At 39.3% G+C, this 487587-nt stretch overlaps 4 protein-coding genes and 1 pseudogene across 17 annotated transcripts; 3 read left to right on the top strand and 2 right to left on the bottom strand.

The window, feature by feature from the left end:
• Positions 1-1708: 1708 nt before the first annotated feature.
• On the top strand, positions 1709-75785 carry CYP20A1 (cytochrome P450 family 20 subfamily A member 1). 2 transcript variants are annotated; one of them, XM_082630713.1, is made up of 13 exons: positions 1709-2418; positions 7565-7614; positions 8221-8387; positions 10236-10378; positions 31940-32107; positions 36197-36275; positions 39727-39842; positions 40672-40726; positions 43412-43532; positions 48047-48158; positions 49323-49387; positions 65121-65210; positions 65360-75785. In XM_082630713.1, the coding sequence occupies exons 1-13, from the start codon at positions 2347-2349 to the stop codon at positions 65508-65510; spliced, it is 1389 nt and encodes a 462-aa protein (XP_082486839.1). In that variant the 5' UTR covers positions 1709-2346; the 3' UTR covers positions 65511-75785. The 2 variants fall into 2 exon arrangements, with proteins under 2 accessions (XP_082486839.1, XP_082486840.1); XM_082630714.1 differs by lacking the exons at positions 1709-2418; positions 7565-7614; positions 8221-8387; positions 10236-10378 and adding an exon at positions 17172-17400.
• Positions 75786-80121: 4336 nt separating this feature from the next.
• On the top strand, positions 80122-187411 carry ABI2 (abl interactor 2). 8 transcript variants are annotated; one of them, XM_082630118.1, is made up of 11 exons: positions 80122-80470; positions 120817-120984; positions 142536-142712; positions 151820-151917; positions 155108-155254; positions 155978-156102; positions 161880-162038; positions 171809-171892; positions 174388-174561; positions 182814-182906; positions 185011-187411. In XM_082630118.1, the coding sequence occupies exons 1-11, from the start codon at positions 80354-80356 to the stop codon at positions 185172-185174; spliced, it is 1506 nt and encodes a 501-aa protein (XP_082486244.1). In that variant the 5' UTR covers positions 80122-80353; the 3' UTR covers positions 185175-187411. The 8 variants fall into 8 exon arrangements, with proteins under 8 accessions (XP_082486244.1, XP_082486246.1, XP_082486245.1 ...); XM_082630120.1 differs by lacking the exon at positions 185011-187411 and adding an exon at positions 183142-183680 and having other exon boundaries at positions 155981-156102; positions 182814-182910; XM_082630119.1 differs by lacking the exon at positions 185011-187411 and adding an exon at positions 183142-183680 and having other exon boundaries at positions 182814-182910.
• A 702-nt stretch (positions 187412-188113) lies between these two features.
• On the bottom strand, positions 188114-284076 carry RAPH1 (Ras association (RalGDS/AF-6) and pleckstrin homology domains 1). Of its 5 annotated transcripts, none has more exons than XM_082630106.1 (16): positions 283731-284076; positions 244782-244901; positions 241086-241191; positions 239825-240330; positions 228244-228324; positions 222733-222807; positions 213914-213991; positions 213306-213465; positions 211128-211249; positions 209834-209899; positions 208384-208527; positions 207396-207506; positions 203211-203309; positions 202050-202170; positions 198276-198418; positions 188114-195636 (listed from the first exon to the last, which is right to left on the bottom strand). In XM_082630106.1, exons 2-16 carry the CDS (start codon positions 244899-244901, stop codon positions 193699-193701), a joined length of 3870 nt encoding a protein of 1289 aa, XP_082486232.1. In that variant the 5' UTR covers positions 283731-284076; the 3' UTR covers positions 188114-193698. The 5 variants fall into 5 exon arrangements, with proteins under 5 accessions (XP_082486232.1, XP_082486234.1, XP_082486233.1 ...); XM_082630110.1 differs by lacking the exon at positions 188114-195636 and adding an exon at positions 195643-196317 and having other exon boundaries at positions 283731-284072; XM_082630108.1 differs by lacking the exon at positions 228244-228324.
• Positions 284077-353195: 69119 nt separating this feature from the next.
• Positions 353196-353421, bottom strand: LOC309809603 (large ribosomal subunit protein eL38-like; annotated as a pseudogene). The gene has a single exon. The product of its transcript is annotated as a large ribosomal subunit protein eL38-like (transcript).
• Positions 353422-430432: 77011 nt separating this feature from the next.
• Positions 430433-457989, top strand: CD28 (CD28 molecule). Its single transcript, XM_082630457.1, has 4 exons — positions 430433-430502; positions 451413-451766; positions 452018-452142; positions 457715-457989. The coding sequence occupies exons 1-4, from the start codon at positions 430448-430450 to the stop codon at positions 457841-457843; spliced, it is 663 nt and encodes a 220-aa protein (XP_082486583.1). The 5' UTR covers positions 430433-430447; the 3' UTR covers positions 457844-457989.
• Positions 457990-487587: the final 29598 nt, after the last annotated feature.

Raw genomic sequence — 487587 nt, 5'->3', positions numbered from 1 at the left:
TATGTCATCAGAGTAATGGACAAGCAAGATGCTGTGTGGAATACCATTACAAATAAGTTAGAAATTTTATCTTATTATGTCACAGAGGAGAACTGATGAAGTCCTGGAGTAAAACACTGATGGTGTAATGCTGTCTCTACTAGGTAAAGCCAACTGTATCTGATTATCCTTATTCATTAGAATTGAGAAAAAAAAATTTGCACCCACCAAACAGGCAATTTAATGGCAATAATAATTCCCAGCAGGAGACAGATGGCATGCTGAAACCAGTAACTAAAAGAGAGTTCAGTAAAGGAAATATTTATGAAGGTGTGGGAAGGGTTTAAGGAAACCACAAGGTTTCAGTGCTCCAAGACTAGCAGCAGAGGTGAGCCATCACCAACCCTAAGGCTGAAGTGGCAAGGGAGTTCCATTTCCTAGAAAGGGTATCTGTATGGGAAGGGCCATATGACAGGAGCTATGGTAAACAGTGAGTCCACAGCATGAAAGCCAGGAGAATGACTATCTTGACTTTACTTTCCTCTCATCCTCTCATCTTATGCTACTACTTCCCATTGGCCAAATCCAACCAGAATTTGGATCAGAGGGCTAGGGAACCCACTGAGTGTCCTTTTATATAGACAGTACCACCTATAGAGCAGACCAAGACAGGCCCATGCTTGGGAGTTACCCACATATCACAAATCCATAAAAAAATTAAAGAACGCATGGGCAAATCAGTATTCTATGGTCAATCAGGATTTGGTGGTTAATCAGGATTTTGTGGTCAACTAAACTGTTAACATCCACTCTCATAGCTAATACTGCTCAGGCTCCAGGGAAATTCTTCGTATCTCACATTCTGTATCTTTGAAATATTATAAAATGTGACTGCATCTAAATGCTATGAAGGTTTGTAGGCTGTGCTGCTATAAAACTGGAGGAGAATGTAACAGTGGAAAGAGTATTTGAGCTTGAGCAAGTCGATAAAAATAGATAAATTACTTTAGCCAATGTTTGTTCTCAGCATAAACACAATAGATTTTCGCATAATTTCTTCTCTTAGGTTTCCATTAGTGGTCTGGAAGTACTCAACAATTATTGTGGTGACCACGGTGGTTGCAATTGGCAGCTTAGGAACACTTTTCCATATTAAATTACTGTTCCTTTTTTTTTTTGCCGCCTCTCCCGTTGCAGAGCACAGCCTCCGTATGAGCAGGCTCAGCGGCCATGGCTTACGGACGGGCCTAGCCGCTCCGCGGCATATGGGATCCTGCCGGATCGGGGCACGAACCTGTGTCCCCTGCATCTGCAGGCGGACTCTCAACCACTGCGTCACCAGGGAAGCCCTGCTGTTCCTTTTAAAATAATATATATGTAGGTCTAGATATGATGTGAGTAAAGTGTGGTACCAAGTCTTTATATTACCCTACAGATCTAGTTATCGCTTTAAGAGATTGTGAGAATCACAATATAAGTGATACAATTGTTATGATAAATTTAAACTGTTTTATAATATTTGCTGCAATAACAATGTTACCATATGCAACAACTCCATTACAGTTGAACACAATAGATAAAAGTCATTGTTCACTTCTGAAGCTAAAGATTAAAAATTTTATTGATAATTCCAGTTGCTATTGCCTCAACAGAGCAAAATTTCTTCAATTTGAAAGAATTAAAAAAAACTATTCTATACATAAATTATGCTTCAATAAATCTGAGATTGTTTAAAAAAAATCTATCCAAGAACTACAATGACCGAAGACAGGATAATTTGGCATTTCTGCAGACAGAAGACAAATGATGTCAAAAATCTTGATTTTAAAAATAGAGATTCTTCTGAAGTAAAGGGAAGAAAAATAAATTTTATGAAATAAATATATAATGTGTGAATTATGCATCTCTATTTTATATTTGATCCAAACACCACTAGATTATTATAGAACACCCAGACATGTGCAATAATTAAGGTCAGCAACATTTTGTTATTACATATATTTTAAATCTACTTGGAAAAGTGTTGGTCGGGTTACAGCGATGATAACTCCTAATGTTTTCTCCAAGCCGGGGTTCCTCCTCCCCCAGCAACTCGATCCCGAAGTCGTGGGCGTGTCTGGAGTCTCGGGCGTGTCTGGAGTCGCGTCCGCCGGAATCCCGCCTCGGGGCGCGGCTATCATCTCCCAGAGCTCCTCCGCGCTCCCTTGCTCCCCTCGCCAGCCCTGGAGGCCCAGGCCACGCCCCCAGCGGCCCATTCGTTCGTTCGTCCCGCGGGCGCCCCCGCACACCCCTTTTGCGGGTGTCCCAGCAGGCTGAGCCGCTGCTGCCGAGCGCGGAACCGAGACGTGGCTCCCGGGCGGAGGAGCCATGTTGGACTTCGCGATCTTCGCCGTTACCTTCTTGCTGGCGTTGGTGGGAGCGGTGCTGTACCTCTACCCGGTAACCCCCGGCTCGGCCTCGGTCTCGCCCGCATCCACGTCACCCTGCCCGCGGCGGGCCTCAGGGGGCGGGGAGAGCTCCTGCTGCGGCTCCTACTCTGTCCAGCTCCGGGCCCGCGCGGGCCCGGCTCCCGGGGCATGTGACGCCTCGCGGGCGCGCGCGGGGGCTGAGGGCTGGTTCCCCTCAGCCCCTGGCGCTGACGACGGAGCGGCGCGGGCCGCACGGCCGCCTTCCGACGCCGAGTGAGGGGGGCAGGTGGTTCAGCAGCGCGGGCGCGGCCGCCGGGGGCTGAGGGCTGGTCCGCGGGTCCGGCCTCCCTGCGCCTGCCCTCGCCACGCCACTGTTAAGGGCGGGTCTGAAGCGCTTTGGTGGCTTTCGGGCAGTAACTCTGCGCACTCCAGTTCCATTTTCTAGTGTGCCTGGGAGGAAACTCCAGGCTGCTCCACGCCTTTCCCCTTTCCCAAGGATTCTCCCCCAGTGTTTCTTTTGTCGTCTACTCTTCCATCTGTCTTTCGACTTTCATTCCTGAAATCCTGACCGGGTCTTGCTCCTCGCAGGGCCTCATGGACCAAATAAAGCGGTCGTGGAAGGAGCCCTGTGCAGGGGGAGGTCAGCTGTGAGCTTCACCTAGCCGAGTGCTTTATCTCTGAATCTCCTTCCGGCCTTCTTTCTCTTCTTGCCTTCTTCAGCCTCAGAAGGTGGTTCTGAAAACAAAGGAGCTAATGGATGAGGGATGATCTACAAAGCAAGGTGGTGGTTTTGTAGAAGAAGTTGTAAAGCAGCAGCACAGTGCCAAATACATCACTGGCAATGACAGAACACCTTAAATATTCTCGCTGGTAGATGGATTGGATTGGAGTATTGCAACTGCACAATCTGGAACTTTCAGTGAATCTTATTTTCTGAGAAATAGCCATCCGGAAGGTTAGGAGAGTGCGGGAGTAGGGAAATGAGATTTCCAGGCAACTCACTTGAGGGTCATGAAATTAAAATAAGACTAGTCATTATGGGTGTGTTTTTTCCCAGCAGTTTTTTTTCTTTTTTCTTTTTTTTTTTTTTGCCGTACGCGGACCTCTCACTGTCGTGGCCTCTCCCGTTGCGGAGCACAGGCTCCGGACGTGCAGGCTCAGCGGCCATGGCTCACGGGCCCAGCCGCTCTGCAGCATGTGGGATCTTCCTGGACCGGGGCACGAACCCGTGTCCCCTGCATCGGCAGGCGGACTCTCAACCACTGTGCCACCAGGGAAGCCCTCCCAGCAGTTTTTCTTCATCTATGTGGAATCAGGGGCAGTTGACAGAATATTGGGTTTAATTAGAATTGGTGTTTTACTAGGTGCTTTTGACAAAAGGATACAGGGCAAGGGGGTGGTTATAATGGACCATGGAATCTCAGCTGGACAGAGTGGAAAATGAGTACATGAGTGGGTAGGTTAAAAGTCCTTTTGGGGTAAAAATAGTTTTTGGAGTCAAGATGTTAAAAATAGTGAAAAGGAGAAATAGGAGGTGCTTGGATGCTTGATGTTAAAACTCTGGAGATGGTGAAGTTATTGGTAATGTCAAGACCTAGTGTACAACCATGGGAATGAGTGGCTGAGATCAGGTGGAGTTTTGAGTTGGGGACAGATGGGTCAGGAAAGAAGATAAACTTCTGTAGGGGGCTTCCCTGGTGGCGCAGAGGTTGAGAGTCCGCCTGCCGATGCAGGGGACGCGGGTTCGTGCCCCGATCCGGGAAGATCCCACATGACGCGGAGCGGCTGGGCCCGTGAGCCATGGCCGCTGAGCCTGCGCGTCCAGAGCCTGTGCTCTGCAACGGGAGAGGCCACAACAGTGAGAGGCCCGCTTACCGCAACAAACAAACAAACAAACAAACAAAAAAACTTCTGTAGGAATAGGAGTCTGGGGGATGAGGGAAGACCTGGGGATGGTAGTCCTGGGCTTAGTGTGGTGTCTAATGTAGGTAAGGAAAAAGGTCACGGTAACATTCTGGATGGTCTCAAGGTAGATGGTAGGGGTGAGGCTAGGATTATCAGGGAGTTTGGCAGGGTCTTGCCAGGTGCATGCCAATCTGGGGATCTCATCAGTTTAACTGTGTGGAAGATGTGGATATAGTAAAGGGCAGGAGAGCATTTTGCCTGGTGTTCTGGGGCTCACTCTTCATTTCTCCTCTTGAAGGGTGGAGGTTGGTGTAGGAGCCGTCTTATCCAAAGCGCACAGACTTCTGAGGCTCCCTCTGCATGCCTGCTGCTGGAGCTGTAGAAGCATGATGAGTTCGGTGAGGAGGGCTTGTAGTTAGTATTTGCACATTTTCAGAGGTTCTTCACGCCTGCCTATCAGTAGTTTTCGGCAGATATTTCGACATTTCTGTCGTAACACTAAGTAAACTCGTTCAAGTATTCAGAGACATCAGTTGTATTTTCTTTCCCATGAAAATATCCATTATGGAGCCTTCCATCATCCTTCCCCAGTCAGTAGTGGTTATCATCTCCTTCGGCTGCATAGCTCTTGTCCTTTTACTGTCAGAATTGGTATTCTCTTTGCCTGTGTTGGATACCCTATTTCCTAGGTGCCACATGAGTCTCTCTCTCTCTCTTTTCTTTCAGTTCCTTTATTTGCTGCAAGTGCATCATTTTCCAGTAATTTCCTAAGAAAGTGTGCATGGAAAATACATTTTTTGACATCTTGCTTGTGTGAAAATCTTTCTGTTCTAGCTTCACACTTGAATGATAGTTTGGCTTAGTATAAAATTCTAAGTTGGAAATAATTTTCCCTTAGAATTATAGGGACCACCACCCACCAGCCAGTTGTTCCTGAATCTGGAGTCTCAAGGTCACTTTCCAGAAGGATGGTAATCACAAGAATGGTGTCTGAGGGATCTGTATACTGGCTTTTTGCTAATTGTTAAAATCTTGCGTCTTACCCTGCCTTTCTGGTTACTGAGTGCAAATCTGATCGCTTCCTGTGGGAATTCTCCTCTGTAGACCCTCAGAGGAGGCCTCACAACTATGTCAATTAATCACTGCTCCAACAGCTTAACACTTCCAAAAAAATTGGTTGGATTGTTCGTCCACTGTTGTCTCCTCTTCCATTCTCTTTATCCGTATTTTCTCCTTTTTTATATCTTCACTATCATTTTGTGGGATTTCAGGAAGAGATAATTGATGAGTGTTATCAATCTACCATGTTTAAAGAGAAGTCAGGAAACTTGTTTCAGTCAATAATTTCAGCCTAGAAAATAAAAAGTTGGCTTTTTTTATATGACTGACTTTTTCTTTTTCTAATTGAGTTCCTTCCATCCTTTTCCCCACTTTTTATAATATTAAACTTGACAAGTTTCCATTATTGATGAGACTGTAGGACAAAATTTTACGTTGTAGGTTTCATTGTCATCAGTTAAATGCAAGTTGCACATACTATTACCTAGATAGTATTCTTTTTTTTGGAAAGATTATCACTTCAGACCACTACTTTTTTTTGTTTTAATTTTAATTTTATTTATTTATTTTTGGCCGCGTTGGGTCTTTGTTGCTGCGCATGGGCTTTCTCTAGTTGCGGCGAGTGGGGTCTACTCTTCATTGTGGTGCACGGGCTTCTCATTGTGGTGGCTTCTCTTTTTGCGGAGCACGGGCTCTAGGTGCGTGGGCTTCAGTAGTTGTGGCACGCAGGCTCAGTAGTTGTGGCTCGCGGGCTGTAGAGTGCAGGCTCAGTAGCTGTGGCGCACAGGCTTAGTTGCTCCACAGCATATGGGATCTTCCTGGACCAGAGCTTGAACCCATGTCCCCTTCATTGGCAAGTGGATTCTTTTTTTTTTTTTTTTTTTTTTTTTTTTTTTGCGGTATGCGGGCCTCTCACTGTTGTGGCCTCTCCCGTTGCGGAGCATGCGCAGGCCCAGCGGCCATGGCTCACGGGCCCAGCCGCTCCGCGGCATATGGGATCCTCCCAGACCGGGGCACGAACCCGTATCCCCTGCATCGGCAGGCGGACTCTCAACCACTGCGCCACCAGGGAGGCCCGGCAAGTGGATTCTTAACCACTGTGCCACCAGGGAAGCCCCTAGATAGTATTCTTATAGGATTTAGTACAAACTGTAAAACTCTTCAGTTAGTACCATTCAACCTAGTATCTCTCTTTTGGCATACCTACCCCAAAGGAGGAAAAAAGTAAAGTTGTACAAAGATTTTCATGGCGCTACCTATAACAATGAGAAAATGAAAGAAAGAAATAGCCTAGATGTTTTACAGTCCTATAGCAGGAAGATGATTACACAATTCTGGATACATAGTGGAACACTGTTTAGCCTTTAAATGTTCAAATAAATAAATATTCATTTATTTGTATAATGTTAAGTAGGGGGGAAAAGGGCAGAATGTCAGACAAATAAACTCTGATTAATACTAGCTAAAATCATTGACTAAATTCAGAATTGATTCTGGAGTTGACTATTTTAGGTTATTTTTCCTATAAATATTTAGTTTATTTAAAAATAGTTTTATAAGATATCTTATTATAAAAGTAATATGCTTGTTGTAAAAAAAAAAAAAAGACACTAACCTCTAAACCCAGCGACCATAAACCCAGTACAAAATTGTAAAACATGAAAATTCCCCCAACTTTTTCATAGTTCATTCTTCAGAGGTTGTCACTTTAACAATTTGCTATGAATTATTTTGTTATTTATTTCTATACCAGACACCTCTCTGACTGTATGACCCTGATAATAATAACTGCATTAAAGCAAATGATGAATATCACATTGTATTTTGGTAAATTCTTTGACTAGAAAGAGGAGAACTATTTTAGGAATGAAACTATTATGACACTGATTTTTTTTTGAAAGCCAAGCCAGATGGAACCATATATAGTCTCAGAACAAAGAAAAATGTACTTGATTATGTATTAATTTGATGAAGAATGGATGTTAAATTCTTCAAACACCTTAGTTTAATTAATAGAGAGGAGGAATATTAGGATAATTCTTTTCAGTACAAAGAATCCAGTTTTTGTATTTTAATATAGAAATAATCTCTGAGATTCAGCCAATTTGGAAAACCATCATTTAAGGTCCTGCAGATGTCTTGGGAAAACACATCTGACTTATGGGATATGTGATAATTCATTATACTAAACTTAAAAAATTTTTTTCCCTAAGGCTTCCAGACAAGCTGCAGGAATTCCAGGGATTACTCCAACAGAAGAAAAGTGAGTTTTTTTTTTTTTTAATCAAGTAGAGTCAATTCTTAATTTTGGATCAAAACTAAACTATATCTTTAGATTACTCGGTTTATTTCATTCCTTTGTTTTCTCTAAACTTATCTCTGGGCATACTACCTAAACTTTGTTAAAAACAGAAAGGAAGCCTGTATAAATCAAAACCTTTAATTTCTTTCACTTCTGTTAGCCAGAGAGTGTTGAAAATAGAAAGGATTAAGATAGAAGGAAATAAGAAAAAGTTACCATAGCTGATTTAAATTAGCCTGTGATTTAATAGCCAATGACGGTGTCCATTGCTATCTCAGAATGAGTTGCTGCAAAAATTGGATAGTTTTCCAGTATCTAAGTCAGATGTTCCTCGTGTAGCTTTTTTATTTGGTATGAATTCTCAAAATATCAGACAAATCCGTATCCAAATGTAACTACTGAAAGAGAGAAGTCAAATATAATTCAGTTTTGGATTTTGCAGTAATTTGAATTTTGTGTATTTTTGCTCTCATCTGTTGACACAGTTAATTCAGAATCAACTAGTATTGTTTTTCTGATTCTTCCATGTTAACTTGATTATTTTGTCAAATGTTGCTCTTTTTTCAGAGATGGTAATCTTCCAGATATTGTGAACAGTGGAAGTTTGCACGAGTTCCTGGTTAATTTGCATGAGAGATATGGGCCTGTGGTCTCTTTCTGGTTTGGCAGGCGCCTTGTGGTTAGTTTGGGCACTGTTGATGTGCTAAAGCAGCATATCAACCCCAATAAGACATGTAAGTTTAATTTTCTTTTTAATTAGAGTAGATGTCTATAAATGAAGATCCATACATTGTTCTTACGAATAGCTAACGTTTATTAAATACTTTGTATTATATGCCAGACACTGTGCTGAAGTCTTTATATTAATTACTTCATTTAAGGCACAGTATTGTAAAATTATTATTTTCTTCCTTCAATTTATAGATATGTATGAAAAAAAATCCCAGTGTAAATGCCAACAGAATTTTTTTGGAACCTGAAAAACTAGTTCCAGGGTCCGTCTGAAAGAGTAAAGGTACAAGAGCAGTTAAGAAACATCTAGAAAGAACATTAGTTTGGGAGATTCTTGTACCATCAGGTCGAATAGTGTATTATAAAACTTGATTAACTTAAAGAATCTTGTACTATAATAGGACTAGACATATTGATGGAATGGAGTAGGTAGCCCAGTAGACAAACCGAGTGTATATGATAAAGGTAGCATTTTATGATAAAGGGGAAAGGTAATAAATGGTTTGGGAAAACTAGTTAGCTATTTGGAAAAAATAAATCTCAGTCCCTGTCTCACTCTTTATATCAAAATAAATTAGAAATGATTAAAATTTGGAGTCATAAAAGTAATAGAAGAAAAAATGGTTAAATCTTAAATTTTTTAATTTTAATTTTTAAATTTTTATCTTATTTTTATTTTATTATTATTTTTTCTTTTCTGCGATACGCGGGCCTCTCACTGTTGTGGCCTCTCCTGCTGTGGAGCACAGGCTCCGGACGCGCAGGCTCAGTGGCCATGGCTCACGGGCCCAGCCGCTCTGCGGCATGTGGGATTCTCCCGGACCGGGGCACGAACCCGTGTCCCCTGCATCGTCAGGTGGACTCTCAACCACTGCGCCACCGGGGAAGCCCTGGGTCTGTTTTCTTAATCACAGAATTTCCGCAATGTGGAAGGATGGCTCCGTTAAGAAATACAAAGATGGGTAAAACCAAACATGGCCTCTGCTCCTGTGGAATTTATAGTTTAGTGCTGGGGAAGGGGGGGAGCATGTAAATGGTGTTCGAATGATCACACTAATGAACTGAGAGATGTGCTCTGAAAGAAGGGACTGTAGTTCTTTGCAAAATCTGGCAGATTTTTCTGTCTGTCTCTCTCTGGTAAGAAATGTTAACAGCTGTAAACCAAAAAAATCTCAGATATTTAACAGTGACTATCTCTGTGTGGTGAGATTTAGATGAATTTATTTTCTTTGTATCTATGTTGTTTTAATTATTTACAATGACAGTGTATTTTTGCATATGTGGAAACAATATAGTCATTAAAGAAACACTTAGGGAATTCTCTGGCGATCCAGTGGTTAGCACTCTGTGCTTCCACTGCAAGGGGCCTGGGTTTGATCCCTGGTTGGGGAACTAAGATCCTGTGAGCCTCACAGCGCTGCCACCAAAAAAAATAAAAGGAAACAAGAAACACTTAAAAATGAACGAAGGAGAAAAGAAAAGAAACTTTTGGATTCAGCTAAATAATTTTAACTGTAATACTTGACAGTTACATACACAAAATCAATTTTGCTTTAAAAATCAGTGGTGTGATTTTTTTTTACAAAGTGAAAGATATTGCTGTCATGTGAGTAGATATGTAAGTATCAGTGATTTACAGTGGAATTCTCAGAATATTGTTTTCTTGCCAATTTTTATTGCCTCTTGAACTGTTCACATTTAGGAAAGACAAGGGAGTTGTGAAAAAAAAGTTCATAGTCTCTTGGCTACAGTCCCGTACCTCCCTGATCTCTGTTCTTTTGCTGGAGATTTATTTATTTATTTTTTGAGTGATTACTTTGCCTTTGCAATGTTTAATTTGTCTGTTTCAGCGGACCCTTTTGAAACCATGCTAAAGTCATTATTAAGGTATCAGTCTGATAGTGGGAACGTGAGCGACAACCTCATGAGGAAAAAATTGTATGAAAATGGTGTGACTAATTCTCTGCGGAGTAATTTTGCTCTCCTGCTAAAGGTAAGGTAGTTTGTCCTGGAGTTCTGTCATACAGATAATAGTATATGGATCTTCCTCAAGTTACGATGGGGTTATGTCCTGATAAACACATCGTGAGTTGAAAAATATCATAAGTTGAAAATGCATTTAAATACAGCTAACCTCCTGGACATCATAGCTTAGCCTAGCCTGCTTTAAACATACTCAGAACACTTACGTTAGCCTGCAGTTGGGCACAATCATCTCACACTAAGCCTATTTTATAATAGAGTGTTGACTAGCTTGTGTAATTTGTTGAATACTGTGCAGAAAGTGAAAAATAGATTGTTGTCTGGGTACAGGATGGTTGTAAGCTTATGGGCTGTTTGCTCTCATGGTCCCATGGCTGGCTGTGGGCTATGGCTGCTGCCAGCGTCACAAAGTGTTATACTTCATACGCTAGCCCGGCAGAAGATCAAGATAAGACGTTCAGAGGACTGTTTCTACTGAACGCTTATGGCTTTTGCGCCATGGTAACGTTGAAAAATTGTTTGTCGGGGACCATCTGTATATTTTAACTACTAGTGTGTCTTTGTCTTTCCTACTCTTTTCTTACCTGTTTTTCTAAGCTGAATTTTACTCTTTTTTTGTGGGGGCGGGCCGCACTGCAAGGCTTGTGGGATCTTAGTTTCCTACCAGGGGTTGAATCCATGTTCCCTGCAGTGGAAGCGCAGAGCCTTAACCACAGGACCGCCAGGGAAGTCCCTCTAAGCTGATTTTTATTCTCCTGAAATTCTAAAACGAAACAAGAACAAAACAAAAACCTCAACATCTAGACTCCCTATGTAAGTTGGAATGATGGGAGCAGAGAGAACCTGAAGACATTTTATGTATCAGTAGATTTGTCCATTGTTTTCAGACCAGACTAAACCAACATTTCCTAAAATATGGTCTGAACTCACCTGAAACACTCCCTCTTGTTTAAGGTGCAGATTACTGGGCCTTTACTTGGACAAACTGAGTCACTGGGAGGGGCACCTGACATTTTTAAGAAGCTCAGCAAATCATTTACAAAGGTTGAGAACAATACTAATCCATACCTTTTCCTTTTTGTTTCTAAAGACCCTTAGCCAAGCCCTGTGCGCTGCCTTACAGCTCCCTGTGACCCCACAGGGCTGCTGCCGACCCTCGCCCTTATTCTAGTACTGCCAGTCCTACCAACCCCTTTGCTTGCTGTAGACGTCCTGGCCTCCTGCGTTGCTGAGGCTATGGAGTCCTTTACATGTGAACTCCCCCAATAGCCTGTTCCCCCACCAATAGACCCTGTCCATCGCAAACCTTGGTTCTTTTTTCTTATTTTAAATCTTGAAGAATCCTTCCTTCTGTCCAAAGCTAATCTATCCATTCGTGCCATTTAAAAATAATGTAATTTATAAAAGTAATATATGGTTGCTAAAGAAAACGTGGAAAATCTGATAGTGTAAAGAAATCACCCATAATCTGACGATAGATTTTTTATATGGTTGAGATCATATTGTATGTACAATTTTATATACTTTTTCACTATAAAACGTATCATAAGCGTTTCCCCATCATTAAAACATTTGCAGGGACTTCCCTGGCCGTCCAGGTGAAGACTGCACTTGCACTGTGGGTGTGGGGTGAGGGTCGGGTGAGCACGGCTTCGAGGTTCCATCCCTGGTCGGGGAACTAAGGTCCTGCATGCCCTGTGGCTCAGCCAAAAAGAAAAAAAGAAAAGAGAAGAAAATTTCCAAAAATAACTAAAATTATGCTTTTTCTGCTAGTCACTTTATAAAATATGGAAACATTTAGAGAAGTCCTAAGGAAAAAAAATAAACATTTTTACTGCTGTTCATTCCCCGGTGATAACCATGTTGAACATTTTCAAATACTTTGCATCATTCCAGTCATTTCTGTGTACAGTAGAATTTCAATCAGCATTATACTGTACAGATAGTTTTAGACTGCATTTTTATTTACCATTATATGATAAGTATTTGTATAACAGTAAATATTCTTAGAAAATTACATTTGAAAAGAGTCTCTCATGTCACTTTTACCTTCTGAGTATCTTTCAAATTCCTCTACCCCACCAGCACTGCTCCCATCCTGGTTTAAGCTTCCGTCATCTTATGTGGATTGCTTGTTTCTCTGCCTTCTCTCTGCCCTTCTCCTCCAATTTCTACCCTCTGTTAGGGATTCTTAGGCTTTTTTTAAGACATGTACCCCTTGCAGTTGTGGTGAAACCTACAGACTCCTTCGGAGAATAGCATTTGAAAATGTGTAACTACAAAGGAAACCAGTATAGTTATCAAAATGTTATTTTTAAAAAACTTGTGATATTATAACATCTGTGCTTTATTGTTAATGTATTAAATAACAAGGTCTAGCAATGCTGCCCCAAACTTCCACAATTTTAAAGTAACGATGTTATGAGAGACAAAACCATTATTTTGAGAGTTTTACAATAACCAAAATATAATGTGAACGTATTTGAGATTTGTATTGTGACAAAGTTAAAAGGCCTATATTCAGAAAGAAGTGCTAAATTTTATTTAGAGGTTAGTGAAAAATAAAGATCTTCCCCCCGCCTCATCCAAGTTCATGGACTCTTGGATTCTATGCACAGACCCTTTAGTATCTATGGACTGGATGTTCATAACCCCTGAGAACAGACACTTTCAAAATACAATTCTTATTTTATCAGTCCCTGATCAAAAACCTCCACTGGCTTCCCTTTGCTCTTGGGACAAACTCCGAAGTCTTGAATGTCATCTTAAAGACCGTATGTGGTTGACCTGCGTACTTTTCCAGCCTCGTTTCCCACTTTCTCATTTGTGCTTATACTCTAGCCACCCTAGTTTTCTCTTAGTTCTATACCTTGTTCTCTCCTATCTCAAAGGCTCTGTATATGCTGTTCCTGTTGCCTGGATTGTCTCATCTAACCATCCACACACCTAGTTAATGCATGTTTATTCTTCAGCTCAGTTTAGATGTCACTTCCCCAGGGAAGCCATCTCTGATCATCCCACTGTCCCTAGGAAGGTCCCCCTTTTAGATGCTGTCATAACACCCTTTGCTTTTCCTTTGCAACATGTCCTAGTTTGTAATTATGTGTAATTCTCTGAATAATCTTTCCTAAGCTGTATGCTCCACGGAGGGAGACACTATTCTGTTTTGATTTCTACTGTATCCGTGGGTCTTGGTGTAGAGTAGGCCCTCAGTAAATATTTATTAAATCAGTGAATGAATACTGACCAACTTACAGGTCCTCAATTCATAGTCTCTTCTCTTATCTCTGTGGGTCTGTTCTTGCTATTTTCTCCTCAGCTAACTCCTGGCCAACTCGTCTTCCAATATCCAGTTTAGTTACCTACCCTCTGCCATTCACCCTCTTTACTACCATGACAACCTGGCCATACTTACATAACAAAATTAAATTGACTTTCTTATCTCCCTTCTTATATTGTGTTTTCCTTCCCCTTTCCTCAAATCTGTGTACCCCGAAGAAAGTTTTTATTTTGTTGTATGTTTAGTGTAGCTTCTTGGGAAGTAGTAGTATTGTATAGAGCACAGACTTTAAGCTTGGGCAAAAGGCTTTGAATCTTATTTCTGTCATTTAGTATCTGCATGATTCTTTGTGTGTTACTTGGCCTTTGTGAGCTTTTATTGCCTCTTTTTTTTTTTTTTTTTTGGCCACTCTGCAGGGATCCCTTAGTTTCCCAACCAGGGGTCAAACCTGTGCCCCTTGCGTTGGAAGCACAGAGTCTTAACCACTGGACCGCCAGGGAGGTCCTATTGCCCCATCTTAAATTGAGGATAATAGCATCCACGTTACAAATTTGCTGTGAGGATTATATGAGGTCATGATGTAAAATACCTAACAACAGGTCTTAGAACACAGTAACTACTCAAAAAAATACTTTTCCTTCCTTTGTTTGAGAAGTAGATTTTCCTGCTGTTTGTTTGCTGCTCCCCCCGCCTCCCAACGTTCTTCTGTTCTGTTAAAATTTCTTCTTTCTTATATTTTTCCTGCTCCTCTGAAACTACACCTCCTTATTAATGCTTCCAGTTTAGTTAATGCGTTCCTTCTTTCATGCAGGGTTTTTATACTTGATGGGCCTATATCTGTCCCATTTGGAGGGTTACGTAGGAGTCCTTTCTGTTCTATATAGATTAAACCCACATTCACTCACAAGTACACAAGTACACCCCACTGACTTTCACATTATATATGGTAAATAATTTTAAAAATCATGGAAAAAATTTTTTTTGAATTTTATTTTATTTATTTTTCTATACAGCAGTTTCTCGTTAGTCATCCATTTTATACACATCAGTGTATACATGTCAAACCCAATCTCCCAATTCATCACCCCTCCACCCCACTTTCCCTCCTTGGTGTCCATACATTTGTTCTCTACATCTGTGTCTCTATTTCTGCCCTGCAGACCGGTTCATCTGTACCATTTTTCTAGGCTCCACATATATGCGTTAATATATGATATTTGTTTTTCTCTTTCTGACTTACTTCACTCTGTATGACAGTCTCTAGATGCATCCACGTCTCTACATATGACCCAATTTCGTTCCTTTGTATGGCTGAGTAATATTCCATTGTATAAATGTACCACAACTTCTTTATCCATTCGTCTGTCGATGGACGATTAGGTTGCTTCCATGACCTGGCTACTGTAAATGGTGCTGCAGTGAACACTGGGGTGCGTGCGTCTTTTTGAATTGTAGTTTTCTCAGGGTATATGCCCCGTAGTGGGATTGCTGGGTCATAACGGTAATTCTATTTGTAGTTTTTATTTTTTTATTTTTTATTTTATTTTATTTTATTTTATTTTACTTTTTTTTGCGGTACGCGGGTCTCTCACTGTTGTGGCCTCTCCCGTTGCGGAGCACAGGCTCTGGACGCGCAGGCTCAGCGGCCATGGCTCACGGGCCCAGCTGCTCCGGGGCACGAACCCGTGTCCCCTGCATCGGCAGGCGGACTCTCAACCACTGCACCTATTTGTAGTTTTATGAGGAACCTCCATACTGTTCTCCATAGTGGCTGTACCAACTTATACTCCCACCAACAGTGCAAGAGGGTTCCCTTTTCTCCACACCCTCTCCAGCATTTGTTGTTTGTAGATTTTCTGATGATGGCCATTCTAACTGGTGTGAGGTGATACCTCATTGTAGTTTTGATTTGCATTTCTCTAATAATTAGTGTAAAAATCATGAAAAATTTAAATAAAAATAGAATAGTATAATGAACGTCTGTATTCTCATCACCAAACTTTAACAGTTATCAAATTAGACGCAATCTTACTTTATCTATACCCCGACTTACCTCCCCTGTTTTCTCTCTGGATTATTTTTAAACAGATTCCAGACATCATACAGATGAGGACATACTTTTTCAAGGGCTTAACAGTATTTAGCATGTAATAGCTAGTTGGTCAGATTTCTTTTCTTTTCCTTCTCACCTTCTGTAACTTTGTTCATTCCTCCTAAAAATGTTCAGACTGCGCATTATAAGACTTTTGTGACTTTTTTGAGTTGTAGAATAACTGATAAATCTTAAGAGGATGCCATTTTGACTCATCCTACAGTATCTACTTTTTAAAAATTACATTCAGTAAATGCTTAATGCCGTATTTTCCTTATTCTTCAATTCTGTTTGAAACTCACACTTTTCATTCAAGATTTGAGGCTGGCTTGTTGAGTTTACTGGAAGCATTAATTAACATGTTAGCTCCTCTGCACAGTTTTGCTTCCAAAAACTAACCGAACAAGGCCTTTAACCATGGCCAGCTGCTGATTAGTCTTTCTCCTTTCCAGTTCCTATTTCTAACTGATAGCCATTATTCACAGGGCCATCAGGAGATCTGTATATCAAATTTCCACCTTCTCATTATTGTCAGTACTATTTGGTTTTGTTTTGTTTTAAATATTTACTTATTTGGCTGTGCCAGGTCTTAGTTGTGGCACGCGAGATCTTCATTGTAGCATGCGGGACCTTTAGTTGCAGCATGCGGGATCTTTAGTTGTGGCATGCAGAATCTAGTTCCCTGACCAGGAATCGAACCCAGGCCCCCTGCGTTGGGAGTGCGGAGTCTTAACCACTGGACCACCAGGGAAGTCCCAGTCAGTACTGTGTTGTATCATCATGTTCTCTGGACCTCTCAGGCTGCCTGCTTGGGTTGTCATAGCTGGTCCTGTCACACCTGAATGTCCTACCTGAAAGCAGTTATGTTGCCTCTGTCTAAGCATTCACCAGTCAGAACTTTTCTTTCTGTTCTGTTTAAACACCTAACATTTGTCTGTAAGAATCTTAGTATTTAATTGTATAGCTCCAGGGAATTTTACCTGTTTCTCTTTGCTTTGCTTTCAATGATTATGCTTTTCAGTAATCTTTATTGTTAAAAGCCTTAATTAGTCTTTCTTCTCTGCTTCAAACTAAGTAATTCTAACTTCTTTAATCTTTTATTGTAGGCTCTATTTCCCAAATTTTCAATCTTTTTTGTCCTTGTTCTGTATTGCATTTTTTTCTCCTCCTGTCTGATTAAAGGCAAATCAAAGTGGAAAATTATTTCCCAGTTTTCACATTTCTTGCCATCGTATTTTCAAGCTTTGGTTCATAGACTGGGTCCATACGTGAGAAATGTGTTTCAGGTTTATGTTTTCAACCCCGTAGCACAAGCCAGTTACTTGGCTTACTCATTAGTCAGAAATACCAATTAATATTTAATCAGTAAGAACGTGATTGAAGAGGGCTGTAGTCAGAGCATCCTCTTCCTCCCTACTAATGGTTTTTCTTTAAGAGAACAGGGCTGTTTATCAGAGTTATCACTCCAAAATAAGCTGTACTTCATATTGACACAATAAATCTTTTGCCTTTTTTATTTTTATTTTTATTTTGGTCCGGATCTGAATTCTGTATTCTGACTCTCTTCTAATCCTCTCAAACCTCATCCTGTGAGTTCTGGTTCCTTCCTGCCCTGACCGTCGCTGCTCCAAGGCTGTGTGTAAACGTCCACTTTAGTTCTGTGAGTGTAACTTCTCTCTTCTGTGTGCTTTAGCGCCATATGCTCCTATGACTTTTGGGTTAAACTCTGATTTAACAAGTATTTTTTGGATTTTAGAATTTATGACAGTTTTCCAGAACCCTCTTAATTGACAGTTTAGTAATAATAGCCAAAATTATTGAACTCATTTGTTTAATACTATCAAGTGAAGCTCATCAACAGATTGTTAGAATTCCCATCTAATATACATAGTCAAGATTCATAAGCTAAAAGAGATTCATATAAGCCTCTAGCAGATGTACTAGATATGTATGTCGAGTAAAAACCTCCACGAATCATTTCTAATATTTGCATTGTTTTGTAGAGTACTATGCAAAACAAATGGATGAACAAATCATAACACAGTTCTGTGATACAAATGACAGTATTGATAATACAATTTTTATGCTTATGGCTAAAAAGGGGGAAAAAAAGGCTTTACCAGCATAGGCTGAAAGCATTTCCTCGGTTAGTTGCATAATCAGTAATGATCAGGTACTGTGGGGAGATAGTCACAGTTAAAGTCTCTGATAAGTCACAAGTTGTCCTAATAGGTTTTTAGGATACCATTTGGGTCCTAAATTTGGACCCAAATGGTCCAAATATAGGAATACCATTTATAGGTTTTTTTTTTTTTTTGAACATTTAATATCCCACAGAAGAAAGGTCATCAGAAAACTGACTACCTATCACTTAGAACTGAGGAAATATATACCCTGGATTTCATTTAAAACCCAGCTATGTACAAAAGCTCTTACACGTTATTAAGGAAAAGATACAAGCCCCAGTAGAAAAATGGCGAAAGAAGTGAACATGCAGTACATTGTGGAAAACATGTAAATGGCCATTAAATATTTGAAACTTGCTTAAACCCTACCAATAATTAGAATGAAATAAGCCAATTAAAGCAATGTTGAGTTATTTTTTACCTGTTAGACTGACAGAGGTTTTATAAAATGACAACACTTAGTACGGTCCAAAGTATGGGAAATGGACACTTTGAGATTGCTGGTAAGAGTGTAAGCTGATATAGGCTTTCTCCAGGGCAGCGTGGCCATATAAAGCAAAAGCTTAAAAACTACTTCTTAACTCAGAAATTTCATATCTAAGGAAGTCAAATGGCAATAGATGTATATACAGAGATGGCTGTTGAAGCATTGTTTATTGTAGCAGAAATTGGAAAATACTTAAACGTCCAGTAGTAGAGGATTATTTGAATGATCGTAAATCTGTACAATGGATTAGAATGAAAACATTAAGGTGGCAAAGACATTTATTTCCTGACATGGGGAGATGGTTTGCTAGAGCTAGCACAAACTTGGTGGCTTAAACACAGAAATTTATTGTCTCACAGTTCTGGAGGCTGTTGCCCAAGATCAAGGTGCCAGCAGAGTTGGTTCCTTCTGAGGGCTGTGAGGGAAATCTGTTTTATGCCTCTTTCCTAGCTGCTAGTAGTTAGCTGGTAATCTCTGGTGTTCCTTGGCTTGTAGACTTATCACCCCAATCTCTGCCTTCATGTTTATAATGAGGTATCCCTGTGTGTGTATATGTTTGTGTGTATGTTTCAGTGTCCAAATTTCCCCTTTTTATAAGGACACACTGGTATTGGATTAAGGCCCACCCTAATGTGCACATCTTTAACTGATTATCTGCAAGAACCTATTCCCAAATGAGGTCACATTCACAGGCACTGGGGGTTAGAACTTCAAGATCTTTTTGGGGGGCACAATTCAACCCATAACAGATGGTAAGTGAAAAATAAAACAGTATACAGAACAGTTTGTAGAGTATTAATACATTGTCCAAAGTATACCTTTATGCACACATGTATGTACACATACATGGATACACATACCTATAGAAAAACATGAAAAGCTATATAAAAAATCTTATCAGTAATTACTGCTACTGGGTTGAATTTAGGGTGATTTAAATTAATTTCTATATTTTCATTTATTTTTGTTATTGTTTTCTACATATTAACTTTCTTTTACACTAACCTGTATTACTGTACAAGTCAAAAACAATGAACCACTCAGCTATCAGTGATAGTCTGAATAGTCACTGAATTTTCATTAGGAGCAAAGCTTAATAATTCATTGACTAATTAAAACCAAAATTCAATAAGTTATTTAATTTTCTCTGAGAACAAAGCCTTTTATTCATGGACTTTTTTAGGACTATGTATTTGGTTTCTTTTATTCTTCTGTGGAAGCTGCTAATATGCAGGAGTTGATTTGGGGAGAATGATGTTCCCTGCTGTTGTTTTTGTACTGTTCAGTATTTTTAATCAGATTTTTTTTTCTTTTTTAAAACCCCGAAACTATAAAAGGCCAAATTTTATAAAGAGAAAGCGTTAATAATGTTCAATGACTTTACATATACAGTTATGACACATTATTAGTAAGACAGAATTGAATATTTAAAGAGGTATGTAGTAACTTTTGAGAGAGTTCTTACTCTCTATCAGAAACATAACTTATTTTTTGAGTAGAGGCAGGACAGTCATTATAAAAAAAACGGTTGGTAAACTCACTAAATATTTATTGAGCACCTGCGATTTACCAGACACTGTGCTAGGTACTAGGATTACCAATGTAAAAAGCAGCCCTCAAGAAGGTTTAGGTCTAATGGTTATCAGGTACTGGGTCTTTAACCAAATATTAGAGTGATGCTAATCAAAAGCATTCCTTTTGTTAGATGTTGGAACCAGCCTCAAACTCTGAGTTTCTGACAGCAGACTGCTTATCACTTTGTATTTCTCTCACTCCTCAATCTACTCTTGGCCCACATCCTGACCCTTAATCTTAGAACACCTTCTGTTTTTGAAGTTCATTGATCTGGTTTTACTTTCCATCTTTTTTTTTTTTTTTTTTTTTTTTTGCAGTACGTGGGCCTCTCACTGTTGTGGCCTCTCCCATTGCGGAGCACAGGCTCCGGACGCGCAGGCCCAGCGCCCACAGCTCATGGGCCCAGCCGCTCCGCGGCACGCGGGATCCTCCCGGACCGGGGCACGAATCCACGTTCCCTGCATCGGCAGGTGGACCCTCAACCACTGTGCCACCAGGGAAGCCACCAGGGAAGCCCCTAGTTTCCTTCTCACCCAACATAAACATAGTTGGTTACTCTAAAGATACATTTTTTACCTTCTTCCACATATAGAGGCATAGTGGTTGAGAGCTTGGGCTTGTGATCGAGCTGCCTGGGTTAGAATAGGAATTCTGTGATTTTTGTTGTGTGGCCCTGGGCATGTTACTTATTTTCTGTGACACATTTCCTCATTTGTAAAATGGGGATGATAACAGTTACTTGTCACATACTATTAAGGATTAAATGAACTGACACATTAGTAGGTGCTTCCAAATGGTTTTTCACAGTGGTTTTACCATTTACAGTCCCACACAGCATATGAGAATTCTGCTTTTTCTGCATCCTCACCATTCCTTGGTATTGGTATATGTATAGGGGTATGTCATTGTGATTTTTTTTTTGAATTTTATTATATTTATTTTTTTATACTGAAAGTTCTTATTAGTCATCAATTTTATACACATAAGTGTATACGTGTCAGTCCCAATCACCCAATTCAGCGCACCACCATCCCCACCCCACTGCGGTTTTCCCCCCTTGGTGTCCATACATTTGATCTCTACATCTGTGTCTCAACTTCTGCCCTGCAAACTAGTTGATCTGTACCATATTTCTAGGTTCCACATACATGTGTTAATATATGATATTTGTTTTTCTCTTTCTGACTTACTTCAGTCTGTATGACAGTCTCTAGATCCATCCACGTCTCAACAAATGACCCAGTTTCGTTCCTTTTTATGGCTGAGTAATATTCCATTGTATAAATGTACCACAACTTCTTTATCCATTCGTCTGTCGATGGGCATTTAGGTTGCTTCCATGACCTGGCTACTGTAAATGGTGCTGCAGTGAACACTGGGGTGCGTGTGTCTTTTTGAATTGTAGTTTTCTCAGGGTATATGCCCCGTAGTGGGATTGCTGGGTCATAACGGTAATTCTATTTTTAGTTTTTTAAGGAACCTCCATACTGTTCCCATAGTGGCTGTATCAATGTACATTCCCACCAACAGTGCAATAGGGTTCCCTTTTCTCCACACCCTCTCCAGCATTTGTTGTTTGTAGATTTTCTGATGATGCCCATTCTAACTGGTGTGAGGTGATACCTCATTGTAGTTTTAATTTGCATTTCTCTAATAATTAGTGATGTTGAGCAGCCTTTCATGTGCTTCTTGGCCATCTGTATGTCTTTGTAGAAATGTCTATTTAGGTCTTCTGCCCATTTTTGGATTGGGTTGTTTGTTTCTTTAATATTGAGCTGCATGAGCTTTTTATATATTTTGGAGATTAAACCTTTGTCCGTTGATTCGGTTGCAAATATTTTCTCCTATTCTGAGGCTTGTCTTTTAGTCTTGTTTATGGTTTACTTTGCTGTGCAAAAGCTTTTAAGTTTCATTAGGTCCCACTTGTTTATTTTTGTTTTTATTTCCATTACTCTAGGAGGTGGATCAAAAAAGATCTTGCTGTGATTTATGTCAAAGAGTGTTCTTCCTATGTTTTCCTCTAAGAGTTTTATAGTGTCCAGTCTTACATTTAGGTCTCGAATCCATTTTGAGTTTATTTTTGTGTATAGTGTTATGGAGTGTTCTAACTTCATTCTTTCACATGTAGCTGTCCAGTTTTCCCAGCACCACTTGTTGAAGAGACTCTTTTCTCCATTGTATATCCTTGTGTCCTTTGTCATAGATTATTTAACCATAGGTATGTGGGTTTATCTCTGGGCCTTCTATCTTGTTCCATTGATCTATGTTTCTGTTTCTGTGCCAGTACCATATTGTCTTGATTACTGTAGCTTTGTAGTATAGTCTGAAGTCAGGGAGTCTGATTCCTCCCACTCGGTTTTTTCCTTCAAGACTGCTTTGGCTATTCGGGGTCTTTAGTGTCTCCATACAAATTTTAAGATTTTTTTGTTCTAGTTCCATAAAAAATGCCATTGGTAATTTGATAAGGATTGCATTGAATCTGTAGATTGCTTTGGGTAGTATAGTCATTTTCACAATATTGATTCTTCCAATCCAGGAGCATGTTATATCTCTCTCTGCTGGTATCATCTTTAATTTCTTTCATCAGTGTCTTATAGTTTTCTGCATACAGGTCTTTTGTCTCCCTAGGTAGGTTTATTCCTAGGTATTTTATTCTTTTTGTTGCAGTGGTAAATGGGAGTGTTTCCTTAATTTCTCTTTCAGATTTTTCATCATTAGTGTATAGGAATGCAAGGGATTTCTGTGCATTAATTTTGTATCCTGCAACTTTACCAAATTCATTGATTAGCTCTAGTAGTTTTCTGGTGGCATTTTTAGGATTTTCTATGTATAGTATGTCATCTGCAAACAGTGACACTTTTACTTCTTCTTTTCCTATTTGGATTCCTTTTATTTCTTTTTCTTCTCTGATTGCCGTGGCTAGGACTTCCAAAGCTATGTTGAATAATAGTGGTGAGAGTGGGCAACCTTGTCTTGTTCCTGATCTTAGAGGAAATGCTTTCAGTTTTTCACCACTGAGAATGATGTTTGCTGTGGGTTTGTCATATATGGCCTTTATTCTGTTGAGGTAGTTTCCCTCTATGCCCACTTTCTGGAGAGTTTTTATCATAAATGGGTGTTGAATTTTGTCAAAAGCTTTTTCTGCATCTATTGAGATGGTCATATGGTTTTTATTCTTCAGTTTGTTAATATAGTGTATCACATTTATTGATTTGCGTATATTGAAGAATCCTTGCATCCCTGGGATAAATCCCACTTGATCATGGTGTATGATCCTTTTAATGTGTTGTTGGATTCTGTTTGCTAGTATTTTGTTCAGGGTATTTGCATTTATATTCATCAGTGATATTGGTCTGTAATTTTCTTTTTTTGTGGAATCTTTTTTTTTTTTGGCAGGTAAATTCTTTTTTTTTTTTTAAGAAACTGCTTTTAATTAATTAATTAATTTTTGGTTGTGTTGGGTCTTTGTTTCTGTGCAAGGGCTTTCTCTAGTTGCAGCAAGCGGGGGCCACTCTTAATCGCGGTGCGCGGACCTTTCACTGTCGCGGCCTTTCTTGTTGCGGGGCACAGGCTCCAGACGCGCAGATTCAGTAGTTGTGGCTCACGGGCCTAGTTGCTCTACGGCATATGGGATCTTCCCAGACCAGGGCTCGAGCCCATGTCTCCTGCTCTGGCAGGCAGATTCTCAACCAGTGCGCCACCAGGGAAGCCCTTTTGTGGTATCTTTGTCTGATTTTGGTATCAGGGTAATGGTGGCCTCATAGAATTAGTTTGTTCCTTCCTCCGCAATTTTTTGGAAGAGTTTGAGAAGGATGGGTGTTAGCTCTTCTCTAAATGTTTGATAGAATTCACCTGTGAAGCCATCTGGTCCTGGACTTTTGTTTGTTGGAAGCTTTTTAATTATAGTTTCAATTTCATTACTTGTGATTGGTCTGTTCATATTTTCTATTTCTTCCTGGTTCTTTCTCGGCATGTTGTGCATTTCTAAGAATTTGTCCATTTCTTCCAGGTTGTCCATTTTATTGGCATAGAGTTGCTTGTAGCAGTCTCTTAGGATGCTTTGTATTTCTGCGGTGTCCACTGTAACTTCTCCTTTTTCATTTCTAATTTTATTGATTTGAGCCCTCTCCCTCTTTTTTCTTGATGAGTCTGGCTAAAGGTTTATCAATTTTGTTTATCTTCTCAAAGAATGAGCTTTTAGTTTTATTGATCTTTGCTATTGTTTTCTTTGTTTCTATTTCATTTATTTCTGCTCTGACCTTTACGATTTCTTTCCTTCTGCTGACTTTGGGTTGTTTGTTCTTCTTTCTCTAGTTCCTTTAGGTGTAACGTTAGATTGTTTATTTGTGTTTTTTCTTGTTTCTTGAAGTAAGCTTGTATTGCTATAAACTTCCTTCTTAGAACTGCTTTTGCTGCATCCCATAGGTTTTGGATTGTCGTGTTTTCATTGTAATTTGTCTCTAGGTATTTTTTTATTTCCTCTTTGATTTCTTCAGTGATCTCTTGGTTATTTAGTAATGTAATGTGTTTCTGTTTTTTATGTGTCTTTCCCTGTAATTATTTCTAATCTCATGGCACTGTGGTCAGAAAAGATGCTTGATATGATTTCAGTTTTCTTAAATTTACTGAGGCTTGATTTGTGACCCAAAAAGTGATCTATCCTGGAGAATGTTCTGTGTGCACTTGAGAAGAAAGCGTAATATGCTGTTTTTGGATGGAATGTCCTATAAATATTAATTAAATTCACCTGGTCTATTGTGTCATTTAAAGCTTGTGTTTCCTCATTAATTTTCTGTTTGGATGATCTGTCCATCGAGGTAAGTGAAGTGTTAAAAGTCCCCCACTATTATTGTGTTACTGTCGATTCCTTCTTTTATAGCTGTTAGCAGTTGCCTTATGTATTGAGGTGCTCCTTTGTTGGGTGCATATATATTTATAATTGTTATATCTTCTTGGATTGATCCCTTGATCATTGTGTAGTGTCCTTCCTTGTCTCTTGTAACAGTTTGTATTTTAAAATCTATTTTATCTGATATGAGTATTGCTACTCCAGCTTTCTTTTGATTTCCATTTGCATGGAATATCTTTTTCCATCCCCTCACTTTCAGTCTGTATGTGTCCCTAAGTCTGAAATGGGTCTCTTGTAGACAGCATATATATGGGTATTGCTTTTGTATCCATTCAGCGAGCCTGTGTCTTTTGGTTGGAGCATTTAATCCATTCACGTTTAAGGTAATTATCAATATGTATGTTCCTATTACCATTTTCTTAATTGTTTTGGGTTTGTTTTTGTAGGTCCTTTTCTTCTCTTGTGTTTGCCACTTAAAGTTCTTTTAGCATTTGCTGTAGAGGTGGTTTGGTGGTGCTGAATTCTCTTAGCTTTTGTTTGTGTGTAAAGCTGTTGATTTCTCCATCGAATCTGAATGAGATCCTTGCTGGGTAGAGTAATCTTGGTTGTAGGTTCTTTCCTTTCATTACTTTAAGTATATCATGCCACTCTCTTCTGGCTTGTAGAGTTTCTGCTGAGAAATCAGCTGTTAACCTTATGGGAGTTCTCCTGTATGTTATTTGTCGTTTGTCCCTTGCTGCTTTCAGTAATTTTTCTTTGTCTTTAATTTTTGCTAGTTTGATTACTATGTGTCTCGGCTTGTTTCTCCTTGGGTTTATCCTGCCTGGGACTCTCTGCGCTTACTGGACTTGGGTGGCTATTTCCTTTCCCATGTTAGGGAAGTTTTTGACAATAATCTCTTTAGATATTTTCTCTGGTCCTCTCTCTCTCTCTTCTCCTTCTGGGACCCCTATAATGCAAATGTTGTGTTTAATGTTGTCCCAGAGTCTCTTAGGCTGTCTTCATTTCCTTTTATTCTTTTTTCTTTATTCTGTTCTGCAGCAGTGAATTCCACCATTCTGTCTTCCAGGTCACTTATCCGTTCTTCTGCCTCAGTTATTCTGCTATTGATTCCTTCTAGTGTAGTTTTCATTTCAGTTATTTTATTGTTCATCTCTGTTCTTTAACTCTTTTAGTTCTTTGTTAAACATTTCTTGCATCTTCTTGATCTTTGCCTCCATTCTTTTTCCGGGGTCCTGGACCATCTTCACCATCATTATTCTGAATTCTTTTTCTGGAACGTTGCCTGTCTCCACTTCATTTAGTTGTTTATCTGGGGTTTTATCTTGTTCCTTCATCTGGTACCTAGCCCTCTTCCTTTTCATCCTGTCTGTCTTTCTGTGAATGTGGTTTTTGTTCCACAGGCTGCAGGATTGTAGTTCTTCTTGCTTCTGCTGTCTGCCCTCTGGTGGATGAGGCTATCTAAGAGGCTTGTGCAAGGTCCCTGATGGGAGGGACTTGTCATTATGGTTTTGTTTTGCATTTTCCTGATGGTGAATAAAATTAAGCATTTTTCCATTTGTTTATTGACCAGTTGGATAGTCACTCTGGTGTAGTGCTACTTCAAGTCTTTTGCCCATTTTTCTTTTGGGTTTTCTCTCTTTGTATTGATTTTTAAGAGGTTTTTAAAGATTCTGAATTTAAGAACTTTATTGGGTGCATGTGTGTGTGCATATACTATATATGTGTATATCTCAAGTATCTTCTACTGTGGCTTGAGTTTATATGATCTTAAGCTTGTCTTTTGATGAACAGAGACTAATTTTAGTGTAGTCTAACTTATTTTTTTTGCCTTTATATTTACTGCATTTTAAATCTTACGTGAGAAATCTTTATTTAACTTAATGTTATGAATATATTTGTCTAAGTTTTGTTCTGAGAGTTTTACTGTTTACCTTTCGAACTTAGATCTGTAATCTATTTAGTGTTTATTATTTTGTAAAGAATGAGGAAGGGGGTTAACATTCATTTTTTCCCATATGGTTATCCAGTTGACCCAGCATAAGTTATTGAAAAGATCATCCTTTTTCCACTGTAGTGTAATGTTACCTTTGTCAAAACCAAGTAACTGTGTAGGTCACTTGATGTATGTAAAGTTACCTTTACATATTGTTGACTAGGGAAAAATGTACAATCTATAAGTTGTGAGTTATATTTTATTCAGGGACCTTATGAGAAAAATAACCCAGGAAACAGCCTCTCAGCTGGCTCTGAGGAACTGTTCTGAAGAGGTAAGGGAGGAGCTAGGATATATTCCTATATATTCTGAGAAAAAAAACTGTGTAGTCAAACATCAGAAGACTACTGCTAATGGCAAAAACCAGATATCTCAAATTAGTGATTTTAGTGCTTTTCTATGTATGAGAAGATGTAAGAGTCTGGGCTCATTGAAATTATTCCTTAGATATATATATTAAATATCTAGGGCCAGTATCCTGTTTTTCTCCATTCTGAATCCCTTCAGCGTGCACCATGTCGGGAGGAGGGGCGGCAGTGGCTGATGGCTTGATGGCGGCAACATTTGTTGTTTTCTGGAATGGTAGGCAACATTCTTTGTCCACAATATTATGGAATTTTCCAATCCATGAATATGGAAGAATACCCTCCCACTTTTCGGTCTTTAGCTTTTCTCAATAATTTTTTCTCTTTTCAGTGTAGAGATCTTGTACATCTTTTATTAAATTTACTCATATTTAGTGGTATTTTAAAATGCTATCACAAATGCTACAGTTTTTAAATTTCATTGTTTGTTACGTATATATACAGTTGATTTCTGCGTATTGACCTTGTAGTCATTAACCTTGCCAAATTCCCTTATTAAGTCTAATGGTTTATCATGATATCCGAGATTAGTGACAGTTTTATTCTTTTCCAATCCTAATACCTTTCATTTCTTTTAATGCTTTATTGCCAATTATTCTGTTATACATATATATTTTAAAATATTTATTTAGTTTTGACTGTGTCAGGTCTTAGTTGCGGCACATGGGATCTTCTGTTGTGGTGCGTGGGCTCCTCTCTAATTGTGGCGCACCAGCTCTCTAGTTGTGGTGCACAGGTTCCAGAGTGCGTGGGCTCTGTAGTTGTGACACGCAGGCTTAGTTGCACCGTGGCATGTGAGATCTTAGTTCCCTGACCAGGGATCGAACCCGCATCCCTTGCATTGGAAGGTGAATTCTCAAGCACTGGACCACTAGGGAAGTATCTCTGTTATATTTTTAATGTCATTAGCCTAATTAGTACAGTCTCTCTCTTTTTCTTGATTCATGTTTCTTAAAGCGTTTATCAGTGTGGGTCCAATCAGGAGAGATAAAGCACACAATTACTTAAATAGGGAAAGTTTAATATAAAGAATTATTAACTACAGCAGGGGATTTGGAGTAATGAGAGATTAGCTAGTCAGAAGTAAAGGTAACTAAAGAATACAGGAATAGCTGGTAAAAGGAGCAGTAACCGACTCGAGGGCTGAGACAGAGTGCCCAGGGAAGATCCCGTGCTCCCAGGACCGATACCCAGACTCTGCTGGAGGGGGCACACCTGTGGATGGCAATCTTGAAATCAGATTCTTCCCCTTCCTTAGAGTTTGTTCTTGCAACCTGTTGTGGATTATTGTTGTTCACTTGTTGAGTCTTTTCTAAACGGTTTTTGTAAAGTCTGTATTCTTTGTCATGTGTGGCCACTGAAGCATCTCTTCTGTTAGTTTAATGGTCAGCTGGTGTGTTGACAGATTTTACCTTAAACACTTGAAGCTTACAAAAGAGAATTAAAGAAACTCTCCCAGTGTTTGCAGATTGGCTTTGTGTTGGGGTCCTCCTTTAACACTTATCCAGGCTTTTTACAGCTCTGCCTTTGTTCTCACTTCCTGCTTGTATGGAGCCAGAAGACCCCAGATGTGAAAGCCTAGTCTTCTCAGACCTTTTCTGAGCATGTATCCTGGTCTTGGGCCTGTGCATGACTTTCTTAATTCCCTGGTATTTGCAGAAGCTTTTAAAAGCTCTCATTCCCACATTTATCTCTTCTCCCAACCCCTTCCTTCCCTGGCTCCTTGGTCTTTTCATTGCTTGTCCCAGCTGTTGTTTCATGCCCCAGCTTTTGCAGCCAGTACCTGCACCTTTAAATGTTTTCAGCAGAAGCCACCTAGGAACCTGTCCTAGCTCTGGAAATGCTCCGAGTTGGGCCAAACAAGGGCAGCCTTTGCACCAGTTTTTTTTTTTTTTTTTTTTTTTTTTTTGTGCAGTATGCGGGCCTCTCACTGTTGTGGCCTCTCCCGCTGTGGAGCACAGGCTCCGGACGCGCAGGCTCAGCGGCCATGGCTCACGGGCCTAGCCGCTCCGCAGCATGTGGGATCTTCCTGGACCAGCGCACGAACCCACATCTGCTGCATCGGCAGGTGGACTCTCAACCACTGCGCCCCCAGGGAAGCCCCATGCACCAGTTCTTGATGGGAGTTGCCAGACAGCTTGAGACCCACAGCCACAGTTTTTTGACAGAAATGTCTGTATCACTTCCTAGCAGTTTGCACCAGGAGTATGGGCTGCTCTTCTCTTAGCTGCTGCCTCTCTGGGGTATGGGAGTTATAGGCAGGCTGTTTAAAATGCCACAGTGCTTTCTTACCACAAAGCAACGGCTTCTTTCTTCATCAAGGCTTCCCCTGGTTGTTGTAAGTCTTTGACTGTATTCCAAAGTTTTTCAGGAGTTGATTTTGACAGTTTTTGCCAGCTCATTACTTGCTTTTGGGGAGGATTAGAGTCTTGGGATTCCCTGTCCTCCATTTTCAGTGACCATTTTGATGACCAGTGGTGATGGTGCTTTTAATAGAGCTCTGTTTTCTGCAATGCTGTTGACTTTTGGCTACTGTTGAGCTGGGGAGAGAAGGAAAATGAAATAACCTTAAGTTAAAACACTGAAGACCCCACTATCTTACCAAGGTTTAGTTGTTCCTGTTGAATAGACACTTCTCAGTGGGTACTGGGTTTTGGTTAATTGCCAAAGTGCTGAAATGGTTGATGTTAGTTGTTTAGTTGTTTTGCACGTATTTTCACTGTTTTAGAGGGAGAGTGAGATCACCAAAGTCCTCACTCCACCATTGTGGAAGTCAGTCTGTCTTCTGGAACATTTTTTTTTTTTTTTTTTTTTTTTTGCGGTATGCGGGCCTCTCACTGTTGTGGCCTCTCCCGTTGCGGAGCACAGGCTCCGGATGCGCAGGCCCAGCGGCCATGGCTCACGGGCCCAGCTGCTCCGCGGCATATGGGATCCTCCCAGACCGGGGCACGAACCCGTATCCCCTGCATCGGCAGGCGGACTCTCAACCACTGCGCCACCAGGGAGGCCCTTCTGGAACATTTTGAAAGAGAATTGTAATGGGAAATATTATATAGATATGATAAATTTTCAAAATTATGTTAGTGGCATATGTGTAGATCAGTGAAGTCCTTTACACTGTGACAAAATTTTCATGGAGTTGATATGGGAAATGTAGCTTAAATTTGAGTTCCTAACATGAAAGGGGCTTTATATATTTTACTTCACAAAACCCTCACTGTGTTGTGTGATGTAAGTACAATTATCCCTATCACAGCAACGTGAAAAGTGGGAGGTGTCATGCTTGTTTAACTGTTGAAACGCCTGAACCTTGGAAAAGTCAAGCAAATTGCTCAAAGTCACATTACTTCTAAGTGACAGAGCCAGAAGTAAACCCAAGGTTTTTCTGACTCCAAAGCTTTTGATCTTTTTATTACACATTGTTTTATTTATTTATTTATTTATTTATTTATTTATTTATTTATTTATTTATGTCTGCGTTCGGTCTTTGTTGCTGCAGGTGGGCTTTCTCTAGCTGCGGCAAGTGGGGGCTACTCTTCATTGTGGTGCGCAGGCTTCTCATTGCGGTGGCTTCTCTTGTTGTGGAGCATGCTCTCTAGGTGCACGGGCTTCAGTAGTTGTGGAGTGTGGGCTCAGTAGTTGTGGCGCATGGGCTTAGTTGCTCCACGGCATGTGGGATCTTCCCGGACCAGGGCTTGAACCCGTGTCCCCTGCGTTGGCAGGTGGATTCTTTTTTTTTTTTTTTTTTTTTTCTTTCTTTTTGCGATATGTGGGCCTCTCACTGTTGTGGCCTCTCCCGTTGTGGAGCACAGGCTCCGGATGCGCAGGCCCAGCGGCCATGGCTCACGGGCCCAGCCGCTCCGCGGCATATGGGATCCTCCCGGACCGGGGCACGAACCCGTATCCCCTGCATCGGCAGGCGGACTCTCAACCACTGCGCCACCAGGGAGGCCCGGCAGGTGGATTCTTAATCACTGCGCCACCAGGGAAGTTCCTACACATTGTTTTTTTGTTTGTTTGTTTGTTTGTTTGTTTGTTTTTTTTTGCATTACGTGGGCCTCTCACTGCTGTGGCCTCTCCCGCTGCGGAGCACAGGCTCCGGATGCGCAGGCTCAGCGGCCATGGCTCATGGGCCCAGCCGCTCCGCGGTGTGTGGGATCCTCCCAGACCGGGGCACGAACCCACGTCCCCTGCATCGGCAGGCGGACTCTCAACCACTGCGCCACCAGGGAAGCCCCTACACATTGTTTTTTATTCCACAAGGGATTTGATAAATATTCGTTGGATGAAGGAATGACAGAGAGACTCTGAGAGGTTTCTGTCACTGAAGCATGTCTAGGACTTTTACAGATTCATGTATTTATTGATTGTTTACTATATCACAGCCAGTCTGTGGGGAACCTTTACCATTTTTAATTAGATACTAAGACTTTAATATCTTAATTTCCTTTAGGTTTAAGGTTTTCCCAGCCTTTGAACATTTAACTTATATTTTCTGTTTTCATTGTTGTGGTTGTTTTGTTTTCCAAATCAGCCCTTTGACAGAATCTGGCCCTAAACTATTAGGGATGTAATTATTGGTGGAGCCAGTGTTAGCCTGACAGGTCAGTAAACACCTGAATGTTTTGCTTTGATTAAGGAGTTGAACTGTATACTCTATGAAATGAGTCTACTTGATGGATTTTTCTAAGATTTAGTAGGAGGAAATAGTAAATCATTGTGGTTTTCTGTTTTCTTTCAGCTTTCGGAAGAATTGTTGCATAAATGGCTCTCCTACCCAGAGTCCCAACATGTCCCTCTCTGCCAGCATATGCTTGGCTTTGCAATGAAGTCTGTTACGCAGATGACAATGGGTAGTACATTTGAAGATGAACAAGAAGTCATTCGCTTCCAGAAGAATCATGGCACAGTAAGTCTAGGGCCAAATTTAAAATTATTCTTTCATCAGATTGGATAGTTGAATAATGTAGACTTTGCCTCTTAAGAAGAAGGTTTAAGATTCTGTAGTACAGAATTTCCTTGTTTGGGGCTAAAAACAACAATGCAAGAAGGTTATATGTTGCTCTTTTTTAAAATTACTTTTTTAAGCAGTTACTTTTTAAAAAATTTATGTATATTATTTATTTTTGGCTGCGTTGGGTCTTCATTGCTGCTTGTGGGCTGTCTCTAGTTGAGAGAGCAGGGGCTACTCTTCTCTTCCTGTGGTGCGTGGGCTTCTCCTTGTGGTGGCTCCTCTTGTTCTCTTGTTGAGCACAGGCTTTAGGCGCGTGGGCTTCAGTAGTTGTGGTGCACAGGCTTAGTTGTTCCGTGACATGTGGGATCTTCCCGGACCAGGGATCGAACCCATGTCCCCTGCATTGGTAGGCGGATTCTCGACCACTGCACCACCAGGGAGTCCCTAAGCAGTTACTTTTTGAAATTGAAAAAACGAATGACTAAAAATATTTTCTTTTAATTTGTAGCAAGTATGTCGGGAGTTCCCTGGTGGCCTAACGGTTAGGATTTCAGGCTTTCACTGCCGTGGCCCAGGTTTAATCCCTGGTTGGGGAACTGAGATCCTGCAAGCCACGTGGCGTGGCAAAAAACCCCAAACCAAGTGTGTTATAAAATAATACTAATTTCTAGAATAAGGAGAAAAACCATACTTAATAGAGACTACGTCCTATATAGAAAGAAATTAAAGTTGATGGAATGTTAAAATACTAATGAAATGAATATGATTTGAAGAAAGGTTAATGCAGTTGAAAACAGGTTTACTGTTTGCCTTTTCTGAACTCACATATGGACTTTATTATTCTCTATTTTAATCAGTCTCAACATTATATTTATTTGTTTCAAATCATACTTAAGTCATTTACTTCACTGCATTTTGGATCTCTGAGAAATCCCTTATTTTCTTCAAATCTATAAAAACAGATTAAATAATCAATATAAAGTGTGTAAAACAAAATCACTAGGAACTGTGGCTTAACACTCTGTCACTGTTTAATATTATCCTTTTTCCCTTTAAAATGGTTTTATTACTTGTGTTTGATGATTGAAAAATATACATTTCTTAGAAAATGTTCACATGTTCAGGAGCGTAAAAATAAAAGTGGAAAAATCACTCTAATTCCCCTTCCTAGAGTAAACTACTCAGGTTACCCAGCTAAGACAAATTGGCTAAGGAATTCCTAAAATGTTTTCATATTTTAACGAAGAATCAATTTTTGACTCAGTTGTTGATATCTGATTTTTTTCATGTTGATGAGACAGCAATTTTAAAATGGGACCTCCACTATTATTTCCAGAATTTTATTCCAAGCTGCTGATACGTATTCCTATTCTGGGTATTTTTATGCTGCCATTTTCTTTACCTTTCTTTCCTTCGAATTTCAAAGTAGAAATAATAATTTCAAACTTATAGAAAAGTTGCAGCTAGTACTAGGAACTCCCATAATATCCTTCACCCAGGTTCACCAGTTGTTTACATTTTGCCCCATTTGCTTTTGTCATTCATTCTCTGTCTATCCATGCATCCATCATCCATTCATCCATTCCACCTCTCCTTACCCAAACCATTTGAGAGTAAAGTAGACATTTTGCTTCTTTCCCCCTAAATACTTCAGTCTATATATCCTAAAAACAAGGATATTCTCTCATATAGCAACAACATAGTTGTCAAACTTGGGAAATTTAGCATTCATACCATACTTTTATTCAGAGCCCATATTCAGATTTCTTTACTTTTAGTGGTCAAACCTCTTTAATGTGAAACAGTTTCTCAGCTATTCTTTGTTTCTTGACCTTGACATTTTTTTTTAAGTACAGGATAATTATTTTGTAGACTGTCCCTCATTTGGGTTTGACTAGATTCAAATTACATATTTTTCGGTGTGACTAGATTCAAATTATATATTTTTTGGAAGCAATCTGGTATTTTCTTAACATTACTGGAAGTTGTCAAAGGAAAGTTTTCAGACCATAAACATGACTTAAAATCCTGCCTTAAATGATCTTTAATTTCTGAGACACCCCGGGGCTGCTGTTGTCCAGCCATGCCACCAGGAGCACTAACCAGGTTGTGAATGCAGAGGCAGTGACAGCTGCACCATGACTGTTGCTTGGCTGACAGCACTCGGGAGATGTCGTCAGTCATAAGATGCATACCGATTTCACAGGCGTTAACGTGAAAAATGTTCACCTCACACCCAACTGCATACTGTTTCTGAACTGCCCTCCAAAAACATTGTCCCAGTTATTTTCCCACCAGCATTAGCGTGCTCTTTCCTTGTGCTTTTGACATTTAGAGTTATGCGTCTTTTAAATATTTGCCTATCTTGTAAGTAAAAAATGATTTTTTATGATTAAAATTTATAGTTTTATTGTTTGTGAGGTTAAACATTGTTTAATATTTTTGCTGAACAACTTGTGTTTCATCTTTTGTGGGATGCTTTCTCATGTCCTTCACCCATATTTCTATCAATGTGTTTCTTTTTCTTACTAATCTGTAAGAGCTTTTTATTTTTATCTCAATTTTCATTTGCTTTTACTTTTATTTACAGTGCTTTAAATTATTTATTTATTTATTTATTTTTTAAAGATTTTTTTTTTGATGTGGACCATTTTAAAAGTCTTTACTGAATCTGTTATAATATTGCTTCTGTTTTATGTTTTGGTTTTTTTGGCTGCGAGGCATGTGGGATCTTAGCTCCCTGACCAGGAATCGAACCTGCACTCTCTTTATTGGAAGTCAAAGTGTTAACCACTGGACCACCAGGGAAATCCCCTATAGTGTTTTTTTTTTTTTTTTTCTTTTTTTCCCCCCGGTACGTGGGCCTCTCACTGTTGTGGCATCTCCCGTTGTGGAGCACAGGCTCCGGAGACGCAAGCTCAGCAGCCATGGCTCATGGGGGCCCAGCCGCTCAGCGGCATGTGGGATCTTCCCGGACCAGGGCACGAACCCATGTCCCCTTCATTGGCAGGCGGATTCTTAACCACTGCGCCACCAGGGAAGCCCTACAGTACTTTTAATAGTTTAATTTTTCACATTTAAATAATCTGAAAGGCATATCTTTGTAAGATAAGACTTGAGGGCTCTTAACTCTATTAATAATTTTTAGGGGCTTCCCTGGTGGTGCAGTGGTTAAGAATCCGCCTGCCAATGCAGGGGACACGGGTTCGAGCCCTGGTCCGGGAAGATCCCACATGCTGTGGAGCAACTAAGCCTGTGCACCACAACTACTGAGCCTGTGCTCTAGAGCCCACGAGCCACAACTACGGAGCCCTTGCGCCTAGAGCCCGTGCTCCGCAATAAGAGAAGCCACTGCAATGAGAAGCCCGCACTCCACAACGAAGAGTAGCCCCCGCTTGCCGCAACTAGAGAAAGCCCGCGTGCAGCAATGAAGACCCAATGCAGCCAAAAATAAATAAATAAATAAAAATTTAAAAAAAATAATTTTTAAAATATTTAGCATTGATTAATAAGTGTTTTGTCCTTTCCCAGGTTCTTTCAGAACTTTTGAATTATAAACAATTTTTTAAGGGCTAATTATCCAATTTTGAAATAATTGGAAACCTATTCTGTTGTTTACCCTCTACTAATTTTTAACCTTTTTCTGGATCTCAGCCAAAGCTTATCAGTATTGCAGGTGAAGTAAAAATTTGGAATTCCGGATGAATTTTACTTATCCACTGGTACCATTATAATAAAAAATTGAGAATTGATTCTACTGCAATGTTCTTTTCCTCCCTGTGCATATACTTCTTTGAAAGGAAGCGAACTTTTGACTTTCTAATTATAATTAGTTTGGAAGTACTTTGAATGAAATTATTAAAATATATTTGTGCCCTATCCTTAAAGACTATGGAGTAAATGATTATGCAGCCCACTTGAAAGGGAGAGTTTAACTAACAGTTCTGTTGGTGAGACAGAGGTTCTCCAGCTGTTAGCTTAGATTGCTTGATATTATTTGGAAAATTTACATATTAGGTAATAGATATGTTTTCCTATTTTCAGGTTTGGTCGGAGATTGGAAAAGGCTTTCTAGATGGATCACTTGATAAAAGTACAACTCGGAAAAAACAATATGAAGATGGTAAGTTTTACCACTATTAATTTTTTGTAAGGACTAAGGGAAATGTGCCCTAATTTTAATAGGGCTATGTCTGATTTATGAACTTACAGGTCATGTATATTTTCTTCCTTTATGTTTTTTTCCTACATTTCCTATTGTGAAAGTTTTTCTTAAAAGAAAGGAAAAAGCAGTGAATTAGTAAATAAACTCTAGCACTCACTGCAGAATGAGGGTGCTGGAGAGCTGGTATAGCCTACAGGATTAATGGAAAGTGTCAGGGTACAATCTTGGGAAAGTAATTTAAAAATACATGTTAAGAGTCATAAATAATGAGTGAAATTATCTAAAATAAGAAAATATTCATGAGTTTTTTTGTAGTGCTATTTCTACAAGTAAAAAACCCCCAAAAAACTAAATATCCAACAATATAGGAATTTCTAAGGAAATAATATCAACATGATAAATCTGTAAGAAATGTAGCAACATAAAAAAATTGTTGGCCGTTATAACATTGAGTAAAGATATTTTCAAAACTATTTAGCGTTGGTTACAACTTTATAAAATCTACACAGAAAAATAGCAATTTTAATTTAAGATGGCCCCCCAACATGTGCTCCCCCTTTTTCTTTTGTATTATATTTTCTGTCAGTAATTTAATGATTGTAATCCTTTAATACCTTTATTCTGAGCTGCTGCAATTTCTGTTTTGGAAGTAAGCAGGGCAAATTAAAATACATAGGCTGCATTGGAATAATGGATTATTTTTCATGGATAATAGTATTGCTTCCCAAGATTCTCTTCCTTTATTCTTTCAACAAATATTTATTGAGGCCTCTATGTGCTAGGCACTATTCTATGTATGTATAGGAGACAAAAAATCCCTGTCCTTGTGGGGTTTACCATTCTGGTGATTCCTTCAGTGTCCAGCGTAAGTCTAGAAAAGCCAATTTAATGGACACATTTTCTGCTATCTGCTAGTCTACCATTCTGACTATCTTGATGGATGCATTTGGATTAATTACCCTTAATAAAAAATGTATTTTACAAATATTGGTTTTAATTAATACAAAAGGAAAATTAATAATTTATATTCTTTGATTCTAAATAAAAGTAGATTGTCTAGTATGATATGCTCCTTGAACTGTAACATGGGCATAGATCAGATTTGAGCTTTTATTGAAAATGATTATGTTTTGGTATTTATATGAGTGGGAACTCATGGCTGGGTCACTCCTCTGTTTAAGTGAGTAATTCTCAACCTGGTCTGTACATTAGAATCACTTTGGGAACTTAGAACAAAACAAAAAATATTGAAGATCAGGCCCCACCCTAAATCAGTTTATTCAGAATATGGGATAGAGGTGCTTTGGATGTCAGATCTTTTTTTATAAAAGCTCTTCAGATTATCCTCATGTACTTGTAGGTTTGAGAATGTACAGCAGTAGTTCCCAAACTTTGCTACACATTGAATCTTTTAAACTTTTTTGAAGCTTGGCTTTTGCTCCTGAACATTCAGATTTAATTGGTATGAGGTGTGGTTTATATTTTATGATTTTTTTTAAAAAAGCTTCCTAGGTGATTGTAATGTAAGCAAAGTTTGTGAACCATTGCAGTACAGTGTTGACAATTTCTCATTTTAATCACTAACGTGTTACTAGACTCCTTCAATTCTATAAATAATGAAGATCTAGAATATCCTGGTATATTTTTTGTCCTGGGGAGGTGTCAGTGAACAAAACAAACAAAAATTCCTCTCCTTGTGGCACCACATTCTAGTGGGAAGAGACAGATGAGAATCTGAATAAGTAAACTGAATAGTGTGTTAAAAGATGAAAGTTGCTATGGAGAAAATTAAATCAGGAAGAGGGATAGGAAGTGCTAGGGGTGGGGAGATTATTAGGAAAGGCCTCACCAAGATTAGGTGACTTGAGCAAACACTTGCAAGAGATAAGGAAACCAGTCCAGGCAGTTCATGTGTATATCCACAACAAGTAGTTGCAAAATCCTTGAGGTAGGATTCTTCCTGATATATTTGAGGTACATCAGGGAGCTGTATGCCTGGAGTGAAATGAGTCAGAAGAAAAATAGAAGGAAATGAGACCAGAAAGATTGGGGGGATGGAACAGATTTTGTCTGGCTTAGGTATGACTAGGTTGCTACTATGAGATAGGAAGAAGCCACTGGAAGATTTTGAGCAGAATTATGAATCTGAGTTATATTTTGAAAGGATCACTCTGGCTGCTGTCATAAAGGGGCTCAGAGCAGAAGCAGGGAGACTAATTAGGGGGCTACTGCAATGAGCCAGGCAAGAAAAATAATGTGGCTTGGACTAGGTGGCGGGTAGCAGAAAATATAAAAATTTTTTAAAAAGAGTAAGAGAGATTAATTCTGTATTTTGAAGGTTAGAGCCACCAACATTGACTGCCAGATTAGATATGGGGTATAAGAGAGAAGGAGACACCAGAGTTTTAGGCCTGAGTCACTGGAAAATGAAATTAATAGGAAATAAGATGGGACAGACTGTAGAAAGATCCAGTTTTGAGGTGAAAGATCATGGCTTCAGTTTTGGATATGTTTATGTTTAGTATGCTTCAGACGTCGAAGTGGAGATGTTGAGTTGATTGTCAGATATATGAAACTGAAGTTCAGGGGAAAGAGATCCTAAATGGAAATATAAATTTGGAAGTGTTCAGTACATAGATTGTATTTAAAGCTTTGAGAATGGTGATCACCAAGGTAATGAATATAAATAGATAAAGAGGAGAGGTCAAAGAGAAGAGATCCCTGACCTTGGGCATTCCGTCATTAAGAAATTTGAGAGGTGAGAAGGAATTGACAAAGGATACTGAGAATGAACTGGCAGTAAAGTGGGAGGAAAGTGTGGAGTCCAGGAGAGTGTGGAATCCTAGGAGCCAAATGAAAAAGTGCTTCCTACAGAGTAAGTGACCAGCATCAGATGCTATGATAGGTCAGGTAAGATGGGGCCTGAGAAATCTGTGGATAATTTTGATAGTTGGGTTAATCTTCCAAGTGTCAGAAATTTACTTTTCTGATTATTTCACATCTGTTTCAGTCTCTAAATGAGTGATGCCTGATTTGGGAGAACAATAGAGTTAAGAAGACAGAATTTAGAAGGAAGGTGAATAATACCAGGGGAGGGATATATGTGTAAAAGGCCTCTAAGGGGCTAACATTGTTCTATTTCTCAACCTGGGTGTTTGCTTTACAGTTGTTTGTTAAATTGTGCGTGTATGTTTTATGCACTTTTTGGTGTATGTGTTAAATTTAGCAAAAAGAAGAAAAAGGTAAGTAGATGAGTTTAATCATAAATTAGCTTTTAAAGCATTATTGGTTACTACTTTTAACTTTGAAAGTTTTATTCTGCACATAGGAACATTGTAGAGATACAGATAAATGTTCAGTCCTCACAAATGCTTATATTCTAAAATCTTTTTTGTTTTTCTTCTCTAAGCCCTTATGCAACTGGAATCTATTTTAAAGAAAATCATAAAAGAACGAAAAGGAAGGAATTTCAGTGAACATATTTTCATTGACTCCTTAGTACAGGGGGACCTTAATGACCAACAGGTGATGTAATTGTTAAATGTTTATCAAACAAAAGATAATCAGACATGTATAGAGTGTGCTTTTTATCCACTTTAACCCAGATGCCCTCCTAGAATTCAATGGCTTTTTTCTTTTTTATTGTACATCATCCATAAATAGTATTTAGTCTCCTGTTATTCAGTTCTTTGAAGCAGCTATATAGTATTAATATTTGAGTAAGCAAATATCGAACCAAAGTTCTCTGACTGTAAAAGAGGAGGACTTGGATAAGCCTGTACTGACTCAGCTGCTCTGCCTACATGACCAGGTGTGGCAGCTTGGCTTGTTCCCAGTGTGTGTCTGTCACCCCAGCGCACCACTGGGACATTGTGTGTTTGCGGTGTTGTCAGGCAAAGGACAGGAGTGGAGCTGTTAACTGCCACACCTACCTGTTCAGTGTAGGAATCTTCTGCCCTACTCTATGCATGCAAGTCCTCATAGACAAAAGCGGTTTTCTGGGTGTGTGTGGGTGCAGAAATTCTATCAGGATCCAGGACAGTGGCAGGCTCTTCACTGTTCCTGAGTCTTCGTTGCTGCTCTAGGCCAAGCTAGAATGATAGCACTGAACCAGTTTGTTTGATGTATCATGAGCCAGTAATATTACTGGGTAAGTGTTCACTGTATCACAAATGCAGTGCAGTGTTTCAGTTGGTTTTTTCATTATATAGATTTTCTTTAAGTGAAAACCTCATAAAGAAATAACATGTTTTCCCTTTCCTTAACTCCCATTTTGTACTCTAGGTGATTTTACTAGGGCCTAATATAGGCCACCTTACATTTCACACTTTCTAAACTTAGTTTTGTTTCCTAGATCCTAGAAGACAGTATGATATTTTCTCTGGCCAGTTGCATAATAACTGCAAAATGTAAGTATAAATTGATTTGTTTGAGATAGGTTATAAAATATATAAGGATAAAGCTATTCTAAACTAAAGGAAACACTGTTTGCAAGACCTCTTTATAACTTCCCTTTGTTCTTCTTTTTTTATTCTTGTTTGAAAGGCTTGATTCACACAGGCACCTTTTTGTTTTTTTTTTGAAACCCCAGATGCTCTGTGCCACCTCTGAACATTGCCATAAATTTCTTGACACAGTTTATGGATTGTGAATTCTAGTTAGTGCCCAGCCAGAGCTGTGAGCTTTTCAATTTCCTGCTGTGGCTTTTCACTTTGTCTTCAATCTAGTCTGCTATTATTAAGACCTACCAACAGAGGATATAGGCCACAGAAATCATGATTTAAAAAGAACTCTTCTCTTGGTGGAATTGAAGGTGATTATTATTTAAAATTCTAAAATGGGTGATATATTTCTAGTTTCCTTACTGGTTTTTAGCTTATCAGACTACCATTTGTTTATACAGTATTTGTAAAAATTTGTATATCCGTAAAAATATACTGACATAAAATGCTAAAGGAGGTATTAAAACATCAGTTTAAAATCTAAAGAATTTATGTTAACTTGAAGGATTTCATTCACAACTCTTTCTGTTTAAGAAAATTTTAAAAAGGATGAGTATAAATGTATACTTCCTGTATTTCTTCTTTGTAAAATTTTTGATATCTAGACATGTCCAGATATTATAGATTAAATGGAATTTAGGTAAGCATGTGTCAAAAATAATGTATCAAACCTTTTAAATACTTGTTTAAAATTTTATTACATTAAAATATATCTTTGCTAAAGACCTTCAAAAAATCTGCATCAGTTATACTCTGGATACCATAAAAAGTGACCATTTCCAAGGTTGATTTAATATTTTAATCTTTTTTGCAGTTTTTAGGGGGAATTTTCAGAATATTGCTATTTCTTTGCATGTGGGTTGGTTATTTTTTAAGGCACCTCTGAAATTTTGAGAGTCAAGATCGGCAGGAAACCTTAATTAAAGTCCCTCCTCTGTGACTTAGCAAGTCTTAGCCTAGAGCAAGATACTGAACTCTGCATTTCTTTCCTTTTCTAAAATAAGGGTGACCTCCAAGGTATCTTTCAACTATAAAATGGTGTCTTGATTCAATAGTATAATTAAAGAACATTAAGTGGCTTAAAATCCCATTTTAAAGCTATCCCCTCTGTCATACTCTTTAATAGAGTTGTACAAAAGAACCAATGTTTGAGGTTATTAAGCGTATACAGTTAAATTAATTTTAAGTGATAATCTAGTCCATCAGTGTATATGAGTGCCTACTGTACGCAAATCCTTGTGCTAAATCTTTCAATATTATATATTACTACATATTGTTGTAAAATTGCATACATGTACATATTGTACACTGTCCGTGTAAGTTTTCATATCACTTGTGAAATAGAAATTCTGCAGTTCACTCAAAAGCCATAATAAAGAAACATATGTAGGAAAAAGTTAAGGTCCGCTACTCCTATGCGTTTTATGAACTCTGGGTGTGAGTAAATTATCAAAGTAATTGAGCATGAGGTAGCTGTTGATTTTATTGATAATAATATTTAGTGCAGAAAGTGAATTATGTATTTTCCAGGCATTGGAATTGGATGATAAGTGACTTAGGTGAACATTTAAAAATATTAACTTTGAGATAAATTTAAGCCAGCCCTTTAGCTCAGGGAAGAGATAATTAATAAGCGGAAGTAGAAATTATTAAATGCCTTTTAAGAAGTACTTGACATAGAAAAAGTAGAGCTGTACATAGAGTCATATCAAGCATAGTCTAGGGAAAGAGATGTTATGTGTCTGGATGGTTCCATTTGAACAGTTGTAATCCCAGTGGATTCCTAAAGGGAATATAACTACTCTGTTTCCTCTGTTTTATGTTCATCATGTAATTAATTTTCTTACCTTTTGATTTCCCCAGTGATTATAATCCATAGCCATTTTAAGCAAAAGTAAGCCATAAGCTAGTGATCTTCCAGTGTTGGTGTTCATAAAAATAATTGTGGTATTTGTTAGAAATATAGATCCCTGGACCACACCCTAAACCTACTGAGTCAGGATCTGTGGATGGTGGGGTTGTGCCATCAGCCACCTCCCAGAAGAGTTTTGAGAACCACTGTCCTAAGCAATAATCAGTCTCAGTTCTTGAACCAGTGTATCTACCTTTACAAGTAAAAATTTAGAGTAATGATTTGTAGGTAAATCTCCTGCTACTTTGATTTGTATGAATCATTTAATTAAAGCTCCTGAGGAAATTGATAAATCAATTTTTTGCTTTTACGAGGTCGATTGAACCAAGCAGTTCATCACAGTTATCAACATTTAACACTTCCCCAGATGTGAAGTTTATTTATTATCATTACTATTTTATCTAAGGTAAAATGTATTAAGTGCCTTTGATTACTTGCCAGTTTTAAGAAAGAAATCTAGATTTCACTATCTCTTTTTGGGAATATTCTGTAAATATTCATGTTCTGTTCAATGAAGTACAAATCTTGTGAACAATCTTGTTTTATCTTTTGGTAGCATTTACGTATCTTCTGTATCAGAAAAAAAGGAAAATATCAAAACATAATAAATTTGTTTCTTATTCTGCACCCAAACTATGAATTAGCTGCTTTCATTGTTATTAATATAAATTTTCGCTTAGTGTGTACCTGGGCAGTCTGTTTTTTAACCACCTATGAAGAAGTTCAGAAAAAACTATATGAAGAGATAGACCAAGTTTTTGGGAAGGGACCTGTAACTCCAGAGAAAATTGAGGAGCTCAGGTAAGAACACAATAAAAGGAAAGAGGAGATCTTTAAAGGGTAAATTTGAATCGGTTTATCTAATTTAAAGCTAATGCTAATATCTAGGAGAGCTATATATTTTTACAGGACTTAAAGTATTTACATACAGATTTTAATGGATAACTTAACTTGCTTTTTAAAATCTTAAGGTACTTTTGGGAAACCTTTACATGAGCCTGTATAAAATAGTATCAGTGATATCTAATAAGTGGAACATCCACACCTTGTTGGTACAAATGCAGAATGGTACAGTTCTGTTAGAAAACAGTGTGGCAGGATCTTATGAAGTTAAACATACCATATGACCCAGCAGTTTTCCTAGGCATTTACCCGAGAGAAATGAAAACATATGTCCACACAGAGACCTGTATGCAAACATTTATAGTAATACTATTTATAATAGCAAAAACTGGAAGTAGTCCAAATGTTCATCAGCTGGTAAATAGATAAATTGTGTTATATCCATACAAGGAAATGTTACCAAGTAATGAAAAGTAACACAATATCAATACACACAACAACACGGATAAATCTCTTTATGCTAAGTAAAAAAAAATCAAACACAAAAACTGCCTATGATACGTTTCATTTAGGTGAAATTCTAGAAAAAGCAAAACTTGTGATAGAAAGTAGATCAGTGGTTGTCTGGGGCCAGAAATGGGGAGGGGGTCAATTACAAAGGAGCACAAGGAAAGTTTTTCAGGGTGAGGGAAATGCTCTATATCTTTTTTGTGGTTGTGTTCACACAATTATATACAATTACTAAAATTCATCAAACTGTACAGGTAAAATAGATACTTTTTCTTCTTTTTTTTTTTACGGTACGGGCCTCTCACTGTTGTGGCCTCTCCCGTTGCGGAGCACAGGCTCCGGACGCGCAGGCTCAGCGGCCATGGCTTACAGGGCCTAGCCGCTCCGCAGCATGTGGGATCTTCCCGGACCGGGGCGTGAACCCGTCACCCCTGCATAAGCAGGCGGACTCTCAACCACTGCACCACCAGGGAAGCCCCTAGATACTTTTTTTTATATGTAAGTGATACCTTAATTTAAAAGATTTTAAAAAATAACAGCTGTGACTTCTTAGGGGGTTGGAAGTCTGAGACTGGGCAGCAAGCAACCTTACCTTGGATAATCTTTCAACTATAGAAAAGAAGATAGGGATACAGCCATTGGAAAGAACTCAAAGCTATGGGTTTCACAGGGAGACTTTTGTTACCAATTCTTTAAAATGTAGGAAGCTTTATTTATTACAATTAAAAAAGTAATACATACTTGTTTTTTTTAATTTTTTTTTTATTTTTTAACATCTTTATTGGAGTATAATTGCTTTACAATGGTGTGTTAGTTTCTGCTTTATAACAAAGTGAATCAGCTATACATATATCCCCATATCTCTTCCCTCTTACATCTCCTTCCCTCCCACATACTTGTTTTTTGAAGTTTTTATAATACAGAAGTGTATGAAGTGGAAGGTGAGTGTCCTTTGTAAAAGAGATAATAATTGTTAACTATCTGTATTGTTTTTCCAGATTTTTTCTATGCATATATACATATGTATTTAACACAAAACAATTAAAACCATTTAAAAATACAAAACATGTAACTCTTCCGTAAATTCCATGTTTTCTCTAAATGTGCTGTGGACAGTGTTCCTATACGTAGTAACTCCACATCCAGTCAGTGACTAAGTTCTGTTGATTTACTTTCCAAACAACATTTAGTTGGAAGTTTAGTTTTAGTTCTTTCCATTGCCCCCACTGCCTAGAGCACCATCAGCTTGTCTGGGATATTTCAGCAGCCTTGGATCTGCTTCCCTCCTATGCATTCTCCAGATTGCTATTGGAGCCTGTGACTGTACACTGTCATCACTTCAGCTACTTTAAAAATACACATAACCTGTGACCAATCCCAAACCAACAATCTCTGGGCATCAGAAAATTTCAGAAGCTTCTCAGGTGATTCTAATGTGTAGCCAAAGTTGAGAATCACTGTGCTAGTCATCTTTCTATATCTGGGGAGTCATATCTGATCAGACTCCCCGACTTAACATCCTTCAGTGACTTCTGGTTGCCCTTAACATAAAATTTAAACTCACCAGCTTAGCTTATAAGGCATTTCAGGAACTAGGCCTTGCATTCTTCTCCCACCTTATCTCATTACTTGTGTCTCTTCATACCCTTGGATTCAGCTGTACTGAAATTCTTTTGTTTCTTCAAATGTAAAGTACTCTTTTTTATCTTCTGGCTTTTGTCGAGATTCTCTCTTCCTCTCTCCTCTAGCTAACTCCAGTTTTTTCTGCAGGTCTCAGCCTAAGTGTCTATTTCTCTGCAAAGTCCTTTCTCTAGTTAGGTGCTCTTGCCATGTGTCCCCTAACACCCTGAACTTCCTTTATCATAACAGTTACTGTGCCCTTTTTTTTTTTTTTTTTTTTTTTACTTCTTTTACTTATCTTTATGGCCACAGAGGAAATAGAGGTTAAAGAGAGGCTGGAGAGAACTATTATAAAATTCCAATTAATACCATCAGATAATTTGCGAGCTATTGCATTCACTGAACCCAGAACAGATGTCAGTAAAAAGAACAATCAGAGAAATTTCTGGAATGGAGCAGCTCCACTAGTAATTTCAAAGCCTTCCTGACTATAGCACCCTAAATAAGAAGCCGTGTTTCTAGGAATACACTCAACTGGTTGTGCAGAACAGCCATGTTAAACTAAGCTGAGGAGATCTGACATTGACTTCTTTGCCATCCATCTTTTTAATAAACTTTATTGAAGTATAATTCACATATGATAAACCACATTTATTTTATACTGTGCTTTTTTTTGTATTTACATTTTTAATATCCTGTGCCTTTTTAATTGTTCATTCTTGATGTCCCTTCCTCCGTCCCTTCCCCTGCCAAGTAGACTTCGAAATTCTTTGAGGGTATCTGTCTTGTTCACTGTTGTAGCTCAGTATCTAATGCAGTGCTTCTAATGTAGTAGGTACCCAAAAAATATTTGTTCAAAGAGGAAAGGATGTTTCCTCTTGTTTTTGTTGCTTTTAGAAATTACAAAAATCAGCATTCCTATGCTTACATCTTTGCTGATATTTCTGATTGTTTCTATTAATAAGGTTCAACTGGCATTTACTATGGATCCAACTCGTTATTTTTAATGGATGCATAGTATTGCATTGTATGAGATTATTATTTAAGAGTATATGCAATAGTGTAGTGTTTCGATTAGGGGCTATGGAGTAACAGACTTGGGTTTGAATCCTACCAATACCACTTACCTGCTGTGCACTTTTAAACAATTGCCTCATTTTTAAAATCTGTAAAATTAAAAGATAATAGCATCCATGAGTTTCTTATAAGGATTAAATGAGATACTGCATAGAAAGTATTTAACAGAACTGGCTCATAGCAAGATTTCAATACATTTTAGCTTTTATTCTCATTGGGAGGCACACTTCATATTTTCATATATATTGCCAAGTTATCCTTCAGAAAGGTTGTACCAATTTATACTTCCACCAACTGAATATGGATGTCCTTTTCCTTATTTTTTGTTAGTGTTTGTCTGTGACAGTACTCTTGTTCATCTTTGCTAATGTGGCAGGTAAAAAAATTTGCTTTGATTGGCAATCTTTCCATTGTTAATGAGGTTGAGTATCATTTCTTAGTTTCCAGGTCATTTGCATTTTTTCTTTTTTTTTGTGTGGATTGCTTTTTTATATTTTCTGTCCATAATTTCTATTGGGGGTGTTTGATCATTTTAATTATGAATTTTTAAAGAGCTTTGATGCATTAGGGATATATTTACTGTAAATATTTTTCCTACTTAGCTTTTAATTTTACTTATGATTGCAAGTATGAAAAAAAACCTTGCATAGTCATATCATTCAATATTTGTGTTTTTCTTTATGGTATCCTTCATTGTTTCAGTATTTTTATAATTTTTAAGTAGAAAAGTCTTCTATTAAAATTTTTATTAAATCCTTTATTAAAAATAAAAGACGTTGGGGGCTTCCCTGGTGGCGCAGTGGTTGAGAGTCCGCCTGCCGATGCAGCCGACAAGGATTCGTGCCCCTGTCTGGGAGGATACCACGTGCCGCAGAGAGGCTAGGCCCGTGAGCCATGGCCGCTGAGCCTGTGCATCCGGAGCCTGTGCTCCGCAACGGGAGAGGCCACAACAGTGAGAGGCCTGCGTACCGCAAAAAAAAAAAAAAAAAAAAAAAAAAGACGTTTCTACTCAAAAATTTAAAAAATATTGTTTCGAGTTTTCTTCTGGTACTTTTAAAGTTGTTTTTATTTGTTTAAATCCTTACTCACCCGGACTTTATATACCTCTAAATATATAATGTATTTTAAGCAAATAAGAATTATGATATGACTATTTCAAATTAGGAAGGTTATGAAAATTGTTGAATGACACTTTAAAATCTATATACATTTCAAACTGCCTCTCCCAAAATAAAGATCTTCAAAAAAAAATTTTTTTTAAACAGGTATTGTCGGCAAGTACTTTGTGAAACTGTTCGGACTGCCAGACTGACCCCAGTTTCTGCCCGGCTTCAAGATATTGAAGGAAAGATTGACAAATTTATCATTCCTAGGGAGGTAGGAAACATTTGGTATACTTAACCCATTCAGTTATTCTTTTCAACTCTGTTAGTGTGTGTTTTTAAATTTTATTGTTTAAAGTGTCCAATAAATGTTGCCTATTGTTAAATCAAAGACAAGTGTTTTAAATGACAAAATAATATGTGCTTGTTTTAAAGTTCAAACAGTATAAAAGAAAGGCTCCTTTCTCCACAGGTACTACTGTGAATAGTTTAGTGTTTATTTTGTAGGTCTTTTTCTGTATATGTATATTACTCTGTGTGTGTATATACATGTATACATATGTATTTTAAAAACCAAATTCATGTGTGAAAGAGTACTCTTTATATATTCTTTAATTTTCTTCTTTTATTGAGTGTACCATGGCAATTGATACAACTGGCACTTACTATGGATCCAACTCATTATTTTTAATGGATGCATAGTATTGCATTGTATGAATGTACCATAATTTATTTAAGCAGTCCCCATTGATGGAAATTTAGATTGACGTTAATTTTTTTCATTATTACAAATTGTATACTTGTACTGGTATTGGGAGAGCCTTAGAAAAGGGGTTTTGGGGCCAAACAGCACATGTGTGTAAAATTTAAATTGCCCTCTAAAAGGCAATTTATACTTTGAGCAACAGTGTATGAGAATGCTTTTCCTCTCCATATTCTTACCACATCTGGATTTATGAATCTTATATGAAAAATTGTCTGTTAATTTGCTTTCCCCTGATCATTGGAGAGATTGAACAGCTTTTCATATATATATTAACAGTTTGTATTTCCTTTAACTTCTTTCTAGTGAGTTTATATTGTCTTTTTGTATATTATACATATTAATTCTGTCACTTATATGGCAAATTTTTTTTCCTGTCTGTTATTTATCTTCTACTTGTTTTATGGTGTGTTTTTTGTTTTATTTTTACTGGATACGGGTTTTAAATTTTCACGTAGTGAAGTCTGTTATTCCTTTATGGCTTCGATATTTTGTGATATGCTCATCCTTCCCACTATGAGATCACCAAAATAATGGCCTGTGTTTTCTTCTATTATTTTATTTTGTATTTTGTATTCACTATCTATATTAAAAGAGCATTTAGATAAGTTGGCATTCTGGGCATCATTTTGCCTCTGTTAGACCTTGAATAACTAGAGTAATTTTTTTTTGCAGACCCTTGTCCTCTATGCCCTTGGAGTGGTGCTTCAGGATCCCAGTACTTGGCCATCACCATACAAGTATGAAATTTCTGTCATTGTCTGTGCAATTATTGATTTTTGTGTGTTTGCCTGTTTTGTGTTTCTTTTTAAGTTTTGAGGAGAAAATTCAATATGTAACAGGCATATAACAAAAGAAAGCCACTGCCTTCCCTGTGTATCTTCTGCTCACTGCTTTTTCTTTCATAAATCTACTGTCTGCTACCCTTTGTCTCTCCTATTACCACTTCTATCCTAAGATCTATTTAATTAATTAATCTCTACAATTATTTTTTAATTTCAATGGTATTTTGGAGTTCTTTACTGATAAGTGAGTATTTTTAAATTAATTACTTAATTTTATTTTTGGCTGTGTTGGGTCTTTGTTGCTGCACGCAGGCTTTCTCTAGTTTTGGCAAGTGGGTCTACTCTTTGTTCTGGTGCACGGGCTTCTCATTACAGTGGTTTCTCTTGTTGCAGAGCATGGGCTCTAGGCGTGTGGGCTTCAGTAGTTGTGACACGCGAGCTCAGTAGTTGTGGCTTGCGGGCTCTAGAGCGCAGGCTCAGTAGTTGTGGCACACAGGCTTAGTTGCTCCGCAGTGTGTGAGATCTTCTCGTACCAGGTATCGAACCCATGTCCCTTGCAATGGCAGGCGGATTCTCAACCACTGCACCACCAGGGAAGCCCTGGTAAGTGGGTATTGGTTGTGCAGTTTCTTTGTTTTCCTTTTTTTGGTCTCAATTATTAAGCTCTTTAGTCGAATGCAGAAAATAGGTGTTGTGTGTATATTGTTATGTGTGAGAACAGCAAGGGAGGGAAAAGGTGAAGAATAAAGCTGATATTGTTTGCCTCCTAGGTAGGCGTCTGGTAAATCCACCTTAAAGAAATGGGTTAAGATTTACTGCCCTGGAAGAAGGTTATATGTTGAGTTGATTGGGACTAAGAGCTGTGTGAAACGCAGGGGACAGAGTTGATGACATGGTTGAAGTAGTAGAAAAACCCACTTCTGGAATATAAGGATGGGACATTTTAAGTGTTCCTATCATTTTAGTTTTTAATATTACAATGACATTAAAGGGGAATCTATTGATAAATGAAATAGCAGTCCTTCAAAATCTTCTGTAAAAATTAAGTAAATTTTATATTCCAAGGGGCTTTTGTAGCAAAATTAAAGATATACATTGGTTTAAAAAAAGTATGCTTATAATTATAAAAAATTAAAATTTCAGGGCTTCCCTGGTGGCGCAGTGGTTGAGAGTCCGCCTGCCGATGCAGGGGAAACGGGTTCGTGCCCCGGTCTGGGAAGATCCCACGTGCTGCGGAGCGGCTGGGCCCATGAGCCATGGCCGCTGGGCTGTGAGTCCGGAGCCTGTGCTCCGCAACGGGAGAGGCCACAACAGTGAGAGGCCCACATACCGCAAAAAAAAAAAAAAAAAAGAAAAAAAGAAAAAAATTAAAATTTCAAATTTTAAAACCTTAAAAAAATTTCACGTGGAAAAATGCCAAGTTTTTGATAAACTTTAGGTGTAATGTGAAAATCATAAGAACTTTGCTGGAACTTTTGACACTATTCCTATCCTCAAAGCACTCAGAGAATCTAGATTACAGATTGAAAATACTGAAAGAAATATATGCTAAAGTGTGGAAATCATTTTTACGAATCAAATGCAGTCAAACTTAAGAAATGTTATTAATAATGTTGTATACCAAGGAAAAGCTTTCTTAGGTTGTGCAGCTCATCACCCATTCTTTGTGAAAAGTCCAGAGATTCATTTGTGTCAGCACCTTGAGAGGATCCTTAAGAGACTAATTCACAGTAGCAAAAATGTTCGTAGACTGAGATAGACCCTGTAGAGATAATTGATTAATTACAGTTTAAATATGTGTCACACAGAGGAAGATGAAGAGGTTGACTTTTTTCACTATATTTAATGCTCTTGAGGTCAACAAAGGATGTTGCATATCTTTTCATGGCTGAGTAGTATTCTATCATATGGATGTGCAGGGTTTGTTCAACTTTAACCCACTGAAGGACCTTTGGTTTGTTTGCAGTATTTTGCTTTTAGGAATAAAGCTGTTATAAACATCTGTGTACAAGTTTTGTGTGAACATAGGGTTTCATTTTTTAGGATAAATGTCCAAGAGTACGATTGCTGGGTTATGTGGTTAGTGCATATTTAATTTTGCAAGAAACTGCCAGGCTATTTTTCTCAGATTCTTAGCAGCAGTGTTTTGAGAGATTCAGCTTCTCTGCAGCTTCAATAGCATTAACTATTGTTACTATTTTTTATTTTAATTGTTCTAATAGGTATGTGGTGATATTGCATTGTGGTTTTTATAAATATTTTTTGAGTGAGTAGCTGACATTACCTTATTCTCCCTATAGAAAAATGTCTAGATATGATTTATTTACAGAAATAAATGCATGGAAATACATTATTACTGTTATTGTATTGGCAGTATCTCAGAGGAAGAAACCCTGGGTCAAATTCTATGAATTAAATGGATCATAATATAAATATTACTCTATACCAAATAATGAAATATTATCAACTTTAAAAAACCAGACTGAAATAGAATTCTCAACTGAAAAGAATGAAGACATGACTTCCCTGGTTGCACAGTGGTTAAGAATCCGCCTGCCAATGCAGGGGACATGGGTTCGATCCCTGGTCCAGGAAGATCCCACATGCCATGGAGCAACTAAGCCTGTGTGCCACAACTACTGAACCTGTGCTCTAGAGCTCATGAGCCACAACTACTGAAGCCACGTGCTGCAACTACTGAAGCCTGCATGCCTACAGCCCATGCTCCGCAACAAGAGAAGCCACTGCAATGGGAAGCCCACACACTGCAACGGAGAGTAGCTGCCACTCGCTGCAAGTAGAGAAAGCCCGCATGCAGCAATGAAGACCCAATGCAGCCAAAAATAAATAAATAAAATTAAAAAAAAAAAAAAGAATGAAGACGAACATTCAAAACCTCAGTATGGACTGGGACCAAGATAGTGACATAGCAGGCTTCTGAATTTCCTTCCTCACACAGATGCATTGAATGTACAGCTACACATGGAGCAATACCCTCTGAGAAAAATCCAGGAGGTAGCTGAGTGACTCCTACACATTGGGCAAATGAGAAAATACCCACATTGAAACAGGTAGGAAAGACTGAGACACATTCTTGCCATAAATCCCACCCCCAGCCCAGTGCCATAGGGTCAGGAGGGAACCCCCAAGTCCCAGCTTCTCCCTGAGGATTGAAGGCTTTGGACCACACATTTAGTGCCCTGGCTTTAAAGACTCCCACCTGAGGAGTGGGCTCCTAAAACATCTACCTCCGAAAGCCATCTGGGCTTGCATTCATGAGTCCCACAGGACTGTAGCAAACAAAGAAGCAGTTCTTTTTTTTTTTTTTCTTTTTGCGGTATGTGGGCCTCTCACTGTTGTGGCCTCTCCCGTTGCGGAGCACAGGCTCCGGATGCGCAGGCCCAGCGGCCATGGCTCACGGGCCCAGCCGCTCCGTGGCATATGGGATCCTCCCAGACCAGGGCACGAACCCGTATCCCCTGCATCGGCAGGCGGACTCTCAACCACTGCGCCACCAGGGAGGCCCCACAAAGAAGCAGTTCTTAATGGGAGCATAGCGTGAGTCATCATGGCTGTCCCCATAGGGCTCAGCATAGAGGGAACAGGAAAAAATGCCTGTCTCCCAGTCTTTCTCTGAAGGAGGTTGACTACATACTTTACAAGCTGCTGCCTGAAGGTCTAGCTTCTAATTGGCATGCGTCTGGGTATACTGGCTGTGATCCTCCCCGGAGCCTGGGGGAGTCAGTGGACACACCCCCAACCTTCTACTTCTGGTTCACTCCAACAATAAAACCAAGTCACCAGCATCTTCCTTGCACAGACATCTAGTGTCCCAACTTTTATGGCTGCCATGCGAGGGAGGGATATGCCCTAAATCTCATAGCTCTGATAGCTAGTACATCTTGCATTCATAAGTCCTACGGGACTATAGCAAACAAAGAAGCATATGTTAATGGGCATGGAGGTATTTGTGGTTAGCCCCCACCTTTCAGTGCAGAGAGAGCAGGCAAAAATGCCCATCTCCCAGTCTTTCTCTGGAAGGAGTTTGACTACATACCTCACAAGCTGTTGGCTGAGGGTCTGGCTTCTAATTACCACCATCTAGGTGTTGACTGTGATCTTCCGGACCCCAGAAGAGCTGATGGGTACTTTCCTCACCTTCTCCCCCCAACTTTACTCCAACAGTAAATCCAGCTTGCAGGTATCTCCCAGGAAGGAGCTTGTCCACACATCTAGCAGTCCAGCTTTTATATCTGCCACCCAAGGGACAGGCCTCCATCACCCAGCTGTGATAGCTTATGGGACTTGCATTTACAAGTTCCACAAGATTATAGTAAAGAAACAAACAGTTTTTAAATGGGGGCAGGAACACCCACTGTGGCTATACATCCAGGCTCAGCACAGAGGGAGCAGATAAAAACGTCCATCTCCCAGTTGCTCCTTGGAAGCAGTTTGACTACATACATACATCCTTACCTGTTGCCTGGCAGTCCATCTTCTTATCAGCCTGTGTATAGGTGCTGACTGTGACCCTCTCCTTTTGGACACTGACAGGTCATGACATACCCTCAACTACTGGGAGCAACTGTGAACAAAGACAGCAGATTGGACAATCACAGACGTTTAAGAGGCAACCAGGAAGTCAGGCTAGGCTAATTAATGAGCTTCATCTCCTACACAAGACTGTGACAGAAGTCTATTTTACTAGATAAAATAGTCTGCTGTAAAGTGATGACACTGGAGAAAGACTGGAACAGCCATTGCTGGCTTTCCGTGAAAAGCCATATGCCAAGGAATGTGAGCAAACATAGGAAGCTGGAACACACAAGGAAATGATTTCTACTCTAGAACCTCCAGAAAGAAGTGCAGCCCTGCTGACACCTTCATATTAGCCCGAGTGAAGAAGGAGCCCCTCAGGAAGGAATTCTGGAAGATATGCCCTTGGATCCTGACAGTGAAGCTTATGAAATGCCTTCTGAGGAACAATACCAGGACTACGAACCTTAAACCTAAGAAAAATCTTTGCTTCCAGTTTCCTGAGATCTGCCGACAGATGTTCCATCCTGTACAACTGCTCAGTTCCAACGTGCCCCAGTAATGACATTTTCTCAAAGTTTTCACAGTGCATTATAAAGTAAAAGAATGTTTTATCTGATATAAAGAAACCAACACAAAGAGTCATGGAAAATGTAGAAACAGGGGACTATGTTCCAAACAAAGAGCAAGATAAATTTCCAGAAACTGATCTTAATGAAATGGAGATAAATGATGTAACTAATAAAAGAATTCAATATAATGGTCATAAAGATTGCTCACGAAGGTCAGGAGAGCAATGCATGAACAAAATGATAATTTCAGTGAAGAGATAGAAAATATAAAAATGTACCAAACAGAAATCGCAGAGCTTAAGAATACAGTAACTGAGTTGAAAAATTCATTACAGGGGTTTAACAGCAGATTAGATGAAGCGGAAGACAGGATCAGCAGATTTAAAGGCAGGGCAGTGGAATTCATCAGAGGAGCAAAAAGAAAAACGAAGAGTGAAGATAGCTTAAGGGACTTATGGGATATCATCAGGTAGTCCAATATACACATTATAGTTGTCCAAGAAGGAGAAGAGAGAGAGAAAGGGACAAAGAAAGTATATTCAAAGAAATAATGGCTGAAAACTTCCCTACCTGGTTAAAGAAACAGACATCCAGATCCAGGAAGGCTGAAGAGTACCGAAAAAGAAGAATCTAAAGAGAGACACACTGACACACATCATAATTAAATTGTCAGAAGTTAAAGACAAAGAGGGAATTTTAAAAGAAGCAAGAGAAAAGCAACATGTTATATACAAGGGAACCCACATAAGATACTCAGCAGATTTTTCAACAGAAGCCTTGCAGGCCAGAAGGGAGTGGGCTGATACATTCAGAGTGCTGAAAGAAAAAAATTGCCAATCAAGAATACACTACCTGGGGCTTCCCTGGTGGCGCAGTGGTTGAGAGTCCGCCTGCTGATGCAGCAGACATAGGTTCGTGCCCCGGTCCGGGAGGATCCCACGTGCTGTGGAGCGGCTGGGCCTGTGAGCCATGGCCGCTGGGCCTGCGCGTCCGGAGCCTGTGCTCCGCAACGGGAGAGGCCACAGCAGTGAGAGGCTCGCGTACCGCAAAAAAAAAAAAAAAAAAAAAAAAAGAATACACTACCTGGCAAAATTGTCCTTCAGAATTGAAGGAGAGGTAAAGAGTCTCCTAGACAAACAAAAGCTGAAATTTTTTTTTATTAGTTTCTGCTTTATAACAAAGTGAATCAGTCATACATATACATCTGTTCCCACATCCCTTCCCTCATGCATCTCCCTCCCTCTCACCCTCCCCATCCCACCCCTCCAGGTGGTCACAAAGCACCGAGCTGATCTCCCTGTGCTCTGCGGCTGCTTCCCACTATCTATCTACCTTACGTTTGGTAGTGTATATATGTCCATGCCTCTCTTTCGCTTTGTCACAGCTTACCCTTCCCCCTCCCCATATCCTCAAGTCCATTCTCAAGTAGGTCTGTGTCTTTATTCCCGTTTTACCCCTAGGTTCTTCATGACATTTTTTTTTTAAAATTCCGTATATATGTGTTAGCATACGGTATTTGTCTTTCTCTTTCTGACTTACTTCACTCTGTATGACAGACTCTAGGTCTATCCACCTCATTACAAATAGCTCAGTTTCGTTTCTTTTTATGGCTGAGTAATATTCCATTGTATATATGTGCCACATCTTCTTTATCCATTCATCCGATGATGGACACTTAGGTTGTTTCCAGCTCCGGGCTGTTGTGAATAGAGCTGCAATGAACATTTTGGTACATGTCTCTTTTTGAATTATGGTTTTCTCAGGGTATATGCCTAGTAGTGGGATTGCTGGTTCATATGGTAGTTCTGTTTGTAGTTTTTTAAGGAACCTCCATACTGTTCTCCATAGTGGCTGTACCAATTCACATTCCCACCAGCAGTGCAAGAGTGTTCCCTTTTCTCCACACCCTCTCCAGCATTTATTGTTTCTAGATTTCAAAAGCTGAAATGTTAAAGGGAGTTATTCAAGCTCAAATGAAAGGATGCTAATTAGTAACATGAAAACATATAAAAGTATAAAATTCATTGGTAAAAGTAAATATATAGTTAATATGAATACTCAAATATTGTAATGGTGGTGGGTAAATCACTTATAACTGTAGTATAAAGGTTAAAATACAAAAGTGTTTAAAACTGCAATAATTTATTAATGATACACAGTATAAAAAGATGTAAAATGTGACATTAGAAACATGAAATATTGGGAGGAAATGTGGAGCTTTTCAATGCATTTGAAATTAAGTTGTTATCAGATTAAAATAGACAGTTATAACCATAATATATTTTATGTAATCATCCTTGTAACCACAAAGCAAAACCTATAGTAAATATACAGTGTATATAAAGAGAAAGGACTCAAAGCATCCCACTGTAGAAAATCATGAAATCACAAAGGAAGAAAGGAACAAAGGAACTACAAAACTGCTGGAAAACAGTTCACCAAATGGCATTAGAACATCCATACCTATGAACAGTTTCTTTAAACATAAATGGACTAAATTTTCCAGTCAAAATACATAGGGTGACCAAATGGATAAAATAACAAGACGCAACTATATGCTGCCTATAAGAGAGTCTTTTCAGCTATAAAGACACACAGACTGAAAGTGAAGGGATGGAAAAAGTTATTCTGTGCATATGGAAACCAAAATAAAGCAGTGCTAGCTGTACTTAATTCAGACAAAATAGATGTTAAGCCATAAACTGTAACAAGAAACAAAGAAGATCATTATATAATGATAAAGGGGTCAGTTCATCAAGAAGATATAACACTTGTACATATTTATGCAACCAACTTGGAGCACCTAAATAAAGCACATATTAATAGATCTGAATGGAGAAATAGCAATAAAATAATAGAAAAGGACTTCAGTACCCATTTTCAACAGTGGATATATCACCTAGACAGAAAATCAATAAGGAAACCACAGACTTAAACTACATGTAGACCAGATGGAACTAACAGACATATCTAGGACATCCTATCCAACAGCAGCAGCATACTCATTCTTCTCATGTGCACATGGAATATTCTACAGGATATATCATATGTTAGGCCACAAAACAAATCTTAAATTTAAGAAATTTGAAATCATATCAAAGATCTTTCTGACCACAAAGGGGAAGAAAGCAGTAAGAATCTCACTGAAAAACAGCTGTAAGTATAATGTGTATTTCCATAGAATTTCATTTAACTAATATTTTTTTGTAGTTAAATTTGCTTATAGTGGTTTATTATAGTTAAACTGCATACTTACTTGCAAAGTACAGTAGCTTATAATGAACTCTTAAATATCTTGTTGATGTCTTCATAGACCTCATTTTCTTAGACAACGTACAAATAGATAAGTTGCTAATATTAAGAATGTGTCAAGCTTGTAAACCTAACTTTTAAAATGCCAGATTCTGTTTTGATTAAATGTTTAAAAATCCTGGGTGGGAGTAATTGAGTTTTTTGTTGGAATTAAAAAAATGGAGATTAAACAATCTACTGAATATGCTTCTGAATAACCAATGGGTCAAAGAAGAAATAACCAATGGGAATCAGAAAATATCTTGAGACAAATGAAAAAGAAAACATGGTATAACAAGACCTATGGTATATAGCAAAAGCAGTTCTAAGAGGGGAGATTATAGCAATAAACACCTACATTAAGAAAAAAGAAAAATATCTAATAAACAGCCTAACTTTACACCTCAAGGAATTAGAAAAAAAAAAGTCCAAAATTAGTAAAAGAAAATAAAAATCAGAGTGGAAACAAATGAAATAGAAACTAGAGAGACAATAGAAAAGATCAGTGAAACTAAGAGCTGTTTTTTTGAAAACGTAAAAAAAATTTACAAATATTTAGCTAGACTTAAGAAGAAAAAACAAGGGAAGGCTCAAATAAAATTATAAATGATAGAGGAGACATTACAACTGAGAACATAAATACTAAGGATCGTAAGAAATTACTATGAGTAATCATATGCCAACAAATTAGATAACCTAGAAGAAATGGGTATATTCCTAGATACATAAAACCTACCAAGAAGACTGAATCATGAAAAAGTAGAAAATCTCAACAGACCAGTTATTAGTAAGGAGATTGAGTCAGTAATCAAAAACCTCTCAACAGAGAAAAGTCCAAGACCAGATAACTTCCTTGGTAAATTCTACCAAACACTTCCAGAAGAATTAATGCCAGTCCTTTTTAAACTCCTCCCAAAAATAGAAACATTTGGAACATTTCCAAATTCATTTTATGAGGCCCGTATTACCCTTGATGGAAGTCAGAAAAGGACACTACAAGAAACTATGGGCCAATATCCATAATAAACATATATGGAAAACATCTTAACAAAATATTTGCAAACCAAAATCAGTAGTACATTAAAAGAATTATTATACACCATGATTAAGTGGGTTTTACTCCTGGGGTAAATCTAGGATGGATGGTTCAACATATGCAGATCAATCAATGTGATATATGACATTAACGAAATGAAGGATAAAAACTGTATGATCATCTCCGTAGATACAGAAAAAGCTTTTGCCAAAATTAAATATCTTTTCATGATAAAAACTCAATAAATTAGGTGTAGAAGGAATGTGCTTCAACATAATAAAGGCCATATATGACATGCCTATAGCTAACGGCATACTCAAGGGTGAAATGATGAAAGGTCTTCCTCTAAGATCAGGAACAAGACAAGGATACCCACTCTCACCACTTTCATTCAACATGATATTAGAAGTCCTAGCCAGAGCAATTAGGAAAGAAAAGGAAATAAAAATCAGAAAGGTAGAAGTAAAATTGCCTTTACTTGGAGATGACATGATATTATACATAGATAACCTTAAAGATTCCACCAAAAACTGTTAGAATTAATAAATGAATTCAGTAAATTTTCATGATTCAAAACCAATATAAAAAAGTCAGTTGCGGGCCTCCCTGGTGGCGCAGTGGTTGAGAGTCCGCCTGCCGATGCAGGGGATGCGGGTTCGTGCCCCGGTCTGGGAGGATCCCATATGCCGCGGAGCGGCTGGGCCCGTGAGCCATGGCCGCTGAGCCTGCGCGTCCGGAGCCTGTGCTCCGCAACGGGAGAGGCCACAACAGTGAGAGGCCCGCGTACGGAAAAAAAAAAAAAAAAAAAAAAAGTCAGTTGCTTTTCTATACACTGACAACACATTATCAGAAAGAGAAGTTAAGACAACAGTCCCATTTTCAATAGCATCAAAAATAGTAAAATACTTAGGATTAAATTCAGTCAAATAGATGAAAGATCTGTACTCTGAAAACTAAAATATTGACGAAAGTAATAGAAGAAGACCCAAGTAAATGGAAAGATAATCTGTGTTCATGGATTGAAAGAATTAATATTGTTAAAATGTCCCTACTAGACAAAGCAATTTACAGATTCAGTACAATCCCTGTCCAAATCCCAATGTCAATTTTTATAGAATAAACAATCCTTAAATTCACAGAACCACTAAAGACCCAGAATAGCTAAAGCAATCTTGAGAAAAAAGAACAAAGCTGGAGGCATCACACTTCCTGATTTCAAACTGTGTTACAAAGCTTTAGTAACCAAAACAACATGGTAGTGCCCTAAAAACAGAGATGTAGATCAGAAGAATATAGGTACATAGATGGAGAGCCCAGAAATAAACCCGTGCATATGCTGTCAACTAATTTCCAACAGAGGAGGCAAGAATATGCAGTGGAGAAAGGTTTAGTCTCTTCAATAACTGGTGCTCAGAAAACTGGATATCCATATGCAAAAGAATGAAACTGGATCCCTATCTTACAGCATGCACAGAAATCAATTCAAAATGGAATAAGACTTGAATGTAAGACCTGAAACCCTAAAACTCCTAGAAGAAAACATAGTGCTAAGGTCCATAACACAGGTCTTGGTAGTGATTTATTTGGATTTGACACCAAAAGCAAAGGCAACAAAAGTCAAACTAATCAAATGGGACTAAACTAAAGAGCTTCTGCACAGCAGAGGAAACCACCAACTAAATGAAATGGCAACCTATGGAATGGGAGAAAATATTTGCAAAGCAAATATCTGATATGGAGTTAATACCCAAAATATATAAGGAACTCCTACAACTCAATAGCAAAAAAGAAACAACCCAATTAAAAAAATGGGCAAAAGGGGAATCCCCTGGTGGTCCAGTGGTTAGGACTCTGCACTTACACTGCTGAGGGTGCGGGTTCAGTCCCTGGTCAGGGAACTAAGATCCCACAAGACACGCGTGGTGGACAAAAGAAAAAAAAATGGGCAAAGAACCTGAATAGACTTTTTTTTTTCCTTCGAAGAAGACATAGAAACGTCCAACAGGTACATGAAAAGGTGCTCAATACCACTAATCAGATAAATACATATCAAAATTGCAATGAGAGATCACCTTATACCTGTTAGGATGTCTGTTATCAAATAGACAAGAAATAACAAGTGTTGGAAAGGATATGGATAAAAAAAGAACCCTTGTACACTGTTGGTGTGAATGTAAATGGGTACAGCCACTGTGAAAAATAGTATGGAATTTCTCAACAAATTAAAAATAGAACTACCATGTGATCCAGCAATGCTACTTCTGAGTATATATCCAAAGGAGACAAAAGGATTTCTTAAAGAGATATCTGAACTCCCATGTTTATTGTAGCATTATTCACAAGTATGGAAGCAACCTAAGTGTGTCTGTCAATGGGTGGATGGATAAAGAAGATGTAGTGTATATATACATACAATAGAATATTATTCAGCCTCACAAAAGAGGGAAATCCTGTTATTTGCACAACATGGATGAACCTGGAGGGCATTATGTTAAGTGAAATGAGCCAGACAGAGACAGACAAATAGTGCATGATATCACTTACATATGGAATCTGAAAAAACTAAAAACCCAAAAAACTTCCAACATAGAGAGTAGAATAGTTGTTGCCAGGAGCTGGAGTGGTGGGGGTTGAGGAGTAGGGAGCAGTTGACAAATGGGTACAGACTTTCAGTTATAAGGTGAAAAAGGTCTGAGGATCTAACTAACATATGACATGGTGATTATGGTTGATAATACCATATTGTATATTTGAAATTTGGTAAGAGTAGAAATTAAGTATTATTATCACACAGACACAAAATAGTAACAACATGTAATGTGATGGTTGTGCTAATTAACTTGAGGGTGGGAATCCTTTTGTAATGTGTATGCTTATCAAATCATCATATTTTACACTTTAAATATATTACAGTTTTGCAGTTATAAATCAATAAAGCTGAAAAACTTTAGGTTAAAAAATCCTTCAGCATTTGAGGCCAAATTATCTATTTTTCATTTTAATTTTATTTTTAATCCTTAAAATTGTGAGGTATTTCATAAAATAGTTGGATGTCTGTATGTCTTCTTTGGAGAAATGTCTATTTAAATCTTCTGCCCATTTTTTGATTGGGTTGTTTCTTTTTTTGATATTGAGCTGCATGCGCTGTTCGTATATTTTGGAGATTAATCCCTTGTTGGTCACATCATTGGCAAATATTTTCTTCCATTCTGTGGGTTGTCTTTTCGTTTTGTTTATGGTTTCCTTTTTTCTGCAAAAGCTTTTAAGTTTAATTAAGTCCCATTTGTTAGTTTTTCTTTTTATTTTCATTACTCTAGGAGGTGGAGCCAAAAAGATATTGCTGTGATTTATGTCAAGGAGTGTTCTGCCTATGTTTTCCTCTAAGAGTTTTATGGTAGGTATCTGGTCTTACATTTAGGTCTTTAATCCATTTTGAATTTATTTTTGTGTATGGTGGTAGAGAAGGTTTTAATTTCATTCTTTTAAATGTAGTTGTCCCGTTTTCCCAGCACCACTTGTTGAAGAGACTGTCTCTTCTCCATTGTATATTCTTGCCTCCTTTGTCATAGATTAGTTGACCATAGGTGCTCAGGTTTATTTCCGGGCTTTCTATCCTGTTCCATTGCTCTCCAGGTCTGTCTTTGTGCCAGTACCATACTGTTTTGCTTACTGTAGCTTTATAGTCGGAGGTCAGGGAGCCTGATTCCGCCAGCTCCATTTTTCTTTCTCAAGATCACTTTGGCTATTTGGGGTCTTTTGTGTTTCCATACAAATTAAAAATTTTTTTGTTCTGTATCTGCAAAAAATGCCATTGGTAATTTGATAGGGATTGCATTGAATCTGTAGATTACTTGTGTAGTATAATCATTCTGACAATATTGATTCTTTCAGTCCAAGAATGTGGTATATCCATCTGTTTGTGTCATCTTCAATTTCTTTCATCAGCATCTTATAGTCTTTGGAGTACAGGTCTTTTGCCTCCTTAGGTAGGTTTATTCCAAGGTATTTAATTCTTTTTGATGCAATGGGAAATGGAGTTGTTTACTTAATTTCTCTTTCTGATCTTCCATTGTTAGTGAAGATGACTAAAAAGCACTTGAAAATATGCTCAACATAGCTAATTATTAAGAGAAATGCAAATCAAAACTACAATGAGGTATTACCTCACACCGGTCAGAATGGCCATCATCAAAAAGTCTCCAAACAATAAATGCTGGAGAAGGTGTGGAGAGAAAGGAACCTTCCCACACTGTTGATGGGAATGTAAATTAGTACAGCCACTATGAAGAACAGTATGGGGATTCCTTAAAACCTAAAAATAAGGTTGCCATATGATCCAGCAATCCCACTCCTGGGCGTATATCCGGAGGAAACCATAATTCGAAAAGATACATACACCCCATTGTTCATTGTAGCACTGTTTACAATGGCCAAGACATGGAAGCAAGGTAAGTATCCCTCAACAGAGGAATGGATAAAGAAGATGTGGTACATATATACAATGGAATATTACTCAGCCATAAAAAAGCCTGAAATAATGCCATTTGCAGCAGCATGAAAGGACCTAGAGATTATCATACTAAATAAAGTAAGTCAGACAGAGAAAGATAAATATCATATGATGTCACTTATATGTGGAATCTAAAAGAGTGATACAAATGAACTTTTTTACAACACAGAAACAGACTCACAGACTTAGAAAACAAACTTAGGGTTACTAAAGGGGAAAGGTGCAGGGCGGAGGGATAAACTAGGAGGTTGGGATTAACATATACAGACTACTATATGTAAAATAGATAATTAACAAGAACCTACTGTATAGCACGGGGAACTAATCAATATTCTGTAATAACCTATATGGGAAAGGATTCTAAAAAAAATAGATATATGTGTAGGTATAACTGAATCACTTTGCTGTACACTTGAATTGAACACAGCATTGTAAATCAACTGTACTCCATATAAAATAAAGATTAAAAAAAGTAGTTGAAAAATCAAGTTTGATTCCCTTTTAATCTGGAAACATAGGTATCTTCAAGTAAACATTTAGGGTCTCAATTTTCAAGATAGTTTACAAAAGGAAATGCTGATTAAATTTGATACAGGTTTTTTTATATGGACTGTAATGTAAATATAGTATATTCCAAAAGTGAAAGGTAATTTACACTTTTTAAAAAGGGCAATGAAAGCAGGATTCTTTTTCTTTTTTCTCAGAGTTTAGATCTTTTAAAAACACTTGTTTTTGAGGGGAATTTTTATGCTCCTTGGTGGGTGGGTTGTTTTCATTTAATATATCCATTTCCTCATTGACTTTTTTTTTTAAACATCTTTATTAGAGTGTAATTGCTCCCATTGACTTTTTACAGAGTAAACTTCTGTACAATAAAAGATCCTTCTTAGCCTCTTCATTTCCCACACTTATTAATATGTCTGGGTCTCATGTAATTGATGAATAGAATTTTTAGTCTGATGTCTCCAATCTTAAGAACTAAAATTTGACTTAAGAGGCAATGTAAAATGCCTCGCATATTGGTCCGATGGTCTCATGTGACATATTTTGAACACTCTTAAATGTAAATATTCATTATGTGATTTTGTATGATTTATCCTTAAATCTCATAAATGATGTAGTTGCATGTGACAGTTTCATTCCTCGATGATTCTAGAGAAATGTATTTTGCATCTATTGTTTAGAAGTAGGGACTTCCCTGGTGGTGCAGTGGTTAAGAATCTGCCTGCCAGTGCAGGGGAAATGGGTTCGATCCCTGGTCCTGAAGATCCCACATGCCTCAGAGCAACTAAGCCTGTGCACCACAACTACTGAGCCTGCGCTCTAGAGCCCGCGAGCCACAACTACTGAGCCTACGTGCTGCCACTACTGAAGCCCATGCGCCTAGAGCCCGTGCTTCGCAACAAGAGAAGCCACCACGATGAGAAGCTTGCGCACCTCAGTGAAGAGTAGCCCTCGCTCACTGCAACTAGAGAAGGCCTGCTCGCAGCAACGAAGGCCCAGTGTAGCCCCAAAATAAATAAATAAATAAATAAATAAAATAGAAGTAATAAAGTGAGCAAAAAAAGATGTAATATATGTTCAATAGTTTGGGAACATAAACGGTCAAATTTAAATATAATGTGACAGCAGTGTCTACCTTCAGCAGCTTTAAAACTTTATCACATACCCCTGTTCGTATAGTGTAAATATGAAGTCTGCCAGTGGAGCTCTGTTGTGATCAGGCCCAAATCTTCGTTTTAGGTTTGATCCAGAGCGGTTTGATGATGAATCGGTAATGAAGACTTTCTCCTTGCTTGGATTCTCAGGCACACAGGAATGCCCAGAGCTGAGGTGAGATGATAGAGAAACGAAAAGGAAAGGAAAGATGCTAGACTTTGTACTTATAATTTTGTTTATCACTGTTGATGAGAATGAACAATCTATATAGTTAAAGTATAGTTGTTAATTTTTAGTAACCTGTTGACTTTCTTCCTGACTAGGTTTGCATATATGGTGACCACAGTACTTTTGAGTGTACTGGTGAGGAGACTGCACCTACTTTCTGTGGAGGGACAAGTTATTGAAACTAAGTATGAACTGGTAACATCATCCAAGGAGGAAGCTTGGATCACTGTCTCAAAGAGATATTAAAATTGTATACACTTAACTTTGTTGAGGGAAATGACCATTTAGAAAATATGTATTGAATCCTTTTATAAGGCAAGCATCATTGTATAATATAAACACTTATTAGTACTTCATCATGTAAATTTGAATTTTTGTATATCAGAGTTTCTTAATGCATCGTATACTTTTATACTTATTGCATCAATATAGTGATAATTTTAATGGGAGGACTTCTACTTTTAACTTTTGTTTTATCAGTTTCTATGTCATTGTTTTCATATTCTTAGCGTTAGTTTGATCTCTAAAATTAATATACTTGAAGAGAAATTATTTTTCACAATAATGTTTTTTTAAATATTCATAAAAGAGAAAAATAACTCATTTTCACGCTTTCAGTAAATCCTCTTAAAGGGGACTTTACATAAAAAGGAAAAGAAAAAAAGGACTTTATATAATTTTATTTATTGGATTAATATTTTTATTTTCTGAGTATAAATTAGTTTGTGTTTAATCATTGTTATTAGGTTTGAGTAATTCAGTAAATAACATACCTTGTATTTGCTTGTATGCCTTCCCAGACAGCAGTGTTTATTTTATGACTTGTACATTGCTCATCATTTTGAACAGTTCTGAATCATTTGGAAAATAATACAGTTAGTTCTGAATGTGTTTTGAAGTGGTGTCCTTCCTAAGTAGCAAACTAAGAGTGAGGCTTGTCTGTCCTTTTTTTGCTGGGAATTGTAGTAACACTATATTACTCCACTAATCATCATTTGTGGAAAAAAAAATTCCTGAATTTATTTATTATTATGTCATATCCTAAACATAAGAAATGAGAGAGCATTAACTAAAAACTGAAACCAAATTTAAAAGAAAGAAAACAAAGATGGGTCGAAAATATTTGCAAAATATATGACAGAAAGGGATAATATCCATATTACATATAAAGAGGTCATACAGATTGTTAAGAAAACATACAATAGATAAATGGACAAAACAGCTTTTATAAGGGGAAACAGCTAATAAACTTTTAGAAAAATGGTCAGTCTAACGAGTAAGCAAAGAAATATTGGGGCTTTTTCAAAAATAAGTATCTTTCAAATTTATATTTTAGTACTGGTAAGTTTTATATTTAATGCTTTTTTATTGACAGCATTGTATTTTAGTTTGCTTTCTTTGGTTACATTGTTCTTGAAGAATTCTTTTTTTAAAGATAAAAGGAGATATGAAGGAAATATGCCAAGTGCTGATAGAGAGGAAAGGAAGAACAGTGATAAATGTTTGCAAATGGGCTTATTTTTGACACTGCTGAATTTCTCTTGTAATTTTAGTTTCAAGAATGTACCCGTTATTAATTGAGTTATTTTATGTTGTGTTTATGGTTATATAGCTAACATTTTAGACCTAGTAATAAGTAATTAAACATAGAAACTAAGTAACTAGATGCAGCCTTTATTTCTGACAAAAGCATTTAATTTATGGAATAATTTAAATTCTGAAACTTTAAGTGAAATGTATTCTTAGTTCCTAGCATCATGTTTCTACAAAGGCATGTTGTTACATTTATTCCCTGTCGCCTATCATATTCTATGGTTTTGCATATAAAGAGCATCTTCCTTTGTTATCCAGGTACCTTAATTGGTTTGGAAACTGGCACTGGAAGGTTAGAGTAGCCAGTTGATATGTAAGCCAAGTGTCAGTAAAATCAGATGAGATCAGCAGAATTTTAAAGCAAGTGCGACCTGATCAGCCATGATCAAGGCAAAAACAGGGTAACTGACCCAGAGTCAGGGTGTTGGCATGTTGCCAATAAGTGAGACAATGTATAATAATGATGGAATTGAGGAAAATGGAGCATAGAAGAATCGGGTAAATAAGCATATTTTATCCAGAGTTACATAAAGAACTTGAAACATTAAAAATAAGTCATTTTTCTAGAGGATTTTTAAAAAATAAAAATTACTGTTAATCATATGTAAAATAAGTTATCCATTCACTGCTGTTCTTACGTGGCCCTTTGTATTTGTCAAATGACCTAAATTTTAGTAGCCTCAGTGTTACGGATGGCTCGTAGCATGGCTCTAGCAGGACTCTTAAATGTTATAGCTTTTTGGCTTTTTAAAAACTATTTCTTCACTGATTTTGATCTACATTCTTTTTGATAGTTCAGAAGTTTATTGTTAAAAACATCAACACAACACATTTTTTATGGAATGAAAGGGCTCTTCCACACTTTGTGCTAATAAAATTTAAAACAGAATTAATTCTGTGCATATGTTTGGGAAAAATGAAAAACTCACATGCTGTTTGGCCCACAAATGTGCAGTTTCATTTTTTTATATAAATAGATTATATCTTATTTATAGACTCAATATCAAAATTTATTTGTTTTCTTTATATTAAAATAGTTTGTATTTTAAAGACAAAATGCTCTATTTTTTATTAGAAAATTATATGGGTTTATTGTAGAAAAATCTAGGAAACATAGAAGCACAAAAATAGGAAACTCCATCACCACTATTTGAACTTAACCAGTGTTAAGCTTCTGAGGTGGATCCTTCTACATTTTAATCCACATGTAATTTTTACAGACATATTATACACAATGTTCTCTTCATTTAATATGTTATGAACCAGTAGTGTTTTCCACAGCTGGAACATTACTATTCTTCTCACTCAGAATGTAGGCACAGACTTGTCAATCTTTTTCTCTACCTCTTTCCCTTCTCAAATATTGTTATTCTTTTCAACTTTAAAAATTGCCTTACTTCTCCATCTATTCTATCAGAACAGTTATATATTAGTAGAACCAAGTTGCTAAAGTCATAGCATAATCTAGGTGTTACAATGAGCATTTAAGAAATGAAATTACTCCATTATCCTAAGAAAAATCTTCAATATAATTAAGTTCAAATTGGGATAGCATTTCATCTTTTAAGAGGACATTTTAAGAATCTTTGTTGTTTTTGGACTCTGGGGGAAACAGATTAAAATCCTTCCCTGAAGACATGTTTATTTTTTTCTCCAGACCCATAAAAAGTACTGTTACCCTTTATAAAATGTACCTTTTTTTCACATGTGGTTATGTTGACACATTGAAAACTGCTTAAAAAAACATAATTCTACTGAGTGTGTAAAAGTGAAGACATGGCCGGTAGAATCAAGGAGTCATTTAGTAGCTGTGAGAAGATAGCTGCGAGAGAAATGGACACTGTTTTCAAGGGTGGGTTTTTATATTGTCAACAAGTTGATGCTAACGACCTTGTTTTTCTTCTTAGCCAGTCCTATGCCTGTTTCCTAAGTTCCTAAGACCAATGATGAAGGTAGAAGGGGAGGGGTTGGGGGAAGGGAGGCAGTGACAACAAAGCAGTTGCTGTTATTGCAGAAGTCAGAAAATCAGCGTGGCCAAAAAGGCTCGATACTGTGTTGCTTTGAGCATTGTCAGTGATCTGCCCTGATAAAAGGGAGTGAGACTGAAACTTGCCGAAGTAGAACAGGGGACTGGAATGAGCATTTGTTACAAACCAAATTCTTTATATACCCATCTCATTTAGTCCTTAGAAAGTAATAGTAGGTAAGTACAGGTTGGACTAACTAAAATAGTTCTTCATTCCTGCTAGAAGAAATACTGTAAATAAAGACAGCAAATACTAGCTAAGAAACAGTAAAAGATCTAAACTTCAGATTATATTAATAGCTTCAGTGGGTTTTAGTGGGGTTTTGTTCTTATTTAAGAGAGAACCAAGCAATAGTTTCAAATGATGTATAGTTCATAATAGCTAAAGAAAATGATTAAAAGAATAATGTAACAGCAGTATTAAAAGAAATCTCAAAGGAAACTAAATACTGCCAACTCAACTGCCACTTGTACAACTGTTTAAATTTTTTCCTGTTCCCACATACGTATATTTCTACCTATTGCAATCAGAACAATTTGGTCTACTTTTCATTTAATGCATTTCAGACATTTTCTTTTGTTACTTCAATTTTGTAAGGTCTTATTTTGGGGTGGGAGTAGACTTTTAAAATACAATAGAAATCAATTTCATGTTTGATTTATAGAATTTTATGACACTGAGTGAATGGATAATTGTAAAATTTGAGCTGGAAGCCATTTTGTAAAATATCCAGACAGTAAACAAAAGGCAGGAAATGACATTCCTTCTTCCAGTCGGCTTCCCATTCAGTCAGTTTACAGTTTGGTGGCTGTCCTTCTACAGATTGGGAATGGATCTTGTTATAGCATGGATAAACTGCCAGGAGCAAATAAGTCACAAATAATCCTGTTTGGTAGTTTTTTTAAAAATCTACCTTTATATACATCTAAAATATTTGCATATTCTTGTTTTAATTTTTAACACATGATAGTAGAGAATGAAACTTACTTTGTAACTATATTATAGATAAAGTTGTAGTGTGCCTGTCTCCAAAAAGGCAATCAGTAAATATTTTTGAATAAATGAATGAAATCTTCATTGAGGTTTTCTCTGCATATAGAATAAAGGAGATTATTGAAGTTACTTAATAGTTGAAAAAGATTTCCAGGTAGCCAAACTACCTCTAATGATAATAGCACTTTGTGATATGCTAAGTACCCCATTGCTGGAAGTATTTAAGAAGATGTTGTATGGACATCTTTCAGTGATGCCTGTATTAGGTGTGAACATAGGTTTATAATAGCCTATAGTTCTACAAAATATCAACCAAAATAGTTGGTAAGCAAGTAGTCCTTTGTTCCTTCGATATCTTATCACTAGATCATCATTAAAACTAGGAAATGTTTAAGGATCAGAGTTTTTTTATTAGGTTAGCAACAGCATTATTTCCCAAAGTGTGTCTCATGTTACCCTATCCTATGAGATACTCTGAGAAAGTTTCCTTGATCGTATTCATTCTCAGTTTATATACATATATTCTTTCTCAGAACGCATATTAATATATTGGAAGAGCTGAGAAGTTCTACTGTAAGGAAACCTAATTTAACTTGGTGTAACACTGAGTGTTCCAAATGTATTTGATGATGGTACCCCTTTTTCAAGTTATACCTATTATCCTGAAAAACCAGTGTTTCATGGAGATGTCGTGTTCAGTAGATCTATAGATGTCGTGTCCAAAATGATCTACAGACAAAAGGAGTCTAAAGGCGCATCTGTCTTAGGTAGTTCTTTAACCTATGCATGGTCCAGAGATTCTCCAGACTAGGAGTGACCGTATTAGAACCAAGGCACCTGAATTCCATGTTCTCTCACTCCCTCACCTCCTCCTCTTTTCCCTGTCAGAGGACAGAGCCCTCTTACTCTCCTGACTCTCTCCGTCTCCTGACTTCCATTTCTGTCCAAAGAAATGTGACCCATTTAGTTAGGCAACACTTTTTTATTGGTCACTTAATGTGTGTCAGATCTTATTCCAGACGCTGGGGATATAGCACTGAGCCAAACAGACATGGAATTTACTGTGTTCTCTCTCTTCTTCCCAGGAGGAAGAAGCCCAGTCTCATGTGCCAAAGCTTAACTTTCTAGCACTTGAGCTCTCTAGGTCCTGGGTTTGGAAGCAACTCAAGGACCCTTTAGGTTAGTGGCTGAAAGGGACAAAGGAAGGATACTTGTAGTTGACTACACGACAAAGAACAGAAGGCTTCAGTTACAGTCTGTAGAGGCAAAAGAAGCACAAGGAACCGTTGGGAGTGAAACCATTATTTCTGTTACTTTTAGTTTATGAGCAAGAGAATTAAACTACGTATCTTACCAAGGAAAACTGTCAACATTGATGCTGAATAGAAATACTGGAGATCGTTCAGAGCGAGAAGAAACACAGCTAGGAATCGGTGTGAGTGGGTGAACGAGCGGTATTGATTATAGTCATTTGTATGAATCGTTCAGTTATACTGCAGCGCTAGGTGTGTTCATCTTTCCTGATTCGTTGCTGTGTGGCGAGGCCAGCAGCTAACAGATAATCGATTTTTAGAGCTTAAAAGGACCTTGTAGAGATTATATGGCATAGCCTGCTCACAATTTAAAATGTTAGAGGGGGAAATCTAGGGCCTCTGGGAGTAAAAGAGTAGCATTATTTGGCTTTCATTTTGCGTTTTCTCATAGCCTTCCAAAGATAGGTGCTTAAGTCAATGCTGTTATTATATTCATAGGATTTTGTTAAGCTTCCGAGGAAGTGTAGATTCAAAGGGAATTGGAAAAAATTTGTTTAATATTCTTGATACAGAGCCTTTGAGGGAGATGCAAATGTGTTTTGAATGTTAAATTTACTTAGATTTAAAAATACATATCTTCAAGCGAAGTTGCCATGACAACCTTTCTTAATGTGTGTATAAAACTTATGTCTGTCTCTGAGGTTTTCATCTTTCTCAATACAGGGTTTAATCACAAGAATTGGGCACTGTGGTGTATTTCTATCTAGATGGTGCCCTGTGGGAATTATATAATTTTGAAAAATGCAAATCAAGCATCAGAGCAGTTCTGTAGCGTGGTGATCCCACCTAGGTAAATGTCATCTTGTTCTCTCCATGATCAGAGATTGATCTGGCTTCAAACCCAAGATGAAATTCTGGATTGAAATAGAACCATGAGTCTGTTCTGAGTTTCTGTTTTTTTCATATTTAGAGGATTTGTAGGAGGGCCCTAGGAGGTTTGGGAAATTTTGGACTAAATCTCTTGGATAACTCCCAAACTGATCCAGTCTCCTTGGGATCATCTAAATCTAATCCATAGTATAGGTTGACCCAGAGCCACAAGAGACAGCTCTACAATGGCCAGCCATGTGCACAGAGACACCCCAGAGACTCCTTCTGGCCTGAACTCCAATCCAGCAATCCTAGAGAGATACCATTATCAGACCTCTTCACTTACTTTTACCTCTCTTCATATACACTTGTCTGTCAGTCTCTCTTTTGCACGTCAGGGGCCAGGAGAAGAGTACTAGGATTTTGGACACCCAAAGTTTAGGAGGAAGGAATTCTCATCCTCAATTCTGGAAATATGAATTTATTAAGCAGTGGAATAAGGGGGTGGTCACTGGTACCTTCTGGTAACTGTAACTATGACTTGAATTTGAGAACTCAACATGGCTGCCTGTGATTTTGAGATGCTTGCTAAAGAGCTATGTTTGTTTGTGTTTTATATTTTAGTTCCTCTGTGGTATAGTAAAAAATAAATTTTTTTTTGCAATTTAAGAACCCCTGAAGATAATTAATTAAATTGAGATTAGAAGTATGATCTACTAATGTGCTAGCTTTGAATTTACTTTAGTCTTAATAGACTTTGTAAAACTGTGTTACATTTAAGAGACTCCACGGATATGTTCTAATCCAATAGCCTTATAAAAGGGGGAAATGAAAGCTGAGAGAACTTATTTTATATGAGAATTTGCCCAGGCTAGCACAATTTTTTTCCCCCAAACTTGTTCAGAATGTGATTTCCTTTTGGTTTCATATTATTCTCTAAAGGATGAATTTAAAACCAAGGAAAGGCCCCCTAAGCAAAAAGAACTGCCTAAATTACTATACTATGCTATTGATAACTGGAAGAAATAGGATAATAGTCTCCTAAAAACAAACACTTGAAAAGAGGTATCCCATCTATGATGGGACATGCTATGATGTTTATAAAGGTTTGGGGGCTTATTTTTATTGTAAGAGGCACAATCAGGGCCAACTACATAATTTGTATGCCCAGTGCAAAATGAAAATATGGGGTCTTAGCTGGGGATGAAGTCAGTCTCCCCCCTTCCCACCGTTGGGTCTGCTCTTTTAACCTATGGTTGATGAGAGACCCCCTCCCCACTCCACCCCCAAGGGATTGAAGTCTCCATGCTGGGACAGTGTTGTTTACCTGGATCAGGGGTAGGCAGAGGAGCCCCGCCCATTACCTGGTGAACATGCTGTGGTGTGGCCAGCCCAAAGCAGAGATGACTTCTTCCTTGCCCTGCCTCAAGATGCTGCAGAGCAAACTGCTGGCTGGACTCCAGCCTTCCCCACACCTGCTCCCAGGCCCCTATTGGAGGGTGACGTGGCAGAAAGTGGGCCTCCCTCATCAACTCTCCTCCTAATGCAATCTTACTGCTGCTATAGGTAGAAGGCAGCAGTGGTAATGGGCAGGGATGGTTAGAGGGAGGCCAGGCAGGGTGCAGGGCACCGGGGAGCGGGAAGCTGGCTGGTAACTGAGAACATGTCTAGGGAGGCAGGGAAGTAAACTCTAAGCCCTGGGCATATACTCCAGGGTCCCATTGGACTTCACTTACAAAATACAAATTCACAAATAAAATTTGAGAATTTCACTGCAGTGCCTTCAAAGTGTCATACCCCAACATAGGGTCCTTCTGAGGTGTGGGCTTCTGTGGGACTGCACCGGTTGCAGCCCATGAAGCTAGCCCTGGACACATCTGACCTTACACAGCATGGTGCTGTGACTCAGTGGTTTTTGAGGGCTGTGCCTCCTGGTTGTATGCTAATTGTCCTTGCAAATACCCATAAATGTCTTTTTCATGATTTATCATCAAGCGATTTAAAACTCTCTAGGATGTCTTAAAACTATTTACCGGGCTTCCCTGGTGGCGCAGTGGTGGAGGGTCCGCCTGCCGATGCAGGGGACGCGGGTTCGTGCCCCGGTCTGGGAGGATCCCGCATGCCGCGGAGCGGCTGGGCCCGTGAGCCATGGCCGCTGAGCCTGCGCGTCCGGAGCCTGTGCTCCGCAACGGGAGAGGCCACAGCGGTGAGAGGCCCGCGTACCGGAAGAAAAAAAAAAAAAAAAAAAAAACTATTTACCAAATAGGCAACAAATAGATGCCAAACTTAAAAGCAATTTCATAATACAGATTTTTATTAAAGTTGCAAAAATGATACAGTACACTATAAGTCTCTTATCTGAAGCCCCATTTCACTGATGGAGCTCTTTCCTGTATTTTAATAATTGCCAAACATTTTCTGCTGGAAGGTAAAATGGGATTTTTCCCTGAAATATCATTATAAAACCCTATGAAATATTTCAGTGATATGAGTCATTCACCTATTCATTTGGTTGGACATCTAGATAATAGAAATATGTGAGAAATATATTGTTAATTCCTGTGGAGGAGGAAGTAAGAAATCCTACTGATGTATTTTAAGTGTAGTTAAATTCAGTATTCCTTGCCATTTTAAAATACCAGAGTTATTCTCTTCTCCTTTTTTTCCAAGAGGCTACATAAAATTACTTTGACAAGGAAAACCATGAGTCACTTTTTTTGCTGTTAACCTCTTCTACATTCCATTTCATGAACATAGCAATCGGTGGTCAATGATATTCTTAGCAACCTTGTACTGTACAAGTGAGACTTATTAATACCATGATGTTTAGTTAGCAATTTTGTCAAAGTATAACCTCTTTGTTTGCAGTATTACTGAAACTGATAAGAAACAGATTGTTACAAAAAAAAGTTAGCAGCTTTGAAAATCATACGTGCTGCAGTGAATATTCAGCATACAGGTTCTAATGGTATTAAAGCATAATGAGAAAAACTGGTATATTTCAAACTCTTAGCAATTCATGTTATTAAGTGAAGGTCAATGTAGTTGTCAGTAATAAAAACCTAGTTAGTACATTTTGAGGCTTGACGCTCTATAAAACCTTTAACATAATTTAAGACAAAGTGTGAACAAAAGTAGCTAATTTTAGAAATCCAGTTTTTGTGAACTGGTGATCTGTCTGCTGTGGGAAAGGATAATCTGTTTTATGCTTTAGCTCTGAAATTCACTGTTTTTGTGGGGTAGGGATATGTAAAACCAATTTTAGTAGAAACTTAAAGAATTGAGGACTTTTTATTCTTCAAAACCATATGCCTTTCAAGATAAATTATCTACCCCATTGGTTATGTCTATACACAGAGATAATGTTGTCATGAAGAATTTCAGGTTTATATTGTCCACTCATGGTATGATGGAAAAACTTTTTTCCTCTTTTCACTTTTCACAGGAAAGGGAGCTATTTTGTTGTCTCTTACAGGAAACTATTATAGATTCTAAATATTTAAATATAATCCTTCCAGGTTGTATCTTGGGTATATGTTATTTCTCTCCTTTCAAGAGTAATTTCTTCTTGAAAAATGCTTTTTATTGGGTGTTGGTTAGTATGAGGGGATTATTGCTGATTTTGTTAGATGTGCAACAATATCGTGGTTATGTGGCAAAATATCCTTGTTTTTTAGAGATATATAATAAAGTCGGGGTTAAATGTCATGATTATTGTAATTTTCTTTAAAATTCTGTATCATAAGAATAATATAAGGTAAAATAGAAGCCATTGTTAATTGTTACATCTAATCTGGATGTTTGTGTATTCATTACACCATTTCTATACTGTATGTTTGTAATTTCCATAATAGATTAAAAAATGACTTTCAATGAAAATGAAAAAAATATGTATGAGACTTGTGGACTCCTGACTTCCTGAAAATGGGAGGGGATTTTTTTTTCTTACAGACTAATTTTGGAGGATTCTTTGTATTCTTTCCAGTCATTTTTAACTTATTTCTTAAAATGTGTATTCATATAGCTATAAAGCATGGAATGCTCTGTTGCACAGTAAAGCTTTTTTTTTTTAGCAGTTTGGTACATTTTTAACCATTAAATAAGTATCCCTAAAATTGAGACCAAGGTTTATATCACTAAAACTGAAACCAAAGTGTCAGATGATAAAGTGTGCCTAAAAATATAAGGCTTAGATCCCAGTCATTTATCTTCTGATCACATACAGAAAATTTGTTTCAAAGATTTAATATATACACATTATATGCACTTGGTATTAAAATTTCCTGGTAGTCTTAAATTTGATTAAAACCCCACAGTGTATATAAATGTGTATGAAAATATTAATCACTGATAATTATTTTTCTTGTTTGGGGTAAGAATAGGAACTAAGTTAACCATGTCATTGCTTGAGTAAAACACTCTGCTTTGCATTTCTCCTGATTACTACTGTGTAATATCTCAAACAGGGAACTTAACTGCTTAAAAAGGAATTCTTTTAAATTTCATTGAAATATATATTCATTCATTGAACTGTATATGTACATATATATCCAACTTGGTATTGCCTGATAAAATCATATAGCAGCCAGAAAACTAGTTTTGAGATTCTCAAGGTAAAGAAAGAAAACAGTCCCAAGTATCTTCATGAAGAAGGATGACATTCTTATAGTTTCTTATTTAATAGTTTCCAAGCATTTAATGTAAAACCAGGAAAAGGGATAAATATTACAGAAAGTGCCGTTGTGTGGAAATGAAACAGATGGTATTCTTTAGGTGCCATAGATATTATTCTCTAATAAATTTTTTAAATGTATGAGAAAATACAGTAATATTAACTACTAATTAATACTCAATGTTAAGGATTTTAAAACTGATAGGTTGATGTCATTTAAAAGAGAGACTGAAAATTTGGAGGCAAAGAGTTAATGATGAAAATAATGTGGGGTTTTTTTGGTATTCTTTTTGGTGCTAGCTATTCTGACAGGTGTGAGGTGATGTCTCGTTTCCCTGATGATTAGTGATGTTGAGCATCTTTTTTTTCCTTTTTTTAATGTTTATTTATTTATTTTGGCTGTGCCAGGTCTTAGCACACAGGATCTTTAGTTGCAGCATGAGGACTTCTTAGTTGTGGCATGTGGGCTTACTGCGGTATGCACGTGGGATCTAGTTCCCCGACCAGGGATGGAACCCAGACCCCCTGCACTGGGAGCATGGAGTCTTACCCACTGTACCACCAGGGAAGTCCCTGAAAACAATGTTTATGATGAATTATCATGTCAGTGTGTGCAGGAAGAATCTGGGGGGAAAGTCTGAAGTGAATCAGTATGTCTTCTAGATATCGTTAAGACAAGCAATGTAAACAATTCAGTTAAGCAACATTTATTTCTTTATAGAGCCCATAATATTAGGCAATATATTATGTGCTTTACCTTAGTTTCCTCATTTAAGTACAGAGTTGCTAGGATGAGATACATCAGGGGAATTCCACAGTATCTTTATTTCAGCAGAAGAATTTGACACTTTCTCACCAGTCATGTGACTCTGATGATGAAATACTGGATAAATGTGAATCCTTTAAGGTATAGTTACAAGTAGCCCAGTTTAAGGCATACTGAGAGTGGCTCTGACTAACTGAGTCTTCCAGGGCCAAGCCGTTAGGCCCCCTTCTTGGCCTTGATTTCTTCAACATTCTTATTGAAGGCTATAATGAACCCCAAAGGCTTGCTTATCAAATCAGTAGATGATGTGAAGCAAGATAATTTATTTCAGGAGATGGTAATGAGGGTTTAAATTTGGGAAAAAGCCAAGGCATAATTGGAAATAAATATAAGGACCTGCAATTAGATTAAAAAAAAAATCAACTGCACTTCGCATGACTGGGTTAATATGTAAAAAATCTACGACTTTTTAATGCTTACTTTGAATCAAACTGATTATAAAATTGCTATAAAAATGTCATCTTGGGATGCATTAATAAAAGTATTCTCTCTGATTTGGGGAGATAATAGCCTCACTGGACTCTTATAAACTAATCCATGCTCATTTTAGAAGAATTAAGATGCGCAAAACCAAAAAACCCTACAATCCCTCCACTCAGATAATACATATGCACACACTATGCATGTACTTTGTATAGATTTTGTAGTTGTCTTCTTTTTTGCTGAAATGTTCTTGGTGGCAGAAGTGTGTATCTATGTCCTTCAATTCTTAGATTCTGCCGAATATTAAAAGGTCTTCTCTTGGCAGAGAGTCCCACTTAGGCCTTCAGAGCCATAAGGGCAGTTTCATTGGCACCCCCTGGGACCTTGTTAGAACTATGAAGTGGGGCAGACCAACTGAATCAGAAAGTCTGGGGCTGGGGCCTAGCGATCCTGCGGTTCAACAAGCCTGCAGGTGATGCCAATCCACTCAGAAGTTTAAGAACTGACCTGAGTTTAACCCTTTGATTTTTCAGATAAGGAAGATCCAAAGAAGTAACATATTAATTTGAGAAAGTGCATACTAGAATCTTCACGCAGTGATACCTAGGATGAAGAATCGTCCCTCTGGGGAGAACTGTTTATTGGGCTAATTGCTAAGCAGTGTTTGAAAGAATGCTAGGTGGAAACAAATAATGGGGGAAGAGTCTGTTTAGCATTTAACTTACCCTGGTGGACTTATCACAGTTACAACAGTAGCCTTTCATTCATTGAACTTTAGTCCGAAAGAAAAGTTTGCTTTATCTAATATGTTAATCCCTGAAGCATGTTTATGGGCCATTTAAGTAACTACTCCATTCCATCACTTAAGCTAATGAATCTCTAGAGTGTGACCCTGCAGCTTTCATTTTAAAGAGCTCTTCACACTTAAGTTTGAGAACCACTAATACAGAAGATGTTTAAAGTGGTTAAGAACAAAACTAGCTGGACTGGAACAACATTTTCAGTATCCTTTAATTTGGGTTCCACAGAGAAAACTCAACACAATTTGCTAATGTGCATATAATAAAGCCAATATAACATCATCAGAGATTGCTCCAGAAATGTGTAATGGTAAGGCATTAAAGTGATTTTTTGAGAAAGTATAATATAGTTTCCTCATAATCTGGGAAGAAAAAAAAAGGGGGGGAGGAAATCACTGTAGGAGGGCCAAGAGATCACAAATACAAGAGTTGAAATAATGAATCTTGCTCCAAACTGCAAATGTAGTCAACCTTGACTTTCCACAGTACAAATAAAGGTCATGGACTTCATAATATCTCAGCAGTTGTCAGGAATTTTAGTTTTTTAAGATTACATTGTGTGGAGTAGTCAGATTTAGGAAAAAAAGATGTAGTCTCTCAGGAATAACAGAATAATAACTGCAAGATCAAAGTGATCTACCTTGAATTTTTGTGTCATTTATTGTTTCCCGAGGTGCTTTAAACTTTTATTTTATCCATGTAACAGCCTTGTGAGGAATGAAAGTACCAGCAAAACCGTTTTCGAAACTTTAAACACGGAACAGACGAAGAAAAAAGTGAAGTTGACAGACTCAGAGAAATGACAGAAAAGGTTGTCACTGAGGAAGCGTAGCAAAGAGAGGGGCAAGCGCAAAAAGCTGAAGTCCGGAGGATGGTCAAAGGAGAACAGAACAGAGGCTAACCTGGCAGGGGGAAACGGTGTCAATGGACAAACAGGTGCAAAAAAGGCGAAGGACAGGAAATTTGGGATTAGGAAATTGAAATTTACTTATCTGTACCAGAGAGGATGGATGAGGTCGAAGATGAAGAGAAAAATGAAAAGTGGAGCGGCACTTAAAGCTGCATGAAAGTTTAGTGGGCTGATGTTATCCCTCAGGCCCATGACCATGGGGTTGGGCCCCAGGTTGAGGATAACGCCGAGGGGAGTTGCTGAAGACGCGGGCCAAAAGACGGCGGAGCCTGGTGGGCGTTCACGCCGGACTAACAAAGACAGCCGGGGGCGCTTCTCCAGCCACGCAACCTTCGGGGGCCGAAGGGTTAACCGCGCGCGCTACTCCCGCGCGCATCCCGGCCCCCACTCCCGCGGTCGCTAGGAGACGCCGGAAGTGGGGGAGGGGCGGGCGGCGCGACCAAGGGTGGGAATCTTTTTCGGGCTCCCGGAGGCGGAGGGAGGCGAGCGCGCGTGCGCGCGCCGTGCCGGCCGTCGCCGCGGTGACTGTCCTCAGAGTCCGTCGGCTCGCGCCCCGCCCCCGTTCCTGCTGCCCCCTCCCCTGTCGCTGGCGGGGAGTGTTTCTCGCTCCTCCCGGTTGCTGCCGCCGTCGCCGCCGCTCCTCCTCTCCCAGTCTTGGGTTTCCCTGGCGCTGCTGCCGCCGCTGCCTCTGCGGTCTGTATGAGGAGGAGGAGGATGTGAAGATGGCGGAGCTGCAGATGCTGCTGGAGGAGGAAATCCCGGGGGGCCGCCGGGCCCTCTTCGACAGTTACACGAATCTGGAACGGGTGGCCGATTACTGCGAGAACAACTACATCCAGGTGCGACGCATCTCCCGGCCTGGGCGCGTCGGGCCTCGGGGTGGTGAGGGCGCGTGGGGGACCCCCGGCAGGGGGCCGCGCGCCTGGGGGCGTAGGGCGCGCGGGGTCGAGGCCGCGGCGGGGGTACAGACCAGCTGACCCCCATGTAGTGGGGGAGGAGCATGGTGGGAGCTGGGGTTGGGGAATGGGTGAGAATTCTCCGGTTGGAGGAAATTGTAGCTTTAAAACATTTTAAAAAGCCATGAATCAGCCCTCGGTGCGGGTGTGTGTGTGTGTGCGGGTGTGTGTGTGTGTGTGTGTGTGTGGTCACCCCCGCCTCCTCGCTTCTTCCCTCGGCCGCCTCCGCACTCGGTGCCAGCCAATTTTCGGGATGGCGGAGGAGGCGGAGAGTGACATTTTCTATTTGACAGAATCTTGCTCCCCCATATGGCAAGGGTGTGGGGGGATTGATGGGTCACCCCCATCCCCCAAGCTCTGGAGGATTTTTAAGGGGTTATATTGCTGCAAAGTAAACTGTCTCAGCTTTCTATTCATTTGAATGCATCAAAGGATCGGTTTTTGTTTTTTTGCTTGTTTTTAGGTTCTAACTGGGGATACAGTATAAGAGTAGCTGTCCCTTGTTGGAAGTTAATGCCATTTTTCTCCCTATAGAGAATGAGAAGCTGCATGATAATGAACTCTTCCGTCCCGCAACCTCCCTTCAATCCCATTAGAATAGGTAATTTGCCTTTGGGGAAAAATTTGGGGATTATTTTTCATAGAGAATTAGGAAATGATCCTCATGGTTTAGTTTCTCCTGTGATGATTGGTTTGGCACAGGGACTCAGTGGTAGCGCTATATGTATGTGTATGGAGGCGGGGGATATTGGGTGAGATGAAATCCAGCTGCTCCTGGAAGAAGCAAAAGATTCTGTGGATTAAAAAAAATTTCTCTGTAAAAATTATTTGAAAGGATAGTTTAAAACGCACAGTTTGTAAAGTCAGTATCTTTTGTTTTCTTTATAGCTTATTCTGAATCACAGGTTCTACCTCCATTTTTTCCCTTCCCATTTAAATTCTCTTGGGATGAAGGTGGAAATGGAAGAAATACGTTAAATTGTTCCTTCACTATGGTCTTTTTTTCCTGTTCCCACCTCCATCTCTCCAGGCATCCTTCTTAACATCAGCTGTGTTGGGAAGCATTCTCAAATCTTGGTTTAAACCAAAAAAAATAGGTGTTAAAATTTACAGGTTCATAAATTTTGTAAGGACCACATGGTTGATCAAGGATAGTATTGTGAGATTTTGCTTGATTAGACATATCCTGAACTCTGTATTTTCTTGTAGGGAATATTTGATTGGAGAATAAATCAGACATAACCCAAGGCTTTTCCCTCCAAAGAGGCAGTTGAAAGTATGGCTAGTAGGCAAAGAAAGAATGTGACTTGGGTCAAAGATTCATACAAAAAGTACAATTGTCCATATTCATAGGGTGCTTTGCTGATACTGAGTGTGGTAGGAGAGATTCAAAGGTTAAGATGCTCAATTTTTCACTAAATACATTTGAAAGTTTTCTGTAGCCTGGCACTGTGTCAAGTGTTGATGATTCATACCTAGTGTCCACAGAATCTCATAGTGTAGTTAGTAGGAGAGGCTGATCTGTGAGCAAATGAATACCATGTAGTGTGTCAGTTTATACTCTTAATGGGCTGCAGGTGGGAAGAAGGAAGAAGCTATGCTGTCCTCACTCTGGGAATTCAGTCTCCAGGAGAGGCAAATTAAAAGGACTGAAGTTGTAATTACAATCCGTTGTGCAACATATTATGAGAAAGAGTTACAGGTCAGAAGAGAAATTGAGGGTGGAAAACTGATTGGGTTGCGGTTATCACCACTAAATTAAAAAAAAAAAAAGAAAAACAGATCCCTCTCTCTTTGGAAGATAATTTTTATTGTAATTTGAAGGTATACTTCCTCTTATATTACAGTTGTTACATAAAGGTAAAAGTACCTGAATTAATAAAGCTGAGAGAGTAAAGGGATCAACAACTGTCATCTTTTTATATATTTTATACATTTATTCCAGTTCAAGAGAGGAGAATGTTACTGCCATCATTTGCCTTAGCAGTGGGACTCAGAGTTTAATGGGATGGTATTTTAAAATTCGAAGTATAAATACTGGTTAATAGAAATGGACTTGGGTTTTAAAATATCTTATTTCTTCAACTTAGCATCTAAAATAAACTTTACACTTTTACCTCTTAGATTATCATCTGTGTTAAGATCCAGTGGGTATATTGTTGGGGATCTCTCCCCAGGTGACAACTCTTACATGATTTGTTTGTGGTAAAGTTGATAAATAGAAGATGGTGATAGTGGATTTCTGCTGACCCAGCTGCTCATTTGCCTGGCTCTTCTTGGTGACCAGCAAACTGACCAGCAGGAGTTTCGATGCTGCCTGTGACCCTGCAATAGATGAAAGTCATTTGGTGGGATCGGTGATCAAATGGTCAATTTAGTCTTATTATAGCATCATGACCTAACCATTAGCTCAAGTTAACTCACCCAACACTCATTTTATTTTGTGGAAATATAATTTTTGCTTGTAAAGCAGAAAAAAGGCAAATCTACTGATCATAAGTAACAAATGATAAGGTTCTTTGCTCAGTGTCCTTAAATAGCTGGTTTTATGCATGGGAATATAAAAAATAAGGTAAATAAGAATATTCTAAATGTGGATTATATTTAGTGTGAAGATTGAACAAAGGAAGGAAAATGGTGTGCTGTCTTTCCGAAAACAAACATACTGTGTTTAAATTATTTCTATCATGAAAATGTCCTTCAGAAATGTTATCTATTGGCATTAGGAGTGATCAGATATTACCTGTATTAACACACACACACACACAATCTACAGGTACAGCAGAGTTGTAAGTAGTAGTTTTCCAGGTTAATAATGCAGTTAACATTAGAAATTTAAAAATCATCTTTAGTAAAAAGTTAGATGATTCTGTTTTATTTCAACCTCTAGAAAAAGTGATAGTCAAAATATTTTTTCTAAAATGTGATGATAAAAAGTTATAACTACAGTTTCCTGTTTCCCCGATTTTCTTTCCTGTAAAGAAGATTAAAGTTATTGTTAAGGACTTTTTGGAGATAAATGTAAGACCTGTTTTTTTTTTTCTTCTTCTTCTTCATTTATAAATATAAACATTGATTCCTAATCTAGGAATTGTCCAGAAACTTTAAAACATTTTTGATTAACTTGGAATCTACATATTTACAAATGGAGAATTTTATAATAACATGGGTTGCTTTAATGCTTTGGTGGATGAAATAAGATTATATTTGTTAGTTTTCCTAAAGTAAGTCTGAAAAACCAACTTGTTCATATTTACATTTTTCCTTTTCTTAGATAAAAGAAAGTTATTCCTTTTTGTGAGTGTTAATTCACATAGATGCATAGTAAAATCCCATTGTCCACTGTTTGGATTAAGAACAAAGTCATCCAGTAAAATGGCTTTGCTCAGAAGAACAGAAATTAAGAATTTACCTTAATGTTTTGATAAATGCTGGAGAGGGTGTAGAGAAGAGGGAACCCTCTTGCACTGCTGGTGGGAATGTAAATTGATACAACCACTATGGAGAACAGTATGGAGGGTCCTTAAAAAACTAAAAATAGAACTACCATATGACCCAGCAATCCCACTACTGGGCATATACCCTGAGAAAACCATAATTCAAAAAGAGTCATGTACCACAATGCTTATTGCAGCTCTATTTACAATAGCCAGGCCATGGAAGCAACCTAAGTGTCCATCGACAGATGAATGGATAAAGAAGATGTGGCACATATATACAATGGAATATTACTCAGCCATAAAAAAACGAAATTGAGTTATTTTAGTGAGGTGGGTGGACCTAGAGTCTGTCATACAGAGTGAAGTAAGTCAGAAAGAGAAAAACAAATACCGAATGCTAGCACATAATATATGGAATCTAAAAAAAAAAAAAAAAAGGTTCTGAAGAACCTAGGGGCAGGACAGGAATAAAGACACAGATGTAGAGAATGGACTTGAGGACATGGGGAGGGGGAAGGGTAAGCTGGCATGAAGTGAGAGAGTGGCACTGACATATATACACTACCAAATGTAAAATAACTAGCTAGTGGGAAGCAGCCGCATAGCACAGGGAGATCACCTCGGTTCTTTGACCATCTAGAGGGGTGTGATAGGGATGGTAGGAGGGACATGCAAGAGGGAGGGGATATGGGGTTATATGTATACGTATAGCTGATTCACTTTGTTATATAGCAGGAACTAACACAACATTGTAAAGCAATTATACTCCAATAAAGATGTTAAAAAAAAAAAAGAATTTACCTTAATGTTTTATCTGAAATCTTTCTTTTGAATAATGGGAAAGATGTCATTAATAGCTTTCCTTTTTTCTCATTATCAGCAAGGATACTCTCAGAATTCATTAAAAATGCAGGAAGGATTTATAAGGGCATAACAGAATCATGGCTTACTAGTCAGTTTCATTAAAAAGTAGTTACTAAAATGATATAAAGATTGCAAATTCTTAATAAAAACCATTAAAATGCATGCTCATTGTTGAAAAATTATAAATTTTTAAATATTTATATTTAAATATATAAATATTAAGGAAGAAACTTAAAATTGCCTAATCATTTTGAATATACATCTTGTATTTGCACTTTTAAATCTTTTTGACATGTACATCTACGTATCATATATTTTAAAAATATTATGTTCATGTTCTATATTACCTTTATACCTTGCTTTAAAAAGAGACTTTTAATGGTGGCAGTCTTTGCTTTTTATGAATGGTCATAGAGTATAGAGAAAGGAGGTTTGTATTTATGTGTTTAACTTCTGTTTGTTTTCACAAATAGAATAATGTTAAAAGTACCTAGAATGAAGAAGGAGAAAGTAGAAATTTGAGGACTGATGTTTGCATCCTTCCCTGTAACTTTTGTCTTTTACCTCCACAGAGAGGAGTGAACCATGCAAGTGAACATCAGGCTGAATTAGGGAGGTTGAATTTCCATAGATGGAGGTGATTTAACACATCAGAATTTTTTTTTAATTTTATTTTTTTAATGCAGCAGGTTCTTATTAGTTATCTGTTTTATACATATTAGTGTATAAATGTCAATCCCAATCTCCCAGTTCATGCCACCCCCACCCCCCCACTTTCCCCCCTGGGGTCCATATGTTTGTTCTCTACATCTGTGTCTCCATTTTTACCTTGCAAACTGGTTCATCTGTACCATTTTTCTAGATTCCACAAATATGCATTAATATACAATATTTGTTTTTCTCTTTCTGACTTAACTTCACTTTGTATGACAGTCTCTAGGTCCATGCACATCTCTACAAATGACCCAATTTCGTTCCTTTTTATGGCTGAGTAATATTCCATTGTATATATGTACCACATCTTCTTTATCCATTCGTCTGTTAATGGGCATTTAGGTTGCTTCCATGACCTGGCTATTGTAAATAGTGCTGCAGTGAACATTGGGGTGCATGTGTCTTTTTGAATTATGGTTTTCTCTGGGTATATGCCCAGTAGTGGGATTGCTGGGTCATATGGTAGTTCCATTTTAAGTTTTTTAAGGACCCTCCATACTGTTCTCCATAGTGGCTGTATCAATTTACATTCCCACCAACAGTGCAAGAGGGTTCCCTTTTCTCCACACCCTCTCCAGCATTTGTTGTTAGTAGATTTTCTGATGATGCCCATTCTGACTGGTGTGAGGTGATACCTCTTTGTAGTTTTGATTTACATTTCTCTAATAATTAGTGATGTTGAGCATCTTTTCATGTGCCTCTTGCCCATCTGTATGTCTTCTTTGGAGAATTGTCTATTTAGGTCTTCTGCCCATATTTTGGTTGGGTTGTTTTTTTTTTTAATATTGAGCTGCATGAGCTGTTTATATTTTTTGGAGATTAATCCTTTGTCCATTGATTCGTTGGCAAATATTTTCTCCCATTCTGAGGGTTGTCTTTTCATCTTGTTTATGGTTTCTTTTGCTGTGCAAAAGCTTTTAAGTTTCATTAGGTCCCATTTGTTTATTTTTGTTTTTATTTCCATTACTCTAGGAGGTGGGTCAAAAAAGATCTTGCTGTGATTTATGTCAAAGAGTCTTCTTCCTATATTTTCCTCTAAGAGTTTTATAGTGTCCAGTCTTACATTTAGATCTTTAATCAATTTTGAGTTTATTTTTGTTTATGGTGTTAGGGAGTGTTGTAATTTCATTCTTTTACACATTGCTGTCCAGTTTTCTGAGCACCACTTATTGAAGAGACTGTCTTTTCTCCATTGTATATCTTTGCCTCCTTTGTCATAGATTAGTTGACCATAGGTGCGTGGGTTTATCTCTGGGCTTTCTCTCCTGTTCCATTGATCTATATTTCTGTTTTTGTGCCAGTACCATATTGTCTTGATTACTGTAGCTTTGTAGCATAGTCTGAAGTCAGGGAGTCTGATTCCTCCAGCTCCGTTTTTTTCCCTCAAGATTGCTTTGGCTATTCAGGGCCTTTTGTGTCTCCATACAAATTTTAAGATTTTTTGTCCTAGTTCTGTAAAAAATGTCACTGGTAATTTGATAGGGATTGCACTGAATCTGTAGATTGCTTGGGGTAGTATAGTCATTTTCACAGTGTTGATTCTTCCAGTCCAAGAACATGGTATATCTTTCCATCTGTTTGTGTCACCTTTGATCTCTTTTATCAGTGTCTTATAGTTTTCTGCATACAGGTCCTTTGTCTCCTTAAGTAGGTTTGTTCCTAGGTATTTTATTCTTTTTGTTGCAATGGTGAATGGGATTGTTTCCTTAATTTCTCTTCTGATCTTTCGTTGTTAGTGTATAGGAATGCATTAATTTTGTATCCTGCAACTTTACCAGATTCATTGATTAGCTCTAGTAGTTTTCTGGTGGCATCTTTAGGATTCTCTATGTATGGTATCATGTCATCTGCAAACAGTGACAGTTTTACTTCTTCTTTTCCAATTTGTATTCCTTTTATTTCTTTTTCTTCTCTGATTGCTGTGGCTAGGACTCCCAAAACTATGTTTAATAATAGTGGTGAGAGTGGACAACCTTGTCTTGTTCCTGATCTTAGAGGAAATGCTTTCAGTTTTTCACCATTGAGAATGATGTTTGCTGTGGGTTTGTTGTATATGTCCTTTATTCTGTTGAGGTAGTTTCCCTCTATGCCCACTTTCTGGAGAGTTTTAATCATAAATGGCTGTTGAATTTTGTCAAAAGCCTTTTCTGCATCTATTGAGATGATCATATGGTTTTTCTTCTTCAGTTTGTTAATATGGTGTATCACATTGATTTGCGTATATTGAAGAATCCTTGCATCTCTGGGATAAATCCCACTTGATCATGGTGTATGATCCTTTTAATATGTTGTTGGATTCTGTTTGCTAGTATTTTCTTGAGGATTTTTGTATCTATATTCATCAGTGATATTGGTATGTAATTTTGTTTTTTTGTAGTATCTTTGTCCAGTTTTGGTATCAAGGTGATGGTGGCCTCCTACAATGAGTTTGGGAGTGTTCCTTCCTCTGCAGTTTCTTGGAAGAGTTTGAGAAGGGTGGGTGTTAGCTCTTCTCTAAATGTTTGTTTGAATTCACCTGTGAAGCCATCTGGTCCTGGACTTTTGTTTGTTGGGAGATTTTTAATCACAGTTTCAATTTCATTACTTGTGATTGGTCTGTTCATATTTTCTGTTTCTTCCTGGTTCAGTCTTGGAAGGTTATACCTTTCTAAGAATTAGTCCTTTTTTTCCAGGTTGTCAATTTTATTGGCATAGAGTTGCTTGTAGTAGTCTGTTAGGATGCTTTGTATTATTGCGGTATCTGTGGTAACTTCTCCTTTTTCATTTCTAATTTTATTGATTTGAGACCTCTCCCTCTTTTTTTTGATGAGTCTGGCTAAAGGGTTGTCGGTTTTGTTTATCTTCTCAAAGAACCAGCTTTTAGTTTTATTGATCTTTGCTATTGTTTTCTTTGTTTCTATTTCATTTATGTCTGCTCTGATCTTTATGATTTCTTTCCTTCTACTAACTTTGGTTTTTGTTTGTTCTTCTTTCTCTAGTTACTTTAGGTGTAAGGTTAGATTGTTTATATGAGATTTTTCTTGTTTCTTAAGGTAGGATTGTATTGCTGGAAACTTCCCTCTTAGAAGTGCTTTTGCTGCATCCCATAGGTTTTTTTGTTTGTTTGTTTTTGTTTTTATAAATTTATTCATTTGTTTTTATTTTTGGCTGTGTTGGGTCTTTGTTGCTGTGTGCAGGCTTTCTCTAGTTGCAGCAAGCGGGGTCTACTCTTCGTTGTGGTGCGCGGGGTTTTCATTGTCAAGGCTTCTCGTTGCAGAGCATGGGCTCTCGGCATGCAGGCTTCAGTAGTTGTGGCACGTGGGCTCTAGAGCACAGGTTCAGTAGTTGTGGCGTGTGGGCTTAGTTGCTCTGCGGTGTGTGGGATATTCCCGGGCCAGGGATCGAACTCATATAGCTCTGAAGCTGGTGGAACCATTATAACTCATACAGTTCAGTATTTCCCAAACCAGCATTGTGTAATATGTAAAAATATTTGTTGTAAGGTAGTTACTGCATAATGTGCCCCTTTTGAACTTACAAAACACAATATCATTTCAAGTGTTCTGGGAAGTCTTGCAGTAAAGAAATCTGTTTAACTTACCTACATGTAGTATTTCACAAAATGTTATTAGTCCTCAAAACTGTTTTTTGGATGCCCAGTAGCTATTAATAAGAACTACAGCACAGTCTGGGAAATGCTGTTGTAGTTAATTTTCTTTTTATAAACTCAGAAGCTTATGCCCATAGAGGTTAAACACTTTTGAAGTCATCCATCCCTGGGCTATAGCTTTTGGACTTTAATCTGAATTTATATTCAGAAGTTTTAAGCAGTTACAGTCCAAATGTTTAGCACTTCTTTGCTAGTCTTAAATTTGTCTGTTCCTGCTCTTTTCCCAGCCCCTACTTCCCAAATGGCTGAAAACAAAAGTCTGTTTCTCGCTAATGGAAGGCTGCTTTGAATTTAGGCGCCCTCTATGTCTGTGCTGTCTAGTACAGTAGCCATTTGTGGCCATTTAAATTTTTTGAATTGAGATATATTTCACATACTTTATTCACCTATTTAAAGTGTACAGTTTAGTGGGTTTTTAGTGCATTCACAAGATTGTGCAACCGTCACCACTATCTGATTCCAGAACATATTCATCACTCCAGAAAGAAGCCTGTACCCTTCATCAGTTATTTCCCCATCCCCCTCTCCCTGTGCCTCCTGGCAACCATTAATCTTTTTGTCTTTATGAATTTGCCTATTCTGGACACTTCATATAAATGGAATCATACAATATATGATTTTTTGCATCTGCGTTCTTTTATTTAATGTTTTCAAGGTTCACTATATTGTAATATGTCAGTGTATCATTTTGTCTTTTTTAAAAATAACAGTTTTATAGAGATATAATTCACATACCATTTAATTACCCATTTAAAGTGTACAATTCAGGAGTTTTTCGTATTTTCACAGATATATGCAATCATAAGTACAGTTAATTTTTAGAACATTTTCATTACCTCAAAAAAGAAACCCCATACCACTGAGTTACCACCTCTTACCCTCCCAGCTACCTATATCTAGGCAACTACTAATATACTTTTTGGGTTTTTTTGTCTGTTCTGGACATTTCATAGAAATGGAATCATATGCTATGTGGCCTTTTATATCTAGATTTTTTTTACTTAGCATGTTTTCAAGGTTCATCCACGTTGTATTATGTATCAGTGCTTCATTCCTTTTTATAGCTGAATGGCTATACTACATTTTTTTATCCATTCATCAGTTGATGGATTTTTGAGTTGTTTCCACATTTTGGCTATTATGAATAATGCTACCAGAACATATATTAACATGTAACGTTATAAACATTCATGTATATGTTTTTATGTAGGCATATATTTTTTCTTTCTCTTGGGTATATACCTAAGAATGGAATTGTCGGGTCATATGGCAACTATATTTAACTATTTGTGGAACTGTGAGATTGTTGTCCAAGCTGGTTATACCATTTTACATTCCCACTAGCATTGTACAAGAGTTCTAGTTTCTCCACATCCTCATCAATACTTGTTATTGACTGTCTTTTTGCTTACAGCCGTCTTAGTGGGTGTGACGTGGCTTTTTTGTTGTTTTGATACGCATTTTCCTAACAACTAATGATGTTGAGTATCCTTTCACGTGTTTATTGACCATTGGTATATCTTCTTTGGAGAAATGTCTATTCAAATCCTTTGCACATTTAAAAATTGGATTGTTTGTCTTTTCATTTTCTAATTGTAAGAATTCTTCATATATTTTGGATAAAGGTCCCTTATCAGATATATGATTTGCTAATACAGTCACCCACCATCAGCGGGTCCCGCATCTGTGGATTCAACCAACTGCAGATCAAATTGGTAGAACCCGAGGATACGGAATCCGAGGATGCAGAACCCATGGATATTGAGCTTATATAAAATGGATATGCCATTTTATATAAGGGACTTGAACAATGGTGGATTTTGGTATCTGCAGGGAGTCCGGAACCAATCCTCCAAAGATACTGAGGGATGACAGTATTGTCTTCCATCTGTGGGTTTTCTTTTCATTTTCTTGTTGCTGTCCTTTGATGCACAAGTTTTTAATTTTAATGAAGTCCAACATATATATTTTTTCTTTTTCTCTGTGCTTTTGGTATTATATCTAAGAAACTATCACCTAATCCAAGGTCATAAAGATATACTCCTGTGTTTCCTCCTAGGAGTCATAGTTTTAACTCTTACATTTAGATCTTTGATCTGTTTTGAGTTAATTTTTGATATGTTGTGAGGTAGGGGGTCCATATTTATTCCTTTGCATGTGCATTTATTCATCTCAGCATTGATTGTTGAAAAGATTTTTCTTTCCCCATTGAATTATCTTGGCACCTTTCTTGAAAATTAATTTCCCATAAAGGTATTGTTTTGTTTCTGGACTCTCAATTCTAATCCATTTATCCATGTATATGCTTACCCCAGTACCACAGTCTTGATTATTGTACTTTTGTAGTTTTGAAATTTTGATGTATGTGTCCTCCAACTTTGTCCTTTTTTAAAAAAAATAAAAATAAAATATATATATATATATATATTTGGCTGTGTCAGGTCTTAGTTGTGGCATGCAGGCTCTTTGTTGCAGCACGCGGGCTTCTTTCTAGTTGTGGCACGCGGGCTCTCTAGTTGCGGTGTGCAGGTTCAGTAGTTGCAGCGCGCAGGCTTAGTTCCTCCACCAGGGATTGGACCCACGTTCCTTGCATTGGAAGGTGGATTCTTAACCACTGGGCCACAAGGGAAGTCCCCCAACTTTGTTCTTTTTCAAGATTATTTCAGCTACTCTGCATCCCTTGAATTTCCATATGAATTTTTGGATGCCTTGTTAATTTCTGCCAAAAAGGGTGCTGGGATTTTGACTGGTATTGTATTGAATCTGTAGATAAACTTGGGGAGCCATCTTAATTACATTAAGTCTTCTGATCAATGAACATGGGATGGCTTTCCACTTAATTAGTTCTTCTTTAATTTATTTTAATAATGTTTTGTAGTTTTCAGTGTCTAAGTCTTCTATTTTTAAAATGATTTCTAAGTATTTTATTCTTTTTTTTTATTAGTTTCTGCTTTATAATTTTATTCTTTTTGATCCTATTGTAAATGGAGTTGATTTCTTAATTTCATTTTTGGATTGTTTATTACTATATATACAATTGATTTTGTATATTGACCTTATATGTTACTGAAATTTAAATTAATTGAAATTCAATTTAAATTTTACTACCTACCTTTCAAGTGCTCGATAGCCACATATGCCTAGTGACTGCCACATTGAATTACACAGATTTGATTATTTCCAACATTGTAATTCTAGTCAATGTCTACACCCTCACCCCCCCCCCAAAAAGAGTACCCCCTTTACTTCTGATTTCCCTCTGTCTGGAGACTCTTTCAACTTTTATGTTTCTTCTGATTTTTACCTCCACGTGTCCATGTTCATGTTGCTATTTTTAAAGTTTTAGATAATTTTGCTATGAGAAATGGTGACTTCACTTTCCTATACTTTTTCCCATCTTTTCAACATAACTTTTAGCAGTTTGGATTTATTGTGTCCATTATATCTATGTAAATATTCACAGCGGAATCATACAGTGGACTGGTGATTTTATTTCCTTTCCTAAGCAAATTTTTTCTTTTCCTTGGGACTAATAATTACCTCACTTCTTCGAAGGCTTAATTACTTATGTATCTATCTCTGTTTCATCTCTAAACTTTCTCCTGGATGTATAAATCTTATCTCAGTATATTAAAGCATATTAGTGATCTATCAGTTGTCAAAAACTGTGAAGGGTCTGAAATTTAACCCTATTTTCGACCTAACAGGCTAGCTAGCCACAGTTTTATGGTTGCTGTGGCAGAAGACATGAGACTCCTGTGTCAGAGACATAAGACTTTATTACTCACAGCAATAACATTAGCAGAGTATCATTATTCCTAAAACCCCTGATTTTCAGTGTGAAAATCCTTATTTTCACTTATTATTATTCCTAAATAATATTCCTAAAATCCCTGATCTTATTCCTAAAAACCCCTGATCTCAGTGTGACATGAGGAAGGCCAGGTGATATCTGCACATGCAGTGGGTTGCATTATTGGGAGGAACCCTGAATTTAGGGAACCTGAATCTTTTAAGTAGGTCAGTAAAAATACCTGCCCTTTGCTCCAGAGGGAGATACTCTTTATCTTCTAAGACTGTTTTCTGTACAAACATACTTGAAAAGATAGTCAAGCAAAGGCCATCAGTGCCTCTGCTCACCGCAATGTACAAAATGCAGAAGAACCGTGGAGAATTGTCTCCCAATATCAGTTTTATTTCCTCCCCCAGGAAGCATATTTCTTGGAGCCCTTGGCCGTTCTTCTCCAATATGGATTATATGAATTATTAACCCAGCTGTCATCTCAGAAATTTTCTTTGCCATTGGTCTTTGATTTTCCTTTGCCTCTTTAATGTAGATTCTGTTTTCTGGATTCCATGCTCCTCCTTTCTTGCCTTTCTGTTTTGAGGATGTACATCCTCCAGTGCTTCCTGAGAAAGGGTACATGGAAAGTTAAAAAAAAAAAAAGTGTGCTGAAAATCTTATTCAACTTTCACTAGATTGATGGTTTGATTGGTAAAGAATTATAGGTTGGAAATAATTTTCTCTCAGATTGTAAAGACATTCATCTATTTTCTACATTTTCTATTAGCTTTTTTTTTATTTTACATTTTTTTTTTGCTTTATAACAAATTTAATCAGTTATACATATACATATGTTCCCATATCCCCTCCCTTTTGCGTCTCCCTCCCACCCTCCCTATCCCACCCCTCCAGGCGGTCACAAAGCACCGAGCTGATCTCCCTGTGCTATGCGGCTGCTTCCCACTAGCTATCTACCTTACGTTTGGTAGTGTATATATGTCCATGTCGCTCTTTCACTTTGTCACAGCTTACCCTTCCCCCTCCCCATATCCTCAAGTCCATTCTCTAGTAGGTCTGTGTCTTTATTCCTGTCTTACCCCTATGTTCTTCATGACATTTTTTTTTCTTAAATTCCATATATATGTGTCAGCATACAGTATTTATCTTTCTCTTTCTGACTTACTTCACTCTGTATGACAGACTCTAGGTCCATCCACCTCATTACAAATAGCTCAGTTTCATTTCTTTTTATGGCTGAGTAATATTCCATTGTATATATGTGCCACATCTTCTTTACCCATTCATCCGATGATGGACACTTAGGTTGTTTCCATCTCCGGGCTATTGTAAATAGGGCTGCTATGAACATTTTGGTACATGTCTCTTTTTGAATTATGGTTTTCTCAGGGTATATGCCTAGTAGTGGAATTGCTGGATCATATGGTAGTTCTATTTGTAGTTTTTTAAGGAACCTCCATACCGTTCTCCATAGTGGCTGTACCAATTCACATTCCCACCAGCAGTGCAAGAGTGTTCCTTTTTTTCCACACCCTCTCCAGCATTTATTGTTTCTAGATTTTTTGATGATGGCCATTCTGACTGGTGTGAGATGATATCTCATTGTAGTTTTGATTTGCATTTCTCTAATGAGCAAAGATGTTGAGCATCCTTTCATGTGTTTGTTGGCAGTCTGTATATCTTCTGTGGAGAAATGTCTATTTAGGTCTTCTGCCCATTTTTGGATTGGGTTGTTTGTTTTTTTGTTATTGAGCTGCATGAGCTGCTTATAAATTTTGGAGATTAATCCTTTGTCAGTTGCTTCATTTACAAATATTTTCTCCCATTCTGAGGGTTGTCTTTTGGTCTTGTTTATGGTTTCCTTTGCTGTGCAAAAGCTTTTAAGTTTCATTAGGTCCCATGTGTTTATTTTTGTCTTTATTTCCATTTCTCTAGGAGGTGGGTCAAAAAGGATCTTGCTGTGATTTATGTCATAGAGTGTTCTGCCTATGTTTTCCTCTAAGAGTTTGATAGTGTCTGGCCTTACATTTAGGTCTTTAATCCATTTTGAGCTTATTTTTGTGTATGGTGTTAGGGAGTGATCTAATCTCATACTTTTACATGTCCCTATCCAGTTTTCCCAGCACCACTTATTGAAGAGACTGTCCTTTCTCCACTGTACATTCCTGCCTCCTTTATCAAAGATAAAGTGACCATATGTCCGTGGGTTTATCTCTGGGCTTTCTATCCTGTTCCATTGATCTATCTTTCTGTTTTTGTGCCAGTACCATACTGTCTTGATTACTGTAGCTTTGTAGTATAGTCTGAAGTCAGGGAGCCTGATTCCTCCAGCTCCATTTTTCGTTCTCAAGATTGCTTTGGCTATTCGGGGTCTTTTGTGTTTCCATACAAATTGTGAAATTTTTTGCTCTAGTTCTGTGAAAAATGCCAGTGGTAGTTTGATAGGGATTGCATTGAATCTGTAGATTGCTTTGGGTAGTAGAGTCATTTTCACAATGTCGATTCTTCCAATCCAAGAACATGGTACATCTCTCCATTTATTTGTATCATCTTTAATTTCTTTCATCAGTGTCTTATAATTTTCTGCATACAGGTCTTTTGTCTCCTTAGGTAGGTTTATTCCTAGATATTTTATTCTTTTTGTTGCAATGGTAAATGGGAGTGTTTTCTTAATTTCACTTTCAGATTTTTCATCATTAGTATATAGGAATGCCAGAGATTTCTGTGCATTAATTTTCTATCCTGCAACTTTACCAAATTCATTGATTAGCTCTATTAGTTTTCTGGTAGCATCTTTAGGATTCTCTATGTATAGTATCATGTCATCTGCAAACAGTGACAGCTTTACTTCTTCTTTTCCGATTTGGATTCCTTTTATTTCCTTTTCTGCTCTGATTGCTGTGGCTAAAACTTCCAAAACTAGGTTGAATAAGAGTGGTGAGAGTGGGCAACCTTGTCTTGTTCCTGATCTTAGTGGAAATGGTTTCAGTTTTTCACCATTGAGGACGATGCTGGCTGTGGGTTTGTCATATATGGCCTTTATTATGTTGAGGAAAGTTCCCTCTATGCCTACTTTCTGCAGGGTTTTTATCATAAATGGGTGTTGAATTTTGTCGAAAGCTTTCTCTGCATCTATTGAGATGATCATATGGTTTTTCTCCTTCAATTTGTTAATATGGTGTATCACGTTGATTGATTTGCGTATATTGAAGAATCCTTGCATTCCTGGAATAAACCCCACTTGATCATGGTGTATGATCCTTTTAATGTGCTGTTGGATTCTGTTTGCTAGTATTCTGTTGAGCATTTTTGCATCTATGTTCATCAGTGATATTGGCCTGTAGTTTTCTTTCTTTGTGACATCCTTGTCTGGTTTTGGTATCAAGGTGATGGTGGCCTCGTAGAATGAGTTTGGGAGTGTTCCTCCCTCTGCTATATTTTGGAAGAGTTTGAGAAGGATAGTTGTTAGCTCTTCTCTAAATGCTTGATAGAATTCACCTGTGAAGCCATCTGGTCCTGGGCTTTTGTTTGTTGGAAGATTTTTTATCACAGTTTCAATTTCAGTGCTTGTGATTGGTCTGTTCATATTTTCTATTTCTTCCTGATTCAGTCTTGGCAGGTTGTGCATTTCTAAGAATTTGTCCATTTCTTCCAGGTTGTCCATTTTATTGGCATAGAGTTGCTTGTAGTAATCTCTCATGATCTTTTGTATTTCTGCAGTGTCAGTTGTTACTTCTCCTTTTTCATTTCTAATTCTATTGATTTGAGTCTTCTCCCTTTTTTTCTTGATGAGTCTGGCTAATGGTTTATCAATTTTGTTTATCTTCTCAAAGAACCAGCTTTTAGTTTTATTGATCTTTGCTATCGTTTCCTTCATTTCTTTTTCATTGATTTCTGATCTGATTTTTATGATTTCTTTCCTTCTGCTAACTTTGGGATGTTTTTGTTCTTCTTTCTCTAATTGCTTTAGGTGCAAGGTTAGGTAGTTTATTCGAGATGTTTCCTGTTTCTTAAGGTGGGATTGTATTGCTATAAACTTCCCTCTTAGAACTGCTTTTGCTGCATCCCATAGGTTTTGCGTCGTCGTGTCTCCATTGTCATTTGTTTCTAGGTATTTTTTAATTTCCCCTTTGATTTCTTCAGTGATCACTTTGTTATTATGTAGTGGATTGTTTAGCCTCCATGTGTTTGTATTTTTTACAGCTGTTTTCCTGTAATTGATATCTAGTCTCATAGCATTGTGGTCGGAAAAGATACTTGATACAATTTCAATTTTCTTAAATTTACCAAGGCTTGATTTGTGACCCAAGATATGATCTATCCTGGAGAATGTTCCATGAGCACTTGAGAAAAATGTGTATTCTGTTGTTTTTGGATGGAATGTCCTATAAATATCAATTAAGTCCATCTTGTTTAATGTATCATTTAAAGCTTGTGTTTCCTTATTTATTTTCATTTTGGATGATCTGTCCATTGGTGAAAGTGGGGTGTTAAAGTCCCCTACTATGATTGTGTTACTGTCGATTTCTCCTTTTATGGCTGTTAGTATTTGCCTTATGTACTGAGGTGCTCCTATGGTTGGTGCATAAATATTTACAATTGTTATATCTTCTTCTTGGATCGATCCCTTGATCATTATGTAGTTTCCTTCTTTGTCTCTTCTAGTAGTCTTTATTTTAAACTCTATTTTGTCTGATATGAGAATTGCTACTCCAGCTTTCTTTTGGTTTCCATTTGCATGGAATATCTTTTTCCATCCCCTTACTTACAGTCTGTATGTGTCTCTAGGTCTGAAGTGGGTCTCTTGTAGACAGCATGTATATGGGTCTTGTTTTTGTATCTATTCAGCCAATCTGTGTCTTTTGGTGGGAGCATTTAGTCCATTTACATTTAAGGTAATTATCAATATGTATGTTCCTATTCCCATTTTCTTAATTGTTTTGGGTTCGTTATTGTAGGTCTTTTCCTTCTGTTGTGTTTCTTGCCTAGAGAAGTTCCTTTAGCATTTGTTGTAAAGCTGGTTTGGTGGTGCTGAACTCTCTCAGCTTTTGCTTGTCTGTAAACGTTTTAATTTCTCTGTCAAATCTGAATGAGATCCTTGCTGGGTAGAGTAATCTTGGTTGCAGGTTTTTCTCCTTCATCACTTTAATTATGTCCTGCCACTCCCTTCTGGCTTGTAGAGTTTCTGCTGAGAGATCAGCTGTTATCCTGATGAGGATTCCCTTGTGTGTTATTTGTTGTTTTTGCCTTGCTGCTTTTAATATGATTTCTTTGTGTTTAATTTTTGACAGTTTGATTAATATGTGTCTTGGCGTATTTCTCCTTGGATTTATTCTGTATGGGACTCTCTGTGCCTCCTGGACTTGATTAACTATTTCCTTTCCCATATTAGGGAAGTTTTCAACTATAATCTCTTCAAATATTTTCTCAGTCCCTTTCTTTTTCTCTTCTTCTTCTGGAACCCCTATAATTCGAATGTTGGTGTGTTTAATGTTGTCCCAGAGGTCTCTGAGACTGTCCTCTGTTCTTTTCATTCTTTTTTCTTTATTTTGCTCTGCAGCAGTTATTTCCACTATTTTATCTTCCACCTCACTTATCCGTTCTTCTGCCTCAGTTATTCTGCTATTGATCCCATCTAGAGTATTTTTCATTTCATTTATTGTGTTTTTAATCGATGCTTGATTCATCTTTAGTTCTTCTAGGTCCTTGTTAACTGTTTCTTGCATTTTGTCTATTCTATTTCCAAGATTTTGGATCTGGGAAATAGAATCTTGGATCATCTTTACCATCATTATTCTGAATTCTTTTTCAGGTAGACTGCCTATTACCTCTTCATTTGTTAGGTCTGGTGGGTTTTTATCTTGCTCCTTCTCTTGCTGTGTGTTTTTCTGTCTTCTCATTTTGCTTATGTTACTGTGTTTGGGGTCTCCTTTTTGCAGGCTGCAGGTTCGTAGTTCCCGTTGTTTTTGGTGTCTGTCCCCAGTGGCTAAGGTTGGTTTAGTGGGTTGTGTAGGCTTCCTGGTGGAGGGGCCTAGTTCCTGTGTTCTGGTGGGTGAGGCTGGATCTTGTCTTTCTGGTGGGCAGGTCCACGTCTGGTGGTGTGTTTTGGGGTGTCTGCGGACTTTTTATGATTTTAGGCCACCTCTCTGCTAATGGGTGGCGTTGTGTTCCTGTCTTGCTAGTTGTTTGGCATAGGGTGTCCAGCACTGTAGCTTGCTGGTCGTTGAGTGAAGCTGGGTGCTGGTGTTGAGATGGAGATCTCTGGAAGATTTTCGCCGTTTGATATTATGTGGAGCTGGGAGGTCTCTTGTGGACCAGTGTCCTGAAGTTGGCTCTCCCACCTCAGAGGCACAGCACTGACTCCTGGCTCCTCAATTTGGGATGATTTGTTGTCTATTCATGTATTCCACAGATGCAGGGTACATCAAGTTGATTGTGGAGCTTTAATCCGCTGCTTCTGAGGCTGCTGGGAGAGGTTTCCCTTTCTCTTCTTTGTTCTCACAGCTCCTGGGTCTCAGCTTTGGATTTGGCCCCGCCTCTGCGTGTAGGTCGCCGGAGGGCGTCTGTTCTTCGCTCAGACAGGACAGGGTTAAAGGAGCAGCCTCTTCGGGGACTCTGGCTCACTCAGGCCGGGGGGGAGGGAGGGGCACGGAGTGCGGGGCAAGCCTGCAGCGGCAGAGGTCGGCGTGACGTTGCACCAGCCCGAGGCGCGCCGTGCGTTCTCCCAGGGAAGCCGCCCCTGGATCCCGGGACCCCGGCAGTGGCGGGCTGCACAGGCTCCCGGAAGGGCGGTGTGGACAGTGACCTGTGCTCGCACACAGGCTTCTTGGCGGCGGCAGCAGCAGCCCCAGCGTCCCACGCCCGTCACTGGGCTCCGCGCTTTGAGTCGTGACTCGCGCCCGTCTGTGGGGCTCCTTTAAGCAGCGCTCTTAATCCCCTCTCCTCGCGCACCAGGAAACCAAGAGGGAAGAAAAATCTCTTGCCTCTTCGGCAGCTCCAGAGTTTTCCCGGACTCCCTGCCGGCTAGCTGTGGCTCATTAGCCCCCTTCCGGCTGAGTTCTCGCCGCCAGCCCCAGTCCTCTCCCTGCGCTCTGACCGAAGCCCGAGCCTCAGCTTCCAGCACCGCCGGGGAGAGCAGACAAGCCTCTCGGGCTGGTGAGTGCCGCTCGGCACCGATCCTCTGTGCGGGAATCTCTCCGCTTTGCCCTACCCAGGTATGTGGGGAGTTTCTTGCCTTTTGGGAGGTCTGGGGTCTTCTGCCAGCGTTCAGTAGGTGTTCTGTAGGAGTTGTTCCACGTGTACAGCTGTATTTCTGGTGTATCCGTGGGGAGGATGGTGATCTCCGCATCTTACTCTTCCGCCATCTTACCCGTTAGTCTCTCTATTAGCTTTTGATGTTGCTTTTGAGAAGTCAGGTGCCATTTTGCTTCCTGATTTTTTTTTTTTGTATATGTTTTTTTTTTTTCTCTCCCTGTCTGTAGGCTTGTAGGATCATTTATTCCTCATGATGATGTTTTTTGCTATTGGTCTTTTTTTTTTTTTTTTTTTTTGCGGTACGCGGGCCTCTCACTGTTGCGGCCTCTCCCGTTGCGGAGCACAGCCTCCGGACGCGCAGGCTCAGCGGCCATGGCTCACGGCCCTAGCCGCTCCGCGGCATGTGGGATCCTCCCAGACCAGGGCACGAACCCGTGTCCCCTGCATAGGCAGGCAGACTCTCAACCACTGCGCCACCAGGGAAGCCCCGCTATTGGTCTTTTTCCATCAATTGTACTAAGCGTTTGATGAGTACATTTAGTGGAGTCTTATATTCTTTAACTCTGAAAAATTGTATGATGTTTCTGCTGTGTTTTCTCTTTTTGTGTTTTTATTAGTCAGATTTGGACCTCTTGGGTTGAATTTCTAAAATTGTGTTCCCTTTTTTGTGGTTTTATATTCTTTTAAAATGTCTCTTTACTGTTTTTCACAGTGGCTGCACCAATTTACATTCCTCCTAATAGTGTACAAGGATTCCCTTTTCTCCACATCCTTGCCAACATTTGTTATTTGTGGTCTTTTTTTTTTCTTTTTTTGGATGATGGCCATTCTGACAGGTGTGAGGTGATACCTCATTGCGGTTTTGATTTGCACTTCTGTGAATGATTAATGATGTTGAGCATCTTTGTTTGTTTTTTGGGTTTTTTTGTTTGTTTGTTTTTGTGGTACGGGGGCCTCTCACCGTTGTGGCCTCTCCCGTTGCGGAGCACAGGCTCCGGACGTGCAGGCCCAGCAGCTGTGGCTCACGGGCCCAGCCGCTCCGCAGCATGTGGGAACTTCCTGGACCGGGGCATGAACCCGCGTCCCCTGCATCAGCAGGTGGACTCTCAACCACTGCGCCACCAGGGAAGCCCTGAGCATCTTTTCATGTGTCTGTTGACCATTTGTGTATCTTCTTTGGAAAAATGTCTATTTAGGTCTTCCGCCCATTTTTAATTGGGTTTTTTCAATACTGAGTTGTATGAGCTATTCATATATTTTGGATATTAACTCCTTATCAGTCATGTATTTGCAAATATTTTCTCCCATACTTGAACTGTGTTTAAAAAGGCAACTGAGTAGAGGAGAGCATCTTTAATAAGGAAAGTGTTTTAAAACTTTTGTCTGTTTTAAAACAAATTTGTTTTTTTGGTTTTTTTGTTTGTTTGTTTTTGCTGTACGCGGGCCTCTCACTGTTGTGGCCTCTCCTGTTGTGGAGCACAGGCTCCGGATGCGCAGGCTCAGCGGCCATGGCCCACGGGCCCAGCCGCTCTGCTGCATGTGGGATCTTCCCGGACCGGGGCACGAACCCGTGTCCCCTGCATCGGCAGGCGGACTCTCAACCACTGCGCCACCAGGGAAGCCCTTAAAACAAATTTGATGTCAGATTTACCAGACTTATTTTTTTCCTAATCTAAAATAGATACTATTATAAAACTTGTGGGGGCTTCCCTGGTGGCGCAGTGGTTGAGAGTCCGCCTGCCGATGCAGGGGACACGGGTTCGTGCCCCGGTCTGGGAGGATCCCGCATGCCGCGGAGCGGCTGGGCCCGTGGGCCATGGCCGCTGAGCCTGCGCGTCGGGAGCCTGTGCTCCGCAGCGAGAGAGGCCACAGCGGTGAGAGGCCCGCGTACCGCAAAAAAAAAAAAAAAAACAAAAAAACAAAAAAAAAAACTTGTGATCTGTCACTTTTTAGATAAGCGTGTATAGTTGAATCTAAAATGACCTACTTCCAAATTCCAGAAAAGAATCATGGTATTTTATGGCTGAAAACGACATAATAGTCTAGACTTTCCAATGTAACAAGTAGTAACTGATTTCTTGAGAGTATAAGTGAGTTATTTGTGACCTGGTAAGATTGTAGCAGAGCTAGAATAAGAACCCAAATACCCTATCTTTTCTAATTTCCTCATCATTTTCTAGAAAACTCACTTTGGCTTTAGTGATAGGTTTTCCTGAAATAGCCAACCACAATCTCAGCAAATAACTTTATTTTTTGAATCTCGAAAAGATTAGTCTGTGATCTTTTGTCTTATTTCTAAAGTAATCTTCTTTTTCTCTCCACTGATACTTTAGGGGTGGAGGTGAAGATCAAGTTTATCTGCCTCAGTTGTTTCCAATTAGCATATACATAGGTTGTCTAGGTAGATGACATAACTATTTTAAAGATGCCGTGTTACTGAGAACTGAAGCCAGTATATATTAAGCTATTAAAAGTAACACTTTAAAGTGTTTTAGGATTCGTTGGCTTCAGGTGACAGAAACTCAATTTGAAAAAACTTTTTTTTAACTTTTCCTCTTGGTGTTTAATACGAAAAGCAAAGCAGAAGGTCCAGATTTTCCTTTTCAAGCATCAGTGAATATCAGCTTAGAATAATGTTCTTTTCCATAATGATGCTCCTTCAGGCAACAGGGAACCTTGCTAACTTGTCAGTTCCAACAATTGGTGTAAGATCATCTTCTGATCATAAGAAACCCGTGAAGCGTTCTATTCCTTCCAGCTGAGTTTGGTGTAGACTTCCTTATTACTGAATAAATCTTTCTCAGTTTTTAAGTCTGTGGCATAGGTTTGCAGGGTCAACAAAACACTGTCCCCAAGAAGCTGTCTCCATGATGTTTTGAGTTTAATGACGCTTGTGATTGTCAGGCTGTCCTCTTCCCTTTTATCATCTCCCCGTCCACCCTGGTCTTTAAACTCTCTGAACTCCTCAGCAGGCGTGCACCGTACCTTGAGTGTGGTGGTCAGTTCCTCTTCAGTCAGCACCTCCTCCTGCCCAATCACAAGTAACAAAAATGTGAATGTATTAGTTACTAACTAAGCCATGTGAAAAAGCAGGAATCGCTGGCATCAAGGACTCAAACTCTCTCATTTCTGTTTCTTTCTACATGTTGGCTTTGTCCTTTCAGATAGGCATACTCCATGTACTGTGAGATAGCCTTACATATGTTTCAGACCTCATACATCTGAGAGAAGAGGAAAGGAAAGTTCTCTCTTCTAGAATCAGTTGGAAAAAATCCAGAGATGTATCTGTATTTCTCTGGAAGAACATCACTGTGGTGTAGAATGAGCAAAAGTATTAGAATTGGCCTAGTGTAGGTCACACCCTGGGTATGAGGTGGAGAGAAGTTTCTTTTCTCTTTTTAATCAAGATGGAAGGAATGTTCCTCAGATAAAAATGCAATCTGCTATGACACGTTAAGTACAATTTTTCAGTCTTTTACATATGTCTTTATAGTTCGCTCAATCCCATATGAACTTATCTTCTAATTCCCAAGCAGATAGATGAATTTTCACTGATTACATTTTCACTTGACTTCCTATGAATGACTTCTTAATTTTATCAGTAAAAGTGTCTCCAGATCACCTTTCGAGATAGAAAACCCTCTTGGGAAGGTTCTTAATAGCAGGCTTACATCATTTATAATTGCTACATGATAACTTACAAATCATAGGGAGCTTTGTTTCTGACCTAAGTTCTTGCCTGTTCTTTTTTCTGGCTCTGTGTGGAGGAGTGGTGTGTATGGGGATAGGGTGGGCATGGATAGGCATCTACCTATTGATACTTTGGGTCTTTTAAACCTCTACCCACTGAAAAATTTTAGAGAATTCCACCTATAGTTTCTCTCATTTGTAGAATCTACACAGAGATCCCAAATTCATACCTTGCTTGATCTGAAATAATTAACCTTTTTCATCTGTTTAGTTAGAACAGTATATAGCTTATATTCTTAATATAGAATATGTAGTATATTTATATATACTGACACTCTATACATATACAGTACATGTACTGGTACATATAGATTTAGGTATTTAGAAATTGAAGCGATTTTACACTTAAGGCACTTGTAAGTTTTCTATTCAGTTGCTGTATCTTGTGTTAGGATTTTAAGAAAACTTTAAAATGATTTAAAAATGATTTGTATTGCCATGTAAAGTCATGAATGACAACGGTTCTGATTTGTAAGAAGATAAAGAATGCTTTAAACACAAGGTACAGTTTTGGGTGGAGAGGATTTTTTCACTTAGAGTTTTGAGAAGCTGGAAAGGGGAAGTGGGATATGATGAGGGGAAACAAATTTAGTTGTTTTTAGGTTAGGACAGTTGAGAAGCTGTAAATGTGAGGGGAGAAGAATTAGAACACTGTAGGTGATGGAGGACAGAGATGGTAAGCACAGAGAGGTATGAACAGGCCAAAGCAGCAGTTCAGCCAGAGGAGTATAAAGGAGAATTTAGATACTAGGGATGCGCTGATTCAGAATAACAAGTTGCCTGGGGATCAGTAGAATTGGATTCATTATGTGGGCTAGGTAAGAAGCAACAGATGATGAGCCTACCATGCAGAAAAGGAAGTTTGCTTGGCAAACCAGAGGCTGGGCCAGTATTTAAGGGCATGACTCCAAGATCAGGATACTTCTGAGTTGAAAATGTTGACCCAACACAGGGATTAAATAGGATCCTTGTTAGTCTCTTTTGCCTCTTGTTGCTGATATCATTTATGAAACCAGGAAGGACCAAAATCAGGGTAATTACTTTCAAGTATGATCTATACTTTGTTATTCAGGAATAATACATTTCTTAGGAGAAGTGTGGCTCAGCATGAGCACCATCTCTAAAGGTGCAGCTGGTGGCTGTCAGTCACCTGGGCTCCCTAAAGGATGGTCTCTTTTTTTTTTTTTTTGCGGTACGCGGGCCTCCCACCGCTGTGGCCTCTCCCGTTGCGGAGCACAGGCTCCGGACGCGCAGGCTCAGCGGCCATGGCTCACGGGCCCAGCCGCTCCGCGGCATGTGGGATCCTCCCGGACCGGCGCACGAACCCGCGTCCCCTGAATCGGCAGGTGGACTCTCAACCACTGTGCCACCAGGGAAGCCCAAGCATGGTCTCTTAAAGGGAGGTCAGAACATGTGTCTCTGTGGCCACCACAGCAACCTTTGCTAACTAATATTTTCCAATCTGTTAGAAAAGTTCCAGAGAAGACTCTTACTGGCTTAACTTGAATCATTGTCCTCTAAATCAGACAGTGTCCAAAGGATTGGTGTACTTTAGGTAAGCTTGGGTCTTGTGTCCATACCTGTGGCATGGATAAGGTGGAGGGAGAATGGGAGTCAACTGCCACGAGCTGAATTTGCCACGTGAATGCGGAATTCTTTAACCAGAAAAAACAGTAATAGATGCTGAAAAAGAGATAATACTATCTTTAATACTGCTTTCCTGCACTGAGTTATTTTTTGTTTGTTTGTTTTGGCCAGGAGACAGTGTAGAAGATGACTATAAAGGAAAACAGAATGAAAACTCTAAAGCAAACAGAAAGGCAGAGCCTCTTGTGTTTTTGTCTCTGTTTTTTGGCTGCATTTGTTCTTTGTTGCTGCACGCAGGCTTTCTCTGGTTGCGGCGAGTGGGAGCTACTCTTGGTTGCAGTGTGCGGGCTTCTCATTGCAGTGACTTGTGGAGCATGGTCTCTAGGCACGTGGGCTTCAGTAGTTGCAGCACACGGGCTCAGAAGTTGCGGCACGCGGGCCCTGGAGTGCATAGGCTTCAGTAGTTGAGGTGCGTGGGCTCGGTAGTTGGGGCGTGCAGGCTCTCGGGCGGGTGGGCTTCAGTAGTTGTGGCACGCAGGCTCAGTAGTTGTGGCGCACGGGCTTAGTTGCCCCGCAGCATGTGGGTTCTTCCTGGAACAGGGATCAAACCCGTGTCCCCTTCATTGGCAGGTGGATTCTTAACCACTGTGCCACCAGGGAAGTCCCATAAACAGTTTTTAATACTAAATATCTTATGATATAGTTGTGCCAGGTTTATGTAACTCTTTCCCTGTTGTTGGACATTTATATGGTTTCTAATTATTTGTGTAAGAGGATATTAAATGAGACTTTATTTTGTTGTCTTGGTGTTATAGTTCAGGCTCCGAAGTTGAGGACAATATTTAACAATTACCTCTGTATTTTAATAAAGGCGGTTATGTTACTCGTATAGGACCTGCTGAGAGATGAGACTGCTTTTCATCCCCTTATTCTCTGTATATCCATTAATATACATATACATAGGTATATATATCCATTCATTTACATATGTGTATGTAAACGAATAAAGATTTCTTATAAGAGGGTGGTAGAAGTGCTGTGCTTCTCCCTTATATCCACATACATCAGGAGAGGTTTATGAAAATCAGTCATAGAAATTGGGGTTGTCTACTAAAAAGGAGGATTGAGATTTCATCCCCAGTTTGAGGTTTGCTAATCTGTAGAAATGCTTGAGCTGTGCACAGGGAGCGAGATCTGAGTAAATCCTGACTCTAGTGTGAACTGAGCATGATATGGGAGTAGGCATGAAAATTGTTGCCTGACTTTTCCTTTTTTCCTTTTGCTGCATTGGGTCTTTGTTGCGGTGAGCAGGGGCTACTCTTAGCTGCGGTGCGCGGGCTTCTCACTGCGGTGGCTTCTCTTGTTGTGGAGCACGGGCTCTAGGCGTGCGGGCTTCAGTAGTTGTGGCATGCGGGCTCTAGAGTGCAGACTCGGTAGTTGTGGCGCACGGGCTTAGTTGCTCCATGGCCTGTGGGATCTTCCCGGACTAGGGCTCAAACCCGTGTCCCCTGCATTGGCAGGTGGATTCTTAACCACTGCGCCACCAGGGAAGCCCTGCCTGACTTTTCTTAAGAAAATTCTGAAGGTTAAATCCTACTGGAATGGAGCAAAGAGAGGAAGCTGTATTGGGAGGACCTAGTACTTCTAGAGTTTGGAGGGGCAAAAATACTGATTTTTTTTTTCCTCTGTGGGCTAAATAAGTAGAACAGAAGGTAGCTGGGATAGAACTGTCTTATAAGAATGTTGGTTGTAGGGTTTTTATTTTAGATCAGTTTTAGTTTTAGAGAAAAAATGGAATACAGAGTGTTCTCATATACCCCTAAACCCCTACGCCCAGTTGCCCCTTTTATTAACATCCTGCACTAGTGTGGTACATTATCAAAGCTGAACCAATATTGTAATTATTAACTAAAGTCTGTAGTTTACATTAGGGTTTGCTTTCGGTGTTTCACATTCTATGATTTTTGACAAATGTATAGTGACATGTACCCACCATTACAGTATTATACAGAATAGTTTCACCGCCCTAAAAATCTCCTGGGTTCCACCTATTTATCCCTCCCTCCCTTTCCACAAACTCCTGGCAACCACTGATCTTTTTTCCTGTCTCCATAATTTTGCCTTTTTCAGAATGTCATATAGTTAAACTCATACAGTATGTAGCCTTTTCAGATTGGCTTCTTTCACTTAGTAATACACATTTATCATTCCTCCATGTCTTTTCATGGCTTGATAGCTCATTTCTTTTTAGTGCTAAATAGTATTCAGTTGTTTGATGTACCACAGTTTATTTCTCCATTCACCTACTCAAGGACATCTTGGTTGCTTTTAAGTTTCGGCAATTATGAATAAAGCTTCTATAAATATCTATATATAGGTTTTTGTGTGGACATAAGTTTCCAGCTCTTTTAGGAAAATACCAAGTGCTGGATCATATGATAAGAGTATCCTTGTGCAAAATTTGTATAAACATAAATTTTCAGCTCATTTAAGTAAATACTGAGGAGCATGGTTACTGCATCATATGGTAAGAGTGTATTTAGTTTTGTAAGAAACTGTCACACTGTCTTCCAAAGTGGCTGTACCATTCTGCATTCCCACCAGCAATGAGTGAGAGTTCTCCCTCCTTCCACTTCCTCTCCAGCATTTGGTGTTGTCAGTGTTTTGGATTTTAGCTGTTCTAATAGGTGTGTAGTGGTATCTTGTTGTTTTAGTTTGCAATTCCTTCATGACATATAATGTTGAATCTTTTCATATGCTTATTTGCCATCTGTATATCTTCTTTGGTGAGGCATCTTTTCAGATCTCTTGCCCGTTAAAAAATTTGATTGTTTTCTTATTGTTGAGTTTTAAGAGTTCCGTGCGTATTTTGGATGCTGGTTCTTTATCAAATATGTTTTGCAGATATTTTAAACCAGTTTGTGGCTCGTCTTTTCAATATAGCTGTCATTTACAGAGTTGGTTTTAAATTTTCTGTCTTAAATTTGTGTATTTAAATTTACATGTTTGTTACCCTGTTGGGTGTAGGGTTTTGATTTGCTTGTTTATATTTTGAAGCTTTATTATATTATTTAAAAACTTTTATAATATAGCAGTTTTGGAGATCGTAGTTGTCCTTCCTGACCATTGCTTTATATTTAAAAGATTTTCTGCATCTGGAGATCAGATAACATAAAAAGGTCTTTATCATTTATTGAGCTCTTCTATTGTGCCAAGTTCTGTGCTAAATTCTTGGCATACATGATCTCGTTTAATCCTCCCTGTTTTTTACTTTCTGAGATAAATATGTCTTTTTTTTTTTTAAGTAAGATAGAATTGAGAATGGTCTCTTTTTTAAAAAAAATTATTTATTTATTTATTTATGGCTGCATTGGGTCTTCGTTGCTGAGTGCGGGCTTTCTCTAGTTGCAGCGAGTGGGGGCTACTCTTCTTTGCGGTGCATGGGCTTCTCATTGTGGTGGCTTCTCTGGTTGCGGAGCACAGACTCTAGGCACGTGGGCTTCAGTAGTTGTGGCACGTGAGCTCAGTAGTTGTGGCTTGCAGGATCTAGAGCACAGGCTCAGTAGTTGTGGCACGCGGGCTCTAGAGCACGGGCTCTGTAGTTGTGGCTCATGGGCTTAGTTGCTCCATGGCATGTGGGATCTTCCCGGACCAGGGCTTGAACCCGTGTCCCCTGCATTGGCAGGTAGATTCTTAACCACTGCGCCACCAGGGAAGCCTTGAGATAAATACGTCTCATCTTCATGTCTCTCTCTTTTTTTTTTTTGTCTCTCTTCTTATATCCACAAACCTCTTTGCCCTCTTCATTTTTATATATTGCCCTGCCTCATACGTCAGAGATTAAAGCTACTAGACTAAATCTTCATCTTCCCAGATTAAAATCTATAAACCTTTTTTTTTTTTTTTTTTGCGGTATGCGGGCCTCTCACTGTTGTGGCCTCTCCCGTTGCGGAGCACAGGCTCCGGACGCGCAGGCTTAGCGGCCATGGCTCACAGGCCCAGCCGCTCCGCGGCATGTGGGATCTTCCCAGACCGGGGCACGAACCTGTGTCCCCTGCATCGGCAGGTGGACTCTCAACCACTGTGCCACCAGGGAAGCCCTGTAAACCTTTTAAGTGCAGCAACTTTCTCCTTTTTCTTTTTTGCAAAGACGACAGTTTCTAAAAGAGCTGTCTTCCTCCAATCAAAGACTAGTCACTCCATTTGAGCTCTCCCCTTCTCAAATATTTTGTTCCTTTCCTTAAACCCTTTTGCCTCTTCCACCTTTCCTGTCTCAGATTGTTTATCTCAGCACGTAAAACTGCTCTGGTATTTCTCACCTTAAAATAAACCTTTCTTTAACACTATATTCTCTTCTAGCTGGTTCCATTTCTTTAATTTGCTGTATGGCCAAACATTTTACAAAGAGTTGTCTATATGTGCTTTCTTCAATTCTTTTTTTCTTTTTAATTTCAAAAAAATATTTTTAATCTGTAGAATGAAAGCTCCCAAACATGGAAAAGGTAATGGAACGTAAAACACCCAGGATGGACATGCTGCGCCCAAGTGTTTAGTGAAGAGAGGACAGTTTCAGAGGGTGAATTCCCAGAGAACGTGGGATAAAGAGTGAGGGAAGTTACTCAACCACCGACACCTGTGGGAGCATCAGACTGAAACCCACAAGGCCACCCTCTCCACCCAGCAGAGTCCTGCCACCCGCCACCTCCTCCACTCAGTACTCATGCTGGTATGTGCTTAGTCATCTGGCATACGGGAGACACTCAATACAAGTCGGGTGTTGTAGGATTTCAGAATGAAAGAGAAATCATGAAGCAGTTGTAAATACCAGCAGGACCTGTTCAGGTGAGAATTAGAAGCAGTTTGCCCTAGGGGCAGCATTTTTTTGTGCCAGAGTCAGCATGGGCCTTATGGGAGTGGGGAGGATGGACCTCTAAACTGTGCCCTTGGAAAGGCTCCCGAAGGATGTCCTCAGGTGGTGAGAGCCGGCATTGGCACTTGAAGGAAGAAGGAGATTGTCAGACTGGTCCTCCTTCCAGCCACCTGTGCTCCCTCCGGCCCCCTTCCACGGGCCCTGCCCCACAACATACACACAGTCAGCTCCTCTTCCTTGGGCTCTCCCGTTCCCATCACCATGTTCCTCAAGGGCAGGTCCTCCTGCCAGAGCAGGAGTTCAGGGCCTCCAGCTAGCTCCAGATACCCATGACCAGATTCTGCTGAAGCTCAAGCTGTATTACCCACAACTCCCCGCCATGTGCTCTCTGCTTCACCTGGTTTTTGCTCCTCCCAGGAGGCCTGATGCCATGGTTCCTTGGCTGGGCAAACTGTGTACGTCCTGTCTCACCCTAGACATCTGTGCATCCAGATCAGACTCATCTTTCCAAGGCAAGCACAAATGATTCCCTTGGGGGAGGATCATCCATATTCCTCTGAGGACAGGAGTCCCTGTTGATCTGTCCTCTGGTTTGAGGTACTCTAACTTAGTTCTTCCTCCACCTGATAGTCTGTCCCCTGAGGTGTCACTTGTCAAGGTCATTGATGAGCGCCATGTTGGATCCATGTCTTTGTTCTCATCTTGTTTTTTTGCTCAGCAGCTTTCAACTCAGCTGAAGGAAAACATTTCCCTGAATATTGTCCTCTCTTAAGTCCATGATTATACATTCCCCAGGCTTTCCTTCTCCCTCACTGGCTGCTCCTTTGTTCTCCCTTTGCTGGCTTCTCTTTAGGAGAGTCCTTCCTAGAAATGTTGGCATGCCCCAGGGATGAATTCTCAGATTTGCATTTATACTCCTCAGGTATCCTCTTCTAGGTTCATGCTGTAAGTACTTTCTATACACCAATGACAAGTGTTTATCTCCCACTCTGACCTCTCTCCTGAGCTTTGGATTCCTACATCCAGCTTTCCCCTTGGTAGTTCCTGTTGTACATCTAAGTGGCATCTCTAATGAACCACGGCTCTGTGGACGTTAGGGCTGCTTTCCCAGCATCCATCTCAATTCTTAAAATTCATTCTGATCTGATTTCTACACTATTACTCAGCTAAAAGTGCTTTTTAAAAATTCATCAAGCAATTCCATATTGCCACAGCTGTTTACTGGATACTTTTCTGACCTCATCTTTCTTCTTAGTAGCATGACCATGTCGTCCTCTTAAAGTAGTCCTTTCTCTTAATTTCTGCAGTCTCCTGGCACGTTCAGTATTACTTTTCCTTTCATAAGAGTATTTGGGGTCACAAATCAAGCCTTGGTAAATTTAAGAAAATTGAAATTGTATGAAGTATCTTTTCCGACCACAATGCTATGAGACTAGATATCAATTACAGGAAAAGAGCTGTAAAAAATACAAACACATGGAGGCTAAACAATACACTACTTAATAACGAAGTGATCACTGAAGAAATCAAAGGGGAAATTAAAAAATACCTAGAAACAAATGACAATGGAGACACGACGACCCAAAACCTATGGGATGCAGCAAAAGCAGTTCTAAGAGGGAAGTTTATAGCAATACAATCCCACCTTAAGAAACAGGAAACATCTCGAATAAACAACCTAACCTTGCACCTAAAGCAATTAGAGAAAGAAGAACAAAAACATCCCAAAGTTAGCAGAAGGAAAGAAATCATAAAAATCAGATCAGAAATCAATGAAAAAGAAATGAAGGAAACGATAGCAAAGATCAATAAAACTAAAAGCTGGTTCTTTGAGAAGATAAACAAAATTGATAAACCATTAGCCAGACTCATCAAGAAAAAAAGGGAGAAGACTCAAATCAATAGAATTAGAAATGAAAAAGGAGAAGTAACAACTGACACTGCAGAAGTACAAAAGATCATGAGAGATTACTATAAGCAACTCTATGCCAATAAAATGGACAACCTGGAAGAAATGGACAAATTCTTAGAAATGCACAACCTGCCGAGACTGAACCAGGAAGAAATAGAAAATATGAACAGACCAATCACAAGCACTGAAATTGAAACTGTGATAAAAAATCTTCCAACAAACAAAAGCCCAGGACCAGATGGCTTCACAGGCGAATTCTATCAAGCATTTAGAGAAGAGCTAACACCTATCCTTCTGAAACTCTTCCAAAATATAGCAGAGGGAGGAACACTCCCAAACTCATTCTACGAGGCCACCATCACCTTGATACCAAAACCAGACAAGGATGTCACAAAGAAAGAAAACTACAGGCCAATATCACTGATGAACATAGATGCAAAAATCCTCAACAAAATACTAGCAAACAGAATCCAACAGCACATTAAAAGGATCATACACCATGATCAAGTGGGGTTTATTCCAGGAATGCAAGGATTCTTCAATATACGCAAATCAATCAACGTGATACACCATATTAACAAATTGAAGGAGAAAAACCATATGATCATCTCAATAGATGCAGAGAAAGCTTTCGACAAAATTCAACACCCATTTATGATAAAAACCCTGCAGAAAGTAGGCATAGAGGGAACTTTCCTCAACATAATAAAGACCATATATGACAAACCCACAGCCAGCATCGTCCTCAATGGTGAAAAACTGAAACCATTTCCACTAAGATCAGGAACAAGAGACAAGGTTGCCCACTCTCACCACTCTTATTCAACCTAGTTTTGGAAGTTTTAGCCACAGCAATCAGAGCAGAAAAGGAAATAAAAGGAATCCAAATCGGAAAAGAAGAAGTAAAGCTGTCACTGTTTGCAGATGACATGATACTATACATAGAGAATCCTAAAGATGCTACCAGAAAACTACTAGAGCTAATCAATGAATTTGGTAAAGTTGCAGGATACAAAATTAATGCACAGAAATCTCTGGCATTCCTATATACTAATGATGAAAAATCTGAAAGTGAAATCAAGGAAACACTCCCATTTACCATTGCAACAAAAAGAATAAAATATCTAGGAATAAACCTACCTAAGGAGACAAAAGACCTGTATGCAGAAAATTATAAGACACTGATGAAAGAAATTAAAGATGATACAAATAGATGGAGAGATGTACCATGTTCTTGGATTGGAAGAATCGACATTGTGAAAATGACTCTACTACCCAAAGCAATCTACAGATTCAATGCAATCCCTATCAAACTACCACTGGCATTTTTCACAGAACTAGAGCAAAAAATTTCACAATTTGTATGGAAACACAAAAGACCCCGAATAGCCAAAGCAATCTTGAGAACGAAAAATGGAGCTAGAGGAATCAGGCTCCCTGACTTCAGACTATACTACAAAGCTACAGTAATCAAGACAGTATGGTACTGGCACAAAAACAGAAAGATAGATCAATGGAACAGGATAGAAAGCCCAGAGATAAACCCATGGACATATGGTCACCTTATCTTTGATAAAGGAGGCAGGAATGTACAGTGGAGAAAGGACAGCCCCTTCAATAAGTGGTGCTGGGAAAACTGGATAGGGACATGTAAAAGTATGAGATTAGATCACTCCCTAACACCATACACAAAAATAAGCTCAAAATGGATTAAAGACCTAAATGTAAGGCCAGACACTATCAAACTCTTAGAGGAAAACATAGGCAGAACACTCTATGACATAAATCACAGCAAGATCCTTTTTGACCCACCTCCTAGAGAAATGGAAATAAAGACAAAAATAAACACATGGGACCTAATGAAACTTAAAAGCTTTTGCACAGCAAAGGAAACCATAAACAAGACCAAAAGACAACCCTCAGAATGGGAGAAAATATTTGCAAATGAAGCAACTGACAAAGGATTAATCTCCAAAATTTATAAGCAGCTCATGCAGCTCAATAGCAAAAAAACAAACAACCCAATCCAAAAATGGGCAGAAGACCTAAATAGACATTTCTCCACAGAAGATATACAGACTGCCAACAAACACATGAAAGGATGCTCAACATCTTTACTCATTAGAGAAATGCAAATCAAAACTACAATGAGATATCATCTCACACCAGTCAGAATGGCCATCATCAAAAAATCTAGAAACAATAAATGCTGGAGAGGGTGTGGAGAAAAGGGAACACTCTTGCACTGCTGGTGGGAATGTGAATTGGTACAGCCGCTATGGAGAACGGTATGGAGGTTCCTTAAAAAACTACAAATAGAACTACCATATGACCCAGCAATCCCACTACTAGGCATATACCCTGAGAAAACCATAATTCAAAAAGAGACATGTACCAAAATGTTCATAGCAGCCCTATTTACAATAGCCCGGAGATGGAAACAACCTAAGTGTCCATCATCGGATGAATGGATAAAGAAGATGTGGCACATATATACAATGGAATATTACTCAGCCATAAAAAGAAATGAAATTGAGCTATTTGTAATGAGGTGGATAGACCTAGAGTCTGTCATACAGAGTGAAGTAAGTCAGAAAGAGAAAGACAAATACTGTATGCTGACACATATATATGGAATTTAAGAAAAAAAAATGTCATGAAGAACATAGGGGTAAGACAGGAATAAAAACACAGACCTACTAGAGAATGGACTTGAGGATATGGGGAGGGGGAAGGGTAAGCTGTGACAAAGTGAAAGAGCGGCATGGACATATATACACTACCAAACGTAAGGTAGATAGCTAGTGGGAAGCAGCCGCATAGCACAGGGAGATCAGCTCGGTGCTTTGTGACCGCCTGGAGGGGTGGGATAGGGAGGGTGGGAGGGAGACGCAAAAGGGAGGGGATAGGGAAACATATGTATATGTATAACTGATTAAATTTGTTATAAAGCAAAAAATAAAAAAAATAAAAAAAAATAAAAAAAAAAAGAGTATTTGGCATTCTTGGCATGTGCTTCTCTTTCTTTGTCTACCAAAGCAAGATAACCACAAAGCAAATTTAAAACGATGCAGGTATGTTCTTTAAAAGTTTTTTCTTGTTAATTACTTGGTAAAAATGGTCCTTTGTTTCTGTCATTTTTTCCCCCTATCATTTGTGTGGCTGAATGTTTTCCCACGTTCATGTTTGTCTTGTGTTCTTTCCTTGGTGAACTGTCCATGTTTATCTAATTGTGCTTTGCTATTTTTCACTATGACTTGTATGACTCATTCTAATTTAAATGCCATACTTTTTTTTGTAGACTGCATTCTACATCCTGGAGTTTGGAAGCAAATGAATATATTCCCTTTTAGGCTTCATAGAAATTAATATTTGAACAATTCTGAAAACATAAGTATATTTCTAATATTTTGTATGGTCTTTTGGCAAAATTTTTCTATTTGTGTATAATGATTGGCATATATTTTAGAAGCTATTACTTTAATTTCTGTGAGATTTAGTGATGGGGCCTTTCTTTTCAATTTGGTTTAGTAACAAGATTTTTTGGAATGCAGAATTGAAAGCTCAGTAAATAGGTAATCTAAGAATACTCCCTTCTCCTCAGCCCCATTATTGAATCAGGTGCTATGACTCTGCCATGACCTTACTAGTTAATTATATGTATGATATTTTAATTTCTTAACAATTTTGTGAGAAAGAAAACGGTTAGTTACTATACTAATCTTAAATTTCAGCACACGTCTCAGTCTTAAAGTAGGGGCAGTAGTGAACTGATGATATGTTAATAATACCAAACTTACATGTGTTCTGGATTCAAGAATCTTTTTCATGCCTCTGTGCCCTTGTTTAGGCTGTTTGCTCTGCCTGGAATATCTTCTCTTACTCCTGCTTGGCAGGATTAACTCCATTCTGTGAGACTCCACTTGGATGGTCATATAAGATAGTGTTCCTAGTTGGATGGTGTTCATATCCCTGACCATTCTGCATTGACATTTTCTGTTTTATATGCTTTTCTCTGTATTGGACTAAAATCTTCTTGAGTGCAGAGAACGTGTTTCATTTTCATATTCTAGTACATAGTACAATGTCTGTCATGTAATATATATTCAGTCAATAAGGGTTTATTGAAATGAACTGATGAAATGAAATTAATCATGGCAGGTCTAGAAGAAATTGTTTAATACTTTAGATAAGATAACTGATTGAATGAGAACTTAGTACCTGTACTTTAACTAATGTGGTAATAGTTTATACCCAGAGCAAGAATAATTACATATTTTCCAGGTAGAGTAACAGGCTGGACTAGAGTGGGTGAGAGATTTACTGCTGGAGAAGAGAAAGAAACAGACAGTAGATCGCAAGGGTGTGATCTGTAGAGGAGAATTCTCTCCTGCATGTCCATACACGTCCTTCTTAAATATTATCATTATTTTCCTGCCCCTTCCCCATTATCTATATACTTAAATCTCTACCAAATCTGTTGTCCTATTAGTAGAAGTGAAAAGGAAAAATAAATAATGGTGGTAACCTAGTGGTAATAATACTACAGTCTTGAGCTGCTCTAGAGGGTGTAACGTTCTTATTCTTCATATTTCTCAGCACCCATCCTAGAACATCAAATTGAAAAACAAGTTTGAACTTTCTTTTTAGGGGTACACAGTAAGGCATGAGTACCATGAATGGTGCCAAAGCTTCTGGAGGTCAAAGAAATCTTTCTTATATCACTGCTTCCTCCCCACCCTCACTGCCTATTGGGTGATAGAAGTAACTTTGATTCTCTGGAACATTTTGGTAGATACACTTCAACAGATAATATGTAATGCCTGTGTGTAATGTGATGTGAAGGCGTAATACTTACCCTCAAGGTCTTCCCACTAGGGAGTGTGGGAGTTTGGGTCAATGAAACACGCACATATTGGGTTGGCCCAAAAGTTCATTTGGGTTTTTCCATAACACCTGGCAAAAAACCCGAACAAACTTTTTTGGCCAGCCCGATATTATAAAGTATGTGTTGTAAATCTGAAAACAAAATCCTGTGGGAATTCTCAGTAAGAAATGATCAGTATCACAATCAGGGATGATAAGTTAGGGGATGGGTTGTTAGTGAAGTTGATGGGTTCAGGTGAAGAAAATAGGCAAAGGCACAAAGGTAAGAAACCAAGGTCTGTTTTGTGAACCATTAAGTCTAATTAAACTGTAATCTAAGGTTCAAGTAGGGTTGAATGGAAGATAAGTTCTAGGCCATATTAAGGAAGACTGTAAATGATAAGTAAAGGAGTTTTTATTTAAGTAGGTAAGACGAAGCTCTGGGGGCTTCAGAACTGATTTAGAAAGATGAATCTGCAGGACCACGTGTAAGATACTACAATCTGACCTAGAAACTGGTATAGTAGTCCTGGCAGGAGGTAACGAGGGCCTGAAGTAGAATGTAGGCAGTAGCAGTTGAAAGAAAGGAAATGATGTGTTGGCACAGATAGAATATAAGGATCATGTAAATGGATTAGGTGTAGGATACAGAGACTTGGAAAATATCTGAGGTGATGGAGTAATAATGTTATTAACAAAAGTAGGAGGAAATTTTGGGGAAGGTGGTGAGTTATAGATATACTGATACGACACATTATACATGGTGAGGTGCCATGTAAACAGAAATATGGGTTTGGGAGAGATGGAAGTTAAGATGTAAATAGATTTAAAAATTCTGTGCTTGGAAGTGATAGCTAAGGAAGGAGTGAAATTTCTGTCTAAGGGTTGCAAGTACAGCAAGAAGAGTAGTCTGAAGACAGAGTCTTTGGGAACGTCTCCGTGTAGAGATAAGAAGTCAGTGTCATAAGGGAAAGTGAAGAAATAACAGAGTAGGAAGGATTAATCATTGCCTAGGATAGATCTTGGCAATAGGTCACTTTATTCTATGTAAGAATCTTTTCTCATAGGACTATTTGTACTTACCATAGCATACATTATAATATTCCTCTATAACCCTATGATAATTTTTTCCTTTATCTAAATTTCTTCTTTTTTTCAGGAACTTAATCCCATTTAAGTAGGAATATTAGATAACTGGGTTGAGGTGTCATAGTGCCTTTAATGCATGAACTATAACTGTGATAATTAAACTTGGTTGTAGCAAAACATAAGAATATAGTCACAGGTGTTTACTTATCAGACGTTGTTTAAGAATTACAAAATAACCTCTATTACAGTGCTGTTCACTATTTCTTACATGTAAAATAAGATATTGTAGCTTCTCTATTGTCATTTATAAGGCTTCTAGGTTAAAGTAGCAATTTTGATATCAGGTTTATTGAAATAGGCTCTGTTTGCGTTTATTCAGGTTTTTATTCAGCACTTAACTTTATAGGAAAACAATCTCAAACTTAGAATATGTGCTGCTGAAGCAAGCACAAAACTCTAAAACTTAGAATATCAGCTCTTGTAAAATTAGGTTCTCGTAAAACCTTAGTGAATGTACGAGGGTTGACTTATCCATACAGCAGATGTGCAGCAGCCTCAACACTTTAAAGCTTCATTTGGCGCTTAGAAATAACAAGAAAAATCTCTTGAGCCCAAAATTATTGTTTAAATAAGTGTGCAAATGTACAATACATTTCAGAAGGATTAAAAAACTTGTTTTGGTGCTCTCATTCCTTACAAATACTCCTTGTGAGTAGTTGACTAGGACAGACTACTTAAAGTTTGTTCTTTTGTATTAATGCGTGCATTATGGTTTCACAAAGTAATATAGCTTTACTCTTTCTGATAACGCAAGTATTTATGCCCAAGGTAAAAAAAAAATTAGACCATATTAAAAATCATTAAAAGACTCACATTATATTCCTTACATTCAGAGAAAACTTGTGTTAACATTTTGGGCCTTACTTTTTCTGACTTTTTTCTTGTGCTTACATTTATACACAGGCACCTACAAAATTAGGATGACTGTGTTAAGGTACTTTGTAACCAGCTCTGTTTCAATTAGTTAGTTCGTAGATATTTTTCCATATCAGTAATACATAACGATAATATTTTCATTACTGCATAAAGGTAGTATATGAATGTATTGTTTAACCAGTCTCATGTCTTTTTCTTTTTCACCATTAACTGTCAGTGAACATCCTTGTCTGTGTCTTTTTCTTATTTGACTGTTTTTCTAAGGTAAGTTTAGAAGTTTAGAGTCCTAAACTGTGTGGGAGAGGGGAGAGTGGGACATAGTAGACTTTGAACAGTTAATGACTACTCAAAGAGGTCATGACAGTTGTTAGATATAATGATTTATAGTATTAGAAAGTGGTTTTACATTCATTATCTTACTTGATGTTCACAACTGCTTAAAATATGACATGCTGTAATAGTAGAACTGACATTAAGATAAAAGGTTTCTGATTCAGACACTTGTGTACATTCTACTGAACCATAGAGTCTTTCTGTAGAACTAGGGCAAGAAAATGGTGTTTGCCAGCAGTATAGAATATGTAACTTTACAATTGCTTTCCTTTGTGACCTTGGAAATAATCACTTCACCACTTTTTACTGTGTACTCTCCGTTTTTCAAGTAGGGTTTGTGGTACGTGGCAGTTTATGTTCCATAGGGTTATAATACTTAAGATGCTTGGGAAGAAAGTGTCCTTTTGTTACTTTTAATTTATCATTATTTATCATGATTATTACCATTTTATTTACTTCATCATTTTTATTTATCATTATTATTTTGTCATTATTACTTTAAACAGACATTTCTTTATAAATGCATTTTACATGTTAGAGTGAAAGGAAAAGAGGAATTCAGGAAAGTAGAAAACTGTACACCAGAATTTACTCAATCAAATCAATGCTACATTTCCAAGCAGTGACCTTGAGAAGCTACGTACTGTACTTGCTGTCATTACTCAAAATATCCATCGGATCTCATTTTTGTTTGTTTTTTGTTTTTCTTGCGGTACGCGGGTCTCTCACTGTTGTGGCCTCTCCTGTTGCGGAGCACAGGCTCCAGACGCTCAGGCTCAGCAGCCATGGCTCACGGGCCCAGCCGCTCTGCGGCATGTGGGATCTTCCCGGACCGGGGCACGAACCCGTGTCCCCTGCATCGGCAGGCAGACTCTCAACCACTGTGCCACCAGGGAAGCCCTCGGATCTCATTTTTTAAACAACAGCTTCGGGATTTTATTTGTATCTGTACAAAGATGAATCTATTCAACGTGAAAATATTAGTGAAGTCAAGTCAATAATTTAGTTGTTGGGTTTACATGAACACTGATAATTAGTTTTCAAAGCATTTTAAACTAGTGTGTGTAGATTCAGCAACATAATGGTTTTGATGAGTATTTTTGAAGATTAGATTGATAGAATGGGTTATCTTTGAAGTAATGATTGTTTGTTTGTTTTTCTAGTCAGCAGATAAGCAGCGAGCCCTAGAAGAAACCAAAGCCTACACCACCCAGTCCTTAGCAAGTGTTGCCTATCTGATAAATACCTTGGCCAACAATGTCCTGCAGATGCTGGATATCCAGGCGTCCCAACTTCGAAGGATGGAGTCTTCAATCAATCATATTTCGCAAGTGAGACCACACTATTTTCCTATTTTGCCTATGAGGAACACGTAATAAACACAGGCAATCTGTAACGCTGGCAGCCTTTATTATGTGAGTTAACTCACATGTATGATTTGGAAAATACAAACTCAGTAGTAGGTTGTTTTTTGTTTCTCTCTTTTTGTCTAGTGATTATCTTCTCTGTGATTTTGATAGGGAAGTATACTTTGTTTATTTTAAACATCTTTTTAAAAAAATTTATTTTTGTCTATGTTGGGTCTTTGTCGCTGTGCATGGGCTTTCTCTAGTTGTGGTGAATGGGGGCTACTCTTTGTTACGGTGCGTGGACTTCTCATTGCGGTGGCTTCTCTTGTTGCACAGCATGGGCTCTAGGTGCACAGGCTTCAGTAGTTGTGGCACGCGGGCTCCAGTAGTTGCGGCACACGGACTCTAGAGCACAGGCTCATTAGTTGTGGTGCAAAGGCTTAGTTGCTCCATGACATGTGGGATCGTCCTGGACCAGGGCTCAAACTCGTGTCCCCTGCATTGGCAGGCGGGTTCTTAACCACTGCATCACCAGGGAAGTCCCTAAACATCTTTTAAAAAAAAAATTTATTTATTTGGTTGCACCAGGTCTTAGTTGCAGCAGGTGGGCTCCTTAGTTGCGGCTCATGGGCTTCTTAGTTGCAGCTCCACGGCTCCTTAGTTGCAGCAGGCAGCCTCCCTAGTTGCGGCTTGCTGGCTCCTTAGTTGTGGCACAAGGGCTCCCCAGTTGTGGCATACGATCTCTTAGTTGCAGCATACATGTAGGATATAGTTCCCTGACCAGGAATTGAACCTGGGCCCCCTGCATTGGGAGCTCGGAGTCCTATCCACTGCACCACCATGGAAGTCCTGGGAAGTCTACTTTAATGGTTTCATTAAAACTCAGTTGTCAAGTTAAAATAATCAGCCTTGAGGTGAGAATTTGCCTGCTTTCTTCCAATTTTTACCAAATTTTACACTTAAAATGTGATAGCTTGATGACTTGTTTAAATGCTTTTTTCTGTTACCTCAGTAATGGAAAGATTAAGTGACCTTATAAAATTATCTTTGTATAGAACTTAGAAAAAATTAATGTTATACTTTCTCCATTGTAAATGTCATAAAGAAGAGAGAAAAAAATAGGAAAATAAACCCTTTCTCCACTACTCAAACTCCTCCTGTTAATATTTTGGTATATTTCCTTTTAATATTTTTTTCTTCTAAATGATTTTTAAAATTTAGCAGGGATTATACTATATATGGAATTTTGAGTTCTGCTCTTTTAACTTACCATTGCAACAAACATCTTCTCATGATGTTATAAGATCTCCATAAACATTTTCGATGGCTACATAATGTTGTATATATATATCATAATTTTCATAACCATTCCTATATTTGGGACCATTTAAAATATTACTACAGTAAAAACCAATTTATAATTGCAAAATACATTTTTAAAAACATTAAAATGAAAAGATTTTGATCTGTCTGCTTCTCTTTGAAATCTTTGGAACTTTTCTATTTTAGCTCTCTTGCCATTTGAGTAACTTGGTGGTATTCAATTCTGTTTTTAGAACTAAATGATTAGAATGCTTCTGGAATAAAAAGAGTTTTAAGGGCCTCCCTGGTGGCGCAGTGGTTGAGAGTCCGCCTGCCGATGCAGGGGATACGGGTTCGTGCCCCGGTCTGGGAGGATCCCATATGCCGCGGAGCGGCTGGGCCCGTGAGCCATGGCCGCTGAGCCTGCGCATCCGGAGCCTGTGCTCCGCAACGGGAGAGGCCACAACAGTGAGAGGCCCGCGTACGGAAAAAAAAAAAAAAAAAAAAAAAAGTTTTAAAATGTGCATATTACCATTCTTCATATATCTTAAAAGTTCAGGACTCCTCTAAAATTGACTAATCCATCAATTTTTCAAAGTCTTGGGTTTAATTTATATAATTAAATATAGTCCACATAACTGAATCAGTTATGTAAGGTCTACCTTATATTTCTTCTTTTTTTTTTAACATCTTTGTTGGAGTATAATTGCTTTACAGTGGTGTGTTAGTTTCTGCCGTATAACAAAGTGAATCAGCTATACGTATACATATATCCCCATATCTCCTCCTTCTTGCATCTCTCTTCCAACCTTCTTATCCCACCCCTCTAGTTGGACACAGAGCACCGAGTTGATCTCCCTATGCTATGCAGCTGCTTCCCACTAGCTAGCTATTTTACATTTGGTAGTGTATATATGCCCATGCCACTCTCTCACTTCATCCCAGCTTACCCTTCCCCCTCCCCATATCCTCAAGTACATTCTCTACATCTGCATCTTTATTCCTGTCCTGCCCCTAGGTTCTTCAGAACCAATTTTTTTTTTAAGATTTCATATCTATGTGTTGGCATACAGTATTTGTTTTTCTTTTTCTGACTTACTTCACTCTGTATGACAGACTCTAGGTCCATCCACCTCACTACAAATAACTGAATTCCATTTCTTTTTATGGCTGAGTAATATTCCATTGTATATATGTGCCACATCTTCTTTATCCTTTCATGTGGACACTTAGGTTGCTTCGATGTCCTGGCTGTTGTAAATAGAGCTGCAGTGAACATTGTGGTACATGACTCTTTTTGAATTATGGTTTTCTCAAGGTATATGCCCAGTAGTAGGATTGCTGGCTCGTATGGCAGTTCCATTTTTAGTTTTTGAAGGAACTTCCATACTATTCTCCATAGGGGCTGTATCAATTTACATTCCCTCCAACAGTGCAAGAGGGTTCCCTTTTTTCTACACCCTCTCCAACATTTATTGTTTGTAGATTTTTTGATGATGGCCATTCTGACCGGTGTGAGGTGCTACCTCATTGTAGTTGTGATTTTCATTTCTCTAATAATTAGTGATGTTGAACATCCTTTCATGTGTTTCTTGGCAATCTGTATATCTTCTTTGGAGATGTCTGTTTAGGTCTTCTGCCCATTTTTGGATTGAATTGTTTTGTTGTTTTGATATTGAGCTGCACAAGCTGCTTGTATATTTTGGAGATTAATCCTTTGTCAGATGCTTTGCAAATATTTTCTCCCATTCTGAGGTTTGTCCTTTTGTCTTGTTTATGGTTTCCTTTGCAATGCAAAAGCTTTTAAGTTTCATTCGGTCTCATTTGTTTATTTTTGTTTTTATTTCCATTTGTCTAGGAGGTGGGTCAAAGAGGATCTTGCTGTGATTTATGTCATAGAGTGTTCTGCCTGTGTTTTCCTCTAAGAGTTTGATAGTGTCTGACCTTACATTTAGGTCTTTAATCCATTTTGAGTTTATTTTTGTGTATGGTGTTAGGAAGTGTTTAATTTCATTCTTTTACATGTAGCTGTCTAGTTTTCACAGCACCACTTATTGAAGAGGTTGTCTTCTCTCCATTGTATATTTCTGCCTCCTTTATCAAAGATAAGGTGACCATATTTGTGTGGGTTTATCTCTGGGCTTTCTATCCTGTTCCATTGATCTCTATTTCTGTTTTTGTGCCAGTACCATACTGTCTTGATTACTGTAGCTTTGTAGTATAGTCTGAAGTCAGGGACCCTGATTCCTCCAGCTCCGTTTTTCTTTCTGAAGATTGCTTTGGCTATTCGGGGGCTTTTGTGTTTCCATACAAATTGTGAAATTTTTTGTTCTAGTTCTGTGAAAAATGCCATTGGTAGTTTGATAGGGATTGTATTGAATCTGTAGATTGCTTTGGGTAGTAGAGTCATTTTCAAAATGTTGATTCTTCCAGTCCAAGAACATGGTATATCTCTCCATCTATTTGTATCATCTTTAATTTCTTTCATCAGTGTCTTATAATTTTCTGCATACAGGTCTTTTGTCTCCTTAGGTAGGTTTATTCCTAGGTATTTTATTCTTTTTGTTGCAGTGGTAAATGGGAGTGTTTCCTTAATTTCTCTTTCAGATTTTTCATCATTAGTGTATAGGGATGCAGGAGATTTCTGTGCATTAATTTTCTATCCTGCAACTTTACCAAATTCATTGATTAGCTCTAGTAGTTTTCTGGTGGTATCTTTAGGATTCTCTATGTGTAATGTCATGTCATCTGCAAACAGTGACAGTTTTACTTCTTCCTTTCTGATTTGGATTCCTTTTATTTCTTTTTCTTCTGTGATTGCTGTGTCTAAAACTTCCAAACTATGTTGAATAATGGTGGTGAGAGTGAACATCCTTGTCTTGTTCCTGATCTTAGTGGAAATGGTTTCAGTTTTTCACCATTGAGGACAATGTTGGCTGTGGGTTTGTCATATATGGCCTTTATTATGCTGAGGTGAGTTCCCTCTGTGTCCACCTTCTGAAGGGTTTTTATCATAAATGGGTGTTGAATTTTGTCAAAAGCTTTTTCTGCATCTATTGAGATGATCATATGGTTTTTCTCCTTCAATTTGTTAATATGGTGTATCACATTGATTTGCGTATATTGAAGAATCCTTGCATTCCAGGGATAAACCCCAATTGATCATGGTGTATGATGCTTTTAATGTGCTGTTGGATTCTGTTTGCTAGTATTTTGTTCAGAATTTTTGCATCTGTGTTCATCAGTGATATTGGCCTGTAGTTTTCTTTCTTTGTGACATCCTTGTGTGGTTTTGGTATCAGGGTGATGGTGGCCTCTTAGAATGAGTTTGGGAGTGTTCCTCCCTCTGCTATATTTTGGAAGAGTTTGAGAAGGATGGGTGTTAGCTCTTCTCTAAATGTTTGATAGAATTCTCCTGTGAAACAATCTGGTCCTGTGCTTTTGTTTGTAGAAGATTTTTTTTTAACATCTTTATTGGAGTATAATTGCTTTACAATGGTGTCTTAGTTTCTGCTTTATAACAAAGTGAATCAGTTATACATATACATATGTGCCCATATCTCTTCCCTCTTGTGTCTCCCCCGCTCCCACCCTCCGTATCCTACCCCTCTAGGTGGTCACAAAGCACCGAGCTGATCTCCCTGTGCTATGTGGCTGCTTCCCACTAGCTATCTATTTTACGTTTGGTACTGTATATATGTCCATGCCACTCTCTCACTTTGTCACAGCTTACCCTTCCCCCTCCCCATATCCTCAAGTCCATTCTGTAGTAGGTCTGTGTCTTTATTCCCGTCTTGCCCCTAGGTTCTTCATGACCTTTTTTCTTTTCATAGATTCCATATATATGTGTTAGCATATGGTATTTGTTTTTCTCTTTCTGACTTACTTCACTCTGTATGACAGACTCTAGATCCATCCACCTCACTACAAATAACTCAATTTCGTTTCTCTTTATGGCTGAGTAATGTTCCATTGCATATATGTGCCACATCTTCTTTATCCATTCATCTGATGATGGACACTTAGGTTGCTTCCATGTCCTGGCTATTGCAAATAGAGCTGCAATGAATATTTTGGTACATGACTCTTTTTGAATTATGGTTTTCTCAGGGTATATGCCCAGTAGTGGGATTGCTGGGTCGTATGGTATTTCTATTTTTAGGTTTTTAAGGAACCTCCAAACTGTTCTCCATAGTGGCTGTATCAATTTACATTCCCACAAACAGTGTAAGAGGGTTCCCTTTTTTCTACACCCTCTCCAACATTTATTGTTGGTAGATTTTTTTTTTTTTTTTTTTTTTTTTTTTTGCTGTATGCGGACCTCTCACTGTTGTGGCCTCTCCCGTTGCGGAGCACAGGCTCGGGACGCGCAGGCTCAGCGGCCATGGCTCACGGGCCCAGCCGCTCTGCGGCATGTGGGATCTTCCTGGACCGGGGAACGAACCCGTGTCCCCTGCATCGGCAGGCGGACTCTCAACCACTGCGCCACCAGGGAAGCCCTATTGTTTGTAGATTTTTTGATGATGGCCATGCTGATCGGTGTGAGATGACACCTCATTGTAGTTTTGATTTGCATTTCTCTAATGATTAATTATGTTGAGCATTCTTTCATGTGTTTGTTTGTTGGCAATCTGTATATCTTCTTTGGAGAAATGTCTGTTTAGGTCTTCTGCCCATTTTTGGATTGGGTTGTTTGTTTTTTTTGATATTGAGCTGCACAAGCTGCTTGTAAATTTTGGAGATTAATCCTTTGTCAGTGGCTTCATTTGTAAATATTTTCTCCCATTCTGAGAGTTGTCTTTTGGTCTTGTTTATGGTTTCCTTTGCTGTGTAAAAGCTTTTAAGTTTCATTAGGTCCCTTTTGTTTTTATTTCCATTTTTCTAGGAGGTGGGTTAAAAGGATCTTGCTGTGATTTATGTCATAGAGTGTTCTGACTGTGTTTTCCTCTAAGAGTTTGATAGTGTCTGGCCTTACATTTAGGTCTTTAATCCATTTTGAGTTTATTTTTGTGTATGGTGTTAGGGAGTGTTCTAATTTCATACTTTTACATGTACCTGTCCAGTTTTCCCAGCACCACTTATTGAAGAGGCTGTCTTTTCTCCACTGTATATTCTTGCCTCCTTTATCAAAGATAAGGTGACCATATTTGCGTGGGTTTATCTCTGGGCTTTCTGTCCTGTTCCATTGATCTCTATTTCTGTTTTTGTGCCAGTACCATACTGTCTTGATTACTGTAGCTTTGTTGTATAGTCTGAATTCAGGGACCCTGATTCCTCTAGCTCTGTTTTTCGTTCTCAAGATTGCTTTGGCTATTCGGGGTCTTTTGTGTTTCCATACAAATTGTGAAATTTTTTGTTCTAGTTCTGTGAAAGATGCCATTGGTAATTTGATAGGGATTGCATTGAATCTGTAGATTGCCTTGGGTAGTAGAGTCATTTTCACAGTGTTGATTCTTCCAATCCAAGAACTTGGTATATCTCTCCATCTATTGGTATCATCTTTAATTTCTTTCATCAGTGTCTTATAATTTTCTGCACACAGGTCTTTTGTCTCCTTAGGTAGGTTTATTCCTAGATATTTTATTCTTTTTGTTGCAATGGTAAATGGGAGTGTTTTCGTAATTTCACTTTCAGATTTTTCATCATTAGTGTATAGGAATGCAAGAGATTTCTGTGCATTAATTTTGTATTCTGCTACTTTACCAAATTCATTGATTAGCTCTAGTAGTTCTCTGGTAGCATCTTTAGGATTCTCTATGTATAGTATAATGTCATCTCCAAACAGTGACAGCTTTACTTCTTCTTTTCCAATTTGGATTCCTTTTATTTCTTTTTCTTCTCTGATTGCTGCGGCTAAAACTTCCAAAACTGTGTTGAATAATAGTGGTGATAGTGGGCAACCTTGTCTTGTTCCTGATCTTAGTGGAAATGGTTTCAGTTTTTCACCATTGAGGACGATGCTGGCTGTGGGTTTGTCATATATGGCCTTTCTTATGTTGAGGTAGGTTCCCTCTATGCCTACTTTCTGGAGAGTTTTTATCATAAATTGGTGTTGAATTTTGTCAGAAGCTTTCTCTGCATCTATTGAGATGATCATATGGTTTTTCTCCTTCAATTTGTTAATATAGTGTATCACGTTGATTGATTTGCATATATTGAAGAATCCTTGCATTCCTGGAATAAACCCCACTTGATCATGGTGTATGATCCTTTTAATGTGCTGTTGGATTCTGTTTGCTAGTATTTTGTTGAGGATTTTTGCATCTATATTCATCAGTGATATTGGCCTGTAGTTTTCTTTCTTTGTGACATCCTTGTGTGGTTTTGGTATCAGAGTGATGGTGGCCTCTTAGAATGCGTTTGGGAGTGTTCCTCCCTCTGCTATATTTTGGAAGAGTTTGAGAAGGATAGGTGTTAGCTCTTCTCTAAATGTTTGATAGAATTTGCCTGTGAAGCCATCTGTTCCTGGGCTTTTGTGTGTTGGAAGATTTTTAATCACAGTGTCAATTTCAGTGCATGTGATTGGTCTGTTTATATTTTGTATTTTTTCCTGGTTCAGTCTCAGAAGGTTGTGCTTTTCAAAGAGTTTGTCCTTTTCCTCCAGGTTGTCCATTTTATTGGCATGTAGTTGCTTGTAGTAATCTCTCATGATCTTTTGTCTTTCTGCATTGTGAGTTGTTACTTCTCCTTTTTCATTTCTAATTCTGTTCATTTGAGTCTTCTCCCATTTTTTCTTGATGAGTCTTGCTAATGGTTTATCAATTTTGTTTATCTTCTCAAAGAACCAGTGTTTAGATTTATTGATCTTTGTTATTGTTTCCTTTATTTCTTTTTCATTTATTTCTGATTTGAGCTTTATCATTTCTTTCCTTCTGCTAACATTGGGGTTTTTTTGTTCTTCTTTCTCTTACTGCATTAGGTATAAGGTTAGGTTGTTTATTTGAGATGTTTTTTGTATTTTGAGGTAGGACTGTATTGCTTATAAACTTCCCTTTTAGAAGTGCTTTTGCTGCATCCCATAGGTTTTGGGTCATCGTGTTTTCATTGTCATTTGTTTGTAGGTATTTTTTGATTTCTTCAGTGATCTCTTGGTTATTAAGTAGTGTATTGTTTAGCCTCCATGTGTTTGTATTTTTTACAGATTTTTTTCCTGTAATTGATATCCAGTCTCATAGCGTTGTGGTTGGCAAAGATACTTGATATGTTTTTAATTTTCTGAAATTTACCAAGGCTTGATTTGTGACCCAAGATATGATCTATCCTGGAGAATGTTCCACGAGCACTTGAAAAGAAAGTGTATTCTGTTGTTTTTGGATGGAACGTTCTATAAATATAATTTAAGTCCATCTTGTTTAATGTATCATTTGAAGCTTGTGTTTCCTTATTTATTTTCATTTTGGAGATCTATCCATTGGTGAAAGTGGGGTGTTAAAGTCCCCTACTATGATTGTGTTACTGTCGATTTCCCCTTTTACGGCTCTTAGCATTTGCCTTTTGTATTGAGGTGCTCCTATGTTGGGTGTATAAATATTTACAGTTGTTATATCTTCTTCTTGGATTGATCCCTTGATCATTATGTAGTGTCCTTCTTTGCATCTTGTAGTAGCCTTTATTTTAAAGTCTATTTTGTCTGATATGAGAATTGCTACTCTAGCTTTCTTTTGATTTCCATTTCCATGGAATATCTTTTTCCATCCCCTTACTTTCAGTCTGTATGTATCCTTAGGTCTGATGTGGGCCTCTTGTGGACAGCATATATATGGGTCTTGTTTTTGTATCCATTTAGCCAGTCTACATCTTTTGGTTGGAGCATTTAATCCATTTACATTTAAGGTAATTATCGATATGTATGTTCCTATGACCATTTTCTTAATGTTTTGGGTTTGTTATTGTAGGTCTTTTTCATCTCCTGTGTTTCCTGCCTAGAGGAGTTCCTTTAGCATTTGTTTTAAAGCTGTTTTCGTGGTGCTTAATTCTCTTAGCTTTTGCTTGTCTGTAAAGCCTTTAATTTCTCTTGTCGAATCTGAATGAGATCCTTGCTGGGTAGAGTAATCTTGATTGTATGTTTTTCCCTTTCATCACTTTAAATATGTCCTGCCACCCGCTTCCGGCTTGCAGAGTTTCTGCTGAAAGATCAGCTGTTAACCTTATGGGGATTCCCTTGTATGTTATTTGTTGCTTTTCCCTTGCTGCTTTTAATATTTTTTCTTTGTATTTAATTTTTGATAGTTTGATTAATATGTGTCTTGTCGTGTTTCTTCTTGGATTTATCCTGTATGGGACTCTCTGTACTTCCTGGACTTGAATGACTATTTTCTTTCCCATGTTAAGGAAGTTTTCAAGTATAATCTCTTCAAATATTTTCTTAGTCCCTTTGTTTTTCTATTCTTCTTCTGGGACCCCTATAATTTGAATGTTGGTGTGTTTAATGTTGTCCCAGAAGTCTCTGAGACTATCCTCAATTCTTTTCATTCTTTTTTCTTTATTTTGCTCTGTGGTAGTTATTTCCACTATTTTATCTTCCAGGTCACTTATCCATTCTTCTGCCTCAGTTATTCTGCTATTGATTCCTTCTAGAGAATTTTTAATTTCACTTACTGTGTTGTTCATCAGTGTTTGTTTGCTCTTTAGTTCTTCTAGTTTCCTGTTAAACGTTTCTTGTATTTTCTCCATTCTATTTACAAGATTTTGTATCATCTTTACTGTCATTACTCAGAATTCTGTTTTAGGTAGGCTGCCTATTTCCTCTTCATTTGCTTAGTCTGGTGGGTTTTTACCTTGCTTCTTCATCTATTGTGTATTTCTGTCTTCTCATTTTACTTTACTTACTGCGTTTGGGGTCTCCTTTTCGCAGCCTGAAGGTTCGTAGTTCCCATTGTTTTTGGTGTCTGCCCCCAGTGGTTAAGGTTGATTCAGTGGGTTGTGTAGGCTTCCTGGTGGATGGGACTGGTGCCTGTTTTCTGGTGGATGAAGCTGGATCTTGTCTTTCTGGTGGGCAGGACCACGTCTGATGGTGTGTTTTGGGGTGTCTGTGAACTTATTTTGACTTTAGGCAGCCTCTTGCTAATGGGTGGGGTTGTGTGCCTGTCTTGCTAGTTGTTTGGCATGAGGTGTCCAGCACTGTGGCTTACCAAGTCGTTGACTAGAGCTGCGTTTTAGCATTGAGATGGAAATCTCTGGGAGAGCTTTCGCCGTTTGATATTACGTGGCCCTGGGAGTTTTCTGGTGGACCAGTGTCCTGAACTCGGCTCTCCCATCTTAGAGGCTCAGGCCTGACACCTGGCTGGAGCACCAAGACCCTGTCAGCCATATGCCTCAGTAGAAAAGGGAGAAAAGAAAGGAAAGAAAGAAAAATCAAATAAAATAAAGTTATTAAAATTAAGAAAAAAATTATTAAAAATAAATAAGTAATTAAAGAAAGGAAAGAAAGAAGAGGGCAACCAAACCAATAAACAAATCCACGAAGGATAACAAGCACTAAAAACTATACTAAAAAAACAAAACCAAAACGGACAGAACTCTAAGACAAATGGTAAAAGCTAAGCTGTACAGACAAAATCACACGAAGAAGCATACACATACACACAAAAAGAGAAAAAGGAGAAAAAAATATATATTAAAAAAAAAAAGAGAGGGGCTTCCCTGGTGGCGCAGTGGTTGAGAGTCCGCCTGCCAATGCAGGGGACACGGGTTCGTGCCCAGGTACAGGAAGATCCCACATGCCATGGAGCAGCTGGGCCCGTGAGCCATGGCTGCTGAGCCTGTGCATCCGGAGCCTGTGCTCCACAATGAGAGAGGCCACAACAGTGAGAGGCCTGTGTGCCGCAAAAAAAAAAAAAGAGAGAGAGCAGCCAAATCAATAAACAGGTCTACCAATGATAATAAGCTCTAAATACTAAACTAAGATAATCATAAAACCAGAAACAAATTAGATGCAAAAAGCAAACCCCAAGTCTACGGTTGCTCCCAAAGTCCACCGCCTCAATTTTGGGATGATTCGTTGTCTATTCAGGTATTCCACCATTTCAGGGTACATCAAGTTGACTGTGGAGGTTTAATCTGCTGCTCCTGAGGTTGCTGGGAGAAATTTCCCTTTCTCTTCTTTGTTCGCACAGCTCCTGGGATTCAGCTTTGGGTTTGGCCCCGCCTCTGTGTGTAGGTCACCTGTGGGGGCTCTGGCTCACTCTGGCCAGAGGGGGAGGGAGGGGTACGGAAAGTGGGGCGAGCCTCCGGTGGCAGAGGTTGGCGTGACATTGCAACATCCGAGGCACACCTTGGGTTCTCCCAGGGAAATTGTCCCTGGATCACGGGACCCTGACAGTGGCAGGCTGCACAGGCTCTCGGGAGGGGAGGTGTGGATAGTGACCTGTGCTTGCACACAGGCTTCTTGGTGGCTGCAGGAGCAGCCTTACCGTTTCATGCCCGTCTCTGTTGTCCAAGCTGATAGCCGTGGCTCACACCCATAGTTGTAGCTTGTTTAGGCAGTGCTCTGAATCCCCTCTCCCCATGCACCCTGAAACAGTGGTCTCTTGCCTCTCAGGTAGGTCCAGATTTTTTCCCGGACTCCCTCCCGGCTAGCTGTGGTGCAGTGCACTAGCCCCCTTCAGGCTGTGTTCACACAACCAGTCCCAGTCCTCTCCCTGGGATCTGACCTCTGAAGTCCGAGCCTCAGCTCCCAGACCCCACCTGCCCCGGTGGGTGAGCAGAGAAGCCTCTCAGGTTGGTGTGTGCTTGGCGGCACCAATTCTCTCTGTGGGAATCTCTCCGCTTTGCCCTCCGCACCCCTGTTGCTGCGCTTTCCTCAGTGGCTCTGAAGCTTCCCCCCCACCCACCCCCTGTCTCCGCCAGTGAAGGGGCTTCCTAGTGTGTGGAAACTTTTCCTCCTTCACGGCTCCCTCCCAGAGGTGCATGTCCCATCTCTATTATTTTGTTTCTGTTTTTTCTTTTTTCTTTTGCTTTACTCAGGTACGTGGGGGAGTTTCTTGCCTTTTGGGAAGTCTGAGGTCTTCTGCCAGCATTCAGTAGGTGTTCTGTAGGAGTTGTTCCACATGTAGATGTATTTTTGATGTATTTGTGGGGAGGAAGGTGATCTCCACGTCTTACTCCTGTGCCATCTTGAAGGTCCCCCTTACCTTATATTTCTGTTAAATCCATCAGACTATTCAGAGGGATTTCTTGTTATTTAATATTATTTAATCTTAAATCTGAATTTGCCCCTATAACGGTTTCTTCACATCCCATATAAACTTCTGTAGACATCATATAATTTATTGCTTGTTGTATTGCTGTGTCTTAAACTAAAAAAAAAAAAAAGTATTGGTGAATTTTAATGAGCAAGAGGTAGATGTTTATTCTGAAAGGACCTCCTAGAGGAAATAGTCAGTGGCATTTTATTTCATTTTATTTTATTTATTTATTTATTTATTTTGTGGTACGCGGGCCTCTCACTGCTGTGACCTCTCCCATTGTGGAGCACAGGCTCCGGACACGCAGGCTCAGCAGCCATGGCTCACAGGCCTAGCCGCTCCACAGCATGTGGGATCTTCCCAGACCGGGGCACGAACCCTTGTCCCCTGCATCGGCAGGCGGACTCTCAACAACTGCGCCACCAGGGAAGCCCCAGTGGCATTTTAAATGATGGAATAGATGAAGTTGGTTTTCTGTAGAAAAAAGGATGTTGACATATTGCTAATCTGATATAGAATTTTGAGGTTTATACTTCAGAGTCTTAAAATTTCCACATGTTTGAAATCTTGGCAAAGAACTCAAAGAAGAAATTAAGAAGAAAAGTGCAAATGCAGAAGAGAAATTAATATATTAGAGTTCCTAAAAAGGAGGAACAACTTTTTATTAGTTTGTGAGATAATGTAGGAGAGATTGTGTGGGTAGATAATGGCAGTAGGAAAATGACAGTGAAAGTAATCATCTGTATTCTGATTAGAATTCTGTAGTTCTTTGGTAGAAAAGTGTAGCAACCTTAAGGAGGAAGGCGATTAAGTTTACTCTAAGTTGTAAGTATATGTATTCAGTTAATGAGAACATTTTCTTTTTGAGTATCACACAAATCTATTATATACTTAATTAATATGGTTTAATACTATCTTTTAAAGCTGTTCTAATGGAATAAGTAAAAAATGGGAGAGATGAATGGATAGAGATTGGTAGGTCAGAAATAACAGGGGCCTGAGTCAGAGCTGTCAAGAATATGTTGAGCCTCCTTCCTTTGGAGTTGAGTGTCTAGAGGGCAATACTTGGAAAAGCAAGGGCTCTGCAACTCTACAACAGCTGTTAAGTTTATATGAAATATGTTGAAGTATGTTGGATGAGGAGTTGAGGAGAAATGGGCTGATAGAGGCTATAGCTAAGAAATGAGTAAATTTTTAAAAATTTATGTACTTTTAGCATTTAAGGATTGAAATTTTTTCAGTTACATTTAATGTATGTAGAGTCCTTTGTTTTAAAAGTCAATTGAATATCAAAGCTCTTTGATGCTCTTTAGAATGAAATATGATTCCATAGTATAAGAGAAAATGTTTTCTGTTTGTAAAGCAAATGCTCAGTAAATACTCTGAAGCAAGAATTGGCAAACTTTTTTGTAAAGGGCTAGATAGTCCATATTTTAGGCTTTGTGGGCCACATAGGGTTTCAGTCTCATATGATTCTTTGTGCTGTATGTTTTGTGGTTTTTTTGGCCACGCTTCATGGCATCCGGGATCTTAGTTCCCAGGGATCGAACCCGTGCCTCCTGCAGTGGAAGTGTGGAGCCCTAACCACTGGACTGATAGCGAATTCCTGTGCTGTATGTTTGTAAGCAACTGTTTAAATATGTAAAAAGCATTCTTAGCTTGTGGACCATATAAAAGCAGGCTATAGGCCAGTTTTGGCATGTGGGCTATAGTTTGTAGGCTCTTGCTCCAAAATACTGGTTTTCAAATGTTTGGTACTTAAATTTTATTATTATTATGCTTTATTAAAAACATTATGTTTTTAGAGGGAGTTACAATGTTCTCAAGATATCTTGAGGTCATATTTATTTTTGCATTTGGAGCAAAAATACTAGGTTGGGAGAAGGAGAGAAGGTGGGGTTGAGGAGGCAAAGAAATGGAGGTTCAGTCAGGTCAGAGATGAGATCACACGTATATTGGAATGGTAGGTGTCAAGAGTTGCTGTTAAGGGTTGTCTGGTAGAGCGGTTAAGGACCAGTAGATATTAGATATCTGAGGTATTCAATTTCTTTCCTCATCAGTATCTTTTTCCTATCACCTAGGTGGGAGCCTTACCACTTGTCAGCCTCCTAGTGCTCTAGCTCGTTTCTCCATTTTAATACAGATGAACACTGAGTATTGGGAGGGAGAGGGTGGGGGATCTAGATTTTACTCTGGTCCTTCTGCTGACTTGTGTGATATTTGACTTATTTGAACTTCAGTTTTCTCCCCTGTAAAATGATAGGACTGATTAGATGATTTATGAGCTGTCTTCCATTTTGAATTTTTATTCTCACAATTGTGAGATTCTCACAAATGAACTTGGTTTGTATTTGCTTTTTTCTTCTTTCTGTTCTGCTGGCTCTGCTGTTTACCTCAGTCTGCGCCCTACTCACCTCAACCCTCTATCACTCTGATGTAACTGAACTGTTTCCAGATTACTTTCATTTTGAATCTGAGGATGGAAATTCCACTGACTCTACCAACTATGTATCAGGAAGAAATAATTCAACAAAACAAAGTAATAACCCATTCTCCCAATGGCAAATGTTTTGAAAAACAAGATAGAGTTGATTATGAATATTTAGTATCAGAAACTTTTTGTACTAAAAAGACCATAAATTATTAGGTAGTGTACTAATCTATACCACACTCACTGTATCTGTAAGACAGTGTTAGGATAGGTTCTTGATGTGGGTTACCTTAGGTATTTTAAGGGTGTTAAATTTTAAAGAAATGCCACCTCTAGCTTTGTTGCTGTTATCCTATCAATTCTTTGGAAGCATATTATTTAAAAGATAAATGAAATTTTTAATCTTCAAGCCGAGAGTAAGAGTTAAATTAATGTTAAATATTTTTCAAGAATGTGTAGTTGTCAGAGCAGACATTTAATTTTTACGGAATACTTGTATAAGCAAAGCACACAGCTGCTGTTAAGTCAGTATAGCATGTGTAAGGATGAATGCTATTTACTGTGTCCGTGATTTTGTGTCCATTTCTGGTAAAGTAAAAAAAGATTTATAGAGCATTATTCAAGCTAAAATTCTTATAAACTTGTAAATTAAAATTCTTCTCTTAACTACTAAAAACAGTCAATACTGTCTGTATTTGGTTCAACATGGCTTAGAAGAAGATCAAGAGAGGGCAAAAGGCAACATAAAGAACTTACAAAGCAGTGTTTCTCCCACCCTCCCAAGAGCTAACTAGAACTTACTGGGCCAGGTGTTGAAGTAGTTAGCACGTAACAAGTAGAGGAGATAGAAAGGAATGACTGTAAAATAATATAGGAATGGAAGTGATTCTTCTTAAGGGTTTAGGGACTACTAAAAGGCAATGGAAGGTCTAAACCCTGAGGAACTCACCATGTACGGTAATTTTTTGTTTAAAAAACTTCATAGGGGCTTCCCTGGTGGCACAGTGGTTGGGAGTCTGCCTGCCGATGCAGGGGACACGGGTTCGTGCCCCGGTCCGGGAGGATCCCACGTGCCGTGGAGCGGCTGGGCCCGTGAGCCATGGCCGCTGAGCCTGCGCGTCCGGAGCCTGTGCTCCACAACGGGAGAGGCCACAACAGTGAGAGGGCCGCATACTGCACAAAAAAAAAAAAAAAAACCTTCATGTAGGACTTCCCTGGTGGCGCAGTGGTTAAGAATCCGCCTGCCAATGCAGGGGACATGGGTTCGAGCCCTGGTCCGGGAAGATCCCACATGCCGTGGAGCAACTAAGCCCGTGTGCCACAACTACTGAGCCTGCACTCTAAAGCCCGTGAGCCACAACTACTGAGCCTGCGTGCCACAACTACTGAATCCCGCGTGCCTAGAGCCCGGGCTCCGCAACAAGGGAAGCCACTGCAGTGAGAAGCCCGAGCACCACAATGAAGAGTAGCCCCCGCTCGCCGCAACTAGAGCAAGCCCTCATGCAGCAACAAAGACCCAATGCAGCCAAAAATACATAAATAAATAATAAAATTTTAAAAACTTTATGTATATAGATTTGTTTAAAAATTCCCAATTTTAAATTAAGAAAATCCCACTAATGGTTATCAGTGTGTAATTATGTATAGAAAGTAGGATTTATACAGTTCCAAATTAAGTTTATATTTATAGTTTATATCATTTTATAAAAAATAAATAACTGAAAATTACCCATTCACTTTGTGAATAACTAATTTGTTTTATGAAAGATGAATAGTGTAAAGCATATTTGTAATTAAAATAAGTAAATGCTTATTTGAAACATTAACTTACTAATGTAAAAAAATGGAGACACATTTTAAAACACCCAACTTAGTTGAGTTAACCCACTGTAGCTGTTTGACTGCAGATGTTTTCCCACACTGATGGGCAGCTGACTGAGGTAGTGCTATCCGGTACAGTCTACTTTCAATTATCTGTGGTAATGGGACAATGCATGGATAACCCTAAAGCAAAATACTTTATACATACCTTCCTGTCATCTGCTGTGGCCTGAGCATGTGCTTGGGTCCATGATGGAGGTGTGGGAGGGGGGCTCAGGCTTGCAGAGGAGCTGAAAGTCAAGGCCATGAGAGGTATTCTAGAGGAGCCTGGGTTTGGCACTGCGTGGTTGAAATATCATGGGGGGAGCCTGCAGCATGTGAGACCAGCTTGGCAATAGCTGTTAGAGGATGGAGAAACAAATTGTTAAGGAACTGTGGGAGAAAAGATATTTAACTCTTGCACAGTTGCAGCAATACTACTTGGCGTGTTTTTTGGTTAACAGGTGGCAAACAGTAACAGTATTAATAGCAGTGTACTTGCATTAGTTTTGGTCTTCTTTGCTAGTTAAACACATTTTCCACTTGCCATAGGTGAGTACTATTATTGAGGCCTCTTCTAAATGAGAGTAAGTTTATTGGCATATAACTAGTAACTTTAGAATTCCAGGATAAGTGGAAAATACTTTTCTTACTATTAAAATTCTGACTAGCTATCAGTGTTGAATTTGTACTTCCAAAATTTAAATTCATTTCAGCATTGTAATGTCAAAGTATATTGTGAAGGCAAAGGCAATGGTGATTACTGAAAGCTACCAGTTTGATTTAGGAAAAACATACAAGCCATATTTAAAAATATGTTTGGGGCTTCCCTGGTGGCGCAGTGGTTGAGAGTCCGCCTGCCGATGCAGGGGACACGGGTTCGTGTCCCGGTCCGGGAAGATGCCACATGCCGCGGAGCGGCTGAGCCCGTGAGCCATGGCCGCTGAGCCTGCGCGTCCGGAGCCTGTGCTCCGCAACGGGAGCGGCCACAACAGTGAGAGGCCCGCGTACTGAAAAAAAAAAAAAAAAAAAAAAATGTTTTAGGAGCTTTACAAAAGTTCTTTTAAAACTGACAATTGGCTGTGAGTTGATGAATGTTGAAGCTGGATGTTAAGTATATGGAGGGTATTCATTAAATTACTCTAATTAGAAAATGATTGTATTTTCTACCAGAGAAATCCTTGAAAAATGTGAATTAGGGAATTGCTGAAAACTTCAGAATCTTCTGGACCAAGCTTTCTCCTCCTTATTTATGTAATAGATTTATTGTTCTCCGTTAAAAGTTGTTATTCAGACTTAAGATAAAATCATAGCCATGTTCTGAAGGTATATTTGATTCTGTCTACGGGAACTCCTACAGTTCAGTTCAGTGTGGTATTAGGATGGCAATTCACAAATTATACCTTTGGGTTTTCTTAACCATATATTACTTTTATTATTTTAGATGATTTTTAAAAGTTAATGACATCAAATATTGATATTTGGCAGTCACTAGAGGCATTAATCATAAATCAACTCTTGTACAAAGTTTGGAAACAATTGACATTTGACAGTGAATAATGTAAGAGACAAATGAATTAGTCCTTCTTCTACATCACTGGTTCTCTGTCAGAGCAGTTTTACCCCCAAGGGAACAGTTGGCAACGTCAGACATTTTTGGTTGTTACAGCTTGGGGTGGGGAGTGCTATAGATATCTACTGGGATGCTTCTCTACAACCTATAACGCTCAGGACAGCTCTTCCACAACAAAGAATTATCTGGCCCAAAATGCTGATAGTGTTGCTGTTGAGAAACCCTGCTCTAGTATTCTTTTAGAGTAGACAACTAGAAACGTATAACCAAACTAGATTATTTTGGCTTCATATAGACATGTGCTGTTAAGAGTTACGTTTTAAAATATGCCTTCAGTTTTAATGAGAATTAATATAAGAAGCAAAAAAGAACATTTTTCTCATAATTCCTTCAACCAGTTCCTTTAAGAGTTTAGTGCTGGGCACATGGTCACTTTTCTAATGAAGGGGTGTATATTTTCTTGTAACTCATTATTTATACTTTGCCTTCCCTACATAAGAGCCTAATTTTATGCCCTATTGTAGCAACTATCCCTTATTTCGGCTTATATATAAAAGTTCTGTGATCATTTATTTTGCTGTGTTGGTCTTTCTTTTATGCTTACTGTAATAGCTTATACAGGTTTGGGCTGTGTGTTTATGTGTACATAAAGAAAATATATAAGTAATATGTAAGTGCCCCCAATCCCCAGGTATGATCTAATTGTTTTAATGCTTTTAAAAAAATCTCCGTTTTTCCAAACAATTTAAAATATGTGCTTGTTATAAAATATAACTGTATATTAGTGCAAATAATAATGAAAAGTTACCCCTCTTTTCATTCTCCAGAGATTTATTTATATTTCTAGCAAGAAAATTTGAAATTTGAAGTTCCAGTTTGCCCTAAGTTTAGAATTCTGTTATTGTTGATTAGGTTTACATTCTTTTCTTTTCATTTCTGAATAAGATAATTATATTTCTAACTAAGCAGAATGAAAACAATGTTGAAAGAGGATTACATTCTCTAATAAATTTTCTTTTATTGGTATAACAAAGACCAGTTATATATAAAAAATAAGTATCATATTTTGGGGTTTTTTGGTTATTTTGAAGTATAATTGGTAAATATGAAATCTTCCTACCTCATATTTTTTTGTTTTGTTTTTGTTTTTTGTTTGTTTTGCGGTATGCGGGCCTCTCACTGTTGTGGCCTCTCCCGTTGCAGAGCACAGCCTCTGGACACGCAGGCTCAGCGGCCATGGCTCACGGGCCCAGTCGCTCCGCGGCATGTGGGATCTTCCTAGACTGGGGCACGAACCCGTGTCCCCTGCATTGGCAGGCGGACTCTCAACCACTGCGCCACCAGGGAAGCCCCCAGCTCATATTTTTAATAATTCAGAAAGACTCATTAAAAATTATTCAAAAGTAGAATATGATTAATTTCCATTTCTCTGAAGTTAAAAATAAGTAAACTCCAATATTGTCACTAATGTGCAACCTTTTTTTTTTTCTGTTATAGCTCCCTCAAGCAGTTGAAAAGGAAAGCAGATTTTGTAATTTTCCTAATATGCACCGAAAAAGTTCAAAACCTATTTTTGTCTTAAAAAGAAATAGTTAAAATGATAAGGTCACTACCTTGGCCAGTATTCGATTTGACGCTTCATTTAGGTATTTATTAGTTATGAACTTATAGATTCTGTTTCTTTTAAGATCTGTTGGTTGAAATCGGAGGCTTCAAATTTGTTTCAGGTTTCCTTCACACTTTAGGTAGTTCAGAAGGATAAATAATCAGTGTTCAGATTTCTTAAAGTTGTGTTTAATAATGTCATGATGGTTATCTTTCATTTCCATTTCTGTGTTACTACCTGGTTATTCTTTAGACAGGGTAAATTGAAGTAGGTTTGGGGAGGAAATAGCAAAAGTATCTGTTAATTGCTGCTTGAGCCAGGAATGGTGGCAAGAGATGTGAACAAAATTTTAGTGAAGTATTTTTCAAACTTTTTAAACTGCAACTCACAGTTAAAAATATATTTTATATTCCATCCAGTACACAATTTAATGTATGTATTTATATACATAACATATTTTAAGAAAAAATACCTTACTATGTGTATGTTGTCTGATATTTCTGTTCTTTTTCATTTAAAATAATTGCTGCTCACATCTCACTAAATTGTACCTTGCAGTTTGAAAAATGCTGCTTTAGTGTATTAATTACCCATGCTTAAATTCGCCCTCTCTCAGCAAATAGAAAACTGAGTAAAAACACGTTGTTATGTACTAAATTATATCCTATTTTGAACATTTAATAAAGTAATGAAATATTTTACAAACATTTTGTTATGATAAATATAAGCAGCATTGCCTCAATAAACAAGTTTCTCTGTAAAAAATGATTATTTTTAACATTGTATTTATAGTTTAGGCCTCTCTTTTTTTAATAAAAAATATTTAAACACTAATAGAATTTATACTAATAGGTTATTTTTAAATGGAACCAGATTAATCACTGGGGCATTCTTTTTTTTGAGGATTTTTCTCTTTTTTTTGGCTGCACTGTAGGATCTTAGTTCCCCAACCAGGAATTGAACCCAGGCCCTCAGCAGTGAAAGCATGGAGTCCTAACCACTGGACCACCAGGGAATTCCTTCACTGGGGCTTTCTTAATAAGGTTAAGTCTTAATGGAGAGGGGAAAAATTAGCATGTTCAATCCAGAGGTTGGCAAACTTTTTCTGTAAAGGGCCAGCTAATAAATATTTTATGCTTTGCAGGCCATAAGGTCTCTGTTAGTACTACTCACCTCTGCCATTATATTGTGAAAATATGTAAGCAAGTAGAATGACTGTGTTCCAATAAAACTTTGTTTATGGAAACTGAAATTTGAATTCCATATAATTTTCACATGTCAAGACCTTATTTTTCTTTGGACTTTTTTCAACCATTAAAAAAAATGTAAACACCTCTCTTAGCTTTTGGGCTGTAAAAAATAGGTGGTGGGCCAAATTTGGTCTACCAGCCATGGTTTCCCATCCCTTGCTTTAGCCTAGAAAGGGAGAAAGTCAGTATTGGTCCCAAAAGGAGAAGTTAGCAGTTGTGGTTAAGAATATGAATAATGATATTAAACTTCTAAGTATTTATATTTTTATTTTTCTGGATATTAGAGCTATACATTTTTGTGTTGTGTTTATATTATATTTTGTAGACCGTTGATATTCATAAAGAGAAAGTTGCAAGAAGAGAAATTGGTATTTTGACTACCAATAAAAACACTTCAAGGACACATAAGATTATTGCTCCAGCCAACCTTGAACGACCAGTTCGTTATATTAGAAAACCTATTGACTATACAATTCTAGATGATATTGGACATGGAGTAAAGGTAAGTATAATTTTTGTCCAGCTTAAAAACAATAGCCCATAATGGAACTAACTCTTTAGAAAATTAAGCATTTATCTTTTCTTTCCAGAGGATCAAGTCTTGGCCTACTTGTAGTTCTGAAGATTTCTTACCACTATAACTATGTTATCTTTCTTTCTTCTTAGTGTTATGTTCTCAAGTTTTAAACAGTCATCTTTGACTGAATTGCTTTTGCTTAATCAGTTATGAAAATACCTCATATAGATCTGGAAATAAATGTGGTATTATACTTCTAATCTTTTAATGATTTAGTATGACTAATTAAAAATTATTCAGTATGTTATTAAAGTATTTGCTTTATCTCAAAAATATCAGCAAACTTTTGGCATTAGTTTTCAGAAAGAACATATATAAACAAACATGTACTTTGAATTTTTCTAAAACAAATTTATCTCAACATTTTGGGTGAGAATAATGTAGATAAAACTAATATGTGAATTAGTATTTCCACTGCTTTTGAGTAGATAGTCATTATATATTTTGGCTATCTTTTAAAATGTGTTTAAGTGCCTGCTATGTATGTAAAGTACCATAATCACAACTGAGGAGCATATAACTTTCATTTAAATTGGTATTCGTTCTTAAGAAACTATTTAGAGCTTCAGCTAAGTATTAGGTTATTTTAAAGTTTGCATCTCAGCAGTGATTTGAAAGACAGTGACTTTTCAAATGTGATGCTGAATAAATACGTATATGCCTATAAGTGAAACTGTACAGTTCATGCAGTTGATTTGTGTCTAATATAAGCAAATTTAAATTTAAAAAATATACCTCAAACAAGTATGGCTAGAAATCAGTTAAATCTAACTTTAATGTAGATCTAGGTAAAAGAATATGTACAGTGTAAATTTTTTAAAAAAATCTTTTTCTTTCTTACAATTTTGATATAAGCACTGTTATCTGAAATTTGATATTTAATTTTATAATGAACACCTAATGCATTTAGTTTACAGTACTAATTAGAGCATGTTAAAATAGGATGTACAATTGGATGGATAATTAATAACTGAAATTTATTCTAACTTGGGGAAAATCTTTTGAGATTTATTTGAGGCTAACAACTGCTAATAGAAAATTTTAATGACAAAAAGGCACTTAGAATATGAAACATGATATTTGTACTTCCCCACTTACATAATGAAAAGGTGATCCCCCAATTCTTATTTAATCCTCAAGTAAATGTTCCTTAGGGAATCTGTAGTCCCTTTCATTTTTTGTACATTTTAGTGTTTAGGGGTCACTAATTTGAAGAAATCTTTAATAAAGTTGTTTTTAAATAAAAGTGTCATATAATTTCATCCAAAAACTCCTGTTCATGACACATTCTGCTTTAACCACTCTTTCTATGATCTATTGAAACATTATTTTTTAATGCTGAATGCTTAACTTGTTTTTTCTTTGTTTTTTTCCTTTCTCTTCACATCCTGAAGTTCCAACTAACCTTTCAATGCTTTTTTCCCTTACCTCTTTTATTTGCTCCATTTATGCATTAAGTGGTTGCTTAGATTTAAGGTAAGAGATTCCAGGGCTGGATTTCCATTCTTTGTTCTTATGTAGAATATTACATATGGGGAGTGAAGAGATATTTGGCACTTGACCTTTTAAAGCCAACAAATAATTCCTCTTTTTTATTTTATTTTATTTTTGTCATGAAACTTTGTGTGTCTTCATGTTCCATGAGGGCAGATGTTTTTGACTGTTTTGTTCATTGCCCTATCCTGTGTGCCTAGAACAGTGCTTGACACACATTAGACACTTAGTAAATATTTGTTGACTAAATGGTTATTTTGCAATGTCAATATATTTTGTGAAACTGAAATGTAAGTTACCCTGTCATAAAATGTCATTATGAAATAAAATTAGCTGTACTTTTGTAAATGTAGAAATTTTGTTTTGGATTGGAGGGCTGCTAATGTGCTTCATTTAACCCTCCCCCTGTGTAATAGCCTTTTTATTCTATAAATGGTATGCTTTATTATATACCTTGTGGCCACTATGACATTATCTCTTGACTCTTAATCACTCTTAAAAAAATTGAAAATTGGAAAATATTCAGTGTTTTGGGTGTTTTTTAAGTTGCAGTATCATGTATTTTGCAAAAAACAAAATTAATCTTTTTATTCAAATTGCTATATAAATTATATATTTCAGTATAAACTCACTTTAAGAGGTTTTCAAGCCGAGTATTATATGCAAAACATCAAAAGCTCATGATAGTGTTTAACAAAATACAAGTTAAGAATTAAAGATATTTCCTTTTCTTACTTGTTTCAGTAACATTTTAGTATTTTGGAGGGAAAAATGGGAAAAGACATTCAAGAATAATCAAGAAGCCTGTACTAAAATTATCGTCACCAAACCGATCATGCATTTCATTTTTGTTCTTTTTTTCTTAGCTGAATTCTATAATTCCTTTTCAAATGTGTATTCTTACCATATACCCTGTTGTTTGCCATGTCTTCAGTGTAGAAAGTGATAACAAGAAGACAAGATGACTGAGATCTGAATCATTAACTAGCTACTAACCACGGCCACAGAAAGTTGACAGATCATGGTAGAGAGATGTGACTGGAGGACCCCAGGCAGATGTACTTCATGTGTACATAAAAGTATATTGGAGTGTTGACTCCAAGCCCTCAGTCTCGGTGAGTGAGGAGATTCCTTCGCATAAAATAGGTAGAATTAGACCAAAAGCTGTCTTTGTGGCTACCTTGGCTTTTTTCCCTTAAAGTCTGTATTCAGATTTTGGCTATTGATACATTAACCTCCAAAGTGATAGAAGTGCACAGAAAGATTAACTAAAGGAAAGACAAAAAAAAATGGACCAGTTCTTTCCCCTTAAAGTTTAGACCAGCTTGCCTAAGGAACTATTCCTAGCTCATTTCTTCCAAACTCTACCAGGATTCCTTCTTGATCTTTCTGGGTTCAGGATCTGTTCTGTGTGAGAGGCCAGAGTGAGTGGGAAATGAGAGCTTCCAAGAAAGAAAGATCTAATAAGGGGACATCACACTTGGATAAGATTCCTTAACATCTTTGCTCTTTGCACCAAAAAAGCTCCACTCCTGAGTACTGTGGCTCTATGTAGTTGTTTCTATTATATTGGGATGGGATTGACAGGGTGAGAAGTATGTACCCTGAGGTCATCCTAGAAGCTAGAATGTGCCAGTCCTCTGTCTCTCTTCTTATCTTTCTTTCTGAGTATGTCTGTCGTCTCTATAAACTTGTGGCACATAGTGAATAATTTTGGGTGAACCAAAACAAAGTAGAGTGGAAAAAATATTCAGCATATAGCAAATCATTACTGTTTTTAATGTTGATGGGAAAAAATGAACTGCTTTAGAAGGTTGATTAATGGAATAATTGAGTATATTAAGATAGAAAATAGAATTTAAAAATGTTAAAGTTGGAAGGCACCGCAGCTAGTAAACTAGTCCACTGGTTTTCCAGCTGAGTTTTTTGGAGACCTATGGATTATATCAGGTGCCCTGGAAGTCTCCTGATATTTGATGTCCTCCTCAGCTCATTATGAGCTCTGTCTTTGCTCCCATTGTTGTCAGACTTGATGCCTTTCAGATATACTCTAAACAAATATCATACTTTGGGACAAGACACATGGGATTTGACTCAGAAGAGACCTCCATGCTTCAAAGTTGAATTTTTAACCTTTTATATGGCATGTCCTGGTTGTGTTTAATGGTTCTTCTCTTTTTTTTTTTTTTTTTTTTTGGTACGCGGGCCTCTCAGTGTTGTGGCCTCTCCCGTTGCGGAGCACAGGCTCTGGACGCACAGGCTCAGCGGCCATGGCTCACGGGCCCAGCCGCTCCGCGGCACGTGGGACCCTCCCAGACCGGGGCACGAACCTGCGTCCCCTGCGTTGGCAGGCGGACTCTCAACCACTGCGCCACCAGGGAAGCCCCTAATGGTTCTTTTCATTGAAAATTTGGGTTAACTTTTTTCAGTCGAATGAGAAGTTGTAGAGTTTAATTCATAAGACCTTTGAAGACAACATGGTGATATTTTTAAAGAAAATGGTATAAAAAGCCGATGGATAGAATGCCATATTGGAAGGGTTTTAATATGTACCTGAGGCCATATAAAAGTGGAATGGGGCCTCCCTGGTGGCGCAGTGGTTGAGAGTCCGCCTGCCGATGCAGGGGATACGGGTTCGTGCCCCGGTCTGGGAGGATCCCATATGCCGCGGAGCGGCTGGGCCCGTGAGCCATGGCCGCTGGGCCTGCGCGTCCGGAGCCTGTGCTCCGCAACGGGGGAGGCCGCAACAGTGAGAGGCCCGCATACCGCAAAAAACAAAAAACAAAAAACAAAAAAAAAAAGTGGAATGTACTTTGAACCTGGGGTACCCTTTCCCCACTCTTTATTTTAATAAAAGAGTTTTAAGACCTTGTTACTGATGTGTTTGAAACATATTTCTGTTGAAAGTTTAAAGTTGTCACTAATGAAGCTAAGCTTAAGTACTTTTAAAATAGTGTATTTACTTTAATGCAAAAAAAATAAAGACTTCTGATCTGTTTCTGTAGTATTTATTTCAGATGAACATTGTACAAGCAGATTCTTAATAATGAATGAGGAGGGGTTAGGAGTTTCTTTTACAGTTAACACGTTAAGAATACAACACTTCAGAAAATTTTGCTTGGGATCTTGAAGATCCATAACTTTATATAAAAAATGGGCTAACTTTTTGACTTTGCATGTGATCTTGTGTGTGTCATTCCCTACAGTACAGAAGGATGATAACTTGCCTCTCACGTTTCTAGCTCTCGGGTACAGCTGAGGGTTCATTGTTAAGCATTTATTTGATACAACACTTGGAAGAAAAACTCCACAATAACAGCAACTTTTGGAAGACTCATCTGGGTTTGCCTATCAGTTCCAGACTTGAGCCACCAATTCTATCTTGTCAAAAGCCAGTTGTTGGAAACTATTTTCAGAATCAAGCAGAAGTTTGTCCATCTTTATTCCTCTTTTCTTCTTCTTACTTTATTTGTTCTTCCCCCTTACTCCTCATCTCTTATTCCCTTACCTCTGTATTAGATTATTTTAGGACTCTTGGCACCTTAGGCTTTTTGTCTTTCTAACTCTCTTACTAAAAATTTTACATCTCTCCTGAAGTCATACTCGAATTCCTGATTTCAGCTTTGATCTCCTTCAGAGGATCTCCTGGTTCTTTTCCTGCTGGCTCTGAGAATTGAAGTAGGAACATATATCCTCTGAGGAGAGGGATAAAGATCTCTAGGAAGCCAGAGAATTATGCACTGGTTGGAACTAATGGGGAACGATACTGGGCACTGAACGAAAGCCTAGAGATGCTTGACCACAGCTGCTGCCCATTCTCACCACTCCACATCCAGACACAACCTATACATACTACTCCTCTTCTCTTAGTATATTTAAATCTTGCCCTTTTTAAGACTTGTTAACTCTAGCTCAGATTTTTCTCTATGAAACCTTCTGTAGCCATTTTGTCTTACATTGATATTTCTTTTTTGGAGATTTCTATATAATTTGTAGATACTACTTTTTGTTTTAAACATGTGGGTCTTAGTTGTTTTAAAATAAGTTCCTTAAAAGCAGAGGAATCATTTTACAGACCTTTGTCTTCTTTTCTTTTTCATATTCTTTTACCCTTGTGCCTAGTAGCCTGGTGGTAGGTGGTTTAAATGAGGGATACACCACATGTCATTTTAGAATGTGTCTGTCACTGTTAAGTTGCAGCAGGTCATCTTTTCGTGGGAGATTTCTTCATAGCAGAGGTGATGTGCTCTATGAACTAGAGATACCTGGCTGGCCAGCTTTATAAAAAATACTGGAGTTCACAGGGTACTGGAAATCACTAAGATTTGTAATGAGTGTTATATATGAAATATCAGGGTTCAAGGAGGGTATTGCATTTACCAAAAAAGGATAGAGCAGGAAAGTTGAGCACTTTAGAAGCAGTAATAAGGTATAATAATTGGCCTGATGGTTGGTTCTAGTTGTAGTGATCTCCAGAGTCTGGGAGAACAGACCACTCCGGTCATAAAGGAACTGCTCTTACTCTCGGTATTACCTGCATTTCTTAGTCCAGGCCAGTGGGAAACTATTTGAGCTGTGATCATGCATTAACCTTCATCACCTAGATGAAGTATTTCTTCTGTTTTGAGAGTTTCATTCTGGCAGGAAAAAAAAGGGGACCTTTCCTGCTCTTTCTCCATGTGCCTAAGACCTGCTTCACTCAGCTCTCAATGATGACTTTTCCCTTTGTGGCATCAAAAAATACCCACATTAATTGAATTATTGTTGGAATCAGCCACCAAAGTTTCATTCCAATTCCCAAGTAAAACTTTGAAAAGTATCATGAGCACTCCTATTCATGATTCAGGACCGCTAACTACACGTTTATGTGCCAGATGCGAGTTTTGCCTGTGTGTGTTCCATTTTCTAAAGCTTCATGTGGAACTGCTGTTATGGAGTGGGTGCCGTGTTGCTTTATCCTGAGTTTGTGCTATGTCCTCTCTCTCTAGTTAAGTTCCCCTTCACCACACTCACAATTCAGTCATGTGTTTTGCTCCTTTTCAGGAAGCGTCGTGTCCCCCTGTAACTTCCCTCAAAGTAGTTTTTAGAACCATGATGAGTATCCAGTAAGTAATTTTTTACCAAATTATTTTAGGTGTGAAATACAGTTTCTTAACTTTTATCATAGGTGAGATCTATATCATAATTAATTAAGTTTTGTTTGGCTGTTATTCCTGTTCTTTTCCCTTTTCCTCAAATTAGATGGCAGTATGTATATTCTGCATAGCATATTCATTGTTTTACTTAGTGTAGAAACATTTTTCACAAGGAAAGCTACCTTGAAGAAATATTGAATACTCTTTTAGCTTAATACAGAGGTAGTACAGCATCAGTGAAGTATAAAATAATAGATTAGTTGGACATTCCACAGGGACTCTTTGGTTTAAGTGAATTAAGTTACTCATGCAAACCCCATTAACCAAACAAATAGAACCATTTGATGATTCTACAGATCATAAAATGTATCAAGTTTTATGTATAGAAATGTCCACCAGATTTTAATTTATAGATTGTTTATTTTATATTTTGGGTAGATTGAAAGACTTACAGAGAAGATACTGCAATTTAAACAAAACACCTTACATACTAAAACCTTAAATCAAAGTTGGAAAGCTGTTTTCAAGTATTTTAGCTATTCCATGTATAGAATAAAATTCTGTTTTACTCTTTTTCTTTCCCTGCTCCTTTTCCTTCCTGTTTCTAGCAAATTGATGTAGTTTAGTGTTTGGCTCACCTACTTCTCCTTCATCACTTAAAATGACTTTGGGTTTTATGTTGTTTAAGGTTGAGCTTAAAGGACTTTGGTTACTACTTTTAAAAATCTTCTGGTATCATAAATTAAGATATACAGTTTTAAAAGCTATTGGTTATTTGTCATATTACTCCTAAAATTTTCCCCAAATGTGGATTAATTTTTTTAAAACTACTGACATTTTCATTTTAAGATACAATTATACCCTCTGCTTATTAATGAGGGGGAGAGCAAGGATAAGTTAATCTTTATTCTTCCTTGATAACCAGTTTGTTTTGTATTTGTTGTTTAAAAGCAATAACAAAAGGATTACAGATGAATGCTTAACTTTAAAAATATTGATATTTCAAAAGTAGCATTTGTCATTAAAGATTGTTTTAACATCACACACAACTTGTTCACTGGGCTATTCATTTGAAGAGTTTGTTTCTTGATATATTATTTCTTGCCTATTCAGATAACAAGTAGTATTTTAGGATTTTTAAATATTCCATTTAAGCCAGAGTTAATTTTGTCAGCCTCAGTACTCTATATAATTATGATTTGTTTTCTTAAAATTTATATTTTAAAATTACAATTATAAGTGTATTCTGATTTCAAAAGTCTTGCAGTTTCATTTCACAAGTATAATTTGAATACTCTTGATGTATTCTTATTAGAAAAGTTAAGATCCTTTTTTGAAGTGTTTGGCAATCCAGAATATTAGGGGCTTAAAATAGGGTCAGGTATGAACATATGTGGTGAACATTATTAACTCTAACCAATTGGTAATCTCAAACAACTTGAGATTGCATTTGATCTATATTTGTGCATGACTTCTCTTAACTCTTTAAGGTACCCAGATTTCTAGGGCTTTCTGTGTAAGTGCTGACTTTCTCCTTTGGTGGCATCCATGGTTCCCAAATCACCCAACTTTCCCACACTTGCGCTTTCAGTTGGGGATAGAATAGTGAGGAATCACGGCTTAGCTCTGATTTAGGACTATGTTACATCTTTCCTATGCCTAAGTGAATCTTCATTTTGGGCCTGAGTGGGTTTAATTCCCATTGGAACTAGGACATTGCCAGTGGCCATTGTACCGCTCACAATTGAATGGGATACCTCAGCCCTACCTTTCTGGTTCAGATGTTTAGGAACATGCCTTAACTTCTGGCAGTTTTCAGGTAGGTGATTTCTTCATAAGAGAACATTAAAGAAATCTGAATTATAAGGCTGATCCACAATTTTAAAAAATGGAATTTTCTCTGTATATGATATAACTTTATTTTATATTCTCTACTTACAATGGATCAAAACTAAAGTTGCATTTTTTGGGGGGGAAACATATCTTTTGTTTTTTATGATAAACTTGCTATCTAAAAAACAAGGAATTGCTTAAAGGCAATATTGTCTGATTGAGTTACTCTTTATTAAAACTAAAGTTTATATAGTTATCCTATTTGATTTCAATTGAATGTAGTATCTTATAGTCTAACCAGTGATCTGTTGGTGTGATGGCCTAATGGCAAATAAAGTCTTTGCATACAACTTTATAATCATTTGAAAATCTCATGTTAGGAAGAGTCCTTTGAGTACAACTGTAGAATGATAGTAGAGTAGAAATTGCATATGAAATGCATGGCCTCTAATTTTTTTTTCCTATTTAAACCTTCCCTCCTTTGTTAAATAGCATAATGTTATTTCCTGAAAGTGCCACTTTGTTTCACTGCATACAGGTTAAATTGATTTTTCCTCAAAATTTTTTTAGGTGAGTACCCAGAACATGAAGATGGGTGGGCTCCCGCGTACAACACCTCCAACTCAGAAACCCCCCAGTCCCCCTATGTCAGGGAAAGGGACGCTTGGGTGAGTATGTAACTAAGTAATAATTGAAAACCATTTCATGTAGTGCTGTGTGGAAACTAAACAATATATATGTTTAAACTATTTTTAAATATTTGAAAAGAGAACATTTTCTTCCTAGGATTATCTTTTTTGTGTGTAAATTTTCCAAAAGGAAAACATCTTTTATACTTTATACCTGGGAAACATCTTTATACTTTAAAAATATTTTGTTTAGAAATTATTTTTTCTAATGCATTTTAAATTTTAGGTAAATCCTAACCTGAGTTCATGGCTTATTATAAATTACACTCTAATTCCTATTTTCAGAAAATTTTTAGTCTTTTGTATTATAGTTGACTTTTCTTATTCAAACTAGTCTTCTGAAGAAAATACTGTACATATTACAGAATTCTGTATATCTTGTGTTTTTATGAGAATACTGAGCTTTCATTCAGTCTGCAGACTTGGGCTTCGGATTTGACTTTGGGAGAAATGGTCAATTAATGGAAAAGCTTGACTTTTTTCCTCTATAGCATCTTAGTGTAAAACCTTGGTTTATCATGATCAAGATTTGTGATCAGGTGGGCATAATATCACCCAGAAGTGAGGTGACTAAAATCGTGGTCCAGCTCTGCTCTGCTGTGTCGTGTTGCATAGTAAGCCTCTTAGCAGTTCAGTTTTTTCATCTGTAAAAGGGGGTAATTTGTCCTCTGTCAACTTTTCAGAGTCACTGTACCATGAATTGGATTTTTAAAAAATGTGTAAGACAAAATGCTTTGACTACCATTGGCTTTGTGATATATGCTTAAAAGTTTTTAATTGGCAATCTTGTTTTTTGGCCCCCTCACCAAAAAAAAAAAAAAAAAAGCAAAAAACAAAAAACTAACCAAACAAACAAAAGAAACAAACAAAAAACCCCAGCAACCTAATCAAGCAAAGAAAGATGATGTTGGAGGAGGAATTATAGTTAGGAGAGTGTGAAACAAAAGAATAAAAATGATTTCCAGCCAGGAATAGGATGATTTTATTTGGGGTGGACAAAAAATTCTGCTTAGATTAGAGAGGAAAGAATCTAGTAGCTTAAATAAGATTTAAACTTCAGGGTAGAATGTAGATGATGTGTGGTAGGTTATAATTGTACAGGGTGAGAGTGGAGAATCAGGTCAAGAGGAAGTATTTGTTTTATTTTCCTGTGGAATGTCTATTTTTATCATGTAGAGTATCTAATGGATCTAATGATTTTGAATCAAGATTGTTAGCAAGATAACCCTAGTAAAATAAAATTTTCTGTTGCTCCCCAATTTTAAAGGTTTACTCATACACTAGTATTTGTTTTCCTTGTATATTAGCAAGGGCTCTGCAGTGTCTTCGGAGACCAGAGTGGCTGGGCACCACTAGCCGCTTGATGGTCACCGCCTGGCTTTTTCACGGTCTTTGCCCAGCTACCATGTTTTGTCCTCTGCCCCTAGTTTTTAACCTTGTTTTTTTTTATCATTGTCTTCACTGTATGGTTCTCAGCAAAGGTTTTTTTTTTTTCTTGCATGAAACAGAGCATTTTTATTGTCTGGGAAAAATTGGAAATCAGTCAGTTTCGTATTTTATGGTGTTTTATGTTTACATCATAACTTCAGAGATGCCCAAACTTTGTTGTCTTTTATTTTATTTATGTTTTAGAATAAATTTATTATTTATTTTTGGCTGTGTTGGGTCTTCGTTGCTGCATGCGGGCTTTCTCTAGTTGCAGCGAGCGGGGGCTACTCTTCATTGCAGTGTGCGGGCTTCTCATTGTGGTGGCTTCTCTTGGTGTGGTGCCCAGGCTCTAGGCGCGCGGGCTTCAGTAGCTGTGGCATGCGGGCTCACAGTTGTGGTGCACGGGCTTAATTGCTTTGCAGCATGTGGGATCTTCCCGGAACAGGGCTCGAACCTGTGTCCGCTGCATTGGCAGGCAGATTCTTAACCAGTGCGCCACCAGGGAAGCCCCTTTTTTGTATTTTAAATCCAAGGTCCTAACGTTCCTTTTTCTTTCTTTGACCCAGTATCTTGTCTAGTGCCTGTTATTTGTTTTTAATAATATGTATATTTGTTTATGCAAGAAGATTTTGAGCGTAGTAGACAGGGTCATTGCAGAGTAATCTCATCCAGAATCAATGAGCCAAAACTCGAGTGGTCCAGGAGAACAGTATTTAAAGGAACCTTGGGAGCTTTTTGGGAAGTGAATTATTGAGAAATACATAAGTCAGGTGAGCAACATAATTTTAGGAAAAGAAAGCTCTTTAATTTTCACATCTTGAGATCCATTAAAGACCAGAATCTCATCTACACAATATCAGTTTCGTGTCAGTTGAGTATTTATCATTGTCATAAAGTTATTTGGAAACTTAAAGATGAGAACTAACTCAATAATTACTAGTGTTCCAGTGTGCATCCTATTTCCTATCATATTGCCTTTCTTGCTCTTCTCATTCTTTTCTTTTAAAAGGAAATTTTGAAAAAAAGAGGGAGATATGCTAATGAAATCCAGTCTGTTTTGTACTTCAAATAAGGTAGAAAGACTTAGGTGATCTTTTTTTCCTTTTCTCCCTTTTAAATGTTGAACTGTGAAGAGGGTAAGACGTAAGAGCAATCAAGGTGAAAGCTGAAGGAGGATGTGAAGTGAGAATGGAAGGAGATGAGATTAAATTATATATCTCTGTGTGTGGACGTGGTTTTATTTCTGTACCTTATAGAAAAGGGAAGTGACTTGTTAGGGTTGCTATTGATAATCAGCGCGGGGGTTGTAGAGCCATGTTCTAGACTGATTTACCCTGTCTGAGTTTTTGGTTAGGGAGAGAGAGGTGAGGAGGATAATTAGTGCATTTATGCAGTGCAGTTGGGGGAATTTGACATGGCACTAAAATAATTTGAACTCATCTAAGAAGAGAGTCTGGGAAACATTGGCTTACCTGGTAGTAGAATCTTCATGCTCTCAGAATGAATGAACAAAATCGCATTAGCAGAGGGAAATGAAGTTGGAGACTAAAATACAACAATATGCATCAAAACCCTAATGGTGGAGAAATGATACTTAAGGGAAGACTGAAGTTGGTAGCTGGGTTTTATTAAAACACGTTCTACTACCTCCGAGTACAAACTGTATTTCACTACTGGCAGCTCTGAATTGATTGTGCCGAAACTTGCTAATCACACAATACATACGCTCTTCTTTTTGTAGGCGGCACTCCCCCTATCGCACACTGGAGCCAGTGCGCCCTCCAGTGGTACCAAATGATTACGTACCTAGCCCAGCCCGTACTATGGCTCCCTCGCAGCAGAGCCCTGTGAGGACAGCTTCTGTGAATCAAAGAAATCGAACTTACAGGTATTTTCTCTACCTCAGCGCAAAATGTGATGGTCATAGTACCATAATTTGTTCAGATAACTTCAGTTAAATCTCTCTCGTTTTCCAAGCACTAAGTTCTCTTCCTCACTCTGCTGCCCCAAACCTCATCTGATTCTACGTCTCTCTTCTCATGTTCTGATGCAACTTTGAGCAGCCAGGAAGTTGAAAGAGAACAGTCATCTCAAAGTGCAAATTTCTCTGCAAGATTAATAGTTATTGTTGACCTGAAAAAAATAATTTGACCAGATGTGGGAAATTTCAAGTTGTTTTTTGGTGGAACTTTACAGATGAAAAACTATATGCAATAAAACATTAATATGGGATAGTATATCATGATATCATTACAAATAAAATTAATCAAATAATTTATTTAGGAAAACTTTTTATTATAAAAGAGGTTTCTTCAGACAGCCATTAAACTGGAATAAAAGAAAGTAATATTATTTTTATGTGTCAAGCCCCATGATTTATCACTATGTTTATGGAGAATTTTTTTTCTTTCTGTTTCTTTAATACATGCTTATTAAAAGGTAGCCAAAGAACTCAGCTTTTTTCCTTACTTTATTAAGAAATTCATCTTTTAAGTGGAGGGCTTTTGAATTATCATTTTGTAGCTATATTCGTTTCAGAAAATTTTGGAAAATGCTGGCAGTATCTTGCTGTATATCAATACTCATGTTTTGGTGGCTCCTGTTTCTTTAGCAGCAGTGGGAGTAGCGGAGGAAGCCACCCTAGTAGTCGGAGCAGCAGTCGGGAGAACAGTGGAAGTGGGAGTGTGGGAGTCCCCATTGCTGTTCCTACGCCTTCTCCTCCCAGTGTCTTTCCAGGTAAAACATGAATTGTGCTTCATCTTCACCTTGCTGAGTTTGGATTCAATTTCTGATTTAATTACACTGGGCTTTCTTCGTAATCAGGGTTTTTTTCCCTCGAAGACTGTAGATGCTGAAAAGTCTTTACGCGTTTGTTATTTTTAACCAAATGATTTGTGAGTTTATGTTCACATACTTCTTTGTTATTTGGTTTTGTGTCTTTGGTGCTGTGGCGTAGTTGGTGCTTTGAGTTGAGGTTTCACCAGAATGAGTTACATGTTTAATTCCAGCTGGTGTTATGACAGTGCGTGCCTTTGGGCACAGTGGGGTCTCAGTGTGAGAACCATATTGGTAGCAAAGGATTGGGCAGATATAATTTTGACAGTTCAATCTCATGGACTGTGAGAACTTGATAGTCACTGAAATGCTACCCTCTTTTGTCTGAAACAGAAAAATGTACTTGTTTAATCTGAGGACACAAAGTTAAAATTTAGTTTTAAAAACATGACAGAAAAGACATAAGGATAGAATATTACATATTTAACTTACTTATAATAACAAGTAGATAATACCTTTTTAAAAATCATGAAAAAGAGGTGTTTTTTAAAATTCTTTTTTACCTGATAAGATATTTATGTCTGAAATATTTTTATTTTCTGATTTGTATACTTCAAAATGGAATACTGTCATTTTCTAGTGTGTTGTGTTTCATTTTGTATACTATCAATATTTACAGAATGTTAAAAATAACAATAAAAAGGGAGCACTTTTCTTCTAGAGTAATGGCTATCAGGTAAAAAAGAATGCTTTTAATGAATTTAAAATCCTGTACATTACCCTTAGCATCTTGAATTATTTGCTGCAAACCTTAATAATCCTTTAACATAATAAGCTCCATTCTTTGTTTTTAACACTCTCTGTTCTTTGGTTATTGATAAGCACTGAGTATCTAACATTAAGTTCTCTAATGCCATTTCTAATCCTGCCTGATGGAACTGCCTCATTAATGCTGCCTCTTACTCCTCTTTCCCCTCAGCCCCTGCTGGCTCTGCTGGTACTCCTCCCCTTCCTGCTACTTCTGCATCTGCCCCCGCCCCTCTTCCTGCTACTGTCCCTCCCTCCACTGCCCCAGACACTGCCGCTGGGGGTGCCCAGACCCTTGCTGATGGCTTCACTTCTCCAACTCCCCCTGTTGTTTCTTCCACTCCCCCTACAGGTGAGTATTGGTTTATTCTTTGGCAGGTAGATCCAGTTGTCTGGCTCTTCTCTTACTTGGAACTCTGGCTTTATGATTTTTGTTTGTTTGTGGTTCGTATAAAAAAAAAAATCTGAAGAATAATGTGCTAACTAGAAAATGGCATGTGACCGAAGAATAGAATTTCCTGAGGGAACCAGGGTAAGGTTTCTCATTTTTCAAGTAGAATAGCACAAATACACATTTTTTATTGCTTGAATTTTATTTACTAGAGATTTGCAAATTTAGTATGGAGCTGTCTCTCTACAGTTTGTTTGTTTGTTTGTTTGTTTTTTGGCTGTGCTGTTGGGCATGTGAGATCTTAGTTCCCTGATCAAGGATTGAACCCATGCCTCCTGCATTGGGAGCACAGAGCCTTAACCACTGGACCTCTGGGAAGTCCCTTCTATACGTTTGAGAAGTTGTTATTAGAAGTATTCTTTGTGACAGGTTATGTCATTAATAAAAAGAAAAGTCTATGACAACAATTTTAAGGTATATTTTATAGGAAATATTTGATATAACAGTTTGAAAGTACAAGTCTATTATAACAGAATTTGTTGCTTATTATAGCAGCACTGGAAACACATAGTCAGTGGGCTTTTTAAGGATTTCAAGTTTATTTGTAATTTAAGATTGACTGGTGTTTTACTGTTTTAAAATTGCAACCTAAAGTTTGTTTTCATGGCTAAGGAGAAAAAGGCTCAATTGCTACAAAGTATATTTTCAAAGTTAATAGTGATGCTGGTTTAGTAAACAAGTTCTTATCTACTATAAAAATGTATGTGTTTGGACACCCATCACCTTAGCTGGTTAATAAAGTACTTCATAGAATATATGTGCAGTGCTGCTGCTGTATCTAGGTGTGTAAGTGTTTTAAAGGACATTTTAAAAATCCATGTTAATCCGTTCATGTTGGATGGTGTTTTATGGCATAGCTTCTGTAACAGCACTTTTTAAGAAAAGCTTTCTGCAGTGGGTGTATGTAAACATGAGCTGTCCTTTGATCTACATACCACTCTGTTAGGCCACTCTAGCTAGTTAAATATAGAAATCTTGTTATGCTCCCGCATCAGTAGAGTAGGGAATACATCTTTAAATCAGTTGTAGGCCCAGAAAGGACAAATCACCCTCACCTAGAGTCAACATTTTAGGAATTAAATTATAATTTAATAACAGGTGCTGGTTCCTAGTCTGCACTGAATCAACATTTTTTGTATGAGTGAATAATTACAGTTTTTTAACAAAAAGCAAAATAAATGCCTTATTAACAACTTATATCAATATAATCTCTTTTATGTAGTGTCTTTGAATCACCCACCAAATACTTTTTTTTCTTTTCTTTTTATTAAGGTATAATTTATATACAGTAAAATTCACCCTTTCTAGTATGGACTAATGTGAGTTTTGACAAATGTATACAGTGATATAACCACAGCTACAGTCAAGGTATAGAACAGTCCTATCATCCCCATATTTCCTCCCTGCCCCCTTTGTAGGCAGTCCTTCCATTTCACTCATTTCACTCATTTCACTCTTAGCCCCTGGCAACCTCTTGATCTGTTTGTTTTTTTATTTCTCTAAAGTTTGCCTTTGTAAAAATACCATAAATGGAAGCTTACGTAACGTAACCTTTTGGGTCTGGCTTTTTGGCACAGTGCATTTGAGATTTATGCATTATTACATGTTTTGTTATTTTGTTCCTTTTTATTACTGAGTAGTGTTCTATTGAATGGATTTACCACAGTTTGTTTATCCCTTTCCCGATTGAGGGACATTTGGATTTATTTCCAGTTTTGGGTGATTATGAAAAAACTGCCAAATACATTCACACACAGACTTTTGTGTGAGCATAGGCTTTCATTTCATTTGGGTAAATACCTAGGGAGTAGGATTGCTGGGTTTTCTGGTAAGTGAATGCTTAACTTTAGAAGAAATTGCATAATTGTTTTCCAAAGTGGTTGTACAACTTTGCATGACCACCAGCAGTGTGTGAGACTTCCAGTTGCTCTGCGTACTTGTTAGCACATGGTATTGTCATTATATACATATATACACACACACACACACATATATATGTATATTTAATTTAGCCATTCTCATAGGTGTATAATAGTTTCTCATGTGGTTTTGACTGACATTTCCCCAATGAATAATGATGTAGAACATCTTTTTCATGTACTCATTTGCCATCTTCTTTGGTGAAATGTCTGTTCAAATGTTTTTGCTTCCCCTCACACACCTTTTTCATTGGGTTGTTTGTTTTCTTATTGAGTCCTTTTATATTCTGAATATGCCTTTTATTAATTGTGTGACTTGCAAATACTTTCTTCCATTTTGTGACCTACCTTTTCATTCTCTTAATGGTATCTTTTAAAGAGCAGAAGTTCTTTATTTTGATGGTCTCGTTCATTGCTTTTTTTTTTTTTTTTTTTTCTTTTGGGGATTGTGCTTTCGGTGTTGTGTTTACAAACTCTTTATCTTACACAAGGTCACAAAAGATTTTTGTCTTGTTTTCTTCTAGAAGTTTTTAGTTTCAGGTTTTTATAGTTAGGTCTATGGTAATTAAACTGTAGTTTTGTTTTTCAGCTCAAAGCAAAATAAATGCCTCATTAATGGTTTGAATAGAGTCTTTATTATGTAGTGTCTTCGGATCACTGATGGCTTATAACATGGGAGGTTTTAGACTGGATCTAACTATATAAAATTCATAATGGTGTTAAATATCAGAGTTTTTAACTTGATGATTCTAGGTTTGTATTAGGGTGTTACAGATTAATGCCTAAAGTGCCAGTAATGTGTGATTCAAATGACAAAATATACCTTCTAAAAAATAGCTTACTAGTTTACATGCTTTTACATTTTTATCATGGCTATATAAATTGACAGTGGATTATGTTCGAGCTTGACTACTCAAGACTCTTACACAACAGAATTGAGGTTTGGGCTTTGATACCGTCGTACGTACGAAGAGTAAATCCTATAGCAGCCCTTGAGTGCTTCTATGATATTCTTTATATGAGGATCCATATGAACCAAGTTTGATAAATTTAACAGTTCCTGAAGATCAGTTTTAGTCGTGTAAAACCATTTTACAGTCATGGAAAAGAAGAAAAATTGTTGTGTTTTTCTCTTTTCGCCTCTTCCCTTCCCTTCTTCCCTGGTCCTGTCTCCTCTCCTTCCCCCTCCCCCCTCCTTTTCTTCCGCTCACCTCTCTCTTCCCTCCTCTTCTCTCCCTCACTCTTCCCCTTCCCCCATTCCTCCCCCTTCTTTTTTCTTGCCTGCTCTCTCATGGGTGCTCTAGTACTTGGTCTGTCTGTACAGTAGGCCCTTAGCGAATGATTTTAAGTACAAGTGGAGTCAAGATAAAATTTAGGAACTGGATTGAACTACGCAATTGGCTGGATTAGGAAAGAGTGTCTTCTGTTGGCATTAGTTGTTGAAGTGCTCTCAGAGAGCAAAATGTATGAAATTGATGATAAATATGAACACGTTCAGGATGATACTAAAAATTAGATATTTTTGATACACTTTTTGTACCTTAGCTTTTTTTCATAATTGTAAATTTGTTAAAGTCTAATTTTAAGACAAAATAATCTAACTTTAGAGAAGGATATTTTTTATTGAAAAATGTGATTTGGAATTATATCACTTGACCTTTTGCTGAAATATTTTATGATTTCCTTTAAACAAATTGGCTTGCTACCTTAAATTTATTACTGTTATTATTATTTTGGAATAAGACTGTGTGTCAAACATTTTTTCTTTTGCTTTTCTAAACATTATTCTTATCTTGTTGAGTTTAGTTTTCAGTGTTTAATTGCTGGTGTTTTTTGGGAGGAAGTGAGCCATAAATTTTATTTTATTTTATTATTTTTTTTTTCAAATTTGTTCATTTGCTTTTATTTTTGACTGTGTTCGGTCTTCGTCGCTGTGCACGGGCTTTCTCTAGTTGCAGCAAGCGGGGGCTGCTCTACGTTGCAGTGCATGGGCTTCTCATTGTCGTGGCTTCTCGTTGCAGAGCCACGGGCTCTAGGCATGCGGGCTTCAGTAGTTGTGGCACGTGGGCTAAGTAGTTGTGGCTTGTGGGCTCTAGAGCACAGGCTCAGTAGTTGTGGTGCATGGGCTTAGTTGCTTCACAGCATGTATGTGGGATCTTCCCGGACCAGGGCTTGCACCCCTGTCCCCTGCATTGGCAGGAGGATTCTTAACCACTGTGCCACCAGGGAAGCCCCCCATAAATTTTAATTGTGATGATTTTGAAACCCTATCAAATTACTAATTTAATAAAATCATAATATTAATTAGTAATCTGTTTAGATATAGCTTTTCCAAACTTAATCATAATTTTATTTACCTACTTTCCTGCTTTTGCACTTGGATATACTGTCAGCTGAGCAATAACTGTCACCTTGCATTAATATTTGTCAGATGGCAATTAATTAGCTAAATATTGTTATTTTTAATAATCTTATTAAGATTCAGGCATTGTACCTAAAGTATTTCATTGTCTGAGATAATTTTCTTTTAGTGACAAATTTATGTTCTGTCCCTTTTCCAGGTCATCCTGTTCAGTTCTACAGCATGAATAGACCTGCCACTCGCCATACTCCCCCAACAATAGGGGGCTCTTTGCCCTATAGGCGCCCTCCTTCCATAACTTCACAAACAAGCCTTCAGAATCAGATGAACGGAGGACCTTTTTATAGCCAGAACCCAGGTTAGATTTTCTTTTGCAGTCTGTGGAATATATCTAATTAAAAATCTTCAATTACACAGAAAAAAAACTTTAATTGCAAATGACTAGTACATGGTCGGTGGTTAGTACTATTTGTTGAATGAGTGGAAGAATGAATACAAGGTTGCTAATACTGTATTTTCCAGTTCTTTTTTTAAAAGTCAACATGGTTTCCATATAAAGTTGCAGAACTTAATTTTTTTAATAGTTTTAAATTTATTTATTTATTTATTTGTTTGTTTATTTATTTATTTTTGGCTGTGTTGGGTCTTGGTTTCTGTGCGAGGGCTTTCTCTAGTTGCGGCAAGTGGGGGCCACTCTTCATCACGGTGCACGGGCCTCTCACTATCGCGGCCTCTCTTGTTGCAGAGCACAAGCTCCAGACACGCAGGCTCAGTAGTTGTGGCTCACGGGCCTAGTTGCTCCGTGGCATGTGGGATCCTCCCAGACCAGGGCTCGAACCCGTGTCCCCTGCATTGGCAGGTAGACTCTCAACCACTGCGCCACCCGGGAAGCCCCGAACTTAATTTTTTTGAACGGAATCTTTTTTAATGTGTTAGTGATTATTTGTTTTTTAAAATAATATTGTGCTGAACAGTATTTCCTTCTTATTTAATCAGATACCCTTGCTCTACGAATAGCAAATAATGAAAGTTGAGCATACATGAACAGAGTTTGTAAGTGGCAAAGGAAAAGGGAAATGACATTTTTGAAGCTGCTTTATGGTGGGCAGTTACACTATCTTTTTCAATTCTCCTACCAAACCTATGATGGAAAAACTGGGACTTGGACAGATTGATCCAGATATAACAGTCACCTTTCAGTTGCATCATGCATGCAGAAGAACTAATCTGGCACATATTTAATACTAAACATAATCATTTGTTTTGCTTCTTCCCCAGAGAGGGTAAGAGCAAATATTATACTCTGTGACTACTGTGGACATGTTATGTGAACTTACTGTGTTTTTCTGGATTTTGGCCAAGAGGCCAGTAAGCCCATGTGTGATCACCTATAATATTAGGGGACAGCCCATTCCATCTTGGATGAGCCCTAAATTGTATGGAGCTGAAATCTATCTACCTTTTGGTGAAACCTTGTTATATCCTTTGAAATCTTACAGAAGAAATTTGATCCTCTTACATAAACAGAGCTTAAAGAATGCTTTTATATTTTTTATATCATTTGATTCTTATAATCATGTGATCGTTTTCATCTGTATTTTACAGGTGAGGAAACAGACTGAGGTGATAATCAAGTTAGGATTTGAATTTAGGTCATCTGACTCAAAGTTCCATGTTATTTCTATTGTACTATCCTATCCTACCTACCTTCATATTAAAAAAAATCTTTCTCTTACCCTCCCAAGGGTAGGAGGGTGGGATGGAGGATGCCCACATTGTAATGTAAAGTGCATGAGAACCTGAGACCTTGTCAGTTTTTTAATCTGTTATATCCTGGGAATAGTGCTCAGTAACTACTTGTTGAATGTGAAATGAATCTCTTGTTAACTTTATTCAGATCCCCTCGTTGTTTTGGGTCCCTCTTGTAAATTAAATGCCATAAATGACTATATAGTCTAACCAGTGCACACTGTAGTGTGATTACCATCTGCCTATATTGAAATAGACTTCTTTTTTAAAAAATTTACATTAGATTATTTATTTTAAGAAATATACATGTGCATTTTTTTACCCAGTGATCACATTATGAGTCTTAAAAAGGAGTAGTTTTTCTTTTCCTAGTAGTTAACTATGACCAAATTAAAATCTATAACCTTAAAATTTAGGGGGTTATTCTTCTCTTATTTGTTTTTAAATTTTGTTTTACTGAAGTATAGTTGACTTACAATGTTGTGTTGGCTTCAGATGTACAGCAAAGTGATTGAGTTATACATCTACCTGTCTATCTATCTATTTCACTGCTGTCTTTGACCACACTTAATGGTTTTGGGTGTGCCATTCTTTTTAACTCATTTTGAGCTCCATTTTGACAAATATGCCTGTCTTTCTCACGTTCTACTTTTAAATCATGTGTTCCAAACCCATATTTGTACAGGTGCTATTTTGTACTTAAATGAATATTTTATTTTTAAATTTTAATTTGTTAGATATGGCCTGTTTCATAGCTCTGCTGAAGATAAGCTCTTTCCCTGACCCTCTTGGAAGTCTAGACAATTATTTCTTATGGCCCTTATGCCCTTCCTTACCCTTAAATAGAGTTTTGAAAGAATGGTGTCAGTCCAAAATGGGCCAATTCCTTAATGGAGCTGAGAGATGCTTTACTGTTACAGCTTGGGACCAAGTGTACATGATATTCAGAAAGTATATACAAGGATATTTCATGCTATATACATGTACATACCAAAATACTGGTCTTATGAGAACCCTGATTAAAATATTCCACCTCTTGGTGGAATTTATTTGAAGGCTATTTATTTAAATGTGTTTTAAGTACATATTTTTAATACTTCTTTGTAAGTCTGATTTTAACATACTTGAAAGTATATGTTAAAGTAGAAAAATAACCTACTCTAAGGAATGATGTTAATGAAAGTATTTTTCACACTCATGGGAAGTATAAAGTAAATTGAGATATTTGAGCCTTCAGCATAATGTGTGAGGCAATTTATTTAGTTTGTTTTCATGTACTTCTCTCAGTTAAGTTCTGCCTTTCTTCTCCGGGGATTTGGTAACTGTTTAAAGAGGGTGGCTACAACTTAGTTGAATAATCAGAGTGCTTTTTTCTAAACTAAAAAAAAATTTAAACTAAATTATGTTCTTTGAAAAGTTCTTCTTGCAACACTTAATGCTTTGTAAGCCAGTATTCGGAGGCTGTTAGATGCACTTTCATTTTATTTGCATTAGATTATTATGTAAGTCTCTTGTATTATTCCCACTGGTCTTACAGTGGTCCTTGTTTTTTCATATTTAAAATGAGAAAATTTGTTATGCTTTCTCAAGTAGCTAATCCCCTGGTTTAACAGTGATCCCAGGTTTGTGTTTTATGAGCATATTTTTTGCAGCTGGAGGCTTGACATGGATTTGTGCTTCTGAGGAAGTGAGCTGACAGGCTGGGATTCATGTGACTGTAAATTCAGTGAGGTTTACTGTGAGATGTAAATCTAACAGCACTGCTACTATATTTGATTTGAGTTTGAAATGGCGTTATAACATAGGAATTAAAATATGGAGCACCCGGTGCATAGTGCCAAGTCCTAGGAGCACAATAATCGTTTTCTAATGAGATTATTCCAGAAGCAAGTTAATGAAAGGAACACTTCATTCAGAACATAGAATGAATCCTATTCGGTTCTCATTGTTTCTTAACCTAATCCAGCCAAAGAAATAGGAATACTAGTTTATCATTCATCTTGTCATCAGCAAGGAGTGTCATTGAAACGAATAGGGCTAATCACAAGTTTTAACAGTTTTTACTTTCAGTATAAATATGAAGCACCTTGGTGGTAAAGAAAAATATACATATGTATTTGTACATGTACGTTTACATACATTAACCTAGTTTGGTAAGTGTCTTAGTTTGGGCTGCTATAACAAAGTACCGTAGACTGGGTAGCTATAAACAGTAGAGATTTATTTCTCACAGTTCTGGAGGCTGAAAATCAGAGATCAGCATGCCAGCATGGTTGAGTTCTGGTGAGAACCCTCTTGAGGTTGTAGACTGCTGTCTTGTTGTATCCTCACATGGTGGAAAAAGAGAGAGAGAAAACTCTCCATGGTTTGTTTGTTTGTTTGTTTGGCAATGCCTTTTAAAAAAAAATTTAAATATATTTTTTAAAGGTTACTTTCCATTTTACAGTTACTACAAAATATTGGCTCTATTCCCCATGTTGCATAATATTGTGCATCCTTGAGCCTGTCTTTCACTCAATAGTTTATACCTCCTACTCCCCACCCCCGCCTCATATTGCCCCCCTTCACTGGTAACCACTAGTTTGTTCTCTATACGTATACTGTGAGCCTACTTCTTTTTTGTTATATTCACTAGTTTGTTGTATTTTTTTAGGTTCCACATATAAGTGATATCATACAGTATTTGTCTTTCTCTGTGTGACTTATTTCACTTAGCATCATGCCCTCCAAGTACATCCATGTTGCTGCAAATGGCAAAATTTCATTCTTTTTTATGACTGAGTAGTATTACATTGTGTGTGTATACATCCTCTTAATCCATTCATCTGTTGATGGACACTTAGGTTGTTTCCATATCTTGACAATTGTAAATACTGCTGCTGTGAACATTGGGGTGCATGTATCTTTTCAAATTATTGGGTTTTTTTTAGATATGTACCCATGAGTGGAATTGCTGGGTCATATGGTGGTTCTGTTTTTAGTTTTTTTGAGAAACCTCAATACTGTTTTCCACAGTGGCTGCACCAATTTACATCCCCACCAACAGTGTACAAGGGTTCCCTTTTCTCCACATCCTCACCAGCATTTGTTATTTGTGTTCTTTTTGATGATAGCCATTCTGACAGGTGTGAGGTGATATCTCATTGTGGTTTTGATTTTTATTTCCCTGATGATTAACGATGTTGAGCATCTTTTCATGTGTCTGTTGGCCATCTGCATTTCCTCTTTCAAAAAATGTCCTTTCAGTTCTTCTGTCCATTTTTTTTTTTTTTTTTTGCGGTACACGGGCCTCTCACTGTTGTGACCTCTCCAGTTGCAGAGCACAGGCTCCGGACGCGCAGGCTCAGTGGCCATGGCTCATGGGCCTAGTTGCTCTGCGGCACGTGGGATCTTCCCGGACTGGGGCATGAACCCGTGTCCCCTGCATCGGCAGGCAAACTCTCAACTACTGTGCCACCAGGGAAGCCCTCTTCTGTCCATTTTTTAATCGGGTTGTTTTTTTGATGTCGAGTTGTATGAGCTGTTTATATATGTTGGATATTAATTCCTCATTGGTCATATCATTTACAAATATTTTCTCCCACTTAGTAGGTTGTCTTTTTGTTTTGTTTATGGTTTCCTTTGCTGTGCAAAAGCTTTTAAGTTTAATTAGGTCTCTGGAGTTCTTTTATAAGGGCACTAATTCCATTCATTCGGGCTCCACCCTCATGAGCTAATCACCTCCCAAAGGCCCCACCTCCTAATACCATCACATTGGAGGTTAGGATTTCATATGAATTTTGGGGGGATACAAACATTCAGTCCTTAACAGTAAGGAATCAGTAATGTGGTGTTTAAGTACTAAGGCCTTTGGTAAAAGATATCTTATATTTTACTACTCATATTTTCTTACAACAAAGACTAAAAAAATCTAATTCATAAAGTGGAATGTTGGTTCCAAGCAGTGTGAGTGTATATAGTTGTATGAGAAAGAGGAATTTCTGAATGAGTATGGTGTTTTACACAGGGAAGATGTCAGGCTTCCTTGAATGATATTAAAAACAACTGAAAAGAAACAGTGAGAAAACAATGTTGGGTTGGTGATATTGTACAAGAAAAGCCATAACGCATATTCTTTAAATGATAGTTAACTTACAGCATTACCATAAATCTCCAGAAGAATACAGATGTGGTGGGGTTTTAGCAAAGTATAAATAGAGAGCAATCAAGAAGCTATTTTTGAGTCCTCATTTTAGGCAGTCTTTAGCTTTTGTTAGTGAATGTTTACTCTAGGGAGAACAAAAAAGCTAGAAAAAACCGAAAAGTTTAAGTATATTCTCAGATGACCAAGTAAACCAAATAGACCCTTTACATCGATTATTAAACACAAGTTATGTTTTTAAACTGTGTGGATTAATTTGCTACTTTTTCTCCGCATAATGTCATACGATGTTTTTTTTCACTTGAAAAGGAATAAGAAAAATGGCCCAATTCTTTTAACCCTTCTGAGACTACAGGAGTAATAATTATTTGGTAACCCTATTCTTTTCCATCAAAAAAGCTTCCCTTACTGAGTATGATTAGTTAGGTTCACTTTTAAATACTCCTTGTTCTAAGTTACTATCCCTATTTAGAAAATATTTCACTCGTATAATAAATTGCTTAAATTATTTCCCTCACTGGAATGTAAAATATTTGCAACTAAACTTGAATGGACTATCAAATGTATGGCCTCTAAAGGTGATATCTTTAATGGTTTTAGAAATAGTATTTAGAGTGGTTATTTTGTTTAATTTTCTTAGAGTATTTATAAAGCAGTAAAAAAAAAAAAGATTTAATAGCCTAATTTTTCTTCAAAACTCTTTGTACATTTTAACCTTGAAGATGCTCCAGGATTTTGTAAATAACCAGGAAGGTCATACTTAGGAAGTCTGTATAGTTCATCCGCACATACTCATCCTCTAAGTTTGGTTTGCTTGCAGAGCCTTTTACAGTTTGTATACCTCCGTGTTGCTGAGTGAATGTAAGCTATAGTTCTTATAGTTCTACTTAAGATCTCTCTATAAACTCCAGTCTCTTCTTGAGCCTTTCTCTTCATGTTAACTTCATTGTTGTGTAGTTTGAACGTAATATTACTGAATCTAAGTTTGGAGACGTTTCCATGATTATAGAGAAAGGGTTTTGTCTTGTGAGGAATCATCTTAGCTAAATAGCATGGAAACAAATTGATAGTTACTTTCTGCTCTTGCCTGTTCATGAGATACCTCAAGACTAGAACTGCTTATTGCAAACAGCTCTTCACATCACAGTCCTGCTTAAATTCTCCTAAAATAGTTCATTTTCAGTTCAACTCTGAGGAAGATAAATCTAGTCTAAAGTAGGATCTTCTGGTTCACAGGTTTTCTGATGAAATCTTGATGACCAGAAAGAAAATGCTGTGGTAACTAAATTAATTTGGACCATGATGTAAAAAGTTTGCCCTGGGCAAAAGAAGTAGAATTTGGGGCAACCTTTGTAAACTCCATTTGGAACTGAATTTTTTTTTTTTTTTTTTTTGCGGTACGCGGGCCTCTCCCGTTGCGGAGCACAGGCTCCGGACGCGCAGGCTCAGCGGCCATGGCTCACAGGCCCAGCCGCTCCGCGGCATGTGGGATCTTCCCGGACCGGGGCACAAACCCGTGTCCCCTGCATCGGCAGGCGGACTCTCAACCACTGCGCCACCAGGGAAGCCCTGGAACTGAATTTTTTAACATGCGTTGGATTGGCTTTGAAAAAAATCTAACTTGTTTTGTTATGATGTAATTGTGTTTAAGGAAGATCTGGGGACTGGTTTTTACCTGGGCTGCTGTTGATAGACTTCTTAAAAAACCACTAGAGTTTCAGACTTTCACTTTCAAAACAAGAAAAGAAACAAATAAATATATTCATTAAAAAAATAATAAACTCACCCTACCTACAAAACCCCTGTTCTAAGTTAAATGCCTAATCATTCTGTTTTAGCTGAGTAGTAGAAGGTCTTTTTTTTTTTTTTTTTTGATGAGAAACAATGACTGAAGTGGGAAATTTCCTACTTTTCTGTTACAGGGGAGGTTGGGATGGGTGCTAACAGAAGAAGAACATTTCATCATCTTATATTCCACTTTTCTAGTGCAGTTGCTGTCTGCTGCTGTTTCTCAGTTTTATCTTTGTCTCTGCTGCCTTCTCTGTTCATTGTGTCTTCTTACCCCAAGTTTGGGAACACAGGGTGTTGTGAACATACCAGCAATTGTTCCAAGCCTCTGAGAGTGGGACACAGACACACAACTTAAGGGTTTACTACCAAGAAGTGTGACTTCAGGGAAAACCGTAACCACAGGTATCTTTTAAAGAAAGGTACCAATTTCTAGGGTTATGTGACTCTGTCCCTTAAATCTGCGATATTCTTCAGGATTCTCTGCTTAGCTCTTGTCTGCCCATTGTAAGTACACGTTCTCCCTGCACTTACCCACGGCACAACTGTTATCTTTACTGATTACTGCCACCTCTGTACCTCTTGCTTTTTCCCACAGATTCAACCCAGACTTTCCAGTTGCCTTCCATACATATGTTTTAAGTTACTTTCCTACACCTCATTATTTCTCCCGACTTTTCTGTTCACCAACCCATTTCATCCCTGTACTACCCACCAAGGTTAGTGTGGTTAATGGCACCACTACCTTCATAGTAAGGAAGGATAAAAATCTAAGACCATCTTGAGCTGTTTCTCTCCTTCATATGCCCCCTAAATCCTTAGATACCAAATACTCTTTTTGTCTACACTGTACTAAGTTCTCTCCTTTTCTTTCCACTTCTACTGCCTTGATTTTTGTGTGTCAGGCCCTGGGTTAGACTTTCTGCATACATTGTTTTTTTTTTTTTAAATCTTTGCAGTCACTCTGTAAAGTAGGTTGCATTACCTCTTTCATTTCACATTTATGGATTAGGCTCAAAAAATCATTTGCTGTTCCAGTAGCAGCGAAATAGCAAATCAGGGATTTGATGCTAGGTGACTTTAAGTGCAAGGTGTTTGTTCCCACTAAGCGCTCTTTCACCTAACATATAAGATTCTTACCTATTGCATATCTACCTGCTCATCTTTCCAGGTTTTGTACTTTCTCTCTGGGGCATCTTATGCCAACCATATGGAAATATTTCTGGTTCTGTGAACTGGTCATGCTATTTTATACCTCAGAGCCTTTGCCCCTCACTTGGTTCTCGGCTTGTCCTTCTCGATGCTTGCTGCTTGTCGAACTCCTTTTCTTCAAGCACCTGCTCAGAGGTTACTTCTGGGTAGCCCCACCCCCACTTAAACCCTGACCGCCCTCTCCGTCACCACCATGACATCACACCATCACCAGTGCCTCTTCCACTACCCATCACCACCACCACCTGCAGGGAAGTGCTACAGATGTTGTTGGGTTAGGGTTATTATTTTGTCTTCCATTCCTAACTAGAATGTGATCTTTTTGAGGGCAGTGACTCTTACTCATCTTTTTAGTTTTATTAGTCTTCACTGTGATTTGAAGCTCATAAAGATGTTCTCTCTTTATAAGAAGATGCACACCATACTGTATACCCATTCCGAAGGAAACCATAACTGTAGAGTTAATCTTGGGAAGTTGTTTGGCATGTACCTGGCTTATTTATGTATTTATCTACATCAGATGTTTGTTGAAGGCTCACTAGTGCTAGGCGCTGTACCGGGTGTTTAAAAGGGAAAGACAGCTTTGGGGGGAGAGGAATGATTTGAATGAGGCTGGCATTTTTCTGTAGATTCAGGGAGAAAATGTACCTGGAATAGGTGGTATGAATTGGGACTGTGAGAAATTGTAAAGACACAGACCTGACTCGAAGAGAACGGTTTCGATATTGGTCTCTTAGCAGAGTGCTTGCCCCTTAGTGGGAAGTCAGTGAATATTTGTTTAATCAATGGCTGAAAACCAATTAATTTTGCTTGTTTAATGAAGTAATGAAAAGTATAAAATTAGGATGTTGGCATGTAATAGTTTTTTCCCTTGTGTTGATGAACATTTAAACTTAGAACCTTCAAGGTAAAATTCAGAAAACCAAGTTATTCATGGTAATCGGAAGAAATTCTTTTTTTGAGAAGACATGCTATTGACATGAAAAGATAATTTGCCATTGTATGTAAGAATAGATCTGTATATGATAAATGCTTCCTGTTGTAAGTTTTTAAAACTTCCCTAATACTTTGTTTTGTGTGTTAATGAGTTATCCCTCAGAAGAGGATCCTTAAGATAGCTTGTAAAATGTTTATGCATAGTGGTTTCCCTCCTTATATGTTTGTTTTATTGTGTTACCCTTTCCGTTTAATGTAACTTGCCCTTACCCCTTACCCTCCGCACCTTTTTGTTTTTGCAGTATCTCTTGCTCCTCCTCCCTCCATCCTACAGGTAACTCCTCAGTTACCTTTAATGGGATTTGTGGCCAGAGTCCAAGAAAATAGTAAGTTTATGTCTTCTTTATGCTGTAGATCAGATTCTAGGCATAAAATGTCATTTATATATGATTGGCTGAATAGTCATTCATTCACTGATACTTCAGATACTTGAATATTATGAACAGTCATTGTATGAGCAGCTAGTGTGGATGATAAAATAATTATGATGAAATTCTCTACTTTCAAACAACTTAAAATCTGGTAGTGAAGATAAGACAAATAAATATAAAGTAAGGCACATGTAAAAAGAAAGATCACGTCTAATTGAGGAGGTGCTCTTTAATCGCCGGATATCCCACCCTTTTCTCTGGGTTGCTCAGACAATTAGTGGTCTGTCACTGGAGTTTTAGGGTTTTGTGGCCGGCCTGAGAATCTTCTTCCAATCCTGTGATTCCAGGTGTAAAAATGGCCATGCCATGGTGGGTCCCAGGGGACCAAATTGTCAGTCTGTCTCCCAAGAGGCCTCACAGATTGGCAGTGAATTTAAGCTGGCCTGTGGTCTGGTGTTGAATCATGCAGGATCAGATAACTAATTGTATTGACAGGTCGAGTTTTCTCCTAGGGAAGCGTTAAGGAAGCTGAGGAGACTGATGTCTACAAAGCAGGAGGCCTGTATCTGTATTTAGTGAGCAATTGCTAAAGCAGTGAACATAGTCTGTATGACAGATGAGTTCTCTTCTTGTGAGCAGTCTACATAGGAACCATGTCACAATCATAAGGCTGTACAACGGGTGTGGAATCTGAACTAGGGGAATTACACTAATGAAGGAGATAATGTCATCAGGCTGATGTAGCCTAATGCATGCATCTCATAACAGGGATGTCCTCAACCGTGGGATAGAAATATTTGCATTCTGTTTCTTAGGACTCCTGCTCCTTTGGAAATGGGCATTGCCAATACTAGAATGTAAGCTCTATGAGAGCAGGGATTTTTGCTTGTTTTTTTCACTGGCTATTTCTCCAGCACTTAGTATACCATCTGACACAGAGCAGACACTTTGAGTCCCTCCTTTTTTATGTGCTTCCATAGCTGACTAAATGCTCCCTTTGTATCGACACATTTCTTTCTTGTATTTTAACTGGTTATAATCCAGTCTTATTGGCCTGAGGACTCAGTGTCTCTTTCAGGTGCCTTTGCATCTCTGTTTGCTAATTTCTGAAAATAGTCTATTTTACCTCTGTTTATTGGAAGGTACCCCAATGAGCACCTCCAATATTTACCACAGTGTGCAATATTTACCTTTTAGGATGATCTTTTCTCATTTCTTTCCATAGTCATATACATTTTCTCACCTACAAAATGTATAAAAATAAGAAACTTTGTATATGAGGTGAGCCTGTGTCTGATTTTACAGACATAGCAGGACTTATACATTCAAATGAATGTTGTCCCTCTTCAAAACACTCACCTTGGAAAGATATATACCTATCTTTTGGAATGATCTTTATAGCTTTCAAGTACATTATTTTGAAGATAACTCTGTGGTAGCAGAAATTTTTTACTCTATATTAAGTTTGATGTTTGGAAGAAGTCTGGAATTATTTGGAACCAGTTATACCGGGCTAAGTAATGCAGCTGTGATTCTGTTATTCTTCTTAAACCCTTCTCTGGCTTCGCATTGCTCTTTGGATAGAGTTCAAAGTGTTACAAGGCCCTTTCTGCTTAGTACTGTTAAGCTTCCTCATGCCTCTTTCTACTGAACTTTGGTCAGCTCTTTGAAGGGCTCCTGCTTTCTTACCTTTGTATTTGTTATTTTCCTTTACATCTGACATGAAATATCTAGCCCCACCCCGGGCCATTAACTCTTACTCATCCTTCAGGTTCCAGGAAGCCTTTCCTGACCCACATAAGAGATGTGGTCTACTGCTCTGTTTTCCATGATGACTTAAAGCACTTACTGCACTTAATTATAAATGCAAGTTGTTGTCCATGTCTCCATGACTTTCGCTCACTGCTGTATTCCCAGTGCTGAGCATAGTAGCTGGCCATGGTAGGCTTTCAGTTGATGCTTTTGAATGAATAATGAAACATGACTTTATAGTTGTTGAACTGATCTCATTCCATAATAGTGTAGCTTTTAAGATAAGAGGCATTGGAGTTCAAATTCCTGCTCTTCCACTTACTGTTGGAGTACTTAATCTTGGAAAGCCAGTTTACACATCCATAAATGAGGATTAAAAACACCACCTCCCAAGGTAAAGATTAAATGAAATAAGGTATTATAAAGTGCTGAGTAATTGGAACATTTTAAGTAAAAAATAGTAATCATTTTGCTAAACTTTATTCAGCATCCATCAGCACTAACCCAAAGGGAGGAGAAAGTCAAGCTTGGGGATTTGGAACAGTATAGTTGGGGGGAACACTTCTCTTGCCTACTTATTTTTTGAAAGATTATTATTTTCAAGTCTAGGTTAATACTCCACGAACATAGAAGCTTGGATAGGAAACACTGAACTTTGCATAATGTGTAGTTTTGTTATCAGCTTGATACATTCTTAGTTTCAGATGCACCACCTCCACCACCACCTGTGGAAGAACCAGTCTTTGATGAGTCCCCACCACCACCTCCTCCTCCAGAAGATTACGAAGAGGAAGAGGCAGCCGTGGTTGAGTATAGTGATCCCTATGCTGAAGAGGACCCCCCGTGGGCTCCGAGGTCTTACTTGGAAAAGGGTAAGTTTCAGGGGGATATCTGGAAGGATGGGAAGAAACCTCTATGTACGTAGAAATGAAATTTGCTGGTACTGAAGAGAATCTTATTTATTTTTTACTTATAAGTAAAGTTTGGCCTGTATTAGCCTGTATATTTTAATTAATTTAGTTTACAAGGTTCATGATTTTGGAAGTCACACTGGTAAAATCCTGTGACTGATTTTTATTGACGATTATATGTTGTTCCCGTTGAACATGCTTTTTATGAATGGTTTCTATAAGGCAAAAATTTTTAAAAGATAGGTTTTTTTTCTGGAATGACTCAGGAAGAGGATGATTTTTCCAAATTATGTTATTCCTACTCCCATGCTGGAAAGCATTTTAAAAAAATTTTTATTTATTTATTCACATTGGCTACATCGGGTCTTAGTTGTGGTATGCGGGATATTCGTTGTGGTGTGCAGGATCTTTCATTGAGGCACACGGGCTCTTTGTTGTGGCGCGCAGGCTCCAGAGCATGAGGGCTCAGTAGTTGTGGCACACGGGCTCTCTGGTTGTGGCGCACAGGCTCAGTAGTTGCGGCATGTGGGCTCTCTAGTTGTGGCGCATGGGCTCTAGAGCACGTGGGCTTAGTTGCCCTGCGGCATGTGGGATCTTAGTTCTTCAACCAGGGATCGAACCCGCATCCCCTGCACTGGAAGGCGAATTCTTAACCACTGAACTACCAGGGAAGTCCCTAATTAGCATTCTTTTGTGGCATCTTATATCAGATATTCCAGTTTAAGTATCTCCTTATGAAACTTTCTTCCAAAGAATATGGTTTCTCAGTTTCTTTGCAGAGTAGGTGTTTGGCATTTCTTTTGGTGAAAAGTTTCTCTGAATATATTAGCTAACCATCATATGACACTTTTGGGACACAGGCTTACAAATGTCATCAGGACTAGTCAGCTCAGAAGAAATGTGTGCTGTCTTGAAGGAAATTTTCTGTTAAGAAAGTTAAAGCTACTAACTCACTGGGTTTCAAAACTGACTGCACATTAGAATCACCTGGGGAGCTTACATAAACGAATAGTGGACTTCCACTTCTGGCTAACATAGAGCAACAGTAATCAGATTTACCCTCCCTCCTAAAACAATTAGGAATGAATCCAGGAAAAAATATAAAAGATAATGGTTTTCACACATTAGATAACAAGCATTAGTGGACTATGGTCCCAGAAAGAAGGAACTCAAATACGGTGAGCCCTTAATTGTCTAGCTTTGCTATCTAGAGGCAGTTTCCAGGCCACAGTGCAAGGAGGTGGAACCCAAACAAGCCTGAAGTCTCACTGAGTAGAGAAGATAAGAGATCACAGAGTTTTGGGAGACCATGGAGAACAGGTGACTACTCAAAGACAAAGGACAGAGCTCCGGATATCTGCAGAAGGGTCTCCTTGAATCTTTGACAGAGTACTGATCTGTGCATGTATGTGAAGAAACTACCTGAGATTGGAGAAAGAACAATCAGAGAGGGGTAGGCAGAAAAAGTCTTGGAAATTACAGGCCTGGGAATAGTTCATGTTCCCGAACCAGCAAGAACAGAAAGACCTTGTAATACACAAGGCATTGAGAAGAGGCCTCAAAAGTGTGTCCCCTCAGTTGTGGGGCGAAATTAGCTCTAGACTATAGGTTGCCCTGAACTGCCCTAATAAATGTTAAAATGCAAACTTTGAAAACATCCAACTGATTTCAAGTAACTTGAGTTCCAGGGCAAAACCCAGCATTGTTCAAAGGAGTCCACAAAATCCAGTACACCAAAAAGTAAGATTCATAGTGACCAGCATCCAGTCAAAAATGACAAGGCATGTAAAAAGGCAGGAAAATATAACTCATACCTAAAAGCAAAGCCAGTCAATAGGAACAGACCCAGAAGTGACCAAGATGATGGAATTACCAGACACGGGTATACCTATTATAAATGCCACATATATCCAAGAAGGCAAAGGAAAACATGCACATGAGAGAGAAGCAGAATATATTTTCATAAAAAAGAGAAAGAGAAACATAGAGTTTCTGGAGATGAAAAATATAGTATCTGAAGTGACACTTAGAAGAAAAGATCAGCAATCTTAACAATATGACATTAGAAACTATCCGAAACAAGGCACAGAGAAAAAAACCAAGACCAAAAACACAGCAACAGATATGTGGAACAATATCAAATAATCTTTATTTGCAGAAGATATTATCTTGTATGTAGAAAATCCTAAGGAATCTACAAAAAAGCTGGTAGAACTAAAAAGCGAATTTAGCAAGACGGTAGGCTACAAAGTCGATTTGCAAAATTAAATGCATTTTTATATACTAGCAGCAAACAATTAGAGATTGAAATTTACAAAATAATACCTTTTGTAATAACATCAAAAATATGAAAACTTCGGGATAAATTTTTTTTTTTTTGGCCATGATGCGTGGCTTGTGGGATCTTAGTTCCCCAACCAGGGATCAAACCTGGGCCCTTGGCGATGAGAGCTCAGAGCCCTACCCACTGGACTGTCAGGGAATTTCCAGGGATAAATTTAATAAAATATATGCAGGACCTGTATGATGAAAACTATAAAACTTAAAAGAAATTAATAAAGGCCTTAAATAAATTGAAATAAATAAAGTATGTTTTTGATCATTATTGTTAAGAGACAGTTTTTCCTAAATTGATCTATAAATTGAATGCAATCTCAATAAAAATTCCAGCAGTCATTCTTACAGAAAATGACAAGGGGACTCTAAAAGTTAAATGGAAATACAGAAGACCTAGTTTAGTCAACACAATTTTGAAAAACAAGACTAATGTTGGAGGATTTAAACTACCTGATTTCAGAGTTCTAGTATAAAGCTACAGTAATCAGGACAGTGTGGTATAAGTATAGAAATATACATCAGAATCCAGAAAAAAAAAGACAGAATCCAGAAAAAGATCCACACATATGTTTTGACGAAAGTGCAAGGTAATTCAATGGGGAAAGGATAGTGTTTTCAAAAATAGTGCTGTTAACAATTGGATATCCATATGCAAAACATGAACTTCTACCCTTATTACCTCACCATACACAAAAATTAACTCGAAATGTATTTGGATGTGAATGTAAAACTATGAAACTTCTAGAGGAAAATATAGGAGAAAATCTGTGTGTTCTGGGGTTAGGGGAAACTTTTTGTAGAGAGCACATTAAAAAACATGAAGCTTAAAAGAAAAAATGATAAATTGAATTTCATTCAATTAAACTTTTCTTTTTTAACGATGGTGTTAAGAAAATGACAAGGCAAGCCATATAGACTGGGAAGAATATTTGCAAAATAACTCAGGAGATGACAAACAACTTGTAGAAAAAAACAGTTTGGAAACACTTCATCAGAAAAGGTATATGAATTGCAAATAAGCACATGGAAAGATACTCAACATTATTAGTCAGGGAAATGCAAAGTGAAGCTGCAATGAACCAAACTACTTACTACTACACACCCTCTGGAATGGCTACAATTAAAAACACTGATAATACCAAGTGTCAGAGAAAGTGTGGTGAAACAGGAGCTGGTACAGTGTACATTGCTGGTAAGAATGCAACGTTTCAGCCACTTTGGAAAACAGTTGGCAGTTTCTTATGAAGTTAGATATACACTTACCAGGTGGTCTGGCAGTCCCTTCTTAGATGTTTATTTACGAGCAATGAAGATGTATGTTCACACAAAGACTTGCACTTGATTGTTCATAGCTGCTTTATTCATAATAGCCAAGACTGGAAGCAACGTATACGTCTTTCAACTGGTGAATGGATAAGCTAATTGTGGGCTATCCATCCATTCAATGGAATACTGTTCAGCAATGGAAAGGAATAAACTACTGGTACATACAGCAAGATCGATGGATATCAAGCATTATGCTAATGAAAGAATCTAGACACAAAAGACTCATACTTTGATTCCATCTAAATGAAATTTAGAAGATGAGTGGTTTGGGGGGACCAATAGTGGCTACATTGGGGCATAAGGAAACTTTGGAATAATGGCCATTGTAATGATTGTGGTGGAAGTTGTTCATTTGTCACATATACAGGTGCATACATTTGTGAAAACTCACTGAATATACACTTAAGTGATTGTGTTTTGCGTCTAAATTACTTCTTAATAAAGCTGCTTTTAAGAAAAGAAAAAAAAAAGAGAGCCCAAGGTACACTAGGGTACCAATGTCCAATGGCCTTGGACATTGACATGTTTTACAGATTCCTTAGCTGATTTTAACACTGTCCTGGACAAAGTGATGACAGTTTTCAGCTCTGAAAAACCAGCTCAGTGAGTCCTTAAGAGAAAAGCATAATGAAGAGATTTGCTTCTTAAAAATCTCCTCTTCGGTGAACATGTTAAAATCTGGAGAGATTTGTAAGAGAGGAAAGTAAGTTTGTTTTCAGTCCAAATAACTCTTTAAAGTTTAAAAGAAAATGCCTGAGTTGTTTCCTAAGATATTTTTCGAAGTTAATCTCTGTTAAGCTCAAATCTTTTAAAACATGAAAATCAAATAACCTCCTTCTTACTCTTTCTGGCAAAACAGAAATAACCGTGTTCAGCTTATGACTGATTGCCCTTTGTTTGAGTGTGCATAAATGTTGAGGCTGTTGCCTCATGTCTTATTTTGCTATCTTAGACTTCGGACCTGGTTCTCAACTGTGCCTGCATATTAGGGTCACCTAGGGAATGTTTAATATGTCTGCACTTCCAGACCTATTAAATCAGAATCTGTGGACATGGGACCCAGGCATCAGAATTTTTTAAAGTTCCTCAGATAATTCCAAGGTTGAGAACCACTGCATAGGTTTATCTTAACCCTTGATTATTAGCCAAGTGGAGATAATTTGTATATGTAAGTATCTTTATTTAACTTGGGTAGAGAAAAGATATTTTCTTTTATTTATTATGTGCCTGGCATGATGCAAGACTTATTACATATGTAAGGCAGTTAGTTTCCCCATTTTGCAAACTAGGAAATTGAGGCTCAAAATAATTTATTATGTTACAGAATATGACAGAAGATGTTTGTGTTACAGGGGTCAGTATATCATAATAGTTATTAATGGTAATAAAAGCAGCTAACATTTATATAGAATGTTTACTATACACACGGCCCTGTATCATGTGTACATTGCCTCATTTAATCTAACAATGCTTTGAGGTATTGGCACTATTCTAATACCCATTATACAGCTGAGTAAAAAGCAGCTTAGGAAAGTTAAGTATGGTCTGTAAAGTAATAAGTGGTAGAGCTGGGATCTGAACTAGGTGGCATAACTCCTGAGCCCACATTCTTAACATTGTCTTAAGCTTGTACTCTGACAGACCTGGAGTTGAGTCTTGGCTCTAACGTTTACTAGCGTTAAATTATTTGTGACAAATTGACTTATTTGTCAGTGCCTGTTTTATTTCCCTTTCTTCTATCAAGCCATCTTGTTCTTGTGTTTTTCTAGCTCAAAGACATAACTTCTTGGTAGAAGCGTAAACAGTGTATGGTAATTTATCAGATAACACTTCTGTCCTCACAAGACTGACGGTCCCTTGTCTTATTCATCTTTGTATCTCTAAAAATCAGAATGGATGCTCCATTAATGATTGTCAGGAAATGAACAGTGCCATTAATTCTATCTGGGGAGTCCAGAAAGCTTCTCAGAGGACATGGTATATGTGATGTGCTTTGAATGATGAGTATGAGTTTCTCAGGCAGAGGAGAGAGATAGGAAGGGCCATCCAGTCAGAGGGAATCCTCTGACTCGAAAGGGCATGGTGAGTAATGTCCTGTGCGGGGACCTGGGTGGGTTGTAGGGAGGGAGTGGGCGAGCTAAGAGTGTAGGAAGGGAAGTAAGTTGTAAATAATGATGGGAGGCCTTGAATACCAGGCTGAGGTGTTTTGAATTTTTTTCTTTTTAAAAAATCTGATAGTAGAGGGAAATTGTGGAAGATTTTAAGTAGGTTAATGTTAAGTTCCCATGTATTGGGATTTTAATTTTGGAAAAAAGATACTTGATAATAGTGTAGTGTGCATTAGAAAGAAAGAAAAATAGGGGTTGGAAAGACCAGGTTGGGTATCTTTCTAAGCAAGAGATTAGGGCCTCAGCTGAGGCAGTGGTGCTGAAAACCTTGTTCACATAAATAAATAGATGCAAATGGAATTATTTTTCATGCAGCATTGTCAGTTCTTTTAAATCCTTCAGAGTTATTTGCCAAAAATCAAATAATGTTCTATCTTTAAAAATCATGTTGTATATGATGTGTCATCTGATAACCCCATTAAAGTCCACCTTAACTTTTGTTAAAAGCAAAAGAATGGGAGCCACTTAAGTTGCAAAAAGGTTGGGATAGTCAGTGGCGTAATTCTCTTTCTTAATACCACACTGGTATTCTGAATTGTCCCTTTGGCACTCAGGGCGTTTCATACTTAAGCATAGTACGTCACTGTGTTTTCGTTAAGTAGGAGAAAGATAAACAGGAAATGAGAACTTTTATGACTGATTCTTTTTTTTTTTTCTTTTTGCGGTATGCGGGCCTCTCACTGTTGTGGCCTCTCCCGTTGCGGAGCACAGGCTCCGGATGCGCAGGCCCAGCGGCCATGGCTCATGGGCCCAGCCGCTCCGCGGCATATGGGATCCTCCCAGACCGGGGCACGAACCCGTATCCCCTGCATCGGCAGGCAGACTCTCAACCACTGCGCCACCAGGGAGGCCCTATGACTGATTCTTGACAGAGGGTGTCATCTCCAGCAGATCAGATTTAGATGCAGGATTTATAAAAGTTGAGGATCTAGAAGGAAACTCTGTAAAATCTGTCACTCATGCTGCTTAGAAAATCTTCAGGTACCCCACAGTGATGTGTGTATTCCAGTTTAAAGACTGCTGCGCTGATTAGGGCGGTGAGTGTGATGATGGAGAAAAGTGTTCGGGTTTGAGAGGTTTAGAAGGTGTTGAACTAACAGGACTTGGGGATATTCTCCTGTGAATTACTTTTCAGCGGGTTTGCATTTCTATAAGCATCAAGAATGTTATCAACCACCCCCCAAAAAAGCTAAAAAATACTACATTGACTAGAAATACTAGGTATTCTACATATCTTGTATTCTCTCTAAACTTGTATATCATTTAATTGCATCTGTTTAGGTGTTAGAAGTACACACTAAACTCTTTCTAGGTCCTTCTAAAGTGTTTTCTGGCATCCTAGATCACTGTAATGGCAAATATTCAGAGTTTAAGAAAGCTGTTGAATTTTACTTAAAGCAGGCCAGGAACAAATTAACTGGAACAAATTGCACTATATCAAAAGTCCCTGTTTTAGTTTCTGTTTCTTAATTATTTATTTAGGATTAAGGTTGCATAGAAAACAAAAGTCAATATATGCTTCTTAAAATGGATAGATGGAGATTTATTGAGTGAAATTCTGAGTGGTATAATAAAGGTCCAGAGGATCTTTCTATAAAAAAGATAAACCTTCAGGTGGATCTGAGCAAGTTATAGGGTATCCCAATTTAACTAAACTGTTGAGGAAAATGTAACACTTAGGAACCAGAGATTGTCCCAGATATCACTGAAAGGCCCCATTTACCAAGTTATTTAAGTAATGAAAATCATAGGAGAGCTTACAGGTATCTTGGTTTTCTTAACACTTTTAGTCTGTTACTGTGGATATGTTAAATTGGTGGCATAATGCAGCATGTGTTTTGAAAGAATATATATAGTAGACGCCCGTCCTTCACACATATAACCTGTGGGAATTCAACCACTATTCTCAGTGAATGGGCATAGGCTCTAGGAAGTGTGAGAAAGCAGATGGAAGTCTGCTCTTCCCTCAGTCTCTCCCATTTTCTCACTGGCCTCTCCTAGTGTATCTCACTGCACTCGTCTAATTCTAATGTTTAAAGGTACATGTTTTTACATAATATGGTGCTTTAACACAGGCTCAACTGAAGAAACAGCCATCTTTCCCTATTCTGGGATTGTATCTCTTCAGAGAGACTGTTGAACAGTAAGTGTGACTAAATACTATTTTTGGCCATTTATACAGTTTTGAACCTAACCTCAAGATGGATTCCACTGTGCAGGACTGGGTATTAGAAAACAGAATTTGCAGGGAGGGTCCTGTGTTTAGAAAGTCACTGTGTTTGAAGTGCTGTAGAAGTTTGGGAAGGATAGATACTCATTTATTTGGTTCTACCTTTCTAGGAACGTTATTCTTTTTCATATCCTTTTTTTTCCCCCCTCTAGTTGTGGCAATTTATGATTATACAAAAGACAAGGAAGATGAGCTGTCCTTTCAGGAAGGAGCCATTATTTATGTCATCAAGAAGAATGACGATGGTTGGTATGAAGGAGTTATGAATGGAGTGACTGGGCTCTTTCCTGGGAATTATGTGGAGTCTATCATGCATTATTCTGAGTAAAGCTCAGCAAGGCTGTGTTTCCCTCACAGGAATAGTCAGGTCTTCCCAGATTATCAAAAGGCCCTGGGGATTCCCCTCCAGTGAAATGAATGAAGGATTCAAATGACAAAAACTACTTATGTTTTTTGGGTTTTTTTTCGTTTATCCCTCAGTATTAAAACAAAAAAGCAAGCTGAGTTTGAACAAATGGCTCTTTCTGCCATCACTTACACTATGCTGAGCTGTTTGGACTGAAATAAAGTGACGGTTTCTGAATATATCAGAGGTATAACAGCATAACTATGTGAAACAAATCAGGTTAAAACTGATTCAGAAAAGAAATCTGGGATCTTTCTCAGGAATACTGTACACGCGTGGGAGTTCTCCTCCTGCGGAATCTGTGGCACTGGATGGTCTGCAGTGCCTGTGGTGAGCCTCGTGGCCCAGGGTGTGCCCCAGCCCCACAATTCCTTCCACTTGGATGAGGAGGGGGAACCAATATTTAAATACCATACATAACCCTTTTTATAATTGTTTCACATGGCTTATTTCCTCTTCAACACTGTAACTCCTGCATTCTCTCAGCACTTGAGTGCACCAAGTGAGTTAGTGTTGAGCTGACTTGCATCCCTTCATGTTTCTTAGTTCGTAGGTGATAAGAATGATTTGAGTCTCCAGATATCCTGAAGGTGGTTTTGTTCTACTGTGCTGCTGCTGCTGAGACTGCATTGCCATTGCTGGCAGTGCACCCAGAGGTGTGACGGGCGCGGCCTGGTCCGTGCGCTCAGGTGGGCGTGCAGAGGTAGACATGAGGGTCCCTAAGGTTCTAGAGAGGCTGAACTGCAGAAGTGCATCCTAAACCCTTGCCTTAGGTGCTGTTTTGAGGAGTAGGACCTTAGAGGTCAGACCAACTGTTTCTTTACTTCTTTCACTATTTAGAAAAAGTTTTTTTTTTTTAAATAGCAGTTATTTTCAAGTCTCGACAGTCACTGGGAATAAAAGGCTTGCTGCTGTGCTCTCTGAATGTTATGGCAGGTGTTAGCTACTGCTGAATTGTTTACTCACTTAGAAAAGGTAAATATTCCCCTGATTTTGTGTGATTGGCTTTTGAAGTAGCTGCTCTTGGTAAGGATTTGAACCTTACCTCTCAGACTAAGAATAGTGGGATAAGTGGTATAAGGCCAAATACTTATTCAAGGTTTTTTTTTTTTTTTCATCTGCACAATTACAACTGCAGATCCAGTGGAGTTTGGAAGGCAGATGGCTTTAATCCTCTCTTCTGTAATCAGTATAAGAAATAATGAAAAACATCCAGGAGGCCTTGCTGCTCAGCAGCTGAATACTGTGATGATAAACCAGCTCACAGGCCAAAGCCACCATGGGTCCTTTCCAGTCCCAGTGACTTGGCCAGAAGAGAGCTTTGCCAGGTGACTTCCCAGTGCTGGGGAAAAGGTGAGAGGCGGTAGGCTGCATATTATTTCAGACATGGGCCTTGAACATAATAGGTAGTGCAGAGAGAGGAACTTGATTGAAAAATGAAGAAGGGTAGTAGGTGTGAGGGAGTTCACATGGTGTAGACAGTTAATATTCCACCTGTGAATCTGTTATCAGAGCAGAAAACTTACCACCATTTAACTGAGACCCAGGTACAGTGTTTCCTATCAAGATTTTTGTTTTACGGTTGCAGGTTTTTTTCTCACGCACTGCAAGTTAGCTCTTTTTAGATTTCTCTAGCACTTTGGATTTAGTTTTCATTAACTTGCCTCCATTACACATTACACTTCATGCTTTGTTAGCTCACCTTGACACCCTTTATTCCCTGTCTTCCTTCAAAGTACTGGCCCTTGAGTGTCTTCTGAGCCTTCAGCTTCATTATGGCTGCAACCAAGACTATACTTGGAGAGGTTAAACTCTTCTTAGTGTTGGTGTGTAACTAGGAAAACTGTTTTGAAATTAGATGTTCAGAGTTTTTTAAATAGGTTTTCGCTGAGAAAACTTACTGGACTAATAAGGCAGAGGGTATTTTGAAATCCAATAAATAGTGCCCACAGCTCACACCTACAGAAGCCCGGAAGACAATTGTGCAAAAGGAGTTGGTGGTGGTCAGCTTGCCTGTTGGACCCCTGCTGGATTGGGGAACCGAGAAGACGTCAGTGAAGTCCTTCAGACTGAAGACCTGCCGCAGAGGGATCCGTGGGTTAGCTGATTTTTCCTTTATTTTTTAGTACTAACGTGTGTGATTTTTTTGTTTTAAAAATAACACCTGTTGGATTTTCTGCATATTTTAAATTTTTGTATAGTTTTGAATTCTATATATTGTTTTGGAAGGATACTGTGTAATGATGGGCCAGGCCTAAAGTCATTGGAGACTTTTAATGTATGTAACATTTCATAGATTGCATGCTATTAATAGTATGTGAGGGTAGTATTTGTTTTATTGTAAGTTTCCCCCATTTATCTTTTTATACACTACAGGATGGTTGGTAGTAGGAATTCTAAATGAGTGCAGAAATCTTACATGATACATAATATTGTGGCAAAGATGATCCAAGTCTAAAATCTGCTGACCAGTAAGCAACCATTTTATCAGGCTAGAGGGAATCTTTTTCCTCTTGAAGTGTTTTTGACTTGTGTCCACTCCCTTTTTCCTTAAAAAAAGGGGGGGGGGAGGGGTTAAGAGTTTGTTCCCTTTTTTAAAGTATTACTATTTGAAAGGCCATAGGGATGTAAATGAAAATATACTTCCTTGTTGACGTTATGGCCTAGGCAATAAATCGAAAACCAAGTGTCAAAAATGTGTCAAAATCTAGACTCAAGAGATTCAGCCTGCTGTGTTTGAAATACGTATGAAACCTTTTAAGATGTCTTGTTCATTGTTTCCTATCTTTTGGCTACTTGCTTTCTATCTTCTCCAGGGGCACCTCCTGTTCCTACAGTAGGGTTAAGGGCCTGCTACTCTTGCTGCATTCCTAACAGTCACTGGGTGAGACATTTTCATCCCTCCCTTTCTTTTTCCCCTTCTGCCGCTGTTTATTACCCAGCTAGAGAGACTGTTTTGTGTGTCTTCACAGTGGTCTCTGTAATGTAGCTGTGCTCCTCAGCAGTCTCTTGATATTACTGAAGATTTTTCTGTTTGAGAGGCATCAAAACGATAGTAGTTTGCTTTTATCCTCTTATGCTCATTTGCTTTTAGCAGGTGACCTTTCTGCATTAAGAACTGGTACTTTGGTACTTTCTTACCACCTTTTCTCCTCAGTGGAGACAGCATGGCATGTCCTGAAGGCCACCTCTCCCTTTGAAAAGTGTTTGATGGAGGAACTGGCAGGTGGTTGCTACGTCTTGGAAAAGAATGGGGATCTGCATCACTTCCCATCTGTTCGCTTCTGAACTTCTTTGGCCAGGAACTCCTCCTGATCAGTGTTAAAGGCAATGATTTCCCTCACATGATTTATACTTAGAGTCGTAGAATTTTAGAGCTATAGTGAGATTTCAGAAATTTTAGTTCAATCCCATTTTACTGATGAGGTTTAGATGTTTCCTTTTCAAATAACAGCTAGTTAACAAAGGTAGAATTCCTGACTCAGCGCCTGGTACTCTTTATACAACTGTCTTAATTGTGTTGTATGTTTCTTTTAAAGTTCTACTGGATGTCTTAAGGAAGATACTTGAAAAGGTATGCTATGTCTCCATAAATACCATTCAGAGTGTTGTTTAAAGGAGTGTACTGAGTGTAGCCTTAATTAGTGAAAGTAATCTTCATTTTAACCCTTTTATAACTACACTCAGTACAAATGGTCTTTTCCATAAGGTGTATGTAGCTAAAATGTTAACAGTGTCTGGGCACTGGAAAGAGCACAGCACAGCCTTATTTGAGAGCCTTAGAAAACACTTCTAAAACAGGCATTGCGCTCATTACCTTATGTTGATTTTATGCTGATCTTTGTTCCTATTTCTTGAGAATCTCATAATTCTTCAAAAAAAAATTGACAAATGACAGGGCCTAGCTGTGTATAAATGATCCTTGCTAAATATCTTGAGGTTTTTTGTAAAAAATCAAACAAAAGACAAAAAGCTTATTTTCACATTAAAATGGAAACGTCTTTTGCAACTTCAGAATTCTGTGGAAACACAGTTTTTATCATATTTGTGTCCATGCATCTTTTCCTTAACAAGATGGTTTACAAAAAAGAACGTAAACAATTTGTGATCTGGTCAGTTATACTTTTAGCTCCCGGAGGGAGGGTTGGTGTTATGAGTTGAGTAAAAACCCATGTAGGAAAATTTGAGGGAGCAGTCTGTTGCCAGTAACGTTTTTTGTGTGTGCCATTAAACCACCTCCAGATGAGTTGCGGGAACATTCACTTTTTAATTTTGAAATTGTATTTCAAATTAATTGTTGCTGTGTACTAAGAACTTGGCCTAAATAAAATCCTACGAAGTATATCCAAATGTCTTGTGAATGTATTTCGGCAAGTAACTTTTTTCCTTTCTTTTTTTTTCTTCGGCTGTGCTGTGTGGCTTACGGGATCTCAGGTCCCCGACCACGGACTGAACCCGGGCCACACCAGTGAAAGCCCAGAATCCTAAACACTAGGCCACCAGGGAACTCCTGTAACCTCTTTTCTAAGGTGGTAAGTTTAAGTGTGTCAGACAGAATCCTTCCCTGTTGCACTAATTACTTTCCCTATTTTTGCTGTAAGTGAACCTGAGGTTTTGATCACTTTCCACCAAATACATACAGTTCTTTTCTTTTAATATAAAAAAGGAGACCTTCTGTTCTTTTTGCCCCAGTTTGGTAAATGATAACATGATTTGTAAATACATTCGAATCCACATTTATACATACCTTGACAGACACGGCAGTCCAAGACATGATTGATTGTGATAACAAGGCTTTGAAACAAAAAGCACCTCTTTTTGTACTAGTTCGTACCTAGTTGTATTTTGTTTGTTGTTTAAAGAAAAAAAATCTTAAAAGTTATTTTCTTACAGGCTCATCAGTTGAACACATCAAATTATAGTTTGTTTACCTTCACACTTCATGTGCGTGTTGCAGCCTCTCTATTTTGGGTACCTTGACATATAAACAGCAAAACCAGGCTCTGAGTGGTGCCGATCCACAAACAGTCAAGTACAGTTCTGACGTTTAAATGAAATCTATGTATTTTTATTAAGGATTGGATAAGCTGACATAAGGAAAACACATAGCTGAAAAATTACACTGACTGTATGACTACCGTCCTAAGCCATTACAATAGTTTACTGACAGTAACTGGCAAGAGTAACTTGGAAAATAACTTAATCCAGCAGTAGAACAAAAACATGGTCAGTAGTACTGAATATATCTCTTATATATATCTATATATATATAGGTTTGCACAATCAGGGAGCAAGGCACATAATTAAATGAGAGCGTACATTTAAGCAGAAGAAAATAATAGCTACAAAGCTGAAAGAAAAACTGTAACTTCATCTTTACTGAGCTGTGCATAAATCATCTGAATAACGTCTTCTATCCGGTACTTTTAATGCAGTTCCTTTTGCCTTTTTCATGCTTTAATACGGTATATTCCTACATTGTATCTATTTATGGCAAAGCTCCCACAGCTTAGATGTCAGCAACTGGGAGCAATCCCAGTTAAATATAATGTGCAATTTTTCTTTAAAACAGTAAACAATGTTTTTATGACATTTAGCACAAGCTAATGTTTTAAATGTACATTTCTATAAAAGGAGTTCACTAGTGGCTGATAATAAAATTAAGCAAAATCATTTGAAACATTCCAGTTAATGCTTATTTTCTAGGAGGAATTATTTACAAGTAGAGAGAAAAATATAGGAGGTGGTAATCATGAAAAATGGCAGTTTTTGGTATTAGGTTACAATAAACTTAACAATGGACAGTTTCCAAAATGCAGATTTTTTTTTTTAAGTGCCACAAGCATGTTCTGCCTAAGAAGAGGTTGAGGCTTCGATGATGAGCTTGGTATTAATAGCCATCCATGATCAACATTCACTTCTGAACTTGGCCATCTTTTAAATATGTAGTATTCACCATCACCCTGACTCGACTCGCTTCTCTAAATGTCTTTGGTAGAAAGCAGCCAGACCCCGTTTAGGTAGATGAAGCCATCTCTTGTGAGACCATCACTTTTCCTGTTTCTGCACAAACTAGAAATACCTTCCTTCTCTTTCATTAGCACCTCAAAGTTTGCCTGTTGGATTTTTTTTTTTTTTAATGCTAATCCTCCAAAAGAGTTCAAGGCACTGGGGGTTATAGCAGATGTTTCCTCTTCTAAATGGTTTATTACTTCAACAAGCAAAGAGCAAACCAACTGGAGATTATTTCCTTCGAGTGTTTATCAAGTATATTGTGTTTAGCTTATTTTTACTTAGCAAGTTTATAGTACAGCTAAATTTCAGATTTCTTTTACATATAGATCTTCCAAGGGCACAATTAAGAACCGAGCACTTGTTTAGTTTGAGGGAGTCTGGCAAAGAGGTTAACAATGATCTTCTATTCAATTTTTAAATGAAAATAAATCTTAAAAGATATTGGGATACTTAATTCTGCACTACTTCCATCTCTCCACGGATCAAATCTCAACTTTGTGAGTGGTCACATATTCCTATAGGGTTAGGAATAACTTGCTTCATGCAATGACATAAAGTGTATAAAACAAAATTCCAAGTGGCAAAAGGTACTTGCAATCTCAAGTGATTTTTTTAGAAAGAGACGTCCTCTTATCAAGTATATAAATCCAAATTATGAAACCTATGTTATTGAAAGCAAGTCATTACACCTATAATCACACAGGGTCATACAGTTTTAACTGGTCTGAACTTAAATCTGTGAGATAAGTTTTAACTATGTAAAAACTGTATAAAAAATTTGGTAATATATAAAACGAGGAAAAGGTTAGTTTGCTTGTTTAAATCACCTTGTGTTTGTAACATAAAACTGCTTTTAGCTGAGGGAAAAAAGGTGACAAAGGGTTCTGTTGGTGGCCTGATAGTCAAATCAGACCAACCCTACCATTACCTGAAGTTTTTTTCAGGCTAATCGTAGCCTTACATCCTTGACATGAACTTATTAGCAGTTGTATTCTCCCACAATAGCAGCTTATAAAACTCTAATTGGATGCACAGCTATTAATAACCTTGACCTCAGAGTTGTTACTGTTGGAATTATTCACGATCCCCCCATTTTGTTTAGATTAACTTTCTTGATAAACTCAGGACTGCTTTCAGTGGCAAGTAAACTTACATAGAGAGGGGACTTCCAAGAGAGTTCACAGCCCTTCCTTAACAGGATGTGCCGTCAGCGGGCAGGAGCACCTTGATGTCAGAGTACTGTGAAACATTAGCATGTCTACATTACTGTGAGATGTTCTGATGAAAATTGTTTCCTATAACTTTTCTGAAGTCAGAAGTCGTATCTTAAAAAGCCCCAGAAATTAAAAAAAAAACCAATTTACAGTTAAGTGGGTACCTGTAAACCTTTACAGTAGTAGTTAGTTACTTCTTCCAAGAGTATGATTCTGTAGCAGCTAAGGAAAAAAAATGCATTTGAGTAGTAAAAGCTTCAGTACAGAATAATCTAACCAGAACAGGCTTTGCTACCCTTCAGAGTTGGTGCCCAAACTTTAAGCATAGGTTGGATCCAATTTTGAAATTATGTGGTAGAAGTTAAGGGTGTCACTAATTAATCTAGTCACTAGCTCTAATGGGCACCTGGTTTGCACTGCCCTCCACAGCAGGACGAGTTCATCTATGCTGTTCATCTTTCGGTACAGCCAAGACAGCTGCCAAGATCTTCTTCCTTGACCTGAAGAAGCTTTGCTGCGTTATAGCTGCTGAGCAGAAGGCAGTGAAAGAAGGCACAGTACTAGTGTCATCTGGCAGTACGTTTTTTCCTTGAACACACCAGGGAAGAAGAACAGTACAAAAATAACAGTAATCTCCAAAGCCCCGACCCCCCACAAAATCACATCCTAACAAATATCCAAATTCAAAAAAAAAAAAAAAAACCCACTAGGGAGTAAAACACTAGAAGTGTATCTAAAGTATCATTTTGGGTTTTCTTTTGTTTTGATTCAGTTGTTTCACACACAGGAAAAAGTGTTGATTAAATAGCCTTTTCTGTCTTTGGAGAAATACAAAGGGAAACAGCCTGTTGTCAGATAGTCAACAAGCCACTGACTGGGGTCAGAAATGATACAGCTCCTCCTCTGGCCCTGTTCTCCTTAGTGTCCCTAGTGTTCTAAAGGATGTCTGCTCTTTCAGAAAATCGATACATCAGAAGCATCAGTTCAGGATGGCGACCATCCGGACTGACACAAGCAAGAAGGCCCGGGAAATCCCCCACTGAAAAAAAAGGCTGGATCTTAGGGCTCAAATGGGGAGGGAATGAAGACTGAGGGCACGTGATTTTTTTCCCTCAAGGAGAGCTGGAGTTGCCCACCTTCATATAAAAAAAGACCACCACCACCACAAAAAACCCTAGTGAGGAATATTTATATCATTGGATTCCTATTCTTAGAAACTCTTTATCCCACAAATAGGGCGATCCTTAGACTATAAAGCTGCAGGCAGAAAACAATGGGAAATCACTTCACTCATGAGTCACAGTGGAGCTTGGCAGTCTTACTCAAATGTTTTTCAAATTGCTGTGCATGCTTAACGCGGATGTGTTAAAGGTCACTTCATAAGCATAACAATATCAAGCACACAAAACTTTGTGAACAGCTGAAAAGCTCTAAAAAGTATCTTTTAAAGAAGCAGGGCTGTACTAAATGCACGATGGTATATATTCTTATTGCTCTATAAACACACGAGTATACCGTCACATCTGTGACAGTGGGGGTGCCTCTTACTCTCTCTTTATGATGAAGTACTTTGTTGGAGAATGGGTTTACAGGGAAATCCTGTTTACATAGCACAACTCTGCTTATTCTTGAATTATTTACTATCTCTGCCCCACTGTACTGGCATCGCTTTTTCCTTATGGGATAGTGTCAGGGATTTCTGCAGTTTGCACTGGTGATCCCTATTCACAACAGGCACAGACTTTCATTTCAAGGTGTGCTCACATCACTGCTGGGGAGGCTAGTTTTTATTCTCTGGTTTAAGAGCAGCTCTGAGATTGACCTGACGGTCAATTTATCATCACACATTGATGAGCCAATACACATTTCTCTCATATACTGAGGAAAATTCACAGGGGAAAAAAAGCATCTAGAAGTATAGTGTGAAGCATACAGAATTATAGTGTGTCCTTAGAGCAATGATTCCATGTTATACCAAACTGCATATGCATAATATGTAATGTCACTTCCTGTACTTGGACTATACAACTCCCATCAGAACACTTGGTAACCTGGACAAATCTACAACCAGGCTACAACAAGCAAGGACCCTAGTGTGCTCCAGTCGCTATGGGTGAAACTGTCAAAAAACTCATTTCCCCCCCCTCCCTCTATGATAGTCCCACACTTAAATGAATTCTTTGTATTTCACATTACTAGCCACAAAAAACCTGATTAATGACAGCTGCACAGGGGCCAGTTGTGTTCTCTTTTCTAGTCATCCATCCTTCTAGAGAGCAATATACAAAAAAGACACATTTCAGAAGGTGATTTTCTTTTTCATCATGATGCAACATACTGGACTGGACAAAGGATTTGAGTACACCTGATATAGCAATTGTCTACAGACACCTAGTATCGGCATCTACCTACAGCACACACCATAAGGAGGTAACTGGTGACCGAAAGACACACTGGGACATAGCCTTCCAAGGGTGTCGTGCTGGATACCCTCTTACAATAAATCAAAGCAAGAAGCATGAAGCCAAACTTGAAGCTTCACAAGCTCATGAAAAGGATCCCAACAGTACAAAAAGAACTATGCAGGATTATAGTACTTAATTATCCATGTATTACAGGCGAAGGGCTTACCTGTGACAGAATACATCCTAGATTCCTGTGGGATCATGGCAACAGTTTTGCAACTAGAATGGTTTAGTTACACCATGTATTTACTTTTTTCTATGCACGACCGACTACGTACAGATAAGTGTCTGAAAATTTCCCCACACTGCACTATTACCCGTTCTATGAAGCTGAGAGGTTTTCCTGATTAAAGTGCCCCTTTATGTATAGTAATGAAATGTCAGTCAAGCAGTTCTAACTTCAGCCAACTGGGGAAAAAACAAACACAAAAGCCCCATAGATACACCAAACATTCTGGTTGTCTTCCCAAACTGAGAAGCAGCACGTTATACATCTATCCTTAATATATAATATACAACATGCACAGATAGGCCGCGCATGGACATTTATAAAATACCTTCCAAATAAGTCAGAAGTTTTTGGTCCAATCCACATGACAGATAATAGAGATCATAAGGGACAGGCAGGACACACATCCCCTTCCGTGCCGCTGCCATCCAAAATACACAAAACCCATTTTCAGATTAGGAGAGAAAAAGAATAAATAGAATCACTTTCAGCTATATATATACATATACATATATGTATACATATATACACATACACACACTACCTAGGTATAGCTACGTGTGTACCTGCACACGTACACACATATACAGCTGGACACTACCTGAATAACAGCAACACCAAGAGGCTCTGAACGCCTGAATTCGTAGATGATCAGGTGAGCTGACTGTAGAGCTGACTACAGATCCCACGAAAATAGTCCAACGGTAGCTACCAATCTCTTGAGAGCTTGGTGTTCTGGTCTCTTTTGGGGGGAGCGGGAGGCGGCCCTCTCCGCAGCGTTGCATAGCCTGATATATGACTGCCTCCATAACGGGCTTTCTGTTGCTCAGAGAGCAGCTCGGGGGGTGGCGGGGGCAATGCCATGTCATCCATGGTGGCTGTGGGTTCTGCTCTGGACACGCGCGAGGAGGAGAGCGAGCCATGCCGCGTGATGGACTTCCGCTGCAGTGTCCTGTTGAGGTCAGCCAGGAATCCAGGCTGGACGCTAAGGCTGGATTTGGGAGAGGTGGGCACTTGTGGCACGACTGTGGCCATTGGCGGCTGCTCAGAGGTCTCGGCTTGCGTGAGGCGGGTGCTGTCGTTCCGTTTGGGTCGCGTGGGCGGAGGGGCCTTCCTGACCGACGTCTTGGCCCACGGCTGTGGCTGCGGATTAACCACTGCCACTTTTGGAGACGTGCTTCCCGAGAACACTGCTGGAATGTCTACAGGGGGCAGAGGAAGCTCTATTTCCGGCGGAGGGGGTGGAAAGTCAGAATCGGACGGAGGAGAAGGGAATTCTACCACGGAGTCCTTGCCGCGCCCACTCAGAACAGATGCTTTTGCCGACACACCCCCTTGCTGGAGAACTCCGGGAAGACTGAGTTTTCCAGGTTTGGGGGGCGCTGCGGGTGGTGGCGGCGTCTCCTTGCCGGGAGACGCCGAGGGCTCCGGCCCTGCGAACTTGCTGACTAGACTGTCTACTGAGGGTCTCTTGGGCTCAGGGTGCTCCGCACAGCTGCCGGACTTAATGCTGGAGTTGCGCTGCGGGGTCGGGGGAGGTTTCTTTCCCCCCGGACTGGACGTCTTACTGGTCTTTTTGCCCGGAGATCCGCTTTTGTCAGGGGCAGGGGCAGCAGTGGGTGTGGCTGGCGGAGGCGGAGGCGGAGGAAACACCAGGCTGCTCTCGGGGGGAGGAGGAGGGAAGTCCGGAGAAGGGACAGGGGTAGAGCTGGGCTGCCACTTGGGCTTTGCTTTCACAGCAGGCGGGGACTGAGGGGCGACGTTTGCTGCGGCTGAAGCGGGCTTCAAGGGCGCCGCCTCCGCGGGGGGTGCGGTTGGAGGCGGGGGGAACTGGCTGGCTAACTGCTTCACCACGGAGGGCGCCGGAGACAGCGGAGAGGGAGGGGGCCTCACACAGAAGCTCTGCTGCTTGGGTAGCGTGGGCGGGGGGACCGGGCCAGGAGGAGCAGGGGGAGAGGGTGGAACGTGAGACACAGGAAGCGCTGGCTGCTTTTTCACTGGGGGGACGGGAGGAGGAGGTGTAGGTGACAGAGCCTGTGGCATGGCGGGCGGCACAGTCACAGGGGGTTTGGGGGGGGCCTGGGGAGGGAAAGGTGCAGGGATGGGAGGAGGTGGGGGCGGCACCGGAGGGGCTGCTGGAGCGGCGTGCTGCACGTGATGAATCTTTAGCGGGGGCGGGGGCGGGCTGAACTGCGGCAGGGCCTGGGCGCAGGGGGCGGGCTTCAGCTGGGCCATAGCCGAGCCGGGGGTGGGGGCAGGCGGCGGGGGCGGCGGCGGGGGCACGGCTCCGCTGGGCGGCACCAGGATCTGAGGCTTCCCTGCCTGTGAGGTCGAGGAGGGAGGCTGAATCCCTGAAGGCGGGGGAGGCTTAAACAGGGCTCCCGCATGCTGAGAGGCGTTCTGCAGCCTGGTTATTGTGCTGTACTTGACAAACATCGCGGCTGCCGAGCCCGCAGAAGGGGCCGACTGGCTGGGCAGGGGCGGGGGCGGCGGCGGCGGCGGCGGCGGGGGTGGCGGCGGGGGCGGGGGCGGCGGCGGCAGGGGCGGCGAGGGCTGTGAGGCAGAGCAGGGGGTGAGCGGCTTAGGCTGCGGGGACAAAGGGGGCATGAGAGACGTGTAGGCTCGATTCACAGCCTCCATTCTGGCCTAAAAGGAGGATAAAAGGGAGGTTGGGAGAGAGAAAACACAACAAACACAACAGTTACAGAGGTAAGCTTTGACCGTCAATCTAAAAAGCAAGCAATCAGAGACATGCATGAAAGGATGCGGCAGCTGGTGATCATAAAGATGGACAATGTCGGGAAGGCTAAAATCTAACTCCCTGGGCAACAAGGGCGCGGAGAAAATGTGTTTACCCAACGACCTTCTCAAGCAGCCAGACTGCCTAACAACCTGGGGAAAACTTCCTGCTGCACAAGCTGTCTGGATGGTGCTGGGCCCTCTGATTTCTGCCTCTGGCTTTCCACACCCTGCCCCGAATTAGAGGGCCTTTGAGCACGGAACCGCACCCCCCCGCCTCCCCGGACTCTGGCAAAGGGAGATGTGATGGCTGGAGTTCACCTTTCAGTCCAGGACCGCATCCACATCAAGCAGATGCCATAACTGGGTTTAGGAGTGCTGGTGGAGGGCCTCCCGAAGAATGAGGATGGCTTTTTGATGCTAGTGAGCAGACACGTGAGAGTATGAGTATGTTCAGCAGGCGTGCACAGTCACACAGGAATGAATGAGCTTGACACACACACTCGCGTTCGTGTGAGACCCTTGCATCCAACATGCACAGAAGTCCAGCAATGCAGGAAAGGGGGGGTATTCTGTACATTTGTTTTACTGGAAAATACATAAAGAAATGCTTCATAAACATTACAGCAAAAGATCATAAAAATATCATACAGAAAAAGCCAGAAGAAAATGAGAGGAAACTTTGGAAGGCTAGAGTAAAGGAAATGTACCTAGAAATAGGAGCTAGAGTTTGCCAACAACTTGCTGACCAGCCCATGTAGGCCCCTCTTGGCACTGCCCAAATTACCACATCTGGTCATTTATTTCATGGAGCTACTCATGCATGAATGTGGTTCAAGTACTTCTGAAAGAGCAGAGGAAGAACTCTTGGCTTAATAACTTTTAGGCTCTTTGAACAAACTATGAGGAGCCAAGATAAACCATTTGTTTCCAATTCTGAATGACATCTAATTAGCGTCAAGAATGCTTAGGTTAGTAGACTAGAAGGCTTATTATGGGGCTGAGTTCTAATGCCCGTCAGGACATTCACATGTTCCTTTAATAATTGCACATCAAAATAAAAGCATTAGTCTGCAAGATCTGGTTACAGGAGTCACCCAGGTTAATGTGTTTCCAAAGAACAACCCCCGACCTTAACTTGACCCTGTCTTGGCTGCTGCAGGGGTGTAGTAGACCTTAGCTGTGCTGGCCTTCTCTTTTGGCACCTGAGACTGAGGTAAGAGGAGGAGAAACACACAGGGGGTCAAGACTCAAACACACTGTCACTGCTGCAGGGCAGGGTTCGTGGTCTTTCTGACACTACATGCCATGACGGACTACACTGCTTCGTCACAGACCATGTGGACCTTTGCTTTCCTTGGCCTTTCTCATGACAACTGGGTAGTTCTACAATTTAAAATGCACATGAATAACACCATTAAAAGTTTAGTAAGGTAAAGGACTTCTCTTTTGGTATCTGAATTGTGTAAACCCGGCTTCTCTACGACATACATGGACTACCAGCACCAAATAGTGCTGTTCCACTCAAATTGATTAAGTACGAGAAGGAAAAAGAAGTATTTCTTAAAAGTGGGAGCCTCTGATAAGGGAGTTAAACTGCCAGTGTCTTAAGAATTTAGGTCATTAGAACCAATTCTCAAATATTTATTTTTCTAAGAGAAAGTGTTCCACACCATTGGGCTACATACGCCTCCCTCCACTCTCTCCATGTCCAGTGGATCAACCACATATGCAAATAAAGGAATAAACTGAGTGGAAACAGCCACTTAATTCTCACTGATGAACGTACTGATGTAAGTGATTCAGACAAGAATGACGATGAAAAATCAAAATGATTGCTGGGTGAAAACAAAATGGCCAGGCCGGGTGTCCTACTGGTTCCTCGCGATGGTGTGTGCCCTCGCCTGCTGAGCGGAGAGCACTGCTGGGACGTGGTCGCCCACAGGACTTCAGAGGCAGTTTGATACAGTATCTTTCAACCAGGCTAAAGAACCTCTCTATTTTTTTAAATAGTCTTGCAATAATTATACTTGTGTCCTTCAGGGTCAATGAACAACCTTCTATGCAAGGCTCAGGGATCCTAAATTTTAAGGGGATTAATTGGAATTTAGCCTTCCACATAAACTATAATTTGAGAAAATTCATCAGTGTGCAGAGAAATGCCAAAAAGCATAAAAGAAAGGAAGATAGAGGAATGAGTCTGAGTAAACTAAATTAAAAACGAATCAAGAAATAATCAACACTTAGCAGCTTTTTTGGAACAAAATTAAGGCATTGGCACTGGAGGGTGTTGTTGCTCCATCCAAACTGATTTAAGCGTGGAAAGTGTTATTTCTTAAAATCCTGAGCCACTGATAAAACTGCTAGGTTTTTTTTTTTTTTTTGAGATCTTAGATCATCAGAGCCAATTCACAAATGTCCATTTCTGAGGCGAAGCAAAGAAGGAATACTGAAATAAGGCCAAGAAAGATTCCTAATAAAGGAACAACAAGCTACACCCCTGGAACACTACAAATATCCCCCCTACCCTGACCCGAGCGTCTTACCTTGCTAGACTCTTCCAGCTGCGTGCCTCGCTTCCAGGCCTCAGAGAAGATGGAGCTCACGATGCTCTGGGAACGGACGTGTCCTGCCGGCGGGGTATCAGACACTCCGCTATCAGACTGATTGGAGTGATTGGACTGAGACTCTGTTTGAAACAGATTTTCAAAAATCAGATTAAATAAGTCAGTATTGTGACGTATGAATATGTATGTTTGATAACTCTTTCACTCAAGATAAGATGCGATGCAGAACGGCAACAAGTTACTTTTACCTGACTCATTTCACTCAAACACAGCCTGTGTTTTCCACTAGAAAACTTCTCTTGTCCTAGGGCGAATAGGAAATCTCCATTCTTTTTAAATAGTTCACCACAAGAAACCGATAATTGCAATAAAAGGTTCAAGTAATATTATTGGTATCCTGACAGGCTGTCTTGTAAGAACTCCTAGCAAATAAGAGAATTAATGAGGGCTTCCCTGGTGGTGCTGTGGTTAAGAAGCCGCCTGCCAATGCAGGGGACACGGGTTCAAGCCCTGGTCCGGGAAGATCCCACATGCGTCAGAGCAACTAAGCCTGTGTGCCACAGCTACTGAAGACCGCGCGCCTAGAGCCCGTGCTCCACAAGAGAAGCCACTGCGATGAGAAGCCCGCGCACTGCAACCAAGAGTAGCCCCTGCTCGCCGCAACTAGAGAAAGCCCGCGTGCAGCAACGAAGACCCAATGCAGCCAAAAATAAATAAATAAATAAATTTAAAAAGGAGAGAGAGAGAATTAATGAACCATGAATAGAATTTTTTTGTTCAGTCATATCTTCATTCATGGAGAATCAATCTTTTTATATACCCCTGCTCCAGGCCATCTCAGAGATTTCTCACTTATGAATTCACATCTATACATGATGGTCACTTCCTTTATCCCAGTAATGGACGATACTGAGAATCTGATCCCCAGTAAGAAGTGTGTTTCCTAGGGATTCAGGTATTGACATCACAAGAGAGCAGCTGTGCCATAGCCTGGCTTCCTGAAGGGCATGAAGACATCTTCAAGGGACCTGGGAATGGCTGAGGATACAGTGTAATTTGACTGACCTCCAGGGTGAGGGAACTGGAAAGATTATTTCACTGGACTCTAAGTCAGGTGAGATAACCTTGCAGAAGCACCTAGCCCCATGTCTGGCATCTGATGGAGACTCAAATGTTAAAGCTAGTCCCATCCAGTCACTCTGTGAGACGTGGGTATTATTAGATTAAAGTAGTAAGCAAGTCCAGCCAAGTTCATCAAAGTACTGCAAAGATAACAGCCACAAACTCCTTTAGATAAAGTTAAGACAGTATCCTCAGGGTAAAAATATAAGCAATATAGGATAAAACCTACTCTTATTTTCTTCATCCCTATCTAATATCTAGGACAACAGCCTATAAGACAAGAGGCTGGAACGTGTGACTTCTTGAGCTCTCTTCAGCATGAATATGTATGATTTTACAGTTTACCTGAAAAAGTCTACCTAATATTAACACGATGTATACAAACAGATGATGCTGGAGTGGGAAAAGGCACGATACCACTTCATAAAGTAACACGTGGAAGCACTTGAATTGTTAAGTGCTATATAAATTTTTTTTAAATAGTATACATCATTTTTTCCCTCCATCTTTCCCTTAATTCCATTTTCTACAATCCTACTTGTGACATGCTCTTCTTACCTTGCCTTTCCTAATCCATTGCCACAAAGGTTTCTCCCCCCCAATTTAATAAACATTTTATTTTAGAATAGTTTCAGATTTTCAGAGAAGTTGCAAAACTAGCACAGAGTTCCTACATACCTAGCAGCCAGTTTACCTCGTTATTAACATGTTACAATACTCTGGTCCATGTGTCACGAATAATGAACCTACACTCATGTTAATATTAACTAACTCTGGGACTTCCCTGGTGGTCCAGTGGTTAAGAATCCATCTTGCAATGCAGGAGATACCAGTTCGATCCCTGGTCAGGGAACTAAGATCCCACATGCTGCGGGGCAACTAAGCCCATGCGCCTCAACTAGAGAGAAGCCCATGTGCTGCAACAAAAGTTCCTGCACGCCGCAACTGAGACCCGATGCAGCCAAAAAAAAAAAGAATATAAAACAATACTTAAAAAAAAAAATTAACTAAACTCCAAACTTTATTTGGATTTCACTAGTTTTTCCATTTTCTGGTCCAGGATCCCATCCAGGTTACCATATTACAGATAGTTGTCATGTCTCCCATGACAGTTTCTCAGACTCTCCTTGTTTTTGATGACCTTGACAGTTTTGAGGAGTACTGGTCAGGTATTTTGTAGCGTATCTCTCAATTTTGATTTGTCTGATGTCTTTTCTCTGAGGTTAAGGGATTTGGGAAGACCAAGAGAGAGAAAATGCCAGTCTCATCACACTGCATCAAGGGCACATGCTATCAATATGACTTATTACCTTGATCACCTGGCTGAGGTATGGTTTGTTAGCTTTCTCCGATACAAGGTTACACCTCCCCACTCCGTGCTCTTTGGAAGCAAGTCCCACACTTAACAAGAGGGGAGGTAAGTGCCACCTCTTGAGGGCAGAGCATCTGTATAAATCTATTTAGAAATCTGTACAGGAGATTTGTGTCTTCTCCATTTATTCATTTAATTCAATAATTTATTTACATACCCATGGACTGATGGCTATTGACTTTATAATTCGGATTACAGTCCTATACTATGTTATCTTCTTGCTCAAATTGTTCCAGCTTTGGCCACTGAGCACTCTCTCAGGTTGGGTCCTGGGTCCCTTTTACAGACTCCCATCGCTATGTTTTTTTTGAGTACTTCCTTTGTCACATGATGCTCCAGGCTCATCTTATATATTCTCTGCCACAGCCCTAGAATCAGCCACTCCAGAGCCCTGGACTCCTTTGTTTTGGAAAATGGTATTGATAAACCGAGGTCTAGGTTCTTAGTGTTCTCACTGCTACTAGCCCTCTCAGTGGACAGAATAGAGAATATATGTGTGCACACTAGCCCATGCATATACACATTCTCGGTGTGTTTTTATTTACTTATTTAGGGATGAGATCTAGTCATACAGCTTTTAAATCAAATACTTCTTAAAGTAATTATTTCATAACATGGGCTGTTAGAACAAAGAAAAAAACATGATTTTAGATGACACGGATATCATTTACGGAACTTTTGAAGGGAAAGAAGCATTTATCTTAAGATGTGATCACAGCATCCTTGTTTAAAGGATGTGGGAATCTGAAAATAAGCACCTTTTGAGTATCACTATTTCCTCTGAAAACTTTACAAAGTTTGATGACTTAAATAGCTTCCTTAACTGTGATACTGAACTAATTCCAGTTGTTTCCACTCTGCTGAAATGTCAGGAAACCCGTGGGGAAGGAAGGCAGTTTCATCATGATTTGGAGCACTCTTCTCCGAGCAACTCTCTACCCCCAATTATGCATCAACAGTTGTTTTCAGCAATATGACTGAGTTTCAAATAAACTTTATAAATATATAACAAAACTCCTGGCTTTACCACTTTACCGGTTTCCCATTTCAAACACTTTTGTGAACTGGCCCATGACATTATCCCCTCTAAAAATAAAAAAATAAATGAATAAAAGCACATGTACCTATTGATCATAATTTAGAAATCAGGCATGGCTCTAGTTTTAAAAAATCACCCTGAGATAACCAGATCTTCTATCAGTCTCCATAGAGACACCTTCCTGTTGGTAGTAAAGAGTTCTTTGGACATTTTGAACTACCTGGGATGCTGGAGGAACTGGATCCTGACTTAATGCTGGAGCTGGATAAGGACGTCCAATCATAAGCCGACTCTGTCCTCCTCAGGGCCTCTTGATAGTTCATGTAGAGCTGCTTCCCGTACTAAACAGAAGGCAGTAAATGATGACATCTGTACTTTACTGGGTATGGTATGGATGCGTGGGATAGGAAAAGGGGACACATTTCTGTTTACTGACTCACAGTCTGTATTAAAATACCTATAATACTTCAAAATTTCTTTTCATACCAATAAATTATAATCCACTCTTATTTGTCCTCATTTTGAGAAAGGCAGCAAGAAGTCAACACTTGATTCTGATTATGTTCATTAACAATATAAAGATTTGTTTTCAGTTACTTTTAAAGCAACTTTGATTTTATGTCTATAATAAATTTTATTAAAAGTAACTGAATAAATACCCTTTCAAGCATTATGTATAATCACCTTTAAGATGTCCTTTAAAAAAACCTGTGTTAAGACTTTCTTTTTTAAGAGCAGTTTTAGGTTCACAGCAGAATTGAGAGAAAGGTACAGAGATTTCCCATATACATGCACAGCCCCTAAACACTCATAGTTTCTCCCATTATCAACATCCCCCACTAGAGTGGTACATTTGTAACCATCAATGAAACTACATTTACATGTAGAAATCACTCAAAGTTCATAGGTCACCTTAGGTTCACTTTTGGTGTTTACATTCTATGGGTTTGGACAAATGTATAGGACATGTACCCACCACTGTATCATACAGAGTATGAGTATTTTCACCACCCTAAAAATCCTCCATGCTCCACCTGTTCATTCTTCCCCCAACCCCAAGGCAGTTTAATTTTCAAAAAATTTCTTTTGTTTAGGCTAAATTCTGCTATGTAAGAATCATACAGTGAATTCTCCAAAGCCCAAATAAATCACTTTGATGCTACATAAGCTTTTACCAGCAGTATTATTCCTTGGATACCAAGTGTTAAAAGCTTATCCCCATCACCAAGAAAAAAAGACACTTAAAACATGAAACTTAGGCCTGAGAAAACTAGACACTGGCAAAATCATGAACATGAAACAAACAGGATAATTATCATGACAACAAAAACCATATCATTAAGCACCTGTCATTCCATTATCAAAGCAAAAGAAAACCTACCTTTGCGATGCGGATACCATTGACCCACTGGTGCAGGGTCCTCACATCATCACAACAAAGGTATTTGATGTACTGAGATTTCTTCTGGATCTGTGGGTGCTGCAAGATTAAAGGCAAAGTCCAACTAAGTCCCCTGGAGAACTAAGAAATAAACAAAGTCTATCAAAGCTTAAACATATCCTGACAAATTACAGGTCTTTGGAATAATGGCCAAATAACTTATACCTCTTAAACATCCATGAGGCCAAATAAGATGGCCCTAAGTATTTTTACAAAATAAACAAGAAAGAAACTTGTGTTAAATTTTAGGTCAAGATGTTTCAGTTAAAAAACAAACAAACAAAAAACAAAAAAACCTTCACATCATGGGAAACTCCAAAGTACCCCTTCTACATTTCAAAGAAACAAAGTCTACCAAGCTTAACAAAGTCAGTGGAAGGTTTTGTTTGTTTGTTTGTTTGTTTTGCGGTACACGGGCCTCTCACTGCTGTGGCCTCTCCCGTTGCGGGGCACAGGCTCCGGACGTGCAGGCTCGGTGGCCATGGCTCACGGGCCCAGCCACTCCAAGGCATGTGGGATCTTCCCGGACCGGGGCACGAACCCGTGTCCCCTGCATCGGCAGGCGGACTCTCAACCACTGTGCCACCAGGGAAGCCCCAGTGGAAGTTTTAATCTACCAATATAAGACTATAAAAAGGGAGGAGAATGCTTATTTCACTTTGAATTAACTGAACTCATGGAATCAGAAGACTCCATATAAGAGAGTCTTTGGTAAAGCTTCCAGCGCTTCTCTGGAGGTGAACACCTGGGTTGGGGGGAGGAAGCACAGGGCACAGCACCTGGGATGCAATGGGTGCTCACACCTGTTGCAGTGCTGCTCCCTGCTGTGGACTGAGCACTGCTCTGCAGGGCCCTCTACCCACAGCATGTGCCCTCTGGGCAATAAGCAGCTTTTCAACTGCGTCATCAGATTTAGTCTTCACAGCCCAATGTACTTTTCAGTTGAGTCTTGGATAGGAGGTGAGTGACCTGACCTTGGCTACAAAATGCAAGTGCTAGAACAGACTCAGGGTGTTTTAACTCCACTGGGCCACAACCACTAGTTCCCTGGGAAGAAAAAACCCTTCCTGCCCAAAATTAGACTGAGACATAATTCCTAATCTGTAACTAAAAGTGATACTCTGAAATCTTAGTCCAAGTGCCAAAAGAAACTACTGAATATATACAACCCATTTATTACTTTGGAAACAATATAGGCCTGAAAATCAATTCTCTCAACTAATATGCAAGAAGCTAAAATATAAGACTATAACACTCCACCCTGTTACTTCCATGATTATCATGTATAACATCCTTCTATTAATAACAGTGTTTGAGAAGTTCATGTTCATACTCCATCCCTAAATCTTAAACATTTTTTTCCTTCCCACCTAACATATTAAATTACTTTGCCTCATTTCTCAAGCGATGAAAATTTAGACCTGGCTAAGCTGAGCTCTATTCCAACAACTGTTGTGGTATATATTTTTTTAAAACACAGGTTTCCTTTAAGATACTTAATTATACATGCATACGTATGTGTCCCAAGTGTGTACCTCTTTCAGATAATACATCAACATATATCTTATTTATTTCTACATTGTCAAATTTCATGAATAAGCTCTTCCCTTATTTTTATTTTTATTATCTTAAAAAAAAAAACCTACCAAATGGTGTGTTTTATTACCTCCTACAAGTGTGTATATATTTCCTGTATCCTGCACGTCACTGGAAGGACTCAGACTCAGTCATTAAAGCTCAAAGCTGATGAAAGGGATCAGGCCCTACAAATATTTACATTTGCATTTGTGTAGACCCTGTGTGGCAGCACTTTTTGGTTTGTTTGTCAGAACTCAAATGCTCAAGAATAAAACACTTACATAGGCAAAATCTAGTGTAGACTTACAGGAAAGAAGGACATATCTTAAATACTAATAGTTGAGTGGTCTCAGGCAAACTGATCCCTTAAACCTCAGTTTCCACATCTGGAAAATGGGGACTCTAGACCAGACTTGTGAGATGGACATGTCCAGTGCTTCTAGTGCAGCACCTTCCACCCTGGAGTTCTTCAGTAAATGGTGACCATTATTTTTACTATTATTTGCACCCAGTGGTATGGTGTTTTTTTTAGTTCAATACATTAAAATTTCTAGATATAAATAGGTAGGCAATATAAATACATAAATTTAGCTTAACCTACTTTACCAAAAGCAAATACAAAGCATACAAATCATTATTATAAAAACAAACAAGAAAACCCTTAGAACAAAAATATTCTTAACCTAAGAATTCTATGAACTGCAAAAAGGATTAAAGTACTAGCCAGTGGTCCTACTTACTTCTGGCCCTAACAGACACTGTTGATTGCCTTCCCCACAGCTGTCTCCTCCTCTCTACCTCTTTTCTGATAGAACCCCAATTTGTTTGGATGTCTACCCCTCACCTCAGAGAGCAAATTCTGACTAGTGTAAACCAAAAATGGTGGCTTTGTTCCCTGCCAGTGATTGGTGTAAGAGTGAGCATGTACTCCAGGCCAATGGCCCTCAAAGGGAGGGCTATTAGAAGAACTGGGAAATATTTCTTTCCTCTTAAAAAAAGACAAATACAGGGAAAAAGAGTCCCTCTTCCTCTGCTGGATTCTGTTGGGTCAAAAATGGGCAGTGGCCATTTGTGACTGAGGTAAGTCGCTCTGAGAATAAGCTGATACACAGCTTATTAAGTTCCATACGCAGAAGATGGACCAGGGAAAGATGGAAAGAAGGTAGGTTCTCACTGACAACTTGGAGCCCCTGAAATAAATTCTTACTGTCTCCATGTTATGAGCCCCCAAATAACTTTTATTTATATTGATAGTTACCTTATAAGAAATTAAAGCTGAGAAAAAGTTAAATATAAGAGTATACAAATACACATTCCACTACCCAGGGGAGCAAAGATATCATCACATGTCATGTAACCTTTTAGAAAACTCCATTATACACTTGTGAGAGAATGAGAGTATAAAAGGCAAAAAACATCTTAGCATTATTAGTAGAATAACATTGACATCACAGGTCCCTTTACTGGGTCTCAGGGACTCCAGGGGACCCTAGACCTCATTTTGAAAACTGCTGGATTAAGCTACTTTATACTGACTTTTAAAAAATTACTTGCTACTGTAACTAAATGATATAGGGTATTCTCCAAAAACGATCAGTTAATAAAGGGCTACCATTATAATACACCTAACTTTATCAAAGCAATCAAAACTCTACCCCAAAACCCTAAACCACCTCTTCAAACCCAACTGACAATTCTCAGACAAAAGCAAAATCAAATGATGATATAAACATGTAGACCTAAGTAGTTACCAGGGGGCTACTGAGATGGACAATGAGAAAAACGTAATCATCTCCATAATTATCCTGAACTTTTTAATGTTACCTTTTCCTAATGTTCCAGTAGATCACTAAAAATTTCAGTTCTCAAAAGTACAGGTATGATGAGTATGAGAAACTCAAAAGTTTGGATATAGGGGGAAAAAAATCACTAAAAACAGCTTAGATGGATCATAATACATGCGTGGGCTATCAGAGCCATGGTTCAGGAGAAAAGGGGGACGAGAATTATTTCTGGACCAGATGAGAACCAGCCCACTTTGAACTCGGGCTCTGTTGGTTCTGCTGAGTTAGTACCGGAAAAGAACCCTTCCCCCCACATGTGGCTCTGATCTAAGTCTTCCTAAACTAAGCCAGTTATTAAATGAGAGTCTCAAATTTATAATCTAATCCATTTTATACATTATGACTCAAAGCTTACAATTCAGTATCCATCTCCTAGTGTCATCACTCTAACTAGGGTCAGCTGTGGGATAAGCACAGGCTTTCCTTCCTTCCCTCCTTCCTTCATTTATTTATTGGCCACGCTGCACAGCTTGTGGGAATCTTAGTTCCCCGTCTAAGGATTGAACCCAGGCTCCGGGAGCTGAAAGCGCTGAGTCCTAACCACTGGACCACCAGGGAATTCCCTTCACCATTCCTTTAAAAACCTATACAGAAAAAAGCAAAAATAGGACACTCGATGGAGATCCAAACTATTTTAAGATGTCCAATAACCCCCTCTATGTCTAACATCAATTAAAATTCCTAAAAAGAGAGATATGTTTACCTTGAGCACCAGACAGTAGTCTGTAGGTGCTTTGTACTTATTCCGATAATCCTGTCCATAGTAAACATTGACGTGATCCAGCTGGAGAAAGCACACCAGATCCCGAGACACCTGCGAAAAAAACACCGGAAGACTGAATTAACAGTAATGTGTAAACAAGCAGATATCACTAGTAACAGCTTCTAACTGAGAATCGAACTTTACCAAGTAGAAATTATTGCTATTTTGCAGAAGATAAGACAGTGAGATTCTCTGCAGATGCTTCTTCTTTAAATCCATGATGCAACAAAAAAGCCAGTCCGTTTCACTTACTGTCTTGCCATTCATAAGGAACACTGACTTGCTTGGAAAGGATGGCACTTTAAAAAGACTTTAAATATAGTATAGTATTTATATTAAATACAATACAGTATGATAGAGCTCTCTGGAAAGAACAAGAGATATCACGTAGCTCAGTGTCTGTAGTGCATATCTCAAGTCCAGCAATTCTCAAGTCAGGGTTCCTCGCCAGTTAAACAGGGGCGACAACATGTACCTCTCAGGATGGTGGTAAACACTGGATGAGATGACCCTGTAAAGAGCTTCTGCAGTGCTGGGCCCCCAGTAAGCACAGAAGTGACAGCTACCATGGGGGCCCTTAGCAGAAGCACATTACCTAAGCAAGGCTGAAACGCCTGTAATCCTAGAAAGGTATTCTCCCCCCAAACAATAACAAGCAAAAATGACTCTGGCAGAAGCTCCAAAAATAAGAAATAAAAGCATGATTTCAAATTTGCCAGGAGAATCGAGATGGGCCCAACTAATGAGCAGAGAGTGAACATTTTCAGGTTTCTTCTTTCTTATAACAGATCAATAAACAAAGCAATGTTCTGTGTGTCCTACACGAGCTGAAACAAATCAGAGCCTGGATCATCTTATTAGCATGCTCACTACAAATTAAAATCAATCAGTGTAATAAGGAAGCTAAAAGTCAGCAGAAGGGACGCACCTTTGCTTTTCCTTTAGGGACATAGTAGATACCAGATGCTCGCAAGAGAAAATAACGCTTTTTCCAGGACTTCTTGCCATCATCTTTCAACCAAAGGACTCCCTCAATTTCTGGTACAGTTACAGAACTTCCGCAAAAACACTCCTAAAAGAAGAAGATGATTTGGAAAGACATGATCCTTAGATTCTCAGAACAAAGTTGTGTTTACCCCTGTGAAATGCATGACACTGTGATTAAACCAAAATGCCTCGGTATAAAAACCATGCTGCTAATTTTACCTCAATTAGAACTTTCTATTCTAAACATTACATGGCTTTACTCTGGAACGACTATGGCAATCCCTAAGAACTTTTACCTAACATTGTTTTGAGGAAACTAAGGTGAAATGTCAACTGAGTTGCATATAAAAGTACTTAAATGCATTTGTAAACAGCATAGTTACACTAAATTTAATCAAAGTGTGAGAGCTAACATAAACTTTATTTTTCTCCAAATTAACAACACATTTTGATTAGCTGTACGTTAAATAGGAATATATTTTAAAAGAAAGCAACATGCTAAATGAATGATTACACTTTCACAATTTAAAAACTATCAATGTATATGATTCTAAAACAAAGAATATTTAATACTAGGTTGAAAGGAATATAAACAAACTCAAAATTCTGGATTCTAATGTCTATACTTAGATAAAAATTTAATTTAAAAAATCAATCGTGTATTTAGTAAAGGAAAAGTAGAAATCCTCACTAAACTTGAACACAGGAAGGTGAATTAATTTCTCTCTCCCCAAAACAAAAAAAAAATTAGGAATTATGAAGAGGATTTTTCTTAATTATAGCTAGCATCCCTATGAAAAGCTTAGTGCTGATCTTCATCTTCCTAATAGCCTTGTTGCTAAATAAGAGTTTGTTCAGATCTTTAAACATACTCATGTCTTCGACCTTAGTTCTCTAAAATCAGCAAAAGCCAAAAATTCAATTATGTTTGAATTTGTTTTATTACTCTTCAAAATAAAGAGAGGTATGTATTTTTTAAAAAGAATCATTATGATTTGTAAAATTATTTGAGTTATTTCAGACGAAGGTTTGAAATATTTTGTAAATAGCTAACTATACTCAAATTTCTCTCCGGGTAAGCAGATAAAACAGGACAATCACATCCTTCATTGACTAGCCTTTTCTCACACTTGTCAGTTACTAAAAGCTCATAACTCCTTTTAGGCCACTAGCATACTGCTTGGCAAAATAATAAGTTTTACAAGGTTCTTCGGTGTTCTAATGTTCACACAGCTGAACTCTCTCCAACAGGCTATGGAAGAAAATAGGCTTCCCTATTTACGACTGAAATTATAAATATAGAGCACTGACATTCTGGACTTCAAAAAAGGTGCTTAATATTTGAATATTATAATGTGCAGGAAAAGGGGAAGGACGGAAGGAAGTCATACCTCCAACAGCACTTCTTTGTTTCTATCTGCCATCTCAGCTGTTTCCTTTTTTCCCAGAAGATAATTCTGGAAAAATGAATAGATGAAAGTTAAAGGATAAACCCACTCTGCTATTCCCTTGGCACAGGTATGTACATGATTTCTTCTAGAGACACAGAAACCCTGTGTTGGTTTCTGCCTACACAGAGTGAGGGGAACACCCCTTTGAAAAGCAACCTGTTCGTGGGATCTTCAGGGAAATGCTTAACACTGGTCTCCTCCTTACCTTATCCATTTATCTTGAATTATTCCGTAAACTGCCCTCCCCCAAATCCTGAGGTGATATTACATGCAACAGCTAGCAAATATGTTTTGGTATATCTAATGAAGGATACACTTACAGGACCTTAAAGGTTTACAAATTATTAAGTACAACAAGTAAGGCAAATTACCTTAAAATATGCTGAGTTTAACTGATCCAGATGGAGAAAATTTAATCTAAATCCCAAATTCTCTGAGACTACCGTGATCTCATTTGCTTGACTCAACTAAAATCTGAATTCTAATTATTAGCCTTATGAAACATTTCTTCACAATCATCCATAAAAAGATCTGTTGGTATTCCCAAACGTGTATTCTTCACTAAAAATACCCAGTAAAGATGGTTCATGATTAAGCTGCCTGAAGGATAACTATTCAATAACTTTAACACTGCTACTATTTTTCTCATTACTACTTTTTATAGTGGGGTTGTTTTCTCTCCCCTATTGATTTTTATAAAATATTTGGGTATTAGGAAGGATTAACTCAAATATTATTTTGGAATAAGCAAAGATACTAAATAGATAAAGGTAACATATATTAGAATGTGGAACCATTTATAATCAAGGTTACTGGGTTTTCAAAAAATAATTTAAAATAAATCAAAGTGTCAACTGGATAAATGACAAAAGTAGAGAAACTTAAATGTGCAAGTACTTTCCTTTGAGGGATAAGGAACTCACCAAATAAACAGCTGGGTTCAAAACAGCTCTGAATTAGAGAGAACAGAAACCTGGTAACACCCTGGAGGTAAACCTGCTTCCCCAAAGGCTCATCCCATCTGGCTCTGCAGAACTGGCAACTTCTTTGAGGCCTGACACCTGGGCCCCAGCAGACTTGCCACCTTGGCAGTAGTGAATGTTCCCATGGGGTTTTGCATCCACAATGCTCCAACCGGGTGGTTACCAATCTTTTAACTCTATTAACTTAGCAGTCAGAGAATTATATAATATGAACATTTAAGAATCCTGACCTCTGTAAGCTATAGTCTCACCTGTGGGTTTTTGAAAAGTGCATATTTTTCTATACGCTCCATAAATATAAGCTTGTTTTGGCTATCTCTTGTCCAATTAAGAAGATTTTCAACCAAGTTTTCATGGTCTTCAAAGATTCTCTCTGTCCCAAAATAAAATATCAGTATTTTGTTAGTATTCATCAGAACTGCATAAAAGACAAGAAACCTTGCGAAGTAATTCACAGCAAAACCCTTAACTGACACCCCCCCTGAGAGATTATCTGGTCTTCCCTCTATTTTCAAACAAGGAAACATGCCCTCGTGGTGTTAAGTGACTTCAGCAAGGTCACACAGCTGCTACATGGAAGGATCAGGACTAGAATCTGGGTCTTCTGACTTCAAGGTCTTCTTCAGCCTTCAGCCTTTGCCCATCCCACCCTTAAAAAAAAACCCAACATGTTAGTTGCATTTCATAAATTCTGGTATTAAGTGCTTCTAACAGCATTCATTTCTTGTCATTCAAAAAATTTCCAAGATGAGTTCTTCTTTGATCTATGAGTTTTGTTTAAATTTAAACAGATGTATTTTCTAATGTCCAAATTAGGAATCAAAGAACTTGTCCTATATATTGAACATATGTTCAAAGAACATATTCTAGAGATAATGATTTTTTGAAATTTCTTGAGAGCTGCTTATAACCTCATACCAGAATCAATTTTTAGAAATACTCCATTTCTGCCTGTAAAGAATGTATATTTTCCTGTTATTAGTGTTCTAAATATATCTCTATTCATTTTTGTCTGCTTGATTATATTGATCACTGAAAAGATTCTTAGATGAAAAGTTTCTACTGTGAAGGTAGACTTGTGAATTTCTCCTGGTAGTTCTGTCAACTTTTGCTTTATACATTTTAATGCTATTATTAGATAAAATTTAGAATGATTATATCTTCCTGATGAAGATGTATGGTTCTCTTTATCTCTAGTAATGCAATTTGCTTAAAGTTTATTTTGCCTGATAATAACATAGTTAATATTATCTTTCTTTTGGTTAGTGTCTTTCCATATTCCTTTTACTTTGAATCTTTCTGTGTCTTTAGGTAAAAGGTCTTTTGTAAACAGCAAACACTTGCATTTTGTTCATCTTTTCTAATAATCTCTGTTGTTTAATTGAATGATTTACATTTGTCATAGTTTGTTTCCACCATCTTATTTTGGGCTCTCAGTAGTCCCTTGTTTTCTTTTCTTTTATTCATTCACCAAGTACTGAATGACTACATATTATATTTGAATCACTGTGCCAAATATGATTAAATGATAGTTATGGATCTTTAACTATGGCCGTGGAAATATTCTAAAAACTATCATCCAAACATTTTCTGTGTATGGTGACACTACATCTATGAACTCAAACCTTTCTAATTCTCTAAGAATAGTTATAGGGAAGTATTATTAGAATACATGTTTACACATATTAATAAACTTCTAACTTATGGTTTGGTTTTGGGGGTTGTGTATGTGTGTTCTGAGAGAAAAGTGTTAATAATTAAATTTTTATTTCTCTGGAAACTGCTGTGAAATATTTAAAGATATCATAGGTAGTAAGAGCAATGCAAATACATTTTTTAAACAAAATAGCAAGTTGAAATTGATTACTGATTGAATAAAGCCTAATAAAATAATTATTGTGAGGTTTCTGTAATCACACAATATTACAAAAAGAACACTTTTTAAAAGAGTCAAAGATGATATAAAAAATGAAGGATTTTTAAAGTTAGAAAACACCATACCAAACTACAAAACATAGGAAACTAAGACCTAGTACATCTAGCTAAAAATAAGATGTGCTTTATGTTTCCCCTGAAAGTCAAATGGTGGTATAAAGACTTCGGTAAAAATGTGAATAAATGTAACGGTCTTTAGTAAATGTGTTCAATATATTTGGTTCTTATTTGAAGGGAAAAGAATATTTTGTTACCTTAAAAAAAGAGAACAACTTTGTTCTGGCCAAAAAAAAATCTAAAGTGAACTGGAAATGATACTGTACTCAAAGAAATGTCAAAATACTTGGGGGTAAAAAAAAACAATGTAAAAAGGCCAGGGTTATATTATAGAAAAAAAATACAGTATAAAGACGTCTCAAGTTGCTTTTATCAACATGAAAACTGTTGAAATTACATAGAAATTAAAAAGTAATTATAGCAATGATACTACTAACCCATTTGTAACTCAGAGATGGTTTCCACCAGAGACCAGTCTAAACTATAACCGCAGTGAGATTTGTCCATCAGGTTATCCAGCACTTGTCTCACTGTCTGCCTCTCATCCACCATCATTGTTTTAGAACTATCATCAGACATGTGGACTCTAATCACCAGCTATAATAGGAAAAAAGTAAATTAAATACAAACCAAAAAACAGGCATTCTAGAAGTTTCTTCCAATATTGAGTAATGTTCTGAGTAATGTCCTTAGCTAAAATATAAATTAAAACTCAAATAATGACTTTATTATGCAAGAAAAACTCTAAAATTAGGTATTAGATAACCTAACTAAATAAATTTAATGCATTTTAAAAAATTAAAATAACAGGTAAGATTATAATAATAAGACTATTTTGTTTTACCCTTTTAGAATTTAAAACCAGAAAGGTATTTCTTTTATAATGCATTTTATCCACAAAAAAATACATGTGAAAAATGTATTAGAAAGAAATACCCCTCTATAGCTTGCTACATCTTAGAGCTACGTTACATAAACAAGGCAATTCTTCATAAATCCGTAAAACAGATAAAAATCCCAAACCAAGAAAAAGCCCAAATATCACCTTTTTCACTTGTGCCTCTTTAATTTTCTCTAGGGCAACTCTGATCTTCTCAGCTTTCAATTTTGCTGCCTGTTCTTCCTGTGAACACAAAGCACTTCAGATAAACTAATGCTAAAATGATGAGAATTTTTTGAGAAGTCTTTTTATCCTTAAGGATGCTGCTAAAATTGAATTTCAGTAAGAATATAACTTCACACACTTATATAGAACACATTTTAAAAATAACCGTGTTCACAAAGTGAGAGCAGACATATTATAAAGGAACATTTTTTAAGATGCAGACTTGAAGATCTCCTATAATAAGACTAGATTTTCATATTCTAGTGATGTAGTAATTTAATTTTAATTTAATGCAACAGTTTAATTCTTGACTGTCAATCTGAAGCAGATAAATTTCAGGTTTCAGGATAGGGAAAACACGAGGGTATCTGTGGGTCTGCCAGTGACTCTGAATTTATACCCCCTCCAAAGTACAGGCAATTTTTTGCATAGTAATGCTCTGTCCTGTTATACTGAAAACATATCATCATCATAAAAATAGCAAAAAAACAGTATCAATTTATCTCTTTGCAGCCATACAAAAATACTTAATGAACAATGTAGGTATGTTCATATTAATATACAAATACAAATAGAGGAGGCTGAATTAAATTCTTAGGTTTTACTCTGCTTTGGAACAGTCACACAATATAATCAATGTCTCATGTCTCTAAATGCAATTTTGTTTTTATTAATTCATGGATAAAAGTTCTTAAAATACTAGATATAATTTTCCAAGTATTTAACTTACAGTAATTTCTACTTTATAAAATTTAGATTACAAGTAGTAAGAAAATAAAACTATACTTAAAACATTTGCCTATTTTCTCCTAGAACAACATATAGTACTGTAATACTGGTACTTACTTGTCCTTTCCAGCAATAGGCCATAGTACACTGTAGCATTAATCTCCAATTGAAAAAGACTCATGTAAGTAAACCTTTGCTTATAATAAAGGACTCCTTTTTAATTCTAAGCTTTTGGTTGCTCTAGCAAATATCTAAAATACCTAAGAAAAACATAAAATGCCATAGTATATATTTCTTTACTTAATATGACTTTTAAAAAAAAAGAGAGAGAGAAACCTATTTACATCAGCCAAACTTCATCTGCTCTGGACTGTGATTAAAAACCACAATCCATGCGTTATTCTTGGTTAAAAAGCTGAAGTTTCTAGGGCAAAAACACAAAAACAAAAACTCAATTCATTTAACAGATTATTCCCTGTTCTCCTAAATTCTGTTGGCTTTCTTATTTTTTAACTGCTTCTCTTTCCATTTCACACTCTAGGCTGACTCCCCTCATTTCAAGCTTAGTATTTACTACTCTGTGGAACAGAGAAGAAAACAGTGGTTAGGAAGGACAGTGGGTTTGTTTGCCAGAAATGTGATCCATTTCAGTGAAAGCAGTCAGTGAATTAACATAATAACTAAGGTCTGGAAATACTATCTGTAAACCCAATTAGACACAGAACAAAGAATTGCATTTTAACAATGAAGAGGAGTAAGATCAGACTTGATTCTTAGATATACTCCTCTGATTAAAAGATTAAATCATCCTACCTCGCCTTTATGCAAATAAACAAATTACAGAATTATAAAATATGTTGACTGTATATTTTAACATAAGATACATTTTTTTCTTTTTAAAGCAGGCTATAAAATGAGAAAACTAGACTACTGTCATTAAAACTCTCAGCCTCGGGCTTCCCTGGTGGCGCAGTGGTTGAGAGTCTGCCTGCCGATGCAGGGGACACGGGTTCGTGGCCCGGTCCGGGAAGATCCCACATGCCAGAGCGGCTAGGCCCGTGAGCCATGGCCGCTGAGCCTGCGCGTCCAGGCTCCGCAACGGGAAAGGCCACAACAGTGAGAGGCCCGCCTACCGCAAAAAAAAAAACAAAAACAAAAAAAACAAACAAACAAAACCAAACTCTCAGCCTCTAGAGTTCTGTCTTAGAGAAACAAAATCATTATTAAATTACCAAACCCTATGTGTTTCTGATGAGTAGGGCACTATTCTATATAGGAATTCTAAGTACTAGCATTTTCCAGTGGTTTTTATGAAATCAGTTATTTCATCATATTTTGGAAGATAAAGAGGGAAGCAGAAGTTTTATGAGTGTTTTCTCAATGGGATAATGATTGTATGTTCTTCATGGCTCATCTGCCGCATCCTTATATTGGTATAAATGGCTGCTATAAAGAAGAAAAATTTACCAAGACATAATTTTGAATTTCACTTCATATTTCTGAAAAGGAAATTTAAATCTCAAAGTCTGAAGAGGAAAAACTGATAGTATCAATGCTTTGTGTATCTGGAACATAAACATGAGCTTCTAAAAGGCCGAATTCTTTTATGATATTATAATTAATCTGCAGAAGTTAAAAAATGTTTAGAAGATTTCCTCAAAGCCAAAAAACATTTTTAAGAAAAAGAGAATATTCAAGAGAATGAGAAGACAAGCCATAGACTAGGAGAAAATATTTGTGAAATATTTATCAGACACATCTGATAAAGGACTATTATCCAAAATATACGAAGAACTTTTAAAGCTCAACAAGAAAATGAACAACCCAATTTAAAAACCGGGCCAAAAACCTGAACAGAACTCACCAAAGCTTACACAGATGGCAAATAGCCTGTGAAAAGATGCTCATGTCACATGTCATTAGAGAATTGCTATCGTTGTTTTAATTTAAGCAACGATATACCACTACACACATATTAGAATGGCCAAAATCCAAAACACTGAAAACATGAAATGCTGGTGAGGTTGTGGAGCAACAGGAACTCTCAAGTCTTTGCTGGTGGGAATGCAAAAGGGTACAGACACTTTAGGAGATAGTTCGGTGGTTTCTTACAAAACTAAACATGCTCTTACAATATGATCCAGTAATCAAGCTCCTTAATATCTACCGAAATGAGCTGAAAACTTACCTCCACCCAAAAACCTGCCCACAGATGCTTAGAGCAGCTTTCTTTATAACTGCCAAAACTTGGAAGCAACCAAGATATCCTTCAGTAGACAAATGGATAAACTGTACTACATCCAGACCATGGAATATTATTCAGTGCTTAAAAAAAAAGATGAGCTATCAAGCCCTGAAAAGACATGGAGGAACCTTAAATGCATATGACTAAGTGAAAGAAGACAACCTGAAAAGGCTACATATTGTATGATTCCAACTATATGACATTCTGAAAAAGTAAAACTATGGAGACAGTAAAAAGATTAATGGTTGTCAGAGGTTAGGGAGAGGGAGGGATGAACAGGTGGAGTACAGAGGATTTTTGTGGGAGTGAAACTACTCTGTAGGATACTATAATGATAGCTACACATCATTACCCATTTGTCCAAAGCCATAGAATGTACACCACCAAGAGTGAACCCTAATGTAAACTATGGACTCTGGGTGATAATAATGGTCAACACTTGTTCATCAATTATAACAAACGTGCCACTCTGGTGGGGGATGTGGATAACGGGGAAGCTATGTACGTGTGAGGGCAAGCGGTATATTGGAAACCTCTGTACCTCCTTCTCAATTTTATTGTGAACCTAACACTGCTCTTAAAAAATAGTCTATTCAAAAATGGAATATAAAAATTTAAATATAGCATTCTGATATTGGTTATAAACACCAAAACAGTATTTTTATACTCCCATCTTATTATGATATTATTTACCAAATACAATAGAATACAACCATTGCTATCTTTTGAAGCACTGACATAAAAAGTCATTCAATTGTAAGATTAATTTAAACTCCCGGATCAGTTTCTGCTCCACAGGCTAAAAAGTTGACACATAAGAAGAAAGGATTAAAGAAACAAGAGAAACAACCAATTAACATACATTAAACCAATTAGATTTCCTGTCATCAATAAGAAACCATTTTTATGTAGAGCAGCCAGGTGGGCCTATTTTAACAACCAAACTCAGCTATTCTTCCATTTGCTCAAAATACTGCTCTTAATAAATACATAAATTGGTCAAATTTGAATTTAAGAACTGTGCGCTTAATTTCAACCTAGGCAAATTTTAGCTTATTCTTCTCCAGTTTATTAGCAAGGATAATCAATCCCTGCTAGAAGCTTTTAGAAGAAACAATTGATCAAAATACCTCTAATATCTTGAATGTCACTGGAGCAAAACTGAAATAAAAATATTTGTATCAAATTGCAAGATTCATAGTATTTTATACTTCCCATGGGTAATAAGCTCTTCCTCAGAAAGTTGGCTTGTATCTACTATATTTAAGCTAGAATCATATCTTTTAACCATAACAACCATAGAAAGGAAGAAACTGTTTTAAGCTCAGAGTGCTGTGCAATACAGGAAAGGTCAATAAATCTTTGCTGATGTGTTCAGATTATATACTTAGAAGACATCTAATAGTTCACTTATTTAGGCAATGCAAATCTCTGTTCAACGTCTGCAGGCCAAGTTTAATACAAAGAACAAAGCTTTATTCATCCCATCTTCTCTTCTGTTGGTTAAAGTTGACAAACTCAGGTCTTAAGTTTTCTGCCCCTTATCTTTGGGCTATCCCTTTGTTCACACTGTTTGTCTCACAACCATCCTTAACATAAGTAAAAGATACCTCACACATATAACAACTTAACTTTCTCTCCTACCCCTTCCCTTAAAAGGGCAAGAGACAACCTATTTTTCCACCTGAAAAACTCCTGTGTGGCTATCAATAACCATCAAATGCCAAGCCTCCTCAAATTTACATAAAGGACAAAAACTCCGTTAAGATCTTATGATTAAATGAAAGCCAATGCTGTGGTTACAAAGTGTTACAGCATTCTCTTCATGTTACAGCATTCTCTTCAGCGTAAAAATAAGAATACTTACAGAAAGAGTTACAGTTGCAAAGAACTGGCTAGTGAATTCCTTCAACTAAGAAATTATTAAGGCTTTGTGGGTTCAGAACCAATGGGATTGAGATTAAGGAGCTGAAGAGTAGTTAGCAGTTTCTTTGAGGTCAAGTTTGTTTCACAGATTCCAACAAAGTTGTGTAAATTAAAATGATTCAAAGAAAATTTGGAGTGACGAACAGTTTAATGCCCACAAAATGTTCTATTCTATAAAACTGCTTAGAGCCAACATAATAAGAGTAACAACTAGTCTACTTCCCCCTGAAGAAATCACGAAACAGATTCTCTCACTAAGAAGAGAACTAATATTAACTGAACACCTACTTGTCACACATTACAAGGCATGTATCTCATCTAATTCTCAATAATGCAGGGGCTAGCATTATTATTATTATGTCCACTGCACTAGTTAAGGCCCAGAAAGCCTTATCTTTCAAAGATCATACAGGCAGTTACCAAGTGAATAACCACTTGCTCTTTCTACCACGTCACAGTCCCTTTTGTCCTTAAGGATTATAGCATATACTTTGGGGATAACAGTAAATAAAAACGGCTTATCAAAAATAAAAGCCTTTCAGTAATATAAAAGCATTTTTACAACTTCTCTGAGCAAAGAAAAGGGTGGTTAACAGTACAGCAGTCCTTGAAACCTTGAAGGTCACTAGAGGACCATTCTTTTACATGACAGATGTTTGTCGAGACTGTGCAGGCTTGGGCTTGAGTGCAGGGGATACAGTTCCTGCTCTCATGGAGCTTACATTTAATGAGAGACAAGAAAGAAACAGGTATGGGACAAGTTAGTTAGTGGTCAGTTCTATGAAAAAAAATAAAATAAAGCAGGTTAAGGGAGTAAAGAGTGAAAAAAAATGCATTACTATTTCAGGAGGTCAGGGAAAGCCTTTCCAATGGTACCCAGAGACTTAAGGGCATCAGATCAGCACTGTGTCTTTTGCCCATTGCTCCCATTTATGGCAAAATAGTCCTGTGCTGGCACTAATGCTGCTCCTAGAAGAAATAGGTTGGCATTGTTTTTTGCAGAGGCTCCTGGCTCAGAATTGTATAATGGGGTAGTTATTTCATTAACAGTGATATAATGACAACTGGATTGGTGATGGAAACAAACAAAGCATTCTTTTTGCATTCTTGGCCTAAGCAGTGTTACTGTGTTCATTTTACTGTGTTCTAACTACCGAGTGTTACAAAGTCCTAGTTTGGAAAAGTGCAGGTCAGAGGTGAGTCAGTAACTGGAACACCATGCTTTTGGGTAAGGGGAACCAGACTGCCACACAGGTGGTATGAAAGAGGTATAAACTCGACTTAGCTTCAAAACAGCCATGTGCTCTGGTAGAGGGCACTGACATCGAGAGGTCCCTGTGGCTCTGGTTATCTGGGAATTTCTGCCACCTCGTCCTTGACTCCATCCCCCACTCCACCCTAAACGTTTAGCTTCTATGCTACTGAGTCACCTTCCTGATCAAATGTCCTGTTGTATCAAAGCAGGGCAGTATATAGAGGTAGCTAGAGTCAGATGTTGGCCACATACACCAGTAATGCCAGCGCTTGGATCTGAGTAGAGATGGCTCTGACGCTGCAGTGAGTATCAACATCTCTTGGGCAAAGGGAGATGAGAAGTTACTGCCCGCATCATTTTTTCCAAACTTGCAAACACCTACTCTCCCTGTGAGAGGAACTCTGTTCTGTTCACCGCCATATCTCAAGGGTTGTAAACAGTGTCTGGCACATAACAGGTATTCAGGAAATATTTGTTGAATGAAGTTATTCTCTTCAATAGATTCTCACTGCATTTGGCGGGGCGTGGCGGGGGGGGAGCTCCTTAGTGTGCCTTGAATGATCTGATTCCTGTCTACCTCTCCAAACCTCAATCAAGATACTCGTATCTTCAACTACTCAACTACTGTGGCTCCAGCAACATAATGTTTCTTCAGCTTCTCAAACATGCCAAGCTTTTTTCTCCCTGGACCTCTCTACTTGGAACATTTCCCTTCACCCTCAAGCTGGCTTCTTCTCATCCTTCAAGCTTTACATTAAATGTCACCCCTTATAAGGGCCTTTGCTGATGTTACCATCTAAAGGAAATGTAGCCCTAATCCTCCCCCCGAGTATTCTCTATTACTTACCTTGTTTCCTTCATAGCACTAAATATGATTTAGAGTTTGTTTACATGCTTGCTTGTAAACGTTCTTTATCTATATTCCTAAATAGACTGTGAGCTGCTGAGGGCAGGGACGATGTCCACTTCATATAAAATTATTGTATATCCCAGCACCTAACACAGTACATGACTAAACAAATATTTGTTGAATAAATAGGCAGTGGAAATGGTAATATGTTACACTTCATCTGAGAGCGGTATACAAAATGCACTGGAGGACAGGGACAGGCAAAAATAGAGACAAGAGTCGTGGCTCTAATAAAAAATACGAGGCTGCTTTAGGGTGGTGGCAATGGGAATGAAATGGATGGGTGAACTCAACCAATCCTACAGATTATGACAAGCTTATTAGAGCTCTGAGATAATAAGTGACAAGAAGAAAGGCACCAGATGGCTCAAACCTGGGTCACTGGGAGAGTGGCAGCATTGTGAACAGAAACAGAGGTGTCAAAAGAAGAAAACAGATATAAATTGTGAGGCCCCAGGGAGAGTGTGGTTCAGGAAGCTGAAGACCTGCAGAACTGGAGGTGCTGGTCATCTTCCAGGAGATGTCTGACAGCGACCTCTCAGGAAGAGAGACCTGATCTATAACGGAGATCCTAGTTGAAGCTATGAGAGTGGATTCCAGAGAGACAGTGAACAGAGAAGGAAGAGCTAAGAAAAAGGGAAGAATTTTTCTCTGGTTATAAAGTACATGGCTACCATGTGCTTAAGATTTCTAAATTTCCCTCATCTTTAAGCTGTTTCTACCCTATTCCTAGATCTCCTTTAAGGAGAGAAACTCAAGCAAAAGAAAGGGTTTTATTGCTGATTCTTGAGTCTTCTTTTTGAGCTGTTATTCATGGAGATTTTAATTTTAGCTTTACCATCTTCTTTCACAGGTTTATAAAGTTAAGAAGAAATAATTTTTTAAAGAAAACCTCTGACAGTAATAAAAACTTAGAGACATAAACCATAATTACTTTGTATAAAACCATAATTACTTTGTATATTCTTCAGAAACTATCTATAACCAAGTCTGACATGCTTGAATTTAACATTATTTAAATAAAATAACAAAATAAAAACGTGACTTGTGAGGAGGTAGAAAGCTATTCAGCTTCCCTATTCTGTTCTTCCTGAGTTAATGATGACAGTGGCTAAGTGATTTTAAATTGTTGTAAAATGCCAGCCCAATGAAAATCCAGCTGGACTGATTCAAACCATTCTGAGGGCAGAGAACTGAGAAATTTAAATTGCAGCCTTCTCTTCCAATTTGATTAAACTAATGTAAAGTAAGATTCTGTTTATATAAATAAATGTTTAATTAAATGAGGCATTGATAATATAAACAAAAATTAAAAAACAAAGTTTGCTAAAGTAACTCACAGCATGGATGACCATTAGAAGTAAGTTAAAATTAAGCAATGATTTTCAGACTTCAAAATGAAATACAATATTAAACTAGAAAAAGTGCAACACACTTGGGCAGGCTGTCAGGTATTTACGAAAGTTAAAAACTAGTGAAAGTTACTGAAAATATTTTCTACTCTATTTTCTGATAGTTATTAAGATCAGTAAATAATTACCTTCAGTAAGAGAAAAAAATACCTCTATTAAGAACAAAGATGCAAAAATAAGAAAGCACAACCTGAGAAATCTGAGAGCACAGTCAAAAACAGAAATTACATTCTACCTATAAGGCAATAAATATTTACATGCAGGTGGAAGAAGAAGTATCACCTTGGTCAGCAAATGAGAAGGTTTTCCTGCAATGTTTCTCAGAAGAAGGGAGGTTTCCCTGTCCAGATAGGAGTGCTTGTGCAGAAAAAGAGAGAAAAACAAACAAAAAAGGCAATAGAAGTCAGTGGAGGTTCCATGTGTTTAAAATATAACGTTGACAAAGCAAGAATGATTCTCTACCATTAATTTCATATTTTACCTAAACTCAGTGAAATATGACCAAATTAAAAAAAAGAAAAAGAAAAGGAGGGGGAGGGAAAGACACCACCTTTGCCAGTAGGCATGCCCTAGCCCACTCTTGCTGACCCCTCAGCTCTGGGAAAATGGATCACACCCTGCAAAGATCACAGAGCAATTTGTCATTTAGGGCTGTGCTTGTGAGTGCTGTGCACACAGCACAAATAAACAGGTGTCAAAGACGAATGACTATCCCTATTCCTTCCTCAGTTTTAAAACTTCTGCAAGTATTTCTGACCAAATCAATGATAGCCACACCAAGAGGAAAAATGTCCATAAATATTTTGCCTAAGGGTATCACGTGTTTTCAGTAAAATTTTATTAATTCACTCATTATATCAGTATTAACAGTACTGTGTTGCCCAAGTAAAGGACTTGTATAGCAAATGAATGATATAAACAAAATATTATGAAGTGTTTTCCCTTAAATTAATTCAATTCGTATATTTTCATAAAAATTATTTCTGAATAACATAGTCCCTAACTGTCCTCTTCCCCATTAAAACCTTTTTAGTAACACATTGTAAGTTATGCTTTTGCAATTGTATTTATTAAACTCATATAGTATAAATTGCTGCTATTTTGATATATGTGTAATTCAGACTTGCTTATCCCTAAATAATTCTGTTAGTATTTATTTTTTAATATTATGTAGTTACTAGCCACCATTTAAAACAATGCATGGCACAGCTGAGTGGAGTTATAGAAAGTATTCTATAATATTATATTTTATAAATCTAAGTATATATCAAGTTATTCTTTTTTTTTTATTTAAAAACACATGGTTTTTTTTTAATTTTATTTATTTAGTTATTTATTTATGGCTGTGTTGGCTCTTCGTTTCTATGCGAGGGTTTTCTCTAGTTGCGGCAAGTGGGGGCCACTCCTCATTGCGGTGCGCGGGCCTCTCACTATCACGGCCTCTCGTTGCAGAGCACAGGCTCCAGATGCGCAGGCTCAGTAATTGTGGTTCACGGGACTAGTTGCTCCGCGGCATGTGGGATCTTCCCAGACCAGGGCTCGAACCCGTGTCCCCTGCATTGGCAGGCAGATTCTCAACCACTGCGCCACCAGGGAAGCCCCAAGTTATTCTTGAGAAACAAATTTTTTGGAGAGAAATACTAGAACAGCACCTACTCTCATAAAGTTCATTGTCACAGATAACAAGATACACTACTTCAAAATTAAAACACTGTTACAGAAAATAAAATTAACTTAATCTTTGCTCATATCTGCACTATGTTGAGTTGGGTTTGCTATATTGTATGTCACTGCCTGTATTTTTTTTTTTTTAGCTTTTAGTTCAGGAAGAACCTTATAAGCATACCTGCCCCTTTCACCTACTCCTGGGGGGGGGAGGAGAACAAAAAAACAAAACAAACAAACAAAAAACCCCCTAAGATTTAAAACAAAAACTGGACATTTTCATCAATATTAGCACTAAAAGGTCAAACAATAATAAGAACGGAGAAAATTATCTCTAGGTCCTCATTTACCTAGATGGTATAATCCCCTGAAGGTAAAGATTAGTTGGCTCACCTATAAAAACGTCAGGTAAGCAGAAATTTCTGAAAATTCAATTTAATTTGAGGTTAGCAATCAGCTAAGAACAGGAAGAAAACTGAGGACAATTAAAAAGAGCAACTATAACTTTCATTGCTCTTACTCCCATTCATTTTTCATATATAATGGGAAAAACATATTCTTATGTAATTATGTAGAACATATAGAAAATAATTTCTTGAAAACCTAGTCCTATTTATCTTACTCATAAAAGTTACTTTCTCAGATAAAGATCCCCCAAATGAGTAGAATATCTATATTCAGATAATTATTTTTCAAATTAAAAAAAAGGTCTGCTTGAGGCCACTGAAACAAACTATTCTTTGGTAAATATAATTCTAGACATTAAATTCAAGTTTAAACTTAAAAAAAGATCTACAAAATTTTCTCAATCAGTCTGCAAACTCAAATCACCTCAAGACTTCAAATCACTAAAAAAATCTATATCTGATCAGTAAGAAACAATATTACCTAACTGTATTTGTTTAAAGACCCAGAAGTAGAAGTTACTGATTTTAAAATACTGAAAGGTTTAAATACCTTAAAATAAAAAGAGGATAATCATTATGGTTGGTGACCCCCCAAAACGCCACATCTAAAAAAAATGAGACTACAAGCAGTAGCTGAACAAGATCATAAACCCCTTTGTGTTTGGGACAGTCACTCAGCCATGCACTGCTTAACCACTGGCCAGGGCTCCCCGTTCCCTCTAAGCTACAGGTATTTGTAGCAGAAAAACATGAAAATCTAGAAACCAGAAGCAGTTAACACCTTCCTTCAATAAATGCCTTATCTTCCTTCCCCTACTGGCGCCCGTCACACAGTTCTCTAGAATTGCTCAGGAGGGAGGTGCTGGTGGCCGAGATCTGGTTACAGGAGAAAGATGCGAGAGGGACGAGGAGAGTGGTGTGCAGGTGGAGGACTGAGAAAAGGGAAAGACACAGTGTTCTGGGCGCACTGTTAAAGCAGCCTCAGTCTTGGTGCACGTGGCTCGTAACAAAAATGCATATAGCTTCATTTAAATAGGGCCTTCTTATATTTTCTTTCATTTACCACTAACAACACAAAGTCAGTAGCCTATTTTTAATCCATTTCACTGGTGTATTAGCCCATTTTCTCTCTCGCGTCTATTTCCCTCCTTTTTTTATTTATTCACTATTTATTCAACGTTGAACCTGGAACCATGCCAGGCACTGGAGAAGCAAAGGCACTCCCTGCTCTCACAGAGTTTAGAGTCTAATCGGGAGATAACTGACAACTATAATACAGTATGTTAAGTGGTACAGGAGCAAGTAAGAGGTAGAGACAGTGCCTAACCCCAAATCAGGGGCTCAGCAAAGTATTTCTGAAAAAGCCTAGAGTCCTGGAGGATGAGCAGGAGGCAGCTGTGGGTGGGGTGGAGGGTAGAGACGGAGCAAAGGGAGATATCAGTGGTTCTCAACTTGGGTGGTGCTTCCCTCAAGGAGGCATTTCATAAAAAGTTGGGGATATTTGGGGCCGTCACAATGAGGAGGAGGGGGCATTACTGGTATTTATGAGGAGGGAAGTCAGAAATGCTAGATGCCCTGCAAGCATGGGACAATGTCATATAATAACAAGTCCCACATCACACATGAATTTTTAATGCCCGTATTATAGATGGGAATTCCTGTTGATAACAATCTGAGTTTAGAACTCAGTAACTCCATTTTACACATAAGAACAAAGTATTTCTATATAATTTTGATATTCAGTGACTCTTCCAGGAATGCTATTTACCATGTAAAATAAATTGAGGGAAGCCTGCACTTAATTCCCGTTCAACATTTACCAAGAATTATTCATTATGTTGGAAAATCATTTCACCAATGGAAACCCAGCTTGAAGTAAGATTTGCCAATATGAGAACTGGTAGTATCAGTGTGCACTCTGTCACATGCAAATAAATGACAGGAGAGAGTTGATATTCCTTTTAACAGAATTAAGAACCAGATACTGTTAAATTAATGAAAAGACATGAAAGGCAGGAATTTCACTGAGTTTCATTAACACAGATTATTTTAAAATATTTCAATTACTCTATCTTTCAGAATTATTTAAAATATAGCACAATGAGAAATCTGTAATGTAAAAAGTCAAATATAAAAATCATTTTATCACCTCATCCCACACTACAAGGCAGGGAATAATTTTGTCACTACAATTATAAATAAGCATCATCTTATTTGCAAGAATTTTGTACTTCACCATTTTCTTTTCTTTGGCAATCTATAAATTGTGTCAGCACATTATCCCTACTTCATTTAAGGTTATTTCCCTTTTTAAAATTACCATATACAGGAACGTTTTGTCTGCTATTATGTGCTATAACATGTTTTAATTCTGGGTCCACCCATATTTCTGCTTTGTTTTTCCTGTAAAAATGCCTTCTGATCTCACTTTTCTTAAATCCAAAGTTCTTAATTATAAATAGGTATAGGATTTGACTATCTCATTGTGTCTTTTAATACAGTTTTTAAATGGCCAATAATTTAAAACCTGAAACAGATACATTATAATATTATAAATTATTTTTGGCTATTTCTCCTTCATACTAGGTGTTAGGGCATTAAATTCACTAAAAAAAAAAACAGGTATGTAGGTAAGTTATATTATCTATGAATTTCATTTGGGATAGTAAAAGTAGTGTTATAAATTATTTGTTATAAGATAGGGGTATTGGGACTGAAAGGACTGAGAACTGCTGCCTGGGCAGAAGAGACAAGTAGATGACAATGCAAATATTACAGTATGAGTGGCTGATGCTTAAGAATGTAGGGGAGGGGCCAAAGGTAAGGTTGGAGAAGTGTTTTTCACTAAGCAGGATATAACCCATTAGTGGGTTGTGGAATCAATTCACTGGGTTACTACCAGTATTTTTAAAGGATAGGAAGGAAGGAAGGGAGGGAGGAAGGGAAGGAGGGGAGAAGGGAAGGTCAGAGGGAATCTGATTCAACTGCGTGGGGGTCGGGGATTTTTTTTTTTTTTTAACGCTTCATAGATGACTCTGAAGCAGCACTGTCTAATGGAAATATAATATGAACTACAAATGTAATTTAAAGTTTTCTAGTAAGCACTTTTTTAAAAAAGTAAAAAGAAAATGATGAAATAAATGAATATTAGCATCTTTTATTTTACATTCTTTTTTCATAATAAGTCTTCAAAATCCAGTATGTGTTTTTATCTTTATAGCACATCTCAATTTGGATTAACATTTGAAGTGCTTAATAGCCTCATGTGGCTAGTGGCTACCGTATGGAACAGCGCAGCTCTGAAGCATCCAGGTTTGTCAACCACTGACCAGAGGATGCATTTCTGAAGAAATTAGGTCTTCTGTTAAGCATCAGTGCAGAAGAGTCATTACACTTGATATCCCCATTCTGAAGAACAGCTAAATTTAGTAAAATCTTGAGAAATTTACAGAAGCCCTTAGCTTAAGAATAAAAAAGGTTCTGATATAAAATTTCTCTATACCAGATATACAACCACCAACATAATCTTACCATGAGTTTTAATATTCAATGGTACTGTATTATACAGTTGCTCCTTTGTTTCTGCTTATTTATTAAGCTTTGTTTGTGTTCAAAAAATTGAGATATATGACAAGGTTTCACGATCAGGAGTTCTAGAGAATGCATTTCTCTTTGCTGATAAAATTTAAGTAGTCCCAATGGACATGGTTACAGAACTTACAGGTGTCAGCTCAGCCTGTTCTTCTGTGAAGTCAGTATGATGCTTGGCCTGCTTGCTGGGACATCTCAGAGAAATAGCATGCTGTGAAAATGCAGGAAGGAAGAACATGACAGGTAAAGGAGGTGGAAAAGGGCAGTTCTCATTATCATGCAGGAAGAGAAAAAGATCACTGAAATGAATCACTGAAACAAAATAGTAATGAAAAGTTGCATGCACCTCATTATACTGTGCAAAAATAGAAAAGGTAAGAACCAGATGATCCTAACGCTTGATAATTTAAGGATAACCTCACTCTCCTTCTGGACAGTAGAGCTCTATCGGAGAACTACACAGAAACAGTGTGTCCAGTACCAATTCATACGGAACCCCAACTGGGCCTTAACTGTTCTTTGGCAGTGCTCTTGATCTCTTCTCCTCTAAGTCATTCCCTCGAAGCTTGTTCTTAGAGGGAACAAGCAGTTTCCAACTTCTGCAACTGCCTGGTTTCATCCTTCAACCTCTTCCTATGACCTCACTTCCTTCCATTTCTAAGAAAATCGCATTTATCATGAGGATCTTCAGCCCTAAAATGTGTCCTACAACTACACCCATATTCTCATCCTTCTCTCCACTGCTATATGAGTAAATACCCTTTTTTCCCCTCCAAAGCTAACCATGTCCTAGATCCCACTCATTCCCCTTCTAATATCTCAATCTCTGATACTCTACTGGTCTAGCTTACTGGGGCTGAGAAGGACAGAAAAATATTCAATTCTTCTGGGCACCCTCCTCTTGTTAAACTATTAGTTTTTACTTTCATTATTTTTTACTTTTGAATTCAGCTACGGTGTACCTCTTGCACTTATCCCTTAATTCCCTGCAATCTAGCATCCACGTTTCTTCTCCAAAGTCTTCATCCTTTGAGTTGTAATGCATTCTGTAATTCATTCTCAAAGTCATCAATGACCTTTTAACCAAGGTTTCTGTCCTTCCTATTATAGTACTTTCCTCAGTGTACTAAAATTGCTTATTTGGTTGTCTGTATTGACACCCCTCTCCTCAGACAATAAATTATAATCTCCTAAGGACATTGCGTATTATGTTCACCGTTTTATCCCTTACAGCCCGACACAGTGTCTAGGTGCTCCAATATTTATGGAATGTATGAATAACTATTACTTCTTGGCCTTCATGTCACTTGCTTGGCCAGATCAAGACTGTTTTTGCTTTCCCCTCTATACATTTTCTCAGTCAACATATCCTATAGCACTGTGTCAATCACTGCATCAATGGGAGGCCTATCAAATCTATAATGCCATTATCCTCATTTTTAGGAAATAAAGACTTAAGTATTAAGAGCTAAAAAGGCATGATAAATGCAACCCACTCTCAAATGGTTCAGGAAAAAAATGTATATACATAAAAAATAATAAAGTATGGCAAAACATTAAAAATTAGTGAACATGAGTAAAGAGTTTCATGAGTTCTTTGTACTATTCTTTCAAATTTTTGTAAATTTGACATTATTTCAAAATAAAAAGTTTAAAAAATATATATTCTCTCTAGGCTCAATCTCACACAAGCTCCCACCATATTTCTAAACACTTACTGATTAGTTAAAAAAAAAAATCACAATCCAAGGTGTTCAACAAGAGATGGCTGCCTATATGCCATGTTAAACAGTATGATGGAACATTATATTATTAAAATTCAACATATCCTTACCAAAAATGAATATACATATGGGAAGTAACAAAGACAATAGAAAACAGTACATATGCAAACAAAGATTAAATGTTGTTACCTTAATAAAGATGAAAAGGGATTATGCAATGATAGAAATCATTTATTTAATGTTAAATAGGTTCCATTTCCATAAAATATTTAAATACTACAAAAAAGTTATCTTCCCAAATCTAATTTTTATCTTTTCTTCATCACTGCTTTCATAAATCTAAAAGCTGTGCTCAAAACACATAAGAGAAGTGAATGTGAAGGTCAATTCTGCACACAAATTTTGCTCCATACCTTCTCAGTTTCAAAAACTTTCTTTTGTTATAAAGCTATCACGTTCTCTATCAATCTCTCCAAAACTCTCCACAAATCTCTGCAAAGCAAGTTATGGATCACTGCTTTCTTGAACTGAATCTGTAACGTGTTAAAAGTACCATTTATGAGCCAGAATTTTGTGGGGGGAGGATGTATAGAGAAGCATTGATCTGAACACAGGAGCCCAACCATAATCAAGAAATGACCTTCTACCAAAACCATGGTTACAAAATGAAACACTTCGTTTTGGTAGCTCACACCTTAGATAACAACTGCAAGAAAGCGGAGGTTTGTGAACACACATTAATGCTTCAATAAAACGTTAATCATCTCTTACTGATATGTGTATGTGCTCTTCGCAAATATTAAAAATAAATATAGCATGATGGTTAAGAATCCAGACCCTGCGGCCGGAGGGCCTGTTTCAAGCCCCAGCTCAGTCGTTTCCTGGCAATGTGACTCTGGGCTTATTATTTAACTTGTTTCCTCATGTGTAAAATGGTGTAATGACAGCATTTATCTCCAAAAGTTGCTATAAACACTAATGAGTAATAATTACATTACTATTATATCAAAAGTGGGAAACCACTAGCCATCATCTGAATTTCATTTAAGCCTCAATTCATTTAGATTAGAGCTAGCCTGTAGCTGTTAAATTTTAACAATATATTCGGGAATATACTAAAACACCACAAGATGGGGATGTTACTGCATAAATCTCTTTGCCTTTTTTCTACTGCCCATGTAGTTCTGTCTCTAGGTCTGGATCTGAGAAGCACTGGCCAGTCGAGCCTTGTCTTGATCCTCCTTCAATTCTGTGATGAAACAGCAAGGTATTGCTGTATGAGCTCTATAACCAGACTGTCTGGGTTCAAACCCTTGGGAAAGTTATTTAGTCACTCTGCCTTAGTTCCTTTCATTGTAAAATGGAGGTAATGGTACCTATTCCACAAGGCACTGCACAGATTCAGTGTGTTAAGTATGTAAAGCACAATGCCCAACACAGAATAAGCACTCAATATAGTAGCTGATATTATTTTCTCTTTTTCCCCCTCTTCCGTTTATTCCTCTCCTAGATATGTAACTGGCCATTATATAGCCAGTATAACGGCCTTTACCAGCTCTCCCAACACAAAACAAAACAGAAAAGAAAAACAAAACGGACCTAAAACCAAATAAAGATGCTTTTTCACTTCCTCAAGGACAATGCATATATTTCTAAGAAACCCACACAATAAGGATCAGGGCATATATGCCAGTGTTGACTGGGTGGTGTGTCTGAAAAGTGTCTATGAGTGATGACCAGGCTTTTCCCCTGGCTTTCACCTTCAGTTCTTCTTTCATCTGATACCTATTCCTTCTATTAATCTCACTAGGCCAGTGAAATCTAGAATTAAACACCAACTTGGTACACGTGAATACATTTCAGTGAGATGTAGCAACATAGCCACTAGAATTTTAGGTGAAATGTAGCTGTAATAATTACTAACCCCCATCTTTTAGATATGTAGGGCTCTTAAAGTTTCAGAAAGCCCTGTGCTCCCACCTGGTTAATATTTCAGAGCAAAAGGTTGTCTTCTAAGAATAATTTGGGGCTTCAATGCCAATGCTACCTGATATTACAACACAATTGCTGTTTTCTTTCCAATACCTCAAAATTTCTGCACACATTAATTCCTGAAACAGTTTGGGAAAGTAAAAGAAGTAAAGGAATTGCACTGAAGCTATGATATGCTGTGTTTGCGTATCACAAGTTATAATGGTGTATCCATGAAATATTTCATTTAAAAAACCCTATATACATAAGGAAAAAATATATAACACTAAAAAGTTTTAGTAGCTCAGATATTTAGGGAATTTTTCCTATCAAAATATTTATTTATTTATTTGTTTGTTTGTTTGCGGTATGCGGGCCTCTCACTGTTGTGGCCTCTCCCGTTGCGGAGCACAGGCTCCAGACGCGCAGGCTCAGCGGCCATGGCTCACGGGCCTAACCGCTCCGCGGCATGTGGGATCTTCCTGGACCGGGGCACGAACCCTTGTCCCCTGCATCGGCAGGTGGACTCTCAACCACTGCGCCACCAGGGAAGGCCCTATCAAAATATTTATAATACGATCATCAAACATTCTTAAGGATTCAGCAAAACTTTTTGAATCTACCATAAACTTCAGTAAAAGCTTCTAAAAGCATTTTCATTTTAAAAACACATTTTTGTGTATTAAATTCCAAATTCAGAGGAATCATTAAATCCCACCAGAAAATAAACATACAGGTATATTTTAGCACTAAGCTTTTTATCAGTAGACCCTACTTTATATAAAATTTATAACATGAAATTACTATTTAAATTTTAAAACTGCTGTCTTATTAAAAAGTATTGTTTTATCAGTTAATGTGAATAAAAGGTACCAGCAAGTCAGCTGCAACATTTATTTCACATTGCTTTAGATATAAAGAGCCCTAATTTACTTCAACTACAATGAATTCTAATTTTAAAAACTTAGCAAGTGAACATTACTGATAGATTTCATAAGAATACTAACTAGGGGCTTCCCTGGTGGCGCAGTGGTTGAGAGTCCGCCTGCCAATGCAGGGGACACGGGTTCATGCCCCGGCTCGGGAAGATCCCACATGCCACAGAGCAGCTGGGCCAGTGAGCCATGGCCGCTGAGCCTGCGCGTCCGGAGCCTGTGCTCCGCAACGGGAGAAAAAAAGAATACTAAAATTATTCTGTAATTCATTTTTACGTTTATCCATGGAAAATATTTTTATGCTTAAAGCATTCTTTAACATTCAGGGAATAATCATTTTTGATAATCAACTTCACTTTATTTTTAAGATATTGATAAAAGTTGCGAGGCAAATGTTGTAGTTTTGGAAATCAAATATAGACTTCCCAGTTATTTGACCTACTTAATCTCTTCTTTGGAATAATGCCCGTACCAAAGGGATAGCGGGAGGCTTAAATGAAATAAACATATGTGAAGTGCCTGGAAGCACAGTATTTCAACAAAAGTCAAGAAAGAGAAAGGAGGGGAAAAAGACATACTCTCCCTGATGTGAAATTATACTGTGCCTATCCCTGCTGGCTTCAGAGAGCAAGGAGGCAGAGAGATAAGCCACAGAATTATTTATTTTTGAATGGGCAGTTTGAATACCCACATCCCCAAGATGAAATAGTACCAATCTCAAATTGATTTTTCCAACTGGTATTTGTATCACCAAACTTCAGTGCAAGTAACTATTCCGTCCTAGGTTTCTTAAAACAGGTATAATTACTTCCTCTAAAGAACTTAGTGGTGTCTAAAAAAAAAGTTTCACTATCAGAATTTTTACATATTACTTCACTCATGGCACTCCGTCCACCATCTTGAAAGAAAATAATTGCTGATAATTTTAGAGTGCAAGACTTCTAGACAAAGATGGATTGAACATGTGCATATATTTAAATGCTCATTCAAACATCTGACTGCTTCTTACGAGCCAAATAATGTTCTAGGTGTTAAAGACACATCAGGAATCAAAGAAGTTTTTCAAAAAATTCCTCTCCTCCTGGAGCTCACATTCAAGTGGGAGAAGACAGATGAGCAAAATAAAAGAAGTAAAGGACTTCCCTGGTGGCACAGTAGTTAAGAATCCACCTGCCAATGCAGGGGACACGGGTTCAAGCCCTGGTCTGGGAAGATCCCACATGCTGCGGAGCAAGTAAGCCTGTGCGCCGCAACTACTGAGCCTGTGCTCTAAACCCGCGAGCCACAACTACTGAGCCCGCATGCCACAACTACTGAAGCCCGTGCCCCTAGAGCCCATGCTCCACAACAAGAGAAGACACTGCAATGAGAAGCCCGCGCACCACAATGAAGAGTAGCCCCTGCTTGCCGCAACTAGAGAAAGCCTGTATGCAGCAATGAAGACCCAACGCAGCCAAACATACATACATACATACATACATAAATAATTTATTTTTTAAAGTAAAATATATAGTATTTTAAATGGTGATAAAATAAAGAGAAATATAAAGCAGAAAAGGGAGATTAAAAGTATCACAGGGCAGAGGAAGAGGAGTTCAATTTTAAAACAGGGTGATCACAGAAGGCCTCACTGGGAAAGTGACATTTGAGCAAATCCCTAAAGGTAGTAAAGGGGTACTATCACAGGGAAGGGCATCCAGGCAGGGGGACAAGCGAAAAGGCTCTGAGGCAAGCTCTGACTTCTGGCAATGAACAACTGGGAGGCAGTACGGCTGGCAGAGTAAGGGAGGGAGGAAAGAAAGGAATACAGGAGCAGGCAACAGGAAAGCAGATCTGGTAAGGCCCTGCAGGCCACTGTAGGGGTTTTGGTTTTATACTGAGTAAGATACAAAGCCTTTGGGTTTGAAAGGAGGAGGGGCAAGATCTGACTTACCTTTAATAGGACCACTCTGGCTGCCATGTGGATAACAGACTGTTAAGGGAACGGTGAACACAGAAGACTAATCGGGAGGCTATTGCAAAAATCTGTATCAAGACAGGGTTGGCTTGGTGGCAGTGAAGGTGGTGAGAAGTGATCAAATTCTGGATATAATCTGAAGTTAAGGCAACAGAACTGGCTGCTGGATTGGAAGCAGGGTGGGGGAAAAAAAAAGAGAAGGAGATAAAGACTCCAAGGGTTTTGCTTGATGAACTGGAGGGACAGAATAGCCATTAACTGAGGTGGAGAAGACTGCGGGAGGAATAAGTTTGGGAGAAAAAAAGCAGGGCTTCAGTTTTAGACCAGTTAAATCTGAGTTACCTATTAGATAACCAAATAGAGATATGGATTAGAAATAGGATGCATGAGCCTGGAGTTCAGGGGAGAGGCGCTGGCTAAAGAAACGTGTATTCCCTTGAATCTAAGATGATTTAGTGCTGGTATTTCTTGATCTTTATCAGAAACTGTCAACAGACAGCTTCACACAACACAGTGTAATTGCCATCTTGCTGACAGTGAGTGACCGATGCCACCTGATTTAGAACATGGCTCCTCAATCTTGGCACTATTTTGGGTCGGATACTTGTTTGCTGTGGAGGCTGTCCTGTGCACTGCAGGATTTTAGCAGCACCCCTGGCCCCTACCCACCAGATGCCAGGAGCATCTATCACTGACAACCAAAAACGTCCTCTGGGGGACAAAACAGCTCCCAGTTGAGAACCATTGTTTTTAGAGGGACTAAGATGTAGGGGGAAAAATGATAGGGTATTAAAATGTGGGAGTTGTCAGTGTGTAAGATCACAGAAGGAGTAGATACAGATAGAAAGGTAGTCTGAGGACTGCCCCTTGGGGCACTCCAAGGTCAAGAGACAGTAGACATGAAAAGGAGACTGAATGGCCAATGAGGTAGTTCCAATCCCTCCCCAAATCTCACGAAAACAAAGATAAAGGGTTTGGTTGTTGCTGCTGTTTTAAAGACAAACTCATAAGAAGACATGACAAAAATTTGGAAGCTAGAAAGCATATGGCTGAGTGGTAAAAAAAAAAAAAAAAACAACACTCAGCAGGCCCAAGGAAAGCTGATCGCTAAGCCAGCACTGGAGAAAAGCAGAGGGGCACCCCAATTTACATCCTGTGACCTCAAATGACTCCAGAATCAGAAGTGAATGAAGGTGGGACTAAAAGCAGGACTGGTTGAAAGCATGTTTAAGAAAGCAGTTAATTCCCAGATTTCCTCCTTTCCTGCCACCAGCAGCAGTCTCAGGTTCAGACTGATATTCATTCATAGGACCCCAAAGACCACAGCTTGGCACCGGGTTCATTTAGTTCTGCAGAAAGACAAAGACAAAGACAGCATGCTAGCATGAGGCATGCTATCTTCAGAAGGGGTTTATACAGCCCACCAGGGGCCTTTTTTGGACCCACCGCTGTAAGAGAAAGAGATCATGTGAATAAGTACAGAAATCACCCTGGCCTAGGGAGACTTCATGCTCCACAGGAACCAGGAGCATATTTTAACAGCCAATGAATGTAGGTTCCAGGGCCCCTGGAGGGATATGTTTATGCTCACCTATAAGAGTCACACATTGCACAAGAGGAGTCAAGTTCAGTGTCTTTTCACAGGCTTCTATAGTTCACTCACAGTCTTCCTGATCCATATATGCACTCACCAATCAGCATCAATTTACAGTAAACAATATTACCTGGATACGTTATATATTCATTAATCAAGTGTCTAGTAAAGAATGCCAGGAGAAGGAAAATCCAAGGTCATTTCCCATGAAAAAAAGGGCTCAGACCTGCTATTATTAACCCTTTCTACTTACACAGTGATTCTCAGATGGGGGCAATTTTGCCTCACAGGGAACATGCAGCAATGTCTGGAGACATTTCTAGTTGTCACAACTGGAGGGATGTATGTAGTACTGGCACCTAGTGGGTAGATGCCAGGGATGCTGCTAAACATCCTACAATGCACAGGATAGCTCCCGCAACAAAGAATTATCTAGCCCAGATGTCAATAGCCTCGACCTAAAAGGATTAAATGGAAGGTTGTGTTGAGGACCACTCCACATCCCATGACTTCTTTCCCAAATGAGTGCTAAAGCACTGGCAGCCAAGCATATGCCCTCCATGCAGGGGAATGGAAGAATCTTCTCTGGAGAAGCTTACCCACCTGAGAGAAAAGACCTAAGAATGATACTAGAATAAAGAGTACAAAAGACAAAGAAGAATTTTAAGAAGATGAAATTAATAAACACCAATTTTGTTCAAACCAAGTAAGAGATTTAATCAACTGGGAGAAAGTTTGGAGTAGAAGTAGTGATAAACATACAAAAAGCTATTTTGAAATCTAAAGACAATTCTTAATTCCAGGAAAAGCAAGAGGTAATGTCCCCAAAAGGAAATGTAACAGAAGTATATACAGTTTAGCCGTAAACTGCATGTATACAGTCATGATAATATAAACACTGAATAGTTACCCAACCAAAATATATTCGAAGGATGGGGGAATGGGAGGGGAGAAAAGAGGGAAACTGTCTAAGGAGCACTATATCCTAATTTCCAAAGTGAGAAGACAGTAGGTAATACATACAACTGCAAAAAAAAATCAAGAAATAGCGATATACTTATAGATTTAATGATAGGTAAATACACTAAGAATCAGCTAAAAGAGTAGAAAGCACTTACCTCTGCAAGCAGAATACAGGGTGCATGAGTGTGCATGTGCATGTGTAGCAAAGTTTTTTTGGTAACAAGTCTCTTTAGAACTATATGACTGTTTTTTAAATTAATTTATTTATTATTTTTTTAAATTTTTGGCTGCATTGGGTCTTTGTTGCTGTGTGCCGGCTTTAACTAGTTGAGGCGAGGGGGGCTACTCTTCGTTGCGGTGCACAGGCTTCTCATTGCGGTGGCTTCTCTTGTTGCAGAGCACGCCGCAGGCTTCAGTAGTTGTGGCTCGTGGGCTCTAGAGCGCAGGCTCAGTAGTTGTGATGCACAGGCTTAGTTGCTCTGCGGCATGTGGGATCTTCCCAGACCAGGGCTTGAACCCTGTCCCCTGCATTGGCAGGTGGATTCTTAATTGCTGTGCCAACAGGGAAGTCCCTAGAACTATATGACTCTTTAACTCCATGCATGCAAAACTAATTAAAGTATTTTTTAAAAAATTGTATTTGAGTCTGGTGGTAATTTGATACACAGGTTTGGGATCTAGCAAGCCTCCCTTAGTTTTCTTGGTTTGAATTGGAACAGACTAGATCCAAAAAAAAGTGCATGGAAACAAGTTCCAGATTTGTTAAACCACTTTTCTACCCACCTGGGCAAGGCAAAAGAACAGGCTGGATAGAGAAGACTTTTAACTCCTTTTCCTTGCTTTTTACTCACCAATCACCAAACCTTACACTAAAGTCTTATATTAAATATTATACCATTGAATATATACCATTGAAATATTATACCATGGTATCGTTGCCCATGGATACCACTAGATACTGTGTGAAGTGTTTGCTAGAAGACTTCACTTTTTACTTTATTTGCTCTTCAATTGTTACTTATAATGAATGAGTATACTTTACAGAGTGAACTTTATAATGAGTGTATTTTACAGATGGAAACACACACATACACACCAAGATTCTTAATTAGTTCACAACCTGTCCTCATGCATTCTGACCCAACTCAAAATAATCTGATTGGAAAGAAGGAATATCAACATACAAAACACAGAACAACCAAGCAAGCTCATCCCTAATAAAATATTGCTCACATCCCAACAGGTAAGTCTAAAAGATAAAAGTGATGCATGCTAAGTAGCTGGTGCTAAATATAACACCCAGGTATCACAAGGTAGAAATAAGTTTTCAAGTTCTCTATAGAATATATACTGCTTAGAAAAGTTTCATTTTAAATAAATGAAAGTTTACTCTTTGATGTCATTCGCTAACTTTCTTTACAAGCAATAAAACTTAAATTTATCTCCAAACCACCATGATGCATGCTTCTTTTGTGCTCCACAGTGCCTAGAACAAAGTACTAGTGGATACCAAGAGTTACTGACTGATGGAAATTAACCTAATGAATTAAATCAATGGGGGGGGAAATCAATAATGTTGAGTGACAGGTGTAAATTATGAATTTCTCTGCGGTTCCTTAAACAATGTTTTGTAAGATTTTACCTTAGTATTGATTAATATACATTATTTTACCCTGTATTAGAGAGCACTATATATATAAACTGAATGGAAGGCTGGCTTTATTCTGCCCCATAGGTTTTCTTCTTTCTTGCTGCTACCTTATAACAAAATTGCCTTCTCCTTGATGAAAAAAACTCAATAAAGAATTCACCTTCATCAAGCTCAGCTTTTACTAAACTTATTTTATCACAGAGCCATTCCTTACCCTCACCCCATCACATCCAGAAAAACTTCATCTTTTAGAATCTGTTCGTGCATATTATATCACCTGATTCTCTGAACCACCGTATGAGGAAGGTAGACCATGTACCATTAGCTCCACCTTACTTATGAGAAATTGAAGTTCACAAAGATTGAATAACTCCTGTAGGTCTGATGGGTAGTGAAACACTTGGAACCAAGTTTTCCAATTCCAAGCCCAGTGGCTCTTTTCACTACATCACACCGACTCTTTGACAATAAAATGGAGTAAACCCTGAGAGCTAGAATCTGGGAGAATTATAATGGGGATATGAGTCATTTTCTCAAATGGTTATTTTGTAATAAACACATATTAGAAAGCAATTATTATCAGCTTAATAGCTATCATAACTTTACAAAATATCATTAAATATAAATTATATTTCAAGTTTTTTAATCATGTAATACAACTGACATTAATTTAAGGACTTCAAATAGTTACATGAATAAAACTGAAGAAACTAAATCTCTTCTTAATCATCTTTATGACACTGCTATATCTGGTAATATATTCTGTAGTCTGTTTTTAAAGCTTAGCTCAGAGGTATTCTTGACAAACTTTAAATGTAGAAAAAGCAGGAAAGTTGATTAGAACTGCATTTCAAAAATGTAATTTCTTCCTTATTTTAATACTGAAATACCAGGGAAGAAAGTTCCATCCACTTACCTCAGTAATTGGCTGCCCCTGCTGTGTCAAATCCAGTTCTTGAGGGCGTGTTACTTTATCAATATCCAAAGAGTCCATGCTAGAGGCTGCAGAAGTGATGCTTGAACGAGAGGAGTTACTAATAGAGCGTACTTCAGCATCACTCACTGTGCCCGCTGATGCTGTTCTCCTGTGCTGATTAGTTACTAAGGACTTAGTATCTTCTAGTACAGACTGCTGAGCAGCCTCATCCATGCTCAAGGAGGCCTGTTCTAACTGTGCAGTGATGTCATCCAGGGAGTAGTTGGCATGAGACGGTTTAGTTATCCTATTAGACGAAGAAGACAGTCCTTTCAAGGTGCCATGTTTTGATGTATGTCGGCTAGCAGGTAACTTCTGAGTGGCTTTTGTTTCTGTGATTTGACGCTTACTATTTCCTGCACCAATACTGCTGAGCTCCTGCTCTATTGAGCAAAGATCGGCCATTAGGGCATCCAGATCCACGGTTTCTCCCTGATTCAGAGCTTCTGCAATGAACAACATGCATGATGTTTCCAGAGCACAATGAATTAGAATTTATACATTCTATTATAAATGCCAGGGGAAAAAGCAAAAAAATTCATCCTATTGGGCCTAATGCCTATCAAATACAGGATTTCTAACATTTTAAGATTTGTAGTAATCAGAGGAGAATAAAATTATGAGTTGAAAGATAAAAATAATGGAAAAATTGTATGTTCCATGGTTTTAACCACATCCCCCATGCAATGTTTTACCAGAGGCTCTAAGTTGTTAATATGACCACTGCCCTGGTGGAGATGTTAATACCTAAAGATCTGAGGGCATAAAAAGAGAAATGGTAAGCCCTAAAAAAATTACAGATTGAAATGTCAGTTCCAAGAACTAAAAGCTGACTAGGTAGAGTTCATTAAATAAAGGCCAGAGGAGCTGGTTTTAAATTAATAACAAGTAATTTCACTTTCACTGGACTTTATTCCAGTGAAAATACAACAATGCAATTAAGTTTGTTGTAGGATTCTACCTGAGTATGTACTTTGTCAATTATTAATAACTCAACTAGAAAACTATTTTAGTTATGTTCCAGTTTGTTTTTTTCTGTGATGATTTGAATTAGTAATAAAATGTACAAATCAAGAAATATAAGAACTCAAGTTATGCATATATGGTTTTAATATTGAGCTATTTGTGATTGTTACTGCATTATTTCCACATTATATAACTTAATACACTGTTTTACATTTTATTTCCAATTACATCTTACCATTCAAGTTGTATATGGAGAAACGATAAGAAAAATTGGCCATGTTTGTTTCCTGGCGAAGAGGAGATCTTTTTATTGGTTCCGTGGGCTTGTCAGAATCCAAACTCTTTAAAAAACAAAGTTTAATAAGTCATATTAAATTCAGGCTTCAATTATACTAAAAAGATGAATAAAGTTTTTTTTATGATTAAGTGAACTGTCATATAATAGTTAATACAACCAAAGTTCTTCTAAGTAATAGCCTTAAGGAAAAATATAATTGGTTTTCATATCATTTTGCTTATAGTTTCCTCAATTTTTAGATATATGCTTACTTAAGGCACTTGAGATAGTTACAGTTTGGAGTAAATATCTTTCCAAATACTGAATACATCAAGTATAGTGACTGAGCTCGTTTTACATAAATTCACTATAAAATAAGCTAGGTACATGAATATGGGCATGGTAAGATAAGAAATAAAAAGGAATAATGCAGAGAATTCTGTTTTCTCTCTCCTCAAAGGAATTTGTTTTTGGTCCAACAGAGCCTCATTCTTGGAATGAATTACCCTGAAGATAAGGCACAATTCTGGACTCAAAATTATGAGACCCAAGATCTTAATAGATCTTAATGGCTACAACTTCAAACAATGATGGAATATCCTTGTTCTTTGCAAGCTCTACTAAGGTGAGGGCAAACTGTAACCAGCTATACTGCCTGTGATTAAGTCTACAATCACACTGAACTTCAGGGTCGGGTGTCTTGTAAGTTAACTCACCACCTTTTTACTTTTTTATTTTTAAGATTTTTAAATTATTTATTTATTTATTTTATTTATTTTATTTTTGGCTGCATCGGGTCTTAGCTGTGGCATGCGGGATCTTCACTGAAGCATGCAGGATCTTTTGTTGCGGCATGCAGGCTTCTCCCTAGTTGTGGCATGCAGGTTTTCTCTTCTCCAGTTGAGGCACGTGAGCCCAGCAGTTGTGGCACGCAGGCTTAGTTACCCCGTGGCATGTGGGATCTCAGTTCACTGACCAGGGATCAAACCCGCATCCCCCACATTGTTAAGGTGGATTCTTTACCACTGGACCACCAGGGAAGTCCCAACTCACCATCTTTTTAAATGACACTTTTTTTCTTTCCAACCTTTCTACAATAAGGAAGATAAGGTGTTTACAACAGAGAAATTCAGGGAAAGGGTCAATAGTTATTTAGTGTCTATTTAAATAAACTTGTAAATATTACGATTAGTCTTTTAAAATTTTAATTTCTCTTTATAATTATCAAATAGATTTCAAATGAAAAAGAATGCTGAATAGTCTATTTGTAGAATCATGGAATTAGATTAGAATGCTATCTTCTTTACTCATTTGTTTCAATTGAATCCATTTAGATAGTGTCCATCCAGTTTTTAAAGCTATCATCTGAAGGAGATCCACAGCCATTCAGTGTCTTATTTCAAAGTTTCGGGAAACAGCTAGGATATTCTCCTTTAACCTCAAACCAAATTCTTCCGCTGCAGTTTAAGGCCTAATCCTCCTTCTCTCAGTGGAAATGAAGAATAGTATGTAGGTAATGTTTTCAGTAAAACCTGAATATAATTGAAAACATATTAAAACTCAATCTACTCATCAGTTCAAATAAACAAATACTTATTATAATTATCTGCTGTGTCCATGATGCTGGGGCAAAAAGGGATATAATAAGAAATACTCCTTGATGCCAAGAAATGGGTAATCTAGTAGAGTGGTTTTTTAACATATTTTTTTGGCAGGGGGTGGAGTCGGGGTGGGAGTGGAAGTCATTGAGAATGTGATAAAAGCCATGAACCTTCTTCCAGAAAAATGCAAATACATATAAAATTGTGCAAACAATTTCAGATGATTCAACAACCACTTAAAACTTAAAACTGATTTAATATAAAGTTGAAAATCCATTAACATCGTTCGGGTAATACAGGTGCATAGATGGCTCTGTAGTTAACTAAAATGAGGAAATAAACAAGAATTTAAGTTTCTGCCACCAACTTAGTAAGTAAAATATTTTTTGAAAATTTCTGAAGTGTTAAAAAGCAACTTGCTAGCAGCGAGCCACATTATGCAATAGTTTTAACCTGTTTTCTCTCTAAAGACAGCTTCATACATAAAAAAAGAACTGTTACAGCATTAGTTTAGGAACCAACTTTTTTGATAAATGGCTCTTCACATCTGTATGTCAGGGAATTTAAAATATAGGGAAGAATACAAGGTTTTATTGTATTCAGTAGAAATGCCATCTACAGTGGAGTAGCATGGAGTTTACTCCACCCGGAGTGGCTGGACTGATACCTACCTGTCTTTTCTCTTTTCTGGCCCCTCGCCAGGGATGGACAATAAAACCCACAGTCAAGGAAACCGCTGGGAGTTCCCTGGTGACCAAGTGGTTAGGATTCCAGGCTTTCACTGCTGTAGCCTGGGTTCAATCCCTAGTCAGGGAACTGAGATCCAACAAGCCACTCAGCACGGCCAAAAAAAAAGGAAACCCCACACATGACAGCTGGCCCTCACATACTTCCTTCAAGCATTAACATGTTCTATTCCCTCTTCTTTCCTTCCTCTTTCCTTTTTCTCCTCAGCATAGAACTGCACAGCCTAGTCATCATCTCCATGCCAAAATCACTTTTTTTAAAAAAAATTAAGAATTAAACTGAAATGGTTTGGTAACTACGTAAAAGACCTTTATCACCACAAATACTGTTACTTCTCCTGATTGGAGATGAAGAGCATAATCCTTAAGAAATTCTAGTAAGATTGAAAGCGTTCTTCTCAAAATTCATCATTAACAGGCTGTGGTCACAAACATGTCTGCTTTTCAAAACGATCTAGCAAGAATTACATGAAGAGTTTCTCAGTTTCAATCCCAGACTGCTATAGAAAGAGATACAGAAACAAACTAGTACTTTAAGTTTCCACCTTACCACCTACTTTTCTACTGGTTAACAAATCTCATACTTAGCAATTTACACAAAAATTCTTCCCGGAGATGATATTTAAGGATGAGTGAAAATAAGTTTTGTTCTAATGTTCTTTCTCATTGTCATAAAGTTAACGTTGCTTTAATAAACATAACTATCTTCATATATATTGAATATAATGTATTAACTGGGGTAGTAATAGTATACACTTTTATTCTAAAAAGTGACCTGGTTTAGAGGATAAAGTCGTTCTTCTTTTTTTAAAACCGAAGATCCAATAAAACAAAATGAAAAAGCTCTGCCACTGTTTTCAAATGCAGCTGGGGATGAAATTTTGTCAGTGTTCTGGAATCATGTAATAGAAAATATCTGCATGTGAGGATATTATTTATGTTGTAAAATGTGTTCATACTCACTAAGTTATAGAATAGGATTTGCTAAAATTTAGATTTTTACATTTTAGGCTTTAAAACTTTTTAGGCAGCAACTCAATTTATGAAACAGATTTCAAGAAATCCCTCTAGATGCACAGAACCTCTGTCAAAAGCATTTTTTTTTAACTCCTTAAAATAACCACAGAAGACAACATCTTCTGTTGTAGATTACTATTCATTTACTTGTTAATGTTTTGGACATTTTCCCTTTATAGCAGTATTTTAAAACATAAACTATATTCATATCCTCATGTCTACGCAGTAAAGTTTTAGCACATAGTGATGACTTAAAATCCTCAACCAGTTTTTCAAGCACAATTTCTAACCTGAGTGAGTTTGTCTAGCTCCCCCAGCCAGGCTCCAAACATTTTGTCCAGGTCCTGATCTTCCTTGTCACTGTCTTCTTCAGCACCATGGTCAATTTCTTCATCTGATAGCTGCTCCATCTGAAATACAGATATCTGTGTAAAATGAATAGTTATAGGTTGAACTTGAAAAATCACGCAGTGTATGTTCTGATACATATCGCAACTCTCTGGAGTCAAACTTTGAAAACTAGAGATTATATTATAAAAGGAAACGAGGGCTTCCCTGGTGGCGCAGTGGTTGAGAGTCCGCCTGCCAATTCAAGGGACACGGGTTCATGCCCCGGTCTGGGAAGATCCCACATGCCACGGAGCGGCTGGGCCCGTGAGCCATGGCCGCTGAGCCTGCGCATCCGGAGCCTGTGCTCCGCAACGGGAGAGGCCACAACAGTGAGAGGCCTGCGTACCACAAAAAAAAAAAAAAAAAAAAAAAAAAGGAAACGAAGTCATAAGAGACAAGGTTAACAAGGTTAACAAGTGAGTAGAAATGAGCAATTAAGTCTCAAATTTTTAGGAAATTGTGAAAGAACAAACTATCAGATTATAACCAGAATCACAAGTGATGATGGTTTTTTAAAAAAATTTTTATTGGAGTATAGTTGCTTTACAACAATGGTTTTTAAATCACAGGCCACTCCCATTAGTCACAGGATATTACAGTAGTACAGTTCTTTCCACTAATAGATCCTGCAACACCCCCAAACACCACAGAAAAATAATTTCAGAAGACTTTAATGAGCAAGTTATTATCCTATTTATTCTGTAAAAATTTGTTCAAATAAGTATGTATCATGAAAACCTTAGTCCAAAAAGCATTTCAGAGAAAAGACGAAGCAAAAACCTTTAATCTAGTTCAGTTTGTTGAATTAGTTCTTCCTTCTATCTTACTCTTACTTTCTACCCATTTGTCTTTTACTAACTTCCCTATCAGTCCCTACAAAATTCAAGGAACTAGAATTCAAACAGAAAACAGGAATTGAAAACATGAAATTCATATACAAAATTTCCTACATGTGGTGACTTTTCACGTGTTAAGTCCTTTGAAAGAAGAGATATTTTCTTTCTTCCCATTAGTAAATAATGTGATATCTGACGTGGAACTTGCATATTATTTTGTGAAAGGAGGAAAAGATTACAGGAAACAAAGTAAGATCAATGACTGACCAGATACTTAAAATTCTTAAAGTAAGATTAATCTGATTAATATAAAATATTTCAATATTAAAGGCTCTGAGAAATCTTCAGTAAAGCTTAGCTTTGCTTAAACCAACATATTCCAAATTTACTTGACCACAGATCCTTTTCCTTCAACTTGGAGTAACACCCATTAACTTTCCCAGGGACACAATGAATATCTTCATTGTACATGCCATACTCTTGACTCACGTTTACGAAAACACAAATTTTGTTCTAGTGGATCTAGGCAATATTCAGAGTACAACTTGTCAGTTAGCTTAAACAGTTCTTCACAGATTAAAGATATCCTTAATCTAGAATAAGAATTTATATACATCTTATACCTCCAAAGCAGCAATCAACAAAATTATTTCTGCAGTCCTTAAATACAGTTTTGAGATACATAAGGATTTTAGCTATCTGATGAGGTGCCATGAAGTTAAATTTTAAACCTTATTTTACCATATAAAATTTTGTAGAAACGGTCAAATAATGTTGCAAAATCAAAACTGAATTTAGTTCTAATAATGCTGAAAATCAGATCGTATCCCATTTAACCACTTAAGAGATTCTCATTTCTTAATTTCACTACTATAAGCATGTATAAATCAGGGCATTCTGCCTTGACAAATGGAAAATGGATCAACTAATTTTCCAATGCATAAATTTGGCTCTTAAAGACATTTGGTTTTTATAGTTCACTTGTATTAATACTATTTCTAAGATTTTCATTCATTATTTAATTATTTACAGAGAGTAGCCCACGCTCACAACTAGAGAAAGCCCACGTGCAGCAAAGACCCAACGCAGCCAAAAATAAATAAATATTTTAAAAAAGTTATCAACCCATTAAAAACAAAAAGTTAGTGCAAAGAAAAACCTCATCTCACCAGGTGACTTAATTATTCGAATAACAGTTGCTAGTTTGAGAACATCTAAGAGTAGTAATACTCAGTCTTCATAATGTGGGCCAACAAGCAACATAACTGGGAACGTTAACAGTCAACTTCCTTTTCCTCCCTAATCTTCAAAACTAAACACTGGAATAACCCAGAAGCAAAAATATTCTAGGAAGAATTCTGCTTTGAGATAATGACACTTATGCCTCCACTTCCCTTCTGAGCACACATTGCAAATGCCCATAAGGAAGATGCTACACTGGAAAAAAATGAAACAACAGGAATATAATTTTACAGTGCAAACACTAAACAGTTCAAAACGAATATGAATATTTTAAATTGTCATGGATCCAAATAGAACTACAGACTCCACACCAAAGTCTGGTGTGTTCTGTGAGGTTTTTTCCTATTATTCAAACCCAATAATTATTTGGATTTTAAAAAGTCTCTCAAAATTTTTAATAATTTTGTTTTATCTAGACTACTATTGACTCACGTAAAGGAACATATGCTAAGGAACAATGACAGAGTCATAAAATAAATAAAAAATTTAAAGTAACTATTAGACTTTTACTATTTATGTAACTTTTGCCAATTTTGTCCTTGCTTGAATTTCTGTCACCACATGGGTTATTTTACAAAAATGAACTTTAGACATTTTATTCAGAGACTTTTCCAATAAAAATTTAGGTCCTACAACATTTCTTAAAGGATCTATACTCTAAAACAGCACTCTCCATTCCCTAGAAGCTGATGTTAATCCTTATATCTCCTACCCCCAATACGGCATTGTTTCTGTTTACTACACACACCAAATGAGGAGCCCCAAGAAAGTTTATAGGCTCTGCACTGTCTAAAAGTCAGCAAGTCTGGTAAGGCAATTCATTCCTTATTATATATCAATCCTGTCTCCAATTAAATCACAATTCTAAACCTGAATTTTCCCAACATAATGCCCCTGCTGGAAATGATGACAGCAGAAAGTGCAAATTAAATTATACACTAGTCAGTCAATTGTCCCTCCAAACAAAAAGGGGAAATTTTTTTTAAGAAGAAAAGAGAACTTACAAATTTTGTTTTAAAAATAATTAGATATAAAGCAGAAACACGCCATTATAAAGCAATTATACTCCAATAAAGATGTTAAAAAAATTTTTTTAAAAAGGATTTAAATGGATAGCTTCTAATGTGATGTTTTTCCTTAATGATGTAGAAATAGGCCCAAGGAAACTAGACTAGAAAACATACTAGAACAAATACTATTAAATTACTCTATTAAATTAGGCACTTTAGGAGGAACATACTAAGGTTTCACTCAAATTCCCTGCTCCATTATATCTGAGGGAAACTATTTCCTTAAAGCACAAATGTACTCTGCCATAAATGAAAAGGTTTTCGCTTCCAAAGTGCAGACTTACTGAATACAGAACAAAGCCCAAAGTCGCTGGCAGGTCGAGAAGGCCCTGAGTGATCCTGGCCTTCAGAGACCTCTCTGACCTCTATTCCCACTCTCCCCTCCAGCCACACAGTCCTGCCCACTGCTGTTCCTTGGAGCAGGTTGTGGGGGAAGGAAGAATGTGGATTCTGTTTTGAAGACAGATTGAGAGATGCCTAGCAACATCCAACTGGAAAAAAACAAGGAAGTTAGGGCTCAGGTAATGAGAAAATTTAGTCAGCCTGAATATTATTTCAAACTCATGTTTATTACAGAAAAATAATAGATTACAGCTAATAATAACTAACATTTTAAACTAGTTTACATTTATTTTATTAATGAAGTGAAAACAGAAATAACGGGGGAATGATCCATAGTTGCTTATATGCTGGTTGGTTTCATTTCACAAATAACAGTGAATAATTGTGCTTCAATTACTACAGGTGAAAACCGTAGCTCCACTACACATAACAAAACTATCCATTTAGTATGCCTTAGTATGAAACAATATTATTCCCACTAAATTGTCCATGAAGTTAAAACATTCAAGCATATTTTCCCTATTAACCTTCCTCTTGGAAGATATTTTGGTTTACTATTCAATTTCCTCACTGCAAGATGGAATGGTGATCTTTATCAAGAAGGTGGGGCTTAGAGTAGGACTTAAGGATTTGAATAAATATATTCCAGGTAGGGCTAATTATAAAGAGCAAAGAAGAAGGTCTGTTTTTGTAAGACTGTCAAATAAAACAAGAAGGAAGAGTGAGATTTAAAGGTCAAGGACTAAGAAAGGACCCGGTCATACAGGACCTTGAAAGCCAAACCTATTTTTTTCCTCCAGAAGGCAACTGGGAAGAACTAAAACACAGAAATGAAGGAGGTAGGGAGAGAAATGGTATTTTAGTTAGAGGACATGGTACCTGTATGAGTTATTAGAAAAGGGAAAGACCATTAGAAGGCCACTGTGAGTACTAGTTAGAATTACAGATACAGAAATTAAAGTCTTGAGAGGAAGCACAACTTATACAAGTCACATACTCACAAGTGGCAAGGTATATAGCCAGGGTGCCTTATTTATTACCAAACTCTTTTTGTCCCTTTAATTCAAAAATTCAAAAATAATTCAAAATACTTGCTTTTTGTAAAAGCACTTAAAAGAATAATTGCTTTTTGTAAAAATAAGTGCTCTATACTTAAAAACACGTGAAAACTCTCAGAATACAGGAGTGCAGAGCTGCTACTACAGCATTTCTTTAGATCTAGCATGCTTAATGTTCCAAAGAGGCAAGAGAAGCTTTGATATTATTTAGTATTTACTCTACATCTACCATGTGCCAGACACTGGGGGAACAGAGATCAACATGACAGACTCTGTCCTTAAGTGTATAGAATCTAGTAGGAAACAGACCAGGAAATCAACAATGATGAAACACTATGTTAAGTGCTGTAATAGAGTTTTGTTACGTGAGTGTAGTTTAATTCCGTTTGAGAAGAAGAGAGGAAAGGTGTGATGCTTCAGTAGAGACCTGAAGAATGAATATGCAAGGCAGAGATGGGGAAGAGGGTTGTAAGCAGAGGGACCAGCATGTGCCAGGGTATATAAAGGTGTGAGAAGGTTAAGACATGTTGAGAACTCTAGGTAAAGCATAGGATGTGTGGCATAGACCCATGGAAAATGGGGCTAGAGAAGGAGGTAGGGGCAACATTATAAGCCATATCAAAGAGTTTGGACTTGATGCCATTTGGCAACATTTTTCCAACTGTGGTCTACTGATGACCTACATCAAAATTACCTGGGGTGCTTCTTCTTGAAGTCAGCTTTAAAATGGCGTGCCCAAGATCTGAATACTAATTTCCAGGAGGGGGGCATTTTTAACAAGTCCCCCCAGGGAATTGCTTATGCCCACAAAAGTCTGAGAACTGCAATAGCGTGTTATAATTACTGGGAGGACTTCCAAGACAAAAGTAATGCAGCTTTTTGCATGACCACAATTTGGTTAAAGGCAGAACAACCTACAATAAGTACTCCCGAAGACCCTAAAAAAACTAAGCAGCATCAGGATCTCCTAATTAACATACCCCAACTACTCCTCCTCCATGGAAGAAGCAAAAGTTCCATGCTTCTTCTCAGTTATTTAGAAATAAATTTCAGTTCTTTATGTCCAGTTACATTTCAGTAGCTCTATCACAAAAACAGTTTTGAAAAACACCTCCGGGCTTCCCTGGTGGCGCAGTGGTTGAGAATCTGCCTCCTGATGCAGGGGACACGGGTTCGAGCCCTGGTCTGGGAAGATCCCACATGCTGCAGAGCAACTAGGCCCATGAGCCACAACTACTGAGCCTGCACGTCTGGAGCCTGTGCTCCACAACAAGAGATGCCACGACAGTGAGAGGCCCGCGTACTGCGATGAAGAGTGGCCCCCACTTGCCACAACTAGAGAAAGCCCTCACACAGAAATGAAGACCCAACACAGCCAAAAGTAAAAATAAAATAAATAAATAAAAGAAATGCATTTCCAAAAAAAAGAAAAACATCTCCTATGCTGCTCTAATCTGATAAATAATTCTAAAGAAAAACAGACACCAGAGAAGGGGGGCTGTGAAGACTTCCAGGTTCAAGGAGTGCCCCCAAATGCATAAGATACAACTCTTGCAAAATAAAAGCAAGAGGAAGGAAACCTAAATCAGGCAAAAGAAACAATAAGGAAAAAAACTCTGTTAAATTTAGTAAGGTGAGAAAAGAGGAAGAGAACCCATCAAAAGGAGGGAGGAAGTCAGAGCTAAGAAGGAAAAGGGGAGAAACAGGACACAACAAAATGTAAAATGAAGTGAGAACTGTGGGGGATAGAGGGCTATTAACTACTCATCTAAATAGGGCACCAAGAGGTATGTTTCTCTCTGGACCTACAACTCTTAACTCAGTTCTATTGTGAACTAAATGGTAGCAAGTGTAAACGGCCCAAATGGAAGCTGGGAATTTAATAAACCAATTGAAACAGTATAAAGGCAAGGTTGATAGAAAAGAAGAAGAGGAGGAAATAAAATAAACCAACTGAATTTACATGAGCACTTTACAGAATTAAGATATTAAACATGTTGTGTGTATAGCAACATTTTCCTCAGGTTTTACCTTTTAACTTCGTTGGACTTTTTTTTTTTAAGACACTGCTAAACATTTTTTTTAAGTTATCAAATGTACAAATAGTGAAAAACATTCTTACACTGTTTTGTTCAGTAAATTCTTCTCCACCCAGAAATCAGATAAATGGTTATATAAATTTTTAGTTTTATTATTCATTCTTTTATGTAATTATTGCATTTTACATAAAATGCATTTTGCATTTTATTTTCGCAAAAAATGTGAAAGTGAGAACCTAAACAGATTTTTCCCCAAATTCTAAATTTCCCATGCTTGATATGTTTCTTTTATTTATATATATCTATGTTCTACGAACACACTAGGTTCTTTTTTTGAGGATCCTTTTCCAGTGAGCCTTTTCTTAAACATCATTTTATAGCTCGTTATTAATTTATAAATCAGATGAGTTTAAAAACAGAAATCAAAAGTCCTGTATATCCAATCACTTAAGTATTTTCTGGAGGTTAGTGGCCCTCAACAGAAAAGGCCCAAGTTCTACTTGGGGTCCAACACTTCAAAACACCTTGCCTACAAAAAGCATTATGCAAGATACAAAGAAAGCAAAAAAGATCTTCCATGACTTCAGAGAACATTAATCCTAACTACAGGGAAAGGTGGTAAACATAGAGGTAGCTTGATTAACAAATTCTCTAAGAACGAAGTTCCTTTTGTAGGCCTGTGCATAAAAGAAGCTACCATCTCCTAAGTGTTGAAAGAGACAAGAAGCAAAGTACTATATCATCCAAAGGCTTTGCAGGAGCATGCCCAGTAAACTCACTGGCCATGAGCAAACTTGCATTGCCTGGTCCTCTGGGAATGAGCTGACACATGGAACTAAGTTTTGTAAAGTTTCCACATGGAAGTGAACCTCCCTAATAAATACAGAGGTGTACTATTCTTGGGCCAGCCACTATGAACCCCTCCTTACTCAGAGGAAAGAGAAATACTAGGGGAGGTGATTCACAGCCTTATACCTACTCCTCTATTTATGCCTCTGTTTTTTGGACAACCCAGGATGTAACTAACACATCCTCTTCACTATCATGTACATTAACTGTGAGGTAACTAAAGATCATATAAAGAAGCATAAAAACAAGCAAGAGGGATTCCCTGGTGGCGCAGTGGTTGAGAGTCTGCCTGCCGATGCAGGGTCTGGTCCCGGAAGATCCCACATGCCGCTGCGGCTGGGCCCGTCAGCCATGGCCGCTGAGCCTGCACGTCCGGAGCCTGTGCTCCGCAACGGGAGAGGCCACAACAGTGAGAGGCCCGCGCACCGCAAAAACAAAACAAAACAAAACAAAAAACAAGCAAGAGCTCTTGTAACAGTTGACAGAGGTTATAGTGCTTAAGAGCTAAAAGTCAAATCAAAGGCAATTTTGTTAATTTAATGTTTTATTTATCAAGCACTTAAACACAGCCCCTAGTAAAGGAATTCTTTGAACAGGATGAACCATATTGATTCTTTTATTTACACTGGATTTTCATAATACTAGATATTCTTAATCTACTAAATCCCAAACAGGAACTCCTTATCTAAGTGGAAAAAACAATCTTAGTTCAATGTTCTACAAAGAAACTCCTACCATTCCCAGAAATAAGATGTTCTAATGATCAATTTTATAATTACTTATTACACAGTATACCACAAACCATAATCTGAAATCACAGGGCAACTAAAAAATAAACATTAAAAACTGAAAAACAAAACCAAAAAATAATAAGTGTAAAATTCTTTCATTTATATTCCAGCTTTTCAAGTTTATCTCAGAAACTGTGAGAAAAGTATTTCTGTTGTTTTTTAAGCCACCCAGTGTGTGGCAATTTGTTACAGCAGCTTTAGGAAACTAATACAGTATATATACATATATGGGTGTGTGTGTAGGTGTGGGTGTGGGTGTGTATGTGTGGCTTCCACAGCTGCTTCCAGGGGTATTCATCTTGCTCCACACTTGGAACCTTTCCTGCTATACTACGTAAGTATGTAGTTATCTTTGGAGATGGCTAGTACTGTTCATGCACTCTCAGGTTCAACTGAAAGTAGAGGCTACAACTTTACTACTCTCTTGGGTAGGAGAACTGTCTTGAAATTACTGAAAGCCTTATTAGGGTGGTGGTAGACTACTGTTTTTCTCCACTTTTGCCCTATTCTCCTGTAAGACAGGCAAATGAACGGCAGGAAATGCAGCCCCTCAAGGCAGCCCATACTTTGGGGGATAAGGGAGACTGCCAGACAGCTGTAGTCTGCAGCAGAGAAACCATTTGGATTGGATTTTGAATCATCAGTATGAACTCAAGGTTTTAAACAGATAGAGATAAAGGGAGGGGCAGAAATAAAGGCAGATATTATGTGTATGTGTGTTTGTAGGTATTTCCACTGAAAGGTAGCAGTAATACCCCAGTAGCAATTAGAATACCTAGTTCCCAGTTCTTGGTTTCTGAATACAAATTCTACCCAAAAAGTCACCAGAGATCCTTGGAGTAATGATTCCAGGGCTGGGGCAGAGAAAATAACAAGATGAGCCCCTAGAACATCTAGTGCCAAAAACTGCTCAATAAAGATGGGGACATGTCATACGGACACAGGAGCAAGCCTGGGGGGGAAGGGGGGCGGGTGTCCCAGGAGCCTATTCTGGGACAATTTAAGCATCAAAATAAATTATGACAGAAAAAAGTGTAACACACTGACTAAAACAAGAATCCATAAATCTATACTGATATCAACATAATAGGGGAGAAAGTTCTTCCTTACAGTAGAATGCCAACTAATTAACAGAAGAAATGACAGAAGATCACCCCTGCAACCACTGCAATAACGACTGATTCAGGCAAGAACCATCAATAGATGCTAAAACTAGTGGGTGAATATTTGATGTGACATTTACATATTCTCAAAGTATCGCCCCACAAATTATTGGAGGGACACTGCCTTAACCAAGTTATCAAACTTAACAACATCAATACTGGGGCAAACCTTATGCTTCCTGTAATGATGCACTGAGAAGACACATTATCATTTTGTGGTATTCCTAACAAAAATTCATTACTAAATCAATCATAAGAGCCATTTTATAAAACAATTGGCCTGTAGTTTTCAAAAATGTAATGGCCAAGAGCACAAAGAAAGGCTGAAGATATGTTCCCGATTAAAGGAAACCTAAAGAGACAGGACGACTAAATGCAGTGTTTGATACTGGGACAGGATCCTGGACCCAGAGAGAAAATGTTAAGTGTATAAACAAAGCTATAAAGGACAATATTGGGACAACTGACAAAATTTGACTACGGATTATAGATTAGATCATAGTACTGTATCAATGAAACATTTCCTGATTTTGATAATTGTACTGCTGTTATATAAGAGAATATCTTTATTCTTAGGAAACATACGCTAAAGAATTTAGCCATAAAGGGACATAATGTCTGCAACTTATCCTTAACTGGCTCAGAAAAAAATGTGTGAGTGTGTGTGTGTGTGTAAATATGTATATAGGGAGAGAGTAATGATAATTATGCAAAATGTAAACAATAGGTGAATCTAGGTAAAAGGAATATGGGGGTTGTTTGTACTCTTCTTACAACTTTTTTGTAAGTCTAAAATTATATCAAAATAAATTAAGGAAGAGAGAGAAGGCAGGCAGGGGAGACAAAAGAAAGAACAGTCTCTACCCTCAGGAAGTTGTAGTTTAGTTAGGAAAACACAGTGTGAATTTTTAAAAATTCAAAAATAAACTTAAAGAAAAAAACATAGGTTGAAAACATTTTTACCGAATAAAATAACGCTGTTTACCCTAACAACCCTAAAAAACACTTGCATATTTCTCCAACATATGGTTTTCATTATGTATGCATGTGTTACCATTCCTAAACTGCATTTGCCTGGTTTACTCAGTTAACTTTTTAAGGTTAGTTTGGTCATCATAAAATTAGTTTTACTTAATGGAAATAAAAGCTTAACATCTTAGAAAAATAATTACTCATCAGATAATTCTTTCAGAGGCAAAAGACAATCATTTCCAAACTTCAGATGTAAAAATAAAGTAACTAAGTGAAAAAAAAAAAAAAGTTGGTTAAAATCACAAGTAGGTCAGGAAGAAATCAGAATTCAGTTCTAAATCAAAGACTACTATTTAATCAAATAATAAGGCTAAAGCTAAATATAGACTTTAAGATGGGATTTTTAAAAGATGTTTTGATTTTTAAAATTTTGTTACATTTAGTGAGAACAAAGGGAGTTAAACAGTGAAACACTTACACTACCCTGCATTATTCATTAACATATTCCCTGACCTCTTGCCAACATCCAGAGATATGAAGTGCCAGAGTTGACCAAATATCCCTGACTCAACAAAGCTGAGATGTCTGCTTTCTGTTTCATCTCTCTCATAAATGTAAAAATTCTAAGAAAGACATTTATAACACATTACTGACAGAAGATATTCAATACAGTTCCCCATACAATCAACCAATCCATGTAAAAAAAAAAAGTCACATTGCTGAACTGTAATGATCACAGAGAAATTTACCAGTGTCAGCCCCAGGAGGCTCAAATATTTTTCTAACTCCTTGCCCTCCTTTTCATTTTGTTGACCACTATCTTGGTTCCGATTCACAATGAATCATCCTCAGATTATTCTAGTAACTTCCTAACTGACCTCTCTTCTTTACTGCATCACTGTCAGACCAATCTTCCTTAAAAACTCTTTTCAAGTCATGATTCTGCTCAAACACCCCACAAGGGTTCCCCAGGACATTCTGAATTAAGTACAAACTCTTCATCAAATGATTTCAGATCCTCTCTGACATGGCCTCAACCTAAATTCTCAACCTTATTTTCTACCCTTCAATCAACCTAAACTACTTAGTATTGTCAAAAAAACAAGCCATGCTTTCCTAACTTGGCTGTTGTTCATGTCTTCAACCTGACTAAAACATCTCAACCTGTCAAAAGACAGAATACATTTCATTCCATTGAAATGACAGTAAACAATTACAAAAGGGAATTAACTCATAAAGGCAGTGAGAGCTGGAGCCGGCAAAGGCATCAAAGGACCTGAGATTTTTGGCAAATTTCTGTAAGACAGAAATGGAATCATACTGGCAGATGAACCAGTGCAGGAGCCATAGTTCAAAGCAACCACTTATTCAACAAATAAACATATTAAGCACATGCTATGTGCCAAACACTGCTCTAGAAGCTCAGGATGCAGTGATACATGTGACAAGCAAGGGACCCACTAACACTGAACTTACACTTTAGTGGAGAGAAAATTATTAACAACAGCAACAAAATCAGACCCATGACAACCGTGGTGATAAATAAATTAGGGTTGTGTAGAAAGTGAGCAAGTAGCCGCTTTAGATTCAATGACGTAGTGATATTTAAAATGAGATATGAATGACAAAACAGAATCAGACATGCAAAGATCAGAGAGAAAAGCATTCCAGGCAGAGGGTACAAGTTTGCTATGTCATGGAACAGAAAGATTAGTCTGATGAGAAGAAAAAGCCAGATCATGTAAGGACTTGTAAGCCAAGAAAAGCAGTTTGGATTTTATTCCAAGGAAGCCCTCTCGAAGGCAACAGAAGTCATCCCTCTCAAAAGGCTGCAGCAGAGGTGGGGACCATACTTGGAGGAGTCAGAGGGTAGAGTGGGAAAAGGGATAGAGGTGGGGAAGAGGATGCTCAGCAAGACAGCAGCCAGTGTTCCCTACACCTGCAACCCCAGGGTAATGCTGGCTTGCTTCCAAGGTAAAGGAAACTAGAAAAACAACTCCTCAAGCCTGGAGGCAAACTTAAATGCCTTCAGGAATCAGGTGGCCAATACAGACCAGAGGCAGCCAGATGTTAACCAGTAGGGAGTGGTGGAGCCTAAGAACTAGAGGGCATATCATAGCTAAAAATATTTGAATTTTTAAAAAAGTTTATTCTGGAATTAGATAGTGGTGAAGTTGCACAACCTGTGAATATTAAAACCCACTGAAATTTACACTTTAAAAATGTGAATGTTATGTATGTATACCTTAATTTAAAGAAAACTAAAAAAAAAAGTTTAAACACTTCTAAACAAAAGAATAATTAGGTACTACTTCCTCTGAGAGGCCCATGAACTTTGTACCTCTCTATGGCATTTATCACTAATCAGCTTTGTATTGTGTGGTGGTTATTTGTGCACTTGCCTTATCACCTTCCACACCCAACTAGGTCGTAGGCTTCTAGAAAGAGACCATATGGTTCTCATTTTTCACCCCAGAGCAACTACCAAAGAATCAATTCTTCACCTGAATTTCAACTTTTTTGTTAAATATTTCTAATTTTAGATGACTTAAAATTTAAGATGACATCTAATTTAAGATGACTCAAAGCTAAAGGTGCATTTCTTAAAAAAAAAAAAAAAAAGTGGCTAATTTATCCAGCTCTCAAAAATACTAACTTAAAGGAACCAACACATTTACAATTAATTTCTCTATAATAGAGGAATGGTTTAGAAAAAAAAAATTCTACAATGCATTCTAGTTTCAGAATAGTTTTATATTACATGATCTGATTCAACAGCTGTGTTATATGACTCTCTTATAAAAATTAACAAATGAGGGACTTCCCTGGTGGTGCAGTGGTTAAGAATCCGCTTGCCAGTGCAGGGGACACAGGTTCGAGCCCTGGTCCGGGAAGATCCCACGTGCCGCAGAGCAACTAAGTCCATGTGCCACAACTACCAAGCCTGCACCCTAGAGCCCTCGAGCCACAACTACTGAAAACCACGCGCTCTAGGGCCTTTGTGCCGCAACTACTGACACCCGCGCACCTAGAGCCCATGCTCCTCAACAAGAGAAGCCACTGCAATGAGAAGCTCACGCACGGCAAGGAAGAGTAGCCCCCGCTTGCCACAACTAGAGAAAAGCCCGCGCGCAGCAACGAAGACCCAACACAGCCAATAATACATTAAAAAAAAAAAATTAAATGAGTATTAGTAAGGGTTTCTGCACGTGACAGAAACCTAACTCAAACTAGTCTTAAGCAAATAATTTATTCAATTCAAAGTATAAGGAAGTTATCAATACATTTATCACAACGTATCTCTTCTCTCAACCTCCTTTATATCCCTTTCTCTCCTTTCCAAGGTTTCATTCTAAAATTCTGTAATCCTGTTCTGCAACCTGCTTTACATACCATTGCTTTAGATTCTCCCCATTCTGTTCCATCATTTCCCTTTCTCAGTATCCTTCAAAGGAGCTAATCCAAATTAGCTGCATATGAAAATCCAAAATTTATACAGTTGCTAAAACAAATGTTTAGAATTAACCAGAATTCTGAATAGAAACTCAAGGTTGGGGAGAATCACTTTACTAGTAAATCCCACATAAAGTAGTTCTGCCTCCATCTTTGCATATCTTAGTATTTTATTGTGGCAGGAGTCAGAAAACCAACCAGAGATGGCTCATTATTCCTGACATTAACCAGCCAAAAATGGAAATACATAAGACTGATGGTCAAGATTTGTTCTGGGTAAAGAGGAGAGAGTCTATAGTTAACTGAAAGTTTCAGAACGAGGTTGTGGGATGTTTAAACAATAGATGCTAAATAAACACACTCTAACATTTTAACACAAATTCTGGCTAACAAGAAAACTCAAGTAAATCTTTCATTTTTATGCCCTAAATATGAATTAGTAAGAGCAGAAACCTTTATTATCTAATAACACTGAAAAGCTGGTCCGTTTAAGGAAAGTCTGCAAGATGTTCCTAGCCTAAGCCAGCTGGGATAAGGAGTCAGGAAACTGGAAATTCTTATTCTGCCACTAACTAGCAGAAACTATGGGCTAAATCATTTAAATCCTTAGGCCTCATTTTTTTAGTCTGGGGGAAAAAAAAAAAAAGGACTAGTTAAATCCAAAGGCCTCTCCCCACCCTTCTCAATCTATTCTTGACTGAAGTTCTATTATTTAATTACTGACTTCACTCTAAATCCCTTCAAATTTATCAGTCTTCTCTCTCCTGTCTTAATTCCAGAGGAAAAGCACGCTTTTCCAGTTACTCTTTAGGCATACTGCTTAAGGGGAGGGAGAGGCTTGAGGCAGCTTGCTTTTCCACCTTCTCTGCAACCGGAACTCCCAACACAAATGAAGTCTCAGCAGGAGTCTAGAACTTGTTCAGGGTGCTTGACTTCTAATAATTTAATACTTTTAATTTAATAATTACGGATTTCGGTTTTACCTCCCAGAATCTATTCATTTGTCTGAACAGTAGAAATGGTCATGATTACAAGAAAGAATTAAATTTGACTTACTGCACAACAAAATATAGATTCTACGAAGTATGTAAAGTGGCTGCCAGTGACATAATGAGCAATATCCCTGGAGTGGGCTTGCTGTACACCTAAAATTTATTTTGAATTCAACTATCTTATCTTAAAATTTCATATTAATTTTACATTCTGCTCTATAAGTTAAAATAGAAAAAGTGTTTAAAACTGCCTATCATCAAATAAATTTAGAGCTCCGGGATAATGGTGACATTTATTCTATGGTTCTGCATTCCCAGTCCCTCTGAATCCCTAACCCTGTGTGCACTTGCACAGACACACCTAGGGGAGTCTGGGAGTACACTGCTCTAGTTCGAAAAAGCAGGAAAGCAGGTGGTATCACTTCCATCTTATTATAATGAGGAAACTGAAGTTCAAAGAAAGTCTCAGAGAGAGGAAAGATTAAAAACATTTACCTGGGACTTCCCTGGTGGCGCAGTGGTTAAGAATCTGCCTGCCAATGCAGGGGCACGGGTTCGAGCCCTGGTCCGGGAAGATCCCACATGCCGTGGAGTAACTAAGCCCGTGCGACACAACTACTGAGCCTGCAGTCTAGAGCCCGTGTGCCACAACTACTGAAGCCCGCACGCCTAGAGCCCGTGCTCCGCAACAAGAGAAGACACCACAATGAGAAGCCCACGTACCGCAACAACGAGTAGCCCCCGCTCGCCACAACTAGAGAAAGCCCGCACGCAGCAACGAAGACCCAACGCAGCCAAAAATAAAATACATTATTTTAAAAAGTAAATAAAATAAAAAACATTTACCTGTTCTTTATTAACCTCTCAACAAAATTTAAACAAAAAATTAAAATTTTATTAAAATTAAATTTTTAAAAAATAAAAATAAAAACCAGTAACTTCACTAATCTTCCTACAACCTTAAAGAAACCAGTAACAATGCCTAACCATTATAAGTTTTGGCTAAACAGCATGTGGGGTTAAAAAAAAAGGGGGGGGTAGGTTTCAAACTATCAGTGATTCTCATCTCACCACATTGGCCAAATCTAATAATGGTCAGGTAGTGTTAAGTTTGGTGCACTGCTTTTGATCATGGCTAAAAGGTTCACATGACTGGAGCCATATCCACAATATACAAAAAAGAAGACATTCTTGGTTACAATTTGTAATTCCACAGATGGCTAAGTGGTGTCCTTTCTTCCATCACTGTTTCATATGCATTCCCAGAAGAAGAAAATGAACTTCTTGATTCGGTTAAGAGCTGGGGCTCTCCAGTTATTAGATTACCTGACTTGAATACTGAATAGCTCCATGAACTTGTAGTAGTCCTTTTACATCTTCCTAAACCTGTGTCCTCATTGGTAAAATCATCCCACATCCTTATGGTGAAGCATACATGAAATAATCTACATTAAAGACTACAGAGTCTGGCATACAGGTAACATCTACTGAGGGCTTCCTATTTTCACTGTGGCCCAGCTTCTATCAATGATTTTTTTTTACTTCTCTATTTGAGAAGGTGGTTGATGAAAACAGTTAAAAGGGTTTAAACACCATTGGCAGATTTACTTAAAATCAGATTTAATAATTTGGGCATAGAAAAAAATGATAAACTGCTACAGTAGTCTTTCAGAGGCTGTCACAGGGAGGAATACCTTTGACTTTGTTAAACCATGTCTGAAACAGATAAGTAAAATAGAAATATCCACTGTATCAAAAAGAGATCCCTTGCATTTAATTGTCACATTTGAGAGCAAAATGATCCATTTGACCATCTCCAAGATATTTGTTTAAATGATTAAAGATAATGTTCATATCGATTATACTTCAATAAAAAAATGTTCACAACCAATTGAGTAGAAGAGTTTCCCATCAATACAAAACATATCTAAGCTCCGTCTATTTTTCAAGATCCAATTTAAGTTCACTCTTATGAAACTGCCCTGACGACTACAGCTTGTATGTTCTTTTAAATTTCAGTTTTTTACTTACAGTCATATCACACTATTTAGCACTCTAGTATAGACTACCACTGTTTTCTGTTGATATCATATACTTTGAATAGAAAGAGAGGAGGGAGGTTTCAAAATGTTAGTGAGTCCACAGGAAGGTGGTGTGGCACTGGTAAATACACGTGGAGTACAGGCAGAAGGCTTGAAGCCTCTCTAATAGGTTGCCATGAAGCTTTTAAATATATGCCTGAGGTCCTCCATCCAGTACATTCTATTTATTGGGAGACTGGGATGGAGTCCACACATTTGTACACTTGAAATGCTCCAACGAACAGAGACAGCAGGATTAAAGATTACTTTTTAACCTTCATTCTTTTTTTTTTTTTTTTTAATTTATTTTATTTTATTTTTTTGCTTTATAACAAATTTAATCAGTTATACATATACATATGTTTCCATATCCCCTCCCTTTTGCGTCTCCCTCCCACCCTCCCTATCCCACCCCTCCAGGCGGTCACAAAGTACCGAGCTGATCTCCCTGTGCTATGCGGCTGCTTCCCACTAGCTATCTACCTCACGTTTGGTAGTGTATATATGTCCATGCCGCTCTTTCACTTTGTCACAGCTTACCCTTCCCCCTCCCCATATCCTCAAGTCCATTCTCTAGTAGGTCTGTGTCTTTATTCCTGTCTTACCCCTATGTTCTTCATGACATTTTTTTTTCTTAAATTCCATATATATGTGTTAGCATACAGTATTTGTCTTTCTCTTTCTGACTTACTTCACTCTGTATGACAGACTCTAGGTCTATCCACCTCATTACAAATAGCTCAATTTCATTTCTTTTTATGGCTGAGTAATATTCCATTGTATATATGTGCCACATCTTCTTTATCCATTCATCCGATGATGGACACTTAGGTTGTTTCCATCTCCGGGCTATTGTAAATAGGGCTGCTATGAACATTTTGGTACATGTCTCTTTTTGAATTATGGTTTTCTCAGGGTATATGCCCAGTAGTGGGATTGCTGGGTCATATGGTAGTTCTATTTGTAGTTTTTTAAGGAACCTCCATACCGTTCTCCATAGCGGCTGTACCAATTCACATTCCCACCAGCAGTGCAAGAGGGTTCCCTTTTTTCCACACCCTCTCCAGCATTTATTGTTTCTAGATTTTTTGATGATGGCCATTCTGACTGGTGTGAGATGATATCTCATTGTAGTTTTGATTTGCATTTCTCTAATGAGTAAAGATGTTGAGCATCCTTTCATGTGTTTGTTGGCAGTCTGTATATCTTCTGTGGAGAAATGTCTATTTAGGTCTTCTGCCCATTTTTGGATTGGGTTGTTTGTTTTTTTGTTATTGAGCTGCATGAGCTGCTTATAAATTTTGGAGATTAATCCTTTGTCAGTTGCTTCATTTGCAAATATTTTCTCCCATTCTGAGGGTTGTCTTTTGGTCTTGTTTATGGTTTCCTTTGCTGTGCAAAAGCTTTTAAGTTTCATTAGGTCCCATGTGTTTATTTTTGTCTTTATTTCCATTTCTCTAGGAGGTGGGTCAAAAAGGATCTTGCTGTGATTTATGTCATAGAGTGTTCTGCCTATGTTTTCCTCTAAGAGTTTGATAGTGTCTGGCCTTACATTTAGGTCTTTAATCCATTTTGAGCTTATTTTTGTGTATGGTGTTAGGGAGTGATCTAATCTCATACTTTTACATGTCCCTATCCAGTTTTCCCAGCACCACTTATTGAAGAGACTGTCCTTTCTCCACTGTACATTCCTGCCTCCTTTATCAAAGATAAGGTGACCATATGTCCGTGGGTTTAACTCTGGGCTTTCTATCCTGTTCCATTGATCTATCTTTCTGTTTTTGTGCCAGTACCATACTGTCTTGATTACTGTAGCTTTGTAGTATAGTCTGAAGTCAGGGAGCCTGATTCCTCCAGCTCCATTTTTCGTTCTCAAGATTGCTTTGGCTATTCGGGGTCTTTTGTGTTTCCATACAAATTGTGAAATTTTTTGTTCTAGTTCTGTGAAAAATGCCAGTGGTAGTTTGATAGGGATTGCATTGAACCTGTAGATTGCTTTGGGTAGTAGAGTCATTTTCACAATGTTGATTCTTCCAATCCAAGAACATGGTACATCTCTCCATCTATTTGTATCATCTTTAATTTCTTTCATCAGTGTCTTATAATTTTCTGCATACAGGTCTTTTGTGTCCTTAGGTAGGTTTATTCCTAGATATTTTATTCTTTTTGTTGCAATGGTAAATGGGAGTGTTTCCTTGATTTCACTTTCAGATTTTTCATCATCAGTATATAGGAATGCCAGAGATTTCTGTGCATTAATTTTGTATCCTGCAACTTTACCAAATTCATTGATTAACTCTAGTAGTTTTCTGGTAGCATCTTTTGGATTCTCTATGTATAGTATCATGTCATCTGCAAACAGTGACAGCTTTACTTCTTCTTTTCCAATTTGGATTCCTTTTATTTCCTTTTCTTCTCTGATTGCTGTGGCTAAAACTTCCAAAACTAGGTTGAATAAGAGTGGTGAAAGTGGGCAACCTTGTCTAGTTCCTGATCTTAGTGGAAATGGTTTCAGTTTTTCACCATTGAGGACGATGCTGGCTGTGGGTTTGTCATATATGGCCTTTATTATGTTGAGGAAAGTTCCCTCTATGCCTACTTTCTGCAGGGTTTTTATCATAAATGGGTGTTGAATTTTGTCGAAAGCTTTCTCTGCATCTATTGAGATGATCATATGGTTTCTCTCCTTCAATTTGTTAATATGGTGTATCACGTTGATTGATTTGCGTATATTGAAGAATCCTTGCATTCCTGGAATAAACCCCACTTGATCATGGTGTATGATCCTTTTAATGTGCTGTTGGATTCTGTTTGCTAGTATTTTGTTGAGGATTTTTGCATCTATGTTCATCAGTGATATTGGCCTGTAGTTTTCTTTCTTTGTGACATCCTTGCCTGGTTTTGGTATCAAGGTGATGGTGGCCTCGTAGAATGAGTTTGGGAGTGTTCCTCCCTCTGCTATATTTTGGAAGAGTTTCAGAAGGATAGGTGTTAGCTCTTCTCTAAATGCTTGATAGAATTCGCCTGTGAAGCCATCTGGTCCTGGGCTTTTGTTTGTTGGAAGATTTTTTATCACAGTTTCAATTTCAGTGCTTGTGATCGGTCTGTTCATATTTTCTATTTCTTCCTGATTCAGTCTTGGCAGGTTGTGCATTTCTAAGAATTTGTCCATTTCTTCCAGGTTGTCCATTTTATTGGCATAGAGTTGCTTATAGTAATCTCTCATGATCTTTTGTATTTCTGTAGTGTCAGTTGTTACTTCTCCTTTTTCATTTCTAATTCTATTGATTTGAGTCTTCTCCCTTTTTTTCTTGATGAGTCTGGCTAATGGTTTATCAATTTTGTTTATCTTCTCAAAGAACCAGCTTGTAGTTTTATTGATCTTTGCTATCGTTTCCTTCATTTCTTTTTCATTGATTTCTGATCTGATTTTTATGATTTCTTTCCTTCTGCTAACTTTGGGATGTTTTTGTTCTTCTTTCTCTAATTGCTTTAGGTGCAAGGTTAGGTTGTTTATTCGAGATGTTTCCTGTTTCTTAAGGTGGGATTGTATTGCTATAAACTTCCCTCTTAGAACTGCTTTTGCTGCATCCCATAGGTTTTGGGTCGTCGTGTCTCCATTGTCATTTGTTTCTAGGTATTTTTTAATTTCCTCTTTGATTTCTTCAGTGATCACTTCGTTATGAAGTAGTGTATTGTTTAGCCTCCATGTGTTTGTATTTTTTACAGCTCTTTTCCTGTAATTGATATCTAGTCTCATAGCATTGTGGTCAGAAAAGATACTTGATACAATTTCAATTTTCTTAAATTTACCAAGGCTTGATTTGTGACCCAAGATATGATCTATCCTGGAGAATGTTCCATGAGCACTTGAGAAAAATGTGTATTCTGTTGTTTTTGGATGGAATGTCCTATAAATATCAATTAAGTCCATCTTGTTTAATGTATCATTTAAAGCTTGTGTTTCCTTATTTATTTTCATTTTGGAAGATCTGTCCATTGGTGAAAGTGGGGTGTTAAAGTCCCCTACTATGAGTGTGTTACTGTCGATTTCTCCTTTTATGGCTGTTAGTATTTGCCTTATGTATTGAGGTGCTCCTATGTTTGGTGCATAAATATTTACAATTGTTATATCTTCTTCTTGGATCGATCCCTTGATCATTAGGTAGTGTCCTTCTTTGTCTCTTCTAGTAGTCCTTATTTTAAAGTCTATTTTGTCTGATATGAGAATTGCTACTCCAGCTTTCTTTTGGTTTCCATTTGCATGGAATATCTTTTTCCATCCCCTTACTTTCAGTCTGTATGTGTCTCTAGGTCTGAAGTGGGTCTCTTGTAGACAGCATATAGATGGGTCTTGTTTTTGTATCCATTCAGCCACTCTGTGTCTTTTGGTGGGAGCATTTAGTCCATTTACATTTAAGGTAATTATCGATATGTATGTTCCTATTCCCATTTTCTTAATTGTTTTGGGTTCATTATTGTAGGTCTTTTACTTCTGTTGTGTTTCTTGCCTAGAGAAGTTCCTTTAGCATTTGTTGTAAAGCTGGTTTGGTGGTGCTGAACTCTCTCAGCTTTTGCTTGTCTGTGAACGTTTTAATTTCTCCATCAAATCTGAATGAGATCCTTGCTGGGTAGAGTAATCTTGGTTGCAGGTTTTTCTCCTTCATCACTTTAATTATGTCCTGCCACTCCCTCCTGGCATGTAGAGTTTCTGCTGAGAGATCAGCTGTTATCCTGATGGGGATTCCCTTGTGTGTTATTTGTTGTTTTTGCCTTGCTGCTTTTAATATGATTTCTTTGTGTTTAATTTTTGACAGTTTGATTAATATGTGTCTTGGCGTATTTCTCCTTGGATTTATTCTGTATGGGACTCTCTGTGCCTCCTGGACTTGATTAACTATTTCCTTTCCCATATTAGGGAAGTTTTCAAGTATAATCTCTTCAAATATTTTCTCAGTCCCTTTCTTTTTCTCTTCTTCTTCTGGAACCCCTATAATTCGAATGTTGGTGCGTTTAATGTTGTCCCAGAGGTCTCTGAGACTGTCCTCTGTTCTTTTCATTCTTTTTTCTTTATTTTGCTCTGCAGCAGTTATTTCCACTATTTTATCTTCCACCTCACTTATCCGTTCTTCTGCCTCAGTTATTCTGCTATTGATCCCATCTAGAGTATTTTTTATTTCATGTATTGTGTTTTTAATCGATGCTTGATTCATCTTTAGTTCTTCTAGGTCCTTGTTAACTGTTTCTTGCATTTTGTCTATTCTATTTCCAAGATTTTGGATCTGGGAAATAGAATCTTGGATCATCTTTACCATCATTATTCTGAATTCTTTTTCAGGTAGACTGCCTATTACCTCTTCATTTGTTAGGTCTGGTGGGTTTTTATCTTGCTCCTTCTCCTGCTGTGTGTTTTTCTGTCTTCTCATTTTGCTTATGTTACTGTGTTTGGGGTCTCCTTTTTGCAGGCTGCAGGTTCGTAGTTCCTGTTGTTTTTGGTGTCTGTCCCCAGTGGCTAAGGTTGGTTTAGTGGGTTGTGTAGGCTTCCTGGTGGAGGGGACTAGTGCCTGTGTTCTGGTGGATGAGGCTGGATCTTGTCTTTCTGGTGGGCAGGTCCACGTCTGGTGGTGTGTTTTGGGGTGTCTGTGGACTTTTTATGATTTTAGGCCACCTCTCTGCTAATGGGTGGCGTTGTGTTCCTGTCTTGCTAGTTGTTTGGCTCAGGGTGTCCAGCACTGTAGCCTGCTGGTCGTTGAGTGAAGCTGGGTGCTGGTGTTGAGATGGAGATCTCTGGAAGATTTTCACCGTTTGATATTATGTGGAGCTGGGAGGTCTCTTGTGGACCAGTGTCCTGAAGTTGGCTCTCCCACCTCAGAGGCACAGCACTGACTCCGGGCTCCTCAATTTGGGATGATGTGTTGTCTATTCATGTATTCCGCAGATGCAGGGTACATCAAGTTGATTGTGGAGCTTTAATCCGCTGCTTCTGAGGCTGCTGGGAGAGGTTTCCCTTTCTCTTCTTTGTTCTCACAGCTCCTGGGTCTCAGCTTTGGATTTGGCCCCGCCTCTGCGTGTAGGTCGCCGGAGGGCGTCTGTTCTTCGCTCAGATAGGACAGGGTTAAAGGAGCAGCCTCTTCGGGGACTCTGGCTCACTCAGGCCGGGAGGGAGGGAGGGGCACGGAGTGTGGGGCAAGCCTGAAGCGGCAGAGGTCGGCGTGACGTTGCACCAGCCCGAGGCGCGCCGTGCGTTCTCCCAGGGAAGCCGCCCCTGGATCCCGGGACCCCGGCAGTGGCGGGCTGCACAGGCTCCCGGAAGGGCGGTGTCCTGCTGCTGCTTTTTTTCTAACCTTCATTCTTAAAGGCAGTGGCGTTTGAACGTATCTATAACTTCCTCATCATCTGTAATGAAATTTTTTCAGATAAAAGAAGGTGGATAAAATTTTGTTCATCAGAATTTCAGCTGGGGATCAGTAAACCTACCTGATATAGTAAGATAGATGGTAGTTTCCAAATGACTGCAACAAGATCCCCAGTCTCATGTGCTCTTCTCACAACAATCTGCCTTAACACTCTTTTTATAGCGAGGTAAAGTCTATGTTCCCTTCCCTGGACTCTGGGGAGGACCTATGAACTACGGAGGAAGTGATGCTGAGTGACTTCGGGGACTAGATCATCAAAAGTGCTAACAACTTCCACCTGCTGTTTCTCTTGGAAAGCTGCTGTTGGAACCTAACATTATGCTGTGAGGAAGCCCAGGCCACAGAAGGAGGCTAAGTGTAGAAACTAGCCCACAGCCGCAGCTGAGGTCCCAGCTTCAATCACCAGACAGGTAAGTGAGGAATCCTTTGAGAGGACTCCAGCTCCAGTTGCCCTTGACTGCAACTGCATGAGACATTCCCAGTGAGAACCATCTAAGCCTGGGCAACCCCCAGAACCATTCGAAAAAATAATAAAATGATTGCTGCTGTCTTCAGCCACTAAGTTCTGGGGTGATCCATTGCACAGCAATAGATAACACAACACAGTGCTACTCCTTGTGAAAAATACATTGAGAGTGGGGGACTAAAGTTCTGAGAAAGCTCTACAGGATAAAAAAAAAAAAAATGGTGGCAGGTCTGAAGAGCTGGCTGGGGAAAGTAGCCACAGATGGGGTGCAGAGGCTGTAAGATGGTAAAAGGCTACATACACATCATGTGATTTCTCCCTTGTAAACCTCCAAATGGTCAATTAAGTCACTAAATTTATGAGACCCTTGGCTCATAAAGGAAAGAGCTTTGTGCCCACAAGGACTAGGGGCAAAGATACAGGAGCAGAGAGATGAGACAATAAGGAAGTCAAGTCAGAAGTCATGGAGAGAGAACTGGGCGTTCACAGGCTAAAATACACCTAAATCATGCAGAGGGACTCCAAGTGAATTCTTAGGCTAAAAAGTTAGCTTTCTTTTTCAGTTAAAAATAGATCCAGAGTTGAGTTTCTTTATAATAAAAACTACCACTTTTTTGCCATTACTTGCATGCTTCTCACTCAGAAGACCAGAAAAACCAAAGCTTAAATATTACCATTTAAGAATAAATACTGACAGAATTCTAGGTTCACACAGAATTAAGTCTGTGTTTATCTGTACTAAAAAAGTAGTTATTTTTCACTTAAGAGTACTACTTAGCAAGAAAGAATATCGTTCATCCAACAAATACTTAGTGAAATACTACTATGAGTCGAGCACTGTACAGAAAAACACAGAGAATATAGCTATTTAAAGGGTAGACATGGTCCCTGCCTTCAGGGAGTTTTATTACAATCTCCAACAGAGAACAGAACTTTTACATCTTTTATATTCTTTACTTTTAAAACTAATGTGCCTACATGTTACAATATTTTAAACTGGAAATGTTTATTATTATACACATACATACACAGTAGGGAAAAGGGTTAGAGAAGACAACTTTTGTAGGAATAATACATTCAGAATTTCCACAGTAAATCATTTCTACTCTTATGTCATAAGCAGTCGTCAGTTGTTGAAATGAAAAAAATTACAACTGGATATTACATTTTTACTTGACTGTACATGATTTAAAAAATTAAATGTTTCCCCCAAAAGCTCACAAGAAGTAAAATCAGTCAAGGGTTCTGTTAGCCAAATAATCATCTAAATTATCTACACAGATGTCACAACCTAAGAGTTAATGCATTTTAGGCAATTCTCCAATATCAGTCTTATAGCCAGGACAGATAATACTTCTTTAGACAAAACACTTATACCCCACTGTGAATAAACATGAACAACAATGCTTTTATTTAAAACTCTTTAAAAGTTTTAATGTGATTAGAAAACATTTCTTAATGGATATTTGAAAGAATACAATTTCCAAGGATAAAAAGTTTCACTGAATATGCTACAGAACCTTGTGCTCCCATCCTAATAACAATATTTCTAAAAACATACTAAAGAAAAAAATATTACCCATTTCGTACTCATCAAGTTGGCAAAAACAGTAAGTCTGATAAAACCAGGGGGTGGGGAGGATGTGGAGCAATGAGACGTTGCTGGTCGGGACATACACTCCCCACCGCTTTGGAGAGCCTTCTGGAGATTATGCACCTTATGATCCTGCAATACCACTTCTAAGTGCCCAAACATGTAAGATACAAGCACCGGGAGAAATGTAAAAGGATGTTCACTGTGGCATCCTACCTAACTAACCCCCCTCAAAAGAGGAATGGAAAAACTGGCTTATTCTGATAAAAAGAATGAACTGGATCTACAAGAACCAGTACAAATAATTTCAAACCACACAGTTGAGTAAAATATGCAAATTTTAGAAGAAGATATAATTTATTGTTTCTATAAAGTTCAAAAGCACAGACAGTAATAAGTAAAATTTTATGGACACACATTTGTTAAATGCACTAAAATATGCACCAGAATAACACAAATTGTTATCTGGGGAGGATTTTTGTTTTATCTGTTACGTCTCCTTCAACAAATTATTTGAAGCAAAATATAAACAATTGATTCCTCCTGGTGATGAGTATGTAGATGTCTATCATATTTTACACTTCGGTTTAAAACTTTTCTGACTTTAAAACAATGTGAGAAAGACATTAAAAATACGGACAAAGATTGTGAACAAGTATGCTCATTAAAGCCAAATATTAAACACACATACACACACGGGGAGGGGGAAAGGCAACTAAATATCCCACAAGAAAAGAAAAACTGAGTAAATTCAAGTGTGTTTCATTGTCCATCCTGGATTATAATGCAGATGTTGTAAATTATTCATAAAGCATTTAATGCATGGGAAAATGCTAGTGATATAAGCATTTAAATGAAAGAAGAACTAAATTATGCATACGATAATGAGCTATATAAACAGGCATGTGCACGCGCACACACACACGAGAAAATATACCAAAAATTTTAACTGTAATCAGTTCTGGGTGGTAGGATTATGTTTTATTTTCTTCTTTATACATTTCTGAGAGTTGCATATTTCCATTAGTATTATTAATGAAAGGGGGAAGAAAATAAGGCAAACTACAAAATGCAAACTCAAAATGCAAACTCCTCTGGTAAGAACTAATGCCCCAATTAAACTGATAAGATTCTGTTTTACTTCTGATTCTAAAAATACTAGACTATGCTAATAAAGATAAGTCTCTTTAAATATTAATATCCACAACCATACAAGTCAAAAGAATTATGCCGATAACTATAAAGCTGTAAGCTTCTGCTTTAATGTTTCTAAAGATATGTTTCAGTCTCCTCTATTTGTAGCGCTGTCACATCAGAAAAGGTGGTCCCTTCATCTATGCATTAGATAAAGGTTATCAAATGGAAAATCTCCATACCAAACCTTTACTTATAAAAATAAGCTTGTGTAAAGTATGATTTGGCTGTAAAAAAAAATGATACAAATAGGACAGCAAGCAGTGTTTATTCTATGCCAAGTGAAAAATGTAAAATACTGCTGAGAGAAATTAGAGATCTAAATAAATGGACAGATATACCATGTTAATGGATTGGAAGATACTATATTATTATAAGCCAATTCTCCCCATATTGAACTAGGTATCCAATTTAATTATAACACATATCCCAATATCTAATTCTAAAATTTACATGGAAAGGCAAATGACCTAAAATAGTCAAAACAATCTGCGAAAAGAACTTGGGGGATATCCTCTACCTTGACTTCTTACTCACTATAAGGCTAAGTAATCAAGACAATGTAGTTCTAGCAAAAGAAGAGAGAATTACATCTCTTGTAATGTAACAGAATGGAGAGTACAGAAATAGACCCACACTTATTGTCAAATATTTTCAACGAAGATGTCAAAGGAGGAAAGGAAAGGGGGTTTTCCTCAGCTTTACTGATATAATTGACAAAAATGGAAAGCATATTTTTTTTAAATAAATGATGCTGGAACAAGTAGATATTGTATAAACATGGGATGGGGGGTGGGGTTCAACCTCTACATCACACCATAAACAAAATGAATCACAAACTGAAATGTGAAAACTAAAATCATAATGCTCCTAGGAAAACACATAGGGAGATACCTTTGCAACTTTAGTGTGGGCCAAGATTTATTAGGACAAAGAAATCGCTAACCATAAAAGGAAATATTGATCATTTTGATGAAGTGCAATATCAAAACTTCTGCTATCTGAAAGACACCACTAAAAAATAAACAGGGAAGCCACAGACTAAGAAAAAACATTCACAAATATATCTGATAAAGGACTTGTACCTAGAATATATAAAGAACTGCTACAACTAAATTAAAAAAGATAAAACAACCCAATTTTTTAAATGGGCAAAAGACTTGCACAGTCACTTCCCAAATGGCTAATAAGAACATGAAACTTCACTCAACATTATTAGTAATCAGGGAGATGCAAATTAGAAGCACAATGAGATACCACTATGTATCCACTCCAGTGGCTAGAATGAAAACGACTGACGATACCAAGTGCTAGGATGTAGAGTAATTAAAATTGTCATATAATGCTGTTGGATACATAAAATGATACAGGTTTGGAAAAGTTTGCCAGTTCCTTAAAAAATTAAAAATACATGTACCCTATATAACTCAGCATGTCCTCATAGTATTTATCCAAGAGAAATAAAAACATTTTCATGAGGATATATGTGTACATATATCTGTCTCCATTTGTACAAAATGTCACAGGGGCTTTATTAGTAAAAAGCTAGAAATGAAAGCAGCCCAAATAGCTATCAACAGGTGAATGGATAAACAAAATGTGGTATATACACATAATGTAATACCATTCAGTAATAAAAGGGAACTAATCCAAACAATATGGAACGATCTAAAAATTATTATTCTATTATATCAATCTATAATCATTATTCTGAATCATTATTCAGAGCCCAGCTGTGGGGAAGGTGGCCACTTGGTCCTGACTCAACCCGTTGAAAAGCTGTGCAATAACCTGCCAAGTCCCTGTGTGCGTGTAACTTATCGGATGGTTCAGTCTGGTAAAGCTGTGAGAAAGAACATGTGATTCTTTCTTTTTAATGTTAAAATAAAGACTTTTGTATAGACTTGTTAAAAAAATCATTATTCTGCATAAAAATAAACCAGACTAGAGAGAGAGAATGACTGAAAGAGAACACTGTATGATTCCATACATCAAATTCTAGAAAATTCAAACTAATCTACAGTGACAGGTTGCACGGAGACAGAGGTGGAGGGGTGCATGACTGGCAAAGGGATGTGAAGAAACGGGGGGATGATGAATATGTTCCCTATCTTGATTGCAGTGATGGCTTCACAGGTGTATGAAAATTTATCAAACAGTATCCTTTAACATGTGCAGTTTATTATGTGGAAATTATACCTCAATAAAGTAGAAAAAAAATTTTAAAGAAACAAGCAAACCAAAAAACTTTACAGCAAAATTAGAGTTAGGAGTCAAGGCAGTGGCTACCCATGACAGGGCAGTCGTATAGAAAAGCAAATATGAGGAGGGTTTCTGGCACACTGTTAATTTTCTTTTTCATCTATGTCTGGTTACACAGGAGTATTCAGGTTGTAGAAGTGTACGTTTATGATACATGTGTATATTGTTCTTCAAATACAAGTCTTTAAAAAGAGGAACATCTACATATGACCTAGCAATTCCACTCCTTTATCCAAGAGAAATGAAACATTTGTCCACAAAAAGACATGTACAAAAATATTCACGGCAGTTTTCTTCACAGTAGTCCCAAACTGGAAACAGGCCAGGTGCCCATCAACAGGAAACTGGATAAACAAATCTATGGTACATTCAATATTCGTACAATTGCATATATTACTCCACAATAAAAAGAAACAAACTACTGATACACGCAATAACATGGATGGATCTAAAAACATCATGCTGAGGGCAAGAAGTCTGAGACAAAGGAACACATACATATGATTCAATTAATACAAAATTCTAGAACAGGCAAAATGTATCTGTGATGAAGCAACTATGGCTGCGGTTGCAGAAGTAGAGAAGAAAGGGAAAGATAAAGGGTAGTCATGGAAATGTTTTCTATCTTGCTAGAGATTCGAGGAAAAAAATGCTCACTCTGGACATGGAAAAATGATGTCTATCAACACTACTGAATTACTAAATTAAATTTTAAATGGGTACTTTTAATTCACCCTAATTCCTGAAAGCATAATGCAAAATCCAAACTGAAGCTTCTAAAATAAGCTAATAACTTCAACCGTGGTAAAGAATAAATTTTATTGGGCTTCCCTATGGTGCAGTGGTTAAGAATCCACCTGCCAATGCAGGGGACACAAGTTAGAGCCCTGGTCCGGGAAGATCCCACATGCGGCGGAGCAACTAAGCCCCTAACTACTGAGCCTGCACTCTAGAGCCCACGTGCCACAACTACTGAAGCCCGCGTGCCACAACTACTGAAGCCTGCTCGCCTACAGCCCGTGCTCCACAACAAAACAAGCCACCGCAATGAGAAGCCCGTGTACTGCAACGAAGAGTAGCCCCCGCTCGCCGCAACGAGAGAAAGCCCGTGCGCAGCAGTGAAGACCCAACACAGCCATACATACATACATACATACATACATAAATAAATAAATTTTTTAAAAAAGAATAAATTTTATTAAGGTCTCACTTTGTTGAAATTTATCTATTTTTCTTCCACAAACATTTCTTTCTAATTAGTAAGAAAATCAGAATGTCTTGTCCCAAGTGCTTTAAGATGGCTTCATAAATAATATTATACACTATGAAATGGAACTTAATATAAAAGGTTCATTATTATCAACAGTACTTCAGTAAGACTGTACAGCGATTTCCAAAACGGAGGTGATTATAACCCAGGAAGTGTGAGTGATGATCCATTAGGGTATAAGGACATATTAGGAGTTCTATTTAATCTTTATCTTAATATACATATGTATTTTAAGTACCATATAATGTAATACAATATAATACATGTGTTTCCTTAACATAGAAAATGACACTGGCCTCTTCATTATGGCCACCTGTCAGTCACACATCATATATGTAAAGTAGTCTAAGTATTCTGGTATAAGTGATTCTAAATATTTGGAGGGAAGAGTGATAGTATTTGCTGGAATCTTTTTCAAAAATGAAATAAAGAACGCACCTTTCTGTAAATTGCTACAAGAGACTGGTGTTCCAGGGAAGACATATTCTTACGGTAAATGATTTCCTTTATAGAAACAATATTTTATGGAAAAACTATTATCTAATCCTTCATGAAGCAGCTGCTTTGACCTCAACAAAAGAAAGTTGGGGCAGGGGAAGTAAGGTTTAACCTCAAATGCAACTACTACAGCAAAAGACAAGCTGAAGCAGAAACAGCACCAAGTGTTACAGAATGTTGCTGATGTAGTTGAGGAGTGACGCATAAGTATTTTATACCAAACAGGTTTATTGGTTGTCTCATGGCAAAGTATTTTAAAAGAGTTGTCAAATTTAAAGATGAGTTAAGCATTTATCTTTCACACACACACACACACACACACACACACACAAAGTCTAAATTTGCTGACTTTCTGTGATAAGTGACGGTTAGCAGTATGCTACCTAGCAGTTGTTTTTAAAAACAAAAACATAGTTAATCTATGTGTACCTTAAAGGCAAATGAAGCATTTTTTTAGTAAGAAAATAACTGTATTTCAAAAGAAGTCAATGTGTGTCATCTTGAATACTCATACCTGCACACTCTAAACACAGAGAAACCGTTTTCTAATTCTTTAAATGCCTTCCATACACAGTTTCTCTGGACTTTGAATACATTTATTAAAAACATATAAATGCAAATCCTCACATTGGTTTGCACAGAAAGGGCAAACTTTGCTAGCCAAATCTGCATAATTGATGGATAGAAATTAAACAATGAGTATCTCCATTTAGAAAGTACAGCCAAAGAGGCAGTTATTCTTTTGGGGTACGTGTCCCTGCATGAGCTGCCTTTTAGCTAAGACAAGCATTAAAAACAAGTACCAAAATAAACAAATTTAAGATCCAGACTTTGGAATTTCTGTATTACTAAGCAGTACAACCAAGATTTTTCAAACATAATGCACTGTATTCATTATGCTTGCTTTAAAAAACAAATATTTATTTTTAAAACTTAGGGTAAACAAAAAGGTTTTTGAGTCATTACTAACATTTATAAAGAACTCTATTCACAGATAAAGAGGATCACTGATTCCCTTCACAAGTCTCTAAAGTCATTTGTTACATTATAAAATAAACCAAATAAGGCGAGAAAGAATTGTTCTTTATAAATAAAATAAACATTATTAGATTTTTATGGATCCTTTCAGGAGATGTAACACCAACCATAAAGAATTCTTTAAATGATGGCTTTCATTAAAACCTTTATTTATTTATTATTTATTTATTTAGGGCTGTGTTGGGTCTTCATTGCTGCATGCGGGCTTTCTCTAGTTGCAGCGAGCGAGGGCTACTCTTCGTTGCGGTGTGCAGGCTTCTCGTTGCGGTGGCTTCTCTTGTTGGGGAGCATGGGCTCTAGGCACCCGGGCTTTTCAGTAGTTGTGGCATGCGGGCTCAGTAGTTGTGGCTCACGGGCTCTAGAGCGCAGGCTCAGGTAGTTGTGGCACACGGGCTTAGTTGCTCCGCGGCATGTAGGATCTTCCCGGACCAGGGCTTGAACCCGTGTCCCCTGCATTGGCAGGCAGATTCTTAACCACTGCACCACCACGGAAGTCCTCATTAAAACCGTTTTTATTGCATTTCTATTATATTTAAGGGACTGAGAGACACTTCAGATGAGTAAAACTAGATCCAATACTCCAGAATCGGGGATTTAAGACAGTATACAATTATTTACAATATAGGGCAAATCAAGTAAGGTCTAGAGGAATAAAGAGGAAGGCAATGAATTCTACTTAGTATCAAACAGCTTCACAGAGGTGTGTGGCAATGGAACTGGGACTCAAAGGATGAGTAGAATTTTGACTAGAAAAATGAGGGAAAATAAACTATGCTTGGAACCATGGATAGAGGCACGTACAGTCTGGGATACATAAAGAATATATTGTATTTTCAAGTCACATTGCCAGTTATTTTGCTGTACTGACTTAGCTAACACTCTTCTTCAAACGTATCAAACTTAGTAAGATCATTCTAAAAGTGATTTCCAAAACAGCATTCAATTTTCAAGTACAATTAAAAAACTGTACTTACTATTGTAATTCTACAATATTTGGGCCTATTCAATATGTTCACAGTTCTAATTTTCTCCAGATTTCACCATTCTTCACCGGGGGCTTACATTTTTAGTGCTACACAAATGACAAGACATCAATTATGGGCCACGCAATCTTGCTTTTCTTCTCATGTAAAGGGATGACTTGTCCCTTCTTTTCCAAGCCTAACAAACCCCAGTCCCTTCTGTTTCTTTCTACACTCTGCTCCCTTAAATTACATTCTCTACTGATTCCTTGTATCCTGCACTTAAACTAGTATCCTCTCTATTTTGGAGGGGAGAACACCTATTTCTCTGATTTCTCCATTATGCGTTACTCTGCCTAAAGCAGAGTAACAATATATATTTTATGAATAGCAGAAAATATGCTTTTTAAAAAGTCAATTTATAAGTTATGAGTGATGTATTTTAAGACATCTGCCCCAAAGTGTGGTAAATACTATATCTTAAGATGACAGTGATTAAGAGCATAGGATGAAGCGTAAACATCATATAATCTGGGGGGTTTCTAATATCTCACAACATAACTTTTCCAGAAGAAATCTTATGCAGCATGGCAAATATATATAACTGCAAAAGCACTGCTAATACCATTTTATGTTCAAATATAATTTATTAAAAACTCAAAGAGGGCTTCCCTGGTGGCGCAGTGGTTGAGAGTCCGCCTGCCGATGCAGGGGACACGGGTTCGTGCCCCGGTCCGGGAGGATCCCACATGCCGCGGAGCGGCTGGGCCCGTGAGCCATGGCCGCTGAGCCTGCGCGTCCAGAGCCTGTGCTCCGCAACGGGAGGGGCCACAGCGGTGAGGGGCCCGCGTACCGAAAAAAAAAAAAAAAAAAAAAAACAAAACTCAAAGAGACAAATGAGGGTTAGAGATGTTAGTCTTGACACCTAAGCAACCCATTTATTTCTGTAAAATTTTGTTTTTATTTCACTCAGATAAGTAGTTGCAAGTAGGTAGCAGCACTTGTTTTGTTTTCTTAGTAGCTTTTAATGGTTTTGCAGTTTCAGGATATGCTTCAATTAAATTGATTTGAGAAATTTTTTAAATAGAATTTTTTTTTTTTTTTTGCGGTACGCGGGCCTCCCACCGCAGTGACCTCTCCCATTGCGGAGCACAGGCTCCGGACGCGCAGGCTCCGCGGCATGTGGGATCTTCCCGGACGGGGGCACAAACCCGTGTCCCCTGCATCGGCAGGCGGACTCTCAACCACTGCGCCACCAGGGAAGCCCAATAAGAATTTTTTTCTTTCAAAATGAGTAACAATATCTAAAAACTGCTTACAAGGCAAACAAGAAAAACCTAAAACTTGCAATGAGCTATAAAACATCTATACTGTAGCATGATATCAGGACTTAGTGTTACATGTTCATTTGTTACTAAACAAATTCACTTACACAGGATGAGTATACCCCCAAAGGAATGGGCTTGAGTCTTGCCTGTCATTTAACCAAACGCAGTTTATATGCCATAGTAATGTACTGTTTAGACAATTCTGTATGAATAGACATGCACAGGACTGAATTTTTTAAAAACTTACTGCAAACTACAACTTTCCTTACCCATTTCAAATTCACAAATAATCAGAGATAGTAAAAGAAGCTTTATTCTAAGGAATGCTTCCTCCCTCCCCAATTAAGTAGGTGTAACCCCAATGCAGCACTACTGTTTTCAATGTGAGAAAATTTTATATATATGTACACGAGGGTGCCAAGACCATTCAACGGGGAAAGGACAGTTCTTTCAAAAATGGTGCTGGAAAAACTGGATATCCACAAGCAAAAGGATGAAGTTGTACCCTTTCCTAAAACCATATGCAAGTATTAACTCAAAATGGATCAAAGAGCTAAATATAATAGCTAAAACTATAAAGCTCTTAGAAGAAAACACAGGGGAAAAGCTTCATGATGTTGGATTTGGCAATGATTTCTTGGACACCAAGGGCACAGGCAACAAAAGAAAAAATAGATGAAGTGGACATCATTAAAATGAAAAACTTTTATACATCAAAGGACACTATCAACAGAGTGAAAAGGCAACCCACAGAATAAGAGAAAATATTTGTAAATCATGGATCTGAGATTAATATCTAGAGTATATAAAGAATTGCCACAACTCAACAACAGCAAAACCCGATTTTTTAAATTGGCAAAGGACTTGGATAGACATTTCTACAAAGAAGATACGCAAATGGCCAAAAAGTACATGAAAAGATGCTCAACATCACTAATCATTAGAAAAATACAAATCAAAACCACAGTGAGATACCACTTCACACTCATTAGGATGGCTATTATCAACACAGAAAATGACAAGTGTTGAGGTGAGGATGTGGAGAAACTGAAACCCTTGTGCTGGTTGCAGCTGTAAATGTGTAAAATGCTGCAGCTGCTGTAGAAAATGGTGTGGCAGTTCCTCAAAAATCCAACACAGAATTACCATATGATCCAGCAATTCCACTTCTGGGTATATACCCAAATGAAGTGAAAGCAGGGACCTGAGTAGATATGTGTACACCAATGTTCAGGGCAGTATTGCAACAGCTAAGAGGTGGAAACAACCAAATGTCCATCTACAGATGAATAAACAAAATGTGGTATATACATACAATGAAATATTACTCAGCCTTAAAAAGTAATGAAATTCTGATTCATGCTGCAACATGGATGAACCTTAAAGATACTGTGCTACAGGGAGATCAGCTCAGTGCTTTGTGACCACCTAGAGGGGTGGGATAGGGAGGGTGGGAGGGAGACGCAAGAGGGAGGGGATATGGGGATATATGTATATGTATAGCTGATTCACTTTGTTATAAAGCAGAAACTAACACCATTGTAAAGCAATTATACTCCAATAAAGATGTTAAGAAAAAAATAAAATAAAAGGTTAAATTATGCCCCCCCAAAATAAATAAAAATAAATTTGATATTCAAAAAAAGATACCGTGCTAAGTGAAATAAGCCAGATACAAAACAAAAACAAATATTGCATGGTCCCATTTATATGAAGTATCTAGAGTAGTCAAAATCGCAGAGACAAAGTAGAAAAGTGGTTACCAAGGGCCAGAGGGAAAGGGGGTGGGGAGTTAATGTTTAATGGGTAGAGTTTCAGTTTGAGAGGATGAAAAAGTTCTAGAGATGGACAGTGATGATGGCTGCACAACTATGTGAATGTACTTAATACCACTGAACTGTACAATTCAAAATGGTTAAAATGGTAAATTTTATGTTGTATATTTTACCACAATAAAAAAAATTGCGTGTTATTTATTATGGTGGCAATATAGGAATGTAGTTAAGAACACAAGCTTAAGAGTTATGCTGCCTGCTTTCAAACCCAACTCTGCCACTTTATAGCTCTGTAGTCTGTGCCTGTTTTTTCACGTATTAACAGAACCTACAGCACAGGAGTATAGCAAGGATGAAATAAGTCAATACATGTAAAGCACTTAAAATAGTGCATCTCAAAAAGTAGTTGCGGGCTTCCCTGGTGGTGCAGTGGTTGAGAGTCTGCCTGCCGATGTAGGGGACAGGGGTTCGTGCCCTGGTCCGGGAGGATCCCACATACCGCGGAGCGGCTGGGCCCGTGAGCCATGGCTGCTGAGCCTGCGCGTCCGGAGCCTGTGCTCCGCAACGGGAGAGGCCACAACAGTGAGAGGCCCGCGTACCGCAAAAAAAAAAAAAAAAAAAAAATATATTATTCTGGGTTTAAAACACATTTTAATGCAATTAAACTCAAACACCTGAAGGTCCTCTTCAAAGTTCTAGAGTTCAGTAAAACACAGATTGAAAACCAGTGATTTAACCCAAGTTTCTCACTTTATAGGTAAAGGAATTGAGAGTCCAAGAAAAGTGATTTGCTTGAGGTCACATATCTTGTTTTGCTAATATTAATTTTCCTAAAATAACTGTTTGAGATCAACAATACTAATGTTGACATTCAACTACTTCAGAACCAAGGCAAAGTCATGAGATTTTATAATGTGTGTCCAAGTATCTGTGAATAATATTGTGATAGCCATCCACCATGCTAATCTAATAAATAATTACGCATGGGGTGGGAACCAAAAGGTAGCAAAACCAAAAGAAAAGCCATTTTAATTCTTTTCAAAGACAAGACAGTGGTTAAAAACACTTCTCCCGAAAATTAAGTGTTAAAATATTTGTGAAAACAAACAATACTGATCAAGAGTTTGAGACACACCCAATATGTGCCCACTACTCCATATCTTTCAGCCAGTTACTATATAATCTTAGTAAGACCTCTGACTCTAACATGTCAGCGGCTTTTTCTGCCAAATAGAACTATTATTCATACAAGGAACTAGCTACAAATAATTCTTTATTAAATTCAAACAGGAGAGAGAAGCAGTCCAAATACCACAAAATGTCTTATCCAAAAAATCATGTATTGAGCTTTGTAGACATTTCTGTACTTACTTGAATAGACTAAATCTGGTTTCTGGTAAATTCACAACACAGAAAGCAAAATAACAGAGACAATCTTTGAAGGTCAGACTCAACAAGAGCTAAAAAGCCTTTGAGTGTCTCTAATTTTGCCCTTCCCCCATTGCTCTTCCTCCTCAATTCCTCCACCTCTACTAGGAATGTCCTCACCCTGCCCATCTACATCAGCTGAAATCCTACCCATCCTTAAAGGTTCCACTTAAATGCCACAGCTTCCATGAATTTTCCCCCAGTGCTCCCAATTTAGAATTATTCCCTCGCCTCTTCACTTCCCCATTTTGCACCTCTCCTTCAACATTTTATTATATAATGCATTGCATTACAATTACCTACATTCACTTCTTCTCCCACCTTCCCCCAAGAAAACCTCAGGAGCAGCAGGCTAGAGAGAAAAGGAATTAACATTTGTTAAAAACACCGTGGTGCCCTGCCAGGTGCTAGGCATTTTGCATACATTATCTCATTAAATCCTTTGGCAGCCATCTCGGGAGGTAAGCAGGTGGTCTTAGTTATTCCCATTTTACTGATGGAGAACCGTACTGTTGAGAGTTCAACAGCTTATCCAACGTCACACTACCAGCCAATTCCAGTGCTTACGGCGCCCCTGGTTTCCCTGGCTTCAAAGAGCTCTTTCCACCGCTATACGCTGCATTCTTGTTCACTTTATGTCCCCCACCCTGCCTGACAGATAGTAGGTATTCCATAAATACTTGCTGAATTTAATATTCCTACGGTCTCACTACCACCATTTTAATAACCCCATCACGCCCCATCCCTAGCCGGTTGGTTACCTTTACTGTTCCTTTACCGCGGACTTCACACACAGAGGCAGCTCGCCACATCACCAAGACAAATGCTGCCGACAACACCAACCCTTATCTGGAGGCTAAGTGAAGAACTGGTCAATTCGCTCAGATTTCCCCAATTGCCCTTCCCACAGAATATATGGGATACACACAAACAAGTCACATTTGATGTAACGCTGACACCCTTCCCCAAAGCTCTTATTTCATACTAAGCCACGTCTTCATGCTTACGAGCAATGACTTACGCGGTTTCCAGCTCACACCGCGGGGACACCCTAAGACTCCGCCTGAATAAGAAACCACATCTTTCAAATCGTCTTAAAACGAAGGCATCCTAATGCTGTTGAACTGCCTTCCTTCTCCCCCCCTCCCCCCCCCGCATGAACTGCAGTTTGGATTTCCGGCGGGAATGCAAACAGACGCAGAAGAGATGGGCTCAAGAGCAATGGAGCAATTACTCAGCCTGCTTAATTAGAAAGAAGACAAGAAGGTGCCCCGCCTTCCTAAATCTCTGCACTGAACTCATTTACGAAAGATGGGGAGCACTGAAACCCGGGGAACCCCAGACACCGAATCACTGGTTTCTGTGGCTAGTCGGGGGAATAGTCCTTTCCTTCCCGCGGTCCCGGGCCACCAGTCCCCGGTGCCGGGTCGGAGAAGCCCAACCGCACCCTCCCCAGGCGGCCCTGCATCTCATTGTCTCCCTCCGTCGCGGCCCCCAGGGGCGCAGGGTACAGCCCAGGCCCCGCCGACCCCCAAACACCGGCCGGCCGCTTGCCGGGCAAGGTCCGACCAGCCCCGGCCCCGGCCGCGGCCGCGACCCCGCCCCAAGCTCGGCCGTCCGCACCGCGCCCGGATGGCGGGGCCGGGCGCCGGGAAAATGGAGGCGGGAGCGACGGCAGCGCTTCCCAGCCTCGCGCCCGGCCGGGCCCAAGAGCGAGGCTGAGCACTTACCGTGGCAACGGCTCGGTCCTCCGGCGGGCCCGGCTCCGGGGCGGCCCCGGGCTGGGCAGCCGCCACTCGCGCTCGTCCAGCCGCCGCCGCCGCCTCCTCCCCAGGCGCGGCGCTCCTTCTCCGGAGACGCCGCGAAGGTCCGCAGCTCCCGCGCCGCGCGCTCCGTGACTGACTGACTGACCGACCGCCCTGGCAGCGGCGGCGGGGGCTGGGCGGAGCGCGCTGCGGGCGGGGCGGCCGCAGCGCCCAGCGGCTGCGGATCCGAATGCAGCCGTGTCCGGCCGAGACGCAGAAGGCGGGGCTGAGGGCCGGACGGCCGCGGGGCTGACCGACTGGAGCCCTACAGCTCGCTCCCCCCAATCCCACCCGCCACCCGCCACTCACTTCCGGCGCAGGCAGCCGAGCCCGCCCCTCCCGGGCGCCCGCCGTCCGCGCCCCCTGGCCCGCCAGGCTCACCCCCAGCCCCAGGCGCCTGACCGCACCCAGCTGGGGCCGCCCGCGCTCCGCCTTTCCTCCGCGCGTCCTTGGGAACCGCCTCCAGGAACCAGTGAATCGGAGAATGAATGAGTGAAGGAGGAAAATTACGGTGCTGTCCCACCCCTGCTCTCTTTTCCTTGGAAGCAGGTCCAGCGGCCTCTCTCCGAGGGCCCTGGGACACAATGAAGCCTTGAGCACGTCTATCAAGGACTTGTATGCGTGCGCCTTCCTGCTGGAGTATTCCAGGACTCCAGCAACCCATCAGATGAGGCCTTAGGCACTTAAACTGACCGTTGTTGCAGTGTGAGGCCTTTTTTAGGAAATCACATTCTGGCCAATGACTCTCTCTGCAGTTTCATACACTATTTTAGGAAGCTTTTAGAAATTGGACATTTCAATTATCTTCGATTACTTTTTAGCTTTGCAATTTGCTTATCTTGCGTTCTTAATTTCTGTCACACATACACACCCCTTACTGAAATGGTTTAGGAGTAAGGTGATAGCACCTTACTTTATTCTTTATCACCAAGCTCTAAGTTACTCAGATGCTGCTTAATTTGATGTAGGCTTGACTTGGACTTAAATTTTAATTTATATCTTTATTTTGACCTTCTAAAGTTGATTAAAGGAAGAAAAAACTAGAATTAAATCATTTTTGCCTGGCTACATGCCAAGCAAATTTGATGACAGCATTGAAACGATTAACAAATCCGGAGTGTGACCTGGAATTTGTTGCAGTGAATATTCCTTTTCCATGTCTTCCCATCTGCTTGCTAAGTAAGAGTATCTGTATCTGGAATTTTCACAAAAAAATTACTGTACATTTTTGAGATCCTGGCTCCCTTTCTAAGAACCAGAGTGTTCATTTCTCTGTCCTGGGGCCAAATCCTGGATTGGTTAATTACATTCCTTCTTTCACATATTCTTGAGGACTTTGAAGTGGTTTGGTCTCTTTTGCACAATCTGTTCCAAACTGGTACATAATCTGTTTCAAACTGGTATTTAGAACCATACAATACAGTCACTAGTTGCATTTCACACTTGAGATACCTGTACTTTAGAAACATAACTGCAGTTTTGTATTTTAAGTCTAGAAGTCACTTTAATATTCTTGTGTAGAGTAATGTTATCTCATATAAATGAAGATGCTGCTGCTGACCAATTCCTATAGCCTTCTGTTCCTTTCTTGTGGAATTCATCATTCATTACCTCTAATTATAATTATTTCAATAAATTATGATCTTTTCTAATGAATGTAATACAATAGTTTATTCATCCTTATATCTGCCATAATGTCTAGCATAGTACCTTGCACAATAAATATTTTTAAATTAACAAATGCTTTAAACATTTTAAGTGATAATTCATACAAATGTGTCTATAGCTTCTCACCCTGTATCCCTCATGACCAGGTTTGTTGGAATTATACATACCTGAGCGCAAAACATAGTAACGCCGTATTCTCATCAAATGCTATAACAAGACTGTGTGATAACTGCACAGGGAAGATATTCACTTCGTCGAAACCTTTAAAAATAGACCATTGAGTGTTTTAATTAATTTATTTATTTTTAATTTAATTAATTAATTATTTTTTGGCTGTGTTGGGTCTTCATTGCTGCCCATGTGCTTTCTCTAGTTGCAGTGATCGGGGGCTACTCTTCCTTGCGGTGTGCGGACTTCTCATTGCGGTGGCTTCCCTTGCTGCAGAGCACGGGCTCTAGGCACGCAGGCTTCAGTAGTTGTGGCACACGGGCTCAGTAGTTGTGGCTTGTGGGCTCTAGAACACAGGCTCAGTAATTGTGGTGCACGGCCTTAGTTGCTCCACGGCATGTGGGATCTTCTTGGACCAGGGCTCGAACCCGTGTGCCCTGCATTGGCAGGCGGATTCTTAACCACTGCACCACCAGGGAAGCTAACTCTCTCTCCTCTCAGTGCTCAGGTTGGTCAAGGCTAATTAGAAAACAGTCACGGGCTTCCCTGGTGACACAGTGGTTGAGAGTCCGCTTGCCGATGCAGAGGACACAGGTTCGTGCCCCAGTCCAGAAGGGTCCCACATGCCGCGGAGCGGCTGGGCCCGTGAGCCATGGCCGCTGGGCCTGCGCATCCGGAGCCTGTGCTCCGCAACGGGAGAGGCCACAACAGTGAAAGGCGCGCATACCGCAAAAAAAAAAAAAAAAGAAAAAGAAAAGAAAACAGTCACTTTCAGCCATTGAGAAAAATGAGCGGGTTCTCATCAGTTCCTTTAAACCATAAAATCATTCATTTATTCAACAAGGGTTTATTGAGCTTCAACTAAGGCCTAGGAATGCAAAGACAAGAAACACAAGACAAGACGGTTCCTGCCCTCAAAAAGCACACCGTCTAGTGAGTAAAGGTGGCAAAGAAATCACAATTGGAATATGGAGTCCATTCCCAGGTCGGAAAGCCTCCCTGGGGGGAGGGGATTCTTGAACTGAATGTTCAGGGACAGAGAGGAGCTAGCCAGGTGAAGAAGGAGGAAACAGGCATTCCAGACAAGGGCAGGTATAGAGGCATCAAAGAGCACCATGCCTTGGAGGCTCTGCATGTAGTTCCATTTTGTCAGGATGCGTACAGAGCAGGGTCAAAGCGGTGGGCGGAAAAGGTAGAAAGATCTTATCAACAAAGGGGCTCATGTGCTAAACTAAGGAGTTTGAACTTGATACTTTGGGAAATATAACAATAAATAATACAAAAAACCTTTGGAATATTTTAATTAATAATTAATAAATAAAAATAAAATCTTTGGAGTATTTTAAGCCCCACCTGGGTTTGTGTTTTGGAGACCAGGGAAACCAGACTGGGGGCAAGAGTAAACTAGGAGGTGATGGCAACAACCCAGAAGAGATAAGTTGCCAGTCTCCATAAAAGCAGAGGCAGTGAAATGGGGAGGAGGGACTAGATGGGAGAAATAATAAGGAGGTGGAATCCACAGGATTTGATGTATGATTGGATATGAGGGAGTAAATAAGAGGGAGACACTTGGGATGACCCTCAGGATTCTGGTTTGGGAGACAGACTGGATGGCAGTGGTGGCTTTCGCTGAAATAAAGACCCCAGAAGGAAGAGCATGTTTCAGGGGACTGGCTGAATACCTGTATGAGAAAGAGTAGTAATACACATCCAGCCATCTCAAAGAATCTTAATCCATCATTTACCAAAGCGTGTTCTTTGGAACTCTAGTTTCACAGGATTTTAGTAGGTGTGATTCCAAAAAAATAACAATTCCCTTTAATCAAATAAATGAGAAATGTTAAAGTTCGACAGGTTTCTAAATGAGAGGGGTTTTCAGTAGTTTTAATATGTTAATATAAACTGTGAATTTCTAAGAGGTAACTGTCAGCTTAGAAATTCGCAGCGTTTCCCAAATGCATTCGACCATGAAATGCTTTTTTCAATGGAATATCTCATAGGATATGTGTTCCATAGAACACACCACGGGGAATGCTGACCTAAGCCAGATTTTTGGTTTATAGTAGAGAAGACTATGGACCCTCGAGCTGAAATGACTTGCCTAAAGTTAAATAGCCATTGCTGGATGATATTGGGTTAGAATCCATATCTTCTGACCCCACTCACATGTTCTTTGCACTACATAATGCTTTATAAGCTACAAACACATTCCAGTACCTTCAACCGATCCTGGAGAGAAAGATACTATAAAAGAATTATAAGATATATCCATTTAAATGAAGTTTCAAATCAGTAATTTTTAAAGCTATGCTAATTTTGAATGATTACTACTCTATGTAAGATGAGAAGATTTGTACATTGGAAAAAGTGGAGCCAATTATTACCTTAGTATGATCTTTCTGATAATTCAGCAGGAGCCTTGTAGAATGAAATCACCTAACAATAAATAGGACATCCATCTATCTGCACTAGCCCTGAGGTAGCTTTAAATAAAACGAACTTTCACAAATGGATAGAAATATTAAAACTCTCCCCAGAAATTTTAGTGTTGATTTCCCCCCCTTCATACTGAAGGAAAGGACAGGTTCTAAAATATGCTGAGACTATGAAAATCCACACGAGGTTCTGACTTCCTCTCTGGCACAATTCCCCTGATTCTTAAAACTCTAATAGCTGATGGATGAGAAGGTTTTTATATCCTAATTTCACAGTCTTATTTCCCAGAGGGGAAGTTTTAGTACTTCCTATTCTTAGAAAAATGAGATGAGTTGTTTGTTCCCAAGATACTTCTTAGAACGATAGGACAGCTTTTCTTTTTTTTCTTTTTTTTTTTTTTTTGCGGTACGCGGGCCTCTCACTGTTGTGGCCTCTCCCGTTGCGGGGCACAGACTCCGGACGCGCAAGCTCAACGGCCATGGCTCACCGGCTTAGCCGCTCCGCGGCATGTGGGATCTTCCCAGACCGGGGCACGAACCCACGTCCCCTGCATCGGCAGGCGGACTCTCAACCCCTGCGCCACCGGGGAAGCCCACAGCTTTCATTTTAAGAGTAGTTTCTATGAAACTAGTTATCACTGCTATATTTATGATTCAGTAATTCATAAAATATTTGCTTCATTTCTAAATGCTGTATTAATTTATAGTAGACAGACCAAGGACCATCAAAATTATAATGAATAATTTTTTACTTAAATTAGTAGTTATACGTAGTGGGAAGAACACTACTTATTAATTAATATATCAGAACTATTTCCTTAGTGTCCACTGTGTCCCCAGCTCTGTTGAATCACTTTAAGGAGTACTAGAGAAATATAAGAAATAGTCTCTGATTTTCTAAAATGACCCCACCTATTGTTGGCAAGGATGAAAAGAAACACACTCTCGTATCCTGCAGGTCGGAATATAAACTGTTACAACCTTTTTCTGGAGGGTAGTTTACCACTAGATAAAATAGTTTAAAATGTGCATCTCTTTGATCAAACAGTTTCTCTTCTATGAATTTATTCCAAGGAGTAAGAACAAAACATCAGTTAGGATAATATGGGATGACAGCAAATAATTTGAAATCCCCTAAATATCCAGCAACGAGTTTATGAAAATGATGATTTCTAAAAGAATCATTTTTGATATGAAAATGTGTTCACAATATGTTAATCAATAAAAAAATTACAAACACTACATATAATATGAACTCATGAAAAAATATATAGGAAAAATCTAGAACGAAATACAACAGGAAGACAAAAATGTTTATTGCAGAGTGGTATGATTATGGTGCTTTCTTTTATTTCTTTATCTTTTAATGATGAATGTGTTTTCTTTAATTGGCAATTAAAATGAATGAACTAAATCAATATTTATGAAGATAAATCTCTAAAACAAAATGTTGAAGATAACACACAAAGTGTATGTTATTTAATAAGAATAAAGTTAGGGCTTCCCTGGTGGCGCAGTGGTTAAGAATCCGCCTGCCAATGCAGGGGACATGGGTTCGAGCCCTGGTCCAGGAACATCCCACATGCCGCGGAGCAACTAAGCCCGTGAGCCACAACTACTGAGCCTGTGCTCTAGAACCATGAGCCACAACTGCTGAGCCCACGTGCCACAACTACTGAAACCCGTGCGCCTAGAGCCCGTGCTCCACAAGAGAAGCCACCACGATGAGAAGCCCACACACCGCAATGAAAAGTGGCCCCCACTCACCACAACTAGAGAAAGCCCGCGCGCAGCAATGAAGACCCAGCACAGCCAAAAATAAATAAATAAATAAAATTGATTTTTAAAAAGTTAATTTTAATTTTAAAAAGGATTTCTGCATTCAAGAAACTGTTGATGAGACAAGGCAAGAACACATGAAATAATCAGCAAACAACGAAGTACTCAGCTCAGATACAGATACAGTACAATAGGAGTTATGAGAAGAGAGAAATGACTGGGGTTGGAGCAGGTTAAGATGACTTCACGGAAGAAGTGAGACTTAGCTGGTACTCAGAATCTGAATGCCAAGGGGAGATTATAGGGTGAGGCAAGAGCCTCGCATGGCCCATCCTAGGTACATCTCACCCCTACCAGTCAAACATTAACAACTGCAGAACACTTGATCTTTGCCTATAAAGGTGTTTCTGCTTCTTTCATACATGTAGGATTTACATGCCCTATATAATATGAATATATAGTAAATAGAGTATTACATATCCTTTGTAATATATATTTTTGAAGTTACAGTAGATATTTTTAAAGAGTAGTTCATTTGGGGGGCATTTTATCTATAAAATCTGTAGAACTGGACATTCCCAGATATTTGCCTAGAACAAACACCAACTATTATGCAAGAACAGTTATCATAACCTGCTCCCTTGTGAGTGTTCTGACGTCCACAGTCAGACCACAGATGAATTCAACCAACTGGAACTCAGAAATTCTCTGACTACACACATGTTACAGAGTGCTAAGCCAGCTTTCAAGCTCAGTAATTAAACTACCGCTACTAGTATTAGCTACACATACTAATTGAAAGCGAATGACTTGTCTTTAGTGCCTAATAATAAACTAAAAATTTATGCCCATCTCAAAAATGTCTGCAGTGGGAAAGAACGGGGCACACCGTGAACTTCCATCAAGTATTCCTTTAGTGTGGGGTATTGCCAGGTCTAGAGTTGCACGGTAAAGAGGCAAAAGCATTCCAGTGTGTGGGTGGTGTAACAAATACATCAAGCAGAAAGAAGCAGGTTATTTTTAGTAAACAATGGGGAAAGTGGTTTCATTAGAGCTGAAGAGGTCTATCTAGGAAGAATGAGATGAAAGAAAGATGGATTATGAAGGCCCTTGGTGACCAAGCAGTAGATTTGGGAAACCGTGCAGTAGAGGAAGTAATCAAGTCTGTTCTTGAATGTGCCAGCCATGTCCCTAACTCTGAGCCTTTGTAATTATGAATTTTCTCTGTCTGGAATGTCCTGTCCCCTTTCTCTGTCTGTTCTGCTCCTATTCATTACAGTTCTAATGTCTCCTCCTTTCTCCCCAGTTCCTCTGGAAAAATGTTATTTGCTGCAACTATGTGCTCCCCAAAACTTTGCACATTGGTACTGGAATTTTTGCACGTGTGTCACTCCTCCAAAAGACCGTGAGTTCATCAAAGGACAGAGACTATGTCTTATTCACATGTGTGTTTTCTCCAGCGCCTTGCATAGCATCTTGTACGTAGAAAAGTTCAGCAGTGTTTGTCAAATTAAAGGATGAGAGGGATGATTGAGAAACATCTGGCAACATTTTGAAAAATAAGTTGGAGTAAGAGAAACAATTGGAGAGCTGGTTGTGTTAATCCACATGTGAAGTGACGAGGAATGAGAAAGGAGGGAAACTAAAATATACTTGGAAAAACTGACAAGCCTAGGTAACAGAGTGGACAAAGCTGTGAAGGAGAGGAAGAGTGCAAGATGACTCCAGGATTTCTAGGCTGGAAGAATGCTGAAAGCCGAGGACTGATATCATTGCTACAGCAACAGATCGTTTCATCGTCTCAAACTAGGGTTTTGCAAAAGTAGAAATACATTCTACAAAGTTCAGAATTCATTTCATTGTTTGACATCCTTATGGTGAAAAACCTATCCAGGCACACCTAAATTTCATTTTGTGATTATATGCTTATTCGCTGCCTCAGTCTTAACTCCCAGAGAGAGAACCCTACTTTCTGTATAGCAAATTTTCACAAATGTCACGATTGTTGTTAGGTTTGCTTCCATTTTTTTTTCTCATGGCTAAATGATTCTGGCTTCTTCACCTTTTCCCTTCAGGTCTTACTTCCCATTCTTAAATTATCTTCATGGAAATGATGAGAAAACACGCAGCATAAAGATGACAACTTAGTGTCCTGAAACTGGCCTCCAATGTGCCGGACCATTTCTAACATAAATATTCTCTGTGTCCACTGTGCTTTCTTCCAAAAAGGACTGCACCTTAATATTGCTGAGCTTTTGCTTAATGTGTAATTTAATCAACCAACATGAACAGCTAGCTCTACTTGTAAAACATAGATGGCTCTTGTCCTCATGGGGTTTATCATTTATTTGGAGTCATCCTGAACCATAAAAAGTGGACATAGGTGTTGAATGCAGACCTTGCAAAAGTCTGCAGGTTATCTCCCACTGGCTTCTCTCTTCTCCCTTTGAAACACCCTGCATAATATTCTGACCCAATCTCTAGTACTACCAGGACCATTTTCACTGTATCATTTTTCTGTTAAAAACACCCCCCCCAATTACAATATTTTTATTTTGAAAAACACAAATCACAAAACATCAAGTACTGTATGATCTTGATTTTGTTGAAAACAGAAAACCGCAACCCACAGACATACATGTATACATTTACATCCACTGTATTACATACATATCCATTGTATTGGTTTCCTATTGCTGCTGTAAAAAATTACCATAAACTCAGTTACTTTAAACAACACGAAGGGGCTTCCCTGCTGGCGCAGTGGTTAAGAATCTGCCTGCCAATGCAGGGGACACGGATTCGAGCCCTGGTCTGGGAAGATCCCACATGCCGTGGAGCAACTAAGCCCGTGTGCCACAACTACTGAGCCCGTGCACCACAACTACTGAGCCTGTGTGCCACAACTGCTGAGGCCCACGTGCCTAGAGCCTGTGTTCCACAACAGGAGAAACCACCGCAATGAGAAGCTCGCACACTGCAACAAAGAGAAGCCCCTGCTCACCACAACTAGAGAAAGCCCGCACACAGCAACGAAGACTCAACATAGCCACAAATAAATAAATAAAATAAAACATTAAAAAAAAAGAAAAAGAGATGAAGTTTTTTAAAAAAAAACAAAAACACAAAGTTATTAACTTAAAGTGTTGGAGATCAGAAGTCCAAAATCAGTCTCAGCTGGCTAAAATCAAGGTGTGGACAGAGCTGCATCCCTTCTGGATGCTCTGGGGAGAATCTGTTTTTATTTAGCCTTTTCTAGCTTCTACAGGCTGCCTGCGTTCCTTAGCTCATGGACCCATCCTCCATCTTCAAAGCCAGCAGAATAGCATCTTCTAATCTCTCTCTCTTTCTGACACTAACCCTCCTGCCTCCCTTTTATAAGCACCATTGTGATTACATTGAGCCCATCTACATAATTCAGAAACATTTTTCCATCTCAAGATCCTTAATTTCATGGCATCTGCAAATCCTTGTTGCCATGTAAAGTAACATATTCACAAGTTCTGGGAATTAGGACGTGGATATCTTTTTTGGGGGGTGGCATTATTCTGTCTAACCCAAATGTTAACAGGTTGATTATCTCTACATTAAGAACTTCAAGTGATTTTAATTTGTACTTCTTTGTGCTTGATCAATATATTCCCAGTTTTCAAAAGAATCTTGCATTACTTTTTTATTCATAGAGAATGATGACAAAAACAGCAAATGTCACTATACAAGACACTTGCTGTTTCCTGCCCTGTCCTCTTTTCTTCTTCTGGAGATACGATGTTTCTTTGGGAACTACTCCTCCCAACACAGCCTCCAACTCAACTGTGCAGCTCTAAGGATTGCTGCCAACCATGGTACCTCTTTACCTGGGTTACAGGTGAGAGCATGTGATCCTACTGGGATAACCAGAGGCAGTTCCAGCAATTTTTTGTTCTTCTTTTCTTTTACCTAGAATTAGGAGAAAAAGTCAGTTCTTCTCTGACGGGAAAGGCAAACAAGAAAATTTTGGTGACTGTGATTCTAATATCATAGAAACATGAGAGCAAAGCAGAGATGAGGAAAACAGAGAGGGTAAATCCTAATTTACCATCCTAAATGGTATTTGCATCCTTGGTTGGAGGTGTCTGAGGACCAGAGAGCTATATTTGTCTCCTTACCTAGGTTTGGATCTATACATCACTAGATTTCTCCTTCTGCCCAAACTGGCTGTTTCTACCATTTGTAACAAGAGTTGGGTTAAAATAGTTAGGAATGTTTTTAAGCCTACAACAATTCCCTGTTGCCTGTTACTGTCTCAAATTAGCTCCTCTGACTGACTTCAAAGCTGTTCACCAGCCCCCACTGTCTCTGCCCCACTTCTCAACATTGCTTCGCTCTGGCTGGCCTTCTCATCTTTCCTTATTCACTTTATGGTGTTCGCTTTTGTGGCTTTGCTCTTGTTCTCCTTGTCTGCACTATTTTCACCTCCCCTCCCTTTCCATCCAAATTCTGTCCAAACTTCCCAGCTACTTCTAGGAAACTCCATGAAATACCCCCCAAATTAGCCAGGGAAGGCTTCCTTCTCTGAATGTTTATAACATGCAAGGTCTGCATTCAACACCTATGTCCACTTTTTATGGTTCAGGATGACTCCAAATAAATGATAAACCCCATGAGGACAAGAGCCATCTATGTTTTACAAGTAGAGCTAGCTGTTCATGTTGGTTGATTAAATTACACATTAAGCAAAAGCTCAGCAATATTAAGGTGCAGTCCTTTTTGGAAGAAAGCACAGTGGACACAGAGAATATTTATGTTAGAAATGGTCCGGCACATTGGAGGCCAGTTTCAGGACACTAAGTTGTCATCTTTATGCTGCGTGTTTTCTCATCATTTCCATGAAGATAATTTAAGAATGGGAAGTAAGACCTGAAGGGAAAAGGTGAAGAAGCCAGAATCATTTAGCCATGAGAAAAAAAAAATGGAAGCAAACCTAACAACAATCGTGACATTTGTGAAAATTTGCTATACAGAAAGTAGGGTTCTCTCTCTGGGAGTTAAGACTGAGGCAGCGAATAAGCATATAATCACAAAATGAAATTTAGGTGTGCCTGGATAGGTTTTTCACCATAAGGATGTCAAACAATGAAATGAATTCTGAACTTTGTAGAATGTATTTCTAAAGGCAAGGAGTTGAGTAAGATGACCACAAAAAACTCTTAATAACTGTAAGGGTCTATTTTATGAGACCAATCTTAAAGAGAGGAGAAAAATTTTTTATGACATTTAAATATTATAGCTATATATGCAGATGCTCTTACTGTTTTCTCCATGGAAGGAGAATGTCTTGCTCCAAATACATACAGGGATAAGTTAAAAACTTTGCCTGATTTATTCATCTGCCTTCTTCCAAGGGAAAACTTAACTATGTTCAGATGTAACTCTTTTTCTGCCTTTCTTTTTTTTTTGCCTCAAGTGGAAGTGTAAATTTAAAGTCCAAATCAGATATTAAAACCTCTAGACAATATTCTCTACCTGGACAATGACACCCTTCTCCCAATAATTCTAACATGAACACAAAACAGAGCCCAATTCTGTATAGAACTGTCCATCAGGACCAGAAGAGCACCAACGATATACCCATTGCCAGGCTAAAAAGTGATTCCAGGGGGAGGGAGGAGTGAATAGGAGCACAGGGCATTTTTAGGGAGGTATAACTATCCTGTATGATACTATAATGGTGGGTACATGTCATTATACATTTGTCAAAAATCCATACGATATATAATACAAAGAGTAAACCCTAATGTAAACTATGGACTTTAGTTAACTATAATGCGTCAAGGGGCTTCCCTAGTGGTCCAGTGGTGAAGACTCTGTGTTCTCAAGGCAGGGAGCCCAGGTTCACTAGATCCCGCCTGCCTCAACCAAAGATCCCAAATGCTGCAACTAAGACCCGGTGCAGCCAAATAATAAATATTTAAAAAAACCCAATAAAGCATCCATACGGATTGTAACAAAAGTACCACACTAATGCAAGACGTTAATAATAAGGCAATGGGCAGTGGGGAGTTGGTAAAGAGGAATGTATGGGAATTCTGTACCTTACAATTAAACTTTCTGTAAGCCTAAAACTGCTCTTAAAAATAGCCTCATTAAAAAAAAGAAAAAAGATTCCAAACACCTGAATTGATCCTTAATTAGGGAAAAGAAAGTAAGCATAAAATATTGATAGCTATCTTTTGGTAAGAATATTACTCATAACCAATATCTGTCTGTAATAAATTATCTCCCCAGTCTTTTAACTACCCAGAAAAATCCTCTAAGGATCATAGTCTCATTGAAAATAAATTAAATTTGAAGCCATGAACATTGTTTTGTGGCTTTGTTTACTCACGATGAACCAATATTAGGGAGAATACCTAACTGTCCTCCATAAGTAACTGAAAGTACTTGGAACAAATTTCCCCTTTCCTTTTCTATATCAGCAATCCATTTCTGCCTTAATTTTGAAGAAAAAAAAAAAAGCCATACTGGCATCAGTGCTTCCCTTCTTGGATAGAAAGTAGTTAGTATTTTTATTCACTCTTCTCATCATTACACTGTATTTTAGAAGTTGAACAAACAATGGGGATGCCAGTCTTCCAGAAAGTATAATTCCTTTCCAAACCCTTTCTCTTATGGCCTTTCCAGCCTAGTGCAGAAGTTGGGCACTGAGTATTATTAAAGGCAAGTAAAAGGGTATGTGGGAACACATAACAGGGAATGTGCTCAGGGAACAAATGCTGTCTGAGCTCAGGGAACGAATGAGTGAGAGGAAGGAAATACTTATTTGAATGAATGGGGAAGATTTGAGCAATGATATAGGACTGTATATTTAAATGCACATTGGTACACCAAATGCTTCATATGTATTTCAAGATCACATTCTCAAATGAACACAGCTAGTTCTTATGTATGATTCACCACAGCAAGAACAACTGGGTTTTTTCTAAAGAATATCAGCTGTTGGTGGAAGGGATCACTACCCTTTTTCAGTAGGAGGAGGCGGTATATCTTCCTTTCTGTGCTTTTTAGCAGCCATATTCAATTGTTCTGGCTATAAATCTTAGCCCTCAAACTAATGTGCAAAAATATCACATTTCTTTGCTTTCTTGAATGAATTTTGACTTGGAGTCTCCCTTTCCACAATGTAAGAAATTCAACCTCATTCATTCCTGGGGCTCCCCTCCCCTGTGGTTCCCTACCCCCTGCCAGGGAAGTACAGAGGCCTCACATAGCCTCCAAGCCCTGGGGAGGTCCCTTCGGACATCCGCCCCTGCTGGGTTCTCTGGACTCGCCCACTGCCTTAGTTCAGAGTCCTTCAGATTCAGGACTCTGTTGCTTTCATTCAACCCTTGGGTACTTGAGTCTTTGATGAGCTGGAAATGTGTGGTCACATCCTCAGGCTACTCAAAGGGAAAAGAGGGCAGGGTGCACAGACATTTCTCATTTTCCTCAAGGAAAATACCTTTTCCCCTCAGAGGCAAACCCACTTCTCTTTTTCCTTCAGGAAATCCAGCAGAGACTTCTGGAGGGGTTAGGCACTTGCAAATACCAACAAGGGAAGTATCTTGCAGGCAACTTCTGCTTTCCTCCTTTGGACATGTGAATACTCCCTCGAGGCAAAGAAGCACGGGGCCTTACTACCTTCCTGAATTCAGGATAGGATGTGAAAAGAGGAAAATACTCAGGAGGCCATAAACAAATATCTTGAAAGCCTCTTCCTCCCACAGCGGCAGATTGCCCAGGCTTGCTTAGCTGACTGAGAATTTTTTGCCTGAAGCCTTAATGCAAAAGCACTTGGTATCAGTCAGACATTCTGACTGAGAAGGAAAAGTCGAAGATCAGAGACATGAGGAAAAGAAATGCATGGAATACATTCCATAGTTCGCGTTTACTAATATCACATTTACTAATACATTTTTTTGCTTAATGCAAAAGCACTTGGTATCAGTCAAACATTCTGATTGAGAAGGAAAAGTCGAAGATCAGAGACGTAAGTAAAAGAAATGCATGGAATACATTCCATAGTTCATGTTTACTAATATCATGTTTACTAATACAATACATTGTTCCTACTGGTTTACTAACACCAGTAGGAAAAATGTTAGAAGTATGAGCACCTGTAATATAGGCCAGTTGATAAAGTTAGGAAATTTCAGTAGTGATTTTGTCCTTGGAGAGCTTGACTCTCCCTTAAAAAATGTTGATGACAATGTAATTTAGATCGTTACAATTACATTGTAAGAAGAATCACTGTGTGATTTGTAGGAAGTCTCCTCACATTTACGTTTAACTCATTCATTGATTTTTTTTTCTCTAAAATAACTTGGTAAAGAGCAAGGCAAGTCACTACCAGTAGTTTCTTCACTGATGTATTTGCAATCTCTGTGATAACTTTTACTGTATAATTACTGTTTTGTTTTTGTTTTTTTTCCCCAGAAACGCACGAGTTGACAAAGGGAAACATAGGTTTCCATTTTGTCTGGAGATTTCATATTCTCTGTTCCTCTGGTCCAGTTTTGGGTACATTTATGCCTTTGATGGCAATGCTAGGTAAAAGTTCTAATTAGAATATCATGGTAATGTAGAATGAGTAGTATGTGTGTGTGTGTGTGTGTGTGTGTGTGTGTGTGTATACACACTCCAGAGATTCTTTGCTGTTACCACAACAAATAATGGGAAACCACAAGGGTCTCTCATGCATTTTTGTATTTGAAGGGCTATCCATGTAGAATATTTGTCAAAACTCTAAGTGAAAGATTTTTTTCCTCAATATTTTTTACCGTCTTTCCTATTTATATTTTATGCTTTTATTTGTGTAACAAAAACGTTCTTTCCTTTAAGTATTGTCCAAAGGGACCTTTCATTAAATATCAGTGCTTATTTAGAATGTTCCTTAGCTAGATCATATTTCTTTACACTTATTCTAGAGGAAGAGACATGCACCTGCCACTGATAATCCTCGTCTCTATATCATGGTTCATAGAATCAGGGACATGAAAACTGCATGCATGGAAGGCCAACCAAAAAAGTTACTAGCTCTCAGGGTAATGTGAGGATGTGTGCCTGTTTCTTTCCTTGAGGCTCCAGGAAGGGGGAGAAAAAACTTTTTCCTCCAGCATTCTCTAAGCAGTATAGCAACTGAAGAACAAATCATCTGCATGCCGATTTTTATCACATAGAAATGCTCACTCCTAGAGTGTCATACAGAACAAAGAATGATCATAGGTGATTCCCTTTGGATTTTTGGCTTTGCCTGAACTTCTCTCACTCTAATCCAGGTCTACCTAGACCTGGATATTCATTCAGAAGAAAAAAAAAGCTTTTATTGAGGGCTTACCATGTGTTGGGTATATTCCTAGAAACATAAAAGCAAAGGCAGTCTAGGATGGAAATGCTGAATTGTCCCCGTGGCTGGGTCAGGATGGGAGCTCAGCTCTACCGCCTAGCTGGGCTTGAGGGGTGAACATGGGGGGCTCAGAGTTTCAGGCCAAGCATCTGGCATAGAGTGGGTGCTTAGAGAATGAGGCCAGCTAAGGAGATGATGGGACGCTATTCAGCCAGATAGTCTCCTGAGAGTGACAGCCATGAGTCATGTCAGAGTGACGAGCAGAACCCCGGGGACGTAGTCAGCAGAAGGGAGGCCTGGAAATAGATTGCACTGACACGGTTATGGGTCTAGGGTTTTTTTTTTTTTTTTTTTTTTGCGGTACGTGGGCCTCTCACTGTTGTGGCCTCTCCCGTTGCAGAGCACAGGCTCCGGACACGCAAGCTCAGCGGCCATGGCTCACGCGCCCAGCCGCCCCGCGGCATGTGGGATCTTCCCGGACCGGGGCATGAACCCATGTCCCCTGCATCGGCAGGCGGACTTTCAACCACTGCGCCACCAGGGAAGCCCTGGGTCTAGGTTTTGAGGCACTATTCTAGTTCTAAGGAAGACAAGAGCAAGATGGATCCCAGGCCTAGAATAACCAGAGTGGGAACTACAAAAGATACTGCTGTTTGCCACCACAAAGCATCCCCAGCTTCCCTCCCTGGCAGTCAGGGGTGGCCATGTGATCCAATTCCAAAGCAAGACATATTATGGGATGTCTGCTGGGACTAAGGGGCAGGCTTTTGGGAAATATTTTGCTTTCTTGATAATTAGGGCTAAGCACTACTGACAAGAACCTTTTCTTTCTTTTGTTTGCCAGCCTGGAATACAAGCATGTTGCATCAGTATATAATGGTCAAAAGCAACATGCTAAGGATGGTAGAACAAGAAGGGAGAAACAGGCTGGGTCTTTGATATTGTGCAGCTACTGTCCCAGCCCTAAATGTCCTGCCTCCAGATTTCTTGTAATTGAAACAAATAAACAAAAACAGATTAAACAAAACACACTTGTTTGATTAAACCACTGTTGGGATTTCTGTTGCTTACATATTTTGAACTATGTGAAATACACATAGTCAAACACATGCTGAACTGAAATAGAAACTAAAGTGGACACTTCATGGAAAATAAGGGGTGGAGGTGAGGATTTAGCTATTGAAGTGGCAGAAAGAGATGGGAGATGGCGTACAGGGAACGAGGTCAAAACTCAGTGATTAGAACAAGGGAATGTGAGGGCTTCCCTGGTGGCGCAGTGGTTGAGAGTCCGCCTGCCGATGCAGGGGACGCGGGTTCGTGCCCCGGTCCGGGCAGATCCCACATGTCGCTGGGTGGCTGGGCCCGTGAGCCATGGCCGCTGGGCCTGCGTGTCCGGATCCTGTGCTCCGCAACGGGAGAGGCCGCAGCGGTGAGAGGCCCGCATACCGCAAACAAAACAAAACAAAAGAACAAGGGAATGTGTTCAGACAGAGTATCACTGGCTGAAGGCTGGTTTTTAGGCTTCTTGAATTCCCCACAGTCACAAGCAGGATTGGACTCAGAACCTAGGAGGGGGACAAGGGGGTTAGATTAGGGCATGGAGAGTTTTGGGGAGCAAGGAGACAGAAAGTATCAAAGTCTATGTCCTTCATTGTCAAATTCCTCTTAAAAGTTCATCCCTTTATTTAGGAGCTCCAAGACAATGTCTCATATCATATAAACCAAAAAAGTAAACACTATTTTGCCAGAGTTATTCTTAGAAAATCACAAAGTTTATTCCCTCATTGATAAGTTGGTTAAAATGTCTATTAACGTGATTGATCTAAATTACAAAAATGAGAGTCCAGAGATCTTATAGGACTATTACCTATGAAGTCTATCTTACAAGACGAACACCTATGAAGACTTTATTTCAGTATAAAAAGTATAACAATAATATAAAGGTAGTATTTTTTTGAATTTTTGCATTAAATGTAGTATTATATTAGCAAATGAAATGAGTCACATTTAAAGATAGTTACAACACGTATTATTAAAACGTAGAAATAGAGAAGGTGTAAGTTGTAGGGAAACTAGACTTGTTGCCTGAATATATAATTAATTTCTAACTGGAATTAGAGAAAACATTCTGGGAATCCAAGATCTACATCTGGGAGTCTTGGGGAAAAAGAAGGGAAGGGGTAAGTGTAGGGTTGAAAGGTGAGAACATAGCTGTTCTAGAGGGAGCAGGGAGTTATGCTCTAGGAGACAGAGGGACCCTGAGGACAGACTGGGCTCCCTCCTGGACATTAGTGGTGAAAATAAGACTCTTGCTCCTCTGATCCTGTTATCTTCTGGGAATAGAATTCCGGGAGCTAGAGTCTAACATCATTCCCCAAGAGAGCAAAAAGACATTCCAGGGGGGAGAAAGTAATCATAGCTGACATCTCCCTATTCCCTGACTGGCAGGAAGGTGGCTAGGAAATAGTACCAGGCACAGTTTTACAGGTAGGAACAGAGCAGTAGCATCTTAGGTGAGTTCAGGTGTGGGGTAAGGCAGCAGGAGGCATAAAGATTACCTGAAGTCAGGTCAGGTGTATGTTGAATATAGCGGTGGTTTTAGAGTTTAACTGTGGGTTGGGGCAGGTGTCTGCTCGCCTGACTTTGGATATCAAAGCCTGTCAAATTTGAGCCTGTCAAATTTCCAGGCTCACCGAAAAAAAGCACTGGTCCACTGGATTACATAGCACAACATCTGGAAAGAGTTTGATCCACTGGATAGAGCCTGGGGTGTGAATTGCCTTTAACAAAGTGTAAGGTCCAACTGAGGTCTCATTCTTAGGAAGCCTGAACTCATTGTCAACTTTGCACTGATGCAGAGTCATTTTGCTGTTCAAAAGACCCTACTCTTTGATTTCAGACTTGGTTCCTAAGGCTGTTGCCCTAAGAAATTTCAGCCAACGGAACAAATAGCTGACTCCTTCTAAGAAATCTGATCAGGGGACTTCCCTGGTTGTGCAGTGGTTAAGAATCCGCCTGCCAACGCAGGGGACACGGGTTCGAGCCCTGGTCCGGGAAGATCTCACATGCTGCAGAGCAACTAAGCCCGTGTGCCACAACGACTGAGCCTGCGCTCTAGAGCCTGCACGCCACAACTACTGAAGCCCACATGCCACAACTATAGAGCCCATGTGCCACAACTACTGAAGCCTGCGCGCCTCGAGCTCATGCTCCACAACAAGAGAAGCCACCGTAATAAGAAGCTCGTGCACTGCAGAGAACCCCCCGCTCAACGCAATTAGAGAAAGCCTACGCGTAGCAACAAAGACCCAATGCAGTCATAAATAAATAAATAAATAAATAAATTTATAAAAAATAAGAAAGAAAGAAATCTGATCAGGAGCAAGAATAATGAGGAAAGCCTCAGTTTCTGGCCTGACTTGGGGCTACATCGAAGTGATCCCCTTTCTCAGGGAGACAGTAATTTTGTTGAGGAGGTCTGTCCTCCACTTACTAGGGGAATCCCAACAGGGGCTCTGCCACACTGAACGTATGGGAAAATAACTAATCCTTCACTTAAGGTGGGCATAGGTGATTCTAGAGTCTCCCTGGCCCCACAGAGATCTCTTTACCTGCTTGATTTTGCCTGAAATTTCTTTTCTTGACAAGTCCTTTCAGGGACAATTAGAGATAAGAGACAAATGCCTAGTTGAAGAGATACACTGACTGAAACTCGTTCATACCAGGGTAATAGGCAATTAATGGACAAGTCTAAGTGACTGATTTGAGGGAAGCTACTGGGTCCTTGGAGTGGGTGATGAGGTGGAGAGAGACCTGCATGGAGCAGGAAGACTTAGATGAATCTTTTTTAAGAGGGGAAGGTGGGGACTTTTAAAGGCAAATGTCATTTATTCCACTGAAGAATACTGATTTTCAATTGAACAATGCACACTTCTCATTATGGAGAAAGATGAGTGTGAATGTTTGTGTGTATCCAACTTCACTATTAAGCAGTTTCATTCTAGACAGAATAGTTTCCACAGGAAGCTATTATTTAACATCTTAGTTACTATTTCTATGAATTAGAATACAATGATGACAACACAAATGTACATATGAGCAGAGGTTACTCGTGACAGAAACACACAAAATGCTCGAATCCAGGTGATTCAACCAAACTGTTGGTGGATTCTCTTTCTCAAATAGCAAGAAGATGAAATTCTATCATCCCTCCTCATACATGTGATACCCTGTCTCCATTTACTTTTACTACTTAGGAGTTCCCTCACCTCTAAAGCCAACTCAGGAGTTTTTATTTTCCATTTTAATCTCTGAGTAAATGATTTTTAAAAATATTGCCTAAAGTATTTATTTTACCAGGAAATTATTGCATTATGAATCTGCATTATGAATTTAATGTGCAAAAGTTTGTGTGTTCTGTATGAATTAAGTTGGAATTGGGTTGATATTATTTTCCCTACTGTACATTCAACATATGCTGTGGGTATGTTAAAAACATAAAAATATGTTTTTATAGCTAGAAAAAAATGTTAGAGGCCATTTTTTTATTTTTATTTTTTTGTGGTAAGTGCGCCTCTCACTGTTGTGGCCTCTCCCGTTGCGGAGCACAGCTCCGGACGCACAGGCTCAGCGGCCATGGCTCATGGGCCCAGCCGCTCTGCGGCATGTGGGATCTTTCCAGATCGGGGCACAAACCCGTGTCCCCTGCGTCGGCAGGCAGACTCTCAACCACTGTGCCACCAGGGAAGCCTCAAGAGGCCATTTTTGTCAACATCGAATGTTTGTTTTTTAGAGTCTAGTAAAGAATTCTGTGATCCTTGAATCATTTAAAGTCACATTTAACCACTTTCACCGATGGACAGGTCATCCAAAATGAAAATAAATAAGGAAACACAAGCTTTAAATGACACATTAAACAAGATGGATTTAATTGATACTTATAGAACATTCCATCCTAAAACAACAGAATACACTTTCTTCTCAAGTGCTCATGGAACATTCTCCAGGATAGATCATATCTTGGGTCACAAATCAAGCCTTGGTAAATTTAAGAAAATTGAGATCGTATCAAGTATCTTTTCTAACCACAATGCTGTGAGACTACATAACAATCACAGGAAAAAAACTGTAAAAAATACAAACACATGGAGGCTAAACAATATGCTACTAAATAACCAAGAGATCATTGAAGAAATCAAAGAAGAGACCAAAAAATACCTAAAACAAACGACAAGGAAAACACAACAACCCAAAACCTATGGGATTCAGCAAAAGCAGTTCTAAGAGGGAAGTTTATAGCAATACAATCCTATCTCAAGAAACAAGAAACATCTCAAATAAACAACCTAACCTTACACCTAAAGCAATTAGAGAAAGAAGAACAAAAATAACCCAAAGCTAGCAGAAAGAAAGAAATCATAAAGATCAGATCAGATCAGAAATAAATGAAAAAGAAATGAAGGAAACAATAGCAAAGATCAATAAAACTAAAAGCTGGTTCTTTTTTTTTTTTTTTTTTTTTTTTTTTCGTACGCGGGCCTCTCACTGTTGTGGCCTCTCCCGTTGCAGAGCACAGGCTCCGGACGCGCAGGCTCAGCGGCCATGGCTCACGGGCCCAGCCGCTCCGCGGCACATGGGATCCTCCCAGACCGGGGCACGAACCCGTATTCCCTGCATCGGCAGGCGGACTCTCAACCACTGCGCCACCAGGGAGGCCCAAAAGCTGGTTCTTTGAGAAGATAAACAAAATTGATAAACTATTAGCCAGACTCATCAAGAAAAAAAGGGAGAAGACTCAAATCAATAGAATTAGAAATGAAAAAGGAGAAGTAACAACTGACACTGCAGAAATCCAAAGATCTACAAGCAACTCTATGCCAATAAAATGGACAACCTGGAAGAAATGGACAAATTCTTAGAAAAGCACAACCTTCTGAAACTGAACCAGGAAGAAAGAGAAAATATAAACAGACAAATCACAAGCACTGAAATTGAAACTGTGATCAGAAATCTTTCAGCAAACAAAAGCCCAGGACCAGATGGCTTCACAGGCGAATTCTATCAAACATTTAGAGAAGAGCTAACACCTATCCTTCTGAAACTCTTCCAAAATATAGCAGAGGGAGGAACACTCCCGAACTCATTCTACGAGGCCACCATCACCCTGATACCAAAGCCAGATAAAGATGTCATAAAGAAAGAAAACTACAGGCCAATATCACTGATGAACATAGATGCAAAAATCCTCAACAAAACACTAGCAAACAGAATCCAACAGCACATTAAAGGGATCATACACCATGATCAAGTGGGGTTTATCCCAAGAATGCAAGGATTCTTCAATATATGCAAATCAATCAATGTGATATACCATATTAACAAATTGAAGGAGAAAAACCAAATGATAATCTCAATAGATGCAGAAAAAGCTTTGGATAAAATTCAACATGCATTTATGATAAAAACTTTCCAGAAAGTAGGCAAAGACGAAACCTATCTCAAAATAATAAAGGTCATATATGACAAACCCAGAGCCAACATCATTCTCAATAGTCAAAAACTGAAAGCTTTTCCTCTAAGATCAGGAACAAGACAAGGTTTCCCACTCTCACCACTATTACTCAACATAGTTTTGGAAGTTTTAGCCACAGCAATCAGAGAAGAAAAAGAAATAAAAGGAATCCAAATCAGAAAAGAAGAAGTAAAACTGTCATTGTTTGCAGATGACATGATACTATACATAGAGAATCCTAAAGATGCTACCAGAAAACTACTAGAGCTAAACAATGAATTTGATAGAGTAGCAGGATACAAAATTAATGCACAGAAATCTCTTGCATTCTTATACACTAATGATGAAAAATCTGAAAGAGAAGTTAAGGAAACACTCCCATTTACCACTGCAACAAAAAGAATAAAATACCTAGGAATAAACCTACCTAAGGAGCCAAAAGACCTGTATGCAGAAAACTATAAGACACTGATGAAATAAATTAAAGATGATACAAACAGATGGAGAGATATACCATGTTCTTGGACTGGAAGAATCAATGTTGTGAAAATGACTATACTACCCAAAGCAATTCAATTCAATCCCTATCAAACTACCAATGGCATTTTTCACAGAAGTAGAACAAAAAATTTCACAATTTGTATGGAAACACAAAAGACCCCAAATAGCCAAAGCAATTTGGGAAAGAAAAACAGAGCTGGAGGAATCAGGTTCCCTGACTTCAGGCTATACTACAAAGCTACTGTAATCAAGACAGTATAGTATTAGCACAAAAACAGAAATAGAGATCAATGGAACAGGAGAGAAAACCCAGAGATAAACCCACACACATATAGTCACCTTATCTTTGATAAGGAGGCAAGAATATACAATGGAGAAAATATAGCCTCTTCAATAAGTGGTGCTGTGAAAACTGGACAGCTACATGTAAAAGAATGAAATTAGAACATTTCCTAACACCATACCCAAAAATAAACTCAAAATGGATTAAAGACCTAAATGTAAGGCCGGAAGCTATAAAACTCTTAGAGGAAAACATAGACAGAACACTCTATGATATAAATTACAGCAAGATCCTTTTTGACCAACCTCCTAGAGAAATGGAAATAAAAATGAAAATAAACAAATGATACTTAATGAAACTTAAAAGTTTTTGCATGCCAAAGGAAACAATAAACATGACGAAAAGACAACCGTCAGAATGGGAGAAAATATTTGCAAACGAAGCAACTGACAAAGGATTAATCTCAAAATATATAAGCAAGCAGCTCATGCAGCTCAATATCAAAAAAAGAAACAACCCAATCCAATAAGGTGAAGAAGACCTAAATAGACATTTCTCCAAAGAAGATATACAGATTGCCAAGAAACACATGAAAGGATGCTCAACACCATTAATCATTAGAGAAATAAAAATCAAAACCAGATGAGGTATCACCTCACACCAGTCAGAATGGCCATCATCCAAAAATCTGCAAACGATAAGTGCTGGAGAAGGTGTGGAGAAAAGGGAACCCTCTTGCACTGTTGGTGGGAATGTAAATTGATACAGCCACTATGGAGAACAGTAAGGAAGTTCCTTAAAAAACTAAAATTAGAACTACCATATGATCCAGCAATCCCACTACTGGGCATATACCCTCAGAAAACCACAATTCAAAAAGACACATGCATCCCAATGTTCACTGCAGCATTATTTACAATAGCCAGGACTTGGAAGCAATCTAAATGTCCATTGACAGATGAATGGATAAAGATGTGGCACATATATACAATGGAATTTTACTCAGCCATAAAAAGAAATGGAATTGAGTTATTTGTAGTGAGGTGGATGGACCTAGAATCTGTCATACAGAGTGAAGTAAGTCAGAAGGGGAAAAATAAATACCGTATGCTAACACATATATATGGAATCTTAAAAAAAAAAAAAAAGTGGTTCTGATGAACCTAGGGGCAGGACAGGTATAAAGATGCAGACCTAGAGAATGGACTTGAGGACCTGGGGCAAGGGAAGGGTAAGCTGGGACGAAGTGAGAGAGTAGCACTGACATATGTACACTACCAAATGTAAAACAGATAGCTAGTGGGAAGCAGCCGCATAGCACAGGGAGATCAGCTCGGTGCTTTGTGTCCCCCTAGAGGGGTGGGATAGGGAGGGAGGGAGGGACATGCAAGAGGGAGGGGATATGGGGATATATGTATACATATAGCTGATTCACTTTGTTATACAGCAGAAAGTAACACAACATTGTAAAGCAATTATACTCCAGTAAAGATGTTAAATAAAAATAATAATAATCAAGTCACATTTAAAAGTATGCTATGTGGAAGTTAAGGACATGACAAAAGTAAAAGGAAAGAAATCATGAGAAAAGAGAATCATAAAATAATTTTGTAGTATTTTTGCAATTAAAGTACATTTAGAGTACTGAAGAGAATGATAACTTGATTTTGTGAGAGGTCTGAAATTAAGATTAAACATGTTTTTAAAAACTATTTTCAAGTGCTGTGGCAGAAACGGCCAGCTGTCCATCAAAATCCCTTGTCCCTTTCATGGTTAGAGCTGTGGTGAGAGCATAGCTGCTGAGCTAGGGTCTGGATTTCCCAGCCTCCTTTGCATCTGGGGGGGCTATGTGACAGTTCTAGCCAATGGAATTTGAGCAGTGACTTCTGTCACTTCAGGGCCAAGCCTTTAAAGAAGCAAGTATGCCTTTCTATCTGCAATTTCCTCTTCTCTTTCTTCTTTGTCCTCCTCCATCTGGCTGGAGGCACATGACAATGGGGGCCTAATGGAGGTGAAGCCACAGATGAATTGAACCTGGGTCCCCAAGTCACCATCTAGAAGAAAGCTGTCTGCCAACCAGAAGCACTACATGAGCAAGAAATAGATCTCAAAATGTGTAATAGCTGCAAGATAGTGGGAATTTACTTGTTACAGCAGCTCGTGATATCCCAGCAATACGGGTACCCTTATTACTGTCATTTACTGGAAATTTCCAAAAAGAGGTTCTTCTGGACTTACTTTAATGAACAGATGAGACTCACTTGCAATTAGCAGAACTTTTGGACACAGATTTTTTTACTGTGGTGAAAAACACATAACATGAATTTACCCTTTTAATTTTTAACTGTACATTAAATGTTAACTGTATGCAGATTTTTGCACATCAGTTCACTAGAAGTTTTTCATCTTGCATGACTGAAACTGTGTACCCATTGAACAAAAAATGGAGACATGTTTTAAAAGTCTTTAATAACTGTTTATGTTCTTGAGGTAAACTATTTTCTTGAAGTCTTAATTTCAGTACAAGCGCAGCATAACATTTAACATGGTCCAGCACTTGTTATGTGCCAGGCACTATTGTAAGTGCTTTTTTGTTTTTTACAGTTATTGCAAAATATTGGCTATAATCTCCATGTTGTACAATACATCCTTGTAGCCTATCTTACACCCAGTAGTTTGTACTCTCCCTCCCCCTCTAAGTGCTTTTTATATAATATCGCAATCTGACAAAAAAGTTCAAGACTTCTATTGAGGGAAAAGTAAAACTGTATTGAGAGGCAAAACTCCCTTTTATATTTCAAACTTAGGACTGACTATCACATATTTTAAATGAATGAATCTGTGATAATGAATTTAATATAAAGAAGGATATGTAACAGAATTAGAAGATTTATTGTAAATGTGAATGTTCATTAAAATAGGTACACAAACATGACATGTTTCTCATATTTCTGCTATTTTACTGCTTGTGGTGAAAACTGCCCTGATCTGTCTCACCGAGATGCTTTTCTTAGCCTGGGCTGCCACAGTACTGTTAATGTTTCTGCCCTAGACCCAGGCACCGTATTAAAAGAGTTGGTGAATGGAATGATTATAACCTAAGATCAATCTTCATCCAGAAAGCATACCAAAGGGTTGCTAATGGACCTTCAACTAGGATAGGAGTTTTATCCTTTGTTGTGTTGACTCCAGCACTACTTTGTTGTGTTGACTCCAGCACTAGTCTCCAGAGCTACAAATAAACACAGAAAAATACCAGGCTTGCCCCTACCTACACGGAAAGAACCATTATCGTCATTTGGAGCACCCTTCAGATCATATAAAAACACTTACTGTGAATACACTACGACTGCTGTCGACTTGGTTACATTTTCCAAATCAGTCATGTGGGGTGGGAAACCTTCAACTCCGCAGTTTAAATTTAGATAAAGCTCCCATATCAAATTCCCACACTCCCTCTTTATTTTAACCTCCCAGAATAATGTTCTCTTTAATCCTTTGCTGTCCTTCCTGCTTATCTGCTTTCATTTTTCTTATATCCTAATCCATTTTATAAGATCCGTTCAGGCTCCTATAAAGGCTAATGCTTTAGTCTCCTCCTGGCTCTCATCAATCTCCTCTTCTTTGGTCCTAACAGCTGGGATCCCCAAGCCCTCACTCTTAGGCTCAGTCCTACACTTACGTTTGGGAACAGCTCTCGGTCAGGTCTGGAGCAATTTAAAGAGCCTTAGGCCAGTATCTGGACAACTCAGGCTCAAGTCATTCTGTCTGATGATGTCATTTGAACATTTGCCAAGTATTTATTCAACACCTACCTCTGCTACCATTCATCCCCTACCATGTGCCAGGCACTGTGTAAAGCTATGGAGACGCAACAAATACCAAGACATAGTCCTCATCTTGAGAGTCTTTCAGTTTTGAAGTGAAGATGTACAAGTTAACCAGCAATCACAGTAGAGTGGTAAGTGCCATGACAGGCTCAAGGGCAGGATGCTGTGGGAGCCCCTAGGGGAGGCACAAACAGTGGGAACATAGTGTGGGTACAGGAGGGGGGTGGGCAGAAAAAAGCTTCCCAGAAGAGTTGATTTCTGTACCAAGATCTGAAGGATGAGGAGTTACCTAAGTATGTAGGGAGAAGTGTGTGTGTGTGTGTGTGTGTGTTATCTATCTATCTATCTATCTAATCTATCCATCCATCTATATATATATATAGAGAGAGAGAGACAGGCTAGAGGTTAAGCGGAGAATAGCATGTTCCAGGAACTCTAAGTAGCTCTGTTTGGCAATATAACATAGTAGTTAAGATCATGATCTCAAAGCCAGACTGCATAGGTTTGAATTCAGACTGCTGCTATGTCACCTTGGGCAAGACACTTAGTCTCTTTCTGCCTCAGCTTCCTCCTCCATAAAATAGAAATAATAATAGAACCTGCCTTATAGGATTATTGTGAGGAATAATAAACTTAATATGTTCAAGTACTTAGAATGATGCGGGGCATATTGCATAATAATAAGGGTTTGTTTAGCTATAGTATGAAATGAAAGATAGGGAGTGGCCAAGAAAACTGTTGTGTGCCGTGGTAAGGAGTTTGGACTTTAAAAACATTTACTGAATTCCTGTTGCCCTCAGGATAAACAGGGCAATTATGCATCAAGTTGCCGCTTTAAACAGATCACTCTGCTGCACTGCAGACATCTACTTGGAGGGGTCCAGCAGGAAGAAGTCTGCTCTGCCTGCAGCCCCTGCTGGGAAGATGCTGAGCTTCTTGCTCCATCCTCTGCTCCACGGAGTGGCCACTGGGAAAGGCCACTAGGGGAACAGGATGGGCTGGGGAAACGACGAGTTCATACGTGGTCTTTGGAGTGCTTGTGTAAATGTCTTTTGAGTAGCTGGATATTCAATTCTGAAGACAAGATTTAGAAGTAGTCAGCATTACAAGGATACTTAAAGGTCTAGAAGTAGAGTTAAGATTATCCAGGGATGCTGAGTAGATGGAGAAAAAGAGAGGTTCCAAGAACACCGAGAAAGACCATCACTGAAGAGATGTGAGCGAAAGAAGAGCCCTTGAAGGATATCGAGAAGGAGTAACTGGAGAGGCAGGAGAAAATCTGGAAGCGCCTAGTGTTATCTAAGCGAAAGGGGGACGTCACTTCAGAAAGCAGGAGCGATCAACAAATGCTGCTAAGAAAGTGCATGAGATAAGAAGGGAAACGACTCCATTTGAGACAGGGAGCACTTTGGGGAGAAGAGTTTTAGTGGAACGTTTGGCAGAAGCCAGGTTGCAGAGGACTGGGAGGTGAATGGGAGGTGAGGAATGCAGGAGAGTGAGTAGAATTCAGGCGGGAAGATTCAAGAAGATAGTGAGTTTGGGAAGCTCGCGGATTCAAGAAACTGAGAGGTAAAAAGGGAGAGATGGAGATGATAGGTAGAGACGCCTGTGGAGTTGGAGGGTAAGCTGTTTAAATGCTGGTGGTAGAGAGCCAGCAGAGAAAGAAGATGATAGGCGTGGTAACTGGAGAGAGAGAGAGAGAGAGAGAGAGAGAGAGAGAGAGAAAAGAGTCTCTAAGGTGGGTTAGGGAACAGCTGCGGGGAGGTGTCAGCTGTGGATAGGAGAGACCCTTCTTGCCTTGGGGCAGGAGGGAAAGAAACAGGATGGGTATGAATGCAGGAAGATGGAGGGACTGAACTGAATTCTCTTCTGTCACTATTGTCTTGGGAAGTAGGAGGCTTAGTCTTTGGTCCAGAGGGAGTGGGTCGGGGGTGGAGTAGGAGGTTGGAGGAGAGTGAGGAAAATGAAGGAGTGAGAGGGCTCCCTGGGAGGACCTGTAGGCAGTAGGCATGACTGATGTCGCTCTCTTTTTTTTTTTTTTTTTTTTTGCGGTACGCGGGCCTCTCACTCTTGTGGCCTCTCCCGTTGCGGAGCACAGGCTCCGGACGCGCAGGCTCAGCGGCCATGGCTCACGGGCCCAGCCGCTCCGCGGCATGTGGGATCCTCCCGGACCGGGGCACGAACCCGTGTGCCCTGCATCGGCAGGCGGACTCTCAACCACTGCGCCACCAGGGAAGCCCCCCACCCTTTTTTTTTTGAGATCATGTATTTTCCAGTGGTTTAACACAACAGAAGTTTTATTTTACGCTTATATAGCATTTCTGCTGGTGGAGCCCGTATATTTTAACCACATCCAGTATGCACAGCAGTGTCTTTTCCCCCAGGAGTCCCCTGTAGCTTGAATATAGGAGTAGAGAAGACAGGAATGGGATTTTATTAGACAGGTGAAATGAAAGGCAATGGTAAAAGAGAATTGCAGGGCTTGGGTGAAGTGATGAACCATGGGTGACAATACAGAAGGCAGATTGTAGGAGGGGTTTGCACCTGGCAGGGAGGGGGATGTGTGACCAAATGATGAGGATGCTTGTGCCTTGTGATGTGTGCCCCCTAGTAGTGCACAATCTGCATAGCCCTTTGTGGCAGCTCTGCGTGATAGGCATGGTGAGGTTAGCAGTCCATGAGCTCTCTAAAACAAGGGCAGGAGGAAGGAGGAGAAAGAGGGACCTAGATTTTCAGCATGGGGCTGATCATAACTTAGACTGATTATCTGCTATGGGGACCCAATATAGATTAGTTTGTTCCCAAGGCCCTTATTGTGTATTGGAAACAATAATTGTCCTGGGTGCCCTAGGCCATGGGGTAGAGTAGGGTGAATGGAAGACCTCCAAATTTTGGTCCTAGTGTCTGAGCTTCCCTCTAGTTAATTGCATTATCTTTAAAGGATAATATGATACACATAAATAAATAGGTATAATGTAATAAATATAATACATAATGTATGTAATGCATATCATATAATACAATAGATGTAATGTAAATAAGTGAATGTTACTTATAGTCATTAGGCCCCTGACTTGTTCCCTTTTGCCCATGTCCTTGACTTGAGATACAACCCTCTTTGGGGTTAGAGTTCTACCTTACTCTCTAGGACTCTTGGACCTGAACTTCTTGCTCTCGGTCTCAGCTCCCTAGCAGAGATTGGTACCTGCGAAGATCTTTCTGTTTCTGATGGCCATCTATCTCCAGCTCTGCTTCTAGTCTGCTCCTGGATTCTTTGGAGGAACTCACAAACAGATATAACCGTTTGGTTGTGTCCTCTGGAGCTCATACTTATTAATTCCCCTTAGTGGTAACTGACCTTAAACATGTTTTACCACTGACAGACCTCATGCAAAAGTTGATATTTCTAACAATCTGAAGCAGTTTGCTCAGTGCAAAGAACACTGGATTTAGAGTTAGAAAGTCTGCTTTAAGTAGCACTTACCCTCTTGGGCTTAGTTTTCTCATCTGTAAAGTGGGGTTGACAATTACCTATTTGATGGGTTTGTTGTTAGGATTAAATGAGATAATACATATAAAAGTTATTTGCAAAAGACTATAAAAATATAATTTACTTTTCAGAATGGATAATTTACTGAGTGGAAGAAAACCATGATGGCAGCAATAAATAGGTGCTTGAAGCATTATGGTCAGAGGTTCAAGTTTATTCTTCATTTTTTAGACAACACTCCTTCTTAGGCAGGGAACAGTAATGTTGATCCAAATTCAAGTAACAAAACAGCCTCACATTTTTCAAAGATAGGTTCTTAGGAAGCTATAGTTCTCAGGAAGCAGAAACTATTGAGTTTCTGCCTCTGCCCCTCCTCATTATAATTATACTTGCCATCTAAATTTTGGGGACAATGGTAGTAAATTTCCCTCCAACTAGGATATGCATTTAATTGTGTAGGAGGTATATTAAACAAGCAAAAAATCTTAAGTGCTTATTTCAAGAAAAGGCTATGTGTAAGAATCAGATTGTTTTGGGCACTAAAATGTTTACTAGAAACAATTTAATTGCCCTATGCAAATCCTAATTTGAAAGTTAAGGGTGATTAGAAGGAAAAGAAAATGTTCAGAGGAATGTAACTCTCTGAATTGGTGAATCTGTTTTTCATTGAAAGGGAATTAACACATTGCTATGGGAAGGCAGTATTCTTACCAAATATGCTGTTCTGTGTTTCTCAAACCCAGGGGATCTCCTATGGGATCTATCTTGTGACAGTACTCTATTGAACAATTAGTCAACAGATTTCAACACAATGGAAACTGAAAAAACAGTATAAAAAGATCTGGAAAGGTTCTCACTATTCTGCCTTCTGAGATAAATGGTTTGTTATAAGGAAAAATATCTCGTTCCTATTTCTGAAGCTGCAAATGAAACCATGTGGGTTTTCATTTAAATCCAGGGACTTTCTTAGCATGGAAAGACATGAAAGAATCCCCCAGGGTAAAAGTCATATTGTCACTGATTCATTGCAATTAGCTAATTTGACTAACTCCTTTCCTGCTGAAGGAAGAAAAGCTCCCTGTGAGCTGGAGAGGACCTGAGAGGTCATCTTTTTACAAATGAAGAATCTTAGGTAATTTTTGCAATTCAGAATAAAGGGGCTTGAATATTTATAATACCTCACTCTGAAACATCATTCCTTGCTGTTCACATGCAAAGCAATTGCTTTAGGTGTGCTTTTGTCTGACTTATTGAGTCAACCATTTCTTGTATATATAATTCTAATTATAGTAAAGAACAATGTCAATATTTAGTCATCTTTCTCCATTTGCAAGTAGAACTCTTAATCCTTACTTGAAAAAAAAAAGAAGCTTTCCCCTGCTCTGTTTGAAAATGCTAATATCCAATGTCTGTTTCTTTTCTGCAGTTATTTCCTGCAACATATTTCTAAACATCTGAATTTAAAATTCTATCTTTGGGAAATGAAGATATTTCTTTGATTTATTTTCCAAACAATGAAACTGACTCAGAAAAATAGCCCTGGCACTAGCTGGAAAGCCCACTAGTTACAAAATCAGACATAATGTGTACAACCTTGAAGTTTGGAGCTGCCTGTGGAAGCTCACGCCATCAACCCCTCCAGCTTAATCAAGTTCAAGTTTGTTGGCATCCCTGCTGGCTGTGTGACTTCAGCGAAGGCAGGCAAAGAAATGAAAGGAAGTGCTGGTAGCAGACAGCACTGTTCCCTGTAATTCCCATCATTTGAGATTCATGCCTTTGAAGTCAAATATTTCATTCCAGGAAATGTTTAAAATTCAGAAGCTGCTGGTTGAAAGGCAACATTGGACCACTGTTTGCTCTTAGCACCTCAGGGATAAGCCATTCATTCATTTTGGGTAACATTAGGAGACTTAAGAACAGGAGGCCACTGCTAGAGTAGAACATCCACTGTGGGTCTAAGGACAAAGCTCTAATTACCCCTCTGCTAATAACTAGCTGTGTGAGCAAATCACTCCCCGTCCCCAGCCTCTCTCTCCACATTGGTAGACTGAGAGGATTGTTCAGCTCTAAATCTCTACACCTCTACTAAGGCAGAGAAGGCAGGGTGAGGTAGAACCGGGTAAGGGAACAATGAGTCTTGATGTCCCTGCAAAGCCAGAGAACTTGAAGGCCAAGTGCTGAAGGAGCTTTCCAATTCTTGTTCAGCTCTGTGATCCTAGCTTGAGGTGTTGTCTCAGGTGGATGGTGGCTCCTAATCAGGGAGCAATGGCCCAGTGTTCGGATTTGCCCCACTTTGAGCTTGTACTCAGCTTTAAATTTTTTTTTTTTTTTTTTAGCATAGCTGTGAACCCACTGCTTAGTGACCCTGTTCCTCACTTGGAGCATGAAATAGCCCCAAACGACTCAATTTCTTCTGTCCTGTTGAACCCTAAGTCTCCGATTTACTCCCTCCTTTCTTTTCAGAATGGGTCAAAATGGACTTTTAAAGAGAATGCATCGAAATTTACCAAGGCTGATTCTGATTCACTCAGGACCACTTTCAATGGTAGTGCCGTTTATCTGGCCTTCCCTCCCCCTTAAACAATCCCCTAGCCTCTTACCAACTCCAGTTATTGCATTCTTTCTGATTTTTGGAAATCACTAGGTAAATGTGAGTAGACGTCTTTTCTCACCCTTCGTGTCGTGGTCAGAGAGAGGCCAGGCCTGTCCTTCTTGTTTCCTTCTGTGCCTTCACTGATGAGCTCCGTGGGAGAAAAGAAACACATCGGAATCTGTATTGGAATGGGGTTGCTCCTGATCAAAGCAGCAATAAGATAAAACAGATTTGCAGAGCTTGGAGAACTTTAGATCCAAGCTACCCCTGCTTTCAATTTAAAAGCAATAAGCAAACATGGTAAATAATATGAATAAATGAAGAGGATCTATAAGAACCCTTCCAGAAATTTTCAATTAATATAAACTTATATATGCTTATTTTCTTTCTTCCTACCTCCCTCCTTCCCTCCCTTTCTCTCTCTTTCCTTCTTTGTTTCTTTTTTTGTTTGTTTCTTTCTTTGTTTGTTTCTTTCTTCTTTTCTTTGTTTCTTTGTTTCTTTCTTTCTCTCTCTCTCTTTCTTTCTCTTTCGTTTTTCTCTTGATGGAAACCAAGAGATAGAGGCTTTCTGAGTCCCTCACCAGAGCCTGTTTTTATTTTTATTTTTTCCAGGTTTATTGAGATATAATTGATGTACAACATTGAGTAAGTTTAAGGTATACAATGTATATGGTTTGATATATATATACATATTGTGAAATGATTACCACAATAAGGTTAACACATCCACCACTTCCCATAGTTACATATTTTGTGTGTGTGTGGTGATAACTTTTTAAATCTACTCTCTTAACTTTCTATCTATCTTTCTTTCTTTCTTTCTTTCTTTCTTTCTTTCTTTCTTTCCTTTCTTCCTTTCATCTTTTCCTTCTTTTTACATAAACGAAGTCACAGTATTCATCCACTTCTGCTTTCTTTTCTATGATTGTACAATATATTTCATTATTTGGGTATGCTGTAGTTTATTGAACCAGTCCCCAGCTGAACATTTTAACTCTACTTTTTGATTTGTTAGTTGGATAAGTCAGAGAGCATAGATAAAGAGACCACACTTTTTAGAGAAGTCTGCTTTATAAGATTAATTTGGAGTAGAAAGTGTCTTCTTCAGAGCAGAGACCACTTTTTGTGTTTCTTCATTAGTAGTAGGCATGGTCTCTGCAGGCAAAGCTCTCCTAAAGCTGCCAAATCGACATGATACCTGGTACAGTCACTTGTATTACCTGTGCGTGGCGTTTGTTAATTAATGATAATTACTGTGTTTCATTTTAGAGGAAAGAAGTGAGTCACTGAGAGATTGAGCTGCAGGATGGTGGGAGTGGGCCAAGAGCCAACGCTTGGCTTTATTCATTAAGTGTTTCTCATTATTTCAAGGACAGTTATTACCATTACCATTAAAATTGTTGGTTTCGAGCTAGCATGTATAAATCCAGATTAGAAGACTGATCTCCAGACACAAAAAAGTTTAAAACACAAGAGATGAAAAGAAGTCCATGTTAAAAAGTCAGAAATGAATTATTATTATTATCATCATCAGTATTGTGATGTGAACTGAAGTGAAATGCTAAAAATTACATTGTCATTAATTTATATAACAAAAATAATTGAAAACAGTACCTCACAGGATTGTTCTTCAGCATGAGCACAACTCCAATTTTATGCAGGATAGTTCTCTATTCTTAAGTGCCTCTTCTGCAATTCCAGGAAGATGTGATTTGCAGTGCAGTGAGCAATGCCAATTACCTCGTTTCTCTTGTGGGCTGCAGCTAATGCTTGTCCTCACCATCCTTCTCACTAGGACGTGCAGCAGACATCAATCACCATTACTGCACAGGCTGTCTGCATCCTTAATTAGCAAATAACACACAGCAGAGCTTAGTGGCAGAGTAGACAATACTTTGCATTTAAAAAAATTGTTTGTGGTAAGAAGCAATCCCAAATAAATTGCACAATAGCTTGTGTACTGTGAGCCCAGGACACCACAAGGTCTTAGGGAGCCACAACCATTTGTCTGATAAAACTTCAAGAATCTAATTGAACATACCCTGCTTGCCTAAGCAATTTGCAAGTATGTTTTTGAGTACAAATAGGAATATTTTCAGGGTTATTCCTCATATTTTCATGGTAGCTTTCCAGGTTAATTTACCTTGCCATGGTTGCTTCATGCTGTTTCCTTGGCTGTTTATTTGGCACTTGATGTAATTAGCTGTTGACGGTTCCAGCACAATGAGAGATTACTACTGGATGGGAAAATACCACAACTTAGGTCTTATCATTGATTTTCTGCTTTGTTGTTTCATCATATTCTCAGGATTCATCTTGGCTATTACTGGGCAAGAGAGTGGAGGAAGTGATTCTGATTTAAGGAAAATAAAGGCATTTAAAACTGCAGCAGGGAAGGAAAAGGGAGCTAACATTTATTGAGTACCTACTGTGTTCCAGGCAGTACTCCAGGAGAACTGTCTTGTTTTATCCTTACAACACACCTTTGAGGTCTTTATTATTACCTCTATTTTACAAACTAAAAAACTGAAATTCAGATTATATAATTGCATAATGTCACACCACTCAAAAGCAGTGGAGCCAGGATTGGAATCCAAGTTTGTTTAACTCCTATAATTCTGCTTCTTCAAATGATGATAGTACTTTATATTTGTATAGAGTTCTATAGTTTTTAATGTACTTTCCCATATGTTATTGCCTTAATTTTCCCACCAGCTCCATGAGGTATACACTATTATAAAATTTTACAGATGGGGAAAATGAAGCTCAGGGAGGCTGTGACTTGCCCAAGGTCAAACACGTAATAAATAGCAGGGCTAGGACTTGGAGACTTGTGAACGTAAGAGCATCACTTTTTCCATGACACTGCTAAAGACTCAGAGCAAACCAATTCCTATTTAGAAGAACATAGGTTATTTTGCACTATGTTGTGTGTTTATTTATAACTCTATATTACTATATTCCATGCACTTGGAAAAATAATTTGTGAGAATCACAGCTTAAGACATAGATGTTGTTATACAATGAAAGCCAAATGGTGAATTAGTGAATTAGAAAACCTAGGCTAGGGACTTCTCTGGTGGTCCAGTGGCTAAGACTCCACGTTCCCAATGCAGGGGGCCTGGGCTGGATCCCTGGTCAGGGAACTAGATCCCATATACCACAACTAAGACCCGAAGCAGCCAAATAAATTAAAACAAAACAAAACAAAAAAACCTAGGCTAAGAATATACATTTGTAGTTATGCATAAAAGTAGCAGAAGTTAGATCTGAGGTCAGGCACAAACTGAGGCATCTTCTTATTGAGACACTGATGTGGCAGTTAGATACATTTCAGTCTTGTTTAATAAAGGACTCTCTTGCCCAAGAAGACAACTTATTAAAAAGTTGGAGTGTGGGCTTCCCTGGTGGCGCAGTGGTTGGGAGTCCGCCTGCTGACGCAGGGGAGGCGAGTTCGTGCCCCGGTCCGGGAGGATCCCACGTGCCGCGGAGCGGCTGGGCCCGTGGGCCATGGCCGCTGAGCCTGCGCGTCTGGAGCCTGTGCTCCGCAACGGGAGAGGCCACAGCGGTGAGAGGCAAAAAAAAGTTGGAGTGAAAAGGGGAGGAAGCTGGGGGAGCAATAGGAATCTTTTTCTTAGTTAAATTTTTAAACTCCCCAACCCCTTCTCTTTGACTCCCCCTGTCCCTCCAAAAGATGTTTACCTAATAAAAACATTGGCACTGAGATGTGAATGACTTCTATCTTACCTTTTCAAAGAGAAACCTATTAACAGAATTGGAATTCCAAGCGGTGGTAGGTCCCTGAGAGGTTCTTTTGAGTAGGGGTGGTTTCTGTTGCTCTATGATTGTCTCAGGCAGCCTCATCCCTAAACTTACCCATACCCCCCCTCAAAATACTCTTTCAACATGCTTTCAGCAGCAAATATTCATTGGGCACAGTTTCTTAAAAGTTTCTTATTATTCTTTTTATTGAGGTATAGTTGATGTATAATATATGTTTCAGGGGCTTCCCTGGTGGCACAGTGGTTGAGAGTCCACCTGCCGATGCAGGGGACACGGGTACGTGCCCTGGTCCGGGAAGATCCTACATGCCGTGGAGCGGCTGGGTCTGTGAGCCATGGCCACTGGGCCTGCGTGTCCAGAGCCTGTGCTCTGCAACGGGAGAGGCCACAACAGTGAGAGGCCCGCGTACTGCAAAAAAAAAAAAATATGTTTCAGGTGTGCAACATAGTGATTCATAATTTTAAAAGGTTATATTCTGTTTATAGTTATTATAAAATATTGACTATATTCCCTGAGTTGTACAATATAACCTTGCAGCTTATTTTTTTTTTTTTTTTTTTTTTTTTTTTTTTTTTTTTTTTCTTTTTGCGGTATGCGGGCCTCTCACTGTTGTGGCCTCCCCCGTTGCGGAGCACAGGCTCCGGATGCGCAGGCCCAGCGGCCATGGCTCACGGGCCCAGCCGCTCCGCGGCATATGGGATCCTCCCAGACCGGGGCACGAACCCGTATCCCCTGCATCGGCAGGCGGACTCTCAACCACTTGCGCCACCAGGGAGGCCCTGCAGCTTATTTTATACTTAGTAGTTTGTACCTCTTAATCCTCTACCCCTGGGACTTCCCTGGCAGTCCAGTGATTAAGACTCTGTGCTCCTAATGCAGGTGGTACAGGTTCAATCCCTGGTAGGGGAACTAAGATCCCACATTCTGTGTGGTGCAGCCAAAAAAGGAAAAAAAAAAAAAGAATCCACTACCCCTATCTTGCCCCTCCCCACTTCCCTCTCTCCACTGGTAATCATTAGTTTGTTCTCTATAATTGTGAGTCTGTTTTTTGTTTTTTGAATTTAATTTTATTAAAAATTTTTAAAATAAAAATTTAAAAGGTTACTTTCCATTTACAGTTACTATAAAATATTGGATATATTCCCTGTGTTGTACAATACATCCTTGAGCCTATCTTATATGCAGTAGTGTATACCTCCTACTCCCCCACCCCTATATTGCTCCCCTGCCCCAGTTGGTAGCCTCTAGTTTGTTCTCTGTATCTGTGAGTCTGTTTCTTTTTTGTTATATTCACTAGACTGTTGTATATTTCAGATTCCACATATAAGTGATATCATACAGTATTTAGTGATATCATACAGTATTTGTCTTTCTCTGTCTGACTTATTTCACTTAGCATAATACCCTCCAAGTCCCTCCATGTTGTTATAAATAGCAAAATTTCATTCTTTTTTATGGCTGAGTAGTATTTTACCATACACACACACACACACATATATATACCACATCTTCTTTATATTTATCTGTTGATGGACACTTGCTTCCATACCTTGGCAATTGTAAATAATGCTGTTATGAACATTAGGGTGCATGTATATTTTCAGATTCGTGTTTTTGGATATATACCGAGGAATGGAATTCCTGGGTCATATGGTAGTTCTATTTTTAGTCTTTTAAGAAACCTCCATACTGTTTGCCATAGTGGCTGCACCAATTTACATCCTCAATAACAGTGTATGAGGGTTTGCTTTTCTCACATCGTCGCCAACATTTGTTACTTGTGTTCTTTTTGATTATAGTCATTCTAACAGGTGTGAGGTGCTAGCTCATTGTGGTTTTAATTTGCATTTCTGTGATGATTAATGATGTGGAGCATCTTTTTTGTGCCTGTTGACCAAATATGCATCTTTTTTGGAGAAATGTCTATTTAGTTCTGCCCATTTTTTTTTTTTGCTGTACGCGGGCCTCTCACTGCTGTGGCCTCTCCCGTTGCGGAGCACAGGCTCCGGACACACAGGCTCCGCGGCCATGGCTCGCGGGCCCAGCCGCTCCGCGGCATGTGGGATCTTCCGGGATCGGGGCACGAACCCGTGTCCCCTGCATCGGCAGGCGGACTCTCAACCACTGCGCCACCAGGGAAGCCCTCTGCCCATTTTTTGATTGGGTTTTTTGTTTTTTGATATTAAGCTGCATGAGCTATTTGTATATTTTGGAAATTAATCACTTGTCAAGCCCATCATTTGCAAATATTTTCTCCCAGTCCATAGTTTGTTTTTTTGTTTTGTTTATGGTTTCCTTTGCTGTGCAAAAGCTCTTAAGTTTCATTAGGTCCCACTTGTTTATTTTTGTTTTTATTTCCATTACTGTAGGAGACAGGTCCAAAAAATATTGCTGTGATTTATGTCAAAATGTGTTCTGCCTATGTTTTCCTCTAGGAGTTTTATAGTATCTGGTCTTACTTTTAGGGCTTTAATCCATTTTGAGTTTATTTTTGTATATGGTATTAGAGAGTGTTCTAATTTCATTCTTTTACATATAGCTGCCCAGTTTTCCCAGCACCACTTACTGAAGAGACTGTCTTTTCTTTATTGTATATTCTTGCCTCCTTTGTTGTAGATTAATTGACCATAAATGCGTGGGCTTATTTCTGGGCTTTCTAACGGGTTCCATTGATCTATATGTCTGTTTTTGTGCCAGTACCATACTGTTTTGATTACTGCAGTTTTGTAGTATAATCTGAAGTCAGAGAGCTTGATTCCTCTGGCTCTGTTCTTCTTTCTCAAATTGTTTTGGTTATTTGGGTTCTTTTGTGTTTCCATACAAGTTGTAGAATTATTTGTTCTAGTTCTGTGAAAAATATATTGGGCACAATTATTGACAGGCACTGTGCCACTAACACACTGGGGATGTGTTAGTGAGAAAAAAAAGACAAACTCTCTAACAGAATATAAGCTGAGGAAGGTAGGGACTATAATATATGGAGTTAGCATTGTTTTATACCAGCAACAACTCCCTTCTCACTTTGGCAAATGACTGTGTACTCCCTTGGACTCACTAAAAAGAGAGAACTAATAGCATGTAAGTGAGTTGTCAGTTTGCAGATGGAATCACTGAAACCACGAATAGAGTATCTGCAATGGATATTATGTTACAGTACCTATTTCCTTCTTCTTCCTTCCCTCCCTCCCTCCCTCTTTTCCTCCCTTCCCTCCTTCCTTCCCTTCTTCCTTCTTCCCCTGCTTCCTTTCTTCATTCCTTCCTTACCTCTTTCCTTTCCTTCTTTCTCTTATTACCACTCAAATTATTCATGAAAACTGAGATGAAGTTACAGAAATTAGACTCCAAGGAAGACCTTCACTTTGGGACTAGCCACACAGCATAGACCTCACCCATTTAGTAGCTCTGAGGTTCATTTGTTCCACCTGTCAAGTGAGGACAGTTAATAGTTACCTGAAAGAATGCACTACATGTACATAATAGGTGCTCAGTAAATGGAGCTATTATAATCCCTACTATTTAACTACTGAAACTATTTTACTATTAGAACTCTTCATTAAATAATTCATAACCTTTGTAATATTGGAGGTATTTTCTTAAGGCATTATTTCTATAAAGATGATGTTTATAACAATAATTCTGCAATGTATTACTTGCAGGATTTTATTTAACATATTCATAGCTTAGATTGTTTTGATTGTCCTAGGTAGGTTCTTTCTATACCATTAGCAGGTCAGCTAAGTGGTTGAAAAGTCAATATGTATTTGTAACACATATAATACTGACAAAATGTACACTTACACGACATAAGAAACTGGGTCTATCTCACCACCTTTGGTCTTGATCATTTTTTCCTCTCATGACACAGTATAATGTGACCAAATGGTGTGGCTCAGCTGCACTCTCTCACATACCCTATGGGGTCCACTGTGACATCTTAATGCCCCCAAGTTCAAGTGCAGCTAAGGTTCCAGTGCTTATGTACCAGATTTGGAGAGTGTCTGCGGAGATGCAAAATATCTATGTTGGTGGCCCTAATTCATTAAGCTTTTTGCATGATTTAGAAAAAGAGAGAGATCCTATAGTACCCAAATCAAATTAAACTGAATCATAAGAAACAACTAAAATTTGTGGGCCATTCTCCAATAACTACACAGCTGTGAGGTGTATTTGTAGGTTTTGCTGAGTCCAGTTTGGCTCTCAGACCCAATGTTTTGGCTCCCACATAAGTTAATTCTCATCAGAGGATGTGGTCTTATTAATTGAAAATGTTCTTTAAAAGGTGATATGTGTAAATGCAAGAAAAAAAATCCTAAATGATTTTTCTATATGCTTTTTATAGTTCTTTGGGGAAACATGCTAAGTGTGACCATACAGTAAATATGACTAAATACAAACATCCCAAGTCTTTTTTTCCTTCCCAGTAAGATTTTACGTTTACTTGAATAATGCTGCTGTTGTTCAAAATAGGTTTAGAATAAGCGCTTCAGGGCCTTTAGCATTTTCTTTGAAATGTCCTTTGTCGTGGAAAATGTTCATCTTTCAAGGATGGATGTGATTTCCAAAAACCACTAACGGTCATTTGGAGCCAGTTCTGGGTAGTCAAGCTGGATAATTCCACTTGAGGTTAAAATAAAACAAAATGTGGCAATTATGTTAAATTCTGATAAAAGATTACAATAGATGTGGCATAGAAGGTGACTTTAAAAACAAATCAATTCTAAAGCTCTAAAATAACTTTAGGCAATGCCAACATCATTGGAATTACATTGCTTTCCAAGGTGACTGCTTTAAAAATCTAACTTCAGATTCTTTTGTGAAAATTGAGTTTTGTAACTTACTGTTGACACTTCATACCAATGTGGTCTGACTCAGAAGAAAATTCCAAGAACTCAGGGACTGTCCTTTCAACAGTTAAGGTACATTTTTACTCAAGTGCTTAGTTTGATGCCAAACATTATGTGGCAACTGAATAAACAGTAGACAATGGGGATGACTGGCTTTGACATCAGTGGTCATGATAATTTAAGAACACTTGGCAAGACATTAGTGACCATGGGCTGGCTGCTTCAGGATCACTGGCATTGCCTTAGAATAGAAAGAGTAAAATTGCTACTTACTGGTAGTTTTTTTTTTTTTTTTCTCTTTTTCATGGCAAGTTATAAAACACACGCCTCACACTTGCTTTTAACAGAGCTTATGGAAATTGTGTCATGAAGCTGAAAAACAGCCACTGACAATGGATGAGCTTGGCACCCAGCAAACATGAAGTGGCTCATTTTGAGGAAAGAAAGTCATGAGAGGCCATGCTAATCATACCGATGACTATTAGCCTCAGGAGAGGACTCAGAGATTGTTGACCTGTAGAGTACAGTCAAGCCACAGACAGTTTTCCATTCTCATTTATACCTTGGGAAGCATTTGTGCTTTTAGTCCAAGGTATATTAATAGACCTCTACCTGCAAAAATTGTACTCTAAATATATATATATATATATATATATATATATATATATATATATATATAAAGAGAATTCTCTGTGGATTTTTTCCTTAGAGAATTTACATGTTAACAGGAGAAATCAAGATAGGCAGAGATAACTTAAAAATGCAAAGTAGAAAGTGATGTGAATTATTTGAGAGGTACAGATAAAGTGAGATTTTGGCCGGAGGAAAGAGGGTCAAGGCTTGTGGAGGAAGTAGCATTGGAACTGAGATTTGAGAGTGAGATCAGAGCAGGAACATCAAATGTGCAGAGGCAAAAATCCAGAGATGGTGTAGGGGAGGAGTGAGTTGTTCAGTTGGCTGGAATGTGGGAGTGTGAAGAAAGAGGGCTTGCAAACAGGTAGGAGAAGTAGGTCGTAGGGAGTGGGGAAGAGTAAACAGATGAGTGATACTGTCTGAACTTTACTTCCTTAAAAACAATCTGGCAGCCCTGTTTCAGGGAGAGATCTCTTCAGCTAATGTTCAACAATCCGCTCATGTCCAAACATTAGCTTGAGATGTTGTCAACCATTATTAGATGTGAAACAAACTTGAGGTGTAAATGCGTATTCAGTTCTGTGGTTGTAGCGTTCCTGATTGACTTAGTAAATTAAACTTTTCACACATGAATGGTGTTGGTGTATGAATGTTAGCATTACACTGTCCACTAGCCAAGCATCAAAAAAAAAAAAAATTTACTGTTGAGCTGGATGAAATGCTCTTGAAAATGCAGATTTGAGCATGAATTGCCTATTTTTCTTCTATAAAATGATGAATCTGGAAAAATCCTTAGAGCAGAGGTAGGAATCTATCAGTTTACCTGTTTATAGCCCTTTAAGTAAGAAGGGACCAGTGGAATGATTTGCTCAAATTTTCTTAAACCTCAGTGTGTGTCAGAGTGCAGGTTGGTGCAAGCTTCTTTTCAGTTCCCCAGGCTATAATAAACCCAACATCTGCTCTCCTCCTATTGGTGGATGTAAAGCCATGCATCTGCCATTGGAATGCTGGCCACAATGTCAGACAGCTTGACCACGTTACTTTCCATTATCCTGCTTATTCTGTTATCACACAAAACAAAAACCAGCCCCTAAACCTAAAACTTGTGATCTGTTCTCAGTTAACACCAAACCCAGAGTCGGTGAGTGATCAGCAAAGACAGGAGCGTGGGCATCTTTACAACGCTGAGTCACCCTCAGAGGTGCATGCTTTCACTGAATTAATGTTGCAATGGTTTTTTTTGTTTGTGTTTTTTTGGTTTTTTTTGCGGTACGCGGGCCTCTCACTGTTGTGGCCTCTCCCGTTGCGGAGCACAGGCTCCGGACGCGCAGGCTCAGCGGCCATGGCTCACGGGCCCAGCCGCTCCGCGGCACGTGGGATCTTCGCGGACCGGGGCACGAACCCGTGTCTCCTGCATCGGCAGGCGGACTCTCAACCACTGCGCCACTAGGGAAGCCCACGTTGCAATGTTTTGAGTGTAGCTTTTAACAATACAGAGCTCTCATAACTGAGTGTGGGAGTAATAACAGAACAAGCAAATTATAGGGAACTAGGAAGGGATTCTACTAGTGAGGAAGCAGACCAAGGGAATAGCTTTTGCATGAGATGTGAATTTGGTTCCCCACACATTCCAGTATCCCTTCCAAATACAAAAAACTTTTTTTTCATATGGAACCAATGGCTGAAACTGTGGACTGCACACACAATAAATTCAGTACAGCAAGAGCTCTGCATGTTGTGGTATTATTTAGAATGTTTCTTTCATAGTTTTCCTCAGAGTACTGAGATTAAGAATGATCTTAGTTTAGTGTTGTTGACTGTAGATGACAAAGGACAGTGGAACATGTGAATAAAATGTATCGATGAATGCTCAGGTTTACTTTCTCAACTAAACATACTTATTATGCGCCAGACTCTGTGCTAGACTCTGCAGGGTGTACAAAATTGAGGAAAGCATGGTGTTTTTCTCAAGGAGCTTATATAGAGTAGGGAACATAGGTAAATGTACAATTGACTAAATTACAAAGGAGGATGTGTTAGATGCCATAAGTGAGTTTACATGCAATATGCCATGGTGGCTTGAAGCAGAAGAATGTCCAGAAAAAGTTAAATGAAGGTCGTACATGTGAATCTCCAAGAACCTGGGCTACTGGGAAGATGGTGGCCCCATTCATGGAAATATGGAAGTCTGGAGAAAGAGTAGGCTTGTCTATGAATATGCTGAGTTTGAGAGGTGGTTGGAAGCCCAGCTAGAGAGAATTTGAGAGTAAGAATGTGGGTGGACCTGCAGAGATAATAGTAGGAGTTGTGGAGGAGATAAGATCATCAAGAAAAACCACATCAGGAGAAACAAGAAGAGCACTGGGAACTTTCAGGGAAAATCTGGTTATAGGGGACAGTAGAAAGAAGAGGAAGTGGTATTAAGATACTGAAGGAATGACCTGGACAGTAGGAGGACCTGGAGAATGCAGTGTGATAAAATATGAGAGGATTTCAGGAAGAAGCTGAGCAACAGCAAGGATTGCAATCGAGGTCTCAAGGAGGATACAGACCAAGAAGAAACGGGGTTTAGTGATTATATGGTGACTGATGCCTTTTAAGAGAGCAGTGTCAGTAGAATGGCCGGGACAGAAACCAGATTAATTATTAAAAATTTGCTGAAGTATACAAAACAAATTGCACAAAGATCACAAATTTTCATGTTAGGACAACTCCTATGCTTTTTAACGTCAGGGAAATAATGCAATAGCTAGAGGAAATGATTTCACGATGGATTAAGCATTAAAAAAATTACCATTTGGTGAAGTTATCTGAGTCTTTCTCACACATGCTAATGTAAACCCTTTGTTGAGATAAAATTGAGTGGCTTGTCTTCTGTATCATTCACGCTTGTTAGGACTACCAATGGAAACTACATATAGTAAGGCACTGAAGTGGGGAATGTCTGGAATAGGTGATGGAAAATAGCAGAGAAGATGCCACTTCAAAGGGCTTAGCATGTGAAGCCACTTGAGTCATTGATTTTTCCTTATCTTGGAGCGCTGATTTCTCCTCTTTACTTCTGTGCTTCTCTCTGGGCCCCAAGCTTTTTTCTTTAATGGTGTTTTGAGTGGTTGCAGACTAAGCAATAGGACTATGGTTACATAATCATCTGGCAAACCTCCCTTTTGCTCCTTTCAGTTGAATTAACTAGCTGGCGATTATGGAAATAACAGTAAGATGGCAACTACAGTATCTTTCATTTCTATATTGCTTTCTACCTCTCAAGCCCTATTTGCATACATGCTCCCATTTGACCTCTAATCAGTTCTACTAGGGATAAACAGAGATCTTTTGGATGGGAATAAAGGGACAGAGGAAATATATGATTTGTTTATTGACTGTTTTCAGCGCCATTGTATCTCCTTTTTTTTTAAAGCGATTTATCTTCTCTAGTTAAATAGAAGATATGTAGATAGACAATATTTCTGTATCATGACTTTTAAAAAGCTTATGTGTTCTTAGAGATTGGGTAGTTAGATATAATTCCTGACATCTGTGAGAGTAAAATATCCAATATTGATAGTCTATGTAAAAAAATAATAGGGCTTCCCTGGTGGCGCAGTGGTTGAGAGTCCGCCTGTCGATGCAGGGGACACGGGTTCGTGCCCCGGTCCGGGAAGATCCCACATGCCGCGGAGCAGCTGGGCCCGTGAGCCATGGCTGCTGAGCCTGCGCGTCCGGAGCCTGTGCTCTGCAACGGGACAGGCCACAGCAGTGAGAGGCCCGCATACCGCAAAAAAAAAAAAAAAAAAAAAAAGAATAATAAACGGAAATGTCATTGAAGTAATATTAGGTAATTATTTTTATTTATCGAAAGTAATGCTGAAAGTGGAAAAAACATACCCAACAATATACAAGGTTAGGGTAAGGCAATCTGACTTTACCTTATTCCTAAAGAATCTTTCCCCCCTTTCAATCTGACAATCCTTCTATAAAAGTTCTTACAGTTGGGACTTCCCTGGTGGCGCAGTGGTTGAGAATCTGCCTGCCAATGCAGGGGACACAGGTTCGAGCCCTGGTCTGGGAAGATCCCACATGCCGCGGAGCAACTGGGCCTGTGAGCCACAACTACTGAGCCTGTGCGTCTGGAGCCTGTGCGTCTGGAGCCTGTGCTCCGCAACAAGAGAGGCCGTGATAGTGGGAGGCCCGCGCACCGCGATGAAGAGTGGCCCCCGCTTGCCGCAGCTAGAGAAAGCCCTCGCACAGAAACGAAGACCGACCCAATACACGCTAAAAATAAAAAATAAATAAATAAATAAAAAGTTCTTTCAGTTAATGGATAATAGAGGTATTTAGAGTTAAAGAAGGGGTATTCAGGGGATTGGGGTTACAAGGGGGAAGTTACAGAGAAGGAAAACCATTCATTCATGCATTCTTTCACTCATTTAACATTTATTGATATCCCTATGTGCCAGCTTTGGTGCTGGGTCTTGGATATAGAGTCGCTTTGGTGAAGGACATAATATTCTTTTGAGAGGAAAAGTTCTTCTGAAAGCCCTGAAACAACCTGGTGTTGGAGAAGAGTTTACTGACAAGTCAGTGGCTGTAGGAGCGGAGGAGGAAAGGGAAGCCTGACAGCGAACTTCCTGAACAATATGAGGAATAGGCTGCCACAGCCAGCTTTCCTTTCCACCAGGAATCTTGCTGAACCTTAGGAAGAAAGGCTGGTTGCAGAAGGAGGATTGGAGAACTCTCGGATAAAGTTTTTTTTTTTTTTTTAAATAAATTTATTTATTTTATTTTTGGCTGTGTTGGGTCTTCGTTGCTGTATGCGGGCTTTTCTCTAGTTGCAGCAAGCAGTGGCTACTCTTTGTTGCGGTGCGCAGGCTTCTCATTGCGGTGGCTGCTCTTGTTGCAGAGCATGGGCTCTAGGCGCGAGGGCTTCAGTAGCTGTGGCACGTGGGCTCAGTAGTTGTGGCTCGCGGGCTCTAGAGCGCAGGCTCAGTAGTTGTGGAGCACGGGCTTAGTTGCTCCGCGGCATGTGGGATCTTTCCAGACCAGGGCTCAAACCCACGTCCCCTGCATTAGCAGGCGGATTCTTAACCACTGCACCACCAGGGAAGCCCCCGGATAAAGTTTTGACTTGAGGCTCTGCTGAGCTTCAGTAAGTGGTTGAGGAACTGTGCTCTGGTTATTCTGTACCAGTAAGACTTAACAATAGGTTTGAAGAGGGAAAGTCAAGAGCAGCTTCTAACTAGAAGCTATGAAAATTTAAGAATGAATCAAGTTATCCTCTCTATCATATTCCTTTAATGAGTAACTTTGTATTTTCACAAAATCAAAATATGTCAGGACTGGAGGTCATGTTTCAACTAGTGTGTTGATTTAATTCCTACTTGGGAAAGAAAATTGCCACTTAGGTCATCAATCTCGGTTTCTGTGGAATCAGATTTTTTTTCCCTCTCTCTGGGAGCTCTTATATAAGAATTGTCCAGGGTTAAATGAGCGGTGACAAGTTCATAACCCAGAAGGAACATTGTGTCTATGGGCTATCAAAACATTGATCATCCGTCGGGTCACTTAGCAGGGATTCCCTGGAAAATCTCTGGCTTCTAATGAACAGTAGAAATATGTGAATGGGAAGACTAGATTTGGAAAGCTGTCTGTATGAGAAGAAAGAACAGTGATGACAGAACACAGATGTGTACCCTATGAGCTGGCAGAAGTGTGATTATGTTGACTGTGTCAACAGTTGACAGACTTCTAGGACACAGTGTCTTTGAAGTTCGGTCTTTTTTTTTTTTTTTCTGGGAGAGGGAGGGGTATTTGTGTAGTGATTGCTTATTCCATACTGATAAGAAAGACATAGTCTCTATAGAGCTCACGACTTTGGCTGGCTCCACTTTTGGCTGATGAAGGAAGCCAGAATGGCCAGTTCTACCGGCAGTTATCTGAGCCAGTCTGCACAGGTCTCTGATTGCTGTGAGGTTCCACAGGCAGGAAGGAACGAGAAATACTGGTTTCTACCAACAGTTGGAGTCCTAAGGACTGATGTGACTAACTGACAGTAACAGCAGCTTCAAATCCTTTCTGGGAAGAGGCAGGATTTGTAAATAAATGGAAAACAAACACAAGTGTCTCAAAACAAATGTGTGGCTTTCCTTTGGTGTGGTGGGTGTATTCAACCTGGCATAAGAGAGAAAGCTGGAGTCTATATATATGCAATCACTGTTCAACATTGTCTCAAAGAATCCTCTACAGTGCTGAAAACTTGTAATAATCATGTGATTAATAGAATGATTATTATATTGCTCTGCAAATGAGAATATGAAATGACAGTGAATGGGGAAGTGTATTAGGCATTTTAATAAAACAAAATAAGAGCATGCTAATAATAGTCATTAGAGTATTAAATACTCATTGCATATGTTCCCAAATTCTGTTTTTAATTGTAAATAATCCAGCATTAATTATAATATTATTTCTTCATCTTTTTGCCTCTGCTCAAAACTAAAAATTCTCTCTATATAAGAGCCAAGGCTCTTTACAATTAATCTCCCTTTCTTTAAAAACAAATAGAAGCAGCAACAGCTGAGTAAAATACATTTTTTACATTTCAAGCAGTCCTCATTTAAAATATGTATACAAAATGTACATGTTTGTGGGTTTTTTTTTTTCTTACCGTTTTTTGGAATTATAAACACTTGATAGCCCCAGGGCCTGAAGCTGGTGCTATTTATTTCCCAGACTGATAAGAGCCGAGGTTGTAGTTCCATGCATGGCACCCTGATTCTGGGATTAGAAATACAAAAGCTGATCTGTGGGGAGAAGGAGAGTCTTTTGGAGGCACGTGCAGCTGCTGTGGGCCAGCACATTGGCCAATCTGACAGCGGCACTGATGTCCCCTCTCAGCCTTTCACGTCGGACAAAGGGATGCAAATGCTGCCACAAAGGCCTTCTCATTTTTAACTGCACATATAGAAGGGAAAAGCCGGAGGTTCTGATGGTCATTTCCGTCCCAGGAGGTTTTTTTCCTGGATCACTGGTTATCAGCATCTGGGGTAATCACGAATTAACCCCTGGAAGGCACCAGATACCTACTTTATTTTATTTATTTATTTTTTTGTGGTAGGCCGGCCTCTCACTGTTGTGGCCTCTCCCGTTGCGGAGCACAGGCTCCGGACGCGCAGGCTCAGCGACCATGGCTCACGGGCCCAGCTGCTCCGTGGCATGTGGGATCCTCCCGGACAGGGGCACGAACCCGTGTCCCCTGCATCGGCAGGTGGACTCTCAACAACTGCGTCACCAGGGAAGCCCCCCTACTTTATTTTAAACACAAGTAAGTAAGCCCCTCTTAAAGATTCCTGCTCCATCCCTCCCCTTTTCATGGTATAGGAGCATGGGGATTTAAGTAAGTGATTTTTCTCTTTGTGTGCTGTCTAGAGAGTCTTTTCCATTTTTAGAATTGACTCCCATATAAATAAAAATTAAACATATTTTTGCTATTCCCAATACTTTTAATACCATCTATTTTTTTTACTATAAACATTTAAATTTATTTTTTTTTTACAATTCAATGGCTTTTATTTTATTTTATTAATTTATTTTCATAGTTCTTTTTTTTGAATTCTATTTTATACAGCAGGTTCTTATTAGTTACCTATTTTATACATGTTAGTGTATACATGTCAATCCCAATCTCCCAATTCATCCCACCACCACCCCTGCCCACCGCTTTACCCCCTTGGTGTCCATACGTTTGTTCTCTACATCTGTGTCTCTATTTCTGCCTTGCAAACAGGTTCATCTGTACCATTTTTCTAGATTCCACATATATGCATTGATATACGATATTTATTTTTCTCTTTCTGACTTACTTCACTCTGCATGACAGTCTCTAGGTCCACCCATGTCTCTACAAATGACCCAGTTTCATTCTTTTTTATGACTGAGTAATATTCCATTGTATATATGTACCACATCTTCTTTATCCATTCGTCTGTTGATGGGCATTTAGGTTGCTTCCATGACCTGGCTATTGTAAATAATGCTGCAATGAACATTGGCGTGCCTGTGTCTTTTTGAATTGTGGTTTTCTCTGAGTATATGCCCAGTAGTGGGATTGCTGGGTCATATTGTAGTTCTATTTTTTTTAAGGAACCTCCATACTTTTCTCCACAGTGGCTGTATCAATTTACATTCCCACCAACAGTGCAAGAAGGCTCCCTTTTCTCCACACCCTCTCCAGCATTTGCTGTTTGTAGATTTTCTGATGATGCCCATTCTAACTGGTGTGAGGTGATACCTCATTGTAGTTTTGATTTGCATTTCTCTAATAAATACCATCTATTATTTTAATTGGCCTAGTCATTTTAGCATTTAAAACAGTAAATGCTTGGGCTTCCCTGGTGACGCAGTGGTTGAGAGTCTGCCTGCCGATGCAGGGGACACAGGATCATGCCCCGGTCTGGGGAGATCCCACATGCCGCAGAGCGGCTGGGCCCGTGAGCCATGGCCTTTGAGCCTGCGCATCCGGAGCCTGTGCTCCGCAACGGGAGAGGCTACAACAGTGAGAGGCCCGCGTACCACAAAAAACAAAACAAACAAACAAACAAAAATTGGTAAATGCTCAATTAAGCTTGCATAAGGGATGTCTGGTTCTTGGGAAACTAGAAAAAAGAGGCAATTTCAAATCCATGTAGATTTATTCCAATCACTCAGAGACTAGCTTATGTCATATTCCTTATACTTACCATATCTGGTGTTTCATAAAGCTGTCAACTAACCTTCATATCATCTAGATGTCTTATTTTGGCTTACCAAATTTCAGACTTGGGTCTGTGAATACTCGCAAATATTTTCCTTAAAAATTTACTGGTAGTCTTAAATACGTCAGTAATCATGTAATAGTCCTTATTTATAACTAGAAAGCTGGAATCATCCAACAGTGGAAGCCAATGACTGGGAAGCAACTCAACCAAGGCTCTTCCCCTGGTCTTGCTAGTGCCGGGCCAGAGGAATACAGGTTGCGAATTTCCTCTGGGTAGTGTCACAAAAAAGTAGGGAGGATTTGCAAGCTGTGCCAGGAGGTGCTAGTTAAATGGAGATATTAAACATAGTAACTGTTTAAGTAATTATGATAAGAACAAGCTTTTAGAGAACAACTAAACCTTTACAGTCTCCAATAGGACATTTGATGTGTTTCCTAACTTGTGCATTCCCCATTTGAAGAGGGGGATGGATCTCTGCCTGGGATGGCCTCCTCCCTGAATTTCAGAAGTGCTAAAATAACAAGCAACGTCTGGCTGGGTGATTTTCCACATTTGCCCTGTTTAAAGAAAGAAGCATGTTCTACCGTAAACAGTTATGGGAACTGTTTGCTTTGGATGGGCTTGGTCCTCAAGGGCTGAGGAGGTCCTTCTTACTCGGTTTCTTTGCCAAGGTGGAAATTTGATGCCAAAGGCTTCCTAGTCATGCAGAGGCATTCTCTAATTTGAATAAGACTGGTCTGAAGAAAGTGTGTTGGGGAGCCCAGGGTACACAGTAATAGTGGCTTGAAAAAACAGTCACTTGAAATGGTAGCTTGTGCTAACTTACCTTGGAGCAGAATTCATTGTCATATCTTGGACAGGATATTTCTTGGATCTGTTTATGCTCCACCAACGATTAGGGAAGGCTCTATCCTGAGACTATACTCTCCATCTATGGATGCCTTTGGGATGCTTATGCTCCCTTACCTCTATTAATCATAGAGGATAAGCATTCTGGGTAACTTACAGTCCATGGCCTCCAAATGGGTATCCAAAGTGAGCTGGGTGTGGCTGCTAGAAGCCAGTTTTACATTCCAGTCATTCCATTACTTGCTGTACTCAGAGTGGATTATCCATGTAGAGTTGTGGTTCTAAACACTGCCTTGAGTTTGAACCTGACTCTACCAGTTTTTTGCCATGTGATCTTGGACAAATTGCCTAAGTTTGCCATGGCTCTTCCTTTGCCTCTGTAAAGTAGGGATTGTCATGAAGTCTCAATAAATTAATATATGTGAAACCCTTGGAATATACCCCAGCACCGAGTAAGTGCTCAATAAACATTAGCTACTTTTACTTTCTCCCTCTCTTAAAATTACAGGTGATACCTACTGACCTCTGACTCATGGTCTAGCTTGATGGTTATGGTTGGAAAGGGAATTATAGGGGAGTGAGAAGCGTATGAATCTGCCATCTGTCTACCTTAATGCTTATGTGTACCCACATCCATGCCCCAGAACAAAATCGGGCCCACTGAGTGCTCATACATTTATAAAGATTTCTTTCAGAAGTGATCTTTCTGGCTTTTGTGCTATCAGGCAGATCAATTCTCTTTTTAATATTGGTCTGTCCTTTCGATGGTTGAATTCAAGCCATGCTTATTATAGCTTATTTTACCCAGCAGTTTTGGCATGCCAATCCTGTTAGACTGTTGACAGTGATCTATGGGCACAGTCATTTCTGCACACAAATCACGGTTGACCAAATCCATGTGTTCTCTCAGGTGTAGGGCAGAGCATCTGAAATACCACATAGCGAGTAGGAGGTGGGGCACCGACAAGTAGCACATTACTGTACAACCATTTCCTGTGCCCCAGCCTCCTCTGACCTCGGCTGCTTTTTTAAGCCACTGATCCACAGCTCCTGTTATGAGCCATATCCCCACACCTCCCCCACACAGCTCCACCAGCCACTCCCCAGCTTGCATCCTGGCTGCCATCTCTTGCACAGCCTTACAGATCACATTAACCGAATTCAGTGTCCCCTTTGTCAAGGGGAGTGTTACTTTGTCTCTTTGTTACTCCCTTTGTCAAGGCCCCTGCAGTCCCTGGTGTTTGTGTGTTTAATATGCCCAGCACGTATTCATTTGTTCATTCATTTCTTTACTCATCCGTCCATCCATCTGTCAGGCATTTATTAAGGCCCACTATGTACCAGGCATTGCACTAGGCACTGAAGATGCAGAGATGAGCCAAGTTCTTTATGGCAGGGACCATATCTTAGACTCTAGAGGGGAAGAGAGAGAAGCACAGACGGATCATGACAAAGGTAGCAAAGTGATGTGGGATAATGGTTAGAAACGTGAACTTTGAGCCTGAGTGCTTGGGTTCAAATTCTTCTTCTGCCACTTTCTATCTGTGTGCCCTTGGACAAGTTACTTAATTTCTCCACGTCTACTTGTAAAATGGGGAGCGTCATTGTACCTGCCTCATAAGGTTGTTGTAGGAGTTAATGTCTATAAAATTTGTAAAAGAGTGCCTGAAATATAGTAAGTGCTATCTAGTGTTAAATAAATAAGTGCAACCATAGCGATATACCCAGGGTATATGTGTAAGCGTGGCTAGTCCCACTGCAAGATCAAAATTTTGTTTCCACTCAGCTCTGTCCCAGGCTGAGGACCTCTTCCAACTCGGGAGAGTAGAAAAAAAAAAGCCCGGTCAGAGTCTGGCTGTTGGGCATCAGGGCCGCTTAGCACAGGCCAGCCTGTCCTGATCTTGGACTTTATTTCCAGAAATGAGCCTTTCACCCCATTCTTTGGACCAAACTGCTATCTCGTATCTTCGTCGTAGTGGCTGAGTCTTTGTCCTATTTTCCTGCATCCTTAGCCTCTGACTGACTTTCTGGTCAAGGCTTCAGCTCTTCCGGAGCAGAGGTTCTGCCTTGATCTTGCCTGTCTGCCCTTGAACACTGTTCTCCAAGCAGGAGTCCAGACACCAGCAGCCAGACCTTTTTGCTGCCTGGATCTCTGAACATGACTGGCTCCAGGATTCCCCATTGCTATACTTCACTCACCCCTCTCGTTTTATTCTCCTGACTCCATGCCCTGCCCATGCAGCTGGTTTCTCCCAAGTGCCTGTCTCCCAAGCTTCTGCCTGGCCTTCAAAGGCAGGTATTTAGTCTCAGTTCTTATCATCTTACATAAGGGCTGTTCTGCTACCACTTCATCTTTTTACTGACAGAAAGAAGGTGGTGAGGAAAAAAGGCTGAGTCAGATATTCTCTGTGCTGCTCATGAAGTGACCTACACAGTTTAGTTGCTGGTTGAAAGGGATTTGGGGGAGGTGGATGTATTAGGGGGTAGCTGTAATAAATAACTGTGCACAAGCAAAGGTCTGCTTACGAGGGGGTGGCTGTGTATAAAGTTTGCTACTTGGGGACTTTCTCCTCTTGAGGCCCAAATTAAGGAAATTTCTTCACTACTGTAATTTATCCCCCTGAATAACTAGTCTTACTCAATACTAGTCATACAACATTGTCCCACAACTCTTCAGTTAATGAAGTCATAATATTGTAGTTCTGGGTTTGGACTTCAGTTCTTCCTACCTATCTTTCAATCTTAGTGTTTGCATGCAGGTTAAACATTTCAGGAAGCCATGGGTTTCACCTCTGTTTTCTCCCCCCCAATCATTCCTATGTTTGCTTCCTCAGAGTTTTCTAAAACTTGAATATAGTTTAGACGTTAGCCCAACAAATTTCTCTTTCCATGGATTCACTTCCGTTGAACATGCCACTTTCTTTCTGAGTAAGAAAAGGCAATCATCTCCATTAAGATAATAGCCTCAAAACTCCATTGCTGACGAGGGTGTCGCGAAATTGAGGCAACAGTGGAAGGGAAATAAAGGCCATAGCATAATCCCCGGCTTTTAGCGATGTAACCTCATTTTCATTAGGCCCCATGTAGCTGCCTAGTTTCCATTAGGCACCTGCTGATTTCTTTTACCCCTATGCACACAAGACAATCTTATTTTCCCTTCAGTTCTATTGGGTATTTAGGTCTGATTGAAAACTTAATTGTAAGTGCTCAGAGTCATCTGCAGAATATTTCTCATTTGTGAATTATTCTATTATCTATTCTTTATGGTATGCATTTATTTTCTTGATTGAAATAATTTTCATTTGAAATAGCATCTGACGTTTGCAAGGGTTTTAAAGCACATTCACATATGTTATCTCATTAATTCTCACAACAGCCCTGTGAAGTAGGCAGAACTGTTGTTATTCTTATTCTGTAGAAGAGGAAATCATGGTGCAGAGAAAGATTGCAGGAGGATAATGTAGAAACTGCACTGGGAGAAAAAAGCCCATTGGGACGGGAGCCGGAAAGATCCAGTACTGCTTGCAGGTCTGGCGCTGTTGATTCCTAACTGTGTGCCCCTAGGCAAGCCATTTAATCTCCCCAGGCTTCAGTTTCTTCATCTGAAAAGTGAAGGACCTAGATTTGATGCTCTGCGTGCGTTCTTCTAAGTCTGGATGACATTTGTTTAAAACAGGTACAGTTGGCCTGGCCTCGGTATCCACGGGTTCTGCATCTGCAGATTCAACCAACTGCAGATGGAAAATATTGGGAAAAATATTCCAGAAAATTTCCAAAAGCAAAACTTGAATTTATTGTTGCTGGCGAATATTTACATAGTATTTATACCTATTTACAGAGAATTTACATTGTGTTAGGTATTAAAAGCAATCTAGAGATGATCCAAATTATATTGGAGGATGTGCATAAGTTAAATACAAATACTACATCATTTTATATAAGGGTGTTAAGGGACTTGAGCATCTTTGGATTTTGGTATCCACGAAAGTCCTGGAACCAATCCCCTGTGGATATTGAGGGACGACTGTATTCATATTTACCTCCCCTACTCAACCTCTGGCAGGTGAGGAATATAAACACACGCACATACACACACACACACAGCCCAAGGACTACTTTGGACCCACAAGTTGAAGTCAAGCAGTCCCGAAGTAAGGGGTGTTGCTAGCTGTAAGAACAAGGGAATTGGGGATATAGGAAGAGATGATTAGTTCTTGAAAAGGTGTAATATTCATCCCAGGTAGAGTGAGGTGGCAAGTCCTAGCTGGTTCGGTTCAGTGCAAATTTGGAGGAATTAGAGAATGGGAGAGGTTGGAAAGTATTTCCTTTTAGGGAGAAGCAAACCAGACATCAATTACAAATTTTCATCTAATAATGGTTAATAGGAATATGGTAACCATTAAAAAATGTTAAAGACTTTTTTGGAGCAGTGTTAGGGTCACAGCAAAGTTGAGAGGAAGGTACAGAGATTTCTCATACACCTCCAACCCCCCACATTCATAGCCATCCCAGTTATCAACATAACCATTAGAATTTTGGGAAAAAGCCCTCAAAGTGTAACTACTTCTACAAATGCAAAGCTGTGAAATGCCTTTTAGAAACAATGGATTACTTAATCTTTGCATAAGAATCTTACCGTAATATTTTGGGAAAGGGGAGCTGTTCTCTTCCTCTCATTGTGTTAGGTACAATGTTATGGCACTATTACTTAGTCAGAAAAGGGTGTGACCACAAGAGTACCTGTTTTGCAACACATAATCGTGAAGGATTTCAATTCTAGTGCTTTAATGATTCAGTGTGTGTGTGTGTGTGTGTGTGTTATTATATTTTTAATAGCTTAGGTGCTTTTTCTGATTATCTAATGTAACTCATTGGTATCTGTAGAGCCATCATCTTCTTTTGATCACCGGTAATCACTGACAGAATCATGACATCATCGCTGGAATACTTATTAGCTGATGCCAAAATGAGGTTAGTTCAGGGTGGGCAGGGAGCCTGCCTATGTTATTCACCCTCATCACCTGAGTGCCCAACAATAGTAGACCCTCAACAGAATTGTGGGTGAGTAAGGCATCTTCCTCCTAAGACTATAATAACAATGATTGTAATCATCAACGGTGGAAACGGCTGCATGATGCTACAAGGTGAGCAAAATAGGAAACAGCCTCCTGTGTGAGGTTAAGCTTCCAGGGCTTCATGTAGTACCTTCCATGATGATATTTAGTCAATATCACTTCTTTAGGTCTGAGATCACAAGGCAGTGGAGTGTCCCTGTTTTTTTTTTTTTTTGCGGTGCGCGGGCCTCTCACTGTTGTGGCCTCTCCCGTTGCGGAGCACAGGCTCCGGACGTGCAGGCTCAGCGGCCATGGCTCACGGGCCCAGCCACTCCGCGGCACGTCCCTGGTTTTTGAAGAGTGGCTTTTTCTGCAGCTGCGTGGGTAAGAATTTCTACTTCTGCTGAAAAATCTGAAAAGTGAATAGCTCATGTGGAAGTTGTCAAGGACACTATGTGCATCCTGATCACTCGTAGAGCCTGGAAATAGAAACTTGTGTAAAATTACTAAATGGGATGTTCCTGTGGGCTCATGTTGAGACACCAAAGCAGAGCACAGTTGGAGACAAGTACCTCCACATTCCATGAAGAGGAGCTAGATCAACACCAGGGCTTGCTAAGAGGTGCCCCAAACTGCTTCTATGAACTGTGGTCTCTCACCCAATTCCAATAAGAGAATTGTTTTTAATAAAAACTTTATTGAGATATAATTCATATATCATCAAATTCACCCTTTCAAATTGTACAATTCAATGTGGTTTTTGGTTTATTCACGGAGATGTCTAACAATCACAGCTATCTAACTTTTGAACATTTTTTATCACCCACCCCAAAGAAACCTGTACTCATTAGCAGTCACACCCAGTCTGTTCTTCTCCTGGCCCCTGACAATCACTCAACTGCTTTCTGTTGCTATGAATTTGCCTATTCTGGACAATTCATTTGCATTTTGTATCTGGCTTCTTTTACCCAGCATAACATTTACAAGGTTCATCCTTGCTGTAGTATGAATCAGAACTTCACTCCTTTTACGGCTGAATGACATTCCATTGTATGTCTATACCACATTTTGTTTATCCATTCATCTGCTGATGGACATATGGGTTATTTCCACTTTGGGGCTATTGTGCATAATGCTGCTATGAACATTAACATACATGTTTTTATGTGGTCTTGGGAGAATTTGACTTCTGTTTTCTCTGAGCTTGTGAGCACAGAGTATGGCATCTGTTCCTTGTTTGGTCATGAGGCTTGCCTGGAGCTCCCCCCTTAACAAAGAGGAGAGAGGAGGTTGTAGTGGGAGTGTGCTACAATTCCATAATAAGCAGGGTAATGATTGGGTCTTACAGGGACTAGTGTGGACACTACAGGAGGTGTAACCATGTTAAAAAGACCTTGCCCAAGAACACAGTCTTTGTAGGATTACTGTCTGAGCAAGAGCTAAGGGAGACTTGTGAATGGTCAGCAGGAGAATATAGTGTCCACTTGAGGGAACAGGGAAGTGTGGGAGATCCCCAGTGGGGACTGAGGGGTTTTCTGAAGAGCACAGGAAAGTTCCGCATTTACGTGAGGGAGAGAGTTGGCTGGCTTTTGAGCATCTGGCTCACAGAGGACATCAGTGGCCAAATAAAATGGCATCAGCCAAATAACAAAAAACTTTATGCTTCTTTACTTCTCCTTTCTCCTCCACACCTCAAATGGGAAGGAACGTCAGACAAGACTGGGGTGAGGTTGGAAGAAGGACTGTCCCCCCCACCCCTTCCCTATTGCAGGTTACTGAGACCTATGAAGACCTGACCTAGACTATAGGGGAGGAGGATTTGAAGAAGAGAAAAGAGTGCAGTTTGGATATTAGAGAAAATTGAACCTGTATAATGCCTTGAAACAAGACTGCTACAAAAGTAAAAAGCCACTGGAGAAGTTATATAGTTTGCTCAAGTTATTGTCTGGGGTCAGGAAAAGATCTGCCAGAGCAGGTTTGAAGCACAAGAACGGGAGAAAAATTAAGTAATTTCCTGATTGCACTCTACAGAGTCCAGCCTGATTAATAAACATGTTTTTGTCAGAGTACAGTTCTCTCTGAGTTTGGTTTGCTTAGGACTTCTTTGAACTCCAGGACCGTGCTGGAGGTGCCTTGCTGTCATGGGTGGTGGTCACCACTAGTGGGGCTGTTAATCAAAGGGCCTTGCCTTCCCTATCACAAAGGTAGGTGCATGAACATGCTGACAATTAGAATTGTCAATTGACAATAATCATACCCCACGGTTCTTGGCATACATCACTATTGGTCTGTAAAAGATGCCTCTCATTTAAAAAATTATTGTTCTCCTTCATCCCCTATCCCTCCTGACATTCTCCTTCCATTACAGATGCCTACTTAGATGTGTTTCTATATTTTTCAAACGTACACACATAGCAAAGAACATATATTGGTATGGTTTTGTGTATTTGTGTTTTTAATATAAATAAATGGCATTGTATTATAGACTTCACTGTTTCTTCCTTTTTTGTTATTTTCAACTCAATACTGTGTTTTTAAGCTCTAATTGCCTCACTGTCTGAAACTCACTGACCTGACTTAGTTAGGGCTCCCAGGTTGCCTCAGTCTCCCTGTTTCCATGAACAATGTTGTCACTGACATCTTCACACATGTCTGGGCATATGCCCAGGAGTGGAATTGCTGAAACTAACTACTGGATGTTTCAGTTACCACATAAACCACATAAATTAACTTTTTTGCTTAAGCCACTTGACAATGGGTTGTGTCACTTGCAACCGAAGAACTCCTACTTAATCCTTGCCTGTTGGAGGTAAGGGAAACCTTGTCTCATCTGGTTGGCCTCCTCTAACTCCCTTCAAAGAGGCCAAGGATAAAGTAGCATTTTTGATGTCTCTTCAAGACTCTCCTGCTTTCAGACTCAGTAACTGGCTTCTCCTTTGGAAAAAGTCTCATCACTTCTGTTTCATATGATGGATAGTGTGAATCCGTAGATGTTGTTTATTGGAAAAGTATTTTAATTAAAAAAAATTCATGTCAAATGCTCAGAATATAGAAAAATGTTTTCAAACTTTGAAACTGCAATTATGTTTGCAGCTCTCTAGAAACGGAAATGTCTCTTAATGCTAAAAATACTTTACTAGATCAATCATCTTAATAGTAAAATCTTATTAAAACAATCTTTCCTCACCACAGGAATGCCAGTTATGAGACCTTGATTAGGGAGATTTCCTTCTGTGGTACACAGATCTTTCTCCAAGTGTTTTTGTTTACTGAACATTTTGGGACTTCTCAGAAGTCTTTTGGTTACACAGTGCTGCAGAAACCCCCATTCAAGACACCAAGGTCAGTTGAAGTAGCTGGAGAATAATGGAATGGCATTCTATTCCTTGACCATGAGCTGATACCAATGAGATGAAAATCAACAGAAATAAATTCTATGGGCATAAATATAAAGCTATTCATTGATGTTAACCCTAACGTTAAATGAATTTGGGAAAGGGTAGACCTGATTTGACAGCAGTTCGTGTGAAAAAGACAGAGGTGTTAGGTGTCCTTAACTTAATGTTTAGCAACAGTCCAAAGAGGCTGTTAGAAGCGTTGATACAATCGAGGCAGCGGTCACTGAAGGGTTGTGCTGTGCTCATCTCAGGAGGAAGGGGGAAGCACTCCCTTCGTCTTTGCCGGTTTTATGACCTTTGGGGTATTATTCTGAGCACCAAGCTTAAAGGACACAGTGACAAATGGGAAGCTCCTAGATGAGGACATTTGGCAAGGAAAGAAATCTAGAAACTATTACAGCAGCAAAGACTAAGGAAATGCCAGCTGTCTTCAGATATTTGGAGGGCTTGCATGTGAATAACAGCAACCCCTTACATTATATATGGCACCTCACAATCTTCATAGCTCTTTCATTTTTATCATTTAACATGATTCTTACATTGGCCTGTGAAGTAGACGAGGCTGATATTGCTCTCATTTTGTAAATGAGGAAAACGGGGGTCAAAGAGGTAAACTTCACTTGCTCAAAACAGAATAGCAGTTGAATGGAGATTCTGGGACTAGAAGGCAGGTTTCTTTTTTTTTTTTTTCTTTTCGGTACTCGGGCCTCTCACTGCTGTGGCCTCTCTCGTTGTGGAGCACAGGCTCCGGACGCGCAGGCTCAGCGGCCATGGCTCACGGGCTTAGCCACTCGGCGGCATGTGGGATTTTCCCAGACCGGGGCACGAACCCGTGTCCTCTGCATCGGCAGGCGGACTCTCAACCACTGCGCCACCAGGGAAGCCCAAAGGCAGGTTTCTTGACTTGTGTTTAGTGCTCTTTCAATTACCTTAAGCAATAGAAAACTTAAGACTTCCACATTCTGTGCTCTTCTGGAAGGCAAGTCTAGGACCAATGGGTCAGCTGAAACAGAAGGCAGTAAATGCAACATAAAGAAGTTTTTAAGAATAAAACCAGGAACTTCTTTCCAACAGTGGAAGATGTGGCCCCTCAAAGTCGTGGTGAACTCTGTCATGGATACTCTTCCAGTGGAGATTTGATAAAAGTCCTTCAGGGATATTGTAGAAGGAATTCCTGAATGGACAAAGACATTGGACAATCTTCTTCATTTCCATAACTGTTATTTTATTTGTATTGGACTGAGAAGGAAATAAACAAAGAAATATTCTGGCAAGCTGCTATGTTTTCATCTGTCAGTTTGCTAACTAGAGCTGAGAGAGGTCTGAAAAGAAAATTCCATTTGAAAAAATATGACTCAGGCTGGTCCAGATAAATGACTCACTGATATGTTTATGTCAATCTCATTTCTGTTTATCCACCGACCATGGGCACATGGGTGCTGATGTCTCTTACTCTTCAGCCATTTCCCTTAAAACCAGTTACACATGGAGAGGAAAGAATAAGAGAATAATCATGAAAAATCAGGCTCTGGGAACCGAGTTGCTGGGCTGAGGGCCAACGCCACGTCACCTCAGAGGCTCACGAAATCTGATGTTTATGCAGCCTAAAGTATCTTTATTTTTACTGTGCGTCTGAAGCTTATGACATGATGGAGGTTAGTAACTATGGAGACTGGTGATTTATTTACCAATGAGGTGGGTCAGCTCTGACAGAACCAGAACAGGCTTCCTCATGTAAGCAGAGTGTCTGCTCATCCTTTTCTAAGGGGATCTGCTGAAAATAGATGGATTAACGCAACTGAGGAATCTGAGGAAATTTTTTTTTTTTTTTTTTTTTTACTGTACGCGGGCCTCTCACTGTTGTGGCCTCTCCCGTTGCGGAGCACAGGCTCCGGACGCGCAGGCTCAGCGGCCATGGCTCACGGGCCCAGCCACTCTGCGGCATGTGGGATCTTCCTGGACCGGGGCACGAACCCGTGTCCCCTGCATCGGCCGGCGGACTCTCAACCACTGCACCACCAGGGAAGCCCCTGAGGAAATCTTTTAAATGAAGGCACTTAAGAGCAAAAGGGAGAAAGAAAGGACTTGAAGAAGTACAGGACTGATGTTCTCTCTCACCTCCGTGTCTCTGCGTGTCCACTTTTCTCCTTCTGGAATGCCCTGCCCTGTCGGGAATAGTGACCTTCTCCCTGCCTACGCTACCAGCCTGAAGCCCACCTTCTACACAAAGGCTTCCAAATAAAAGTAACCAATATTTACTACTCCCTTTTCTGGCTCTGTCAGGTGGTTTCTATGCTATGCCTATTTGCCATGGGTTACATTGGACTGAACATTTTAATTATTGTTCCTAGGGTTGTCCCTCATGTTTCACATGTATTTCGTGTTCTTCTCAAGGAGTTGTGTGTGGGAGACATCCAGCCCATGCTCTTTTCTCCATGCCAACGGGGTGCCTTTTCATTCTCACATCAAATGTACCCGTGGTGGTCCTGATTGGCCCCTAAGTACCACCCTGGGGTTCTCCATATCTCTCCAATGAGTCGTATACCCCTTGAGGGTAGGGGTCTGTCAGATCTACTTCTGCACTCCCCGTAGGGCCTGGCCTTAGATAAATGCCCTTTCACTTGATTTAAACAGAGAAACAGAAGGAGGCCTTAACTCAGGAAGTGAAGAACAGGAAAGCTGGTCTGCAAAACAGAGAGAAGGAGAGAAAGTGGAAGCAAGAGTTTGCAGATGCGGAGACCATTCCTTGATACTGCTGTTTTCCTTGTGCTCCGAGGGCAGATAGATTTTCCAGGCATTTCTGGCTCCTGATCTCTGATTCTCTCCGAGGGCTAACGAATGCACAAATGAGGGCTCCTGCAGGCTGAGGTGCTAGGCTTGCCCGGGTTCTGTTAGCCGAGTCTAGGTCCTACTGGTTGTCAGGGCAGGGCTGGGGTCCGAGTAGAGGCCAGGGTGCAGCCCTGATTTGGAGCTCAAAAGAGAAGCAAGCTCCGTTGCTGCAGAGAGATGACCTGACATATTTCACTGGCTCCTGTAGGACAACCCCAGGAAAACCCTTCCTGCGCCCAACAACATGGCTTTTCACTTTCAGGATGCAGTAGCCGTTTGCTATCACTCAGGCAGCTGTGTCTTCTGCCAACCAGGTTTTCCGGTGGGGCTTACCTCAGAGTCAGGCCTGGTGGATCCCTTCACATTTAATTTCGCTCTTTTCAGAATCAATGTCAATTGTGCGCATGACTTAAGAAGAAATCACAGACTGCTCCATTGCTTCCTCCCCAAACTTCCCCTGCCTCAAACCCCAAACCAAAAATACCATCAACTCACCATGCTTGAAGAAGCGAGAGGACACTGAGTGACTGCAGTCAAATACGAGTTGCAAAAAGAAGAAAATCATCAAAAATATGGAAATTTAGAAGTTGCTTTATTATTTTTAGGCAGTAAGAAAACTAGAATCATTTACCATATGCAAGATTCATTAGCTGGGGTGGGTTTCAGATGATCAGAGGACGTAGAAAGGACTGTCATTGTTCTAAGGAATAATAGAGTCCCTTCCCTCCCTGACATAAGCACAGAACTCATTAGCTAATGTCTTTTACAACTGGGTAGAAGAAACACAAATACAAACCATGGTTGATGCAGCATGAACAGCCTAGATTTTTACTGACCAGTAAAACAAAGCACACGTGAAACCTCTAGCCTCATATAGACACTTTAAAAAAAAAAAAGCCCTAATATCCATACACAATAAAAATGAAGAGTCTTGAAGTAGATGTGGCAAAAACTGTCTAATGTCTACTCATTAGCAACAACTCAAGACTTTGTCTTTGTGGTATGGGATGGCAAAGGGGTTCTTTCGGTTTCATAGCTTTCCTCTTTGTAGATCTGGACAAACTAGACCTCTGAGACCTTGGGCAAATCATCAGTGTCTCTAAACTTCAGTTACATATCTGTGAAATGGGAATTAAAGTGATATCCTATGGGGTTACTGTGAAGATTAAATGAAGATGGTCCATGTAAAATAGGAGTTTAATGCAGTGCCTGGAATATAGAGCTTAATAAACATTTGCTGTCACTATGGTTTAGGCACAATGGTTAAGCACATAGACTCCAGTGCCAGCATGTCTGGCTTTGGATCCTGCCTTTACTACTTAATGGCTGTGCAATCTTTGGCAATTTACTCAGCCTCTCTGCTCTCTGTTTTCTCAACTGTAAAATGGGGAAAAGATTACCAACTTGTTGGATGATTGTGAGGGTTAAATGAAGTAAGCCCTTGGAACACTGCCAGGCACACAGTGAGCACCATATAAACTGTTAATAATTTTCATTATTTTGTAAAGAGAACTTTGTTGACTAGATGCTTCTCCTACCTATTCCTCACTCCTTACCTCCAATCTTGGAATTCTCAGACTGTATAGCTCATCCTCTCTTTTTAAATTTGAGCTACTAGGAAAGCCTCAATTCCCCAGATCTGTGGGGCACCATCCCCTGTCTCCCAGGGACCTGAGCAGGAACACATCAGTGGTGAGAAAGTGGTAGACCTAGAAACCTTAGCTGTGCAAGAGCACTGAAAGCTCTTGCCTGCCCTCCCTCTCCTGGGCTCAGCCCTGGGGGCTCAGGGATGGCCCCAAGGATCTGGGGGACCAGTTGAAATTGTAGTGCTTCAGCAGAGCCCAGGTTCTTGAGAAAGACCCAGAGGCTCAGAGGAGACTCCAGACTACAGAGCAGAGCAGAACTCTCAGCTCTATCTGCTAACCAGCCTGACTTTAGGTGAATTTTGCAGTCCCGGGAAATCCAAGGCTTAGGAAGGTCACCCAGGTCTGGATGAACTGAAGACGTCCAGTCTGGAATTTCATCCAGGGCTAGAGAGACTTTAGCTATCTCCTGGCAGTGATAGCAGGGTGATAGTGTCTAGATTTCTTAGCTAAATTGCATCATCAACATACAGCTTCTCTTTGCTGTTTCTTTCCCACAGAAATCTAATCTTAAAAATCTCTGATCTTTCTGTTCATGGTCTGTAGGAAAGCCAGCACTAGCCAGGAGGGAGAACCCAGTGTGAGAAAACAAGTCAGTTCCAGGCAGCACTGTAAATGTGCAGGAACGATCCTTACGGTCCTTAATGAGAAGTTAAGTGTCAGCCAATGTACTTTATATGCTGTATCTCTTTGAACCCTTAAAGAGCCCCGAAGAGGTCGGTACCATAATTATCCCCATTTTATACATGAGGACTTAGGGTTTCAGAGAGGTTACAAAGCGTCACACTGACGCTGGTGTGATTGAGTCTGGAATCAAACCCCATTCTGTTTGATTTCAAAGCCTGTGCAACTTGATGAGTTTCTAGTCTTCCCACTCTGACTCTCTTCTTTTTCAGGTATCTCCTATTTCTTATCCTATTCTTTTCAAAACCTCCAACAGAAAAGGAATTTGCCATAGACTTCTAAGTCTTTGTGTGAATTTAAATCAACATGTCACAATTCCAAGGAGGAAGTCTCATTTTAAGATCCTACACCAATTCTAAAATAGAAGACTTTATTCCATTGAAGACATATAGGGCATTATCCAGTATTGTGGGAGCACTACTCCTAAAATAATATAATTCTCACTCTAAGGCTGGCCTTGCTAATAATAATAACAAAAACAATTGTAATAATGATGATTGCAGCAACCATCTGAATGGCATGTGCTAGGCTCTAGTGTGCCACGCCCTTTAGGTAAATCATTTCATTTAATCCTCACCATAAGCCTTACAGTGGGTGTAATTATAATGATCAATTTATAAATGGAGAAACTGAGGCTCAGAGAGGTTAAGTAATTTGCTTAGCTCATGCAGCTCGTAAGGTTAAAGAGTGGGGATTTGACCCTCTGTGCACGTGTCTTCAGAGACTGGGGGTGGACTCACTCTCTGTGCCATACTGGAGAAAGCTAAGCTTTGAGGGGACCCTTTTGAAACAGGTCAGAGGTCTTCCTTGCCTTTCTTTCTTTCTGTATCTTATCCTGCCCTTCTTGCACAGATGGCCGTATACAGGAGATTAGGTGTCAGCAGATGCCTTGACTGAGTTTCCATCTCATGGAATGATTCTGTTTCTGGCATCCCAGTGCAAGGACTGCCGAGTCCTTGGATCACTTGAGCATTCGCTTTGCCAGCTTCTACACTGGTAATTCTATACCTTGTCTCAGTGGGGTGATGTTCCCAGGCTTCTCTTCTAGCTACATGGCTGATTCATTCTAAGTGAACTTTCTGAGGAGAAATTAGCTTAAGGGTTGTCTTTTGCATGTGCTCAACTAAATGACCCCAAAATGGAGTTGAAACAGTTCATGGTTCCGGGGATTTTATAGGGTAATCAGTCTTCCCTGTTTTAGGTCAAGCCCCCAAGACCAATACTCAAAATACACTTAAAATAATTATTCATGCACTCCTGGAAGGAATCAAAGTTTGTAAAATATAAGAGAAGGCTGAAGACAATGCTTAGTATTTCACTGCCTCTTGTGATGTTCTCTGTGTGTTCTGTTGAAAGGCACAAGAGAAAGTCCATTTGCCGTACTGCTCATAGCCTCTACATTTGATTCTATATGTTCAATTCTGCTGTCGAAGACAAGAAAGCAAACGGGAAGGATAAAGCTCACAAGAAATATTGAATATGCATAGAAAGTAAGCTAGCAACTTATGAGATATAGGTGGAACTCCTAGGATGTTATATACAGATGCTGAGTAAGGAAATTTCTTGTGAGACAAGCAGAATTCATAAGATGTGTTACATACAGATAGTAAGTTAGAAGTCTTTAAAACATGTTAAAGAGAGATAGAATAAATAAAATATCTATGGGAAAAGACAAGCATGTTGCTTATAGATAGAAAGGGATGAAGAGGTCAGGTCATGATCATGCCACCTCTGGGCAGACAGCTATGTCATCCCCAAGTTGGCCACCCATTGGTGATACCCATTCTGGTCCCACATGTCCTCTGCCCAAGAAATGAACATAAACCCCAGAGCTTCTCAGCAGTTATTGGGAAGCTATAGCTGTAGCCATGTGAACTTGCCCCTGTGTTTCTCTGAGAGAGTAAGTGTGTGTCACCAGCTCAGGGCACCTTCTGTCTATGGTCCCCCTTGCTGCATCCAAATCTCTGGTTCTCATAACCACACCATCCATGGGGAAGTCTGGAAAGAGAGAGAGAGAGGGAGAGAGAGAGAGAGAGAGAGAGAGAGAGAGAGAGGGAGGAGATATGAGTGTGGTCCTTCCATTAACTTGCACCTTTCTCTAAGTGTATTCACTTACCCCATCTCTTTCCCTTGGCTTCTAATGGTGTATTTTAATTGGTTTACTAAAACACGCGATATCAGCATATTCAATTTTGAGTCTTTGAGCCTTTCTGTTTGGTGGCTTCAGGCATGATTTACCTGGGACTGTTCTCAGAGGCTCCCTTTGCATCAAGGTGAATTTTCACATGACATTCATGTTAGACTGTTTCCATTTGGATCTATTCACTTGTATCATCTGTTTCCTTGGGTAAGACTCCAGTGGTGGATACTTTTACTCCCTCAGAGGACCTAGGAAAGAGCTGTGCCAGCAGGGTTTGGAATGGAGGCAAAACCAATTCTGGAGAGTTCCAATGTGTGCTGAAAAAGATAGCAATCAAATAAATGTGTTATATCACATCCTGTATGGTCTCAGGCCCTCTGCCAGGTAGTCAGAGCACATGTTTTATGAGTTTGATTTTTTTTTCCGTTAGGAAAATTACTGAAGTTCTGAATTAACCAGAGCAGCACAAGAGGGACAGCATCATTCATTCAGAACACAGGTGGGAGAAAGGCAGAACAATGGTTTGTAAAAATGGGTCCATATGGGGCTTCCCTGGTGGCGCAGTGGTTGAGAGGCCGCCTGCCGATGCAGGGGACCTGGGTTTGTGCCCTGGTCAGGGAGGATCCCGCATGCCGCGGAGCGGCTGGGCCCGTGGGCCATGGCCGCTGGGCCTGCGCATCCAGAGCCTGTGCTCCGCAACGGGAGAGGCCACAGCAATGAGAGGCCCGCATACTGCAAAAAAAAAAAAAAAAGGGTCCATAAATAATGAATGATTTTAATAACTCTGAGTGACTTGGATGCTCACATTGAGTGACCCTCTCAGTATATTACTTATGCCTTTGGTGTTTTCTCTAATATAACATATTTTTTTCCTCTGGTCACAGTATTTTCTTGTCCACTTACTGCGTCTTAAACCACACACTTCTTGCCACTATCAGTCACATAGCTCTAAAGTGAAATATAGATTATAAAAAGAAACACTTCCCACACATTTATGAAATGGTTTCCAGCTGGTCTTAAAAATATCTTCGATTCCCTCTGGATGTAAGAGTTTATCTGCTAATGCTTAGCATTAGGGAGTTTCCCTGCTCAGTTTCAAAAGTGGGAACATGGAGATAAAGTCAGTGTTTTAAGAGATTAGTATTTGAGAAACATAAAATTGGGTGAAATAAATATTGCACATGTATAAGAAGAAAGTTTGAATCATTATGTAGTGAAATTATACCTACCCACCCCCCAAAAAAAACAAACATAAAATAACAACAACAAAATTCTCACTATGTCAGAGGTTACAAGGCTTGGCCACTTTTGATCGGGAGGAATGAAGTTGTGTACCAGTAGGGTTAAGGTTTCGGTGTGTGTGATGAAATCCCAAGTGGTATGCCAATTCCTGCAGAGGACCTCAGGTCACTGGGTGGCACCCCTGTGGGGAATTATCTGACACAGAGAACAGGACTTAGGCCCCCACCAGATGCACCACTGTGTTCGTGGCTCTGAAGGCTTTCTGTGCAGCTAACTGGCCTTGGAGATGACCCCTTGCGGCCTTGTTAATAGGAAGGGAGTTAGGGAGTCCCTACTTCCAGGCAACTTTAAGGAACAGGGAGATCTCTGTGCCTGAATTTATAGGGTTAGATAGATATTCCTTCTCCTTCCTCTGACACAACTTGCTCTTGCTGCCTAGGTTTGTATCAGTCACAGCGTTCATTTCAGGCACTCCAACTTTGGACATCAACAAGACAAAGAGTGGCATCTACCCAAGACATAGTGGAGAAATCGCCCTCAAAATGATAAAGCATTGAGGTGTAAAGTAACAAAGTCCAGAGAAACTCTCCAAGCTATAACTTTGCTTCTAAAAGTCCTCTGACTTGGATGCATCCTTCAATCAAAGTTCTATTTTTTCTTCATTTTAGCTATCTCTGGCTAAAATGGGTGGGGTGAGCCTCCTCTGTTTTCTATTAAGGGGCAAAGCAGCAAGATTTATGTCAGGAAGTCTTGCTGGAAAGAATGGAGTGGGCTCCCAGAGCCACCCAGTTCCATAGTAATAATATTTGAATTGAAAATCAGGGTAGCACTTCCCAAACAGGATTCCCCAGAACACTAGTTGCTTGAAATGATGACTTTTTAATGTATTTTTTTAATTTTTAAAACGTTAATACAGTTCAAATCAGCGTGCCTGGTTCATTTCAGCTCCTTCACTGGCAAACCTGGGGGCAGGGGCTGCTTCAGCTTCTCTGCCTTCTTTTTGTCTGTGATGACCAAGGTGTAAAGGTATCTGCTGCATCGAACTTTAAACTTCACATTATCCTTATTTTTCTTGGCGTCCCTTGGCGTCCTTTTGCCTGGCTGTAAGCAGAAAGTCCTTGATTTCTTGTTTTGCGAGGCATGATGACGCGGATCGGAGAGCGTGGCCAGAACAGCGAGCGGCAAGAAGCTGAACTGCTGAATTTTGTTTTGTTTTGTATTTTTAACCACTGTTTATGGTCAAAAAAAAAAAAAAAGTGTGGAAATCCTGGGTTGAATACATTTCAAGGAATTACTTTTTCTGCAAGGCATTAAACATATTTAATGTGTTAATGGGAATTGCATATCTTGGAGTTAATGGTTCACAGAACACAGTTTGCAAACACTGAACAAGGGAGAGGACCGGGGGAGAAGTGGCCCAGGCTAGGCTGCATGACTGTGGGGGGCAGGGGCTTCTTGATTGCTAGTGATTAAGCAGTGCCCTTGGGTACCCCCAGTTGTGTCTGGGGTATAGATGAAGAAGGCAGGAAAGGAAGCAGGATAAAACAGAGATAGCGAGGTGGTAGGGTGATGCTGGTTGACCTAGATTTCCAAACTCTGTGTGTGGATGGGGGGCCCTTTTGGGTAAGAAACATTCTCACTCTTCTTGCTAGGGAGTAAAACCAACATGTTCTCTCCCAGGGAGAGTGGTATGGAATGGTACAGCTCTCTGTGTTTTCATCAGGTTCAGCTTCCTTCTCCAAGTTGGTCATTCTTTCTCCAGTTATACTATTATAAAAATGTATATATTATAGAATTGCCATATTTTATTTTGGCTCCTAATTTAAGTTATTTCAAGGATAGTACATAGAGTCCTGGGTACTTGGATATAAAATCTATGGCCTAAGTTCATTGAGAAGCTCTCTGTTGGGGTTCTAACATTGCCACCCATGTGGCATCCCTTTCAACATGACCTCAGGGAGACAGTTCTGCATTGGGTTCCTGAGATGAACTCACATGCACATTTGATCGATTGCATTACCTCCCAGACTAAACTCGCTATCCTGCTGCCAGTCACTACAACGTTCTCAAATATGAGTCAAGTGTGCGTTAGGAGCCAGTGCCTTGTACTCTGAACTTCAGGGAGCGCAAACCAACCTTTTAATTTTTATTATTTTTTTCAATTTTATTACCTCTTATTTTCTTCCAGTTTCATTGAGATATAATTGACATACAGTTCTGTATAAGTTTAAGGTGTACAGAATAATGATTTGAATTATATACATCATGGTATGATTACAATAAGTTTAGTGAACACAAAATTAGTGTTCACTGGTGTTCACTGGTGTTTAGTGATACAAAATTAAAGAAATAGGAAAAAATTTTTCCTGGTGATGAGAACTCTTAGGATTTATTCTCTTAACAACTTTCATATGTAACACACAGCAGTGTTAATTGTGTTTATCATGTACATTACATCCCTAGTGCCTATTTATCTTATAAGTGGAAGTTTGTACATTTTGACTGCCTTCATGCAGTTCCCCCTCCCCCAACTCCCATCTCTGGAAACCACAAATCTGTTCTTTTTCTATGAGTTTGTTTGTTTGTTTTTGAAGTATAATTGACCTACAACACTATGCTAGTTCCTCTTATATGACATAACGATTTGATGTCTCTGTACATTTCAAAATGATTAATCATGATAAGTCTAGTTACCATCTGTCATCACACAAATATGTTACATAATTATTGACTATATTCCCCACACTGTACTTTTCATACCTGTGACTCATTTATATTGAACTGGAAGTTTGTACCTCTTATCTCCCTCATTTATTTCTCTCCTTTCTCCATTCCCCTCCCCTCTGGCAACCATCTGTTTGACTCTATCTGTTCTGTTATGTTTCATGAAAAGCTAAAAGCATTTCCCCTAAGATCAGCAACAAGACAAGGATGCCCACTCTCACCACTTTTATTCAACACAGTATTGGAGTCCTTCCTAGCCACAGTAATTAGACAAGAAAAACAAATAAAAGGAATCCAAATTGCAAAGGAAGAAGTAAAACTGTTACTGTTTGCAGATGACATGATATTACACATAGGAAATCCTAAAGATGCCACCAAAAGCTACTAGAACTCATCAATGAATTTGGTAAAGTTGTAGGATACAAAATTAATATACAGAAACCTAACAATGCTAACAATGAACTATCAGAAAGAGGAATGAACAAAACAATCACATTGACAATTGCATCAAAAATAACAAAATACCTAGGAATAAATCTAACTGAGAGGGTAAAAGACCTGTACTTGGAAAACTATAAGACACTGATGAAAGAAATTGAAGACAACACAAACAGATGGAGAGATATACTTTGCTTATGGATTGGAAGAACTAATATTAACTGATGTTGTTAAAATGACCATGCTACCCAAGGCAATCTACAGATTCAATGCAATCCTTATAAAATACCAAGGGCTTTTTTCATAGAAGTAGAATAATTTTAAAATATGTATGGAAATGTAAAAGACACTGAATAGCCAAAACAATCTTGAGAAAGAAGAACAGAGCTGAAGGAATCATATTCCCTGACTTCAGACTATACTACAAAGCTACAGTAATCAAAACAGTATGGTACTAGCACAAAAACAGATACATAGCTCAATGGAACAGAATAGAAAGTCCAGAGATGAACCCACACTTATATGGGCAATTATTCTGTGACAAAGGCAGCAAGAATATAAAATGGGGAAAGCACATCCTTTTCAATAAATGGTACTTGGAAACCGGACAGCTACATGCAAAAGAATCAAACAGGACTACTTTCTCACACCACATACAAAAATAAACTCAAAATAGATTAAAGACCTAAGTGTAATACCTGAAACCATAAAACTTCTAGAAGAAAACATAGGCACTATGCTCTTTGACATGGGCCTTAGCAATATTTTTTTGGATATGTTTCCTCAGGCAAAGGAAACAAAAACAAAAATAAACAAACAGCACTACATCAAACTAAAAAGCTTTTGCACAGTGAAGGAAATTATCAACAAAATGAAGAGGCTGTCTACTGAATGGGGGAAGACATTAGCAAATGATGTATTTGATGAGGGGTTAATATCCAAAATATACAAAAAACTCATACAACTCAACATCAAAAAAATCCCAAACAACCCAGTTGAAAAATGAGCAGAGGATCTGAATAGACATTTTTCAAAAGAAGACATACAGGTAGACAACAGGCACATGAAAAGATGTTCAACATCTTTTCTAATAATCAAGGAAATCACTAATAATAATAATAATAATAATAATAATAATAATCACTAATAATCAAGGAAATGCAAATCAAAACCACAATGAGCCTCACACCTCTCAGAATGGCTATTATCAAAAAAACAGCAAATAACAAGTGTTGGTGAGGATGTGGAGAAAAGGAAACTCTTGTGCACAGCTGGTGGGAATGTAAATTGATGTAGTCACTATGGAACACAGTATGGAGATTCCTTAAAAAATTAAAAATAAGACTACTATACAATCCAGCAACTCCACTCCTGGGTATTTATCTGAAGAAAATGAAAACACGAATTAGAAAAGATGTATGCACCCCTATGTTCATTGTAACATTATTTACAATAGCTGATATATAGAAGCAACCTAAGTGCCTATCAATGGATGAATGAATGAAGAAGATGTAGTATATGTATACAGTGGACTATTACTATCCATAAAAAAGAGTAAAATCTTGCCATTTGCAACAACATGGATGGACCTAGAGAGTATTATGCTAAGTGAAATAAGTCAGACAGAGTAAGACGAATAATGTATGGTTTCAATTATATGTGGAATATAAAAAATAAGACAAATGAACAAACATAACTAAACATACCAAGCTTTTTATTTTTATTTTTTAAAAAAATAATGATTTAGAAAAGGAAGATGTGAGAATGGGTGTGCCACAACAATGTTCCAGAGAAGCAGGGGTACAGGTCAGTCCATTCCACGTTCTCTGTCTGAGGTAGGGTCTCTAAGACCCAGATGAAAGGGGAGAAGGTAGCTATATGGACTGAACTTGCTTCTGGACATTTTCTAGAACCTGTCTGTTAGTCCTTGGTTAATTCAGCTGAGTGCCACACTTCATCAGGGTTAGGGATCCAAACCCTTGTGTACTGAATAAGGGATGGCCTCTGAGAGCAGTTCTCAACCAGAGCATCCATCACTACAATTGTTCCAGAGCCCCACTCCTTCCATACCATGCTTTTAAAATGGTCCTTTTGAATCCCCCTCTGGGGTTTGAGGTGAAAGGGAAGCACCACCTCCTCCTTTGGGGTGGAAGAGGGACCCACAGCACAATTTCCTCCCCAAGTTGGTCTTTCCCCAAACCCTCCTTCTCCCCACTCTCTCTCAGCCCTTTAACATCTCCAATGTGAGTCAAGAATTTAAAAGAGTTATATAACCAGTTTTTACTTAAATCCTTAAAAATAATTTGCATACGGACTCATACTTCCTTTGGAATGCAGCAACACTTGTATCTTTGTGCCTCAGTTGAAGCTTCAGTTTTAATTCCTGTTACAAAGATGCTATATGCATATCTTTCAATTTCTCTCTCTCTTTTTTAAAAAAATATTTTGGGAGAGTTATTTTCTCTCTCTCTTTTTTTATAAATTTATTTAGTTATTTTTGGGATTCATTGGGTCTTTATTGCTGTGTGCGGGCTTTCTCTAGGTGTGGCGAGCGGGGGTTACTCTGTTGCGGTGCACAGGCTTCTCATTGAGGTGGCTTCTTTTGTTGTGGAGCATGGGCTCTAGGCCCACAGGCTTCAGTAGTTGTGGCATGCAGGCTCAGTAGCTGTGGCTTGCGGGCTTAGCTACTCCATGGCATGTGAGATCTTCCCAGACCAGTGCTCGAACCCGTGTCCCTGCATTGGCAGGCAGATTCTTAACCACTGCACCACGAGGGAAGTCCCTCAATTTCTCTTAAATGGTAATTTACCTTAGGATGGTTCTCCAAAAGGGAAATCATTGGTTCAAAGGATTTGGAAAGAGTATTTTCATTCTAAACATGTGGTTGTTTTTCTCAACCTTGAGACTGAAGGGGAATTACTAGGTTGACTTGGGGGGTGAAACAGGTTGTTATATGTAAGCTAGACCCTGTGTTGAGTGGTGTCAGGGTGCGTACTGGAATTTTCCTAAGAACCTATAGTTTTCTTACCTGTGTAGTGCCAATAGTTTGAGGTTCTTCACACCACATTTCTTCTAAGCAACTCCCGGTGCAGGAACAGTTCCAAATGCACAGACCCATGTTTGCAATGGAAATAGGAGAATCTTAGATGTCAATGATGAGTGGAGATTTAAATAATGATAATTATATTTATATAGCCCTGAGCATTTGCCAGGCCCTGTCTTAGCTACATTAACATATATTAATTTCTTTAGACCTTACATCAACTCTATGAAGAGACACTATTATTATTCCCATTTCACAGAAGAAGAGGCTGAGGTACAGAGGGGATAAGTAACTGACTCAGCTAGTAAGTGGCACAGCTGAAAGTTGCGCATGCCATCGGCTGCACAGTGTGTCTAACCATTGCACTGAACTGCCTCTTAAACTAAACAAAGTGCTATCTGTTGCAATGGTCCTCAGAGGTTTTGTCACACTCCCATGAAGAAGATTGGAAACATTCTCAGAACTAACCTGGTTTCCAGGGGTGACAGGCCTGAATGTGCAAAAAGAGGATGGTAATTGGGTTGGGTGGGTACTTGGTGGTATGTGGCTTTGTTTCTCTTCCCTTTGATGGTGAAGTAGGGCCCACAGCACAGTTGAGCTTGGTGCATAATAGATGCTCAGTCAAGGGTCATTGTATGACTGGATGAATGATACAGTCCACATAGATAATGATACAAATGCCTGCTCTCTGAATTTATGTCTTCTATCTATTATCTCTGATTGTCATAGCAATATAAACTAGATATGATTGCCCCTGTATTATAAGTGAGGAAGCTCAAGTTTAGAGTAATTAAGGGAGTTATTTTGTCTAAGGTCATGCAGCTAGTCAACCACAGATGCAGGTTCCAGACTATATCAGTCACCTCTTTTATTCACTTAATATTTGCCACTTATGTCCTATGACCTTTTACAATAGTAATATTAAGTATTAGCTTATGTCTTTCCCTTTATGATAGTCCATTGAGAAGACCCAACTAGTTTATCCCCATTTAGATTCCTCAAACTCAGTCTTGCTAGTAAAATATTTCCTTGTGTCTCCAAACTGATTTTTCATATCCTTTTCATTAAAATTAAACCAGAATAATTTCTCAGTAATTCAGAACACAATTGGCTTTGTTAGAAAATCCCTAATTGCATTTTTCTCAGATGACATCTTTTTGAATTAATTATTCCATTCTCTTATATCCTTTTTCTGCACACAAGCCCAGGAGCTCTGTGGGCAACCTGGGAAGACCTTTCTTCATATGTCTTTTGAGGATGAGGATGTCCTACCTCCAGTATTACAAGAACAGATCTGGAGTCAGAGCACCTGAATCCAGGTGCTACCCTGACCCTCACTAGAGTGGGGAAAGCATTTTAACTGCTCTTGACTTCAATTTTCTCCTACATGAAATGAGGAGGTGTGACAGGTCAAGGAAGTGTTAGGTGTGTCCAGGGCAGGCATCACTAATCTCTCCAGGAATTCCTCCTTGCTGATTCTCAATGCAGTTCCCCAGTCAGGGGCTATGGATCCACTGGAGGTGGCATCTAAGTTCATGAAGGTTAGCTGCTGCCTTTGGTAAATATGAACGCTCAGCTCCCACACAGGCCTACTCTTAACATTTGTGGTGTTGGAGAAGAGTACAAATGGGGGCCACATACTACATGTTTAAATATTTAAAAGTTATAAATTAAACTAACAAACTGTTAAATAATGTATGTTTTACTTTTCTACTTTGAAAAATATAGCTTCACTATAACCTGGAATTCTCCAGCTCCTCGAGTTCCATGTTGGAATGTGGCAGCATGGAGAGAAACAGCCATGGCCATGGCTTACCATTTTTCTTCTAATATCTGCAGTCATGTTATGAAGAACCTTATATGCAAACGTGTGGCCACCCCACCTGCATATCCAAGCTCTGCCCACACTGCTGTAAACAGTTGCCCCCGCCACCCCTCAGGCCTAGGTGTGAGCATCCTAATGGTGCAGTCAACCTTCAGGATTTGGACAACAGGACTGTACAAGCCTTGGAAGGCTATCTGGGGAGGGTGTGCCAGGATCCTGGTCTTGGGAAAGTTATGGATTTCAAATTGATACACTCCACAGGCCTTCAGCCTGTGAGAAGGGGATGACAGAGGGCTAGAGTGGGCTCTCTATTGTACAAGGTTCCTCTGGCCAGATCATTTCTCTAGACACCACTGAAGATAAGGTCATCCTTTTCACCACTGGTCATTAATGACCATTTAAATGTTGATTACTCCCCAATTTATATTTCCACAGAAATCAAAGGAGTAGAGATTTTCAGAAAGATGGAGTGGCCAATGGTTCCTAAAGGACATTTGATCTGATGTTAAATGTATCAGAGAAGTCCTGGGAGTTAAAGGCTGGAAAGTGTCTGTTGGGCCTGGAAATATGGAGGTCATTGGTGGCATCAGATAGAACAGATTCCTATTGAAGAAGGTTGAAAAGTGATGAGAGGTAGGAAGTGGAGGTAGAGTGAGGAGTGTAATGACTTTTTCAAGAAGCTTAGCTGAGAAAGGAAAGTAAGAGGAAGGACAGCAGTTAGAATGGGATTTAGGGTCAAATAAGGTCAAATTTAGAGTCAAATTTTTAAATGGAAGGCATTAGAGAATATTTAATGGCTGCAAGAAGGAGCTACCAGAGAGGGAAAGTGGAAGGTACAAGAGAGAATGGTTAAATGACGATGCAAGAAGAGGATTGGGGTCCAGAGCACAGGTGGAGGGATTGACCTTGAACCAAAGGTGGGGTGATTCATTTTCCAAAGCTGGAGATAGTGGCAAATTTGGACACATTTGTAATTGGGATGTTGAGGCAAATTGTGATTGCTTAAAAATTTTTTTTCAATGAGGAAATAAAGCTATATGCCGAAAGTGAAGGGAGAAAAATGTGGCTTGGGGATTTAAGGAGAGTGTTGAAACTTTGGAGTAACTGCTTAGTAGAGAATGCAAGGGTTGCTGATCAAGACAGTTGAAAGAATTGTCTAGTGGCACAAGGGCAAAGGTGAGTTTGTTCAACATGGATACTGAATAGCAAAAATCTGTGCAGTTTTGTGATTTTTTTTCCCCAGGAGAAGTTAGCAGCCCAGGTAGTGGGCAGAGGAGATAGTCTGTGTAAATTACCTGGGATAGAACATGCAGTGCTGATGTGCAAAGTAGTTAGAAGAAACAGGTGTGTAGGGGAGAGCAGTGCAGGTAAGAGAGTAAAGTAGGTAATCCTCTATGGACTATAAGCCTGGAGATTGGATAGGGAGAGAAGTGATGCCCCCAGGGGGTTGACCCACTCTCAGTTGAACTCAAGGAAGAGCATATGGAACTGGAGTGCAGGTATGAGAGAACTGGATGATAAGGAGAGCCCTGGAGATGAGTGCTCAAGATTTCAGAGGTGAAGCAGTTGCAGGTGGTGACAGGACCTTGGATGAGGCCATTGGAGTCAGTGATATTTGGCTGGAATGGATGTGCAGATTAGAGTCAAGGAGATCATGGAAATTTGATGCTAAGGTTGATTAGATTTTACACATTGTGAGAAATTGACGATAATACAATAATTGTAGGGGATTTTTTGTTGTTGTTGTGGTGGTGGTGGCACGTGGGCCTCTCACTGTTGTGGCCTCTCCCGCTGTGGAGCACAGGCTCCGGACGTGCAGGCTCAGCGGCCATGGCTCACGGGCACAGCCGCTCACGGGCACAGCCGCTCTGCGGCATGTGGGATCCTCCCAGACCAGGGCACGAACCCGTGTCCCCTGCATCGACAGGCGGACTCTCAACCACTGCACCACCAGGGAAGCCCTGTAGGGGATTTTAACACCCCAGTTACATCAATGGATAGGTCATCCAGACAGAAAATCAATAAGGCAACAGTGGTCTTAAATGACACAATATTCCAGTTGGACTGAGTAGATATCTACCGGACATTCCATCCAAAAATAGCAGAATTCACATTCTTTTCAAGTGCACATGGAATGCTCTCCAGGATAGATCACATGATGCTAGGCTGCAAAACAAGTCTTAACAAATTTAGGAGGATAGAAATTATATCAAGTCTCCTCCCACCCCTACCACAGTGGTTTGAAACTAAAAATCAATTACAAGAAGAAAAATGGGAAAAGCACAAACATGTGGAGACTAAACAACATGCTACTAGATGTTATACGTTGTAGTTAAAGAATAATAAAGGGCTTGAAGAAAAGAAAAGACCTGATAACACTGTATAAAATCCTCATCTTGTTTAAGACATAGACTTTCTCAGCATGCTATCCACTCTACCTTTTCATTTAGCTTCACGTACAAAAGACGTAGAATACCGTGGGTGATGGGGATGTAAAGACGGGGAGGAGAGGAATGAAATGAGAGGATTACACTTTGGTTCCTGCTGGGGCTGGCAGGGATGCATGTAGGTTCCAAATGGCATTGGTGCAAAGTGGTACTGGTCAGGACTTAGGCTGTGGAAGCTGGGCTGCCAGGTTACATACAGGTTCAGGATCCTGGGAGGTGGGGATGTTGAAATGGACGGTCTCAGAAGACTCAGCTTTATGGGGTTGATTCCTTGAACTGAGACTAGTGGGAGAGGAGGGGAAAGTGGCAGAGGGAGGAGGGAAGGGAATTCATGTTTATTAAGTCTCATCAGGCACTTCACATGCATTTAATTTTCATGATAATCCTGCAAAGGAAGCACCATTATCCTCATTTTATAAATGATATGTCAACTTGCCTGTAACATGATGTGAATTTCCATAGGAATGCAGATTTTTCTTCTTGAATTGCAACACTAGACTATGCGTACATAGAAAGTCAAATAATACAGAGAAATAAAAAGGCAAGTCAATAAGCAATGTAACCTTCATAGCTGCCTTTGGCTCCTAGACAATATTTTCTCATACCTTTCCTGTCTCCTCTGTTTGATCTTGGCTCAGGGCCTATCTGAATCATCATTTGACAGGATTCAAAATGCTATTTCTAACCTTCACCAGTAAAAATATTCAAATTGCATGCTTTCAAGAGTAATTCACTTCATATTGTCTCTCTATGGGGAGGCAGCTCTGATGAACTGGAAGCACTGCATTGAAAATCAAAACCACGGATTCTGGCTCTGATCCTTGCTACTGACAAACTATGGGACCTTGGGCAAGATACTCAACCCCTCGAGTGTCCTACCTCTAAACAGGGGTAATGATACCTGCACTGCTTGCCTTACAGGATTGATGCGCGGGGTAACTGAGATGGCGAATGTGAAAGGGCTACACAATGCTATGCTGATGGCAAGGACCTCTGCTCTTGAGGCAGGGTAACTCAGAACTACCTACTGTATGTCATGCCTCAGACAGCACGGACTTGAAACAGGTGCACAAACCTTTATCTGAAACTTTGTGGCCAAACGTGTGTCAGAATGAAGCAGCATTTTTCTGATTTTAGAAAGGAAAAATAATGCCCATCTGGCATATTACTTAACCCTACTGAGGTCTAAGGCAGCATCCTATAATGTCACACATGGACTTTTTTTTTTTTTTTTAGCAAAACATGACTATTCATATTAGAAGGGATAAATATAGATCATAAATAGCTTCATTTTCATTTACGTCCATATAGTATGCTGAATAATGGCCACCCAAAGATATCACGTCGTAGTTCATGGAACCTGTAAATGTTACCTGGTAGTAAAAAGGATATTTGTAGACATGACTGAGTTAAGGATTTTGACATGTGAGATTAACCTGGATTATCTGGTTGGGCCCTAAATGTCATCAAATGTGTCCTTATAAGAGGAAGGCACAGGGAGATCTGATACACATGGAAGAGAAGGTGATGTGACCATGAAGGCAGAAGTTGGACTGATGCAGTCATAAGTCAAGGAATGCTGGCAGCCACCAGAAGCTGGAAGAGGCAAGGAACAAATTTTCCCCTAGAGCCTCAGGAGGGAGTGTGGCCTTGCTGACACCTTGATTTTGGCTCAGTGAAACTAATTTTGGACTCTAGCCTCTGGAACTGTGAGAGAATACATTTCTATTGTTTTAAGCCACCAAGTTTGTGGTAATTTGTTACAGCAGCCATAGGAAACTAATTCAGTCAGGTTTTGCTGCCAAATGAGTTATGAAAAGAATTCTGAGTTGTCAGTTTTTTGCCTTTGGGAATTGTGAATAGGTGGTTGACCTGTATGTAGCACTGGTACCCAAGTATCTTTCAAAGTGGTTGTTAGGCTGTCTTGTTCACTCACAGCTGGTCAGAATGATGGGGAGGGGCCTGCAATTGCTGTTAGCATTGCCCACTGTGCAGCAAGATGGACACTGAGGTATGTTGGGAGAGGGGGGAAGCGTGAGCCTATCCAATAGCAACGTTTGAGCTGGGGGGGCAAAGGTGTTTTACCTAAGGAGCACAGTAATTTCTAGCCACGAATCAGGCAAATGGCTGCTCCCTTCAAGGGATTCAATTAGTAGCAGGGTATCCCACAAGTATGTGATTCTCAAAAGCCCAGGTACAGGCACAGGTAAGGGAATGTGGGTATCAGGTAGCAGTTGAGGTTCAGGTCAAGGGCTAGGGAGGGCATCAGTGGACATAGGTTACTGTAAGAGAAACTGAAGAAATAGGGACTGATGCAGAAGCTCAGTTGTATCAATGTGTGTGTGTGCGTGTGTGTGTGTGAGACACTCTCTAGGGTACTTGAATGAGAAAGGTTCTTTTTGTTTTTTTTTGCGGTACGCAGGCCTCTCACTGTTGTGGCCTTTCCCGTTGCGGAGCACCGGCTCCGGACGCGCAGGCTCAGCGGCCATGGCTCACAGGCCCAGCCGCTCCGCGGCATGTGGGATCCTCCCGGACCGGGGCATGAACCCGTGTCCCCTGCATCGGCAGGCGGACTCTCAACCACTGTGCCACCAGGGAAGCCCTGAGAGAAAGGTTCTTTATTAGGGAACATCTTGAGGTGGGTGGGAACGATGACTTGGGAAGAATATGAGCTCTGCCAGTGTTCTGAGCCAGATTAGCAGTAAGGAAAACTCAAGTGAACCCCACAGGGTATGACTTGGGGTGCAAAACAGGAACCTGAATTAACACCGATGCACTCATCACGGGCCAGAATGGCAGGGAGACTTGATCAGTACTCAGCCTAAGGAGAGGGGTGCTGCTCCAGAGTACTTATTTCTTCATGCCAAGCTGACTAGGAAACTGGGGTAAGTAGGAATGAAGGCGCAAAAGAGTGGGCGCAGCAATAGAGAGCCACTGAAGGGAAATCTGTGAGATGGGCACACACACACACACACACACGTGCACGCACACACACACCGTGGGGGGAAGTGGGGAGGCAGAGAAGACGGCTGCTGAGGCTGTCAACATCTTTGTCTTCTTTTGTTTGTTTTAAAATCAACTTCCTCATGATAAAATAGTCCTTGTATCATCACATGACTGTGTCTATGATGAAATTACTTAAAATCTCCATTTTAAAACTCATTAAATTTATCTGAAGCCTATTTAAAAAGTGATGATCTAATCTAAACGGCCAACACAGAGCCCGGTTAAGTAAACTATGGGTATCTATGCAACCAAACTTTTTATAGTCATTAACATTATGTTTACAAAGAGTTTCTAAAGTCCTGGGAAAATATTTATGCTATAATGCTGTGTGAAAAAGGTAGGATACAAGATTGTTTACAGAGTACAAAGAAACAAACAAAATAAAAACTATGTATGAAAAACTAGTAGGAAATCCATTGAAATGTTAATGCAATCATAGCCTCTGGATAGTGGGGCTAAGAGTATTTTAAAAAAATCATCTTTCTATTTTCCTAATTATCTGTGCATCACCTTTTCTTTTACTTTACTTTTTTATATATTATATTACTTTTGCAATGGGAAGGACCCAATAAACTCTCCTTTCTGAAAGAGCTTACACCTAACTTTCTTGAATTTAATCCAAAGAATTTTGTGGGTTTTTTTTTTTTTTTTTTTTTTTTTTTTTGCGGTACACAGGCCTCTCACTGTTGTGACCTCTCCTGTTGCGGAGCACAGGCTCCGGACGCGCAGGCTCAGTGGCCATGGCTCACGGGCCCAGCCCCTCCACGGCATGTGGGATCTTCCCGGACCGGGGCACGAACCCGTGTCCCCTGCATCGGCAGGCAGACTCTCAACCACTACGCCACCAGGGAAGCCCCAGAATTTTGTGTTTTAAAGGGCAACAATATCTACAAAGAAAAATGTTATTGCATTAATATTTCCAGTTGTATGGACTCTAGATATAGAAGGTAAAAAATAAATAGCTCTTCCCCATGCCTACCCAATAAACCTAACAAGAAACGGACTTATCTTTTTCTTTTCTCATAAAAGAAACTTCAGGCTGTGGAAAAGCACTTGGAGAAGATGCTATTACGGTACAACATGGCTTGAACTTGCCATTTACACACTTTTGCTGCAGGAAGAGCCTGCTTTCAGAGGTGGGTGTGGAGCAGGAGAGGCTGCCTCCTGCAGATTTCCTCTAGGAAGCGAATCCTTCAGGGCTCTTCTCAGGTGTTATCTCTTTCAGATGTCCCCCTTAACCTTGAACTGGAGTAAGCGTCCTCCCTGTGCACGCCTCTATCACTGTCTGTATCACGTGACATCATTTCACCAATGAGGCTGCGTAAGAGTCTCAGAGCGGCAGAAACTGTGTTTCACTTGTGCTGGTCTTCACAACACCTAGCAGAGCCCCTGGCAGACGGTAGGTGCTGAATAAATATTTGTTAAATGAGCTGAGCAATTCGCCTAAAGTGTGAGAGAAGCTGTATGAGCTTCCTAGGGTTGCCATGACAAAGCAGAGCAAACTTGGTGGCTCAAAGCAACAGACATTTATTCTCTCACAATCCTGGAAGCCAGAAGTCTGAAATCAAGATGTCAGTAAGGCTGGTTTCTTCTGGGGGTCTTTGAGGAAGGGTCTGTTCTATGATTCTCTCCTGCCTTCTGGTGGTTGCTGGCAATTCTGGGCATCCCTTGACTGGCATCTATACCAGACAGTCCCTGCTTCTGTCTTTGCAATGGTGCTCTCAATCTGTGTGTGTCTCTTCTGTGTGTCTGTGTCCCCGTGTCCAAATTTCCTTCTTCTTATAAGGATACCATTCATATTGGATTCGGTATGACCCTAATTCAGTATGAGCTCATCTTAACTTGATTACATCTGCAAAGACCCTATTTCCAAATAAGTCAGACTCAGAGGTACCAAGGTTAGAACTTGAATATATCTTTTTGCGGGGACACAATTCAACCCACAACAGAAACTATAGGGCATTTGAAACCAAGTGATGTGGCAATAACCTGCCCGTGTACCCAACATAATATAACGACTGGGCAGAGAGGGTACCTGAGTCACTACCAGTCATAGGTAGCCAGGAGCTGAGGGTCTGGGTCAGTGCAACTGGGCAGGAACAAGGAGAGCCAAGCAGGTGGACGCTAAGAACAAGAAAGGAAGAAACTGTTTCAGAAATAGGGCGATGTTGCCAGGCATGGGGAGAGAGGAATTTGGGGTTAGTGAAGGAGAAGAGTAATTTGCTGAAGTCTGTCAAATGACTCCCATCTTGTCCTGTGCTGTTTATCACTTGCATATCTGGTTGTCTTTGGCTCATGGTATCTACTTGGCATCTGACCCAAGATCCACATCAGAGAGTCTGGCATGAAAAGAAGTAGGTAGGAAAAAAGGCAAGCATTTTTCTCCTAGGAGTCATAAAAGAAAAAAATGTGTTGGCTCTATGTTCTGTGAGAAACACACTGAGCTACACCATACAGTTGTCCTAATCATGTATTTTTCTGACACGTAAAGCCCATAACAACTGGTAGCATATTTGGCAGAGACTAAATACTCCTAAGAGGATATACATGACATTTTATATGCAACGTCTAGCTCTGGGGTTTGAAGAGCAAAAGATGACATGTTATCGCTTCTCTTTGAAACTAGAAATTTTAAAAATGTTTATTGGCTTCCCTGGTGGTGCAGTGTTTGAGAGTCCGCCTGCCGATGCAGGGGACACGGGTTCGCGCCCCGGTCCGTGAAGATCCCACGTGCCGCGGAGCGGCTGGGCCCATGAGCCATGGCCACTGAGCCTGCATGTCTGGAGCCTGTGCTCCGCAACGGGAGAGGCCACAACAGTGAGAGGCCCGTGTACCACAAAAAAAAAAAAAAAAAAAAAAATTATTATTTATGGTAAAGAGCAATTAATAATAACAAAATTGGAAATTATCTCAGTAAATGAATACCCCAAAGTGGAATGGTTGCCTCACGCTATTCCTTTGGGAGAGTCATTTTTCCTGAAGTTACAAATCAACTGTTCACTGTTGAACCTGAGAAGAATGTGAGACAGAATTTTTACATTTCCATGATAAGACACTTCAACCCTTTTATGTTTGTGACCCCCTACTATCCATTTCTTGACCAAGAATATCCAACCTTTTGGAGATTTTCAGACTTGAATATCAGAAGGTGAAAAGAAAAATTAATGAGCTGAAATGTTCTTGCTTTGATTAGGACTACATCATTTGCATTTAGTTTAATTGAAGTAACTACATTACAAGTTGAGGAGAAAGGTGAGGAGGAGGTGACATGTGGAATGCTGAACTAAAAGAAGGGGGAGCCCTGGGCTGTAGATCTATCAAAATCCCAGGAAAGACTGTTTACTTCCCAGACTTCCGAACAGGAGACTGGGATTTGCAAGGGCAAAAAAGATGAGACCTGGGTCTTGTCAAGTGCAGCCATGGTTTTCATGCATGCTTTGGGTCTGTTTCGATAACGAAGCATATCTTTTGTAACTCAGGCATAAAGGAAATATTTGTCTAACCAAAGGAGCTATCCTAGGCTGTGAGATGAGCTCTGAGCATTCTAGCCTCAAAGATAATTAAGACTCAAGAAGTTTTCTTCTTGAGCAAGAGTTCAAGAAAAGTTTATACTGACTTCACAACTGGCTCCAACCAAAAGTTTCAGCACCCTTATATCTGAGGTATTAACTTACTTGACCCATAGTTTGTACGTGCAACTGGCTAAGGAGATGGGGGCAACGTGAAAACATAGTTCAGAATTTGGCTTTGAACTATGCCTGGTATGCTAAAATATTTAGTTCCTCAAAACTTGGCATTTAGAGAAGAGGGTGGATTTAAATAGAGGATGACCAGCTGGCTAATTGTATGTTGCCAACATCTTCCTCTGGCTATTTACTGGATGGGTCTTGTTTATGTCAAAAGCTGACTCTGTCCTTTCTCCTCTCTCATGGCCAAAAAATGGAATGCCATGCATTTTACTCAACATGAAATGTTCTGGTGAAACCCAAGGCAACAAAGCCTGCTTCAGTCTCTGGTGGGCCAGACAAGGCAGGTGGTAGGACAGAGCTGGGGAGAGGTTTTAGGACAGGCTGAAAATGGCGAACAACTAAGATTCCAGTTCATCACCTTCTACATTTCCTTTTAGAGAAGATGATTTCTTCTCCTTGGGATATTGTCAAGCTATTGATGGCACATTCAAGGCTACATTTTTCAGTGTGAACTGACTTCTTAAAGCCCCATCAATCTGGCTGAACCCTGTGGATAAAGTGACGGCTGAGGTTAGCAGAGTGTAAAGTGTAAAGTGTAAATTGGGGGTGGCCTCTCCTCATTGCATGATTGAAAACAAAGAGCCTTCAGGGACCTCTGCAGTATATTGCACAGAGAAGGAACCAAGTATAAAACTGATAGAAACTTGAAGAAAATGATGTACAGAGGTAGAAAGGAAATGAGGGTATGTGTGAGGGTCACATGCTGAGTGTGTCACCTAAGTCCATCCATAAGAGGCCCATCAAAGAGGCTGACTCTGGTTGGAACTGCAAACTCAAATGCCTCTAGGAAGGCTCTGGTGGATAATATAAATGTTAGAGATTGTTAGACTCTAGGGAATGGTGGGAACTGTGTCAAACTGCAACACACTTATCTGCCATAAAGGTATTAAAAACAATTTAAAAAAAAAAAAACACCACGGGGCTTCCCTGGTGGCACAGTGGTTGAGAGTCCGCCTGCTGATGCAGGGGACATGGGTTCGTGCCCCGGTCCGGGAAGATCCCACATGCCACGGAGCGGCTGGGCCCGTGAGCCATGGCCGCTGAGCCTGCGCGTCCGGAGCCTGTGCTCCGCAACGGGAGAGGCCACAACGGTGAGAGGCCCGCGTACCGCAAAAAAAAAAATAAAAAAAAATAAAAAATAAATAAATAAAATAAAATAAAATAAAAAAACACCACGCTGACCAAACAAAACATTTCTGTGAGCTGCATTTAACTCAAGGGTCATCAATTTGTGACTGCTATCTAGTGAGAACTCAACTTTGAGGGTCTGAAATTTCGGGCTGTATTTATTTGTTGAAAGTGTCTGGTAAAACTGCTTTACATAAGGGAAAGCTATTGTCTAAACTTCCTGTCATGATGTAAAATTCCTTTTTTCCCCCTGTTCTTTTTCTCTTGTCATAAAATGAAGACCACATCCTTGGAAGGAAGATATTCATTTTGGAAATTGTCAGGGGGCCTGCTCTTCACTTCCTCAATGAAGAGCTTGGCGTAAACACTCAGCGAATGCCTGTCACTCCACCCTAAACTCAGGGGTTATCAGTACACTACTCTGGGCCTCTCCTTAATTCCAGCACACTCTGCTCTATGCTATGACCTCTCCAAACCCCAGTGGCACCCTAAAGGAAGCAAGCCATCATAACAGTGAGTTTTAATCAGTTTTGTAAATAGGGACGGAAGTTTTTGTTGATTAGAAGGAGAGATTACTTCGTTGCTTTGTGTAAATAAATCAAAATAAATTCTTCTTAAAGTGGGTGCCCCTATGGGGAGAAGCTTGAATGGATAAGATTTACAGTTGGGATAATAATATTTAGTCAAGGATACAACTATGGCTTTCCATCCTCTAGGGCCCTAGAGACCTCTCACCTGAGAATTTCTCTCTAAACTCTTCATTAGGGATATTATTTTAAAATAGCTTTAATACATGGTATATATTCCTTGAGCACATCTGAGGCTAACCATTATGGTAGCTCCATGCTACTGGCCTTAGCTTACCCCTCTTACTGTTGCTGAATTTCCCAGCATCCACTGTGCTCAAACTGGAGTTTCTGTGCAATCCTTTCCTCTGGTCTGACCATAGCTGTCTGCCGGAGCAAAAATAACACTAGCAAATAGTTTCTAACCACTTATTGTGTACCTAGTAGTTGTATATGAAATGTGAAATAGAAATGTGTATCAGACGGGTGATACAAAGAAAAGGGCCATCAGTCTAGCTGGAGCAGAAAGTTGGAAAAGCAGATCAGAGCCAGGCTATGCACAGTGTTTCTGGCTAGTCTGATGAATTCAGACCTTTTCCTGATGTAGGGAGCCCGTGAAAGTTTTTGAGCAGAGATGTAAAATGACGGAAGAGACTTACTAGAAAGCTTTACTTGGCAGGCATCTGTAAGGTGGTTCAGAGCAGGGAGAAACTAGAAGCTTGGCAATCAATGTTATTAGTAAATCCAAGCATTAAACCATCTAGAGACTTACAGTGACAAAGAGATACCTAGTTATAATGATAAATAGCCAACATTAACTGTGTGCTCTCATATGCCAACTATTGTTGTATGTGCTTTATGAGCTTCATTTAATTTAATATTTGCAACAACATTCTTAAATATCACTCATTTTCAGAAAAGGAAACTGAGTCTCAGAGCAATAAAGACACTGTCTAAGCATTACCTGGCTAGGAAGTATCAGAGCTGGGAGATAAACCTAGGTGGTCTGGCTTCAGGGCCTTCACCTTCGACCATGCTTCTGCAACTTGCATCTGAGCATCTCCGTCCCTGGCCTTCCCTTGCCACTGTGGTGAGGCTGGGACTCAGCTTGGGACCACTGTTATCACTCTACCTCATTGTCTATTATGTTTGTACACAAGCCTCTACCTTAGATGACATGCTTGCCCAGGTGGTGATTTCAAGACACTCAAAACACTTACTAGTGCTTGCATCTAATTCAAAGGAGTCTTGTGAGCAAAGAAGGGGAAGACGAGGCACAAATACCATACAAATATCACCCAGGACTGCCCATCACATTCTAGCAGAGGAAAGAAGAAAATTCAGGACTTTCTGCCCTGCTGCTTTCAATTAGATGTTAATGATGTTACTTGCCTGGCCTCGTTGGTCTTGGTTCAGTGGAGTTTGGATGCATTTACTTCCAAAACGGGCGATTTGGAACTTACCTGTTAGTAAATTGTTTAGTGTTTTACTGGTTCCTTCAGTCACTATCAGATGAGGAAAATTTACTGTGAACTTAAACTGACTACATGTTTTTCTTAAAGCTACTCTGCAAGATTCCCAAACATTTTGAGCCTGTAGACAATCTAGGCCAATACAACCCTTTAAGAACAAAAACAAGAACAGATGTTCGCTATTTAAATTTCTTTTAACACTATTCATACAAATTTTAAGTCAGGTGCAGATTCGACCAGAAGGTGGCCTAATTAGATCATGTTTAAATTGATAATTCCATATAGGTTGCATAGAACAATTTATATTTTTTTCTCATTGCAAAATTTTCTTGTATAGAGACATCCAGGAACACAGAGAACATTAATTTTGGCTTGGGTTCTGGACTTATATATTTACTCTTTCTTTACACTATTTAATAACAAACATACTGTGTTAAAGGAATTCTATTGTAGAAAAATAGATAATACCTTAATTGCAGACCTAAACTTTTACAGGTTATTGTCATGGTATCATACAATGGAGGAAGTTAACACACAGGTATTTGATAAGACATCAGTTTCAGAGGACCTGCATATAACTTAATCCATGTGATGCAGTTTTATAGCTAGGGTGGATTCTCAATGCTGAATTGCATCATGAATAAGTTGTTTACTGTTTTAACAGGATGCCCTCTAGTCGGGTGTAGCTACACTCCACTGAATCAGCAGATCAGCCTATTGATTAACTGTTAAGTCGATTTTTAAGTTTAAACTTTGGCCAGGCAGGGATTGAAATGAATTTATTTTTGCAACCAAGCAGATTGCAGAGGCAAGAAGGCTTGGAAGGACTATTGAGAAATCTTGAAACTATTTTCTTTAGGAAGTTAAACAAATGTCTTTATTCCATAAGATAAACATCTAAATCTGCACAGTAGAGGTTCTCTAATTGTTGGCATTTAAATAAGCATGAATAAACTTGTCAGTTTTCTATAAATATATATTACTGAGATATATAAGGTTAAGGCTATTAGAAAACTCATGAGACTTGTTTGAAAAAGTTAAAGTAATTCTTATTTGATTTAGTATGGGTCCAGTTTTAGTCAGAATTGGTAATAAAAAGTAGGGCTATTTTTTTTTAACAGTAGAGAAAGTTCATCAAATCCTTGAGGAAAAGTTTAACATTTGGGTTATTCTTCCTAATAATATTGGGTTTGTAGAACTGATATAGATCGAGAACTAAGAATTCTATTTCTGCTTAGGAGCTTTAAAAATTGATTCCAGAGAATCAATTTTTAAAAGCCAACTTCCCCAAATCCAGATTTCTTATTAAATTTTACTTTACATTATTTTACTGTATATTTAAAAAAAATTTTGCCCAGAGAACTGAGATTTTTTTTCTATTAAATAATAAAATTCCTTAAAATGGGTTTGGGGTAGATGACATGTTAAAAAATTTAAAAATCATGTAATACGCAAACATCTTCTTGTAATAAAACATTGGGATGGTATTGTTTGAAAGACTCCCCCCACCCTCCTCCTCAGATTATTTCAAGCTATAGTTCTGTGCATGGTTTCTAGGTGTTTACATACACATACAACTATATTGGCACATATAGACTTCTGAGTTTTCCCCTCACATTTCTATCCCACTTTCACCAAATTCATTTTGTCAATAAAGCAGTACCAGACTTAAAAGGACAAATAATATTTACCTCCTCCAGTTAGTTGGTAGTAAATTAACAGTTCAAACAACTGATTAAACACATGCATCTCATTAGGGAATCTTTTCTCTGACCCTATTACTCCAGTCTACATTTGGGTAATTCTTTGTTAGTGACCAGAGGAACGTAGGAAATGAGCTACACTCTGTCTGGACCATTAAACAACTTGTTTCTATCCCATGTTATTACTTTTATGATCAGAAAGAACGGGGCACCTGAAAACCTTACAGATTTTGAAGCCCTTCTCATCTGTCTTGTTCTCTCTTTTACTTTCCCCCTTTTTCCTTTTGCTGTCAGTTAGGCACCCATGATTTTTGTTGATTTTTGAGATAAACCATACATGTATTTGACAAGTGGAGTCACACTTGCCTAGTGGGTTACACCCAAATGCCAGTGAGCACTGATTTCCTGGCATTGTGGCACAGCGAATTCTATAGTCAGAGAGACCCAGGTTTGAATCTGGCACTCACTTGCTCTGTGGCCATAGCAAATTACTTGATCTAGTTAACCTCAGGATCCTCTTTAATAAAATGAGGGTAATAAGATCTACCTTACATGTAGCCGTTGTGAGGAAATAATGAAATAATGTATGCAAAATTTCCTAGCACAATCTCTCAATAAGCGGTGGTTATTATCACAGTAGTGTCAGCACTTGCCTTGCGGATGATGGGGGAGATAGGGAAAAGCTCGTCAATCTTTTTTTGTTTGTTTGTTCCTGGAGAGTTTTTGCCCATACTGTTTCCTAAGCTCTAAACACTTTCTCTTTTCCTCATCTGACCTAGACCTTTAAGTCTAGGCTTCAAACTAACTCCACAGTGAGGCTTTCTCAGGCCAGCCTGTTTAAATTAGACTCCCCTCCCCATTTATTTATTCCTTTTTATGAATAGACTTTGATTTCTGAATAGTTTTAGATTTAAAGAAAAATGGAGCAAGATAGTACGAAGAGTTCTTAGATAGCCCCTGTGCCATTTCCCCTTGTATTAACATCTTACATTAGGGAGGTGCATTTGTTTCAATTAATGAACAAATATTGATATATCGATATTAACTGAAGTCCATATTTTATTCAGATTTCCTTAGTTTTTATCTCATGTCCTGTTTCTGTTCCAGGGTCCCATCTAACTCTCAGTAAATCTTTGTGTGTGTGTGTGTGTGTGTGTGTGTGTGTGTGTGTGTGTGTGTGTTACACGGGCCTCTCACTGCTGTGGCCTCTCCCATTGCAGAGCACAGGCTCCGGACGCACAGGCTCAGCGGCCATGGCTCACGGGCCCAGCCGCTCCGCGGCATGTGGGATCTTCCCGGACCGGGGCACGAACCTGTGTCCCCTGCATCGGCAGGCAGACTCTCAACCACTGCGCCACCAGGGAAGCCCATAACTCTCAGTAAATCTTCATCAATGGCTCAGCTTCTGGGAAGGCACTTCCTGAATTTGCAAAATCTTTTTTGGAGAAGTGGAGAAAGGAGGGATCAAATATAAAGTGAGCCAGACAATTCACTGGGCAAGATATTTTGAATTAGATAACACTCAAAGGGGTAAGTACCCAAAGTTCACAGGACAAAATCAAAACACTGCCATGCAAGATGGGGAAAGGTGGACTTCAACTCAACGTGGTGGCCCCAGTAGAAATAGTCAAATGAGTGCTGTTTATTTATAAAGCCCATAAGATAGTGGGATGCAGGGAAGGCAAAGTGCAGGCAGTGGCCTGCCAGCTTCTCCCAGCACTGGGCCAGCTTCTCCCAGCACTGGGCTGACCCCAACTGTGGCCACTTTGTGTCTCCCCTTTAAGGAGGATGTGGGGAACTGGCTGAACTCCAAAGAAGAGCAAAAATGTAATTTAGGCTTGGGAAATAAGGGCTGAGAGGAAAGGCCACAGAGCTGTGGGGTTATTTAGCTTAGAGAATAAAGGTCTAACAGATTTGAAGGGTCATTATATGAAAGACATCAGTTGTTTCCCATCTCCACAAATAACAGGACAAGAGGAAAGAAGCTTACCCTGCACTTTAGAAGGTTTTGGGCTGTTAGAATTGAGGAAGCTGTCAAAGCTCATGCTGGCATCGGAAAAGAAAAAGGATTTATGTACAACTATGGGGATACACCTCATTCACATTTATCTTCAAAGGAAGAAGAAAGGTGGTATTCAGACACTGGCTTTTGGATTATTTTGAAAACAAACCAGTTACCCTTGGCTTATATCGTATAGTTGTTTACCATTTAAATTCAGTTATTAACAAAAAGTTACTTTGAAGTTATAGATGTAAATTAGATAGGTTCACAATTTCTTGAGAAAAGGCCCTGCCCCGTTCGACTGGGCTAACACAAACTAAAATGCTCGCAGGCTATATTATTTACCACGTCTCGGAAGAAGCTATATTTGGTTGTGACTTTTAGGAACAGTCTGACAAACCCCAGTGCTGGTGTCCAAAATATTGCAGAGTAAGACTGCAATGAAGGGTTCTCTGCCTCTCATTTATGCCCTTTGGATGGCGATAGGGAAGTTGGGCCCTGCAAGTATTATGAGGAGTCTCAACTCAGGATGTGAAGGGTCCAAGTTAGAGGGATAGGAGTACATTCAGTAAATACCTGGTCCGTGGATGCTGCTTGCTGTCTTCCAATGTGTTAATAGGTGGCTGGTGGCTGACTTCAGTTTGGATGCTTCCTCTGCTGTTAAATGAAGCGTTAAATGAAGCTACACTCAAAATAGCTTTACTCCTCGTATTACTTTTCTCTTTTCCTTTTTTACAAATACATTTATTTATTTATTTATTTATCTTTGGCTGCGTTGGGTCTCCATTGCTGTGCGCGGGCTTTCTCTAGTTGTGGTGAGCCGGAGCTACTCTTCGTTGTGGTGCGTGGGCTTCTCATTGTGGTGGCTTCTCTTGTTGTTAAGCATGGGCTCTAGGTGCACGGGATTCAGTAGTTGTGGCAGGCGGGCTCAGTAGCTGTGGCGCATGGGCTTAGTTGCTCTGTGGCACGTGGGATATTCCTGGACCAGGGCTCGAACCCATGTCCGCTGCATTGGCAGGCAGATTCTTAATCACTGTGCCACCAGGGAAGTACCACTTTTCTCTTTTCCATCTACCATTCTTTCTATTATCACTTCTGTTATTAATTTTCAATTACACCAGTAATACAGACCAATATTTTTTGGGATTTTTCCATGTTAGTGTATATATGATCTTCTGCCTTTTTTTTTTTTTTTTTCTTTGTGGTACGCGGGCCTCTCACTGATGTGGCCTCTCCCGTTGTGGAGCATAGGCTCCGGACGCGCAGGCTCAGCAGCCATGGCTCACGGGCCCCACCGCTCCACGGCATGTGGGATCTTCCCGGACCGGGGCACGAACCCGCGTCCCCTGCATCGGCAGGCGGACTCTCAACCACTGTGCCACCAGGGAAGCCCGAGAGCTAATATTTATTAAGTACCTTTTTTCTTGTAAGCATATGATATAATTTCTCATTCAATTATCAACAACTCTACTAAGTGGGTAGTATTCTTATTCCATTTTTGTAGGTGAGGAAACAGACTCAAAATCAATTGCTCAAATTCACACATACTTGGTAAGTACCAGAGTTGGGATTTGAACTGAGATCATTAAGAACTCTAAAGGTCTGAATGTAATTCTGAAAAGAGAGGCTGTAAAGTTGAAGGTGAGCTCAGAGGCTGAGTGAATTGCCCAAGTCTTTGCCATGGGCCAGTGACACATCCATTTGTCTCCTAGCCCACTGCTCTTTAGTGCAACAAATGATTTCCTCTCTGTTTCATTTTCAGTGTTCAACAAAGTTATGGAAGAAAATACTTTAGGTGAGGATTTACTGATGGCGAAACTTCTAGAAATTTCCTACTGTCAAAGATGCAAACATTTAAAATTTATGAAAGAGTGAACCAAACTACTTGAGCATCTGAGAACTTTCTTTTCACTTTGGTCTGGGGAAGCTTGCAAATTATATGCCTTTGTAGAAAATGATTTGATTTATAACCTCAGAAATGTATATGAAAGCTAAGGATTTTCCTTGTTTTGGAACTGTGATACATCATTTATTTAAAGGTAGTAAGAATAGTTTAAATGACCAAGAAGAGAATCTGAGACAATTTAGAAAAATTTATATAAAAATATAAATTGCATAAACCTCTATATCATTTTAGTTATAGAGACTGGCACTCCTTTTCTGGCTCTTTCCTCTCAATTTAATTCATTAGAAGTCTTTAAAGCTCCTTTTTCTATACTTTTCACTATTAAAATTATTTTTTTCCTTCATTCTTTTCCTCTTGATAATTTTTTTCCACTTCTTATTATTGAGTTATGTTTCCATTACATCTCAGCACATGGCATGATGTTGTTTACATCAAATCCATCTAACTGTATTTTAGAGATTGTTAATTGTGCTCTTTTAGTAATGATAGGAATGTAGCAAGAACACATACTCCTCATATCATCCGTTTACTCCCATAATTGGAATAAATTCTTTCTGATGTGTTATGTATTGAGAATCATACAACTTTTAAACCATCAAGAGGACATTTGCTAGAGCCGTAAATAATAGAATCTTAGAATAACCATGGAAGAGGACTAATTTTGCACAGGAGAAAACAAAAGCCCAAGTGCAAATTGGTTTCTCTCATCAGCCAGTAATCTGAGTCATATAACCTAAAGTAAATGATGTCCTTTCTTTATAGTACTGATTAAATAAATCTGTAATGCTCCCTTAGTTGATTTGGTTTTGGAGGTGTATATTATAATACATGCAAAGCTGGGAATGCTTTTGGACCCCAAAGCATTTATAAACATAGTTTATAAACATAGAATCACTGGTAAAGATAGAACAAGTAAGTGTACAGCATATTTCTTCTGGCTACTTGGGCTCTTCATCATGAAGCCAGGTTATAAGTCAGCAGAATCACCTTAGAAAGGCCCTCAAGGTCAGTGATATTTTATTCCTTGTTGCCTCTAGAGTAGCCATAAATAAAAGGCATAGACCTACATTTTCTCTGTTAGAATATACATTATATGCTAAATGAAATCTTTGGCTCTTTTTGACAGTCTCTCTGCATTAAAGAACAACAGAGCCAAGTCCAACTGCATGACCACTGTCTTTGACATGATTGTAGCTTTATGATGATGCCAAATCCACAAAGCATGTTCAAGTCTACGACCTGAGAGAGAAAAGGTTTTGTTCAAGGTGAGTTATGATTACTTCAGTAGAAATATATTTCGAAGTGTAATTTCTGGAATGTGTTACTTTATGATATGTAAGTCTAGAAGGAGATATATTCCCCCTTCCCCCAATAAGGTCATTTTCTCATTTTTCTTTACTGATTGCAAAAATAATAGATTGATGGAGAAAATCTAAGCAATATGGAAAAGTATTAAAAAATAAAGTCATCCTAATACCCAAGAAATGTTAACATTTTGATAAACATTCCCCCCAACATCTCTCTATGCATTTATTTTGTCTATCTACATTTGTGTATTTATGTAAATGATATAATATTCTTTTGTACTTTGTTTTTTACTCAACAATCTGTCATGGATATTCTCTTTCCTTTAATAAGTATTAAATTCCTTTTAACATCTATGTAGCCGCCCCATGTATAGCTATGTATAGCTATACCAGAATTTAACTAATCCCCAAGTGATGGATATTAGGTTGTTTCTAATTATGATTATAATAAACAAGGGTTGAGTTAACATTTTATACATGTATCTTTTTAAAAACTTTTATTGGTGTATAGTTGATTTACAATGATGTGCTAGTTTCAGGTGTACAGCAAAGTGAATCAGTTATACACATACATATAACCATTGTTTTTTAGATTGTTTTTCCATGTAGGCCATTACAGAGTATTGAGTAGAGTTCCCTGTGCTATACAGTAGGTGCTTATTAGTTATCTATTTTGTATATAGTAGTGCTTATACATGTAGAATTACCAGTAAAATAGATAAATTCCTATAAATCTGATCCATGTCATTCATTTGCTGTCCAAAAACTTCTTTTTACATTTTACCAATTTTTGTTGCTACCGACAACATTGGAGAATATGGTAGCAGATCCTTCAGTTCACTGACTTGCAAGTCTTCAAATATTCAATATTAACATACATGAATTTTGGCAAACACGTGTCATTCTTACTGAGTAGATTAAAACAGATGTGACATTAAGGATTAGTAGGCAAAACGAGTCTTTCTGACTGTTTGCCAAGCTGTCAGAAAAAAGTTCTTCTTCCTCCACACTCTTACATACAATACTTTGTATATACCTCTAATGCAATATATCTGATTTTCAGTTATATTCTTAGGTGTCTTTCCAATTAAAACGTTAGCTCCCTGAAGGCAGAAACTGTACTGCAACCCTGCAAGGATCTTTTTTTTTTTTTTTTTTTTTTTTTTTTTGCGGTATGCGGGCCTCTCACTGTTGTGGCCTCCCCCGTTGCGGAGCACAGGCTCCGGACGCGCAGGCCCAGCGGCCATGGCTCACGGGCCCAGCCGCTCCGCGGCATATGGGATCCTCCCAGACCGGGGCACGAACCCGTATCCCCTGCATCGGCAGGCGGACTCTCAACCACTGCGCCACCAGGGAGGCCCACCCCTGCAAGATCTTGTAAGCTGTGTCTGTCCCTCAGTAAACTTTGCAGATGGATAAATAAACACAAAACTTTCTGTTTGCTTCTCCCTCATTTAGCAACTTCCACCTCCTTCTTTTCCTTTGGCTTTTGAGATATAAGAGTAAGATTTGCCCAGGGCAAACAGACTTGGAGCATGGGAGGCAGCATTGTGTAATGGATGTTAAATAGGCCTAGTTTTAACTTTTGGCTTTCTGATTTTGTTAGCTCTATAACCCTGGGCAAATTGCCTAATTTCCTTCTCTGTAAAATGAAGGTAATTGGTTTGACTTCAGAAAGTACAGATTAAAGGGATCATGTTTTAAAGCCTTTAGCATGGTGCCTAGTGTAACACTTGATAAATAGTAGCTGTATTATTTTCTCAAAGGAACAGATATACTAAAAAACAAAACAAAACAAAACCTACCCTCCAAACAAAATACAATATCACTGGCTATTTCTGCCTTCTACTCTTGTGGACACAACTTCTGTATTGGAGGCAACCAGAAGCTAAAATGTTAATAGAGATTAGGTCTGAGACTCTTAACAAAATCAATCTGAATCATGTCTGTAGATAAAAATTAAGTTTTTGGTTTTCAAAACTGATAGAGGTGCTCAGTTTATTGAAATAGGGGAAGAATAGGATTGGGCCAGATAGGGTAACAGTAGAGTATTTTATTAGGTTAAAAAATAACTTTAGGCAGTCTCTAGCCTAAAGCATTATACAATTCCAGAGGAAAAAAAAAAAATGTGAAAGTTGAACTGTCGTGATCTTTGTTCTTTCTTAACTAGCAACTGACCTTTCGTAATGACAAACTTTTTTAACCTTTTTTGCACTAGGACCATTATTGGTTTTCACCATGCTTGCCTTACTGTACTTGAGCATATGTACCTGAACTTATTTTCCATGTAACAGTTGGGTCTTAAAAATGTGGAAACAGGGCTTCCCTGGTGGCGTAGTGGTTGAGAGTCCGCCTGCCGATGCAGGGGACACGGGTTCATGCCGAGGTCTGGGAAGATCCCACATGCCGCGGAGCGGCTAGGCCCGTGAGCCATGGCCGCTGAGCCTGCGCATCCGGAGCCTGTGCTCCGCAACGGGAGAAGCCACAACGCGTACCGCAAAAAAAAAAAAAAAAAAAAAAAAAAAGTGGGAACAACTTGTGGACCTGCTCATTAAAGTGTCAACCAGGGCCTCCCTGGTGGCGCAGTGGTTGAGAGTCCGCCTGCCAATGCAGGGGATACGGGTTCGTGCCCCGGTCTGGGAGGATCCCATATGCCGCGGAGCGGCTGGGCCCGTGAGCCATGGCCGCTGGGCCTGCGCATCCGGAGCCTGTGCTCCGCAACGGGAGAGGCCACAACAGTGAGAGGCCCGCGTACCGCAAAAAGAAAAAAAAAAAAAAAAAAAAAAAAATAAAGTGTCAACCAGGTTTCTGCATTTGCTGCTAGAGACGGCTCAGAAAAATTCAGCGTCACCCGTGTGTCATATTTTCAATACCTTCTTCCCTCCACACAGATTTCTTGTATATTAAGCTGGTTATAAGCAGTGAGTGCTCTTCTAAAAATCTGTGACACCAAATGTGGCAACATCTTCTGCACATAATAAGTGTTTGCAAATTTCGGTCAAAGATAGCTGTCTTTGAAAGGCAGAATTAAAAAGAAAAAAAGATGAGCAAAATATATACTTCAGGAGACCAATTGAATATCCTCTTCTATGGAAGCAAAGACACACTTATTCTCCTTCCTCTAAGGAAGCCAGATCCTGATTCATTTTTTGTTTAAGACTCAGCAGAAACACAATGCTTCATTTTATAGAAGCTTATTACAACCCAGTGACAGCACTATAATTTCCTTCAGGGTGAAGTGCTTCACTTGGCTTTAGGCCAGCTAAGCTCCATGTCATTTAGCACTTCTGTAACTTCTGACACAGGCAAATACCTTCACAGTAAGTGCATTCTGTATTCCTTTAGGAAGCATTTTTTAAAAACATTGTTTTAACAGTAACTCATTTGAAGCAGCAGTCAGATTTTGCATGTGACCAGATTTCATTTCCCTGATGCGGGCATTCAGATAGTCCATAAACCATTGCAAATGACGGTACCACCCACTTCTTCTGAGGCCAAAGCAGTCATAAAGTCAGTTTGGCATGCAGAGGGCCTTTTGGTTCTTTTGTCAAAGGAAACCTGTAATTGTAAAATTCCTCCTTGGTTTCATCGTTCACATAGACCTAAGTAATGTTCCCTTGTCTTTTTCTGGTTATGTCCTATGTGGTCAGTCTTGATATTGTTTTGAAGAAGTTATAGACAGTTAAGTAAACATCTTAAGGAAATAGCTAAGATCTAAAGCTAGGAACACTTCATATTTTTGTCTATAAAAAAAGACACATAGTTTTTTCAGAAGCCTCCTACCCCACCCCCCATGCCTGTCACTTGTTATCACTGTGGACTTTTGCCCCAGGAGACTGTGTCTCTACATAAAAGTTGTGCAATCCTTACTTCCTGAATGGGACCTACCTAAGTGCTTACACATAATACTCACCTCCCACATGGATAGGAACGGTGGCTGCTGGGTGACGGGAGGGGACATACCAGAGGGGTGAGGGGAGGAATCCTCAGAAGCAAGCACAGCTGTGGAGCAGATCTTTGATCCAACAGCAAAGCTGAGTCCAGCCAATTAGGGACATGGCATTCTGCTTTAGCAACCAACATGACATGACAAGCATGCTGCGACTACTTCCAAAGACTTCCCTCCTTTTGGCTTAGACTGGGGGTGGGATGAGGATAGAAAGTGGGAAGACTAAGGGGAAAAACAAAGTATTAGTTTCTTTCCCCATTTATAGACTATAAACACAAACATTGACTAGGTGCTCTTTATGGGGCCAGGCACTGTGCTCAGTGTTTTACATGCAATCTCTTTCTTAGTTCTCACAATACCATCAAGCAGGTAGGTTTCAGTCTTCATTTAGCAGTGAAGGAAACTGAGCCTTTGGAGAGGCTGAGAAAGTTGCCCAAGGTCACACAGTATCCTGCTATGAGGCCAAGCCTATGCTCTTAACCAATGTGCTATACTGCCTCTCTGTGTTAGAACATCTTTCTTCTTTTCTCCCCAGCACAGTGGAAGCTAAGTAGAAGATAAGAAACCTGGTAGATGGTAGATGTCTGGAGGGAGTAGTTCTTTGTCGTAATATTAATATTATATTGTTATAGTCAAGTATGTTAAATTGTTATGTTTATCTGAAACAACTAAGAAACTTAAATCGGCTTGAGCAAATGTAATTCAAGCTGTTTGATCTCTAAAATGGGGTTATAATGATCCCTGTCTGTTGGCCTCTCTCTGTCTGTCTCTGGTTTTCTGAAGTGAGCTTTTGTTTTGCAGGAACAGTTGTTACGGAGCAATACCAGCTGCAGGGGAACAATTCCTGACATTATCTCCTCCCGCACTCTAACTTCCCTCCCCACAACCTCCGGTCCTGGCAAGTGCTATTATTTTGAATGGATATTGCCAGGGACAGGAAGCTCTCACATTTATTTCTCTGATACAATTTATTGAAGCAAAAGCTTCTCCCAAAGAGGCCCCAAGCAGTGTATCTGGTTCAGATACAAACCTTCAGGGGAGAAAAAGTCTGCCAATACAATTGAGCTGGAAGCTAGAGAGACAGAAGGAGGCGGAACACTTCTGGGAGTTTTGAGCACTCTGATGTCCATAACCTCCTATGCTTGGTGCCCTCAGGGGTAGTTGCATCTCAAAGCATAAACTGGAGAAAAGAGATCTTCCGACATCATGTAATGTCTTCTGATGGAAATGTTAGATTTAGGGTTGGTCTAATTTACTTTGACTACTCATTTCTGAAAATGGCCTGTGAGATGCAGAACCCATCCTTAAGTTAAGGCTTCCCCTTATTCCAGATTTCCTGTAAGGGAGTATGTTCAGATAACCCAAACCTGATAATCATACAGATAACCAAAATCTGTGTGAATTCCCCAGGTCTTCCACAAAAGTGTAAAGCTTTCTGTTATATTGGAGGTTCTCAATCTTCTGGGTTTGTGACATACTTTCAAGTGCTGGAATTTTTGGCAACACAAATGAAGGACTTCAAAGAATCAAAGCTACACCACCATCCCCATTATGCACAGTGTTCATAAAAATAACTACAGCAGGGCACAGCTTGTGTGCTTGCCTTTCTGTGCTATGTCTAGGTTCAAGGACAGCTGTTTACTGCCCTAACCTTGATGTCTAATATGTTCATGGAAAAAACTGTTTACATGTTTCAGAAAACATACAGTCTTTGTTGCTGGTTTGCTGTTACTCTTTGCAGGATGAATCTTGGCATCTCAGTAACAGTATGTATACTCAGTAGCAGAAAAGATAATTTTTTTTTTTTGCAAAATTTGGTGAAGGTTCAAATTCTGGGGTGCCATAGCATACTGTTTAAAAACCACTGCCCTATATACTTGAAAAGTAAATCATGATAAAAGAGCAGAATGAAAAAACAGAACTGCATCTGAGGGAGCTTGCCCAAATGGTGCTACACTGGCATCTGAAAGCAGACCTTTGCCTTCTCTGGGTGGGATGACAATGCTTTTCATATTAGTGACACTCAGAGCTGGCTGCTTTGGGAGACATTTAGACAAGAGGTAGCTTGGTAAAGTCTGGATAATGAGTCAAGAATTTCGATGGGTTCTCATAGTTTGATGATTTAGAGATGGATACATGGAAAACAATATTAAATATATATACTTAAAAGTTGTCACTTGTTTGGTATTAAAGGATCAGGTTGACAAGTCCCTGGCATGCATTTAGAGAAGCTTGTGGTATTATCACTCCACGTTCAAATCACGCAAGTGATTCAAAGGAGATTGGCCAAGTTTATTTCATTCATATGCACATTAATTTAGAAATTTGGCTGGGAAACTTTCTTTCCCTTTGTCTTAAAGTAAATATCTGAAGTTGATCCCTTTTAAATACCACAGAATTCATTCCTCAACTTTCATAGTATCGTAGGCAAATGTAATTCTGAGTAGTTTTGAGAAAGGGGCCAGAAAGAGAAGGGATGAACAAAACCCAACACATTTCAGAGTTAGGCTGTGCCTAGTGCTTCTATGCAGTGTGGCTGGGCCAATACCTTGTTCAAACATTTGTTGATGGTCTGCTATGTACTAAGTCTAAATTCTAGGCTCTGGCGATAAAACAGTGAATAAGACAGATCAGTTTCCATTGTTTTTCCTGGGAGAGGAAAATAATAAAGTACACAAATAAATATACGATATGGCAGAAAGGGAGGAACAGAGAGTCATGGGGTGGAAAGGGAGCTACCAGTGCTAAGGCACAATGGGTAGTTAGGGAAGGACTTCTGATAAGGTGACATTTGAACAGAGACCTGGTGAGCCACGTGGGTATCTGTGGCAACTGAATTCCAGGCTGAAGAACATCAAAGGCAATGAACCCGAGGTGGCAGCGTAATTGGCAAGCTCAAGACCAACAAGAAGACCATTGTGAATGTATCAGAGTGAGCCAGGATGGCACTGGTAGGTGGTAAGATGGAGGGTGAGGGAAGAATCATATTGGTTCTTATAGATCAATGTAAGACTTTGGCTTTTATTCTGAGTGAGAGGAATCCACTGAAGAGTTTTGAGCAGAGGAGTGACATGATCAGGCTTATATTTTGGCTGTTGTGTGGGAGACCTGGTGACAGGGAGAGTGGGTAGGAGGCTATTTTGATAATCCAGGTGAGAAATGATAGTGGCTTGGACCAGGATGGTAGTGGTGGCAGTGGTGAGAAGTGGTCAGACTCTGGATGTATTTTAAAGATAGAGTTGACATGATTTGCTGGTGGATTGAATGTGGAGTGTGAAAGAAAGAGAGGAGACAAAGATGACTCCAAGGTAATTTCCACTTGGTTCCCAGGGAAATGGCCCTTCCCTTGGTAATTTTTCTAGATGTGAACTGTGGGTGGGACTGTGGGGACAGGAATGGGGTCATAAGGGAGCAGGATATGCTCAGAATGGGGATTTAGGTGGCTTGTTTCTCAGTGCATAATTATAAACAGATTTGGTTCAATCTATCCATTTGGTACCCAGAGTTTGTAATGATATTTGGGAAACCTTAAACCCAAACCAAATTATTTTCCCCTGAAATCCTGAAGGCAGTTCTAGTTACTCCTCCTCAAGGACGAGAGAAGTGTAGAGAGGAGGGTATAGAGAGAACACTCTGTCTAAACAGCTGGAGGGAAGGCTGAGAAGTTTGAAATCTTTTCTCTGGAAGAATGAGGATCAGTTTGAAATTTGCAAAATTATGAAGAGCATGGGGGAAAAAAAAACAGGTTTTTTTTCACCTTTCCTTTCAACATTAGAATTTGCCTGGCTAAGCTTACAGAGGTGATATTTAAGCAGTGAAAAGGAATTGTTATTTTGCACAGCAGATAATAAATATATACAACTATAGACTTCAGGGATGACATATTGATAGATCGAAAATATAAATAGAGTTGAAAAGGGTTTAGAAAATTCAGGGATGGTGTATGTATAATAAATTATTATGCAAACTAGGGATTCAGTTGTACCTTACCAAAATTTTTTGAGTGGGTATTTGTGTATATTATTATGCTAACTGCTATATGAGATATAGTAATAATAAAATACAATCCCTATGCTCAAGAGTTTGTAATCAATAGGCATGATGACATGTGCGTGAGTACAAAAATTCAAACTCCTTTATAGGGCACTATGGTAGATTGATTGCATTAATGGCCTGTCCCCGTTTCCAGTCTTTGCCCTGTATCTTTGTAATTCTGTCCAATTAGACTCTGGGTACATCCATGTGACTTGCTCTGGTCCATGGAATGTTAGCAAATATAATGGCAAGCAGAGGCTTGAAAAACATGTGTGATTTCTCTTGCCCTCTTGCATGACTGGGTGTATTCTCTTTTTCATCTCTGCTTTGTTGTGAACATGCCCAGGCTAACCTACTGCAGATGTGTGAGAAACAACTAGAGAAGAGCCAAGGCCATATTAAACCAGCTGACAGCCAGCCAACTCCAAACATGTGAGAACGCTCAGCCAAGATCAGCGGAAGAGCCTCCCCAGTGCACACTTCTGACTGCTGACCTGTGAGTGAGACCAGGAGAGCCACCCAGCTGAACTGTAGGCTCATGAGCAATAATAAATGGCTATTGTTTTAAGTCACAGAGTTTGGGGATGATTTGTTATGCAGCATCATTGTGGCAATAGATAACTGATACAGGCAGTCAAGGTTCTTTGCAGTGTGACCCCTGCCTACCTCTTTAGTTTCATGTCCCACCACCACTTTATGTCCCTTCAGGCAACTGATTTACCTGAATTCCTAAAATGAGATATGGTCTCTCATGCCTTTTTACATGCTATTATCTATTTCTGAAAAGCACATGTCCATCTCTTCCTGGACAACTATCCTTCCGTCAGAGCTCAGATCCGCTGCTCTGGTGGAGAGTCATCCTGATGCCCCAGGCTGGGTTACATGCTCCTTCCCTGTGCCAGTGGGAGCAGGTCTAGCACAGAACACACACACACATGATTACAATTTAGTATGTTAAGTGTGTTCTCTCCCTCATAAGCAGAAGTGTCTTGAAGGCAGGGATGGTATTCTCTATATCCTGAGTGCAGTGTTTGGTACAAAATAGAATTTCCATACACACTGGTAAGCTTATTGAAATCATCTCTTTACCTTAATGTAACAGAGTTCTAAGTCCCATAAAGAAAGGAAAAATACTAAGAAAACAGAGAATATTTAATAGAAAAAGGAGAAATTGAAATGCTCCTTAGATTTAATGGATGGAGAGGGTTTGGGAGGTGGAGAACGTTTCAGGCAGAAGTTACAGCCATGAACAATGGCAAAGTGGTACTCTGGTGGTTGAATTGTCCAGTGTCATTTTATTGGAGGATTCATAAGCTGTTGTGATGAGACAGGGTCATTTTGTGGAGACTGGAATAGCATGTTAAGATATTTGCTTCATTTTGTAAGGGAGTGACACCATAAGAACCATATTTTGATGGGTTACTTTGGAAGCAGCATATAGAATATATTGGGGGTCAGAGGGCAGACAGCAGAAGCAAGAAGAACTACAATCCTGCAGCCTGTGGAACAAAAACCACATTCACAGAAAGATAGACAAAATGAAAAGGCAGAGGACTATGTACCAGCTGAAGGAACAAGATAAAACCCCAGAAAAACAACTATATGAAGTCGATATAGGCAATCTTCCAGAAAAAGAATTCAGAATAATGATAGTGAAGATGATCCAGGACTTCGGTAAAAGAATGGAGGCAAAGATTGAGAAGATGCAAGAAATGTTTAACAAAGACCTAGAAGAATGAAAGAACAAACACTCAGAAGAATTAAAGAACAAATAAACATAGATGAATAATACAATAACTGAAATGAAAAATACAGTAGGAGGAATCAATAGCAGAATAACTGAGGCAGAAGAATGGATAAGGGACCTGGAAGACAGAATGGTGGAATTCACTGCTGTGGAACAGAATAAAGAAAAAAGAATGAAAAGAAATGAAGACAGCCTAAGAGACCTCTGGGACAACATTAAATGTAGCAACATTCGCATTATAGGGGTCCCAGAAGCAGAACAGAGAGAGAAAGGACCTGAGAAAACATTAAAGAGATTATAGTCAAAAACTTCCCTAACATGGGAAAGGAAATAGCCACCCAAGTCCAGGAAGCGCAGAGAGTCCCAGGCAGGAGAAACCTAAGGAGAAACACACTGAGACACAAGGGAAAAATGACAAATAACATACAAGGGAATTCCCATAAGGTTAACAGCTAATTTCTCAGCAGAAACTCTACAAAGCAGAAGAGCGTGGCGATATATTTAAAGTGATGAAAGGGAAGAACCTACAACAAAGTTTACTCTACCCAGCAAGGATCTCACTCAGATTCAACAGAGAAATCAAAAGCTTTACAGACAAGCAAAAGGTTAGAGAATTCAGCACCACTAAACCAGTTCTACAACAAATGCTAAAGGAACTTCTCTAAGTGGGAAACACAAGAGAAGAAAAGGACCTACAAAAACAAACCCAAAACAATTAAGAAAATGGTAATAGGAACATACATATCGATAATTACCTTAAATGTAAATGGATTAAATGCTCTAACCAAAAGACACAGGCTCACTGAATGGATACAAAAACAAGACCCTTATATATGCTGTCTACAAGAGACCCACTTCAGACCTAGGGACACATACAGACTGAAAGTGAGGGGATGGGAAAAGATACTCCATGCAAATGGAAATCAAAAGAAAGCTGGAGTAGCAGTACTCATATCAGATAAAATAGACTTTAAAATAAAGACTATTACAAGAGACAAAGAAGGACACTACATAATAACCAAAGGATCAATCCAAGAAGAAGATATAACACTTATAAATGTTTATGCACCCAACATAGGAGCACCTCAATACATAAGGCAAACGCTAACAGCTATAAAAGAGGAAATCAACAGTAACACAATAATAGTGGGGGACTTTAACACCTCACTTACACCAATGGACAGATCATCCAGACAGAAAATTAATATAGAAACACAAGCTTTAAATGACACAATAGACCAGATAGATTTAATCGATATTTATAAGACATTCCATCCAAAAACAGCAGATTACACTTTCTTCTCAAGTGCACACTGAACATTTTCCAGAATAGCTCACATCTTGGGTCACAAATCAAGCCTTGGTAAATTTAAGAAAATTGAAATCATATCAAGCATCTTTTCTGGCATCAATGCTATGAGATTAGAAATAAATTACAGGGAAAAAATGTAAAAAACATGAACACATGGAGGCTAAACAATGCATTACTAAATAACCAAGGGATCACTGAAGAAATCAAAGAGGAAATAAAAAAATACCTAGAGACAAATGACAATGAAAACACGATGACCCAAAACCTATGGGATGCAGCAAAAGCAGTTCTAAGAGAGAATTTTATAGCAATACAATCTTACCTCAAGAAACAAGAAAAATCTCAAATAAACAATCTAACCTTACACCTAAAGGAACTAGAGAAAGAAGAACAAGCAAAACTCAAAGTTAGTAGAAGGAAGGAAATCATAAAGCAGAGCAGAACAGAAATAAATGAAATACAAACAAAAAAAACCAATAGCAAAGATCAATAAAACTAAAAGCTGGTTCTTGAGAAGATAAACAAAATTGGTGAACCTTTAGCCAGACTTATCAAGAAAAAGAGGGAGAGAACTCAAATCAATAAAATTAGAAATGAAAAAGGAGAAGTTACCACGGACACCGCAGAAATACAAAACATCATAAGAGACTACTACAAGCAACTCTATGCCAATAAAATGGACAACCTGGAAGAAATGGACAAATTCTTAGAAAGGTATAGCCTTCCAAGACTGAACCAGGAAGAATAGAAAATATGAACAAACCAATCACAAGTAATGAAATTGAAACTGTGATTTAAAAAAAAAGAATATATTGAGGGTCATAAGAGAGAGACTGGATATGTGGAACCATCTCTGGGCTTTTGGGACAATTCAGACAAAAGGCAGTGGTGATAGTGGGAATGTGTATGAATATATAGGACATGGTAACTAAATGTGGAAGTTGGGAAAGAGGAGATAATTGAAGATGACTCAGATTTCTCTCCTAATGTCTGGGAAAGAGGAGCAGGCTTGGCAGAACATGAAGTCCAGTTTGGACACACTGGGTTTGAGTTGGATGTAGGTGGAGATCTCTAGCAAGCAGTGAGAAATGTGGACCTGGATCAGAGATGGCACATTTGGGAATCTTTAGTCTATAAAGGATCATCAGAAGAATGAAGTCCAGTAAGATGAGAGGCTCTGGACAGACCCATGCGTAATGCCTTCATCTGTAGAACAAGAAGAGAAAGTGGAGCCTGCCAGGGAGACAGAGATAGGAGAAACTAGAGCCACATGGAAGGAGATAGCAGACAAGGCAAAGGGGGAGCCTAGACTGGGATGGTGCCCGTTACAGATCGGAAGAGAAGCTGATGGGAATGAGGACTCAGAAGGGGCGAGTGGAATTGATCTTTAGAAGGATGTTGGTGTCTTTGAGAAAGTAATGTTTTGGTTCATAGTTATCGGTTTTGAAGTCAAATTGCAAAGATAGATTTGGAGGCAAAGAGTGTAGATTGCAAGAGATTTGATGAAGAGAGATGAAATAAGAGCTGAAGATTGAGAGAAGATATTAAATGATTTCGTCATTGGTGTAGTTAAATGGGTGGGGTGGGATGTGGTTAGGATAAGGGATGGCTCAAAAGCTCCCAGAGGATATGGGAAAAAGTAGAATTGAGAGCACATTAAGGGAGGTTTGCCTTTAGTAGGGGAACTGCACCTTTTTTTTCTGAGAGGAGGATCATTTATCCTTTACCATTTTAGGGGACAAGCATGGCTTCACACAGTCCATATTTGAACTGTACTCACAGAGACAAGATATCACACTAGATGATCAACCACTTGACATTGTCTGGCAATTGTCATTTCTTAACTTCTCTTAGAGATCAAAAGCAATTATAAAATGAAATGTGAGTATATTAGTCTCTTCGATAACCCACTTTTTTGTATAACCAAGAGAGTCAAACTGCTGAGGTAAAACAAAAGTGCTTTTTTTTTTTTTTTTTTCCGGTACGCGGGCCTCTCACTGTTGTGGCCTCTCCCGTTGCGGAGCACAGGCTCCGGACGCGCAGGCTCAGCGGCCATGGCTCACGGGCCCAGCCGCTCCGCGGCACGTGGGATCTTCCCGGACCGGGGCACGAACCGTGTCCCCTGCATCGGCAGGCAGACTCTCAACCACTGCGCCACCAGGGAAGCCCCCATGGTTTTTTAAAGGGTAGGAAATGAAGCAGATTTATTTATCAAATGCCTATTTATCCAGCTTTGCTTATGTCTCCAAAATTTGAGGGTAATGGGAATGGATAATAATTTTGGTATAATGTTAGGCACAATCTTTATATGCTCTTTAGCTGATCATTCCTTCATTTCATTTCAGTATTTTGCAAAACAGAAAAACATTTTCACAGGTAGTTTCAAAAATAGACCCATAACTTTGTATATACTTACTTGCTTATATAATTAAGCAAACACACATGAAAATATTTGTGCTAAAGTGGTAGAAATTTGTAGATAATTTTAAAGTTTATTCATCAAAATTCCCTTCAGTGTGATTGATGCCTTTTTAAAAAATAAATTTATTTGTTTTGGCTGCATTGGGTCTCCATTGCTGTGTGGGCTTTCTCTAGTTGTGGCGAGCAGGGGCTACTCTTCGTTGGGGTGCGCGGGCTTCCCATTGTGGTGGTTTCTCTTGCTGCGGAGCACGGGCTCTAGGTCTGCGGGCTTCAGTAGTTGTGGCTCGCGGGCTCAGTAGTTGTGGCTTGTGGGCTCTAGAGTGCAGGCTCAGTAGTGTGGCGCTCGGGCTTAGTTGCTCCACGGCGTGTGGGATCTTCCCAGACTAGGGCTCGAACCCATGTCCTCTGCATTGGCACGCAGATTCTTAAACACTGCACCACCAGGGAAGCCCTGATTAATGCTTTTATAACCAAAAAAAAATGTCAAGAATTGATCTTTGAACCAAGTCTTTATATAAGGAGTGGTTGTGGTGGGGTTTCTCATTGCTATGTTGGTTTGGTTTACAGTTGTTCCAGTACTCTGAGTCTGTCCTTAGAAGTTCTTTTATTAGAATATTTGGGTGACTTTGTTTTCACTGGGGGTGCCAGGATATGGAGGGAAAAAAGACTAAGGGCAAAGAAGACTGTTGCAGGTGGATGGACATTCTCTCGAATTGCTTTCATGTCATTTGGCAGGAAGTGAACTGGCCACCCCCATCCCACCCCTCATCTCCACTCCTTCTGCCCTAGCACAGACTGTTGATGATGTTTTGTAAGGACAGGCTGGGGAGTTGAGGGGTCCCTCAGAAGGAGGGCTGCTTTGATCTCTGCTGGACCTCCAAGCAACCCTGATCTCTTGGGTCATGTCTCTTTTTGAGGATTCTCAGTTTGTGACGGTGTCTGAACAAGGAAGAAATGCTGTATCTGCACTGTTGACTGTGGGGTGTTTGACTGCCTGTCCCAGTTCAGATTCCAACATACCCTATTGAAGAGGACACCTTACAAGTCTGAACTTTGGCTTGGGCAACTGAGAATGAAAGCATTTTTCTTTTGAACCATTTGTGCTTTATAAAATACCTCAAGGGAAACGATTTTAATTCTGGAGCCCTAATAAAGAACATAGGAAAATGTTCTTTGATGGTTTCTTTGATGAAGAAAAATCTTGATGTATAAAGCAGATGATACAAGTAACCCTGTCTCCCTAAATACTGTTACTTAACCTGTATTTAATATTTTTAGAATTCTTTGCAGAGAAAGCATAATGTAAGCAAAAATAGGTGAGAAGGGAAAATGATAGTTTTTCCCTGTTACGGTTTATAGGCACTAAGATATGGAAATTCTCCCTGGAGTGTCTATAATTCTTAATAAAAGTTCCAAGAAAATCTACTTTAAAAAAGTGCACACAAAGCTAAAGAGAAGAATTCCACTTTCTAGGAATTCTCAGGGGCAGACATCTTAATGGAGTGTCACTTAATTGTCAAAGAAAAAATTGACGTGTCACTCAAATTTGGTTCTCCTGCTCCTATTTTCTTTGCCTTTCTTTCTAAGAATTGATACTGAAACTAGCGGGGAGCTTCCATTTTCTTTTCTGACAATTCCCAGGCCGAGTCTTTGTTTCTTCCTTTTGGCCCTTCTCTCGTCTGCAGGCAACTAAGGGTGCTAATTCATTTCTTTCTGTCCCCATGTACAGGGAGGAAAGACCTAGTTACAAAGCACATATTTCCATCCTCTGACAGGATATGATAGATAATAATCTCAAATCGTGGTGGCTTAGTTTTAGACTTGAAGTTCTGATGGCTTTGGGGGATTAGTTCTTGATATTTTGAATTTATTCTGTAGCTGTTTCTGAATATATGCTTTCACACATATCTATTTGAGTCCATTTCTCCCCCTTAAATACTGTAGTGAATCTCCATCATCCTCAGATAAAGCCCAAAGTCTTTTGAATGCCCGGAATCTCCTTTCCCTCATGCTTTGTCATTCCTCTCTTTATGGGTTCAACTCAGCATTCATCAATTACAGGAAACGTCTTGGGTTTCAGGATGTGTACAGGCAAGCCATCTCTGCTCCTGTATCACTTAGCATATTACAATAAATTCATTCACTGATTAATTGGTTCAAAAAATATTTATTGAGCACTTACTCTTATTGGCTTAGCTCTGTAAACCCCACCAGGTTAGGGTTGTTTGTTATAAATAGACTTTGATAAATATTTGTTCAACTAAAATGGATATATATTATTTTTAGTTTTAAAAAAGGCTTAACTTGTTATTCATGAATGAACTTGCCATTAGAGAGGCAATGTGATGTGGTTAAATAAAAAAGACCTCCCCTCCCATTCCCCGGAGTCAAAAGCAGAATAACTAGAGGTAGTGGCTAAGAGCCTAGATTTTAGAGTCAAACTGTGTCCAGATTGTGGCTCTTCTGCTTGCTGGCTTTGTGACATCAGGTCAATTGGCCAGTCTCCTTGTGTCTCACAAGTGAGATGGAAGTCACAACAATACCTGGTCCGCAGGGTTATTGAGAGGATTAAATGAGGAAGGTACAGTGAGGTACAATTAAATGAGAAAGGAGTGCATTGTAAACTCCATAGTGTCATATTTATTTATTTATTCAGATTATTAATTTGCTCAATTGCATCCTTGATTGTGCTTCTCAAGCTTTAATGTATATACAAATCACTTGGGGATTTTGTTAAAGTACAGGTTCTGATTCAGTAGGTCTGGGGTGGGGCCCAAGATTCTGCATTTCTAATATGCTCTCAGAGATGCCCTAGCCCAGCGGTCCCCAACTTTTTGGCAACAGGGACTGGTTTGGAAGACAATTTTTCCACGGAACAGGGTCAGGGGGTGGTTTCGGGATGCTTCAAGCTCATTACATTTATTGTGCACTTTATTTCTATTATTATTACACTGTAGTAGATAATGAAATAATTCTACAACTCACCATAATGCAGAATCAGTGGGAGCCCTGAGTTGTTCACTTGCCACTCACTGATAGGGTTTTGATATGAGTCTGCAAGCAATTGATTTATTATGGTCACCGTGCAGTCAAACCTCTCTGCTAATGATAATCTGTATTTGCAGCCACTCGCCAGCGCTAGCTTCACAGCCTCAGCTCCGCCTCAGATCATCAGGCATTAGATTCTCATAAGGAGCGCACAACCTGGATCCCTCACATGCGCAGTTCACAGTAGGGTTCGCACTGCTGTGAGAATCTAATGCCGCCACTGATCTGACAGGAGGAGGAGCTCAGGCGGTTATGCGAGCGATGGGGAGTGGCTGTAAATACAGATGAAGCTTTGGGCTCCCTCACCCGCCGCTCGCCTCCTGCCGTGCAGCCTGGTTCCTAATAGGCCACGTACCCTGATCCCTGGCCCAGGGGGTTGGGGACCCCTGCCCTAGTCCACAGACCACACTTTGGTCTAGTCTAGAGAGGTGGTTCTCAAACTTTATTGTGCACCAGAATCTTCTGGATGACTTGTTAAAACGACTGCTGGGTCTCACCTGCAGAGTTTCTGCTTCAGCAGGTCTTAGGTTGGGCCCGATAATTTACAGTTCTAACCAGCTCGCAGGTGATGCTGATGCTGCTGATCTGGGAACTTCACACTTTGAGAACCACTGATCCAGAAAACAGAAGATTGTTTTACTTGGAGAGTAAATTACTTTGCTATGCTACAGAAAACAGGAATTGGAGGCTTGAGACTTAGATTCTGACTCTTAGATTTTAGTTCTGGTACCTAAACACATTTAGCATTATTTTTAAACAGTAATTGACACTAGTGTGTCCTTGTGGCTTTGTGTTGTCTAAGGCCTGCTACATCTGTAGCTGTAATAATCTAATCCTAACCTAGGACCCCTGATAAGGATCGCCATGAGAGCCAGTGAGATTTTGGCTCTTGATCAGTTGTCCTCTTTCTCAGATGAAGGTGGAAATGAGAGGAAAATATTTCAGTAAAGTTCTCATTAGGCTTTGTGAACACTGGCCCATGTTTTGATAGCCTTTGCTATAGGAAATGAATCACTCAGGTAATGGATTCTCTTTATGGACTTAACGGGAGGGTTGGTACATTTGGAGGACACACATGGTTTAAAGTATTCTCCAGGGAATTATTCCTAGAAAATCATTAAAAAAGGGGTGGGGTTCATCATACATGAGTGCTGAATTTTGTCAAAAGCTTTTTTTTTTTTACAGACACCCTTTCTGTTTATTTGTCAGACTAAGCTAGATTGTACATATATCTAAAAGTCTTCCTTCCTCCTCTATCCTTGCCGTGGCTGAATGATGGGCAGAGTATAATTCTCCCACTCTATTGACAGGTTTGACCATGTTACTTACCTTTGTCCAGTGGAAGGTTAAAAGATGTGATGGGAACACAGGCTTTAAATCACTTGCATGGTTTGGCTTGACCTCCTGTGTTCCTGTCATCTACATTTTTACCTAGAATTCCACTCTGGGGAATTGATCCTACAGAGATACACATGTACACAAAAATTATACAAAGTGATGGTCATCATAGAATTGATTGTAAAGGCAAAACACTGGGAGGAACCTAATGGAAGAATGGGTAAATAAGTTATAGTATATTCTTACTGTGAAATTTTATGCAGTATGTCTTTAAAGGGAAAGATGTGAATGGTATATAAAATAGGAAAAGCAAATTGCAGAACTCTATATAATACTATTTTTGTAATAACAAAAATTATAATTGTGCATATGCAAAGATGCATATTTGCATCTTTATTATATACATATAGAAAAAACCCGAAAAGTATCTCTGGGTACTGCAATTGGGAGAAATAGAGAAAAGGAAACTGCTGCTGACAGTTTTTTAAATGTCATATATAAAACATGTATAAGATAAAAAATTTAATGAGTAAAAGATACAAAATGAAAGTGAGAGCTTCTTTCCTTCTCTTAACACCAGCTCCCATCCCACTGATCATAGTTTCCTGTAACTCATTCCAGAAAATGTTTTAATGCATATATTCACATAATATATGCATCTATTTATTTGTTCTAATAAACATGTTACACGTTGTACTGCTACTTGTTCTTTTGCTTTTGATGACACAGAACTACCTTATTCTTTCACAGAGGCATCCTTATTCCATCATATGGAATTACAGTCATTTAGTTAACATGTCCCCCCCATTTTTTTAATAGATCTTTATTGGAGTATAATTGCTTCACAATATTGTATTAGTTTCTGTTGCACAACAAAGCGAATCAGCCGTATGCATACACATGTCTCCATATCCCCTGCTCTTGAGCCTCCCTCCCATCCTCTCTGTCCCACCCCTCTAGGTCATCACAAAGCACCGAGCCGATCTCCCTGTGCTATGCTGCTGCTTCCCACCAGCCAACTATTTTGCATTTGGTAGTGGATCTATGTTGATGTTACTCTCACTTCGCCCCAGCTTCGAGCCCTGCTGCCCCATGTCCTCATGTCCATTCTCTATGTCTACCTCTTTATTCCTGCCCAGCAACTAGGTTCATCAGTACCATTTGTTTTTTGTTTTTTTTAGATTCCACATATATGTGTTAGGATACGGTATTTGTTTTTCACTTTCTGACTTACTTCACTCTGTATGACAGACTCTAGGTCCATCCACCTCACTAAAAATAACTCAATTTCATTTCTTTTTATGGCTGAGTAAAATTCCATTGTATATATGTGCCACATCTTCTTTATCCATTCATCTGTCGATGGACACTTAGGTTGGTTCCATGTCCTGGCTATTGTAAATAGAGCTGCAATGAACATTGTGGTACATGACTTTTTGAGTTATGGTTTTCTCAGGGTATACTCCCAGTGGTGGGATTGCTGGGTCAAATAGTAGTTCTATTTTTAGTTTTTTAAGGAACCTCCATACTGTTTCCCATAGTGGTTGTATCAATTTACATTCCCACCAACAGTGCAGGAGGGTTCCCTTTTCACCACACACTTTCCAGCATTTATTGTTTGTAGATTTTTTGACAAAGGTCATCCTGACTGGCGTGAGGTGATACCTCATAGTAGTTTTGGTTTGCATTTCTCTAATGATTAGTGATGTTGAGCATCCTTTCATGTGTTTGTTGGCAATCTGTATATCTTCTTTGGAGAAGTGTCTATTTAGGTCTTCTGCCCATTTTTGGACTGGGTTGTTTGTTTTATTGAGATTGAGCTGCATGAGTTGCTTGTATGTTTTGGAGATTAATCTTTTGTCAGTTGCTTCATTTGAAAATAGCTGCTGCCATCTCAGGACCTAATAATGTGGTACTCTTCCCCTAAATCTGAGTTAGTTTAAGGATATCAAGAGAAATCCCTGTTTCTATATAGACAGAATAATAACTAATAGGTGATCCCAGGAGATTTCAGCTATATTAGTTGTTACAACTGGTTTATAATAATATAACATCTCATATGTTGAAACTTAAATAGCAATATATATATATGTGTGTGTGCGAAAAAGACACTAGTAAGAGAAACTTTGAAACTTTTTACTCTAATCATATGCCTACTTTTAGCCAGTATTTATGAAGGCAAACATTATTCCTCTTCAGTAACTGTATTTCCCTATTTTCTCCAAGGGTCATGTGAAAGACTGTGTATAATTCAGAAGAGTTATTTCTACACTGAGAAAAAAATACCTCATATTTAAATCAATTCAAGTCTCTGCCTGACATCTAGGCTGTATCTAGGACACATCTGGACCTTTGGAAACATCCAAATTTGACTGAGTTTTCTAGTTTTCAACAGAATATTTAGTAAATAAAAGAATGAGGAACTTATACTAATCATTGTTTTTTTTAAAGGCAAGAGCCTGTCCGTGGAGCCTCTATCACTAGAGCGCAGCCGTTATTTCTTGTCATACATCAGACTTCCCCCACGTTAGTGGAGGAGGCTTACATTCAACGGGTGTGGTTTTTGAGGTTGCCACATGCCTTGCCATGTCTTAAAATATCTCTCTCTGGTTGCCAGATGGCCTGGGGAAGCACCAAACACAAGCCTCATTGACCATAGAACTTGGTGTCTTAGGACTGAAAGCTCTTTCAGGATACCTCTTCAGTTTCTGTTTTTAAATATCTGGAGCATTTCAAGCCCTAAACCAAGATCTGGCTCCTCTTCCCCTCCTACCTTTAGTGCAAGCAGAGAGTAAGAATTGATTTGGGGCACAGAAAGTGAATGCTGACGTTGCACCATTCCCCTGAGAATACATTATTAGTCATTAACTACTTTCCGGAAGAAAGTCTCCCTTCTTCAGCCTAAATCCTTTGGAAATTGTGTGAATAAGAGATGTGGAGAAACCTCATGGGGCACCTCTTCTGAGAGTCTGCAATATGTACCTTAAGGTACCTGGCAGGGGTGGAGGAAGCAGCCTCATATATACTCTTCAGGTCCAATTCCCCATTGTGTGTAGACACATAAAATGCCATTTACTTCCAGTTATTGAATGATAATGTCTTGAAAATGAGAAAGACAACTGTCTTGAAGGCAAAGTCAAAGAGCATTATTTAGGGAGGGGAATTACTTTTCCTACTTATAGAATGGAAAAATGAGATAAATTGGTTTGAAAAGAGAAAAATAAATATATTGCAAGGAAGATTTTATTTATCAAACATTTATTGAGTACCTGCTACATGCCAGGGATAGTTCTAGACTCTGGATATAAAATAGTCAGTGGACTAGGCCTCATGCGCTTCCCACTCTAGTGGAAGGGATGGCAGGAGACCTAACCCTGTGTGTGTGTGTTTGTGTGTGTGTGAAGAAGAATCAAAGGACATTCCCCTAAAGAGGTGATGTTTAAGCCAAGACCTGAAAGAGGTTAGATGGACAAAGTCCTCAGTTTAGTTCGGCTTCATTTTCAATGATCCTGTTACAAAACAAGACAAAAATTCAGTTCTAGATCTTTTATTTTTCTTACCCTTTGATGGTTGCCTCCCAGAGATACAATTCTAATTTCAACAGGAGATAATTGGATTGATATCTCTTTTCCTAACCCTTGCATAGATATTTATTATTTCTTGTATCCCCCTTGGCAACCACAAGTCTGTTCTCTATGAGGGGTGATGTCTTAATAGTCTCTGTTCAGGTACAATATAGCTCTATGATGAGTAAACAAAGAAGTCAAGATGGATGAAGAAAAGAAATAGCTGCTTTCACAGCATCATCTTGCACTGAGAAAAGTATATCAAAATATCCTTCTTCCCATACAATTTATTCAATCCTTAACAAACTTATTGAGCATCTACCATGTGCAGGCCCTGTGTTTGTCATGGAGATCCGATGGTGAGCAAAATAGACATTGTACTGGCTCTTGTGGAGTGTATAGTCTGATGGAGGAAGACAGATTCATATAAATAATCACTCAGGTATCTAGTTCTTAAGTCTATCAAAAGAGACAATGTAGGTAAAAGCATTGAAATAAAAGGTTTTAGCTGGGACTTCGCTGGTGGTGCTGTGGTTAAGAATCCGCCTGCCAATGCAGGGGACATGGGTTTGATCCCTGGTCTGGGAAGATCCCACATGCCTCGGAGCAACTAAGCCCGCGAGCCACAGCTACTGAGCCTGCGTGCTGCAATTACTGAAGCCCGTGTGCCTAGACCCCATGCTCTACAACAAGAGAAGCCCTCGCTCTCGCAACTAGAGAAAGCCTGTGCACAGCAGCGAAGACCCAACGCGACCAAAAAAAAAAAAAAAAAAGATTTTAGCTAAATATAGCAGGAAAGTTTAAAGTTTTGTTCAATTTTTGTCTGTAACTCATATTTTCTTCCTCTCTTCCCCTCATCCTCCTGCAATAATTATTTAAACTTAAGACTTCTATACTAAAAATATCATAAATTATTGTTTATTTTGGTTACTTTATTACTTGGCTTGCCTCGATGGCCAATGGCAAAATGCATTTTGGAGTAAACACCAGTCTGATTTACCCCCAAGTTGTTTTCCAATATTTAGTGAGTCAGAATTCTATTTTTGCATGGAAGTTTTGGAGCTCTGAAAAATTACCAACATCCATAATCAGGGGTGTATATTCTTGCACATTAAGAATATGAAAGGACAAATAGCTACAGAGGTATAAAATATGAGTAACAGTCATTTGCACTGCTATCCACATGTCAGGAAGACTACTCTTAGAAGCTTATGAAGTAATTATACATAGCCCAACATATTTTTTTCTGGCTCCAGATCTAAGAAAATAACTTAAAACAACTTTTAATTTTTTTAGTATTAGAAGGTAGACACTGGAGGAGCAAACTAACCTCTTTAATATGGCAAGACAACATACTACTAGTCAGTTGATGTTTCATAGTCTCCTTTGAAATTTGTGGACATAAATTAGAAAAAAATCCCAGAATTAATTTCTTTTCTTTCTATTTTTTTCTTGATTGCCTTCCTTTCTTTTTCCTTCCTTTTCCTTCACTCCCCTCTCCTGCCCTCCCTTCTCCCTGCTTTCCCTTCCCTTCCTTTCCCTTCTCTTTCTTTTTTCCTGAATGCTGTCATGTGGACCTCTGAGCTGTGTTGCTAATATTCATGATACATATGCTATTGATAGATAGTAAAGTATGGGGGTGAGAGGGCACACGAAATGGTGTGATGATATTGGAGAATACTTTCCACAGATATTTGATTTCTCAGGTCAAGGAAACTGCTAATAATCTGAAAAGGAAAGACTTATTTACTACTTTTGCTTAATGCTGTGAAAATATGATCTTTAGTCCTAGTCTGTTGTTAAATTGCCTACTGTTTTAATAAAAATACTAGAGCTGGATTGGTAAGAATAAAGATAGCAAGTTAAGAAAGATGGAATAAAAGAAATGAAAAAATAAAAGAGTGAAACACCACTGACATCATCACCACTAAAGAAGATACTTCCCCCAAATCAATGTCCCACCTCTGTTCATCTTCCTGGCCACAGATAGCAGCCAGATAAGAACTGTTTAAAGAAGCAGCGAATAGAACAGTGGTTACCACAGGCGGGGAGGTAGAGGAAGTGGGGAGATGTTGGTCAAAGTGTACAAATGTGCAGTTATGTCAGATGCATAAGTCTAGAGATCTAATGCATGGCATGGTGGCTGTAGTTGATCATACTGTAACGAATACTGAAAATTTGCTAAACGGTCTTGCCACATGTACACAAAAGGTGACTACGTGAGGTGATGACTTGACAGTAGTAATCATTTCACTATGTATGTGTATATCAAATCATGCTGTATGCCTTAAATATACATAATTTTTATTAAGAAACATATATAAGATGCACTTCTTATGCTCTAAATCATGCATTCTCTGCAGGGTGATATCATCGCCAAGGAGTTGACAATTAATTTATACACAGTATATCTATCACATTAACATTTCATGGAGGAGGGGAGTGATTTTAAAAAATGTCTAAAAGGTTCTTCAGGGGAAGGAAATAATGAAAACAAATGCTTGAGAAACACCGCCCTTGATGGTATGTTTGTGCTGTGTAGAGGAGATAACTTACTTCTGGTGAAATTACTTAAATCATTATTTTTATTCTGCTGTAAGATTAGTCACTTATTCTTTTTTTTAAATTACTTAATTCTTAAAGAATTTGATATTTATGTTACAACATCAACTAGGAAATGACCATGGTAGGATGAAGTCAAAATAGTAGCACAGCTAATAAATGACAGACAAGCCTGAGACAAATTGATAGGCTTCTCAGTAGCCTTACTATAAATCTAACAAAGCAGGACCCAAACAGACTCGTTATATTGGCAATAAAGAAGGGGAAGGACGTAAATCCTTCTTTGCTTATTTACAGAATCTATAGTTTTCATGTGTACATGTACAGTAGCCATTCTCTAACTTGCCAGATTAACAGAGGTTCTCCATACTCTCTGTAATACATCCTGGCTGAGGTCCATGGCACTTGGAAAACTCCAGGCTAGTAGGCTACTTGCTAGTACAGCTCATGCTTCTGTTCTTCCCAGTTAAGTCATATGCTTACCAAGAGTGAACTTGGTTTGTTCCCAAACCTGTTAATGCTATTTGCATTTGTTACCATCTTAGTTATTATTCAAGAAAATAGCAGGCAAGTGTAGGGAATCAAAAAGAAAGAGGATTATTGTTTCTACAAACACCGAGTTGAATGCTTTAGAAAGAACCAATAAAGAGAGTCACAAATTTAAATTGAGAAGAGTCAAGGTGGTTGTACACTTGTGCCCAGCCACGTTCGAGTTCAGGTATGGAGAAGGTAGAGCTTTGGATTTAGCCAATTTGGGGGTTTTACCAGAGGAGTCTGAAGGAGGAAAAGAAGACCTAGGGAGTTAAAGGTATATGTGAGTTAGTGAGTATAGTGATGGATATTGGACTTTAAGATGGCTAAGGAGGGGGGCTTCCCTGGTGGCGCAGTGGTTGAGAGTCTGCCTGCCGATGCAGGGGACACGGGTTCGTGCCCCGGTCTGGGAAGATCCCACATGCCGCGGAGCAACAGGGCCCGTGAGCCAAAATTACTGAGCCTGCGCGTCTGGAGCCTGTGCTCCGCAACAAGAGAGGCCGCGATAGTGAGAGGCCCGCGCACCGCGATGAAGAGTGGCCCCCGCTCTCCACAACTAGAGAAAGCCCTCGCACGGAAACGAAGACCCAACACAGCCAAAAATAAATAAATAAATAAAGCAAACTGTCAACAAGTAAAAATAAACACTAAAAAAAAAAAAAAAGATGGCTAAGGAGGAAAATGAGAACATAAAGGTTGTGAGAGACACTGAAAAGAGGGTAGGCTTGGTCAAATGGAAGGGGTTGGGGGTAAGAGAGTCATCTGATATATTGGAGGTTGTAACTGGAGAATGGAATGCTTGAAATTGAGATTACAGAGGGGGTGCAGTTAATGGTAATGACAAGGTAGGATTGGGTGGTTGTAGTGGACAACTCAATGGGAGTGAATAAAAAGGATATGAGAGGCCAGGTTATATTGGATGGATATTGAAACCACCAAGAACTATTCCAGGAATAGGGTTGGAGGGAGACAGTGAAGTGGCTCAAGGAAGAAAGAGTGACATGCGATTTAGTAAGTGGCAAATATATAAAAGACGGAGAAGGTTGTGGGCTGCCATAGCTGGGAAAAGCGTTGTGGAGGAATGGGGTTACCTCTGGGTGTTGAAGGCTGAAGAGTCAGGTTGGGATGGACAGAGAGAACAGAGGAAGGTGTTTCAAGCTGTGGGTCACAGAATAAGCAAAGACCAAATGGCAGGAAGGAGCATAGTATGATTTTGAGGTCGGTGAGTTTACCAGGTGTCACAGCTTCAGATTGTGAAACGTTTGGAATGTTGGATTGAGGATTCTTGTTTTTGTGCTTTTAACTTTTTCTGTAGAAAAGTAATGATCATTTGGCCACTGCCTTTTTCAAATTCTCTCAAAGCGCTAATCTTTACTGATGTTATCATGTGAGTCAGATTCACTCTTGCATTGAAGCATTGAAGCTGTGAGAACTTGTCTATACTTGTAAACAGAGGTAAATAGTCAAACACATTAAAATATAAAAGGACAGGTGGAAACAGATTAGAAAACAAAAATTTAGTGTACACTCAATAGGCTATATTTTCAGATGCTTGTGTCTGGTAAACCTCAGAGTCTTTACGTTTGAACCCTGATCTTAGAACTCTTTATCTTAGAATGCCACACCTTCAAATTAGTGGGGTTTTTTTCCCACAGAACTAAAAGTAAACTAAGTTAATTCTGCCATTTCTACTTCCCTTTGGCTTTCCATTCACTATTTTTATAAAACACAATAACAATTTACTGATTTGAGAAGAGATATTGAACTTTCATGAGAACTTATATATAGGGATAGTCTGACCAGGGTCTTCTATTTCTTTAGCTAGAACAATATGGAAAGGCAAGTTACCAGAAAGCTTCTACTTGAGGTGTAATCAGAATAAAGGTAATTTTTTGACAAGACAAATATCTGGTGACATCAGGCTATGTGTTCCCAATGTGTCCATCTCCAAAAGGGTCTTTCATCACTTATTTCAATCAGGGTCCTGGTGGGAAAGAGATGGAACACTCAAAAGTTTCATTGAAGAGACTTTACCAAAGGGACTCTTTACAGGGGTGTGAACAGAGTTAAGGGAACTAACCAACATGAAGAAGCACCTAGGGGAGTAGCATATTTGGGATGCTGTTACTGTCCCTCAGCCTGAAGGGACAGGGAGAGTGAGTGGCATTAGGAAACCCAGCATGAGTTGTAGCCAGAGAGAGGGGCAACCAACAGGTTCTGTGGCCCTAAGCAGAGGAATGCACCACTGCCAAAACCTTGCCAGTCAGGGGAGGTGCAGACAGAACAAATACCCTGGTCTCTCTCTTCTCACCCTCTAGTCTCATTCAGTTGGTGGAATCCAACTGGAAGCCAGAAGGCAAGAGAGCCTAGATGATGTAGCCAAAGTGGTCAGCCTCTTACAGCAAGAAAGAGAAAAGCCAAGAATAGATCTGGAGAGAAAAAAGAGAATGACCAACACCTTATTTTTTCAACCCTTTGATTCAATTAAAAATCTGAAAAAATAATTTTTGTTATTAAGCCACTGATGGGTTTAGAACTGGGCTCAATATGTAGAACATACTGGGGAATAATCCAAATGAATGGCAGGTAGAAACCAAAATACCATGTTTGTGACTGGTCAAGTTAGGTTGAAGGGAACAGCTTGGTGGGAAGACCTATGAATCCACAGCTGAGCCCCAAATTTGTCAGTCTTCTCCACCCTGTCTCAGATGGCACCAAACCGTGTGGGAGAGAAAGCAGAAATTTATGCTTTCTGTGGGCAATTTGCCTCCCTTCCTCAAAGGAAGATGGGGAACAAAGGGGCAGGCCCACCCACCGGGGAAAGCTGGAAGTGTAAAGCCCAGTGTATGGCCTCTGGGGGCAGCTCATGCCCAGGAGGAAAATGGCTGAGGCTGGACCACTTGTGCCTGGTTACTCTTCTCAAACTTACCAGGCAGAGATGTCTCTCCACTGCCTAGGAGCAGAGTGAAGGAAGGGCATTGGAGGGGACTGCCTTTTCTCCACCACAGTTTCTCATTCACTGACTCATTCAACTTAGATGCTTTCAGGAGTTAGGCATCCTACAGATTCAGGGAATGCAACAATGAAGAGGATACGATTTATCCCTAGATGGTAATAATAAGAACTGCTAATGGTTACTGAGGATGCTCCTTAAGGCAGGATGTATTTTTTATTCCTTTCTCATGAAATAGTCACAGCCACCATATTAGACAGATACTATTACTAACTTTATTTTACAATTTGAAGAAACTGAGGCTTAGCAAAGTTAAGGGACTTGCTTAAAGTCACCAATTAGTTAGGGGCAGAGCTAGGATTTAAATCCTGCAGTCTGGCTCCAGAGCTAGTGTTCCTAACTCCGTCCCATGTCACAGGTCAGTGCTGGAAACAGGCTTGTGAACAAATAATTACAGTGTAATGAATGAGGTAAGTGCAAAGGGAGGGATGTACAACGTGTGAAGGGAGAGAGGAAGGACTGACTACACAGGTCTATGTGTACGACATTTGTGCGATTTCCCTTGTCCATTGCCAGAAATGAACATAGTGGTGTCTTTATTGTTACTATACACGAAGTCAGATACAGAGCTCAATTCATGCTGCCCTGCTGTCCCTCCCAAGCATAACAGCACTTAAAATAATTTCTTCCTGACATCTTGGACCCCTTCCAAGAGTTCTGTTCCAGATTTTGGATAAGGCAGAAACAGGAAGAGGGTTTCCTAATGTTCCCCGACTAGAGACCTAAGTTGGAATTCGGAATCATTTTGTAATTAAAATCATTGTTAAGATTCTGTTACCCTATAATATGTATATGTGTGTGTCAACTATATTATATAACAGCCGTGATACATGTGCTACAAAAATATCACTAAAATCAGCTGTGAGATTGGTGAAATTCCTATACTTCTCTCTCTATAGGTCTTATGTCAAATGAAGATGATTTTCTCTTTATAAAGTGGAATTCTCTCAAACGTTTATTTTTGCTATGAATTTATCATAATTTAGTAGTCATATATCACAACGCCTGCTAATAATGGAAGACAAATCTACTTTTCTGTTTTATACCTCTGGGTAGAAATTTTTTCCACTTGGCCCCCTTTGGTGAATCATCTCACAGCTCATCTTTGACATACTGACCATCCATACCTTTGGTTTTTATATCCCTCGATCCTAGAGGAGGTTTCATGAGGTTTGTATGACCAGACTGGATACTGTAAACAGGTGCTGCCTGCTGCCGCCAAGTGATGGCCTATTCATGCCAGGATATTAAGCACATCCTGTAGTTCAGTGTAAACACCAGGTGGGATTCTAATCCACTCAGCACAGAGTCCCTTACTCTTTCCTCCTGAATGAATGAAAATCTCTGGAAAGTCCCTGCTCAGAAATTCTCTAAAACTTTTGAAGTCAGTGAGTCTCACTCTAAAAGGACCCCAAAAGAGGGCTGGATCCATGACTCCCATGCCTCCCCTATTCACCGCATATTTCTTGGAGTGACCTCAGAAACACACAGGAAAGTTCCAAGTTAACATGTAGCCCTCTTTTTTTGTACTAGGTTATACAGGGTTTCAGGGTTTCAAGGTTGGAGAAATCCTCCCTCCTTTCCAAAGGTGAAATTGCCTGGGAGTTTTGCACTCCTGACTCATTACTACTTTTTTCTCCTTTTAGGACTAGAGAGAAGACAAAGTGAGACAAGCTAATCCTTACAACAATGGGATAAACTCTGGTCTTAAAGCAGGGTCTTTGGTCTGTAGAATAAATGGTGACACTACTTAGACCCACCCAGATCCATCATCAAGGAAGTTTCCCAGGAGGAGGTACAGCCTAGCTTACTGATTGGCCAGATGTCAGCACACAAAGGTGCGTGGACACCGTAGCTCTCTTCTCATGGCCTTTTCTTCCTTAAGTGTACCAGTATATCATACATGCATAGGTGGTCTGATAAATGGAATAATTTTGGAGGGGGGCACAGTGCAATAGCTTTGAAGGAAAAGAGGCTAGGTCTTCTGATAACTTATCCATTGTCAAAGGAATAATCTGAAAATTGACCTTTGTGGCAAACCACTGGCTGTCTCCCAATATTGATTCTCCCCCTTTTTTTCTATGGTAACAGAATCCCCAATATGTAGCTGGGAACAACCTTGAAGTTCTGTTGGTCATATGACTAAGTTTTGGCTAATGGAATATAAGCAGAAGTGATGCCATTTCTGAGTTGTGTCCTTAAAGGAAGGGGCAGGCCATCCTTTTCTCCATCTTACCCTCCAGTTGGCTGGAATGTGAGTGTGAAGGTGATCCATCTTGGATCATGTGGGTCCAAGGATGGCAAAGTTACATGATAGAAAGCACCTGGATCTCTGAGCCTCGAGCCACCACACCAGACCTGGGCTACTTACCCCCCAGACTGTTAGATGAGAAAGGAAAAATCATCTATTGTGTTTAAACCCTTATTATCTTGGGTCTCAGGACTATCCTAAGTCGATGACTTTGGATTTCAATAGAATAGAGTCTTTTAGTTGAGAACATTGCCTTGTTAATTTAACTCATCTGTTTCAACAGGTAGCCTTCCTCTTCTCAGAGCTCTGTAGCTTCCAATTAGGGTGCTGCCTTTGGAGGGGTTACACAGAGAAAGAAAGGGCTATGAAATTAGGCCTCAGGTAGAATAGGGAGTGGAGATATAGACTTTTCACTTAGACCCCCAAATCCTGTTTGATCCTGTTGTTAGGACATCTATGAAATTTCCATATTCTATCCCAGGAAAAGAAATTTAATTTTTCTTTGATGCCACATTCTTCTTTAGCCAACAATACAAGAAAACCACTGTTTGCTGTGGCTTTTTGGCAGAACTCTGAAGTGTGGCCTGGATCTGGGAACCCACAATCCAAGAATAAGGCACCATTTACATACAAAATTGTTGAATTTGGTTAGAAACTAATTCCAGCTATGCTTGTGAAGCCACTGCCTTGCAGGGTTAAAAAAAGAGCTTATTTTTTAAGTAAGTGTGTTTCACTGTTTACTGGTGACTACCAAAATAATTATTTCCTGTGTGGGTCACAGGGAGTGAGGTAATCCCAAGGAAAATGTTCCATTGTGCTTACTGGGCTGGGCAGTGCAGCAGCTCCAGACATTCCCTTAAAGGAAACGTAATTGTGCTGAATGATAAAGTCTGATTCATATGCCCCTTGGAGGGAGATCCATTTTCTACTTGATACTTTCAGGATCTTATGAGAGATGGCAAATGTGACCGTACACATACACATACACATACACATACACATAGAGTAGCATGTCTGTGGGTGCCCTTATCATGTTGGTTCATTTAAATAGTTTTATAGATGTTTTAGAAGGAGAATGTCTTTAGGAGCCAAGATAATGCTCTCTGCCCCTATCAATGTAAAAGAAGAAACTTACCTTGTACAAGTTGTTACTGGTTTACTTCTCTGTCTTGAGCCACTTGAGGGCATGCTTCATTTGCCTTTGTCTACCCAGCCCACACTAATGGGCCCATCACTGAATGCAATGCTCATTAACCATCTGTGGATGAAAGTATAGCTTGTAAAGGAAGTGAATTCCAGGGAGGGGACTACTACTCCAAAACGGATTTCCTCGGTACCATGACAATGAGATGAGAGAGTCTGCCAGAAGGTACGTCTGGCCAGCCAAGATTGGAGCATCCCTGAGCTATCAAACTCCATGGTTCCAGTGGTTAAACAGTTCTGTGCTTCCAAACTCCATCTTCCCTGGAGTGATAGGCATAGAATTTTCTACACAAATGTGTTACATACTGGCACAGCAAGTAGAGTGAACTGTGGCAGCTGGATCAACAGGGGACAGACAATCAAACGAGGCCACATGGGATACTACTTCTGGTCCTAAAGCAGAGGAATGCTTTTTAATATATACTACCTGGTACTTCACCCTGCCTTACCTTCCATTGCTGCTCTGGTTTAAGAGTATAACACGTATGTTACAGATTACAGAGCTGCATATCATAAAAGGCAATGTTCACCACTGATTAATCCACTCACCCAATTTTTATTGAGTGCCTGCTATGTGCTAGGCATTGTATTGGTGCTAGGGTTTGGGGGTGAACAAACCAGATGTGGTCCCTGCCCTTAAGATTTTAGCATCTAATAGAAGAGATAGACAAAAAACACACACCCAAAATAGAGAAAAATTACAAATTGTGGCAATTTAAGAAAAAGAAACTGGATTTTGAGATAGGGAATAAAAGAAGTACCCAATTTACATAAAGCGCTCGGAAATGACTATCAGCGGGAGGAGTGAGCCCTGGGAAGAGTGTGAAGGGGAAGAACTTTCCAGGCAGAGGAAAGAGTTCATATTAAGGAACTGACACCTAAAAGAACTTGGTGTTTCAGAGGATAAAAATAAACAATGCTCATGGGTTTGCAGCAGAGTGAGTGACAGGGAGAGGCTGCCCTAACTGGCAGAAGTCCTCCAAGGATTTTTTGATCTACTGTTGAGGACAGGATATCAGGTTGAGGATGTGGAGTATTTACAAGGCAGTCAGGGGGCTTGACATCATTATCCAGAGGAAGAGGTCTGAGCTTGAGTGTGGTCCTTCCACTACATGTTCAAAGTCTTGTCTCAGCAACTCTATGTCCCATTCTGTCAAGTAATGGTGAGCAAAATGGAAAGTTGGGATTCATCTGAAATGTAGGAGAAAAGCAAGTGCAGGTAGAACTGTAGAGCTTAGTACTGTCACCCAAGTTTCAGGCTAAAATGAGCAAACCATGGTTGGGAGTGGCCATCCACACCTGGTTAGTGTTTGGAACTGGAGGCTAAAGAGAATACTGACATTCAGGTCTACACTGTTATGTACACTTTCTGTTCCTTGATCTTCCAGGATATAGACATGTGGGAAGTGTCTTTTATAGGTGTCATTAAGATGCTGTCAGATTCCAGTACTGAGATGATCAGGCGTGCAGTGCTCTGTGTGTGTGTGTGTGTGTGTGTGTGTGTGTGTGTGTGTGATCCATGTGTAGATTGATGAGATGCTGACGGCAGCCAGATGTACTGACTTAAGCAGGGGCTCTTGACCAGGGGTCTGATATAATCTTGGGCAGGAAAAAAATTACATCTTTATTTTCATTTAAAATTTAGCATTTCAGCAATGTATTTAGGCAACAAACAACAGTAATTTTAGCAGTACTGGTGACTTTGCCATCAATAGAAATGACAGATATTTTCATATCACATAGTTGTTGCAGGTATCTCAAAATATGACTAATGCTAATCACTACTTCAAAATTACAGTAGTTACCACACCATAGCTAGATCTTGTCATTTAATGTATTAATAAAGCAAATTTTTATGATATCACATTTTAAAAAATATTTAAAAACTGCATTTCAATCCTTCTGCTTTTTTTGCAATCTTATGTAGGCTTTTTTTTTTTGCATTTCAGAATAAGATTGTGAGAAGGGGCTTTTAGGCTCCCAGACTGCCAAAGGGGTCCCTGACACAAAAAAGATTAAGAATTGCCAGACTGAAGATGGTGTTTTGGGAACCCTAGTCCACCTTCTTCTCAGTCTGCTGGTTTTCCGAATAAGGTTGTATTCCTTGCCTCATCTCCCAATTTATTGGCCTGTAACAAATTTGGCTTAGCCAGTCAGGAACCTCATTGCTTGTGGCTAGCTGGCCCCAGTCAGGTGATATTGGGGCAAGGCCCTAGCAACTGCTGGGACCATTTGTACTGATGATCTTCCCTTCAAAATTCCCTGAAGCATCACTGGCTACCCCAGCACTTGGCAGCTGGAGCAAGGAATCGACAAACTTCTGTGAGTGGATGGACTCGATTTTGGAGGGCTGTTCGCTGCTATGAATCTTTTTTTTTTTTTTTTTTTGCGGTACACGGGGCTCTCACTGCTGTGGCCTCTCCTGCTGCGGAGCACAGGCTCCGGACGCACAGGCTCAGCGGCCATGGCTCACGGGCCCAGCCGCTCTGCGGCATGTGGGATCTTCCTGGACCGGGGCACGAACCCGTGTCCCCTGCATCGGCAGGTGGACTCTCAACCACTGCGCCACCAGGGAAGCCCTGCTATGAATCTTTAATCTTAAAAGCTGAAGGAAAAGTGGAGTCTGAATTCTTTTGTCAGGTCACTTCAACCTCTTATTGGAAGATTATCCAAAAGCATTATCTGCTTATCAGAGATACTACAGTTTACAGTCTGACTATTGGAAGAGCAATTAAAGCCTTTCAAGAGGTGCTTTATGTTGATCCCAGCTTTTGTCGAGCCAAGGAATTTCATTTACGACTTGGGCTTATGTTCAAAGTGAACACAGACTATGAATCTAGTTTAAAGCATTTTCAGTTAGCTTTGATTGACTCTAAGCCCTGTACTTTGTCCAGTGTTGAAATTCAGTTTCATATTTCCCACTTGTATGAAACCCAGAGTGAAAGTAAATATTAAAACTCAAGCTGCCGTGGACACCCGCCTCTCAAGTGCCAGCGCAGCCTGGAGACTCCGACCCCCCAAGTTCGCCTGCAGTCGCACAAGCTTGAATGCATCCCGTAGTTGGTGGACAACGAGTTGCCGTGTGGCTGACAGGGTCTTGGTGCTCTGGCCGGGTGTCAGGCCTGAGCCTCTGAGGTGGGAGAGCCGAGTTCAGGACATTGGTCCACCAGAGGCCTACAGGTCCCACATAATATCAAATGGCGAAAGCTCTCCCAGAGATCTCCATCCCAATGCTAAGACCCAGCTCCACTCAATGCCCAGCAAACTACAGTGCTGGACACCCTATGCAAAACAACTAGCAAGACAGGAACACAACCCCACCCATTAGCAAGAGGCTGCCTAAAATCATAATGAGTTCACAGACACCCCAAAACACACCACCGGACGTGGTCCTGCCCACCAGAAAGATAAGATCCAGCCTCATCCACCAGAACACAGGCACCCGTCCCCTCCACCAGGAAGCCTACACAACCCACTGAACCAACCTTACCCACTGGGAGCAGACACAAAACACAGTGGGAACTACGAACCTGCAGCCTGTGAAAAGGAGACCCCAAAGACAGTAAGTTAAGCAAAATGAGAAGACAGAGAAACACACAGCAGATGAAGGAGTAAGGCAAAAACCCATCGGACCAAACAAATGAAGAGAAAATAGGCAGTCTACCTGAAAAAGAATTCAGAGTAATGATAGTAAAGATGATCCAAAATCTTGGAAATAGAATGGAGAAAATACAAGAAACATTTAACAAGGACCTAGAAGAAGTAAAGAGCAAACAAACAATGATGAACAACACAATAAATGAAATTAAAAATTCTCTAGAAGGAATCAGTAGCAGAATAACTGAGGCAGAAGAATGGATAAAGTGACCTGGAAGATAAAACAGTGGAAATAACTACCGTAGAGCAGAATAAAGAAAAAAGAATGAAAAGAATTGAGGATAGTCTCAGAGACCTCTGGGACAACATTAAACGCACCAACATTTGAATTATAGGGGTCCCATAAAAAGAAGAGAAAAAAAAAAGGGACTGAGAAAATATTTGAAGAGATTATAGTTGAAAACTTCCCTAACATGGGAAAGGAAATAGTCAACCAAGTCCAGGAAGAAGAGAGATTCCTATACAGGATAAATCCAAGGAGAAACATGCTAAGATACATATTAATCAAACTATCAAAAATTAAATACGAAGAAAAAATATTAAAAGCAACAAGGGAAAAGCAACAATTAACATACAAAGGAATCCCCACAAGGTTAACAGCTGATCTTTCAGCAGAAACTTTGCAAGACAGAAGGGAGTGGCAGGACATATTTAAAGTGATGAAAGGGAAAAACCTACACCCAAGATTACTCTACCCAGCAAGGATATCATTAAGATTTGATGGAGAAATTAAAACCTTTACAGACAAGCAAAATCTAAGAGAATTGAGCACCACCAAACGAGCTCTACAACAAATGCTAAAGGAACTTCTCTAGGCAGGAAACACAAGAGAAGGAAAAGACTTACAATAACATACACAAAACAATTAAGAAAATGATAATAGGAACATACATATCAATAAATACCTTAGGGCTTCCCTGGTGGCGCAGTGGTTGAGAGTCCGCCTGCCGATGCAGGGGACATGGGTTCGTGCCCCGGTCTGGGAAGATCCCACATGCCACGGAGCGGCTGGGCCTGTGAGCCATGGCCACTGAGCCTGTGCGTCCGGAGCCTGTGCCCCGCAATGGGAGAGGCCACAACAGTGAGAGGCCCGTGTACCGCAAAAAAAAAAAAAAAAGAAAAAAGAAAAAAAGAAATACCTTATATGTAAATGGATTAAATGCTCCAACCAAAAGACATAGCCTGACTGAATGTATACAAAAACAAGACCTGTATATATGCTGTCTACAAGAGACCCACTTCAGACCTAGGGACACATACAGACTGAAAGTGAGAGGATGGAAAAAGATACGCCATGCAAATGGAAATCAAAAGGAACCTGGAGTAGCAATTCTCATATCAGACAAAATAGACTTTAAAATAAAGACTATTACAAGAGACAAAGAAGGACACTATATAATGATCAAGGGATCAATCCAAGAAGAAGATATAACAACTATAAATATTTATGCACCCAACATAGGAGCACCTTAATATATAAGGCAAATGCTAAAAACCATTAAAGGGGAAATTGACAGTAACACAATCATAGTAGGGGACTTTAACACCCCACTTTCACCAATAGACAGATCAACGAAAATGAAAATAAATAAGGAAACACAAGCTTTAAATGATACATTAAACAAGATGGACTTAATTGATATTTATAGGCCATTCCATCCAAAAACAGCATATTACACTTTCTTCTCAAGTGCTCATGGAAATTTCTCCAGGATCAATCATATCTTAGTTCACAAATCAAGCCTTCGTAAATTTAAGAAAATTGAGATCATATCAAGTACGATCTTTTCTGACCACAACACTATGAGACTAGATATCAATTACAGGAAAAAAATCTGTAAAAAATACAAACGCATGGAGGCTAAACAATACATGACTAAATAACGAAGAGATCACTGAAGAAATCAAAGAGGAAATCAAAAAATACCTAGAAAATGACAATGAAAACATGACAACCCAAAACATATGGGATGCAGCAAAAGCAGTCCTAAGAGGGAAGTTTATAGCAATACAATCCTACCTCAAGAAACAAGAAGCATCTCAAATAAACAGCCTAAACTTACACCTAAAGCAATTAGAGAAAGAGGAACAAGACAACCCCAAAGTTAGCAGAGGGAAAGAAATCATAAAGATCAGATCAGTAATAAATGAAAAAGAAATGAAGGAAATGATAGAAAAGATCAATAAATCTAAATGCTGGTTCTTTGAGAAGATAAACAAAATTGATAAACCATTAGCAAGACTCATCAAGAAAAAAAGGGAGAAGACTCAAATCAATAGAATTAGAAATGAAAAAGGAGAAGTAACAACTGACACTGCAGAAATACAAAGGATCATGAGAGATTACTACAAGCAATGATATGCCAATAAAATGGACAACCTGGAAGAAATGGACAAACCCTTAGAAAAGCACAACCAACCGAGACTGAACCAGGAAGAAATAGAAAATATAAACAGACCAATCACAAGCACTGAAATTGAGATGGTGACTAAGTATCTTCCAAGAAACAAAAGCCCAGGATCAGACGGCTTCACAGGCGAATACTATCAAACATTTAGAGAAGAGCTAACACCTATCCTCCTCAAACTCTTCCAAAGTATAACAGAGGGAGGAACACTCTCAAACTCATTTTATGAGACCACCATCACCCTGATACCAAAACCAGGCAAAGATGCCACAAAAAAAGAAAACTACAGGCCAATATCACTGATGAACATAGATGCAAAAATACTAGCAAACAGAATCCAACAGCACATTAAAAGGATCATACACCATGATCAGTTGGGGTTTATCCCAGGAATGCAAGGATTCTTCAATATATGGAAATCAATCAATGTGATAAACCATATTAACAAAATGAAGGATAAAAACCATATGATAATCTCAATAGATGCAGAAAAAGCTTTTGAAAAAATTCAACACCCATTTATGATAAAAAACCCTCCACAAAGTAGGCATAGAGGGAAGTTACTTCAAGATAATAATAAAGGCCATATATAACAAACCCACAGCCAACATAGTTCTCAATGGTGAAAAACTGAAACCATTTCCACTAAGATCAGGAACAAGAAAAAGTTGCCCACTCTCACCAGTATTATTCAACATAGTTTTGGAAGGTTTAACCACAGTAATCAGAGAAGAAAAAGAAATAAAAGGAATCCAAATCAGAAAAGAAGAAGTAAAACTGTTACTGTTTGCAGATGACATGATACTCTACATAGAGAATCTAAAGATGCTATTAGAAAACTGCTAGAGCTAATCAATGAACTTGGTAAAGTTGCAGGATACAAAATTAATGCACAGAAATCTCTTGCACTCCTATACAGTAATGATGAAAAATCTGAAAGAGAGATTAATGAAACACTCTCATTTACCATTGAAACAAAAGAGAATAAAATACCTAGGAATAAACCTACCTAAAGAGACAAAAGACCTGTATGCAGAAAACTATAAGACACTGATGAAAAAAATTAAAGATGATACAAATAGATACAGAGATATACCATGTTCTTGGATAGGAAGAAGCAACACTGTGAAAATGACTGTACTACCCAAAGCAATCTACAGATTCATTGCAATCCCTATCAAACTACCAATGGTATTTTTCATAGAACTAGAACAAAAAATTTCACAATTTGTATGGAAACACATGAGACCCTGAATAGCCAAAGCAATCTTGAGAAAGAAACACAGAGCTGGAGGAATCAGGCTCCCTGACTTCAGACTATACTACAAAGCTACGGTAATCAAGACAGTATTTTACTGGCACAAAAACAGAAATATCGATCAGTGGAACAGGATAGAAAGCCCAGAGATAAACCCACACACATATGGTCACCTTATCTTTGATAAAGGAGGCAAGAATATACAGCGGAGAAAAGACAGCCTCTTCAATAAGTGGTGCTGCGGAAACTGGACAGCTACATGTAAAAGAATGAAATTAGAACACTCCCTAACACCATACACAAAAATAAACTCAAAATGGATTAAAGACCTAAATGTAAGGCCAGACACCATCATACTCTTAGAGGAAAACATAGGCAGAACACTCTATGACATAAATCACAGCAAGATCCTTTTGGACCCACCTCCTAGAGAAATGGAAATAAAAACAAAAATAAACAAATGGGACCTAATGAAACTTAAAAGGTTTTGCCCAGCAAAGGAAACCATAAACAAGACGAAAAGACAACTCTCAGAACGTGACAAAATATTTGCAAATGAAGCAACTGACAAAGGATTAATCTCCAAAGCATACAAGGAACTCATGCAGCTCAATATCAAAAAAACAAAAAACCCAATCCAAAAATGGGCAGAAGACCTAAATAGACATTTCTCCAAAGAAGATATACAGATTGCCAGCAAACACATGAAAGGATGCTCAACATCACTAATCATTAGAGAAATGCAAATCAAAACTACAATGAGGTATCACCTCACACTGGTCAGAATGGCCATCATCAAAAAATCTACAAACAATAAATGCTGGAGAGGGTGTGGAGAAAAGGGAACCCTCTTGCACTGTTGGTGGGAATGTAAATTGATACAGGCACTATAGAGAACAGTATGGAGAGTCCTTAAAAAACTAAAAATAGAACTACCATACGACCCAGCAATCCCACTATTGGGCATATACCCTGAGAAAACCATAATTCAAAAAGAGTCATGTACCACAATGTTCATTGCAGCTCTATTTACAATAGTCAGGACATGGAACCAACCTAAGTGTCCATCGACAGATGAATGGATAAAGAAGGTGTGACACATATATACAACGGAATTTTACTCAGCCATAAAAAGAAACGAAATTGAGTTATTAGTAGTGAGGTGAATGGAGTTAGAGATCATACAGAGTGACGTTAAGTTAGAAAGAGAAAAACAAATACCGTATACTAACACATATATATGAAATCTAAAAAAAAAAAAAAAAGGTCATGAAGGACTTAGGGGCAGGACAGGAATAAAGGTGCAGACATAGAGACTGGACTTGAGGACACAGCAGGGGGAAGGGTAGGCTGGGACAAAGTGAGAGAGTGGCATGGACATATGTACCCTAACAAATGTAAAATAGATAGCTAGTGGGAAGTAACCGCATAGCACAGGGATATCAGCTTGGGCTTTGAGTCCACCTAGAGGGGTGGTGTAGGGAGGGTGGGAGGGAGATGCAAGAGGGAGGAGATATGGGGATTTATGTATACGTATAGCTGATTCACTTTGTTATACAGCAGAAACTAACACCATTGTAAAGCAATTATACTCCAATAAAGATGTTAAAGTATATATATATATCTATTAAAACTCAAAAAAAAGAATTTCCAGACTTATTATATACAGTCTTGTCAGTTGGACTATGTAATAGGAATGTTGGGGACAAAAAAGCTGCACATTTTTGTATTTGGACCGAGTAGAAAAAGGAAAGAGGTAATAGGTACTTGCCAACCCCATATCTGTGCAGAAACACATACATATTTTTATGCAGCTTGTAGACTACCTCAGAGACTGAATTTCCGAGAAACAAAAAGAGAGTGATAGGTCCAGGGAGACTAGAGATAGATCTGATAGAACATGCCTACCATCTTGGCTATGAAGGGTACATTTCTACAAACCTTTCCTAACTAAAGATGTGGGAAAACAGACGTCATTTTCATGAGACTCTGACCTGCAGGACCTGGTGACAGTCCAGCCAGCCAGCCTGAGCCTTCCCCATTCCCTTGGGCTGAAGCCTCAGGTACTCAGAGATGACCGAAGCAAGCCCAGCACAAATCAGCAGCCAGCTGCCACCTCCCACTGCTCTCCCACTTGATGGAGACTATTTTTGGGAAGTCTAATTTCTCAGCAGACACAGAGTACCAGCAGCAAAGCCCTGAGAAGTCAGCCCGGTTTCCCAAAAGTCTGAGGTGGCATCCAGAGAAATGAAAATGCTGAAATTAAAATGCTTCTACTGAAATTACATGCTTCTACTTCTGCATCTTGAAAGGAGGGAGAGGAGGAGAGGGAAGAAGAGATGTTTGTTCACTTCTTCAGAGATTTTGGAAATTGAATCGAAAGCTTAAGAGGCTATTCACTCACACCGACCCTCCAGCCTCCACCACATGAACTGAAGGATCATTTCTGAAGATGCCTCACCTGTTGATTCACCCTGTCTAGAGGAAGCTCCTCCTGAAGCGGTGGTTTAATGGCAGAGCAAGGAGTCATACTCAAGGAGTTTGTCACCTTTCCCAAGATCACAGTCTCATAGCTGGAAGAAGAGTATTTCAGTCCTTTTTTCTTACTTACCAGGTCTTCTCATCCATAAAATGGACCTACAATAATGGCTCCTACACAGGGATTTTGTTTGTTTGTTTGTTTGCAGTACGCGGGCCTCTCACTGTTGTGGCCTCTCCCGTTGCGGAGCACAGGCTCTGGACGCACAGGCTCAGCGGCCATGGCTCACGGGCCCAGCCGCTCCACGGCATGTGGGATCTTCCTGGACCGGGGCACGAACCCGTGTCCCCTGCGTCGGCAGGCGGACTCTCAACCACTGCGCCACCAGGGAAGCCCTACACAGGGATTTTATGAGATAATGTGCGTGTGTTGAAACGTGCACGGTCCACGTTAGTTAATCTCTAACTCCTGTAACTTCCATTCTGCTAGACAAACGTGATGGTCTCAAAGTAGTTTTCTCCTTTTTCATTAATGCTAAGGTGTTAGCTTATGTCCTAGGCCTATTTCCTATCATCTCCATTTTTCCCCCACAGATTATCCTCTCTCTCCTATTTCTTCAGTCTTTCTCTCTGCAATGTCTTCCACATCTGAGCATGAAAACATGCTTCCCTCTGTCTCTCCACTCCAAGCAAACCTTCCCCTGACCTCTCCTCTCCCCCTGGCTCCTGCTGCCTCCTGTCCCCACTTTTGGGACCTGCCTTCCTGCAGGGAGCCTGTGTTCTGCTCTGGGCATCGCGGTAGCTGAATGGTAAAGACTCTGCCCCTGCAGGCAGGGCCTGTGGTTTTCTAGCAATGCCTATGACTGGTGGGTAAGTCTGTGTGAGTCTGGGATGCTCGTTGTGGCTGCACACTTAGCCACATCCTCCAGTGGTACTTTATCAGTGATATATGCATCTCCACCGCTGTGACTCCTTTGTCTTCCTTAGCCCCTCTTATTTGATTTAGAACTGAATTAGCTGGGTCATTTGTAGAGACGTGGATGAATCTAGAGACTGTCATACAGAGTGAAGTAAGTCAGAAAGAGAAAAACAAATATCGTGTATTAACGCATATATGTGGAATCTAGAAAAATGGTACAGATGAACCGGTTTGCAGGGCAGGAATAGAGACACAGATGTAGAGAACAAACATAGGGACACCAAGGGGGGCCACTGGCAGAGCGGGGCGGGGCGTGGTGGTGGTGGTGGGATGAATTGGGAGATTGGGATTGACATATATACACTAATATGTATAAAATAGATAACTAGTAAGAACCTGCTGTATAAAAAAATAAAATAAAATTCAAAAAAAAAGAACTGAATTAGTAAGTAGAAGGGCATAATTTATTAGCCACCTCAAACCCCCAAAATGGAAAAGTGCCAAGATTTAGGGGACAGGTGGGGAAGAGCAGCCTGCAATCTGATCTGCGGTCATAGCTTTATTATAATTCTGGTCAGGGAGTCAGAGAGCCTTTTCTATCCTCCCCCGTGTCCTTCGCATGCTCCCATCCATCTGGTATGAGGTCTCAGAAATCCCATTCAGCTGTGATTCAGGCAGTTGAGAACGATCAGTTGGAGTTAATGTAAGAGATTAAACCTATTTGAAAGCCTGGATCCAATATTCTGATGCCTCCTAAACTGGTAACAACATCCCTGACCTGCACACGGACCCATATTGTGATGTCTCCTCATCATACTCAGTACAGAGAGCAAACTTCTCACCATGGCCTGACCAGCCCTGACTGCCTGTCACCTCCCTTGCCCTTCCTCAGTGTTCTTCTTGCTGCGGCCGCACTGAGCTCCTTGGTTCCCCCAGCAAGCCATGCACCATAGGCTTTTGCAAATAGTGTATACATTGCCTGGAAGGGAAGTCCCATTCTTCCCCTTTGCTGCTCTGTCCAATTTTGCTTATCCTCCATGTCATAGCATCTCTTCCCTGAAAGCCTCTCCTGGTAAGTTAGGGGCTTCTTCCTCAGTATTTTTCCAGACTTGAGTTCCCTGGGAACATGGGTACCACTTTCATCTCCCCTGGCTCCCCAGGGTGTAGAACAAAGCCTTCCCTATTGTTGGCCCTGAATCCAGGTTTCTTGGAAGAATGAGTGCATTTTCAAGGTCATTCTAGATTTTCCTACTCTGTTTGTTCTGCTTTGAAGCCCTCTAAACAATTCCAATTTTTCTAGAAAAGTCCTTTGTAACAATTTGGTATAGCAAAACTGGGCACATTTCATACAATGAGCAACAGCATGAAAAAGCAGAGTACGTTAGATTCCTGACATGGATGAGATTTCCCCATGTTTCCAATGTTGATTCTAACCCCTCAATGAAGAGAATGATGAGGTTTTAGTCACCCCAATTCTAAGCAGCCTATAATACAACAGAAGCTAAATGCTGTGAGAACAAGTTCAATCTGGAATTTTCCTTAAGATCATGTATAAAAGACATCATATGTACCGTAGTGTTAATGGATGTCTCTGGATGGATTTTTAGACAAATCCTAGATTTGTCCAGAACTTGCCTTGGACCATAGCCTCTGTATTCGTGCTCCTTACTCTTACTCCTGGGCTTTTGTAACATCCCAGTTACAGCTTTGTTAAAAAAATTATTTATTTATTTATTTATTTATTTTTGGCTGCGTTGGGGCTTCGTTGCTGCGCACAGGCTTTTCTTTAGTTGCAGTGAGCAGGGGCTACTCTTCATTGCGATCTGCGGGCTTCTCATTGTGGTGGCTTCTCTTGTTGAGGAGCACGGGCTCTAGGTGCACGGGCTTCAGTAGTTGTGGCACGTGGGCTCAGTGGTTGTGGCCTGTGGGCTCAGTAGTTGTGGCTCACGGGCTTAGTTGCTCCACGGCACGTGGGATCTTCCTGGACCAGGGCTTGAACCCGTGTCCCCTGCATTGGCAGGCGGATATTAACCACTGCACCACCAGGGAAGTCCAAAGCTTTTTTTTTTTCTCTTCAACTTCCTTTTTTTCCCCTCCAATATTTCTAGAAGAAAACACAAAATCTTCAATCTTATTGCCTGTACACACAGGAGGTTAGCAAAGGTTTTCAGTGTGTGTGTGTGTGTGTCTGTGTATTAAGATATGGAAGTACAGAAAGAAAGAAAAGTACTGCTTTTTTCCAAAACTTAAAGGAAAAATTAAGGCTTAAAAATTTGGGATGCTTCTGACTTTGTACTATATCTGGCATATAGCAAATGCTTAAAAAATTTTAGGTACAATTCTATTTATAATTATTAATATTACTCTTAGTAGGCATAGGATCCAGTACTTGAAAGCAGGTTGTCTTTATAATAAAGCAAGTGTGGGGAATATCCTCTCCTGGCCCTACATTCCCCATAGGAAGTGGAGATTGTATATATTATCTGGAGTTCACCCAAGCTACTTTTGGGACAAACAGGATCATGTGTTCCGAACAGAGGTCAACAGCTGTTAATCCTCTGTGGCATTCCAGAGATGGGGACAGATGTATTCAGATTGACCTTCCTTATTCAATGAGTGTGGGAATGGTTGGAAAGGGTAGGGGGGAGGAAGATACAAGAAGGGGGAGGGTGGGAAGGTTCCCATGGGCGCCCAGTAACACGAGAAACCATTGAAAGCAATGTTGAAGTTAACAGTCCTATTTCCTGTAGGTTATGTGGTAAAAAACATGTGAGGGGACAAAGCCCCTTACATTTTTTCCAAAAGGAGGAAAGCCAGGCATGATGGTTTTCCCAAGGCCTGGACAAGATTGTACTTCCTGAAGAGGTCAGAGGTTGCCTCCTTACCATTCCACCAATTGCAAAGCCAGGTTATAGAAGAGGGTCAAATCAGGTTCAAGACAAGCTGTGGAGTGAAATACATTCCTTACCTTGCCCTCCCAACCTCAGTCATATTTAATTAACATTCCTCTTTCTAGAAAATATCCAAAATGTCCCAGCAGCTTCAAAAACTTAAAAACTCAGCCAACTCAGGGCCCTTGGTACCTTTGTTTAATGCCGACAATAAGGCAGGGGGTGGTCTTCTATGAGACTGAAGGAACGTGGCTCCATGAGACCATTAGATTTCCAGAATAATAGGACTGGAGAGCAGCACAGTAGACTTCTTTGAGGACAAAATTTTTGGGTCCTAAGACTGTCCCTTGTCACACTGTCCTCATGGTTTTGCCCAAGTCTGATTGGCAATAGTCTTTCTCAATCTTTAACGACAGTGATCGAGGTTTTCTGAATCTACCACTCCCCTTCTGCTTTTTTTCAGATTACCAAGTGGATGAACTTGTTGTCATAGAACCGTCCTAAAGCTCAGATCAGCATTGTCCGGGCTCGTGATGTATCCTTGCTGACAGCACACAAATTCCTGGTCTCGTCAGGATTCATTCCTCTAGGATGATGTCAGGAATACACAAAATTTGTTTTTTCCTCTTGACTGGGTCTCCATGAATATAGGGTCAGCAGGGGAGTATGAGAATCCCATGCTCCTGACTGAGGAAGATTTTGCAAGTCCTATGGAATTCTTGCTGAATTTGTATGAAGTTGGTGCTGAATCATAGATGTGTCTATCAAGAGGATACATGCCTCTTTAGAAACAATGCTCCTACCCACAGCACTATCAGTCACAGATTCAAGCTGTTGGTTGATTTGATTGCGATGGTGTCTACTTCTCCCATGACGTTGGACTCTAGTTTAAAACCCTGCTTTGCTACTTACTGTGTGATTGTGGGTAGATTACTCAACCTCTCTAAGCTTCTGTTTCCTTACCTATAAAATGGAGATATTAATAGTAGCAACCTCTTACGGTTGTTGTGGAGATTGAAGGAGATAACGCATGCCTGACGCTTAGCACATACCTGCTAGCTGGCAGCCCCCAGGAAATGTTAACAACTGCTTTTACCATATGGAGAGATAGGCCTGCCTCTGTTAGTGGTCAAAAGATTTTTAGGTAATTGTTTTAAGCTACTTTTCACCATATTCTTTCAGGTAATCCTTGGTAAAGCCTCCCAGATTGTTCCTGCGAATATATCTTTCTGTAATATTTCCTTACTTGGTGGGCTTAGTCAATCAGTATGGCAGTTATTTCTTGTTTTTTGTTTTTTTTAGTGGTAGCCTAATTTTTTTCAGGCTTTGGTCCTGCAGGCCTGTGATAATATGCATGACTTTTTAGACTTCATTTTTGTCTATTTTTTGAATAAGATTTTCATACAAACACCTGGGGTAGAATCAAACCTCAAAGGGAGAATCTAAGGCCTCATTATTTTCCCACAATCGCCATGTGAGCATTTGAACCTCTGTGAGACAGAGGTTTGGGAAAACTTAGAAACTAAAATGAAAGGCAAGCTTCTAGCTGGAATTTAGATCAAAGAAGATATTATCCTGGTAGGCTTGCTCTATATGAGTTAGAGATTGCCAAGGGCTTCCCACTGACTAGCTTGGCCACTCTGATTCTTGAAGACTCTTCAGTGATACTTTGTAGTTTATACTGGTTTGTGTAATTATTAAAGGATTGTCCGGCAAGGAGGAATACTGGACTAATTTCTAAAATGATTCTGATGGCACCCTTGCTATGAAGTAAAATCGATCCACAGAAATAGATGGAACACATATTCAGTGGTCTATTTTGGTTGATCCAACAAACGTTTATTCAGCCCCTTATAATAAGAATGACGTGGAGATTCATTAAATCTTATCGGGGAGATTCACACATTGTGTGACATGTGAACAACTTATTGAGTGAGGCATTTTGATCCCCATTTTACACATGAGGAGTTGATATTATGACTTTCTAAGATTATATGGCTACAAGGTGACCCAACTGGGATTTGACTCCTAAGCCCATGGGACTTCAAGTCCCGTGCTTTTAGCCACTGGAATTCCCAAATGTGTGATTCCCACCCCCCCACCACCACATCAGCTGGCTGTCCTACAATTCAATTCAGTTCTGACACTATTTACCTGGAGTTAGTGTCAGATCCCACAGGTTAAGGGCTCAGTCCCATAAGACCACCCCCATTTCAGAAGCCAACTGCATGTCCCAGGTTATCACCTGTATTTCTGACCAACTGGCTACAAGTTGGGTTCCCACAACCCCCTCCTCAGGTTCAATAATTTGCTAGAGTGGCTCACAGAACCCAGGAAAACACTTAGACTTACCAGTTTATTATGCAATAAAGGAAATGATAAATGAGCAGCCAGATGAAGAGGTATGTAGGGTGAGTTCTAGATTCCAAGTGCAGGAGCTTCTGTCCCTGTGAAATTGGGGTGCACTACCCTCCCAGCTTGTGATGTGTTCACCAACCCAGAAACTCCCTAGAACCTGTAGTTCAGGGATTTTTTATGAAGTTTTCATCACTTAGGCATGATTAATTTTTAACTCAATCTCCCTCCCTTCTCTCCTCCCTGGAGAATAGGGGGTGAAGCTAAAAGTTCCAAGCTTCTAATCATGGCTTGATCTTTTTGTGGCCAGCTCCCATCCTAAAGCTCTCCAGGAGCCCACCAAGAGTCCCTTCGTTAGGACAAAAAAAAAAAAGTTCCTGTCACACAGGAAATGCCAAGGGATTTAGGAGCTCTGTGTCGGGAACTGGGGTCAAAACCCAACTATTAGAACAAAAGATACTCCTAGCATCTTTATCGATTAGGGAATTTCACAGGTTTTAGGAGCTTTTGCTAGGAGCCAAGGATGAAGACCAAAATACATATTTCTTAATATATCACAAAAAAGAGTCTTTTTCTTTTTCTTTCTCTTTTTTAAGGCTCTTACCCCTAGGCTTAATTCCTATTATGTTTCAAACAGCCTATAGAATTTGGTCATGTGTATTATATTTTTCTCTGATGAGCCTTGTATTATAGGTGGGACTTCAGTATATGTGTTGATTTATTAAGGTCATTTGTTTCACCACAGAGCATCTGTCCTTGAATTTCAAGAGCACGTGTGGATGGGAAATGTAGGAGGGTCTCAGTACTCCATGCATTGATAGATTTAAGGTCCCTTACTTCATCTCTATCATTTCTACTTCTTAGTATAAGTGAATGCCATTGAATTTCAAGAGCAAATGTGAAATGATTTGTTTCTTTATTGTGTCAAAAAAAGGAAGGCGGGCTTCCCTGGTGGCGCAGTGGTTGAGAGTCCGCCTGCCGATGCAGGGGACACAGGTTTGTGCCCTGGTCCGGGAAGATCCCACATGCCGCGGAGCGGCTGGGCCCGTGAACCATGGCCGCCGAGCCTGCGCGTCCGGAGCCTGTGCTCCGCAACGGGAGAGGCCACAACAGTGAAAGGCCCGCGTACCGCTAAAAAAAAAAAAAAAAAAAAAAAAAAAAAAAAGGAAGGTAAATGCCAAAGTTTGTGTTTCTTTTTATTCTAAAGAGTGAAAACCAAATACGGTTAGTCAATTAATAAAATCAAGTATACTTAATTATTGTTTGTGCATTTGTTAAATCAACTAACCTCTCTGGTCTTCAGGATCCTCCTTTGCAAAATAAAGGAGCTGGACCAGATAATTGCACTCCTTCTTTCCAGCTAATGTTGATTCAATTAAGCATTACCATATACATATTATTAACTACATGCTACATGCTTGTAGCGTATTTCTTTTATATGCTTCACAACAGCTATTAATTTGCTCCTTAGCCTTTTGTTATCAATCAGAGGAAATTTGGGGGAGTCTTTGTTTCTACTGTACATATTCTTCATATCTGTGATGAATTTCAGAGCTTGTTCTAGCTCTGGCTGGTCTAGGGACTCCTGAATAAGGGTAACCTTTTAGAGAAGGGCATACTGCTTTCTATAAATTGTCCTTAGAAAGACATCAGGCCCTGGGTAAGATATAACTTCCCCTATATCTTAGAGAGTCAGAGCTAGAAATACTGGGTCAAATTCTAGAAGTGAATCTTCTCTCAGACTGGAGACATGACTTCATCATTTACCTTTAGTTCAGAAGTGTAAGTGAAACATAGCCAAGGACAAATTGCTCCAAAGGGCAGAAAGATATATTGGTATGTGTGGGGGTCACAAAGAATGTGTTTGTGAGAACATTGAAATATGGACAAAGAGGGTCTATTAGGAGGGGAAATACTTTTGATCTGTCATTTATCAGACAAAGAGGGAGGGACATGAAACCTTCTTTCACTTCAGCTAAATCATGAGAGATGTTCAACGTAACATTTGAAAATAGCAAAAATTTGGTGACAACACCAGGGGATTGTTAGACAACTTGTGAGGTGATTATAGGACGAAATATTATGCATCAATTTCAAACAATGTTTATAAAGAATACTTACAGGTCATGGAAAAATATTCAAGATAAAACAGACAATAATATAGATCTGTTGAAAATGATAAGTAAAACCTCATATTAAATATGTAAAAATCTTAATAGGAAAACACATGGAAGGTAATGGACCAGAATGTTAACAGTATTTATATCAGAGCAGTAAGATCATGGGTAAGTTTTGTTTTATTGATTATTTTTGACATTTAAAAAAGTAAAATGTATCTTTTTTTATTCTAAATTTTCTATATGTAATATGTCCTACTTTTATAGTCAGAATAAAAATCAAGGGCTTACCTGGTGGCGCAGTGGTTGAGAGTCTGCCTGCCGATGCAGGGGACACGGGTTCGTGCCCCAGTCCAGGAGGATGGCACATGCCGCGGAGCGGCTGGGCCCGTGAGCCGTGGCCGCGAGCCTGCGCGTCCGGAGCCTGTGCTCTGCAACGGGAGAGACCACAGCAGTGACAGGCCCGTGTACCGCAAAAAAAAAAGCCAAACAAACAAACAAACAAAAATCAATACAAATTGTGTTTTTTTTTTAAAAAACCACATACACGAACCCCAAACTAGGGTAATCATATAAAGCTTAGGTTTTTCAGGAAAGCAGAAAAAAGTTACTGGAAAGTTTTTGAGAAAGCCATGGAGTACAAGATCTTGACCCAGGTGCCAGAAGAGGAGAGTGGAGCTGGCCATGCCAGGGGGATGACCCTAAATGCAGAAGGCTTGGCCAGAGGGCAAGGTCCCAGCCTTGGGGAGGCTGCTACGGAGCCTCCTTTCATGCCTGTCACTTAGCCTGAATGATTCCTTGAGGGACATGGAGACCATGAGGTACCAATGGGCTTTTGGTTACCTTACTGTCCTCCTAAGGACATGTGAATTTTTTTTTTTTTTTTTCTGTACGTGGGCCTCTCACTGTTGTGGCCTCTCCCATCACGGAGCACAGGCTCCGGATGCATAGGCTCAGTGGCCATGGCTCACGGGCCCAGCCGCTCCACGGCATGTGGGATCTTCCCGGACTGGGGCACGAACCCGTGTCCCCTGCATCGGCAGGCAGACTCTCAACCACTGTGCCACCAGGGAAGCCCGATACTTTTGACTCTCCCTTTGCTTAGGGGACCTCCTCCAGACAGTCAGTAGGCGGGGTACTTGCAAATGTGTTTCTCAAAGTTCCTAGAAGTGAGATGGGAAAGGCTTGGCATAAACTAAGCAGTGTGTGTGCTAAATGTTCCATGGGGCCGCTTACATCCAACACAAACGTTCAATCCCTAATGTTCATAACTCCTTTCAACACTGATAACAAATATTTCTCAAATCCTCAATATCATTCTTATTGGTGCCTTTTGGACACAGTCTATCTCCATCTTATGAAAATCTCTCCCCTTTTAGAACACCTTGTTTTTCTACCCTTACATTCCTGCTGGATTTCAAGCACCCATTTTTCACAGCTCTGACACCGGTCCACAGAGAATGATTTCCATGAGCCCATCATAGAGTGACTGACATTGTCTTTCAGTGACAAGAAAAGACTTGCCTTTAAAAGAAGAGGAAAAGTCAAAAGTCATCAAAACAATGTAATATCCTGTGTGAAATGTTGCAGTCACAAAAGTTTGAGGTTTGAGTCCCTTGATCATGTGCCCCGAGGGAAGTAAGTGGTTTGAGTCCCTTAATCATGTGCCCTGAGAGAAGTAAGTCGGTGGTGGTGCCTGCGGATGACGAGTCAGGTTGCTCAGGTGTCCAGCTCACCTCACACTTGGGCTTCTCAGGGAGGAGGGGCGGGAGCCCTGGCCCACCGTTAGCACGATGATCCTCAGGCTGCTCCTGGCTCTCAACTTCTTCCCCTCAATTCAAGTAGCAGGTAAACAATTTTGATTTCTTTCCTCCCCCAACGTTTTCGTTTGAGGTCTTTGGTTCATTTTCAAATTTCAAAGAACTCATGAAATTTGGACATTTGAAGTGTAGTTTTTGCTATGAATGGCAAATTGTTATTTAGAAACTCACTGATTCTCAGGCTATGGCCAGCAAAATATTTTAATGAACTGCCTTTGGAATTAAATCAGATTTATTTAGCTATCAGTTGACAGTGTCCCAAGAATTGTTAGCTTTTGTCTATACATATATATTTTGAAATGTAAGAAAATTGCTGTAAGCAGGTTGGTTCTGAAAGCTCTGGTCTTGGACTGCCTGGATTCACAGCACAGATCCATTTCTTGCTAGCTGAGCTTAGGCTAGTATTTAAACTCTCTAAGCCTCAGTTTCCTTGCCTGTAAAATGGGGATGATAATAACCTCATCTCAAGGTCATTGTGAGGATAAAAGGAAACAGTCCATGTGAAATGTTTAGCACAGTCAGCGCTTGGCTAGCTAGATAAATGTTGGTTGTAATTACCATGTCTACCTGAACTGAATGAGTGCCAGAATGAATTCTGGAGTTGGCACAGAAGCTGGTACAATACAGATGCTAATAAATTAGTTTTTTTTTTTTTTAACAGTTGGCTGAAATCTGTTTTCTTAGGTTGAAATTCTTTTACGTTTCCAGTGGTGATGGGGCGAGACTAAAAACTTGACACTATCACAGTTAACCGCATTTCAGATGAAGAGATGGGGGTAGGAATGTTAATTTGGCTAAGGATATACATAGAGGAGTTATTGGAACCAGGGTCTGAACTACTTTAGTCTGACTCTAGAGCCTGTGCTACTCCACCTAACATGATGTGCTTTATAATTTCTTAGCTCCAGATATGTCCAAGGTTAAATCATCTTTGGAAAATTACAATTCCAAACAGAAAGAGTTTGTTGCTTATGCGGGCTGGAGTTAGATGTTTGTTCAACTCGTTCTCAGAGTTAGAAAAGGGTCCCACTTGGCTCAAAAATTGGACTGTTAGGGGTTAATTGGCATATTGAAATAAGGCTAGTTATATTCCCCTTGAAGATACATTGAAAAGCCAGTATCTTCCATTTTCTTTCTCACTTATTTTGGTAGAGTGGGGACTGCATGATTTTTTGTTGTTCTTAAATATCATGTACATGACCTCCAAAGAATATAATTACCTAACCTGCGTAAGTACGCTAGCTACATATATACCCATCCATTTTGTTGTCTGAGGTGCCAGTAAGCACGTTTACAAATTGTGTGTATTTATAAAAGGTGTTGATATAATAAAAGACATGAACAGGTGATGAGACAGGTTATGCTCCAGTATCTCGTACCCACTATTGGGAGTTACCAAGTATATTTTAAAAGAATCTTCAACATCGATTTAAAAAAACTTTGTTTGTAAGGGATCTCTAAAATTTATTTTTAAAGAGTATTTAAAATTTCTTAATTTATTCGGCAGTAAAGAATGGGCAGAAAAGAGACAGAAGCCTCACTCTGACAGAAAACTTTAAAATTGATAATTGTATACAAAATACTTTTCTTTGTGGAGAGCCATCCATCATCATTTCATTCACTCTCCTTTAAAGATATTTTTTGTAAGACTCAAAGCTTTATATTCGTCCTTTAGAACATTTATTAAAAGGGGGATAGCTAGAAAAGCAGTGAAGAGTTCACACACATGGAAACTGTTATTGACTTTGAGGTACTTCTATTTTTCAAATGCCAACTCAGCCCCATAAAAACTTTTAAGATTTGATGCTGAGAGGCCATCTAATGAAGTAGGAAAGGGGTAGAGAAAGCACTTTCAAAATGTCACTTCCAGTAAGAAAACTTATGAGAAAAAATAATTACAACATACAAAAATGTCTAATGATCCATTCTAATCAGTGGTGCAAAATCTTCCATGTGCTTTTTTTTTTTTTTTTTTGGTACACGGGCCCATCACTGTTGTGGCCTCTCCCGCTCCGGAGCACAGGCTCCAGACGCGCAGGCTCAGCGGCCATGGCTCACGGGCCCAGCCGGTCCGCGGCATGTGGGATCCTCCCGGACCGCGGCACAAACCCGCGTCCCCTGCATCGGCAGGCAGACTCTCAACCACTGCGCCACCAGGGAAGACCCCATGTGCTTTTTGTTTCTGTCTTTACCCTCCATGAAGAAGTTACAGTTAAGGAAATTTGCTGGTCAAAGTGTACTTGTCCTCCCTAGGATTGTGAGAGACGACTTCTATGTCTGTGTTGAGATATGTGTGTGCATGTGTTTGTGTGTGTATGAAGAACAGTTTTTCCCCCGACTAATTTAATGTCTAACTCATTGCCTCACAACATAGCTTAAAATACTTATTCTATGAAGTATTTTAAACCTAACCTGATGCTTCATGATTAATAACACTATAGAAAGATCTTTACGGCTAAATTAAAGAAGTATGATTTAGGAAGCATGAGAAAACCTTAACTTACACAGTTTCTTTACTAACATGACATGTTTTCTACCAGATAATTGTGCAATTGAGATCCACAATAGAGGATTTTGTTGGATTTTGGAATATGAATCCAGCTTAGAACTGCAGGCCCTTGAAAGGGAATCAATTCGTGGTTGATGATAGAAGGGTGCCTATAATATATAGCACTGTTCATAGGTTTTTCAGCCAATATTGGTTATTTTTCAGCAAGCTAATCATCCATGATGAAGGCAAAAATCAGGACAACACATTTTTGTTTTCACGAGAGCATTTCTTTTCATTTCTTCCCAAACCTTAGCAAAGAAACTGTCAAAAACGGCCAATTCGAACACGACTGGTTTCTCCAGTGCTGCTGCATTCCCCTCAGCACTTCTTTTTCTGAGAGAGGCACAGAAGGCAGGAAAATGATTGGTATTTAATAAAAAAACATCAACAAAGCAAGGTAATTAAAGACCTTATTTTTAGTTCAGCAAATGACCCCTCTGAGGTAGCTGTACACAAAAAGAATCATTTACCTCTCTCAGGAAAGTGTTGCTCCAAGGCGGGCCTTGGGAAAGTAAGGTGGAAAGATGGACATAGAAAATGCAATGTAACCAGCAGCTTGCTGTGTCTACATGACACCCCATACACAGTAGCCAGTTCTTCTGACTGTTAAAAAATTGACTGGGTGTTTTGTCAGTTCCAGTAAATTTGATGGACATTTCAAAAGTGTAGCCTTTGCTTAAGAATTGGTTTTACTCTGCTTTCATACCCTAAGATACTTTTTTTTTTAAAAAGAGGCAACCATCCAGAAAGAACTTTTACAGCAAGGAATGTAAAATTAATACCAATATACCAATACCAGGAAATAGAATGAGTCATTTTCACAGATAGATTAGAAAAAGAAATGAATCTGTGATCCTTACTCTGAATCTCTCACATTCAAACCTTTACTATGGGGGGTGGGGGAGGATCTCGCTGCCTTTCCTTTAAACATAAACCTTCCTCCTTTTTAATATCCTTACTCTATTTTCATGAGTATCAAAATGCCATGTGACTACCATTCACCTTTTATCATGGGTGGCTATCTTCCTCCAAGTATTTCCTGCATGCAGTGTGTTGACATTTACAAAATGCAAATTATTATGCCACCAACATGCCAGAAGAAAATTCCGTTTGTGGTTTATCATCTCTAAAACAATAGCTCTTTATTAGTGCATATAGGCATTGATAAGGATACACGGTTCATTGCAGACTTTCTTGTCTGAAAATCAGAGGGCAGGCCCTCCTTCAGAGCACAGTTATTTATCCTTTTTCCTTTTCATCTTGGTTAAAGTTTTGTTTGCCTTTTTCTTCAAGACATTTCTTATTTATAAAGGTTCACAGAGTCTGGGACTTTTCTTCCCAGTAGATAGTTTAGCTGAATTCCAGGAAAAAAATGATATCTGGGTGGCTTTGTGACAGACTGAAGCAGTCTCTGGTTTTCTAAGGCTTGTTGAGGAATCTATGTCTCTTTTATGTTAATTTCTTTGACACTTTTTGGTCAGTGACATGATGTTGGCATCCAAAAGTGTACCCAGAACTTTTGGTCTGAGAATGGTTTCATAAGAATTGGTCCCAGAAGCTGGAGGGAATGTAACCCAAGCCCTACGGAAAGTAGGTGTCTAATTTCTTGCTTATTACTCTCATTTTAATGACTCTCAACACTAGAAGAGAGGTGTCCTGGATGGGTTTGAGGGCTACTCAGCCCTTTATTAGAGGATGTGAGAAAGAGAGTTTAGACTTCTTGGGCCTTAGGATTTCAATGCTGATTTCACAGGCATCTTAATTCTGTGTGTGACCATTCAGGTTATGTGAGTTTATATTTTCATTCTTGGAAGACGAACGCATGGTGGTGGTGAATTTCTTACTTAACTCTGAGCTGCAACTTTATCTCTGCATCACCATTACCATCATCTTTTTCATTTGTCATCATCTTTATTATCTTGGGGACTCTGGTTGCCAAGGTAACCAGGTTAATGGTTCCTGATGATGTCATAAGAGTCACCCACTCACCATTCACTCTGACCTCTAATCTAATTGTGAGCCCCTTTCTGCAGTATCTGAGTCACCTCTCTGGCTCACCATCCACCACTTAATGTATTCATTATAACAGTAACTCCTGGTCATTACCCACTCTCTCACACAAGAATCTAAATTAGTGACGTCTTACATTTTTAACAATGACATGGATTCCTCTGTTAAGGACTTAGGTGGGTGTTTCTTTTTTTTAAACTTGAGAAGATAGAGGGCTGTGCTTTTCATTTCTTAGGGATACTTGACATGTGATAAAGTGTCAGAACATCACTGAGGCTGTATTTGCAGCTTCCATGTGACCTGACGACTTGTGTTGAAATTCAACAGTACTACTAATAAGGGTGCATAATTTTAGACCAGCTTCAGCAATGTTGAGTCCAGGAGGGTTCCATTTCCAATTCACAGACTCTATCCCATAGAAGGTGGATGAGAATGGGCACATAGGAGGAAGAGAATGTTTCGTCCCACCATGAGGCTCCTGTGGGAACTAAAACAGGGTGTTAGTAAGTTACTGTTCTCAAAAGTTCCTGCTCCTTCTTATGCTTTGGGAAGACAGATCTTCTTTCATGTTCTCATTCCATAGGTATTTATTAACATCTTCTACGTGCTATTTTAGGTTCTGTAACTGATACAAAAACCCAGTTTGAGCTACAATGAAGTTAAAAATGAGAACTGCGAAAACTTTCCAGAATTTTTTTTCTCTTTCAATTTAGGACCACTGTGAATGATGTCCTATCAATGCTAATTTATTTTATGGAAAACAGTGATAACCCAAAGCATCCACAGAACTGTTGAATTCAACCACAGACATTTTTTACAGATGGGAGGGAACTTAGACATCTCTCAATTTATAGAAAAGGAAGTTGTGTTGATGGTTCCTCGAAGATGCTAATAGAAAGATGACATTGCAATGTTTCCTGACATTTTGGGATGCCTTTAGGCTGGACCCATTTTACTTATCCAATCTATCTCCTTTTATACCCTAATACAAGATCCTTAACCTAAATACTGAGAGTTTCTTCAATGTCTCACACACCTGCACTTTATGACCTTTCTGATGCTGTTTCCCTTTTGGAATTCCCTCTCCCTTTCCACACATCCAAATCCTACTTGACTTTCACTTTATGCCTTTCATGCAAGATCCATCTCCCTGAGGAAGCTTTCCCTGGGTATTCAGCCTTTACTACGGTCTTATAAGAGGAGCCCCAATGGGAGTGTAACACGATCTAACAAATATTTATTAAACCTCTGTTATATTTTAGTCTCTATTGGGATCTGAAGGAATATAAAAAGAGGAAAAGAAATATAAAGACTTCATTAGCACACAAGAACTGCTTGTGTAATTAATCAACTTCTCTGTGCTTTTACAGACTTCAGATCTAGTTGAGAAGACTATATGTGACAGGATATAACAGCTGGAAACAGATAAATAAAACTTGGCAGTTTACTACCTCATCATGCTATTTGATGCCTTAATGGCTTTGCATATATTATTCTTGTAATCTGTTATGTCCCCTAGTCCTCTCATCTGAAGAAGTCTTCTGAGACCCTACATGGCAAAGTGAGGGACTTCTTTCCTCATCAGGGTTCCTAAAATTATTATTGTGTGTTGATACATCTGCTTTTTCCCCCTAGACTGTGAGCTTCTTGCAGACAGGATCATGTCATATCCACCCTTATAACCTCAGTACTATGTACAGTGCAGGAATCATTGTAGGTGTTGGACAAATATTTGTTGAAGGAAATGAATGAATTAGTACTAACTACAATGAGGCAGCATAAAATAAATAGTAAGCTTTTACAGAAAGCTGGGAATTAAGCTGGACTTTAAAGCTAGATAGGTTGTGAATGCATGATGTTATTAATAATAATTGCCAGCTAATATTTATTTTGCACCTATAATGTGCCAGACACTGTTCTATGTGGCATTCCCTGTATTAAATCATTTATTCTTTTCTTAAATCCTTTGAGGTAGTTACTATGATTATCTTGTCTGTAAGATGGGAAAACTGAGGCATGAAACAGACAGAACAACTTGCCTGTGGTCACACAGTAATTGAGCCAATCCATACACGCTTGCTCCAGGGTTCATGTTCTTACCAATGCCATGTTGCCACAGGAAGGAGAAGAAATCCAAATGAAGAAATTAAGCCAGGAATATCATTTCATGTTCTTGGAACAGTTGACCAGTCTGAATGTATAGAGGCTTGGAGAGGCAGGGTAGAGTCAGGTCCAACAAAAGATTGAATACTGATAATAGAAATTCAAACTTCATTTTCAAGATATTGGGAAACAGCTGAAGGTTTGTGGAAGCAGGATGGTCTAGAGTGTATGGAGACTAGTGACCAGGAGATCATGTTAGAACACTCTGTCACTTTGTCAGGAAGAAGGTCATAGGATTTGGGTGGCAAAGGTGGGAATAGAAAGGAGTGAGTATTCTGAGAGATGTTTTGAAAGCAGAAATTTCAGGACTTAGTGCCTAGTTTGTGAAAGAGAGGGAGGGTTAAAGAATGATGCCAAGATTTTTGGCTTAAGAGGAATGGTGGTGTCTCCGCCTGAAATCAAGATGTTGTGTAACTGAGTTCTGGAGGAAACTAGTGTTTAACTTTAGACACACTGGGTCCGAAGTAAGGACTTGAGGTATCAGAAGGATGTCTGGTACAAAGCTGAAGACATGGGAACTGGGTAAGGATAAAATATTTAAGCATCCTCAACTTTGGAATATAATTGAAGCCATGGAAATGGATAGCTAATAGAAAGAAGAGGGTATAACTGTAGAAAAGCAGAGTGTTGAACGGAGTCTGGAAAATAGGCCTGGTTTGGAGTCAGCTGAAGAGGAGGATGAGCTAGTGAAGGAGACAGAGAATGTGTTTGGGAAGGGAAGAGAATGAGGCTCGTGGAATGTCACTAGAGCCAAAAGAGGAAAGAGTTTCCAAAGAGACAGTGGTTAATGGCTTTGACTGCATAAGGGAAAGAGAAGTGAGTAATGACTTGGAAAGGCCATTGGTTTTGGCTAAAAGGAAGCCATTTGGGGCTTCAGAGTTTAGGCAAGTGATGGGGAAGGAAGGTAACACTTCAAAGGTTTAAGAAAAGGTGGAGGGGGACAAAATTGAGAGAGTGAAAAGGAGAGGAAATTGCCAGATAAAGTGAAGACAATCAGGAACTTATAACACTTATAATGTTTACCATGGTATTTTGTACATAGTAGGTGTGTAATAAATGTTTGCAACTGAGTGACTTAATTATATTCGACAGGTGGAAGGAGCCAAGTGTTGGTTTTGAGTGTGTGTGTGTGTTGCATGGGTGGAGGAGAGAGAGGGCTATTAGGAAAGACAAGAGGAAGAGGGAGAGAAAAACAAGAGAACGGAGGCAGTTTTCTTGAGGAGATGGGGATGGAGATTTGGAGAATGGGAGTATTAGCGAGAGGAGGACAAATGTCTAAGAAGAACAGGAGGAAGGGAAGAGATTTATAGGGGTAGAGATGAGTTAGGATGAAGCCAGGGTAGATGAGTGGTTCCATACTGGCATATATATATATATATATATTGTTTGATTCTCTCAAGACAGGTCATAGTGTTAAACCTGTCTCCACAAGGGCCACTGGGATAGAATATACCTCAACTTTGAAGAGGTAACCTGTTTGTACTGTAAATTTGCTTGAGTCTTCAAAACTGCACCCTGTGGCTGGGCTTGGCCTCAGCTCACAGCTGTGATAACAGGGTCACAAGGTTCAGGCCAAGCCTGCCCAGCATCACAGGCAGGGCTCCAGTTTCCAGTCAGGGATGTTAATCTTAGCAACTCTCTGTGCTTTTCAGAGAAAGGACATGGTGGCTTGCCCTTGACTTTAGGGAGGCCACGTCTATTATTCTTTTTCCAAACTCAAAATCTAAAACCCCTGATTTATCAAGGTAGGGGGAAGTAATGAAGAGTTTTAGTTTGTTACGCTCTGACTTAACTTTTCTAGGCCTTCATTTCCTCATCTGGTATATGAGGGGGTTGGACGAGAAGGCATCTCAGGTCCATTTCTGGCTCAAAAATGCTTCTTAAGTGGGATAAAAGCTCTAGCTTTTACCAGCTCTAGCAAGGCAACCCCACCCCTTTGTGGATGCTCTTATGATATGATAGAGAAAATACAAGAACTGCAACCAGCCATCTTGGAAATTGTTTGGAGAGATTGTGAACCAGGATCTTAGACGCTAATGTGCTTAGAAATGACTGCAGAGTTTTGGGGGACAATATTGCCTTTGTTCTCCCCTATCTTCCGACATAATGTTAAAGTTTAACACAGTAATTATTTTCAAACTTCCAGGCCATGACTCTTATGTAGGAGAATCTGAATATGCTTAGGTGGCCCTAAGCAGACTTTGCAAAGGTATAAGATTTAGGGAGAATGAAACAGACAGGAAAAATGTACTGTCGTCTTCTTTACAGAGTTGTTTTGAATGAGGGTTTAGAATGATGGTGGCTCAGGAGGAAAATATGGTTCCCAAATTTGGGTACCAGATTAAAATATGTATTTAGGATATAATATATTAATACATGAGGTCTCTAGATACCTGTGGGTATCTGTTAACTGGATTCCTGTCATAATATTTATGTAGAAAGCTATAAAGCCCTGATTACCTGCTATCTGAACTACAGGTAACCTTTAAAGGTAATAAAATTGGATTTTTGGAATGGTCTGGTAGCTTTTGGTACAGGTAGCGCTTTCATATAAATTAAGGTGCCCTGTCATGTTGTCCTCTCAGAGGGTTCTTCCAGCATTAGGAGCCGAGAGGACAACACAGACCCTTGAATGGTAGGGCCTGGGTTACATCACACCCAAGTTTATGTTGCTTTGTGTTTAGGAAGTTTTGGTCCTAGAGTGCTCATACCCTGCATTGCTGGGTAGCGTCTCTGAGTGGTAGGGATGGGTTGTAGTACAGGTCGTGGTTTTTTAGCAAGTTTAATAATAACTGTCACCCTAATACAGATGACATCCCAATGTACATGTCTATCTCTGATTTTCTTGAGCTCTAGTCCGACTCATCAAACTCCTGGACCTTTCCTCCAAGATGCCTTACCTACCCCTCAGACCCAACATATCTAAAACCCAACAGCTCTTTTTCCAAACAGATTTCCTCTCTTCATGTAGCTAATTTTGTTAATAGTCCCTTACCCGGTCCATGAACTCCACGTCATTTTGATTCCTGCTCACCATCACCAAGCATAACCCAGCACCAACACCTTGTCCACCCTTTCTATCCCAGCTGCTCCCTCCACAACTCAGGCCCTAGGAGCTCACACTGATGCTATCGGCCCGGCCTCCTGACCAGTCTCTGCCTCAGCCCTGCCCTCGCTCCAAGCAAGTGCACGTGACCCTCTGTGCTCATCTTGCCAAAGCGGTGTTTACCATCCCAGTCTCAGCTCAGGTGTTTTCAATGTCTCCCATTGCCTTTCTAGTAAAATCCATGTGCCTTTTTCTTGGCATTATAAAGGTTCTCCATGATTGGTATCAGCCGTCTTCACTTACTTCCCCCCTATGTAAATAGAATGCTTAGCTTGTTCCCAATAAACCCTCACACTAAAGGGCATTTCCTTTACCTTAGCCTGTCTAAATTTACTCCAAAGTTCATGGCCCAGTTAAAGGCCAGTCTGTACAGAAGCAGACTCATCTTGTCTGGAAACAAGGGGTCTTCCCTGTGACTGTCAGTGAGCCTCTATAGGGCTCACACACCAAACCTGGTTTTGGAGTGTAGCTAATTGTGAACCTGCTTTAGGATTTCTCCTAGAAGGAAGAGGCTGCAGCTTCTTTTACATCTTCCCATCTCCCAAGAACCTAGTACTATAGGCCCCATTATTTATTTGTTGAGTGAATGCTTGACTTTGTCAAGGCAGAAATCAGAATACCAGAACAATTTTCTGACACACTGAAATTTCTTTTCAGAAAGAATTCATTGATTATATTGATAATTTTTCTCTCTCAATAATTAGTGCCTTAGGTCTAGGTGCTTGGATGGGACTTTTTGCTACTATCTGACCTCTGAGTTACTTTCTGACAGTTGCCTGGAGCACAATAATTTTTTAAAAGGCCAAGGATGATGGTCCTCTACATTACAGTGTCTGCCTGTCTGGAAACACAGACCAAGGCTAAAGGTGGTGCTTAGACTGGTGCTGGCCAATAGCAACTTCTATTTCTATTATCATCTGTAATCGTATGTACTTGTTTGAACTAAGGTCTCTTTAGATTTTGTTTGAAAGTCACACTTGCTCTCGGTAAGAGTTAATGTGCTTGATATAACTTGCTAGTTGTGCATATGCAATCTTGGGCAGGGCTGGTTGCTTGGCCTGACTGTTTTTCCCTACAGAAGTCATTGCTTCCGTCATGGTGGCCTCCTCTACACAACTCTCTTTTCCTTCTGATTCTGGAACCTCTTCCTCCCCTTGCCCCTTTAGATCTGAGCATGGTTATAACTCTGCTGCTAGGAGCTACAGGTTCTAGTACTATCCCCTGTGGTTCCAAACCACTGCCAAGAGTCTTTTTATAAATAAACCCACCTCCCATCGCCCAGTTTTGAGTGTGCCATCTGTTTTCTGCTAAGATCCTGAACGAGACCATGTATACGTATATGGACCACGCTTCTACAAAGACTTTTTTTTTTTTTTTTTTTTGGAGAGGCTTTCCTTAAATCTCTATTCCTTGTGAAAATAAAGAGAGTTTCAAGATGACAGTCAACAGAAAACTAGGTGAAATGACCACAAAGTTATTTTGAAAACATAATCTGAATTACCTTCCCCCCCGCATTTTGACATGGATTTCAGAGAGTCTGGAGCCATTCAAAGTTTGATAGCTTTGTTTTTCTCTTTGTTTTCACTGAGGAGGATGGTGAAAGATGCTGTAGTCTTAGTGTCTTGTGTTCCTCTTTCTCACATCTCTATGAATCCAAGCCACAAGCTAGAGTTACCAGAGCCACAGATGGTTCAGCATCCCTGTCCTCCCAGAAAGCACAGTTCGCCTTACAAGTTCCTGAGCAAACACTGTGTTGGCCTATGGTCAGCCTGCCCCTTATGGAGTCTGCAAAAGGAGGAAGTAGTCAGATGGCCATGTGTTGAAAGGTATCCTGGGCCTGAACAGGAAACGTGCTCAGAGGAAAGTTACGGTAACTTCACCAGCTCTGTGGTCAGGAGGGAGGTGTTCTGTGCCAGGGAAACCAGTGTCACCTTCACAATGCGTTCACAAACATCACAGGGCAAGACGGTTGAAAAGAGAAAGCTTCATTTTCTTTGGTTCCTGCCTAACATGCTAAATTCTGTTCAGTCAGAATTTTAAAAAGGAAGCAACGTGATTAGGATCTTTACAACCTGATTGTTAAACTGCAGAAGAAGAAACTCTGATCATGGTGTGCAGAGATAGAACCTAATAAAGTTCTTAAGAGGTCAGTGGACATTGACAAGGTCAAGAGGGCAAAGGACAATGACATTGCTAAAGAAACATGTACTCTATCTTTTTTAGGACTTCCTTAACTTTAGTTAAGGAATGCGGTTTTCAGTCTTGAGTGCTGCGTATTCCACTCTCGGGTTCACCAGCCTCTGTGTGCCATTTGATTTCTCTATGGTGTTATGACAAGGAAAAGGAAAGATGGAATATCATAAATTAATCATGACAAATAAAGTAATTCACAAAGGCCCTGAAGTTAAGGGTTTGCCCAATGAGGTTTAGATTGAAAGTGATTTTATGTATTGACTAATGTTTGTGTTCAAACTCTTTTGGACACGTGGGCAAGCTGAAAAGGAATTGCTGCAATGGTGTAATTATTGCGTGTGGATCTGAAATAATTTATAAGAGGCATTTCATGGGACCATATTTTCTGTAGGCTTTATCTGGAATCCATCTGTGACCTTCAGGAAGTCTCTGCAATTGTAAACAAAATCTTTTGTGTAGAGACAAAGCAAGTTTGGTAACAGACTTTTTCTAAATATGAAAAAGTCAAGATTGACATGAAATCAAGTCAAACTTGCTGAATGTACAAAACTGGTTTTCTATTCATTCATGATTTAAAATATTACTCCTAGAATCATAAATAAATAATATCTTAGCTCTTCCACAATTTCTGTGACCTTGTTTAGAAAGCCATTTACTTCTTTGGTTTTCAGTTGCCTCTTGTGTAAAATAAGGGATTGGCTGAGATCATCTCCAACTTCCCTTCCAGCTGAGCACTTTTTGCAGGATGGTATTCCAGCAAAACAGGATAGAAAATGAAATTTATCTTGGTCCTGTCCTCTTCCCACTCCATTTACTCCCTTGCTCAATGGTATTCTCCTCCCTAAGTCTCACTTCTGTGCCATTCAACTATGAAGTCCAACTTTGAGAAGGTCTAGAAACAATCACCAAAATTGATTGAAATTTTGATGCGACCTGGCAGAGGGAAAAGAACACTAGATTAGAAGTCATGAGGCTTGAGCCAAGTCCTAAGCATCATGTACTTGTCCTGTAACCTTGAGCAAAGAATTAGACCTTTTTGACCTCAGTTTCCTTGTCTATAAAATGGGCATAAAGATGACTGTCCTGCTTATTTATTTCACAGGTTAATGTGGAGTTTATATGAGATAAAATAGGAGAAAGCACTTTGTAGCTCTATGAATATAGGCCATAGTTACTAATTTGTCAATGTATTTCCCACACTGCATTTTAGGCTTCACCTTATTTTGAAATCAAAACATTAACTGAGCTGGTGGGGAGTGTCCTTTTAGGGTCAGGGTTCCTTTTCTGGTGTTTGGAGCCACACCTTAGAGATGGTTATCCACTCCACCTGTGCAGAGAGTTGTTTATTATTATAGTAATTGACCTATTTACCAGAGGCAAAAAGGGAAAGTTTTGTTTTGTTTTTGGTAACCAAGCTCCCTTCCCCCCTTTCTCATGGAAGCACAAGCAACTTTCAATTTTCCAGAAGTCAACTATATCACAAAATTCACAGATTATCTGTGGGAAATCTTTCAGCTCTCACTGCCGTGCTCATAAGTAGCAGATAAGTACCTTCTCACCTCCAATCTTACTCTTCACATTGGCTGTTGTCAAGGAGGAGTTGTGAGGGAAAGAGGTTTGAGGTTACTGCTTCCTGTCTCCACACCTTTAGCTAGTTTAGCTGCTAGGAAAGGCTTTGAAAAGCAAAGCACTAAATTCATCATCAAAACAACTTGCCAATTCAATTAGAGCCATGTCAGTCAAGCCAATCTTTTGACACCAGAAGCGAATACAACTGATTGACAATGTCTCTCTTTTAACCTAGTAGGTTTGACCTAGGCAGACCTTGCCTAACTACTCACAAGAGGGAAAACTGAATATTTACAGGGAAAGGGGTAGGTCTGCTAAGAAAAAAATTAACATGAGAAGGATGCTTCCCACTCCTAGCACTAACTGGAAGGCAAAAAGGAATCAAACAGAAGTTAGTATGGGGAAGCTAAATATTTCTCTTATTTCTTCTTCTGAGTCTAGATGTGTCCTTAAATTTTACAATATGTCCTTAAATCATTTGAAGTACTGTAGATTCCCTGAAACTCAGAGAACCAAAATACATATCAAAGCCAAATGTCATTTGGTGTTCTGGTTATTTGTTGCTTTGACTGATCCATGTTATTACTTGACTCTCACAGAGTAAGGGGTATGCATTTTCACACATGCTCCATTTTTAAGAAAAAATAAGAGCAATCAGAATTACTGTTTCTATGGGAAGTCATAATGATCACAAATATTCAATATCACTTAGAGCAATTGATTATCTTTTCCTACCACCCAAAGTGAATTTCCTTCCTTTAGTGTCTCTCCAAAGCAGATGTGGATTTTGAAGTCCTATGAGATGGCTTCTCACTTAGGTTTCTCTGAATGACTGACATGAATCAAGGCGGAAGCAAGTAATATAAGGAGATACATGTTAAAAAAAACAAGAGGTTTTGGGGCTTCCCTGGTGGCTCAGTGGTTGAGGGTCCGCCTGCCAATGCAGGGGACACGGGTTCGTGCCCCGGTCCAGGAAGATCCCATGTGCCGTGGAGCGGCTGGGCCCATGAGCCATGGCCGCTGAGCCTGCACGTCCGGAACATGTGCTCCACAACGGGAGAGGCCACAATAGCGAGAGGCCTGCGTACCGCAAAAAAAAAAAAAAGAAACAAAAAAACCCAAGAGGTTCTATCAGTCAAACTTGAATGCAAGTTGAACCCTCAGCTAGGAGGCTGTTGCCACACACTAGCACATATTAAGAGAACTATTGATACTTCAAGCATAGTACCTAATTTTAAAATGATCTGTGGTGACATAGAAGAGGGAGGAAAGTAAACCTTGACAGATAAATTGGACATCTCTTTTCCCTCAAATGACCATGTAACCAATGTTTTTCAAGCTCTTTCCCAACTAAATATTAGTACATAGGGTCACACAGGAAGTGACTTTTCCTTCCCTTGCTCAACTGTTGGATAGGCCATCAACCAGGGGAATACTGACTAGGTAACAGCCAGCCTAGATCTTAGGACCTCAGATTGATCTTCCCTAAGAAGTTTCTCACTTTGTAGTGCTGAGGGAGAATGGGCTCAGGAGAAATGTGATCAGTTTTAACAATGCTGAGGTTTGAATTTGGAGGCCCCATGATGAACAGAAGGGAAATCTATCTTCCAGTTATCTCATTATATCATGCTCTGTGAAGGAAAGCAGAGGAAGACCACTGCTTTTCCCTCTTCTGAAAAACAGCAAACACTGACTAAGATCCAGGGAGTCAACTATGTGACCAGGAACCTTTGAGGTGATTTCCTTTTCCTTTGCAATGATCCCCTAGGCTGGAAGAATGTCTTCTTCACAGCCCAGATGTCCAAAGTTCACCTCAGTTTCTGAGCTGTCTGTTCCAGTCATGTAATGAATGAAGAAAAGACATAGGCAAAAGGAAAACAGTGTTATTTACTGGTTGGTCTGTGCGGCCTGAGGACAGCATTTTTAACTCCCTCACTCATCACATCTAAACCCACGCTGAGTTCTGCCAACTTCAGTCTGGAAATATTTCTTGCGTTCATCCACCTCTTTCTAACCATAGTTCAGACCCTTATCACCTCTTGCCCAGACTACTACAATTGCATCCTAACTGGTCTCCACGTTTTCACTCTTGGTCTCTTCAAATTCACCTTCCACCTTTGTGCTAAAGGGATCTGTATAAAATGAAAAGTTGTACGTATGACTCTTCTGTTTAAAATCTTTCAAAAGGTCCTCATTACCTGCAGGAGAGAGTCCAACCTATGAACTATGCTTACCTTGCCAACCTTGTCTTTTACAACTCAGGTCCAGCAAATTCAGGAAGGTGCAATTCCCAACACCTGCCATACTCTTTCTCCCCTCCTCATCTTCTCTGCCTAGACTATTCTTTTCTTTCTCTTTGTCTTTATCTTCCCCACAGTCCCCTACCTCACCCCTACCCCAACACACATTCTCCTACCTCCCCCGCACACCCTAACACAAAGACTCATCTTAGCTAGGATAACTTTTACTTCATAAAAACCTGTTGAATCAATGTGTGCATAATCCTTATAAGACTCAGGTCAGCAGTCACCTCCTCCAGAAATCCTTAGTTGATTCCCCAGTTGCCCTCACAAACACTTGCAGATCACTCTGCCACTCTTTTTAAAGTTGCTGTCTGTTTTTGTATCTTTCTTCTACCACTAGATTGTGAGCTGCCCAAGGATAGACACTGAGCCCTGCTTACCTTTGGGAAATCAATTTCTCTCTCCCAGTGCCTCTTGGGACAGTGTCTCACCCTGAGTTATGCAAGAGGCTCTAAGCAAACTACTGGAGTGTAGATGCTTGAGCTTCTCTGGCTCCCCTCCCTCTCCAGCTTGCTGTGGGTGCTGGGAGAAGGCGGCCAAACTGAGCAACCGTCCAGGATTGCTCTTCAGCCTTACTCAGTTTCCTTGCCCAGGCTTCCCCTTCCCGCTTTTTAAAAATCCCTGCAAAGGAGTCCTATTCTCATCTTTTTTCTTACATCAGCTCTCAGAGGAAGATCAGGAAGAATTCGAATGCCCATTAGAACAGAATTTAAGTAATTAATAACAGAAACACACTTCTTGGAGTCCTCAATAGGCAGAAGCACAGATACCTAAGCTGAAAAGGAACGCAGATGTTGGCATTTCTTGCTGGGGTTGGCTCTTCCAATCAGAACCGGCCCGGTGATTCTTGCTAAGTAAGCAAAGAAAAAGGCCAAGCAAGATTCAACAAAACAGAAAATGAGTTGGATTTTCCTATCAAGACAGGCTGAAACTTTTGAGTCTTTACGTGTTTATTTTTCAGTGCTTTTAGAGAGTATTTGTCATAATGAATAATAAATGAAGCTAAAGTTGTTGTTGAGAGCGATTTTGAATGAGGACTTAATGAGATGCTAGGCAGAGCTAGCTACTGCTAAGAATGGTACAGTCTGATCACCATCTTTCACTTATTATTTAATGAGATGCTATTGTTTGCACAGTATCATGCAAAGAAGCATAACCTCTTGTCCTTGCTCAAAACAGACTTGGAAACTAGGGGTGTAGAGGAAATACACACAAATCAAAAATTAAACAAATGGAAGCCTATGAAACAAGAGGTGTTCAAAATGTAGAACAGAGAGTAATTATTTTGAGACCTGAGAAGGGAGAGACATTGTAAGCCATGGAGTTGGTGAACAAAGTACAGAGATATGAGTACTCACAGTGTGTCCCTAAATGATCTGGCTAATGGGGAGGGTTTTGCTTCAAGACAATGAGATTGGAAATGCTAGTGGAAGCCTGTGAATTGAGGATTAAAAGTGAGTTTCAACTGTTAAGCCACTGCTTCGCAAACTTGACTGCAAATTAGAATCTCCTGAGAAACTTTAAAAATATTGATGTCTGGGTTCTACATGCAAGGATTCTGATTTAATTCGCCTGGGAATCAAGGTTTTTTTTTTAAGTTTCCAGATGACTCTGATATGCTGTCAGCTTGAGAACTCTGTTAGGCTATAGTGGTTTTCAACCCTGACTGAATATTAGAATCAAACAGGGGAATTGTTAAACCAAAGCCAAACACAACATATAAAATAGGAGAAAATATTTGCAAATCACATATCTTGATAAGGAACTTGTATCAAAAATATTGGGCTTCCCTGGTGGCACAGTGGTGGAGAGTACGCCTGCCGATGCAGGGGACACGGGTTCGTGCCCCAGTCCGGGAAGATCCCACATGCCGCGGAGCAGCTGGGCCCGTGAGCCATGGCCGCTGAGCCTGTGCATCCGGAGCCTGTGCTCCGTGATGGGAGAGGCCACAACAGTGAGAGGCCCGCATACTGCAAAAAAAAAAAAAAAAAAAAAAAAAAAAAATATATATATATATATATATATATATATATATGTAAAGAACTCTGATAACTCAACACTAACAAGACAACCCAGGTAAGTGGGCAAATGATCTAAATAGACATTTCTCTAAAAAGGGTATAAAATAGCTAATAAGTACATGAAAAAAATGCTCAAATCATTAGTCATTAGGGAAATGCAAATCAAACCACAATGATATACCACTTCATAACTCTAGGATGGCTATAATAAAAAAGATGGACAACAACAAGTGTTGGCAAGAATGGAGAGAAATTGGAACCCTTATACACTGATGGTGGGGCTGTAAAATGGTGCAGTTGTTTTAGGAAGCAGTTTGGCAGTTCCTTAACAAGTTAAATACAAAGTTACCATAATGACCCAGCAATGCCACTCCAGGTGTACACCCAAGAGAACTGAGAACATTCACCCACACAAAAACTTGTACATGAATATTCATAGCAGCATTATTCACAATAGCCAACAAGTGAAAGCAACTAATGAATGAAGAAACAAAATGTGGTATATCCATACAATGGGATATTATTTGGCCATGAAAAGGAATGAAGTTCTGATACATTTACAACATAGATGAACCTTGACAACATTCTGCTAAGTGAAAGAAGCTAGATACAAAAGGCAACAAAAAACTAAAAATAGAACTACCATATGACCCAGCAATCCCACTACTGGGCATATACCCTGAGAAAACCATAATCCAAAAAGAGTCATATACCAAACTGTTCATTGCAGCTCTATTTACAATAGCCAGGACATGGAAGCAACCTAAGTGTCCATCGACAGATGAATGGATAAAGATGTGGCCCATATATACAATGGAATATTACTCAGCTATAAAAAGAAATGAAATTGAGTTATCTGTAGTAAGGTGGGTGGACCTAGAGTCTGTCATACAGAGTGAAGTAAGTTAGAAAGAGAAAAACAAATACCGTATGCTAATGCATATATATGGAATCAAAAAAAAAAAAAGGTCATGAAGAACCTAGGGGCAAGACAGGAATAAAGACGCAGACCTACTAGAGAAAGGACCTGAGGACACGGGGAGGGGGAAGGGTAAGCTGGGACAAAGTGGGAGAGTGGCATGGACATATATACACTACCAAACGTAAAACCGATAGCTAGTGGGAAGCAGCCGCATAGCACAGGGAGATCAGCTTGGTGCTTTGTGACCACCTAGAGGGTTGGGATAGGGAGGGTGGGAGGGAGGGAGATGCCAGAGGGAGGAGATATGGGGATATATGTATATGTATAGCTGGTTCACTTTGTTATAAAGCAGAAACTAGCATACGATTGTAAAGCAATTATACTCCAATGAAGATGTTAAAAAAAAAAGGCAACATATTGATGATCCCATTTATATGAAATGTCCAGAATAGGCAAATCAATAGACGTAGAAAATAGATTAGTGATTGACAGGGGCTGGAAAAAAGAAGGAATGGGGAGGGGGCTGCTAATGGGTATGGGATTTCTTTTGGGGGGTAATGAAATATTCTGGAATCAGAGAGTGGTGATCCATTCACAGCTTTGTGAATGTAATAAAAAGCCACTGAACTTTTAAAGTTTACTTTAAAAGGGTGAACTTTAAAAAAGCGGTGAGCTTTATGGTGCATGAATTATATCTTAATAAGTTGTTATAAAAAATGAAAAGAATCGATCCCTCTTCCACCAGCATAGACCAGTTAAATCAGAATTTTGGGGAATGGGACCCAAGCACAGGTTCTTGATGTACAGCTAGCATTGAGAACTATGTAAGGGATGAAAAGCTATTAGTGATTTAGTTCTATGCAGCTCCATTTTCTCCAAAGCAAAAACAAAATACTTGAGTACATGGATTCAAATCCGGATTCAAACCCAGGTTAAACTGTAAATTTCATTTTAATAGATTATTTGACCCTTTAGTATGGGTATGGGGGGTATTGCTTCAAATAACCCTTTAAAAAATGTGAACAGGCAGACAATTGTTAGTATACCTAAAAACAATAGCAAAAATGTTTTTTGTTTGTATTGAATTTTGAATCAAATACACAAAGTGATTTATTGTTTTAAAGAAATTTTGGAGAGTGTTGGTTGCAAAGTCGATTCTCAGTGCTTAAGTGGCCCATTGCTCAGGTGGTTGTAGTTTACTTGGGTTTTAGTCCTTGCTTTGCTCACCATCTGCTCAGTGATATTAGACAGATCATCCAATGTTTCTAGGCCTCATACAGTCACTACAAGAAAAGGGACTATATCGTCATGTGCTAGGGAATGGGGTATAGTGGGAAAAAAACAAGATAGAATAGATATGTTCTCTTCCATCATGCAGATTTCAGGTTCTTTGCTTTAAAAGTGAAGAGATTGAACTAGGTGGTCTCCAGATTCTTTGATCGTTTACTAGGATAGTATAAAGGTATTAGATGGACTAGAGAAAGAACTCTTGTGGGCCTCTTGGGCCTCTTCCATCTTCTGTGATTTAAAGAAACAAATATGCACACTTCCTGACAAGGCTGTTTTCAGAATTTGCTATGGAGGATAAATTAAATTCTTTGGGTTACATTTTTCTTACCTCTTTATCCTACTCTTGGAACAGCCAATAAAAAAAGTCAAAATGTTTCAAAACATATAAATTCCTTCACAACAGGCTGAATCACAAATTCAAATACAAATCTATTTGTTTATGTCAGGTGTTAAAAGCCATTTCCAAGTAAAACACTCAATTAGAAAATTAATTGAGCATGATTAACATGTTAGGAACCTCAGCACAGATTCAAAAATTCCCGATGCATAGCTGTGATGTTCAGTGCCAACAGAAGGCCACGTTCTGCCTTCCAAGTGAAATCACGCTGCACTGTCCCATTCAAAGGAGGATGAAAATAATATCAAAGTGTAAACTCTCAGGATAACTATCTTCCAAAGAGCTCCTGCGTCTTCATCTGCCAAGAGAAATCCGTTGCTGGAGATCTGTTTATTTTGTTAATTAATATATCTTGACTTCAGAAAAAAGTCCTTATATTCTTGTTCTAAGCAAATGATTTTTTCCCCATCCAGAAAACAAGATTTTGGTGAATCAGTCGCCCATGCTTGTGGTAAACAACAATGAGGTCAACCTCAGCTGCAAGTATACCTACAACCTCTTCTCGAAGGAGTTCCGGGCATCCCTTTATAAGGGAGTAGATAGTGCTGTGGAGGTCTGTGCTGTGAATGGAAATCACTCCAAGTCACTTCAGTCTACAAATAAGGAATTCAACTGCACTGTGAACTTGGGCAACGAAACAGTGACATTCTACCTCCAGGATTTGTACGTTAACCAAACGGATATTTATTTCTGCAAAATCGAGGTTCTGTATCCTCCTCCTTACATAGACAATGAGAAGAGTAATGGGACCATTATCCATGTGAAAGGTAACGCACGGCTCGACCAGTGTCCACTCTCAAGTAATGGTTTTCAACGGCAGTCTTGAAAACTAGGTCATGATCAGTGGTGGGGTTGGCTAACTCCCAAAGAGGACAGACCAATGAGGAAGTCTACACCTCTTAAGCCAGTGATATTTTGCATATTTTGATTCCTCTCACATTCTCCTCTAGGAAGAAGGAAGGAAATGTACTCAAGTACCATTCCCATATCATTTAATCTAATCTATTCTCTTTTTCAGAGAAACATCTTTGTCCAGCTCTCCGGTCTCCTGAGTCCTCTAAGCCATTTTGGGCACTTGTGGTGGTAAACGGAGTCCTAGCTTTCTATAGCTTGCTAGCAACAGTGGCTCTTTCTAACTGCTGGGTAAGAGAAGCAACACTGTTTTCATGTGACTTTTCTACTGCATATGCAATTGGACATATTCAAGAATTTTGCCTATGTGGCTTATTTTCTGTTGAACATGTGATTATTTTCTTTTTCCCTGCTAGGTTTCAGTAGGTTCTCTTTTAGCCTATCCAACTTGATCTGAGATAAAAATCGGATGTGAGTTTATGTTCCAGAAGGCACTGATTAGGTGGCCAGGCAGAGTAAGAAGCTAAACAGGTAAATAAGTGTGGGAGATAAATTAGGGTAGAAAATTACCTTTCTTCCTCCCACTTTGCAATGTCATTATGACATATAAAATAGCTCTAATATATACATATGTATAAAAGTCTAAGCAACTTGGGGATCTAAGAAACTGAAGCCAATGAATAACTTTGGTTCGGGGTCAAAAATCATGAGAAATTTGTCTACTGAAATTATGCATTCAAACCTAGCAAGGAAACTAGGTCTGTTTATCTGAGTCATATTTTTATCTCCTCTGAAGCAGTTGAATTTTGCGAGGCCAAGTATGGTGCTGTCATTATGAAACTATAATGGGAGTTAGACTTTTCTGAGCTCTTACCACTGAATTGGAGTTTACGAACTTTTGCAAATGTTCATGCAATAAACTTGGTGTGTTTTTCTCTACCTTCTTCAACGTTGAAGTTTTGGCCCAGATTTGAATGCATATTGATAACCATATCTAATGGGAGGCAGGGACCTCCTTATTTTCTTTCCTTTCTCTTACTCAGAAACTTCCAGTTCTTATGTACACAGTGTGGCACTGATTCCATATTGTCTTTGAATTTTTTTCTAGAAGTTAGATTCATGTACGGGTCATTTCCTCAACAGGATATGTATGCTTCTCAAGGATATAGGACTATTTCTCTTGACATTCACCATCCATCTGGTATTAAGTACATTTAGCTTAGTGCTTAAAGAATGCTTATGAGCTGATGAATTGATAACCCCCATAGAGGCCAAACTAAGGACTTAAATGAGTATGCCTGAAGTATCATACCTATCTTTAAGGCATATTCCATACATCTAACTAATTCATACATGGATCAGTGATTTCTGGAAGCCATACCATGTTGAAGCCATCCTATTTACTATAGCCTTGGTGCTGGGCAGGGTCAGGGTGGAGGAGGAAGGCAGCCCTGGGTTCACAGTCATGCCAAGGATAGATTCAGCCTGGGATCCTTTTAAACTCTTGTCAGCCTATTACCAAAGTTTGCCTCTCCCTCGTTCCCCAAATGCTTCTCCCATTTTGAGAGACTAGGGGGCAGATGGATGCTTGTCAGGCTGCGTGTTGCCTAATCTGCACCTCCAACCAAATCTGTAACCACCAAAGTGGCTGCTTGTTCCTGGAAATCCTTTATATCAGATCATGAGAATTTGCCTATCTTGCCTTCTTCAAGTTGCCCAACTCTGATGGGGGCTTTTTATGTAGTGAAATATTGCCTAAGTTCTTCCTCTGATGTCAGTTGAGTCTGGATCTTGGTGTCTTCATCCTAGTTACCTTTCATCTTTGAACCTCTGTGGAGTTTGCCAATAACATTAGAATTTAGGCTCCGGACGCGCAGGCTCAGCGGCCATGTCTCATGAGCCCAGCCGCTCTGCGGCACGTGGGATCCTCCCGGACCGGGGCACGAACCCATGTCCCCTGCATTGGCAGGCGGACTCTCAACCACTGCGCCACCAGGGAAGCCCTCAGTTCTTGTTTTTATCTTGATCCCCTTGGAATATCAACTTTTTAATCTAAAAGCCAGGTGCAGTGCCTTTTGGGGTACATTTCCAGGACAGGTGCTCCCCTGTAGGTCCCCTGTAGTATGCTGACCTAAGTCAATGTACTTTACTAGCTTTGTAAGAAGTAGTTTTGGAAAACTGTTTTAACTTTCAGTGGCCAGAAGAGTACTGCTCACCATTTAAAACTTATTGTCAATATACACTAGAATATCAGTTACTATAAGCAGGGACTAATTTGCTAAGTGACTCGAATTACCCAAAGGGACAAAAGTAGCTTCTATTTTTAATGAGTTTAAAAAGTTTACTTTTAAATTGGAAACATCATAAATGCAATATGCTTTTCTTTGGCAGCACTACTAATTCCTAGTGAGGTTCATCTTCCTTTGTTTTGAGAAAACTTATTTTGGTCTTATTCTGTCTCATGAGCTCCCTGAAAATTGGGAAGTCCCAGTGCTTGGCATACCTTATCTTCTTCTGTGGCCTCTTGTGGTTAATTAGGTTACCCAATAAGAAGTATCCTTTATTTGCAACTCAAACATAGGTCTTTGTACTCTCTGACCAAAAGGGTGTGCAATAAATATATAAGTATATTTCATAGAATAACAGAGCATTTTTACCCAGGGCTCATCTTTTCCGGATACTGTTTAAGCGACTTGCTGAGATAGGCAGCCAGGCCATCAGGGATCTCTAGTAGCCATTTCCAGGGTACTTTTCTGGGATCCTATTTTTGGCTGGTCTGCATTGTGCCTTGGTGTAAGATGCCATTTTCTGGAACTTCCTGAGGGTCTGTGATGTACTGCCGTAGGCAGTTCTAGGCTGAGTGCGTTTCTGGGAACAGCTGCAGATTCTATCTCAGTTCTTGACCTGTTGCTGACATTTGAATAAAGAAAGAGCTCCCCTCTGCCAGGCAGCCACAGACCAGCACCTGTCACTCTCACTCAATCCTCAATTCACTCAGTTGAGATGGTAAACCCATTCTCCTTCTTAGTCTAAAGGAGCCTTTAAAAAACACAGTTTTCTCCACTATAAATCACACTGTGGGGAATGTGAATAGTGTGTGTACAGGTAGTATCTGCCTTTAAATCCAGTGGGTTCTTGAAGACCATGTCTTTTAAATGAATTACCCTGTGTATGCCTGTGTCTTTCTGCTGCTTCCGAGAAACAAGTTGGTAAGGATGGGAGTAGAAGGAAGAGGAAGGGAAGAGTGGTCCTGAAATCACACATCTTTAGCAGACAGTGAATGTTGAAGGGCTAGATGACTTAGTCACAGAGACATGTAAGGTGAGTACTCTGCACACGTATATGCATATGCTAGATGAACATGGGCACTGTGGGTTCTGTATACTGTTCCCAGCATGTCTCATTTCCATCCCACTGTTGTGTTTACAGTTAGGGTGAAAATGACTAGATCTGCTGTCTGATAACAGCATGAGGGTAAGCATGGGAGCGGATTGCAACAGATCTTTCATAATTTTGGTGCAACCCAGAGAACCTCAGAGCCAAGACATCTTCATTATGGGGGCCCCTCTAACTAGCTATAGTTTAATTTGAGTGTCCAGAAGCAAAGTCTGTCTCTTAGGAGTCTGGCAAGGGAAGTCATCAGAGTTAGAGTAGGTACGCTAATGCCTCCCAGGATATCAGCAGCAGCCTTCCACATTTATTTGGGGGCAGACAATTCCTTGCCTTACTCCTGCCCTGCCATAACCCTGTGCCCAAGAGATCTCTAGTCCTTTATTTATAGAAAGGATGTAGAACCAAGATGTTTGAAGGGCAACTTCCCTCACCCCCTTGGTTTCCATAGCTACCTCTCCCTGAATGCATCCCCCAATTATGTCTGTTTAATGCTGTCCTCTTCTTACTTTCAGCTAGATAACCCCATCCATCATCTCAAATCCCAAATGACCAAAGCTGAATTGATAGTCTCTTTCAAATCCACTTTTCCTATCATCTTGCCTTATACTTATGGATGGACCATCAACCTCCTGATCACCCAGGCTCAAATCATCAGTCATATTTGAGTATGGGCAAGAAGGAGGACTCAGGCAGTAAAGCAATATTCATTCTAACTTGATGATATATTTTGTATCCATTGCTTCATTTTCATTCCTTTCTTTTTCATGATCAGACTCTTCAGATCAGGATTTCTCGGTCTTGGCACTACTGACATTTGAGCTGGATAATACTTTGTTGTCAGGGGCTGCCCTGTGCATTGTAGGATGTATAGCAGCATCTCTGGCCTCTGCCCACTAGATGCCAGTAGCATTCATCCCAGTGTGACAACCCAAAATGTCTTCAGATGTTGTAAAATGTCCTCTGGGACAGAGGATAAGGGAGTTGGAGGTGTCAAGGATGAGGCTTGGGCGGTCTGGTATGGGCAACTGTGTATATGGTAGTGTCACTCACTGGGATGAGAAACACCGGAAAAGACCATTTTAGGGGAAGATCCTGAGTTTCTTTCTGGACATGTTGAGTTTAAAGTATCTTTGAGGTCTAGTCCAGAGATATAAATTTGGGTGAATAGGTGGCAATTGAAACTGTGAATGTGGATGAGGTTGCCTAGGGAGAGAGGATGGCATGAGTCGAGGAGAAGGCTTAGGACCAAACCGTGAGGAACTCTAACGCTGAACGGCTAGTTAGAGAAGAATGAGCTTGCAGAGGAGGCAAGGAGGGAGTGGCCCCAGAGTGCCAGGATGAGAACTGGGGTGGTAGCACCTCACGGAAGGCAAAGCAGAGCATTTCAGAAGGGAACAGATAATCTCGAATGCTGCTGAGAGCTCAAAAGATGAGGCCTGAAGACATGTTAGTTTTATTTAGTGATATGGAGGCCCATTTTTTACCAACCTTTAACACTCACTCCTGCCCCTTTGATAAGGAAGGTGGGAAGGACTCAGGTAGGAGTGCATGGAAATAAGGCCAGCCTTTGGCTTATTTATTCTGGTGCTCATGACATTCATGTCCAACGTATCAATATTTACTTATGCATCAGGTCAGGCCTATGTGCCAAGAAATAGACTTTTTTTTTTCATTCTGGAGAATTCTGAATCCAGAAATCTGGATGGCTTTCTACTTTTAGAATTTTTATGGAACTTTTATCAAACATGTACATTTTACCATCACACTGATTGAGAAAATATGACCCTCAGTCAAAACTTTGCTAAGATTCGTGGTAAGTATAACTCTTATTCTAGGGTTAGTATCACCCCTCATTCCTGGTAGAAAGTCATCCAGAGGGAGCTGTGTCTGAGGGATGGAGATGAATGACGCTATTGTCTTTATGGAAATATACATACATATAAAGGAACAGGACTGTAACTAGTTGTCTAGAACTGTAACATCCATTTAATTTGGACTCCACTGCTATGAAATTGTGACTATTCTAGACTCTGGAGGGCTGAAGGTCCTCCTTGGTTAATCATGAAAAAAAATGGCTTCTTGAGCAAACGACTAATACAAGAAGATTGCAGTGGGGATGCTTAACCTTTTCAAAGGAGGAAGGGCCTTCAAGAATATTCACATATCATCAGCGGATATGTTAATTAGATATGCTTTTGGAATTCAGTTCAAATGGCTGCATTGAGAGTAACAGGGGTGCATTTCTCTAAAATACTTTCTTTGATTCAGATTTTTCAGGTTAATTTGGAAGAGTCCAAAGTAGTTGGGTTTGATTGGTCATTATGCAAGTCCAAGGTGCTCAATGAATTCTGGTTTGTTCAGCTTCCTTTGACTGTGTTCTGAAGAGTTGCCCCCAAATCTTAGCACTCCTCCCAGATATCTCCCTCTGTGTCCCTGGCCCCCTTCACAGTGACATTTCTCTTTTCTGCAGATGAAGAGTAAGAGAAACAGGATGCTTCAGAGCGACTACATGAACATGACGCCTCGCAGGCCGGGGCCCACCCGAAAGCACTACCAGCCCTACGCGCCAGCACGGGACTTTGCAGCCTACCGTTCCTGACACGGACGCCTATCCAGATGCAAGCCGGCTGGCCCCTCTTCACCTGCTCAACACCATTGCTCTGGATAGGAAAGGACTGCCTCGTCTTCAGCCAGCCACCTTGGCCTCCTGTTAGGCCACCAATGCTCATTTGTCTTGAACAACTAGACCGAATAACATTATTTTGAGACTCTGAAATGAAGTTAGAGAATATTACTGTGGCAGACTCTTGTAGTGCCATGGCCCAAATTCAAACTCACCATGTATTTATTGACTTGATTGAGAGGTTAGGGTAGAAAACTGAAAGTGAGCGGATTCTGTTAGCCCTGACATCTGCTTCCAGTTCCACTCCTTTCTAACTCACCTGCATATTGCGGTCAAGTGAAGTGTGATATCGAAAGACTTTTTAGATGGAGAAGAAAAGGTTAGGAAATCATTCCCTTTGATTAAATGGGGGTTTTGGGGTGGAGATAAGTTGGAATGGGGGAGGGAGTGGTGAGACATAAACATTTAAAAAACCCTTAAAACACTGTCTCTCACTCATGAAATGAGTCACTTAGTTCCTATTTAATGCTGTTTTATTTTAGTTTGTAAAGATGTAGACATTCTTTTTGATGAATTCTAGTCCTATTTAGTCATTTTGACCAATGGAATCCCTTCAGAGCAATGGGAGGTAAACCAACTTGCTTTCCTTACTCCCTGTGGTGGGAATTCAAGGTAGTCTTCACAATATGATTTCAAAAGAATAAAGTAGTCCTCCCACACCAAGGAAGAATGTGTCAGGAAATAAGGTCACTTGATGTCAAAATTATTTGAATACTATGAAGGGTTATTTGTTTAGCAGCTCATTTCAGTCGAATCATACAGGGGCCTTTTCTGTTCCATGTATTTTAGGTTTGCTCAGTTGGTTTCTTTATTGTCTGCATGGAGATCTACAGCGGGATGCTGAGAGTGCATCTACTGGAGAAGTGATGATACTGTGAAAAAGGGATGTTAGTATCCATTAGAGTATGAGGGATGGGTCTCGAGAAACTTCTGAAGGGAACGACACAATTCTTGCCACGTACCTCAGGGGTGGCAGGCATCTGGTAGGAGTTCTCTAGAAGACAGAAGGCAGAAGGAGAAATGGTGAGAGCTTCTTTCTGGGACTTTCTGTGCTTTAGGGCTCAGAGCTCCAGAACTCTGTGGTTCAGTTGCCTGTTTACCCTGGAGGTCCATTGACATGGAAAAGTGTTTGATGCTTTTGAGATAGCATCAAAGTTCTCAAGATACCAGGCAAGGCCCGACCCTGGAAACACCATGAGTATTTTTCTGGCTCCAGTTTGGGTCAACTGGAGTATGTCTGGGGACCTTGAAGAATGGTTTTACTGCTGCCCTTATAATTTGTTCAGTGCTTCGATTCATTCAGATGTTGGAGAAGTCTAGGTTTTAGAGGCAGATAGGCCTGGCTCAAGTACTATTGCTAGTTGGCCTCAGGCGAGTCACTGCCTTTCTAAGACTCTGATTATTCAACTATAAAATGAAGATAATGTTCACAAATGTCTGTTCCTATACTATCATTTCTATGAGGGCATGTCTCAAGTTTGTCTTTTATTTTTCTGCTTGTCCCTGGCACATAGTACCACGCCTGACATATGTTAGCTATTATTATTATTGTCATATAGATAAACTATGTATAAAAATTAAACTGGGCAATGACCTGAGAAGCAAGAGACTACTATAACACAAATTTAAATTCACTACCCAGAGATGAGGTGCTACAAAATTTGAAAGCCTCTAAACTCCCTCCCATTTCCTGTTTCAAAATACTTTAGCTTGTAATAAAACGTATAGCATTCTGCCTCTCACTTTTATGTACATAAAGAGGTCTTCTCTAATTTTTTAATTTTTTTTTTGTAACATGAGGAGGGGTAGAAATCTTATAATTCCATTCAGAGGATATTGTACTTTGGTTGATTTTTAAATGGGCTTCCATTCCATAAATTAAATTATTTCAAAGAAGGTCGAACTTAGCAGTACTTGGGTGATGAAAACTGTTGAATTTATACTGACACACGTGCCAAATTGCCAGCCTCTTGGCATACAGAGTTCCTTAATCCGAGTTATCCGATTGAATTTGTAAAGGACAGAGCTGGAGAATTTTTAGAAAGGGCAAAAATGACAAAAAATAAATTAAAAAGTGGAAAGATTTGCTCTTTGGTAACAAATGGTTTTATTTTCTGATGGGAAAAATAGGTTTACTAAAGATGAATCATACTTTAGATTTTTCTTACTCACTCTGAGCAGAACCAAAGTAGAAATGTTAACAGGGAAGTCCATTTTCACTATTACTGTGAACCAAGCAATGGTTTAAGAACAGTGGTTGGAGCAATGCTCTTACAGTTTCAGATATGGCAATCATGAAGAAAACAATGCCATTTGTTGCTATTATTGTAAGAGTCTTATAATTAATAGGGGTTCTATAATTTTTGATTGTGAGCTCACTTACTTGGGGATGAGCATACCAATTTAAAGAGACCAAGTATACATTATGTTCTGTGTTCAGTGATAAAATTACTGAACTACCATATGCCTGTTTTAAATTTGTGCTTTAATACTGTTTTTCAGAGCAGGTATGCTTCACTTTTGGTGATGAATCTGGAGAAAACCTGTTATTTAAAAAAGGTATGGGATAAACCCTTTTTATAAATCTCTAGTTTAGCCTTGAAAAAAAAAATCCAGACTTTTAAATATTAGTTTCATTTCAAAGCAAAGTACACTTCTGGTTTGTTTGCTTGGCTTTAGTCACAACTTCTCATCAGACCAATGGATTATATCTCGGAGATGTCAGGCTGGGCTTACCTGTGCATTCTGTGTGATGTAAATGTTCTATCAGAGAGAGCAAACTTCAGCCTTGACTCCATCAACCCCTCAGGTTAACTAACTGAACCACTAGTTCTCATGGCTAATTTAATGGGGATGTTGGTGGTTAAATGGAGATCACATCCCTCATCCTGGCCTTTTGTACTGCTGCACAGGAGCAACAGCAGGCCTGGGGATGGATCCCAAAGTGTTAAACTTAACTACATGCTGGAGGTTGGAGATGGTGGCAATGATGAACCTAGAACCAAAATCATCACTGCTATAGACCTGTTACTACCCAGGTTTTGGTATCTGCAAGGGCACTTGAGGCTCAGGAAATCTCTTTCTTATAAGTGTATACATACTTTCTGATATATTCCTCCTCAAATATCACAGCCCTGTTCCAACCTCAGGGCCTTTACACATACTGTTTCCACTGTCTGGAATGCTGTTCCCCAGATATCTACCTGGCTTGCTCCTTCATTTCCTTCACATCCCTGCTCAAGTGTCACCTTCTACCCTAGTAAAATCTCCCCAAGCCCCATCTACTTTCCTTGCTTGTGTGTTTTTCCATAGCATTTCACCATTTTTTTTTTTTTTTTTTTTTTTTTTTTTGCGGTATGCGGGCCTCTCACTGTTGTGGCCTCCCCCGTTGCGGAGCACAGGCTCCGGATGCGCAGGCCCAGCGGCCATGGCTCACGGGCCCAGCCGCTCCGCGGCATATGGGATCCTCCCAGACCGGGGCACGAACCCGTATCCCCTGCATCGGCAGGCGGACTCTCAACCACTGCGCCACCAGGGAGGCCCTCACCATTTCTTATACTTGACTTTTAAACTTATTTATTTGTTCACTGTCTAATTCCCCAAACTAGAATGTAAGCTCTAGGACGGATTGAACTTTGCCGTGTTTATTGCCATATCTCCAGTGCCCAGATCAGTGCCTGGCAGGTAACAAATATTTATCGACTGACTGAGTGAATTTCACATGCCTTTATGAATTAATGGTCAGTCTAAATGTACTAATCAGACTCTGAAAAGGAGAGAGTCCGTTCTGTTTTCCACTTTCCTATTAATAAGCTCAAAAATCCATTTTATTAGTGAGACAGGATGTAAAACATACACACAGCCAAGCCTGGTGAAAGAAAACCTGGTAGCTATAAGTTCATTTACATTTTAGAAATGTTTGTGCAGTGATGAAAACCAATACTGTTAGAGTCATCTTAAAAAGTCACTCTAAATAAGCCACAGTTGAAATTAAGTTGATTTCCCATTGAAGTCCCCAACTTCCCTCTTAATGGAGTATTGACTATGTTTTAAACATGTCTTTAGTCTAAGACTTCTGAAAATGTTGCCTTTGTTGTTAAAATCCCACCCGACTACTAAACTGCTGCTCTTTCTTTTTATTTTTTCTCCCCTGGCCCCCAACAAATTCTATAAATGCTTTGCCTGGCTGTGATTCATAAAGAGCTCAAGGATGGGAATGCTGGGGACAGACAATTTCAGATTCTTCACCTGTCATGCTCTTGTCATAACTGAACATGCTAATGGCTTGCAATAGTTTAAAAATAAAAGAACAACGACAAACAAAATTGTGGCATTTGGAGCAAGTTGAAAATTCAAATCAGGCATATCAATCATCACACTCACACACACACACACACACACACACACACTGCTATCCTCTTGTGGGTAGGGAAAGGCCCTTGAACAAGAGACACAAGAGCTGGTCTGATACTTCACGTAATAACTCCTATTATTTCATTGCAAATTGTGCTTTGAGTGTGGCCCGAAGTCACATAGGTGTGTTATGAGTTCATCTCCAAACGGACTATTTTCTTCGTTGAAATGGAACTCATTAAACTTAATAAGGATAACCAAAACCTGTTACTCCAAGAAAGACTTAGCTCATGAGTTTGACTGGACAAACCAAATCAACTGGAGAAGGATAAGTTGGTAAAAACTCCGGCATTAAATGTATCGGCTCAATAAGCACTCCTTTATTGGGCTAATATAAATAGTGTAACCTGGTTCTGTGAGAAGGTTCTAGCACCTTGAAACTCAAGTGCAAAATGAAATAAAATGCAATCTTCACGACTTCACCTAACAGACCTCCCACCACGTTCTAACTTCATAACTAGGTGAAGAGTGTAATTTGCTGCAGCCCTGAATTCACTTTTTTTGATCCAGTCTGATAAAAGAGATTGATTCCTTTTAAAGCAGTACACTTTCTCCTCTCTCCCCTTTTCTGGAACAGAGATAATGGATGAGTGAGAAAAATCAAAGAAAATTCTGGATCCATCATAACGGGGGCCCTGACCACTGCCCTAAGCAACAGCAAATGGGATGGTCTGGGAGTCACACCAGAAACTTGTTTGTTACCTTATCTGTATCTCCTTAGCTGAGGCACTAACTCTTGGCTTTTCAATAGTGGTGCTCAGAAGAAGTTTGGTTCTTCTGGAATGAGTCTGAGTGGGTGGACCTCCCAACTTTCTCTGATTTGGCATCCCAAAGGAATGAGTGCTTTCCGCGTGAAGATTCCCAGGCTCTCAGTACTTAGAGACCCAGACCACTGTCCAGGGAAGAATGGAGCACACTTCCTCAGTGTGCCTTTCATTCTTTTCAGGGTATGGACACTGGGTTCCACGCTTGAAAAACATTAAGAATTAAATATGGATGATCCAAGAATATTTCATCTGTTCTGAGCTGACCTCATTATTGAGGCCACTCTAAAGGCCAGAATGTGTACTTCCCAAGCCCATTTCCTTATCTTATTTGCCTGTGTAAACTCGGTGAAAAGTTTTGGAATGCTGGGAATTCTAGGGAACAAAATGTCACAGAAAGGTGAATTTATCTTCGAGTAGGGGTGGATTGGGTTCTACTTACACTTCAACTGGCAGAGCTATCTCAGTGACAGATTGAAACACTCCTCTGGCTCCAAAGAACAAATTGTGAGAGCTGGGTGGAAATGTCAGTTGAGACAGAAGAGCAGCAAACAGCTTTGTTTTCCTATAGTTGTGGTTTTGCTTGGTGATGATGACACACGACGATGAAAATGTGCAGCATGAACTCCAGTTGTTATCTGAGTGAGCATCTCTGCCAACACTGAAGGATATGTGTGGGTGTCACCTGCAAGCACACACACACACACACACAGAGAGAGAGAGAGAGAGAGAGAGAGAGAGAGAGAGAGGCCCTGGTTCGGAAAAAAGAGCCAGTTAATCAAAGATCAACAGTGACAAGTGGTGCTGTTTATTTCATGAGGTTCAGATTTGATTTCCTTCCCCTCATTAATCTCCAAGTCTGAAGTTAGTCTCTGGACTAAATAGACGAGTGTCTGGTGACTGAGGAAGGGAGTGGGACAAGGTGAGCTTGAATGGGCGTCATGGCAGTCACCGTAGTCATTTCTTAGTCTCCTGGGCACACACTTAGCATTTGATATGTTAGCTTCCAAAATGTGCATTTCTTCTACCTTTTAAGAATCGTGACATATTACACGAGAGTAGACAAGTCGTTGTACTTGGGGTCCCTTTTGCACTCCTAACCCTGTGCAACTCTTGCTTCACTTGTTTTATGTTTCTTCCTACTCCCTTCCTTTTCATTCACTGAATAACTATTTAATGAGCACCTGCCCAGCTCTAAGAAGTGGCCTAGGATAGAGATGTGGCAGCAAGCAACACGGTGTTATTATCTCCACACTTACCAAGTGCAGAGTGTAGACGTTGCATGTCCCTTCTTTTTTTAATACCCTAATCCTCAGGGTAATCACTTAGTCTTAATTATGGGTTCAGACTTGAATGTAGCTATTTGATAGCCTTTGTCTTATTGGTTTGCCTGAAATTTATTTTTTGAGATGTTCTTATCTACCATCTCTAACATGTTTAATGTCTTAGCTTAGGATTGACAAATTTTTCTGGAAAGGGCCAGATAGTAAATATTTTAGGCTTTGTGACCATACGGTTTCTTGCAGCTACTCAATTCTGCCATTGGAGTGCAAAGGCAGCCACAGACAATATGGAAACAAATGAACATGTCTGTGTTCCCATCAGCCTTTATTTGTGAATATTTGTATTTCATGTAACTTTTACACATCACACAATATTAGTATTCTTTTGACTTTTTTCCCCAACCATTCACAATGTAAAAACCCATTCTTAGCTCATGGGCTGCTCAAAGGCAGATGGTGGGCTGGATTTGGGCTGCAGGCTGCAGTTTGCTAGCTTGGGCTGGGACCCAAGCCACAGTTTTAGCTACAAGCTTGTCTTTGAGTTCCAGCCACTATTTGCACTGGTAGGGCTGGAAGGAATCAGTTTGGTTGTGTGACTATGTGTGAACGCGGGGGTTGGGTACCTGGCTGCCATTTTATGGGTGACCAAGAGTGACCCCTCTGAAATCCAAACTAAGGTTCAGCATTTCCCAGGGTAATTGGTGAAATCACTTTTACTCTAATAAGAAAGGCATTGACCCTACCCTTACCATTCCTTCACTTCCATCCCCCACTCCTGTCTGCAGCTGCTGGTTACACCCAAGGTACAAATAGTCCTTGGAAGTAGCCCAGCCTATGTGGGCACCCTGCGCCACACACCCATTCACACCATCTGGGCAATTTAAAAATAGGGCCAAATGTAGCATTTAGCCTGATCTGTCCAGCCAAGATGAGGAAATTGCCTCTAAAAGGTCAGATGATTAAGATTATTGTGCCAACAGTTGAGGATACCAGTAATGAAGAAAGATTTTGGTAGAGTGGATCTATCCTGACTTTGTACATGGCATTCAAGTTCTGGGTCTGGGTGAACAACCTCAGGAATTCCAAATTTTTCTCCTCCAGCATGCATGGCCACTGTGTACATTTATGTGTTGTGTGCCCTGAGCAAGGACCCCTAGCCAAGGGGACGAGGGAGCTGAAATCCAGTCAGGATCCCCTTATTAAGCTACTCTCCTGGAAAAGCTATGCCCACCTGGAGAGGGTGCCTTTCTCCAATGTCCACACCTATGGGCTATTGAGGTGCTGACAGAATGCTTACCTTTCTACTACTTGATTACTGAGCTCTTTATAGAATAAGTTAGATACCATTTTCAAAACAGGAATTATCCAGGATGAATAATAGTTAAAATAAAATAAAACAAAAACATAGAATCATTCTTAATACCATCACAGTTTCTCTCTGGGTTCCCTTCTTTAGTCTTCTCTTCCCTGCGTTTCTGCATATTTTAATTCAGTTAGTTGGTTTTTCCTGATATACATCTGGTGGGGCTGTCTTTTAGGAGTAATGTGAGAAGAAACTTCCTGGTTCAGATCTCCAAGGAAAACAAATAAGTTTTTGTGTCCTGGAGAATACCAGGTTTGGGGTTAGTTCTTAGGATGTCCCTGGAATTTTTCAGTTAATGGCAGAGTCTTCTCTTATTTCATACTTATCAGTACATGGAGGGGCTAGACTAAATAACCTCAAGTCTAATTCCTATAATAGTTTTCAAATTTGTTATTATAACTCTTCCAGGATAATCTTCCCAAAATAAATGCCATTGTTTTGGGTTTTCTCCCATCATCACATTCCCATATTTTACAGACATAAGTATTTTATGTTTGATATTTGTCCATCAGGATTATTGGAATAAATCTACCATTTCCTATCACTCTTTTTTTTTTTGTTTATTTTCTTTTTCCTTTTTTTTTTTTTGGCTGCACAGCACAGCTTGTGGGATCTTAGTGGGGCTCTGGCAGCGAAAGGCCAACTCCTAACCACTGGACCATCAGAGAATTCCCCTGTAACTCTTAAATTCAATACTTTATCCAAATTGTTTCCATTACTTTCTCTTAAGAAAATTTTATTTGTACGTTTAGGCTAGAAACCTTGAAAATGTTGTGGAACTTGGGTGAATTTAATTTGAAAGTCACCTTCACATTATAGCATGAGAAACTATTACATCATTTTTAAAGTTTGGAGTTTTCCAAATAATAAATTTAGTGATGACATAAACTTTGCTTTATTGAGTCTTCCATAAGTGAACTATATCTTGAATATGATAGGTACTCAGAACATCTTAACTGAATGAATAAGTGGATGGATGAATGAACATCTTTCTTTAGATAAATATCTGCAAGATGTTTTGGTCTAACTAAGTACTATAAAAAGACTTGGGAAAAGTGAGGGCTACTGATAAAGATTTACCATTTCCTAAATTGTTGAAACGGATTGTATGACTACACATTTTAAGACATTGTTCAGACATTCAGAAGCAAAAGTTGTTTACCCTTCCTTGGCAACAAACAGAACTCTAATTGTGTTCACTTATCTACCGCCATGTGCTTCTAAGGAGTCCCAGGGAGCAGATAATGATTGGTTTAAACCAGAAAAGTGGTCCCAGTCTTCTCATTAGTGATTGTTTTAAGTGTGGACATGTTACAAAATTCTGACCAATAGCCCTGACAGTTTGTTCTGAGGGGCCTCTGGAGAAGTTTCTCAGTACTCTTAGAAAGAGATCTATGAAAACAAACAGTTTCTTTTCTTCTCCAGAACGTTGTGTTTTCAGGTGGCATCTGGACAGCCATCTTTGGACCATGAGGGGAGTTAGCCTGAGAAGAACATGCTGGTGTAGGCAGAGCAGAAAGAGGGAAGGAACCTGGGTCTTGAAGACATTGTTGGGCTGCAGATTGTACTAACACTAAAACTGTTCTTCCTTCAACTTCCTGTCCTATGAGACAATGCATAGCTTTATTATTTAAGCCATTCTGAGTTGGATGTTCTATTGCATGAAGCTTAAAGCATTCTAACTGGTAACTCCTTCTTTGCATTTATTGATGTGTATAAATACTCATGAATTATATTACTTGAGGACACAAAGAACTTGACTCAATATCTTGTCCTATTGACATGCTCAAATTAGTCTCTGATAACTTGGAATAAATAAGCGCTATAACTATACTTGGAACAGTATCCATAGTTACTGATAACATTGAATCTGGGCCACTGGCTTCTTTGAACACATTGCCTCTTAAGGGTGCTATAGACCATAGAACAGCAGAAAATTCAAGGCCCACGCAAGAGATCATAAAGACTTTACCTTCTTTTCTGGGCTTCCCTGGTGGTGCAGTGGTTGAGAGTCCGCCTGCTGATGCAGGGGACACGGGTTCGTGCCCCGGTCTGGGAAGATCCCACATGCAGCGGAGCGGCTAGGCCCGTGAGCCATGGCCACTGAGCCTGCGCGTCCGGAGTCTGTGCTCCACAACGGGAGGGGCCACAGCAGTGAGAGGCCCGTGCACCGCAAAAAAAAAAAAAAAAAAAAAAAAAAAAAGACTTTACCTTCTTTTCCTTCTGTTACATGAATTAATGAGAAGGAACACCTCCTGGAAGGAGACTGGGGACCTTATAGTCATATTTTGAATTAAAATATATATGTGAAAAATGGGAACAATGGCTTACTTCCCTGCAGTACAGGATACCACACACCAATATTCAATATTCAATATTCTTCTAGCTGAGTGTTCTCTTTTATCCCTGTGTTCCCAAATGCCACCCTAAACTGCAGGGGCCAATAGGAAAGATAGGTCTTAGTAGGTATAAAATAATAAATATTTGAAAAAATACTAAATTTTAAAATTCAAAATATACTTATAATAAAAAATGTAAATTAAAAAAATCACATTGTTAATTTAGATCAGTGACTTAAATTTTTTCTTTAAGTAGCAGAATCCTTCCCCATTTTTCTTCTAATGAAATCTTATCATAAGGTCAAAGTAGGTCTACTGGGCCTGGACCCTTGTCCTTTCAGTCTCTCTTAGCTTCTGGTAGTGGTTCCCCAGGCAACACTGATTTTCTTTGGGGTTCCTGTTCAATGAGACAACTTACCTATATTTGTTGTCATTCTTAGTCTCAATTGAGATTGTGCCTTGATCTCAAATGGCCAGAAAATAGTCTCTAGAGAAATTAGTTTCAGGATTATTTATAGGTGAATCTTCTCCTTCACATCTATGCAAACAGATTTGGTTTTTGTTCTAATTTCTTTATTCTTTTTTTTTTTTTTTTTTTTTGCAGTACGCGGGCCTCTCACTGTTGTGGCCTCTCCCGTTGCAGAGTATAGGTTCCGGACGCACAGGCTCAGCAGCCATGGCTCAGGGGCCCAGCCGCTCCGCGGCATGCGGGATCCTCCCGGACCAGGGCATGAACCCCTGTCCCCTGCATCAGCAGGCAGACTCTCAACCACTACGCCACCAGGGAAGCCCTAATTTCTTTATTCTTAATTAAAATGCCACTCTTTTTTTTTGCACTTTTCCACATGTAGTTTCTCTTCATCTAGAAAAATAATTTACTCTAAAATGAAAAAACTTCAAATTTCTTTTAAAAATAAAACATCCACATTTAGATCTCTTCATTTTTATAATAAATAATAAACAATAGTTCATACCAAATAACTAATCAGAACAAGTATAGAAATAATTTCATTTTTTAACAAAGACCACAATTTGCTCTTTATTTGAGGGTTTTCTATTGTTTCACATAATTATTCTAATGTATCATCTATTTTAGACTTAGTTAAGTCTAATTGCTTTAGTGTAATAGTATTTAGTGGGCATTCTTATCATGTGTTCAAAGCAGTTATAAGGTCAGATCTGCTATGTGTTTCATCAAGATTTCTGTCTTTCCATTTCTCCAAAGAAGATATACAGACTGCCAACAAACACATGAAAGAATGCTCAACATCATTAATCATTGGAGAAATGCAAATCAAAACTACAATGAGAGGGGCTTCCCTGGTGGCGCAGTGGTTGAGAGTCCACCTGCTGATGCAGGGGACACAGGTTCGTGCCCCGGTCCGGGAGGATCCCACATGCCGCAGAGCAGCTGGGCCTATGAGCCACGGCCGCTGAGCCTGAGCGTCTGGAGCCTGTGCTCCGCAACGGGAGAGGCCACAACAGTGAGAGGCCCGCGTACCGCAAAACAAAACAAAAAAACTACAATGAGATATCATCTCACACCAGTCAGAATGGCCATCATCAAAAAATCTAGAAACAATAAATGCTGGAGAGGGTGTGGAGAAAAGGGAACACTCTTGCACTGCTGGTGGGAATGTGAATTGGTACAGCCACTGTGGGGAACAGTATGGAGGTTCCTTAAAAAACTATAGATAGAGCTGCTATGTGGCCCAGCGGTCCCACTACTGGGCATATACCCTGAGAGGGCCATGATTCAAGAAGAATCATGTACCAAACTGTTCGTTGCAGCTCTGTTTACGATAGCCAGGAGATGGAGACAACCTAAGTGTCCACCATTGGATGGATGGGTAAAGAAGATGTGGCACATGTATACAGTAGAGTGTTGTTCAGCCATAAGAAGAAACGAAGTTGAGCTGTTTGTGGTGAGGTGGATGGACCTGGAATCTGTCATGCAAAGTGAAGTGGGTCGGAAGGAGAAAGACGGATACCGTATGCTAACACATATATATGGAATTTAAGAAAAAAAATGTCATGAAGAACCTAGCGGCAAGAGGGGAATAGAGATGCAGACCTACTAGAGAATGGACTTGAGGATATGGGGAGGGGGAAGTGTAAGCTGGGACAAAGTGAAAGAGTGACATGGATATATATACACTACCAAACGTAGAATAGATAGCTAGTGGGAAGCAGCTGCATAGCACAGGGAGATCAGCTCGGTGCTTTGTGACCACCTAGAGGGGTGGGATAGGGAGGGTGGGAGGGAGGAAGACACAAGAGGGAAGAGATATGGGAGCATATGTATATGTATAACTGATTGACTTTGTTATAAAGCAGAAACTAGCACACCATTGTAAAGCAATTATACTCCAATAAAGATGTAAAAAAAAAAAAGATTTCTGTCTTTTAGCAGATCCATAAAATTTTGTGTGTAATCTTTGAGTTTTTCCAAAGAATGTCATTACTTCCAGCACATTTGAACTCACAACTCACAGTGCCAAGTATAAACAGTGAGACATATGTGACTTCTCTATTTTTGGCCAAAATTCTGGCTTGTATACATTTTTCTTTTCAACCATGTTAGTGTCATTTTCATAGGCTTTCCTTTGATAATTAAAAAAAAACAACAAAATAAAATGAAAATTGTTTAATTTTTTCAAGATTTAAACAAACGGTATTAAAAATTTAATAAATATTATAGAATTTGCAATGCTACCATCTAAAGTCTATTTAGCTGCCCACATCAACGTGATGGACACTCAGATGTGCAATCCAGATTCCCTGCAGTACTGAGGCCTCATTTCTGCAGCTGCTGCAGTGTTTGCTTCTGATGGCTCCCTCTCCAGGAATTGCTCTCTGCTGAAGGGACCTGCCTCACCCTAGGTTATGCCTTCTCCCTGGGAACTGCCTTTGTTCAATGGTAGGTCAGTTCTGAGGTGTTACCACTGGGATAATTCTGAAGGGCCAACCATCCCTGCTCCAAAGCTTCCAGTAGTATTGACCGAGGCTCTGCATCAACAACTGCATCAAAGTTCAATTTCTCCCTGTGCCCAATCCTGCTTCCCTCACTGCCCCTCCCCACTGAGTGTTTTTTCCCTGTAAAACTCTAATAAATTTCAGTCTCAGAGTTTGGTCCCAGGAAACCTAACCTATGATAGTAAAAAATCAGCATCAATGTTCATGCATGATGTCTAGGTTTACAGATATACATATTTTGAATCATTTAAATTGCTTAATATTGCAAAATGTTCCAAAATATCATGTGGAACTGTTGCAAACACTGTGCTAATTTGTGAGCACCTCTGGAACCACAAATCGGAACCCAAAGAGAAGCAAGAAAAAGGATGTTTGGCAGAAGTGACATCTTCTCATAAAAGAATCTATTGCATTCATGCTATCTGAGAGGAAGAATTTAAAAGGCTAATTTTTCTTTTCCTTTGATGGAAAGTTCCTGGCACTTGATCCTCCCCAAACTTGGAAGCAGTGTTTGTGTCTGAGATTGGCAGAGATGCAACCTACAGCCTTCATGGCATTTGGAGGTGGTCGCCCAGTATTTTGAGGTCATAGGATAAGAGATGTGGAAGAGCATTTTTGGGAGCCTGATATGCAAGATTCTAATGACAGAAGGCTTTTTCCTGTGGGGATCTCAGAGTGAGAAGAAAACACAGAACCCTGGAGAACACCAACAGCTAAGAAAGGAACTGAGGGAGGTAAGCCTGAAAAGACCTAGAAGGAACAGCCAGAGAGGAAGGGAGTAGAACTGTTAGGTTGAACCATGTAAAATTGCTGATATTTGGCATTTTTGGAAAAATTAATAGATGAATTTTTAAAGAGCAGTTTTAAGTTCACTGCAAAATTGAGTGAAAGTACAACTAGTTCCCTTATACTCTCTCCATGCCCTCATCATACCCCAGACAGCCTCCTGCACATCAAATCTCCCACCCAAGTGGTACATTTATTACAATCAATGAACCACCATCAGCATGTTATTACCAACCAAATCCATCGTTCATATTAGGGTTCACTCCTGGTGGTGTACATTCCACAGATTTTGACAAATGTATAGTGGTGTGCATTCATCATTATAATATCATATGGATAGTTTCGCTTCCCTAAAAATTCCCTGTTGTTCCACCTACTCAACCTTTCTTCCTCCAAATCTTGGCTATTTGACTGTTTTTGATTTACAAAAACTGTTACTTCATATAGTTTAATGTAAAGAAGAGAAAGGAGAAGAAAATTCTAAGTTCGAGAATGTGGTCAACAGTGTTTGTTAGGTAAGTGAGATGAGGGAAGAAATCAGCTCTATGGATTTAGCAACTAAGACCTTGGCAAGAGTAGTTGCAGTGAGCTGGTGGGACTAGAGGTGAGGTCCTAGCAGGGAAAACTGTGATCAGACAGTGAAGAATAGGAGGTCAAGAGAGTTGAACTTATGGCAAGAAATTTCCTTGTAAAGAGAAGCTTCTTGGCACCTGAGCTCCGTTATTGGTCTGGGAGCTCCTTGATGGCATCTCCAAAATCCAGCACACGAGGTAGTAACTGGGCCATGGCAGGTTCACAGATATTTGTTGATTGGAGAGCAAGAGAAAAATAATAAGGTAAAGGAAAGTTTTGTTTTTGTTAGAAGGCAAAGATTTAAGCTGTCTAAGGAAAGAGGGCATCTAGTAGCAATGTAGAAATGAAAGCTGAAGGCGTACGAAAATAATAGATGGTAAAGATCCTTGAGCAATGAGGTGGGGTGGTAGTGTTGGGGAAGGTGAGAGAGTACAGGGTTGGGAGGAGGAGCAATGAATCTTGGGCTGGAGAGGGATGCTCTCTCTCTCATCCATACACATATGTTCAGAGTGCACTGAGCATCCATTATTTTTAGAGTGTGGGGAAAGGCCATTGCATTCAGCTGCTCCCGACTTTTTTGCTGCACTATGCGCTGAATGGAAAGGAATGAACTATGGGGGATTTGTTTCCTGCAAAGCAAGCTCTTCTATTCTTCTCTTGGTGCAAAATGCACAGGGTGACTTGATATTAGAGGGGCAAAGACAAATCATCAGAGCTTGCACTATATTCCTTTTATGTGTGGGCAGAGCAGTTGAGCCTTGCCTACAGGGGATCAGTTGGCTCTGTGAAGTTTGTTGCCTACACCTACAAATAGTGCCCAAACGTATGAGTGCTCTCTCTGTACCCCTGCTCCCATTCTGTTATCTACATATCTGTTGATATGTAACAAACCATGCCAAACTTAATGGCGTACAACAACAACAATATATTATTACTATCTCTTACAGTTTGATGGTTGACTGGGCTCAATTTGGTAATCCTCACTTGGGTCCCTGGAGCCTTTTGAAAGCTTCTTCAGAGTCTGGCAGCCAATGTTGGCTTCCGGTTAGGGTTTCAGAGGATGCTGTTAGCTGGAGGCTGTTGGCCTACATAAAGCTTATCCATCTGGTCTGGTATTCCTAATAGTATGGCAGCTGGGGTCCAAGGGCAAAGATCCCTTGAGAGATCCAGACAGAAGCAGTTTGCCTTAGAAATTAGTGAAGTGAGTCACTAAGACCAACCCATATTCAAAGGGAGGAGAATTAGACTCTATCTCAAGATGGAAGGAGGGACAAAGAATTTTTAAATAACCATATCCCAAATCAACAGCAATGCAATGAAACAAAGCAAAATGGATAGGTTATAGAATTTAGAATCAGGAGACTTAACTTGGTGACTAATTTGCTATGCAAGATCACTTTAACACTCTCCATAGAGTTAGAAGCTTGGAGGCAGAGATGTCAAAAGACAATATAAAAGTCAGTGTTTGCTGGAAACCCTTCACGAACATTCAGCATCTCATATAATGTCTAAATTCCTTTCAAATGCCATGTATATATGTATAGCTTTCACATACTGGCATTCAAGAAGCAAACATTTGAAGCTTCAATCATAATATTATGGTTCATGTTTAGAGAATACTTGTAAATATCAAGTCCATAACATGTGCATTGTATACATGGTTTTATCCAATCTTCACAACTCTTCTATGCACTTGGCTTTATTATTATTTTGTTTATTTTGTAGGCAATGAAACTCAGACTTAGAGAATTTAAATGACTTGTCAAGTATTCAGACTCAGGGAATTTATTTCCAGAGCCACATTTTTAATCATTTTGCTTTATATAGTCTCTTTCTTTCAACTTGTTGAGAACCAACAGGGCCCATGTCTTATGGTAATTTGTAATTGTTCTCAGACGTGAATATGAAATTTTTGCCCATGAGGTTCATCTGTGGAGGCAAGTCACTTGCCCAGAGAATGTGCTCTGCTAAGAGCATGCCAAGGCAGATATCCTCTTCTTGTGAGGGTATCTTTGTTCCTTTACTGAGAAGTAGCCTGAAAATGAAGATAACTGGTAGAGCTGATGTTGAAAATAGAGAGTTCAGGACTCTTTTAGTTGCAAATGACAGAAACATGACTTCACCTAGTGCAAGTAGAAAAAAAGGGGGGTTTAGCAGCTCATGTATGTAGGGTAGGGAGGAGACAATGGAACAAGGACCCCCATGTTCCTAGGACTTTATTCAACCTCTTGCTTCTGCTTCTTTCTAGATGTAATCTCCATTCTCTCATTCTCTTTCCTCCTCAAGATTTTCAGCTGAAAAATTTCAGGGAATTGTTCTGACTTGCTTAGCTTGGATCAAGTGCCAATAGGAAGGGAGTTTTTGTTGGAGGAAGGGAATCAGAGGACAGGCATGGTTTCTGGAGATATCATTGTCAGCTGAGCTGCCACCCGATTTGTGTCTAACACAGGTCTAAGAAGTTCTAGTTCTTCAAAAGAAAATAAAAATTTTGGAATGTCACATTAGCTTATTTACTAGCAAAGTTTCATGAATCCTCCTCCATTTTTTTTCTTTTTTCTGTGTAAGATGTATTGTAGACTTGCTCATATTATATATGTGAGCCACCAACAAATTCAAGTGTTCTTAATTTTTGATGGGTCATGGACCCTTTTAGGAATCTTTTAAAAGTTATGAATATTTTTTCCCAGAAAAAAAGCACATACACACAAAAGTTTGCCTCTTGTTTTATGGTATTTATTGTAGTTCTTGGACCTGTGGAGAAGTACTCCTAAAGGAGACAGGGCAAAAGCTGCATTTTAAGAAGGAAAATTATATGTCATGGTGTTTGTGACTTTGGGCATCTTTACAATTGTCAAGGGATCTATTGTTGTTTGTCCTAGGAATGTGTATTCTTGAACTCATCCTCATGATGAATCAATTCATAGGAGGATATACAAGTCTGAAGTCATTTCTGTCCAAGCAAAAAGAAAAATTCAGTTAATTGCTTGTGTATTTCCAGAAATCATGTGTTTGACATACTGTAAACAAGATACTTGAATATTATATTTGATCATGAATTTGTTTTCAGTCTTCTGAGTAGAAGAGCATTAGATGAGTTTCATTTTTTTTGTGGCCCAGAGATGTAGAATGAGGACCAATGAGTTGAAATCCTAGAGGAACCAATTTAAATTCAACAACATGATTGAAGTCTCTGTCCCTTTCATTCCAAAATGGCAAAAGATATATGTTTAAGGCAAGAATGAGGTGCTTTGCTTGGGCTCGGGAAGGGTGATCTCTTTAAAATGTGGGACCAGGATGCTTGTCCTCAAATTCCTCATCCCAATCCAAAGTGTTAGGGGAAGACGCCTGATCTATTAATGGACACATGGCTCCCAAAGAGTGTTCACCTATTTGACATCAGAGCTTTGGTTAACAACATCTTATAAGAGGGACAAATAGCCAGTATCTCCTAAACACCACTTCCAAACTTCCTAAGATGGCAGTGTGGGGAAATAATGATGCCTTGCTTTAATTCACACTGCTTTTTCTCCTCCCATCCATCCACACAGGAAAGGCTGGAGGGTGAACCTTCTTTGAACTTTGAACTTTGAACTAGTGAAGCTTCTAGGGGGCTTGAGGGGTAGGTATGCATACATGTGTAGGAGAGCTAATGAGCACATGTTGACCTGATTGAGCCTGAATTTTTTTCTCTTCCTATCGATCTGAATCCACAGCCTCCTCCGTTAGTCTTTAACATAGCCCTTGCTGCCATCCACCTCAGTCTCTTCCTCCTTGGGAAGTTGGCAATCCCAACAATAGGGAAACACTTCGTAACTCTTGGAGGACTTTCCAAAGATGGAATGGGCTGACTAGGAAAGCAAAGGGTTTCTCATCCCTGAAGGGAAGTTAAGACAGCTGGATGATCATTTGTCAAGTATGTAGAAATTAAATAAGTAAGTAAATAAATAAATAAGATCATAGCTACCATTTGTTTGGTGCTAGACACAACATTAAGCATCTTAAGTACATAACCTCATATCTTCATGATAAGCTTGCACATTATTTTCTTCATTTTTCATTTGAGGGGGTTGAGACTCAGGGAAGTTAAGTAACTTGTCTAAGGCCATGTGACTAGGAAGTGGCAAAGCCAACCCATTGTGTGTGGCTTCAAAGCCTACTCTCTTTTTTCACTAGTACACATGTCAATTTCATCATGGGTTAGGTGCTTTAAACCATCTTGACCTTAAAACCCCTTCTCATTCAGAGATTTTACAAGTCTGTGAACTTTTGTGTCACGGCATGGTAACAAAAGGAGGTGAAACAACACTGTAGGTTTCCTTCCCACTTGTTTTTCTTTTCTTCATTTTTTGGGGGGTGTAAGGAGGTCCAGAAATTGAAATGATTAACACATCTTCATAAGTTTTTTAACAAACAAGTGAGTACAGTGGTTTTCACACTCAAATCAAACCCAAGGTTGTTTTCTGACTCCAGACAGGCTTTGGCAGATATAGTCATTTGTAAATTAGGTGGAGCTTGTGCCTGGCTGCCCTAACCGGAGTGGAGAAAATGAGCCATGAGGGTCTGTGGGAGTGTGGAGGTCACCGTGGGGGAGGTATAGGTGAAGTTTAGAAAGACAACTGCCACAATCAGAGATACACTACACCTGAGTGGCCTCTGGGTGTTTGGGAAGGATTATAAGTACTAAATATGCTACAAAAGGAAAAAAAGAGGGGCAAGGGAGTTGAGTTTGGCCCCAGAACTTATGATCTGACTCATAGACATGAAAACATTTGAGAGAAGGGGAAGGTGTGTGCTTCAAGCATCTACGAGTGCACACACAGAGGAGAGCAAGTTTGAGACTTTGACAGTATGCTGGAACTTTCTCATGCCCCAAATAAGGAAGTGAGTGTCACTTAGGCTTTGCTAAGGCTTAAAATGTGCCAAGTGAAAAAACTTACTTTGCACTCTGTTTTTATATTAGTGTAAAACCAGTGCCTCTTGAGCTCCATGTCTTAGAGTACAACCCCCTAAAATTACCACGGAACTTGAAAATATGTAGCTGAGATGGCAGGTCTTAAAAATCTAAAGTAAAGGGACCTGTGATTAAGATTTCATATCATAGTATTGTTTCATAAGAAGGAATAACTAAATATAAATTATGATGATTGATTAATTACCTTTATGAAATCTTGCTTTGTAGGTCAGAGAGGGGTAAGTATTGCTACAGTGCAATTCATGTTTTTGATGTTTTGGTTTCCTGTTAATATTTTGTTCCCTTGAGTTCCTGTAACTATGTTATATAGAGTGGGCTTAGCCATGTGGTTTTTGCTCCAATAAAACATTGTTTTGGAAAAATCTTTCTCTGCCTGTTAACAGAAATCCAACAAAACAGAAATTAGAGAAAGTGTTCTAAGAATTAGGTAACAGAAAATAGGAGTGCAGAAATTGAAGAGAGTGGGCAAAAGATAAAATTGCACTTGCTGGAGGTTGCAGTTTGCAAAAAGAAATTAGGGGGTGCAAATATTTGGGGTAAACACTACAGATGATATTCCTTTCGGAGTGTCACCAACTACATTGCATATTAAAAGTTCTGAGAAGTCCTGTAATTTAAAAAACCCTGATTTACCTTTTTTTTTTTTTTTTTTGTGGTACGCGGGCCTCTCACTGTTGTGGCCTCTCCTGCTGCGGAGCACAGGCTCCAGACGTGCAGGCTCAGCGGCCATGGCTCACGGGCCCAGCCGCTCCACGGCACGTGGGATCCTCCCGGACCGGGGCACGAACCTGTGTCCCCTGCATCGGCAGGCGGACTCTCAACCACTGCGCCACCAGGGAAGCCCTGATTTACCTTTTAAACAAATATTTCCCAACTAATTTGATCCTTTTACTTAAAAACAAAACAAAACAAAACACAGAATATCTATTAATAACTCACAGAACTAGTGTTCTGTACCACATTTTAGGATGTTGGTCTAGGACCCTCCTTGGTTATACCCTTGGCCTCTATACAAGGTTGCTAATACCAGTCTTATCCTGTTTGAAGCTGAGAATTAATATAGTAATAATAATAATAACAAAATCACATAGCACTTTTCAATTTATGAAATGTTATCACATATACTTACTCTGTTGATCTTCATGGGAACACGCTGAGGTAGACATTATTGTTTCAATTTTATAGATGAGGAAACTGAGGCATAGAGAGTTTAAGTAGTTGTCATGGTAACACACATAGACGAGAAAAGAGCTGAACCCTAGTCTTCTGCATTTAAATGACAAGCCCATATTGATCATGCTATTGAAAATGTTTTTTGTGAATCTATTTACTTGATTAAACATGTGTAATGGGCTGGGTTGGGGATTGATGAAAGAGAGGACAGAGAAGTGTGTAATTGCATATATATCAGTGAACTTCCTAGTCTCTCTCTGGATGATCAACACTCCCTGCTAGAGATTTCTTGTTCTCCTCAGGTCAGTATCCAGCTTCAGGGAATTGCCCTGAAGAAGACCAAAGTAGTTTAAGGAGAGAAGAGTAGGCTGGGTTACTCTGGAAGGGCAGACCAAAGGGTGCAGAATCTATCCATCTTCAATATCTCCAATGGACATCAGACAAAATAGTTTATTTTATTAACATGGATTCCATAATGACTCCATGCTTAGTATGGTTTGAATTAGTCTTAATTTTTAAAATCTAAAGTTTAATCACTGGGAAGAAAGGACACAAAAAGCACTGCTGCTGTATTGCAGAATATCTTATCCCTGTAATTGGAGCATGGCTAAAACAAGGACAATAATATTTGTTAGTTCCCAGAAGGATTTCTGAAGAGTCAGAGCCAAATGTTTTTAACAAGGATTCTTTTTTTTAAATTTAATTTTATTTTACTTTTTTATATGCAGGTTCTTATTAGTTATTTATTTAATACACGTTAGTGTATACAGGTCAATCCCAATCTCCCAATTCATCCCACCACCACCCCTATCCTGCCACTTTCCCCGCCTTGGTGTCCATACGTTTGTTCTCTACATCCGTGTCTCTATTTCTGCCTTGCAAACCAGTTTATCTGTACCATTTTTCTAGATTCCACAGTACTGTTCTCAAGAATCAAAGGTTTGATCTTTAATACATATGCATGTGCCTCTGTGTGCGTGCACGTGTATGTCTTTATACAGCTGTGTGAGGCACGATATAGTTAGACTAAAAGATCTTGATGAGTCAAGAAACATAATTTTTAGGTCAAGCTATTGAATTTAAGGGGGGGAGGAATTTTCATAGTATGAATCAAAAAGAACCATAAAAAGGAAAAGACTTATGAATAATGGAGGAGAGAGATTCAGGTCACACTAAGCCCAGAAGCCACACTTTTTTCCTGCCTCAGGTAAGGAGATCTCTAAAAATATCATCTTTATAGGTACAAAAACCATTGTTTTTGGTGGAGGTCTTCTGGAGGAGATACTTTGAAGTTAATATCCTAGAACGTATTTCCCTACAGGAGCTTTGCTGAATTTTCCTGAATTTTTGGCATTTACGTAGAAAATATGTAATAACATTCAGGAGTATAATGAGCTACATCAATAGAGACATAGTTAATGAGGCAAGGGGTTGAACTAGAAAATGTGGGTTAGGGAAATTCTAGCAGGTAGGGAAATTGGGGATGCGTTGTAATTGGTCTGTGCCTATTAGATTTGATACAAGAATGGGGTATGAATCAACGTATCACATTGACATTAATGTGACCAGAGGATCAAGACAGAAGACTCTAGTAGGGACTAGAATCCTGAGAGTTTCATTAATATTCTATTTTCGAAGACTTCATTCAGCTGAGAGTGAAAGACAGCCCTGCTTTAGCAACAAATTGCCCACATCACAGGAGGTTTCCTAGGCTGCCCAGGGATGGTACAGGAGCTCAACCACATGATCAAAAGCAGGCTGCTTCTATCCTCCTGGGCCACCACCTTCAGCATGTGGCTCTTGTTCTCAAGTCTGCATGTTATATGCTTCATTTCTTGAATTGTCTATATAACATTCTGAAAGAAGGTTGAAGGGTCAAAAGCCTTCATGAGCTTGTCTTCTTTTTTGTGTGTGTTATTTTTATTACAAAATATATCATACATACGAAAGAGAACAAATATTGTACAAACAGTGTGTGTGTCTGTGTGTGTGTATACACACATACATGTGGTTCAAAATAAAGCAATATAATGAAAACCTGTGTACACCTGTCCTAGAATAAGAACCAGAACATGACCAGTATCCTGGAAGCTTCCTGTATCCTTCTTCTCTTCCACCTCCGTCTCTCCTTGACAGAGCAAAATATTGGCTTGCGTTTTGTTATTTTCTTGCTTTGTTTTAATTTTATCATGTATGTATGCCTCTTCAAGCAATATATTTTTTAGTTTTGCATGTTTTTGACCTTTATGTAAGGAGTCTACTGTATGTTTCGTACTGCAACTTGCTTTTTGCTCACTATTAGACAGAATATATTTATCCATTTTGATGCTATTCTTTTTCTTTTCTTTTCTTTTCTTTTTAATGTGGTACGTGGGCCTCTCACTGTTGTGGCCTCTCCCGTTGTGGAGCACAGGCTCTGGACACGCAGGCTCAGCGGCCATGGCTCACGGGCCCAGCCACTCCGCGGTGTGTGGGATCCTCCCAGACCGGGGCACGAACCCACGTCCCCTGCATCGGCAGGTGGACTCTCAACCACTGCGCCAGCAGGGAAGCCCGATACTATTCATTTTCACTGAATTACAATTTTTCTGTTTGACTATATCTCAGTCCAGTCTCCCATTTAAGTTGTTTTCTGAGTTTTCCCCCCCTATTTTAAGGAAGGAGGCTATCATCTCTTTGTGTGTACATGAAAAATTTTCTTTAAAGAATATATATACCTAGGAGTGGAATTGCTGTGTTATTGGTTATACTAATTTTCTGCAGATAATGGCAAAATGTTTCCAATTATTGTACCAATTTTCTTTCCCATCATCAATGTTTAAGATTTCTGTTTCTCCACATCATGGCCAACATCACTGTCATTTAATTTTTGCTAGTCTGATGGGTATAAAATAGTATCTTAATGTGTTTTACTTGTATTTCTCAGATTACAAATGAGTACAATTCCTTCAATTTTGGGGGCTATTTGTGGTTTTTCTTCTGTGAAATAGCTGTACAAGTCTTTTCTCCATTAAAAAAAATTTTTTTGGAGGGCTGTTTTCTAATTTACCTAAACAAATTCTTTATATTTTCTGAATTCCAGTTCTCTGCTATTTATATGTATTACAAATATATTCTCCCATCTTGTGGCTTACATTCACCTGATTTTTATAGTGTCACCTAATAAATTTGGCTGAGATAAAATTGATAACTTCCATTTATATGTCTTTCCCCTCAGTTTTACGTGTTTTACCTAAAAATTTTTTCTCTCCCCTGAGATCATAAACATATTTTCTTCTAAAAGTTCTTAAGTTTTGCTTTTCACATTTATGTTCACAATTTATTTGAAATTGACTTTTGAAGATAGCATGTGGTTGGGATATAATTTTATTTTTTTCTGTATAGATCCCATTTGTCCCACTGTTCCACTGATATTCAATGCCACCTTTTCATCAAGCTTCCATATGGGTATGCATCTATTTATGAGCTCTCTACTTACCTCCAATTGTCTAGTTATCTGTTTTGATAAGCTAAAACTACCCTCCACTAATTATAATCACTTTATAATCTTGCTTTCTGACTTTCTCCTTCAGGGGTACCTTAGCTACTTGGTCTTCTATATTAATTTTAGTTTGTCACGTTCCATGAGAAATCCTGCTGGGAACTGGATTGGAGTTTCATTGAATTTCAAGGTTAATTTGGGGAGAATTAACATATTTGTAATATTAAGTTTCCCCATCTAAATACATAGTGTGTCACTCCACGTATTTAGCCTTCTAAAGACATACCATTTTAAAAAGCAAAAAAAAAAAAGAAAAAAAGAAAAAAAGAAAAAAAATGGTATCTAGGAATCAATCTCGAAAATATTTAACAACTTAAAGAAGAAAATGGCAGATATATTTTCTAATGTTTTATTACTGGTATACAGTAATGTAATTAACTTTTACACATTGATCTTATATCCAACAACCTTGCCCAGCCGTCTCTTTAATCCTTATAATTTTCTGGCTATTATTTTGTGTTATATATATTATACAGTCACATATGAATAACAATGGTTTCCTTTCCAGCGCTAATGCCCTTTATTTCTTTTTCCTGCTTTTTATTGTAACTAAGAGCTTCAATACAATGCTGAATAGAAGTGGTGAGAGCAGTTATTCCTATATTTGTTTTTATTTAAAAGAGAATGATTTCATCACCATTAAGTTTAAGATTTGCTCTAGTTTTGCTTTGTTTTGATGCTCTTTACCAGTTAAGTATGTTCACTTCTTTTTTTTGTTGTTGTTCTTTAAATTATACTATGTATTTTATTTACACTTTGTAGTTGATATATTTCATGATAAATAATTTTTTTTCCATCTTAACCATTTTTTAAGTGTACAGTTCAGCGGTATCAAATACGTTCACATCGTTGGGCAAAAATCACCTCTGTCCATCACATAACTGTTTTCATCTTGTGAAACTAAAGCTCTATATCCATTAAGCAATAACTCCCCATTATTCCTTGCCCCCAGCCCCTGGTAACCACCAGGCTACTTCCTGTCTTTATGATTTTGACTACTCTAAGTACCTCATATAAGTGGGATCATACAGTATGTATCTTTTTCTTACTGGCTAATTTCATTTAGTATAATGTCCCCAAGGTTCATCCATGTTGTAAACATACTGCAGAGTCTCCTTCCTTTTTAAGACTGAACAATATTCCATTGCATGTATATCCACATTTTGCTTATCTGTTCACCCACTGATGGACACTTGAGTTGCTTCCATGGTTTAGTTATTATGAATAATGCTGCTATGAACATGGGTGTACAAATACCTCTTTGGGATCCTATTTTCAATCCTTTGAGGTATATGTGCAGAAGTGGAATTGCTGGATCATATAGTAATTCTATCTTTAATTACTTGAGGAAACACCATACTGTTTTCCATAGTGACTGTACCAATTTAAGTATGTTCACTTCTAATCTTATTTGCTAATGATTCTTTTAAAATCACAAATGGACATTGAACTAAAACAGGTATTTTTTCCTACATCATTTAAAGCTAATAATATAGCTTTTCTAGTCGTATCAATTAATGTGGTTGTCATGCCCATGAAAATGTGTCACTTGTCTATCCTGCTTCAAGGAGCGTGACTGGCTATGGCCTCAGCTGCCATCTTACTGGATTCGGCAATGTTCACTCACACCAAGGCCTAAACTTCCGATGAGTTGCTCCCAGCAAATGACTAAACAGTGTAAGAATACTAATACAGGTTTGTGGAAACAAAATGTAGGACTCCCTAATGAATCACTCTGGCTTGAGGATTCCACATCAGTGTGTTTATTATGTTGATGTTTATTATCAGGTATATATTAAGTTTGTTTGTTTTATGCACAGAATAGCATAAAATTTTATGCACAAAATAGCATAAAATTGAGACATTGATACGAGTCTCAATCTCCTAAAAGAAACAATTGATATGTTGTTTTTTAAAACACAGTTTACTGGTGACCCAATCCTTCAGGATAAAGAGGACACAATAAGAAGAACCATCACTCTGGAGTAATTGGATAGCAATGAAAAAATAGTTACAGTGAAAGTTAAGCCAACATTTGGGGAAAAAGTGACTACAGTCATTTTAGAGCTCATAAAATAGTCAATGAAGACAATATTGGGTTTAGTCTGTTTTACAGAAACTGATTTCAAATGTTTTGGAGGTTTTTCTCATGGTCAGAGACTGCAGTTGGGGAGAAAATTCAAAGTGGATGGCAATCCTGTAAAAGGAAATGTTGACAAAGTGATATAAAATGATTATAGTAAGGAAAACATAGAAACAACTAACAGAACCAGTGAAGTTGCAGGAGGGTTTGCTGGTGAGCTCAGAGTTTAAAAGTCCACATCCAAAAAATTGGAGATGAGAAAGTAGCCAAATGTCACTGGGTCATAGTTCTGGTCATCTTTTTCTTGCTGGTACCTTGATAGATTCAAGGTCTTACCAGCTTCCCATCATCTCTGGCGCTTTACCATCCCTGTTTGTTTCCTTAACTCTGCCCACATCCTTATCAATAGTCCTTCTATTAAAGTCTCTTCTCTGGGAGTGAGGAGGGGATTCTGTGTCCTGCCAGGACCCTGACTAATATACTAAGTGAGGATATAGTGAGACATTTCCTTTTTGCTTTTAGGACATTTACATTCTCAGACACATACAGATTGTGACCCATGGAACTGAAGTCATTTGCATCAGCACTCTAGGAATTATTGTTAATAATTCTTAAAAATTGTGGCAGATAGGAGGCATGACAGGAAACTAGATATGAACATTTGTGGTCCTTGAAGTCTCCAAAAAAGGACAGAAAATTCACATTCATAGCATCCCAGAAAAATGACAGAATGAACTATTAAGCAGATATTTTATGACTACTTAAAAAGAAAAGTAGTCATTACCAAGAAGTCAACATAGATTCATTAAGAGAAAGGAGTAAACTCTATACATTTTACTTTGGATCTTCAGTCTAAAGAGATAAGAGTGGGACAAAGTGTATATGGATTTCAAGTGAAATTTGACAAAATATCTTGGTATATGCTAGTGAAGAAATGGATACCAGCTGAGAAATGTATGGGTGAATCAAGTGATAGCTGAACACTTGCCTACAAAGAATACTAATTAATGATTAATTTAAACTTAAAAATAAGTCTCCTGGGACATTCTCCGTGCCTTTGTCTCAGCTTTTTCTTGTTTAAAAAATTATTTTTGGACACTGATTTGAATGAGCATATAAAATGCATGCTTATCTTTCACAAATCTGAGAAATTGTTGGGGAAGCAGCTAATGTTCTGGCTTATAAAATCATGATTTGAAATTACCTCAACCCATTGGAATTTTGGACTTAAAACTAAAAGATAAAATGCAATAGAGATAGGCACAAGGACTAGAAAGAAAGAAAAAAATTGTCATTATTCACAGAAGACATGGTTGCATATGTAGAAAGTCCAGAAGAATCTACAAGCTATATTAATATGTAAATTTAGCAAGTTCTTTGTATACAAGGCATATATACAAAAATCAATTGTATTTTTATATACTGGCAACGAACAGAATAAAGTAAAAAAAAAGATACCATTTACAAAAGCATCAAAAAACATTAAATACCTAGGAATAAAGTTAACAAAAGATGTGCAAGACTTTTACCCTAAACACTACAAAACACTACTGAGAGAGATTTTAAAATGTCTAAACAAGTGAAGAAAGAAACCAATCTAATGGGTTGGAAGACTCAGCATTGTTAAGAAGTCAGTTCTACATGAGTTAATCTATGAATACAACAAATTTCCAGTTAAAACACTGCAGATTAATTTGTGGAGATTAACTAGAAAATTCAAAAATACGTATGGGAACAAAAAGAACCAAGAATAGCCAAGGCATTTCAGAAATAGAAGAAAAAAGTTGGAGGATGTACACTACCAGATACATCAATACTGAGTTAAACAGTGTGGTATTTGCAAAAGAGAGGCAAACTGACCAAAGGAACAGAACATGAAGTCTAGAAACAGAATCTGCATACATATATTACCTGATTTACAACAGAAGAGTAACTCAATGCAAGGAGGACAGGATGGTCTTTCCAATAAATGGCACTGAGTCAGTTGGGTATCCAAATGGAAAAAACTGTATATTGATCCTTCCCTCATACCATACCCCCAAATTTAATTCTAGATGAGTTGCCAATCTATTAGAAAGATAAAACAAGTTTTTAAAAGGAAAGGTAGAGCAACTCCATGATCTTGCATTAGGCAAGGATTTCTTAATAGGACATAAAAAGTGCTAACTATAAGGGAAAAATTGATAAATTGGACTACATAAAGTTAAGGAATTCTGTTTTTATCAAAAATACCATTAAGAAAATGACAAGGCAGCATATTTACATAATGAAGTATTATCTAGCAGTAAGAATGAACTAATAATAGCCATGCATGACAATATGGATGAATCTCACAAACATAATATTTGCCCAAAAGAGTATATATTGTATGATTCCATTTACACAAAACACAAAAACAGATAAAAACTAATCTTTGGTGTTAGAAATCAGGGCAGTATCTACTCTTGGGCGAATAGTGTCTAGAAGGGGCATGAAGGGGCTTTTGAGGTGCTGGTAATGTTCTCTTTTCTTTTTTTCTTTTTGCGGTACGCGGGCCTCTCACTGTTGTGGCCTCTCCTGTTGCGGAGCACAGGCTCCGGACGCGCAGGCTCAGCAGCCATGGCTCACGGGCCCAGCCGCTCCGCAGCATGTGGGATCCTCCCGGACCGGGGCACGAACCCACGTCCCCTGCATCGGCAGGCGGACTCTCAACCACTGAGCCACCAGGGAAGCCCTAAATTCTTATTTTTAGGATATAATTGACATATAACATCATGTAAGTTTAATGTGTACAACGTGTTGATTTGATACACTTATACATTGCAAAATGATTATCACCATAGCGTTATCTAACACCTCCATCATGTCATATAATCACCATTTCTTTTTTCCAGTGAGAACATTTAAGATCTGTTCTCTTAGCAACTTTCAAGTATATAATACTTGAAAGTTATATTATTAACTATAATCACCCTGCCGTACATTAGACACCCAGAACTTATTTATCTTATAACTAGAAGTTTGTACTCTTTGACCAGCATCTCCCTGTACTAAATTCTTTATCATTTTAATCATAACAACCACTCTTGAGGTAGTATTATTATAAATATCCTTACTTTTCAAATGCGGAAACCAAATCTCAGAGAGGTTAAGTAACTTGCCCAAATGGCACACAGATGGTAAGGGGCAGAGTCAGGATTTGAATCCTGGTCTTTCTGAACCCAAAGCCTTAAACCCTATGCCATACTGTCCTTAGGGACCTAACACTTAGAAATGGATAGACATGGAAGGCGTTTCATGATAGGAATGCATAAAAAGCTTCTGGGAACATGGAGAAGCTCTGTTGAGTCACTAGTGCTTTTGTGTTGGAGGTTGCTGAGGAAACTGAGGAATCATACAGGGGAGGAGAGTTAAA

This window comes from Mesoplodon mirus, assembly GCF_964341445.2.
Source record: "Mesoplodon mirus genome assembly, chromosome: 8".
Classification (NCBI taxonomy): Eukaryota; Metazoa; Chordata; class Mammalia; order Artiodactyla; family Ziphiidae; genus Mesoplodon; species Mesoplodon mirus.
The sequence above is the reverse complement of the archived record's forward strand: the minus strand, read 5'-3'. Positions and strand labels throughout refer to the sequence as shown.

Excerpts from the sequence above, each read along its gene's own strand:
- ABI2 (XM_082630118.1), top strand. The coding sequence starts at position 80,354 with ATGGCGGAGCTGCAGATGCTGCTGGAGGAGGAAATCCCGGGGGGCCGC. Across the intron at positions 120,985-142,535 it reads CAATCAATCATATTTCGCAA|ACCGTTGATATTCATAAAGA; the intron begins GTGAGACCACAC and ends TATATTTTGTAG. Across the intron at positions 174,562-182,813 it reads GAGGTCTTACTTGGAAAAGG|TTGTGGCAATTTATGATTAT; the intron begins GTAAGTTTCAGG and ends TCCCCCCTCTAG.
- CYP20A1 (XM_082630713.1), top strand. The coding sequence starts at position 2,347 with ATGTTGGACTTCGCGATCTTCGCCGTTACCTTCTTGCTGGCGTTGGTG. Across the intron at positions 8,388-10,235 it reads TATCAACCCCAATAAGACAT|CGGACCCTTTTGAAACCATG; the intron begins GTAAGTTTAATT and ends TGTCTGTTTCAG. Across the intron at positions 10,379-31,939 it reads ATTTTGCTCTCCTGCTAAAG|CTTTCGGAAGAATTGTTGCA; the intron begins GTAAGGTAGTTT and ends GTTTTCTTTCAG.
- RAPH1 (XM_082630106.1), bottom strand. The coding sequence starts at position 244,901 with ATGGAGCAGCTATCAGATGAAGAAATTGACCATGGTGCTGAAGAAGAC. Across the intron at positions 213,992-222,732 it reads CTTCTCATTTGCTGACCAAG|GAAGAACAGGCAGCAAAATT; the intron begins GTGATACTTCTT and ends TTGTGTTCACAG. Across the intron at positions 209,900-211,127 it reads CACTTTTCAAAAACCCACAG|AATTATCTTCTGGGAAAAAA; the intron begins GTGAGACTATAG and ends TCATTTTTCCAG.
- CD28 (XM_082630457.1), top strand. The coding sequence starts at position 430,448 with ATGATCCTCAGGCTGCTCCTGGCTCTCAACTTCTTCCCCTCAATTCAA. Across the intron at positions 430,503-451,412 it reads CCCCTCAATTCAAGTAGCAG|AAAACAAGATTTTGGTGAAT; the intron begins GTAAACAATTTT and ends TTCCCCATCCAG. Across the intron at positions 451,767-452,017 it reads GACCATTATCCATGTGAAAG|AGAAACATCTTTGTCCAGCT; the intron begins GTAACGCACGGC and ends TCTCTTTTTCAG.